The sequence below is a fragment of the Eumetopias jubatus genome, unplaced genomic scaffold, assembly GCF_037043125.1.
Source record: "Eumetopias jubatus isolate StellerSeaLion01/CBP00866 unplaced genomic scaffold, mEumJub1_p1.0 scaffold_11, whole genome shotgun sequence".
NCBI classification, from domain to species: Eukaryota; Metazoa; Chordata; class Mammalia; order Carnivora; family Otariidae; genus Eumetopias; species Eumetopias jubatus.
The window spans coordinates 109621770-110198485 of record NW_028274817.1 but is presented as its reverse complement, the minus strand read 5'-3'; the positions used below and the strand labels follow the sequence as shown (position 1 = coordinate 110198485).

The 576716-nt window shown below is 37.0% G+C and overlaps 2 protein-coding genes and 1 non-coding gene across 6 annotated transcripts; 1 reads left to right on the top strand and 2 right to left on the bottom strand.

Annotated features, from left to right (window-relative positions):
* Positions 1 to 139597: 139597 nt before the first annotated feature.
* LOC114223644 (U6 spliceosomal RNA) lies at positions 139598 to 139701 on the bottom strand. Its single transcript, XR_003612207.1, has one exon. It is a non-coding gene; the product is annotated as a U6 spliceosomal RNA (small nuclear RNA).
* A 136629-nt stretch (positions 139702 to 276330) lies between these two features.
* CNKSR2 (connector enhancer of kinase suppressor of Ras 2) lies at positions 276331 to 552286 on the top strand. 4 transcript variants are annotated; one of them, XM_028122616.1, is made up of 22 exons: positions 276331 to 276394; positions 334304 to 334467; positions 355095 to 355297; positions 370664 to 370751; positions 396919 to 396960; positions 412148 to 412267; positions 418679 to 418738; positions 421687 to 421755; positions 437564 to 437710; positions 447594 to 447727; positions 452633 to 452844; positions 470226 to 470315; positions 471841 to 472055; positions 492508 to 492556; positions 492996 to 493168; positions 496767 to 496840; positions 497149 to 497220; positions 503086 to 503153; positions 509088 to 509188; positions 511557 to 512103; positions 549222 to 549418; positions 552071 to 552286. In XM_028122616.1, the coding sequence occupies exons 1-22, from the start codon at positions 276331 to 276333 to the stop codon at positions 552284 to 552286; spliced, it is 3105 nt and encodes a 1034-aa protein (XP_027978417.1). The 4 variants fall into 4 exon arrangements, with proteins under 4 accessions (XP_027978417.1, XP_027978419.1, XP_027978418.1 ...); XM_028122618.1 differs by lacking the exon at positions 437564 to 437710; XM_028122617.1 differs by lacking the exon at positions 470226 to 470315.
* A 3385-nt stretch (positions 552287 to 555671) lies between these two features.
* Positions 555672 to 557621, bottom strand: KLHL34 (kelch like family member 34). The gene has a single exon (XM_028122554.2). It carries the CDS (start codon positions 557619 to 557621, stop codon positions 555672 to 555674), a length of 1950 nt encoding a protein of 649 aa, XP_027978355.2.
* Between the last annotated feature and the right edge of the window lie 19095 nt (positions 557622 to 576716).

Below are 576716 nucleotides of genomic sequence, written 5' to 3'. Positions count from 1 at the left end.
ACCAGCTATTTTTGTTATGCCAACCAATCAGGTCTGCCAAAGACTGATTATTTTAGACATGCACATGTGTTGAACATTGACACACATCTGGCTTTAGCCATTTGAATGTAAATGGCTTAAGGAAAATTGCTTCTACATTCTTATGACAGTGTATGTTGGAGTTAATTTTCTTGGAGATATAATAAACTATGTAAACTGTGCTAATCTTAAGTATGCAGCAGGCAATTTTTACTGTATAAGTACACATTCCCCCAACCTTCCTTCTCCTCTTCCTATAACTATCACCCAGATCAAGATATAGAATATTTCCAGTACCCTCCGAAGTTCCCTTTTTCTAGTCTACATTCCCATACACAGCCCCCCACAGGTAACCAGTATTTTGTCTCCTATCTTCCTCAAATAGTTTGTTTTTTCTTGAATTTAATATAAATAAAATCATACATACATACTCTTTTGTGTCTGGCTTCTTTCACTCAACATAATATATGTGGGGTTCATCCATGTTGTTATGTGTACTAGTAGTGTGTTCTTTTTATTGCTGTGTAGTTTTCCACTGTATAAACATACTGCCATTTATCCATTCTCCTACTGATGAGCATTTGGCTTGTTTCTAGCTTTGGCTATTATGAATAAAGCTCTTATGAATATTGTTATATATGTCTTTTCATGGACATATGCACTCATTTTTCTTGGGTATGCTGAAAAGTGGAATTGCTGGGTCATAGGGTAGATGTATGTTTAGCTTTAGTAGAGTTTTCCAAACTGGCTATGTGGAGTTACATGTTGAAATACCTAAGCAAGATCCATAACATTGCTTAATGGTAGTGTTCTGTTTAATGGTTCAGTTGTAAATAAAGTTTTTACATTACACATACATACACAGTCATATTAAAATGTAATCTTGTGATGCAATAAAATTTTGAGTTTCAGTTTGATTACTAAGTTTGGCAAGTATGTTTGGATATTCCATTTAACATCCTTTCATCCTCTAATTATGTGCCTTATTTGAAATGAACCTCTTAAAAAGTGTGTTTATTTATTGATTCTGGCTATAATCGCATAATAATCACTTTTCTGAGCCCAAGGGCTAAATTCTACTAGAACTTTTCTATGTGATCTATCAGTCAGATATGGCACATTTCTGTGCTCTACAGCCACTATGGAAATGTAAGAGGAGAAACACCAGGAATTTCTAGGAAGAGGGTGTTTCATTTAGCTGGAAAGGAAAACTCCCTACTCTTGCTGCATTAGACCTGGACATCCCAAACTGAGAAAGATTGTGAAATTCTTTTATCTCCCCCTATTGTTCTTTAGAAAAGGCTATTTCAATTATGGCATGCTAGATTAGGAGAAGCAAGAAGTGGGCAAAAGTCAGGACCTGGAAGGAAATTTATGCTAGAGAGGAAGTGAAGGCTGTAGGTAGCAGAGCAACCAGGAGGATGTGACATGATATAAAAGTTGTGCTAAACACAGTGGTAATGACTACTATCTAAAAATTTAGATTGTTAGTCCCTACTGGAGACCATCTTTACACGTAAGTAATTTGGTTTAGCTTTGGTCCTACTCTTCTTATAAACTTTCTGTGACTGAAGTCCCAGCTTGTTTTACAGTTAAGCCCATGTAGGTCACTGTGAGCCACACATGAGTTTGTCCTGAGAGAATCATATTCTAATATGTGCTCATTTGAAGACCAGGATCCTTGGGAAACAATGTGGAAGACTAGTTCTATTTTCTCTTTCAGGTTTGGCTTATTAGATAGCTTTAATCCAAGCTCTGTCACTGCTATGAATCCCTCCCCTTCTCCACTTTATGATATGATTGACATAACTTGTATAACTAGAATGGTGCTCAAAAATCACTGGATGGGGTGATTATGATGTTGAGAGGCATCAGTTAATTCACTCTGAGAAGTCTGGGAAGGATGAAGATGAAGAACAGAACAGAGGATAACACTTAGGTTTATAGACCAAAGGGATACATCCATGGAGTTTCAACTAGGAAAATACACAGATCAGGTCAGGACACATTTCAGGAAAGTAGCTAACAGGGAAAGACACCTTAGCTCAGGCCAGGCTTAAACTCAGTAAAGGAGTGGTCTCATTCAATTAAATTAGTAATAGTGAGAAAGAGCCTGGGAATTTTCACATACAATAAGGCCCCCAAATTATATAATGGCAAAGGTACTAAAATGTCAATGCCAAAAGAAAGCAATGCACTGCAGAAGTATCAATGAAGATGAAGTAAATGTCAAAGCCAAAGATGATAAATATTCATAGCAGGGGGAAAAAATGACCAGTCTCTCTTCAATGTGCTTGTCTATACTTCTTCACTAATTACCTAAAAGCAAATGAAGAAACCAAGCTCCCTAGTGAGAAGTAAAGACTAGTGCAAGAGAATAATACTTCCTAAATACAAACAAGTTTTTACCCAAGGAGAAATGTTCCTTAAAATAGGTAAATAATTAACTCTAGGAAAGAATATAAAAGTATACAGAGTTTATGTATTTGCTAATTGTTCTTTTCTTTAATTCAAAGGTGAGAACTCTTTATCTGTGGTATCTATGTATCCTATATCAGTGATCCTAGATCTCAACCCTGGCCTCATATTAGAATTTTAGGTGAGTGGGTGGGAGGGGTGGGCTTTTATTTTTTTTAAATGATGCCTAGGCCCCACAGCAGACCAAGTAAATCAAACTGGGGTTGAAGCCTCAACAGAATCCAATCCAAGTATTTGTTTATATATGGTCTGCTTTGTTCCTTAAAGAGTTTGAAGTGCTTCACAATCCTTAGGATGGAATTTAGCCTAACACGAATTTACCTTACTTGGCTTAGTTACGACCACAATTTAGACTTTATATGGCAGGCATTAAAGTTGAGGCTTCAAAGCATTGACTGAACACAATAAGGAATACACAAATGATTTAGATATTCTTGCTCTCATGAACCTCACAATCCAGTAGAAAGAGAAGAAAAGTGATTAATAATCACAATGTAATAGTGACTACAACATGTAGCCATGGAAGAGGTACTCATGGAGGCAATTCAAAAGATAAAAATATCACATACACTTTCAGGGATCAGAGAAAGCTCCATGAAACAGGTGACTGTTTTTTTTTTTTCCCTAATCAGCGAAAATTTATTGAGTTTTTAACAAAAGCCAGACACTCTTATGCTAACACCAGCTAACAAAGACAACTAAACCAGTCAATATTTATACGATGGTTAAAGGTATCAAACCATAAAAAACAGGGCTAATTTAGCTATTAAGAGAAGCTGCGACCAATATATTTGACATCTGTACTTATAGTTTGCTGCCCACACCAGGGTTCTCTGATATGTGATAAAATTCCCACCTAATTAAAAATATTTTTCAATAGTGTCCTAGATGGCCTAAAATGTCCACCTTTATACTCATTCTTTGTTTTAAAGGCGAGATTTTTAAAGTAATTGTCTATGAGAAACTATGTCCCACAAAACACAGAGAATCCATCCCTAGATCTGCTCCACAAGAAATATTAAAGGTAAAAAAAAAAAAAAAAACAAGCCCAAGAAACAAACAAAACAGGTGACCTATAATATAAATCTAAAAGGGTAGCTAGTTCTTGACAGGCAGAAAGAGAGGGTAGGATATTCTAGAATGCAGGAAGAGCATAATCAAAAAACAAAGACAATAAAATGTGGGGTGTTTTCTAGAAACAGCAGGTAGTACATTTTAGCCAAGTAGAAAGGAGCAAAGAATACACACATGATAGTAATAGAAGAAACAGTTAGAAATATATGATCAGATTATGCAGTATTTCTAATACTAAGATTAAGAATCTGAACTTCATTCTGTAATAGGGAGGGAGATATTCTTTTAACAAGGGAAGCCAAGATTAAAGGAGTCCTTTGGGAAATTAATGTGGACATTGGTCTATAGAATTGTTTGGAAGATAAGGAATTTGGAGGTGGGATGAAAAGAAAGGAAGAGACTATTCAAAAACTTGGGTGACTAATAACGCCAAAAACTAGCTTAATGTCAGTACTCATGAAGGAGGAACAGTAGATTTGAGAGTAACTATGAAGGTAGATTCTATGAAGCAAGGAAATTACTTACATATGTTTAGGATAAGGCTGAGGGAGAGGTCAAAACATGAGTTTGTGGTTTTAAACCAAATGGATGATACCATTTGTAGGGAGTCAGAATAATAGTAACACTAGCCAGCATTTATTGAGCACCTATTGAATATCAGTCTAAGTGTTTTACTTAGTCTATCTTATTTCATCACCTAACAGCCTTTTGAGGATTAAACAAACAAACAACAAAGAGAAATAGACTCATAAATATAGATAATGAACCACTGGTTGCTGGGGTGGGAGGGAATAAGCAGAATAGGTAAAGGGGATTAAGAGGTACAGATATCCAGTTATAAAATAAATAAAATCAGAGAGATGAAAGGTATAGCATATGGAATATGTGGTGACAGATGGTAACTTAATTATTGTCGTGAGCATACTGTAATTTATGTAATTGTTGAATCACTATGTTGTATATCTGAAACTAATATAATAATATGTGTCAACTATACTTCAATTAAAAATGCAAGTAAGTAAATAAATAAATACATACATACATAAATAAAGCAGATAACCTGAAGTGTAAAGAGGTTAAAAATTTGCCCAAGATCACCTAGCTAGCAAGTGGTGAGAGAGAATGATATAGGAGATGTATGTAACTAATGTATTCAACAGTCTGAACTCTAGAGTACAAATAAAAAAATGACTTTATTTTTCCTGTCCACTGACTTAAAGCATTTGGCCAAGATCTCATTTTCTACCCCTTTCTGACATGTGAGGCCAAATATAAGTTTTCCACTCCCTTTCAATTTTAAGAACAATTCCAGTAACTGTAGATTGCTTTAGAATCTTAAAAGGTATAAATCAAACCTAAGCTAGTATAAATCAGAACTGTAATATCATGTCTAAATCAAACCTCCTCTCTTCCTCCATTTCAGGCCTGACCCATGGTCCTATAACAAGGATGGTGAGTACTTGATACATTCCATTTTTCTCTGTTAGCTTTCTTCTTTTCTCCCAGACATCATAGATTACTCTAGCCAGTGTCTTGCTTTTGGAAGTCACCAAGAAACAAATTACAATCTTTTTGGTAATATATGCCCTAAAATCCTATGGGACCAACGTCAAACTCTCCTAAGAAATACTCACAGAAATATTCTGTTTTATTACAGGCCTATGAGCTTTGCAGCTCTGTAAATATCCAATTGGGAGTGAGTTGCCAACCTCTGTTTTTTTCCCTAATAGCTCCAATGTTTTAAGTAGAGTTCTCTCAAAGAAAATCCTGAGATAAGGATTCAAGTGCAAGTAGTATATTTGGAAGGGGATCCCAGGAAACACTAGCAGGTAAGAAGGGAAGTGAGACCAAGAAAGAAAGGAACCCAACAGGGATGCCTGGGTGGCTCAGTCAGTTAAGTGTCTGCCTCTGGCGCAGGTCATGATTCCAGGGTCCTGGGACTGAGTCCTGCAACGGGCTGCTTGCTCAGCGGGAAGCCTGCTTCTCTCTCTGCCTGCCACTACCCCTGCATGTGTGCTCGCTCTCTCTCTCTCTCTGACAAATAAATAAATAAAATATTTTTTAAAAAATATAGGAACCCACTATATGATATGTAATTAAGAAAGCTACATCAGTGGGCAACGGGGGCGGGGAAACTCAGGAGCTGATATAAAATATCAGCCTCAAAGTTCTACATGAGATGCAAAGGAGTTAAGGTATTAATACACAGGTGCCAGAGTGTCATTGGTTGAGAGCAGTTTTCCCAATATCTTCAGTTGCCCTGTGCTGAGGCAGAGAAGCTATCTGCAGCTTCATAAAAAAAACACACAGGTTAAGAGTACCAGATATGTAGTTAAAAACAAGCCAGAGCATGAGAGAAAATTCCTGAATACACCTCACTAGTTTAACAATTCACTAAAATCTTATAAATTACCTCCTTTATGGAATATCTTTCTTCAGTGAGCTCTCTGCAAATCATTTAGCTTTCTTTATGGGTTGGTTGGGGTCATGGGGATGAGGGTCTACCTCTTGTTAAACCCTGAGAGAATGTCTGGCAGTATCTTGGCCCTGATGTTAGAATGGGGGATATTTAATAACTGCTGTCCTCAATTTGGGGACTTTAATGGAAATTTAGACAACAGAAATATCTTTTAGCCTCTTATTACAGAGGTTTTACCATATAGAAGTAGTAGGAGGACAAACTGAACAGTGGTCCAAAAGAAGAGAGAACCAAAATATATGTACAATGAGGTAGAACTGTTTATAATTGTAAAAAATAAAAAATAAAAACCTAAATGTCCACCAATAAGAAAAAGGTTAAATAATTATTATGCTTCTACATACGGTAATACATCAAATATGTAATACTTTCAGAAAATGAGTTTGATTATCTATACTAACTTGAAAAGGCTGCTAAGCAAAACATCAAACATCACATTACAGAATATAGAATAATCTTAATTATTATATATATGTGTGTATATATATATACACACACTTATACACACACATACATGTATACTTTGATACATATATACATAGGTATATATACATACACATATACAAAAATGTAAATATATAATCCATCCCTGACCCTCTCCCACAATCCTTTCCCCCTTTTAAGGAGGATTTTTATTTGTGTCTCTCAGATCCTGAGTCTTTGTAGAGCTGTCCAGAGATAATGGGAGAAAATACTAATTTAGACTAGCTTAGAAACTCTCATTTGATTCACATTAGGCAGAGTGTGACACTACCCGAAGAAGAAAGAAATAGGTAGGCTATATTTTGTAAGAGAGAGAAATGTAAAGGTGGCTTTGAGGGAGAGAATTGTTTAAAGTAGAATTTTTGGAAGTTTTGCTGTTTGTGTATGTGTTGACTGGGGTGTTATTCCCTACTCCCCATTCTCTATTCAAGAGGTTTTAGTAAAAGCACACATTAGAATTCAGTGTTTTAGGAAGTTAAATTTGGATTCTTTTAAATATGACATTTCAGTGAGATCAGTTTATGGTAGTAGCAGAAAGGCTTGGTCTTATTTGGAGGGTATATATTATATACATTTTATATAATATATATTTCATATTTATATGAAATATATATTATATATGAAATGCATGTTGGATTCTGTATTGCATATTATATTATGTATTATATAGGGTTAGGGTTATTATAGTACTTTTTATTTATCACATGTATTTTATATGCATAGAAAAATCATCCAACAAACTGTTGATAGCCAGAAATGGTTATTTCTGAATAATTAGGTTGGGTGGGGATGTTGGAGAAGAACCAAAATTTATACTCTCAAATTATAGTTTCTTCTGTACAATGTGATTTTTTCACAAGGCTATATTCCTTTTACAATTAAACAAAAACAGCAACAAGGAAAACAGAAAAAGCATGACCTATTCTGGAATCAACTGGTAAAGCAGTTATGTGGCTGGATGCTAAGTTCTTGAAATGGGAGGAATGTTTTGAGAGGAGACTAAAATGGTAAAGTGAAAAGAGGTTGTATACCTTCATCTGCTTCATGAAGGGCTGTGACCTTAACCTTGTTGGCAATAGAGGGCCTTTAGAGGATATTTTACCTTGACATGATTTGATCAGAGCTGTGATTTAGATAGAGGGCAAAATTTCCCTTCACAATGATTTTCTAACATCCTTTTACTATCTTTTCCAACTCTTCTTTACTTTCTTCAGTTTTCGCTTATTCTAGGTTTTCTAAGTAACTATCTCATGAACACACTAACTTGGGGGGCCCTTGAATAAATTATGTGTAGTAAATCCTATAAAAAACAAATACATGTTAATTATTATTATTATTTTATTATTATATCATCCAGCCTTAATTCATGTCTTATGTATTTGAATCACTGTTTTCTGATTTATTTCCAGGTTGCCAATTATACATTATTTTTTCAGTATCTCTCAGGTCAGTCTTTCATTCCAATAAAAGTTGACAGGAAGTGTGGGGATGGGTGAAATAGGAGAAGAGAATTAAGAAGTCCAAATTTCCAACTGTAAAATAAATAAGTCACAGAATGTAAAGTACAGCTTAGGGAATATAGTAAATAATGTTGAAATAAAGTTGTATGGTGGCAAGGTAACCATATGTGGTCATGATTTCATAATGTATATAAATGCTAAGCCACCATGAAACTAACATAATATTGTATCTCAACTATACTTTAATAAAAATGTTTTTTCAGTTGTCTGGAGTTTTAAATAACATATCCACCACCATCTGCTTATTCTTTCAAAGTCTATACATGCCCACCCTTTCTGCTTTGTGTACTACTATTTGCAACACCTATTGTTTCTTGCTATAATTGTCTTTTATCAAACAAATGCTCATTTTTTCAGAGGGAGAGGGGATGCACAAATACCAGAAAGTGCCCTCTGATATGTGCTATCAGAGGCTTGTGCCAGGAGAAAGAGGGGATTCAGAGCAAGAGCAGATTTGGGACTAGAAGTGAAGTAACTGAAAGGCCTATGTAATATCAATATGTATTTTCCAATCAGGCAAATCTTAGCAAGTCTTCCAGGACCTTCCAAAACTCAGAGAAAAGAGAATATTTAGCATTAATAAATCAAATTTCTAGCAGATAGCAAAAAGTAGCTATGTACCTCAGGCAAAAGGAGGAAAGCAAAAGGAGAGGTAGTCCAATCTGTTTTGTTTTGAAACATGGATAAACTTTTTTTTCTTACAAGAAGGGGAGACCATTTTAATAAAAACATTAATCAAACTCCCGCTCTTTTAAAAGAAAGATCTACAGAAGCAAAGACTTGAGCTACTTAAGAAGCTGTTTTCTCCCCTCTTGAAGGGCTTAATCGGAATTCATTTCACCTTCAATTAAATCCAATCTCAGTGCTTATTGCAGGCCAGAGGCTTATCCTAGATAATAATTCAGGGAAGCAAACAAATTTGGATTCTCCTGTTAAGAAATTTTATTCCACATTAGTCTCTTGGAGAAATCATAGGTACAGTACTTCTGGAGAGATATATACAAAGGCACTTTGGTCCTCATTTACCTTCCTGGATATGGTGAAGCCAGAGATTCCTTGATGCTTTATTCTAAAATAGAAAGGTTATCATCACTGCTGTGCTCAAATAAAAGTAGAGAATTAAGGGAGCTCTCCCCAAAAAGAGTTAAACCAAAACTGGGGATGAAGAGATGGACAAGTAGGAAGGGTAGTGCCAAAATGGCTTTCAACCAAACCTTGGGTTTTTGCCAAACCTTGCAAATTTTGAGCTTCTTCCTTTCACAACTGCACAAGGTGTGGAAGACAGAATCAGTGTCATTCTAAGTGGAGTTTGCAGTAAGCCATCCCCCATATATAAATGGGGCCCCAAAGGACCACATCCATCACAAACATGGAAGAAGGGTGAATGGAAAGTCAAACCCCACCACAGGAGATAGAAAACTTGCTTCTCTTGACCCTGTTACTAGATGACAGTAACATGAAGTATTGTCTGAGAATTCACAATCATAAGAAAGTTCTCTCTAGAGTTTACAGTTTAAATTCATACTACTTATATGGTCCAAAAACCTCAAGTAGAAAATTAAATTTAACATGGTCCATGTTTGGTACCATTCCCAGAAGATTGCAGAAGCAAATAGAAATTCATTCTGGAAGACCTTGATTTCAAACCAGACTTTGAAGAACTAACAAAAATAAAGTTCTAAGGAAAATGAATATTTCAGAGTTAAAAATTACAAAATCTATCAGAAATAAAGTACCATGAGTAAGAACCAGAAAAACTAACAGGCAATAGAAACAGACACATAAAACTTGAGATATTAGAATTATCAGGTACAGAATAGAGAGTACTTATATTTATAAAAATAAAAGAACAGGGTGAAAGAGATACGAAAATAGTCAACTAGAACTTCTAGAAAGGAAAAATACAAAACGTATTTCTTGTAACTTTTCATTTTAAATAATTATATATTCACAGGACATTGCAAAGGCAGTACAGAGGTCCCACATACCCTTCACCCAATTTCACCCAATGGTACATCTTACATAACTATAGCACAATGTCAAAATCAGGAAATTGATCTTGGAATAATTGTGCATATTGTTCTATGTCATTTTACCAAACTGATAGATTCTGTAACCACCATGGAACTATTCCATTACTACAAATATCTCCTTTTATAGTCATATCCATTCCTTGAACTTCCACCATCCCTAACCCATGGAAACGACTTAATCTGTTTTCCTTCTCTATAATATTGTCATTTTGAGAATGTCATAAAAATGGAATCATACAGTATATTACCTTTTGAATTTGTTTTTTTCCAGTCAGCATAATGTCCTTGAGATCCATCCAAGTTGTTGTGTACACCAATAGTTTGTTCCTTTTTATTACTGAGTAGCAATCAGTGGTATGGATGTACAACATTTGGTTACCCCTTCAACAACTATAGGACAATTCAGTAGTTTCCTCTTTTTGACTATTGCAAATAAGCTACCAGGAACAATCATATACACATTTGTGTGTGTGTGTGCATGCGTGTGGAGATACAGGTTTTCATTCTTCTAGTGTAAATGCACAGGAATGTGATTGCTGGGTCATATGAAAGAAGTTTGTTTAGTTTTTTTAAAGAAAACTGTTTTCCAGAATGGCTATACCATTTTACATACCCATATATTCCTACATCCTCACCAATATTTTGTCATGAAAATGAAAAATAAGTATTTATTTTAGGTTTACTTGCAAACAAATATTATCTTCAATGTCTGTCCAAGTGTGATCAATACCCATGGGAAACAGCACAGCAGCAAGATGAAATGGGAAGTTCACAGATTCTAGAGTTAGAAAACCCCAGTTCAAATCCCAACTCTGCCAATTAGCAGTAAACTTAACCTCATTATTCCACATCTGTTTCTCATCCATAAAATACAATAAGTTTTCTCTCTGCTCAGCACAGGGAGATTTGAATACTTTATGCGACATTTTACAACATCATTATAAGGCAAAAATTATAGTTTCCATTTTATTTTATTTTTTTAAAAAGATTTTATTTATTTACTTGAGAGAGAGCAAGAGAGAGAAAGTGAGAGTGAGAGAGAAAGTGCAGAGGGAGAGGGAGAAGCAGACTCCATGCTTAATAGGTGGTTCAATCCCAGGATCACTAGATCATGACCTGAGCCAAAGGCAGCCACTTAATCGACTAAGCCACTCAGGCACTCCTATAGTTTCCATTTTACAGGAAGATCTCTGACTTCTTTATTTAAACAATAACCTCCCTTACACTCCACACTTCCTTTTCCCCATTATCCTTCTTTACTGTTCTCCACAGCAAAACTCACCATCTGATATACTATTTAACAACTTACATTTTTAAATTGGAAATATAATTGAGATACATATTAGTTTCATGTATACAACATAATGGTTTGACATTTCTATACATTGCAAAATTATCACCACATTAAGTCTATTTACCATCTGTCAGCATACAAATTTACATTTTTTCCTCCTATTGAGAACTTCTGAAATTCACTTTATTTTGGACAGTGCTGCTATAAACATTGGGGTGCATGCACCCCCTTCAGGTCCCTATATTTGTATCTTTGGGGTAAATACCCAGTAGTGCAATTGCTGGGTCGTAGGGTAGCTCTATTTTCAACTTTTTGAGGAACATCCATACTGTTTTCCAGAGTGGCTGCACCATCGACAGATGAATGGATAAAGAAGATGTGGTAAATATATCCAATGGAATATTACGAAGCCATCAAAAGGAATGAAATCTTGCCATTTGCAATGACGTGGATGGAACTAGAGGGTATTATGCTAAGCGAAATAAGTCAATCAGAGAAAGACATGTATCATATGATCTCACTGATATGAGGAATTCTTTTTTTTTAAAGATTTTATTTACTTATTTGACAGAGAGAGACACAGCGAGAGAGGGAACACAAGCAGGGGGAGTGGGAGAGGGAGAAGCAGGCTTCCCGCTGAGCAGGGAGCCTGACATGGGGCTTGATCCCAGGATCCTGGGATCATGACCTGAGCCGAGGGCAGATGCTTAACCGATTGAGCCACCCAGGCGCCCCTGATACGAGGAATTCTTAATCTTAGGAAACAAACTGAGGGTTGCTGGAGTGGAGGGGGGTGGGAGGGATGGGGTGGCTGGGTGATAGACATTGGGGAGGGTATGTACTATGGTGAGCACTGTGAATTGTGTAAGACTGTTGAATCACAGACCTGTACCTCTGAAACAAATAATACATTATATGTTAAAAAAAAGAAGAAGATAGCAAGAAGGGAAAAATGAAGGGGGGGAATCGGAGGGGGAGACAAACCATGAGAGACTATGGACTCTGAGAAACAAACTGAAGGTTCTAGAGGGGAGGGGGGTGGGGGAATGGGTTAGCCTGGTGATGGGTATTAAAGAGGGCACATACTAAACAAAACCTAGGTGCGCCATGAAAAAAAAAAAAAAGAGGGCACGTACTGAATGGAGCACTGGGTGTTATACGCAAACAATGAATCATGGAACACTACATCAAAAACTAATGATGTAATGTATGGTGATTAACATAATTAAAAAAAAGAATTCCCTTTTCCTCGGGGACATCAGTCTTTTTCTCTGAAGGCTATACTATACTATACTATACAGTGTCATACCCATAGTATGGTGATTAACATAACATAATAATAAAAAAAATTCACTGTTAGCAACTTTCAAGTTTGCAATACAGAATTGTTGACTATAGTCCCCATGCTGTACATTACATCCTCATGACTTACTTATTTTATAAATGGAAGTTTGTACCTCTCAATCCCCTTCACCTATTTCACCCAATCCTGAACCTTCCTCCCCTCTGGTAACTATTCATTTGTTCTTTGTATGTGTAAGTTTTGTTCTATTTTTTGTTCATACATTTTGTTTTCAAAGATTTTATTTATTTAGTTGAGAGAGAGAGAGAGTAAGCACAAGCAGGGGGAGTGGCAGAGGGAGAGGGAGAAGCAAGCTCCCTGCTGAGCAGGGATCCTGATGCAGGGCCCTATTCCAGGACCCCAGGATCATGACCCGAGGCGAGGGCAGATGCTTATCCGACTGAGCCACCCAGGTGTCCCTGTTTTGTTTTTTAGATTCCAGATATGAGCAAAATCATACAGTATTTTTCTTCCTCTGATTTATCTCATTTAGCAAAATGCCCTTGAGGTCTATTCATGCTATTGCAAATGGCAAGATTTCATTCTTTTTTTATAGCTTAGTAGTATTCCATTGTGTGTGTGTATCTTCTTTATTCATTCATCCATTAAAAGACATTTAGGTTGTTTCCATATCTTGGCTATTGTAAATACTGTTGCAATGCACATGTGGGTGCATCTTTTCAAATTCATGTCCTCCTTTTCTTCAGATAAATACCCAGAAGCAGAATTTCTGGATCATATGGTAGTTTTATTTTTAATTTTTGAGGAATAGTCATACTGTTTTCCACAGTGGCACACCAGTTTACATTCCCACCAACAGTGCACAAGGGTTCCCTTTTCTTCACATCCTCACCAACATTTGCTATCTCTTGTCTTTTTGATAATAGCCATTCTAACAGCTATGAGGTGCTATCTCGTTGTGGTTTTGATTTGTACTTCCCTGATGATGAGTGATGTTGAGCTTACCTATTCATCTGTATGTCTTCTTTAGCTATTCAGATCCTCTGTCCATTTATTAATCAGATTGATTTGTTGTTGCTGTTGTTATTGAGCTGTATGAGTTCTTTATATATTTTAGATATTAACATTTTATTGGATATGATTTGCCAATATTTTCATCCATTCAGTAGGTTGCCTTTTATTTATTTATTTTTTTTTAAGAAAGAAGCACCAATGTTTCAAAAGAATGGGAGGGCACAAAGACTGGGCTGCAGAGGTGAGGCTTTAGATTTAGGGGCATGTACTAAGTCTAGTGATGTGCAGAAGCAGGAAAAACTCAGCACCTAAATAGCCACTGCTCTCCTGTGGCCTGGGTGCTCCTCTTTCAGGGCCGTGGAATCCTGCAGCAGCCCACCTGCGGCCCACCATGGCCTGGCGTCCAGATCACAGAGTGCAGGAGGTGCCATGTTCACCCAGGGCCATGCCTCAAGTAGGTTGTCTTTTAATTTTGTTGATGGTTTCCTTCACTATGCAGAAGATTTTCAGTTTGATGTAGTCCCATTTGTTCATTTTTGCTTTTGTTGCCATTACGTCTGGAGTCAGATACAAAAAGATATCACCAACACTAACATTGAGGAGCTTACCATCTATGTTTACTTCTAAGAGTTTTATGGTTTTTAGCCTTACATTAAGTCTTTAAGCCATTTTCAGTCAATTTTTGTGTATGGTGTAAGATAGTGGTCCAGTTTCATTCTTTTGTATCTGGAGTCAGATCCAAAAAGATATCACCAACACTAACATTGAGGAGCTTACCACCTATGCTTACTTCTAAGAGTTTTATGGTTTCTGGCCTTACATTAAGTCTTTAAGCCACTTTGAGTCAATTTTTGTGTATGGTGTAAGACAGTGGTCCAGGTTCATTCTTTTGCATGTAGCTGTCCAGTTTTTCCAACACCATTTATTAAAGAGACTGTCTTTTTCCCACTGTATATTCTTGCCTCCATGGTCACAAATTAATTGACTATATATGCATGCATTTATTTATGGGCTTTCTATTCTGTTCCATTGACTATATGTCTGTATTTATGCCAATACCATACTGTTTTAATTACTATAGCTATGTAATATCATTTGAAATCAGGGAATATGATGTCTCCAGCTCAGTGTCTAATAGTTTTTAGTGTATAGGTCTTTCACCTCCTTGGTTACATTTATTGGGGGGTATTTTATTCTTTTTGATGCGGTTGTAAAGGGGATTGTTTCTTAATTTCTCTTTTTGATAGTTCATTGTAAGTGTATAAAAATGCAATAGGTTTTGTATATTGATTTTGTATCCTGTAATTTTCTGAATTCATTTTTTAGTTCTAACAGTTTTTTAGTCAAGTCTTTAAGGTTTTCTATATGTAGTATCCTGTCATCTGCAAATGGTGATAGTTTTATTTCTTCATTTTCAATGTGGATGCCTTTTATTTCTTTTTCTAGCTCTGGCTAGGACTTCCAATACTATATTAAATAAAAGTGGCAAGAGTGGCCATACTTGTCTTGTTCCTGATCTTAAGGAAAAAGTTTTTAGCTTTTTACCATTAATCAAGATGTTAGCTATGTGCTTGTCATATATGGTCTTTATTATGTGAAGGTACATTCCCTCTATACCCACTTAGTGGAGAGTTTTTATCACAAATGGAAGTTGCATTTTGTCAAATGCTTTTTCTGCATCTCTTTCTTGAGATGATCATAGGATTTCTATCTTTCATTTTGTTAATGTGGTGTATCATGTTCATTGATTTTGGGATGTTGAACCATTCTTGCATCACTGGACTAAATCCAATTTGATCATGATATATGATACTTTTAAGGTTTTGTTGAATTCAGTTTGCTAATACTCTGTGGATGATTTTTGCATCCATGTTCATCAGGGATACTGACCTGTAATTTTCTTTTCTTGTGGTGCCTTTGTCTGGTTTTGGTATAAGGGCAGTGCTGACCTTGTAAAATGAGCTCAGAAGCATTCCATCCTCTTCAATTTGTACATGTCTAATAAATAACCCTAAAAATATAGTAGTGGACCACCTATAAATCATGATAACAGTTTAAATAATCCTAAACTTAAAGTGTCATATTCCCTTCAGGATTTCTGAGTCTCCCTTTGACTACCATATCAGCCTATAGTCTGGGATGAATTAGGATCTAAATGCAGAGCCAGATGATTACAACCACAGAAACCTGAACTTACTCTTTTGTAGAAAACTCTTTTAGAGATAAGAAATCTGTATTAGGAGTATGCTCTGAAGGAGAGGAAGATAGAGGGAGAGAGAAATTTGCTTAATGAAGCCAAGAACAGGGTTAACAGGCATCAATAATTAAACACACTTCAGTTTTGTGAATGGTACTGTGATTGATGAAGTAATAAATAATATCTAGTCCTGATCTTCAAAAATTGTACAATCTAATTTGGAAAATAAGAACTAATAAATATTTTGGGGTGAATTAAATACTTCACTATTATATATATAAAACTATAAATCAAAAATAGAAGAAAATTCCTAATATAGTATATGATTATTAACCAGCTGAAAATGATTCAATAATTCCAGAGGAATTCCAAAGATGGAGCAATTCTATTTTTTTTTGAAGTATAACTGACATGTTATATTAGTTTCAGGTGTGCAACAGAGATTCAACAATTCTATACATTACTCAATGCTTATCACAATAAATGTAGTCACCATACAACATTATTACACTATATTTCCTCCGCTGTACTTTTCATAAAAAATGGAATGATTCTTGTGAAGTACTGCAAAAGGTTTTAGATTGGGGGACTTTGTGGACTCCTTCAGGCACACAAAAATTATCCAAAGGGGATTCAGGCATAGATAGTTTTAAAGAAATCAATTTCTAGACCTTCAACTCTCCTGTGTATTCCTTCCTAAAATTGGTCTGACAGAGAATGTGCTTGCCATCATTCTGCTTTTCCTTTCCCACTTCTGCTGTTAGACTCATACTTCTCCCCTCTACAAAAAGAAGCCTATTTCTCAACCACCCTGAACCTTACTACTGAGTGCCCTGGGTGGGGAAACTTCCTTGGTGCCAAATAAGGGGGCAATTCGAAATATTGATTTCATTGATGTAAAGTGCATGGTTCTAATGAGAGGATCTAACAAATCCTTTGCCAAGTGGCTATTTCTAATTCTCTGCTTTCAGCAAAATTGAAAAAATTACTTAAGTTGTTGGTTGATAGATCATGAAAAGTAGTTTTTGATGATAAAACACATGTAATTTTTGGCAAAGAACTCAGAAGACATTCAAAGAATTAAGTGGCATTGCCATAACTAAATTCCTTCCTTTCTCATCTACTTCTGCATGGGCACAAGCTTGCTCAATGCTTACATACATAACATGTAAAACTGGAAGATAAATTATGCTGACCCTTGTCTCATTCTAGCAATAAGTTGCTGGGCACAAGTCAGAGACATTCAGGGGCTATCATAATAGGCAATGAAACATAAGTAAGAGGAGAATCATTCCTTCAAAACAGGGCAGACCTCAAATTCTGTGGGGGACAAGATGGGGTCTAAATAAATAAATATGTTGCTATTATAAGGCAAAATATGCTGACTGTCTTAAGAAAAGTTCAGACAAGTTTCCATAAGGATTTATTTTTATTTGGTGAAGTCAAAAAAGGGTTCCTCTAAGATGTGACCTTGAGGTAGGTAGAATGGTAAGGCCTTGACATTTCTCTTTTTTTTAAAAAGATTTTATTTATTTGACAGAGAGAGAGAGAGAGACAGCGAGAGAGGGACCACAAGCAGGGGAAGTGAGAGAGGGAGAAGCAGGCTTCTCACAGAGTAGGGAGCCCGCTGTGGGGCTCGATCCCAGAACCCTGGGATCATGACCTGAGCCAAAGGCAGATGCTTAACAACTGAGCCACCCAGGCACCCCCTGACATTTCTCTTTTTAAGAAAAGTTCTGCAATACATTCCTTTCATGCCCATAATCCTTTACCACTAATACTGTACTTAGAAGCCTGGTAGGAGGTCATGGTTTGAGAAGAAATGCTCAGAGAAAAATTCTTTATGACAAAGATGGTGGAAGCACATTAAGACCTGGAATTTCCATTAGTCCAATGTTTGGGCAGGCTGTATAATAATGTAACCATCCTCCAGTCTCCCTAAGCCTTAAGCTAAAGAGTGATATAAGCAAAGACCTTCATTCATAGTTGTTTTGGGTTATCAGAAAAAGTGTCAGTAGTCCATTTTAGGGTTAGCAAAGAAGGAAGAGACCTCTCACTGGAAATGAGACATAAGAATATAGAGTTGTGCTGTATAATACATTAATTACTAGCCACATGGAGATATTGTACACTGGAATCATAGCTGGTGACACATGTTGAAATAACATTTGGACATACTGGATTTTAAAAGATATATTAAAATTAATTTCATTTGTTTCATTTTGCTTTTCTTAACGTGCTATAAGAAAATTAAAAATTATATATGTGGTTTTCATTATATTTTTAATGGACAGTATTGAATACAGAATGCAGAGAAATGTAGGTATTGGAGCAAGAGATGACTAGGACAAATGTATGCTTACCTAAGAATTCTTAAAGATACTGGGAAATGCTAAGTTTCCCACAATATGGGATGTGAACTCAAGTCATTTTAAGTATTAAATTGAAACTACCTTGCCCAAATTGAGGAATATGGGACTACAGAGTTTAGGGATTATATAAATAAAAATTTTTAATTCAATTATTTATTCATATTTTAATAAATGATACCATTTAAAATTTACTAATGAAAGTTGGAAATAATTTCATTATTTAAAAAATACCTACATATTCTCATAAAGCAAAATAATATCATGCTGGTCACAAGAAACTGCACTGTGTTCTAAGTGTAAAGATGTTCCCAGTTCTCTCTTTATAAACATTGAAATTATCCCCTCACAGTTATTCACAACATAACATCTCTGGTAGGAGAGAAATGACAAGAGGCAGTCAATAAAACAGCTTGATAAGTAGAATTGTTCCTGCCCTTTCCCCTCCCTGAATGAAGCAGGAAGTACTAGAAGAAACAGCATGGTAGAGTTAGCCCTTAGTTCTATAGAAACTAATAAATACTATGCTGCTTATGGTCCTTCTTCCTCTTACCTTGATATAGTGGTGAGTAGTGTCTGTTAAAACAATGCCACTCTATCTGTGAAAACTGAGAAAGAGGTTGTGCAATGATGTTCCCGTATATCCTCCCCCCAAAATAGCACTGGTTTTTGTATGTAGAGATGAGGAAAAGGGATATGGACAACATTGGAAATCATTTATAATGTAAATCCCCTCAGAAAAGTTAAAGGCAATGAGTGTGGAATAGTGGGATTTTAAGTATGGTGCAAAAGGCAACTCCTACTTGCAATTAATCTATGTGAAAACCTATGTCTGGATAATACCTTCAGATTCAGTTGGCCCACCTTCAATACTTCAGATAGAAACCCTCTTAGGCTGGACAACAAGTTGATGCTTAGAGAAATATCCAATGTACATTCTAAGATAACCAATTTGTACTGCTTGGAAATTCTTTCTTATATCTAACCTTACAGGAAGGTAGAAGAAATGATGTATTTCATTTTCTTTGAGCCGTTAGAATGAAAAATATGCCTTTCCCATAAAAAGAATACAGAATACTGGAAAGTGTACTCAATACTATAATTAGAGTTCAGAATGCATAGCCCTTGTTCTATTATGGGATTATGACAAAGGTCCTACTAACATCATGCATCTCTCTATCCCTCTTTGTTCCATTTTCTCTGATAATCTTTTATTTCTTCATCAATTTCTCTCTCCTACTCCTCCCAGGACCAAATACTCTCTCAAGATCCCCAATCATCCTGGAATATTTTCCTCTTATTTGGCAATGACTAACCATGACACCTAATAACTATCTCTTTTAAAAGATTTTATTTACTTATTTGAGCAAGAGCAGGGGTGAGCAAGCAGGGGAAAGAGCAGGGGGAGAGGGACAAGCAGACTCTGTGCTGAGCTCAGAGCCCAACACAAAGCTCGATCTCAGGACACTGAGATCATGACCTGAGCCAAAATCAAGAGATGGACACTCAACCGACTGTGGTACCCAGCTGCCCCAACACCCATTAACTATCTTAAATGGCAATGATGTGCGTGAACTATTTAAACATCACTGTTTAATATTTTTCCAAGAAAGTGACTGTAGCATCCAGTTTGGGTTGCCTCCCTGGGAGATTTGCCCCTTTCTTCCTTTCAAATAGTACAGGAGTACATGGTTCCTCCATGTAGTGCTTCAGTACTTCAGGGAAGGCTGGCTCCATCCCTAGCCTTAGTGGGTGACTCCTGAGTTGATCAAGCCAATTACAGTAATTCTACCACCAACTCATCCTGATCAGTGACTAGACAGTGAAATATGAAAGGAAATCTTGTCTTCTGGTCAGTTGTAGGGGGATACATCTAGGAAATATTTCTTAACAAGAAATAAGAAATATATAAGCACTTTTTTTCCTTCCTCTGAACTTAGGTATACAAAAAGTTGATGATAAAACTACTGCAGCCATTTTACAATCATGAGGGGAGCTACCATACAGAAAATAAAGAACCAGAACTCATGATAAAATAAACCATTGAACAATTGAAATAATAAACTGTGGTGCATCCTACCTCTGGACATTTTGTTATGTGAAATAATAAACACCCTATGGCTTAAACAATTTTGAGTTGGGTTTTCCATCACTTGCAGCCAAAATCATTCTAATGGATGTGACAGCATAGCATATAACTTTGAAAACTGATGCTGTTTAAGTCATTTTATCTGCGCGTATATGCCATAATAGTATTAATAGTTTTCACTTTCTTCCAGTTTACAAATGGCCTTAGGAAAATGAGTTTGGGTTTAAAATGGATAATCCAATAAATAAATCAAAATTTAGAGACTTGCAAAGTAGAGAGAACAAATTGTTTTCCTTCTCTCTCTCATCAGAAGTTTTATCATTCATTTTCTCTGCCCAAACTTCTTTTCCATTTTCTCCACACTATAGGATTGTAGGTCCGTTCTCCTGACTGCTTCATCAATCAGAACTCTTTCTTCAATCAGAGACCTATTTGCCTGGACCCCTGCTAGCTGCACCAAATATAGGCTGACAACATGAGTAGTTTTAGTAGCAGGAGCAGCTGCTGCAGATACTTTCCAGGAAATCCAACAAAGAATCAGAGTTGACTATTGGGAAAATTGAAGGGATAGTAAGTAAAGCATGACTCAGGCAAGGTTATATGTAACATCTGAGTTGTATCTATGAGGATGTTGTTTATGTTAATAAAGTGTGCAATTCAGAGGCTAAAGTTCATTTAAAAATTATCAAGTGCAAACATAACCCAAAGGAGACTATTTGAGACATCTTAATTCTTCAAAACTTGTACTCAAGAGAAACAAGTCACTTGGACAAGAAAGATTTATAGTTGAGTAATCCTTTAACCTAAACAGATTTATTTCAATTGAACAAATCTTAATTGCAAGCCTAGTTTGGGCTCAGCCCTGTTGTAGGCAGTTGCCATGAGCATAGAAGATAAGAAAGAATTCTTCTCGGGGCACCTGGGTGACTCAGTCAGTTAAGCATCTGATCTTGATTTCCGCTCAGGGCATGATCTCAGGGTCATGGGATTGAGCCCTGCATCAGGCTCCCCAGTGGGCATGGAGCCTGCTTAAGATTCTCTCCTTGTCTCTACCCCCCCACCTAACTCCCCCACAAACAAAAAAACAAACAAACAAAAAAAAGAATTATTGTCTGCTCTCAAGAAGCTTCAACTTGGTCTCAAATCTAATTAAAAAGTGTTAAATTGAGGTGTAAATAGGGTTGTTTGTGAGCAAAAAATGAGGTTATCAGTGCTGACTGGGAGACCAGAGAGTATATCATAAAGGAGGTGGCACTGGAACTATATCATAAAGGATGAGTAAGATCAACAGGGAAGAATGGAATCCAGGTAGGTGGATTTGAATGATGCAAAAAGACACTCCTGGAATGACAACAGAGCTACAAGTAGGTTGTATGTTTTTTATGACTTCATCTTTAGAAGTGAGATAAACAATGAGACTCTTTTTCATCTTCCTTCCCCTGACTTGCCAGCTGTTAGGATTTCTCCATCTTTGGCTATTGTTCAGCTCCTCAGTTTGAGAGCTGCAATTTCAGTCTTAATGTCTGTTCTTTATGTGACAGTTCTTGCATAAAATGCATTCTCAGTCCCTTCCATGGTACTTATTCTTGATATAGGGAACAGATGTCAGAAACCAAAGTTATTTCTCTTTATGGACCATTCAAGATGTGAGGGATTATAGATGTTGTGACATATGACTGTTACAGACCTTTTACACAGTTTTTACTTCAGTCATTTGATGGTTTTAAAGAAGTAATATCTATTTTTCCTTATTTATATTTGAACAAAAAAGCATAAATAACCATGTCTTCTCAGTCTTTTCTTTATCAGCTTTTCTAGATTTCAGGTATGATGGTATGATCTAACCTATGGATTTAAAGTCTTCATTATATTGTTCTTTAGCATTTGCTCAGTCTCACCCCAGAGATCTTGGTCTCTTCAGTATATAATATACATATGTTAGGTACTACTGATTGGCCTAGGAAATACAAAAATGACTGCAGGGAGAGATAAGACATTAAACATACACCTAAGCAATATCATGATCATTAGCACTGGTCTAGATAAGACATAAATTTGGGTTCAAATTTGAGATCCAATACTTGATAGCAGTGTGATCTTTTTTTAAAAATTTGTTGTTATGTTAATCACCATACATTACATCATTAGTTTTTGATGCAGTGTTCCATGATTCATTGTTTGCTTATAACACCCAGTGCTCCATGCAGTACGTGCCCTCTTTAATACCCATCCCCAGGCTAACCCATCCCCCCACACCCCTCCCCTCTAGAACCCTCAGTTTGTTTTTCAGAGTCCATCGTCTCTTGTGGTTCGTCTCCCCCTCCGATTCCCCCCCTTCATTCTTCCCTTCCTGCTATCTTTTTTTTTTTTAACATATATTGTATTATTTGTTTCAGAGGTACAGATCTGTGATTCAACAGTCTTGCACAATTCACAGTGCTCACCATAGCACATACCCTCCCCAGTGTCTATCAGTGTGATCTTGGATAAGTCATTGCAACCCTCTATACCCTAATATTCTGATGCTTAAAACAGGGGTATCAATATTTAGTCCCTAAAATTACTATACAAATTGCTTAAGATAATTTATGTACAGGGCCTAACACAATGTCAGGCACAGAATAAATGGTTACTATGCTTATATACAGGGTGCTGTGCTCATAATGTGGCCTGGGAAAGTCAAGAAAAGCCTCATAGAGGAGATATTATTTACACTAACACTAGAAGAATAAATAGGGCTGCCTAGAGAACAGGAACATAAAGGGTTTTCTGAGCAAAAGGAGCAGCATGTGAAAAGGCATGGGAAAAAAGTGGCTTCAGGTCATTTGAGGAACTGAAAGTATTTTGGTATGACTAAAACCCAGGTGAATGTAAAAGAATAGGAGTTAGGAGAGGGAAGTAGATAGATGAGGCCAAAGAAGTAGGTGAAGGCCAAAACACAAAAGCTTTTGTATACCATTCTAAAGATATTTATACTTTAACACATGACTGATCAAGAATAACAGAAGAGTTTGGGGTGCCTGGGTGGCTCAGTCAGTTAAGCACCCAACTCTTGATTTCAGCTTAGGTCATGATCTCAGGGTTCTGAGACTGAGTCCATTGTCTGGCTCTATGCTCAGCAGGGTGTCTGCTGGGGATCTCTCTCTCCCTCTCCCTCTGCCCCTCCCCACTAAAATAAATAAATAAATATTTTAAAGAAAGAATAAGAGAAGAGTTTTAAATGGCGTGACATAGTCATATTTTCATTTGGGGTCAAGGTGGTAAATGTTGAGGGAAGTGTAATTATCAGGGAGGATGATACTAGTAGAGGTGCCATTAGAATCTAGCTATTGCAATAATCTAGTAAAGAAACTACAAGGGATTGAACTGAGATAGTTAATGGGGATCTACAAGAGGAGGAGGGTATGGATCAGCAAGGTCATCAAAGGTATAATCAATAGGACCTTATGATTAAAAGAAAGGAGCAGGGGATTGGTGAGAAGAGAGAAACATCTAGGATATTTCTCATCTTTCTAATCTGGAAAACTAGGTGGATTGAGAGGTCATTAACTTACATTATAATAAGAATTCAGTTTTGAACATGTTGAGCTTGAGGGCTCTGTCATACATCCAAGTAGATCAATCTGGCAATTCTATAATTTAGAAGAGACAATTAGACTGAAGTTGTGAATTTGTAGTGGTCAAATCTAAATGCACTATGACTTAATTATGATGATGATCTGTATAAAGAATCTAAGTCCATTTCTCATGTTTGACCGCTGACAGCTTTCAAGCCCTGCCACACTCTCTTCCCCTACACTTGAATAAGTTGATAAGAAGGCCTTGATGCTCCCTACTTTGGTGTCAGGGGGTAACTCAAACTATGCAAGCCCCAGCCCGTGCAAGGAAACCCTTCACCCCTGCAAGACCCACTACCTTACTACAATAAATCCAAAGCCAGCCACCCTCCTGCTCTCTCAAACCATTTTTGGACCTGCTTGGAAATCTACCTTTCTTTCCACAGAAAGTCTAATTATGTGAATAATAAATCTCTTTCATACCCTCTTGGTGTATATGTGGTATGATGAGTCTTAATATCCAAACCAATTTTAGGTGAGGGGAGTTCCATTCCATCTCTCTTGTATGGTAACAATTGGGCCAAACTGTGTCCATTATGTAAAGGTCCAAAGTTATTTTGTCTTTCTCATAATATGTAGCTTTGGGGTACCTAAGTGATTAAGATCATGGCAAAAGAACCACCTAGATATGGTATGTATAATGTATAATATGTATATATAAAGGCAAAAGAGAAGTGGTCAGGGCATAGAGAACCCTGGAAGAAAATCAGCAATTAAATATCAAACAGAAGAAAAGAAGCTGGTGAAGGAGTCTGAAAAAGACTTGGCTGAAAACTAAGAGAAGGAATTCAAGCAAGGAAAGCATTTTCAGAAGGAAAAAGAATTCATCAGGATTACATGTTCAACAGGATTCAAATCAGTTTTGAAAAATGTTATTGGTTTAATGATATATCAGGAAATGACTGATAAAAAGAAAGTATTGGTTGATTTATAGAACATCTCCATATGGGAAGGAACAACCTGTCCCTCAAAGTTTGGCCATTATTAACCTTGGTCCACTTTCCTTTTAGAGAATTAGATAACTTTCACCAATATAACCATGTAAGCTGCTCTCAGTTTAACACCCCAGATAAATATGGATATCTGGCTCTCTTCCTAAAAAAAAAAATGATAAAATAATTCAACAAGTTCTTTAAACCATATTTCACTTAAAGATCAAGGATAACAAAGGACAAATAAACAGAAAAAATTACAAAACCAGAATATCAGGTTCAAAAGGTATGGCCTATTGTCCAGAAATCATAGTTTTTTTCCTGTCTTAAATTCTAGTCTTATTCCCAGTATTCAATACCAGCTTAGGACCCACCCACACATCTTCACTTCTAAAATTCTAGAACCAATAGAACCAGCACAAACTTGCACCATATTAAGAATTAAGAGATATGACTTTGATTTTTCCACAGTCAGTAGAGATTGGTTCTGTCATCTGCTGAATGACTGTGACCATATCTTGCAGTACATGTTGGCTCAAAGTTCTACCTTTACACCTAAGAAGCTAATCTGTTCTCCCTCCAGTTTCACAGTTACAGGATCTGTTCATCTTAGTTTCATCCCAAAGCTAGTATGTAGTTTGTGGTTTTTACACAAAGTTCTGTTTTATACATTCTTGAGCTATCTAAGAAATAGGCAAAATTAGAAAGCACTCCCCAAAATTGTGATGTGGGTCAAAGCGCAAGTTCACAATTGTTTGTGTTTCTTGTTACAATATACAGAAATTGTTTAGTTTTGCAGGTTATGATCATTGTTTATGGAATCAAGTAGACTTCTGTTCAAATCCAAGACTGACCACACACAAGCCATGTGACCCTGAGTGACATATTTAATCTATCTGAGACAGTCTCTACTATAAAATGGGAATTAAAAATATCCATCTGAGAGTTTTAAGCGTATCTGCATGTGTGTGTGCGTGTGCACTTATGTTTAGTGCAGCACATGACACAGAGAAACATTTTACAAATGACAAATGTTATAACATAAAAAACTTAGGTGATAATAGCTAAAATTTATTAGACTCATTTTATACATCAGGAAGCTAAGATTTGGAGAAGATGAGTAAACTTCCTAAGGCTGTGCAGCTAGGAATGAGTGGAGCTGAGATGCCCAACTAGATCATTTGATTCCAGGATATTTCTGTGTGCTGCTGGCTCACTGCAATTCATTGTTACCTTCACTGCCTTCACAGATCTAAACTGAGTTAAAGGAGTTACAGAAATCATACATTTACTTCTTGCAGATATAACTGATCTGTATGAGTGGGATGTCCTGGTTTATTTACCAGATTCACTCATTCTCTCATCAATCCTCAAGTACTATTTTTTAAAAAAAGTCAAACTCCTTCCTTTAATCATCAGATTTTTTAAAAAGGCTTTTGTAGACTTAGGTCTGGAATTTTATTTTAGTTGCTTCAAAATACATTTTGGAAAATTATTGGATTGTTGAATTTTTCTGATATTTATAGTTTGAAATCCATCTTCTTAAGATGGTTGTCTATTGCCTCTCCTGGAAAGGGCAACATTAACATTTCTTTATTTTTAGGTACAGCAACCAGTTTCTCAAATAAACATCCACTGAGAGTTAATTCTTAAATAATGGGACCAACCAAAACAAATTTAAAACCACTAGTCTGTACAATATTTTCAGAAATGTAGTATTTATCAAATAAATATTCATTTCTTTAAAAACACTGTGACTCCAATGGTTATCACATATCCATATTTCATGTATATCAAATATTACCCTTGTGTAAAGTTAAATAAAATAACCTAAGCACCAGAAAATTTTAATAAAGACTAAAACTTTCAGAGGAGTTCCAAATTGTTTTACAAATTATTTCTCTCAATGTAATCATTACATTCTAAAAGTCTCATACTGGGGATTTCCTGGCTACTTTTTTTTTTTAAGTGATTCCTTGTGAGGTTCCACATTCTCATTTTTCATTTTTATTCCATAGCACATAAATGTAATTATTCTTTTTCATTTATGAAAACATTTATATCATAAAATTACATAAATTATGCATACTCCAGACACAGAATTATCTTGAGGACTGGTGATGACCTTGGGTCATCTTTTAATTACTTGCAAATAAATTAGTAGATGGATTGTTAAGAGTCTTGCCAGTGGAATAATTTAAAATTCTGGATCATCAAACAAACTTTTCCAAAAGTTTCCTCTTATTCTTGATTTATCACTAAATAAATCTCCAAACATGTGGGCCCCTGTCAAATCATGGATGAGTCTTCAACTGAGGAGCTGCTTGAGTGTTACTCAAAACTGTGTAAACCAGGGCAATTTTGGTTGCAAATAATAGAACATCCCAAACAAATTAGTTTAAGCAAAAAAAGGAATTAAAGAAATTAACTGATTTACATAACAAATCCAGAGGCAGCCTAATCCAGAGGCAGGGTTGGCTACATGCACAGCTGGAGTCAATGCTCAAAAGGCGTCATTAAGATTAGATTTCTAGGGGTGCCTGGGTGGCTCAGTCATTTAAAAGTCTGACTTTGGTTCAGGTCATGATCTCAGGGTCCTGGGGGATTGAGACCCCTGTCGGGCCCCACACTCAGTGGGGAGTCTGCTTCTCCCTCTCCCCTTTCCTCTTTCTTTCCCTTTCCTTTTCTCTCTCCCCCTCCCTATGTGCCTCCTCCCACCCCTCCCCTGATTGTGCCCTCTCTCTCATATAAATAAATAAAATCTTAAAAAAAAGAGAGATTTGATTTCTCTCCATCTCACTACCTCTGGCCTCCTACTTATTTTCCTCAGGCTTGGGCACCTTGTTGTACCAGTATAAGGGAAGTAATATAGCCTCTACAGACCCTTTTGTTCAAGTAAAGCAGTAAAGAATGAATGTCTTCTCCCTAGAAGCCCCTGGAAAGCCTCAGTGTGTTCACAGACTTACAGAATCATGGGACCATCACTGAACCAATCACTGTGTCCTAGGGAAATGCAATATGCTGACTGGCATTGTCTTAGTCCATTTGGCCTGCTAAAACAAAATCCCACAGACTGGGTAATTCATAAACAACAGAAATTTATTTCTTGTGGTTCTCGAAGATGGGAAGTCCAAGATCAAGGGGCAGCATGGCTGTGTTCTGGTAGGGGCCATCTTCCTGGTTCATAGCTGGTGCCTTCTCAGTGTCCTCACAGTGTGGAAGTGACAAGGAGTCTCTGTGGGATCTCTTTTTAAAAACACTAACCCCGGGGGCGGAGCAAGATGGCGGAGGAGTAGGAGACCTGGATTTCGTCTGGTCTCAGGAATTCAGCTGGATAGGGACCAAACCATTCTGAACACCTACGAACTCAACAGGAGTTCGAAGATAAGAATAGTAACAACACTCTGAACAGAAAAGCGACCACTTTCTGGAAGGTAGGACGTGCAGAGAAGTGAATCCGAGGCGATATTCAGGAGGATAGACGCGGGGGAGGGGGCCTCCGTCGGCCGCTTCTGGCGAGTGATAGAGCCGCGGAGCACAAAATCGGACCTTTTAGAAGCCAGCTCCGCTGAGGGACGTCGCTCCAGTGGCTAAGCGGGGGTGGAACCCTCGCGGGACAGTGTGGTCTCAGGACCCTCGGGGTCACAGAAAGACTGGGGGTGCCTGAGTGCAGCAGAGCTCCCAGGTATCGGAGCGGGGAAGCCGGCTGCAGAGATGGAGCCAAGGCGTGGGCTCTCAGCTCGGGGTTGCCATAAACTGTGATCAGCGGCCCAGTCGGGCCACCGCTCCTCCAGCAGGGACCCAACAAGCGGCAGAGCCGGGGAGACTCCCCTTCCTCCCCTGGGAGGAGTGGCGCAGAAGCGCACCGCAGGGATCTGCTGGGTTTGGAGACTCCACACGGGGTCGGGTGCCAGACATAGAAATGCTCGGTCACAGGCTGGGTGAGCACGGAGTGCGGCTGGAGACCGGGGAGATGGGAGTGACTGCTTTTCTCTGGGGGCGCACTGAGGAGCGAGACCCCAAGTTCTCAGCTCCTCCAGGCGGAGATTGGGAGGCCACCATTTTCACCCTGGTCCTCCAAAGCTGTACCGAGAGCTTGCAGGGAACAAATGCTCCTGAGAACAAACCCGAGCAGCTTGCTTAGCCCGGACTCACAAGGGCACTGCAATTCTGCCTCTGGCAAAGACATTTGGGAACCACAGCAACAGGCCCCTCCCCCAGAAGATCAGCACGAACAGCCAGCAAGCCAAGACCAAGTTTACCGATCAAGGAGAACGGGAGAACTCCAGCGCTAAGGGAATACTGCACATAGAATTCATGGCTTTTTTACCATAATTCATTAGTTTTTGAAAGTTAATTTTTTTAACTTTTTTTTTGAATTTTTCTTTTTCCCTTTTTCAAACATCTTATCAATCCCTTTTTTAAAAAAAACTTTTTATTTTTCATTTTTAGAGTCATATTTTTATCACTTCATAGTAGTTACCCTTATTTTTGGCATATATATATGTTGTTCTTTCTTTAAAATTTTGAGATACAATTTCTTCTAACAGATCAAAATATACCCTAAATCACTAGTGTATGGCTTTGTTCTATTCTCCTGCCTGATCACATTCTCTCCCTTTTTTTTTCTTTTTTCCTTTTCTTTTTAAATCTTCTTTCTTTTTAAAAAACAACTTCTTATCAATTGCTTTTATAAAATCTTTTATAATTTTTATCTTTACAGTCATCTTCCATCCCTTCATTGTATCAACCCTTGTTTTGTACATATATAAGTCTTTCTTCCTTTAAAATTTTAGCAGGCACTTTCTTCTAACAGACCAAAATATGCCCAAAAGCTAGTGTGTGGCACTGATCTATGCACTAGCCTGATCATATTTGATCATATTCTGTTTTTTTTTGTTTTGTTCTGTTTTTGTTTGTTTTTATCTTTTTCTTTTCCCTTTTTTTCTTCTTTCTTTCCCTTTCTTGTCCCCTGGTTTCAGGTCTTTTCTGATTTGTATAGAGTATATTTGCTGGAGACATTGTTAACCTGTTAGCATTCTGTTGTCTCATTCATCTATTCTCTGGACACAATGACAAGACGAAAAAAATCACCTCAGCAAAAAGAACAAGAGGTAGTACCGTCTGCCAGGGACCTCCTCAATACGGACATTAGTACGATGTCGGACCTAGAGTTCAGAATCATGACTTTAAAGATACTAGCTGGGCTTGAAAAAAGCGTGGAAGTTCTTAGAGAAACCCTTTCTGGAGAAATAAAAGAACTAAAATCTAACCAAGTTGAAATCAAAAAGGCTATTAATGAGGTGCAATCAAAAATGGGGGCACTAACTGCTAGGATAAATGAGGCAGAAGAGAGAATCAGCGATATAGAAGACCAAATGATGGAAAATAAAGAGGCTGAGAAAAAGAGAAACAACTACAGGATCACGAGGGCAGAATTCGAGAGATAAGCGATACGATAAGACGAAACAACATTAGAATAATTGGGATCCCAGAAGAAGAAAGAGAGAGAGGGGCAGAAGGTATATTGGAGCAAATAATAGCAGAGAACGTCCCTAATGTGGGAAGGAAACAGGCATCAAAATCCAGGAGGCACAGAGAACCCCTCTCAAAATCAATAAAAATAGGTCAACACCCCGACATCTAATACTAAAACTTCCAAGTCTCAGAGACAAAGAGAAAATCCTAAAAGCAGCTCGGGAGAAGAGATATGTAAACTACAATGGTAGAAACATTAGATTGGCAACAGACCTATCCACAGACACCTGGCAGGGCAGAAAGGACTGGCATGCTATCTTCAGAGGACTAAATGAGAAAAATATGCAGCCAAGAATACTATATCCAGCTAGGCTGTCATTGAAAATAGAAGGAGAGATAAAAAGCTTCCAGGACAAACAAAAACTAAAGGAATTTGCAAACACAAAACCAGCCCTCCAAGAAATATTGAAAAGGGTCCTCTAAGCAAAGAGAGAGCCTAAAAGCAGCATAGATCAGAAAGGAACACAGACAATATACAGTAACAGTCACCTTACAGGCAATACAATAGCACTAAATTCATACCTTTCAGTAGTTACCTGAATGTAAATGGGCTAAATGCCCCAATCAAAAGACACAGGCTATCAGATTGGATTAAAAAACAAGACCATCCATATGCTATCTGCAAGAGACTCATTTTAGACCCAAAGACACCCCCAGATTGAAAGTGAGGGGGTGGAAAACCATTTACCATGCAAATGGACACCAAAAGAAAGCTGGGGTGGGAATCCTTATATCAGACAAATTAGATTTTAAAACAAAGACTGTAATAAGAGATGAAGAAGGACACTATATGCTACTTAAAGGGTCTATCCAACAAGAAGATCTAACCATTGTAAATATCTGGAAGAAATGGGTGCATTCCTAGAGATGTATCAACTACCAAAATTGAACCAGGAAGAAATAGAAAACCTGAACAGACCTATAACCACTAAGGAAATGGAAGCAGTCATCAAAAATCTCGCAAAAAACAAAAGCCCTGGGCCAGATGGCTTCCCAGGCTTTCCCAGGCTTTCCTTTAAATCAGACATTTAAAGAAGAATTAATACCTATTCTCCTGAAACTGTTCCAAAAAATAGAAATGGAAGGAAAACTTCCAAACTCATTTTATGAGGCCACCATTACCTTGATCCCAAAACCAGACAAAGACCCCATCAAAAAGGAGAATTATAGACCAATATCCTTGATGAACATGGATGCAAAAATTCACACCAAAATACTAGCCAATAGGATCCAACAGTCCATTAAAAGGATTATTCACCATGACCAAGTGGGATTTATCCCTGGGATGCAAGGCTGGTTCAACATCCGCAAATCAATCAACGTGATACAATACATTAACAAAAGAAAGAACAAGAATCATATGATCCTCTCAATAGATGCAGAAAAAGCATTTGACAAAGTACAGCATCCTTTCTTGATCAAAACTCTTCAGAATATAGGGATAGAGGGTACATACCTCAATATTATAAAAGCCATCTAGGAAAAACCTACAGCGAATATCATTCTCAATGGGGAAAAGCTGAGAGCTTTTCCCCTAAGGTCAGGAATGCGGCAGGGATGTCCACTCTCACCACTGCTATTCATCATAGTATTAGAAGTCCTAGCCACAGGAATCAGACAACAAAAAGAAATCAAAGGCATCCAAATCGGCAAAGAGGAAGTCAAACTCTCACTCTTTGCAGATGATATGATACTGTATGTGGAAAACCCAAAAGACTCCACCCCAAAATTGCTAGAACTCATACAGGAATTCAGCAAAGTAGCAGGATATAAAATCAATGCACCAAAATCAGTGGCATTCCTATACACCAACAACAAGACAGAAGAGAGACAAATCAAGGAGTCGATCCCATTTACAATTGCACCCAAAACCATAAGATACCTAGGAATAAATTTCACCAAAGAGGCAAAGGATCTGTACTCAGAAAACTATAAAATACTCAGGAAAGAAATTGAAGAAGCACAAAGAAATGGAAAAACGTTCCATGCTCATGGATTGGAAGAACAAACATTGTGAAGATGTCGATGCTCCCTAGAGCAATCTACACATTCAATGCAATCCCCATCAAAATACCATCCACCTTTTTCAAAGAAATGGAACAAATAATCCTAAAATTCGTATGGAACCAGAAGAGACCCCGAATAGCCAGAGGAATGTTGAAAAAGAAAAGCAAAGCTGGCGGCATCAGAATTCCGGACTTCCAGCTCTATTACAAAGCTGTCATCATGAAGACAGTATGGTACTGGCACAAAAACAGACACATCGATCAATGGAACAGAATAGAGAGCCCAGAAATGGACCCTCAACTCTATGGTCAACTCATCTTTGACAATGCAGGAAAGAATGTCCAATGGAAAAAAGACAGTCTCTTCAACAAATGGTGTTGGGAAAATTGGACAGCCACATGCAGAAGAATGAAACTGGACCATTTCCTTACACCACACACAAAAATAGACTCCAAATAGTTGAAAGACCTCAATGTGAGACAGGAGTCCATCAAAATCCTAAAGGAGTACACAGGCAGCAACCTCTTCCACCTCAGCCACAGCAACTTCTTCCTAGAAACATCGCCAAAGGCAAGGGAAGCCAGGGCAAAAATGAACTATTGGGATTTCATCAAGATAAACAGCTTTTGCACAGCAAAAGAAACAGTCCACAAAACGAAAAGACAACCGACAGAGTGGGAGAAAATATTTGCAAATGACATATGAGATAAAGGGCTAGTATCCAAAATCTATAAAGAACTTATCAAACTCAACACCCAAAGAACAAAGAATCCAATCAAGAAATGGGCAGAAGACATGAACAGACATTTTTCCAAAGAAGACATCGAACTGGCCAACAGACACATGAAAAAGTGCTCAACATTGCTTGGCATCAGGGAAATGCAAATCAAAACCTCAATGAGATACCACCTCACACCAGTCAGAATGGCTAAAATGAACAAGTCAGGAAACGACAGATGTTGGCAGGGATGCGGAGAAAGGGGAACCCTCCTACACTGTCGGTGGGAATGCAAGCTGGTGCAACCCCTCTGTAAAACAGTATGGATGTTCCTCAAACAGTTGAAAATAGAGCTACCATACGATCCAGCAATTGCACTACTGGGTATTTACCCCAAAGATACAAATGTAGGGATCCGAAGGGGTACGTGCACCCCAATGTTCATAGCAGCAATGTCCACAATAGCCAAACTGTGGAAAGAGCCAAGATGTCCATCGACAGATGAATGGATAAAGAAGAAGTGGTATATATACACAATGGAATATTATGCAGCCATCAAAAGGAATGAGAGCTTGCCATTTGCAACCACGTGGATGGAACTGGAGGGTGTTATGCTGAGTGAAATAAGTGAATCAGAGAAAGACATGTATCATATGACCTCAGTGATATGAGGAATTCTTAATCTCAAGAAACAAACTGAGGGTTGCTGGAGTGGTGGGGGTGTGGGAGGGATTGGGTGGCTGGGTGACAGACATTGGGGAGGGCATGTGCTATGGTGAGCACTGTGAATTGTACAAGACTGATGAATCATGGATCTGTACTTCTGAAACAAATAATGCAATATATTTTAAGAAAAAAAAAAGAAGAAGATAGTAGGAGGGGAAGAATGAATTGGAGTAAGTCGGAGGGGGAGACGAACCATGAGAGATAATGGACTCTGAAAAACAAACTGAGGGTTCTAGAGGGTAGGAGCGTGGGGGGATGGGTTAGCCTGGTGATGGGTATTAAAGAGGGCACATTCTGCGTGGAGCACTGGGTGTTATGCACAAACAATGAATCATGGAACACATCTAAAACTAATGATGTAATGTATGGTGATTAACATAACAAGAAAAAATTATTAAAAAAAAAAGAACACTAACCCTATTCATGAGGGCTCAACCCTCATGACCTAAGCACCTCTCAAAAGCCTCACCTAACACCATCGCATTGGGCATTAGAGCATTTCAACATGTGAATTTTGAGGGGACAAAATATCCAGACTATAATAGGTTTAATCTTGGCCATATTCTCTATCCTGGTGTTCCATTCAGATTCATGGGCTATAAATAGGAGACAGGTGAATCCCCAAATACCTGTACAAATAGGATAAATAGATGCCCAGCCACCAAAAAGTAGCATCTATACCCTCATTTCTTTATGCTTTCCTGTATCTTTAATGCACCTTTCCTCCTATAGGGAGCTCATGAGGTAAAGAATATTATTTCTAAATTCAATTTCTGCTAACAGGTACTCTTTAAGGGAAAAAATGCTCAAGTAGCAGCTCCTAGAATACATATTGTAGGAGTTGGCTAATAAGACTCTTCTGTATTCTTCTGCCACCTGTCATCTTGGGATCTCTCACCATTCATTATCTGGTAGCAGGCCTGCAGTGTACAGATGGAAAAGTCACCCCAGAGGGAAGAGAGCTGTTATACTCTACCCCCCTTCTGGTTCCACTTCTGTGCAATGCTAATTTAATCGGGCACATGATTCACTCACTCACCTTAAACTTAAGCCAGACCTCATTCTATTTTTAATGTTTTAATTTTATTATTCACCCACAAATGTATCTATCTCAGCTTAGGTATATTTTTAAACAGTCAGAAATATAAGCTAAAGGATAAGGGTTTCTCTTGTCATTCCTATTCTGTCCTTCCCAGATCATTCCAAATACTTTGCCCTAAGCCATGTATAAGAGAAACACTTTGAAAGCATTAGAAGTTACCTTGAAGCCATTATTGGAGTGAGTGAATAGCATACTGATTGGAAATCCAAGTGAACATCCAAAATGGCCCTTTATAGCAATACCACTGGAAACAAGGGCTGAGACAGTGGGGAAATGAGCAGATTCAGATTGGGCCAGGTTGGCATGTTTGGGCTACCATTCAGAAACTGAAAGCCGTTGGTTTCATTATCAGATTTGTTATGATCTCAGAGTTTACAAAGGATAATGCAGGTAGAGATGTGGGAACAAGAGAAAGGAAGGTGGTCAAAGCCCGAAGAAGTTGTAATCACTACCTTTGTCTAATAGAAATTCCAAAGCAAGAACCTAGGAGGAGAGCTTTGAAAAATAAGAGAGCTGGCTTGCAGGTGTATTTGACTGAGGTCTCACACAGCTAATTAAAATTCCTTTAGCCACAATACTGACTGTGTGTGGGTGAGGGGTTATAATATACTGCTGCTAATTAACCATTAAAACTTGGTCAATAGCTTATGAGTCACCCCATTTCATTTTATAATACCAAATTATATTTGATTCAGTTATAAAGAAATGCTTAGCTGCACCTGTGAAATCCACACTATTTTCAACTTGAAGATAGAGATACGGAAAAATATGATAATATTATTTGCTGTCACATATTTGCATGGTAAACTGTGTTCTGGTTATCTTTAACAATATTCTGATTTATGGAAGGAAGAGAAGAAGGGAGGTTGTGAAATATGCAAGATAATAGTCATGTCTAGCAGCAAAATTTACATGAGACACCGCCATGTAAACAACATTCTGAAAACATCACTCTTCAAAGATAGTCTCCTGCATGATAAATAGTTCTATGCAGAATCAATAATCACTTGAAGCACTAAAAATTATTTTATACATATTCTAAAATTCCATTAAAGCCTGTGAAATATCCAATAATGAAAGTTGTATTTTAATGTGTTTTAGTCTGTGCATTATAAATTAGCTAATTGAGAAAGTTATTTTGGGAAGAAAAATAGAATACTGTGTGGATTTTTAAGTAACTAATAATTTTTAAACTTCTCATTGTAAATGTTCACATCTGATAACAGCAGTTTTTCAGCCTTGCTATCTATTCAAAAATGAAGATACCAAATTTTTCTTTCTGTGAAGTTTTTAATAGTCATGGAAATATGATTGAAAAGTTTTAACATTTAAGGCGGCTCTCCATATATCTTTGATCTAATGAGAAACATTATTGTAGAATATTTTTTCCCATTCAATTAAATCAACAGTTATTGAATGCCTTATATTTGGAAAGCAAATTACTAGGGGCTGTGGGAGATACAAGAGCACTTTGGATGCTTAGAAATTAGTATGAGAAAATAGACAAATGCATAAATAACACTTAAAACAAGGCAATGTTATAATAGAAATACCATTATTTTAAACTTAAAGCAGAGAAAATAATATTCTTGTATTTAAGTTAAAATAATTTAAATGTTTATTTTTCTAGTTGGTCATCAGTACTGTCAAGACATCCCTCTAGATGATGGACACTATTAATGGCCAATTAGAAAAATACTCTGGAAGCCCTTAAATGAAAGGTAATATAATATGATGCAATGGTTCTCAAATGTGAGTAAATCAAAGAGGACTTACTAAAACACAAATTGCTGGGCCTCACCCCATGATTTCTGATCCAGTAGGTCTGAGGTGGGATCCAAAAATGTACATTTCTAACAAATTTGCAGGTGATGCTCATACTGCTGGTCTGGGAGGCCACACGTAAGAACCACAGGATATAGTGTCAGATCACCCAAGTCTGAATCCTGGCTGACTATTTACACCTGCATGATCTTTGGAGTATGCCCCCATCACCTCATCCAAAAAATCTTCATAATGAAAGCACTGTAGCAGAAACTGCTAGCCAATGACCAAACCTTTGTTCTCTTCTTCTTTCTGGGCCTAAAGCTAGACAACTGTCCCCAAGCTCCCTTGATGTAAATTAGGTGTGGACCTGTGATTGAGATATAGCCAAGGAATATGAGCAGAAATGATGGGCATCACTCCCAGGCCTGACTCCTAACCACTCTCACACACGTCCTTCATGCCCTTTCCATCACTTGCAGTTTGCCCCAAATGAGCATAGAAAACTTGAGAGCTGCAAGTTGAACACAGGGGAGCCACGAAATGGAAGGAGACTAGATCTATGAACCATCACCTGAAAGAGAACTGCCCACCAATCAGCAACACCCATTTGGGCTTTACACAAGGGAGAACTTGACCTATTCTTCCTGGTATTCCTGACAGCTAGCATGCCATCATGAGACACAGTTGCTCAATAAATAATTGCTGAACTGATAAAGAAAGATATAAGGAATGGATCAGTCTAACAGCAGACATGATGGAAGGTAATAAGCTCTACAACAATGGAGATATTTAAATAAAACTAGATGGCTGCCATGAAGAGTTCTATAGAATGTATTCCTCAATAATAGAAGGTTAGGTAGGATCACCTCCAAGGATCCTTGCAAATATATATTCTATGTTATTCTGCCCTAAATTTAAATAACCAGGATGCACTACATCAGAAACTAATGATGTAATGTATGGTGATTAACATAATAAATAAATAAATAAATAAATAAATAAATAAATAAATAAATAACTAGGATGCAACTTTTGAGAGCTATACCTTTCTTCCCAGATCCATTATGTTCCAGTCCTTTTGTTTCTCTCTCTCTTTTTTTTTAAAGATTTTATTTATTTATTTGAGAGAGAGGGAACACATGAGAGGGGATAAGGTCAGAAAGCTAAGCAGACTCTCTGCCGAGCAGGAAGCCCTATGCGGGACTCGATCCAGGGACTCCAGGATCATGACCTGGGCCTTCGCTTAGCCAACTGAGTTCGCTTAACCAACTGAGCTGCCCAGGCACCCTGTTTTCCTCTTTTCTAAATGTTTCACCTTTCCTTGTTAATTAATCAGCATTCACTGAGCATGTAAAATATGCCCAGGCCAGTCCACAAGGTATTTGGCATCTAGTTGAGGAGAGTGCTTGTGAAACAACAACACATTTGAAACAAAAACAATATCAAAGAGATTAAATGCTACAATAAAAAGTTGTTAAAGGAGTTGCTTCAAGTGTGTTACTATGCATGTTAAAAGCAACCACCAGACAGACAATTAAAAAGCTCAAATTCAACTTTCTTTTCTGTAGATAAGAAGTGCAAATGTGGGCAAATTGTTTAACCTCATTTCTCCCTTCTATAAAAGTTACAATTCTGTCCAATTTACCAAGGAGCAGGATGGAAAAAAAAACTGATTCATGAATTAGAAAGCATGATCCTTTGGAAAGGAGTGCTCTATTTTGGAACCTCATGTTTCAGTTCAGCTTTATTTGCATTCTTTGTTCTCTTTCCACATGTAATCAGGATTTTTGTTATTAGTGATGGTTCATCTAAGAGTCCTTCATTTCACCTGCCTGCGGTACCCAGAAAATTCTGTTTTTGATCATGTTGGAAAAGCACAATAGGCCTCTGGTCCTCCACAGCAAGGAATGTGATTGGAGTTCTTCACTTTGGACTTATGCCCCCTTCAGTAGCCAGTTGTTGCCACTGCTGTTGACCGGCCTGCCCCTGCTTGAGTTCAGGGTGGAGAAAAGAAATTCAAATGTTTCAGCAGGACTTGTTAGGCCAGCTGCTGATGAGCAAAGTGGAGATTACATTTCATGAGCATTATTTTATCTTCTGGTAGATACACTAAATATCCTTTCATATCTAAAGAGATGGTAAAAAAAAAGTTACAAAAAGGAACATTTAATGTTTTTCTAAATTAACATAATGTAATAATAATTGAAGTAAAATTAGACAAGTTTGCCCTGACTAGTTAAACTTCTTTCTGCCAGCTGTAAATGCTGCCTCCAGCTGCATTCTTTTCATGGGAAAACAGTTCAGTGTTGTACATTTTATCAGACTCATTTTAAAACCATTTCCAAAATGTTTTCCTCTAGTCCTGTTTTGAAGATTTCTGCATCTGTAATATATTTCTTAGATATTTTTCTCCAATTAAACCCTTTGAAAAATAAATGAATGAAAAGCTCTATTTCAGCTTTTCCAATGTTTGATTCCAGTTCAGATGGCCCCTTTAACCTTTGTGAGCTGTATTTATGAGAGGTCTTTTGTATGACAATTGTCTTTTGTATCCTAAACTGGTTACAATGTTATTAGCCCAAGAAGAGAGACTAAGGGAAGAAAATTAAGTATCTTGCTATTCTGTGTTTTTAATTTAGCTACAGGAGAAAGAGTTTTCGACAAATGCTGTAAATCAGTGCCTCCTAGATCCTACTCTGAATTTGATTCACTTTAGGATTTTGTTAAAATACAGATTATGACTTAGGAGTTCTAGGGTAGGGACTGAGATTCTGCATTTCTAACAAGTTCCCAGATGAGCTGATGTTGCTGGTGCAAGGCTCTAAATTTTTAGTCAGCTTTCATCTTCTTATTGCCCAGCCACCATAGATTCTACCTGTGTCTCAACAGATCTTGAGAAGAGAACCAGTTTAACTAATTTTTCACAACTCCTTGTAAAAGTAAGGAGATATACTTTAAAAATAACTTTTAAAATTCAATAAAAATAAGTGGGGTAAACAACAAGTAGAAAGATGTCCTGGTAAGAATGGGTCAAAGGTACATGAGATTCAATTAAGGAAAAAAAAAAAACCTATTCTGTATGGCATTCAGAAGTACAGTAAATAAAATATTATTAGAGGTTGTTTTGTAAAGATCTATTCTATTTGGGTTGGTACAACCTCTGGGTGAAATCTTCTCCCCAGGATACCAAGAAATATCCTCCACTTAAGTCTTGCTTCCTATTGAATTGAATTAGTTGCTTGCTCAAGAGTATAAACATAAACACAATGGTGCCCTTAATCTGTTTAATCCAAGAAGCTGTCTGGCCTCTGTCTCCCAATTTAGGAGTCTCTTTCAGCAAATCTACAGATTGCTAAGAATGAAAGTACTTAGTGTTTCCAAATTGTTACATACACACTGAAAGAAGAGATGTACTTTTCTCCAACTTCTACCACTGGTGTCATTAGATGCCCATTTTCACAGATACTATCCAGTATTTTAACTGCCATTAGTCATTTCATAAGCAGATTTAAGTTTATTCATTATGGAAGTCCATTCCACAAACAATGGAAGAACCTACCTAGTAAAGTCTATTAACCCCAGAGGGAAAGATGGCTACCTAAGAAAAGTAACCACAATGATAAAAGGGATATAATAAAGAGTTGACAGAAAATGAAGTTGATGGCTGTTTTTTCTTATTTACACTTATTTGCTGAGAATGTTCATACCCATCTCTTTTTTACCAAATGGCAGATAGGAAAGGAAAATTGGAAGAAGAAAATACATCTTCCTACCTGTGTTTTCTAATTATTTCTATTTGTCCTGCTACTCTTTTATTCTTTCAGTTTGTTTTACCACAATTATGCAATCAGGTTCTATGTTATTACTAATTTTATAGACCTAATGGCTAGAGCAGTGCTATGACATATAATGGATGCTCAATAAATATTTGCTAAATGAATGAATGAGTATATTACACAAATGGTAATTCATTATTTAAACCTTTTTACACCTTTTTCTGACTCACTAAGAGAAAGAAAAAATACACATTGACATTTAAACACATACGTACACTGTAAAATTGGAATGAGTAATCTATTTGGTTTTTATTCAAAGGGATAAAAAATGAATTTATTTTTATTAATTTTCTGAACACCAAGACCAGTGAAATGACTTCTTCTACTTAGCAGAATCTCCTAGCAATTTGCCCCAGGAAGTGGTTTATAAATCAGAAAGAGGTTTTCTTAATTTAGAAATAAAAAATCAAATCTCACTTATCTGACTTTGGAGCTCTTGGTACTTTGAAACCATTACTATTTGTGGGAGACACTGTGGTGTGCCACCATGATTACCCCTGAGAGAAGGGCTTGTTGTCTCAGCTGCTGGCAGTGCTGTTGGCAGGCAACCATCAGCTGTCAGCTCCTTTGTGGTTGCCTCAGCTGCGAAGAGCCATCTGGCCCAATATCAATCCCCTTACCCGATGACCCACATCCAATGACCAATCAGTGCAAAGGTAAAAAGACCTAGCCATCTTGCACAACTTGGAACAACTCAAAGGCCTTTCTGGTTTCAGAGCTCTGTGTGGGGTCAGTCGTGGCTGTTGTTGGATCGAAGTCATACCTCAACTTCTCCCTCTTCCCAAACCCTGCTCCCTTCCCCTATTGTCCCAAGGGCACTCCCTAATAAATATTTTGCATGTTAAACTTCATCTAAAAGTTGGCTTCCTAGGGAGCTCAACCTATGATATTATTATTTCCATTCTATTTTTATACAAAATACAGAAAATGCTTGTAAGTTTCCACTGAGAACAAATTGCTGCATTTTGTGGAGTTTACTTTTTGAGAAAACTTATTCTAGGTCAGAACTATTTGACAAAAATCCACACTGTCAAGGTTACTGTTCCTACTACTTTTCTTATGTCATTATTGTGTTGATGATACAAGGGAGTAGACCAGGAGTTACACTGCCATGGTAATTCCCCTGCAGTGAAAAGAGCCTTATTTGAGGTTCTTACCTTGTACCACAGGGGTAGAGTTGGTGCAAAGGTTTCTAAATTGAGTCTCCTACAACTAAGCCATACTGACATGAAGGAAGCATCCAGAAACACGTGACTTTTGAAGACCAAACTCAGAAATTCTCTCTGGATTGTTAAGTCACCCCATGACCAATCATTCTGGAGCTCTAGCCTGCTTGCTTTGTAGTAGTCCCTCCCAAATTTATTCCTGTATCTGTTTATATGATATACTGATAATTTGAGACAGAGATGGGTAAGGAGAGGTCTCCATGGTAAGAGTTCTTTCAGTTGTCTCCATGGTGATCCCTGCATAGCTAATAAATATGCAACTTAAATTTTATTGCTTATCTTGAAATTACCAATGGCTTCAGTTTTGGAATACATATGGGAGAAGCCACCAGGACTCATACCACAATTTGTAAAGCAGGTAGTGCCAAGCTTTACTGGAGACTCAGTCTCTCTTTTCCATTTCTTTTTTACCTTCTTTAGGAACTCAAGGTCCTAATATGTTTTATAGTTTGTTTCCTCCCCATTCCTACATTATAAAACAGAGACTAAAGTATAAATAAATGATAAAGCAGCATATTACCTTCCTCTAAGAGATTGCTTTTTAAATGTAAAGAAGGTAATGAATCTCTAATTAGGGAATTTTAGAAATTGAGAAAGTTTGTGAATGGGGGAAGAATAGGAAGAGGTTGAGGAACAAAGCCTATGCATTGATTACTCTGTGCCCCATTTTCCCCATATATAAAAGGGAAGAGTAATATTATCTACTTCTGAGGGTCATTGCATAGATTAAATAAGATATAACATGTAAAGGGCGTAGAACAGTGTTTGACTTGTTCAACTACTGCTATTTTTTTATTTAAAGATTTTTATTTATTTATTTGAGAGAGAGTGCACATGAGAGGGGGAAGGATCAGAGGGAGAAGCAGACTCCCTGCCGAGCAGGGAGCCCAGTGCGGGACTCCATCCAGGGACTCCAGGATCATGACCTGAGCCGAAGGCAGTTGTTTAACCAACTGAGCCACCCAGGTGCCCCAACTACTGCTATTTTTATAATATTGTTTTTTACTCTGAGGTATACAATTACCAAAGTTCTGGTCTTTCTCTTTATGGGGAAGCTGTAAAACCTTGCTATTCAAATAGTGGTCCAAGGACCAGAAGTATCAGCTACATCAGGGAGCCTGTTAGAAGTCCAGAATTTCAAGCCTTACTCCAGACCTACTAAAGTATACATTTTAACAAGATTCCCAGGTGATTCCTACACACATTAAAATTTGGGGCCTTGAATTAGATATAGTGATCTCAAATAGGGGTTTTGAAATCAAAGAGACTCAAGCTCCAATTTGCTAGCTGTGGGACTGTGGGCAAGTTACTTACTCTGAGTCTGAGGTCCCTCATGTGTAAAATGTACAATAATCACATCTATTTAGTAGGGTTGTTGTGAGGATTTACATGTGAAAATATGCAAAGCATTTACTGATACGCATGCTGGGCAACTACCAAGTATCTTATGAATTGTGGCTATAACTACTCTCAAAACAATCTCTAGTTTTTGAAACATGTAGTTTTAAGCTCCCAAGGACAAAGAACTTGAGTTCATTCAGGGCAGGATTGTTCATACATGTATATAATTCTTAAAATACACAAGGAATGTTAGGGATCATCTTAGATAAATTAAAAGAAAAAAATGGTTAGGTCTATTTTGTATTGAAGGCTTGGCTGGTGAAGAAACGATTTTCCTTTGTGTCTCTCTGAATCTTCCATTGCCTTGCTGGGTAAGATACCTTTAGGTTAGACACAAAGGTGATCAGTTGGCCATGACAGGTAGAGGAATACCAGCAGGTCTAGTCAAGCATTTGAGTCTTTTAGACATGATTCTCCCTGCCAGTGAAGGTGACCAGATTGTTCAGGTATCTGATCCTAAAATATAGTACTCCCAAAAACTCTCTGAAGATTGGAACCTGAAGTTGTTGAATTTGTATTGGCAACCACAAGGTTCTAAATTCTTTTTTTAAGATTTTATTTATTTATCTGAGAGAGAAAGAAAGAGAGAGGGAGAGAGAGAGAGAGAGAGAAGCAGACTCCCCTCTGAGCAGAGAGCCCAACGTGGGGCTCAATCCCAGGACCCTGAGATCATGACCCAAGCTGAAGGCAGACGTTTAAGTGACTGAGCCACCCAGGCGCCCCCAGGTTCTACATTCTTAAATTCATTTCACATTCATCTCAATGTTAAGAGCAGAGGCTCAAGAACCAAAACACTGGGGTTCAAATTTGATCATTTGTAAAACAGAGATCATTATAGTTCCTCCTTCTAAGGATGTTTAGGAGAATTGAATGAAGTAATCTATGTATAGATGTTAACACAGTACCTGGTTTACAGTGAGCACTCAATAACTGTAAGTTATTGTTGAAATTACCATACTTGCTGCAGCTGCTTTCTCTAGAATTCTGTATTTGATATGTCTGACTCCAGCCTATTTTATTGACCTCAACACTGATTTGGGGACTATACCCAGCCTCTAACTAATCTATCATAATAGTTTGGTTGGAAGATTTAGAGTTAATATCATGACATTCCAATGGAAATGTGAGATTAGTTAGTAGAATATTTCCACACAAGGGCATTTCCTAGATGACTGAGCATTGGGAGAACTAATTTCAGTGTTGTTGAAATGTTAGTGTAGCTAGGCTCTAAGAGACTGTCAGCCATTTTCAGGCTTTTAATGAGTTCCCCAAGGAGAAGCAAAAGCTACCACCCCAGCAAGCCTTTCACTATGCCTGAATTCTTTGTCATTCAGTTGCTGGTGCTCTGGAGACTAACATATTGGTATCCTTTGCTGCAGAAGGCTGAAACAATAAAATCTGACAAATTCTTGATCAACCAGTGCTGGAAATGCAGACCCATTTGGAAATGGAATGGAGTAGATAATGTGAAAACCTGGACTATATATCCATGGGACTTCCTGAAAATACAATTCAGTAAGGATTTGAGAGACTTCAGTCACCTGAACAAATCAATTTAAACTGGGGCACATGACAAGGTTTTGAACGGGCTTCTACAGCCTGACTGAAATATTACTTTGAGTGTAATTAGTACTAGACATCAAAGGAACCTCATCAAAGGATCTTCTATGTTTTGGAAAGAAAGCTTCCCCATTTTCCACATTGCAATTCATCAACATGCCACCCTCTCTCCACAAAATAGTCCATGTAGTCTACCCAACAAGAGAACCAACCTGATCTTTGGGGTAGGGTTGAATCACAAAGATAAGAAAAAAAAGGAGGGAAATGCAAAACATGGACCAGAATTCTGCCAAAGTTGTTCAGTTTGGCAGAATTAGCTTTAATAAAGTTTATAAGTTTTTAAAAGTATTTATAAGTTTAATTTAAATAACTTTTTATTCAGAGAGAGAGAGAGAGATGGAAGGGGGAGAGGGAGAAAGAGAACCTTAAGCAGGCTTCACGCCCACTGCAGAGCCCAACGCGGGGCTCAATCTCATGAGCCTGAGCCTCAATCAAGAGTCAGACCCTTAACCGAATGAGCCACCCACGCACCCCAGTTTAAGTAACATTTTTTTATTTTTTATTGTTATGTTAATCATCATATATTACATCATTAGTTTTTGATGTAGTGTTCCATGATTCATTGTTTGTGCATAACACCCAGTGCTCCATGCAGAATGTGCCCTCTTTAATACCCATCACCAGGCTAACCCATCCCCCTACCCTCCTCCCCTCTAGAACCCTCAGTTTGTTTTTCAGGGTCCATCGTCTCTCATGGTTCATCTCCTACTCTGACTTACTCCCCTTAATTCTTCCCCTCCTGCTATCTTCTTCTTTTTCTTTTTTCTTAACATATGTTGCATTATTTGTTTCAGAAGTACAGATCTGTGATTCAACAGTCTTGCACAATTCACAGCGCTCACCATAGCACATACCCTACCCAATGTCTATCACCCAGCCACCCCATCCCTCCCACCCATCACCACTCCAGCCAACACTCAGTTTGTTTCCTGAGATTAAGAATTCCTCATATCAGTGAGGTCAAATGATACATGTCTTTCTCTGATTGACTTATTTCACTCAGCATAACACCCTCCAGTTCCATCCACATCGTTGCAAATGGCAAGATCTCATTCCTTTTGATGGCTGCATAATATTCTATTGTGTATATATACTACTTCTTCTTTATCCATTCATCTGTCGATGGACATCTTGGCTCTTTCCACAGTTTGGCTATTATGGACACTGCTACTATAAACATTGGGGTGCACATACTCCTTCAGATCCCTACATTTGTATCTTTGGGGTAAATACCCAGTAGTGCAGTTGCTGGGTCGTATGGTAGCTCTATTTTCAACTGTTTGAGGAACCTCCATACTGTTTTACAGAGGGGTTGCACCAGCTTGCATTCCCACCGACAGTGTAGGAGGGTTCCCAATTCTCCACATCCCCGCCAAGATCTGTTGTTTCCTGACTTGTTAATTTTAGCCATTCTGACTGGTGTGAGGTGGTATCTCATCGAGGTTTTGATTTGGATTTCCCTGATGCCGAGTGATGTTGAACACTTTTTCATGTGTCTGTTGGCCATTTGGATGTCTTCTTTGGAAAAATGTCTGTTCATGTCTTCTGCCCATTTCTTGATTGGATTCTTTGTTCTTTGGGTGTTGAGTTGGATAACTTCTTTATAAATTTTGGATACTAGCCTTTTATCTGATATGTCATTTGCAAATATTTTCTCCCATTCTGTCGGTTGTCTTTTGGTTTTGTGGACTGTTTCTTTTGCTGTGCAAAAGCTGTTTATCTTGATGAAATCCCAATAGTTCATTTTTGCCCTGGCTTCCCTTGCCTTTGGCGATGTTTCTAGGAAGAAGTTGCTGTGGCTGAAGTCGAAGAGGTTGCGGCCTGTGTTCTCCTCTAGGATTCTGATGGACTCCTGTCTCACGTTGAGGTCTTTCAACTATTTGGAGTCTATTTTTGTGTGTGGTGTAAGGAAATGGTCCAGTTTCATTCTTCTGCATGTGGCTGTCCAATTTTCCCAACACCATTTGTTGAAGAGACTGTCTTTTTTCCATTGGACATTCTTTCCTGCATTGTCAAAGATTAGTTGACCATAGAGTTGAGGGTCCATTTCTGGGCTCTCTATTCTGTTCCATTGATCTATGTGTCTGTTTTTGTGCCAGTACCATACTGTCTTCATGATGACAGCTTTGTAATAGAGCTGGAAGTCCGGAATTGTGATGCCGCGAGTTTTGCTTTTTTTTTTTTTTCAACATTCCTCTGGCTATTCGGGGTCTCTTCTGGTTCCATACAAATTTTAGGATTATTTGTTCCATTTCTTTGAAAAAAGTGGTGTGGTATTTTGATGGGGATTACATTGAATGTGTAGATTGCTCTAGGGAGCATTGACATCTTCACAATCTTTGTTCTTCCAATCCATGAGCATGGAACATTTTTCCATTCCTTTGTGTCTTCTTCAATTTCTTTCCTGAGTATTTTATACTTTTCTGAGTACAGATCCTTTGCCTCTTTGGTGAAATTTATTCCTAGGTATCTTATGGTTTTGGGTGCAATTGTAAATGGGATCGACTCCTTGATTTGTCTCTCTTCTGTCTTGTTGTTGGTGTATAGGAATGCCACTGACTTCTGTGCATTGATTATATATCCTGCTACTTTACTGAATTCCTGTATGAGTTCTAGCAGTTTTGGGATGGAGTCTTTTGGTTTTCCACATACAGTATCATATCATCTGCAAAGAGTGAGAGTTTGACTTCCTCTTTGCCGATTTGGATGCTTTTGATTTCTTTTTGTTGTCTGATTGCTGTGGCTAAGACTTCTAATACTATGTTGAATAGCAGTGGTGAGAGTGGATATCCCTGCCGCGTTCCTGACCTTAGGGGAAAAGCTCTCAGCTTTTCCCCATTGAGAATGATATTCATTGTAGGTTTTTCCTAGATGGCTTTTATGATATTGAGGTATGTACCCTCTATCCCTATACTCTGAAGAGTTTTGATCAAGAAAGGATGCTGTACTTTGTCAAATGCTTTTTCTGCATCTATTGAGAGGATCATATGATTCTTGTTCTTTCTTTTGTTAATGTATTGTATCACGTTGATTGATTTGCGGATGTTGCGGATGTTGAACCAGCCTTGCAGCCCAGGGATAAATCCCACTTGGTCATGGTGAATAATCCTTTTAATGGACTGTTGGATCCTATTGGCTAGTATTTTGGTGAGAATTTTTGCATCCATGTTTATCAAGGATATTGGTCTGTAATTCTCCTTTTTGATGGGGTCTTTGTCTGGTTTTGGGATCAAGGTAATGGTGGCCTCATAAAATGAGTTTGGAAGTTTTCCTTCCATTTCTATTTTTTGGAACAGTTTCAGGAGAATAGGTATTACTTCTTCTTTAAACGTCTGATAGAATTCCCCTCGGAAGCCATCTGGCCCTGGGCTTTTGTTTGTTGGGAGATTTTTGATGACTGCTTCCATTTCCTTAGTGGCTATAGGTCTGTTCACGTTTTCTATTTCTTCCTGGTTCAATTTTGGCAGTTGCTGGCATAGAGTTGCTCATAATATGTTCTTATAATTGTTTGTATTTCTTTGGTGTTGGTTGTGATCTCTCCTCTTTCATTCATGATTTTGTTGATTTGGGTCATTTCTCTTTTCTTTTGGATAAGTCTGGCCAGGGGTTTATCAATCCTGTTAATTCTTTCAAAGAACCAGCTCCTAGTTTCGTTGATCTGTTCTACTGTTCTTTTGGTTTCTAGTTCATTGATTTCTACTCTGATCTTGATTATTTCTCTTCTCCTGCTGGGTTTAGGCTTTATTTGCTCTTCTTTCTCCAGCTCCTTTAGGTGTAGGGTTAGGTTGTGTATTTGAGACCTTTCTTGTTTCTTGAGAAAGGCTTGTATTGTTATATACTTTCCTCTCAGGACTGCCTTTGCTGTATCCCAAAGATTTTGAACAGTTGTGTTTTCATTTTCATTGGTTTCCATGAATTCTTTTAATTCTTCTTTAATTTCCTGGTTGACCCATTCATTCTTTAGTAGGATGCTCTTTAGTCTCCATGTATTTGAGCGCTTTCCGACTTTTCTCTTGTGATTGAGTTCTAGTTTCAAAGCATTGTGGTCTGAAAATATGCAGGGAATAATCCCAATCTTTTGGTACCAGTTGAGACCTGATTTGTGACCTAGGATGTGATCAATTCTGGAGAATGTTCCATGGGCACTAGAGAAGAATGTGTATTCTGTTGCTTTGGGATGGAATGTTCTGAATATGTCTGTGAAGTGCATTTGGTCCAGTGTTTCATTTAAAGTCTTTATTTCCTTGTTGATCTTTTGCTTAGATGATCTGTCCATTTCAGTGAGGGGGGTGTTAAAGTCGCCCACTATTATTGTATTGCTGTCAATGTGTTTCTTCGCTTTTGTTATTAATTGCCTTATATAGTTGGCTGCTCCCACGTTAGGGGCATAGATATTTACAATGGTTAGATCTTCTTGTTGGATAGACCCTTTAAGTAGGATATAGTGTCCTTCTTCATCTCTTATTACAGTCTTTGTTTTAAAATCTAATTTGTCTGATATAAGGATTGCCACCCCAGCTTTCTTTTGGTGTCCATTAGCATGGTAAATGGTTTTCCACCCCCTCACTTTCAATGTGGGAGTGTCTTTGGGTCTAAAATGAATCTCCTGCAGACAGCATATGGATGGGTCTTGTTTTTTAATCCAATCTGATAGCCTGTGTCTTTTGATTGGGGCATTTAGCCCATTTACATTCAGGGTAACTATTGAAAGGTATGAATTTAGTGCCATTGTATTGCCTGTAAGGTGACTGTTACTGTATATTGTCTCTGTTCCTTTCTGATCTACGCTGCTTTTAGGCTCTCTCTTTGCTTAGAGGACCCCTTTCAATATTTCTTAGAGGGCTGGTTTCGTGTTTGCAAATTCCTTTAGTTTTTGTTTGTCCTGGAAGCTTTTTATCTCTCCTTCTATTTTCAATGACAGCCTAGCTGGATATAGTATTCTTGGCTGCATATTTTTCCTGTTTATTGCTCTGAAGATATCTTGCCAGTCCTTTCTGGCCTGCCATGTCTCTGTGGATAGGTCTGTTGCCAATCTAATATTTCTAGCATTGTAGGTTACATATCTCTTCTCCCGAGCTGCTTTCAGGATTTTCCCTTTGTCTCTGAGACTTGTAAGTTTTACTATTAGATGTCGGGGTGTTGACCTATTTTTATTGATTTTGAGAGGGGTTCTCTGTGCCTCCTGGATTTTGATGCCTGTTTCCTTCCTCACATTAGGGAATTTCTCTGCTATTATTTGCTCCAATATACCTTCTGCCCCTCTCTCTCTTTCTTCTTCTTCTGGGTTCCCAAGTATTCTAATGTTGTTTCGTCTTATCGTATCACTTAAACCTCGAATTCTGCCCTCGTGATCCTGTAGTTGTTTATCTCTCTTTTTCTCAGCCTCTTTATTTTCCATCATTTGGTCTTCTATATCACTGATTCTCTCTTCTGCCTCATTGATCCTAGCAGTTAGCGCCCCCATTTTTGATTGCACCTCATCAACAGCCTTTTTGATATCGACTTGGTTAGATTATAGTTCTCTTATTTCTCTAGAAAGGGTTTCTCTAATAATTTCCATACTTTTCTCAAGCCCAGCTAGTATCTTTAAAGTCATGATTCTGAACTCTAGGTCTGACATCGTACTAATGTCCATATTGAGTAGGTCCCTGGCTGACGGTAGTACCTCTTGTTCTTTTTGCTGAGGTGATTTTTTTCGTCTTGTCATTTTGTCCAGAGGAGAACAGATGAATGAGAGAACAGAATGCTAACAGGTTCACAATGTCTCCAGCAAATATACTGTATACAAATCAGAAAAGACCTGAAACCAGGGGAAAAGAAAGGGAAGGAAAGAAAAAAGGAAGAGAAAAAAAAAGATAAAAACAAAAACAGAACAACACAAAAAAAGCAGAATATGATCAAATATGATCAGGCTAGTGCATAGATCAGTGCCACACACTAGATTTTGGGCATATTTTGGTCTGTTAGAAAAAAGTGCCTCCTAAAATTTTAAAGGAAGAAAGACATATATGTACAAAATAAGGGCTGATACAATGAAGGGATGGAAGATGACTGTAAAGATGAAAATTATAAAAGATTTTATAAAAGGAATTGATAAGATAAGTTGTTTGGAAAAAGAAAGAAGAAGATTTAAAAAAAAAAAGAAAAAAGTGAGAGAATGTGATCAGGCAGGAGACTAGAACAAGGCCATACACTAGTGATTTAGGGTATATTTTGATCTGTTAGAAGAAACTGTATCTCAAAATTTTAAAGAGAGAGCAACTTATATATATATGCCAAAAATAAGGGTAACTACTATGAAGGGATAAAATATGACTCTAAAAATGAAAAATAAAAAAAGTTTTTTTTTAAAAAAGGGATTGATAAGATGTTGGTTGAAAAGGGGAAAAAGAAAAATTAAAAAAATAAACAGTTAAAAAAATTAACTTTGATGAACTAATGAATCACAGTAAAAAAAAGCCATGAAATCTATGTGCAGTATTCCCCTAGCGCTCGAGTTCTCCCGTTCTCCTTGATCGGTAAACTTGGTCTTGGCTTGCAGGCTGTTCGTGCTGATCTTCTGGGGGAGGGGCCTGTTGCTGTGGTTCCCAAATGTCTTTGCCGGAGGCTGAATTGCCCCGCCCTTGTCCGTCCGGGCAAGGAAGGTGCTTGGGTTTGCTCTCAGGAGCTTTTGTTCCCTGCAAGCTCTTGGTACAGCTTTGGAGGATCAGGGCGAAAATGGTGGCCTCCCAATCTCCACCCAGAGGAGCTGAGAACTTGGGGCCCCACTCCTCAGTGCGCCCCCCAGAGAAAAGCAGTCACTCCCGTCTCCCTGGTCTCCGGCCGCACTCCGTGCTCACCCAGGCTGTGACCGAGCATTTCTGTCTCTGGCACCTGACCCCATGTGGAGTCTCCAAAGCCAGCAGATCCCTGCGGTGCGCTCCCGCGCTGCTCCTCCCAGGGGAGGAAGGGGAATCTCCCCGGCTCTGCCGCTTGTTGGGTCCCTGCTGGAGGAGCAGTGGCCTGACTGGGCCGCGGATCACAGTTTATGGCAACTCTGAGCTGAGAGCCCCCACCTCGGCTCAGTCTCTGCAGCCGGCTTCCCCGCTCCGATACCTGGGAGCTCTGCTGCACTCAGGCACCCCCGGTCTTTCTGTGACCCCGAGGGTCCTGAGACCACAGTGTCCTGGGAGGATTCCACCCCCCGCTTAGCCACTGCAGCGACGTCCCTCAACGGAGCTGACTTCTAAAAGGTCCGATTTTGTGCTCCCCGGCTCTATCACTTGCCAGAAGCGGCTGACGGAGGCCCCCTCCCCCACGTCCTACCTTCCAGTAAGTGGTCGCTTCTCTGTTTAGAGAGTTGTTGCTACTCTCCTCTTTGATCTCCTGTTGAGTTCGTAGGTGTTCAGAATGGTTTGATCCCTATTCAGCTGAATTCCTGAGACCAGATGAAATCTAGGTCTCCTACTCCTCCGCCATCTTGCTCCACCCCCCTTAAGTAACATTTTTTCAAGACAAAAATAATATATGCTCCTTGCTGAAAATAGAAAAGTATTAGGAAAAAAGTTTAACTACTCATAAACAAATCACCTGAAGTTAACATTTCGATATATTTAATTCTGGACAATTTTCTCTGAATGTTGATATTAGTTCTAATTAATATAACTGGGATTATTTGGAAACATGATTATTAATGGCTATGTAATAGTATATTATGTGTTGCAATTTCAACATCCTTGGGCATTTATTTATAACCCCAATTTTTGCTATTATAAATAATTCTATGACAAATATCTTTTGTAAAATTTTGTCTTCATATACAAATGTTTCCTTAGAATAGGTTCTTAGAAATTAAATGTTTCAATTAAAGGGTAGGAACATATTTAAGTTTCTCAGTACATTTGCCAAATTGCTTTTCAAAAGGATCATCCCAATGTATTCTCCTATGGCCGTGTGCACCAGTGACTACTTGGAGCATTACCTTGGCTCATTTTTCTCTAATTTCATGGTCAAAAATGCTATCTCTGGACACCTAGGTGGTGCAGTCAGTTAAGCCTCAGACTCTTTATTTTGGCTCAGGTCATGATCTCAAGGTTGTCAGACCAAGCCCTATGTCAGGCTCCATGCTCAGCGTGGAGTCTGCTTGGGATTCTCTCTCCCTCTCCGTCTGCCCTCCTGCTTGTGCTCTCTCTCTCTCTCTCAAATAAATAATCTTTTAAAAATGCTATCTCATTACCTCACTATTATTTTTTAAATGTAATTTATCATTTCACACATAAATATATTGGCCATTTTTCTTTTGTTATTTGTTCATGACCATAGTCCATATCTTCCAATGGGCAATCAGGTTTTTTTCTCTTAGTTTTCTTAGAATCTTTATATATTAAAACATATTAGTTCTCTATTATATTTTTTGCACTTATATTTTAACATTAATTTTAATTTGTGGTAAATTCTCATTGTTATCATTATACAGAAATTTGGAATTTTAATGCAGTCAAATCTATATACCTTTTCCTTTATGATTTTTTTTTACATTGCTTTTATTCTTGTAAAACCTTCCCCCATTTGGAGAACAAGTGAATATTAACCCATATGGTCTCTTAACCAACAAAACAGTTTTATTAAGTGTAAAATGCTTATCTGAAGGCAGAATGGGGTCAGAATGATTTTATTCACCATAGCTAAACAATTTATAAAGCACATGAAATTGGAAGTACTCATAAAGTGAATATAGATATCATCTCAGGACTTAAATGAAATTATCTTTAAGATGATTATATAGAGTACTTGAGGGAAAAAATAGTTAAAACGATGTCAAAGAAGAAACTGTTATAAAAGTGAAGGTGAAACTAGACCTTTTAAAGAAGTTCCACACTTCTGATTCATTGAAGGGAAAAATTTTATATTATCCTTGTTTTCATTCAGTTAGCTTCATTTGCAACAAGTGTTTAACAAGTACTCAGAACCATTTTATTATATTAGCAACATTGTCTAATACTGATTGACTTTGCAAAGACCTTGCTTGCAATACAGGAAACATACTTCAAAATAATTGAAAAAAATTGTAAAAACTACGACTCTAAATTTGTTAACAAATTTTATCCTAATAATCCTTGTTTCCATAATGAATACACAAACAAAAGAACATCTAAACTCTTTATAAAATAGACACATAAGAGGAAGAGAGGGATGGAGGGAGGAGGGATGGTAAGAAGACAGTTGATAAGGGTCTAAAAATATTTCCACCCAAATTTATTGTTTGAAAAATTGAAAGTGATGTGTAAGTCTGTGTCCACATAAAGAGGCCTCACCACAAAAAACAGATCTACACTGGAAAGGAGAGAAAAGCATAGGCTCTCAGGAATTTGCCAGTCTCCAACAACACCATCAGCAACAGTTGGTTTGCAAAAGGATACCTTCAAGTAACTATTACCCAGAGAATGATGGGGACAACAAAAGGCAATGCTTTGCAACTATTTAGCATATTATTAGCCATATATTCTTGTGGTACATATATTACATACATGAACAGTGTGCTGGACCACACACATGTTCTCAATAAATATATAATAGACTGTGGTAGACTGAGTGTATTAATAGCCCCAATTTTTCATGTATCCTTGTATCCATGCTCTATGACAGTGCCCTCTCACACTGACTTTGGGCCTGGCCATGTGACTTGCTTTGGACAAAGGGACAGTAACAAATTTGATAGAAGGAGAGGCTTGAAAAAGCACTTGTGTGGTTCTGATTTCTTTCATAGACTCTGTGACTATCAGGAAAACAGGTCCTAGCTAGTCTGCTAAAAAATGAGATAACATGAAGCAGAATCAAGGTGTCCTAGACAAAGTCATCCTAGACCAGTAGCCCTAGCCAACCTATCTGCTGACTATAGGCGCGTGGGCAAGCTCATCTTATTAGATCAGATGAGTTTGGCCCAGCTCATGAAAACCTCTCAGCTCACCCTAGACTCATGAGAAATAATAAATGGTATTTTAAGAGACAAAGTTTTGGTTAACTTGTTTCACATTTATAGCTAACTGATATAATAATTAATAAGAGGGTAGGAGCCTAGGATATTAAAGGGCAAAACTGTGGTGATAAAGGCGCTTCCAGAGAGAAGCACAGAAGCATGGTGGGGTTAAGGTAAGAAGCCACCATGAGTACCTATGTAACCTCCCCCTGCCAATTGAAAATTTCAGTACAGTGGGGAGGGCTTCAGAATCTTCTGTCCTCTTTAGGACAGAAGCACAATCAACATGCGTTCAATCAAAAGCTGATTTTCAGAAGCAAATTTCTTGGCCATGGGAAGCTTGAAGAAGAAACCAATAATTGCTTCAACCTGCAATGGGATGATAACTTTGACCTCTCTCTCCAAGGATTTTACAGAAACTTCAGCTGGCAACAAATGTAGTGACACAAGGATCTAGCATGTTCCCACAAACACGTTTGTTTTGCTTCTGTTTTCAATGCAAGTTACTGAACTTAGTTATTAAGAACTCTCTGTGATTTGAATTAGGAATGTATTAGAGGTTTTCCATTTTGTTTTGTATCAGTCTGTAAAGGGAGATGAGATTTCTCAAGCATCTTTCCTAATGACCTTTACTATAAAGTGGCATGAAATCATTTAGAGCAATGGTTTTGAACCAGAAGTATGTATCAAAATTACATGACCATTAAAATCACCCATGCTCCTAGGCCTTATCCTTGGTGTGGTAGATACACTGCCCAGATTCCACTTCAAGGAATGGCTTGCTGCCTAGCTATTGGAAGTGCAGTTGACAACCTCCAGCAGTCAGTTCCTTCAGGGTCTGTCTCAACTGCAGAGAGACCTTTGACTCCTGGTTACACTCTTTCCAGGACAGCCTGTATCCAGTGACTGAGAAAAGCAGAAGTATACTAGCCATTTCAGCTCAATGTGGAGCACTGAATGGCAATGCTTATTCCAGAGCTCCCTGCTGTATTGGCTATGGTTTGTCTGACCTAAGTTGCAGCTGTACTTCTCCTTCTGCCTAATCCCATTTCCTACCCTTTCCCTTCACAGATATCAACCTCCAATAAAAATCTTGCACTCAAAACTCCATTTTAGCACCTCTGTCTGGAAAACCCAACCTAACACATATGGAGAATTTCATTCAGTAGATCTAGTATAAGCAGGGCCCAACTACACGCAGTTTGAAAAAACACCCTAGGTGATTGAGATATGCACTTTTCTTTTAAGATGTCTGACTTAGAATGTTTCAGAAGCCCTGAAGACTGAAGATGGTATCTTAGGATTGCTATATAGTCCTAACACATAACTACCTGAGAGAACTTTTCATAGACATAAATTTTTAGATTCTGAAACCACTGAAAACACTTGATGTTATCCAACCTGTAGCACTGAGAAATAATACAAATTGTTTAACCATGTAATTTTAGAGCTAAAGATGTACCTAGAAACCCAACCCACTTATTTTTCAAAAGAGAAAACTAAGTCTCCCTTAAGAAATGATGGTAGTACCAGGCCAAATCCCAGGCCTCTTGGCTTTTGTTCCATCAGAGAAAGTCTAAACCTTCACTTTCAAATGTTAGTTTTAATGTCCTCTATTACTAATTCTCCCATCAACATTAACTTCACTAAAATCAATTAATTTGAGATTTATATCCTTTCATTTTTCTCTTTTCACTCAGAAGAAGAGGTGCTTATAACTGTAAAATGGTAAAGATGAGCTTCTTCTAGTGACAAGAAGGAGGGCAACAACAGAACTTAGCATTTATATGCAGCCATAAGCTACACAAAGATCTGGGAGAAAAGGGTTCTAGACAGAGGAAACAGCATGTCCAAAGACCGTGAGGCAGAACAAAGTTTGGTATGTTTAAGGAAAAATAAGAAGTTCATGTGACTTGAGTGAGATAAAAGAGGCAGAAAATTAAAGGACATGATAAGAGAAAGATTACCAGGCCCTGTACTATAGTTATTTGGATTCACCTCTCTCTCCCACAAGCAATTACTTTTAAGGTCTTTGATAACCACATAGTTTTCTGGAAAGAGAGTCCCAATTTCCAGTAATGGGAGACTTGGTTATTCTCACCAACTTGCCAGAGGAAAACAATGAAAAATATTGAGTGAAGGTTTTTTAAAAAATCTCTTAAAAAGCAAAAAGAGGGGCTCCTGGGTGGCTCAGCCCATTAAGCGGCTGCCTTTGGCTCAGGTCATAATCCCAGGGTCCTGGGATCGAGCCCCACATTGGGCTTCTTGCTCAGCAGGGAGCCTGCTTCTCCCCTGCCTGCCACTCCCCCTACTTGTGCTTGATCTCTCCCTCTCTCTCTGTGTCAAATAAATAAATAAAACTTAAAAAAAAAAGAAAAGCAAAAAGAGCTGACAACAAAAAGAAAATCAGGAATTCAGACAGTTAAGTGAACAAGGAAGCCAATTTTACCCTTGGGGCACTGAATATTTCCTTAAAATATACATGTTTATTCTGATGGTCTCACAAGACTAGGGGCACAGAGATCAAAGCCCAAGGCCCACAGAAGATGGGAAGTGTATTATGAGACTCTACTCACAAAAAGCTATGATCTCAAAGAGCTGCACCTTCAAGGAAGGGGTAAATGGTCTTTCAGCCTAAAATCATGTCACTTTTGTGGTCCAGGAAACTTAAAAACTGAACTTGGATTAAGGTGAACCTAGAGTGTTAGTAATGCCAGGCACCTGGTAAAAACAAATGCAAATTCTTTCCAAAGGAAGGTACTTTCATCCTATGATTTAAGTTATTCTTACAGATAATTTTCAGGTACAAAGAGCAGCAAATACTCAAGGGTAAGCAGGCATACAAGGAAAAAGTACACATGAGCAAAACCCAGGAGAATTAATAAACAATAGAAATAGATACATAACGACTTTATAAATTGGAGTTATCAAATACAGACTATAAATAAACCATGTTTACTATAAAAAATTAACATAGATTTGAGAAAGAAACAACTATGTTTCCATCATTATAGTCCCCACAACAATTACTACAGTATTTTGTACATAAGAGGTATTAAATGAATGCCTGTGGATTTCAATCAATAATCATCCAGCCCTTTCCATGATATCACCTACTACACATGTTCATTCACTCTTATCCAAAAAACTTCATTGCCTATTCATGGTGGTCCATGCACTGTTTTCAGTATGAAAGATACAATAGTAAACAATATGCACACAGGGTGTTTACTCTAAAAAATTCTCACATCTAGTGGGGTAGACACCTACATAAGACAGCCAAATATAATCTGGCTCCCTCAAGGACTACAACAGGACTAGATAATTAAATGTACTCATAAGACTCCCAAGAGTCTTCCAAGTGCAGCTCCCCAAGGTCATTCTTACTCATTCAAAGACACAAAAAATTTGTGTAATAAATATTTGTTTAGAGAGAGCTCCCTAAAAGTTTCTAGCAAATTCTTCTATGACCCTCTAGTCACATAACCAAGCCAGACTCTCTAACTGGTTACACCAGGTGTAGGGCATGAAAAAACAGGGCTAGATCAGGAACTAGACAAGGATGCTCATTCTCACCACTCACATTTATAGTACATGTGAGTATGAGAAGTCCTGGCCAGAGCAACGAGGCAAGGAAAAGAGACAAAAGGGATCAGAATCAGAAAGGAAGAAGTAAAACTATCTCCATTTGCAGATGATATGATTTGTAATACAGAAAACCCTAAAGCTCCCAAAAACTGTTAAGATTTGATCAACAAATTCAGTAAAGTTGCAACACACGAAATCATCATAAAAAAGTCAGTAGCATTTCTATACACTAGCAGTGAATTATCAGAAAAAGAAATAAAGAAAACAATGCCATTTAAAATAGCATCAAAAACAATAAAATAGTGACTTCCAGGGAAGATTGTAGTCTAGAAGGACCCTAAGCTCACCTCATCCCATGTATACAACTAGATAATCCCACATCAGTGTAAATAACCCAGAAAATGACCAGAAGACTGACAGAACAAACTCTCCACAGCTAAATGTAGAGAAGAGGCCACATCAAGAGGGCAAAGATGTGGTCAGGAACTAAATCCACCCAGGGGACTCTCCACAGGAGCGAGGGATAGGGTGGGCACAGAGAGGGAAGAGAAACAGATTTTCACACAGGGTGCCCACATGGGGAAGACAAATCCCCATAACATTTGGATTTGAAAATCAGTGGGGCTTAATTTCATAAGTCATAAAACCTGGAACTTTAAAAATCAATAAGCTCTTGGGAGAGCCAGGAGGCTGAGAGGAAACTGAGTCTCTACCCTTAAAGAGACAGCACAACAAAGAGACCTGCAGAGATATAGCATAGAAGCAGCAGTTTGAAAACCTCCTGAGGTACATCACAGAGAGTATGCTGGAGGGGCAAGGATCCTTGGGAAACTTCTCCAGAACAAAGGAGCTAGTGGGAGCATTTCTCTCCCCTGTCCCCCAGCCTAGATACACTTGCAAGAACCAATACTCTGCCAACACTCACTACCTAACTTGTTAACAGTGCACTGCACCCCCCCCATTTTCCTGCCACCATGCCCCCTCCAGCCAGACCTCAGCTCCAGGTCTCCTCCCATAGCAAACCTAAGCAAACCTTGCTACCACATGGCATTCCATCCCTATGCACTTCTGTTGATCAGCCCCCCTCCAACCCAGCCTGCCTTGGGCACTGGCACTACAGGTCCCCTCCCACCAGCAAAGACCATGCTGGCACCATGTGTCCCACTCCTAGAGTTTGGTGCTACTGCATCTCTGGAAAACACCTGGTGTGACTCAGCTTAAGCCCAAGGCAGCCCCAGAATGAACCACTAACAACATAGGGACCAAACCCTGCCCACAACAGGCAAAGAGACCCATTGCAGATGACTAGGTTGAAGGAAAAAGTGGCTCAGCCACAATAGTAGGGTGCATGCAACACACATAGGAGACACTCCTGAAATGCCAGGTTCTGGTGAACAGGGAATACTGCATTGCAGGGCACTACAGCAACTCTTCTTCATAAGGCTACTACTTTCAAGAGCAGGGGATGTAACTGACTTTCCTAAAACACAGAAACAGACACAGAGAGTTAGAAAAAAATGAGGAGGCAGAAGAATATTTCCCAAATGAAAGAGCTAAACAAAATGGACAGAAGTAATATGCCTTATAGAGTATTTAAAGTAATGGTCATAAAGATACTCCCTGGGCTTGAGAAAAGAGTGGAGAACCTCATTGAGACCCACACAATGAGATAGAAAAGATGAAAAAGAACCAATGAAATGAAGAACTCAATACTGAACTTAAAAATATACTAGATGAAACAAACAGTAGACTAGAAGAAGCAGAAGAATGGATCAGCAAACTGGAGGCCAGAGTAACGGAAAATAATCAAGCTGAACAGGAGAGAGAAAAAATAAAAAATGTAGAGACTCAGGTAACTCAGTGACACCATCAAGAGTAATATTTGCATTATAGGGATTGTAGAAGGAGAAGAGAGAGAAAAGGAGGCAGAGAATTTATTTGAAGAAATAATAACTGTAAACGTCCTGAATCTGTGGAAGGAAACAGAAATCCAGATCCAGGAGGCAGAGAGAGCTCTCAAAATCAAACCAAGGAGGTCCACACCAAGGCACATAGCAATTAAAATGGCAAAAAGTAGTGATAAAGGCAGAATTTTAAAAGTAGCAAGAGAAAAGAAAACAGTTACATACAAGGGAAACCCCAGAAGCCATCAGCTGATCTTCAGTAGAAACACTGCAGGCCAGAAGAAAGTAACATGATATAATCAAGGTGCAGAAAGGAAAAAATCTGCAGCCAAGAATACTCTATCCAGCAAAGCTATCATTCAGAATACAAGGAGAGATAAAGCATTTCTCTGACAGAAGTTAAAGGGTTCATCACCACTAAGTCAGACCTACAAGAAATGATAAAAGTAGACTCTGAGTGGAAAGGAAAGACCATAATAGGAATAAGAAAAGTAGGAAGCACAAAAACAGTAGAAATAAATATATATAAAATCAGTCAAGAAACTCCTAATATAAAAGGATGTAAAGTATGACACCATATACCTAAAATGTGGGGTGGAAGAGAAGTAAAGAATGGGTTCAAACATAAGTGACCATCAACTTAATATAGACAACTATATAGAGATGATGTTATATACAAATCAAACAGTAACCACAAATCAAAAATCAGTAATAGATATGCAAACAATAAAGAGAAATCAAAGGGTATCACAAAAAAGCCAACAAACCATGAGAGAAGAAAACAAGGGAAGAAAAGAAGAACTACAAAAACAACCAGAAAACAAGTAACAAAATGGCAATAAGTACATACCTATCAAGAATTAGTTTGGGTGTAAATGGATGAAATGGTCCAATCAAAAGACATCAGGTGATGGAATGAATAAATAAGCAAGACTCATCTATATGCTGCTTACAAGAGACTCATTTCAGACCTAAAGACACATGCAGATTGAAAGTAAAGGGATGGAGAAGCATTTATCCTGCAAATGGAAGTGAAAAGAAAGCATGGGTAGCAATACTTATAGCCAACAAAATAGATTTTATTTATTTTATATTTTTAAAAGATTTATTGATTGATTGATTGATTGATGTGAGAGAGAGAGAAATAGAGAGTGGGTGTGAGGTGGGGAGGGGAAGAGGGAGAGAATCTTCAAGCAGACTCCCTGCTGAGCACGGAGCCCAATGCAGGGCTCAATCCCAAGACCCATGAGATAATGACCTGAGCCGAAACCAACAGTCAGACACTTAACTGACTGAGCCACCCAGGTGCCCCCAACAAAATAGATTTTAAAGACTGTAACAAGAGACAAAGAAGGACACTAAATAATCATAAAGGCAACAATCCAGGGACGCCTGGGTGGCTCAGTCAGTTAAGCGCCTGCCTTCAGCTCAGGACATGATCCCAGGGTCCTGGGATCAAGTCCCGCATCAGGCTCCCTGCTCAGCGGGGAGCCTGCTTCTCCCTCTGCCTCTCTCTCTGTCTGTCTCTCATGAATAAATAAATAAAATCTTTAAAAAAAAAGGCAACAATCCAACAAGGAGACGGATAAGTATTAAGGAAGGTACGTGTGATGAACACTGGGTTTTATATGCAACTAATGAATTGTTGAACACTACATCAAAAACTAATGATGTACCATATGTTGGCTAACTGAACATAATAAAAAACAAATAAATAAGTAAAATAAAATATCAAGCTTGTCATGTGTGCAATACTGAAAAAAACCATAAAGGGGGCACCTGGGTAGCTTAGTCAGTTAAGCATCCAACTCTTTATTTTGATTCAGGTCATGATCTCATAAATCCCCACATCAGGCTCCTTACTTAGTGGGGAGTCTGCTGGAGATTCTCCCTCTCTCTCTCTCCACCCTTACCCTGCCCCTGTTTGCATGCGCGCTCTCTCTCTCTCTCTTTCTCTCAAATAGATAAATAAATCTTTAAGACAAAACGTAAAGGAAGCAATTGATAGTGATACAATAGCAGGTGACTTTAAGACTCCACTTAAATCAGTGGATAGGTCATCCAAATACAAAATCAACAAGGAAAGAGTGGCTTTGAATGACACATTGGACCAGATGGCACTAACAGATATATTCAGAACATTCCATCCTAAAACAGCAGAATACACATTCTTTTCAAGTGCACATGGAACATTCTCCAGAATAGCTCACATGTTAGGCCACAAAATAAGTGTCAACAGATTCAAAAAGACTGAAGTCATACCATGCACCTTTTTATCTTTTTTTTTTTAAGATTTTATTTATTTATTTGAGAGAGAGAGAATGAGAGATAGAGAGCACGAGAGGGAAGAGGGTCAGAGGGAGAAGCAGACTCCCTGCTGAGCAGGGAGCCTGATGTGGGACTCGATCCCAGGACTCCAGGATCATGACCCGAGCTGAAGGCAGTCGCTTAACCAACTGAGCCACCCAGGCACCCAGTGTTTTTTTTTTTTTTAAGATTTATTTATTTGTTTGAGAGAGAGAGAATGAGAGATAGAGAGCACGAGAGGGAAGAGGGTCAGAGGGAGAAGCAGACTCCCTGCTCATGCACCTTTTTAAATCACAATGCTATGAAACTAGAAATCAACCACAAGAAAAAATCTGGAAAGAACACAAATACATGGAGGTTAACTAACATGCTAGTAAACAATGACAGGGTCAACCAAGAAATCAAAGGGGAAGTCAACAAAATACATTGAGACAAATGAAAATGAAAACACAATGGCCCAAAATCTTCAGGATGCAGCAAAAGCTGTTTTAAGAGGCAAGTTTATAGCGATACAGGACTACATAAAGGAGCAAGAAAAATCTCAAAGAAACAACCTAACCTTACACCTAAAGGAGCTAGAAAAAGAAGAACAACCAAAACCCCAAACCAGTAGGAAGAAGGAAATGATAAAGATTACAGCAGCAAAAAAAAGGAATAGAAACTAAAAAAACAATAGAACAGATCAGTGAAACTAGGAAATGGTTCACTGAAAAGATAAACAAAATTGATTAAACTTTAGCCAGACTCAGACTCGTCTGAAAAAAAAAAAGAGAGGACTCAAATAAATAAAATCAGAAATGAAAGAGGAGAAATCACAACTGATACCACAGAAATACAAAGGATAGTAAGAGATTATGAAAAATTATATGCCAAAAATTGGACAACCTATAAGAAATGGATAAATTCCTAGAAACATATAATCTCTCAAAAATCAGAAAGACAGAAAATTTGAATATAATGATTACCAGTAATGAAATTGAATCAGTAATCAAAACACTCCCAACAAACAGAAGTCCAGGACCACAAGACTTCACAGGTAAATTCTACCAAACACTTAAAGAAGATTTAATATCAATTCTTCTCAAACTATTTCAAAAAATAGAAGAAGGAAAACTTCCAAATTCATTCTATGAGGCTGGCATTACCCTGATACCAAAAGCAGATAAAGACATACCAAAAAAGAGAACCATAAGCCATTATCTCTGATGAACACATGCAAAAATCCTCAGCAATAATTAGCAAATGGAATCCAACAATACATTCACCATGATCAAGTGGGATTTATTCCTGGGATGCAAGGGTGGTTCAATATTCACAAATCAATCAATGTGATACATCACATCAACAAGAGAAAGCACAAAAACCATAGGATTATTTCAATAGATGCAGAAAAAGCATTTGACAAAGGACAACATCCATTCATGATAAAAACCCTCAACAAAGTAGGTTTAGAGGGAATATATCTCAACATAATAAAGGCCATATATGAAAAACTCACAGCTAACATCATCCTTAATGGGGAAAAACTAAGAGCTTTTCGCCTAAGGTCAGGAACAAGATAAGGATGTTCACTCTCACCACTTTTATTCAGCATAGCACTGGAAGTCTTAGCCATAACAATCAGACAACAAAAAGTAATAAAAAGCATTTAATTAGTAAGGAAAAAGTACAACCTTGACTCTGCAGATGACATGGTATTATATGTAAAAAACCCCTAAAGACTACACGAAAAAAACTACTCAAACTGATAAATGAATTCAGAAAGATTGCAGGATACAAAATCAATATACGGAAATCCATTGCATTTCTACACACTAATAATGAAGCAGCAGAAATAGAAATTAAGAAACAATTCCATTTACAGTTGTACCAAAGATAATAAAATACCTATGAGTAAACTTAACCAAGGAGGTGAAAGAACCATACTCTGAAAGTATTAAAACACGGATAAAAAAAACTACATGACAAGACTACATAAACAAATGGAAAGATATTCCATGCTCATGGATTATAAGAACAAATGTTGTTAAAAATGTCCATACTACCCAAAGCAATCTAGAGATTTAATGCAATCCCTATCAAAATAGCAACAGAATTTTTCACAGAACTAGAACAAATCATACTAAAATTGATATTGAACCACGTAAGACCCCGAATAGCCAAAGCAATCTTGAAAAAGGAAAACAAACCTGGAGGTATCACAATCCCACATTTTAAGTTATACTACAAAGCTGTAGTAATCAAAACAGTATGTTACTGGCACAAAAGCAGACACATAGATCAATGGAACAGAATAGCCCAAAAACAAACCCACAATTAACCTTCAACAAAGCAGGAAAGAATATGCAATGGGAAAAAGACAGTCTCTTCAACAAATGCTGTTTGGAAAACTGGACAGCTACATGCAAAAGAATGAAACTGGACTTTCTTACACCATACAGAAAAATAAACTCAAAATGGATTAAGGACCTAAATGTGAGACCTGAAACCATATAAATCCTCGAAAAGAGCACAGGCAATAATATTTCATACATCAGTTACAGCAACATTTTTCTAGATATGTCTCCTGAGGCAAGGGAAACAAAAGCAAAAATAAACTATTGAGACTACATCAAGATAAGAAGCTTCTGCACAGCAAAGGAAACTACCAACAAAACTGAAAGACAACCTACTGAATGGGAGAAGATATTTGCAAATGACAATCTGATAAAGGGTTAGTATCCAAAATATATAAAGAACTTATACAACTTAACATTAAAAAATCAAATAATCCAATTATAAAATGGGCAGAAGACATAAACAGATATTTCTCAAAGGTGATATAAAGATGGCCAACAGAGAAATGAAACAATGCTCGACATTACTAATCATCAGGGAAATCTGAATCAAAACCACAATAAGATATCACTGCACACCTGTCAGAAAGGCTAAAATAGGGGTGCCTGGGTGGCTCAGTCTCTGAAGCATCTGCCTTCAGCTCAGGTTATGATCTCAGGGTCCTGAGATTGAGTCCTGCATCGGGCTCCCTGCTCAGTGGGGGTCTGCTTCTATATCTGCTTTATCCGTTCATCCATTGATAGGTACTTAAATTGTTTTCATGTTTTGACTTTTGTAAGTAATGCTGCAGTGAACATGGGGACTGCAGATATCTTTTTGAGATAGTGATTTTGTTTCCTTCGGATATATACCCAGAAGTGGAATTGTTGGATTATATGATGTCCCATTTTAAATATTTTGAGAAGCCTCCATACTGTTTTCCATGGTGGATATGCCAATTTACATTCCCACCAACAGTGTATAAGAGGTTCCTTTTCTCTACACCTCAACATTTGTTATCTCTTCTTGATTTTAGGCATTCTAACAGGGTGAGATGATAGCTCATTGTGCTTTTGATTTGCATTTTCCTGATGATTAGTGATGTTGAGCACCTTTTCATGTATCTACTGGCCATCTGTGTATCTTCTTTGGAGAAATGTATACTCAGGTCTTTGGCTCATTTTTTTTTTTTTTTTGAAGACTTAAATTGCTTTGCTTGCATTTTCAAAAGTGGAATACATCACTGTGGCTGCGAAGAAGCAAACAGGGTTTTGATTAAATAGTTTCCTGGATTTTTTAACTCAGTGAAAACACTCTCTAAATAATTTTGTTACTTTTGGTCCATTTTTTTTATTTTTATTTTTAAAAAATAACGGTATAATTAACATACAGTATTATATTAGTTTCAGGTGTTCAATGCAGTGATTCAACAGTTCTATACATTATGCAGTGCTTATCAAGATAAGTATACTCTTAACCCCCTTCTCTTGTTTCACCCACTCTCTCACTGACCTCCTTTCTGGCAACCACAACTTTGTTCTCTTTATTTTAGAATATGGTTTTTCATTGGTCTCTTTTTCTTTGTTCATTGGTTTTGTTTCTTACATTCCACATATGAGTGAAATCATATGGTATTTGTCTTTCTCTGACTGACTTATTTTGCTTAGCATAGTACTCTCCAGCTCCATCTATGCCATTGCAAATGGCAAGATTTCATTCTTTTTGATGGCTGAGTAATATTACATTATATATATACCACATCTTCTTTATCCATTCATTGGTTGATTGACATTTGGGCTGTTCCCATAATTTAGCTATTGTAGGTGCATGTATCCCTTTGAATCAGTATTTTTGTAATCTTTGGGTAAATACCTAGTGCTGCAATTCCTGGGTGGTAGGGTAGCAGATATAGTATAATACATACACTGGAACATTATTCAGCCATAAATAAGAAAGAAATCCTATCATTTGTGATAACATGGATGAACCTTGAGGGCATTATGCTAAGTGAGAGAAGTCAGGAGGAGAAAGACAAATACTGTATGATGTCACTAATATGTAGAATCTAATAAAACCGAAGTCATAGAAACAGAGAAGAGATTGGTGGTTACCAGAGGTGGTGGGGGTGGGAGGTTAATGGGTGAAGATGGTCAAAAGATACAAACTTCTAGTTATGAGATAAGTCAGTTCTGGGGATGTAATGTACAACATGGTGACTATAGTTAACAATGCTGTATTGCATATTTAAAAGCTGCTAAGAGTGTAGATGTTAAAATTTCTTATGAGAAAAAAATTTTGTAACTATGTCAGGTGATTGATGTTAACTAAACTTACTGTGAAAATCATTCACAATATATACACATATCAAATCATTATGTTATCCACCTTAAACTTATACAATGTCATAGGTCGATTATATCTCAATAAAACTGGAAGAAAATGAAGGGGGGGAATCAGAGAGGGAGACGAACCATGAGAGACTATGGACCCTGAGAAACAAACTGAGGGTTCTAGAGGGGAGGGGGGTAGGGGGATGGGTTAGCCTGATGATGGGTATTAAAGAGGGCACATACTGAACGGAGCACTGGGTGTTATACGCAAACAATGAATCATGGAACACTACATCAAAAACTAATGATGTAATGTATGGTGATTAACATAACATAATAAAAAAAACTAAATAAACTGGCTCTATGTGCTGCCAGAGAGTTTCAAACTTTAAACAGCATGTTGCAAATCATTAGTTAGCCACTGCCCATATCTTACCCAAGAGTCAGTGCCAGACATCTAGGCAATCCTGGACATAAGCATAGAACTGTCCTAGTCTAGCTGCACAATAATTCTATCATTCTCAACTACAAAGGTGGTGACCTAGGAAAATGCTGCTTAAGCCAAGTCTTGAATATATAGGCATATTCATTGTGAATTGTGCCAGACATTTACTTGATAGTTAATAAATATTAAATACTTGTTAGTTCCTACATGTAGAAAGAAAAATAATTTCTGACTAAATTTTATGGTAGTTTTAATTTTTCCTTAGCATTTGTATTACCTGTAAAGTCTCTTGCCTGCATTCATGATTTTAATATCTTACTATTTTTGGATTGGGCTCATTTTATTTTTTTAAGATTTTGTTTATTTATTTATTTTAGCTGAATCAAACTTATTTTTTTTAATTTTTATTTTTTATTATGTTATGTTAATCACCATACATTACATCACTAGTTTTTGATGTATTAAGTAATCTCTACACCTAATGTGGGACTTGAACTTACAACCCCAAGATCAAGAGTGACACTCTCTATCAACTAAGCCAGCCAGGCAGCCCAAGATTGGGCTCATTTTGGATCTGAGAAGCAAGATTTATTCTTATAATAACAAAAGCTACCTTTTTATTTATTTATTCTTATTTTTAAAGATTTATTTATTTATTTTAGAGGAAGAGGGAGAGAGAATCTTAAGCAGACTCCCTGTTGAGCACGGAGCCTAATACAGGGCTGGATCCCATGACCCTGAGATCATGACCTGAGCTGAACCCATGAGTCCAATGCTTAATTGACTGAGCCACCCAGGCATCCCACAAAAGCTACCTTTTTAACTTCCTTCTATGTGTTGGGTGTTTTAAGTGTGTTACTTAATTCTGACAATCACCCTGTGAGGTACCTATATTATCTATGACTTGCAGACCCAGAGAGGCTACGTAAGTTGTCTAATTAGAAGTAAGCACTAAATCCAGATCAACCTAACTCCACTGCCACTGCTTTATGACTATAGCAGATATTGTCAAGCCCAAGTCATATCCCTTCAACACTTGTCAGCTATTCCATGCACATCAGTAACATTCCAATGCAAGGACCCATGATTCTCCATCTGCACAGGGCAGACCAGGAGTACTGGGGATTTAATGTCCCAGAGAATAGTCCCCAGTCAGGAGAGATGAGAATGAAAGATAGATACCCTTGCTTCCTTACCCTTTGGCCAGGACAATTCTGAAGTGTGTTCCAGAGGTTCCTAGTAAGACTCATATCACCCCCTTCCTACTGATACTTCCTGGGATCACTTTCCCAATAAACCACTTGCATTTAAATTCTTGCCAGTGAGTCTACTTCTGGTGCAACCCAGCCTAAGACCCTTGCCTTCCCTTCCAGCCTTAATTCAGAAGTAATCTGAAAAGTTACCTTGAATTCAGCCTCCCACTCACTGCAGTTTTCTGCAATATCATTGACAACCAACAGACTGTTTATAAAATTTTAGGAAAATTGTGCTGAATATCAGCATGACAATCTATTTTAACTAGAGGATAGCACTAGTTGTGAGCTAGTTATTACTTTTATTGAGTAGACCTACTCTTTCATGTAACTTAAAACTTCTCATTGCAGTTCAGTCCTCTAGAGCTAGGGCAAGGCTATTTCCTCTACCACTTGCCAACATTTTGCATATTTGAAGAGAGGCATCCAGTCGTTCCAAAGTCTTCCTTATTCTATTTTTTCAATGTTTAATTGTGTAAATTACCTGATTGAGAACCAAAATTCTGAAAAAACTTTTAAGGGGTATCTGACATAGTCCCCCTTCTTAAAGCATGGCTAAATCTAAATCATCAAAGACAGATGGTAAAACTATGCAAATCTGTGCTCAGTATAATTTTTTACATTTTTTTTCCTGGCCACTGTCCAGAATTATGTCCCCCTTCCCCCCGCCCGCAGCTCTTTTTCCTAAATATAGAGAAAGAAGGCTAATTGGAATTCATCTATGGCATAGCAATTTGCAGTAAAATATTAAAATTCATTTTTATGGGATTTTCAATTTTAGGGTTTGGCAATGATGAAAACCACCCAGATCCTAGGAAAGAAAGAATGTGATTGCTATCTAATTCTATGATCTTTCTAAGAGTAGAAAATGTATTTTTTTCCTTTGAAAAAAACTGTCCAAATTTGAAGAACTCAAAATTAACATGAAACTACTTCTTTCATAAGTGTTAGTATTATCAGCTTTCAAAAAATAAACTACTCTCCATCATTATGTACAAATTTACATCATTATGTAAATACCATCTATCTATCTCCTAAGCCTTTTACAACACGTTCATCTTTTATTCATCCCACGATTGTGTACTGGGCAGTGTGTGCCATGTCCAAGATAGTTATTTCGGAGAGGGACATCTTAAGAATTTTGCTTTCTTGGCTTTCTATTAAGGTCTTGTAAAATTGTTGGACTTATCTCATGTAACTGCAAAGTGTCCTTTTCATTAATTTTCTAAGTATGTGTCTCTTAAGCTTATTCTAGCATCCCTCTTCTATTTAAAACTAGATAAACTGTTAGTTTTTGATTAAGCTCAAACCTTACTGGGATTATGAAGAATATACCAAAATGTGCCCATTCCCTCTGGGAGATGATGCCCCCTTGCCCCATCATGTACATCAGGTACCTTTTTACCCTCCCCCTCCTCACCTGTTCTTACTAAGTTATCTTGTATGAACCACTTACATCTTAAATATAATAAAAGGAAAAAAAAGAACCTTTTTATTAGATGTAATTTGAAAGGTCTTGTCCACTGCCAAATATATTTTAAAAATCAACCCAAAGATAGGGGAGATATTTGGAGGCACTCAAAATCACCTATGATTAGTCAGACACATACGCAGAAAGTAGGTCTTGTTTTGTAACCTCTGTGAACACTGGAAACCTCTAAGGATGTTCACAAGACCAGTGCTGGCCTGACCACATTAGGATTATGGGAATGTTTACAAAAGCCAAATCTCTGGGATACACAAGTGGAGATTCTGATTCTGTAGGTCTGGGTAAAGAATCAAAGGATGGAGAAAGGGAAGAAGAAAGTGAACACATAATCGTGATAAACTCCAGGTCCAATTTTTAGTGATGATACATGGGTCAAGCTTATGAAATTTCCTCCTTCAAAGCCTACTCTGCAAGTTTGTCTGCTTCCATAAAAGGCTGTGCAGAATGTCAGAAGTCTCCTTACTATAAGGAGCATGGCTATTTGAGGGTGGAGGGTAGTAAGGATGAAAGAAGAGTGTGATAATCATCCTGCATCACAGAAAGCCAAGGACAGTGTTTCTGCCAGTCAGCTATCATTACAAGTCCAGTGGTTTCATATGTAAACCTAGAATTCATAAAATTAACATAACATTTAATTAAGACCCTGAGGATAGTTTTTAATCTTCATTCTCTCCCAAATAGACATTTGTTGAGGTTTCTCTGGAGCCTATCAGATGGACCAGTTATAGTGTTTTTGTTATACTATTTCCCAGATACTCTTGGAAAATGGAGCAATAATTAGAGGATTGTAAAAAGCTTTTCAACAGGGATCAAGGAAACTTTACCATAAGAGAGCTGAAGCTTCAGGCCTAGTCGTCTTTATAGTCCCTTTCTGCTCTTGAGCTCATTCCAGCCCTGCCTCACAGTCCCAACCAGATGTATACAAAGACATCCAACTAGAACCTTATAATTAGAGACATGGCGTGATCTGAGGCCCATTTGTGTGTGTGAAGCACATTCTATCTTGCCTCTGACCCCACAGAGAATGTTCCCCAATACTGATGATTTAAATCCCTTCATACTCACAAATGTACTCTGTGGGTAAGCTTCCTCCTCCTCTTGGCCCGCCTCTTCCCTTAGTGTTTTCCATTAGGCGTTTCTCTTTTTCTCTTCGCCCACTTGTGACTCTGTGTCTTATTTTTTTGTGACATTCTTGCAGTCTAATGCTGTCTCCTTTCTCTTCATAGACCTCTCATCTCCCACCCCCACAAACGTATCTCACATCTTCATATAACTCATTTTTTTCCCTCTGCCTTCCAGAGTTTCCAAAAGAATTCACTCTCACAGCGGGGTGTCTGGCTGTTCTCTAATCTCCAGTTTTCCCTGTGAACATCTAATACGGGAGCCTGTTGTAACAATTTTGTTCTGTGTAATTTAGTGATAGTATATTTTCTTAGGAAAAAAAGGCTCAAAACTCCATTATTCTACTTGTTTCCTTTCTTTTTCTCCACTTCTTTCATTAAATCAAAATACATTTTAAAGCTTCTTTTCATTTTCTAATATTACAAACAAAGGCAAAAAAAAAATGCAGTTTCCTTCCCCCAAAAAGAATACAGAGCTGATAGCATGAGAGATTCGGTCCAATTTAAGTTCTACTGAAAATACAGTGTAGGCTTGTGGTGTTCTATAAATAATAGCCACATTTCCCAAAGCTGTCCGTGGTTTATACAGAGGACCCCAATTAAACTCAAAATAGCTGAAAAAATAAACCTGTCAAAGAAAATGCATTTATAGTGTACCAGGCAGGTTAGACTATGGAAGAAGTCAAATTCTAATTTCCTTAAAGTCACTGAGCTTCCATGTTTTGGTGAGATCAAGTCCTAAATAATAAATCCATTTTATTTTACACACTCTTATAAACAAACTTTTTTACTTTACAGGTGCTTGGTAGTAATTTTTTAATGAGATCACACAATTAGAACAATAAATTTGAATAAAATCTCATTTCCCAAACCCTGAAAGTACAAATCCACCCTTTCTATCAGTTCTTATTTGATAATTAATACATCAGCCTCCATGCCCTATGTAAACCTTTGTCTCTAGGTTTCAAAATATTATATTAGGACCCAGGTCAAAAACAGTGTGCTAAATTTCCAACCCCCAATTCCCTGGTATGTCTAGGTTAGAGTGTGAAGAAGAGTGTGGGAGAGGACAGTGATGAACACACAATGACTTTTGACTTTCATGAGCAGGTTTATATTCTGATTTGCCAGGAGTAGGTGGGCACAAATAATGGAGAGGAAATGGGGTAGCAGTGACTGGCTGAACCTCTCAATGAAATCCAGCTAAGGTCAGCATTAGCCTTAGTAGGCTGGGGTGTTCCTATTTAAGGAAATGTCCTGATTTGACATATTGATTCCCAAATGAGTAACCAGTCTTTTTATAAAACTACCCTTTTCTCTAGTTCTGACATAAGGAGTTAAATTCCTTTGCCTCTCAGGAAAAACGGAATAAGAAACTTCTGTCTTTCAATTAACAGGACAAGTTCTCTTAATGATGTTCTATACAACAGAGTACTTGAATCATTCTTACATTTCTGAGTCCTAGCAAATATTAGGCATTCACACAAGAACTTTCCCTTTCCTTTCCAACACAATCACCTCCTCCTCCATTTGCTTCCCTGGGTTTAACACCCAAGAATATTAGCAATAAAGAGCTGGAAGTACTAAAATTGAATAGTGTTGTTCCCTAGCATCACGCCATCCAAGCTACACCCTGTTTGCATGCTATCTTTTAAACCGAAACTATTCTTTCAGGAAAGGACACTGGACAACATTTGAAATCTGATCTTGCATTTGTTTTAAGAGCAGATTTTCCAAAATGACCTCAGAGATGGGGTGGGTTGCCAATCCTTCCTACCCATTAGTATTTGTGTTCAGTGTCCTGAAAAAAAATTACCCATTTGGCCAATTAGTTCACACTCATTTAGACACATATCAGACAGGGAGAAAGATGTCTTCTAATCCACTAGAGTTGAAGAACCAAAATGCAGTAAAATGCAATAAATGCAATAAAATTCAAGTTGTGAATATTTTGGAACTTGCTGTGCAAATTATTTCTTAGTATTCATCACAGCAGCTTTCCCCAACATATTTAGTTGATGAATAACAGTCTGTGACACCTGGCCCTCTATGTTTATTTACATTATTTCATTAATTTGTTTCATCTAACTGTGCTTATCCCTTTCATTTTGGTTCTCTTTAGACTACTGAGCTTTTTTTTTCTGCATTTTATCTAGCTTCCAGACAATCAGCATTAATTTTTCATCCAATCACCTTATTAGGTACTGAGATGATATCTCTGCCTTCAACTTCCTTTTGAAACACTTACTACTTTTCTCCTTGTTTAAAACTGTGAAAGATTCCTGATATGCACATTTAGCCTGAGGTAGATGAATGCAGTTGTGTAAAATAAAACAACAGGGTGTGACAGTTCTTAAAAAAAAAGTCCTTTGAAATTAGCTCTCCTAGGAATCTATTAAACCCTCATTCATATCTTTGGAATATTTTATATAAAATATAGTACACTGCTGATATAATCCCTGGAATGTTTTATTTTCTAATGAACAAAAACTAAAACTAAAGGAGAGATTATCCTACAGAGGTGACATTTGAGAACATAAATAACATTTTAATTTCTGAGCATGACAAGTTGCCTGTATATGGGGTAAGTAGTTTTTAATTCATTCATTTATTCATAATGTTATTAAGCCCCAATCTGAGCCAGGTACTGTGCTAGGCACTGAGGTACACAGTTATTAAAGATAGCCCTTCACTCAAGCAGCAGCTATAGCTAATACACAGAGAGACAAGAAAACAATTATAATACCTCCTGTTGTTGCAAGTTAAGAACAAGCTAAGGACCAGGTGCCAGTTTAGGGGTTGAGGAAAGGCCTCCTCAGGACTGAAGAAGAAGGAGTAAGGCAGGTAGGAAAGGAAGAATGATATTCTAGGCAATGGGAACAGTATTTGCAAAGGCATAGATGGTAAGGCATAAACTGTATGTATGGGAGTAGTTAAATTTTAGGAAGCCCTCCATCTTCCAGGATGCTTGAAATTGTAATTGGTGTGCTTCCCTCAGATTTCCCAAATAATTTACTTATAATATGGACCAGTGTTAGAATTATGTATAACAAAATAGTGTACCAAACAGGCTTTCTACTGTCTGCATATAAGGATCACTTTAAACTTTATACACCTGACTACTCTCAAGTGGTACTTGTTTGTAGATAAATTTGATGGGAATAGACAAGATGGTTATTTACCTGATAAACCAGGTTCTAATTATCATTACACAGGAGAAAAGATATTCTTTAGGAAAATTATTCAGATAAGACCATTGTCTTAGACCAGTGTTTCTCAAACTTGAATGTATAACAGAATTCCCTGGAGGCCTTGTTAAAATACAGATTGACCGGCCCCAACCCCAGAGTTTTGATTCATCAGGTCTGGGTAGGGACTGAAAATTTGCATTTCTAACAAGTTCCCAGGTGATGTTGATGCTGCTGGCCCAAGACTACACTTGGAGAAAGACGGGTTTACAGACTTCTTTGAAGACACTGCAGTCATAGGACTGAAAATATCAAATCACATGAACTATGGGTTAACCATAAATCAGAGTTAAAAGCTCCCAAAATAACGGATTGCACCCAAGATGTTTTCCAGCTGAAGTCTAGAGACTTTAAATCTCATTCACTCCCCAGGCCCCCACCTCCTTAGCTTTGTCCTCTGGGCTTCAGAAAGCAATGTGATTTAAATAATTTATTCCCATACTAAAAGCCTTGTTTCTGACAAGCGCACTCTGTCCTGCACTCTGGTGCTTTCTGAAATATTGTTATGTAAGGAACAAATTACTCCCAAATTTAAGCAGATGTCAACAGCTATTACCCTTGTGAAAGTTGCTTGTGAAAGTGTGGAGAGAGATCTTTAATGTTTTCTCTTTCTGGTGAAGGAGAAATCAAGCAAAATAAATGTCAGTCTGAGGGTCCAGATACTTGCAGTTGAATTTAAATAATGAAATAAAATGTCAATATTTTCAGAGAACATCTGTGTTAAAAAAAAAAAAAAGCTTTCTTTGCTTCCCAAGATATATATGGCATTTTGGTTAAATGAGCTTTTGTTAATATATCCACTGAGTACATTCACAGAAACCTTCAAGCAAACCAAGGTTCAGAGTAGCCCTGGGTTTTTTTTAAATGACAAAATGGCTGGGGTTAAACAAAACATAGGCAGTGAAGCTTCATTTTCACCTAGAAGAGCCTGTTCCCCACTTGCCTTGTTATGAAATCTTGTTATGCTCCCCAGCTGAGGGAGCCTCTGGTACAATGACTCCACAGTTATTTTAAGTAGCCTTGTGGGAAGAATGGGGGATGGGATGGACACAAGGTTGATAAATTCACTTACCTACCTCTGGAGGAGAGGAACTCTGGGCAGGGCCCTGCCTTATTTACCAGGCAAAAGGTGTAATCAATTAGATTTGGCCTAGGGAAAGGAGGGAGGGGGGAGAAAAAGGAAAAAGTGAACACTAAATTGAAAGCATTTCCATTTGTCCATAATTTTTGAAGCAAAACCAAAGAATAAGCAATAGAATATTTTTAAAAACCATTTTTAATGAACATATCACCACTCATTCATCTCCTGTTTCAATGCTCTAGTGAAACTGAGCTGAAATATCTGTGTAGTTCTTATTATCTGTGTGCAGTTGGGGCTGTCAGAGGCATGATCAAGAGCACCCTGAGCCAAGCCAAGTTAAAAACAACAGATTTCACATTGGGCAACATTTTCTTTTTACCTAGAAAACACATACATACACTATCTGTGGATCTCTTGGTGAGGTGATTTCTCCCAGGAAACTTGCCCATGCCAGAACTTCCCTGTGTCTAGCCACTTGCAGAGGATTCCCCTCTTCCCTGCTGCTGCCCCCATACCAGGTCATGAGCCTTGAGCTTCTCTCTAAGCCCCTCCCACAACATCGGATTAGAGAGGGAAGAAACAAGTGAAATAGCCACTTTCTCAAATGTCAGGACCCTGACACAGGAATCATGTAATTTAAAAGTAGCCTCATAAATTTTAGACCCAAGCCATAATGCCTAAAGAATACTATGATAATGTAAATGTCATAATACTTAAAATGTCTCGGATAACAGAGAAGACATTTGTCAAATTTATAACATCAAAAATAAATGAAGCATATATGGATTAGTGTGAGTATCCATGCTACAGGGTTTGAGAGAATCTAACCCCAAATAATTATTTGTTTTTAATATACTGCAAATTATCCATAACTAATGGCTTTGTAGAATAAATTCTATGGCTATTATAACCACAATGATAAATATTGTATTTCATAAATTCTAAGGTGCAATATTTTACACATCTTTATATCTAACAAATCAGGATGCATCTTACAGTGAACACTGTATCATGGTTTTATTGGCATTTTAAAAATTTAGTAGCACATAAAACAACAATGCAGCTTATATTCAATGGTGTCTTTGATTTGGTGATATGTGTAATTATCTATGATAGGGAAAAACTTTAGCATGAAGCATTTCAACTAACAAATCATATTCTGAGTGACTTACTATGTACAAGGCACTGGGTTTAGGTAATGAACAAGGCACTGGGTTTAGGTAATGAGAAGGCAAAATTACATAGAATGCACCCCTGATTTCAGATTTAACAATATAGTAAGGGAGGGTCATAAATAAACAACTAAATAAGTGCAAAATTTAGTGCTATGGGAACACAGAGCAAGGGAAAAGGCATCCTAATTAAGGGATCAGAGAAGGCCCATGGAGGAGGTAATTTTTTTTTAAAGATTTTATTTATTCATTTGACAGAGAGAGAAACACAGCGAGAGAGGGAACCCAAGCAGGGGGAGTGGGAGAGGGAGAAGCGCGCCTCCCGCGGAGCAGGGAGCCCGATGCGGGGCTCGATCCCAGGACCCTGGGATTGTGACCTGAGCCGAAGGCAGATGCTTAATGACTGAGCCACCCAGGTGCCCCGAGGAGGTGATTTTTGACATGAGTCTTGAAGGATGAGAAGGCTTCCATCATGTGCATTTGATGCAGGTGGATATAGATGTAGAAGATTGAAGAAGTAGGATCTAGCCTGGAGAAAAGGAGAAGCAAATCTGGACAGTATGGAAATTGCTCAAGAAATATCAGAGAATTGTGATATCAGCTGAATAAGGAAACCAACTGGCAAGCCCAGTTTGGGCAGGGGTGGCGGTGAGGGTGGGGTAAAAGTCAGATTGTTTGAGGCATAGTAAGGTTGAGGTATTTATAGGACATTATAGTGGGCATTTGCCTTTTTTGAATGTCCATCCCACATTGAGGAAGTTCCCTGCTGTGTAAGTCTTTTTAGAAAGAAGAGCCCACTTCCCAATACAGAAGCAAAAAAAGCTAAATATTTGCTTTCTGACTCTCCTGCTGCTAGGGTACAATTGTGAGACCAGGGTTGGCCAAAAAAACATGACTGTCCTGGGGTTTGAATCTGAAGTCAGTGATTCAAAAATGCAAGGCCAGGGGAGAATTCTTTTGGAGGTGATGGTAGTGGCAGGATCCAGTATCCATTAGAAATTACAGTATTCAATATTCAGCATTCAGTAGTACTGTTGTCACCACACTGGTTCTGCTAAATGATTTCAGCCAGAGTTCCAGCTATGAAACCTCCCTACAATCTTGCCAGTTTTCCAACCTGGTTTTCCAGCTTTCCCAGGAATGTTGAGAGACAGAAAATATATTTTTAATTGGTTGCTTTTCTACTTAAATCCATAAAACTTACTTTCTGTGGTTTGCAAAGCAAGAACCCTAGGCTACATACATCAGGAGATGTCTGACAAAGACTTGGAAAAGGAGCACAGAGCACAGGAGGGAAGCTGGCCTAGGGAACTAAAGAGAGGAATCATTTGACTAGGACTAAAATTTAAAGGTAAGGGAGAAAATACAGATAGAGACAGAGAAAAGAGGGAGGAAGGGAATGGTATGGTTTTGGGAGGAAGATGGAGCAAGAACACTTTGCATATGTGAGAGAATAGTCAGAGAGCCATAGAAAGCACCTGTCCTGAGGGCCTACTATGTACTAAATATATTTAATATTTACAAATTTTGAGTTAGGTATTGGTATCCTAACTTTGCAGATAAGGAAAATGGGATGCATGGGCATTAAATAACTTTCAGAAAGTCCCATAAATAATATGTGGTATAATCAGCATTCAAACTCAGATTTGTCAGATTCCAACATCACACTGCCTCCATGCCAGAACATTTAGGAAAGCACTTTGGTATGGAAACCAAAGATAAGGTGTTAGCGCAAGAGTTCTCAACTATGGTCGCACACTGGAGAGATAAGGAAACTGCTAATGCCTGGGTCCCATCCCTAGAATTTTCCATGTAATTGGACTGAGGTGTGGCCTGGGGATCAGAAATTTTAAAAAGCTTCCCAAGTGATTCCAAAATGCAGCCAAAGTTGAGAACCACTGTCGTAGGTGCTATTTCATCAGAGAAGTGAAATTGCTTGAAGAGTGAGTGGGAAATTTGGCTACAGAAGTAGCAAGCAATGATGGTGATATATTGCTAGAGAACAGTGCAGTGATCATGGGAGAAAAGTTTTGAAGGACATGAGTTTCAAGTGGATTGAAAAGTAAATTGCAAGTGCACACAGAGAAAGTGAGTGTAGATTATTCTTAAGTTATAACTATGGAGGTGAAGGAAGGCTGATAGATATGTGTAGCCCTTAGGAGACTTATAGGGGAATATGCTTTGGGAAGATAAAGAGCAATCAGAACATCCATAGGCTGAGAAAAAGAGACCCTTGGGAAGTGTGAGAATTGCAGATAAAAGGGAGAGGGTTGAACTCCTGGACAAAATGGAGTCTGGTATTCAAGAAGAGAGAAAGGTTAAATTTTAGAAAGGAAAAGAACACTTTTTTCCTTTAATAAAGAAGGAAAAAATATTTTTGTGTCAGAGTGACTGAGATAGGCAGTGGGAAAGTAATAAGGGGAGCTTGAGGGAAGTTAAAGGGCAAGACTGGAAAATGAGTGTAAGGAATGGAATAAAGGAGTCAAAACAAAGGAAATGAAGTGTTCACCTAGAATGAGATAAAAGGAATTTGAAAAGTAATTAATCATTAGGATTCCATGACTTTTGCAAACATACTTGAGAGTTTTGAAAAGTTAAGAGAATGGATAAGAGAGTTTCCCCAGAGTTGGAGATTGCCCAGGCTGATTGGATGGTCAAGAGAAAAAAGGACTTTGGGGTGCTGAGATCACATACAGATGTACATTTGAAATCTAAACAAGACTTTTTACTTTGACATAAAATTTAGTATATTACAATTTACATGAGCCTTCATTCCTTAATTGGCACATAAAATATGTGAAATCCATACTATCATGTTGATATCCAAAAGTATTCGATGACAGATAATGATGATTCAGAGGAAGAACAGTGGTTTCAAATCAAGAAATGATTAGAAGTGATTAGACTAGTGGCCAGAGGCCTAAATAATTAATTTGGTAATTCATCTTTCCTGTTTTCAGACAGGCCACATATCAGGCACTGGACAAAACATACAAATTTAGATATAGATAAAAATCAGCCCAATAAATACAGAATGCTAATTCTATCAATTATGCTTTTTCTAATTCAACAGGGAAAGGAAGGTTCTTCAGTGGGGCAGGGCCTCCTCTCTGCCCGCCTTGACCTTGAGGTCCCTGGGTCCTGATTCAGTACTTTGGATACATCAGCTAAGCTTTGTTCCTGAGGAGGCCAATGACCCAAGATTTTTCTGAAGAAAATTATTGAATCTGTTGCTCGAGAAAGGGATATTACTGAGTGTCATGTTTGTTTGGGCCCCTTATATTTGGCATTACAAGTTTCACAGCCCACAATCTAGTAATATTTTGCCCTCTCCACCCCAACCTTGACATTTCTAACACTTTCTCCTACCCCAGAACCTCTGGAAGCTGTATTTATGTTCTTAGTATCTGTGGAGAAGGGGTGAACCCAGGTTTTGTGTAGCCCTGAAGCTTATATATTTAGGGGCCCTCTTTAAGAAAAAAGCTACAAAACTACAAATACAGAATTAGGCACATGACCTAAGAAAGAACCTATGCAACTGAGGGGCCCTGAACCTTAAGCTCTTTCAGTGTATCTGCCTTTGCAATAAGGACTATGGTACAACAGAAAAAATGTAACAGAAAGAAAGAGTATTATATTTGGAGTTAGATTTCAAGCCCCTGATCTATTACTTGCCGGCCTAGAACACCTCCATGGTCAGAGAAGCTAGGGGAAATGGAAGACCTGAGAAACCTAGGAGCATAGGGACTCGGGTATCTCCACAAGAACACCATCTGTAGGTTTGTTTGAGAATCTACTATGATAATTGATGTAAAGGGACTTAATAAACTGAAGAGTGCTAATAAAATATGAATTGTGATTTTATCACACTCTAAGAAGTCTGCTTCCAGAGAAGTCTCTCCTTATAGCTCCCTGGCCACTAGACAAGACCTCAGAGAAGATGATTGTGGAAGTCGTGGGCATTGTCCTATCCCCATGGGTGGGCCATGATGAGAGTCAAAGTCACCATTCCTACTCTTTTTTTTCTTGATTTGCATACAGAATGATCTCTATACTAACCAAATTTTTATTAAAAGGAAGTGGAATAGTAAGATATAATTTTTCACCTATAAAATTAGCATATAGGTGGGAGTATTACAGCTTTCTTGGAAAGCAATTTGAGAAACTGTTAAGAACTTAAAAGATGAACATGGATACCTATTTTAAGGAAATAATTAGGCCAATGAATATTTTGACAGGGTTATTTATCATTATTGAATAATTGGAAACCTAACTGTACAATGTCCAATATTGGGTGAATGAATTGATAATAGTATACTAAATTAATTACAGTGTATTCAGATAATGGGCTAAGGTGCATTCATTAAAATAATGCTTCAAAATATTCCTTTAAATGAATATGTTTATAATATAATGTTATAAAAATTGTGCACAGAGTAAAATCTCAAGGTTGAAAGAAAATATGGTAAAAGGTTAACACTGGTTATCTGTAGGTATTGGTTTTTAAGTGTTTGTTACTTCCTTCCTTATTCTCTTATGTATTTTTCCAAACTTTCCACAATATATAGATATCACGATTATAGTCAGGAAAAAATTAATTTAAAACATGAAAAACTTGATCTGAAAATGGAGATACCTATTGCTCATAAGAAACTTGGTTTCAGATGGACTTCATTACCTCTATCAGTTAACAAGACCAAGACTTTGCTGGCAAGTGCCTGGGATCAGGTTTACTAGAATTTTAAAAAGGCCTCTGTCTGAGGGCAGTAGACAGGAACAGCTTAGTTCCCTAATATGGTAAAAGAACGGGCAAATGGAACCTGATTCTACCAGCCTGTCTGCCTTTGAAATTGTATGCTATTTGTGTAACTGCTCATGCTTGGTTGACAGATCAAGGGGCACCCTGCAGGTCCTCACATGGCAAGAATTTAGATGGTAATTTCAGGCCACAACAGATGGGAACTGGAAGCACAGAAGGTCACTCAAAATATTAGTTGTTTTCTCTCTGTAGAGCTATGAAGAGAGGGAAGAAGTTACAGACCTGTCATAAGATAGTGCATTTGATTCACTCCAGAATGCTCCTATCAATAGGCTCAAAGGGCATAACACCTACAAGGGCAGACTTTCAATTAAGGCACTCGCAAAAGACCATTGGGACCAAGGACAGAGAATGATAGCCTGGCTAAAAGTTAAATAAAAAACATTGAGTCGGGGTTTTCTATATAGATATATCATCAGAAGGCCCTACGAACACAAAATGTATATTGAAAAAGCATGCTATACTGTTGTTCAACTTAGCAATTCAGGGCCTTAAATGATTCAGGATGAAATTTAAGTGAAAGCCATTTAAAATATCGGGAGCATAATACTCAAAGTGCTTAAATTTGACACTGGAAATTTCTTTAGGTATGAATTTTTGAGGACTAAGATTGTGCCAGATTTTATAGGCAATAAGAAAGAGTATTTCAGTAGTGGAGTTAAAGTATGAAAAATGTTTTCCAGATCTTAATAAGATTATGGAGTCTATGAATAGGATACTTTTAAATGAGTAAAAAGGATGAAGCCATGAGATGTGAATTAAATTTAGAATACATGAAACCAATTGGGCTTTGAGGATCATGGCTCATATTTTTTCCCCCTGCCTTTGGCTGAATTTGATGAAGACCTTTGAAATTTTCATACCTCTATCATTCAAAAGGCCTCTCAAAACATGCTTCATTATAGAAGAGTGATACCATAATAGTCATATAATAAGATACAGGAGAATAACAACTGACAAATAGAACTGAGAGAAAATAGAAGTCAAAATAAATCACTTAAGAGTTTGTAGATACTTCTTTTTAATTTAGGATAAATTTGAAAAAGTTATTAAAGAGAGATAGGCAAGGCGTTTATAAATAAGAATGTTTACTCCTTCTATTTTTTAAACTTAATGTCTGATGTCTTCACATCTGCTATTTGATCTTCTAAATGGATGTTTCTTTTCTTTTTTTAACATTTTTAAAGATTTTATTTATTTATCACATAGAGAGAGAGCACAAGTAGGGAAAGTGGCAGGTAGAGGAAGAAGCAGGCAGAGGAGAAGCAGGCTCCCACTGAACAGGGAGCTCAATGCAGGATCCTGAGATCATGACCTGAGCCGAAGGCAGACACTTAACCAACTGAGTCACCTAGGCTCCCCTAGATGAAGGTCTCTTTTTTTTTTCTTGTTATGTTAATCACCATACATCATTAGTTTTTGATGTAGGGTTCCATGATTCATTGTTTGTGCATAATACCCAGTGCTCCACGCAGAATGTGCCCTCTTTAATACCCATCATCAGGCTACCGCATCCCCCCACACTCCTACCCTCTAGAACCCTCAGTTTGTTTTCAGAGTCCATCGTCTCTCATGGTTCGTCTCCCCCTCCGACTTACTCCCCTTCATTCTTCCCCTCCTGCTATCTTTTCTTTTTTCTTAACATATGTTGCATTATTTGTTTCAGAAGTACAGATCTGTGATTCAACAGTCTTGCACAATTCACAGCGCTCACCATAGCACATACCCTACCCAATGTCTATCACCCAACCACCCCATCCCTCCCACCCCCAACCACTCCAGCAACACTGTTTTCTGAGATTAAGAATTCCTCATATCAGTGAGGTCATATGATACATGTCTTTCTCTGATTGACTTATTTCACTCAGCATAACACCCTCCAGTTCCATCCACGTCGTCGCAAATGGCAAGATCTCATTCCCTTTCATGGTTGCATAATATACACTTCTTCTTTATCCATTCATCTGTCGATGGACATCTTCGCTTTTTCCACAGTTTGGCTATTGTGGACATTGCTACTATAAACATTGGGGTGCACGTACCCCTTTGGATCGCTACATTTGTATCTTTGGGGTAAATACCCAGTAGTGCAATTGCTGGATCGTATGGTAGCTCTATTTTCAACTGTTTGCGGAACCTCCATACTGTTTTCCTGACTGGTTGCACCAGCTTGCATTCCCACCAACACTGTAGGAGGGTTCCCCTTTCTCCGCATTCCCACCAACATCTGTCATTTCCTGACTTGATAATTTTAGCCATTCTGACGGGTGTGAGGTGGTATCTCATGGAGGTTTTGATTTGGATTTCCCTGATGCCGAGCGATGTTGAGCACTTTTTCATGTGTCTGTTGGCCGTTTGGATGTCTTCTTTGGAAAAATGTCTGTTCATGTATTCTGCCCATTTCTTGATTGGATTATTTGTTCTTTGGGTGTTGAGTTGGATAACTTCTTTATAAATTTTGGATACTAGCCTTTTATCTGATATGTCATTTGCAAATATTTTCTCCCATTCTGTCGGTTGTCTTTTGGTTTTGTGGACTATTTCTTTTGCTGTGCAAAAGCTGTTTATCTTGATAAAATCCCAATACTTCATTTTTGCCCTGGCTTCCCTTGCCTTTGGCGATGTTTCTAGGAAGAAGTTGCTGCGGTTGAGGTCGAAGAGGTTGCGGCCTGTGTTCTCCTCTAGGATTCTGATGGACTCCTGTCTCACGTTTAGGTCTTTCAACCATTTGGAGTCTATTTTTGTGTGTGGTGTAAGGAAATGGTCCAGTTTCATTCTTCTGCATGTGGCTGTCCAATTTTCCCAACACCATTTGTTGAAGAGACTGTCTTTTTGCCATTGGACATTCTTTCCTGCTTTGTCAAAGATGAGTTGACCATAGAGTTGAGGGTCCATTTCTGGGCTCTCTATTCTGTTCCATTGATCTATGTGTCTGTTTTTGTGCCAGTACCATATTGTCTTCATGATGACAGCTTTGTAATAGAGCTGGAAGTCCGGAATTGTGATGCCGCCAGCTTTGCTTTTCTTTTTCAACATTCCTCCGGCTATTCGGGGTCGCTTCTGGTTCCATACGAATTTTAGGATTATTTGTTCCATTTCTTTGAAAAAAGTGGATGGTATTTTGATGGGGATTGCATTGAATGTGTAGATTGCTCTAGGGAGCATTGACATCTTCACAATGTTTGTCCTTCCAGTCCATGAGCATGGAACGTTTTTCCATTTCTTTGTGTCTTCCTCAATTTCTTTCATGAGTACTTTATAGTTTTCTGAGTACAGATCCTTTGCCTCTTTGGTGAAATTTATTCCTAGGTATCTTATGGTTTTGGGTGCAATTGTAAATGGGATCGACTCCTTGATTTGTCTCTCTTCTGTCTTGTTGTTGGTGTATAGGAATGCCACTGATTTCGGTGCATTGATTTATACCCTGCCACTTTACTGAATTCCTGTATGAGTTCTAGCAGTTTTGGGGTGGAGTCTTTTGGGTTTTCCACATACAGTATCATATCATCTGCAAAGAGTGAGAGTTTGACTTCCTCTTTGCCGATTTGGATGCCTTTGATTTCTTTTTGTTGTCTGATTGCTGGGGCTAGGACTTCTAACACTATGTTGAATAACACTGGTGATAGTGGACATCCCTGCCGTGTTCCTGACCTTAGGGGAAAAGCTCTCAGCTTTTCCCCATTGGGAATGATGTTCGCTGTAGATTTTTCATAGATGGCTTTTATGATATTGAGGTATGTACCCTCTATCTCTATACTCTGCAGAGTTTTGATCAAGAAAGGATGCTGTACTTTGCCAAAAGCTTTTTGGTTCCAACTATTGAGAGGATCATATGATTCTTGTTCTTTCTTTTGTTAATATATTGTATCTCGTTGATTGATTTGCAGATGTTGAACCAACCTTGCAGCCCAGGGAAAAATCCCACTTGGTCATGGTGAATAATTCTTTTAATGTACTGTTGAATCCTATTGGCTAGTATTTTGGTGAGAATTTTTGCATCCATGTTCATCAAGGATATTGGTCTATACATCTTCTTTTTGATGGGGTCTTTGTCTGGTTTTGGGATCAAGGTAATGGTGGCCTCATAAAATGAGTTTGGAAGTTTTCCTTCCATTTCTATTTTTTGGAACAGTTTCAGGAGAATAGGTATAAATTCTTCTTTAAATGTCTGAGAGAATTCCCCTCGGAAGCCATCTGGCCCTGGGCTTTTGTTTGTTGGGAGATTTTTGATGACTGCTTCCATTTCCTTAGTGGCTATAGGTCTGTTCACGTTTTCTATTTCTTCCTGGTTCAATTTTGGTAGTTGATACAACTCTAGGAATGCATCCATTTCTTCCAGGTTATCTAATTTGCTGGCATAGAGTTGCTCATAATATGTTCTTATAATTGTTTGTATTTCTTTGGTGTTGGTTGTGATCTCTCCTCTTTCATTCATGATTTTGTTGATTTGGGTCATTTCTCTTTTCTTTTGGATAAGTCTGGCCAGGGGTTTATTAATCCTGTTAATTCTTTCAAAGAACCAGCTCCTAGTTTCGTTGATCTGTTCTACTGTTCTTTTGGTTTCTAGTTCATTGATTTCTACTCTGATCTTGATTATTTCTCTTCTCCTGCTGGGTTTAGGCTTTATTTGCTCTTCTTTCTCCAGCTCCTTTAGGTGTAGGGTTAGGTTGTGTATTTGAGACCTTTCTTGTTTCTTGAGAAAGGCTTGTATTGTTATATACTTTCCTCTCAGGACTGCCTTTGCTGTATCCCAAAGATTTTGAACAGTTGTGTTTTCATTTTCATTGGTTTCCATGAATTCTTTTAATTCTTCTTTAATTTCCTGGTTGACCCATTCATTCTTTAGTAGGATGCTCTTTAGTCTCCATGTATTTGAGCGCTTTCCGACTTTTCTCTTGTGATTGAGTTCTAGTTTCAAAGCATTGTGGTCTGAAAATATGCAGGGAATAATCCCAATCTTTTGGTACCAGTTGAGACCTGATTTGTGACCTAGGATGTGATCAATTCTGGAGAATGTTCCATGGGCACTAGAGAAGAATGTGTATTCTGTTGCTTTGGGATGGAATGTTCTGAATATGTCTGTGAAGTGCATTTGGTCCAGTGTTTCATTTAAAGTCTTTATTTCCTTGTTGATCTTTTGCTTAGATGATCTGTCCATTTCAGTGAGGGGGGTGTTAAAGTCGCCCACTATTATTGTATTGCTGTCAATGTGTTTCTTCGCTTTTGTTATTAATTGCCTTATATAGTTGGCTGCTCCCACGTTAGGGGCATAGATATTTACAATGGTTAGATCTTCTTGTTGGATAGACCCTTTAAGTAGGATATAGTGTCCTTCTTCATCTCTTATTACAGTCTTTGTTTTAAAATCTAATTTGTCTGATATAAGGATTGCCACCCCAGCTTTCTTTTGGTGTCCATTAGCATGGTAAATGGTTTTCCACCCCCTCACTTTCAATGTGGGAGTGTCTTTGGGTCTAAAATGAATCTCCTGCAGACAGCATATGGATGGGTCTTGTTTTTTAATCCAATCTGATAGCCTGTGTCTTTTGATTGGGGCATTTAGCCCATTTACATTCAGGGTAACTATTGAAAGGTATGAATTTAGTGCTATTGTATTGCCTGTAAGGTGACTGTTAATGTATATTGTCTGTGTTCCTTTCTGATCTATGCTGCTTTTAGGCTCTCTCTTTGCCTAGAGGACCCTTTTCAATATTTTTTGGAGGGCTGGTTTTGTGTTTGCAAAGTCCTTTAGTTTTTGTTTGTCCTGGAAGCTTTCTATCTCTCCTTCTATTTTCAATGACAGCCTAGCTGGATATAGTATTCTTGGCTGCATATTTTTCTCGTTTAGTGCTCTGAAGATATCATGCCAGTCCTTTCTGCCCTGCCAGGTCTCTGTGGATAGGTCTGTTGCCAATCTAATGTTTCTACCATTGTAGGTTACATATCTCTTCTCCCGACCTGCTTTCAAGATTTTCTCTTTGTCTCTGTGACTCGGAAGTTTTACTATTAGATGTCGGGGTGTTGACCTATTTTTATTGATTTTGAGAGGGGTTCTCTGTGCCTCCTGGATTTTGATGCCTGTTTCCTTCCTCACATTAGGGACGTTCTCTGCTATAATTTGCTCCAATATACCTTCTGCCCCTCTCTCTCTGTCTTCTTCTTCTGGGATCCCAATTATTCTAATGTTGTTTCGTCTTATCATATCGCTTATCTCTCGAATTCTGTCCTCGTGATCCTGTAGTTGTTTATCTCTCTTTTTCTCAGCCTCTTTATTTTCCATCATTTGGTCTTCTATATCGCTGATTCTCTCTTCTGCCTCATTTATCCTAGCAGTTAGTGCCCCCATTTTTGGTTGCACCTCATTAATAGCCTTTTTGATTTCGGCTTGGTTAGATTTTAGTTCTTTTATTTCTCCAGAAAGGGTTTCTCTAAGAACTTCCACGCTTTTTTCAAGCCCAGCTAGTATCTTTAAAGTCATGATTCTGAACTCTAGGTCCGACATCGTACTAATGTCCGTATTGAGTAGGTCCCTGGCTGACGGTACTACCTCTTGTTCTTTTTGCTGAGGTGATTTTTTTCATCTTGTCATTGTGTCCAAAGGAGAATAAATGAATGAGAGAACAAAATGCTAACAGGTTAACACGTCCCCAGCAAATATACTCTATACAAATCAGAAAAAAACCTGAAACCAGGGAAAAGAAAGGGAAAGAAAGAAAAAAGAGAGAAAAACAAAAAGAAAAAGATAAAAACAAAAACAGAACAATACAAAAAAAGCAGAATATGATCAAATATGATTAAGGTAGTGCATAGATCAATGCCACACACTAGATTTTGGGCATATTTTGTTCTTTTAGAAAAAAGTGCCTCCTAAAATTTAAAGGAAGAAAGACTTATATATGTACAAAATAAGTGTCGATACAATGAAGGGATGGAAGATGACTGTAAAGATGAAAATTATAAAAGATTTTATAAAAGGAATTGATAAGAGAAGAAGTTTTTGAAAAAAGAAAGAAGATTTAAAAAAAAAAAAGGAAGAGAATGTGATCAGGCAGGAGAATAGAACAAAGCCATACACTAATGATTTAGGGTACATTTTGATCTGTTAGAAGAATCTGTATCTCACAATGGAATATTATGCAGCCATCAAAAGGAATGAGATCTTGCCATTTGCAACGACATGGATGGAACTGGAGGGTGTTATGCTGAGTGAAATAAGTCAATCAGAGAAAGACATGTATCATATGACCTCACTGATATGAGGAATTGTTAATCTCAGGAAACAAACTGAGGGTTGCTGGAGTGGTGGGGGGTGGGAGGGATGGGGTGGCTGGGTGATAGACATTGGGGAGGGTATGTGCTATGGTGAGCGCTGTGAATTGTGCAAGACTGTTGAATCACAGATCTGTACTTCTGAAACAAATAATGCAACATATGTTAAGAAAAAAGAAAAAGAAGAAGATAGCAGGAAGGGAAGAATGAAGGGGAGTAAGTGAGAGGGGGAGATGAACCATGAGAGACGATGGACTCTGAAAACAAACTGAGGGTTCTAGAGGGGAGGAGGGTGGGAGGATGGGTTAGCCTGGTGATGGGTATTAAAGAGGGCACATTCTACGTGGAGCACTGGGTGTTATGCACAAACAATGAATCATGGAATACTACATCAAAAACTAATGATGTAATATATGGTGATTAACATAATAAAAAATTTAAAAAAATCGAAGAAACTGTATCTCAAAATTTTAAAAAGAGAACAACTTATATATATATATGCCAAAAATAAGGGTAACTACTATGAAGGGATAAAATATGACTCCAAAAATGAAAAATAAAAAATGTTTTTTAAAAAAGGGATTGATAAGATGTTGGTTGAAAAAGGGAAAAAGAGAAATTAAAAAAAAAACAGTTAAAAAAATTAACTTTGAAAAACTAATGACTCATGGTAAAAAAAGCCACGAATTCTATGTGCAGTATTCCCCTAGCGCTGGAGTTCTCCCGTTCTCCTTGATCGGTAAACTTGGTCTTGGCTTGCTGGCTGTTCGTGCTGATCTTCTGGGGGAGGGGCCTGTTGCCGTGGTTCCCAAATGTCTTTGCTGGAGGCGGAATTGCCCCGCCCTTGTCCGTCCGGGCTAAGCAAGCTGCTCGGGTTTGTTCTCAGGAGCTTTTGTTCCCTGCAAGCTCTTAGTATAGCTTTGGAGGACCAGGGTGAAAATGGTGGCCTCCCAATCTCCACCTGGAGGAGCTGAGAACTCGTGGCCCCACTCCTCAGTGCACCCCCAGAGAAAAGCAGTCACTCCCGTCTCTCTGGTCTCCGGCTGCACTCCGTGCTCACCCGGCCTGTGACCAAGCGTTTCTATCTCTGGCACCTGACCCCTTGTGGAGTCTCCAAACCCAGGAAGTCCCTGCGGTGCGCTCCCGTGCTGCTCCTCCGGAGGCAGGAAGGGGAGTCTTCCCGGCTCTGCTGCTTGTTGGGTCCCTGCCAGAGGAGCAGTGGCCCGACTGGGCCGTGGATCACAGTTTATGGCAACCCCGAGCTGAAAGTCTGCGCCTTGGCTCTGGCTCTGCAGCTGGCTTCCCCGCTCCAATACCTGGGAGTTCTGCTGCACTCAGGCACCCCCGGTCTTTCTGTGACCCCGAGGGTCCTGAGACCACACTGTCCCGCAAGGGTTCCACCCCCCGCTTAGCCACTGGAGCGACGTCCCTCAGTGGAGCTGACTTCTAAAAGGTCCGATTTTGTGCTCCGCGGCTCTATCACTTGCCAGAAGCGGCCGATGGAGGCCCCCTCCCCCGCTGTCTATCCTCCCGAATATCGCCTTGGATTCACTTCTCCGCACGTCCTGCCTTCCAGAAAGTGGTCGCATTTCTGTTCAGAGAGTTGTTGCTATTCTTCTCTTCGATCTCCTGTTGAGTTCGTAGGTGTTCAGAATGGTTTGATCCCTATTCAGCTGAATTCCTGAGACCAGACGAAATCCAGGTCTCCTACTCCTCCGCCATCTTGCTCCGCCCCCTAAATGAATGTCTCTTATGCCTTAGTGTGACTCCTATAGAAAATCTTGACTGTGGATATCCTTTTAGGACTATACTCCACAAATTTGAAAGTTGGAACTTACAAACTATATAGATCGCTCCCTTGAAGAAAGTAATTTTAAAACATTTTTAGACTTGGCCTGGTCTTTTTTGATCACTCAAGCAGTTTAAGTGACATTTGTTTTCAGTTTGACACCAATACAGAGGCTGGACTGTATATCTATGCTATGAAGTTGAGTAGGGAGATGAAGAATTTCTAAATATATTCCTTCTTTTTAAGTATCTGCTTAATGTAATAAACATTTGTTTGGGTGTTTACTATGTACAAAACACTGGAAGACTATGATGAATAAGACAGTCTACCCAAGTTGTTCATAGGTCATGTTGGCCTGCCTCACCCCCAACCCAGATATATAAGCAAAATGATAGTCTCCTTTGGTAATCATTGCCTTACTTCTTAATCCTCAACTTAACATGCCTCATGACTCAAACCCACGGCCACAGATGATTAGGCCACAGATGGACACATGGTCCAGGCTGAGCCAACCAGTCAAATTCTATTCTGAGCATGGGAATTAAGACTCTGAGTACTGAATTGAATTAGGAATGGGGAGCACTTGAACAGAAAGGACATGTAAAATTAGAACTAGAGTCAGCATCTTGATAATTAAGCCTCTAGAATCAAGCCCAAAATTAATGACCTGACATTATTTCCCACCAAGACATCTTGACTTCTCTAATCATGCTACTCCCACAAATGGCTATGTCCATTTATATCTATGCATCTTTTTTAAAGATTTTATTTATTTATTTGACAGCGAGCGAGAGAGAGAGCACACAAGGAAGGGGAGTGGCAGGCAAAGGGAGAGGGAGAAGCAGGTTCCCCACGGAGCAGGGAGCCTGACTTGGGGCTCCTGAGCTGATGGCAGCTGCTTAACTGACTGAGCCACCCAGGCACCCCTATATCTATGCATTTTTACTCATTTTTTCTCCCATCACCTTTTCCTTTCTAAGTAAATCAAAAATTTTCCATCTTTCAAGAACCACCTCAAGCCCTACTTCTTGACCATTCTGGACAACTTATTTCTCAGAAACTCCAGTAGTAGTGGTAATGATAATTATAATAACAATGGCAATAATAGCCAGCCTTTATTGAGCATATACTATATTGAGGCACTGTTTTAAACTCTATACATATATTACTTAATTTATAATAACCTTGTGTAGCTAGTACATTATCACCATTTTATAGATGAGGAAACTGAGTCAAATAAAGTAAAATAATTTGCTCACTAATAGATGATGTAGTACCTAAAGACCACACATGTTAGATTTCATATACTGTCTCATCTTTACATATGCTATCTCTTTAATCCTTACAGCAACCCTAGTTAAATAGGTTTTATTATCCCAATGTTGAAGATGAGAAAACTGAAGCTCAGAGAAGTAAAGAACATTATTCAAGGTTACACAGAGAGTATGTAGCACTTCAAAAGTAAAACCTAGATTGTATATCTACACTCCCTTGATTCATAAGCACTAGATTACTTGTAAGATTCTGAGGATCAGGGCTACATGTTATCCTTTTGGACACAGTGCCCACAAAATAATTCAATAAACAAAAACTAAGATGCTCTAAAAACATTTGTTCTAATAAGGGACCTAAAAAGAAATCCTGAAATAAGTTAGCCAAAACAGTAACTGATTTTTTTGCCTATGATAATGAAAATTATACCTTCCTCTGAAACCATAAAGCTCCTAAAAGTTAATTAGCTTTGTGTTAATATTTTGATGCATCTCTGCACTTCTTAATCTAACTGCAAATTATTATTATATCAGCCATTCTGTCTGTGGCAAAATGAGGAAGGATAGCACAGCCCCCAAGGTGGCTTATCCTTGAAAGATTTTCAGCTTGATATGTTGCTTCTTGTTTTTTGGCTTATTTCAGCCAGGATATAAAGAGAGGAATGATTATTGTGTGGGTGTTCTTGCCTCATTTCCTTGCAGTAGAACCATATTTCATCTATCTATCAAGGGTTGAGAAACCTCAGCTTAGAAAAGGTGGTAAACAAAACCCATTTTCAATAGAAAGGAAACAGATCAAGTTATACCTGACATTCAAAGAGCCCAAGGGAGTCTACTCTCCACCAATTAGAACAAAATTGAGTCTAGTTCTTTCTGCAGCTATTCTAAAGAAAGGTTTTGGGTGAGGTTTTCTGAACCTTCTGTTGTGTTGATGAATGATGGGAGGCCATTGTTGATATCAAGGGATTAGTGGAAATGGAAATGAAGTACTGACTCTCAAGTTTGAGTAGAACTTGGCAGTCATTTAGGTTTAAATATCTTCCACAACTGGTCATTGCCTATACTTAAAATCATTCCAGAGAATGCTTAGATTCCAGAGTTGGTTCATTCCATCTTTGGGTGGCTCTTGGCTTATTGGAATGAAATATTTCTTCCTCTCTAGTCTCTCCATAGTAATAAATTATTACTCTAAGTTTGCCATACCTACATCTATCATTATATTTGTTTTATACTTACATAAAACAGTATCATAGTTGTATCTACTAGGAAGATATTTGACAATTATTTCCCACACATATAAAATTATGATAATATGTACTGTTTATGGAACCATGATGATAAGAGTTCATAAACATTATTTATCATTATTGAGCACTTAGGGGATTTTTGAGGCATAATACTAAGCACATTACAGATACTCATGAAATCCTCACAATCATATTATGAGGTAAATGTCATACTCTCTGTAATGCAACTGAGACTCAGAGAAATTCAGTCTTTCTCAGTCATACAGTTAAATGGTAGAGCCACATTTCTTTAGGTCCTAAGTTGGTGCTAAAAAAAAAAAAAAACTAGTCTGTACCACCTCCCAAATCAAGATACTAGCTCTATACAAACTCTACATAAACTCTCCTGTTTACTGGAGTTATGTCTACTCATAAGGCTTTACATAGTATTGTGTGTGTATTAAATGTTTGTGAATGTAAGTCTAATAGTAGCCAAGTACTTAGAAAAAATAAAAACCTCACATCACAAAAGTAGGTATTTTGCCAGTGCTGCTAGAAATCACTAGGGAGGTGTTCTTAGTTCACGCCATATTGGTAGACAAGAAAATGTCTATACTGTATGTCAACTACACTTCAATTTAAAAAAAAAGAAAAAAGAAAGAAAATGTCACAACTGTTATGGCTGTAGTGACTATCCTTGTTTCAGTTCAAGTACACCCCAAATCACTCTTTTCCACTTTCTCTGTGCCAAGGGGCAGAGAAACAATGATTTGACATGAAGTCAGCCCAATATATCCACCCAGAGTGGCATGTACCCTCAGCGTTACAAAGAATAATATCTGAATGTAAAAGAAAATAAGAAAAAACTCATATTCCATCTGATAGCACACAAACATATTTTATTTTTTTGCTAGATTTTTGAAACCCTATTAAATAAGTAATGGTTCATTTTGATGTTGCTTCAGGTATTCTTCCAGCCACTATTAGCACAATCTTGTCTCTACAGGAATCATATGTTTTAGTTTCCAATTCGACAAACCTGTAACCAGTGTCTTAAGTCAATTTTTTAAAATGTGACTACTTATTGTGTTACTGTTTGGACCTCATTTGTAAAAGCTTGTTTAATTGTCTGCTGTGATGTTTCCTTGTAAATACATACAGCCTACTGAAAACCTTGCAAATTAAGGCAACTTCTTGGCAACAAAATTACTCTCCAAGGATCTTGAAGATGCAGAAAGTTTGTCTTTTTTTGTCTAGAGATTATAGGAAAATTCCACCAACAGTCTCTTCAGAGCTAAGGATTGAGCACAGTATCCAAAAGTATGTTCCATCACCTTGTCTAGTGTCTAGGTTGCATCTCACATTCATGAGAATTCCTGAAATAGAAAGTTGCTTCTGAACCACTTCACATCCATGATGATGGCTATAATAAAAACAATAGAAAATAACAAGTATGGGAGAGGATGTGGAGAAATTGGAACCCTTGTATATTTCTGGTGGAAATATAAAATGGTGCAGATACTATGAAAAACTGTTGGGTAGGTCTTCAAAAAGCTAAACATAGAATTACCATATGACCCAGCAATTCCACTCCTGTGTATAAACCCAAAGGATTTAAAAGCAGGGACTAAAAAAGATACTTATACACTAATATTCACTGCAACATTATCAACAATAGAAACAACCAAATGTTCACCAACAGATGAATAGCTAAACAAAATGTAGTATATCCATACAATGGAATATTATTCAGCCTTGGAAAGGAATGAAGTACTAATACAAGTTACAACATAGATAAACCTCAAAAACATTATGTTAAGTGAAACAAGCTGAAACAAAAGGAGAAATACTGCATGAGTCCACTATATGAGGTATCTAGACTAGGCAAATTCATAGAGGCAGAAATTAGATTAAGGTTAACAGGAGATGGAAGAAAATAGGGAGTTATTGCTTAATAATTTCAGAGTTTCTCTTTGGAGTGATAAAAAACCCTTGGAAATAGATCATGGTAAAGGTTGCACAACTGTAAATATAATTTATACAACTCAATTGTACATGTAAAAATGGTTAAAATTTCAATTTTTATATTATACATAAATTTTTACCACAGTTTAAAAGTATTAATAATGTAATATATGAAAAACCATTGAATGGGTAAATTCTATGGTGTGTGAATTATATCTCAATAAAACTGTTAAAAAGAAAAAAATGCTACTTAGGGCACCTGGGTGGCTCAGTTGGTTAAGTGACTGCCTTCGGCTCAGGTCATGATTCCGGAGTCCTCGGATCGAGTCCCGCATCGGGCTCCCTGCTCTGCAGGGAGCCTGCTTCTCCCTCTGACCCTCTCCCCTCTCATGTACTCTCTCTCATTCTCACTCTCTCAAATAAATAAATCTTAAAAAAAATGCTACTTAATTAACAATGGTAATTGTGATGATGATGACAAAGATGATAATTCTAATAAAAGCAACAACTACCATTTAGCAAGCACCATCCAAGAGCTTTACCGGACTTTACCTTGCAAGAGTTCCTTATGTTAAACATAACAGTATGGTCTCTCTTTTCACATGAGATGCAGGGAGTTTAGGTAGCTCATACTACTTGCTGGGGGTCAAGAGCTAATAGTGGTGAAGCTGGGATTTAAATTTAAGACTGTCTGAATCCAAAATTCCTTCTCAAACTACCTCACCAGACCCACATCCCTTGAAATTTGCAGTATTTGCTACAATATGTTTCTATAACTCCTCATTTTGGGGAGGGAAAAAAGGACTCCCACTCTTTCACTCTAATAAAGGGATGCCTTCATGCAGGCATTTCAAGCTCCAGAATGATGCTGGTCTTGAGACACATACATCTCTGTAATATAAAATCTTGAATGGGGATGACTACGGGCATGGCTGCCTAATAGGGACTAATTAGGGAGGAAAATGTTGTTGAAGTTAAGAACTTGGGTTCTACTGACAGACTTGGATTTCAATCATTTAGTTCAGGTCGCTAAACCTCTCTGATACTCAGTTACCTCATCTATAAGATGAAACTGACACCTCTACTTCTTAAGTCTGATGTGAGGATTAAGGACAATAATGCCTATAAAGCTTTGGAACATCGTCTGGCAGAGAATCCACACTCAACACATGGAACCTCTTACTGTTACAATAGATGATGGGATGGGAACTTTAGTAAACTGAAGTAAGGAAGCAGAAACCATATTAGTGAGGTAAGACATAGAAATTGGAAGATGAGATAAAGTCAATATTAAAAGAAAAAAAAAACCAGGTGTTTTTCTTGTGTTTTGCTCTAAAGAACAGAAAGAAATTAAAGTCCTTCTCCAGAGATACACAGGACTGGAAAAATCTGAAGTTACTTGTGAGGACTGAAATAAATATTCGGTGGGAGGGCAGGCAGGTAGAGAAATTGAGGGGACTTGGGGCAGGAGAAAAGGGGCAGAGGAGACAGATATAAGGGTAACTTTGTGTGGACTCTTAGGACTTTATGGTAACAGTACAAAATTGTTTTATTCCAGCCTCTACACTCATTGTATATGAAAGATAATTTTGTAACTTTCTCTCTCCCTGCCCCAATTTTTAATTTTTAACAGTGAACTGTATGTGCATGCCATCCCAGACATTATAGACATAACTAAGAGATATCTAAGGGGTTACAAATATTATCATTAATAGTAGGGAGCACCCAGACTCCGAAGATAACTTAGTCAGAAGTGAAGAACATATACTGGGCCTCCTAAAGTCCTCCTCATTGTCTCCTAGTAATCTAGGGATGAACTGAAGGGGTTTAGTAAGGACAGTGGCAAACTCCATCCTGCCTTACTTTTTAAAATTACAAATATAATATTTACATATGGGAATACAAATTCAAACCATAGAGAGGGAAATAAAAGGAAATCTTCATCATGTTTCTTCTTCCCACCTTTGTGCCACTACCAATCATAATCTCCAACTGTAATGGGCAGTTTTTATATTAATCTGTTTGTTACTTCCCTTACTATAAATCAGTGGTTCTCAAATTGCTGTGTACACAAAAACTACCTGAAAAGCTTACTGCTTGCTTAAAAAAAAAATTACTGGGACTCACACTAAAAAGTTCTGGGATATAGCCAAGGAATCTGAATTTATCAAAACTACTGACAGTGGGTTTGATTCAGGTAGTTTATGGGGTAAACTTTGAAAGAAAGCAAAAATATAAGAAAAAGAAAAAGAAAAAGATTGAGAAGATTGAACCACGCTAAATTCCTGGAAATAAGGAAGGTATGAGGGGAAAAAAATTACAGAAAAAAACATAAGATTTCCAAGAACTTTGTGCTTCTCTTTTATGTTACAGAAGATTTATTATTTTATTCCAGTCTTTTTATTCATTTTATAGTTTTGGCAATAATATTTTTAACCTCTATGTCTCTCTTATTCGTACACTGATTACTCTTTTCTCTTAGCAGGTGAATTTTATTTTGTATATACAACCTCTTCTCAAATGTCTCTGAAGATAACTCATTAGAATTTTTTTAAAATTTCTCTTCTCTGAATTACTTTGATTCTACTACAGACTTATTTGCTCTCTTCATTCACTTTTGTGCTGTTGGCTTCTCAAAAGTAGTATGATCTTTGGTGTCCTTCCATTGTCCTCCAAACCACTACTTTGAATAAGAGAGCTAACAACCTTCAGTTGTGATTAGGACACCATAAATGGCAGCCCTCACTTCAGGGTACAGAAGCAAGATAGCAGACAAGTGGCTTGGATGCCAACACCCTTTCCCTTACCAAACCTCCATATACATTATACATCACCAAAGTGCGTATACCTAAATCTATGTTTCAAATAGTCCATCACATAAATTTAGGGGTTGACTTTCAGGCAAAACTGATTAGATTGTCATCACATTTAATTCTTAAGAATTAATTTTATTTTTGTTCATTTGTGCTTAAATTCTTGTTGTTACTCTTCACAGAAATCTTTTAAGCTATTTGTCGATTTTGTGAGGGTCACCTTGATTATGATTCGTTAATGCAATAGAAATTAGAGCACATTTAAAGTACAAGTTATCACAATATGCTGAAAATGAACAGATGAGTGAAGGCCTGTCTTAGTTTGGACTCTCTCAGAAGCAGAGCCCAAGTAAAGAATCTGAATGCAAGTAGTTTATTTGAGAAGTGATTCTAGAATGCTCAGTAAGAGAGAGGGGAGATAGGAAAAGGAATAAAAAAAACCACTAAAGGGTACATTATTGAGCAAGTTACTACTGTGGGTGGCTGGGACATAATCCTGCTGAAAAATTTGGGGGGATCATGTAGGTTATCCTTTAGGGTTATATACTATACACTTTAGAGGGCCCACTCACTGATACTCTGGTTTTCCATTTCCCCTTCATTTTTGAGGCCCAAGGGTTTCCTTTACTTACCTGCAATCTCAGCTATGACTCTAAGGATGTTTGTTAATAGTTTATCCAGATTTTCCAACTGTTATGTTGTGGGAGAGTTTTCAGTTTATTTAATTTATCTTATGGTCTAGTTCCCCCCAAAGAGAAATGTTAGGAAAGGCAAAAAATCAACAAATACATATTAAAAGATATAAATGACTTAGAAGAATGCCTACCATATTGTAAGAGCTCATTAAATATTAGCAATTGCTAATACTGGAGATAGTAGTAATACAAGCCATAGAAGTAGTGGAAGAAAAAGAGAGAGAGAGAGAGAAATTGATGGGGCTACTTTTGATGCTCCTGAGAGGAAGAACAATAAGAAGGTTTGTCCCAACAGTGTTCTATTTCATATTATTCCCACTAAAGTCCCATTCTCTGCACATGTCTCAGTTTGTGTCACTGAACTTGAACAACATATATAAAATTATGTGAGAAAACATTTTATCTCATTAGCAGGTGCTATGAGAACATCTTTGTAGGAAAAGAACAGTTTTATTAAAAGGGGCTTTGCTAAGCTCACTGTGAGGTAGAAGTCATTCTCAGATTGCTCAAGTTTCATCAGAAATGAGAAAGGGTCACTGCATATTAAGTAAGAATAACTTTGGGGATTGCCTGAGAGAAAGATCAAGGAGATAAGGCCTCTGACTGTTGAAATGACTGAAGAAAGATTTTTGAAAGAATCAAAGCATTGAATGGAGACTTACTTAAATATCCTCAGTGTGTTGTAAACTAAAAACCCTCTCTTAACACTCCCCTTTGAAGTCCTTAATACAACTTTCATTACTCACTAAGCATTTTATGTGAATGGAGTTTCAGTTTGAAGGAGCTCAAAAAGAACTACTAAGGGATATTTATATACCTGAATGATGGTAACAATTCCCTTCTTCCTTGGGAGTGGAAGCCGTGAGGTATTCTATGAGCTGCCCCTCCTAACTAAAATATCAAGCAGAGGGAAAGGGGGCATTCTGGGGAGAAAGGGCAGCATGAACATCTTCCTGGAACTGAAAGCAGATCAGTGAAGGCAGATCCCAGGCTACAGGGTGGTGGTTAGGCAAGAGGTATGACCAGAAGAAATGTCAAGGAACAGACTACAAAGAGTCTTCAGTGCTGTGCCAAGAGTACAGAATTTTTAATATAGATGATGAGGATTAACGAATAGTTTTCAAGCCCAAAATCTATTCCCATTTAATATTGTGGAAAGACAATTATTGACATAGTTTGGGATAATGCTTTGGAGGGAAATAAGACCAAATGCAGGCTAAGAAGCTAATTTGGGACCATTGCAGAGCCTTTGCCTAAGGAGAATGAGAACCTGGATAAAAGAAAGGGTAGCTGAGCTGAAGGTGATGGGAAGAATTTGAGATCTCTCTACAAGACAGCAATGACTAACTTTGGAAGAGTAATGCATTCATTAGGTAGGCTAAGCTGTAGTAAATAATGGACCTGAATATATATAATGGTTCAAACAACATAAAAGTTCATTTCTTGCTCACATTACTGTCCAAGGAAGATGTTCCTTGACAGCTAGAGACTCTCCTTTGTTTGGTGATTCAGGAATCTGGGCTCCTTCTATTTTTTGGTTCCACTATCCAGTAGAACTTCATGATAGCACAAAGGAAAACAGAGTGTGAAGGGGGGACACAACACATTCATTTTAATAACTTTGTTCAGGAAATGGCTCATAACACTTCTACACACATTCTATTCACTAATACATCATACCATGGCCACATCTTACTGTAGTGGAGGCTGGGAAATGTAGTATAGCTCCATACCCAGGAAGAAAAAGAAATGGATTTTGGAAAACATCTAGAAGTCTCAGCACAATCAGTAAGGGAAAGAAAGGATCTTGAAATAATTCTCAATATTCATATTAGCTAACTAGATAAATGGTGGTAACATTAAAGATTATAGGTTTGCTTGGAGAAAGGTGCGGTAATGAGCTCAGTTTGGAACATGTTGAGTCAGAGATGCCTGTGAAATATCTGTGTGGAGATATACATTATATCTGTCTATGCATATCCATCCTTAAGGATTAGAAATGTACAACATTGGCAATTACACTAATTTACTAAGTTTTATATAAGCTTTAAATGTGCCCCCAACATATATAAGATCTATTTGAATAAAATCTCTGAAAGCTCTTCCACTGAATCCTTTGTTGGTCTATACTCATAGGCACAGATAGGGAAAACACAACTTAATATTATTCCAAAGCAGGAAGCAAACTGATTTCCAATGAAAGCTAAACTATATGTTCTATTCAGAACTGAATTACTACATACTGCACAGCCATCCACAATAAAAAGAGATTGGGAGCACTGTCCTGGTGTAGCTGTGCTTGGTTTCAAATAAGGGAGGACAGGCAGAGTTGGGATTCTTTGCTTGTTAATTTTTCATGAACTCCTTTTTAAAATATGCCCCATGTATCTGAGAGAGGTGAAGAGGAGCTATTAAAGTATCTGATGCTTGAGAACAGGCTCACCTCACTTCAGTTCTGATTCCTTCAAAGTAAATTGCCTCAACATCGGGGTGTGTGGGCAGCTCAGTTGGTTAAGTGTCTGCCTTCAGCTCAGGTTATGATCCCAGGGTCTTGGGATTGAGTCCCGTGTTGGGCTCCCTGCTCAGTGGGGAGTCTGCTTCTCCCTCTCCCTCTGGTCCTCCCTGCCCTACTTGTGTTCACTTTCTCTCTCAAATAAATAAATAAAATCTTTTAAAAAAAAAGTAAATTGCCTTAACGTGAAATCAAGTCTCAGATTCTCCAGTAACCATATTCTCCCTGTCTGTAAAGCCAACCATTACGACAAATCTGAGTGTTCTTAGGACAACTTGGTAAATCACTGATATTTCAGGGTCCTTTTGATTATCTTGTGGTCTGAAAGTGCTTTGTCACCTCCAAGACAGAGGTTTTTCACTTGAATGATCCACGTGACTGAATGAATTAAAATATTTCCATCTTTCTTTTTTCTTAACTTTTAAGAAAATAATAAAGTATATATATTATTAATAAACCTGGATAATAATACTTAAATTAAGATTTTCTGTACCTTTGATGTGTCAAACTTTGTTTCATTATTGTGTAATAACAGCACAGGATGAAGGTGAGGTTGAAGCATTAAATGCCTTACTGGAATCATCACAAAACAGGCAGTTAAGTGATTCTACGTGTTTCAACATATTCAGCCAGGGTCAGCTGGGGTATATAATGTATTAATAAATAGCTATAAGACATGCTTAAGAATTGTCCAAGATATTAACATGTGAAATATAGAATAAGACAAAAAATCAACTATAAAATAAGAACCCTATGGAAACATATATATTACAAAATATACCCAAGCAGTTGAGAGTAGGGGGAGGTGACAGGGAGAGGGAAAGAGTGTGTATATAATGCTTTCTGCCCTTGGGAGAAAAAACTCTGGCAGTATCATAGTTTGAGTGTTAGAAAAGACCTCAGCACAAACTGTCAAAATGATATAAATGAAAATGCCTCTCTTGCTTTTCTTCACAGAATAAATATTTTTCTACTTGTACCAATGAAAACCCCAGACACTACACAGCCAGCCAATCTGTGTTTACTTCTCCCTGTTATATAACCTGTCTTTCCCCTAACTCTCATACTCCACAGGGGAGTCAGAGTTCTACAAACAGCCTAAGATGAAATCATCATTATTATGGTTTTTGCATGCCAAGCTGTGGCTCGGTCCCGTAATTCCAAGGACTAAACCCATAGAGACAAAAAAGATTAGCAAAGGCTCTTCGCCACTCTAGCTGCAGGAGTCCACTTGGAGGGCTTCTCCACTGAATAACCCCCATGGAAACCCAGTGCCAGATTCTGTAACACTACAAAACACAAGGTTGCATTACATACTTCTTTATGCGGCTGCCAGATGGAGCTGCCAGTAGGGGAAAACGACCAGATCTTGAATCTATATTTCTTCTAGGGTTCGAGGGAAAAAGGAAAACCCATCACATGTCAATTAATAACATGCCCTCAGTCCTGTCCTTCTCCCTCATTGGGAGTTCACTGCTCCAATTAATTTCTACCTCAATTAATATTCATCAAGTGTCCACAGGGAGCAAGGCCCAGCTGGGGGTGGGGGACCAAATAAGGACAATCACTCCCTCTGTCCATATCTCTAGTATGGAATGTATTCATCAATATGGAAATTTCCAGCACCCCTACTGACCTTGAATAGCTGGTCTTCATAATCTCTTCAGAAGTAATTATTAAGCCATCTGCCTTATGTAAACATATATGACCCTAGAGGAATTCCAGTGCAAGTAAGAGGTACATCTGTCTGATACATCTGTCTTTGTGCCAAGAACCTTTTTACAGAGGTTTCTGTAATAAGATGTTTAGAGGATGTCAACAAAGTACACTCCTAACTACAGACAAAAATGTATATTTAATTTTCCTTTGCAAAAAAGAAGAGTAATAATGCTGACATTTAGAATATATTCAGCCAATAGTTTCAGATGAACCAGATTACAAAAAAGGGGGGACATAAAGAGATAACCTAGTGTTCCCAGTTCCCTATGAAACAAACCTGAGTTAAAGGATTTCTAAATGTGAAGTGATGACAATTTTCTAAGTTTCCTTTGCTCTGATATTTATTGCTTAATATTTCTCAGCGGCAGGCACAGTCAGTGGTAGTCTCACATATACTTTTCCAAGATAACACAGCAAGCCTAAATTAGCAATAGTCTGTTAGCTTTAGAGCTATCTGTGTATGCAAATAAGCTTTTACCTGAATTTTCTATATTTGAAAATTTACCCACTGACAGGTAGATATGAAGATTGCTATATAAGTCCTCAACAAGTCTGAGGCATTTTTAAGGATATTCTGAACGAGTCTAAATTATTAATTCTGGCTTAAAATAAGTAATAAAAATGATACAGTCTCCACAGGAAATTAATTTTGTTACCTTTCTTAGTAATAAAAGCAAAGGTCTCTGGGATCTAGTGTTTTGCTAGTACCTTCCAAAATATCCATTGTTTATTCTGATTATCTCAAATTGAAGGTAAAAAGTTTGCATTACCAACAGCCCTTCTTCACAGTTAATGGGCATCTCAATTTATCTTGAATAGCATACAATAGTATCCCAAGCTGGAGCTTTGCATAAGCTGGGGAGAGTATCTCTATGGGTTCAGCTATGGCCTTCAGTTAAAGAGAAGCAGTAAACTCCTGGTGGCCAGAAAGAGAGGAAGCCAGGTGATAAACACCCCCTCCTATTCTTCCCACCTTCTTATTTCATGCAGGTGCCTCTCACTGGCCAAATGGGAAGCCAAAGGACAAGGGAGCCTACTGAGATAGTCTGCAGAGGTCAGTAGCAGGCAGAGTGATACAAGGATATGGGATAAAAAGTGGAAGGGGGAGACGAACCATGAGAGATGATGGACTCTGAAAAACAAACTGAGGGTTCTAGAGGGGAGGGGGGTAGGGGGATGGGTTAGCCTGGTGATGGGTATTGAGGAGGGCACGTTCTGCATAGAGCACTGGGTGTTATGAACAAACAATGAATCATGGAACACTGCACCAAAAACTAATGATGTAATATATGGTGATTAACATAACAATAAAAAGATTTAAAAAAATTAAAAAAATAAAAAGCCAGATGTTAGACTTACTAAATAAAACTTTTAGTTTTTTTAAAAAAAAAAAAAAAAGTGGAACATATTAAGACATTCAGTCTAGAAGCCCTGCTGCATTGTTGGATGTTTTTGGAGTCTGCTCTAATGATAATGCCAAGATCTCTTTACGTCACAGTGTGAAAGGCAAGATTAATACAGCATGTACTGTACTATGAATACAATAATTTAAGTAAACTATGTAATAAATAGTATATTGTAAATGCAATAGTTTACAGTTATGATGCACTAATAAATTGTTTTCTGAGAATTCAGCATACCAGAGTTATACTTGTTCAATAGGTCAAAGATATTTACCAATAACATATGGGAGATGCATGAAGGGAAATAAATCTGTTGTAGGAGATTAATGTGAAGTTCTGAGTCTATACTAACATATTTTGAGAAACTTAAATATATTTGTAACTTAATCTTTAATTTCTTTTTATTTTTCCCAAAGTTTCCCTGTATTATGAAGTAATTATAACTTGAATTTAATGCATTGTTCATATCAACACAACTGGTTTAGTCCTGAATACAAAAAGTCCTAATATGACAGAAATGTTCACTTAACTCTAGATCATATAGTTACCTGAATAATCAAATAAATACTCCTTTGGAATTTTTTCCTTTCCCCCTTTTTTTTCTATAGAAATGATTCCAAACACCATCTATATGCATTATTTCTGCTGCATTAATGACTTTTCGACTTAACATATTCAACTAAATCATGATGTATGGGCTAATTTACTTATGTTTTCATCTCTCTTCCATTTCTTGAGGCATCTCTGGGTACATAACATTTTGAATAACTCATTCACCAGTTGGCTCTTCTACTACTATAAGACCTCCATTAGTATCTGTTGATTCCCATTTCCTCTTGTAGAAGTGAATGAGGGGTCTCCATCTATAAATGCCCAGCTATCCCTTGAAATCCTGTTCATTATAGTAAATACTTCAGTCTTCTCTGAAGAGTGCTAACTCTTCAAGTACTCCTTAAACAGAGCATTTGGCTGCTAATGTGATCCTACCTAGGGAGTCTTTAATGGCTGGCCAGGGAGCCAGCTCTCCTGACTGATTCACTCTGCCAATTCACCACTGAAACTCCTCACAGCAATCTGTTTGTGCATGGAGGCAAAGCATAGATGCTAGGTGGCCAGGACTTTGTAGTCCTTAAAAGAGTATTTCTCAGCCTTTTTTTGATTACCATTCCTCACCTATACAGACTTTTTAGACATATTTTTCCGAATAACCTCCCCACACCATGAAATTTGAATACCACAGAGATTCACTGTATATCTGTTTATGTACTGTGTGACCCTTTGGAGGGTCACAAATCATTATAATATCTAAGATTTTTTTACCCCACCAAGAACCAGTATTTACCTCCTTGGAAGTGATAATCACCTCCATTGAGAAGGCATGCTTTACTTGGAGGACTTGAAGGCCTCCAAATTATAAGATATAGGTTTACTGATTTCTACTTTATCTGGAAGTGAAGGAAGAGTGAAGGATAATGGTGGAAAAGAGATGAAAATAAAAGACTACCATGACTTTGACCTAAGGTCCTAATCAATCAATCAATCAATGAGAGATTTACTGAGTTCTGACTGTGCTCTATATATATGCAGATATAAAAGAAACAGGATAGGGGTGCCTAGGTGGCTCAGTTGGTTAAGTGACTGACTTGATTTTAGCTCAGGTCTTGATCTTAGGGTCATAAGTTTAAGCCCCAAATTAGGCTCCACATCTGGCATGGAGTCCAGTTAAAAAAAATAGGGGGCACCTGGGTGGCACAGCCCATTCAGCATTTCACTCTTGATTTCGGCTCAGGTCATGATCTAATGGTCATGAGATCTGGCCCCATGTTGGGCTCTGGGCTCAGCGGGGAGTCTGCCTGAGATTCTCTCTCCCTTTCCCTCTGCCCCTCCCCCTTGCCCCACCTCTAAAATAAATAAATAAATCTTTAAAATAAATAAATAAAAATTTAAAAATGAATAAAAGATAGAGGGTACCGTGTTTTTTTTTTAAAAAGTTTCCATTCTTCAAACATCTATTCCATATACACAGGCCATCTTCTGATGTGCCCCACATATTTGCCAAGAATTTCAAAGTAATTATATTAAGACTTCATTCTCTGGAGGGCACTTCTGAAAAATACTTCTCTATGTACAGTTATGCTTACAAAGATGTGAAAAATCACAAAAATACAATGAAACTCAGCCTTAGTCATTCTCCTAGAGTCAGGGGAAGGAATGCATGATCGGCTTTCTAAACAGGAGCTTCTAGGTTTGGTGCCAACCCAGGAAAAAGTAAATTGCTACACCAGTAATACAATTCCCTTCATTTCCAATTTAGTAATATAAATATTCCTATTAATGCTTGCTCTGTTACCATAGTAACAGTGAAGTGTTCCTGGACCTGAATTTAAAATGAGTAACTAACAACACTTGGGCAAGGAGAGATGTCCTGGAAAAGTGATACCCAGACACAGGTCAGTTGACCTCCCACATTTGAATTACCTGCAGAGCCTGTCAAAACTACAGACCCAAAGGTTATAGCCAGAGTTGGTGGAAAAGAATTTCCAGAAGTGAGGCCCAAGGATCAGCAATGTATTTTTCAAAAGCTTTTCAGTTGATTCTAATTCACAGCCAGATTTGGAAGGCACTGCAGGATAGTGGAAGGCATTCATTTGTTACAGAAACAAAGAAAAAAGCTAAATAGTGCTCTAATTCAGATTTTCCTAGTCACCAAATTTGTGATCTTGGGCCAAGCATTTAGAATTCCATTGACTTTACCCTCTTCTCTGTATGTTTTCCAGCTCCTTATTCTTAGCTTCCTCTCATCCATAAGTCCCTGATATTGAAGTTGCCTCAGGGCCTCTCTTATGCAACTTCTCTTTGTATATCTTTCAGCTTCTGCTGTCACTAACAATTTCCTTGCTCTTTCCTTTTGTTTCCTACTCCAAGTACCTGAAGGAAATTAAATTGATTCAATCCACCACTATCATCCCTGATGGACAATGTTCTCATAGGCCATTAGGACCACTAGGACCTCTAGGCCACTGGACCACCAGACAGCCTGTAGTTTGGCTGCTTTAGAGTTGGATGCTCTCCTCAGTCCAGACAGCTGAGGCCTGAGTTATTGGGATCACTGGTACAGAACAAGGTCATCTCAGTATCTGGAACCACTTAGGGCAATTTTCTTTAATAAAACTTTATGTTTATGGTCATAGTTGCCAATCTAAGGCATTGCTTAAACTGGTCCCTTCCTTTTTTAAAATTCTATAATTTTATTAACAAATAATACCCCACCAAGCACCTAGATGATGACAAGTGTATACATCTTGATTCAGTGTTATAATTCTAAATAAGTCATCTACTTCTCAAATATCTTTAAGGAACCATAAGGCACCCATATTGGTTTTTTATTAAAGCCTGTCCTTGCTGTGTGGCAATCTTTCTTACTTATTCCTTAATAAATAAAAGGTTATTGTGGTATCATTCATGAATATTTAAAACAATGACATTTACCTCTTTATTTTTGTCTCTGAAGAGGGGGATTCCATCACTGACCAAACCTAACTCCTACACATGTGCCATGGATTTCACTTCCTCCTATCAGTTTCAGGAACTGAACTCACCAATTTTCCTTAACTGTCTTTATCTTTAATTTTTCTTTTTCCCTACCTCCTTCCTCTCAGTCTATACCCATGAACACTTCATTCCTATTTTCAAAAGAAAACTTTCTTTAGAACAAAATCTCAATATGGGTGATGAACCCATATTTCCTTCCTCTCCGGATTCTGAAAGTAAGTGGTTTGCTTTCATGATACTCCTTCCCAATTTTACACTCACTCTTTAACCCATTTCTACCCCAACCATCCATCTGAAATGATTTTATCCAAAGTGACCACTGCCTGTCTACTTCCTGAGCTGATTATATATTTTGTCCTTTTCTTACTTGAAATTTGACATTGCTGATCACTCTTCTTAAAACCATCTCTTACCATTGGATATTTTTTCCTGATGTGTCAAAGATTGGTTGACCATAGAGTTGAGGGTCTATTTCTGGAGTCTCTATTCTGTTCCATTGGTCTATGTGTCTGTTTTTGTGCCAATACCATGCTGTCTTGGTGATCACAGCTTTGTAATATAGTCTGAAGTCAGACAAGTGATGCCTCCAGCTTTGTTTTTCTTTTTCAACATTCCCTTGGCGATTCAGGGTCTTTTCTTGTTCCATACAAATTTTAGGATTGCTTGTTCCAGCTCCTTGAAAAATGTCAATGGTATTTTAATAGGGATGGCACTGAAAGTGTAGATTGCTCTGGGCAGGACAGACATTTTAACAATGTTTATTCTTCCAATCCATGAGCATGGAATGTTTTTCCATCTTTTTGTGTCTTCCTCAGTTTCTTTCATAAGTGTTCTGTAGATCCTTTATCTCTTTGGTTAGGTTTTTGGTGCTATTGTAAATGGAATCGACTCCTCACTAGCCATCCGGGAAATACAAATCAAAACCACAATGAGATACCACCTTACAGCAGTTAGAATGGCCAAAATTAACAAAACAGGAAACAACAAATGTTGGCGAGGATGTGGAGAAAGGGAACTCTCTTACACTGTTGATGGGAATGCAAGCTGGTACAACCACTCTGGAAAACAGTATGGAGGTTCCTCAAGACATTAAAAATAGAGCTACCCTATGACCCAGCAATTGCACTACTAGGTATTTACCCCAAATATACAGATGTAGTGAAAAGAAGGGGCACATACACACCAATGTTCATAGCAGCAATGTCCACAATAGCCAAACTGTGGAAGGAGCTGAGATGACCTTCGACAGATGAATGGGTAAAGAAGATGTGGTACATATATACAATGGAATATTACTCAGCCATCAGAAAGGATGAATACCCACCATTTGCATCGACATGGATGGAACTGGAGGGGATTATGCTAAGTGAAATAAGTCAAGCAGAGAAAGACAAATGTGGGTGTGGGGATGGGGTAAGCAGGTGATGGGTATTGAGGAGGGGACATGTTGTAATGAGCACTGGGTGTCATATGCAACTAATGAATCATTGAACACTACATCAAAAACTAATGATATAATATGAAGTGGCTAACTGAACATAATTAAACAATGCTTAAAAAACACTCTCTCTTACCTTGACTTCTATGACATCATTCTTTCATGGCTCCCCTCTTCCCTCTCCATTTCTAATGGATCACCTTTTTAGACCATTCATATACAAGTCACTACCCTTTGACTACTATCTCTACTCATCTCACAGTCTGAACATTGGTATTTCAATCAGATATTTCAAACTGTTTCATCTAATTTTTTTTCAACTTATATCTATGTCTTGACAAGAATTTAAAGATTCCACTTTGGGAGAATGTAATTAGGAGCAGCAATTGCTTTTCTTGTTTCCCCTTTCCTCCCAAGCACTTAGTCTTAAGTCAAATGCATCAACCAGATCTAGCACAAACTTGAAGACAGTTCCTTGGATCCATTCTGAGTATAGTAGATTGTGTGTTGTTCCATCTAGATCCCTCTTGACAACTAAAGGTCCCATTACCTCAGCTTCTGGTTATGCAGCCAAGAGACAGTCCTCAACTATCAGCCCTCTCCAGAAATTGCCCTCAGTTGAAAAGAGCTTCTTCACATAAGGTCATGGGCATTTTCCAGGGGTAACCTGCCTCCAATGAGCATAATGTGGAAATATAGAGATATAGCCCCTTTGTTGCAGTAGTCCCTGTGGGGTTGGTTAAACCCTCTTTGTGGGCTGTATTAACACCCAACTTCTCCCTCTGCCTGGTATTGATCTGTAAAGCACCCTTCCCCAGTAAACCTCCTGCAAGTCTCTCTCAGGGTCTGCCTCACAGGGAAGCCAACCTACAACTCTGAGTCACCTAGGTAGTCAACTTGATTGTTCACTATGTCCAGCTGATTAGCACTACATCAATGCATATACTTTGTATTTCAACATCACCTATGTTGCCAGGCCTCATAGAAGCCCACCTACCACTTGGTTCCCCATAATTAAAAAGGCGGGTAATAAAATTCAGTGTAGGGAGGTAATGCATGCAGAACACTTTGAAAAGTCATAGAAGAAACTTGAAAATGTTCCAAGTGAATCAGGAAAGAAAACATATCAAAGAAAAGGGAAGTGGCATAAAGCTCTGAATTAAGTCACGTTTTAGAAAGCAATAGCCCTCTACAACGTCCTGTAGGTAGAATAAGCACATAGTGAATTGTCAAAGACAGTTCCCCATATTGACAAAGCATGAGATGGAAGGGTGTGGACTGAAGAATCAACCTGATTCCTCATTCTACCTCAAAGAGACTTTTAAGTGTATGAAATCTACCATTAGATAAATTCAAAAAAGGCCTAGCCTGGCTCTGATAGTCAGGGGACCTGAGACTTGCCCTTTAAGAATTAATCCCTAGCTTTACAAAAGATTCAGTGCCAAATTTAAGGATGAAGAGATAGACAAATGTTCAAGCAGCTTCCAAATTGCCCTTGTTTGTTTTCTCTCCGCACAGTTTGTGACCCAACCCCACTCACTCTCCAGATACATCTATTTCCCAACTCTCAGTTGTTGCCCTTGATTTCTCAGACACTGAGGATCCTCCTTATAGCCTAATGTCACTGAAGATTGGTATTCCTGTAACAGAACATTTTTTACCCAGTTCCCAGAATCTCCCTCAAGAACAGTTGTGACTCGTTTTAGGCTGTGCTGTTTGTTTAATCAGTTAAAAAGAAAAAAAGTGTGGATAAGGTTATACAGAGCACCACACTACTAATGAAATATGCATGATGAATGTTAACATTCAAAGTATTATTTCAAGCAGTGATATCTATCTCCTCATGCTCATTTGCTTGAGTGTTGAAAAAAATGACCATCATAAGGCCAAAATCCAAATGCTAAAATGGCTCTTTGACTTGCAGCTGTGACCACTGTTTGCAGAATCACTTGGTTCTCCACCCTGCTGCTCAGAGACAGTGTTGTCCTCAAGCTATTGTTCAAACTGGGTTTTCCTGCACCCTTAAGATTTTTGCCAGCCCTGTCCAACAGCTGCTAATGTTTTCCAGGCATGCCCAATAACGTGGTCCTCTCTAGCAGCTGTGATTCAGAGTGTTTTTAAAAAGCTCCCTTTGTCTTCTCAGTTTGTGGTCACTTCAGTTCTTCATTCAGTAGGGGTTTGAGTGTCCATTTCCTACCACTGTATAGTAGGACTGAGTTAACACAAACATTTCATTAATGCACAAAGATTGACTATGTTTTATGGCCCTCTTTTTAATTTATTTGTTTATGAAAGCTCTGGTTATCTATTAGTGCATTACTTAATGGTATAAACCAGCAACTATAATTTATTATTACTATTATTATCTCTCATATTTCTGGGGTTGACTGGGCTCAGCTAAGTACTTCTTGCTCAGAGTTTCTCATTCGACTACATGCTAGTTGTTGGTCTCATCTCAAAGTCTTCCTCACTCACATGTCTGGTAGTTCATGGTGGCAGTTGACTGGGACCTCAACTGGAATTGTTAGACAGAACATGAACATATGTCCCCTCTATACAGCAGTTAGGTTCCAAGAGCAAGCATCCCAGAGAGGGAGAGCCAGATGAAAGCTCTATCACCCTTTATAGCCTTGCCTTGGAAGTAACATGGCATCACTTCTGCTATATTATTTTGGTCCTTACAGTCATAAAGGCCCACCCAGCTTCAGGAGGAGGACACATAGACTCCACCTCTCTATGAGGGAGGGGTGAAATACATCATATGAGGAGAATGCAGAATGGGAGATATTGTTATGGCCACCATTAAAAATACAGTCTCTGACAATATATAACTTTTAAAAATTACACAAATGATATTCATTGTAGAATATTTTAAAATACATATAAGTAATAATTACTGTTTAACATTAAACAGGACTTATAACCTAAGGAAGATAGAAGCACTGTCAACTTTGAGCTGTTTCAAACCTATATGAAAATTCTGTTTTCTACTCCCAGTGTTATGATTCATTGGTGTTTCTGCTGCTTCCAGATACAAAAAGCAGTCTGAGAGTTAGTTTGGTTAAATATTGAGAATTTTGACATTGTGATGGTTAATCGAGGTTCAACAAGACAAAATATATAAAGCCAGAATAGTCTCAGAAAACTCACTGTGTGCTTACCCCACTTACAGAATGTTGAAGAGGACTATTCCTTTCTAAAACTTCACTTAATACAGAGTTTTATTCCACTTTGCCTTTCATACTTTTGATATGTTTACTTTCCTGAAACACTTATAAGAACATTTTCAGAGTTGTTTTTATGCCTTTTCGAAGTGTTCTACATGTATCACCTCCATTTGATCCTCTGCAGTGTTGTCAGTCATTTGTAATGCCAAATAGAACAATTAAGTTACAACTTTGTATTGTCATTGAAAATAATCATTTGCACAGCAGCACCTGAGAAATGAAAGATGGTATATCAGTATCACGGCAAATCACGAGGCCATTAAAATGGCATCTAAGAATATGTATTATAAGGAAAAATGTGCATATTAAAAATATGATACAAAACTATGTATATACCATGTGATAACTTTTGTTTCAATTACATACATAAATAGCAAAAAATTACAAGAGGATAGTGAGATTATAGTGATTTTATTTGCTTCTTTATACTATTCTGTATTTTCCATGTTTTTTTTTAAGATTTTATTTATTTATTTGACAGAGAGAGACACAGCGAGAGAGGAAACACAAGCAGGGAGAGTGGGAGAGGGAGAAGCAGACTTCCCGCGGAGCAGCGACCCCGATGCGGGGCTTGATCTCAGGACCCTGGGATCATGACCTGAGCCAAAGGCAGATGCTTAATGACTGAGTGCCCCTGTATTTTCCAAGTTTTCTGTAGTGCACATATGTTCTAGTTTTAACTCAAAAATAAAAGTATACATTTTAAGGCAAAGGCCATAAAAAAGAACAGTAAAGAAGAAACCCTCAATTGTGTACACTATTCATGATGAGGCTTGAACTCATCCTTAATTTATCTGATTATCATTAAACTTGTGGCACATACAACCATTTAACCAATCCTGAAGAATACGTTTTTAGAGGTACGTTTCAATGGACACAGTTATACCACTTGGATAGCTCTCACTGAAATACAAGAGAAAATACAAAACAAAGTGATACAAATATTCTACTTGTAAAATTATCATGGTGGAAATGTACTACCAGTCCATATCACTAAGACTTGTGAATCTACACTTCATTCTGAACTTGTTATATTTGTTGTAAATATGAGAAAGGGCATATTATATGGTTCTTTTTGAAATGGCTTAACCAGTTAAATTCACATCTCCATTTCAAATGACTTATTTGGTGAGAGCAACAATGTCACATGCCAATGGAAATAGAAAACAGGGAGTATATATAAAAATGGAGGAAAAGGAAGCATTTTATAATTTATCAATATATGAAGGCTTAATATTAGTTTTTATTTAAACACAAGTACTGAAAAGATAAGTGAATTCTGTGAATATGTGGTTGATTGGGGCAACAAAGAGTGAGATGGGCACATGGAGTATAATAATGAATCAACCATTTCAGCTGTGAGTCAAAGTGTCACACATTTACCATCATGTGTGAGAAGAAAAACCACTGTTGTGTTTCACTCTTGTCTTGCATTGGACTAATTTTATATGTCCACCAAGTATTACAAAAGCAAATTTATGTATTTTCAACCAAATAAATGCTAATAATTATAAATTCCAAAGGATATTTTCCAAGGACCTGTGGGGGATATTTATTCAGTCAACAGCTATATGCATTTGATATAACTCACAGAGAAAGCACCTCTTGGTAATCCTTCTATTTAGTTGGCAAGTCTTCAAACTCCTTTACAAATATATTCCTTGTCTTCCCTCTCCTTTAAATTTTGCTGTTCCCATGAATCTACACTTTATCCTCTTTTCCTTTCAGTATGGATAATCTTTTTGGGAGGTCCCGCCTTCAGTCATGGCCACCAATACCAATGACTAATAATTAAGTCTCTGTCACAGCTCAAATCTCTCTCCTGTGTTTCAAACCCACAAGTCCAACAGCCTCTAGACATCTCACCTGAATGTACCAGAAGAAACTCAAACTCAGAGAGTCTAAAACTGATCTCATCATTTTCACAATCAAACATGCTGTAACTTCAGCTTCAGGCCTTAATTGTTTCCTGCCCTGATTATAGAAAAAAATACCCTAACTACTCTCTCCACTTTGACTTTTGCCAGCTTTCAAGTATTCAATTCAACATTTAGGAAATGGGATGGAAGTAGTTCTTTGTTTAAAATTCTTCATTGTCTCTGTCATGTTCAAGACAGTTACTCTAATTCTGTCTAGGTCTCCAGTCTTACCTCTTTTTTCTTCAGTTTCTTAATACCACTTGCAATTCTTTGGACACAGGTTTGTTAAACTCTTTAGATTACAGGAAACATACTTAATTTAGCCATCTAGGGTACTCAGAATTTATTGTAAAATTTTATAAGTTATTTTAGGAGAATATAATCTCACACAAAACCAGGAATTGCTGCCATTTAGGACCCTAAAGCATCAAGCCATTTGGCCAACATTTAAGTAAGTTTTCCATAGAGCTTAGCATGAAAATATTCTCCCATATCTTCTTCCAGAAACTGTTTTACCTTTCAGATTCAGACCTACAATGAACCTAGAATTGATTTTTAGTTTTGGCCTGAAGTAGGGGCAAAATTTCATCTTGGATGTATGGCTATTTGGATATATGGATATCTAATTGATTCAGCATCATTTACTGAAAAGATGGTCCTTTTGCCAGTGTTCTGACTGGCCATCTATGTTTTATATCAAGTGTTCACATTCATGAATCAGTCCTAGGTTCTCTATTCTGTTCAAATAGCCTATATTCTGGCACTAATACCAAACTTAATTAAGGTAGCTTTAAAATAATGTTTGATATTTTATAAAGCAAGTCCTCTAAATTAATTATTCTTCAAGAATGACTTGGCTATTACTGGCTTTTGAACTTTCAGGTAATGTGTCAATTTTCAACATAAAAATATTCCAAGATATTTACTGGAAATGAATCAAATTTTATGTCAATTTGTCAATTTTGAGGTTATGAGCATCTTTGTGTTATTTTCTTCCAAACTATGAATGGTGTTATATCTTCAAATTATTTATTTGTTACTTTATTGATAGAAGTTTTCAGTAATATTTCATTTTAAGATTTTATTTATTTTTTTAACAGAGAGATAGAGAGCTCAAGTAGGCAGAGCAGCAGGCAGAGGGAGAGGGAGAAGCAGGCTCCCCGCTGAGCAGGGCACCTGATGCGGGGCTCCATCCCAGGACCCTGGGATCATGACCTGAAGACAGATGCTTAACCAACTGAGCCATCCAGGCACCCCATTCGGTAATATTTTAAAGTTTTCTATGAACTGGTCTTGAACTTCATTAGACTTATTCCTAGGTATTTATCTGATATGAGTGTAAATTATATTATTTCCATTTTCATTTTAATTATTTATCACATATCAAAATACAGTTCATTTTTATATGAGGACTTATATTCAGAATCTGCTAAATTTATCAATTCTAATAATGTGTTCACTTTAGTTTTAAAATTTATTAATATAAAATTTATTAATATAAACGCACTTGTAACATTTATAGGGTTTTTGTTGATAACCTCTTTTTCATCCCTACTTATTGGGAATTTTTTTTTTTGCATTCTCTCTTTTTTTTTTACAGACTCCTGCAAGAGAGAGAATCTGTTTTATCAGTCTTTTCAAAGAAATAACTTTGGTCTTGTTAACTATTTCTACTACATGTATTAATTATTTTCTTCTGTTTTCTTTGTGTTTACTGTTATTTTTCCAAATGCTTGAAAAGGATGTTAGGTCACTGAATATCAGACTTTTTACTTTTAAATATATGCCATTAAGGTTATAAATTGTATTTTAAGCCTGGCTTTAGCTAGATTCCACAAATACTGATATCCAACATTTTTATTATCAAAGTATTTACGAATTTCCATTTTGAGTTCTTTATAAATTATTTAGAAGTATATTGATAAATATCTGAACATATCAGTATTGTCCAATAATGTTCTTCATCACTAACTTTTTCTTAATTTTACAACAGTAAGACAATATACTCTATGATTTGAGTCCTTTAAAATTTACTGAAAATAGCTTTATTAACTAGTATTGGCCAACACTGGCAAATATTCCATGAAACTGTACCAGAAAATTTTTATTTACGCCATAGTTTGGGGGTACACTGCTCAATATACAAAAATTAGGTCCAGTATATTAAGAATGTTGTTTAAATCTTCTACGTCACCACTGTTTTTTTTAACAGCTTTACTGAGTTCTAAATGACATGCAATAAATTAGATGGATGTAAAATGTACAAATTGATAATTTTTTATATATGCACATATGAGAAACCATTACCACAACCATAATAATAAATACATCCATCTGTATTAGTTATGAGGCTGCCATAATAAATTACCATAAACCCAGTTGTTTAAAACAACATAAATTTATTCACTTATAGATCTGAAAGCCTTAAATTCAAAATCAAGACATCAGGAGGGCCACACTCCTTCCAAAGGCTCTAGGAAAGAAGCCTTCTTTGCCTCTTGGCGCTTGTGGTATCTCCTGATGTTCCTAGTCTTGTGGAAGAATAGCTCCAATATATGCCTCCATCTTCACATGGACTTCTGCCCTATATGTATCCAATCACCCTCTCCTTGCACTTTTTTAAAGATTTTATTTATTTATTTGAGAGAGAGAATGAGAGAGCATGAGCTAGGGGAGAGGCAGATGGAGAGGGAGAGGCAGACTTCCTGCTGAGCAGGGAACCCGACGTGGGGCCTGATCCGTCCCTCCTGACGCAGGGAGCCTATGACCTGAGCCAAAGGCAGACACTTAGCTGACTGAGCCACCCAGGCGCCCCTCTCCTGGTACTTTTAAGGACACCAGTAATTGAATTTAGGGCCCACTTTAAATCTAGGATGACCTCATCTCAGATTCTTAATTGCATCTGTAAAGAGACTATTTTCAAATAAGGTCACATACATGGGTACCAAGGGTTAGGACTTCTATATACTTTTTGGAGGGACACAATTCAAGCAACTACACCATCACACCCAAAAGTTTCCCTATAACTCTTTGAAATCCCTCCTTGTTACCCCTCTTCTTACCCGCTCCCTGTCCTATACCCAGCAATCAGTGATGTTTTTTCTGTCACTACATACTATACTAAATTTCCTAGGATTTTACATAAATGGAATCATACAGTATACACTCCCCTTTGTCCGGCTTCTTTAGCTCAGCATAATTATTAGTTTTTCAGCATAATTATTTTGATATTCATTCACAGTGTAAGATATATCAATAATTGATTCCTTTTCATTGCTAAATAATATTTGGGTATACCACAAAACTGTGGTATGGACTTTTGGTTTTTTTCTAGTTTGGGGAATTGCAAACAAAACTGCTATAAACATTCATGCAAATGTCTCTAGATGGACACATACTTTTACTTTTCTTGAGTAAATACTGAGGAGTGGAATGACTGGATCATACAGTAAGTACATGTTTAATTCTTTTTAAAACTGCCTATTTTCCAAATTGAGTATACCATTTTTCAATCCTCCTAGAAATGTATTACAGTTCCAGTTTAATTCCATCCTAGTCAATACTTGGGATGGTCAATCTTTTTATTTATTTATTTATTTGAGAGGGAGATAGCACTTGCATGAGAGTGTGGGGAGGACATCAGGAGAGAATCTTCAAGCAGACTCCCTGCTGAGTGTGGAAACACACATAGGGCTCAATCTCATGACCCATGAGATCATGACCTGAACTGAAACCAAGAGCTGGATGCTTAACAGACTGAGCCATCCAGGCACCCCTGGTCAGCCTTATTTTTTTTAAGATTTATTTATTTGAGAAAGAGAGAGGGAGCAAGTAGGGGAGGGGCAGAGGGAGAAGGAGAGGGAGAATCCTCAATCAGACTCCCCACTCAGTATGGAGCCCAAAAGACGTGAGGCTCAATTCCAGGACCCTGAGATCATGACCTGAGCTGAAATCAAGAGTCAGCCACTTAACTGACTAAGCCATCCAGGTGCCCCATGGTCAGTCTTTTTAATCTTAGTCATGAGACTAGATATACAGTGGCATCTCACTATAGTTTAAATTAGCATTTTACCCAATGAATTATGATGTTAAGCATCTTCTCATGCACTGATTTGTCATTGGTATACTTTCTTTGAAGTGTCTATTCAAATATACTCATTTTCTAATTGGGTTGCTTGTTTTTTTATTTTAAGAGTTCTTTATATATTTTACATATAAGTCCTTTCTCAGATATATGCTTTGTTAACATTTTGTGAATATTTTATCCCAGTCTATGGCTTATCTTTTCATTTCCTTTACAGTATCTTTCAAAAAGCAAATGCTTTTAATTTTTATGAAGCCCATTTTATCAATTTGTTGTTTTATCAGTCATGCATTTGTGGTTATATATAAGAAACCTTTGTCTAACCAAAATCACAACATTTTTCCTCTATGTGTGTTCCTTTTTTAAAAAAAATAAGACTATTTTTAGAGCAGTTTTATGTTCACAACAAAATTGAGAAGTAAATATAGAGATTACTCATTCAGAAATTTCCCCCTTATCTGTACTTTTACTTTCTGATGTTTCAATTACTCATGGTCAACCACAATCCAGAAGCAGGTAATCCTCCTTCTGATGTATCATCAGAAGATCAATAGTAGCCTAACACTGTCACAATGCCTAAGTCATTCACCTTGCCTCATCTCATTATGTAGGCATCTTACCATCTCACATCATCACAAGAAGAAGAGTGAGCACAGTAAAATAAGATATTTTGAGAGGGGAAGGGAGGGGGGAGAGGGGGAAGGAGAGGGAGAGAGAGAGAGAGAAAGAGAGAGAGAGAGAGCACACTCATATAACTTATATTAAAATACAGGCATACCTTGGAGATATTGTGGGTTCAGTTCCAGATCATCACAATAAAGCAAGTATCATAATAAAGTCAGTCAAATCAATTTTTTATTTCCCAGTGCATATAAAAGTTATGTTTACACTGTACAGTAATCTAAGTGTACAATAGCATTATGTCTAAAAAAACAATGCACATACCTTAACTAAAAAATAGTTCATTGCTAAAAAGTGCTAACCATCATCTGAGATTTCAATGAGACATAATCATTTGCTGATGGAGGGTCTTGCCTAGATGTTGACGGCTGCTGACTGATCAGAGTGCTAAAGGATAGTGTGCCTTTGGCTATTTCTTAAAATAAGGCAACAATGAAGTTTTCCACATCAAATGACACTTCCTTTCACATACTATTTCTCTGTAGCATGCAATGCTGTTTGATGGTCTTTTACCCACAGTACAACTTCTTTCAAAATTAGAGTCAGTCCTCTCAAACCCTGCCGCTGCTTTATCAATTAAATTTATGTAATCTAATTCTTGGTTGTCATTTCAATAGTCTTCATAATGTCTTTGCCAGGAGTAGATTCCATCCCAAGAAACCATTTTCTCTGCTCATCCATAAGAAGCAATTCATCATCCATTAAAGTTTTATCATGAGATTGCAGCAATTCAATCACATCTTTAGGCTCCACTACTAATTCTAGTTGTCTTGCTATTTCTACCACATCTGTAGTCACTCCTCCACTGAAGTCTTGAACCAATGAGGCTTGGAATCAACTTCTTTCAAACTCCTGTTCATGTTGATATTTTGACCTCTTCTCATGAATCATGAATGTTCTTAATGACATCTAGAATGGGGAGTCCTTCCCAGAAGGTTTTTAATTAACTTTGCCCAGATCCATTAGAGGAATCACTACCTATGGCATCTATAGCCTTATGAAACATATTTCTTAAATAATAAGACTTGAAAGTCAAAACAACTCCTTGATTCAGGAGCTTCAGGATGAAAGTTGTGCTAGCAGGCATGAGAACAATGTTAATCTCATTGTTCATCTCCACCAGAGCTCTTGTGTGACCAGGTGCATTGTCAATAAACAATATTTTGAAAGAATTTTTTTTTCTGAACAGGTCTCAACAACAGGCTTAAAATATTCAGTAAACTATGTTGTAAACTGATGGGTTGTCAACCAGGCTTTGTTGTTCCATTTATAGACCACAGTCAGAGTAGATTTACCATAATTCATAAGGGCCTGAGGATTTTCAAAATGGTAAATGAGCATTGGCTTCAACTTAAACTCACCAGCTGTATTGTCCCCTAATAAGAGAGTCAGCCTGTCCTTTGAAACTTTGAAGCCAGTCACTGACTTCTCCTAAGAAAGTCCTAGATGATATCCTCTTCTAATAGAAGGCTATTTGATTTACACTGAAAAACTGTTGTTTAGTGTATCCACCTTCATTAGTTACCCTAACTAGATTTTCTGGATCACTTGCTGCAGCTTTTAGATCAGCACTTGCTATTTCATCTTACACTTTAATATTATAGAGATGGCTTCTTTCCCTAAACCTCATGAATCAACCTTCACTTGCTTCCAACTCTTCTTCTGCAGCTTCCTCACCTCTCTCAGCCTTCACAGAATTGGCTTTTGACATGCCTTCCTCACTAAGCTTAATCATTTCTAGCTTTTGATTTAAGTGAAAGATGTGCAACTCCTCCTTTCACTTGAACACTTACAGGCCATTGTAGGCCATTAATTAGCCTGATTTCTTTTGTGTGTGTGTGTATGTTAGTCACCATACAGTACATCATTAGTTTTCAATGTACTGTTCCATGAATTGGCCTGATTTCAATATTGGTGTTTCAGGGAATAGGGAAGCCCAAGAAGAGAGACAGGGAATGGCTGATCAGGGGAGCAGTCAGAACACACAAAACATTTATCAATTAAGTCCACTGTCTTATACATGAGCACAGTTTGAGGTGCCCCAAAACAATTATAATAGTAACATCAAAGATTACTGATCACTGATCACCATAACAAATGTAGTAATAATGAAAAAGTATGAAATATTACAAGAGTTACCAAAACGTTACATAAAGACATGAAATAAGCAAATGCTGTTTAAAAAATGGCACCAATAGAGTTCCTTGACACAGGGTTGCCACAAATCCTCAATGTGTAAAAAAACTGCAGTATCTGTGAAGCACAATAAAACAAGGTATGCCTGTTTAAGATAATACTATTGTATCAAAGATAAAGGTCCCCAGTTGAATAATTATATTGTTGCTATGTAAAAAAATGTCTTATTCCAGGGAGACACATGCTGAAGTACTTAGGGGGTGAAGAGATAGCATGTCTATAATTTCCTTGCAAATCATTCAGCAAATATAACAATTAAAATACAGATTAATTTATTCTTGCAATCTTTCTATAGGTTTGAAATTTTTCAACATAAAAAATTAAAAATTATAAAGTAAATGAAGGGACTAATCTAGAGAAACTATTGCACATGAGCATCAGGGGATATGTACAAGTTTAGAGCAGCAAGTGTGCTCTTATATCACCAAAAAGTTAAACAACCCAAATGTTCTTCAATTGCAAAGTGAATAAACAAAATATAGTGCATGAATAAAATGGAATACTACAGAGCCGTAAGAATGAATCAGCTACAGTTACACAACACAAGATAGATGAATCTCCAAAACATAATAACCAGAGAGTGAAGAAAGTAGCAAAAGATATCATACAATATGATTCTAGTTATTAAAAGTTCAAAAACAGGCAAAACCAAACATAACTATCAGGTAAAACTATAAGAAAAGCAAGGGCAAAAAGGTCATTAGTGTAATATAATAATCTATCATCTGAAAAAATTCAGTAGCTTTATTTGAACTGAATATCTTGCTGCCCTTTACCAGTTGTGTTCTTCCTATTAACTCATTATAGAACTGTGCTCAGGAAACTTTAGAAATTGTGGTCTGATCATTGCCTGTTTTAGCTCAGTTGTATTTTTTTCATTTGTTTCATATTTACAGTCATTTTAATGGATGTTATAATTCATGAAGTCAGATGACAGACAGAAAAACCATAAACTATCCTATTGACATCCCTGCCTTCTATTCTGGATATATGTATATTCAATCTCAGCACTGGAAATAGGATACACAAGGTCATAATAGCAATTTGTCCCTAGGTTCCTTAATTCTTTTTGCGTTTACCTTCTCCATTCAGTGTCACTGCCTCTTCTTCTAGCATTATATAAATTATAATGTGAAACATTACCATTCACTGTCGAAACAGTACTCCCCCCAGTAAAACACAGAAATAGCATCACACTCACAGCCACAGTAACAAAGCCAGGAGACACACTTTGAGGTTGGGGATAGAGACAAACAGACTGGAGGTCAAGATATCCAAAAACATACCACATAAGAAACATTTTAAAGAACTGGCTACTAAGCTCTAGAGAAGGATGTCGGGACAAGACGCATTTGATAACTAAATTCAAGTATCTAAAGAGGTATCACATGAAAGCTGGATTTGACTTGTTCTTTATTACCCCAAGGGTCAGAATGTGCGCCAGTGAGTGAAAGCTTAAAGAAAACAGATCTGAATCAATGTAAGAGAGAGCCACAGAGATATATAATAGCCTCTCAGGGAAGTGAATGAAATACTTCAAGAAGCATTCTAAAAGAGGTTAGTCAAGCAATGGGATGGGATTGTAGGGTAAAATGATTGGGTTCTGAGTGTCTGGCTTCTAAGGCAATTCTAGGTACAGGGGAGGATGTTGAGCTATTAGTCTGAGCCTGAGTCACTGCCCTTGCTTGCCCACTAACTAGCTGTATAACCACTATTTGGGGATGTAATTTTTCCTCTTCTAATGAGGCAAGAGTATGAGGAGAAGTTGATAACAAAGTCACTGTCTTGATAGAGACAACAACCCCATTAGCAGGTTAGTTTAACACTGATGTCAACCTTAGAAAGCAAGTCTATTTCATTGAGGCCAACCTAATTTACTAACACTGGGACTCACACATAGATCAACAAATTTCAAAGGATTTCTTCTCTGGGGAAACAAGAGTGAAAGAATACTGTACATATCACCACCATGGAATTAAAAAAAGGAAAAATGAAGGGTGGGAAATCAGAGGGGGAGACGAACTATGAGAGATTATCTCTGAGAAACAAACTGAGGGTTCTAGAGGGAAGGGGGTGGGGGGATGAGTTAGCCTGGTGATGGGTATTAAAGAGGGGACATTCTGCATGGAGCACTGGGTGTTATACACAAACAATGAATCATGGAACACTACATCAAAAACTAATGAGGGCGCCTGGGTGGCTCAGTTGGTTAAGCAACTGCCTTCGGCTCAGGTCATGATCCTGGAGTCCCTGGATTGAGTCCCGCATCAGGCTCCCTGCTCGGCAGGGAGTCTGCTTCTCCCTCTGACCCTCCCCCCTCTCATGTGCTCTCTCTCTCTTATTCTCTCTGTCTCAAATAAATAAATAAAATATTTTAAAAAAACTAATGATGTAATGTATGGTGATTAACATAATAAAATAAAATTTTAAAAACAGATTTAATCAAAGTGAAAGATTACACGGGAGCTATGCTTGATGCTCAAGGAAAAACAATTTGCCTTTGAGAGGAATTACTCTCCAAGAGTAGCTTCATTTTTTATTTCTATGAAATACCAGTATCTTACCTGGAACTAAGTACTACAAACATTCTCTTTTTTATTCATTTATTGTGTTACTAAAGCATACGTAATAAGCAAAGTTAATTGGTCACACATTGCTCACATTCTGAATCTTTGTAAGAGTACAGAGGAATAGGGCGCCTGGGTGGCTCAGTGAGTTAAGCATCTGCCTTCGGCTCAGGTCATGATTTCAGGGTCTTGGGATCGAGGACTTCATCGGGCTCCCCGCTCAGCAAGGAATCTGCTTCACCCTCTCCCTCTACCCCTCCCCTTGTGCGTGCTCTCTATCTCTCAAATAAATAAAAACAGTACAGAGAAATAGCTTATGACATCCTTGATATCCCAGGAACCAGAGAAGTCAGCTGTGTTTGTTTTACTATTATAAATATTACAGAGGAAGGAAAATTCATTTTCTTGGTACTAAGATCCAGGACTATGGACAGGAAAAAAGGCTCATTTCCTGTCATACTGTTTCCATCATGATATTAGGAATATAGTCACTCATATCTACTTTTCAGCTGCTTGGTAGTTTTTAGCAATTTTAATGAAGAAGTGTATCAGTTCAGGTTCTCACAGGAAATAGAATTCTACTCAGATGATTCAATGAGGAGATTTTAATAAAGGACTACTCATAGATGTACGAGTAAAGGGAAACAACAAGAAAGGTTGAGACACCCAAAGATGAGTCATAGCTGGAAGCCAATACCAACTCTGGGACTGAAAGGGAAAGGGAAGTACATAGTGTCACACAAACCAGTAAGAGCTGCAACTATGAAGGAGAAGACACCCAATGGAAGCTGTAGTCATGGAGAGACCCAACCACAGCCAGAACCAAGGCATGAAGCAGGGTAGAACAGGGAAGAGCTATCCCAACCTCTCTCTTCATGTCCTATAATCTCATGCTGGTGCCTCCCTTCAGCTGAGCCAATGAAGCAAACTCAGAAACTCAATACATGTTCAAAATTGTTTGTTGAATGACTATCTCTTAACTCCTATTTCAAGTTTCTTCCCATAGTAGCATACTCTTGTGGGGAATGTGGTCTAGAAATGTTTGGTGATGGCCACCTAATCTGTAAGTAATTCAGTCCATATGCCATTTGGAGAGAAAAATGATGCATGGCATCACATTTATTAAAATGTCATCTTCATTCAAAAGTTAATTCAGCTTCTACTACATGATGCTGGAGACCGAAATGGTCTCAGACCTCATGGGTCTGGTCTTCTACGAATATTAAAATGTCCAGAGACATGCTCAGCAAAAATAAGAGAGAATATAGACACTACATGCAGATATAAGTTTGACTATACAGACATGTGTATCTGAGGTATGTGTATATGGATGTATGTGTGTGTGCCTTCAGTGAGTATGCATATATATGTTTATATGTTCAGGATCACCTCGATTTCCCTTCCCCAGTTGCTTCCCACAATTCACTCTCCACTATTCTCCACATGCTTTATATCCTGGGAGACTGACCTATATAAATTACATCAATGGGTTTCCTCACCCTCTGGCCTCCTGTTAGGTTCAGACAATGGGAAGAGCACCAGCAGAAGATCAGAAGGCAGTAAAATAGAAAGGCCTGGATATTTATTTCTTTGACTCCTTGTGAGGTCACTATGGGTGGCCATGTCCTCAACTAAAAATCACAATTTCTATCAATTCATCTTTCTCTCCAGGTTCCAGTTACCGTTTTTTTTTTTTTTTTCCCAGTTACTGTTCTTTTCCCTTATCCCTTCAGTGGTGATAGCACCTTGTTGTGATCATCTCCTGAGGAATTCCACTCACCTTGTGGTTTCCCTGTACTCTGCCCACAACTTGTAAATAGTACCTTTATTAAACTCTTTTCAGATTACCCAATCTGAATGTTATCTGTTTCTAGGAGAGACCCTGGCTAATACAATATAGCCTGACAACTCACAAGGATTAATAGTGTTCTTGCAGTCTATTACAACATTCTGGACTTTAAAAAATCATATTTGTTTGGTAATAATCTATGTCTCTTAGACTGTAAGATCTTCAAGAGCAGGGATCATAGCATACACATGGTTGTAATATTTGTAGGCCTAAATAGCTCCTGCCCCATAGTTGGCACCCAACAATTATTCTGAGGAATTGAATTGAATTAAAATACAACATAGCTATTCCTAGGTTATGATCTTGAATGAACAAGATAAACATCTTAATCATGACATAAAAATCACATGATCCTAAAGAATGGAGGAATGTTAACTTGCTGAACATAATACCCATTTTAATGTCTTCTTCATGCAGAAATAAATGGTGTTTAAGGGTATAATACAGCTTGCTGTGTAATTACATTAATCAGAGAGTGCCTCTTCTGTTGGCTCCTTTGCTGTTGCCATGGTAGCAACCAGACTTGCAAGTAGAGAGCATACATAGAACCCATTCTTAATTACACGTGTAGCACTACATTTCAGAAAACACAATAAATATGGAGGTCATGGAACACGTGGAAAAGAGATTTGATGAAAAAATATTTGCTCTCTAGTTTTTCTATCTCTTGATTATTCCTTAATCCTTTATTAGTATTACTCTCTATTACACTTTCTCTTTCACTGCAGTAAAAAGGCCTTTGCGGCCACCCACCAAATTATAATCCTCTACTCCTAAAATGATCCAGAACTATCTCTGATAAAAATGTCAGGAGGAAATTAAGTCCTGTCATAACAAAAATAGAGTGGAGTGAGTGTCCACTGACAATTTTCTAAGAAAAGTGACACCATCTTCCATCTTTTTTCATATCATAGCAAAGCATCAAAAACCCTCCTTTCTAAATAATCTTTGTATTACTAAGAATTCTTATTTGTGCTTAAATACCTTGCTTGGCTGTGCAGTTTGGGTAATAATGTTTGCCATTTACAAGGATATTACCAAGAGTAATTATTGCACATTTTAAAAATAAACAAACCAAAAAGCAAAATATTGAGTTTAAAAAGAATTTTTCAATCAAAAGTTTTTCATTAAATCAAGGCTAAATGATACCTTTTCTTTTTCTTCTTCCACTTCCCAGGTATTTAAGGAAGATAACACATTCTTTGGAGGAACAAGAGGTGGTCTTTCCTTAATTCTAATTAAGTCTTTCCAAAGAAGAACCATATACTAATTCAATCTAGTTGAAAAACTTTTATTTTAAAGATTTTATTTATTTATTTGAGATAGGGAGAGCAAAAGCAGGGGGAGAGGCAGAGGAAGAGGGAGAAGCAGGTTCCCCACTGAGCAGGTAGCCCCACGCTGGGCTTGGTCCCAGGACCCCGAGATCACGATCTGAGCTGAAGGCAGACACTTAACTGACTGAGCCACCCAAGCACTCCAACTTTCATTTATTTTAAATAGTCCTGCAGTTTAATCATATATTTTAGTATTACTTTTTGCCAATAAAAATTAGTCTTATATGGGCAATAAATTGTCATTGTGCAACAACGGATTTGTTTTTGCCTCCTTTTGGTCTTCATCTCATCACTGCTGATCATTTGTTTATTTATCCTTTTTATTAGCATTTTGCTAAATACTCATCATGAACTTAACACTTTCCCAGACTCAAAGGACACTGAAATGAACAGTCCCAACTCTCCAAAAGCTCCTGTCTAAAGAATGAGATAGACATAAAGTCAACTTGCAGGCCAGCTGTTTATGGCCTATGAAAGTCTTAGTGGGAACCACTTAGCTCTGCTCCCTGTATTCAGTCATCTCCTAGCCGCCTAGCCTAAGATAGTTCTCATGGAAAGGGTAGAGAAGAAAAGAACAGGAAGTAGATAAGGGCTCCTGAGGCCAAAGCTTTAAACTAGCCCACTGTATCTTGTCAGCCAAGGCAAGTCACAAGGCCAGCTCAGATTTAAGGGATAATTATAATGGGCTCCACCTCTTGATTGAAAGGAGAAGCAAAGTAACACTGCAAAAGATGTGGATGCAGGGAGGAGTAGACAAATGGGGCCATTTTTGCAATAGTACCAAATGTATAGTAAGACAACAAATCCAACCCAGCAGGAATTGTAAAAGGCTAAATATAGTCTTAAAAGTGGAGTAGGATTTGCCATAATACTATGCATTAAAAGACAAATCAATACTTAGATAGTATAAAACAAGGAGTCCAAAACATACAACTGAAGAATATCTTGAGTCAAGTGTTTCCTTGTAATACTTCTCCCTTAACTAACACCTCTAAAAAGTAAAGTAAGACCTTTTTTCCCTGAGTTTTAGTTAAATTAAATTCTGATTAAAGTCAATTCAAGTCTTATATTCTCACAACCACTTCAATACATAAAAATTATCTGTCAACAACTGGAGAACTACAAATATTCCAGAGACAAGCTTATAGTGAATGCCTCATAAGTATTTCTTTGCTGAACAAATTAATTAATGAAAGGATGAATGAAATAAGTTTCAAAGGCTTTAAAATTTATTAAGCCAGCCAGGCAATACCAACAGAGATTATGCCACAAAAAGCAGCCCAACCTGGGAAGCCTCTTTATCCCCACAAGCTTGAGACTGATTTTCTTCTCCCGTCAAGAGAAACTGAACAGGCCAACCTTAGGAAATTCCATCTTCTCAGGCAGCAGCAAAGACCAATGGGAGTCTCAGTGGTACTAGACAAACTGAGCAGATCAAATAACTGTAAAAGCTCTGAAAATTAAACTGCCATTGGAACTGCAGACCACAAAAGCAGACCAAGACCTGTGTGCCAAACCTAAAGAGGATGAGTGCCTACTAACATAAAAGATTTAAATAAGATTCTGAGTTTCTGAACATAATAACAAAATGTGCAGAATAGTATAAAAAAACCACCCATAATTCCAAGAATAAATCACAACTTAAATGAGAAAAGACAGTCAACTAATACCAACACCAGGATGAGTCAGATGTTGGAATTATCAGAGAAAGATGTTAAAGCAGCCATCAAAAAAGCTTCAACAATCAATTGTAATTTCTCTTTTAAAAAATGAAAAAAAAATGGAAAATCTCAGCCAAGAACCAAAAGTTATAAATAACCAAATACACATAAAGAACTAATAAATGCAACAAAATTTTTTTTACAAACCTTTTTGGGTGGGCTTAATAATAAAGTTTGAATGACATAGAATAAAATCAGTGAACATGAGGTCAGATCAATAGAATTTACTGAATCTGAAAACAGAAAAATGAACAGAACATCAGAGACCTGTGAGACAATGACAAAAGATTCAAGATTGTTATCAGAGTGACAGAAAAGGAAAAGAAAAAGAATGGGGCTGAAAGATTGTAAGAAAAAATAATGGCTGAAGATTTTCCCATTATGGTAAAAGACACAAAGCTATAGACTTAAGAAATTCAGTAATACCCAAGTAGGATGAATCCAAAAATATCTACACAAAGATACATCATGTTTAAACTTCTAGAAACTAGAGACAAAGAAAAAGTCTCTTGAAAACACACACAAAAAACACAACAAATTACCTATATAGGACCACCAATTAAAATCAATTAAAATTCAAATCTGAAACCATAAAAGCCAAAAGGAAGTGGCAGACATTTTCCACAGATAATAGAAAAGAACTGTCAACTTCAAATTCTATATTGTGTAAGTAGCCTTCAGGAATAAAGGGGAAATACAAATATTCTCAGATGAAGGAAAACTAAAAGGATTTCTCATTAGTAAATCTATCCTTAAAGAATGGCTAAAGAAATTGTTTCAAACAAAAAGGAAATTATAAAAGAAGGAATATTAGAGCATCAGGAAGAAAGAAAAATGGAAAAAGCAAAAATATGGTTATATAAAATAGATTATGCTTTGCATGCATTTTATAAATCATATATGATAATAAAAACAAAAATTATAATACTATCTGATACTCAAGACAATAGTATTTAAAAGTGGAGAGAATAAATGGAATGGTAAATGAAACAATAAATGGAAGTATGGTTTCATAGTTCACTAGAAGTGATAAAATATTAATACCAGTAGATATACATATATATATACTATAATACCCATATAAATTGCTATAAAAATTAAAATATATACATTGAAAAATGCTATAAATAAATCAAGATGAAATTCTAAGAAATATTCAAGTAACCCACAGGAAGGTAGAAAAGAGAAACAAAGCAAAAACTAGTAAAAACAAAGAGAAAAAATAATAAAATAATACTTAAGCTCTAAAATATCAATAATTACCTTAAATGTACATGGTCTAAATAAATTGACCAAAAGACAGATTGACATGACCCAACTATATGCTATTTATAAGAAACTGACTCCAAATTCAACCACACAGGTGGTTTGAAAGTAAAAAGATGGAAAAAGATATACCATGCAAACATCAAAAACAAGCAGAAATGGAGATAAGCATATCAGATAAAGTAGACTTCAAAGCAAATAAAACTACAAAAGAGAAAGAGGAATACTACATAATGACAAAATGATTAATATACCAGCAAGATAAAATGATACTAAATGTGTACATACCTAAAAAAAAAAAAAAAGCCTCATAATATATAAAGCAAAACTAATAGACCTGAAAAGAAAAACAGACAAATCCAAAATTATAGTTGGGTACATCAAAACCACCCTTTCAACAACAGATAGAACTAGTATAGAAAATAATCAAGTATGTAGAAAATCTGTACGACATATTCAATCAACAGGATCTAATTGACATATATAGAATATTCCATCCAACAACAGCAGAATACTCAATTTTTTCAAGCACCCATGTAACATTCAGCAGATACAGTATATCCTGGGCGAAAAAACAACCCTCAACAAATTTCAAAGAAGTGAAATCATACAGACTGTTCTCCCACCATATCAGAATCAAACTAGATAACAGAAAGACAAGAGGAAAATATCTAAATATATAGAAATTAAACAACACACTTTGAAATAATCCATGGGTCTAAGAGGAATTCCAAAATTATTTAAAAATAGATAAAACTTAATTAAAATGAAAACACAACATATCAAAATATGTGGGATGCAGCTAAAGTAGTGCTGGGAGGGGGTTGCCTGGGTGGCTCAGTCATTAAGCATCTGCCTTCAGCTCAGGTAATGATCCCGGGGTCCTGGGATCGAGCCACGCATCAGGCTCCCTGTTCCATGAGAAGCCTGCTTCTCCCTCTCCCACTCCCCCTGCTTGTGTTCCCTCCCTCACTGTGTCTCTCTCTGTCAAATGAATAAATAAAATCTTTAAAAATTTTTAAAAAATAAAGTAGTGCTGGGAGGGAAAGTTATAGTATGAAATACTTACGATAGAAATGAGGAAAAGTGGCAAATCAATTAATCTAAATTCCCACTGCAAGAAACTAAAAAAGTAAGAGCAATCTAAACCCAATGTAATCCAAACTGGTGCAGCTACTCGGGAAAACAGTATGGAGGTTCCTCACAATGTTAAAAATAGAACTACCCTACAACCCAGCAATTGCACAACTAGGTATTTACCCAGAGGATACAAAAATACAGATTTGAAGGGGCACATGCACCCTGATGTTTATAGCAGCATTATCAACAATAGCCAAATTATGCAAAGAGCCCAAATGTCCACTGACTGATGAATGGGTAAAGAAGATGTGGTATATATATACAATGGAATATCACTCAGCCATCAAAAAGAATGAAATCTTTACAACAACGTGGATGGAGCTAGAGTGTTATGCTAAGCAAAGTAAGTCAGTCAGAGAAAGAGAAATACCATATGATTTCACTCATATGTGGAATTTAAGAAGCAAAACAATGAACAGAGGAAGGGGGAAAAAAAGAGAGGGAGGCAAACCATAAGAAACTCTTAATTATAAAGAACAAAAACTGAGGGTTGATGGAGGAGAGATGGGTAGGGGGGTGGACTAAATGGGTGATGGGTGTTAAGGAGGGCACTTGTTGTGTTGAGCACTGGGAGAATCTGAGAATCTGAGAATCACAAAAATCTACTTCTGAAACCAATACTACACTATATGTTAACTAACTAGAATTTAAATAAAAATTTGAAGAAAAAAATCAAGTGTTAACAATAAAAAAGTTATTCTATTATTAGAAAAAATAAACCCAATGCAATCCAAAGGAACAAATAATAACAAGAGAAAATAATGAAGTTAAAAATAGGAAACAAAAGAGAAAACTAATGAAACAAAGAGCTGATTCTTTGAAAAAATAAAAACTGATAAACCTCTAGGAAGACTGACAAGAAAGACTGACAATCATCAATATCAGGAATAAAAGAGAGGCTACCAGCAGAGATCATGAATAAATTAGAATAATAAGTGCATAATACTATTATGAGTTACATTGTGCACCCCCAAAGAAGATATGTTGAAGTCCTAACCCTAGTGTCTGAGAATGAGACTTTTGGAAATAGGATCTTTACAGCGGTAATCAACTAAGATGGGTTCATTGTGATGGGCTCTAATCCAATATGAATGGTGTCCTTATAAAAAGGACAAATTTGGACATAGAGAAAGATACACAAAGACAGAGGACAATGTGAAGAGGCACAGGGAAAATGCCATGTGAAGATGAAATCAGAGTCTGGAATTATGCTGCCACAAGCCAAGGAACAAGTGGGGCTACTAGAAGCAGGAAGAATCAAGGAAGGATCTCTCTCCTACAGGTCTCAGAGGGAGCAAGGCCCTGCCCACACCTTGATTTTAGACTTACAGCATCAAGTAAAACACAATAAATTTCTGTTTCTCTAAGTCACCCAGTTTGTAATACTTTATTATGGCAACCATAGGAAATTCATAGAAATATGGACAACTTCATGCTCATAAATGTGACAACTTAGAAGAAAGGAATCAATTCCTACCAAAACTCAATTAAGATGAAATAGATAATCTGAATTGTCCTAGTCAGGAAACTGAATCTATAATTTAGAAGATCCTGAAAAAGAAATCTATGGACCCAGATAGTTGCACAAGAGAATTGTGAGAAATACTAAAGAGATTTAACATCAATTTTACACAAATTCTTCCAGATAACAAAAGAGGGGACATTTGCCAATTCATTCTGTGATACCACTACACTCTTATACCAAAACAAATATAAGACATACAAAAAAAAGTTACAGAAGAACATCTTTTACGAACTTACATATAAAATTTTCAACAATACTATTAGCAAATCAAATCCAAAAATGTATACAAAGATTGATATACCATGACCAAGTAGAATTTGTTCCAGTTATGGAAGGGTGGCTTAACATTGGAAAATCAACATAATCCACTGTATAAACAGACTAAAGAAAAAAATAATATGATCATATCAATTGTTACAGGGAAAAAAGCATTTGACAACATCCAATACTCATTCATAATAAAAACTCTCGGCAATTTAGCAGGAAAATTACCTCAACTTGTAAAAGAGCATCTACACAATAACTACAGCTGACATCACACTTCATGGAGAAAGGCTGGATGCTTTCTCTCTGAGACTGGTAATAAGGGAATAATGTCTGTTCTCACCACTCTTATTCAAAATATTTGAAGTTAGAGCCACTGCATTAAGACCAAAATAAATAATAATAATAATAAAAAGCATACAGTTTAGAAAGGAGAAAATAAAAATGTCCCTATTTGTGGATAACATGATTACCTATGTAGGAAAACCCAAGAAATCATCAAAAAGCTCCTAGAATTAATAAGTGAGTTTGGAAAAGGTCACAAAATACAAAAATGATCTAAATAAATTGAAAGACATATCCTGTTCGTATGTTAGAGGAGTCAACATAGCAAACATGTCAATTTTCCCCAAATTAATTTTTAGGTTTAATATGTAATTCCTATCAAAATTTGATATAAATTAAAACACAAGTGGCAACATGAGTGGTTTTTAAAGTCCTAAGGATATATACCAATAAAAATACCGATCTCTGTTTAAGGGAGGATAAAGAAGGCCTAGATTGCTTCCTACTTGCTCTCAGTGAGTTCTGTATAGCCTCTTTTTAATGAAAAAATTTTTGAGGTAATTGTATATCATATGCAGTTGTAAGAATAGCACAGAGCAATCCAGTGTACTCTTTACCCAAGTTCCCCAAATGGTAACATCTATAAAATTGATATAAAAATGCAGGCTGTAGAATACTTAACCTTGAAAAAGAAGAATAAAGTGGGAAGAATCACTCTAATATTAAGTTTACTATATAGATACATAATCAAAAAATTTGATATGAGCATTAGGATAGACACACAGATCAATGTAACAGAATAGAGAAACGAGAACAAAAAGTCCCAAATCAGTATGTTTAATTATTTTTTTACAAAGGTACATAAGCAAAGCAATTCAAAAGAGGAAAGATAGCTTTTTCAATAAATGATACTGGAGCAACTGGACACAAATGAGGGAAAGAAACCCTTGATTTAACCAGTCCTCAGTATAAAAACATAACTCAAAATTGATAATGTACTTAAATGTAAAATGTAGGCGCTTGGGTGGCTCAGTCATTAAGCATCTGCCTTTGGCTCAGCTCATGATCCCAGGGTCCTGGGATCGAGCCCCGCATCGGGCTCCCTGCTCTGCGGGAAGTCTGCTTCTCCCTCTCCCACTCCCCCTGCTGCTTGTGTTCCTGCTTTCACTATCTCTCTTAAAAAAAAAAAGTAAAATGTAGGGGCGCCTGGGTGGCTCAGTCAGTTAAGCATCTGCCTTTAGCTCAGGTCATGATCCCGAGGTCCTGGGATCCAGCCCAGTGATGGGCTCCCCGCTCAGTAGAGAGCCTGCTTCTCCCTCTCCCTCTGCTGCTTCCCCTGCTTGTGCTCGCTCTCTCTCTCTCTCTCTCTGTCAAATAAATATATATTTTTTTAAAAAATGTAAAATGTAAAACTATAAAACTTTCAGGGAAACACAAAGAAAAATTTCAGGGTATCGGGCTAGGCAAAGAGTTCTCATATTTGACACCAAAAACACAATCCATAAAAGCAGAAACTTAATAAATTTATCCAAAAACGCACATCACATCATGAAAAAATGTTCAACATCAATGATAAACAGGGAAATGCTCATTAAAACCATAATGAAGTATTACCATATACCCATTAGAATGACTAAAAAACAGTGACAACACCAAATGCTGTGAGGATGTGGAGAAAATAGATTACTCACTCACACATTTCTGGTATAAATGTAAAATGATAAAACCACTCTAGAAAATAGTTTGGCAATTTCTTTAAAAACTAAACATGCGATTACCATACAAGCCAGCAATTGCACTCTTGGGTGTTTACCTCAGAAAAATAAAAACTTTTGTTCACACAAAAAGCTATACCCAAATGTTCATAGCAGCTTTATTCATAATAACCAACTAGAAACAATGAAGATATCTTTCAACAGGTTATGTGATTAAACAAACTATTGTATATCCATGTGACAGAATACTAATCTTCAGTAAGAAGGAATGAACTACTGGTACACAAAACAACTTGGATGAATTTCTAGGGAATTATGCTGAATAAAAAAAGAAGCCAATCCTAAAATGTTACATGCTACATAATTCAATTAATAACATTTTGAAATGGCAAAATTATAGAAATAGAGAACAGATTAGGTATTAGGATGGAGACTGGGTGGGATCCTTGTAGTGACCAAACTTTTTTTTTCTTGACTTAAGTAGTGGTATATGAGTACGTGTGATAAAATTATATTGAACTAAATGCACACACACACACACACACACACACAAGAATGCTCATAAAACTGGGGAAATCTGAATTAGATTGGTGGATTATATCAATCTCAATAACTTCTGTGATATTGTACTATAGCTTTTCAAGATGTTACCATTTGGGGAACTTGGGTAAAGAGTACACTGGATTGCTCTGTGCTATTCTTACAACTGCATGTGATATACAATTACCTCAAAACATTTTTCATTAAAAAGAGGCTACACAGAACTCACTGAGAGCCAGTAGGAAGCAATCTAGGCCTTCTTTATCCTCCCTTAAACAGAGATTGGTATTTTTATTGGTATATATCCTTAGGACTTTAAAAACCACTCATGTTGCCACTTGTGTTTTGCCAACATCTCCTCTATGAAGTAAAATGTACATAAGGCTTTGAAGTACTATGATTTTCAAGAAGTAGTAGCAGAAAGAAAAATATCTTTAAACACCATGTCGGAGTAGAAAGAAGCTAAGGGTCTGAATTAATTGCCCATGGTTTCTCAGCAAAATATCAAGGTTTTGAGGAAAAGATTAGGAAGCAGTTTTAAGAGAAATTTTTTCTTTTTCTTTTTCTTTTCTTTTCCAGGATAATTTGATTCAGTGATTAGAATTTAGAATAAAAAAGACAAAGAACAAAAGATGAAAAGAGGCAGTAGACTCAGGATCCTGGACTCAAGTGTCAAATCTGCTACTATCCGTGTGAGTGTGGGCAGTCCAACTCAATCTGTTTGCGTCTCCATTTCCTCGTAAAAATTAAAGCATTAGACCAAATCCCAAGATCCCTTCCAACTTGAAAATATTCTATGATACTACAAAATTTGAAACGTTGATGAAAGTAAAGCTGATGATGTTTCATCCCATTCCTTCATTAGACTTAATTTAATAAGGTTCTCCATGGTAACTTCAATTGGCAATCCAAGCATTCCCTTCAGCTGTGTAAATGATGCCCCTAATTCCAATATAACTATTCAGGTTTCCTTACCAAGTCTCTAAGTGCTAATTAACTTTGAAGCAGCTCTCCAAAACAGTCTCCATTAGAATTTAGACCAAACTGCCTTTCTTTTTAAAGATTTTATTTATTATTTTTCAGAGAGAGAGAGAGAGCACGCACATGCACAAGCAGACGCTTAACTGACTGAGCCACCCAGATGTCCCTATCCGTTGCCTTGAGTTCTTTTTCATTCATTCCACTGAGTGAAAGAATTTTAAAGTGTAAAGAGACTGGAGAGAGTTTCAACCATACAGCAGCTTCAAGTTTTAGGGGCTAATGCTTTTGAGGATCTTGCATAATAGTCTTCTGGGGCTTAGATCTCATCATTCTCAAGATAAAAGTTACCCTTGATACAGTGCAAAATGTTTTTGTTATACAACTCTTGCTTTCTTTAATAGACCACCCAGTTCCTTGAGAAAATTTAGATTAGGCAAACTCAGTGGTACTCGTCTCTTCCTACCACCTGATACCTACCCCCTGCCAAAAACCTTAAGTACCTTACTGAATCTCCAAGTCAGAGCCTATTTTTCAAGGAGCAAATCTGGCTGTTGACCACAACTCAATGTATGGTGTCTATTCATGATGTTGTGAGGTGCCTATTATGAAACTAGTCTGCTGTATTAGTCAGGTTTTCTACATTAATACTGTTTAACAAAGACTTCTCCCTATCCCTGCTCCCCTCCAATTCTCAGTAGCTTACAACCACATAAATACAAATATTTCTTTCTTTCTTACAGGTCTACAGGTCAGCTGTTGGTGAAATGGACTTGACTGCCTTGGTTCCTAGCTATGAGTGATTGCATGTCTATTTTGCACATTTCTTTATTCTGGAACCAGCATCTGTTAAACATTTAATTTTTTTTCATGACAGAGGGCAGGTTTACATGAGGCCTGGCAATAACTTATCATGTTTCTTTAAAGCTTATAGCTGAAAACTGTCATACTTTCAATTCTGCCCACATTTTATCGACTAAAGCAAATCCTATGATGAAGCTGAACATTAGCGCATGCAGGAAGTATATTCTATACATGAAGAATCCATGACAAGGACAGGGAGGGAAAGAAGAATTGTAAGCAAATAATACCATATATCACTTTTGCTTACCACTATAAAGAGAAAAAAGTAAATTCAACTACTACCACTCCAATATGTTACAGGCAAAATGCCTGTAACAGGTTTTTCACCTTCCTGTTAGAGAGTGAGAATCTGGGTTTTAGAAACATACTCTTAGTTCCAATGATCTTGTCATTCTTTCTCCCTGCCTAGACTCAGAGCGCCTAGTCCAACAGCCTAGGCTGACATCCTAGTGCTCCAACGGTGTAAGGTGAGAAAGAGCCTCTGACTTGGAGATCCAGTGAAGAAACTTAGGGTTTGGGGCACGGATGGGTATCAGGTAGTGTGAGGAGATGAGTACCACTGAGAGTTTTCCTAGCCTTGATTTTCTTAAAGAACTAGGTGGCCTAATCAAGAGCCACAGAAGAAGAAGAAAATTTTGTACTGTATCAGGATAACTCTAATCTTGAGAATAGTGAGATGTGAGCCCCAGAAGAATATTGAGCAAGATCCCTCAAAAGCACTAGCAGGTAAAAAGCCTTGAAGCTGCTGTACGATTGATAAACTCTCCAGTAAGAGTGTCTACACCTTAAAATGAAAAATAGCTTTTCTGCACTCCTAGTTCCATTCCCTCCCATTCTCTCAACTGAGATTCAAAAAGATGTAACTGTTTTCAGAGAACATTAGGTCAGAGTTTACACAAATCTTTTACGTGGTTAACTACCAACACTTACCAGGCTCAGAACTGCCACTAAGGAGTATTTTGGAAACTTGGGGGTGATTTTTAATTTTCACAGTGAATTGAAGATAACACAAACATTTGGTAAGCCAAGGATGACAGATTTCTTACAAGGAGCAGTACACTGACATACAACTATTCTATAGTCCACATAAGTTTCTAATGTCTTACCAGTCTTATAGAAGAAAATCCCATTTGTATGTATTTATACCTAGAACCTAACTCCATGGCACACAAAGTGTTTTTTGCAAGGTGTTAATTTGCACTAAATTTTCTAGAAATGCAACCACTGTATAAATTATGTATTTTTTTCCTGAGCTTTGTCTGAAACTTTACCAAGAGTTGTTTACATTTCAGGAAACCAATATCCCTGAGGCAATGCTGCATATGTATTTGAGTCATCAATACAACACACTTGTATCACTCTGCAGCTGTAGCTGCTCTATTCACATTGATTATAATAATTGATCCAAGCAATGGACATCATGTTTTAAAGTGCAGTCATGCTTAAATGCATATTGAAACATATTATAAATTACATATTTCTATATAATGTATTATATTTAATAAAACATTGAAACTATTTTCCTTTTATTGCTCCTTTATATTACAGTTTGGATATTTTATATTTTTAAAACTTATCAATGTAAGCAGATTACATTATATATGAATTGCATTTCAGGGTAATAAAGAGGGCCTACAAAATTGTTATAAAAAGGGAACAGGTTTTGATAGGTTTGAGAACCCCCCCATGCCATCCTGCTATTTGTTTTCCCCCATCTTGTCTCTAAAAATACTGCATAATCAGTGTCATTTTTTTTGCATTTGAATTATTATATTAAATATTATTCTCATGTGATTCACTCACTGTTTTGAATATTAATAGTTTTTGTGGGGGTTGTTATTTTATTTTTTTATTTTTATTTTTTTATTATGTTCATTTAGCCAACATATAGTACATCATTAGTTTTTGATGTAGTTTTTTTTTAAATATGGAATGCTTCATGAATTTGCCTGTAATCCTTGCACAGGGACCATGCTAATCTCTGTATCATTCCAATCTTAGTATATGTGCTGCCCAAGTGAGCACTTTGCAATTTTTAATATTCTCATTCCTGTATGATATTCCATTGTAAAAATAAACTATAATTCACTTATCTATACTACTCTTATCCCCCCAGTTTCAGTAAGAAATAATTAGCATATATCACTGTATAAGTTTAAGCAAACAGCATGATGGTTTTCAGTGTCAGTTCTTGATTAACAACTTTGAATTGTAAATTAATGAAATCAAATTTAATGAAGCAATCCTGATAAATGTTTACTTTATCCTCAGGTCCAAAAATTCAAGTGTCAAGAATTTTTTCTCTTAAATATGCTTTTTACAAAATGCTTTTGACCCATTCCTTTTCTCCAGGTTTTCCCTTCTCTAAGCCATTATTATCTTACTTATGTCTTAGCCCTAATCATTATGTGTTAAAATATCTTTCAGGAGGCACCTGGGTGGCTCAGTTGCTTAAGCATCTGACTTTTGATTTCGGCTCATGTCATGATCTCAAGGCTGTAAGATTGAGCCCCGCGTCATCTCTGCACTGGGCATGGAGCCTGCTTAAGAGTCTCTCTCTCCTTCTGCCCCTCCCCCACTTATCTCCCCCCCCTTTAAAAAAAAAAAGATTTTTCAGAAAAACCCACAAGCTAATCTGTATTTTGTCCAATAGAAAACTCATTCTATAATAATCTGAGTGCTTAACACAAACTTTCTGATTTCTTATTTCATTACTTCTGTTCTTCTGCTATTAAATGTTATATCTGACTTATCTTGCCTATCACTTAAAAGGTCCTATTCCTTTCTTACTGAATGTTTAATTTTCATGATCATCTGGATTAATATCATTGCTTTGAAAGAAAGCCATCTTTATTCTATCTGAATCATCCTATATGAGTTTCATCCCAAATTATCTTCCACTACACCAGCCAAATATGCTAGGTCAAATGTTAAATACCGGGTAGGAGGGAGGTGAAAAATTAATAATCTTTTCTTCTGTTTTCAAGGGGCTTATCCTCATGGTTACACCAATCTGTATCCCCATTTCTTAATGAGAAATAGAGAAGACAACAGTATTTGTACACATAGCAGTATCATTAAAAGCCCACACACCAGCACATTAGTTTCTCACACATTTTTTTAGTTCTTAGCATCATGGTTTGACATTTTCAGAAACTCAGTAGAACCTGAAAAAAATAAGACTGAAGAGTGTAAGTGTCCAAATCCAACACTATAAAAAATGGAAATACATGCCATGAATATATTGTTGAATAAAATGAGTTGAACTGAGTGCAGTTCAACTTGCACATTTCGTTTAAATTGTCATTGCTTTCCTTCTCTGCTTACTTGCTGTTCACTGATTATATATGAATCCCAGGCCAAAGATGTAAGGTTCAAATAATAATTATTGCCTAGGGATGAGGGGGTTGTCTCAGTTTTGCAATAAAATAAATAATGGGTTTATAAAGATTACCCATATATTTGTATGTCTTTGTCTGGAACTTATGCATTAGTCCAATTTATAAGCAAAAATTATGCCATCTTAACAGATGGCCCTACATGTAAATAAATAAAAGAACAGAAAGAATTGGTAGAGATTTACTAGGGTTCCTATATAATGGCACACTCGGAAAGAAAGAATAGGGAGAAACTATATAAACTCAGAGATTAAGAAAAGCATCGCTATGCTAAGTATTAGAATTACCTGCAGAGATTAAAAACCTATACCAATGATTCTAATTTAGCTAACCTGGGGCGTGGCTTGGGTACTGGGATTTTTTTAAAAGGTCCCCAGTGATTCCAAGATACAGCCAATTTGAGATCTACCGCACTAAACAAAACCTAAAACACAGCTCTGTTACCAATCATACTTAACTGGATATTTAAGGTAAATTATTTGAAAGATAATTTTCTCAAAGCAAAAAGCAATTCTGTCAGCATAATATTCTTCACAGCTGTAGCTAATAATACACAGTTTATTCCTGACTATGATAATAACTCATTTTATCAAGATAATTTTGGTCAAAAAACTATGATGTATAATGTATTTCTTTCTATCCTCATTTTTAAAAAATCTGACATGGACTAATTAAATGCAATAAAAACAGGTACTTCAAATTGTCAGTGAGTTGCTAAAGTTCTATTAGTATGCTATAACTCTATGCATATTTCTAACTGCTAAAACTTCTATGGACATATTTTATGCTGAGAGCTTAGGCAGGGTTAGATAGGACAGCAAATAGTATCATGGTTTTCCTCAAACTATTTCGATTATTGACATAATAATAAAAGCATTTTTTTGCTTTTGTCTCATTACCCAAATCTGTATCAGTTTAAAGATTAGTCATATTATTAGCTAAGTAAAATCTTCTTTATCCAGGATGTCTAAAACAAAGGTCATTCTAAGTGAGGAAGTGTAATAGTTGTGATGTATGCAATTCTACTTCAGTTGACCCCGTATTAAAACACTGAAAGCTAACTCCCTATAAATCTATGCTACTCATAATTTGGTTTGAAACAAGCAGCACAGGCATCACTAGAAAGTTTGTTAGAAATGCAGAGTGTCAGAACCCTCCCAGACCTACAGACTCATAATTTGCTTTAACAAGATCCCCAAATGATGTACACTAAGGTTCACGTGACCACTTTGGATGATTTTTATTCACATGAAAGTCTGCATGACCACCTTGCCAAATTCTCTAAATTTATCAAGTTACCAAAATCATGCTTTAAGGAATAGTGTTGAATTTATCTAATTAATATATTCAATACCTATATTCTTCTTAGCAGCATTTTTGTACAGTTGGTCAAAAGCTAAGGGTCACTGAATAGCATACTCTATTAATCTATTTTTATCAACATATTTAAGAGGAAGATAATTATTAATAAAATGAAATGATTTAAATATATTCTCAAATGTAAATATATTAATAAAGGATATATTTATAAGTGTATTCATTTAATGTATATTCTTAGTCTTTGAAAACAAATAATATTTTTGGTAAATTGCTAAATTTGGTAAATTTGGAAAACGGGCCATTTGGTGAAATGGTCACTTGACAAATTAAGCTTTAGAGCAAATGGTATTTGGTACATTGATTTTCAGTGATCAGCCTCTTCCAGTGGATAATACCTAGCATGGCAAATCTATCAGTATTTGAACTATACTTCTCTTTTTTCACTGTGGTTTTAAAACCACATAAGCTGATTAATATTTAGGGAATATTAAGTAGGATTAAGAGCAGACCTGGGTTTGAGTACTCAATCCACTCCCTGTATGATCTTGATTAAATTATTTAACTAAGACTATGTTTCCCTAGTCCACAGGACTCTTATGTAATTAATAAAAATACAGAAGTCCCTGGTGTGTATTATTCTCCAGTTTTTATTTAAATTCCAGTTAGAAGGACATTAGGAGAAGGAAGGGGGGGAATCAGAGGGGGAGACAAACCATGAGAGACTATGGACTCCGAGAAACAAAGTGAGGGTTTTAGAGGGGAGGGGGGTGGGAGAATGGGTTAGCCCAGTGATGGGTATTAAGGAGGGCACGGTACTGCGTGGAGCACTGGGTGTTATACAAAAACAATGAATCGTGGATCACTACATCAAAAAACTAATGATGTATGGTAACTAATATAACATAATAAAATTAAATTAAAAAATAAATTCCAGTTAACATACAATGTAATATTAGTTTCAGTAGTGGAATTTAGTGACTCATCACTTCCATACAACACCCAGTGCTCATCACAAGTGCCCTCCTTAATCCCCATCACCTATTTTACCCATCCCCCTGCCAACCTCCCCTCCAGCAACCCTCAGTTTGTTCTCTACAGTTAAGAGTTTGTTTCCTGGTTTACCTCTCTTGTATTTTTTCCCCCATGTTCATCTGTTTTGCTGCTTAGATTTCACATATAAGTGAAATCATATGGTACTTGTCTTTCTCTGACTGATTTATATCACTTAGCATATTACTCCCTAGCTCTACCCATGTCATTTCAAATGGCAAGATTTCAAACTTTTTGATGGCTGAGTGATATTTCATTTTATATATATACCACATCTTCATCCATTCATCAGTCAATGGATATTTGGGCTTTTTGCATAATTTGGCTATTATTGATAATGCTGCTATAAACATCAGGGTGCATGTGCCCCTTCAAATCACTATTTTTGTATCCTTTGGATAAATACTAGTAGTGCAATTGCTGGGTCATAGGGTAGTTCTATTTTTAACATTGTGAGGAACCTCCATGCTGTTTTTCAGAGTGGCTGCACCAGTTTGCACTCCCACAGTGTAAGAGAGTTCCCCTTTCTCTGCAACCTTGCCAACACCTATTGTTTCCTGTGTTGTTAATTTTAGCCATTCTGACTGGTATGAGGTGCTATCTCGTTGTAGTTTTAATTTGTATTTCTCTGATGATGAGTGATGTTGAGCATCTTTTCATGTGTCTGTTAGCTATATGTATGTCTTCTTTGGAAAAATGTCTATAAATATTTTCTGCCCATTTTTTAACTGGATTGTTTTTTGGGTATTTAGCTTTATAAGTTCTTTATGTATTTTGGATACTAACCCTTTACCAGATATGTCATTTGCAGATATCTTCTCCCATTCTGTAGGTTGCCTTTTAGCGCTGTTGATTGTTTCTCCCTGTGAAGAAGCTTTTTATTTTGATGAGGTCCCAATAGTTTATTTTTGCTTTTGTTACCCTTGCCTCAGAAGACATATCCAGTAAGAAGGTGCTAAGGCCAATGTCAAAGAGGTTACTGCCTGTGTTATCCTCTACAATTTTTATGGTTTCAGGTCTCACATTTAGGTGTTTCATCCATTTTGAATTTATTTTTGTGTATGGTGTAAGAAAGTAGTCCAGTTTCATTCTTTGGCATGTTTCTGTCCAGTTTTCCCAACACCATTTGTTGAAGAGACTGTCTTTTTTTCTATCGGATATTCTTTCCTGCTTTAAGATTAACTGGCCATACAGTTGTGGGTTTACATCTGGGTTTTCTATTCTGTTCCATTGATCTGTCTGTTTTTGTGCCATACCATACTGTCTTGATCACTACAGCTTTGTAATATAATTTGAAGTCCAGAATTCTGATGCCTTCAGATTTGCTTTTCTTTTTCAAGGTTACTTTGGTCATTCAGGGTCTTTTGTGGTTCCATATAAATTTTAGGATTGTTTGTTCTAGCTCTGTGAAAAATGCTGGTGGTATTTTGATAGGGATTGCATTAAATGTGTAGATTGTTTTGGGTAGTATAGACATGTTAACAATATTTGTTCAAGTCTATGAATATGAAATGTTTTTCCATTTCTTTGTCATCTTCAATTATTTTCATCAGTGTTGTTTCCAGAGTACAAATCTTTTACCTCTTTGTTTAGGTTTATTCCTAGGTATCTTAAGGTTTTTGGTATAATTGCAAGTCAGATTGATTCCTTGATTTCTCTTTCTGCTGCTTCATTATTGATGTATAGAAATGAAAGAGATTTCTGTACACTGATTTTTGTATCTTGGGACTTTACTGAATTCGTGTATCAGTTCTAGTAGGTTTTTGGTGGAGTCTTTCGAGTTTTCTTTATAGAGTATCATGTCATCTGCAAATAGTGACAGTTTGACTTCTTCCTTGCCAATATGGATGCCTTTTATTTCTTTTTGTTGTGTGATTGCTGAGGCTAGAACTTCCATTACTACATTAAATAACAGTAGTGAGAGTGGACATCTCTGTCTTGTTCCTGACCATAGAGGAAACGCTCTCAATTTCTCCCCATTGAGGATGGTATTAGCTGTGGGTTTTTCATAGATGGCCTTTACTATGTTGAAGTATGTTCCCTCTAAACCTACTTTGTTGAGGGTTTTTTTAATCATGAATGGATGTTGTACTTTGTCAAATGCTTCTTCTGCATCTATTGAAAGGATCATGTGGTTCTTATCTTTTTTTTTATTAATGTGGTATATCACATTGATTGATTTGTGAATACTAAACCACCCTTGTAACCCAGGAATAAATCCCACTTTATCATGGTGAATAATCCTTTTAATTTACTGTTGGATTCAATTTGCTACTATTTTGTTGAGAATTTTTGCTTCCGTATTCATCATGGATATTGGCCTGCAGTTGTCTTTTCTAGTGGAGTCTTTGTTTCGGAATCAAGGTAATCCTGGTCTTGTAGAATGAGCTTGGAAGTTTTCCTTCCATTTTTGTTTTTTGGAATAGTTGGAGAAGAATAGATATTAACTCTTTAAATGTTTGGTAGAATTCCCCTGTGAAGCCATCTGGTCCTGGGCTTTTGTTTGTTGGGAGATTTTTTTTTTTTAAGATTTATTTTAGAGAGAGAGAGAGCATGAGTAGGAGGGGCAGAGGGAGAGGGAGAGAATCTCAAGCACAATCCATGCTGAGCACAGAGCCTGATGTGGGGCTTGATCTCACCACCCTGAGATAGGACCTGAGCAGAAACCAAGAGTCGGATGCTAAACCAACTGCTCCACCCAGGAATCTGTGTTGGGAGATTTTTGATTACTGATTCAATTTCTTTGCTGGTTACTGGTCTGTTCAAGTTTCCTATTTCTTCCTGTTTCAGTTTTACTTGTAGTTTACTTGTTTCTAAGAATTTATCCATTTCTTCCAGGATGTCCAATTTGTTGGCATATAATTGTTCATAATATTCTCTTATAACTGTTTGTAGTTCTGTGGTGTTGTTATTTCTCCTCTCTCATTTGTGATTTTATTTATTTGGGTACTTTTTTCTTTTCATAAGTCTGGCTAGGGGATTGTCAATTTTATTAATCTTTTCAAAGAACCAGCTCCTGGTTTCATTGATCTTTATTGATCTTTTCTTTTTTTTTTTTTTAGTTTCTATGTCATTTATTTCTGCTCTAATGATTACTTCCCTTCTTTTGCTGACTTTAGGCTTTAGTTGTTCTTTTTCTAGCTCCTTTAGGTGTAAGGCTAGGTTGTTTATTTGAGACTCTTCTGGCTTCTTCAGGTAGGCCTGTATTGCTATATACTTCCCTCTTAGGACTGCTTTTGCTGCATCCCAAAGGTTTTGGACCATCGTGTTTCCATTTTCATTTGCTTCCATGTATTTTTTTATTTCATATCTGATTTCCTGGCTGACTCATTCATTCTTTAGTAGCATGTTTAACCTCCATATATATACTACCCTGATACCAAAGCTAAACAATACAAGAACAAAAAAGTATAACTTCTCTGATATAAGTATTACTATTCCAACTTTCTTTTGATATCCATTTGTGTGATAAATGTTTCTCTACCCTGTCACTTTCAATCTGCATGTGTCTTTAGGTCTAAAGTGAGTCTCTTAGAGGAAGCATATAGATGGGTCTTGTTTTTTTTATCCATTCTGACACCCTATGTCTTTTGATTGGAGCGTTTAGTCCATTACATTAAAAGTAATTACTGATAGATATGTATTTGTTGCCATTTCATAACTTGTTATATCATTGTTTCTGGAGATTTTCTCTGACACTTCCTTGTCTTTGTCACTTTTGGTCTCCTTTTTCACTCAAAGAGTCCCCTTTAATATTTCTTGCAGGGTAGTTTTAGTGGTCACAAACTCCTTTAGTTTTTGTTTGTCTGGGAAACTCTTCCTGGCTGCAGATTTTTTTTCAGCATTTTGAATATATCATGCCACTTTCTTCTGGCCTGCAAAGTTTTTGTAGAGAGATCTGCAGCTAGCCTTATGGGTCTTCCCTTATAAGTTAGGGACTTACGTCTTGATACTTTTAGGATTTTTTCTTTATCACTCTATTTCCCAAATATAACTACAATATAATCCCAAATATAACTTGGTGTTGGCCTGCTTTTGTTGATTTTGATGGGAGTTTCTGTGCTTTCTGGATGAGGATGTTTGTTTCCTTCTCCAGGTTAGGGAAGTTTTGTGTTATTATTTCCTCAAATAAACCTTCTGTCCCCTTTTCTCTCTCTTCTTTTTCTGACACTCCTATGATACACATGTTATTATGTTTGATGTAGTCACTGAGTTCCCTAAGTCTGTTCTCATGATCATAGTTTGTCTTTCTTTTTCTCAGCTTCATTATTTTCCATTATTCTTTATCACTTATTCGTTCCTTCCTCTGCTTCTTCCATCCTTGTGGTCATTACATCCAGATGGTTTTGAATCTCAGTTGTTGCATTTTTCATTTCTAAACTGATTGTTTTTCAACTCTTTTATCTTTGCAGTTAGGGTTTCCCTGATGTTTTCCATGCTTTTCTCAAGCCCAGAGAGTATCCTTATGATTGTTGCTTTAAATTCTCCATAAGGCATATTACTTACATCTGTTTCGATTAGATCTCTGGCCATGACCTCTTCTTGTTTTTTCTTTTGGGATGAATTCCTCCATCTTGGCATTTTGTCGAGGTCTCTGTCTTCTTTGTGTTTAGAAAATCTGTTATGTTTCCTGCCTCTGAGAGTAATGGCTTTTTGAGGAAGATGTCATACGGTGTCCAGGGCCAGGCACTTCAGGGAGTGTCTCCGGTATGTGCTGCTTGCACTCTGCTGCTGTGTTTTGGCTGCTTTATCCCTCAGGTCAGTCCTCTGCAGAGTCTCTCCTTGCCTGCAGTGGGCAGTGTTTGAATCTTAGCCCGAGTGTGGCAAGTTTTAACCAGGCATGCTCTGGTCTGCTTATTAAATGAAACCTGATGCTATTTCCACTAGAACTGAAGACTTGCAGAACTCTATGGTCAATAGATGTGGTGCACGTGGGGGTTTCTACTGGCCTTCTAGGGACAGGGCCCACTGTGCTGGTCCTTAAGCACACTTGCCTGAGAAAAGCAGTACCAACAGCATACAGGAAGGTAGGATTTGTAAGCAGGTTATGCAGCCAGTGTGCTATTTATTGAAGTTGGTTTATGCTAAGGGACAGGGAAGGCAAATCTGCCAGCCAGCTCCTTTGTCCCCAGAGAGGGGATTCCATGTTTGCTGCTCTCATGGAAGCACTCCCAGAAGAGCGAATAATTTCCCCTCATTTATCTCAGGTGTTTTTAAGATCGCTGTTTTCATGCTCTCTGAAGCTGGGTTGCTTACCTGCCTGGACCAGCACAGTGAACTTCGGGCTCTATCCCAGCCAAGTCTGCTGATGTTTAAAAACTCCAAACTTTAGGGACCTGGTGTGGTAGGGACCTGCAGTGGTCTTCTGGGGAAGGGTCTCACCATGCTGGAACTGATGCAGGTTTGACCAAGAAGGGCAGTCACACCAGAGTACAGGGGCATGGGATTTGAAGCAAAGCAGGCTAAACAGCCAGAGTCTGGTTTAGCCACCCTCAGAAGGTATCTCTGCACCTATGCTGAGGGACAGGGGAGAGAAACGGTGCCCACCAGCTGCTTTGTCCCTGGAGAGGTGTCTCTGAGAATGCTATCTCTCACAGATGCAAGAAGAATGAACAATCTGTGTATGCCTTACACAATCCTCAGATTGTACCATCTGCTCCAGGGTTGCTTGCCTGCCTTCTCTCCAGGAGTAGGGCAGTGCCTCTGGGCTCTATCCCAGCCAAGCCCACAGACCTCTAAATCTCCAGTCTTTGAGCCTTGCTGGCTGCAAAAACTCACAAAAATCAGGCCCTCTCGTTATCTCAGCCAATGACTTTGGGGAAGTATTTTCTTTGTGTATACCCTGTGTGCTCTACTCTCTCTAACCTTTCTCTGCAAACAAGGCTCCCTCCCCTCTGCAGCGCCCACAATCCGTTTCTCCAACAAACACATCTCCACACTTCCTACCTTCCTCAATGTGGCCTCTTCTCTCTAATTGTGCAGTTTGTTCTGTCAGTTCTCAGGCCAATTTCTTGGATATTCATAATGATATCTAGCTATGTTTGAGAGACGAGGCAAGCCTAGGGTCTTCCTACTGTGCCACCATCTTAGCTCTCTTTGTATATATTATTAATAATAATACACAAGTCACATATTAATCACTCACTAATTCTTGTTTTAATCATTCTGTCATCAAGATATTTATTTGTTTTCAAATGAAGAAAATAAAATGAGCAAAAGTCACACTGATATTCTTCATTTTATTTCCTAACATGGAGAAATGCTTGAATATCCACTTTCCCAGAAAAAATACTGGCAAATATGATTGATGACCTGGGTCTTTTATCTTGTTTTTAATTTCCTTGGCTTGTATCTATGATCCCTGCTCCAGATGCAACATCTCTTTTCTAAGAGACTGTCTGTCAGTCATTCTAGGATGCAGAAGACAGTGCTATTTGCTTTTAGCACCCTCATTACCCAATGACAGAATCTCCTAAAGAATCTTAGCAAACAGAAGAATGGGGCCAAAAGAGATAAACGGTTTGAGGCTAATGGTGTGACTAAGGTACGAATGGAATACAAAAAAATTCTCAGAAAACTGCCATGTCTAACTCAAATGAGAGATAATTTTACCAGCTCTCATGTACTTTTAATAAAAAATAATTCAAGCAGATAAGACAATTCAAGTTATCCATAATAATACATATTACAACCAATTCATTACCTGTGTTTTCTTAGATGGGAAAAAAGTAAAATGAGATTTCCTATCATGGGGAAATAAAATTCTTACCTACCTTTAGATAGCAAAAGATATGTTAAGATCAGCTCTTGTATTAGTTTTGAATTAAAAGTAACTTATGTAGGCTCAGTGAACTGACTGATACCCTGTGTTAACATAATGCTTTTACAATGTGCTACACCGAAGGCAGAGAAGGGAATTACCAAGTCATGTTTACTTTTTGCTGAGTACTTTACACAGTTATATCATTTACCATAACCCCATGAGGTAGATGTTCTATCACCAGTAAGAAATTAAGATTGAGGTTAAATGACTTGCCCAAGAACTCACAGCTGGAAAATGCAAAACTAAGCTCAAATGCCAGGTCTCTCTGCCTCTCAAGTTCATGCTCTTTGTAATGATCTATGTAGCACTCAGCACCTAAAGTATATTGGAGAAAGCCCATGTGATTTGTCATAGAAAGAGGCACAATCATTATGAGTTTTGGGCCATCAACAACTGACATTATGATCAAGCAAATTATTTTACCTCTATTTCCTTATCTATAATATTAGGAGTTAGATTAGAAGATCGTTAAGGCCTTCTGCCACTTCCAAAAGAATGTTATGTTACCTGGTACACAGAACACAGTTCTAGGGGCACCTGGGTGGCTCAGTCGTTAAGCGTCTGTCTTCGGCTCAGGTCATGATCCCAGGGTCCTGGGATCGAGCCCCGCTTTGGGCTCCCTGCTCATCAGGAAGCCTGCTTCTCCCTCTCCCACTCCCCCTGCTTGTGTCCCCTCTCTTGCTCTCTCTCTCTAATAAATAAATAAAATATTTAAAAAAAGAACACAGTTCTATATATATGCCTTGCTGATTTATTTAATAATTCATTCATTTATTTAAAAATTCAATTTATTTAAATATGTATTTAACAACTATATTTTTTAAATATTCACATTGTTTTCCTACATTGTTTCCATACCAATACTGTTTGTGCCCAAAGGATATTTTTTAAATGTTTTTAAATCAAAATGCCAATAGAGATGGAATCTGCCCCTGACTTAGTCTCTAGCTACCAAATATACAAATAGCTATTTATGGAAAGTTGAGTTGCTTATTAATCCCAGGACTAAGGAAGTATTAATCCTGGTACTAATGAAGCTGAAATTTCTTCTCAGAATAATAATAGTAATAATAATAATTACCATTTATTCAAGGTCTCTTTGGGGGAAGATGTTTTGTGTTTATCATGTCATTTACATGCCTTATACATCAAATTCTTTTTTTTAAATGTTTTATTTATTTATTCATGAGAGTCAGAGAGAGAGAGAGAGAGAGAGGCAGAGGCAGAGGCAGAGGGAGAAGCAGGCTCCCCGCCTAGCAGGGAGCCCGATGCGGAACTTGATCCCAGGACCCCGGGATCATGACCTGAGCCGAAGGCAGACGCTTAACCATCTGAGCCACCCAGGTGCCCCTCAAATTCTTTTTTTAATATTTTATAAATATTGATTCAGCACAGGAACTTCATAAAGGTAATAAGATACAGAAGGTAGGAAGTTTTACAGTCTCAAAATGTGCAGCAGATTCTTTCTTTTTCAGTGCCAGGTCAAGGCAGAAGTATTAGCTGTATTATGATGACAAATGATATGTCTATTTGTCAATGTTTTATGTCCAATGACAATTCTCTACTGATTCAACTATAAAATTCTATGCATTTAATAGATGCATTTTGCCAGGGATATATAAAAACCATTAATAATTTACTTAATCCCTACTCAGCTGAACCCCCAAAACCATAGCCCTGAGTAAATTCATTTCTAAGGAACAGACAGCCTTAGAATCAAGTAAAGAGAGTCACTATTGTATTATGTCAAAATATTTTAAGCTTGAAGCTGCCACCACATTCCCTTGATAAAATAGCAATCAGCCAGTTCCTGCCAAAAAGAAATAGTTGCATGCAGCAACCGACATAGCATTAAACACCACACATGGTAGAACTGATAGATTTGCTACTCATTGAGTCAGCAAGATGAGCTACATACCTGGGTTAACAAATTTCAGGTTTTCAAAGTAATGATTAGAGTTGATTGAGTGTAACAAAAATGGATACTCTGGTTATGAAGCTGAAGGCAGCTAAAAGAGATTTTTCTTTTATTCCCTTTGGAAAAAAGTCGTGAAAAGGAGGACATAATGTAGAAAAGTTTAACAAAAATATTTCTTTCTTTTTAATGGAAAATGTGCTATACTGTGCCCTTATAGAATTTGAACATATTTCTCTTGTGTTTACCAAAATAATGGCCATTTGTACAGGGCCAGTTTAATATCTAAACAAAGCAGGCAAGAGCTTGTCCTGCCTCTCCAAACCATTGCTCCCACCAACCTAATGAAGGTCTTGAAATTGCACTAATTCTCCCTTTGAGTTAAAAAATGTTATCTTCCATGGAATGCCTATTAACATAAATTTAAAAGGTTAAAATATTAAATCATCAATAGTCTTTAGTTCATAAACTCAAATAAATTAATGTGTTAAATTGTTACGGTTAGGCATAGGGCATAGAACAACTAATTCTGACAAGAGAAGGGCAAACAACATGTGAGGCCAAGTCCAAGGGCTGCAAGCCGGAACAGTATATTTAATGGAGAGACTCTGGCAGACAAGGGAAAGCATGAGGACCTAGAATCCCACTGGTAAAAGAGAGGAATAAAAAGGGAGAAAGAAGGTAGATGTGAACTGTGCCTATATTTCAATTTTGCCTTAGGGAAGCACTGGTAATTTTGTTTGGATGTATCCATATCACTATATTTTGCTTTGCATATTTTTTAAAATTTAAACTTTCTCATTTGAAAATAATGGCCTTTCTAATTTTTTAGGATCAGATGCAGAATGAATAACCCATCCTTTTTTTACAATATGGTTATGTAGGTACCTGGGGAGTTGCTGGTCCAGAAGAGATGGCAAGTAAAATGGTATAGCTGCTGTTTAGGAAGAAGAGATCAAGATAGGCATTGGCAGTAGAAGTCTTATTTTCTCCTGTCATTCAAGAGCACAAATGCAAATGCCTTTAGCTCTTGAGCAAGCCTTTGGGGCTCTCTATGAGCACTTTTTGGTGTTGCACCATTGGGAACTGTGAAAGACACATCAGATTCAGTCCTTGCTCTTAAAAAGTTTTTCCCACAGAGGACTTTGATATGGCACTACAGATACAGAGCATTTGTCGGTTGATTACAGCTGTTTTAAACTCACCTAAAGGGTCTTGTTTGAGTCTTACAGAAAGGTTTATTTGGTGTGCTTGGTTTTGAGTAGTTTTCTACTACAGGTGAAACATAAATTGACCTGTTTTAGCAAACATGGTTGCTTTTACCAGGGCACTCTGTCAAAACACAAGAAATTATTCTGGGAAAAATCATGTATGGTGGGAAAAAGTATGAAAGGTGGCAAGCAAGGGACAGTCAGAAATGTACCAAGATTAAGAGTAACTATCTTTTCTCAAAAAAACAAAAAATCCACAGATTATGAAAATATGTTTTACAGAGTATCTCCTGTATTCTGACTCAGGTCAACAACTGTTATATCACTAATTTAAAGGGCACCTACTTAAAGTGAGTGAGAACCCAGGATCTCAACAGTCCATGGTGAAGAGCCTATGGCCTCCAGAGCAAAAGGTCCTCCACAGTGATGACCTACCCTTTGTTTTTCTTTACAAAACTGTGGGTTTTTTCTGATGTGCATGAAGTAAGGGCAGAGAATTTGTGAGATATGTGGAATTGATAGCTCTATAATTTTTTCTGCTAATTGTTTTTCAATCTTCTTGAACTAAGAATGTCAGTAAGGAGGTTTGGCCATTTCTTTGTCTCGTGTAGAATGAAAATTCAGTATTTGCCGGTATGGGGGTTATTGGTAGAAAATGCCCTTTGTGAGAAGAGCATTTCGGGTACACTTGTTATCATATGCCATTTTTATCCATTATGCATATCTCTTTTTATAAACCCTGTGTCGAGGGCTGACTTTCAATAGATCGTAGGGAGGGAGCTGCTCTACTACATACAAAACCTAACCCAGAAGCAAGTCATTTGTGAATGGTTTAGCACCAGGTTCCCCATGATCATGCTTTTGTGTGACTGGTGAGGGGGTGGCCCCCTTTCGGGCTAAGCCCGTTTTGGAAGGAGGGGGTCTCCACACTGGATCTGGCCAAATGGCAGGCAGGGATGGTGGGGGACAGCTATGAGGCCAACCAAGGCCGCAAGGTACTGTCCTATCGTTCTGCCTGGTGGGATTCTGACTTAGAGGTGTTCAGTCATGATCCTAAAGATGGTTTTATCCGTGTTTTAATTTAGATACATTAAATTTTTCTGGAAGAAGTCAGAGAAGGAAAAGAAGGAAAGAATAAAAAGAGAAAATGAAGAGAGGAAAGGAGTTTGGTTTACAGGAAGGCAGGAAGGCTATGGTATTAACAGCTTAACCATTTTACCTATTTTTCAATACTATAATTTTAGCTGGGAGGAAGAAGTTAAACACGAGAGAATATTTCCAATGAAAAATAGTGTCCTAAACAAAAAAGGAAAGTGGGTTCTTACTCTCTAAAGTTAAAAAGAACTGCCCAGTCTCCCATTTCATTTGCAGTTGACCCATGTCTTAGATTAGGTTCCTAGAAGCAGACCCTGAGATAGAAACTCTTGTGTAAGTGATTTATTGAGGAACTGCTCTCAGAAGGATCCTGTAAAAGGATAAAGGCATAAAGATAGAGGAGAGGAAAAGCAAAGGGGAAGATGCAGTGTCAGCTGGAGACTAACTTCAGCTTGATCTCCTGGTGAGTTCCAAACCTTGAGTTTTACATCAAGACATGATGGCCAGGCTTGGTACCTCAGTTTCAGTCAGTCATTGCCTGCAAACTGTCCTATGCCCCACAGGAAGGGATACTGCTCTCCCAGGCAAAGCAGTTCCCCTCTCTCAAGGTCAGTTGTTTCCAGAGAAGGGTGTACCTGTGAGCCTTTAGCAGCTGACATTCACAGCAGCTAGCAAATGGATGGATCTGTTCACTAAGGATCTGAGTGAGGCAGCATCTACTACCATCCCTTTAACTCTAGAACCAGAAAGTTAGATGGTGTTAAGGGTTTAGAGCAGTAAAAACAGCCTTATCATAGAAATCCTTTTGGACAAGTGCTGTTACCTAATTTCCAGGGATCTTATTTGAGTCCTCATATGGAAATATTTCTGAGCAAATTATAAGAGCTATAATATAATATGGCATTTTCCTATTAGCAGTACCTCTGCAGTTCCTGCTTTAGAAGAGATTCCTAATTACAATCCCACAGGTATAATCTTAAAACTTACGATATAGTTTTGAGCTACTCTCCAAAAGCCCTAACAGAGGAAAACTCAATAAGGATATGAAATACTTTGAGATCCCTTTTATACCAAGCTGTAAGAGCAAAAGATTTTGTTTTGTTTTGTTGTCTTTCTAACAAGATTTTATTCTTGAAATAAGGGCTATGTATTTACTATCCCTGGTTTGTATCATTTCTAGAAAATCTTTTAACAAGATGTTAAAACTAAGATTGTGATTTCTCTCTCTCAGTCCCTTTACTGCCAATTCTGGGTCTTCAATGAGACATCTATTTCCCCCTATTCATTCTTCCCAATGGGTAGCTGTCACTAATTTCATACCTTTTCTACCTTTGCTTTCCTTTATTTGCCATATAAAAATGTAAAAAAGGAAATGTCACATGACGATGAGGAAGGCATGAGTAACACTACCTTAATTGAGTTGATCCCCCTTCTCAATTCCTAATAATCTCAGATACTTGTCATGTTTTACTTAATCTTTAATATATTTTAATTTAAAAAAACACTGATAGCACATTTTGGTCTGATGTGATCCCTCTCCTGAAATGCCAGATGCTAACTGTAATTCTGTCTTTAAAACAAAAACCCTGAATGTTTAATAAAAACGAGAACTAGTTGGCATTCTACTCTAAAACCAGCTAGCCTAGGAAAAGAGGCCTTTCCATAAAAGTAGTGTGGTAGGCAAACTTCTAAGATGATCCCAAATTATCCCTGCCTCCTCCACACTCTTGTGTAATCCTTTCCCCCTTGAGAGTGGGTTGGACCTAGTGACTCACTTCTAATGAACAGAATATAACAAAAGCAACAGTATGTCACTTCTTAGATCAGGTTTCATAAAGATTCTGTCTTCCATCTAGCTTTCCCTTTCTCATTCTCTTGCTTGTTTTCAGAGAAGACTGCTGCCATGTTGTGAATACTCTATTGAGAAGCTTATATGACAAGGAACCAAGGGAGGCCCCTGACCAACTGCTAGGGAAGAACTAAGTCTTCAGTCCAATGGCAAGAAACTAAATACAAGATTGCTGGGAAGAGAGCAGAATAGGAGGACCCTAAGCTCACTTCATCCCAAGGATACAGCTAGATAACACATCAGTGTAAATAACCCAGAAAATGACCCAAATCTTGGCAGAACAAACTTTCCAACTAAATGTAGAAAAGAAGATGCATTTAAGTGGGTAGGAAGGATGGAGACGCACTCAGGAGCCAAGCAGACTGTGGGACTATCTGCAGGAGGGAGGAACACACTGACACAGAGAGGGGAGAGAAACAGACTGTTACACTGGGGAGCCTGCATGGAGAAGATGAATCCCCGTAACACTTGGCTTTGAAAACCAGGAAGCCAAATTTCATGAGTTCTTACAACCAATGAAACTTAAAACTTGGAATTTTAAAAATTCGTGGGGGAATGCCTGGGTGGCTCAGTTGGTTAAGCCTCGATTTCTTTATTTCAGCTAAAGTCATGATCTTGGGGTTGTGAGCTCAAGCCCGGTGTCAGCCTCCACACTCAGCAGGGAGTCTGCTTGAGATTCTCTCCCTCTCCTTGTGTGCTCTCTGTCTCTGTCTCCCTCTCTCTAGCTCTCAAAAATAAATAAATCTTTAAAAAAAATTAGTGGGCTTTGCTCCGGGAGAGCTCAGAGGGTGAGAGGAAACTGAGTCCCCACCCTTACACAGACAGCAAAACAAACAGTCCACGGAGAAATAACACTAAAGCAGCAGTTTGAAAAACACCTGGGGCATATGGGAGTGAGAGTTAACTCATCTCAGAACATGTTCTGGAGGAACAGATATCATTGTGGGACTGCTCCAGGAACAAAGGAGCTGGCAGGCACCGTTTCCCTCCCCTGCTCCCCAGCATAAACATGCAGCCACCTGCGAGAAACACTGCAGCAACTACTCTCCCCACCTAACTTCCTAACGCTGCCCCGTGAGTGCTTTAGTGAATCTGTCCCCTTCAGCCAGGCCTGCCTCAGGCCTGGCTATGAAGGTCCACTCCCCCAGAGGACACACACACAAACACTGCAAACACTGTGTGTCCCATCCCCATACACCTTTCAAATCCTCCTCCTCCCAATACACTCTTGACTAAGGACCATGCAAAGGGTTACCACACTGGCAGTGTACAATCAGCCCCAAGAGTTGCCAGAACCACTCCAAAGAGACTTCTGCCCTTGGGAGAGGGAAAGACAACTACACACACCAGTCAGACTGCAGCCCCAGCAATGGGCTGGGAGCAGACAACTGGTGTGACTGTAGGCCCTGCCCACCAATGAAAGCTTCTCAGAGAACAACACAAGGAAAGTGCTGTACAGTTTCGTGCTACTGCATCTTGCACATGCCTGATTTGACTCAACTCTAGCCCAAGTCAGCCCCAGACTGATGCCCTACCAACACAAGGACCAAACACTGCACACAACAGGCAAAGAGAGGCATTTCAGATGACTGAACAGAAGGAAAAAGTGGCTCAGCCACAACAGCAAGGCATACACAACACACACAGGAAACACCTCTGAAGTGCCAAGTTCCAGTGAAGAGGGGCCATTGAACTGCAGGGCACTACAGGATCTCTTCTTCATGAGGCCACTACTTTCAGGAGCTGGAGATGTAGCTGACTCTCCTAACATGCAGAAAAAGATACAGAGAATTAGACAAAATGAGGAGACAGTAGAATATGTCCAAAATGAAAGAGGGAAAAAAAACACAGTAAGATACCTAAGCAAAATGGAGATAAGTAATATGCCTGATAGAGAATGTAAAGTAATGATCTTAAAGGTACTCACTGAAAAAAGTGGAGGACCTCAGTGAGACCCTTAATGAAGAGAAAAAAAGAACCAACGAGAGATGAAGAACACATTAAATGAAATTAATAATACACTAGATGGAGGGGCGCCTGTGTGGTTCAGTCAATTAAACAGCTGGCTCTTGATTTCAGCTTAGGTCATGATCTCAGGGTCCTGGGAGATCAAGTCCCATATTGGGCTCCATGCTCGGTGGGAAGTCTGCTTTAGGAATCTCTACCCCTCTCTCTCTTTCTGCCCCTCCCCCCTTAAATAAATAAAACTTTAAAAAATGCACTAGTTGGAATAGTAGACTAGAGGAAGCAGAAGAATGGATCAGAAAACTGGAGGACAGAGTAATGGAAAGTAATCAAGCTGATGAGGTGAGAGAAAAAAATTATGCAAAACGAGAATAGACTCAGGAAACTCAATGACACTGTCAAGTGAAATAACATTCACATTATAGGGACCCAAGAAGAAGAGAAAGAAAAGGGGGCAGAAAAATTATTTGAAGAAATAATAGCTAAAAACTCCCCTAACCTAACCTAGGGAAGGAATCAGAAATCTAGATACAGGAGGCATAGAGAATCCACAATAAAATCAATCCAAGGAAGTCCACACCATGACACATGGTAATTAAAATGACAAATAAAAAAAAAAGTAATAAAAGAGAGATTTTTAAAAGAAGCAAGAGAAAAGAGAACAGTTACATACATGGGAAACCCCATAAGGCTATCAACTTATTTTTCAGCAGAAACTTTGCAGGCTGAAAGAGAGAGGCATGATATATTCAAAGTGCTGAAAAAATAAATCTGCAGCCAAGAATACTCCGTCCAGCAAGGCTGTCATTCAGAATAGAAGGATAGTTTCCCAGATAAACAAAAGTTAAAGGAATTCATCACCACCAAACCAGCCCTACAAGAAATGTTAAAGGGGAATCTTTGAATGAAAGGAAAGACCAAAAGTAAGAGTAAGGAAAGTAAGAAGCACAAAATAAGTGTATCTGTAAAAATCAGTCAAGGAAGTCACAGAATAAAAGGATGTAAAGGCCTTCCCAAAGTAAGTTTATGCAGTTATGGGGTAAGCAGAGAGCTTTCCTGTATCTGCTGGGTTTTTATTGCTTTTAACTCGAAATAATCTTTATGCCACACGTTTTGGGGTGTCTCATCCTGCACCCCTTCACTTACATACATGCTCAGTTGCTTTCCTCCCTACTTCTTTACACTCCTTGTATGCCTAAATCTCTATAGCAAAACCAAAAGTTTTTGAGCCCCTTTGTTGCAGCTCCAGAAGTACCATTTCCAACTCAGTTCCCCTGGCTCTCTGCCTCCACTGTCCTCCTCATCCTGGCCCTGTCTAGGCAGGGAACCTGGGGTATGGGCAAGACCAGAAGGAGTCCAAAGGCAAGTGATAAACTAGAACCTTCAAAGAGCTTGTTTGTTTTGCATTAACATTTCTTGGTGCAGTCAGCAGCAGGATATCACAGCAACTCTCCTGAGATCACATGGAGATCCTCTGGAACTCAATGCTCACTCAGTATCAGCATGGGCCCCTTGTGACTTCTCACACCTCAGAGGTGTATCTGCTACGACAGCACCTACACTTACTCTCATGGATAATGTTTACTTCATGAGGAAGAAAATATTCCACATTGCTGAACCCTGGTTTTTCATACTGCAGATGAGATGACCCTCTCTGAACAGACCCAGGAACTCCCTTATTCCAAGCTAAGGACACAGTATCTTGTCGTTTTGTTGTTTTAAGTTGTAGTTAAAAAGAGACATCACCTACAATTTAAGAAATAATAATAATAAATGGATGCAAAGTATAATGCCATATACCCAAAACATGGGAGAAGGGAAGAGTAATAATGGCTTCAAACTTCAAACTTAAGCAACCATCAACATCATATACGCTGCTACATGCAGATGTTATATACAAACCAAACAGACACCACAAATCAAAAACCAGTAATAGATATGCAAAAACTAAAGAGAAAGGAATCTAAGTATATCACTAAAGAAAGCCAACTAATCATGAGAGAAGACAGCAAGGGAAGAAAGGAAGAGAGAATATTACAAAAACGACCATTAAAAATGGCAATAAATACATACATATCAATAATTATTTTGAATGTAAATGGACTAAATGCTCTAATCAAAAGACATCAGGTGAAGGAATGTATAAAACTGCAAGACCCGACTATGTGCTGCCTACAAGAGACTCATTTCAGACATAAAGACACAGCAGATTGAAAGTGAAGGAATGGAGAAGAATTTATCACGAAAATGGAAGTGAAAATAAAGCCGGAGAGCAATACTTACATCCAACAAAATAGACTTAACCAAAGACTATAAGAAGAGACAAAGAAGGCACTACATAATCATAGAGGAAACAATCCAGCAAGAAGATATAACAACTTATTTATGCACCAAACATGGGAGCATCCAAATACATAAAGCAGCTATTAACAAACATAAAGGAAGTAATCGATAGTGATACAATAGTAGTAGGTGATTTTAGCATCCCACTTAAATCAATGGATAGATCATCCAAACAGAAAATGAAAAAGGCATCAGTGGCTTTCAATGACACATTGGACCAGATGGCACTAACATATATTCAGAACATTTCATCCTAAAACAGAAGAATACACATTCTTTTCAAGAATACACATTAATTTTATAGCAATAGAGGCCTACTTCAAAAGCAGGAAAAACCTCAAATAAACAACCTAACCTTAAACATGGAACATTCTCCAGAAGAGATCACTTGTTAGGCTACAATCTCAAAAGATTAAAGAAGTTGGAAGTCATACATCTTTTCTGACCACAATGCTGTGAAACTAGAAATCAACCATGAGAAAAACCCTGGAAAGAAACCAAATATGTGGAGGTTAAATAACATGCTCCTAAACAATGAGTCACCCAAGAAATCAAAGGGGCAATAAAAAAACACATGAAAACAAATGAAAATGAAAACACAATGGTCCGAAATCTTTGGGATACAGCAAAAGCTGTCTTACAGGGTATGTTTATAGCAATACAGGCCTACTTCAAAAGCAAGAAAAGTCTCAAATAAACAACCTAACCTTACATCTAAATGAGCTAGAAAAAGAAGGACAAACAAAATCCCAAACCAGTAGAAGGAAGGACATAATAAAGATTAGAGTAGAAATAAACAAAATAGAAACTTAAAAAAAAAAAAGAACAAATCAATGAAGCCAAGACCTGCTTCACTGAAAAGATCAACAAAATTGATAAACCTTTAGCCAGACTATCAAAAAAAAAAAAAAAAAGGAAAAGACTCAAACAAACAAAATCACAAAGAGGAGAAATAACGACTGACACCACAGAAATACAAAGGATTGTAAGAGAATATTATGAAAAGTCATATGCCAAAAAATTGGCCAACCTAGAAGAAATGGATAAATTACCAGAAACATATAAACTCCCAAAACTGAATCAGAAAGACAGAAAATTTGAACAGACCAATTACCAGCAGTGAAATTGAATCAGGTATCAAAAAGCTCCTAACAAACACAAGGCCAGGCTTCACAGGTGAATTCTACCAAACATTTAAAGCAGAATTAATACCTATTCTTCTCAAATTATTCCAAAAAAATAAAAAAGAAAGGAAAACTTCCAAATTCATTCTACGAGACCAGCATTAAGCTGATACCAACACTAGATAAAGACACGACAAAAAATGAAAACTACAGGCCAGTATCTCTGATAAACATAGACACAAAAATCCTCAACAAAATATTAGGAAACAGAATTCAACAATAAATTAAAAAAATCATTCACTAATACCAAGTAGGATTTATTCCTAGGATGCAAGGGTGGTTCAATATTTGTAAATCAATCAATGTAATACATCACATCAACAAGAGAAAGGACATAAACCACAGGATCATTTCAATAGATGAAGAAAATACATTTGACAAAATACAACATCAATCCATGATATAACCCAGAACAAACTAGATTTAGAGGGAAAATACCTCAATGTAATAAAGGCCATATATGAAAAACCACAGCTAACATGACACTCAGTGAGGAAAAACTGAGAGCTTTTTCCCTAAGGTCAGGAACAAAATAAGGATGTCCACTCTCACCACTTCTATTCAACATAGTACTGGAAGTTCTAGCCACAGCAATCAGGCAACAAAAAGAAATAAAAGGCATCCAAATTGGTAAGGAAGAAGTAAAACTAGAACTGTTTGTGGATGAGATAATACTATATATAAAAAACCCAAAAGACTCCACCAACAAAACTACTCAAACTGATAAATGAATTCAGAAAGGTCACAGGATACAAAGTCAATGTACAGAAATCTGTTGAATTTCTATACAGTTTTAATGAAGCAGCAAAAAGAGAAATTAAGAAAACACTCTCATTTACAATTGCACCAAAGATAATAAAATACCTAGGAAAAAACTTAACCATGGAAATAAAAGACCTATACTCTGAAAACTATAAAACATTGATGGAAGAAACTGAAAATGACACAAATGAGAACACGTTTCATAATCAAGGATTGGAAGAACAAATATTGTTAAAATGTCCACACTACCCAAAGCAATGTACAGACTTAATGCAATCCTTATCAAAATACCAGGAGCATTTTTCACAGAACTAGAATAAATCATCCTAAAATTTGTGTGGAACCGCAAAAGACCTCAAATAGACAAAGCTATCTTGAAAAAGGAAGACAAAGCTGGAAGTATCATAATTCCAGATTTCAAGTTATACTACAAAGCTATAATAATCAAAACAGTATGGTACTGGCACAAAAATAGATACATAGATCAATAGAACAGAATAGAAAGCCCAAAAATAAACCCACCATTATAAGGTCAATTAATCTTAGGCAAAGCAATAAAGAATATGCAATGTGATAAACATAATTTCTTCAACAAATGGTGGTGTGAAAACTGGACAGCTACATGAAAAAGAATTAAACTGAACCACTTTCTCACATCATACACAAAAATAAACACAAAATGGATTAAACACCTAAATGTGAGACCTAAAACCATAAAAATCCTAGAAGAGAGAACAGGCAGTAATTTCCTTGACATTGGCCATAACATTTTTCTAGATATCCATCCTAAGGTAAGGAAAACAAAAGCAAAAATTAAAAAATACTATTGGGACTACATCAAAATAAAAAGCTTCTGCACAACAAAGAAAATAGTCAACAAAATGAAACGACAACCTACTAAATAGGAAAAGATATATGCAAATGACATATCCAATAATGGGTTAGTATCCAAAATATATAAACAACTTATACAACTCAATACCCAAAAAACAAATAATCCAATTAAAGTCAGAAGACATGAACAGACATTTCTCCAAAGTATATACACAGATGGCCAACAGATACATGAAAAGATGCTCATCATCACTAATCATCAGGGAAATGCAAATCAAAAACACTGAGCTATCACCTCACACCTGTCAGAATGGCTGAAATAAAAAACACAAGAATCAACAAGGGTTGGCGAGGATGCAGAGAAAAAGAAACCCTCTTACACTGCTGGTGGGAATGCAAATTATTGTTCCTCAAAAAATTAAAAACATAATTACAATAGGATCCAGGATTCCACTAGTAGGTATTTACCCAAAGAATATGAAAACACAAATTCAAAAAGATATATGCACTATGTTTATTACAGCATTATTTACAATAGTCAATTATGGAAGAAGCTCAAGTGTCCATGCATAGATGAATGTATAAAGAAGAAGTGGTATATATGATGGAATACTACAAAGCCACAAAAAGAAATGAAATCTGGCCATTTGCAACATCATGAATGGACCTGGAGAATATAATGCTAAATTAAATAAATCAGAATGACAAATACCATATGATTTCACTCATATGTGGAAATAAGCAAACAAAGGAACAAACAAAAGAAACAAACAGGAAAATAGAGACAAACCAAAAAAGACTCAACTATAGAGAACAAATATATGGTTACCAGAGGAGAGTAGGTGAGGGGATGGGTGAAATAGATGAAGGGGATTAAGAATACAATTCCTTGATGAGCACTAAGTAATATATACAATTGTTGAATCACTATATTGTACATACACCTGAAACTAATTTAAGAATATATGTTAACTATACTGGAATTAAAATAAAGTTTAAAATTTAAAATTAAAATTAAAAAAAAAGTACAAGAAAAAAAGAACTGAATCCTATCAACAGCTACTTGGGTAAGCTTGAAAACATGTACCCATCTCCAGTTGAGCCTTAAGACAAATACAGCCCCTACAAACACCCTGATTGCAGCCTTTTGAGAGTCCCTGAGACAGAAAACCCAGCTATTTCCAGATTCTTGACCCACAGAAACTATGAGATAATAGATGATGTTGTCTTAAGGCATTAATTTTTGGAGTAATATTTTATAGAGCAATAGATAATTAATACACAAGGATTCAATAATTTTTTCTGTTGTAAATCTATCCCAAATTCTTCCTTCTATCCTTAAAATGAAGCAAATAGGTGCCACACAAGTATTTTTGGCAGGTGGTGATATGTTGACAGTGATTGACTACTTGGATTTAAATTACCATCACTATTTTCATAGGGAGTACAGGAGCTTTATGTAAATGTATGAAGAAAAAGCCTAAATTTGATATAGAACATTCCCAAAATGTGAATTGAGAGCTCTTTTGCCTAAAATACAGATAAAAGCAGTGTTCTTTTATGCTATCTCAAATTTTAGTGACTTTTGTTTGAATTTTTACAAACTTTTGAGCATCAGTGATGATATCTTCGTTTTTTTCTCAAAGACATACTGATGAAGCACTAAGGATTTTTACAATGGCAAAAAAAATCAAATATTGCTGAAAAAGAAAATAAAAAGGAATCTAAGAGGCTAAAAGGCAAAGTAGTAAGAATATCTGCAAGTCTTACATACCAACTATCTTTGTTGTCTATCACCATGTGGCAAATAATATATGAGTCCTTATGTATTTTAAAAATTCTTTTTGAGGGACTTTTAAAGGCATGATTCATGAAAGTTAGATTCATCCTTAACAATAATGAGAACAGTATTTTTTAAAATTACTTTGGAATTTCTCTAATCCTGATTTTAGCCATTCAAGAGTCAGATGTGGATATAGTCAACAATATCCTCTAGCTACTCAGACCTAGCTTATGGATTATTATTCCCCTTCCTACATAGTCATTCCAAAATTAAACAAAAGAAAATGCCTAATGTTTAAGAAAAGGATTCCAGAACTGAAAGTATTCTTTTACATAGGCTATCTCATCCTGGTCCTTTAGGCATTATCTTCACTGGTTTTAAAAGGCATGTATCTGGAGCACCTGGGTGGCTCAGTCATTAAGCGTCTGCCTTCAGCTCATGATCTGAGGGTCCTGGGATGGAGCCCCACATCAGGCTCCCTGCTCAGCGGGGAGCCTGCTTCTCCCTCTCCCACTCCCTCTGCTTGATTTCCTTCTCGCTGTCTCTCTCTGTCAAATAAATAAATAAAATCTTTTTTAAAAGGCATGTATCTTTTATTGTGGCTTTCAAATGGCAAGAAATAGGTTTTATTTGTTAATGTTATGATTAGTTATTTGAGACAAAATGTCCTACCATAAAATGAAATAACTAAATAGGCAGGCATTCAAGTACCATGTTGGAAATTTTGTACAAATAGAGTGGGTAAATTCTGTTGGACACTATTATTTCTAGGCACTGAAATTACAAAGATGAATCAGATATTTGAATAGATAGCTACAATTTTAGGCATGTACAGGTATGCACAAATACTTATAGAACACATAAGAGGAAGTCTTATTAAATGAGAAATAATTATCCAAGTAAACATGCATGTGTTGCTGTGGGGAGAGGCATGCTGAGAGAATTCCAGAAAGAGGTGACAGAATGAGCTAAGGTTTAAAAGCAAGAAACTGTATGCTATGTTTCAGAAATCTACACCAGACCAGAAAACACAAAATTCCCTAGCAACCCTGGCAAATAATTTTCACTCATTACCAAAGAGAAACTAAAATATTGTACCAAAACCTCTCCCTTCTAGCTTCATACATCTGTTATACTTGATTGTTTATGTTGAAATTTATTACATAAAGAAATATATGTAAACCTCATATAATTCAAAAGGTTTAATAATTTTCAACAATCTTTTTGCTCTATCTATCCAGTCTTGAAATACAAAACACCTTCACAATTATAAATTAGTATCTAGACTGGGCCAACCCTATCTGAATCTTCTAATTGTGAATAAGGAGCCTTTAGAGGGCCAAACCAGGTAAACATCAGTCACTAAAGAATACTTCTTCAGAAAAGGTTGGTTGTTGCTTTTTTTTTTTTTTTTTTTTAATTTCTGGGTGTGCTATAAGTTATCCCGGATTTTTGAAAGCATTTTCCTTATTCTACCCCAAATACAGCCACTCTACTCCTACTACCCTTTTCTAAGGCAAAGACTGCCAATTATACCCAAAAGATATTTCCTTAGCGGCCTGATTATTTCACTGGCACCATTTATTATTTATATCACAGCCTTTCAACTTTTAGGTCATACTTAGCAATGTTGTCATGAGGAAAGACTCTCCTTGGCCCTGTATTTGGCCCAGACAATAATTTCATGCCAAGAAATGTAAGACAGCAGTGAAGGATATAATGAAATATAATTAAAATCCCCCACATTGAGTGTTTGTTTATAGTAATCTCCTTGACTGTTTATCTGTTTATTTTTGTCACTGCCCAAAAACATTATTTCTAGCCAATTTAGTGAAAGAATGGTTGAGCATTTTTTAAAAATTTTTCATGAACTTTCTAGCAACTCATTTTTCAGCTGTGGAAATATTTCATCATTCCATTGGTTAATTTTTTGAAAGAGAGAGAGAGAGAGATGGGGGAAGGCAGAGTGTGAAGGAGAGAGAGAATTTTAAGCAGGCTCCATGCCCATCACGGAGCTAGATCTCACAATTCTGAGATCATGACCTAAGCTGAAATCAAGAGTCAGAGGCTTAACCAACTTAGCCACCCAGGAACTCCTAAAGGTAATGTATTTTAAATGGGATATTTTTTCTTGCCTGGGATGTAATACTAAAACTACCAATGAAATGCTGCAACAAATTATATTTAATCAAGTACTACTCTCAGATTTAATTTTTCATTATAAGCTCATTACTATAGGTACAGGAGAATCATTTAGATAAAAATTATAATTTCATTCCTTTTTCCATTTGAGTGTTTATAAAACAGGACTTAAGAATTTACTAGAATTCAAGGCAAAAATGTTAACAAAATAAGAATGTTTTCTACTATATTTAATTACAAATTACATGATTATATATATGACAGATTATAGAGACCAAATACATCTTGGAAATAATTATGTCCTGAACAAATTTAAAACATGGATCTGAAATCTGTCCCTTGATATCAGTTTTATAAGGGATTTCTACAGTATTTGATGGGAACTTTACACAAAAAGGAAATTATAGTTCATCCTTAAGAAAAGTAGCATTGATCTCATAAGTCTCAGGTGAAAGTTTTAACTTATACGATTCATTTGCATGACTAAAACTTCCAAAGCAAGCAGAAATGGCCATATATTCCTTGGAAAGTCAAATGTACTACTGAATAATTGGGGACTGTACCACATGAGTGCATATTTGCATAATTCCTTTCTCAAAAATCCATAGAATAAAATAAACTAAAAATAAGAAGAAATTCCATCCAAAATAAGGCAATGAATGCTCCCCCCCCAACACACATACACATTTCCCTTAAAACTGATTTCGGAGAAGCATCTGTCATATACAATAAAATATGAATCAAATTAAAGGAGATTTCTAAGACTAATGAACAGTGAAGGGTGAAGTTACCAGGTAAGAAATAAAAGACTGGTGAAGAGTCCTACCAAAAACACTGAAACAAGAAATGAGGTCTGAGGAATGTTGGCAGGCCACAGTGGAAGCATTCCACTAGGAGCCAGTTTACACATGGCAGTATTACAAGGGAGAGAGAGGTAAAGGAAAGTCTACCGTGTGGTTAAATGACTTTTGTTTTTCCATATTCTGCCTTTGAGCCGATCAGAATAGGAGGGAGATGAGGTGGGACACAAAAAAGCTAGGAAATACCATGAGCTAACCAGGTGAAATACAGTTAAGGCAAAAGGAGACAACAGTAACTTTGTAGTCAAAATACACAGCTGTTTTAACAGAATTCACTGAGGTAAGTAACAACAAATAACAACAAAAGAAAGTACGTGAGCATAAAGTTCTTACACAAGAATAAAAAGAAACAAAATTCTCTTTTTCATGCCTCACCCCCCACCAAACACTGAATAATAATCTGGAACAGAAGAGTAAAAGACTCCAAAAATTTGGTGGGGAACCATTTAAATTACAGCAGCCAACTGTCTGTTGCCTCAGCTCACCAGCACAGCTTTTCAAACAACTGAATGACAATACTGAAAAATACATGTCTCCCACCTCAAGTTTTAACAGAGCGATTGAAGCATTGCCCCAAAAAAGATGGTAGGATTCAGCAGAATAAAAATCTATATATTTTTCAGTGAATAAAATGTTTGGATAATATTGCATGATTATTAAAAAAAATAATAAGCTGGAAAAAGCTATAAAAGCTTTACAGGGGCACCTGGGTGGCTCAGTAGGTTAAGCATCTGCCTTTGGCTCAGGTCATGATCCCAGGGTCCTGAGATATAGCCCCACATCACGCTCTCTACTCAGCGGGGAGCCTGCTTCTCCTGCTCCCTCTGCTGTTTCCCCTGCTTCTGCTCTCTGGCTCTCTCTCTCGCTCTCTGCCAAATAAATAAATAAAATTGAAAAAAAAAAAGCTGGAGAGAAAAAAAGATGGCAGAGGAGTAGGGGACGCTATTCCAACCAGTCTCCTGAATTCAGCTGAATATCTACCAGACCACTCTGAACACCCACAAAATCAGCCTGAGATGTAAGAAGATATATCTGGATCTCTACAAACAAAATATCGCAGGCGGCTGGTTTCAAGGTATGAAGCAGGGAGCCATAATTCCGTGGGCAGATATCGGAATATAAATGAAAGGGGGAGGGAGACTTCAGGATCCTGCAAGGCCGGTGAGGGAAAGCCTCCTGCGCTGGGGACAGGGCACAGACTCACAGACCAGTAGTGATGGGAAAAGGACTTTAGGGCTGTCCCCCGGACTGAAACACACAGCAGCAGGGCCACGGTGCGAACTGGGGGCGGCTGGCGGTTTTAGAAGCAAAAAGGGCAGAGATGAGCCCCAACCTGGAAGCCAGGACTGAGAGCACTGCTGAGGGGCACACAACCCAGGACGCTGGAGTTTATAGCAGCACAGACAGAAACGGAGATAGTGTGGCCTGGAGAGCTCACTGAAGAACAGACTGCGATCTCTCTGTTCAGAGGCAGAGGAAAGAGTTTCTTCTGCTCTGACTCTCGGAAGAGATGTGGAAAGCCACCAGGGAAAGCCGCCAGAGAACAAAAGCCCCAAAAAACCGGTTTTCAATGAGCTCATCACTCCCCCAGAGGGGACAGGGCAACTCTGCCCAAACAGGTTTTCCAGAGTAACAGCATGGCAGGCCCCTCCCCCAGAAGAAAGGCTGGGAAAACAAGAGGGCAGCAATCCTAAGGTCCGAATAAAACAGGTGCATCTTGCGTGGGTTGTGTCAATAATTTGGACTCTATACATTCCCTCAACCACCCCCCCAACAGAATGACTAAGAGGAGGAACCCCCAAAATAGTAAAGACTCAGAGACTGTGACTTCTGCCACAGATTTACAAATGGATACAGATATAACCAAGATGTTGGAAATGGACTTCAGGGTAACAGTTATGAAGACGACAGCTAGAATGGAGAAATCAGTTAATGGCAACATAGAGTCTCGAAGGGCAGAAATGAAAGCTGAAGTGGCAGAACTTAAAAATGTTATCAATGAGATCCAATCCAATGTAGATACTCTAACAGCTAGGGTAAACTAGGCAGAAGAATGAATTAGTGATATAGAAGACCAATTGATAGAAAAAGAAAAAGAGGAGGCCTGGGAGAAACAGCTCAAAATCCAGGGGAAAAAAATTAGAAAATTAAGTGATGCCATGAAACATTACAATGTCAGAATTATTGGGATCCCTGAGGGGGTGGAGAGAGAGAGAGGACTAGAAGATAAATTTGAGCAAATCGTAGCTGAGAACTTCCCTAATCTGGGGAATGAAACAAGCATTCGTGTCCTAGAGGCAGAGAGGACCTCTCCCAAGATCAAGGAGAACAGACCAACGCCCCAGCATGTAATAGTAAAACTCGCAAATCTAAGAACCAAAGAAACAATCTTAAGGACAGTTAGGGGGAAGAGATTCCTTACGTAGAGAGGGAGGAACATCAGAATAACATCAGACCTATCCACAGAGACCTGGCAAGCCAGAAAGGCCTGGCAAGACATATTCAGGGTACTAAACGAGAAGAACATGCAGCCAAGAATACTTTACCTGGTAAGGCTGTCATTGAGAATGGATGGAGAGATAAAGAGCTTCCAAGACCAGCAGAAACTGAAAGAATATGTGACCACTAAGCCGGCCCTGCAAAAAAAATATTAAGGGGCATTCTATAAAAGGAAAAAGACCGCAAGAGTGATATACAACAGAAATTTACAGGGACAATCTATAAAAACAACATCTTCACAGACAACATGATGACAATTAATTCATATCTTTCAATAATCACTCTCAATGGGAACAACATAAATACTCCCATGAAATGGCACAGGGTTGCAGACTGGATAAAAAGACAGGACCCAACCATTTGCTGTCAAGAAGTGACTCATTTGAACCAAGAAGAGAATCATTTTGAAAGATACATCCAGACTGAAAGTGAAGAGATGGAGAGCCATCTTCCATACCAACAAACCTCAAAAGAAAGCTGGGGTAGCAATTCTTATATCAGACAAATTAGATTTTAAACTAAAGACTGCAGTTAGAGACCCAGAAGGACACTATATCATTCTTAAATGGTCTATGCAACAAGACCTAACAATTATAAATATCTACGCCAACATGGGAGCAGCCAACTACATAAGCAAACTGTTAACCAAAATAAAGAGTCATATTGATAGTAATACATTAATTGTAGGAGACCTCAATACTCCCACTTTCAACAATAGACAGATTATCTAAGCAGAAAATCAACAAAGAAACAAGAGCTTTGAATGACACACTGGACCAGATGGACTTCATAGATATATACAGAACATTCCACCCTAAAACAACAGAATACTCATTCTTCTCGAGCACACATGGAACTTTCTCCAAAATAGACCACATACTGGGTCACAAGTCAGGTTTCAATTGATACCAAAAGATTGAAATTATTCCCTGGATATTCTCAGACCATAATGCTTTAAAACTGGAACTTAATCACAAGAAACATTTGGAAGAAATTCAAACACTTGGAAGCTAAAGACCACTCTGCTCAAGAATGTTTGGGTGAACCAGGAAATCAAAGAAGAACATAAACGATTCATGGAAACCAATGAGAACAAAAACACATCAGTCCAAAACCTATGAGGTATTTACTCCGAAGACACAGATGTAGTGAAAAGAAGGGCCATATGCACCCCAATGTTCATAGCAGCAATGTCCTCAATAGCCAAACTGTGGAAAGAGCCGAGATGACCTTCGACAGATGAATGGGTAAAGAAGATGTGGTCAACAAAAACAATGGAATATTATTCAGCCATCAGAAAGGATGAATACCCAACTTTTACATCAACATGGATGGGACTGGAGGAGATTATGCTAAGTGAAATAAGTCAAACAGAGAAAGTCAATTATCATATGGTTTCACTTATTTGTGGAACATAAGGAATAGCATGGAGGACATTAGGAGAAGGAAGGGAAAAATGAAGCGGGGGAATCAGAGGGGGAGACGAACCATGAGAGACTATGGACTCTGGTAATAAAACTGAGGGTTTTAAAGGGGAGGGGTGTGGGGAGATAGGTTAGCCTGGTGATGGGTATTAAGGGGGGCACATATTGCATGGAGCACTGGGTATTATACAGAAACAATGAATCATGGAACACTACATTAAAAACTAATGGTGACTAACATAATAAAATAAAATAAAATTTAAAAAAAAAAAGCTTTACAAAGGTACTACAGAATACAAATTATACACCAATTAGAGGAAGAATTATTCAAGGTTAGTGAAAAAAATCCCAAAGCTGTTTTTCACTATTACAGATAGAAAAATTCTTTGAAATAAGATATTTAAAAATGTACTAATTAAGATATTAACACAACAAAACTAGATTTTTGAAAAGAAGCTAATAAACATAAAACAAAAGAAGAGAAAAAATATAAAGTTGAAAATATTACAAATAAATAATGTACAAAAACAATAATAAATCACAGACAAGTAAATTTATCCCAGGAATGAAAGATTGGCTTAACATTAGAAAACTGACTAGAAGACTAAAAGGGATTTAACTATACATTTTCATTTCAACTGATAGAGAAAGCACACATGTTAAAATTCAATATCCATTCGGAATAAAATCTCTAAGCCAAAAGTTAAAAATTCTAAATACAGAAGAGAACTTAATGTACTTAAAAAAACTATAGTAAATATCATACTAAATGGTAAAAGAGTAAATCATTTCACGTATAAGTGAAAGGATGATATAAAATAATATCAAAGTAAATTGAGACCAACAATATTCATGATCAGATGACTCAAAATTTAAAATGTTAATTCTCTTTACATTGATGATCCATAAGCTCAATAAAAGTTGAATCAAAATTAAAATTAGGGTTTCTTTGCAGAACATGAGAAGTTTATTCTAAAATGGTATGGAATAAAAAAGGGCTAAGAACATTCCAAAAAAACAAAGAAAAACTCTTGAAAAAGAAAAAAACCACATTGGAGAATTTGCTCTACCAAATACCCATAATTCTTTAAAAGCTATGCTAGGGGCACCTGGGTGGCTCAGTCAGTTAAGCATCTACCTTTGGCTCAGGTCATGATCCCTCAGGTTAGGGTCCTGCTCAACGGGGACCCTGGTTGTCCCTCTCCCTCTGCTGCTCCCCCTGATGTGCTCTCTTGCTCTCTCTCCTCTATCTCTCTCAAATATATAACTAAAATCTTTAAAAAATAAAAATTAAAAAATAAAAAACTATGCTAATTTAAGAATTGTAGCAGTGGTTCAGAGACAGATACATAGAACCATATAAAAGAACAGATCCTCACATACATATTTGATAAAATGTCATCATAGATAGCGGGATAAAGAAGAAGTTTCCAATAAATGATGGGATAGCTATTCATATAGGAAAAATGAATTTAGATCTGACACAAATATTACACATAAAAATCATTTCCAGGCAGAGTAAATATTTAAGTAAGAAAAAATTTAACTTTTAGAAAAAATATGGGGATATATCATAACCTTGGGTAGAGAAGAATTTCTTAAACAACTAAAGAAAAGTAACAAACTATAAAGGAAAAATTAATAAATTTTATATCAAAGTGAAATATTTTTTGCAAATCAAAACTACAATGAGATATCACGTCACACCTCTAAGGATGGCTAGTATCAAAAAGACAATAAATAATACATCTTGGTATGGATGTAGAGAAAAGGCGACGAAACCTGGTACACTGTTAGTGGGAATGTAATTTGGTACACCCATTATGGAAAATACTATGAAGTTTCCTCAAAAAATTAAAAATAGAACCACCATATGTTCTGGCAATTCCAGTTCGAGGTAGGGAATTAAAATCAGGATTTCAAAGAGACAAATGTACTCCCATGTTCATTGCAGCATTATTTACAAGAGCCAAAATGTGAAAACAATCTAAACGTCCATCAACAGAAAATTGGATAAGTAAAATGTGGTATGTATATACACTGGAATAGTATTCAGCCTTTAAACAGGAAAAATTCCTGCCATTTGCAACAGTAAGGATGAACCTGAAGGACGTTATGCAGACACAGAAGGATAAATACTATACAATTACACGGGGAATCCAAAATATTTAAACTTGTGGAAACAGAGAGTAGAATGGTGGGTTGCCAGGGGCTGGGGTACAGGTAAATGGGGAGGTGATCCTCAAAGGGGAACAAAGTTTCAGTTATACAAGAAAAATAAATTCTGGAGATTTACTATAATGCATAGTGCTTATATCTAACAATATTGTAGTGAATGCTAAAAATTTGATCTTAAAAAGTAGATCTTTTGTTAAATGTTAACACACACACAAATATAAAAATAATAAAAATAATAAAAATAATAAATGGGTGGGAGGAAACTTTGGGAGAAGACAGATGTATTTAAGGCCTTGATGGTGGTAATGGTCTCACAGGTTTACATTTATCTACAATCTCATGAGTTGCATATATTAAATATGTAGAGCTCCTTATATGTCAATCATATCTCCATAAATTAGTTAACAAATACAATAAACTATAACATATATATAAAGAACCCTTACAAATCAACAACCAGGGGCACCTCGTGGCTCAGTCAGTTAAGTGTCTGCCTTCAGCTCAAGTCATGATCTCGGGGTCCTGCTCAGCGGGGAATCTGCTCCTCCCTCTCTCTCTCTCCCTGGCTCATGCTCGTTCACTCTAACAAATTAATAAATAATCTTAAAAAAATCAATAACCAAATAGAAAATTGGCGAACATTGTTAGGAGACATTTAACCAGAAGAATGTACATGAAAAACAGGTCCTCCTTAATTAAATACAGATATAAAACAGAATGACAAACTATTTCAGATCCAACACTCGTAAAAATTAATGTGTGACACACCAGGGTTTACAAGAGAAATGAAGAAAAGACAGTTTTTATACTCTCCCAGTTGAAATGGAAATTGAAGTGACCGCTCTGAAAAAAAACTTGACTTTATCTGGTAAACTAGAAGGTATACATACCCTATAATCCAACAATTCTACTTGTACATATATGCCACAAAGAAACTCTTATAATTTTGTATGAAGAAATATATACAAAGTTTTTAACAATATTACAATAGATAATTCAAATGTTTTACAGTAAAATGAACAAACATACTTGGGTATACTTATACAATGGAATGAACCACTACCAAGTATATGAACTTGGGTGAATGTAAAAGAAAAATGCAATTGAACGAAGGAAAGCAAGATGCAAAAGGATACACAGTAAATTATTTATTCAAAGTTCCAAAACCAGTAAAAGTACACATATTTTTCAAGACTTCATATATGTATGGTAAAACTATAATGAAAAGTATAGTAAGAAACTCACAATTGCTGGTCATGGTTATTTCTGGCTGGGGTGCTGGGTGAATAGGGGTTGTATTCAGAAATGGCACAAATAGGGCTCCAAAGTACTGGTAATGATGTTTCATAAGTTGAGAAGTCAGTATGCTGATAATTCATTTTACTATAATTCTTTAGGATTTATATATACTTTGTGTATATTCTTTTATTATGTCATGATAAAAATAAATTTTTTTTGTTTACCCCACATAGCATTTATTTATTTATATGTATTTATTTTTTAAATTAACATATAATGTATTATTGGTTTCAGAGGTACAGGTCTGTGATTCACCAACCTCATATAATACCCAGGACTCATTACATCATATGTCCTCCTTAATGTCCATCACCCAGTTACCCCATCCCTCCACCCTCCTCCCCTCCAGCAATCATCAGTTTGTTTCCTATAATTAAGAGTCTCTTATGCTTTGTCTCCCTCTCTGGTTTCATCTTGTTTTTTTTTTCCTCTCTTCCCCATGATTCTCTGATTTGTTTCTTAACTTCCCCATATCTGTGAGATCGTATGATAATTGTCTTTCTTTGACTGACTTATTTTGCTTAGCATACCTTTTAGTTCCATCCACGTCATTACAAATGGCAAGATTACATTTTTTGATGGATGTGTAATATTCCATTTTGTGTGTGTGTGTGTGTGTGTGTGTGTGTGTGTGTATGTATATATATATACACTATATCTTATCTATCCATTCATCTGTCGATGGACATCTGGGCTCTTTCCACAGTTTGGTTATTGTGCACTTTGCTGCTATACACATTGGGGTGCAAGAGCCCCTTTGGATCACTAAATTTTTATCTTTGGATAAATACCCAGTAGTTCAATTGCTGGGTTGTAGGGCTCTATTTTCAACTTTTTGAGGAACCTCCATACTGCTTTCCAGAGTGGCTGCACCAGCTTACATTCCCACCAACAGTGTAAGAGAGTTCCCCTTTCTCTGCATACTGACCAACATCTGTCATTACCTGACTTGTTAATTTTAGCCATTCTGACTGGTGTGAGATGGTATCTCATTGTGGTTTTGATTTGTATTTCCCTGATGCTGACTCAGGTTGCGTGTTTTTTCATGTGTCTGTTGGCCATTTGAATTTCTTCTTTGGAGAAATGTCTATTCATGTCTTCTGCCCAATTCTTGATTGGATTATTTGCTTTTGGGTGTTGAATTTGATAAGGTCTTTATAGATCTTGGATACTAGTCCTTTATGTGTAGTGTCATTTATAAATATCTTCTCCCATTCTGTCCGTTGTCTTTTGGTTTTGGCAACTGTTTCCTTTGCTGTGCAAAAGTTTTTTATATTAATGAAATCCCAATAGTTCATTTTTGTCTTTGTTGGTGCCTTTGGAGATGTCTAGCAAGAAGTTGCTGTGGCAGAGGTCAGAGAGGTTGCTCCCTCTGTTCTCCTCTAGGATTTTGATGGATTCCTGTCTCATATATAGGTCTTTCATCCATTTTGAGTCTATTTTCATGTATGGTGTAAGAAAATGACCTAGTTTTATTCTTCTACATGTGGCTGTCCAGTTTTCCCAACACAATTTGTTGAAGAGACTGTCCTTTTCCATTGGCTATTCTTTCCTGCTTTGTCGAAGATTATTTGACCATAGAATTGAGGGTCCAGTTCTGGGCTCTCTATTCTGTTCCACTGATCTATGTGTCTGTTTTTGTGCCAGGACCATATTGTGTTGATGATTAAAGCTTTGTAATAGAGCTTGAAGTCTGGCATTGTGATATCCCCAGCTTTGCTTTTCTTTTTCAACATTCCTCAGGCTATTCGGGACTTTTCTGGTTCAATACAAACTTTGGGATTATTTGTTCCAACTCTGTGAAAAACATTGATGGTATTTTGATAGGGATTGCATTGAATGTGTGGACTCTGCTAGGTAACAAAGATTTTAACAATATTTATTCTTCCAATCCATGAACATGGAATGTTTTTCCATTTCTTCATGTCTGCCTCAATTTCTTTCATAAGTGTTCTGTAGTTTGTAGAGTATAGATCCTTTACCACTTTGGTTAGGTTTATTCCTAGGTATCATGGTTTTTGGAGCTATTGTACATGGAATTGATTCCTTAATCTCTCTTTCTTCCGTCTCATTGTTAGTGTATAGAAATGCAATGTATTTCTGTGCAATGATTTTATATCCTGCCACGTTGCTGAATTGCTGTATGAGTTCTAATAACTTGGGGGTGGAGTCTTTTGGGTTTTCCACATAAAGTATGATGTCATCTGAGAAGAGAGAGAGTTTGAATTCTTCTTTGCCAATTTGAATGCCTTTTATTATTTTCTTTTTGTTGTCTGATTGCTGAGGCTAAGACTTCTAGTACTATGTTGACCAATAATGATGAGAGTGGACATCCTTGTCATGTTCCTGACCTTAAGGGAAAAGCTCTCAGTTTTTCCCCATTGAGAATGGTATTTGCTGTTGGCTTTTCATAGATGGCTTTTAGATATTGAGGTATGTTCCCTTTATCCCTGTACTTTGAAGAGTTTTAATCAGGAAAGGATGCTGTATTTTGTCAAATGCTTTTTCTGCATCAAGAGGTTCATATGGTTCTTGTCTTTTATTAATGTGCTCTATGATGTTTATTGATTTGCGAATGTTGACCTGCCCTTGCAGCCCAGGAATAAATACCACTTGGTCATGATGAATCATTCTTTTAATGTACTGTTGGACCCTACTGGCTAGTATTTTGGTGAGAATTTTGGCATCCATGTTCATCAGGGATATTGGTAATTCTCTATTGTGGTGGGGTCTTTGTCTGGTTTTGGGATCAAGGTAATGCTGGCCTCATAGAAGAAGTTTGGAAGTTGCCCTTCCATTTCTATTTTTTGAAACAGCTTCAGAAGAATAAGTATTAGTTCTTCTTTAAATGTTTGGTAGAATTCCTCTGGGAAGACATTTAGCCCTGGGCTCTTGTTTGTTGGGAGGTTTTTGATTAGTACTTCAATTTCCTTGCTGGTTATGGGTTTGTTCAGGTTTTCTATATCTTCCTATTTCAGTTTTGGTAGTTTATACATCTCTAGGAATGCATCCATTTCTTCCAGATTATCTAATTTGTTGGTGTATAATTGTTCATAATATGTTCTTATATTTGTATTTCTTCGGTGTTGGTTGTGATCACTCCTCTTTCAGTCATGATTTTATTAATTTGGGTCCTTTCTCTTTTCTTTTTGATAAGTCTGGCTAGGGGTTTCTCGATCTTATCAATTCTTTCAAAGAACCAGCTTCTAGTTTTGTTGATCTATTCCACTGATCTTTTGGTTTCTACTTCATTGATTTCTGCTCTAATCTTTATTATTTTTCTTCTCCTGCTGGGCTTAGGCTTTATTTGCTCTTCTTTCTCCATCTCCTTTAGGTGTAAGGTTGGTTTGTGTATTTGAGACTTTTCTTGCTTCTTGAGAAAGGAATGTACTGCTATATACTTCCCTCTTAGGACTGCCTTTGCAGCATCCCAAAGATTTTGAACAGTTGTGTTTTCATTTTCATTTGTTTCCATGAATTTTTTTACTACTTCTTTAATTTCCTGGTTGACCCATTATTCTTTAGCCTCCATGTATTCGAGTTCCTTCCAAATTTCCTCTCGTGATTGAGTTCCAGTTTCAAAGCATTGTGCTCTGAAAATATTCAGGGAATGATCTCAATCTTTTGGTACCAGTTCAGGCTTGATTTATGACCCAGTATGTGATCTATTCTAGAGAATGTTCCATCTGCACTTGAGAAGAACATGTATTCTGTTGCCTTAGGATGCAATGTTCTGAATGTATCTGTGAAGTCCATCTGGTCCAGTGTGTCATTCAAAGCCCTTATTTTCTTATTGATCTTCTGCTTAGATCATCTGTCTATTGCAGTGAGGGGGTGCTAAAATCCCCTACCATTACTGTATTATTAGCAATGTGTTTCTTTAATTTTGTTATTAATTGGCTTATATAATTGGCTACTCCCATGTTAGCAACATAAACATTTAAAAATGTTAGATGTTCTTGTTGGATAGACCCTTTAAGCAAGATATAGTGTCCTTCTTTATCTCTTACTACAGTCTTTGGTTTAATATCTAATTTGTGTGATATAAGGATTGCCACCCCAGCTTTCTTTTGATGTCCATTAGCATGATAAATTCTTTTCCATTCCATCACTTTCAATCTGGGGGTGTCTTTGGGTCTAAAATGAGTCTCTTGCAAACAGCATATTGATGGTTCTTGCTTTTTTATCCAATCTGGTACCCTGTGTCTTTTGATTGGGGCATTTAACCAATTTATATTCAGTGTAACTATTGAAAAATATGAATTTAGTGTCATTGTATTACCTGTAAAGGGACTGTTACTGTATATTTTCTCTGTTCCTTTCTGGTCTATGTTACTTTGGTACTCTCTTTTTGCTTAGAGGATCCCTTTTAATATTTCTTGTATGGCTTGTTTGGTGATCACAAATTCTTTTAGTTTCTGTTTGTCCTGGAAGCTTTTTATCACTCCTATTTTGAATGACATTCTACCTGGATAAAGTATACTTGGCTGCATATTTTTCTCATTTAGCTCCCTGAATATATCCTGCCTGTCCTTTCTGGCCTGCCAGGTCTCTGTGGTTATGTCTGCTGCCAATCTAATGTTTCTACCCTTGTAGGTTATGGACATCTTGTTCCGAGCTGCTTTCAGGATTTTCTCTTTGTCTCTGAGATTTGCAAGTTTCACTATTATATGTTGGGGTGTTAACTTATTTTTATTGATTTTGAGGGGGGTTCTCTGTGCCCCCTGCATTTTGATGCCTGTTTCCTTCCCCAAATTAGCAAAGTTCTCTGCTATAATTTACTCCAATATACCTTCCTGTCCCTCTCTCTTTTTCCTCTTCTTTCTGGGATCCGAATTATTCTAATACTGGTTTGTCTATGGTATCACTTATCTCTCGAATTCTGCCCTCGTGATCCAGTAGTTGTTTATCTCTCTTTTTCTCAGCTTCTTTATTCTCCATTTGATCTTGTGTATCACTAATTCTCTCTTAGCAGTTAGAGCCTCCACTTTTGCTTGCCTCTCATTAATTGCCTTTTTGATTTCGACTTGGTTAGATTTTAGTTCTTTATTTCTCCAGAAAGGGATTCTCTAGTGTCTTCTACACTTTTTTCAAGCCCAGCTAATATCTTTATAATCGTTATTCTGAACTCTAGTTCTGACATCTTACTTATGTCCATACTGAATTGGTGCCTGGCAGTCAGTACTGCCTCTTGTTCTCTTTTTTGAGGTGAGTTTTTTCATCTTGTCATTCTGTCCAGAGAAGAATAGATGAGCAAGATAACAAAATACTAAAATGGCAACAATGACCCCAGAGAAATATACACTAAACAAATCAGAAGAGACTTGAAACCAGGAAAAAAGAGAGAGAGAATATAATCAGACAGTCAAGCAGAATAGGGAAATACACTGGATTCTATATTTTGGTCTGTTTTTTAGAAAACTAGATCCCAAAATTGTAAAGAAAGAAAAACTTAGATATACAAAAATAAAATTAAATACATTGAAAGGATAGAATGTAACTGTTAAGGTGAAAATTAAAGACTTTAACAAAACAAAATTTTTAAAAAAAGGAAGAAGAAAAAAGAGAACAAAAAAGAGATTTGTACCAGACAGATAAATAGAACAGAGCATACACTAGATTTTAGGTGTATTTTGGTCTGTTAGAAGAAACTACATCCCAAAACTGTAAAGAAAGAAAAACATATATATATATACAAAAATAAGATTAAATACAATGAAGGGATAGGATGTAACTGTAAAAATGAAAATTAAAAAAGAGTTGGTAAAATAAGAAATTGGTTGAAAAAGAAAAGAAAAAAATTGTTTTAATTAAAGTTGAAAGACTAAAGAGTCATGGGGAAAAAAAAAAAACATGGACTCTATGTGTTGTGTTCCCCTAGCACAGGAGTTTTGCAGTTCTCATTGGTCAGTAAACTTGGTCTTGGCTGGATGTTCTTGCTGATCTTCTGGGCGAAGGGCCTGTTTCTTTGATTCTCAAGTGTCTTTGCCCCAGGCAAAACTGTACCGTCCTTGCCAGGGAGCCAGGCTAAGTAATCTGCTCTGGTTTGCTCTATGAGGCTTTTGTTCCCTGAGGGCTTTCCACACAGCTTTAGAGGATGAGAATGAAAATGGTAGCCTCCCAATCTCTGGTCCTGGAGTTGAAAGCTAGGGGCCCCACACCTCAGTGCACCCTCAGAGAAAAACAGTCAATGACTCTTGTCTCCCCAGTGTCCGGGCGCACTCCATGCTCACCCAGCCTGTGACCCAGAGTTTCTATCTTAGGCACACAACCCTGTTTAGAGTCTCCAAACCCTGTAGACTCCTTTGGCACACTCCTGTGCTGCTCCTCCCCAGGAGGAAGGGAGGTCTCACCAGTTCTGCCACTGGTTGGGCCCCTGCTTGTAGAGTAGTCGCCTTACTGTGCCACAGTCCATGGTTTATGGCAACCCCAAGCTGAGAGACCACTCCTGGACTCCCTCTTCGCAGCTGGATTCCCTGCTCCACTGCCTGGGAACTCTGCCTCACTCAAGCACTCCTGGTCTTCCTGTGACCCAGAGTATCCAGAGACCACATTGTCCCAGCTAGGTTCCAGCCCAACTTAGCCACCTGAGGGATGTCCCTTACCGGAGCAGACTTCTAAAATTCCGATTTTGTGCTCCATTGCTATATCACTTGCCAGTAGCCAACTTACAAAGGTTCCCTCCCTTCATGGTTTATCTTCCCATATATTGCCTTGGATTCACTTCTCCACACCTCCTACCTTGCAGAAAGTTGTTGCTTTTCTATTTGTAGAGTTGCAGCTATTCTTTTCTTAGATCTCTGGTTGAGTTTGTACGTGTTCAGAATTATTTGATAGCTATCTAGCTGAATACCTGGGGCCAGACGAAATTAAGGTCTCCTACTCCACCATCTTGGACTCCCTTCCCAAAGTAAATTTTAAAAAATTTATGGAGTTATATAGAAATAAATTTAATAAGGACCATGCAGGATCTACATAGCAAAACTATAAAACTACAGAGGGATATGAGAAGGACTCAAGAAATGGAGAGTCATGTTTTGCCTAGGTAGAAATGTTCAATAATGAAAAGATGTTAATTCTGACCTTAAAAATCTAAGCGTTTTATAAAACCTAAGCCCAAACTCTAAACAATTACAAAGTATATCTAAAAAAAGAAACTTGTGAAAAGAACCAGGAATTTTCTAATTTTAAGAATAATTATAAAATATATAAGGATGTACTTATCCTGTCAAAATGTAAAATTTAATATATACTTTGGTAATTAAAATAGCATGTTACTGATTAGGAATAGACCAAGATGTAAAATGAATAAATTGGTCAGGTCTAATATCTGTAAGAATTCAGTACATAAAAATGGTGGAATTTCAAGCCTGTTGGGAAAACATCAATTGTCAAAAAATGGGAGTTGGAACTGGTTTGCCAAGAAGAAAAGAAAAATACATGTTTAAAGCAGTCCTTACGTGGAAATAAACTTAAGATGAATAAAATATTTTAATGTAAGGTATAAAACATAAAAATATCAGAATTATAAAAGAATATTCTAATCTTGAGGTGATACTAATATGACACAGAAGCCAGAAATAATTTTTAAAAACACTGCTTTTGGGAACACAAGTTTAAAAGATAAACAAGAAACAAAGTAAAATATTTGTAACATGTATTTTTTTAAAAAGTACTCTGGCAAAAAATAAGAAAATAAGAATGACAGCCAATAGTGTAAAAGACATGAACAGGTAATTCATTAGAGAAGTGGATAATAAAACCACATCAGTAATCAACGAACTAAATTAAGAGTTTTCTTTCATTTACCAGATTAACCAAAATTAAAATGTATAATAATACCCAGTGATGACAAGGGTATGGAGAATGAGGCACTCTCAGACACTATTGTTAAGAGTGTAAATCAGTACATATGTTTGGGCAGTAATTCAGAATTTTCTATTATACTGTGAAATATGTATTGCTCATAACACAGTAATTCCAATTTTACAAATTTATTCTATAAAACTCTTGTGCAATTGCACAAAAAATATGTACAATACATATTGCAGCATTGTTGTGATCATGATAAGATATAATGAACCTACATGTCCATTAATGGAAAGGGGTAAATAAGTTACAAAATATCCATATAATGGGATATTGAACCACCTTAAAAAGAAATTAGGTGGGAGGAAGGCAAGATGGTGGAGGAGTAGGGTCCCCATTTCAACTGGTCCCCTGACCTGAATTTAGCTGGATATCTATCAAACCATTTTAAACACCCACAAAATCAGCCTGAAATGTAAGAATATATATCTGGATCTCTAAAAGCAGAAAAGTGACTGCTTTTGGCAAGGTAGGACGTGCAGAGTTGTGCATCTGCGGGGAGATATCGGAAGATAAACAGAAGGGGGAGGGAGCCACCATTAGCTGTGATCTGGAGAGTGATATAACACCAGAGCACAAAATCGGTATCCTGAGAAATCTGCTCTAGTAAGAGACATCCCTCTCTGAAGGGGGCTCTGGAAATGAAAAGGCAGAATTCTGGGTAGAGCACTGTGGTCTCAGGGTATGAGGGATCACAGAGCAAGAGAAGATTCCTGAAACAGTAGAGGGACTGAACATTGGAGCCAGGAAGCAGGTTATGGTCAGCAAGCCCAGGAAAGGACTCTTAGGTCGGATCACCAGAAACCTCGAACTGGGCCTGTCCATATCCACTCTTTCCTTGAATAGCCCGAAAAAATCTGAAACCTGCACCCATGATAAGGCAAAAACTCTCAGAGCACTAGTCACCAGGAAAGGGCTTTAGGGGGGAAACAGACCTGATGCCAGAGCTTTGGGTGCTTGGACGAGCCCATACCACTCAATGTTTTAGAAGCACAAAGGGCAGAGATACTCCCAGGCTCTTGAAAACACTTCTGAGAGAGTAGTTGTGGGTGCACACCACGGGAGGCTGCAGTTTTCAGAGAGGCGCAAGCAGAAGTGGAGACTGTTTGTCCTGCAGACTTTATTAAAGAGGTCAGGCTGTGAATTTTCTGCTCTGAGCCAGAGGTTTCGCTGTGACCATTTTTCCTCTGATCCCCTGAAGAAGCTCGGAAAGGTCCCAGGGAACAAAAGAGCACAAAAGACCAGTTTCCATTGAGCCCATCCTACTGACAGGGGGTGGGGCAACTCCACAAAGGCAAGGTTACCTGAGAAACAGTACAGCAGGCCCCTCCCCCAGAAGACAGGCTGGAAGAACAGGTGGATGACAATCCTTTGGATCGTATAAGAATCTAAAATCCCAACACCAAGGGAAAATTGCATATTGAGCTCCAAGTGTGGCCTTACAAACTGTTTATTTTTCAAGTTTTTAATTTTATTCTTGGGTTTCATTTTGGCTTTGTGTTTTCGGTGGTGGTGTCTGACCACTCCAGATTTTGCTAAGGTGAATCTAGCTTGGGTCGTGGTTGATATTTTGGACTCTGTCCATTCCCTCAACCATCCCTCAACAGGTTGACTACAAGGAGGAACTCCCATCAAAGAAAAGAACCTGAGACAATGTCCTCTGCCACAAAACTAATGATATGGATATAAGCAAGATGTCAGGGACAGACTTCAGGATAGCAATTATGAAGTCAAGAGCTAGGCTTGAAAAAAGCATTAGTGAGAATATAGAATCTCTAAGGGCAGAAATGGGATCTAATCAGGCCAAATATAAAAATTCTGTGAGTGAGATGCAGTCTAAACTGGATACTCTAACAGCCAGGGTAAATGAGGCAGAAGAATGAATTAGTGATCTAGAAGATAAGTTGATAGGATGGAAGCTAAGGGAGAAAGGGATAGGCAGCTAACAGCCCATGAAAATAGACTCAGTGAGATCAATGTAGCCATGAAACGTGCCAATGTCAGAATTATTGGGATCCCCAAGGGGGTGGAGAGAAAGAGAGGACTAGAAGGTATATTTGAGCAAATCATAGCTGAGAACTTCCCTAATCTGGGGAAGGAAACAAGCATTCATGTCCAAGAGGCAGAGGACCCCTCTGAAAATCAATGAAAATAGATCAACACCCCGAAATGTAATAGTGAAGCTTGCAAATCTTAGTGCCAAGGAAACTATCCTGAGAGGAGCTAGGGGGAAGAGATTTCTTATGTACAGAGGGAGGAACATCAGAATAACATCAGACATGTCCACAGAGACCTGGCAAGCCAGAAAAGGACACATTCAGGGTACTAAATGAGAAGAACATGCAGCCCAGAATACTTTACCCAGCAAGACTGTCATTCAGAACGGATGGAGAGATAAAGAGCCTTCAGGACAGAAAGAAACTGAAAGAATATGTGACCACCAAGCTAACCCTGAAAGAAATATTAAGGGGGATTCTGTAAGCAAAGAGAAAACCCGAGTCACATAGACCAAAAAGAAACAGAAAACCTACAGAAATAGGGATATTACAGGCAATACAATGACACTAAATTAATTATCTTTCAATAGATATTCTCAGCGTGAATGGGCTGAATATGCCCATCAAGAGACACCGGATTTTAGATTGGATAAAAAAGCAGGGCCCATCCATATGCTGTCTACAAGAGACGCATTTTGAACCTAAAGACACATCCAGATTGAAAGTAAGGGGATGGAGAACCATTTACCATGCCAGCATACTTCAAAAGAAAGCTGGGGTAGCAATTTTCAAATCAGACAAATTAGATTTTAAATCAAAGACCGCAGTAAGAGATGTAGAGGGACACTATATCACACTTAAAGGGTCTATCCAACAAGAAGATCTAACAATTGTAAATACCCATGCCCCCAACATGGGAGCAACCAATTATATAAATGAATTAAAAACCAAAATAAACATATGGATAATATATTAATAGTAGGAGACCTTAACACTCCACTCACAGCAATGGACAGATCATCTAAGCAGAAGATCAACAAAGAAACAAGAGCTTTGAATGACACATTGGACCAGAATGACTTTGTAGATATATATGGAACATTCCACCCTAAAACAACAGAATACTCATTCTTCTCAAATGCACATGGAACTTTCTCCAGAATAGAGCACATACTGGGTCACAAAACAGGTCTCAACTGATACCTAAATATTGAGATTATCCCCTGCATATTTTCAGACCACAGTGCTGTGAAACTGGAACACAACAACAAGATGAAATTTGGAAGGAACTCAAACACTTGGAAGTTAAAGACCATCCTGCTAAAGAATGATTGGGTCAATGAGGAAATTAAAGAACTTAAACAGTTCATCAAAACTAATGCGAAGGAAAACACACCGGTCCAAAACCTATGGGAAACTGCAAAGGCGGTCCTAAGAGGGAAATACACAGCCATCCAAACCCTTCTCAAAAAAAATTAGAAAAATCCCAAATGCATAAACTACCATTCCACCTAAAGGACCTGGAGAAAGAACAGCAAATAAGGCATAAGCCAAGCAGGAGAAGAGAAATAATAAAGATTAGAGCAGAAATCAATGAAATAGAAACCAGAAAAACAGATAAACGAAACTAGAAGCTGGTTATCTGAAAGATTTAAAAAGATCAAGAAACGACTGGCCAGACTTATCCAAAAGAAAAGGGAAAGGACCCAAATTAATAAAATCATGAACGAAAGGGAAGAGATCATGACTAACACCAAGGAAATAGAAACAATTATCAGAAATTATTACCATCAACTATATACCAACAAAATAAGCAATCTAGAAGAAATAGACACAGTCCTAGAAACTTATAAACTACTAAAATTGAAACAGGAATAGACAATCTGAACAGACCAATACCAGCAAGGAAATTGAAGCAGTAATCAAAAATCTCCCAAAAAACAAGAGTCCAGGGCCAGATGGATTCCCAGGGGAATTCAACCAAACTTAAAGAAGAAATTATACCTATTCTACTGAAGCTGGGGTTCCAAAAAAGAGAGATAGAAGGAAAATTTCCAATCTCATTTTATGAGGCCAGCATTACCTTTATCCCAAAACCAGAAAAAGACTCCACCAAAAAGGACAATAACAGACCAAAATCACTGGTGAACATGGATGCCAAAATACTCAACAAGATTCTAGGCAATAGGATGCAACAGTACATTAAAAGGATTATTCACTACGACCAGGTGGAGTTTATTCCTGGGATGCAAGGGTGGGTCAACATTCACATATCAATCAACATGATACAGCACATTTATAAAGGAAAAGACAAGAACCATATGGTCTTCTCAATTGATGCAGAAAAAGCATTTGACAAAATACAGCATTCTTTCCTGATTAAAACTCTTCAAAGTATAGGGATAGAGGGAACATACCTCAATATCATAAATGCCACCTATGGAAAGCACACAGTGAATATTTTTCCCAATGGGGTAAAACTGAGAGCTTTTCCCCTAAGGTTAGGAACAGGACAGGGATGCCCACTCTCACCAGTGATGTTCAACATAGTACTAGAAGTCTTAGTCTCAGCAATCAGATAACAAAAAGAAAAGAATAAAGGTCATTCAAATTGGCAAAGAAGAAGTCAAACTCTCTCTTTGCAGATGACATGATACTTTATGTGGAAAACCCAGAAGATGCCACCCCTAAGTTATTAGAACTCATACAGCAATTCAGCAATGTGGCAGGACATAAAGTCAATGCACAGAAATACAATGCATTTCTATACACTAACAATGAGACAGAAGAAAGAGAAATTAAGGAGTTGATCCCATTTACAATAGCTCCAAAAACTGTAAGATACCTAGAAATAAACCTAACCAAAGAGATAAAAAATCTATACTCTAGAAACTACAGAACACTTATGAAAGAAATTGAAGAAGACACAAAAAGATGGAAAAATATTCCATGCTCATGGATTGGAAGAATAAACATTGTTAAAATGTCTGTGCTTCCCAGAGCAATCTACCCAGAGCAATGCAATACCTCTCAAAATACCACTGATATTTTTCACAGAGCTGGAACAATCCTAAAATTTGTATGGAATCCGAAAAGACCCTGAATTGCCAAGGGAATATTGATAAAGAAAAGCAAAGCTGGGGGCTTCACATTGTCTGACTTCAGGCTATATTACAAAGCTGTGATCACCAAGACAGCATGGTACTGGCACAAAAACAGACACATAGGTCAATGGAACAGAATAAAGACTCCAGAAATGGACCCTCAACTCTATGGTCAACTAATCTTCAACAAAGCAGGAAAGAACATCCAATGGTAAAAAGACAGTCTCTTCAATAAACTGGACAGCTGTATAAAACTGGACAGCTTTATACAGAAGAATGAAACTCGACCATTCTCTTCCACCATACACAAAGATAAACTCAAAATGTATGAAAGACCTCAATGTGAGACAGGAATCAATCAAAATCCTAGAGGAGAAAATAGGCAGCAACCTCTTTGACATTGGCCACAGCAACTACTTTCAAAATACGTTCCCAAAGGCAAGGGAAACAAAAGTAAAAATGAACTTTGGGACTTGATCAAGATAAAAAGCTTTTGCACAGCAAAGGAAACAGTCAACAAAACTAAGAGGCAATCCATGGAATGGGAGAAGATATTTGCAAATGACACTACAGACAAAGGGCTGATATCCAAGATCTATAAAGAACTCAAACTCAACACCCTACAAACAAATAATCAAGTCAAAAAATGGGCAGAAGACATGAACAGACACTTCTTCGAAGAAGACATACAAATGGATAACAGACACATGAAAAAATGTTCAACATCTAGTCATCAGGGAAATACAAATCAAAACCACATTGGGATACCACATTACGTCAGTTAGAATGGCAACAATTAACAAGACAAGAAACAAGAAGTGTTGGCAAGGATGTGGAGAATGAGGAACCCTCTTATACTGTTGGTGGGAATGCAAGCTGGTGCAGCCACTCTGGAAAACAATGTGGCAGTTCCTCAAAAAATTAAAAATAGAGCTACCCTATAATCCAACAATTGCCCTACTAGGTATTTATCCCAAAGATACAGATGTAGTGAAAACAAGGGGCACATGGACCCCAATGTTCATAGCAGCAATGTCCACAATAGCCAACCTGTGGAAAGAGCTGAGATGCCCTTCAACAGATGAATGGATAAAGAAGATGGGGTCCATATATACAATGGAATATTACTCAGCCATCAGAAAGGATGAATACCCACCATTTGCATCGACATGGATGGAACTGGAGGGGATTATGCTAAGTGAAGTAAGTCAAGCAGAGAAAGACAATTATCATATGGTTTCACTCATATGTGGAACATAAGGAATAGCACAGAGGGCCACAGGGGAAGGGAGGGAAAACTGAAGGGGGAGAAACCAGAGAGGGAGATGAACCATGAGCGACTCTGGACTCCAGGAAACAAACTGAGGCTTTCAGCGGGGAGGGGGTGGGGGGATGGGGTAGCTGGGTGATGGGTATTAAGGAGGGCATGTGTTATGTGAGCACTGGGTGTTATATGCAACTAATGAATCATTGAACACTACATCAAAAACTGATGATGTACTATATATGCTGGCTAACTGAATATAAAAAAAAAGAATTAGGTATAGCTACCTGTACTGATATGGAAAGGGGTCCATGATATATTATAAATTGCACATATATATGTACTATACACACCTGGAAATGCTATATGGTATATACATGCACACATATATGAAGTCACATTGTTTACAATTGCCACAGCTACCTTGCCTCCACTGAGGGAAAACAGAATCTCATGCAAACCATGTCAGAAGCAAAAAAAAAAAAAATCACAGAGACACTGAAATTTGGAAAAATCTCAACTCCAGACTTCTGATTATATGAGATAATAAACATCCTAATTAAGTCAATTTTAGTCAGGTCTTCTGCTACTTAACCAGAAAATTCATAACCATCACAGTTGCCTTATCAATACAACTGTAAATCAGTAACATGATAATTTAAAAATAACTGATGGGATTTTTTGGTATTACATACACATGGCCTTTCCAAAGAAAGGAAGTCCAAGGGACAGAATGGAGAATGAATTCTACCTGCATGTTTCATTGTTTGTTTTCATGGGAATAAGATTAAATTAAGACAAATCTCCCAGATTCAGACATCAGGTAACATCATAGATGTTACATACCATAAATATAAATGTTAAAACATGAAGAGTTATTCTACAATACAAGTAAAATTACTTGTATAATTTGTTGAAAGGGATGAGAACTTTAGGAGGTATTTTTCCTCTCAAATTCATTTTGCTTAATACCACACATCACACTTTGTTTATATTAGTGACACTTGTAAATCTGTATGTCTTAGCTTGAATTCCCCCCAAAAGCAATCTGACAAGGGCTTGCATGCAGGTGATTTATGTTGAGCAAATGGAAAGGTTGAAATAGTGAAGGAAAGAAAGTCAAAGAGTGCTTTATTGAGCTACCTAGTGCTCAATATTGGTAACTTGGGGCTCAAATCCACTGGAAACCCTGCCAGCAAACATGTAGAATGCACTGCAGATTTGCATCCCCAAGGCCTTTCTGAGGCTTCACTTCCTTCAACTACAAAATGAGAATTTTTTCTTTCCATGAATCCCAAAATCACATACTGCTCTAAAATTTGTATTTATGTATTTATGCATAAACACAAATGCTGCTTTTAATTGACCAAAAACACAAATGCTGCTTTTGATTAACGAAAAACAATACAACAAAATTCATTCAGTAAGCATGAATAATTTTATTCATGTATTTTGAAATATATACCAAACTCCTAGAATACTGTTGCATATAATAATGCACAATGGGAAATGCAGTCAAAAACAAAACAAAACCTTTAACTTATCAGGTTTGGGTTTTTTTTTTTTCTATTATAAAGTTATCTACTATGCCTGACAGTGCTAAAGTAAGCAATGATTAAAGTAAAAACTAAGAATAGTTGATTCTTCAGTTTAAGATGTTTGGAGTATTTTCACTCTGCCAATAAATATTTCATTATATTTTAAATATAAATTGATCCAATCATAGTAACCATGTGGAATCAAAAGAAAAGAAGGGAAATAGAAACTGCTATATCTAAAAATAAGAGTTTGTTACAGTGATTACAATTTGAAAGAAGCTTTATCAAACTAACATTAAAGTATGTGGAAGTGTTTATTACAGGTGATTACAACTGCTTTCTTTTTATGTGTATAAATTACATCATTATCTAATTATTTCAATCCACTGTCACATATTCATCTTAACTTACTTTATTACTTACCACTCTACATGGATATTTATTATAATTTTATAGCTTAGAGTAACAGTATAATGTCTTCTAATTTATTAATTCAATTCTATATCATAGAATTAATTAATAAAAATCACTAGTTAATATTAATAAAATAATTAATTAATAAAATTATAGCTTTTTATTAATACACTTATGAAAACACCCTTTTCTTCAGAAACAAAATAGTTGATATATTTTCCCTAAATTTTTGGCAATTACCTTTATATTCATAATTAACAATGACTTCAGGGAACATTAAGAAAATTTAATTTTATTTTTATATTTGAAAAATGGAAGAAATTTCAGAATGCATATCATTTTTATGTTAGTCACCATACAGAACCTCATTAGTTTTTGATGTAGTGTTCCATGATTCATTGTTTACGTATAACACCCAGTGCTCCATGCAATACATGCAGTCTTTAATACCCATCACCAGGCTAACCCATCCCCCCAACAGCCTCCCCTCTAATACCCCCAGTTTGATTCCCAGAGTCCATAGTCTCTCATGGTTCGTCTCCCACTCTGACTCCCCTCCTTCATTTTTCCCTTCTTTCTCCTAATGTCCTCCATGCTATTCCTTATGTTCCACAAATAAATGAAACCATATGATAATTGACTTTCTCTGTTTGACTTTTTTGACTTAGCATAATTCCCCTTCAGTTCCATACATGTTGATGCAAATGTTGGGTATTCATCCTTTCTGATGGTTGAGTGATATTCCATTGTATATATGGACCCCATCTTCTTTATTCATTCATCTGTTGAAGAGCATCTCAGCTCCTTCCACATTTTGACTATTGTGGGCATTTCTGCTATGAACATTGGGGTGCATGTGGCCCTTGTTTTCACTACATCTGTATCTTTGGGGTAAATACCTAGTAGTACAATTGCTGGGTCATAGGGTAGCTCTATTTTTAACTTTCTGTGGAACCTCCACACTGTCTTCCAAAGTGGAAACCTCCACCTTGCATTCCCACCAACTCCCCTTTCTCCAGAACCTCTCCAAAACTTGTTTCTTGCCTTGTCAATTTTTGCCATTCTAACTGGTGTAAGGTAGTGTCTCAATGTGGTTTGATTTGAATTTCCCTGTTGGCTAGTGATGTTGAACATTTTTTTCATGTGTCTGTAATCCATTTGTATGTCTTCTTTGGAGAAGTGTCTGTTCATGTCTTCTGCCCATTTTTTGACTTGATTATTTGTTTGTAGGGTGTTGAGTTTGAGAAGTTCTTTATAGATCTTGGATATGTCCTTTGTCTGTAGTATCATTTGCAAATATCTTCTCCATTCAGTGGGTTGTCTCTTTGTTTTGTTGACTGTTTCCTTTGCTGTGCAAAAGCTTTTTATCTTCATGAAGTCCCCAAAGTTCATTTTTACTTTTGTTTCCCTCGCCTTTGGAGACTTGTTTAGAAAGAGGTTGTTGTGGCCGGTGTCAAAGAGGTTACTGCCTATGTTCTCCTCTAGGATTTTGATTGATTCCTGTCTCACGTTGAGGTCTTTCATCCATTTTGAGTTTATCTTTGTGTATGGTGGAAGAGAATGGTCGAGTTTCATTCTTCTGTATAAAGCTGTCCAGTTTTCTCAGTACCATTTATTGAAGAGACTGTCTTTTTACCATTGGATGTTCTTTCCTGCTTTGTTGAAGATTAGTTGACCATAGAGTTGAGGGTCCATATCTGGGCTCTCTATTCTGTTCCATTAATCTACGTGTCTGTTTTTGCGCCAGTACCATGCTGTCTTGGTGATCACAGCTTTGCAATAGAGCTTGAAGTCCGGCATCGTAATGCCCCAGCTTTCCTTTTCTTTTTCAACATTTCCTTGGAGATTCAGGGTCTTTTCTGGTTCCATACAAATTTTAGGATTTTTTGTTCCAGCACTTTGAAAATGCTATTGGTATTTTGATCAGGATGGCATTGAAAGTATAGATTCCTCTGGGCAGCATAGACAATTTAAAAATGTTTATTCTTCCAATCCATGAGCATGCAATATTTTTCCATCCTTTTGTGTCTTCTTCAACTTCTTTCATAAGTGTTCTGTAGTTTCTAGAGTATAGATCCTTTACCTCTTTGATTAGGTTTATTCCTAGGTATCTTAAGGCTTTTGGTGTTATTGTAAATGTAATTGATTCCCTAATTTCTCTTTCTACAGTTACATTGTTAGTGTACAGGAAAGCAACTGATTTCTGTGCATTGATTTTATATCCTGCCACATTACTGAATTGCTGTATGAGTTCTAGTAATTTGGGGATGGAGTCTTTTGGGTTTTCCACATAAAGTATCATGTCATCTGCAAAGAGAGAGAGTTTGACTTCTTTGCCAATTTGAATGCCTTTTATTTCTTTTTGTCATCTAATTGCTGTTGCTAGGATATCATTTCTTTGGTCAGAATTTACCATATTATCTGATGGCTCTGAAGTGGTGTTTATATGTCTGTTAAGATTAAAAAACCATGTTTTATCTTTCTGAGATTTTAATTTTCTCTAATGATGTTAAGTGCTCCTCTATATTTTTAAGATTTTATTTATTTATTTTGAGAGAGAGAGAGCCCGAGAATGTACAGGGGCAGAGGCAGAGGGAGACAGAATCTCGAGCAGACTGCATGCCGAGCACAGAGAGCCCAACTCAGGGCTCAATCCCACAACCCCAAGATCATGACCTGAGCCAAAATCAAGAGTTGTAAACTCAACCAACCAAACCACCCAGGTGCCCCAACTGCTCCTATATTTTAATTATTAAAGGAAAATCTATGAAATAATCTCCACAAAACTACCCAAGCAGATTTGATGTACTCTCTATATACTTACACTATAACTATTCTACTTATCACTGATCATAATCGATTATTTCCCAAATCACCTTGGAATTTAGTGGAAATGGAACAAATGATCCTAAAATTTGTATGGAACCAGAAAAGACCAGAATAGCGAGAGGAATGTTGAAAAAGTAAAGCAAAGCTAGTGGCATCACAATTCCAGACTTCAAGCTCTATTACAAAGCTGTCATCATCAAGACAGTATGGTACTGGCACAAAAACAGACACATACATCAATGGAACAGAATCGAGAGCCCTGAAATGGACCCTCAACTCTATGGTCAACTAATCTTCGACAAAGCAGGAAAGAATGTCCAATGGAAAAAAGACAGTCTCTTCTACAAATGGTGTTGGGAAAATTGGACAGCCACATACAGAAGAAAGAAACTGGACCATTTCCTCACACCACACACAAAAATAGACTCAAAATAGTTGAAAGACCTAAATGTGAGACAGGAGTCCACCAAAATCCTAAAGAAGAATACAGGCAGCAACCTCTTGGACCTCAGCTGCAGCAACTTCTTCCTAGACAAATCAGCAAAGGCAAGGGAAGCAAGGGCAAAAATGAACTCTTGGTACTTCATCAAGATAAAAAGCTTTTGCACAGCAAAAGAAAGTCAACAAAACCAAAAGACACCTGACAAAATGGGAGAAGATATTTGCAAATGAGATACCAGATAAGCGCTAGTATCCAAAACCTATAAAGAACTTATCAAACTCAACACCCAAAGAACAAATAATCCAATCAAGAAATGGGCAGAAGACATGAACAGCCATTTTTCCAAAGAAGACATCCAAATGGCCAACAGACACATGAAAAAGTGCTCATCATCACTCGGCATCAGGGAAGTGCAAATCAAAACCTCAATGCCATACCACCTCACACCAGTCAGAATGGCTAAAATGAACAAGTCAGGAAACGACAGATGTTGGCGGGGATGCGGAGAAAGGGGAACCCTCCTACACTGTTGGTGGGAATGCAAGCTGGAGCAACCACTCTGGAAAACAGTATGGAGGTTCCTCAAACAGTTGAAAATAGAGCTACCATTCAATCCAGCAATTGCACTACTGGGTATTTACCCCAAAGATACAAATGTAAGGATCCGAAGGGGCACGTGCACCCCAATGTTTATAGCAGCAATGTCCACAATAGCCAAACCATGGAAAGAGCCAAGATGTCCATCGACAGATGAATGGATAAAGAAGATGTGGTATATATACACAATGGAATATGATGCAGCCATCAAAAGGAATGAGATCTTGCCATTTGCAATGACATGGATGGAACTGGGGGGTATTATGCTGAGCAAAATAATCAGTGAAAGACATGTATCATATGATCTCACTGATATGAGGAATTCTTAATCTCAGGAAACAAATTGAGGGTTGCTGGAGTGGTGGGGGTTGGGAGGGATCGGGTGGCTGGGTGATAGACATTGGGGAGGGTATGTGCTATGGTGAGCATTGTGAATTGTGTAAGACTGTTGACTCACAGACCTTTACCTCTGAAACAAATAATACATTATATACTAAAAATAAAAAAAGAAAAGAAAGAAAGAGATAGCAGGAAGGGAAGAATGAAGGGGGTGGAATCGGAGGGGGAGACGAACCATGAGAGACTATGGACTCTGAGAAACAAACTGAGGGTTCTAGACAGGAGGGGGATGGGGGGATGGGTTAGCCTGGTGATGGGTATTAAAGAGGGCACACACTGCATGGAGCACTGGGTGTTATACGCAAACAATGAATCATGGAACACTACATCAAAAACTAATGATGTAACGTATGGTCATTACCATAACATAATAAAAAATGAATGTATACTAGTATGTACACACTTTTGAAGGTGGGTATAAATCTTCACTTAAGCAATGAAATGAACAAAAAATTTATGTGTTCACTGTGATGTTTAGCACAACATTTTGCCCCTATTAAAGTCCTTTCCCGGTGCTAATCCTTTCCTGATCCTCAAGGTAACACAACGTAGTCTGTGTTTTTCTGTGCTGTTGATAGGGCCTCACAACAAAACTCAACTGTGACGCAATTATTTTCATTTTTTTGTACATCTGTGTTTGGGAGAAGTGTCACCTAGGGAATTTTAAAAAACAGCACAAGCGTGAAACAGGAGTTTGCATCTCATTAAGAATTTGGGATTTTATATAAATTGTTTCTGACAAATATTTGGCAGATGGACATTTATATGTGACGGTTAGGAGGAGTCATGAAAGAAACCTCTTAATCTCTAAACCACTAGAAAAACATAAAAGCGTTTAGATTTTTAGCAACTCACTTTAAAGTTTTATACAGATCAATACATATACAGTCTAGGGTCTGAAAAAAATGGAGACCTTCACAGAAGTTTCTCTTATATCATGTTTTTCAACTAAATCTATTTATGCAGTACTCTAATTTTCTTTTTAACTCTCCTCCCTAGTTCAACCAATCCTGAATTATCCAATAAACAAATTGAGTATATGCTAAGACACCAATACAAAAGCAGCATCCAAAAACCCTTTACAAAAAAATGTGACAGTTGATATCTAGACTCCCTCCCCCTGCATTAAAGTGGAATTGGCAAAGTCATAACTTAGATGGAATTCCTTTCTTTAGTATTAACACCATTTCTTTTTACTTATTTATCAGGGTGGGATACCATACTCTTCTTTGTTTAGAACCTCTAATTGCTATCCTCATTTTTAAAATTTTATTAATGAACCTACATATACCTATCACCCAGCTTCAATAATCTATAACTCTTGATAATTATTTCATCTATACTTCCATCTAACCTTATTCTGCATCATATCTCACACATTATATCATATTTGTAAGTATTTAACTGTGCATCTCTAAAATGCTTTTTTGAAAAATTCAAATCTTCAGAAAAATTATAAAAATAACACAATGGATAATGGTATTTCATTACCAAGATTACAAACTATTAATATTTTCCCAGATTTACTTTATCTTTTTCTATATAGTATATAAATATGTGTGTAAACATATTCCAGTTATTTCTGCTGAGTCATAAAAGAGTAAATTCAAATTGCAATTATCATGACCCTTTACCCTGAAAGAGTTCTGCATGTGTCTCTTAATAAGAATCTTCGCTTATATAACCATATTACAATGATAAAATTCAGAATACATAACATTGATATAAAACTATTGTTTAATGCATAGTTCACCTTCAGATTTCTCCAATTTTCCCAATAATGCCCTTTATAGTAAATATTTTCCATCCTTGATTTAATCCAGAATCGCTTTTAGTTATCATATTGCTTTAACCTCCTTTAATATGAAATAATTCTTTTGTCTTTTTTATTTTTCATGACATTGACATTTTTTAAAAGATCATTTGGTCTGGGAATGTTTCTGAATTGTCTTACTATAGCCCTGACATCAACCATCTCCACCCCTGTTCTCTGTGCCTTTGACTTCTTTTGGGTTTGTGGATGCCATATAGAGAAATGAAAGTGTCTTCACGTAGAATGTAGAGAAATGAAATGTGTTTGGATTTGTAGAGAAGCAAAAAGGCAATTTGAAGAAGGAAATAGGAGTGGACAGTGCTAAGAATAAGCTCAAAGTCATTCAGATTCAAACACAATGTTTTCATTATAAGCTTTTTCAACTTCTTCTTTCTGTTACTATTTTTAGAACTTCACTTGACAAGTGCTCCAAAAAGAACATTTTAATAAGCAAGTGTGTGTATCTGATGAGATTTGGTGAACAGCTGAGAACACTGCTTGTAATACAATAGTTTGCTTTCTACTTGCCCTAGGCTGTCTTGACATCTTAAATCCATCCTTCCACTGCAATCAGAGGAACCTGTTTAAAAACACAACCATGACTATGCTGCTCGCCTGCTGAAACACCACGAGAGAGATAAAGTTGAAGCTCCATGGCACAGCACAGAAAGTCTTTCATGATCTAATATACTGTATCTACCATTCCAGTCTCTCAAATTTCCTTCTGAGCTTCCCAAAGAGTAATACCTATATGCCAAGAGGTATGAGACACTATGCCGGAGAGAACAGTATTAGTGCAGTTTTCTAGAATTTCTTTTTTTTATTGTTATGTTAATCACCATACATTACATCACTAGTTTTTGATGTAGTGTTCCATGATTCGTTTATGCACAACACCCAATGCTCCACGCAGAACGTTCCCATTCTAATACCCATTACCAGGCTAACCCATCCCCCCATCCTCCTCCCCTCTAGAACACTCAGTTTGTTTTTCAGAGTCCATTGTCTTTCATGGTTCGTCTTCACCTCCGACTTACACCCCTTCATTCTTCCCCTCGTGCTATCTTCTTTTTCTTTTTTCTTAACATATATTGCATTATTTGTTTCAGAAGTACAGATCTGTGATTCAACATTCTTGCACAATTTATAGCGCTCACCATAGCACATACCCTACCCAATGTCTATCACCAAGCCATCCCATTCCTCCCACCCACCACTCCAGCAACACTCAGTTTCTTTCCTGAGATTAAGAATTCCTCATATTAGTGAGGTCATATGCTACATGTCTTTCTCTGATTGACTTATTTCACTCAGCATAACACCCTCCAGTTCCATCCACGTCGTTGCAAATGGCAAGATCTCATTCCTTTTGATGGCTGCATAATATTCCATTGTGTATATATATACCACTTCATTTTATCCATTCATCTCTCGATGGACATCTTCGCTGTTTCCACAGTTTGGCTATTGTGGACACTGCTGCTTTAAACACTGGGGTGCACGTACTCCTTCGGATCCCTACATTTGTATCTTTCTGGTAAATACCCAGTAGTGCAATTCCTGGATTGAATGGTAGCTCTATTTTCAACTGTTTGAGGAACCTCCATACTGTTTTCCAGAGTGGTTGCTCCAGCTTGCATTCCCACCAACAGTGTAGGAGGGTTCCCCTTTTTCCGCATCCCCGCCAACATCTGTCATTTCCTGACATGTTAATTTTAGCCATTCTGACTGGTATGAGGTGGTATGTCATTGAGGTTTTGATTTGGATTTCCCTGATGCCGAGCGATGATGAGCACTTTTTCATGTGTCTGTTGGCCACTTGGATGTCTTCTTTGGAAAAATGTCTGTTCATGTCTTCTGCCCATTTCTTGATTGGATTATTTGTTCTTTGGGTGTTGAGTTTGATAAGTTCTTTATACATTTTGGATATTAGCCCTTTATCTGATAGGTCATTTGCAAATATTTTCTCCCATTCTGTCGGTTGTCTTTTGGTTTTCTGGACTGTTTCTTTTGCTGTGCAAAAGCTTTTTATCTTGATGAAATCCCATTAGTTCATTTTTGCTCTTGCTTCCTTGCCTTTGGGAGGGTTCTAGGAAGAAGTTGCTGCGGCTAAGGCTGAAGAGGTGGCTACCTGTGTTCTCCTTTAGGATTTTGATGGACCCCTGTCTCACGTTTAGGTCTTTCAACCATTTGGAGTCTATTTTTGTGTGTGGTGTAAGGAAATGGTCCAGTTTCATTCTTCTGCAAGTGGCTGTCCAATTCTCCCAACACCATTTGTTGAAGAGACTGTCTTTTTTCCACTGGACATTCTCTCCTGCTTTGTCAAAGATGAGTTGACCATAGAGTTGAGGGTCCATTTCTGGGCTCTCTATTCTGTTCCACTGATCTATGTGTCTGTTTTTGTGCCAGTACCATACTGTCTTGATGATGAGAGCTTTGTAATAGAGCTGGAAGTCTGGAATTGTGATGCCGCCAGCTTTGCTTTTCTTTTTCAATATTCCTCTGGCTATTCGGGGTCTCTTCTGGTTCCATACAAATTTTAGGATTCTTTGTTCCATTTCTTTGAAAAAAGTGGATGGTATTTTGATGGGGATTGCATTGAATGTGTAGATTGCTCTAGGTAGCATTGACATCTTCACAATGTTTGTTCTTCCAATCCATGAGCATGGAACCTTTTTCTTTGTGTCTTCTTCAATTTTATTCATGAGTATTTTATAGTTTTCTGAGTACAGATCCTTTGCCTCTTTGGTGAAATTTATTCCTAGGTATCTTACGGTTTTGGGTGCAATTGTAAATGGGATCGACTCCTTGAATTCTCTCTCTTCTGTCTTGTTGTTGGTGTATAGGAATGCCACTGATTTCGGTGCACTGATTTTATATCCTGCTACTTTAGTGAATTCCTGTATGAGTTCTAGCAGTTTTGGGGGGGGGAGTCTTTTGGGTTTTCCATATACAGTATCATATCATCTGCAAAGAGTGAGAGTTTGACTTCCTCTTTGCCGATTTGGATGCCTTTGATTGCTTTTTGTTGTCTGATTGCTGTGGCTAGGACTTCTAATTCTATGTTGAATAGCAGTGGTGATAGTGGACATCCCTGCCGAGTTCCTGACCTTAGGGGAAAAGCTCTCAGCTTTTCCCCTTTGAGAATGATATTCGCTGTAGGTTTTTCATAGATGGCTTTGATGATATTGAGGTATGTACCCTCTATCCCTATACTCTGCAGAGTTTTTATCAAGAAAGGATGCTGTATTTTGTCAAATGCTTTTTCTGCATCTATTGAGAGGATCATATGATTCTTGTTCTTTCTTTCGTTAATGTATTGTATCACATTGATTGATTTGCGGATGTTGAACCAAACTTGGAGCCCAGGGATAAATCCAACTTGGTCATGGTGAATAATCCCTTTTATGGACTGTTGGATCCTATTGGCTAGTATTTTGGTGAGAATTTTGGCATCCATGTTCATCAAGGATATTGGTCTGTCATTCTCCTTTTTGATGGGGTCTTTGTCTGGCTTTGGGATCAAGGTAATGGTGGCCTCATAAAATGAGTTTGGAAGTTTTCCTTCCATTTCTATTTTTTGGAACAGTTTCAGGAGAATAGGTATTAATTCTGTTTTAAATGTTTGGTAGAATTCCCCTGGGAAGCCATCTGGCCCTGGGGTTTTCTTTGTTGGGAGATTTTTGATGACTGCTTCCATTTCCTTAGGGGTTATAGGTTTGTTCAGGTTTTCTATTTTTTCCTGGTTCAATTTTGGTAGTTGATACATCTCTAGGAATGCACCCATTTCTTCCAGGTTATCTAATTTGCTAGCATAGAGTTGCTCATAATATGTTCTTAAAATTGTTTGTATTTCTTTGGTGTGTGTTCTGATCTCTCCTCTTTCATTCATGATTTTGTTGATTTGGGTCATTTCTCTTTTTTGATAAGTCTGGCCACGGTTTATCAATCTTGTTAATTCTTTCAAAGAACCAGCTCCTAGTTTCATTGATCTGTTCTACTGTTCTTTTGGTTTCTATTTCATTGATATCCGCTCTGATCTTTATTATTTCTCTTCTCCTGCTGGGTTTAGGCTTTATTTGCTGTTCTTTCTCCAGCTCCTTTAGGTGTAGGGTTAGGTTGTGTATTTGAGACCTTTCTTGTTCCTTTAGAAAGGGTTGTATTGCTATATACATTCCTCTCAGGACTGCCTTTGCTCTATCCCAAAGATTTTGAACAGTTGTGTTTTCATTTTCATTAGTTTCCATGAACTTTTTAATTCTTCTTTAATTCCGTGGTTGACCCATTCATTCTTTAGTAGGATGCTCTTTAGCCTCCATGTATTTGAGTTCTTTCTGACTTTCCTCTTGTGATTGAGTTCTAGTTTCAAAGCATTCTGGTCTGAAAATATGCAGGGAATAATCCCAAACTTTTGGTACCGGTTGAGACCTGATTTGTGACCTAGGATGTGATCAATTCTGGAGAATGTTCCATGGGCACTAAAGAAGAATGTGTATTCTGTTGCTTTGGGATGGAATGTTCTGAATATGTCTGGGAAGTCCATTTTGTCCAGTGTGTCATATAAAGTCTTTATTTCCTTGTTGATCTTTTGCTTAGATGATCTGTCCATTCAGTCTGGGGGGTGTTAAAGTCCCCCACTATTATTGTATTGTTGTCAATGTGTTTCTTTCCTTTTGTTATTAATTGCCTTATATAATTGGCTGCTCCCATGTTAGGGGCATAGATATTTACAATGGTTAGATCTTCTTGTTGGATAGACACTTTAAGTAGGATATAGTGTCCTTCTTCATCTCTTATTACAGTCTTTGTTTTAAAATCTAATTTGTCTGATATAAGGATTGCCACCCCAGCTTTCTTTTGGTGTCCATTAGCATGGTAAATGGTTTTCCACCCCCTCACTTTCAATCTGGGGGTGTCTTTGGGTCTAAAATGAGTCTCTTGCAGACAGCATATCGATGGGTCTTGTTTTTTAATCCAATCTGATAGCCTGTGTCTTTTGATTGGGGCATTTAGCCCATTTACATTCAGGGTAACTATTGAAAGAGATGAATTTAGTGCCATTGTATTGTCTGTAAGGTGACTGTTACTGTATATTGTCTGTGCTCCTTTCTGATCTATGCTGCTCTTAGGCTCTCTCTTTGCTTAGAGGACCCCTTTCAATATTTCTTCTAGGGCTGGTTTTATGTTTGCAAATTCCTTTAGTTTTTGTTTGTCCTGGAAGCTTTTGATCTCTCCTTCAATTTTCAATGACAGACTAGCTGGATATAGTATTCTTGGCTGCATATTTTTCTCATTTAGTGTTCTGAAGATATCATGCCAGTCCTTTCTGGTCTGCCTGGTCTCTGTGGATAGGTCTGTTGCCAATCTAATATTTCTACCATTGTAGGTTACATATCTCTTCTCCCGAGCTGCTTTCAGGATTTTCTCTTTGTCTCTGAGACTCTTAAGTTTTACTATTAGATGTCAGGGTGTTGACCTATTTTTATTGATTTTGAGAGGGTTTCTCTGTGCCTCCTGGATTTTGATGCCTGTTTTCTTCCCCCAATTAGGGACGTTCTCTGCTATTATTTGCTCCAATATACCTTCTGCCCCTCTCTCTCTTCCTCTTCTTCTGGGATCCCAATTATTCTAATGTTGTTTCATCTTATTGTATCGCTTATCTCTCGAATTCTGCCCTCATGATCCCGTAGTTGTTTCTCTCTCTTTTTCTCAGCTTCTTTATTTTCCATCATTTGGTCTTCTATATCGCTGATTCTCTCTTCTGCCTCATTTATCCTAGCAGTTAGTGCCCCCATTTTTGGTTGCACCTCATTAATAGCCTTTTTGATTTCAACTTGGTTAGATTTTAGTTCTTTTATTTCTCCAGAAAGGGTTTCTCTAATAACTTCCACGCTTTTTTCAAGCCCAGCTAGTATCTCTAAAGTCATGATTCTGAACTCTAGGTCTGATATCGTACTAATGTCCGTATTGAGTACGTCCCTGGCTGACAGTAGTACCTCTTGTTCTTTTTGCTGAGGTGATTTTTTTCGTCTTGTCATTTTGTCCAGAGGAGAATAGATGAATGAGAGAACAAAATGCTAACAGGTTAACAAGTCCCCAGCAGATATAGTCTATACAAATCAGAAAAGACCTGAAACCAGGGCAAAAGAAAGGGAAAGAAAAAAAGAAAGAGAAAAGAAAGAAAGAAAGAAGAAGAAAAAAAAAAACAAAAACAGAACAATACAAAAAAAAACAGAATATGATCAAATATGATCAGGCTAGTGCATAGATCAGTGCCACACACTAGATTTTGGGCGTATTTTGGTCTGTTAGAAAAAAGTGCCTCCTAAAATTTTAAAGGAAGAAAGACTTATATATGTACAAAATAAGGGTTGATACAATGAAGGGATGGAAGATGAGTGTAAAGATGATAATTATAAAAGATTTTATAAAAGAAATTGATACGATAAGAAGTTGTTTGAAAAAAGAAAGAAGAAGATTTAAAAAAAAGGGGAGAGAATGTGATCAGGCAGGAGACTAGAACAAAGCCATACACTAGTGATTTAGGGTATATTTTGATCTGTTAGAAGAAACTGTATCTCAAAATTCTAAAGAGAGAACAACTTATATATATATGCCAAAAATAAGGGTAACTACTTACCATGAAGGGATAAAATAGGACTCAAAAATGGAAAATAAAAAATGTTTTTCTAAAAAAGGGATTGATAAGATGTTGGTTGAAAAAGGGAAAAAGAAAAACTAAAAAACAAACAGTTGAAAAAAATTAACTTTGAAAAACTAATGAATCATGGTAAAAAAAAAAAGCCATGAATTCTATGTGCAGTATTCCCCTAGCGCTGGAGTTCTCCCGTTCTCCTTGATCAGTAAACTTGGTCTTGGCTCGCTGGCTGTTCGTGCTGACCTTCTGGGGGAGGGGCCTGTTGCCCTGGTTCCCAAATGTCTTTACCAGAGGCGGAATTGCCCCGCCCTTGTTGGTTCGGGCTAAGCAAGCTGCTCGGGTTTGCTCTCAGGAGCTTTTGTTCCCCACAAGCTCTGGTACAGCTTTGGAGGACCAGGGTGAAAATCGTGGCCTCCCAATCTCCACTCGGAGGAGCTGAGAACTCGGGGCCCCGCTCTTCAGTGTGCCCCCAGAGAAAGGCAGTCACTCCCGTCTCCCTGGTCTCCGGCCGCACTCCGTGCTCACCCGGCCTGTGACCGAGCATTTCTATCTCTGGCCCCAACCCTGTGTGGAGTCTCCAAACCTAGCAGATCCCTGTGGTGCGCTCCCGCGCCACTCCTCCGGGGGGACGAAGGGGAGTCTCCCTGGATCTGCCGCTTGTTGGGTCCCTGCTGGAGGAGCAGTGGCCCGACTGTGCCACGGATCATGGTTTATGGTTACCCTGAGCTGAGAGCCCGTGCCTCAGCTCCGTCTCCCAGCCGGCTTCCCTGCTCCAATACCTGGGAGCTCTGCTGCACTCAGGCACCCCCGGTTTTTCTGTGACCCTGAGGGTCCTGAGACCACACTGTCCCACGAGGGTTCCACCCCCCGCTTAGCCACTGGAGCGACGTCCCTCAGCGGAGCCGACTTCTAAAAGGTCCGATTTTGTGCTCCGCGGCTCTATCACTTGCCAGAAGTGGCGGACGGAGGCCCCCTCCCCTGCCGTCTATCCTCCCGAATATCGCCTCGGATTCACTTCTCCGCACATTCTACCCTCCAGTAAGTGGTCCCTTCTCTTTTCAGAGAGTTGTTGCTACTCTCTTCTTCGATCTTCTGTTGAGTTCGTAGGTGTTCAGAATGGTTTGATCCCTATTCAGCTGAGTTCCTGAGACCAGATGAAATGCAGGTCTCCTACTCCTCCACCATCTTGCTCTGCCCCCAGTTTTCTAGAATTTCAACTTTACACAGTGGTAGGGAATTGTGGCATACTGTATTTTCCAAAGATGGATGCCAAAGTATCTTAAATGTAAAAGTTGACAATCCTCCAAGAGATAGCTCTATGTTACTTTCTCATGAAAGAAATGAGAGAGAGAGAGAGAGAGAGAGAGAGAGAGAGAGAAAGTGTGTGGGTGGGTGGCAGGGGGTAATATCTGCATTAATTCCAACCATAGCATAAAAATAATTTCATCTTCAATGTTTATAGCAGCCATGTCCACAACAGCCGAACTATGGAAAGAGCCCAGATGTCCATCGACAGATAAATGGATAAAGAACATGTGGTATAAATATACAATGGAATATTATGCCGCCATCAAAAAAATGAAATCTTACCATTTACAATGACATGGATAGAACTAGATGGTTATGCTAAATAAGTCAATCAGAGAAAGACAATTATTACAGTGATATATGGAATTTAAGAAACAAAACAGAGGACCATAGGGGAAGAGGGGAAAAAGTAAAACAAGATGAAACCAGAAAGGGAGACAAACCATAAGAGACTCTTAATCATAGAAAACAAACTGAGGGTTGCTGGAGGAGAGGGGGTGGAGGGATGGGGTAACTGGATGATGGACATTAACGCAGGCATGTGATGTCATGAGCACTGGGTATTATATATGAATGATGAATCAGAGACCTATACCTCTGAAACCAATAATACATTATATGTTAGTTAATTAAAATAAAAAAAATTTTAAATAACTTCATCTTTCAGAACTGTCATACCTCTAAACTTAGTAAATCGAATCATGATTTTAGACCACTAATTTTCAGTGTGGGAGGCACATACCCCAGGAAATTTGCAAGGCTATCCACTAAGATATAGGGAAAAATATTAGAATGTGGAACTTCCTTTTATATATTTTTTATTGTCATACATCTTTAATTTATATTTTATTTTTTTAAATTTTTTAAATTTTTTTTTTTATTTTTTATGTAGACTCCCTGGCTGGGCATGGAGCCCAATGCAGGGCTTCAGCTCATGATTCTGAGATCAAGACCTGTGCCGAGATCAAGAGTCAGGAGCTTAACTGACTGAGCCACCCATGTGCTCCTTTATTTTATATTTAAAAAATATAAAACTACAGTATTAGATACTGCAGCTATTAGTCACACATAGTTATCGAACACCTGAAATGTGGCTCGTCTGAACTAAGATGCTGAAAGTTTAAATATACAGCAGATTTCAAAGACTTATTATTTAAAACTGAATACCTCATTATAATTTTATATTGATGTCATGTTGAAATGATATCTTTGATATATTGGCTTAATTAAAATCTTAAAATTAATTCTATTTTTTTTTTATTTTTTTAATTTGGCTGCTAGAAAATTTAAAATTACATAGGTAGCTCTCATTTGTGGCTCACCATATATTTCTATTTGACAGTGCTGACATACAGTTTTATAGTATAGGGGCCCAGGGAAGGCCACCCCATAATATGTCACTTTGGTATATTGAGTATTTTGAATTAAAGTTACTTAAGAAACAGCCAAATGTAGGAAGAACACTTTGACCCTCCTTTGTCTCCAGAAAGCAGGAAATAAATCTCCCAGGTGAAAGGTACTCTCCTATAACAGGAGGTAAAGAGACATTCTTATCACCAGGGATAGGGAATTCAAAGCTGAGAAGGCTGTATAAACAAACCTCATTATTTTTACTAATTTACTACCCCAGGCCACATACTGTTTAGAATTCCTTACTATCTGAAGTTCCTAAAGCTAAATTTTCTTTGTCCTGTCAATTCCTCACAGATTTGTCTAAAATGTATAAAAACTTCATGCCTTGATCATTTCTTTGGGTCTCAATTTCATAATTGGGCCTCCATGTGCACATAATAAAACTTTAGGTTTTTTCCCCCGTTAATCTGTCTCATGTTAATTTAATTCTTAGACCAGCTAGAAGAATCTTGAAGGAAAGAAAAACATTTCCCTCTCCATCATTAGTAATGATATATATTTTTAAACTAATAAATCTGTATTGGGGAGATATATGTTTACACATTTTTTATGATAGGACTGGGCAATTAGAGATGTTTGGAAAATGCTGATCTAGAAAGCCAATTGGGAAATTCCTTTTTTGGGTGGTGGGGGGGAATATCCCCTTTAAATAATGTAGGACGCAAAGTACCAAAAGAAAAACATCCATCTCCATCCTTTTGCCCTTCCTCCTACCAATCCTCCAAAAATATTCTTTATTCTACAAATCAATACTCCCCTCCTATGAGGGCTCAGTTTGCACTACTTTCAACTCTGCAGTTTGCTTCATGTATTCCACTGGCAAAACTGCTAGTGTAGGTCTTTCTCACCAACCAGCTGTCTCATACAAAAGTTGCTCTCTTAGGTGACCTCAGATCAGGAACTAGCTACCTACTTGCGTGGCCTAAAGCAAAACGAATGTGGGGCACTTTGTTCAAAACTTATTAAACATTTCAAGAAAGCAAAAACAGAGAATTAAACTAAGTGCAAGGCCCTTCTGAGCCCTTGGCCCTGTGCAACTACACAGGTCACATACCCATGAATCTGATTCTGCCTCAAGTCATGTACATTCTCAGGGCTTCCAGGTGTTCTCAGTTCTTTCATACCCCCTAGATAATTACTGTGAGGTGCTGAGAATTCCCCATCCTATTTCAGCAGGATGATTATAGGTCTTTATAATTATAGTTCCTGAAGTAAAGGCTCAGCTCTTTCATTACCCTGCTAAAACCATATATTTTCTTAAGTCTTCTAGAGTCTCTTGGACTGTCTCTGGAAGGATCATTCCTGGCCAGAGCAAAGAGGAAGTTTTTACTGTCTTCACAAGAAAAACACCTCATTCCTTTAGCATTCTTGGCAGTTGTTTGATTAAATTTGAAGTAGAATGTTTTAAGAGACAATGTTTTAATGATAATTATTTCTTCACACAATATAAGGCCCAAGTGACGTAAGGAATGTTAAAGAAATGTGGACGGCTGTCATTCTATTTCATTAAAATATAAGAAATACCAACAAATTTAAATGTCTTATTATTGTATGAAATTTTCATCACAATTTAAAATATCATTATGCATAGAGTTGCTTAAGAATGATAAAGGGAAGGTACTAATGTTTCTGTTGAATTTAAAAAGGTGAATTTTTATTAACAGAATACAAAAACTGGTTCTAATTAACTTTGTGCAAATAAATCAGAGTAATGATTACACAATAACATATGTTGATAATTTTTGTTCATAAACTGACCTGCAATTAAGTATGCCTTCTGAAAGTAGAGGAAGTTGAAAACTATGCTTCTCATTGTGGAACAGAATAGCAGCTAGTACATGGGAACAGGCATGGGTAATGGAGGTGTGGACACAGAAAAATTCAGTGATTCAAAGATACAATAAGAGGGCACCATCTCATTAAACTGACGCTGTCATAAACCCCATGACCAAATTTCACTCCAATAACAGACAGTTTACTTTTAAATAACTTATGCCTCATACCATGCTTGCTTTCATTTTAAACTTAATTGGGTATGAAATGAACAGAAAATAAAATGTAAACTTTTAAGTCAAGGTAAGTAGGTGTTAAATCAATACATAAAAAACAATAAAATATAGTATTAGGCAAATTTCATGAAGCTATCTTGTATTTCTGTAATAAAGCATTTGTATAGCCAACAAAATTTCTACTATTATATGTAGTCAACAAACAGAATTTACTTTTATACTGACATATCACCTGGCAATACACTCAGTGTCAAAATTTATTTGCTTTTGGTCAGCATCCTTCTCCCCAGACATACAGAAAATAAATAGAGATCTTTTAAATTATATTGTATTGTAAACATATAGTAAATGCCCAAGTGAAGTGTGCTGTTATTTTTAGTAACAACTGACTCAATGTCTATTAAGAGAAAGATGGTGGAGGCGCAAGATGGCGGAGGAGTAGGGGACCTAAATTTCATCTGGTCCCAGGAATTCAGCTAGATAGGGATCAAACGATTCTGAACACCTACGAACTCAACAGGAGAACAAAGAAGAGAATAGCAACAACTCTCTGAACAAAAAAGCGACCACTTTCTGGAAGGTAGGACGTTTGGAGAAGTGAATACGAGGCGATATTTGGGAAGATAGACGGCGGGGGAAGGGGCCTCCGTCAGCCGGCTACTGGCAAGCAATAGAGCAACGGAGCACAAAATCGGAACTTTTCGTAGTCCGCTCCGCTGAGGGACGTCGCTCCAGTGGCTAAGCGGGGGGTGGAACCCTCGCTGGGACAGTGTGGTCTCAGGACCCTCGGGGTCACAGAAAGACCGGGGGTGCCTGAGTGCGGCAGAGCTCCCAGGTACTGGAGCGGGGAAGCCGGCTGCAAAGACAGATCAGAGGAGTGGGTTCTCAGCTCAGGGTTGCCATAAACTACGATCCGCAGCAGAGTTGGGGCGCTGCTCCTCCCAGCAGGGACCCAACAAGTGGCAAATCTGGGGAGACTTCCCTTCCTCTCCCAGGAGGAGTGGCACGGGAGCCCGCAGCAGGAATCTGCTTGGTTTGGAGACTCCAAACAGGGTCGTGTGCCAGAAAGAGAGATGCTCAATCACAGGCCGGGTGAGCACGGAGTGCAGCCGGAGACTGGGGAGATGGGAGTGATTGACTGCTTTTCTCTGGGGGCTCACTGAGGAGTGGAGCCACAAGTTCTCGGTTCCTCCGCAAAGAAGATTGGGAGGTGCCATCTTCACTCTCATCCTCCAAAGCTATAGGGAAAGCATGCAGGGAACAAAAGCTACAGTGAGCAAACCCTATCAGATTACTTAGACCAACTCCCGCAAGGGAGGTGCAATTCCGCTTCCGGCAAAGACATTTGAGAACCACGGCAACAGGCCCCACCCCCAGAAAAATCAGCAAGAACAGCCAGTCAAGACCAAGTTTACCCATCAAGGAGAACGGCAGAAATCCAGTGCTAGGGGAATACTGCACATAGAATTCATGGCTTTTTTACTATGGTTCTTTAGTCCTTCAAAGTTAATTTTTTTCTTTTTTTGAATTTTTCTTTTTCCCTTTTTCAACCAACATCTTATCAATCCCTTTTTTAAAAAATCTTTTTTATTTTTCATTTTTAGACTCATATTCTATCCCTTCATAGTAGTTAACCTTATTTTTGGTATATATATATATATATATATATATATATATATATATATATATATATATATAAGTTGTTCTCTCTTTAAAAGATTGGGATAAAGTTTCTTCTAACAGACCAAAATACACCCTAAATCTCGAGTGTATGCCTTTGTTCTAGTCTCCTGCCTGATCACATTCTCTCCCCATTTTTTTTTAAAACCTCTTCTTCGTTTTTTCAACCAACTTATCAATTCCTTTCATAAAATCTTTTATAAGTTTCATCTTTACAGTCATATTCCATCCTCTCATCGTATTTACCCTTATTTTTGTACATATACAAGTTTTACTTTCTTTAAAATTTTGGGAGGCACTTTCTTCTAACAGACCAAAATACACTCAAAATCTAGTGTGTGGCACTGATCTATCCACCAGCCTGATCATATTCCATTATTTTTGTTTTTTATCTTTTTCTTTTTCCTTTCTTTCCCTTTCTTTTCCCCCAGTTTCAGGTCTCTTCTAATTTGTTTAGTGTATATTTTTCTGGGGTCGTTGTTACCCTGTTAGCATTTTGTACTCTCATTCATCTATTCTCCTCTGGACAATATGATAAGACAGAAAAAATCACCTCAAAAAAAAAAAAAAGAACAAGAGGCAGTACTGACTGCCAGGGACCTAATCAACACGGACATTAATAAGATGTCGGAACTAGAGTTCACAATGACAATTTTAAAGATACTACCTGGGCTTGAAAAAACCATGGAAGATATTAGAGAAACCCTTTCTGCAGAAATAAAAGAAGTAAAATCAAACAAAGTCAAAATCAAAAAGGCTATGAATGAGGTGCAATCAAATATGGAGGCTCTAACTGCTAGGATAAATGAGGCAGAAGAGAGAATTTGTGATATAGAAGACCAAATGATGGAAAATAAAGAAGCTGAGAAAAAGAGAGATAAACAACTCCTGAATCACGAGGGCAGAATTTGAGAGATAAGTGATACCATAAGATGAAATAAATTAGAATAATTGGGATCCCAGAAGAAGAAGAAAGAGAGAGACGGGCAGAAGGTATATTCAAGCAAATTATAGCAGAGAACTTCCCTAATTGGGGGAAGGAAACAGACATCAAAATCCAGGAGGCACAGAGAACCCCCCCAAATCAATAAAAATAGGTCAACATTCCGACATCTAATAGTAAAACTTAAGAGTCTCAGAGACAAAGAGAAAATCCTGAAAGCAGCTCTGGGTAAGAGATCTGTAAACTACAATGGTAGAAACATTAGATTGGCAACAGACCTATCCACAGAGACCTGGCAGGCCAGAAAGGACTGGCATGATATCTTCAGAGCACTAAATGAGAAAAATATACAGCCAAGGATACTATATCCAGCTAGCCTGTCATTGAAAAATAGGAGAGAGAAAAAGTTTCCAGGACACACAAAAACTAAAGGAATTTCCAAACACAAAACCAGCCCTAGAAGAAATATTGAAAGGGGTCCTCTAAGCAAAGAGAGAGCCTAAAAGCAACATAGACCAGAAAGGAACACAGGCAATATACAGTTACAGTCACCTGACAGGCAATACAATGGCACTAAATTCATACCTTTCAATAGTTACCCTGAATGTAAATGGGCTAAATGCCCCAAACAAAAGACACAGGCTATCAGATTGGATAAAAAGACAAGACCCATCGATATGCTGTCTGCAAGAGACTCATTTTAGACCCAAAGACACCTCCAGATTTAAAGTGAGGAGGTGGAAAAAAATTTACCATGCTAATGGACACCAAAAGAAAGCTGGGGTGGCAATTCTTATATCACACAAATTAGATTTTAAACCAAAGGTTATAGTAAGAGATGAGGAAGGACACTATATCCTACTTAAAGGGTCTATCCAACAAGAAGATCTAACAATTATAAATATCTATGCCCCTAACATGGGAGCAGCCAATTATATAAGGCAATTGATAACAAAAGCAAAGAAACACATCGACAACAATACAATAATAGTGGGGGACTTTAACACCCCCCTCACTGAAATGGACAGATCATCTAAGCAAAAGATCAACAAGGAAATAAAGACTTTAAATGACACACTGGACCAAATGGACTTCACAGATATATTCAGAACATTCCATCCCAAAGCAACAGAATACATACTCTTCTCTAGAGTCCATGGAACATTCTCCAGAATAGATCACATCCTAGGTCACAAATCAGGTCTCAACCGGTACCAGAAGATTAGGATCATTCCCTGCATATTTTCAGACCACAATGCTTTGAAACTAGAACTCAATCACAAGAGGAAAGTCGGAAAGAACTCAAATACATGGAGGCTAAAGAGCATCCTGCTAAAGAATGAATGGGTCAACCAGGAAATTAAAGAAGAATGTTAACAATTCATGGAAACAAATGAAAATGAAAACACAACTGTTCAAAATCTTTGGACTACAGCGAAGGCAGTCCTAAGAGGGAAGTATACAGCAGCACATTCCTTTCTCAAGAAACAAGAAAGGTCTCAAATACACAACCTAACCCTACACCTAAAGGAGCTGGAGTAAGAACAGCAAATAAAGCCTAAACCAAGCAGGAGAAGAGAAATAATAACGATCAGAGCAGAAATCAATGAAATAGAAACCAAAAGAACAGAACAGATCAATGAAACTAGGAGCTGGTTCTTTGAAAAAATTAAGAAGATTGATAAACCTCTGGCCAGACTTATCAAAAAGAAAAGAGAAATGACCCAAATAAATAAAATCATAAATGAAAGAGGAGCGATCACAACCAACACCAAAGAAATACAAACAATTATAAGAACATATTATGAGCAACTATATGTCAGCAAAATAGATAATCTGGAAGAAATGGATGCATTCCTAGAGATGTATAAACTAACAAAACAGAACCAGGAAGAAATAGAAAACCTGAACAAACCTATTACCACTAAGGAAATTGAAGCAGTCATCAAAAATCTCCCAACAAACAAGAGCCCAGGGCCAGATGGCTTCCCAGGGGAATTCTATCAGACATTTAAAGAAGAATTAATACCTATTCTTCTGAAGCTGTTCCAAAAAATAAGAAATGGAAGGAAAAATTCCAAACTCGTTTTGGAGCCACCATTACCTTGATCCCAAAACCAGAGAAAGACCCCATCAAAAAGGAGAATTATAGACCAATATCCTTGATGAACATGGATGCAAGAATTCTCACCAAAATACTAGCCAATAGGATCCAACAGTCCATTAAAAGGATTATTCACCATGACCAAGTTGGATTTATCCCTGGGCTGCAAAGTTGGTTCAACATCCACAAATCAATCAATATGATACAATACATTAATAAAAGAAAGAACAAGAACCATATGATCCTCTCAAAAGATGCAGAAAAAGCATTTGAGAAAGTACAGCATCCTTTCTTGATCAAAACTCTTCAGAGTATAGGGATAGAGGGTACATACCTTGATATCATAAAAGCCATCTATGAAAAACCCACTGCGAATATCATTCTCACTGGGGAAAATCTGAGAGCTTCCCCCTAAGGTCAGGAACATGGCCGGGATATCCACTATCACCACTGCTATTCAACATAATATTAGAAGTCCTAGTCACAGCAATCAGACAACAAAAAGAAATCAAAGGCATCCAAATTGGCAAAGAAGTCAAACTCTCTTTGCAGATGATATGATACTTTATGTAGAAAACCCAAAAGACTCCACCCCAAAACTGCTATAACTCATACAGGAATTCAGTAAAGTGGCAGGATATAAAATCAATGCACAGAAATCAGTGGCATTCCTATACACCAACAACAAGACAGAAGAAAGAGAAATTAAGGAGTTGATCCCATTTACAACTGCACCGAAAACCATAAGATCCCTAGGAATAAATCTAACCAAAGAGGCAAAGAATCTGTACTCAGAAAACTATAAAATACTTATGAAAGAAATTGAGGAATACATAAGAAATGGAAAAACATTCCATGCTCATGGATTGGAAGAAAAAATATTGTGAAGATCTCAATGCTACCTAGAGCAATCTACACATTTAATGCAATCCTTATCAAAATACCATCCACTTTTTTCAAAAAAATGGAACAAATAATCCTAAAATTTATATGGAACCAGAAAAGACCCTGAATAGCCAGAGGAATGTTGAAAAAGAAAAGCAAAGCTGGTGGCATCACAATTCTGGACTTCAAGGTCTATTACAAAGCTTTCATCATCAAGTCAGTATGGTACTGTCTTACAGTACCATAAATCAATGCAATAGAATAGAGAGCTCAGAAACGGACCCTCAACTCTATAGTCAACTTATCTTCGACAAAGCAGGAAAGAATGTCCAATGGAAAAAAGACGGTCTCTTCTCCAAATGGTGTTGGGAAAATTGGACAGCCACATGCAGAAGAATGAAACTCGACCATTTCCTTACACCACACACAAAAATAGACCCAAAATGGTTGAAAGACCTAAATGTGAGACAGGAGTCCATCAAAATCCTAAAGGAGAACACAGGCAGCAACCTCTTGCACTTCAGCCACAGCAACTTCTTCCTAGACACATCACCAAAGGCAAGGGAAGCAAGGGCAAAAATGAACTATTGGGACTTCATCAGGATAAAAAGCTTTTGCACAGCAAAAGAAACAGTCAACAAAATCAAAGACAACCGACAGAATGGGAGAAAATATTTGCAAATGAAATACCAGATAAAGGGCTAGTATCCAAAATCTATAAAGAACTTATCAAACTCAACACCCAAAGAACAAATGGGCAGAAGACATGAACAGACATTTTTCCAAAGAAGACATCCAAATGGCCAACAGACACATGAAAAAGTGCTCAACATCGCTCAGCATCAGGGAAATATAAATCAAAACCTCAATGACATACCACCTCACACCAGTCAGAATGGCTAAAATTAAGAAGTCAGGAAACGACAGATGTTGGCGGGGATGAGGAGAAAGGGGAACCCTCCTACACTGTTGGTGGGAATGCAAGCTGGTGCAGCCACTCTGGAAAACAGTATGGAGGTTCCTCAAACAGTTGAAAATAGAGCTACCGTATGATCCAGCAATTGCACTACTTACCCCAAAGATACAAATGTAGGGATCCAAAGGGGTACGTGCACCCCGATGTTTATAGCAGCAATGTCCACAATAGCCAAACTGTGGAAAGAGCCAAGATGTCCATCGACAGATGAATGGATAAAGAAGATGTGGTATATATATAAAATGGAATATGATGTAGCCATCAAAAGGAGTGAAATATTGCCATTTACAACAACGTGGATGGAACTGGAGGGTGTTATGCTGAGCGAAATAAGTCAATCAGATAAAGACATGTATCATATGATCTCACTGATATGAGGAATTCTTAATCTCAGGAAACAACTGAGGGTTGCTGGAGTGGTGGGGGGTGGGAGGGACGGGGTGGCTGGGTTTTAGAAATTGAGGAGGGTATGTGCTATGGTGAGCACTATGAATTGTGTGAGACTGAAGAATCACAGACCTGTACCTCTGAAACAAATAATACATTATATGTTTAAAAAAAAAAAGTAGATAGCAGGAAGGGAAAAATGAAGGGGGGGAAATTGGAGGGGGAGACGAACCATGAGAGACTATGGACTCTGAGAAACAAACTGAGGGTTCTAGAGGGGAGGGGGTGGGGGGATGGGTTAGCCTGGTGATGGGTTTTAAAGAGGGCATGTACTGAATGGAGCACTGGGTGTTATACGCAAACAATGAATCATGGAACACTACATCAAAAACTAATGATGTAATGTATGGTGATTAACATAACATAATAATAAAAAAAGAGCAATACGCTTGTTTATCTCTAAATATAATCATAATCCTTGCTCTGCATTATTGCTCACCAACTAAGGACATTCAAATGAGGCAACAAATATAAAAAAACTTTAAAATCTACAAATCACTGTGTAACTATATCATATTTGTGCATCTTAAATCCTTAGGATTGTTTTAATTCTAGGGCTCATCTGGGGTCTCCTTTCAGGGAATTGCTTCCTCCTTGTAGTTTAGATTATTTTTAAACTATGCTGTAACTGTCTTCCAAATGCTACCATAGCATGTTTCCTCACATTGTGGATAAGCACATGGTGAAGATGATGTCCATCTCAGACATAACACAAAGCAATTAAAATTGTGTGGTGTATCATGATTAGCATGACTGTTACTTACACAAAGCATTATAAATAAATAAGATTCATCTGCATATGTTGCCTAAGTAAACAATCTGACTTAATCACTACAATTGAACTTCCAAGCTAATGTGAATTAAGTAAAAGAAGAATGGGTCTTACAGGCTGTATTTTCTTTAGATAGATTTCTCATTTTTCACGTGGTGATTGATTATTCTGTGACACATGGAAGACAGCAGGTGAATGTGAATCAGAAAGGTCACTTTGTTCAAAGCAGGAAAAATAGCTGTGATGTGACTTTCATAACAATCATATTTATGTATACAAATGTGGAAAGTGACAAAGCCAATTCTAAAATGAAACATTTCCCATGTATATCTAGGGGAAAAGGAAAAAAACCTTCTTCCTGAAGATCAATCCAGCATCTCCAGTGGCCATTTAGTTCTCATTCCAATAAATGGATCACAATCATCTTATTTTAGTTATGTATTATAAATGTGCTGAACATGATTTGGGGGGAAATCTATTATCCAAAGGCATTCTATCACAATAAGTTGGATATGATGAAGTAAGACATAACATGGGTCTGATTCAATTATAGCACCAAAACAATTGGTGTCTACTACTTGTTAAGCATTACAAAAAATATGTATACAATATGGTCTCTAATTTTATTCTAAACACTCAGCTCCATTCTGAGTTCTGACATTACAATTTCTCACTCCAAAATCCAATTTCAAGGGACAAGTTTTAAAAGGTAAAGATCATGGTCCACATATTAGTACTTGGTTCATATCATAACATCACAAAATACTAAACTGGAAGAGACCACAACGATTTTATTTATTTCATGACATATATAAGGACACTAAGGCCTAAAGAGTTAAAATGACTACTAGAGTATGTCAACTGCAGAGAAGAGTCTAAACTTGGGTCTCTGAGATCCTAATATACATGTTTTTTTATATGAATTAAGTTGCTTTTGTTACTTTTGAAAAAAGGTTACAATACTTCTTCCTTGTAGGATTTTGGTCAAATCAGGTAGACACCTGATTAAATCCTAAATTCTGGTTTCTCTCCACCTTACACACTAGCACTAAAAACGACAACAAAAAGCTAAATAATAAAATATTTTATATCATCCAAGTATCACCCTTTTTCTTCCTTGGAATTGCACTATGATCCATTTCAATTTAGATTTTTCTAATATTATTATCTCTGGAGCCTCATCAGAGAAGAGGTAAAAGAAGAAAGGCCTGGTTAGAGAACAACAAAGACCTACAAGTCCATAAAGTCACTCTCAGTCCTCTCAACAGACTATCTTCCTGAGAAAAAGCCAAAAAAATGTTGCAATTTGTCCTATGGTTTATACCAAAGCTACCAAGGACATCTATTTAGATTGACTGTTTGGCTGTGTGGTTGTTGTAAGTAGACTACAGGGTTTCACCAACAACTGTAAACACAATATACCATAGGGCCTCTTTTGGCTGCCACTTCTTGGCTCATGTATCATTTCTACCCCATTAGTCTCTTTCCAGCAATTAACATTGAGCAAGTATTTTTTAACATCTTTTGTATGTCAGGAATTGTGCTGGCATTGAAGATATATGGATAAATATGTTAAAGTTACCATCTCCATGAAGCTAAAATCCTAATCTGGCATGACAAGAAACAAAGTTAACAACGTGCTAAAAAGAATTTGAGGAAATTTAAAAAGTAATATGAGGGGCGCCTGGGTGGCTCAGTCTCTAAGCATCTGCCTTCAGTTCAAGTCATGATCCCAGGGTCCTCGGATCGAGCCTGGCATTGGGCTCCCTGCTCAGCAGGAAGCCTGCTTCTCCCTCTCCCACTCCCCCTGCTTGTGTTTCCTCTCTCGCTGTCTCTCTCTGTCAAATAAATAAAATCTTAAAAAAAAAAAAAGGAATATGATAGTGCCTGAGTAACTTCCAAAGGTGGCTTAATTTAAGTAAAGGGATCAAGGAAAATCTTTCTGAGAAGATAATATTTGAGCTAATCCCTAAAAGGTTAGGAAGTTGATGTGGCTGGTTTGTAGAAAGTACAGTATTGTGACATGAAATGGAAGTAGGAGATAGAGGCAGGGCCGATCATGTAAAGCTTTAAAGGCTGTTGAAGGTGGTTTCGATTTTGTTCATGCAATAGAAAGCCAATGAAAGTGTTATGGAAGGATTGACCTTTTTATAATCTCAAAACACAAAACTGGATGAGACCACAGTGATTATTTTGTTTAAATATTTTATTATAGAGAAAAGGACAGTAAACCCTACAGAGATAAAGTGACTAAGAGAGTAAGTCAATAGCAAAGCAGAGCCTGAATTTGGGTCTCTGAGCTCTAGAGAAAGGCAAAAAAAAGTAAATATCAGGAAAAAGTAAAGAGGAGATATTTTTAGATCATTATGTAAGAGTAACAAGTAACCATGGGATAAATAAGATTTAGGTAATATCTTCTAAATGAAGAAAATGTTCAGGCAAAGCAATAGCCAAAAAGATCAATTCCAAGGTCTGAAAAACTGTAACACCTTTTCTTTGACAAAGGCATCATGGACATTTGTGTATTTTTAGGTCATCATGCTCCAAAAAAAATCCTAGTTTCCCCTAGTAATCCTACTATGATCGTAATTGATAAACTTCGTGCTATCTACATACATTTTCAGCCATTACCACCCTTTATGATTCTGCTTCCAATGTTTGCTACCTACTATATATAGCTCAAGAGTGACATTAAATAAAATTCTGAAAGTTTTAATTTCTTAAACTTAATTATTCTCAAACATGTTTCCAAATGCCAGAATAAATTTATAACAATAACCATTAGTGGTTAATATTTGTTGGCAGCTATTACTAATTGCTGAAGAAAATATATTTTAAGTAATTATTTCACATATTCTAAAGAGAACAAAGTTTAATTTAGCAGAAATGCATTTATTTATAAATTTATTTTCCTAAAGCCCTTTTATGCTTTCAGCATCTTGTGCAATCACGTTCATTAGTTATTTCTCAAATAATACTTATAAGTACTTTAGCACCCCATACATATATTTTTGATGTGAACTTTTTTAAAAATTCAAGTATAATTAACATACAGTGTTCTATTAGTTTCAGGTGTACAATATAGTGATTCAACACTTCCGTACATCACCCGGTGCTCATCACAAGTGTACTCTTTAATCCCCATCACTTATTTCTCCCATCCCCCCACCCACCTCCTCTCTGGTAACCATCAGCTTGTTCTCTATAGTTAAGGGTCTATTTCTTGGTTTGTCCCTCTCTTGTCTTTTTTCCCCTTTGTTCATTTGTTTTGTTTCTTAAATTCCACATATGAGTGAAATCATATGGCATTTGTCTTTCTCTGACTGCCTTATTCTGCTTATTTTGCATAATACTCTCTAGCCTCATCCATGCCATTACAAATGGCAAGATCTCACTCTATTTTATGGCTGAGTAATATTCCATTTTGTGTGTGTATATACACATATATATTTTTAACTTTATATACACGTATGATTGTATCTGTGGGATAATTTCCTAGAATTGCCATTATCGGGGTCATTGAATAAAGTATTTGTTTTTAAGTTTACAGCATATATTTCATAATGATTTAATAGTCACTTTGCTCCTTTAATCGGTTATTTAAGGTGTCACAAGAATTGCTTTGTCTTCCATAATCAATATTGTACTTACTTCTGGTTTCTTACTAAACAACAAGCAGTCTCAATAATTACTATCTTAATTGGTTATGAATTGATTGCACAGCCTGCAGAATGTGTATAAATAAAGGTAAAGACAGACCATACGAGCCATGGCATGACTGGCTCATTATCCTATTGGCATAAACTTTATTATCACATGTATGAAGTGTACATACACCATTTAGATGTTCCATCAGCCTAGAAATAAAACACAATGACTTGTCTAGAAAATTGGAGTAAGAATTGCCTATTTCCAAAGAAAGGATGTGTGAGAAGTTGTGGATCATTTCTGTGCAGAAGTGTAGGAAGCTTGCTTTTTCTAGGATGTTATGGCAGCATTTATGGACCAAAAGTTGTTATTATCTGTCTGTCTCGGTTGATGTGTCATATTTCACAGCTCTGATGCATTAGCATTTTAATCTGTGGCTAAAGAGTTTGCTATTCTACTCATTCAAAAATATGTGATAGAATAAACCTTTTTACTATAACTGACTTTGGGTGGATTTACGGTACACTGAAAAATATGCCAATTTTGTGATGGGCAGTATGCAGTCTGATTTATGACAAACCATAAACCAAAAGAGTTTAAATAATCAATAATTAATACAAACAAATATTGATAGTACTGAACATCTCTTCTGGCTCAGAAAATATTCATTGAATCCAATATCTTAAATCAGTTATGAAAACCAGACAAATGACTTGAGAATAAAGGCTTGAGCTATCTTTATTCTGAAAACTAAAAAAAAAAAAAAAAAAAAATTGAGATTTCCTGTCTCAAGATTTTCCATTTCCCTCAATGACTTTGATATCCAAGGTAGAACTTAGGAAGATAAGAATAATGCTAAGGTAGTTTCCAAAATCAAAGAAATATATGAACAGTTATTTCTCAGAACAGTTAAACATCATTGCTATCATTCTGACAGATACTTTATTTTCATCCTAAAGCTACCATCCTAAATGAATGAATGAATGAATGGCATTTCTAGGGTAGTCAGATGGAAGACTAGTTACCCCAATCAACCTCTTAACTAAAAAAGAACATCTTTGGGGAGCCTGGGTGGCTCAGTTGGTTAAGCGTCCAACTGGTGATTTAGGCTGAGGTGATGATCTCAGGGTCATGAGATCAAGCCCTGTGTCAAGCTCTGAGCTCAGCAGTGAGTCTGCTTGAGGTTCTTGCCCTCTCCCCCTCCCCCTACTCACACTCTTTCACTCTCAAATAAATAAATATTTTAAAAAATAAATAAAAAAGAACATCTTTTTAAGTGCATTGGTGAACTGATACAAAATAAAGAATTCTGTAGAAGTAAAACAGTGAAACCTGGGATTTAAGTTAATGTCAATGTTAACCTCATCCTGAGAGTTTCTACTGGATCCTAGACACCATAAGCTTTTGCCTTGTTAGCTGTATTAACATGGAAGGAGGGGGACGCCTGGGTGGCTCAGTTGGTTAAGCGTCTGCCTTCAGCTCAAGTCATGATCCCAGGGTCCTGGGATCGAGTCCCACATTGGACTCCTTGCTCAGCAAGGAGCCTGCTTCTCCCTCTGCCTGCCTCTGTCTCTCTCTCTCTCTGATAAATAAATGAAATCTTAAAAAAAAAAAAACATAGAAGGAGGACAGGAGATAAAGCCAAGATGCCAAAGGTGTGAAATATGACAAGAAACCCCTCATAAAGATGGGCCCAAAGGTGTATAAGTAAATGGGTAAGAAAATCAAATCAAAACTAAACTAAAAAACTACATTTAGAAAGGACAGAAAAAAACAAAACAAAACAAAACAAAACAAAAAAAAAACACTTGCTAATCTTGACCCTGATACTGGATGAAATGGAAAAGAAAAATCTCCCCTGAAAACTCATGCATAACCATAAACTAGTTAATTCAAGAATTTGTAGTCTAAATTCATATTACCTGCAAGGCCAAAAATACGTTGAGCAAAGAATGTAATTTAAGGTGACTCAGAAATCTTCAATAAAGATGGCAGAGTACAAAGATCCTGAGGCCACCTTATCCCACAGATACACTAAGGCTACAACTATTTATAGAGCAACTCTAAGAATGACTTGAAGACTAGCAAAATAGCTCTTACACACCCCAGGACATAAAGAAAAAACACAACAAGAAGGGTAAGAGCCAAAGAAAAGTAGTTTGACCGAGACCCATTCCCAAGTACAGTGACCCACACATGGGAGAAATATCACAGTGGGGGAGGTCCTCCCTGAGGAACAAGGGGTTCAAACTCAACATCAGGGGGTGCCTGGGTGGCTCAGTCTTTAAGCGTCTGCCTTCGGCTCAGGTCATGATTCCAGGGTCCTGGGATCGAGCCCCACATCGGGCTCCCTGCTCAGCGGGAAGCCTGCTTCTCCCTCTCCCACTCCCCCTGCTTGTTCCCTCTCTCACTGTGTCTCTCTCTGTCAAAAAAAAAAAAAAAAAACTAAAAAAACCTCAACATCAGGCAGCCCCTGCTTGAGGACCTGTACTGGGAAGATGAGCTCCCATAATGTCTGGTTTTGAAAATCAGTGGGGCATAACTTTAGGAGAGCCAAAGGACTACAGGAAACCAAGACTCAGCTCTTAACAGACCCACACACACTCCAAGACCAGCACACAGGCAGCAGTTTGAAAAGCATCTAGGCCAAACCTAAAGGAGATTTATTGACTAATTTTGTGGCAAATGCTGAAGGGGCAGGAATCAGTAGGAACTTTCTTTGGGAACAGAAGCACTGGCCATTTTTCTTGTCCCCTTCTGCCTAACTGGATTGACTCTGACAGGCATCAGATCTGACATTCTCCATCTATCCTGCTAGTACCCAACTGTCCCATCAAGGCATTCCCCTACTTACCACCCCAACCTATACACCTTCCCTGGCAGGCATCCCTCCAAATCAGCTCCCACCTCATACATGGTGGGCAGATTTGGCTGGGCCTACCACCCCCCAAAGTTGCTGCTATATCACCACACTGTACAGGTAGCCTCGGCTATAAACAGTACCTCTCCAAAGAGGTTCCTGGGGAAGTAGGGGAGAGGGAGAGCCCACCCACTAGGGTATCTGCAACAGTGGCAACCAGGCCTTGCAGCCAGCCATACCGGAGGCTAGACCCACCCACAAGAGAGCCTGCAGCCACCACAAATAGCCCTCTCAGCCAGCTGCCTTAGAGGGTCAGACCCACTGAGCAGAACACCTACACCACCTGCATCCCACCACAACAGGAAGGCACACACAGACCACACAGGGGACACCCTTGGAGGGCGTGGTTCTAGTGACAAGGGGGATGGTGCTTCTGAACATAAAGGACACATTCTAAATAAGACCACTATTTCAAGACTAGGAGATGAAGCTAATCAACCTAATACATAGAAACAAACAAAGAGAGTTGGGCTAAATGAGGAGACAGAGGAATATCTCTAAACGAAAGATCAAGACAAAACCTCAGAAAAAAAAACTAAACTAAATGAAGATAAGCAATCTACTTAATAAAGAATTCAAAGTAGTGGTCATAAAGATGCTCACCAAATTCAGAAGAATGAATGAACAGAGAACTTCAACAAAGAGATAGAATATATAAAAAAGCAGCAAAATAGAAGAATACAATAACTGAAATGAAAAATACATGAGATGGAATCAACAGCAGATTAGAGGACACAAAAGAATGGATCAGTGATCTAAAATACAGGGTAGGAGAAGGAAGGGAAAAATGAAGTGGGGGTAATCGGAGGGGGAGACGAACCACGAGAGACTATGGACTCCAAGAAACAAACTGAGGATTTTAGAGGGGAGAGGGGTGGGGGTATGTGTTAGCCCAGTGATGGGTATTAAGGAGGGCACGTACTGCATGGGGCACTGGGTGTTATACGAAAACAATGAATCATGGAACACTACATCAAAAACTAATGATGTATGGTGACTAAATAACATTATAAAATTAAATTAAGTTAAAAAAATAAAAGACAGGGTAGTGGAAATCATCCAAGCTGAATAGCAAAAAGAAAAACAATTTTAAAAATGAGAATAGTGGAAGGGACCTCTAGGACAAAATCAAGTGTACTAACATTTATATTACAGGCATCCCATGAGAAAAGAGAGAAAAAGGAGTAGAAAACTTATTTGAAGAAATAATAGCTAAAAAATTCCCTAACCTGGGGAAGGAAACAGACATCCAGGTCCAGGAAGCACAAAGAGCCCCACACAAGGTGAACCCAAAAAGGTAAACACCAAGACATTTAATAATTAAGATGTCAAAAATTAAAGATAAAGAATCTTAAAAGTAGCAAGAGAAAATGACTACCTATGTACAAGGGAACACATATAATATTATAAGCTAATTTTTCAAGAGAAACTCTACAAGCCAGAAGAGAAAGGCATGAAATATTCAAAGTACTGAATAAAAAAGAAAAACTACAACCATGAATACTCTACCAAGAAAAATGACCATTCAGAATTGAAGGAGAGATAAGGAGTTTCTCAGACAAAACAAAATTTAAAGGAGTTTATCACCACCAAACTGACGTTAGAAGAAATGTTAAAGGGACATCTTTAAGCAGAAAAAAAAGAGGCCATAAAGAGAAGATTATGATGAAAGGAGAAAATCTCACTGCTAAAAGTAAACACATAGTAAAGGTAGTAGATCAACCGCTTACAAAGCAAGTATAAAGATTAAAAGAAAAAAGTAGTAAAATAAACTACATGTACAATAATTAGTTAAGGGATACAAAGAATAAAAAGATGCAAAATATGAAATTAAATACATAAAGCGTGGGAGGGGCAAAAACAATGTAGTGCTTGTAGTATTTGAATGTAAGTGACCCTCAGTTTAATATAGACTGCTATACAACCTTGAAAAAGAAAAAAATCCTGGAGGTATCATGGTCCCAGATTTCAAGATGTACTACAAAGCTGTAGTAATCAAAATAGTAAGGTACTGGCACAAAAAGAGACACACAGATCAACAGAACAGAGAGCCCAAAAATAAACCCACAATTGTATGGTCAGTTAATCTTTGATAAAGGAGGAGAAGAATATCCAATGGGGAAAAAAGACAGTCTCTTCAACAAATGGTGTTGAGAAAACTGGTCAGCTACATGCAAAAGAATGAAGCTGGGCTACTTTCTCACACCATACACAGAAGTAAATTAAAAATGGATTAAAGACCTAAATGTGAGACCTAAAATCATAAAAATCCTAGAAGAGAGCATAGGCATTAATTTCTCTGACATGAGCCACAGCAACAATTTTCTACATATGTTTCCTGAGGCAAGGGACGTAAAAGCAAAAATAAACTATTGGGACAATACCAAAATTAAAAGCTTCAAATAAATAAGTAAATAAATAGCTTCTGCACAGCAAAGTAAATAATCATCAAACTATATGTTGTCCACAAAACACTCATTTCAGACCTAAAGACACAAAGAAACTGAAAGTGGAGGGACAAAAATAGATATTCCATAGAAATGTAAATGAAAAGAAAGCTAAAGGTAGTAATACACTCCATCAGACAAAGCAGCCTTTAAAACAAAGACCGTAACAAGAGACAAAGGCATTACATAATAATAATGGGATTAACCCAATAAGAGGATATAACAATTGTAAATATCTATGCACACAACATAAGAGTACCTAAATATATAAAGGAAGTATTAGCAGACATAAAGGAAGAGATTGAAAGTAATACAATAATAGTACGGGACTTCAATACCCAACTTACATCAATGGATACATCATATAGGAAAAAAAAAAAAACAATAAGGAAACAGTAGCCTTAAATGAAACATTAGACCAGATGGACTTAACAGATATATACATAACATTCCACCCAAAACCAGCAGAATACACATTCTTTTCAAGTGAATATGTAACATTTTCCAGGACAGATCACATGTTAGGCCATAAAACAAGTCTCAATAAATTTAAGAAAACTGAAATCATATCAAACATCTTTTACCAGCCACAATGGTTGGTATGAAATTAGAAATCACTTAGAAGAAGAAAGCTGGAACAATATAAACACATGGAGGCTAAACAGCACACTACTAAAAACCCATAGGTTATTAAAGAAGTCAAAGATGAAATAAAAACCCTGAGACAAATGAAAACAGAAACAAAACATTCCAACATATATGGGATACAGCAAAAGCAGTTCTAAGAGAGAAGTTTGTAACAACACAGGCCCATCTCAAAAAAACGAAACAAAATAAAAACTCAAAGCGTACCTGGGTGGCTCAGTCGGTTGGGCATCTGCCTTCGGCTTGGGTCGTGATCCTGGGGTCCTGGGATCGAGTCCTGCATCGGGTTCCCTGCCCAGCAGGGAGTCTACTTGTCCCTCTCCCTCTGCCCTGCTCCTGCGCTCTCTCTCTCTCTCTCTCTCTCTCTCTCAGTCTCTCTCTCTAATAAAAATAAATAAATATCTAAAATAATAAAATAATAAAATAACAAAATAAAAACTCAAATAATCTAATCTTATACCTAAAGGGATGATAAAAAGAAAAACAAAGTCCAGTGAGTAAAAGGAAGGAAATAATAATTATTAGAGCAGAAATAAATGAGAGACTAAAAAACAACAGAAAATATCAATGAAACTAAGAGCTTATTCTTTGAAAAGATAAACAAAATTGATAAACTTTTAGCTAGATTCAGCAAGAAAATAAGAGAGAGGACTCAAATAAATGAAATTTAAAATGAAAGAACATATTTACAATTGACACAACTGAAATACAAAGTATTATAGTGACTACGATGGACAATTATATGCTAACAGATTGGACAACTTAGAAGAAAAGGATAAATACCTACACAAACATACAATCTTCCAAGATTGCATCAGGAAGAAATACAAAATCTGAACAGACCTATTACTAGTAATGAAGATGAATAAGAGATCAAAAACCTCCCAATATACAAAAGTAAAGGACCAGACAGCTTCATTGGTGAATTCTATCAAACGTTCAAAGAAAATTTAATAGCTATCCTTCTCAAACTCTTCTAAAACACTGAAGAGGAGAAAATGATTCAAAGCTCATTTTACAAGGCCAGCATTACCCTGATACCAAAACCAGACAAGGACATAAAAAAAAAATTACAGGCCCAAATCCCTGATGAACATGGATGTAAATCTCATCAACAAAATATTAGTAAACATAATTCAACAATACATTAAAAGGATCACAGGCCATAATCAAGTGGGATTTATTCCAGGGGTGAAAAAATGATTCAACATCCACAAATTAATCAACATGATATACCACTTTAACTAAATAAAGGATAAAAATCTTACGAAGATTTCAAGAGATGCAAAAAAAAGCATTTGACAAAAATTCAACATCCATTTATGATAAAAAGTCTCCAGAAAGTGGGTATACAGATAATATACTTCAAATTAATAAAGGTCATATATGACAAACCCACAGCTAACACCATAGTCAAGCTAAAAAGCTTTCCAAAAGTTTTTCTCTAAGATCAGGAGCAAGACAAGAATGTCAACTCTTGCCAACTTTATTCAACATAGTACTGGAAGTCCTAGCTACAGCAGTCAAACAAGAAAAAGAAAAGGCATCCAAATTGGTAGGAAAGAAGAAAAACTGTCAGTATTTCCAGATGATATGATACTAAACATAGAAAATGCTAGGGGTGCCTCATTGGCTCAGGTCATGCATGATCTCAGGATCCTGGGATCAAGCCCCACTTGGGCTCCCTGCCCCCCTCCCTCTACCCCTCTTCCCCGCTCGTGTGTGTTCTCTCTCTGTCAAATAAATAAAATCTCAAAAAAAAAACCTAAAGCCTCTACCAAAAAACTATTAGAATAAATTAATTCCATAAAGTTCCAAAACACTCAATTCATATACAGAAATCTGTTGCATTTATATGTACTAATAATGAACTGTCAGAAAGAGAAATTAATAAAACAATCCCATTTACAATTGCATTGAAAAGAATAAAATACTCAGGAATAAATTTATCCAAAGAGTTGAGAAACCTATAGTCTAAAAACTGTAAGATAATGATGAAAGAAATTGAAGATGACACAAATAAATGGAAAGATATACCATGCTCACACATTGGAAGAATTAATATTGTGAAAATGTCGATACTACTGAAAGTAATCTACATATTCAATGCATCCCTATCACAACTGCAATGTAATTTTTCACAGAACTGTAACAAATAATACTAAAATTTGTATGGAACCCAAAAAATACCCTGAATACCCAAATCTTGAGGAAGAACAACAAAACTAGACATGTCACACTACCAGATTTCAAACTACACTACAAAGCAACAGTAAACAAAACAGTACGGTACTGTCCCAAAAAGAGACACATAGATCAATGAAACAAGATAAAGCCCAGAAATAAATGCATTTATATGTTCAGTTAATCTACAGCAAAGGACACAAGAATATAAAATGGGGAATGGACGGTCTCTTCAATAAATGGTGCTGAAAAAACTGGATAGCTACAGGCAAAACACTGAAACTCGACCACTTTCTTACATCATATATAAAAATTAACTCAAAATAAATTAAAGACCTTTAACAGACCTTGTTGCAGAATGCAGGGGCACAAATGAGCAGTGGTTCAGAGTTTATGGTAAATCGCAACACTCAGCACTCCAATCAAGGGAACCACTTCACCCTGTTTATGACCCTAGGGATCCTCAGGCTGTCTGCTCCTGGGGCTCAACTATGCTCCCCAACTGGGCCACTGCTCAGTTCCCCAGGGCCTGAACCTGGCTATGTAGTAAACTTCCAATACCTCAGAATCTGCGCTCTGCTGTCTACAGAAGACTGGTGGTGATGAAACACTCTCTTGTCTCCCCACCCCAATCAATGTTTTTTTTATTTAAATATTTTATTTATTTATTTGACAGAGAGAGCACAAGCAGGGGAGCAGCAGAGGGAGAGGGAGAAGCAGGCTCTCTGCTGGGCAGGGAGCCCAATGCAGGACTCAATCCCAGGACCCTGGGATCATGACCTGAACCGAAGGCCAACGCTTAACTGACTGAGCCACCCAGGTACCCTGACCCCGTCAACTGTTTTGAGCAATAGTTTTCTTGTGCAGTTCCCTGTGCGTGTTTTTACTTTTTTTCCCACAATTTTTCTCTCCTCCCCCTCTCTCGCTACTCCCTCTTTGGTCAGGGCTCCCTCCCCTGGGGAGCACCCACCACTCTTTGTTCCCATGGATCAACTCTTCACAGTTCCTACCTTCTGCAGGTCATTTTTCCAGTTTTTAGATTCACAGCTTCCTTCTCCAAGACTTCGGATTGATTTCATGGGTGTTAAGAATGATTTGATATTTATCTCACTATGTTCAGGTGAGGAGGCAGGCTTAGGGTCACCCTACTCCTCCATCATCTTACCTCTCCCAGATCAAGAACCTCATGTTTAAGTTGGTACCTACATAAAAGTGAACTCAAAATGTGTGATGGTTCGAAACACAAAAAGTAAAACCATAAATCTTTTTAGGAAAAAAAACTTCAGAGAAAACCTTTGAGATTTAGGGTAAAGTACAAAATTCTTAGACTTGATACTACGAGCATAATATATAATAGGATAATTAATTGAACCTCACGAATATTAAAAACTTTGGGACTGTGAAAGACAACATGAAGAGAATGAAAAGACAAATGTACAGACTCTGAGAATGTCCATGCAAAACATATAGCCAACAAAGGACTAATATCTAGAATGTATAAAGAACTCTCAAAAAAAAAAACCTTTCTTAAAAGTCAAAGGTATGAAAACAAACAATACAACTGGGATATGAGCAAACAGATAAATAAGTGAGAGTAAATCTTAAGTATTCTTACCACTACCACCACAAAAACAAAATGGTAATTATGTAAGGTGATGGGTGTATTAACTAACCTTATTGTGGTAATTATTTTTCAGTACATACATTTTTCAAATCATCATGTTGTAAACCTTAAACCTACACAATGTTAGATGTTAACTTATCTCAACAAAACTGGGAAAAAAATCAATATAATTGACTGTATTGACAAACTAAAGAAGAAAAGTAACATATCATCTCAGTAGATGCAAAAAAAGTATTTGACAAAATTTAATATCTATTAATAATAAAAAATATCTCAGTACTTGGGGAATAAAAGTCAACTTTGTTTATTTAAGGGAGTTACTTGCAACTAACATGCTCAATGATGAAAGACTCATGTTTCTCCATAAGATGAAGAACAAGTCAAAGGCACTTATTCTCCTTACTCTTATTCAACAGCATCCTAGAAATCCTATCCAACACAGTAGGTGAAGAAAAAGAATAAGACCTCCAGACTGGAGAGGAACAAAGCTAACACTATGGTGAAATAATAGGGTGTCTATATGGAAAGCCTTAAGAACTTTATAAAGAAGCTCCCAGACCTAATAAGTGACTTTAACAAGGTTGCAGGATACAAGGTCAATATAAAAAATCACTTATAGGTGAGGAGGGAAGATGGCGGAAGAGTAGGGGACCCTCGTTTCATCTGGTACCTTGAATTCAGCTAGATATCTATCTAATCATTTTGAACACCTGTGAATTCAACCTAAGATCTAAGAAAAGAATTGTTGCAATTCTACAAATAAAAAATTGACCACTTTTTGCAAGGTAGGAGGTGCAGAGGAGTGCATCTGAGGGGATATATCAGAAGATAAACCACGGGGGGAAGGAGCCTCTGGAAGCCAGCTACCAGAAAGTGGTATGGCAATGTAGTGTAAAATCGAACTTTTAGAAGTCTTCTCCTCTGAGGGACCTCCCTGACTGAAAGGTGCTCAGGTGGAAAAGTGGGGCAGAATCCTAGGTGGGAGAGTGTCTCAGGATCCCCTAAGTCACAGAAAAAACAGGGGTGCTTGAGTGTGGGAGAGTTCCCAAGCATTGGAGTGGGGAAGCCAGCTACAACTGGCAAGTCCAGGAGTGGCCTCTCAGCTCAGATAAGCCGCAAACCGTGGTATGATCAGGCAACCACTCTTCAAGCAGGGGACCAGGAAGCAGCAAGGCTGTGGTGAGATCCCACCGCCCCCCGGGAAGATTGGTGTGGGTGTGCACCACAGAAGTCTGGAGAATTTGGCATACACAAAAGTGACTGACTGCTTTTCCATGATGGTACACTGAAGAGTAGGGACAGTGATAGTTTAGCTCCAGGGCTGGAGATCTGGGCACCACCATTTTTATTTTTTTCATCCTCTAAAGCAGTGCAAAAAGCCCTCAGGGAACAAAAGCCAGATCAAGCAATCCAAAGCAGCTTACACTGAACACAGCTGGTGGCAAGAGTGGTGCAACTCCACCCAGGCAAAGACACCTGAGAATCAGCGCAACAGGCTCCTCCCCCAGGAGACCAGCAGGAACATCAGGCTAATACCAAGTTTATGGATCACACAGAAATGAAAAACTCCTGCACCAGGGGAAAATAGTATATAGAATTCCAGTTTTTTTTCTCATGATTCTTTAGCCTGTCAGTTAAATTTTTTTTCAATTTTTTTCTTTTTTCCCTTCTCAACTAGCTTATCAACTCTTTTTATAAGTCTTTTTTAATTTCCTTTTTACATTTACATTTTATAGATACATTCTTCATTTTTGGTTTCCTTTCAATGTATTCAATTTTATTTCATATATATATATGAAGTTCTTCTTTCTTACAATTTTGTGATCAAGTGTCTTCTAATAAACAGACCAAAAGCCACCCAAGACCAAGTGTATCACCCTGTTCTGTCTACCCGTTTGATTGTATTCTCTCCACCCCCCTTTTTTTTCTTTTTTGGTTTCTGAGCTCTTCTGATTTGCCTAGTGTATATTGTACTGGGGTTGTGTTTGATATTTTTTTTATTTTTTATTTCTTGTTTGTTCTCTCATTCATCTATTCATCTCTGGACAAAATGACCAGAAGGAAAAATTCCCAGAAAAAAGAACAGGAGGTAGTACTCACTGCCAGAGACTTAATAAATATGGATATCGGTAAAATGTCAGAGCTAGATTTCAGAACGATTATAGAGATACTAGCTGTGTTTGAAAAAATCATAGAAGACACTAGACAATCCCAGTGTGGAGAAATAAAAGAACTACGATCTAATCAGGTTGAAATAAAAAAGGGCATTGCTGAGATGCAATCAACAATGGAGGCTCTTACTGCTAGGATAAATGAGGCAGAAGAGAGACTAACTGATATGAAAAATAAATTATGGAGAATAAAGAAACTCAGTAAAAGACAAACAATTATTGGACCATGAGAAGAGGAATACCATAAAGCAAAACAATATTAGAATTATTGGGGTCCCAGAGGGAGAGGAGAGAGGAGGGCAGAAGGTATATTTGAGCAAATTATAGCTGAAAACTTTCCTAATCTGGGGAAGGAAATAGGCATTCAAGTCCAGGAGGCACAGAGAATCCTCCTCCAAATCAATAAAAATAGATCAACACCCTGACATATAATAGTGAAACTTGTAAATCTCAGAGATAAAGAGAAAATCCTAAAAGAAGCTCAAGACAAAAGGTCCTTCACCTACAGGGTAGGAACATTAGACTGGCAGCATACCTATCCACAGAGACCTGGAAGGCCAGAAAGGGCTGGAATGATATATTCAGGGTGCTAAAAGAGAAAAACCTGCAGCCAAGAATACTTTATACAGCAAGGATGTCAGTAAGAATGGAAAGAGAGGTAAAGAGCTTCCAGGACAAACAGAAACTAAAAGAATTTGTGATCACTAAACCAGCCCTGCAAGAAAGATTAAAGGGGATCATGTAAGCGAAGAGAGTCCAAAAGTAACACAGACCAGAAAAGAACAGAGAAAATACAAAAAAACAGTGATTTTACACGTAATACAATGGCACTGAAGTCATATCTTTCAATAGTTACTCTGAATATAAATGGGCTAAATGCTCTAATCAGATTGGATAAAAAGGCAAGAACCATCAATATGCTCTCTACAAGAGACTCATTTTAACCCAAAGATACCACCAGACTGAAAGTGAGGGGTTGGAGAGTCATTTATCATGCTACTGGACATCAAAAGAAAGCTGGGGTAGCAATCCGTATATCAGACAAATTAGATTTTCAACCAAAGACTGTAGTAAGGGATGAAGAGGGACACTATATCATACTTAAAGGGTCTATCCAACAAGAAGATCTAACAATTATAAATATTTAAGCTCCTAACTTAAGAGCAGCCAATTATATACACCAATTAATAATCAAATTAAAGACACACATTAATAATAATAATACAATAATAGCAGGGGACTTTAACAACCCACTCACAGCAATAGACATATCATCTAAGCAGAAGATCAACAAGGAAATAAGGACTTCGAATGACACACTTGACCTGAGGGACTTCACAGATATATTCAGAACATTCCATCTTAAAGTGAGAGAATACACATTCTTCTCGAGGGTACATGGAATATTCCCCAGAATACATCACATACTGGATCACAAATCAGGTGTTGATTGGTACCAAAATATTGAGATCATTCCTGCGTATTTTCAGACCACAATGCTTTGAAACTGGAACTTAATCAAAAGAGGAAATTTGGAAGGAACTCAAATACTTGGAGGTTAAAAAGAATCCTACTAAAGAATGAATGGGTCAACAAGGAAATTAAAGAGGAATTTAAAAATTCATAGAAACAAATGAAAATGAAAACACAACTGTTCAAAACCTTTGGGATGCAGCAAAGGCAGTCCTAAGAGGGAAGTACATAACACTACAAGCCCTTCTCAAGAAACTAGAAAAGTCTCAAATTCACAAGGTAACCCTACACCTAAAGGAGATGGAGAAAGAACAACAAATAGAGCCTAAACCAAGCAGGAAATGAGAAATAATAAAGATTAGAGCAGAAATCAATGAAATAGAAACCAAAGGAAAAGTAGAATAGATCAACAAAACTAGAAGCTGGTTCTTTGAAAGAATTAATAAGATCGAGAAACCCCTGCCAGACTTATCAAAAAGAAAAGAGAAAGGACCAAAATTAATAAAATCATGACTGAAAGAGGAGTGATCACGACCAACACCAAAGAAATACAAACAATTATAACAACATATTATGAGCAACTATACGCCAACAAATTAGGCAATCTGGAAGAAATGGATGAATTCCTAGAGATGTATAAACTACCAAAACTGAAACAAGAAGAAACAGAAAACCTGAACAGACCCATAACCAGCAAGTAAATTGAAGTACTAATCAAAAACCTCCCACTAAACAAGAGCTGAGGGCCAGATGGCTTCCCAGGGGAATTCTACCAAACATTTAAAGAAGAACTAATACCTATTCTTCTGAAGCTGTTTCAAAAAAAATAGAAATGGAAGAGAAATTTCCAAACTCATTCTATGAGGCCAGCATTACCTTGATCCAAAAACCAAAGACCCCACCAAAAAGGAGAATTATAGACCAAAATCACTGGTGAACATGGATGCCAAAATTCTCACCAAGATACTAGCCAATAGGATCCAACAGTGCATTAAAAGGATGATCTACCATGACCAAATGGGATTTATTCCTGGGCTGCAAGGGTGATTCAACATTTGCAAATCAATCAATGTGATACATCACATTGATAAAAGAAAGGATAAGAACCATACGATTCTCTCAATTGATGCAGAAAAAGCATTTGACAAAATACAGCATCCTTTCTTGATTAAAACTCTTCGCAGTGTAGGGATAGAGGGAACGTGCCTCAGTATCATAAAAGCCATATATGAAAAGCCCACAGTGAGTATCATTCTCAATGGGGAAACACTGAGAGCTTTTCCCCTAAGGTCAAGAACATGACAGGGATGCCCACACTCACCAATGTTGTTCAACACAGTACTAGAAGTCCTAGCCTCAGGAATCAGAAAACAAAAAGAAATAAAAGGCATCTGAATCAGCAAAGAAGAAGTCAAACTCTCACTCTTTGCGGATGACATGATACTTTATGTGGAAAACCCAAAAGACTCCACCTGAAAATTGCTAGAACTCATACAGGAATTCAGGAACATGGCAGAATATAAAATCAAAGCCAGAAATCAGTTGCATTTCTATACACTAACAATGAGACAGAAAAAAGAGAAATTAAGGAGTTGATCCCATTTACAATTGCACCCAAAATCATAAGATACCTAGGAATAATAATCTAAAAAGTACAGAACACTTATGAAAGAAACTGAGGAAGACACAAAGAAATGGAAAAACATTTTATGCTCATGGATTGGAAGAATAAATATTGTTAAAATGTCTATGCTACACAGAAAAATCTACACATTCAATGCAATCCCTATCAAAATACCATTAACTTTTTTTCCACAGAGTTGGAACAAATAGTCCCAAAATTTGTATGAAACCAGAAAAGACCCCAGATAGCCTGAAGAATGTTGAAAAAGAAAACCAAAGCTGGGGGCATCACAAATTTGCCATGTATATTTACATTCTTATCCTTTTCCCAAACCTTCTTTTTTTCATTCTGTAACTCCTTTGCAAGCAGTACAATCACTTATTTGCCCCAGTTAGAAACCTGTGAGACTTTCCCCCACAGCTCACATTCCACCAATTATCAAACCCTGCTAAATATTTCTGGAACTCATCCCCTTTCCAAATTCGAGCCCTCACCATCTTTCACCTACAGTATTGCAATACTGCTTTCCTATCTTCAATATTATACTCCTCAAATTCATCCTCATCCCAATTCAAATGATCAAACCCAAACCTGTCATTGCATTGCATAAAACTCTCTGAGGGCTTCCTTTACTTCCAAACTCCATACTAAGGAAAATTCAGTCTTCTGCCATCTAGCTACTGATGTGAAATGTTGGGGTCTGGGAGCGAATCGTCAAGAAAGAATTCTTGAAATGTCTTTGGTGCAAAAAAACATAGTTTTATTAAAGCACAGGACAGGACCCGTGGGCAGAAAGAACTGCACTGGGGTTATGAGGAGTGACTGGTTATATACTTTTAACTTGGGAAGGGGTTAGGGATAGCATAAGTCTCTAAGAAATTTGGAAGCAAGGTTTTCAGGACCTTGAGGGTCTGTTAAGATAAGGTCATTTATCACTGTCTAGTAAAACCTTAGTCATAAGACCCTGCAGACGTATATCAGTGGGCCATATGTTTGGAAGATGATTGCTAACACATATCTTGGGGGGATTAAGATAAAGTAAATTTCCAAAGGGATTTTTATATGTTAAAGAAGACTTACAGGATCCTGGAGGTTGGGCTAATGTCAAGCTAAGGTTGCCTTTCACCTCTAGCAGTATTAACATTGAGGCATTGAGTTCCTAGAGGAAGTCACACTGTCTACTTATCAATGGGCTGTAAGTTGTAGGAAAATTTAATTTTTTTCTACACTTCTTTAGCCTTTCTTCTCTATTTCAGCTACTGCTTGCCTTTTCTGCCATGTTCTGTCACTCCTTTCTTCACTAAGCCTCTGTGACACATAAATGTTTACATTTCCTCCTACACACCATGTACTTCCCGTTTTTTAAGTTTTTGTTTCAACCATCCTTTCTGCCTACTTCCTACTCATTCTTTTAGACTCAGATAAGGAAAGCTTCCCTGAGCCCACTGGGCTGGAATAAGTGCCTGCCCTCTGCTGTCCCATAATACCCTGTCATATAACTCTTTTACTGTAGGAATCTCTTTGATCAACTGGACTGTGTGGTATTTTAAAATTTGCGTTTATTTCTCATTCATCTTTGTATCTACAACATTTAGCACACAACCTGCTATTCAATAAATGTTTATCAAACAAACTGAATGAGTGGTTGCTGGGTTTACTTATGTGAAGCTGAATTCATCCACATAATTGACCCCTTAACAACTTTAATTATTCTATGATAGGTCATATTTCTTGTACATTAAGAAGTATAAAGTATGATCTACTAGTTGTGAAACTAAGCTTGTGAAAACCACCATTCCAAATAACAACAAGGGTAAGAACTCAGTTAAGAAAGTACTTGCACCTTCTGTATTTTTCCAAGAACTTGGTTTAGCAGCCTGGTCAAATAACTGATATTGCTTTATTGGTAATAGCACTGTTCTTAAGCTTAGATATTCCACTATACAAAGCAACATTTACAAAGTACATAATCTAGGAACTGAGAATACAGAGATAAAAAAAGATTAATTCTCAAAGGAGCTTACAACTTTCCTGAGTACTACAGAGAAATGATTCTTCTTGAGCACACATGGAACTTTTTCCAGAATAGACCACATACTGGGTCACAAATCAGGTCTCAACCGATACCAAAAGACTGAGATTATTCCCTGCATATTCTCAGACCATAATGCTTTAAAACTGGAACTCAATCACAAGAAAAAATTTGGCAGAAATTCAAACACTTGGAAGCTAAAGACCACTCTGCTCAAGAATGTCTGGGTCAACCAGGAAATCAAAGAACAACTTAAACAATTCATGGAAACCAATGAGAATGAAAACACATCTGTCCAAAACCTATGAGATACTGCAAAGGCGGTCCTAAGGGGGAAATACATAACCATCCAAGACTCAAAAAAATAGAAAAAAACTGAATTCACCAACTAACTTTACACCTTAAAGAACTGGAGAAAAAGCAACAAATGATGCCTAAGCTACACATTAGAAGAGAAATAATTAAGATTAGAGCAGAGATCAATGAATTAGAAGCCAGAAATACAGTAGAACAGATCAACGAAATTAGAAGCTGGTTCTCTGAAAGAATTGATAAGATCGATAAACCACTGGCCAGACTTATCCAAAAGAAAAGAGAAAGGACCCTAAAATAAAATTATGAATGAAAGGGGAGAGATCATGACTAACACCAAGGAATAGAAACAATTATTAGAAATTATTATCATCAACTATATGCCAACAAATTAAGCAACCTGGAAGAAATGGGTGCCTTCCTGGAAACCTATAAACTCCCAAGACTGAAACAGGAAGAAATTGACAACCTGAATAAGCCAATAACCAGTAACGAGACTGAAGCAGTGATCAAAAACCTCCCAAAAAACAAGAGTCCAGGGCCTCATGGATTCCCTGAGGAATTCTACCAAAATTCAAAGAAGAAATAATACCTATTCTCCTGAAGCTGTTTCAAAAAATAGAAACAGAAGGAAAGCTTCCAGACTCATTCTATGAAGCCAGCATTACCTTGATCCCCAAACCAGGCAAAGATCCCATCAAAAAGAAGAATTTCAGGGGCACCTGGGTGGCTCAGTCATTAAGCGTCTGCCTTCAGGTCAGGTCATGATCCCAGTGTCTTGGGTTCGAGCCCCACATTGGGCTCCCTGCTCCTCGGGAAGCCTGCTTCTCCCTCACCCACTCCCCCTGTTTGTGTTCCCTGTCTCGCTGTGCCTCTCTCTGTTAAATAAATAAATAAAACCTTAAAAAAAAAAGAAGAATTTCAGACGGATATCCCTGATGAATATGGACACCAAAATTCTCAACAAAATCCTAGGTAATAGGATCCAACAGTACATTAAAAGGATCATCCACCATGACCAAGTGGGATTTACCCCTGGGATGCAAAGGTAGTTCAACATTCACAAATCAATCCATGTGATAGAACAGATTAATAAGAGGAGAGAGAAGAACTATATGGTCCTCTCAATTATGCAAAAAAAGCATTTGACACAATACAGCATGCTTTCCTGATTCAGAGTATAGGGATAGAGGAAACATTCCTCAATTTCATAAAATCCATCTATGAAAAACCCACAGTGAATATCATTCTTAATGGGGAAAGCTGAGAGCCTTTCCCTTAAGATCAGAAACACAACAAGGATGCCCAGTCTTGCCACTATTGTGCAACATAGTACTGGAAGTCCTAGCAACAGCAATCAGACAACAAAAAGAAATAAAAAGTATTCAAATTGGCAAAGAAGAAGTCAAACTCTCTCTCTTCACAGATGACATGATACTTTATGTGGAAAACCCAAAAGACTCCACCCCCAAATTACTAGAACTCATACAGCAATTCAGTAATGTGGCAGGATACAAAATCAATGCACAGAAATCAGTTGCTTTCTTATACAACAACAATGTAACTATAGAAAGAGAAATTAGAAAATCGATTCCATTTACATTAGCACCAAAAACTATAAGATACCTTGGAGGTATCTCCAAGGTAACATTGGAAAACATTCCATGCTCATGGATCGGAAGAATAAACATTGTTTAAACATTGTTAAACATTGTTAAAATGTTTATACTGCCCAGAGCAATCTATATCTTCAACACCATCCCAATCAAAATTCCAATGGCGTTTTTCAAAGTGCTGGAACAAAAAATCCTAAAATTTGTATGGAATCAGAAAAGACCCCGAATCGCCAAGGAAATGTTGAAAAGGAAAAACAAATCTGGGGGCATCACGTTGCCTGATTTCAAGCTCTATTACAAAGCTGTGATCACCAAGACAGCATGGTACTGACACAAAAACAGACACATAGATCAATGGAACAGAATAGAGAGCCCAGATATGGACCCTCAACTCTATGGTCAACTAATCTTCGACAAAGCAGGAAAAATATGCAATGGGAAAAAGACAGTCTCTTCAACAAATGGTGCTATGAAAATTGGACAGCTATATATGGAAGAATGACACTCGACCATTCTCTTACAGCATACACAATGATAAAACCAAATGGATGGAAGACCTCAATGTGAGACAAGAATCCATCAAAATCCTAGAGGAGAACATAGGCAGTAACCTCTTCGTTACTGGCCACAGCAACTTCTTTCAAGACACATCCCAAAGGCAAGGGAAACAAAAGCAAAAATGAACTTTTGGGACTTCATCAAGATAAAAAGCTTCTGCACAGCAAAGGAAACAGTCAACAAAACAAAGAAGCAACCCACGGAATGGGAGAAGATTTTTGCAAATGACACTACAGACAAAGGGCTGATATCCACGATCTATAAAGAAGTTCTTAAACTCAACAACCCAAAAAACAATCAAGTCAAAAAATGCGCAGAAGACATAAACAGACACTTCTCCAAAGAAGACATACAATGTCTAACAGACACATGAAAAAATGTTCATCATCATTAGCCATCAGGGAAATTCAAATCAAAACCACATTGAGATACCACCTTATCCCAGTTAGAATGGCAGAAATCGACAAGGCAGGAAACAAAAAAGTTGGAGATGTTGTGGAGAAAGGGGCACCCTCTCACACTCTTGATGGGAATGCAAGTTGGTACAGCCACTTTGGAAACCAGTGTGGAGGTTCCTCAAAAAATTAAAAATAGAGCTACCCTATGACCCAGCATTTGCACTCCTGGGTATTTATCCCAAAGATACAGATGTAGTGAAAAGAAAGGCCATATGCACCCCAATGTTCATAGCAGCAATGTCCACAATAGCCAAACTATGGAAAGAGCCGAGATGCCCTTCAACAGACGAATGGATAAAGAAGATGTGGTCCATATATACAATGGAATATTGCTCGGCCATCAGAAATGATGAATACCCAACTTTCACATCAATATGGATGGGACTGGAGGAGATTATGCTAAGTGAAATAAATCAAGCAGAGAAAGCCAATTATCAAATGGTTTCACTTATTTGTGGAACATAAGGAATAGCAAGGAGGACATTAGGAGAAGGAAGGGAAAAATGAAGGGGGGGATAATCGGAGGGGGAGATGAACCATGAGAGACTATGGACCCTGAGAAAGAAACTGAGGGTTTTAGAGGGGAGGGGTGTGGGGGAATGGGTTAGCCTGGTGATGGATATTAATGAGGGCACTTATGGCAGGGAGCACTGGGTGTTATAAGCAAACAATGAATCATGGAACACTACATCAAAAACTAATGATGTACTGTATGGTGACTAACATAACAAAATAAAATAAAATTTAAAAAAGATAAATGAGCAAATAATTGGGAAGAGTTTCTTATTTTGGCTATAAGGTAAGGAGGTAGAGTTGATGGATTTTTTTTTTTTTTTGTATGCCTGTTTAGCATCAATTTGTTTCTGGCCTACAGAGTCATCATAATAAATCAATTCAATGGTCAGGAGGAAAACAGGGATTATGCATAGATAAGAATAACTTTTAAACATTTACTAGGAAAACAAAAACAAACAAATAAAAAAAACTTCAAAGCACAAGCCAAAAATGAAAACAAATAACGAAAAACCAAAACTGATCTCAGAGTGCATGTCTTATAGAGAGTGAGGCAGTAATATCACCTTTCTAGATGAAGGACAGTTCCAGATTCATCAGTGATTGTGATGGTAAAGAAGTGCTTGTTTTACTAACAAAGGCTCTGAGTTAAACTGCTAATATTAGAGTCTCTGCTTTGGACTTTCATGGAGTATGAATTACTTCCCAGGGTTGAAACAGTCATCATAAATTCTATGTGGAAGAAATACATAAGATGGATAATTATTCCACTTTCTTCTTCTAAAAGATAATTATTCAGCTCTGTCATCAGGCATCACATTTCTCTTTCAATTAGGTCAGGTTGTCTCTGCAGAACAACCAAAACACACGTTCATTCATTTTGCCAATGAACTTTCAGAATGATTACATAATCTTTTTATTTTCTATTCCTCAGTTTTAATTTGAAGAAAACAAAATTATTATATATCAATTTTCTATTAAAAGGTATTTCTTTAAACAATATCATTTATGCAAAGTCAAGCAATCTGTCTTCATCAAACAAGCAACTTAATTTGCTATGTGATTTTTTATTACAATGGCAACCAACTTGGACTTTTTAAAAAAAAAACTAATCTCAAATAAAACTACCTGGATTTTACTCTCGCCGCTTTTATTTAACATAGTACTAGATGTCCTGGCCACAGCAATCAGACAACAAAAAGAAATAAAAGACATCCAAATTGGTAAGGAAGAAGTAAAATTTTCACTATTTGCAGATGACATGATACTATATATACAAAACCCAAAGGACTCCAGCCAAAAACTACTGGAACTGATAAATGAATTCAGTAAATTAGTAGGATACAAAATGAATGTGCAGGAATCTGTTGCATTTCTATACACTAGTACTGAAGCAGAAGAAAGAGAAATTAAGAAAACAATCTCATTTAAAATTGCACCAAAAATAAGACACCTAGGAATAAACTTAACCAAAGAGGTAAAAGACCTCTGCTCTGAAAACTATAAAACAACGACGAAAGAAATTAAAGACATCACAAATGGAAAGACATTCCATGCTCATGGACTGGAAGAACAAATATTATTAAAATGTCTATACTGCCCAAAGCAATCTACACATTTAATGCAATCCCCTTCAAAACACCAACAGCATTTCTCACAGAACTAGAACAATCCTAAAATTTATATGGAACCACAAAAGACCCCAAAGAGTCAAAGCAATTTTGAAAAAAAAAAAAAGTAAAGCTGGAGATATCACAATTCCAGACTTCAAGTTACATCACAAAGCTGTAGTAATCAAGACAGTATACTCCTGGCACATAAATAGACACACAGATCAATAGAAAAGAAAACCCATATGGTCAATTAATCTTTGACAAAGCAGGAAAGAATATCCAGTGGGAAAAAGAAGTCTCTTCAACAAGTGGCGCTGGGAAAACTGGACAGCTACATGCAAAAGAATGAAACTGGACCACTTTCTCACACCATACAAAAAAGAAAAAGAAACTCAAAATGAATCTAAATGTGAGACCTGAAACCATTAAAAACCTAGAAGAAAGCACAGGCAGTAATGTCTGACATCAGCCATAGCAACATTTTTCTATATATGTGTCCTGAGGCAAAGGAAACAAAAGAAAAAATAAACTATTGGCACTATATCATAATAAGAAGCTTCTGCACAGTGAAGGAAATGACCAACAAAACTAAAAGACAATCCACTGAAGGGAGAAGATATTTGCAAATGACCTATCTGATAAAGGGTTAGTACCCAAAATGTGTAAAGAACTTAATACAAGTTAACACCCCCAAAATCAAATAATCCAATTAAAAATAGGTAGAAGACATGAACATTTTTCCAACTATATTGGAATTAAAATTTAAGAAAACTACCACGATTTTAAAATAACCTACCTCTCTTCTACATAAGCTGTACATAAGATTTTTAAGAAATCTCTTTTTAAAGGGGCATTTTTAGGAAATGGAACAAAGTTTAGTTCTGGTAACCACCAGCTCCCCTACCTCCTATGTGAAAAAATCAACATTTAAATCCCTGATTGATACCCACATCCAAATACCTACGCTAATATATCAGAGTGTGACATATTTCTCTCTCACCCACCCTCCAAATCAACTGTCTCCTCACCACTTGTCTTAATAACTACTTCTCATCTATACAATGTGTTACTTTTTTCCAAGTGTTCATAATTTCCTACAAGAAAGAATTTGGAAAATCATACACTAAAAAAATAGTTTAGGGGCTCAGTACAACACGTGACTCATGACCTCAGGGTTGTGAGTTCCAGCCCCTTGTTGGAGTGTAGAGATTATTTAAAAATAAAATCTTTAAAAAAATTTAAAAATAGATAATATATTCAAATGGTACAAAATACAAAGAGTACTAAAAATATATGTTGAAAAGCAAATCTCTCTCCAACCCTTCACCAGCCATCTAGTTTCCTTCCTCAGGGATAATCCCCATTACTTGTTATCTGTTTCCTGCCATAGACATGCATGTATGAGTATACAAGTGTAAAAATACATCATGGAATTTTAAAGCTAAGCCTCAGAAAGAGTAAATACTTTGTTACAGCATCTTTTCCCATCTCTTTTTTATTACACAACTGCATATAGAGCATTCCTTCTATTAGATTACCACCTTCTCAGAGTCAAATAGAGTAGCCTTATTCATCTGTTTAATGTTAGTGAATATATATTTTTGCCATTATAGGAAAGATTTATTCAGTTAACATTGGGAGAATTTAGATAAAACCACTTAATGTCCAGCAGTGTTTGAGGAGGTCAAATAATTTAAGATAGTTATTTCCCCACTCCATGACAGATGTAATGATGACACAAGACTGCATATATAATGTAATATAATCTTTCCTTGTTTCTATTCCCGCTGCTGTTATCCTATTTCAGGTCATTATTACCCCTCATTTTAGGTAAGGTATCCTAACAGCCCAATCTTTCTCTTTCTTCCATAAATTCCCTATACACTACAGCTTCAATAAATTGCCTATACACTACAGCTAGGTTATCCTTATAAATCCACAGTTTAATCATCTTACTTTATGAACCTACTCCTAAATTCCAATGGTTTCCACTTTCTACCAATGTAGTTTAAATTCTTTTGTACAGCAAGCCTCTTCCAATTTGACTTCCAATTACCTTTCTAGTGTTATCTTCAAACTCATGTGCCTACTTCCATCAAATCAAACAACTCACATTTCTATCAAACAAAAGTTGGTAAGGTCCAGCATTATATGAGAGTATAATGATTTTTTAGAATATTAATGTCTCTCATCAACAAAGTATATTTCCTCATAATTTATAGTTTAATTTTTTTGTACTCAACCATATAGGTAACAGAAAGAAAAGATAAACACTTAGATGTACAAAAATTACACAGACATTCATGTTCTATACTTGTATGACTTAAGGTACTCATAACAAGTCAATTTTACTTTTTAAAGATAGTATGTAAAGACAGTATGGATTCCTCTGGCCTTAGCATGTTTTTATAAATAAAAAGAACAATATTCTTGAATAAGTGAAACTTTTTTTTCCTATGGAGATGCACTAAGTTTTCTGTTGACTTTTACTTCTTTAGAGTTACCATCTTTCTTGTGGATTCTTCTCCAGATTTGAGCATTTTCTCATAAAGATCTAAGAAGTTGGTCTAGAATTTACTTCTGAAACTTAATAAACATTAAATTTGGAAAGCCATTTGTCAATCCAATAATGAAAGAATGGCACTCTTGGGGTTTTACAGATTTTCTTTCACCTTACCTTAAATTTCTTTTAATTTAATCACTAGTGAGCTGAATCACTCTTTAAAAAATGAACCAAAAGTATACTCTAATTTAGGTGGCTTCTAGAAGAGCTCAAAAGTTTGTTTCTTCAGGGGTGCCTGGGTGGCTCAGTTGTTGAGTGTCTGCCTTCGGCTCAGGTCATGATCCCAGGGTCCTGGGATCGAGCCCCCATTGGGCTCCCTGCTCCACAGGAAGCCTGCTTCTCCCTCCCCCACTCCCCCTGCTTGTGTTCCCTCTCTCACTGTCTCTCTCTCTGTCAAATAAATAAAATCTTTTAAAAAAGGTTGTTTCTTCTATTTTCTGTTTATAGTAGTTATTTAAAGCATCTCTGTTTGTCAAATTATTTCAGTGGTGTAAAGATTCAAAAGGACAGGAAGATATATTTTCATATGCCTTTGCCCCCTTAAGTATGAATAGGTTATTTTTCTCCAAATGTCCATCAACAGTAGACAGGATAGATAGATAAATTTTAATAAGTATGCAACTGATATACTATACAGCAATGAGAATGAATCAGTTATTGTTACACCCAACAGGGGTTTATCTCACAAAGTACAGTCGTTCTTTGACTTAGGATGGAGTTAAAGTCCTGATAAACCCATCATAAGTTGAAGATACTTTAAGTTGAAAATGCACTTACTACACATAACCTACTGAACATAATAGCTTACCCTCAGGGTACTTGGGTGGCTCAGTGGGTTAAGCGTCTGCCTTTGGATCAGGTCATGATCCCAGGGTGCTGGGATCAAGCCCCGCATCAGGCTCCCTGCATAGCAGGGAGTCTGTTCTCCCTATGCTTCTGTCCCTCCGCTTGCTTGTGCTCTTTTGCCCTCTTTCTCAAATAAAATAATTTTTTAATAAAAAAAAAAAGCTTAGCCTATCCTACCTTAAACATGCTCAGAACACTTATATTAGCTTACATTTGGGCAGAATCATCTAACATAAGCCTATTTTATAATAAATTGTTGAATATCTCCTGTAATTTATGGAATGCTGTGCTGGAAGTGAAAAATGGAATGGTTGTATGGGTACAGAGTGGCTGAATATGTATTGATAGTTTATCCTTGTGATTGTGTGGCTAACTGGGAGCTGTGGCTCATGGTCAGTGTCCAGCATCACAAGATAAGATAGTACCACATATCAGTAACCCAGAAAAAGATCAAAATTTAAAACTCAAAGTACATTTTCCTTTTCTTTTTTTAGATTTTATTTATTTGTCAGAGAGAGAGAGAGGGCACAAGCAGGGGGAGTGGCAGGCAGAGGGAGAGAGAGAAGCAGGCTCCAAAGGACTGAGCCACCCCAGGCATCCCCGAAGTACATTTTCTACTGAATGAGTAACACTTTGACACCATTGTAAAGTAAAAAGTTATAAGTTGAACCACTATAAATCAGGCATCATCTGTACCCAGCAAGTATTATAACATTACTGGTACCTTAGAGGCCCAGTAATTCATGAAGAACTATTCTTGATTCTCACTTTCTGAATGTTGAGAAGCATTCTTACTCTAAACGTTTCCTCCACACAACCATTTGGCTTGGAGGAGTTAGAAGAGTGCCTCATTTTTGTTTCCAGGACTTTCTCCAAGTCTGACTCTCTTTCTATAAAATTTGATGGTGGCCCTTGTAGTGTTTATGCATGAATAGGCATTCATAGCTACATCCCACAGCTGCCTGGTTGACAGCAATTGTACAATGCCTTGATTATGAGATTCACTCCAATAACAGATATATAAAGTGTAAAAATTTGTGCTTTGGAATTGATGAGATCAACAATGGAATTTATCCTTGAATCTTTATCTGTTAGAAATCCTTGAGCCTTGGGGCGCTCAGTCAGTAGAGCATGCAACACTTGATCTAGAGGTCATGACTTCAAGCCCTACATTAGGTTAAAAATAAAATCTTAAAAAAAAAAAAGAAGTCATCAAGCTTAGGTTGGTGTTGCCTTCCCATACTGAAGATTTACCACTTGCCTATGGGCCATTCCAACCTCGAACTACTTTGGGGTTTTTTGGGAGGGGAGGGGAGTTTATTGACATACAGTTTACATGTAATATTAATTTCAGCTATACAACATGGTGATTTGATATTTAGACACATAGTGAAATGATCACACACTAAGGCCAGTTGCCATCTTTAACCATATAGTTAATATAGTATTGATTGTATTCCCATGCTGTATATTACATCTGCATGCCTTATTTCTTGTATAACTGGAAGTTTGTACTTCACCAATTTCATTCCCCATAAGCCCCGCCCCCTCCCCAGGAAACCACCAATCTGTTCTCTGTATCTATGCATCTAGTTTTGTTTTTTAAATTCCACATATAAGTGAAATCATGTGGTTTTGTCTTTCTCTGATTTATTTCACTTAACATAATACCCTCCAGGTCCATCCATGTTGTCACAAATGGCAAGATTTGATTCTTTTGAAATACTACTATGGCTGAGTAGTATTCCATTGTATACATATACCACATCTTCTTCAACAATACATCCAATGATAGAGACTTTGGTTGTTTCCATATCTTGTTTATTGTGAATAATGCTACAATGAGCATAGGAGTGCATATACCTTTTTGAATTAGTGTTTTCATTTTCATCAAATAGATACCCAGTAGTGGAACTGCAGGATAGTATGGTAGTTCTATTTTTAATTTTTTAAGAAAGCTCCATACTGTTTTCCATAGGGGCTGTACCGATTTACATTCCCACCAACAGTGCACGAGGATTTCCCTTTCTCCAGACACTCGCCAACACTTGCTATTTTTCTTGCCTTTTTTGATAATAGTGATTTTTACAGGTGTGAGGTGGTATCTCACTGTGGTTTTGATTTGCATTTCCCTGATGATTAGTGATGTTGAGCATCTTTTGATGTGTCTGTTGGCCATCTGTATGTCTTCTTTGAAAAAATGTCTATTCAGATCCTCTGCCCATATTTTAATCAGATTGGTTTTTGTGGTGTTTCATTTTTTGAGTTCTTTATACATTTATTTTGGATATTCATACCTTACTGAATACATGATTTGCAAATATCTTTTCCCATTCAGTAGGCTGCCTTTTTGTTTTTGTTGATGGTTTCCTTCACTGTGCAAATTTTTAGTTTGATGTAGTTGCACTTTTTAAAGTTTTTGCTTTTGTTTTTCTTTTCTGAGGAGACAGGTTTTTTAAAAATGTTGATAAGACCATGTCCAAGAGTTCAGTACCAACATTTTCTTTTAGTAGTAGGTTTATGGCTTCAGGTCTTAATTTAGGCCTTTAATTCATTTTGAGTTAATTTTTATATGTGGTGTAAGACAGTGGTCCAATTTCATTTTGCATGTAGCTGTCCAATTTTCTCAGCATCATTTATTGAAGAAACTGTCCCTTCCCTGTTGCATATTCTTGCCTCCTTTGTTGAATATAACATATATATACATCTATATATATTATACATTATATATATAAATCTATATAGATTTATTTCTATGTACATTATATATATACATATAAATCTATATACATAGATTTATTTCTGGGCTCTGTGTTTTGTTCTATTGATCTGTTTTTGTGCCACTACCATACTGTTTTGATTCTTATAGTTTTGTAGTATAGTATGAAAGTAGGGAGCATGATACCTCTGACTTTGTTCTTCTTTCTCAAGATTGTATTGCCTATTCTGGATCTTTTGTGGTTCCATATAAATTTTAGAATTATGTATTCTAGTGCTGGGAAAAATGATATTGGAAGTGATAAGGATTGCATAAAAAGTGTAGATTGTTTTGAATATGGATATCTTAATATTAATTCTCCCAATCCATGAGCATAAAATATCATTATATTTATTTGTGCTTTCTTCAATTTCTTTCATCTATGCCTTATAGTTTTCAGTGTACAGGCCTTGTACCTCCTTGGTTAAATTTATTCCTAGGTATTTTGTTTCTGATGTGACTGTAAACAGGATTATTTTCTTGATTTTTTTTGGTAGTTTATTAGTGTATAGAAATGCAACAGATTTCTGTATATTAATTTTATATCCTGCAACTTTACTTAACTCATTCATTAGTTTTAACAGTTTTTTGGTGGTCTTTAATATTTTGTATATATAGTATCATGTCATCTATAAATAGTGACAGTTTTACTTCTTCCCAATTTCATTGTCTTTCATTTATTTTTCTTACCTAAGTGCTGTGGCTAGGACTTCCAATACTAAGTTGAATAAAAGTAGAGAGAGTGGACATCCTTGTCTTATTCCTGATCTTAGACAAAAAGCTTTCAGTTTTTCACCATCAAGTATGATATTAGCTTTGAGTTTGTCACATATGGCCTTTATTATGTTGACATGCATTTGCTCTATATCTATTTTGTTAAGAGTTTTTATCATAAACGGACGTTGAATTTTGTCATTTTGGCTTTTTATGTTTCTATTGAGATGGTCATATGACATTTATCTTTCACTTTATTGTGGTATATCACGATGATTAACTTACAGATGTTGAGCCATCCCTGAATCCCTGAAATAAATCCCACTTACCATGGTGTATGATACTTTTAATGTATAGTTGAATTTGGTTTGCTAATATTTTGTTGAGGATTTTTGTATCTATGTTCATCAGAAACATTAGCCTATAATTTCCTCCCACTCCCTTCCTCCCTTTTCTTTCTTTTTCTTCTTTCCTTCCTTCCCTCCTTTCCTTCCTTCCTCCCTCCCTCCCTCCCTTTCCTTCTTCCCTTCCTTCTTTTTTCTTTCTTCTTTCTTTCTTTTTCTTTCTTTCCCTCCCTCCCTCTCTCTCTCTCTTTCTTTCTTTGGTGGTGTCCTTGTCTGGTTTTGTTATCTGGGTAAAGCTGGCCCCATAAAATAAGCTGACGTCTTTATATTTAAAGGTAGATTTTTTTGTAGACAGCATACTTTGGTGTTGTTTTTTGATCCACTCTGACAATATGTCTTTCAATTGGTACAATCAGACCACTGATGTTAAAGTTATTGATATAGTTGGAGTAATATGTAGCATATTCATTATTGTTTTCTTTGTATTGCCCTTATTCTCTGTTTCTATTTTTGTCTTCCACTCTTTTCTGTCTTTTTGTGGTATAGTTGAGTCTTACTATTTTATTTTTTTATTTTTTTAAAGATTTTATTTATTGAGAGAGCGAGAATGAGAGAGAGAGAGAGAGTACATGAGGGGGGGGAGGGTTAGAGGGAGAAGCAGGCTCCTCGCTGAGCAGGGAGCCCGATGCGGGACTCGATCCAGGGACTCCAGGATCATGACCTGAGCCGAAGGCAGTTGCTTAACCAACTGAGCCACCCAGGCGCCCCGAGTCTTACTATTTTAACCACTTTGACAGTCTCAGCCTTTAGGTTTTAGTGGTTGAAATATACATTTACAATTAATCCCAGTACAAATTCAAATAATACTATACATATTTCAGGTAGTGTGGGTGCCTTATATTACCAATTCCTCCCTCTTACATTCTTTATAATATTGCTGTCATTTATTTCACTTATACATAAGCTATAATCACCCCATATATTCAATTTGAGAAGTTTCTCCTGATATATGTTCAAGCTCACTAACCCCTTGGCTATGGCCAGTCTACTAATGAATCTACCAAAGTCATTCTTCATTCTTGTTTATATTTCTAGAATTTCCTTTTGATTCTTAGTTTCCATCCATCTACTTCCATTACTTATTTGTTCTTGCACATACCCACTTTTCTATTATATCCCTTAGGATATTAACACTTGTTATTTTAAATTCTCACTGTGATAATTCCAAAATCTCTGCCATATCTGGGTCTGGTTCTGATGCTTGACTCTTCAAAATGATTTTTTGGTTTGTTTTTTTGTTTTCTTTAATTTTATTATGTTAATCACCATACATTACATCATTAGTTTTTTGGGTATTTTTATCATGTTATGTTAATCACCATACATTACATCATTAGTTTTTGATACAGTGTTTTTATTTTTGTTTCATTTTGCCTTTTTGTAAGCCTTGGTTTTTGTTTGTTTTTTGATGAAAGCCAAACACGATGTGTCAGGAAAGGAACTTAGGTGAACATGCCTTAAGTGTGAGGTTTTACATTTATCTGGCAAGGAATTAGGCTGAGTTTATTGTGTGCAATAACTGTAGGTATGGGAGACTAAGATTTCCTGTAAGCTCCCTTGTCTTTATTTTCTCTGTTGTCTTTGGGTTTCCCCAGAATTGCCTCTTAAATATAGCCTGAGCCTTGTAGTTCCTTTAAGCTGTAATCCCCTATTATTATAGAAGAGCCATGTTGATATTGCAGAAAGATGTGGGGGAAGGAGAAGCATTATATATCCCTACAAATAGATCTTCATCTTTTACTTGGCCTGTGCCTCTGGGCTATAACCTTCATGAGAGCTTCCCAGCTTTTTTCCCTTAAGTGAAACAGGAAGGCTAGAGGGGGCTGGAGATAGGTATTTCCCTTCTTCCACACCGGTTAGGCTCTGGTAAAATCCATGTGGGTTAGGATCTGGTAAAATAGTTTCTCTAAAGGCAAGGTCTTTATTGATGAGAACATAATGCTCTGGGCATATTTCAGAATAATAACTTTTTCTCTCCTTTTTACAAAAGCAAGAGGGGATTCTTCTCCAATCTTTACCCTGAGAATCTGGTGGGGCTCCTGGAAATACAACGCACAGGAGTATGGGTGCCCTGCTAAGGCTGAATCCCTAGGCATTTTTATCACTTAAGGTAGTCCATTCTCAGTCTCCAGCAATTTGTCAGTGATCCTTTATGTGTTCCTACCAGACTCCAGCTGCACCTTCTGATTCTGGTAAGCTTGGATTCTCTGTGTTCCTCTGTCTCTCCAGTTTGAGGATCTATGATTTGCCCTGTGACTACAATTCTCTGATCTAAGATGCACTGTTGATTTCCAGTTTCTTCAGGTTTTTTCTTTTAAGGATAGAAATGACAACTTCTAAGCTCTTTACATATTGGACTTGAAACTGGAAGTGGATTGTGGGGATTTTCTTAGCTATTCTGCCAATCTCTTTTAATTGGCGTATATAAACAATTTACACTTAAGTTATTTATTGATATGTAATGGCTTAAGTTGTCCATTTTATTATTTGTTTTCTGTTTCATTCCTCCTCTTCTCTTTTCTTACTTCCTAGTGGGGTAAACATTTTTAAGGGTTCTTTCCTGATAAATTTATGGTGTTTCTGAATACATTTCTTTGTCTAGTTTTCTTAGCAGTTGCTCTAGGTATTATAATATACATATGTAACATCACAATGTGCTTTTTTCAACATTTTACCACTTTGAGTTAAGTATAGAAACATGACTTCCATTTAGGTCCCTTTATTCTCACCACTTTAAAAATATATTTGTTTAAAGCATGTCCTATACATATGTTAAGCACCACAGCAGCTGGTGTTATAATTTTTGCTTCAACCTTCAAATATGATTTAAGAAATTCATGAGAAGTAGGATAATCTGTTATATTTGCCCCTATTTTTACAAATGCAATCTCTTTCTTTTCTGAAGTTCCAAGCCTTCTTCTGTTATCATTGTCCTTCTGATCAGAGAAGTTACTTTAGCCATTCCTTAATGGGAGGTTTGCTAGCAAATATTTATCTTAGTTTTCCATTGTCCCAGAATGTCTTTTTGCCCCTTCATTCCTGAAGGATATTTTTGTCAGATATAAAGCTTACTGTTGACAACTCTTTAATTCAGTGCTTGGAAAATGTGCCACTTACTCCTGATCTCCATAATTTCATATTTGAAATCTGCCGAAATACCAATCACTGTTCCCCTCTAATGAAACATTTCTCTCTGGCTGTTTTCAAGATTTTTTTCTTTGTCTTTGGTATTCAGAAGATTAATTATGATGTGTCATGACATGAACTTCTTTGGGTTTATTTTATTTGGGACTTGCTCGCCTTCTTGAATCTGTAGGTTTATTTCTTTTGCCAAAGTTGGATCATTTTCAGCCATTATTCCTTAGAATAATATTTCAGTCCAACTGTCTCTCTCCTCTCTTTTTGGAAGTCTGATGATACAAATGCTGCCTTTCACTATTGTCCCACAGGTCCCTGAGACTGTTTGATTTTTTTTTCAGTCTATTTTCTCTCTGATGTTCAGATTGGGTAAATTCTACTTTCCCGTAGTCCACTTATTCTATCAGTTTTCCCTACTATGACCCATTGAGTTTTTCATTTTATTATATTTTTAGTTCTATCATTTCTATTTTTTTTGCTACAGCTTCTTTTTCTTTGGTGAGATTTTCAATTTTTAAAGAGAATTCATAATTGCTTGTTAACACATTTTTGCAATGCCTGCTTTTAAAATTTTGTCAGATAATTTCACCATCTGATTCCTTTTGATATGACTGATATACCTCCATTTATTGTTTTTCACATTAATATTTGATTTTCCTGGTTCTTGCTGTACTGATTTTTTTTTATTATATCCTCAACTTGTTGGAAATTGCATTATGAGATGATGGATTCTATTTAATCTTCTTTATCAGGTAGTCCACCTGTTGAGGTATAACTCCCACACCTGGTGGAGTGTATGTTATGCTTTTCACTGCGTCCTGCCAACTCCACCCTGGCAAAAGTGGGGCACTGACTCACAATGCTTCATTGCAGATAAGTGGGGTGGAAGGTCAGCTCCTCCTTCAGTCTTGCTGACACCTTTTTAGTGAAAGTAGGATACTGGCAGGTGGGTGTAGAGGCTCAGCTTCCTACTAGGCCCCTTTGACACTATTAGTGAGGGAAGAGAAGTGCTGTCTAGCCTTGCTTAGCACTACATCATTCAGTATCAGTGCTACTGGATGAGTTTGAAAGTTCAGCTCTGCACTTGCTTTACTGACACCAGGAATAGGTGGAAAATGGAGTACTCACTAGCCCTGACTTGAATCACCTTATTCAGTCTCATTGATCCCAGATGGGGTAGAGGCTCAGCTTTCCACTGAGCCCTGTGACATGGAGGAGGGTGTAAAGCCTAGTAGTGAAAAGCCCCATCCCTCCTATCTTATTAAGCCTCAGTGCTGCTAAATATGACTAGAGGTTCAGCTCACATCTAAACCACACTGAAACTACCCTATTGGGAGAATCCGAGCACTGCCTGCTCTCCTGGGTGGTAGATGGAAAATCCTCTCCCTACTCAGCCACACCAAGAGAACCCTGGTAGGGGAATTAGAGTAGCCCCTGCTTCCACAAGCAGGGGATGGAAAATCAACTGCCCAGGTGGGCCAATCATTACTGCCTCTACAAGAAAATCAGATAAAAGCTGCCTGTTTCAGATCCCCACTCAGCTTGCTAACACCACCTAGTGGAGAAATCAGAGTGCCACTTGCACCAAGTGGAATACCACTGAAACCATGGGGGACGAGGCATACTTTTTCCCTTGCTGTTTGTCTGGTATAGAGTGCGTGTTGCCAAAAAGGTTTTCTGCTCTTAGGCCACCCTTTTCTGGGTTCTTTGGCTAGAGAATAAGAAATAGTTTTTCTTAAAACTCTTTTTGTCTTTGCCTGTTGGCAGTTCTGGACTGAAGGCTTCTGCCAGGTCCTGACCAAGAATTTTGGGAGGCAACAAGGAAACCCAGGGAACACACTACTGTGTCTTTCCTCAAGTTACTACCTAGGCTGTCACCCTTCTTCTTTCTACTCTTCAGAGTTTCTCTCTATGACTGTGCTATGTCCAGGTTTTTTTAGTTGTAAGAGGGAAGACCTGGAAAGAATGAGGCTACTTCATCTTGCTAGAAAAAAAGTCTCCCAAAAAGTTATTTTAAGAAGACAATGTTTTCTGTTTATACCATACTAGAATTTTTTAAAATAGGGATTCAATATTTAATTTTACCAAATTCTTTTCTTCTATGTATTTGGAGGTTAATATGTGTTTTGACCTTTGATTTGCTGATTAGGGTTAGGATGGACATTTAGAAAAACTGCACATGATGGCATGAACTTTTCTATGAAGGAGGCAAGATGGTGTACTGACCACCAATTTTTTAAATCTAAAAATGGATTTTAAAAATCATCAATATTGTGGAGAACCTGAAATAAGTACTAAAGGCTTTAATATTTGATGTTTTTAAGATATACAATTGATGTCTAGAAGGTACTAAAGAATCTAGTGAAGCTAGAGTTCACCAGTGAAGCTGGAGGCCTCCCAAACGGAAATAGGTACAACTTTACCAGGAATCATTTCAATGCTAATATGTGTGATATATTAGTATCGCAGCTGCTCAGTCAAGTGTCTCCCAATATTTTGTTTCACCTGACATCAACATGCTGTTCCTCCATATCTCATCTGACAACTGCCTAAAGCCTTCCTAATTTCTCAATGTTTCAGAAATATATAAAAATCATGATGGAGGCAACATTCAACCTTTAATTGGTTCCTATCAATAGTCCATCCTTATTTCCTATATGTGCAAAATTACAAGATAGAATTTCATTATTGGATATAAGTTACATACCACAAACAGACCAATATTGATCAGCTAGATACATAGACTAAAATTAAAACACAAATACACGCCTCTAAAATGATGCGTTAAGTAACTAAAATTAAACACAATGTATAAAAACTTGATTCTCCTCTCAGGGATATTTCAGAATCAAAAAAGAAAGAATGGACTATACATCCACACCCCAATATGGATAAACCTCAAAAATATACTGAATATAAGGCAAGACACAAAAAATGCATACTGTATAATTTTGTTTATATGAAATTCTAGAATGGACAAAACTAACCTATGATGATAGAAACCAGACCATGTTTATTGTGAGGGACATTCACTGAGATGGGGCACAAGGCAACTTTCTATGATGATAAGAATATTCTGGGTCTTAATAACGGTACAGGTTATATAAGTTAATGCGTTTGTCAAAACTGAAGAGTACACATATAGTATTTAGCTAGCCTACTTCAGTAAAGAGAAGTCAAGATCCATATATAAAACTAAAAGACTTAGACAGTATACTGGCTTGCTAAGTTTTTTCCTCCATCAAATTAAATAAAAGCCCTGGAGCTGTAGGGCAAAGCAGGGAAGAAAATTTGAAGAGCAAAAACAAGAAGCCAGGTGTAGTGGCTTAAGTGTATTTGAGAGAGTATAAAGAATCCTGGGTAGGGGCACCTGGATGTCTCAGTCAGTTGGGCGTCCGACTCTTGACTTTGGCTCAGGCCATGGTCTCAGGGTCATGAGATCGAGCCCCACATTGGGCTCTGTGCTGGGTTGGAGCCTGCTTAAGATTCTCTCCCTCTCCTTCTGTTCTTCCACCGCCTGCTCACACAAGTCCTCTCTTTCCCTCCCACTTAAAAAAAAAAAAAAAAAAAAAGAATCCTACATAAAGACCAAGGAGATGGCAAACCTTTAAGAAAAGTCCTCCAGACCATTAAGCTATTGTTTGCCCATAATACCATATTAGAGAGGGCCAGAGAAAACCTCTGAATTTCCAGTGGGACAGCATCTGAAAATTCCTGAAGAGTTAAATAGCTAAGAAGAGAAATAGTTAATGAACCTGCAAGAGATCTACAGGTGATACTAATGACCACCACACTAGAGGAATGTATAGCCAGGGATCCAGTAAGGTATATAGTTTGATTTTAGAAGATGTCAGCATGAAGGGGATAGGCCCAGGGATTAGACAGAAGGAGTTACATTACAGAGGATGTCAGTTTAGGACATAACCAAATCAAGCATAACAGGTAGATGTGCCCACGTTATGGAAAGTTTCATATATTTGTTTAAGCTTCCTTCCAGCTTTACATCTACCTTGGAGGGCAGAAGGCCGAACTTGTGAATTTTCTTAAGAAAAATAACAAAGGTGACCAACTTAACCTGCTTGTGACCAAATAAAACTTTCTCAGACATAATTTTTCTTATCACTAGGTAAAATTTTCTGGGCACTTGATTTAGAGATTACATTTAGTTATATAAAAAGTAAAGCTTCTCTTTCTGTGTGTTAACTTACAGAAAAGTGGCAGTAATAGTACCGAGAACTCCCTCATATCCCTTATCCATCAACCTGCTTCCCCCAGCATTAACGTTTTATATAACCATAGTTTGATTATCACAAACAGAAAATTAACATTGGTACAATATTTTTAACTACAGACTTTATGCAAATTTTTCCACCATTGTCTTTTTTTCTGTTCCAGGATCCTATCCAGGATCCCACATTGCTATCAAAACTGAGTTTGCAGCCTGAGAAATATATACTCATGAGATAACTAGAGACATTCTTCATTTCTCCAACATCTTTAAGCTGAATTGAAAATTTTGGTCAACTCTCATGAACATTTTCACTAATGATTATATATGTACAAATACTTCCCCAAAAGTCTTTATATGATAAATACCTGGGAAGGAAAAGATTGCATGATGATGTCTTCTGTTTCAATGAGCCCCTGCATTTGGTTTTATTGTGACAAAGAACTTTCTAGGAGGCTTGCCTTCCACTTCAATGACTCATTTTCTCTGGAAAAATCTTTTATGTAGCTCTATAGGTAGTTACAAATTTTTCTTGAGTGATGATGCTATGACAACAAGTTTTTCTTCTGAAATAATCAAACCTTTTGCTCATGATGGTGTGTCAGTACATTAACTCTCAGTTATCTTGAACAGCAAAATGTCTTGGTCACATTTGTTGCCTGGATTTGAGGCATGCGAATTTACTGCATTTAATCACAGATCTATGCGACCAAAAGTGTCTCTACCCGATAAAACAGCCCATCCCAATTCAAATTACCACTGATGATATTGGTCCTCTTCCCAAACTACTTGATGGTAGAGCTTAGCGGCTATGTTTGAGGAAGTCATTAGGTATTGATGAATTTGAAAACACAGGTTTTGATTACTCATTTGGGAAAAGAAAAATCATTAAAGCAGAAAATCAAAGTCAAATTGTCACAGATTTCCTGGCTTGAGAATATTTTTCTAATCAGTTTATGGGAAAAGTGTGACACAAGTTCCATTTACCTTAAGCTTTTGATTTTCTCTTCCAATCTAGATAGATTTCTTCCAAGGCCATACTGGATAATATGTAAGGTGATGAAGGGTAGCAAAATATGTCACCCTAAAATATGCTGCTTGGTATTGATTATTTTGACCTGAAGATGCTCAAAAAGAGCCAATGCAGGGAGAGGTTTTCTCTGAACTCCCCTTATCTGCTGTAAAGATAAATCCTCCAAAAGGAACTCAATTGTCAAATCCCCTCCCCAGAAATTTCATCAAGCAGAGAGGACTGACTCTTATCACAGGAGAAAAAGCTAGAAGTCCATACCACACCCAGATAAACTGTCACAAATGATCATACCTCCCAACTATTCTCTTATGGGCCTACCTTTCCTAAAAATCATTTAGTCTCCCCAAAGAAGCCTACAACCTGCCTCCTCTTTTCCTATTCACAGAGCATTTAGTCATGAATTCTAAAGCCACCTCTCTTATTAATATGTCTTTGGCTACAGGGGTCTCAGCTAAGAATTTAGAAGGTTAGAAAAAAATGTTTTTCCTCCCCTACATTGAAAATGGCAGCTATATTAAATGTGTAGAAACCAACTTCTAAGAAGCACAACTAAAGTGTTAGCAAATGATTCAATTCTTTAATTCAAAGCAAATGTAAAACACAACTGTATAAATGGCAGGTATCAGTTGGAGTCATCTTTGTCAAATGGATACAAGAAATCTTGGTATGAATGTTTGCTTTAGTTTGCAAGAAATCTTTGTATGAATCTTTGCTTTAGTTTGCTTATTCTGTGATTTACACAAACATAAATTAGTGTTAAAAGACTTTCCATTTTTATATGGCAATTGAACCAAAATTTGGTAAGATTCCATTAGAACCGAAGTATATTTTTAATACTAAAAATCAGGTATATTACATGTTAACAGATTACTTCTGATTATACTAAATAGTTTCTGAAAGAGACTTAATGCCTTGCTGTTTTCATCATATGTGCTGCTGAAGTGAGCAATACCTTGCTATTTTCACATATTTATACCAAGAAAAATTGGGTAATCAATACAATATTAAAAAGCCATGATAAAAGAGAAACACACTGCATTTCAGAAAACAATTAATATCCCTTCCACAAAAGTAAGATCACAGTTGGTACCTCATGTAATTTCTGAATAGTATTTTTTTAGGTAGGCTCCACACCCACCATAGAGCCCAACACGGCTTCAACTCACAACCTTGAGATCAAGACCTGAGATCAAGAATTGGATGCTTAACTGACAGAGTCAGTCAGGGACCCCAGTTTCTGAATAGTATTTTTTAAATAAATATTGGAATTAGTCAATTCCATCATCTTTCTAATCTATCTTTCCCTATTAACTACAACTTCATCTTCCTGTTCAGGAATATATTTTGTATGTCAAGACTTTCTTTTTCCATGAGATTTTCCATACCAGAAATTGTGCCATTAAGAAAATGAAGTTCTACATTTTCTAACGATGGCCCAATATTTTTCTGAGGAAAATACATACAGTAATTCTATGACTTCTGTCTTCCCCTGCCATGTGAGAATTCTGACAATACTGTATAGGAACTACAGGAACCTAGGTTGGCATGGGGAAATGTGAAACAGTTTACTTTCATCCAGCCTGCAGAAAGCGTATTTCCATATATGGAGAACAAAGGCAAGGTTTAACCTTTTAAGATAATTTTGTTTTATGTAGTTACTCATTTGAATATGTTGATAGTGGGGTGCCTGCTTGGCTCAGTCCCAAGAGCCTGTGACTCCTAATCTCAGGGTCATGAGTTCAAGCCCCATGTTGGGTGTAGAGTTCACTTAAATTAATAAAACTTAAAAAAAAGTTGAATGTATTAATAGTGAAGTGCTACTTAGTAATTCAAATATTTTCCTTTCCATTCCCTCCCTTCCTCTTCCAATCTTTGCTCATAATCCTGACAAAAGAAATAGTTTACAGGAGCTCTTCTTTTATTTACCTTTTTATACCCATACAGGAAAAAAATACATAATAACCAAATAATTTATGTCTCATTTTACAAACATAAATTTACTTGATTATTTTGTGCTCTACCTTAAACTTTCATAGAGTAATATCTTAAACCAAATATGTAGATTTAAGATAAAATAACATAGGAGCTTATATGGAAACATTAGTAAAATGCAGATAAACATATTCTTTTAAGAATCTTAGCCAAATAAATATAATAATTAGTGTTAAGCCTTCAAAATAGTTATCTTTGGGATGCTGATGTAATTAAAAACATTTTGGGAGCTTTTAATACATTGCCTTCAGTAATTTTATGTGGCATGCTTTTTAAAATGTCCATTTTATAGCTATTCTTTATTTTTTTTCCTTAACCAAAAAAAGTATTAGCTAATTGGAGCATCAACTTTACTGGGCAGACATGGCTTCAAATGAATTTTGACTATCAAAATTAACCTTAATGAAAAAAAGCGTTGCCAATTTTGAAGATATTTAGAAGACTGTGCTATGAATTCTATGCAACCTAAAAAATATTATCTTACATGTATATAGTTTAGAGTGATTATGAATACATTTTCTCATTTAAGCCTTATGACAATTATGAGAGATGGGAATCCAATTTTGCAGATTAAAATACTGAGGGTAAGTGGAGTTATATGATTTGCCCAATATTACAGAGCATTGAACCTCAAGTTTAAACAGAAGGCCCAACTCTTCTCACTCCTAATTTAGCTCTCTAAGTACATGATATTGCTTTGCAATTCTACATATCCTGGAAAGCTTATAGATTTTTCTTATAACTTTATATGAAATTTATTTTAATATAAGTTGTAATAACATAATTATGCAGCTGCTCTATGAGGTAATTTTGATGAGAACATATACTTCAATGAAAATTAACATTTGCTACTGAAAACATCCTTAACTTTGCCTTTGAATTCACACATTCAGATTAATACCTAAGCAGATGTAAAGCCTCAAATCGTTATTTCCAAATTTCCAGACATCTGGTACTTTAAGAGTCACTGTATTAGAACAACCAATCCTTGATACCAGTATAAAATCTGGACACATTCAAAGGAAAATTAATAATTCACACTTTCCCTTAATGGCCATAATCTGCCATGAAATAAACCAAAAAATAAGGATTGCTTTTGTAGAATATAAAAGCCACACACCAATGGAAAAAGACTTGGTAATTATGCCTTCATACAGGACTTTTGCTAAAAGCTATTTGCTTGGGAAATGAGAAAATGTTGTCAGAATCTCATTATCAATTGATTCCAGTTTCTTCTATCACATTCCAAATCCCACAAAAATTGGGTTAACTTATAATTGTTTGACATGGGAAAAAGTTTACCTCCTGTAACTAAAAAGATGTGCTGCTTCAGTCAAGCTTAGAAATAATATATTGTTCTAAAAATAAGGTTTCTGACTTAGAAGACATATGGTGAATCTTCATGAAATCAGGGAGAGAGGAGGTGTTGTCATGAAATGTGCTCCATTAGAATTGCCAGGGGGACAGACTGTACTTTCCTACTAACAAATGTCCCTTTTTTAATGTGGTTGTCCCTATATTTTCTTATTACATGAACAAGTCCTTTACTTTCCCCCTGTAAACATGTGAAATGCTTTTTAGTTCAAATTCCTAGAATTTGTGTTTCTATTTACTTACTAAAACTCAAAAGATATATTGTATACCCATTGCATAAAAAATGGAATTTAAAAAAACATGCTAGAAAGGAGATAACAATTCCATCCTTCAGGGTAGAGAGAGGGGTTGATTTGGAAAAAGCTCCAATATTAAATGTGTAGAAACCAACTTCTAAGAAGCACAACTAAAGTGTTAGCAAATGATTTAATTCTTTAATTCAAAGCAAATGTAAAACACAATTGTATAAATGGCAGGTATCAGTTGGAGTCATCTTTGTCAAATGGATACAAGAAATCTTGGTATGAATGTTTGCTTTAGTTTGCAAGAAATCTTTGTATGAATCTTTGCTTTAGTTTGCTTATTCTGTGATTTACCCAAACATAAATTAGTGTTAAAAGACTTTCCATTTTTATATGGCAATTGAACCAAAATTTGGTAAGATTCCATTAGAGCCGAATTATATTTTTAATACTAAAAATCAGGTATATTACATGTTAACAGATTACTTCTGATTATACTAAATAGTTTCTGAAAGAGACTTAACACATTTCAATAAGGTCTTGGTGGATAAGAAGGGTACTAGACAAGAGATAAGAGAAGCAAGACTTTGTTTTTTGATGCAGCTAAAACAAAGTGTTTTAGGAAATGTCCAGAAATAGAGAGGTAAAACTAGATTGGGGTCAGGCTGTAAATTATTTCAAACACCGTGCAAGGAATTTCAGTCTTTATGCTCTAGTCAGTCACAGCAGAGACTTCTGGTTTTATTTAAAATATTTTTTAAATGTTTGTTAAAGTAATACATGCACAAGATTTAATAATCAAGTAGTACAGAAGGATTTAAATAAGAAAACCATAGTCTTTTGCTCTTCTCTTATGTACTCCCATTTTAAGTCATTTAAGCTGATTGTCACTATTAATAAATTTGCTAATTTAGGACATTATCCATGGACTTTCTGACACAAGAGAACAGGATTTAACTAATTTATAGCATACTTCGACTGTTCATTCATTCCCCCCAATATGATTATTTTCAGCTCCTGTATAGCTTACCATTGTAACTTTAAGGAAGATATTTAGATGTTTATTTTCTTTTCCATCAACTCAAGTATCCCATGACTCTTTCCCATGTAAGATGAATATACCAGCACTTCCACTTTTCTCCTTTAGTTTTCTTCCCTCCTTGAAATCTACTTGATCCAAGATTAATAACAGCCACTTCTGCGGGTTTTTTAATTAATATTTGCTGAATATATCTTTTTCCATGCTTTTACTTTTCAACCTGCCTGTATCGCTATATTTGGAGTTTCTGGTAGACAGCATATAGTTGGGTTATGTTTTTTAATTCACTCTGCAAATCTTTTCATTGGTGTGCTCAGACCATTTATATTTAAGGTAATTATGATGTTGGAGCTTAAGTCTGCCATTTTAGTTTTGTTTTCTGTTTGTTCTGTTTTCATGTTTTCTTTTTCCTGTTTTCCTGTGGGTTATATTTTAGAAACTCATATTATCAATAGTGTTTTTGAGTGTATATCTTGTATAACTTTTTAGTACTTGCTCTAGGTACTATATTATATATACATAACTTATTACAGACTACTGGTTTCATCATTTTACCATTTAAACTGAAGTTTTGAAACCTTACTTCTCTTTGTATGACTTTACTCTCCTCCATTTATACTATAATAATCTTATATATATCCTCTACCTACATTGTGAATTGTATCAGACACTGTTATAATTTTTGCTTCAAACATCAGCCATAATTTAGAAAACTCAAAAGGAGAAGGCAAGTTTATATTGTATTTACCCATATTTTTGCTTACCATGTTCTTTCTTCCTTCTCGATGTTCTTTCTTTTATTTCCTTTCTGTTTAGAGAACTTCCTTTAGCCATTCTTTTAGGGTAGATCTGCTGGCAAAAGTTCTTAGTTTTCTTTCATCTGAAGATAAATTCATTTATCCTTCAGTCTTCAAGGATATTTATATATCCAATACAGAATTCTGAATTCTGGGTTGACAGCCCTTTTAGCATTTGAAAAATGTTGTAACACTTCTTTCTGGACTCTACATTTCCTCCATTTTTGTGCCTTTTATAAATATTTTTTATTGTGATAAAATAGACATAACAAAACTTAACCACTTTAACCATTTTAAGTGTTAAATTCAGTGGCAGGGGCATTAAGTACATTCACAATGTTGTACAACTATCACCACTAACCATTTCTCAAACTTATCCATTAGAAAATCAACCCCCATACTTCCTTCCCCCAGCACCTAGTAAACACTATTCTGCTTTCTGTCTCTATGAATTTGCCTCTTCTAGGTACCTCATATAGGTGGCATCATAATAGCAGTCCTTTTGTATCTGGCTTATTTCACTTAGCACAGTGTTTTCAAGGTTCACCCATGTTGTAGCATGTATCAGAACTCCAAATTTTTTAAGGATGAATAACATTCCATTGTATATATATGCCATATTTTGTTTATATATCCATCTGTTGATGAACATTTGGGTTGTTTCTACCTTTTGACTATTGTGAATAACTTTGCTGTGAACACTGGTATAGAAGTATCTGACTGAGTCTCTGCTTTCAATTTTTTTGGGTATATACTAGAACTGCCAAATCATATGATAATTCTATTTTTAATATTTTGAGGAACTACCAGACCATTTTCCACAATGGCTGTACCATTTCATATTCCCATCAGCAATGCACAAGAATTTTAATTTTTCCACATCCTCATCAATTCTTTTTATTCATAGCTGCCTACCTACTGAGTGTGAAGTGGTATCCCATCGCGGTTTTCATGTGCACTCCCTTAATGATTAGTGATGGTGAGCACTTTTTCATTTGCTTTTTGGCCATTTGTTTATCTTCTTGGGAGAAATGTCTATTCAAGTCCTTTGCCCATTTATTTAGATGGACTTATTTTTTTTTTTATTTTTAACTTGTAGGGGTTCTTTTTTATATTCTGTATATTCCTTTTTTTTAAGATTTTATTTTTAAGTAATCTCCACACCCAACATGGGGCTCGAACTCACAACCCTAAGATCAAGAGCCACATGCTCTACCAGCTGAGCCAGCCAGACGCCCCTGGATATTAATTCCTGATCAGATCTATGATTTGTAAACATTTTCTCCCATTCTGTAGGTTCTCTTCTTACTTTTTTTACAATGTTCTTTAACGCATAAAAGTTTTTATCTATTTTTTTTCTTTCATTGCCTGTGCTTTTGTTGTCATACATAAGAAATCATTCCCAAATTCAATGTCATGGAGAATGTCTCCAGTGTTTTCTTCTAAGAGTTTTACAGTTTTAGCTCTTACATCTATGTCTTTGATCCATTTTGTGTTAGTTTTTATATATAGTATAAGGTAAGATCCATATTCATTTTCTTGCATGTGACTTTCTGGGGTTTTTGTTGTTGTTGCTGCTATTGTTTATTAATGTTTCTGTGGGGGAACAAGAACTTGGAGTTTCCAGGTAGCCATTTTGCGGACATCCTTCTGGACTCTGGTTTCTGATAAGAAATCAGCTATCAAATTATTTTTCCCCTGTGGGTAAGGTGTTGCTTCTGTCTGGCTGATTTTTTTTTCCTTTGCCTTTAGTTTTCAAGAATTTGACCATAGCATGTCTTAGTGTGGATTTGTTTTGTTATCCTGTTTGGAATTCATTCAGCCTCTTGAATTTAAAGGTTTATGTTTTTTGCTATATTTGGAAAGTTTTTAGCCATTATTTCTTTGAGTCCTTTTTCAACCCTGCCCTCTTTCCCTCTCTCCTACAGGACTCCAATGACATGAATGTGGGATCTATTATTTTTGTACCACAGGTCCCTGAGGCTCTGTTTTTTTTAATCTAGTTTCTCTTTGTTGTTCAAATTAAGTAATTTCTATTATTCTGTCTTCCAGTTCCCTGATTCTTTCCTCAGTCCCCTCCATTCTGCTACTTCATTTCTACATTTTTTATTGTATTTTTAAGTTTTTAAAATTTCATTTGTTTCTTTATGTCTTCTATTTCTTTGCTGACATTTTCTCATATTTTTTCATATGTTTCAAGTATGTTTTAATTATTCATTGAAGCATTTTTAGGATAGCTGCTTTAAAATCTTTGTCAGATAATTCTAACATTTTTATCATCTTGTTGTTGGCTTCTACTGTCTTTTTTCATTCAGTTTGTTATCTTCCTGGTTCTCAGTATGACAAATGAATTTCATTTGAAATCTGAACATTTTGTGTATTATGTTTTGAGTCTCTGGATCTTATATAAACCTTCTCTTTTAGTTGTGACACTGCTCCCTCAGAGGAAGCTGGGGTGCTGGCTTCTTTTTGTCCAGGTTCCCCACTCAGTCTTGATTGACACCTTAGAGTGGAGCTTCTCATTACTGCTGGGCCATGGTTGGAATTCTAACTTTCCTGCAGGCTTCTACTAATACCTACGAGGCTGGGAAGGCTAGGAATTATTTCATTACTTAAGCACATTATTTGGACTCTGCTGACATAATGAAGTAGGAGGTATTCTCATTATCGGATAGTGATCAAACTCTTTTGACTCTCCACAAGGACTTCTCTGACACCACTCCAGCAGGAAGGGGGACACTCTGTTACTGCTGGGTGTGGGCAGCAATCCAGGCTCCACTGACAATGGAAAAAGGGGGGTGTTCATTACTGCCTGGCAAGGATGAGTGCCTCAGTTCCCACCTGGCCTTCTCTGACACCACCACTGGAGGGATATTAGAATGCCCTGCTACAGCCTAGCAAAGTAGAAGTCTTAGCTCCCTACTTTGCCTTTGCTAGCATAGGTGGGGGTGGGGTCACAGTTTTTTCTGCAGTATTTGGCTAGAGCAGAGTGGTTATTATCTCAATGTTTTCTACCTTGCTAGCCTGTCCCTTTCCTGATCACTTAGGGAGCAGGCTCTTCTTGGGACCTTTTTGTTTGTTCCTTTCATGTTTCCAAGGTGCTGGCTTCTTCAGCTCTGTGATACATGAACAAAAAATTAAAAACCCAGAGAACTCACCAGCATGTCATTCCTTGGGTCTGAGTTCTCATGCTGGTTTGCTTTCTTCTTTTTCTTTCAAAGTCTTCTTATGTTGGTTTTATATATAATGTCCAGGGTTTTTAGTTTTAATTAGTGGGAGGAATAAGGAAAGGTACCACTATTTGATCTTTCTGGAAAAAGAAGTCCCCCTCCTTAATTTATAAATATATATCAGATCATGTTTCTGGCCTCCTTACAAGTCTTAATGGCTTTTCACTACACTCCAAGCTAGTTACCCCATAGACTTATAAGATCCTGTGTTCTCCAACTCCATCCTATTTCTCTAGTGTCTTTTATGCCTTTGCCCATTCACTACATTTCAGCCATACTGATTTCCTTTCTGTTTCTCAATCACTTCAAATTCTTTACTGCCACAGGGACTTCACACATGATTTTACTTCTCCTTTGAATGAGCTATTTCTGATCTTTGCCTGCTTGTATTCTTTTTTTTCCAAAAGAAAGATTTTATTTATTTATTTGAGAGAGGGCAAGAGCTCCAGTAGGCGGAGTGAGAAGGAGAGAACCTCCAGCAGACTCTGTGCTCAGTGCAGAGCCCCATGCGGGGCTCGATCTCATGACCCTGAGATATTGACCTGAGCTGAAATCAAGAGTCAGATGCTTAACCTACTGAGACACTCAGGCGCCCCAGCTTGTATTCTTCTATCTCAAGATTGTGTCTAAAAGTCACCTAGTCAGAGAAGTCTTCTCTGATTACCTTAAGGAATTTCCTCTCTCCCTCACCCCAACAATTCTGTATCAATACACCTTGTACATTTCATATCAGTACTTTTGATTATTTGCATTTATACATTTATATATATTTATATATTTTGTTTGTTTACTAGTATAGTGTACATTTCCCACTATGTTGTAACTCTATAGGGTCAGGAGCCATATCCATTATATTCACTAGTTTATCCATGGGGCTTAGCCCATTATACAATATACAATAGTATATTACATTGCCATCTTATAACCTAGAAAGATGCTTCTTTATTTATTCATTTGGTATGCATTCATATTTCCATATTGTGGAATATACCCAAAATACTTTTGTATGTCTCTGTCATTTACCTAGCTACATTATATAAAGAAAAATCTATTGGTATGCTTTGGTTTATAGGATTTGAAGACAGCAACCATGTTTTACTCATTTTTGTAATACTGCTTAGCACAGGGTACATATAAGTAGTAGATACTCTTTTTGAAAAATCAATAAATGATAGCTTGCATTGTGCTACAAAGTATTTGAAACAGTGAAGAAAAACTAAAGAAACCAAAATATTTTCATTCCTTAGATCACCTAGATCACCAAAATCACCAAATTTCCTTTCAAAATGAAGAAAATCTCAAAAATAGTGACAAACTTACATGCCTTTCTCTCTTTCTGGATACAGTTCCTGGTCAGTGAAAATAAGTGATTTGTTCCACTTGGTATGAGCATCCTTAACATGCCAATTTTCCTAGAAGTAAACAAAACCCATTTCAGAAAAAAGACAAAATCTATGGAGAAAGAAAGCAATCTTCCTTTCCTACTCCCCATCTTTAATTGTCTGTAGTCTGTCAATTATTAAGCAAGGATTAAACAATTTGTCTTCTACCTTAAACACTTTTTACATTTAAAAAATATGATCTATAGGGATGTACCAGTTAACCTACAAAGAGGACTTCTGAACTTATCCAGCACCAACTTTGCCAGTTCATATTTGCCACTAGCAAGTAAGACTGCCAAATGTTCAGAGAAAAATGAACCTAACATATGAAGGAATTCCCTAAAATCTAGGTGTTTTGTAAAAAAAAAAAATAATGTCAAAGCTCAGAAGAAAGGATTTATAGATCAGGGTTTTGTTTTTATCCTGCAACATTAATACAGAGTTTTATTAATTATGGGGTTAACTTAGGGAGCCCAAATAATTAGGGAAATGCAATCTCTTCCAATTTGAAATTGGGGTGTTGCTGCTGCTTTACTAGGCCAGGGCTGAACTGGCCTAGTTTATCTAGGCAGACGTTCAGCAGAGCGAGTATTTATGGACTTCCTAGATCAGATCTGTGCCAAGTGGTCAAGTAGTACCTAAGCAGCAGCATGGTGGCAGCTGCTAGGATGGCTTATCACACTTCTATAGATGCAGTTGAAAACAACCCCAAATGGATTTAGATAATTTATTATTTACACAGACAGGAATGCAAGATCAGCATGGTCTCAACTCCACATGCTGCTAGTCCCAGGATGATACCAAACCGGATGGGCCAAATGATAGATGATACAAGTGGTGGGTTGCTCTGTCATCAAGGAGCAAACTCTAAACTACAGCTGAACAATTCTTTAGTCTGAAGCTGTACCTGAAACTGAGGCCTCACTGGAACTAGGGTGGCAAAGGAGAAATGGACTTGGGATAGCTCCTCACAAGACTGTGTTGCCATGTTCCAGGGAAGATCACAGGGCATTCTGCCAAGACATCTGTTATATTGAGGTTGAGTCTTGTCTACATGGCCTATGTAGAGATATGCAAAATCACCAGAATGCCATGGCAAAACTGTTCTACAATCTCATGAGAGAAGGATTTCAAAGCTAGCCTAGTTTAAAAGGTGTTGTCATTCTGTAAGTGGCAAAAATATAATCACATAAGAGTAGGGATCATCATTAGTGTCCAGGATTTCATCAGAAAAAGAGTAATGCAAGTGATGGTGGTAAATTGGAGAATCATTACATTCACTGTAGAGCCATCTGAATAAGATATACACATAGGTGGGCTATGAGGAAAGATAGAAGAAAAATTGACTCATGAAAAAGTAAATGCCCTATATATCAAGCCCCACCATTCTGACATCCAGTTCTTTCACAGATCTTAATAAGGCCATTAAGGATATCCAAACTCACAAAACCAGCAGATTCTTCTCAGTTCTTACTGGGACAACATCATTTTTGTGCCTCCCACAGTTTTCCATGCCTTTCTACTTGAAATTCTTTTCTCACTGGCCTACCATATCACTGTATTCTCTTGGTTCTTCTCATAATTCACTGATTTTCTCTTTTTCTTCTGTGGGCCTCCTTCATGGGCATCTCATATTCTCCCTATCTCATTTATGTTCTTGTTTTAGTAGTGACTCTCAAATCTTTCTCTTCATTTCAAACTGAATTTCACATTCGTATATGTGAATGCAGAAACTGTCTACTGGAAATCCCTTCTTGGCTGTCCACAGGCCTCTCATGTTTAGAATGTCCAATAAAGAACTAATATTTCAGATTACTTCTGCCTCCCAAGTCTGCTGCTGCTATTTTATTTTAGGTGGAGAAGAAATAATTTATTCAGTCACCCAAGCTAGAATCTTGGGAGTCATTTTTGATATTGCTCTTTTCCTAACCTCTTCTTTCTAATCAGTCACCAAGCTCTGAATATTTATTAAATCCAGCCCCTTCTCTCCATCCCCACCTCTACTATTCTATTTCTGTCCCAAGACATCTATTCACTAGTCTATTGCCACATCCTCCAAATTGAACCCCCCATATTGTTCCTCTCAAATCTATGCTCTCTGTGGCTTCCAGTCAATATAAAACATAAATATATAAATATGAGCAGTTCATTCCTGAAAATTCTTAGATGGTTCTATCTTTTTAAGTTATATTTTAGTTTGAGTTTTTCCCCCTGATCTGGTTATTGTCTACCCCTCCCACTCTATCTACTGTCACTTCTTGCTTTGCTTTTCAAATTTAGACTTCCGGGTACCTCTACAGAGTGCACTGTAACTTTGCGCACACTGTCCTGCCTATGAGGTCTTTCCTGCATTTGTTTGGCTGCCATACTTTAAGACCTACAATAGTCATTACCTCTTCCAAATAGTCTTCCCCTCAGTAATTAGGTACTCCTCTGCACAGAGTACTGGGCACATCTATCATTGCCCTTATCACATTATCCTATTAAATTAACAGTGAATGTTTCTGCTCCCCCTACCAGCCTATGAGCATCTTGGGTTATCTCTGCATCCACAAAATCAAACTAATTTTTCTGATCAAAGGATACAACTTAGGCCAACATATTGATAGTGTTCAAAAACTTTTTGTTGAATACTTTTATATGCTCTTAATTAATGGCTCCAAAGTGCACCAGAAACTTCCCTGATGGGCTAGGGCTTAATGTGTTTAAAAAAAAAAAAAAAAAAAACCCTAGGTTTCCTAATCTAGGTGGGATCTGGGATTTTTATTAGACTATGATTAGTACAGCAGGGAAAAACCTGGAAAGAGTCCTTAAAAAACCCTATTGGGATAACCTCAACTCAAGCCATTTTCTCTTTACCCAGAGATGATTGCTATGAATCTTGGTCTGCAAAGGACATGGCTTGATTTAATACAGTTTACCCTAGAGGCAGAACAGCAAAGAAAGAATTCTACTAATTTTATTATAGTCTCTGGGTGCTTCTCCCTGATAATCTAAAGGGAGGTTTGGCCCAGAGCAGCATGCTTATGGCCCCATTTACATTTAAAGGTCTCTTCCTACTTGATTCTCTGACTATTGGAGGCATGGATAGATTTGTTATCTGGTGGCTAGTTATATCAGAGGCTTTGGTTCTTTACTCATAGCTGTTAGTTGAATTGCACTGCAAAAAAAAAAAAAAAAAAATGAAAACATTGTTCCAGAAATTTTGTGGAGCCTTCTTTGGAGCAAGTTTCATACACTGTTCTTGAGAATAACTTGTATTTTGTTTTATCACTACCAGTCTTATCAGAATTGCCTAGCTAATTTTTCTGATCAAGGTATACAACTTGTGCCAGCACAGGACACCTGCTTTTGAAATTACAGTTAAAGGTCTGGGCAAAACTAAGTGAAAAAAAAGAGGGCCCCTATCCTTTCCTGTAGTTTAGAACATGGACTACCCTCATACCTGTTCTCTCCGTGGTGTCACTTCTCACTCATTATTCAAAAGTGAAAGATAAGAGAAAAAAGTAATTTATGATAAAATATTACTCATTAAAAAAGAAATATAAAAATTAAACAGACAGCTATAGCAAAAATACAATCTAAGCAAACTGGGAAAATCACCAGAAAGGGCTCTCCAAGACATTTTGTCTAAATGTTAAATAACTAAAAACATTAAAATATGTGTGGCATGGCAGTCTGAGGTCTGACTCAGAGCTAGCTTCTTAGTAAAAGAAATGGGAAGTGACGATTAAGGCCCCTATAAAATAACCCAGGTTGGAAAATGTGGAGGTTAGAGATACTCAGCTTATAGCTCCACAAGAAACATTCACATTATTTACTCCTGTCTATGGCCCTAAGAGACAAAGACTTGAAGATCTTTCCAGAGGAAGTCTTCCTCCCTATCTGGCTCAAACCCTAAGAGTCAGAACCATTAATCACATAGATTCCAGTCAGAGGACCTTTGTAAATTCCACATCTCAAGTACTTAGACTCATTACATATACTATAAAATCTTAACTGAAAATATTTTCGTTAAGAGATTTTAATTTTTTATTGAAATCTAGAGGGAGAAGAATAAAAAGGCAAAACTATAACAATTGGATTAAAAGATCATTTAAAATGATCTGTTTGGATATGGTTGCAAACAACTCACAAGTTTTAGGTCTCCAATTAGCTTAATTAACTTAGTATTTACCCTCTGCCTACTTCCAAAAAGAATCCAAGTTTGTTTCCAAAGAATCAGTTTGGCTTTTATATCTAGGCTGTTGAAGTATGTATGATTTATCATTTAGTACATTATGTTTTGATGTATATTTTATGACAACATACCTTTTCCCCTAATCTTTGGGATTGTGTTGTGCATTAAGAGAAGGCAAAGTTAGGCTGCCACAGTTTGTATGTAATCACGTTATATTATACTTACAAACATGAGGCAAGACATTAACATTTTGAACAATAGGCAGAAGAATATAAAAGCTAGTTTATTTGGAAAGAAAAGTGCAGGAAAGATTTAGCTGAGTCATTTGGAGTTAAGAATAAAAGGGAGAAGGCAATGATGATTTAATCCTTTTTCTTCTCCCTCTATTAAGGATATTTGAGTGAACAGCCAGTTATGCTCTGAACTAATTAAATGAAATAATTAAGTCTATTACATTGTCAAAATCAAAGGCAAATTTTTTATTTTTTGTATGTTTTGTAGGGGAAACCTCAAAGAGGAGAACTTAAGTCAAATACTTAAGGCCTTGGTGAACTCTGTAAGATAGTATAAGTCCACACCAACATTTTGGCTCAGTCATTCTTAGTTCTTAGAATTGTTTTAGTTATCTCAGGTGATTAGACTAAATAAATTCCTTACTGTAACATAAATAGGGGAATATGTACAATTTAGTTCTGATGTAGGGTCTTCCTTAAAATCCTCTCTCCTTGGGATCTTTTTCCTTCATCATTTTTGGAACCAACCTTTTCATGAAATGTGTATGTTTTTAATTTTACTGTAGCCTGATCTTTGGCATTTATTTGGATTGATATTTTATTCATTATGCAAACAATATCTCACTCTAAACTTGCTTGCAATATATAGTCTGGTTGCCTGTCATGCAAGCCCAGTCAGACTATGCAGTTTGGTGTTTCAGCCAAATTTGGTCACTTCCTACATTCTCACAGTTGCTGGTCAAACACTTATGGTAACTGTCAGACTCCTCTGTAGTTAACTTTCTGATGAGACATATTGAGTTAAGCTTCAACGGACCTTCCCCTTCCAAAGTAGTTAATTTTACGATACAGATATAAATCTTATTACTATTCTTCAAAGCTCATACTCTGAAATCACCTTAACTTGGTATTACAATCATGCATCATGACCTCAAATTACTTACCCTCTTTAAGCCTTATTTGTTAGTTTTTTCAACATTTATTGAACAATGTGTAATAGGCTCTGGGAATAGGAAGTGAATGTGATAGCCAAGGTTTTCTCATCTGTAAAATGTGGCTAATGACAGAGCTGTTTTGAGGATAAAATGTATGTAACATACTTAGCACATTGCTCAATAAATGTTCATTGTTATTAGCAGTATTATTTTGATAAAGTTACTTTTAACATCTCCCTGAGTGTAACCTCTAATGATTCACAATGGATTTGCATTCACTCCATTTCTGAACATAAAGCTACTCTATAAATTACTGATGCTAAAAATTTTCTAGAAAAAAAACTGATGCAATGTTCTGAAACTCCATTGTAATGTAAGCACTCCAAAATGCCTTTCACACCTGATTATCTAAAAAAAAAAAACTGTAAATAACAACCATGATCTGGATTGTGAATGAAAGGTGCTATACCGGTACCCTCTGAACCTAGACTTGTCTAAATAATCTAAATTTCTTCCCGTGTACTTTTAAGTTTGGATTAGAAAAATAAACAAGCGTATGCATGGGCCATCTTAAGTTTTACTTGGTTTGTATCACTAGCCTGAAAACATCAAAATATTTTAACTACTGTGGTTTTAGTTCTTTTTAGGTGTGGTGGGGGATGGATGTCAACTTAAGTCAGTTGAGAAAAGTGGCAGTTCTGCAGCTCATGCAATAGAACTAGAGAAAATGGGTCACTGCAGGAACGGGCAAAACCAATTGACATTATTGAAATGGTTACAGAAATAAAAAGTTTCTCTTTTACTCAACGCGGCTATTTAAGAATGACAAAGAGAAAACATCTTTAATGGTGGTAGAGAGTTTGCATCTATACTTTCTAGGATTATTTGTCATTTAAAGTCAAGCCTCATTAGGCAAACTGTCTTTTACTAAGGGTTGCATAGTAGCCTTTGTAAGATTTCTGAAGAACCTGAGTTTTGAAGGATCATGTTTACAATTTATCACTTATTTTAAATCCCAGTGTTACCCCTTAGTTCTTATGTAAGATTATCTGAAAACAAAAGGACATCCCCTAAAATAGGTACTGGACACTCTCGACTTCGAAGGACACTCTCGGCTTCTTTGGCCATTGTTGGCCAAAAACCCGACAATGAGCCCTTCAAAAGGCACGTGGGGCTGAACCTGTCTCAGTATCACCACGACCAGCCCTTACAGGTTCCAGGCTCCACGCCTGACTTCCCAGGCCCGGGGCACCACCAGGGGCGGTCCGACAGCGCGGGCCCTCCTGCCTCGTCATCGCTGCGTTTCTGGCTGGCGGAGCCGGTTCCCGTCCGCGGCATTCCACGCCCCCGTCTCCGCAGGCGTGCACGGGGCTCGGGAATCACCTCGGAAGCCCACTCAGCCGCAGGGAGGGCGTGAGCGAGGAAAGCCCGGGCTCTCGCTGTAACCCCCGCGCTCGGCGGTGTCCCCCTCCCCTTGACGGCGGGGCCATAGGTACCTCCTCAGCCGCCTGAGCATTCAGCGTTCAACTGGTGGGCGGCCCGTCCCGCAGCCGCCACGTCCGCTCAGAGGCCCCTCCGAGCCGCCGGCAACCGACTGACCCCGGGGCAGGGACTCGCGCCGACACCGCTGCGCACGCGCTCCTAGCGTGCCTCTATCCCGGGGCGGCTCGCCGGGCGGGAACGCAATCTGTGAGCCACTCGCACCTGCCTGACTGACAGGCAGACCCCGGGCTCGGGCCTCGTGCCGGAGCGCGCACGCGCCTCGCGCGCCTGCCGTCGGCCCCGGGGGCGGGACCGCGCGGCGGCGAGCGGGCGGGGGGCTTGTGGCGCGCGCGCCCCGCACCCGAGGGCTGCGGAGAGATATTTTGGGTGGCAGGAGGCCCCTCGTCATTTCCGCCGGGCAGCTTGTGGTGCCCCGAGCTTCACTCCCGCGCGCGAGGCGAGCGGGCAAGTTGGTTGCGGGCTTGCGGCGGCGGCTTCTTTTCTCAGCCCCTCGACCCTCGGCAGTGCAAGCCGTGAACTGAAGCCCTGGAGGGACGGAGACCGGAACGGAGCGGCGGAGCAACAGCAGCAGCCTCTGCGGGGAGCGACCAGAGAGTCCGCACAGAGCCGCGACCCCAGAGCGTTTCTCTCCCCGTTGCCGCTCCCGCCGCTGCTGTTCGCCGTTTGCTAAGAGACATTGCAGCCGCGAGACCCGACACACAAAAGCCGTCTTCTCGCCACCCGCCCAGCGAGGCAGCGGCCAGCAAGGGACCCCACCTGAGGGCGGCTCGGGCTACCGAGTTCGTTTTGTTTCTGATCTCCGGGCCCCGCGCGGTAGCGACCCCGTGTCCATGGCTCTGATCATGGAACCCGTGAGCAAATGGTCTCCGAGTCAAGTAGTGGACTGGATGAAAGGTAATGCCCGCTGTGCGGAGGGCGAGGCGGTCCTGGGGCGCCGGGGTACTGGCGCGCGAGAGGGAAGGGGCGCCTACTGCGGCCGAGCCCGCCATCGGGGCTTCCACCGGCTGATCGTGGTGTGCTGGGGGGAGGCGGAGGTCCTCCGGGGCAGGCTGGGGCTCGGGATCCCGATCCCCTATTGTCTTCAGTGGTGGCTGCCCAGTTAGAGAGGGTCGCGGAGAGCGCGGGGGTTGCCGGCGCTACCGGATAGGGTTAGAAGGCGGGCCGCGGAATCCCAGTATCTCTCGCCTCCTCCCCGCTCCTCACGGCGCCCCTAGGCCGGGAAGATGTGGCGACCCTCGTCTCTCCCCTCAGGGAGGAGCCCCCAGGGACCTGCTCCTTTTCTCGTTCCTTCCCGGGCCCCTTTGTTCCTGGGAAACCTAATGCCCCCTCGGTGGCCGCCCCTGCCAGGTGCCTTTTCCAGCGCCAACTCTCCCTACAACTTTTAAGCCCATATAATGGGGTCAGGACGCGGCTGCCCGGGTTTGAATTGGGCGAACTCCCCCAGTTTGGGCTGAGGATGCTCGGGGGATGCGCAACTTTGGGGGAGAGGAAAACATGCTTCCCCTGGGACAGCATCCGCGCTGGTATCTGCGGGCTCCCTCCTGCGCAAACCCCTGTCCCTCCCCCGCCCCCCACGTCCTTTGCCTCTTCCTCTTCTCGCTGGTCGAGGCTTTGGATCTCATGGCTTTTTATTGGGGGCTTGACGCCAGGTGTAAGGTGATGCGCATTCGGGTGCCCCCTCATTTCTTCCATCTTGAAGGCTCGCCCCTTTTTCCCCCTGGCAATTTCTAATAACCACAGTTGTAGACACTCGCCCTCCTAGTCTCAAACGTGGGCTTTTTCTTTAGTCCCTGGGCTTTCCTGCCTCACTATCTCCCTCTGTTGTCTGAGTTAAGGGGCTTGTAGAGGATTCCCCCCACCCCATGACCACTGCCTCCCCCATCACCAAGATTCCTAAGATTTGGGGAACGCCAACAGGGATGGATGGGATGAAATAAAGGATTCCTGGCCACACTTGGGAGATGTCAGGGCTTTGCTTTTGGTTATTCCTAGGCACAAACTCTAGGTAGATTAGTCAGGAGCCAAAGGCTTATCATTGTGAAAATGCGTGTTGCGGAGATGAGGGAGCCCCTTTTGGGGGCTTGCTTAGCAGGCAGACTTTCTAAGCTCCAGGTACTTTAGAACGAAAGGTGGGGTGATTGGAAGTGGTTAAGAGCGACATAGAGAAACTCAATTTTGTTTCCTCCTTTTCCGAACCTTTTCGGCCTCTTGCTTATTCTTACGGATTTTTCTTTATACATTTGCTTTCCTTTTATTCCCTTACTGGCCCCTTTATTTCTCACTTAATTAGTTTTTTTTCTTTTCTAATATGTGAAAAGTGCTTCGTAACTGCAAATCACAGGACACATGAGAGTGTACTGAATTAAGTAGAATTAATTATCAACTGCTCCCCTGTGTGTAGTGCGTTGTGCTAAGGTGCCATGGGTGCCATGACTAAGACAAAGTCCTGCAGTGGCTCATCTTTTCTGTTTCTTCTCTTCATATTGGCTATTGAAATTATGCTTTCCTAGATTCCCACTAACCCCCACCCCCCTTTGGATTGTCAGAAACAAACATCTGTCTTCTCTGTTTCTCAGTCATGGAAGAAAGAGCCAGGCGGTGCGCAAGAAGCAAGAATGCTTAATTAAAAAACCCTTTCTTTGAATTTGCGTAAAAGGTTACTTTGGTTTGAGTCCGTTACTGAAATACTCAACAGAAAGCTTTCTTGGCTCCATGGGAGTCTGATTACCTTCACAAATTCCCATGATGCTTGTAGTGAGTGATGCATACTCCATCTTCTTCACCTCCACCCTCCCAGTATAATCTTGCAGTTTCTTCTTTCTCTATAGTTTAGGTCTACCGAAGCAAGTAGAACATAGGACACATATTCTGACACACATTATTAGATTTCCAGTACAGTAGTGCTTTAAAAATCTTTCCAGTCCTTTAAAAATCTCTCCAGCCTAAAATGCAGCATCTTTGAAGTTGAGCTAACATTGTTAGCTGTGATTTTAAATGATTGTTACGTATAAGTTGAATAACTTATTTTCATACCTGTTGGTGATTAATTTTAGAGCTATTTGAAAAGATCAAGCAAGTAGCCAAGATAGAATTTGTATATTTTTATACACATTAGACTAGAAGAGAAAAACTGATGTCATTATCTGAATATTTCAAATCCCAAACTGCTTACTGCTGAAATTTCTATAATCTTCATATAAATTTAATTTAAGATAGTAACAGAAAACAAGATTTTAAAGAACATTTGGATGAAATGAACATTTCCTCAACTTGTAATTATACTGGTACCTTAATTAATTTTTCCTCCCTATTCCTTTCCCCAAGTAAACTTTACAAGTAAACACATTAAAAAAAAAAAACTTCTCACCCTGTCCTCAGATGCAGTAATGTTTAAAAGTCAACTAATTGAGGCTGTAGCTTTGGAATGGCCAAACTTCCTTTGGTGTTGTATAATGTATAGTGTTATAAAAGCAGTAACAAAGAATGAACAAGACTTTTGAACAACTGCAACATTGTGGGAGTTCTTCAAAGCGTGCTCCTAATGTGACAGTTTCATCATCCTTAACATTTAAAGTATATAGCATATGCTTTCAGCTAGTCACAATCATAAATAGTTATAACTCTGTTTAGTAAGGTACATGCCTTATGCTCTTTCTAGGGTGTTTTTCTCTTCACTAAACAGAAAAGGAGACATTAAGCATATAAAAATAGCATGGCCATATATTTGTGCTTCCAGACAATTTATATAAGTGGTATAGAAATTCAGCAGAGAAGGAGATGAAGGGAAAAAAAAGGGCTGATGAGATTATTAAGCTTTAACATATATTCAAAATTGTTTATGAAGGACCATTTATACATTGCAATTCATTTTGATCTTTTTTACTAAAATGTATTTGAGGGAGGCAAATTTAAATTTATATATTAATTATTAGTAAAGATATAAGGAAACACTTGCATTTTTTTCTCACCACCAACACCACTATTTGAAAAATCCAATACTCAATGAATTTTCTTCTAACAATAAAAAATTGATGTGACACAGTGTCAATGTTAGTTCCAGTAAATATATGGACTCCTCATGAGTCAGTAAAATAAGCAGTTACATTCCAGATATCTTGATAGTACTTCAGGCTATTTGGAAATAATAGAACTTCAAAATTAATTTTATAAAAATATTTTTTGAGAAAATCAAATACACATCATTTAGCATTAAGAAACAGCCTTTTTTTCAGTAGGAAATTGCATTCAATCCTCTGGTAGTTTTGACAAAATTATAAAATGTAAACCTTTTTAGAGTAAAAGCAAAGCCTTTATTAGAGAAAGCTGTAGGTAGAAAAGTAGGCCAATAACAGTTTCTGATTTTTGCTCAGGGTATTACTCTAAAATACATCATATCTCAGCTCTTACCTATTCACTTGCAGGTCCTATAGAAATACTCCATAATCTACAGTTGTTTGAGTTTACTTTTTTGCCCACTGAAATACAGCAAAAATGTCTGAACACTTCAGGCCCCTATTATTAATTTCGGTATTGATTTTCCTTGTCCATGTCACACCCAGTAATTCCAGTTTTCTTTTCACAGTTTTTCCAACTTTGAAACTCCTCCAAAATATCCATATGACTAAAATAAAGTTATTTTCTGTGGCTAACTCCGTTCATGACATTTTTTCTAGTGATCTTTAATCCCTTCCCTGATCAAATAAAATGAATTATTGTTTTCAGAGTCACCAACAGGCCCTGCTTTGCTCGTCTTCTCTTATGGTCTCTGTGACTTAGCTCTTTCTACTCTTATAGTATGAGTCCTAAAATCTAAATTTTTAAGATGGTCTTTTCTCACACCATCCCACAATTAACTGCTCTGCTCTTTTCTGTTTACTATAAACCATTTTCTTTGAAAACCATTCACTGATTTCTACTTTCTGTCCTGATGACTCAGCCATCTTGAGGATAGAAAATGAAATACATTATTTTAGGTACAAAAAACAAAGACAGAGCCATCACTTTGCATACAACCCTACAAAAGAGGAAAATGCAGTGATGAAATAAGGTCTATTTATTATAAGAGTTAAATGCTACAGAGGAGAATGTATCTGATAAGATACAGAAATTTTGACAGGCACAGTGCTCTCTAATAGTTTTACCCCCTTCATAGGACCTAGAGCTGAGGTTGAAATTTATTTTATTAAGATGAAGGAAAATGTCAAATTTTTGAGTTAAACTGTCTTAGGAAAAATTTTCTGGCAGAAACTTGAGAAGTATGCATTGTAAAAAATATGTTAAATTTATATGATCAAACTAGTCCTATCATTTTTGAAAAATTATTTGCTTTCCTCAGTTGCAGTATGACTAGATAGTCACCAACAATCACCTACTCTCGATATGACTTTTTTTGAAACTCAATACTTGTCATTTCACACAAAGAAGAAATTTACTGTTTATGTAGAGTTTACAGGAAAATATCTTTTTATTTATACTGTCATTAACATTTACTCCTTAAGGTAACACTCATGATTTAGTACAGATTAGGAAAAAAGAGTCTATTTATGTAGATACATTCTGGTGCTTAGAGATTGTTTACTCCATACCTCTACATGGAAGGGGCTTTAATGGATTGTTTTAAATAAATTATTCTCTGCTTTGGGGAAATTAGTCTCTGTAAGGGATAGCAGTGACGTTGAGAAACCTAAGCCAAAACAGAGACAGGTGCCAACTAGAACATTTGCTAAATTTAAAAAATGTTTGCATTATGTGTGCAAGCACCAGTGGAAAGACGAGATGATGCTTTTAATCAGTCAGGAAGGAATCCATGGAGAAGGTGGGGTTTTAGCAACTTGTTATACAATTTATTTAACTAAGGCATATTCTAAGATGGATGTAGTCTAAATGTAAAGGCACAGCAAGAGACTTCGGAGTTGAGATGGGGTGATTAACCAGAACGGTTGTGTCTAGGTTTGTCTGGTTGAAGGAGAGAGGTGGGCAGTAGAGGGAAAATGAAGGAGGAGCCATGAGTAGGTGGTACAAAAGTACAAGAACAAATCTGCATTTCACAAAGACAATAAAACTCTCATCATGTCCTGAGTTTAAATAAATACCACATTATAAAACTTTGGCTGCCAAAAATAAGCCCACAAAGAATGTGTATTGAATTAGTACAGCTGTTTCAAATCTGTTTCTCAGGAATAATTTGGAAATAATGTTAAAGTGAGTTATTTTGAAGATTAATTACATCATGAACATTATGTTTTTGGATATTTAGAATTTTACTCATCCAAATTCTTACATGAAGAATGAAGATAGGCTTTTAAATACTGCTCTTGTTCTTAAAACAATGATGAATTATCATTTTTCATGTAGAGCAGAGTGGGACTTAAATTTGTTCTTAATGACTTTTAGCTCTCTATGTGACTTCCCTACAGCACCTCAACGCATAAGGTTTATTGTGAAAGATGAAGGATTAGTTTCTATAAAGAGTACTAGAAGGATGGATCATCTGTATGTTAAGAGAGGGAAGGGAGAGTAAGTAATTTGGAAAAAAAAATGTAGCCTAAGCTTTTTATTTTTTAAATTTTTGTCATTGTTTAGTGTCTGGCTAAATAAAAGCAAATGTAATCTTCACTACAGGATCATTGTGTTGAATAACATTCAGTGAGTGAATTCACAGATTTCATGCATAGCATGGGCTTGTGTTCCCCAAAATGGAACATTTCTGTGGTTGTGAGAGCTAAATGATCAAAAGAAGACAAAGGGTCGATTTTTGCTAAGTATTGTAAAACATTGTTTTTGTATTAAAACAAACCTGGATATTAAATTCATGGTGTAGAAAGCAAAATTGGCATGATTTTAAAGATGAGACCAGAAGCTTAACAGGAATTTTAGGCTTGCAGCAAGCTGTTTCAAGCTGTGTTTCCCAGACCTTCCAGGGTTATGAGTAAACTTCGTTCAGCAATTATGGATACATCAGTGGAATAATTTGAGAAGTGCTGGTTTGGGCTTAGAAAATGTAAAATTAATGTACTTTACTTCCTCTTTTTCTTCTATTGCAAAGGACAAAATATTATCTTTTCAGTCAAAGTCATGATAATTATAGCGTCTTACTTTTTATTTTTTGGGTGGTTTTTTTTGGATCCATAAACCTATAATCAGGATAAATTTCTTAGGAATGTTTCTCATCTGATCCTATCCTCTCACTTCTCACCCCCATCAGCTTAAAAAATTTAGTGGCTTCTCATTGTTTTTAGGATAAAGATAAAAGTTCTTAGTATGGCTTTTAAGACCATTGAAGGTTTGGCTATTGCCTTTGAAATAACCCTTATTCCTAGCACTAGTTACACTGGCCTTTCAATCTTGTTTGCATACCACAGGGCCTCTGCACTTAATACAGTTTCTCTTGCCTTTTTTCTTCACCCAGTTAAGTCCTACTCATCCATCATATCTCAAGCCTCCCCTTCTATGCCTCAGAAAAGCCTTCTCCATTCCCCAGGTCACATCAAATCCTCAGTTGTGTGCTCTCCAGGTACCATTTGTATCTTCGTTCTATATGCCAGTTTTATTTTTACATTAGTTTCTATGGTTATTTGTTGAGGTCAGGGACCTCATCTTATTTGCATAACAAAGCATAAGAAAGTATCTGGTGAAAAGCACTTAGGAAATACTTGTTGAAGGAAGGAATACATAAATATCACAAATTACTGGTCTGTCAGCAAATCTGCTTTCCTAAATGAAAATGCATGTAAAGTCCCTTATAATGCTGTAATGGATACTTCAGTGCCAAGTTGTATATTGTGTGCCAGAATACAGTAGAAGTGGGGTTGCTTTAATTCATAGTTGTATCGCTCTAGTCAATTCAATGACCTAAATCATGGTTTAGATTCATTTCATTAAGAAATGTGAATAATTTCAATGTATCTACAACACTTCTGTGTTTAAGCTATAAATATTTGCTGATATCACATTATTAATAGGCAAACATTACTTAAAAATTAAAACATACCTCTTAAGAATTTATTTTTTTTCGGGCGCCTGGGTGGCTCAGTTGGTTGGGCGACTGCCTTCAGCTCAGGTCATGATCCTGGAGTCCCGGGATCGAGTCCCACATCGGGCTCCCTGCTCGGCAGGGAGTGTGCTTCTCCCTCTGACCCTCTTCCCTCTCGTGCTCTCTCTCTCTCATTCTCTCTCTCTCAAATAATAAATAAAAATCTTTAAAAAAAATTTATTTTTTTTCATACAAATTTTCTAATTGTTTCTTCATTTCAGTGTTTTTAAAAGAGCTGTGTATTTTGGAATGCATGGTAGAGTGAAATTAATAAAATGTCTTAAGTTTCTCCTCTTATAGGGACACCTGGGTGGCTCAGTTGGTTAAGCATTTGTCTTTGGCTCAGGTCATGATCCCAAGGTCCTGGGATGTAGTCCCTCATTGGGCTTCTTGCTCAGTGGGGAGCCTGCTTCTCCCTCTGCCTGCTCTGCCTGCTGGTCTCCCTGCTTGTGCTCCCTCTCTCTCTTTCTCTGACAAATAAATGTAAAAAAAAATTTTAAAGTCTCTCCTCTGGGGCGCCTGAGTGGCTCAGTCGTTGAGTACCTGCCTTTGGCTTAGGTCATGATCCCAGGGTCCTGGGATCGAGCCCCGCATCGGGCTCCCTGCTCCACGGAAGGCCTGCTTCTCCCTCTCCCCACTTCTTGTGTTCCCTCTCTCACTGTCTCTCTGTCAAATAAATAAATAAAATCCTAAAAAAAATAAAAATTAAAATTAAAATTAAAAAATAAAAATAAAATGTTTCTCTTATAAAAGAAAAAAAAATGTAAGAAATTAAAATGCATTTTTCTGTTGTGAAAAGAAAATATCCTTTGTTAACTTGGGTGATAAAATGGAAAAATAGCTTTTTTAATTTAATAATAACCATTATCTTTATTATACTTAATGTTGAATTTATATTTTATTAATAGGAATAAAACTAATGCTTAAAAATGCATCTTAAATCAGCATTTCTTATGTAATTTTCCATCCTTCCTGATATTGAAAAATGAATTTTAATTTTTTAAAGTGAATATAAATTTGGGCTAATTTTTGAAGGGCACTTGTTAAGAACCTATGTAGAAAGTTATTGTGAAGTATAACTTTTTAAATACATGTGCCTTATATGGGTTTTTTTGTTAATTACATGTTACTGGATAACCAAGTAGCAAGTAATAGATTTTTCTAATAAGTCAAGTCCCTCCCCACAAATTTACAATGGTTACAGTATAAATCAGAATAAGCGAAATTTTTAAGACTTTAACTTAGCTTTTTGCAGATCTGTTAACTTTTAATGAAACACCTTCAGACTTAATCTTTCTAGCTAGTACTATAAAACAGTGTGTTGCAATTGTGCCCTGATTTAAACTACAAATAACTATTCAATATGATAGAATTTTTTAGACTTTAAAGATGTATTTAATTTGTTTGATTTCAATTTAAATTACAATTGTTAATTCTAATAAAAGTTTTCATTAACTTGCTCTTGCAATTTCAGGGAAGAAAGGGTTATGGGTATTTACATAAATTTATTGAATCTTAAATTTTACTAAGTACAGTACCTGCTATTTTAGTTTTCTGTGCTCATCTGTTGAATATCACAACATAAAATTGGTTTTAAAACCAAGATTTAAAAAAAATAAAAACCAACATTTATTAAATAAAACAAAATTCACAATGGCATTAATGTATTATAGTTTGCCAAGATAAAAACATTGTTATATCCACTACTGAGTGTTTATCCAAAGAAAACAAAAATACTTATTTGGAAAGATATATATGGGGGCGCCTGGGTGGCTCAGTTGGTTAAGCGACTGCCTTTGGCTCAGGTCATGATCCTGGAGTCCCAGGATCAAGTCCTGCATCAGGCTCCCTGCTCGGCGGGGAGTCTGCTTCTCCCTCTGACCCTCCTCCCTCTCGTGCTCTCTGTCTCTCATTCTCTCTCTTGCAAACAAATAAAATCTTAAAAAAAAAAAAGAAGATATATATGCCCCGATGTTTATTGCAGCATTATTTACAGTAGCCAAGATATGGATGCAATCTAAGTGTCCATCAATAGATGAATGTATAAAGAAGTGATAACACACAGACACACACAGGAATATTACTCAGCTATAAAAACACAAATGAGATCTTGCCATTTATGATAACATGGATAGACCTAGAGAATATTGTGTTAGGTGAAATAAGTCATACAGAGAAAGACAAATATCATATGATTTCACTTACATGTGGAATCTAGAAAACAAAAGAGCAAACGAAAACACACAGACTCACAAATACAGAGAACAAACTGGTGATTGTTGGAGGGGAGGGATGGGGGATGAGCAAAATAGATTAAGAGGTACAAACTTCCAGTTATAAAATAAGTCATGGAGATGAAAAGTACAGCATAAGGAATGAAGTCAATAATACTGTAATAACATTTTATGGAGATAGTGACTACAATTATGGTGAGCATTGCATAATGTATAGAATTGTTGAATTATGTTGCACACCTGAAACTAATATAGCATGTCATATATACTTCAATAATAAAAATGTTTTTTAAAAACATTACATAATATCAAGTATTACACACTTATCTCTCTCCTTTTTTTTAGAGAGGGGGAGAGAAAGAGAGAGGAGGGGCAGAGGGAGAGGGAAAGAGAATCTCAAACAGGCTCCACACTGAGTGTGGAGCCCTACTCAGGGCTCATCTCACGACCCTGAGATCATGACCTGAGTCAAAATCGGGAGTCGGGCACCCCAACACACTTCATCTCTTTTATATTTACTTGACATTAATGTTCTTGGAAATTAATCTGATTAGGTAGGTTGGAAAGTCTTCTAATAAGGTAATAGATAAAAAGAGAAACCACACTGTTAGTTGCTTTTAAAGTGTTGCCCAGGGGCGCCTGGGTGGCTTAGTGGTTAAGCATCTGCCTTCCGCTCAGGTCATGATCCCAGGGTCCTGGGATCGAGCCCCGCATCATGCTCCCTGCTCCGCGGGAAGCCTGCTTCTCACTCTCCCACTACCCCTGCTTGTGTTCCCTCTCTTGCTGTGGCTCTCTGTCGGATAAATAAAATCTTTAAAAAAATAAATAAAGTGTTGCCCAATATCCTTTTTTTGTTTGTTTGTTTGGATTTTTTATTTTGTTTCAGCTACATCTGCTATTTTTAAAATGGGCTTGCAACATGTTTTCTCAAATAATATCTACAACAAATCAATGGAAGTCTGGCTTCAATCCTGGATTTTACTTTTTTCAACTTGTTTACCAAAGATTATGAAAGAATCTATTTTCTAGCAAGTTGTTAGACTTACAATGTGACTTATTAATAAAAACCTTTAAAGTAGTGGCCTTAAGTAATTATGCTGAATGATTAATTTCAACATTAGCTGAATTCTTATTATAATTTTGGTGTGTTTCATATATACATGGGAGTTTATTTCATATACTTTTATTTTTCAACCATCCACATTATTTTCAAAATGTTTGATAGTCCTGGGGAGTTGTGATTTTTTTTCCTGGCTAAGCATAAAATTCATATTTTAATTTCATATAATTCATTTATAAGCTTTCAAAACAAACCATTGAGCTGTTAAAAACATATAAAAGAGAAAATGTTGCAGAGTTTTTGTTAATGGAGCTCAAAACAGACATGTAGTCCAGTTGATGGTTTTCCTTCCCACTTGCCAGAACTTAGGTGGATTCTGAGTCCAGTGTGGTAAAGAACCAGCATGCATGGCAGCGCTTAGCTACTCCTTCCTGATTTCCCTCCATAGTAGTGGCATGGTGAGTCTTGTGGCAGTTTCTGTTGACATCACTGTTGCATTAAATCAGTGGCAGAGATTTTCTTATCTAGGAGACTGTTCCTTTGCCTTCTAGCTATCAGATCTGAGGCTTTCAGTTTGATGTTGAATTGTCACACACAGAGAGAAGCTTTCTCTATGAAATACTGAGGAATAGATAATTTTTCTTTCTAGTCTGTCTCTAGATATAATGCTTTAAGTATATTTATGGTAAAAGCATGTTAATTCAGATCTTGTTTATTTGAGATTTGTGATAATTACAGCAGGTTCTTATTGAAGTTTACTCTTTTTTTTTAAGATTTTATTTATTTATTTGACAGAGAGAGACTTAGAGAGGGAACGGAAGCAGGGGGAGTGGGAGAGGGAGAAGCAGGCTTCCCGCGGAGCAGGGAACCTGATGTGGGGCTCGATCCCAGGACCCCGGGACCATGACCTGAGCCAAAGGCAGATGCTTAACGACTGAGCCACCCAGGTGCCCCTGAAGTTTACTCTTAATATGTGAAGGAAGGGTTTGCTGATTGAGCTTATAATGCAAACAAGGTTGGAAAGAAATTGTTTGACCCAGGAGGAGATGGTGTTTTCAAGTACTATACTCTGCCAGGAGCCATTTCCATACTGAAAATAAACTAGCTAGAAGTGAGTTGTATTTTTAGTTAGAATTTCTGCATACTTCGAATCATGGTTTTTTATTTTTTTTGGAATATTTTTGTAAACATTCTATGATACAGCTTGGTTCTTCCCTTCATTCGCCAAAGTTAGGAAGGTCTCATGCACTTCACGTCTATTATTAGTAGTAATCCTTAAAATAAGATAAGGAACTGTTATTGACACCCTTTTACAGGTAAGGTGCAGAGAAGTTAAGCAGCTCAGCAAGGATTGTACAGCTATTCAGTGATGGAATTAGGTCGGACCTCAACTCTTTTTTTCTCTGTTGAATTGGATTTACACTTTAGTGGGTGAAGAACATAATTCAGGTTTGTACATAATTATCTTCAGACTTGACTTTTATTTTTTTTAAGGTTTTATTTTAATTCCAGTTAGTTAACATACAGTGTAATATTAGTTTCAGGTGTACAATATTCAGCACTTCCATACCAGACTTGACTTCTAAAACATTTCCTAAATTTTCTACCCTGTAAAAATTGGCACCATGTAGGATATAGTAAAGAGCACTTTGGAATCAGATGCCTGGGTTAGTTATATCCAGACTCTATTACTTCCTAGCTGTGTGATTTTTGAGGGAGAATTTAAGTAACTTGCCAGGTTTTTTCATTTTTGTAAAATAGGGGTGATAGTATTACCTGCCTCATAGGGTTATGGTATACTTAAAACAATGCCTGGTACATAGTAAGTGCATGGTAAATGCCAGCTTTTTTTTTTAATTAAGGAATTGATTGCATTCTGTTGGCAATCTTCAAAGGCACAACTACTAATAGATAATATTTATTGAGTATTTACTACATACCATGTACTGTGCTGGGTGCTTTCTCTGCATTATCTTATTCCTATCCTAGCCCTGAAAGATTGGAATTATCACTGCTTTACACACGAAGACACTTTTGCTTAGAAATATTGAATGACTTATTCTATATACCCAAAAATTTATTTAGCAGGTATTCAATAAATATTTTGAAAAATTAATAAACAGTGGAAGAAGCAGAATTTGAATAGATTTATAACTGGTTACAAAACATAATATTTCCACCTTGCCATTCTACCAGAGGTACATATGAAATGAGAAGAATCCTGGGAATACTTTCAAAAACATGGATGTCCACTCCACCAGACCTACCTTCTGTAGTGCGTGGTAAGGTGGGCTATGGTTCTTGGGTCCTTTTGGCCTCTAGAGGGGTGTGTGGGTGGGTGGGGTGTGTGGGTTTGTGTGTGTTGAGGTGTTTCCATCAGAATAGTACTTAAGCCAATGACAAAGATGCCACATATAATTATAGTCTTGGTGACATTTTCCTATTTTGATGTGAACCTCAGGAGTTTGATTCTCACCTCTGCTGAGTCTAGACCTAAACAAAAGATCTACTTGAGACCACTGCTACTACCAACCCAGTGCTGGAATGTTTTGTTCTAAAAGGATTGTTAATAAAAATACATGGTGTCTGATAATAGATGTTCATAAATGGCTTTACATTATACTACAAATAATGGCTTCTGTTATATTCTTTTGTTTAGCTTTACTTAGCAGTGGTTAGCATTGCTATCTGCATTTCATTGGTGTTTCTTTGAACAGCAGACTTTATTCAGTGCATGCCTATAGCTTTGAAATCCTTACCTACCTACTAGATGGTAATTATTGCCCCCAAATTGTTTTGTTTTGTTTGGAAACTCCTTTATCTTAGACCAGATTGTAATATGATATGGTAGTATAGTGAATCACAAAAGGAACTTAAGTGTTAAAGAATACTTAATCATAATCAGTCAAAAACTATTGTGAAGTCAGTGCAAAATATGAAGTTGAGCTAGAGATGTTTGGTCAGTTGAGTATAAAGTAGTAATGAAAGGTAAAATTCCATCTACGTTATATTTTAAAATAATACACGTGGTTTTGCATATATATAAAATATATATTCTAGCATGTATTTAGGAACTTAAAAGTTAGATTTGTTCAGAGTAAAAACACAAAAATGATATTTCTTATTTCTCTTTGTTCTTCTTTAATGCAATTGAGGTGAGTTCGCTTTAGACTGGAAGTTTTAAAATAAGGGAAAACAACTTACATTGTTCTTTGCTTGTGTAGAGAATGATTTGAAGCCTCTCATTATTTATGAAAGCTATCACAATACCCAGGATAATAGGCAAAAGAAAAAAAAACAACTGTGGTAATTACCAGCTATTTTGAAGTTTCCTTAGGATTATTGTCCACTTGATTACGTAAAGTACTTTCCCAAAGTGCTCATTATCTTTTAAAATCCATATGAATTAAAATTAATTTTGTTTGGAGATGTTTTTGAGAACTTTATCACTTTCCTTGAAATAATTATTGACATCTTGTGTTAATAAGCGGTCTGATAGAAATAGACTTTTAATAAGCAGTCTGGTAGAGATAGACTTTTAAATATGGTAACACCATGAATCTCCATCTGCATTAATTTTAAGATGTGTCTAATTCAATGTTTAAAGTAAATGGTTTCTCATTGTGGGGTTTCTTTTTACATGAGGCTGCCTTGCCACTTTATTCTTATATTTGTGACCAGTACACACAGAAAGTAAATATAGCAGAGTAATACCTACGGATCTAATAACATTTTTCTCCTTAGTGATGCACCAGTAACAAGATCACCAAAAATTAAGGCTGGTATGTATGTCTGAAAAGTAAGGACTTAAAAATACACACATCGTATACATTCAAACGAATAACATGATAATCACACCAAAATTTATTTCTTTATATCAGTAAATATCTAGTGGTTCAAATTTCTGGTTTTGTAAATGTCAAACATTTTTATAGTTTTTTCCTTAAATCAGGATCCAAATAAAGTCCACATATTGTAGTCTACCTTATTCTTTTTTCCCTACATCATTTCTTTAGGACTCAGTACCCTCTGTTTGTACCTTATATAATGTCTTCTGAAATAAAACTCATAGATAATATAGCCTACCTACTAATATAATTTTTAAAAATCCACTGTAATGACCATATTGTAATGTAATGACCATATTGTAATAAAAAGGAAAAATAATTTGTAAAAATAAAATAGGTTTTTATATGTAGGTCCTCAATATGACTATACTAGGAGAAACTAATTGATATTTTTTCCTGCTTATAATGAGCATATCTGGATTTAAGAGAAGCAGTAAGTTTAGAAGTCATTCCATAGAAGTACAAGAAGATGGAAGAACAGATGAAATGATAGACACTGGAATAAAAATGAATATTAGGGGAAGTAGTACAAGCTAGACTCATTTGGTATGTCATCCTAATAATTCCTATTGATTATTTAAAAGTCATGTGGGAAGGAACCACAGCTTTTCAGAGAAATGGGAGACTTCTAGGGATAGGGACAGAATATTTAAGATGAGCCTGGAGTATCTTGTAGTGCCAGAAAGTAAGGAAGTGCTCAAAAAACACAATGATGAGAGCATGTCAAAAACTTAGGAGTCATTCTGAAACAGCTCTCAATGGCTAAAACTGCAACAGTTTGAGGAACAAAAGTAGTATTGGATTATAGCTCAATACCTAAATATCCATGAATCCATACTGATGTAAATAAATATCTGAATAAATAAAGAAATGAGGGGCAAAAGAAAAATCTCCCAAATAGAGAACTCCAAACAATTTATATAGATAATCCCCTCTCAAGAAGATGGCACTTAATTCCCCACCCCTTGATTGTGGGCTGCACTTAGTGACTTGTTTCCAAAGAGTAGAGTGTGGGAAGGGGAAACATAACTTTACAGTGGAGAAGCCTAGTAAACACTGTATTGGCCAGATGATCAGAGTTTGCATCATCAGTGATGAGTCATGCTGATGATAGCATGTACCCTTAATATGATATGTTTAGAATGTCACTTTACCCATGTGGTCTTCCTCTCCCAAACCCATAAGCCCAGTCTAACTATGAGATAAACATTAGACCCAGATTGAGGACATTTTACAAAATACCTGACCAGTACTCCTCAAAACTGTTAAGGTCATCAAAAAATAAGGAAAATGTGAGAAACAGACGAGAGGAGGCTAAGGAGACATGATGATTGTTTGTACTATGGTGTCCTGGATAAGATCCTGGAACAGAAAAAGCACATTAGGAAAGAACTAGTGAAATCTAAACGTAGTGTGGAATTTAGTTAATAGCAATATACCAGTGTTGGTCCACTAGTTGTGACAAATGTATCATAGTAATATGAGCTGTTAATAATAGAATACAGATAAGAGGTATATAGAGACTATATATTTATATATTTATAAAATAAGATATACATATTATAGTAACTTTTCTGTAGATCTAAAACTATTCTGCAATAAAAAGTTTAAATAAAAAAGTTTATTTTCAAATTTGGTAATATCAAAATATAAGCTATATGTCATATGTAAAGTAGCTTTGGTTTGCCTCTGTAAGTGTTAATAAAGTCTTTCAAATGCAAACAAACAAAAAGTCATGGGATACAGGCAGTTTTTTAGTATGTAACTGTTGCATCCTTCTAGCAGTCATTCAGTAACTGGATCATTGTGATAACCCCAAGCTCCTCAAAATTCTCAAAAGGCTCCCAACAGGGTACATTGGCCCTGTCTTGACATCAAGAATCTCTCTGCCTTACCTCTTCTCTCCTGTGTAAACCTCATGTTTTTCCACACGTGAAAAAAATTTCTTGGATTATTGGTGTACCTGGTTTACTTTCTACTGAAATTAATATTTTACTTGATTAGCTATTTTTTAACCTTTTGCTAATCAGGAAGTGTTTAAGAAAAGGAAACTGGGGTGCCTGGGTGGCTCAGTTGGTTGGGCATCTGCCTTTGGCTCAGGTCATGATCTCAGGGGCCTGAGATCAAGCCTCTCATCAGGCTCCCCTGCTCAGTGGGGAGCCTACTTCTCCCTCTCCCTCTGCCTGCCCCTACCCCTGCTTGTGCTCTCTGGCTCTCTCTCTCTGTCAAATAAATAAATAAATCTTTAAAAAAAGAAGGGAAACTGAATGTGCATGGGTTAGAATGGAGACCACCAATAGTTAGCCTCATGTTCTTATTTTACCTCACAAACAGGTTTGTAGTTAAACTCTTGGACAGAAGAGTGTGCTATTCTAAACCTTGTTAACAAAGCCTGGTTTCCAGTACTCCTGCTATAATTGTAGTTTCCTGCAGACACTGTCTAGGAATGTTAAACAAGGTATGAAAATTTTTGAGCAATGTTGTGGTTTATAATAATTGATTTTAAGCTAAATATATAAATGTGTGTGTAAATATGTGCACGTATTTACTTAGGGCACATATCTGCCTTGGGCAGATATACTGAAATTGCATATAGCTAAATGACATTTTCTCATTGCTTTTCTGCAAAAAAATCAACATTTTTCTTTTTGTCATTAAATGTAACACCTTATTTTCATTGTATTATGGGGTCATGTAGTATGTTAGTACCTGGGTTTGGATATGAGGATGGTTGTAACTTAAGGCCTCCTTTGGTCACATCTCTAAGAAATTATATTTCAAAATAGAACTGTTGTCATACTTGCACTTTATTCCTGTATCTTTTTGGTTAAGATCTTCCATATTTTCTAGTTTACGAGTGTGCACATGCTAAAGGGATCAAGCTCTTGTAATAAGTGGATAAAACTGTGACCAGGAATTTAATGAATTAACCTGATAACTCTTCTTTTCTTGCCACAATAAATTGAAATGTTATAATTATCACAGTGTCAACTTACTTGATTCTTTGTTATTACTCCATGTCTGTAAAAGTGTGAAGTTCTGTTGATGTTGATGTGAATGCCTTAGAATTGTCTTCCTGGCTTTTTACTAAATGTTTTCTTCTTTTTCTGACCTTATGTATACTCTGAGAGTACCAGCCAAGATATGCATTATGTTCTCTGTGAAATGCTTCTGCTTTTTGTACAAAGTGGTATTTCTTAAGCTACCCTCACAGGAATGAAGGAGAGTTTGGTTTGTCTGCTTTGTTTTGTCTTAGTAAGGTAAGAATGCTTTGCCTGCAAAAAAAAACTTCAAAAAAACAGCCGGTTTAGATTACACATTAAATATCAAGGGTTTGGAGCTATCATTGAATATGTGACTGGCAAGGATGGTTTAACTTTCCAAGATTCTCCAATATCTATCCCAAGTTAAAATCTGTCTCGGGATAGGTGAACAGCATTTAGATTGAAGTTATTTTCACAACTTTTCAATGATACTTTTCATAACAAAATTGTACAGATTTAGGATGACTACCTATTTCGATAATACTCTTATAATAATTAAAAATGGAATGTTAGAGGAAATTGTGTCATTTGCCCGACTTTCAAAATACAGATGGCTTTAGAAGTAAACTTGGAAGCTTTTTTCAGAGTGCAGATGGACACAAGTTCTTCAGTGAAGTTAATTAAGAATAATCATTTTATAGCAACCACTGTCTTCTAGGCTGCCATGTAGAAGTAGTAGTCTGCTTTCCCAAATAAAAATGCCAAATCATGCTTTTCAGGGCTGCTGAAAAGATTTTATCACCTGTACCCATGTCAAAAGACTCATTCCCCTACCTACTACCCAAAAAAATATTAAAATATTTAAAATATTAGAGGGTAAAAAAATATTAAAGGGACAAGCATCTAGGAGGAAGCACTGTATGTGGAAGACAATACAAATTATCTATAGTCCTGAGATGGAACTGGAAGTCTCCAGTTGTAGTCCAACCTCAGTTCTGTCTTGTATTTGCCATATGTGTTTAACTCATCTCTTCTCAAGCCCTCAGTTTCCTTATTTAAAAATGGGGATAAGGAAAATGCACTTCATAGGGAATTCTGAAGAATAGTCAGTCAAAATGCAGTCCACGTAGAAATGGAGTTAACGTTTTGACACTGGCAAATTACAGTTTATTAATTACTGAACATGATTTTAGAATTATCTTTATGGAAAGGTTACTTTAAGAATTATATTTCAATTTACAAATGAATTACTGGATATATCTCATATATGTTTGTCTTAAGACATGGCATACAAAGAAGATTATACTGATTTAAAAATGTATCTGGGGTATGGATTTCAGGTAGCTAATTCTTTCTCTGACAGCTTTATTGGAGCATTTCTAACCAGACCAGTTTTTTCTTGAGTCAAATGATCACTTAGGTAATTCAGCCTAATTATTAGAATGCTATATTTCACTCTTCCTGCCAGGGAAGGCAATACAAAGGTCCTACGGTACTGCTGTTGATGACTGTCAAACCTGCCGAAGTCTGAACCAGTGTAAGCCTCATCTCAGGAGTAGACTCTGCATATCATGGTTCCTCATACTTCTCAGCATTATTTAATCAGAAGGTTCATGATAATTGAAATTTCATTTCTCAGGCTTTGTCAGAAGCTTGGAGTATAAGAGTTTTGTCATCACAGGCATATACGTGGTATTCATTATTATTAAACACTGAATCTCTGCAATGAAAATGATGGGCACTTATGAGCACTAGAACTCCATGTAAGTGATAAGAATGCATTGACTTTTCATAGGAGAAACAGTCAATTGTAAGATACAAATGAACCAATGCATTTGAGCTTGGATCACTGAAAACTAGGGAGAATCACTGGCAAAACAATGCCTTTTCTCATTCATGTGTCACAAGTGGTATTTGGATTGAGGACAATTGAAAAGCATTAAGACAACAAATTAGTTCCCATGCTGTATAGAACGGTTGTTGGAAAATGTACTTTCCCAAAGCTAGTATGCTGACTTTTTTATTACTATTATTACCAGTAGGTTTTTTCTCCTTAGAGTTCACATTTTGGCCTGCATTTGTGTTTTTCTTGGAAAAATTCTTTGTATATCCAACATTGGTGCACTTTGTGTAAAGGATGTCAACTCACATATAAAATTTGGTTTAGATGAATTTCTAAAATATAGAAATTAAGAGTCTCCTTTTAATCAGAGTAACAGTGTAACAATGTTTGACTTTAAAGCTTTTGAGAAACTCTTTCACTGTGATTTTGTTGTTATTGCTACTTCTTCCATCTTTTTGATATTGATATGTTTCTAAATGACGGGGGACAACAATATGCCAGATCTTATTCTTTCATTCAAACTTTGAAGATCATTTGGATTTTTTTTGTTTGGCCCTGAGCCATCTATAACTCATTTCTAAAAACCATGTAAAATTTAAACTAAATGAACACCTTAAAAAAATGATATCATGAGACAGCTCTGATTCTATCAGAGTTACCTAGGGAAAATCGTTTGAATTTCGGGTTTTCTTTACTATAAAAGAAAGTTGGGTGATATGTTCTTTGTTAAAACTTGAGTTTCTAGGGGCGCCTGGGTGGCTCAGCCATTAAGTGTCTGCCTTCGGCTCAGGTCATGATCCCAGGGTCCTGGAATCGAGCCCCACATGAGGCTCGGCAGGAGGCCTGCTTCTCCCTCTCCCCCTCCCCCCGCTTGTGTTCCTGCTTTTTGCTATCTCTCTCTGTCAAATAAATAAAATCTTTTAAAAAAACCTTAAGTTTCTGTGATTCTAAATTTTTCTTAAAGATTTATCTATTTTAGAGAGAGTGTGCGTGAGTGGGGGAAGGGGCAGAGGGAGAGAGAGACTCTCAAGCAGACTCCCTACTGAGTGCAGAGCCCAATGTGGGGCTCCATCCCAGAACCCATAAGATCCTGACCCAAGCCGAAACCAAGGGTCAGTTGCCCAACCAATTAAGCCACCCAGGCGCCCCTGTGATTCTAAATTTTTAATTCATTCTCATATTTGTTTTAGAAGCAACGAATGGTGAGCATTCCTTTAATTTTTTATATCTACTTTAATGACCCCTAGAGATACTTGGGGCTTCTGAATTTTTAGAAGGTATAATTTTATTTTATCCTGTAAATTTAGTACCAGGCACAGAACTCTATATGTTTTACATGAAGACTTGCTGTGCAACAAAAGCAAAAGGTGTATTTTTGATGGTTTTTGTGGATCTGGATTCCCCAAGTGTAGGCCATCAGTGTCAGATTACCTTTACAAATTTTGGACTGGCAAATTCCTAGGGTGTTAAGTTACAAATATCTTTCCTTTTTCCTTTTTTCTTTTTCCATTTTCTATAATCTTTCACTACCAAAACTATAACCGTTACAAATTAGCAAGCAGGCTATTCAGCGAATACCTTCTAACCCCTTAGATAAGTCTTTCTCTGCCTGCCCCCTTGGTAATGTTTAAAAAAATTTTTTTTCAGGTGGTTCTAAAGTCCTACTATATAAAAATAAGACTTATTTACAAATGAACTCACAAGACCAAAGAAAATATAAATTAGAGTGGTAAGTATAAGTTGTAGAGTATCTGACAAAAACCAGTACTTTTTGTTCTTGATGTTCGTTTTTAAATCATGCTTGTAAAATCATGGCTTGTGTAACACAATAGTTCTCTCAGTCAGTTTAAATATGCGCAGATGCATCAAACAGATTTGTATTATGGATGTACTTTCCTTAAATTCTTAGCAAAAATTTATAGCTGTTTTATAGACCTTTAACATTTATGGTTTTAATTATAATTGATAAGCAAATTTGAAACAAATACAGTTCTTGTGTGCGTCATTGAAACACATCACTAGTTAAAACAGTTTATAACATTTTTTATAAAGGAACATGCTTAGTTTCTCTACACACTGACACTCTTGTTCTGTGTGAAATGAACTGATAGTTAAAACCAGAAAGAACTTTTAGAAATCTCTTGGTCTTACGCCATCATCGTATTACATGCAAGCAACTAAGCTCAGAGACATTAAAGGACTTGTCTAAATTCACATATCTTTCTAGTAGCAAAATTAGTATGACAAAGAACTCAATGTATGAAAGCTCAGGAATAGTATGTTGCATAGATCTTTTCATTGTTTTTGAGGACATCTCAACAAAAGAGAATGAGTTCTTTTGATAACTGGTGTCAAAGCTAGAGAATGTCTTGATTAACACATACAACAAGTCTACTTCGCAGAATAATACTCTCATTAACAATGTTTGGTTTAGATTTCATTTTATTATAATCAAATATAAGATTTTGAGAATGCCAAACCCCAATTACAGGGAGTTAAAATGCTATGAACTCCTGAAAAAACTTCTGATAGTCTCCTAAATCTCATTTTCTGAGGCTTTGTGGATTGGTAGTGTAGCCCAGTGCAACAGGATTAAACCCAGATCCAAACACAGAGTAGATTTTATTGTCTGTTTAGAGCTGAACAAGTGGTTTGCTATGTTGAATTGTCTATTACAATTCACTTATTTTAATAATTTGCTGTTTTAAGTATGAACAGTATACATGCACCTAAAACTCTAAATGTGGAATAATTTTTGACCCTGTATTCTTTAACTGTCTATATTACTTAATGTAACCTCATTTACACTACTGGGATTACTAGAATAAATTGTTTCCTACCACATACAAATATCTGTCCTTGATATGTCAAAAAAATATGTGTTTGAAAAGATCAAGGTCACCGAATTATTTTAAAATTTGTTCATAGAGTTTACTTACTGTGAGATCCTCCTTTGCACCTATTTTAAATATTGCTTTCTTCCTCTATGTAGTAGGTATTATATAATTTATACTGTTCTTGTCTCTTTCCAACATTCCTATGTTTCAATATTAAAGTCTTAACAGTTGGAACCTCTGATTTCAAAGAATATTTATTTAAAATCTAGAGTACAGCAGTGTGACATGCATTCCTCAGTAACTTGGTATGGTTTGTAAATTACATGACCATAGTGAGAGTTCTGGTAATTATTTTTTAAAATATGTGGATGCCAAATAGGGAGAAGTGACTAAATAAAAGTAGTTAACAAAATGGAAACAAACGTATTAGTGGAATTTTTCAAGTTTAATATGTGTGTAGTTCTCTTATGTGTGCTGTCAGGTATACAATAACTAGATGAAAATGGAAAGTAGTTTTTCTTTCACTATTGAATTATCATTGTGTGTTTCCTATTGTAAATTTATTTCTAATGGCATTTACTGTCCTTTAGGAATTACTCTCTTTTACATGTTAATTTTTTAGGTATTTTTCAAGATTTGTCATCCTTTAAGAAAGGCAAAATTATGTAACTTAATCACTTGAGAATGAACTGTGGCATTATGCACATTTTCTGATAGCTGCTGTCAAAGATGGAGTAATAACACTTTTCCTGCCACCATAAGAAGTGTGGTCACCTCAGGACAAGCACTGAGTCATACTTCTGGGACCAGTAGGAAAAGTTTGCTTCATTGACAGCCACCTGGGCTCTTCATGTTCCATGACAAATGGCAAACTGGCACATGGTGTAACTGAAAAATTTCTCAAATGTCTAAGTCTCAGAAAAAAATTAATGTTAAGGTGTGTAAAAACTCAAGTCTGTAACTTATTTTGAACCAGTAGATTTGAATTCTTAATTTAGGTATGTTTGTTGTAAAAATTTGTAATTGTGTTTTAACTTAGCTAAATTTATTTGATAGCTTAATATGGTAAAACTAAAGTACCTTGTAAAGAGCTAAAGAATTGAGTCTTGTTTTTATATTTTTTTAATGTGCTAACCAGTCTTAATAACCTAGATAACACTGGACTATGACCCTTAATATTTGTTTCCTCTCTGTAGATATACAGCTGTTAATTTAGCCTCGGTAATTGCTGGACTTCTAATTTAAATGTATATCTAAAGTATTTATACAATTATGAAGAACAGTAATACAGTATTAGAAAACTTGATCGATTGTCCTGGTAAATATGAATAAAATTTTGAACCACAGAAACTGCACCCCCTCCACTTACTCAAACAACCTTAAAGCATAAAATCTGTTTTAGAGTATTTTACTAATATGATTGTCAATATCCATATGATTAAAATAAGCACCTTATTAAGAAAAACCTTTAATTGAATGTTTTTTGAATGTACATCCTCAATTTATACCTTATATATTTATGAAAATTTATTATATATCCTTCAAATGAAAGGAAATTTGTCTTAGAGACATTTTCCCTCTCTATCTTTATAGTCATACTTCGAAACATGTATTTTGCTAATTATAACAGAGCTATTTCTGTATGTTTAGATAATACTTATATTTACATGTGGGTTGTTTAGTTATAGTAAAATATAATGTGTTGCTACATAATTAGGTATTTTTAAAAGTTGCCCTACACATTGGAGCCTACCATAAAAACCTTTTAGGGTAGTACAGTTGGGGCACCTGGCTGGCTCAGTTGCTAGAGCATGTGACTCTTGATGTCAGGTTTGTGAGTTTGAGCCCCACTTTGGGCATAGAGTTTACTTTAGAAAACAAAAAAGGATACTGCAGTTGTTCTTTTCTTTAGGTAATCAGAATGTGTCTATTCTAATTCTGAATTTGGTCAGAATTTTTTATATTGTTTAATCACATTAATTTGAACTCCTGTCAGGCCTGAACACCATGACTGTTGTATAACTAACCACCTCTAGTAATCGACTTGAGTGGTAATTCTATTACACAAACCACTCCAGTAGTCACTACATTACAGTGGGGAAGATGTGGGCTTTGAAGCCAAATACACTTAGATGTCAAGCCAGCTATAACACTTTAAATTCCAGCTTTGCTACTTACTGGTTGTATGGGTTTGGGCATATAATAACCTCTTGACTTTCAGTTTTCTCCCTTTTTAAAATGCGCAAATAACAACTACCTCTCAAAGAGCATTGAGGTTTAAATAAACTGATCTGTGTAAAAGCCAAACCTCAGTAATTGGTACTTAGTAAGTTCTAAATAAACACTGGCCACAACCAATGGCACCTGTAAAAGCGGGTTGTAGTCGGGTTGATAATGTATGCCAAGATCATAGGTGGAACTGGAAAAGTATTGGTTATTATTGTTACCACCAGGTGTCATGCCAGTGGCCTACAATTACTATAATTGATGATGAATGTAAATAGACTTTTTTTTTGAGCCACTCCAATTTAACTTCTTTGAAATTACATAATGAAACTGGAGAAAAATAAAAGATTACTGAGAGAAGATGACTATAGACATAAAGATTACATAAGCACTTGATTTATATTAAAGTCAGAAACAAAACTCTGCAAAGAATGGACCACCAACTCAGCATGGCCTACTCATACAAAAATTTCTGGTTATGTGGCTCACGACTTGATATACTTGGATAACCCTGTTCTAACCATTTAAAAAGCCATACTTCTGAAATGGAGAATTCCACATATTTCCATTTGGCTATATAAACTATTTTATTCAGACTAACCAACATCTGAGTTTTAGAAGACTTTAAGAATAACATCTGGCATATTTGTACAATAAATACTTGTCAAATGAACAAAAGAATGAATGAAATCAACCCAGCTATTATAACCCAATCTAAGATAAGGACTACTGTTAAACTTCTGTTTCATATGTAAATTTAGGGACATGGCCAGGAATATTTTTCTTCTCTTCCTCCCTTTTAAGACCTAAGAAAGATACATTTTTTTTTAAATTTCAAAAGCAGAGATTTCCCCTTTATATGTTTGTATAAATTAAACATTTTATTGAAAGCATTTCTTTTATGAACTAAAAGTTCAAAGGCTGTTGCCTGAGTGAAAAACCAGAGCAAAAGATAGGAAAACAACACTATTTTTTCAAAAGATTTTATTTATTTATTTTAGAGAGCATGAGAGAGTGCAGGGGGAGGAGCAGAGGGAGAGGAACAGGCAGACTCTGCATGGAGCCTGAGCCCTGAACCAGAGCCTGAGCCATACACAGGTCTTGATCCCACAACTTGGAGATCACAACCCGAGCCAAAATCCAGAGTTGGCCGCTTAATCAACTTACCCACCCAGGCGCCCCAGAAAACATCGATTTTAAATGAATACATTTTCTTAGTTATTTTGGGGCAAATGCCTTAATTTGGAAAATTCATTATGAATGAGAAGAGATGAAAGAAACATTTTAAAACTAATATATGTTTTATCACTCCTTCCTTAGTTCTTTACAAGTGTTTTGTTGGTACAAGTATGCAAATAAGTTTTAAAATCTTTTCTGCTTTTTTAAAATTTTATTTATCTATTTGAGAGAAAGAGATAGAGCATGAGAGAGGGAGAGGGAAAAAGGATCCCTGATCAGCTGGGAGCCCAATGTGGGGTTTGACCCTAGGATCTTGAACTGACCCCAAGGCAGACGTTTAACCAACTGAGCCATCCAGGTACCTCTTAGTTCTGCTTTTTAAGAACACCTTGGAATTGAAACATACAGCTATACCTGTTCAAGCTTATTCCTTTTGGCCAAGATGTATCTTTTCTGAGCAATAATTTTATTAAGTTAGGAATTCCATTACAAGCTTGGATGTTAGCAGTACTAATAGTATTAGAACGAATGAGTTTAGAAAACTGGGTTAAATGATCGGGAAAGGGATACCTTGCTAGCTCAGTCTGAAGAGCATGTGACTTTTGATCTTGGGGTTGTGAGTTTGAGCCCCACATTGGGTGTGTAGATTACTTAAATAAACTTTAAAAAAAGAAATCAGGAAAAAGTAAAAAGGCTGGACGGTCCACTAAAAGAATAGTTTTGGAATAGCTGAAATTTGTAAAAGACCATAACCTTTTGAGTTTTTATGTTCTGTGTTCAGAGATAGAGGGTTTTAAAATTGGAAATAATATGTTCCTATTTATTGATATTTAAGTGCAAACATTAACCAAAGTGGAGATGGAATGAGCTACTAAGATCTGGCTCAGAGATAATTCATTTTGGCCTTTTTCAAAGCCAGACAAATCACTTGTGGGTTCAGGAAGTGTATTACACAGTAAGAAGTGTGTATTTGGTTTTCCTTCCTTTTTTGACCCAGAGCTTCTAAAACCTTGTAATTTCCTAAGTAATGAGAATGATAAAGGTGTCTTATAATATTAATAAGCTGATTTGGACCACACCTACAGTTGGTGGTGGGTTGCCAATGGAGCTAACCATGTGATTAGAGGGTTGGAACTTTCAGTCCATCTCCCAACTTCTGGGGAGGGGAAAGTGAGATCGACTTCAATCAGCAATGGCCAGTGATTTAATCAATCCTCCCTATGTAATGGAGCATCCATAAAAATCTGAAAGGACAGGGTTTAGAGAACTTTCAGGTTTTGAATGCGTGGAGATTTGGGGAGAGTGGCCAGCTCCAAGAGAACAAGGGAGCTATATGCCCTTTGCGCCATACTCTTTCCCGTGCATCTCTTCCATGTGGCTGTTCCTGAGTTGTAATAAAGCAGTAATATAGTAAGTAAAATGTTTCCAGAGTTCTGTGAACTGCTCTAGCAAATTAAACCCAGGGGCGATAGGAGTCATGGGAACGTCCAGTTTATATACAATTGATCAGAAGTAGAGGTAACAACCTGGACTTGGGATTGGCATCCTGATTTGGAGGGGGTCGTAACTGCTCAGCCAGAAACACAGGTAACAAGCTGGGTTTGCAGTTAGCTTCTGAAGTAGAGGGTGGTCTTGTGAGACTAAGCCCTTTACATGTGGAATCTGATGCTCTCTGACATACCCTGCATAGTGTCAGAATTGAGTTGAATTCTCTGACACCCTGCAGCATCTGAAGAAGTCTTTTTACTCTGATAACAGAAAAGGGCAAAAACATGGCTGCTGCATTTTGTGTAGCTTTCTACTATGCTGTATATGGTTGTGCAGGTTTTGCACTGCACAACTCGAGTGTCCTTGGCTAAGTAAAGGAAACTTCATAAAATTACTGGTTTTACTTATCCAGTAAAATTGAGAAAATTAGAATAAATCATTTATATTTTAGAATGATTTTGTTTATGTTCATATTTAGATTAGGTAACAAATGCTTAGGCCAAAAGCTATATTTTAATTTATGATGATATTTAACAGGTTTAATATTTTTAATTTTTTATTGTTATGTTAATCACCATACATTATATCATTAGTTTTTGATGTAGTGTTCCATGATTCATTGTTTGTGCATAACACCCAGTGCTCCATGCAGAATATGCCCTCTTTAATACCCATCACCAGGCTAACCCATCCCCCCACCCTCCTTCCCTCTAGAACCCTCAGTTTGTTTTACAAAGTCCATCCTCTCTCATGGTTCGTCTCCCTGTCCGACTTACTCCCCTTCATTCTTCCCCTTCTGCTATCTTCTTTTTCTTTTTTCTTAACATATGTCGCATTATTTGTTTCGGTAGTACAGATCTGTGATTCAACAGGCTTGCCCAATTCACAGCGCTCACCATAGCACATACCCTACCCAATGTCTATCACCCAGCCACCCCAACCTTCCCACCCCCCACCACTCCAGCAACCCTCAGTTTGTTTCCTGAGATTAAGAATTCCTCATATCAGTGAGGTCATATGATACATGTCTTTCTCTGATTGACTTATCTCACTCAGCATAACACCCTCGAGTTCTATCCACGTCGTTGCAAATGGCAAGATCTCATTCCTTTTGATGGCTGCATAATATTCCATTGTGTATATATACCACTTCTTTATCCATTTATCTGTCGATGGACATCTTGGCTCTTTCCACAGTTTGGCTATTGTGGACATTGCTGCTATAAACATTAGGGTGCACGTACCCCTTCGGATCCCTACATTTGTATCTTTGGGGTAAATACCCAGTAGTGCAATTGCTGGATCATATGGTAGCTCTATTTTCAACTGTTTGAGGAACCTCCATACTGTTTTCCAGAGTGGTTGCAACAGCTTGCATTCCCACCAACAGTGTAGGAGGGTTCCCCTTTCTCCGCATCCCCGCCAACATCTGTCGTTTCCTGACTTGTTAATTTTAGCCATTCTGACGGGTGTGAGGTGGTATCTCATTGAGGTTTTGATTTGGATTTCCCAGATGCCGAGTGATGTTGAGCACTTTTTCATGTGTCTGTTGGCCATTTGGATGTCTTCTTTGGAAAAATGTCTGTTCATGTCTTCTGCCCATTTCTTGATTGGATTATTTGTTCTTTGGGTGTTGAGTTTGATAAGTTCTTTATAGATTTTGGATACTAGCCCTTTATCTGATATGTCATTTGGAAATATTTTCTCCCATTCTGTAGGTTGTCTTTTGATTTTGTGGACTGTTTCTTTTGCTGTGCAAAAGCTTTTTATCTTAATGAAATCCCAATAGTTCATTTTTGCCCTTGCTTCCCTTGCCTTTGGCGATGTTTCTAGGAGGAAGTTGCTGCGGCTGAGGTCGAAGAGGTTGCTGCCTGTGTTCTCCTTTAGGATTTTGATAGACTCCTGTCTCACGTTTAGGTCTTTCAACCATTTGGAGTCTATTTTTGTGCGTGGTGTAAGGAAATGGTCCAGTTTCATTCTTCTGCATATGGCTGTCCAATATTCCCAACACCATTTGTTGAAGAGACTATCTTTTTTTCCATTGGACATTCTTTCCTGCTTTGCCAAGATTAGTTGGCCATAGAGTTGAGGGTCCATTTCTGGGCTCTCTATTCTGTTCCATTGATCTATGTGTCTGTTTTTGTGCCAGTACCATACTGTCTTGATGATGACAGCTTTGTAATAGAGCTGGAAGTCCGGTATTGTGATGCCACCAGCTTTGCTTTTCATTCTCAATATTCCTCTGGCTATTTGGGGTCTCTTCTGGTTCCATACAAATTTTAGGATTATTTGTTCCATTTCTTTGAAAAAAGTGGATGGTATTTTGATGGGGATTGCATTGAATGTGTAGATTGCTCTAGGTAGCATTGACATCTTCACAATGTTTGTCCTTCCAGTCCATGAGCATGGAACGTTTTTCCATTTCTTTGTGTCTTCTTCAATTTCTTTCATGAGTATTTTATAGTTTTCTGAGTACAGATCCTTTGCCTCTTTGGTTAAATTTATTCCTAGGTATCTTATGGTTTTGCGTGCAATTGTAAATGGGATCGACTCCTTGATTTGTCTCTCTTCTGTCTTGTTGGTGTATAGGAATGCCACTGATTTCTGTGCATTGATTTTATATCCTGCTACTTTACTGAATACCTGTATGAGTTCTAGCAGTTTTGGGGTGGAGTCTTTTGGGTTTTCCGCATACAGTATCATATCATCTGCAAAGAGTGAGAGTTTGACTTCCTCTTTGCCGATCTGGATGCCTTTGATTTCTTTTTGTTGTCTGATTGCTGTGCCTAGGACTTCTAATACTATGTTGAATAGCAGTGGTGATAGTGGACATCCTGCCGCGTTCCTGACTTAGGGGAAAAGCTCTCAGCTTTTCCCCAGAGCTTTTCCCCTTTGAGAATGATATTCACTGTAGGTTTTTCATAGATGGCTTTGATGATATTGAGGTATGTACCCTCTAGCCCTATACTCTGCAGAGTTTTGATCAAGAAAGGATGCTGTACTTTGTCAAATGCTTTTTCTGCATCTATTGAGAGGATCATATGATTCTTGTTCTTTCTTTTGTTAATATATTGTATCACGTTGATTGATTGGCGGATGTTGAACCAGCCTTGCAGCCCAGGGATAAATCCCACTTGGTCATGGTGAATAATCCTTTTAGTGGACTTTTGGATCCTATTGGCTAGTATTTTGGTGAGAATTTTTGCATCTATGTTCATCAAAGATATTGGTCTGTCATTCTCCTTTTTGATGGGGTCTTTGTCTGGTTTTGGGATCAAGGTAATGGTGGCCTCATAAAATGAGTTTGGAAGTTTTCCTTCCATTTCTATTTTTTGGAACAGTTTCAGGAGAATAGGTATTAATTCTTTAAATGTCTGATAGAATTCCCCTGGGAAGCCATCTGGCCCTGGGCTTTTGTTTATTGGGAGATTTTTGATGACTGCTTCCATTTCCTTAGTGGTTATAGGTCTGTTTAGGTTTTCTATTTCTTCCTGGTTCAATTTTGGTAGTTGATACATCTCTAGGAATGCACCCATTTCTTCCAGGTTATCTAATTTGTTGGCATACAGTTCCTCATAATATGTTCTTATAATTGTTTGTATTTCTTTGGTGTTGGTTGTGATCTCTCTTCTTTCATTCATGATTTTGTTGATTTGGGTCATTTCTCTTTTCTTTTGGATAAGTCTGGCCAGGGGTTTATCAATCCTGTTAATTCTTTCAAAGAACCAGCTCCTAGTTTCATTGATCTGTTCTGCTGTTCTTTTGGTCTCTATTTCATTGATTTCCGCTCTGATCTTGATTATTTCTCTTCTCCTGCTGGGTTTAGGCTTTATTTGCTGTTCTTTCTCCAGCTCCTTTAGGTGTAGGGTTAGGTTGTGTATTTGAGACCTTTCTTGTTTCTTGAGAAAGGCTTGTATTGCTATATACTTTCCTCTCAGGACTGCCTTTACTGCATCCCAAAGATTTTGAACAGTTGTGTTTTCATTTTCATTGGTTTCCATGAATTCTTTTAGTTCTTCTTTAATTTCGTGGTTGACCCATTCATTCTTTAGTAGGATGCTCTTTAGCCTCCATGTATTTGAGTTCTTTCCGACTTTCCTCTTGTGATTGAGTTCTAGTTTCAAAGCATTGTGGTCTGAAAATATGCAGGGAATGATCCCAAACTTTTGGTACCAGTTGAGACCTGATTTGTGACCTAGGATGTGATCAATTCTGGAGAATGTTCCATGGGCACTAGAGAAGAATGTGTATTCCGTTGCTTTGGGATGGAATGTTCTGAATATGTCTGTGAAGTCCATTTGGTCCAGTGCATCATTTAAAGTCTTTATTTCCTTGTTGATCTTTTGCTTAGATGATCTGTCCATTTCAGTGAGGGGGGTGTTAAAGTCCCCCACTATTACTGTATTGTTGTCAATGTGTTTCCTCGCTTTTGTTATTAATTGCCTTATAAAAGTGGCTGCTCCCATGTTAAGGGCATATATATTTACAGTTGTTAGATCTTCTTGTTGGATAGACCCTTTAAGTAGGATATAGTGTCCTTCTTCATCTCTTATTACAGTCTTTGTTTTAAAATCTAATTTGTCTGATATAAGGATTGCCACCCCAGCGCTTTTTTGGTGTCCATTAGCATGGTAAATGGTTTTCCACCCCCTCACTTTCAATGTGAGGGTGTCTTTGGTTCTAAAATGAGTTTCTTGCAGACAGCATATGGATGGGTCTTGTTTTTTAATCCATTCTGATAGCCTGTGCCTTTTGATTGGGGCATTTAGCCCATTTACATTCAGGGTAACTATTCAAAGATATGAATTTAGTGCCATTGTATTGCCTGTAAGGTGACTTTTACTGTATATTGTCTGTGTTCCATTCTGATCTATGCTGCTTTTAGGCTCTCTCTTTGCTTAGAAGACCCCTTTCAATATTTCTTGGAGGGCTGGTTTCGTGTTTGCAGATTCCTTTAGTTTTTGTTTGTCCTGGAAGATTTTTATCTCTCCTTCTATTTTCAATGACAGGCTAGCTGGATATAGTATTCTTGGCGGCATACTTTTCTCGTTTAGTGCTCTGAAGATATCATGCCAGTCCTTTCTGGCCTGCCAGGTCTCTGTGGATAGGTCTGTTGCCATTCTAATATTTCTAACATTGTAGGTTACATATCCTTTCTCCCGAGCTGCTTTCAGGATTTTCTGTTTGTCTCTGAGACTCGTAAGTTTTAGTATTAAATGTCAGGGAGTTGACCTATTTTTATTGATTTTGAGAGGGGTTCTCTGTGCCTCCTGGATTTTGATGCCTGTTTCCGTCCTCACATTAGGGAAGTTCTCTGCTATTATTTGCTCCAATATACCTGCTGCCCTTCTCTCTCTTTCTTCTTCCTCTGGGATCCCAGTTATTCTAATGTTGTTTCATCTTATTGTATCGCTTATCTCTCGAATTCTGCCCTGGTGATCCTGTAGTTGTTTCTCTCTCTTTTTCTCAGCCTCTTTATTTTCCATCATTTGGTCTTCTATATCGCTGATTATCTCTTCTGCCTCATTTATCCTAGCAGTTAGTGCCCTCATTTTTTATTGCAGCTCATTAATAGCCTTTTTGACTTCAACTTGGTTAGATTTTAGTTCTTTTATTTCTCCAGAAAGGGTTTCTCTAATAACTTCCACGCTTTTTTCAAGCCCAGCTAGTATCTTTAAAGTCATGATTCTGAACTCTAGGTGTGACATCGTACTAATGTCCGTATTGAGGAGGTCCCTGGCAGACGGTACTACCTCTTGTTCTTTTTGCTGAGGTGATTTTTTTCGTCTTGTCATTTTGTCCAGAGGAGAATAGATGAATGAGAGAACAAAATGCTAACAGGTTAACAATGTCCCCAGCAAATATACTCTATACAAATCAGAAAAGACCTGAAACCAGGGGAAAAGAAAGGGAAAGAAAGAAAAAAGAAAGAGGAAAAAAAAACAAAAAGAAAAAGATAAAAACAAAAACAGAACAATACAGAAAAACAGAATAAGATCAAATATGATCAGGCTAGTGCATAGATCAGTGCCACACACTAGATTTTGGGTGTATTTTAGTCTGTTAGAAAAAAGTGCCTCCTAAAATTTTAAAGGAAGAAAGACATATATGTACAAAATAAGGGTTGATACAATGAAGGGATGGAAGATGACTGTAAAGATGAAAATTATAAAAGATTTTATAAAAGGAATTGATACGATAAGAAGTTGTTTGAAAAAAGAAAGAAGATTTAAAAAAGAAAAGGAGAGAATGTGATTAGGCAGGAGACTAGAACAAAGCCATACACTAGTGATTTAGGGTATATTTTGATGTGTTAGAAGAAACTGTATCTCAAAATTTTAAAGAGAGAACAACTCATATATATATATGCCAAAAATAAGGGTAACTACTATGAAGGGATAAAATATGACTCTCAAAATGAAAAATAAAAAATGTTTTTTTAAAAAAGGGATTGATAAGATGGTTGAAAAAGGGAAAAAGAAAAATTTTAAAAAACAGTTAAAAAAATTAACTTTGAAAAACTAATGAATCATGGTAAAAAAAGCCATGAATTCTATGTGCAGTAGTCCCCTAGCGCTGGAGTTCTCCCGTTCTCCTTGATCGGTAAACTTGGTCTTGGTTTGCTGGCTGTTCCTGCTGATCTTCTGGGGGAGGGAGGGGTCTGTTGCCGTGGTTCCCAAATGTCTTTGCCGGAGGCAGAATTGCCCCGCCCTTGTCGGTCCGGGCTTGCTCTCAGGAGCTTTTGTTCCCTGCAAGCTCTCGGTACAGCTTTGGAGGACCAGGGTGAAAATGGTGGCCTCCCAATCTCCACCCAGAGGAGCTGAGAACTCGGGGCCCCGCTCCTCAGTGCGCCCCCCAGAGAAAAGCAGTCACTCCCATCTCCCCCGTCTCTGGCCGCACTCCGTGCTCTCCCGGCCTGTGACCGAGCATTTCTATCTCTGGCACCCGACCCCGTGTGGAGTCTCCAAACCGAGCAGATCCCTGCGTTGCACTCCCGCGCCGCTTCTCCCGGGGGAGGGAGGGGAGTCTCCCCGGATCTGCCGCTTGTTGGGTCCCTGCTGGAGGAGCAGTGGCCCGACTGGGCCGCGGATCACAGTTTACGGCCACCCCGAGCTGAGAGCCCGCGCCTCGGCTCCGTCTCTGCAGCCGGCTTCCCCGCTCCGATACCTGGGAGCTCTGCCGCACTCAGGCACCCCCGGTCTTTCTGTGACCCCAGGGGTCCTGAGACCACACTGTCCCGCGAGGGTTCCACCCCCCACTTAGCCACTGGAGCGAAGTCCCTCAGCGGTGCCAACTTCTAAAAGGTCCGATTTTGTGCTCCGCGGCTCTATCACTTGCCAGAAGCGGCCGACGGAGGCCCCCTCCCCCGCCGTCTATCCTCCCGAATATTGCCTCGGATTCACTTCTCCTCACGTCCTACCTTCCAGTAAGTGGTCGCTTCTCTGTTCAGAGAGTTGTTGCTACCCTCTTCTTTGATCTGTTGAGTTCGTAGGTGTTCAGAATGGTTTGGTCCCTATCCAGCTGAATTCCTGAGACCAGACGAAATCCAGGTCTCCTACTCCTCCGCCATCGTCCTCCGCTCCGCTCCATGAGGTTTAATATTTTTAAAGAATACAGTGTTGATATAATTTTTCTATTTTTAATCTAGCAACTAATCTGGAATTTTAATGGCAAATGAGCATATAGATTATAGTATAACATTTTACAAATAAAAATATATTTTTTGGTATCCCAGAACATGAAAATGGTTGACATTTAGTTAGCTCTTAAATATTTATGCTAAAACAGAAGATCATACTAAAATAGTAGACAGTGAAATTTTCATATTTACTTGACTATTTAATTTATTGTGCTTGGTTTACCATTCTATTTATGTTTAGGACATAATTCCTAAATTAATCTTTGAATCCTTAAGCTAGTGATTGAGTATATCAATCATCAAGCCTATAAACCTATGGAAAAAAATGAAGAGCCAGGAAAACACTGAAAAAGAAAAACTGTTAGGGGATTAGCTCTACCGGACATTAAAACATTATAAAGCTCCTATAGTAAAAACAGCATGGTGCTGCCCCATGAATAAACAAATATACCAGTGGAATAGAATAGAAAACCTAAACTAGGCCCCAGCATATGCAGAAATTTATATGATAAAGGTAAAATTAGATTCATATGTCATACCATATACAAGAATAACCTCCAAATGAATTATGAATCTAAATGTAAAAAACGAAACCGCACAAGTAGAGCGAAACCAGGATTTTAGCCTCGGTGTACATTTTTAAAGAAAATTTCCATATAATAGGGAAATTTTCCTTTTAAAATGGCACATTTCCCCCCACATTTTGCAGATGTCATAATTGGCAGGTAACAGGCATAGTGGAAATCTTTTCTCCTTCAGTATTGTCAATCTTCTAACCCAGTACATGTATTTTCTTTTTTAAAACATCACTACCAAAACTATGAATTCATACTGATACTACTTACTTATAATAGACTCATTCCCAATGACCAGTATAGATTTATATACATCAGCAACTCTACCCTCAATTTTTTTTTTACATGAACTTTTGTATCAGCTTATCTAACAACATGAAATATCAAATGCAACTCATGGTGAGACAGGAAATGTATTTTAAATTCTGCTGTGACTATGGCTAATGAGGGTAGAGTTGAATTACAGAGAAAAGGGAGTTAACTGGTGATTTGTTTTAGAAGGAGAAACTCCATAAAATTTAAAGAAATCTCCCAAATTTAACTTGTAATCTGTTGAATTTTGAAATAAAGCAAAAGAGATGTTCATTATGCAGACATGTAATTGAGTACCTTCTGTGAGCTAAGTCCTGCTCTGGAAATACAAAAATGGTGTATGTAGTCCTATAGCTAGTCTTACTAAGTATCTGAAATTAAATGTAGAGTCATATCCTAGGGGTCATTATATTGACTCCAGTATATGACTTTACATTCATTATACAGCTGCTGCATTTTACTTAAACCACATGCTGCTTGCCATAACAAGGGTTAAATACAATGGAATATCACTCAGCCCATCAAAAAGAATGAAATTTTGCCATTTGCAGAGACCTGGATAGAGCTAGAGAGTATTATGCTAAGCAAAATAAGTCAGACAGAAAGACGAATACCATATGATTTCACTCATATGTGGAATTTAGGAAACAAAACAGATGAACGTGTGGGAAGGGAAGAAAAAGAGAAGGGAAGAGAGGGAGGCAAACCATAAGAGACTCTTAAGGACAGAACAAACAGGGTTGCTGGATGGGAGGTGGGTGGGGGATGGAATAGATGGGCGATGGGCATTAAGGAGAACACTTGTGTTGAGCACTGGGTGTTATATATACGTGATGAATCACTGACTTCTACTCCAGAAAGCAGTATTACACTATATGTTAACTAACTAGAATGTAAATAAAAATTTGGAAGAAAAAAACTATAAAAATAAAAAATAAACTGTGATACATTTTAACTGCTTCCAGAAAATAGCATTATGTAACATACTATTCCACATAGGGTCTTTCTTGGCAACTTCTATATTCATAAATAGGAACATGCGGCAACATATACTAAAGTCAACTAGATTGCAAGATTAGCTTAATTGGTTAAAGAATCAGTGCACTTAATCACTACCTTTCACAGAATTTGCTTTGAAAGAAAAGACTGATTTCTGGGATCCACATGCAAGATGCAACACACTTCTGAAAAACCAGTGGCTCACTAGAGCTTAGCTTCTTAAAGGAGTAAAGGGAGGAAGAGGAAAGATGAGATTTTTATCAGAAGCTAGGGCTCATGTGTGTACTTTGAAAAAGTCCTCTAAGTCTCTTTTATCAGAAAAATACTAAATTTTAACATAGCTGTATTTGTCATTTTTCCCCCTTCTATGGCTAGTTGGTGTTGTATCTTGCTTTGGAAGACCTTTTCTATCCCACTATTTTTAAATCTTTTCCTATATTTTGTTCCACTATATCCATTTTTTTGAACCTGAATTTAGCTTTTCAATATGAAAAAAAAAATTTTTAAGTACAATACATGAAGTAGGGGGTGTGACTTTATATTTTTACCAAATGGATAGCCAGTTGTTCTAACGCAACTTATTAGATAGGATGGTCTCTCTTTTCCTCTCATTTAATTTAATTGCCAACTTTATAAAAAATTAAAATGATAACCTCAATCATGTAAACTAAAATTCATATGGATAGGTCTGTTTATGGATTTTCCTTTTGTATTTTATTTATCTAGTTTCTTTCAGTGCGATTAATGTTGCTTTCTAGAACATTTGTTGTCTGAATGGCAACCCCCCCACCATATTATAGGTTAATTTGGGGGAAAAATTCATATCCCATTCAAAATTGGTTCTTCATATCCAGGAATGTATATGTCCTCTATTTACCTTGATCTCTTTTTATAGCCTTCAGTGAAATTTGATAGCTTTTTAATAAATAAATACACTTCTTTTTAGGTTTATTCCTAGGTAGCTTGTTATTTTTATTCCTATTGTCAATGGAATTTTTTTCATTGCATTTTCTATTTGGTTTTGCTGTGAGTAGGGAAGTTATATACTGGTCTGGTATTTGGCCACTTTAATAAACTTGCTTATTAGTCTAATAATTTTTCAGTTCATTTTCTTGAATTTTCTAAGTAGACAAACCTATATATGTTGAAAGTTTTTTCACTTACTATCTCTAACCCTTCTTTTTCTTTCATTTTCATGTTGGCTAGGGCCACTGCTCAATGTTGAATATTCTTGACCTTAGTGAGAATGCTTCTTGAGTTTCATTTTTATATTGATCGTATTATTATGAATTGTTCTAAATGTGTCTCTGCATTTAATAAGGTCTGGTTAATTGATATATTAAGTTTAAATTTATAATAAATTTTCTAATTAAAAGATTATCCCATTATAAATCCTAACAATTGGTTTAGAAAAGTTAGTTTAAGGAAATGATCATTAATGGTCTCTGAGGCTTAAGGATTTTGCTTCCCATCTTCTAGGAAGCAAATTTATGTTGAAGATGATTTATACATATTTTCACTTAGTTTATCAAGTAAGTGGCTTTCAGATTTTAGGTGTAAAACATTGAATTCTATTTTGAGTTGATTTCAGTTTATATGTATTGATGATATACCATTAACATTTAAGTTATTGAACCATTAGGGCCCCTAACCATGTGCCCCCACTATTATGTAGAAAGTTTCTGAAAACTGTTTTTTGTATTCCTCTGGAAGTTTATAAAGTAAACCCCTGAGAGTTAAGTGCAGAGTTGAGACCATTGGACTACTCTCTCCCTCCATTCTTTTGTGTCAAGGCTAGAAGAAAGAAGCAATGGGAGTAGGAGAGTTAGTGTCATGTTTTTCTTCAGTTTATGGAAATAATGATTTGAAGTACAAGCTTGCAATCTTCTTGAGATCTTCTAAGTATGTGAGGAATATTAATCTTATTACCATGTAAGGCCTGCTTTTAAAAAAGAAAAGAGAACTGTTGTCTGTGTTATCCTCCATTTTTTTTCTTAATAATCAAAGTGTGTAAGAACCATAGTTGAAAAATGTCATTGTTTCTGCTTCTCATTGGAACCCTTTATGATTTTGATTTTTGTGGCTTTACTAGGTCATAGTCATAGACTAACTCTACTCTTTTCCCATCTCATGGACTCTGCCAAGGCTTCTATCTGTGGAATGTGGATTAGAAATTTATTATTTTCTAAAATGAATCTAAGAGCTATAAGGTATTTTGAAACAAATGTAAAACTGTAGTTAACGTTATACTCTTAAAAATTATTAGAAGGTTGAAATGTACGATAAATAAATAAATCTAATTTCAGAAAAATGACCCTAATTTAGGTGTTATTATCTGCCTAAGTTTGAACTGGTTAACCTTAAGGCTGGACTACATTGTACGTGTTGGAGAAAAGATGTCATAGTAAAGCACTGGGGTAGTTATCATAGACTCACATGGGCCATATTTTGTTTCAGAGAGGACCACTTTCTCCAGGTTAGTTCTATTCTGCTTCCTATGGTAGGCTTTTATCATTTTCAGTTTCTTTTTCTTTTTTTCCCCTGTTGCTGTGTTCTTATAAGATATCACCAACTACATGCCTCTCCTATTCAAGCAAAAATAATTTTGGTTGTTTTTTTCTTCCCTTTTGACAAAGGTCGAGATTACCATGAAACTAATGAAGTCAACTCTTTTTATATATAATGCTTTCTTGGGATGACATGACTCAGTTTTTAATAGAAATGCAAGGTTCCATTTTGAATTCTTTACCTTTTTTTAGCTTATAGCTTTGGGAGGTCAGGATCAAGAATGCTTTGTTCATAACTAGTGGTGTCCAAAACTTTCACGGGAATTTAAAGTTGCCTTTATCATTATTGAATGAATCACACTCTTCCAAAATGACTTTTAATCTGTGATGCTGTAACTAAAGAGAACGTGTTTTGTAGGAGGCTGCTGACAATAAAAAGTAATTGTAGGTTTTCTTGCATTGTTATATATTTTAGTATATTTCATATTTTCTTCATTCAAATGTGAAATTCTTATTTGCGCTAGGTTCCTTCAAAAAAAATTCCATTTCTGGAATTAAGTAGCCTGCTGTTTAAAGTTATGAATAACAATCTATTGCCTTTGGGAAAGGAGCCGTTTTGAGTCAACTGTAAAATTAAAAGAGACAATGTTAATCTTATACACTTGGAAATATCTACCAATATTTTTATATCTTTCACCAGCATTATTTGTAATGCTTATTACAATTAATTTTACTTTTTATAACATTTGCAGAACAGTGCGGGAAATAGTTCTTAGTTTGTGGCTACTCAAGATGACTCTTGGTCCTTAGTTCCTTTCACAAGTTGATTTACAGCTGTCTGGATTATAGGTCTGTGTTGCAGTCAATGGTGGTATATTTGTATATATGCAAATCTTGAATCCCTTGGGGTCTTTCCATTGAAATTCACCAATGGAGAGACTTGAAATTGGATTGAAATAAAAGCTTGATAAAAGATTGTTTGCACAGCTGCTTTCAGGCAGAGGCCTGAGTCTCATAGAAGGGTGAGAGAATACGCTCTTGTTGTCTTAGCTCAGAAGTTTTGGGGTAACACTTGGCATAATATAAAGTCATATGTGTTGGGTTTTTGCCCTTTCTCTAACCTCCCCAACCCCCACGTTCTTTTTTTTCTTTCTCAGTCTCCTCTCCCTAGAAGAGCTAATCATTTATTCTTTGTGTCTTGTAGAGGTAATTTTTTTAAAAAACTGTCTTCTCATATCTAGGGATCTTAAATTACATTTCATGTTAGACAGTTTTTCAATTCTAAGAACTGAGTGAAGATGATGTCCATGTGTTTTTTCTTCTTATAAACTGCTGTCTATGAAACTAGGCTTTTGAGCAGTAATTTAATCAGGAGAATCACGATGACATTAACCTCCATTAACTGTTGGATTGCCAACAATATGAATCTAGGATTAAATTATGACTTGGAACTTTGTAAATGTCATCTAAAAGTTAATTCTTAAATTCCTGGCAAGCACTTACAGTCTGCTAAGAAACAGATGTTATGGAGGTTAATTTGCGACTAGAGAAGCAATGTTGTCTCTGCAGTAGGAGTGAATGCAAGAGTTTTTTTAAAAGTAGGCCTGTCAAACTGTTAGACACAATACTAGCAAGGCCCTGAAGTCCTCCTACTTTCTTTCTGTCTCGTATGTATGTATGTAGGACTTTTTTTCTCCTTTCTAATTTTCCAGTATTTCTGATTCTGACCCACATGAAGGAATTTGTGGAGTCTGAAGGGAATACAGGGAAAGTAGTGCTTACTGATACCCTTGTCCAGTTTGGCAAAAGGAGAAACTCCACTTCCTAACAGACTGTGATTGCAGTAGAATGCTATCATAATGAAGGAGAATTTTACTGAGCAGAGAGAAATTATGAGCAATATTGGAAGAGTCTCATATTTTAGGAGCTCTTTGAGAAATGCTTAATAATAACAACATGAGTTTGTATTATTTGTGGTCTCTTTTCCTTTATTTTTGAAGAACTTCCACTGCACTCTTTTGTATTTGATAATAGTTGTTATGGATGAGACTAATTGTGCTCTCTTAGCCTGATTAATTTCTCCGTGGACTTTACATTTTGGAAAATTAGGAAGTTTTCTAAATACGCATCCTTAAAACATGCAATTAGGGATTTATTTAAATAAGTACAATTACAATTAGTTTGGAATAGCCTTTTTTCTTTTCACTTAGTTAAAATAGTATGTCTAGCTTATAGCGTGAGAAATTTCTTTCTTTGTGGTTTGTAAATTTATGATGAATATTAGTTGATCCTTGGGTATCATTATAAATGTGTTTCCATATTGGAACTGGTAAGCCCATAAAGAACATGACTAGAGGGGCCCATGGGTGGCTCAGGTGGTTGAGTGTCTGCCTTTGGTTCAGGTCATGATCCCAGGGTTCTGGATTGGGTCCCGCGTCGGGCTCCCTGCTCTGCGGGGAGCCTGCTTCTCCCTCTCCCTCTGCCACTCCCCCTGCTTGTGATCTCTCTTTCTCTCTCTGTGTCAATTAAATAAATAAAATATTAACAAAAAAAGAACATGACTAGATATTTTGCAGCATAAACCTACTTGTATCTATGTGTATTATCAGTCATCATGATTGTCCTGTTTGATAATGACCTCATCACTTGTTGAAAAAAATCAAGTCTCTTTTTGCCTCTGTCTGACAAACATTGCTCTGGTAATGGCCATTGTTACTTGGGAGATTGTTAGAAATACAAAATCTCAGGCCCCATGCCAGACCAACTGAATCAGAATCTACATTTTTTAAAAGATTCTTATTTCTTTATTTGAGAGAGAGAAAGAGAGCACGAGCAAGCAAGCAATCACACATGCCTGAGCACAAGTGGGGGCAGAGGGGGAGGGAGAGAGACAAGCCAACTCTGAGCTGAGCTGAGCAGGGAGCCCAAGTCTGGCTCCATCTCTAGGACCCTCAACTGACTGAGCCACCCAGGCACTCCCAGAATCTACATTTTAATCAGATTCTCAGATGTTTTGTGTGCACATGAAATTTGAGAAGCAGTGGAAAACTGGCATTGTTTTGAATTATAATAGAATTATTTTGAAGAGGTGTCAGGAATTTTAGGGGGAAAAGTCTGCCCCTCCAAGTAACCTATTTCCCTAGGTCAAGTAAAATTTACATCATAGACTAATAAAAATTATTTGGCTTTAATATAACTATATATGCTATTACATACTGATTTCATGAAGGAAAATTAATACAAAATTCAATATCACTATATATTTCCATTAGACAACCTAGAAATGGCTGTCAAATAAATGTAGGATTCTTTTTTTTCTTGAAAATAAATCCTTATGAATACATTTTTCTTAGAGTTATTTATTTTAGAAAGAAAGGGAGAGAGTGTGTGTACATGCAAGTGCACACAGGGAGGAGGGGCAGAAGGAGAGGGAGAGAGAAAATCTCAAGCAGACTCCCTGCTGAGCATGGAGCCTGCCCAGGGGCTTGATCTCACAGTGCTGAGATCATGACCTGAGCCAAAATCAAGAGTTGGACAGTCAACCCACCCAGGCACCCCAAATCCTTATGAATACATTTTTACTTTGTGTTAAAAGGCCAAAATTCATACCTTTATTTTAATTTTAATTTTAAGTAAGACTAAGTGATATAAAAACATTAGATGGAAAATACATGTTCACTGAAAATTAAATTGGGCTTAATATTTTAGAACCTGTTTTAGGAGACATAAAGATTTTAAAACACCTAAGGTTTCTTTTTTGCTTGACCCTGTGATATTATTGAATAGTTAATAATGCTGACATTGATTTATAGTGAGAAAGTGTGTATGTATGTGCATGTGTGTGTGCGTGTGTGTGTGTGTGTGTTTGTGTGCAACAGTAAAGGAAGCTCCAAACAGTGGATATGAAATGCTGAAAAAGATTTGTTTTGTATTAAGGGACAATTGTAGGAGATGTGTTGAGATTAGGTTTAATAGTGGTTGGCACCCTTTGTTACTTCAGTTACTTTTATGCTAGAGTTTTCTTTTGTGGAAGTTACTTCAGTCAGAATTCATGAGTTGCATATGTCTGAATTAAAATGATCAGGTGTAACTTCTAAAAGCAGTTTTTATCTATTACCATACTGTTTTCTAAAATCACCATTTTAAAAGATGTTTCTACCTTATCACATTTTCCTATTGATTTTTTTAAGGATTTTTTTAATTAACATATAATGTATTATTTGTTTCAGGGGTACAGGTCTGTGGTTCATCAGTCTTACTGATTTTTATTTGTTATTCAGGAGACCATGGATTTAGTTTTAAACAACATAGGTTCTACTTGTAAGTCTTTTCCTTACCTTCTTTTACCAGGAGAGTAAGAGTGGTATAGATGAGCACAGAGGAATAACATGGTCAAAGAAAGGTCATGTTTGGGAAAGCTGCATGCTTCAGCTCACATAGCTGAAATGGCAGACAAAGTGAAGGTGCTGACCAGGAAAATGAGTTCTTGCCAAGAATGATCCTTTCTTTGGCAAAAAACAAAGTGGCTTCAAGTCACTGTTCTACACATTGAAGCCAGAGAGCTTTTTAGAACACAAGTCTGAACACAACCTTCAGTCATGGTGGCTTTCTTTCAATGCCCCACACTCCATCCTGTCTCCTACCCCTGTGTCTTTGCTGTTTTCAGAGTCTAATGCTCTTCCCTCACTCTTTGCCTTATAACTCCCACCTCTCCATATCTCAATTCTTGCCACACTTCTCCCAGAAAACTTGCTCTTGATCTGTCCCATTTGATCAAATCCTCCAATTATAGGCTTTTGGAGCACTTTCTGTCCCTTCAATTTACTTGCTGTGGTTACTTGTGTGAATCTTTACTCGTACTTTTTTCCCAGTCAGCAAGTAGCTCAGTGAAGGAAGAGACCATGTCTGTTTCTGCTCACTGTTTTATTCATACTCCCTGAATTAATGCTTACTTCATAACTAGGCATTTGATAAATATTTGTTGAATAAATGGAAGCTGATATCAGGAATTGGAAAAGCACTGGGGTAGAGATCCTGATATAGGGGACAGGAAAAGGGGAGGGATTCCATAGCTCAGTAAGCTAGCTGGTAAGATTTGAAAGTCATGTAGAGGTCTGTGCTGTGGTGGAAGTATAAGGAATGGACAGTTTACTGATTTAGGAAGCTGATTTAAATCTGAAGAAATCATGAGTACTAAGGAAAGACAGGGGCTGAAATAAACCAAGATTGGATGTGTCTCCAGAAGAAAAGTTGGAAGTTTTCCCCTTTACAATGGCACAACTCCAGGGTTGTCTCCACCACCAACTCTACCTCCTACCACCCCCTACGAGAGACAGCCCCCTTCTTCCCATGGGCATATCCTCCCTGCAGGAAGGGACTCTGTCCCAGCATTCAGACAAAGATGACTGATTAATTCTTTGTGCTACTATTCCTTCAGAATTTATCTGGATGGCATTTGGATACAAAATTCTTTTTTTCCCCTCTTGGTGTGTCTAATATATGATTTTTTATAAAATTTAAAATTCACACATTGCTGAAAAAATTTTTGGCATGCCTTAACATTCAGCAATGTTGTTTAGATATTAAATGAAAACAGCAAAAAAGATGGCAGCTGTATTAATAAGTCCCATTGTGATTAGGCAAATTATAATTTTTTTAAATAGTCTCTATGGCCAATGTGGGGCTTGAACTCCACCCCAAGATCAAGAGTTGCATGCTCTACAAACTGAGCCAGCCAGGCATCCTTAGGCAAATTATTTTCCATGATGAATTTGCTTGGGTGAGATATCATGTTGATGAGTTCCATGTAAGATTTACTGAATTTAGTGAATCGTCGGCTTTGATGGTTTCTTCATCGTCTATAAAAAAGGGAAATTGTGTTTCTGTTAAAGAAATTTGATTATAGGGCGCCTGGGTGGCTCAGTTGGTTAAGCGACTGCCTTCAGCTCAGGCCATGATCCTGGAGTCCCTGGATCGAGTCCCGCATCGGACTCCCTGCTGAGCAGGGAGTCTGCTTCTCCCTCTGACCCTCCCCCCTCTCTTGTGGCCTCTCTCTCTCTCTCATTCTCTCTCTTTCAAATGAATGAATAAATAAATCTTTTAAAAAAAAAGAAATTTGATTATACCTGGGCATAGCATGTATAATCATATATAAAATAGTAATTTACACCTATGGTGTTCATATACCCATAATACCTCCCCAAATGCCTAAATCTAAGTAAAATTTGAAAGTAGCAAATTTAGGCTATTTAAGATTAATCTGTTAACTCGTATTTTTCTCATTGTGGTAAAATAAACATTGAAATTTTAACTGTAAAGTACACATAACATTGAATTTATTATAAGTAATTTTTAAGTGTATAGTTCAATGATGTTTAAATGCATTCACATTGTTGTGCTACTGTCCCCACCATCTATCCACAGAACTCTCTTCATTTTGCAAAGCTGAAACTCTGTACCCATTAAACACTAACTCCCCATTCCCCCTGGCAACCACCATTCTACTTTATGTCTTTATGAATTCCAGGTACCTCATGTAATTGGAATTGTACAGTATTTGCCTTTTTGTGACTTGTTTATTTCACTTAGCATAATGACTTCATGGTTCATCTGTGTTACAGCATGTGTCAGAATTTTCTAGCTTTTTAAGACTGAAAAATAATTCCATTATATCTATATACACGCACATACACCCTATGTGTTGTTTGTCCATTCGTCTGTTTGTACTTCCTTTCGGCTGTTGTGAATAATGCTGCTGTGAACATGGGTGTACAGATATCTTTTCAAGACCTTGCTTTCAATTCTTTTGGATGTATATCCAGAAGGGGAATTTCTGGATCATATAGTAGTTCTGTTTTTAAATTTTTGCTTTGAGTAACTATATGATATTGTTTTTCATAGCAGCTGCACCATTTTACATTCCCACTAATACTGTACAGGAGTTCCAGTCTATTCACATCCTTGCCAATGCTTGTTATTTTCTGAGCTTTTTTTTGGGGGGGGGTGTTTGTTGTTGTTTGGATAGTAGCCATCCTAATGGGTGTGAGGTGGTATCTCATTGTGATTTTGACTTGCATTTCCTTAATGATTAGTGATGTTGAGCATCTTTTCATGGGCTTATTAGTCATTTGTATATCTTCTTTGGAGAAATATCTATGTAAGATTTTTTGTCATTTTTAGTTGAGTTGTTTGTTTTCATTGCTGTTGAAATGAAATTACAGGAATTCTTAATATATTCTCAATATTAGTCCCCTGTCAGATTTACGATTTGCAAATATTTTCTCCCATTCGGTGGGTTGCCTTTTTTCTGTGTTTGTTTGTTTGTTAAAGATTTTATTTATTTATTTGACAGAGAGAGAGAGAGGACAAGCAGGGGTAGCGGTAGAAGTAGAGGGAGAAGCAGACTCCCCGCTGAGCAAGGAGCCTGATGCGGGGCTCCACCTGAGCCAAAGGCAGACTTACATGGAACTTAACCAGCTGAGCCACCCAGGCTCCCCTTTTCTCTGTTTATAGTGTCCTTTACTGAACAAAAGTTATTAACTTTAATAAAGTTCATTTTGTCTATTTTTTTTCTTTTGTTTCCTGTGACATACTTTTTAAAATCAAAATCTGGGGGCACCTGGGTGGCTCAGTCATTAAGTGTCTGCCTTCAGCTCAGGTCATGGTCCCAGGGTCCTGGGATCGAGCCCCACATCAGGCTGCCTGCTCCGCCAGGAAGCCTGCTTCTCCCTCTCCCACTCCCCCTGCTTGTGTTCCCTCTCTCGCTGTGTCTCTCTGTCAAATAAATAAATAAAATCTTTTTAAAAAATAAAATAAAAATCTGTAAACATGCTTTTCAAGATATGAAGTATGGCAATATGTGGCTTTTCTTTTTTAATAAGTAGGCTCCTTGCCCAACATGGGGCTTGAAGTCATGACCCTGAGATCAAGAGTCACATGCTCCACCAAACGAGCCAGCCAGGTACCCTAGGACTCTTTCATTTTAAATTGTCATTATATTGAATAAATACATAGTATGCATCTCCAAAACATTTTAGGCACCTTTTGACAAACTATCAATTTTCTAAAGACGATTCAAACACAACTCACCTATTTATTTCTTACCATTACAAAAGAGAAACACTGTTAGCTATTTTCTCCATAGAATTATAACCTCTGTTGATAAATTGTAACCTCTTTAAAACCAGTAAATACAAATATTTTTTATGATAACAAGTTGTTATTTGGTGTACAATATAATATAATTTTTGGAAAAAATATAATTCAGAAGTGCTGTAAAAAGCACTCCAGTGGGAATTTGTGGTTGTATTTACTCAAACTGTTTATTGAAGGCAGTGTTCTTTATATCACACAAGGATTTCTTCCCTTAAGAAATCTTTTTTTCTGGTTTTAGTATCAGGAATGGATGAGTTTCTCTGAAAAACTGGCTTGCTTTTATCTAATGAGTGTTTTTAACTATGTACCTAATACTGTTTTCCTCTTTATCAGGTAGATAGTTTGCAGCCAGTGTTCTAGCTCTTCCCACACTTTAGCAAGTGCCATGTTCTTCATTGGTATGAATTTCTTACATTACCATTATTTCTGGCTCCCATTTTATGACTAATGGTATTTTCCTTTAACTATTTTACTCATCTACTTTTAATTTGTGTTACCTTTCTGAATTGTGCATGGGTGGGTATGTAAACAACATATTTAAATCCATTTTGATACAAAGTGTAATTTAGATACATGTTCTTTAAAACAATGTATTTATAGTTTTAAATAGAAAATGAAAAATATTTTTGGCGTAACATCTTTTGGTATGGTACAGATGATCAGTTTGGGAACAGTCCTTTTGAGGACTGGAAACAACCCTTTCCACCCTTCACCACCTTCCTCTAATTTAGCTTAGGCTTTAAGGGCAGGGATTTGGAGTCAGACAGACCTGGGTTTAGACCTTGCCTTTCTATTTATTAAGCTGTGGGATCCTGGGTTTGGCCTCTAAATCTCAATTTTTTATCTGTAAAATCAAGATAACAATATGTAATTCTTTTTTTTAAGGTTATGGATATTTTTTTGCCACTTATTTATATTTATTTATTTATTTATTTATTTTTAGTTTTTGATGTAGTGTTCTATGATTCATTGTTTGCGTATAACACCCAGTGTTCCATTCAGTACGTGCCCTCTTTAATACCCATCACCAGGCTAACCCATCCCCCTACCCAACAATATGTAATTCTTAAGGTTGTTCTAAGGATTAAATGAGAACATATTTGTGAAGTACTTGAAACAGTGCTTGGCACACAGCACAAAAAATGAGTGAAAGGTATTACTGTTGATCAGCATCAATTCTTCCATTTGGAAATAATGGAAGATTATTGCCAGCTTAGCATTTTCTAAAAGAAATTAGGACAGAGTAAATGAGAAAAGGCCCAGAAGAAGGCCCAAAAGAAAAGAATTATCCTTCTTTTCTCTATTTTATTTGGTTTGATTAGGAATCCTCATGAAAAGAAATCATATACTATTTGTTATAGAGCAACTGTTTGCTTGTAGGAGGAGGGTGGCTGAAGGATGGCATTGAGGAACATAGGAAGAGTTCTCAAGTGAGCAGGTAGTGCATCGATATCAGTGACATTGCTCCTTTCATTCATTTTAATGCAACCTCAGATCAGATGTCAACCAGGTGCCATACATTGTGTTCAATTCATCAGGGTATATTAGCGTGGAATTTGGTCCTTGGTAGGTTTTTTTTTAGAGTGGGGGAGGGAGAGGGACACAGAGAATCTCAAGCAAGTGCCACACCCAGCATGAGCCTGACGCGGGGCTCTATCTCACAACCCTGAGATCATGACCTGAGCCAAAATCAAGAGTTGGACACTTAACTGACTGAGCCACCCAGCCCCCCCCCCCCCCCGCCCAGTTCTTGGTAGTTTCAAATAATTTCTTTCATGTAGGTCTGGAAGAGTATGATTTTATTAGCCACTGTGCTATGTTATCCCTTCTTCATTTTAATAACTATATGTTTCAGTCAAGCTCCATTTACTTTTTTGTAAGCATATAAATACATTTTATTGTTCAGATATATTTTTTCAGTCTTGAAATAGTCTGATGTAGTCAAAATAGATTGAACTTCAGAATCCTCTGGGACTAAGTTTTAATCCTTGCTCTGCCAGTCACTTACTGCCGGTCAATCTACTTACTGTGTAGATTTAGGAAGCTACTTAATTTCACAAAGATTTTATTCCTTCATCTCTAAAATTGGTATAACAGTAGTCCCTTTGACCTGTCATGACACCTCCCTATCCACTCTCCAGTCCTTACCAATACCACATAATCTCCCCAAAATGTATTCCACATGCAAACCCTCTACTTTCTCACCTGTCAACTCTATGTCCTGTATGACTTCTGTTTCTATCATTATAATACTCTCTGGTTAAAGTCACTGATAATCTCCTAATTATCAAATTCATAGTGGGCTTTAAACTCTAGTAATCTTTTTTTTGTTGTTTTTTGTTTCTGTTTTGGTTTGGTTTGGTTTTGGGTTTTTTTTTACCACAGTCCTTTACTGCCAGTCTTGAAACATTTTCTTCCATTGGCTTCCATGACACCACCCTTCATTTTTTTTTCATTCCTCTCTGGCTGTACTTCCTTAGTTTTCTTTGTAGGTTTGCCTGTAACAAGCCTTTCCATTTTGGGGTTTCTTAAAGTTCAGTTCTAAATCCTCTTTTTGCTCTACTCATTTTCCCTATTTAGTCTCAGTAACACTCATGGCTTCAGTTGTCTACCTAGATGCCAGTGACTTTCAAATATATTTCTCCAGAGCAGACCTTTATTTTTGACTGACTACTCAACATTTCTACCTGCCTGTCTCAAAGTAACTGTAACCTCAGTATGTCCAGAAGAGAGCCAGCTACCCTAAACTACTTCTGCGGTGTTTCCATCATCTCTGAATAATGCCACCATTAATCCATTTCTGTAATCCAGAAATATAGGCATCATCTCCCTTCCCCTGGCCACCCCTCCATCACCTCTAATCCAGCATCAACTCCTGCATGTTTTGTCTTCTTTCTAGCCTTCTCTTCCTTTCCTGCTATTGTCCTTGGACAAACTAACATTTGATAATTACATTATTTCAAATGTCACCCAACCTGCATGTCTTGGCAGCCTCCAATTCATTTACTATACCACAGCTGGAGTAATGTTCACAAAACACAGAACACTTTTAATGCTGCCTGTTTCAAATCTTTTGATACCTTCTCATTGCTCTTGGGTCACACTGCATCATCTTGCCCCAGGCCCATCACTCTAACCCTATCCTGTTCCATTCTTTTCTCTGTATTTTGGTCACACAAAGTTCTTTCAGTTTTTCCAATGTGCAGTGTTCCTTTTTGTAGCACAGTCTTTGCATATGTTGTTTCTTTTGCCTGCAGTGTCCGCTCCTCCCCTTTGCCTAGTTAACAATTTTTAAGCTTACGAATCATAATGTAGTCATCGATTCCTCAAGTAAGTCTTCCATTCCTGACTTGTCACCTCAGCATAGGGTTAAGTCTCCTTTTTTGTTTCTCACAGCACAGCGTATTTTTTTTCTTCATAACAGTTATCATGGCCTGTATTTATACATCTGTTTTTATCAATTAAATGATTAATGATTGATGGTCATCTTCAGTATTATATAAACGCCATAAAGTCAATGGCCATGTCAGTCTTTGCTCAGCATTTGATTCCCAGTGCTTAGCACATAGCAGTCACCTTTGTAAATATTGATTAAATGAAAGACTGACTGATTATGTATCAGATGCTCTCTGTGCTCAGTGCTGTATGAAGGAGTCAGTGATGCTGCCCTTCAGGGTTCTCTAATCTGTTGGGGGAATAAGACACTAATACAAAGATTATAACAAAACAGCATGAGTAATAAGTGCCATAAGTATAAAATCCATAGATATACAGAGAAGAGAGATCCATCAGATTTAATGATCAAGACCTAACAGGATTTCAACAACTAAATATGTAGAATATGTAAGTATTCTGGGTAATATGAACAATCACATTAAGGAAATAGTTGAGTTGTTCAATTTGGCTGCAGCGTAGGATATATGAATGTGTAAGAGAGAATGTCAGAAAAATAGTTTGGGGCCTGAACTTGGAGGTTCTTGAATGTTGGAATGAAAGATGTAAGGCTTAAATGGACTTAAGCTTCCTTAAACATAACAAAAAATAAAAAATGATGGTCTATTAAGTTGTAAAATGAAAGATATCTCTAATCTGTAGGTTTGCAACTAATTCCTTATGCTTGGTCTACCTATGATTCTTATTAAAGTCATTTTTCTGTTAATACAATATTCTTAGCAAAGACTGTGAAGACTTGCAAAGAAATAGTTTCAGTGTTACTTAAAAGTATGTGAAATGGACTGTTAATTTGAGGGAGAAAATGTTATCTTTGAAAAATGTTGTATGTGAATTCTTAAGTATGTAATAGCTTTAGGCTTCATGATAAAAACCAGTCAGTCTTTGTTTACTGAACATGTCATTAAAATCATTTTAGACTTTGTTTTTAAAAAATTAAAAGATGAAAGTGTAGAATAATTGCATAATATTTAGAATTTATTTCATGTTTACTTAAAGAACATTTAAATGCTTGTAAGCGGGCCACCTGGGTGGCTCAGTCGGTTAAGCGTCTGCTTTTGTTTGGCTCAGGTCTTGATCTCAGAGTCCTGGGATGAGCCCACGTCAGGCTCCACGCTCAGCAGGGAGTCTGCTTCTCCCTCGGCCTCTCCCTCACCTCCCCTTGTGCGCTGTCTCTCTTTCTGTCTCTCTCTCTCTCAAATAAATCTAAAACAAACAAACAAAAAAACCAGAGCTTCTAAGCTGTACTAAAAATCACTTTGAGAAGAACTGATTGTCCAGCCGCTTTACCACATTCTGGATACAAAACCTTAAAAATTAAAAATTATAAAACCATTCAAACATTGTTTTGTGTGATGTGCATTTTAAGGTTGCCGTCTCAGATTACCAGATACCACTATTTTAAAACTGAGCAGTTTTAAGCAACTTGATAGTATATCCGTGGGTTACTTTGTCCTCTTCAGTTGGCCTTGATGTAGTGTTATCACTGGATATGTTTTAAGGACTTTCTTGTGAATATTCTGATTTGATATGTCATAACAAAAACTTAATTTTTATGTAGTCAAATAATTGTCTTTACTGTTTCTGGCTCTGGTTTGATACAGAACCTAGATTTCTTCTAATACCTTTTTATTTTTTTAACATTAAATCGTGACTATATTAGGTGGTTGGCACTGTCTCCTGGTTTCAGTGCTGATTAAGTTTTCTTCTTTACTTTTGTTTTCTTTTGGTCATTTTGTAGGGAGGGGAGTTTTAAACCAGATATTTTTTAGAAATTCATTTTGAAGTTGCCTGGCATTTAAAATCTACTCTGGTTTAAAATGAAGAACCAGGAACAGATTGTAAGGAAGCTGAATTATTTTGCAAAATGGAACAATTGCATATTGTTACCCAGTCAGGATTTTTTTTAGTCTCTTAAAGACAACATTAAATTGTTAGAGAAACAAAGTAGGTCTGAGAAGAGTAGAAATGATGATGATCAGCGTAGTGAGGTTTGGGCTTCTCAGAAGTCTTCCAGAGACTACAGGCAGTGATTGGTTTTCTAATGCATCAGTCTACACACCCCATATCCTATACAGCTTCGTAGGGAGAATTCTGTTTATAGCCTTTCAGCTCTGCCAATCAGCAGAGCAAAGGAGTCTTTTCAAAGGTAGTTAAATGCATTGGTATATACACTGCCCCAAACTTAGTAGGTGCTTAATAAATAGATGCTGAATGGAATGTTGGAAACATTGTTCCCTGGTCTGGGTCTTTTATATCGAACACCATGAGAAAATGTCAGAAGGAAAATTTTTCAATGAAATTTTGAGTTTAATAGTATATTCCAAATGTTTGTTGCCTGGAATTCATTTGTAACTGAGAAAAAAATTTTTAATTAACAGAATAAAATTGAGTTTTTTGGTGTTAGAGTTGTAAACATTTTAACACATGTGTAGAATTATGTCACCAGCACACCACAGTCATGATAAAAAACAGTTTTATCACCCCCAAAAAACTCCCTCCTGCTGCTTAGCCTCTTCACATTCCCAATCCCTGGCAACTAATAATCCGTTTTTTGTTGCTTTAGTTTTGCCTTTTTCAGTATGTAGTATAAATGGAATCATTCAATAACTTCTTTCAGAGTTGCCATTTTCACTCAGCATAATACCTTTGAGATCCATCCACGTGTGTATATCAGTAGTTCCCTTTTTATTGCTGAGTAGTATTTCGTGGTAGGGATGCCCCACAGTTGGTTATTCTTGTTATGTTGTTTCTCAGTTGTTAAAACAGATACTGCCTTTTTTTTATTGTTGGAATTTAGAATTGTCTAGTGGCATAGGTGTTTTTGAAGAAAACTTTTCCTTATTTTTTTTTTGGCTGAACAAAATATAAACTGGAATATAATTAAAAGCACAGCAAAGAGTAAATACATTTTTACTTACCAAGTAAGAGTGATGTGCAGCTCATCTCTGAATTAAAGCAAGAATTTATAAGGCTATATCATCCGAGAACTATATGGAAATTGTTAAATTTTTAACTACATGGGTTCTAGAGCAAAAATCTCATTTTTCTAGAATAGTTCAGGAATTTGTTTTATTAAATATTCTGGGAATCTGTAAAGTAGCTTGTATATTTATATAGGTTAGCCAGTTTTCCAATAATTAGAATACAGTAAAGTCATTTAGTGCCAAAATGCTATTGAATATAATTTCATACTTTTCAGATGGTTTAGGAAGTATCACAAGATCTTAAATAGGAATTGTCTTTTGCTAGATCATTTATCATTATATATCATCCTGTGCATAGAAGAAAAGCATGGTTATATGAGCTTTCTGGCTGTTTGTAATGTAGAAAATGCTTTTATTGTCTGTAGTAGTTGTTGCAATTAATACACAAATGCTAACTGATAATAACATCCAAGACCCCTTCCCCCCAAAAAATGTCTTAAAAATAAGAAAAAAGATTTTTGAATTTTAACCTTTTGTCAGGAAGATTCCTTCACATTTTTGAATTGGGAAATGGCTTAATCAAAGAGTGTTTTTAGAGATCTGACTGTGATAGACTGGACAGACTGATGCCAGGGGGAGCAGATGGGCATCAGGGCAGGCTGTACAGCATGAGTAAGTTGGTGACAATGAGATCAGAAATGAAAGGACAGAGCAAGAGCTATTTTGAATGAAGAAATTATGTTCCTCACTAACTGACAAGATAAGAGATTAAATTGGGGGATCATCTAAGATGGTTTTGAGACTAGAAAAATGGTGGTAGAAATAGAGAAATAACTTGCTTAGGGAGAATGAGATTGTAAATGAGGCAATTGAGTCTGGTGTGATTTTGGTCATTGATGATCTTGGAAAAAAGCAGTGTCAGTGAAATAAGGGGACTGAAAACTACATTAAAATTAAGACCTTCTGCCTCGAGTTATCATTCACGTATTTGAGTCCAGCAAAAGGATATCGGATTAATATGTGTTCATCTTAATTTCCTGACCTTATTTTGCAGAAGTGACAAAAGTCCTCATAAATCTTCATTTGTTGATCTTTGTAATTCACAGTAAATAGTGGCAACAGAACTCTAACAAGAATTTACATTTTTATTTTTTGCTTTAAATATCAGTGTTCTGTTTATAGATAAGAGTACATGTAGTATGTATAAAATGGTGTATAAAGTAAAATTTCCTGGAGTAGGGATAGAGTCATCTTCTTAATACCATTTTAAGTGGGTTTTTAAGATTTTGAACATTAGGATGCCTGGGTGGCTCAGTTGGTTAAGTGTCCAACTCTTGGTTTCGGCTCAGGTCATGTTCTCCCAGTCCTGGGATCCAGCCCTGAACTTGGGCTCTGCACTCAGTGCAGAGTCTGCTTCAGATTCTTTCTCCCTCCCCCTCTGCTCCTCCCCGCTCACGCATGCTCTCTCAATCTCTCTCTCTCTCAAATAAATAAATAAAATCTTTTTTAAAAAGATTTTGAACATTAAATATAGTAATTTGCACCTTTCATATCTACTTCCACATATAGTGGATTAATTTATTTTACTCCTTTTGTAATATTGTTGATTTACTGGAAATTTGTGCATCCTTAGGACATCTCTCAAATGTCATCATTTTGTAAATGTTTCATTATTTTTGGAACATCTTTCTAGATCCATGATTATGTTCATTCCTCTTCCCTGCAGATGGTGGAAAGCAGTATAATTCACTGAAAGAGTCAGAGGCACATGTCATAGTAATGATTTCAAGCCTTCATTTTAATTGTTTTAAGGCATGGTTTTAGACAAAAAAAATGTATATAGTTTAATGTTTCATTTGACAAAAGTGCACAATTTTCTTCATGGTACACTTGTGTGGTTTTTAGAGTATGGATCAAAATTTATTTTCTGTATGTTTTCTTAAGAATAATAGCAATTTATAAGTGGAGGTTATAAAATTTACTTATAATTATTTAGAACATAGGTCAACTTAGGGTAAAATTTGGTGGAAAGTAAAGAAATAATTTATGCCACATGAAAGCTTTAAAAAAGAGGTAGATAATAACACTTTTAAAATCTGGTATATATTTGTTCCCATTTTATCTATTGAATAAATGTTACCTTGTTGAAGACTAGTCATAATCACCAAAGAATTTCTCATTCTTGAAAATGGGACAGCTCTACTTTAAATAAAATAGTGTATTAGTGAGTGAGAAGGTTTTTTTTTTTTAAAGATTTTATTTATTTATTTGAGAGAGAGAATGAGAGATAGAGAGCACGAGAGGGAAGAGGGTCAGAGGGAGAAGCAGACTCCCCGCTGAGCAGGGAGCCCGATGTGGGACTCGATCCCGGGACTCCAGGATCATGACCTGAGCCGAAGGCAGTCGCTTAACCAACTGAGCCACCCAGGTGCCCGAGTGAAAAGGTTTTAATTGTTACATGTATGCTGTGTAGTTCCTAGAATCATGAAGTTCAGGCCTTTAGCCCAATAATATAATGTATTCATTTTTGTGATTTTTGTAGATGGCTTTTTGGACCATATTTTTTCCATATACAGATTTGAGATATTGATTTTGACCTTTCAGTCAAAACGACAACTCTAAAATATTATAAGGTCATTTATTATTTATAATTCAGGTAAGAAAAAATGTATATAAAAGTACCTTATAGTTCATAAATATGTATATTGATACAAAGTGACATTATTATAATTTTATAATATCCTAGCTGTATATTTGCCATATATTTTACATTTTAAATATAGGAGCCAAGATATTGCCTATATTATGGGGTAATACACCTTGATAGTTAAATTAGGCACCAATTAATGAAATCTTTCCCTTATTTCTGCCACAGATTACGTGACTTGGTCTATAACACTAATGATGCTGGTGGAATTGGTGCTGTAAGAGATCCTTTATCATTCCTTTACATAGAAGAATCATAAGAAAAATCAACTCAAAATAATAGCATTCTGTCTCCTATTATTCTGCAATGTATTAAGACATGAGTGCCTCAAAATGCCATGTACCAAATGTTTTTTCCCTCCACTCTTATTTTTAGATTTAGCTCTTATTTAAAATGTTCCTGATTTTCTCTGACCAGGTGATATAGCATAAAAAAACATGTCTGATTTGTTCATTTTACCCTTATTGAGTCCTATTCTGTGTTAGTCACTGTGCTAAGCCCTGGGTTTTCATTAAGAAGACACAGTCCTCAACTTCAAGGAATTTCTAAGCTATTTGTTGGGCATACAGAGATGGGAACAAAATATAATACAATGTGGGCATTGTTGTAATGGAGGTCTGTAGTGTAGAGTGGGAGATTGGGAAGCGTGGAGTGTGTCTGGAATAAGTTTTTATAGGAAGGCAGGGTCCAGATCAGGAAGGACCTTGAACACTGTATAAAGTAGTTCAGATTTTATTCTATCATAAATATGAAGAAACTGAGAAGTTTTGAGGTAAAGAATGACATCAGAATTTTTACGTTGGGAGAGATGAATTGGAGGGGATAGTGACTCGCAGCAGGAAACCCATAATACTGCTTTAGTCTAAACTAGAGATATTTATGGCCTGATTTAAGATTAAGACCTTTTAGTTTTTGCTAATTGCCTCATTTTCTTGGTGCTCCTCACTTAAAAATCTGGAGCGAACTAATCTTGTTAGTCCAGTTCACCATTGGTTCATCATTTTTATCAGGTTATTTCATAGGCAGTTGAAGCTGACCCAAACTATAGCCTGCTATTCACTTATGGAAGTGCCCTGAGTAATCTTGAAAAATGTATCCACTCTGGATTCCACTTTTGAATTTGGGTGAAATCTAAATGTTAGTGGATTAGGGAGTACATTACAGGTGGGGTAAAAAGGTAAGGAGCTTGGCTCTGAAGGGAATAACAAACTAGTGGGGGAATACAGGATCAAAGAAATCAAGGAAAGGTTTTTGTTTTGTTTATTAAACTGGCAGATGTTCGAATACTGGAGTCAGTGGCTAGGAAATGGTTGAAATAAAGAGAGTGTTTAATTTTTTTAATTGCTGAAGTAGTGTTAAGGTGGCAGAAGATGGGATTCCAGAGCACAGGAAGATTGATTAGTCTTGTACAGGAAGGAAGGATAACTCTCCCTCTGCAGTGGGGTTAAAGAAGAAAGGAGGAGTGAAGTGTAGGTAAGTTTAGAAGTGGGGAGAACCTCTTGTTAACACACTTTATGAAATAAGCAGCAAAGAGAACTGCTTGAGAAGTGAGGTAAAGATTTCCAACAATTGCTGAGGAAAATTCAGATAGGAACCTAACAACTAAGGAAATAATGAAGTGTCTTTTTTTCCTCCTGCAGTCCATATATTGGTTGGAAAAAAAGTGGATGATTGAACTAGTCCAGAGTTGAAACAGACTTAACCTGTGACTTGGAAGGAGTTAATGCTTATTTTATTTTATTTTTCCGTTTGTTTCGTTCAACTCTTTTTTCATTCTGGTCTTCCATATTTTTCTTCTGCAGGTCTGGATGACTGTTTGCAGCAGTATATTAAGAATTTTGAAAGGGAGAAGATCAGTGGAGACCAGCTGCTGCGCATTACGCATCAGGAGCTAGAAGATCTGGGGGTCAGCCGCATTGGCCATCAGGAATTGATCTTGGAAGCAGTTGACCTTCTGTGTGCACTGGTAAGGACATTAACTTGGTAGGAAGGGAAACTTGTATTACTTCCGTTTAAATTTTTTTCCTTTCTTAGTTTCTTTCCTTCTTTTTCTTCTCTTTTTAAAAATAATAAATTGTGTAAGTAGGAAAAACTCCCCTAATTCTCAACTAACTGGAAGTGGTATTTTCCTCCTTTATTAAATTTGGTATGTTATATAGTGCCAAATTAAAAATTAAAGACGCTTATAACTCAGCTGGTGACATTACATTTAGTTACTTCAGAAACTTGTCTTAGAGTGTTCACAGCATCATTTGGAATATACAGTTGTATACAATCAGTTAAAAAGTCCATTCCCTTCTAAAAGTTTTGATTTACTAACATAAATATTAAGAAATCCTATTTTAGAAAAATCATCCTTAAAATAATCAAATTATTTGAATATTCTAAATGTATACATCCAATAAAAATTGAATATTGTACATTATATGGTTACTTTTGTCAACATACAAGAGAAGTAAGTGTCAAAATAATCCTGGAAGATTCTGATAATACATTAAATATTCTGAAAGGAACAGAGTTTTTTTTTTTCCATGTTAGGTAAGATGACACCTGATTGGTTTTAACTTCTTACAGATATTTGTAAGGGGGCTAGAGCTACACTGAGATAAAAACATCAGTCATGTAATATAATAATCTGTGATTTAATTTTGGCTCAGTCAGTTACTGACACTTTTGGGCAATTAATTTCATCATAACCTTGGTTTATTTAGTTATTTTTATTATTTTTATTTTTTTAAGATTTATTTATTCGAGAGAGAGAGGAGGGGGGCAGAAGGAGAGGGAGAGAAGTAAAGTCCCCACTGAGCATGAGCCTGATGCAGGGCTCAGTCTCACAACCCTGAGATCATGATCTGAGCTGAAATCAAGAGTCGGACACTTAACTGACTGAGCCACCCAGTAGCCCCACCTTGATTTTTTAATATAAAATGGAGATAATAACAATTGCCTCTTGGAGGTGTTGTGAAAAGCAAATGAGATGGTATTTGTGTGGTGCCTGATTCAGTGCCTGGCACATAGTAGGTATTCAATAAGTAGTTAACTATTAAGATGATGATAATTAACAAGAAATGAGTAGATAATTATATATAATTCAAGAATCAATTAATACACTCAGAACTTGTGTGTCAGATGTAAGATGTAGTTCCTGCCCTCTTGGAAAGCCTAAGGAAGAGGGAGTGACACAGAAATAATCACAATACTGTAGTATAAATACAAAAATAAAAGTATGAACTAAGTATCATGGGGACACAGAAGGGAAAATAACTAGCTTTGACTATGATAGTTGGGTTCATATAGCAAAAGAGGTGATATTTAGGGAGCCTAGAGGAGGATGAGCATGTGTTAGGAAGAACAAGAGGGAAGGTAGATAAAACAACCCATACACAGGCACACAAAATAAAGAGCATGCCTGGTGGGTTTGAACAATGGTTAGCTATTTTACATGACAAAAATACATGGAAAACAGTGGCAGAAAATTAGGCTTTAATTTTTAATATGTAATGTTAGTCACCATATAGTACATCATTAGTTTTTGATGTAGTGTTCCATGATTCATTGTTTGCATATAAATATTTGGCTTTAAAAGAGAATAGGCCAACACTATATAAAGTACCTAAATATCATGATAAGAGATTTGTACTTTCAAGTGTGGGTATTGGAGAACCATGCAGGAATGATCAAATACTTGTTTTATATTTTTTATTTTTTATTGTTATGTTAATCACCATACATTACATCATTAGTTTTTGATGTAGTGTTCCATGATTCATTGTTTGTGCATAACACCCACTGATCCACGCAGAACGTGCCCTCTTTCATACCCATCACCAGACTAACCCATCCCCCCACCCCCCTCCCCTCTAGAACCCTCACTTTGTTTTTCAGAGTCCATCGTCTCTCATGGTTCGTCTCCCCCTCCGATTTACCCCCCTTCATTCTTCCCCTCCTGCTATCTTCTTCTTTTTTTTTCTTAACATATATTGCATTATTTGTTTCAGAGGTACAGATCTGTGATTCAACAGTCTTGCACAATTCACAGTGCTCACCATAGCACATACCCTCCCCAATGTCTATCACCCAGCCACCCAATCCCTCCCAACCCACCCCCACTCCAGCAACCCTCAGTTTGTTTCCTGAGATTAAAAATTCCTCATATCAGTGAGGTCATATGATACATGTCTTTCTGTGATTTATTTCACTCAGCATAACACCCTTGAGTTCCATCCACGTCGTTGCAAATGGCAAGATCTCATTCCTTTTGATGGCTGCATGATATTCCATTGTGTATATATACCACCTCTTCTTTATCCATTCATCTATCGATGGACATCTTGGCTCTTTCCACAGTTTGGCTATTGTGGACATTGCTGCTATAAACATTAGGGTGCACGTACCCCTTCGGGTCTCTACATTTGTATCTTTGGGGTAAATACCCAGTAGTGCAATTGCTGGATCGTACGGTAGCTCTATTTTCAACTGTTTGAGGAACCTCCATACTGTTTTCAAGAGGGGTTGCACCAGCTTCCATTCCCACCAACAGTGTAGGAGGGTTCCCCTTTCTCCGCATCCCCGCCAACATCTGTCATTTCCTGACTTGATAATTTTAGCCATTCTGACTGGTGTGAGGTGGTATCTCATTGAGGTTTTGATTTGGATTTCCCTGATGCCGAGCGATATTGAGCACTTTTTCATGTGTCTGTTGGCCATTTGGATGTCTTCTTTGGAAAAATGTCTGTTCATGTCTTCTGCCCATTTCTTGATTGGATCATTTGCTCTTTGGGTGTTGAATTTGATAAGTTCTTTATAGATTTTGGATACTAGCCCTTTATCTGATATGTCATTTGCAAATATTTTCTCCCATTCTGTAGGTTGTCTTTTGGTTTTGTGGAATGTTTCTTTTGCTGTGCAAAAGCTTTTTATCTTGATGAAGTACCAAGAGTTCATTTTTGCCCTTCCTTCCCTTGCCTTTGGCGATGTTTCTAGGAAGAAGTTGCTGCGGCTGAGGTCGAAGAAGTTGTTGCCTGTGTTCTTCTTTAGGAATTTGATAGACTCCTGTCTCACACTTAGGTCTTTCAACCATTTGGACTCTATTTTTGTGTGTGGTGTAAGGAAATGGTCCAGTTTCATTCTTCTGCATGTGGCTGTCCAATTTTCCCAACACCATTTGTTGAAGAGACTGTCTTTTTTCCATTGGACATTCTTTCCTGCTTTGTCAAAGATGAGTTGACCATAGAGTTGAGGGTCCATTTCTGGGCTCTCTATTCTACTCCATTGATTTATGTGTCTGTTTTTGTGCCAGTACCATACTGTCTTGATGATGACAGTTTTGTAATACAGTTGGAAGTCCGGAATTGTGATGCCGCCAGCTTGCTTTTCTTTTTCAACATTCCTCTGGCTATTCGGGGTCTCTTCTGGTTCCATACAAATTTTAGGATTATTTGTTCCATTTCTTTGAAAAAAGTGGATGGTATTTTGATGGGGATTGCATTAAATGTGTAGATTGCTCTAGGTAGCATTGACATCTTCACAATGTTTATTCTTCCAATCCATGAGCATGGAATGTTTTTCCATTTCTTTGTGTCTTCCTCAATTTCTTTCATGAGTATTTTATAGTTTTCTGAGTACATATCCTTTGCCTCTTTGGTTAGATTTATTCCTAGGTATCTTATGGTTTTGGGTGCTATTGTAAATGGGATCAACTCCTTGATTTGTCTCTCTTCTGTCTTGTTGTTGGTGTATAGGAATGCCACTGATTTCTGTGCATTGATTTTATATCCTGCCACTTTACTGAATTCCTGGATGAGTTCTCGCTGTTTTGGGGGGGAGTCTTTTGGGTTTTCCACATACAGTATCATATCATCTGCAAAGAGTGAGAGTTTGACTTCCTCTTTGCCGATCTGGATGCCTTTGATTTCTTTTTGTTGTCTGATTGCTGTGCCTAGGACTTCTAATGCTATGTTGAATAGCAGTGGTGATAGTGGACATCCCTGCCGCGTTCCTGACCTTAGGGGAAAAGCTCTCAGTTTTTCCCCTTTGAGAATGATATTCGCTGTAGGTTTTTCATAGATGGCTTTGATGATATTGAGGTATGTACCCTCTGTCCCTATACTCTGAAGAGTTTTGATCAAGAAAGGATGCTGTACTTTGTCAAATGCTTTTTCTGCATCTATTGAGAGGATCATATGATTCTTTCTTGTTCTTTCTTTTGTTAATGTATTGTATCACGTTGATTGATTGGTGGATGTTGAACCAACCTTGCAGCCCAGGGATAAATTCAACTTGGTCATGGTGAATAATCCTTTTAATGGACTGTTGGATCCTATTGGCTAGTATTTTGGTGAGAATTTTGGCATCCATGTTCATCAAGGATATTGGTCTGTCATTCTACTTTTTGATGGGGTCTTTGTCTGGCTTTGGGATCAAGGTAATGGTGGCCTCATAAAATGAGTTTGGAGGTTTTCCTTCCATTTCTGTTTTTTGGAACAGTTTCAGGAGAATAGGTATTAATTCTTCTTTAAATGTTTGGTAGAATTCCCCTGGGAAGCCATCTGGCCCAGGGCTTTTGTTTGTTGGGAGATTTTTGATGACTGCTTCCATTTCCTTAGTGGTTATAGGTCTGTTCAGGTTTTCTATTTCTTCCTGGTTCAGTTTTGGTAGTTGATACATCTCTAGGAATGCACCCATTTCTTCCAGGTTATCTATTTGCTGGCATACAGTTGCTCATAATATGTTCTTAGAATTGTTTGTATTTCTTTGGTGTTGGTTGTGATCTCTCCTCTTTCATTCATGATTTTGTTGATTTGGGTCATTTCTCTTTTCTTTTGGATAAGTCTGGCCAGGGGTTTATCAATCTTGTTAATTCTTTCAAAGAACCAGCTCCTAGTTTCGTTGATCTGTTCTACTGTTCTTTTGGTTTCTATTTCATTGATTTCTGCTCTGATCTTGATTATTTCTCTTCTCCTGCTGGGTTTAGGCTTTATTTGCTGTTTTGTCTCTAGCTCCTTTAGGTGTAGGGTTAGGTTGTGTATTTGAGACCTTTCTTGTTTCTTGAGAAAGGCTTGTATTGCTATACACTTTCCTCTTAGAACTGCCTTTGCTGTATCCCAAAGATTTTGGACAGTTGTGTTTTCATTTTCATTGGTTTCCATGAATTCTTTTAATTCTCCTTAATATCCTGGTTGACCCATTCATTCTTTAGTAGGATGCTCTTTAGCCTCCATGTATTTGAGTTCTTTCCGACTTTCCTCTTGTGATTGAGTTCTAGTTTCAAAGCACTGTGGTCTGAAAATAGGCAGGGAATAATCCCAATCTTTTGGTACCGATTGAGACCTGATTTGTGACCTAGGATGTGATCTATTCTGGAGAATGTCCATGGGCACTAAAGAAGAATGTGTATTCCGTTGCTTTGGGATGGAATGTTCTGAATATGTCTGTGAAGTCCATTTGGTCCAGTGCGTCATTTAAAGTCTTTATTTCCTTGTTGATCTTTTGCTTAGATGATCTGTCCATTTCAGTGAGGGGGTGTTAAAGTCGCCCACTATTATTGTATTGTTGTCAATGTATTTCCTCGCTTTTGTTATTAATTGCCTTATATAATTGGCTGCTCTCGTTAGGGGCATAAATATTTACAATTGTTAGATCTTCTTGTTGGATAGACCCTTTAAGTAGGATATAGTGTCCTTCTTCATCTCTTATTACAGTCTTTGTTTTAAAATCTAATTTGTCTGATATAAGGATTGCCACCCCAGCTTTCTTTTGGTGTCCATTAGCATGGTAACTGGTTTTCCACCCCCTCACTTTCAATCTGGGGGTGTCTTTGGGTCTAAAATGAGTCTCTTGCAGACAGCATATGGATGGGTCTTGTTTTTTAATCCATTCTGATAGCCTGTGTCTTTTGATTCGGGCATTTAGCCCATTTACATTCAGATGTAACTATTGAAAGATATGGATTTAGTGCCATTGTATTGCCTGTAAGGTGACTGTTACTGTATATTGTCTGTGTTCCTTTCTGATCTATGCTGCTTTTAGGTTCTCTCTTTGTTTAGAGAACCCCTTTCAGTATTTCTTGGAGGGCTGGTTTCGTGTTTGCAAATTCCTTTAGTTTTTGTTTGTCCTGGAAGCTTTTTATCTCTCCTTCTATTTTCAACGACAGCCTAGCTGGATATAGTATTCTCAGGACCCCCTAGGGTCCTGAGACCACACTGCCCCTCAAGGGTTCCACCCCCCGCTTAGCCACTGAAGTGACGTCCCTCCGTGGAGCCGACTTCTAAAAGTTCCGATTTTGTGCTCCGCGGCTCTATCACTTGCCAGAAGCGGCCGACAGAGGCCCCCTGCCCCGCCGTCTATCCTCCCGAATATCACCTTGGATTCACTTCTCCACACGTCCTACCTTCCAGAAAGTGGTCGCTTTTCTGTTCAGAGAGTTGTTGCTATTCTTTTCTTCGATCTCCTGTTGGATTCATAGGTGTTCAGCATGGTTTGATCCCTATCCAGCTGAATTCCTGAGACCAGATGAAATCCAGGTCTCCTACTCCCAAATACTTGTTTTAAAATGGTAACTACTGGTAGTAAAAAGGAGGGAATGGAGTGAGTACAATCTGAAGACCAGACGAACAATTCAGAAATGTTTTTTTTTTTTTAAGATTTTATCTTTATTTGAGAGAGAGTGTGTGTGTAGGGAGAGAGAGAGAGAGCACTAGAGGGGGGAGGGTCAGAGGGAGAAGCTAACTCCCTGCTGAGTGGGGAGCCTGATGCAGGGCTCACTCGTGGGACTCCAGGATCATAACCTAAGCCAAAGGCAGACACTTAACTGCCTGAGCCTCCCAGGCGCCCCAGAAATGTTTTAAATGATCTACTTAGGCTATGAGTAGGGTTGAACTAAGGTTAAACAGGAATAGAGAAGATCTGATGAATATGAGGGGTGAGATAAAGGGAGGAGTTGAAAAAGATTCCATGTTTTCTAGCTGCCAAGATAGAGTAGATAATTTTGCAATAATGAAGATGGGCAGTAGTAGCAAGAATAGATTTAAGTGGGAATATAAATTGAGTTTTAGATTCATTGAATTTGAGCCATCTCTGAGTTATCCAGAAGGAGATACTCATCAAAGAGTTGAACATATGAATTTGGAGCTTGAGAAGTAGCTGAGGATAGAGATTTGGGAGTCTCCAGGATATAAGGATCAAATCCATAGAGAGAGAGATCACCCACAGAGGGACTCCCCTCCACACTGGGGCTGGGAAGGAAGAAGAGACTACAGAAGAGGCTTATGGCGTAGTCAGAAAAATGTGAAGACAGCTTCAAAAGAATTGTCACAAAAGCAATGGGGAGTGTTATTTTCATTAAGGAACATCAGTAATATCATCAAATTTTGCTAAAAGCCAATGGGTTAGGCAAGGAAAAACAACCTGACTGAGGGGCACCTGGCCAGATCACTTGGTAGAGGATGCAACTCTTGATGCTCAGGGTCATGAGTTCAAGCCCTCTGTTGGGTGTGGAGCCTACTTAAAAAATAATAGAGGGGCACCTGGGTGGCTTAGATGATTAAGCATCTGCCTTCTGCTCAGGTCATGATCTCCAAGTCCTGGGATCAAGCCCCACATCTGGCTCCCTGCTCAGTGGGGAGCCTGCTTCTCCTTCTGCCTCTTCCCCTGCTTGTACTCTCTCTCACTCTCTCAAATGAATAAATAAAATCCTGGAAAAATAAAATAAAAAAATAAACTTGACTGAAAGCACTTTCTAAAGAAGAGTACAATCTGAAACCAGATTGATTGAATATTACCTCCCATTTACACGTCTCAGTCTTAACCTTGTCATTTCCTCCAAAAGACATTCTCTGATTATTCCCTCACCATTGGTGGAGGTTAGCCCCTTACTGTTATTCTTTTAACCCTCATCCCATTTTGTCATGACATATTTATAGGTGTATTTATCAGTTTAATGTCTGTTTCTTCTGCTAGACTGTAAGCTATGTGGGAAAAGTAACTGCTTATTAAATACCTAGTGTGTATCACAGATGCCTGACAATAATGGATGCTGAATAAATATTTTCTGAAAGTGGTATTGTAAGAGTCTTGACATGTTTTTCACATGATAGTTTGGGGATCTTCTTATTTCCCTATTCTGAGATCAGAGAAATCAGCTTAGATTAGAACATGCACTTGCACTCTATCCCTTATCATAATTAAATCACAGAAATCATGCCTGATATAAGAGATAATACTCAAGGTAAGGTAGGCGTCCTCAGTGTTTTTGCATACTGGTCTCCAAATCTGAGTCAGTGTGGCCATGAAGGTGCAACAGAAGTGGCTTGGAGATGGGGGCATGATCTAGCAGTCCTCTATTTGCCACATTTTTTTTAAGAGAGGAGAGAGTAGGGAGGGGCAGAGGGAGAGAGAGAATCGTAAGCAGACTCCAAGCCCAGCACGGATCCTGATGCGGGGCTCTATCTCACAGCCCTGAGATCATGACCTGAGCTGAAATCAAGAATTGAATGCTTAACCCACTGAGCCACCCAGGTGCCCCTATTTGCCACATGTTTTATAACAGTAAATAGTTGGGTGTGTCAGAGTTTGAAGTTCAGGATGTTATGTCTCATAAGCAGGACTCTTCAGAGATAAACCACTTAAGTGCTGGACTTCGAGCTGTCAGTTTGAAGAGGGAAATAAGATTAATGATTACAGTGCTCCCTACAAATATTCTGAACCTCCAGGCTTTGGAGCTTGGCACATGAACAATCTCTGCTGACCTTAACTTAGAAAGATGGCATGCGAGATAGATGTCTAGACCATTTCAGTGTTCTCACATAGAGCTGTGTAAGTCTCTTCATATGCTGAGTTTTAATTCCTCTACAGTTCTTGGTTTAAGCACCATAGTGTTGCATCGTTTTCTTTGGAAAAATACACATCAAATTCATTCTTTCTGTGTTTATTCAGCAATAAATTGGTCACATTCCCCAAAGAGGCCAAATATTAAATTTCCCTTCTACCACTTCCTAGTGACTATACATCAGCAAGTTAGAAGTGCAGATACCTTCCATTTTATGCAATGCATATTTTCCAGTGAATATCAAGTGAATTTCTGAGCAATGAATTCTGATTTACTTCTACATACCATTATAAAATTAGGAGGTGAGATCCTTCATCAGCAAGCTGAGTTGACTAGACCAGGAGGTGTGCTGTTGGGAATGGGGGATTGTGTATTATCTCTTTGAAACTTTAATATCTATAGTGGCTTTCTACTTTTTTTCCCCTACATCTACTGTTTTTATTTCTTCTTTTAACAATTATATATTCATGCTCAAACAGTGATACAACAGGAATTACAAAGATTAAAAAGGCATAGTCTGTGCTCTTAAGATGTATACAGTCCAGTAAAGAAGACAATAGTCATTAAAAGATTATACAGATTTAAAGCAAATCTCAGGGGAGTGCAGAAGGAAATGATGAACACTACTGCGGGGATCCGGGAAGTGTAGGCGGGATTTGCATTGGGACTTGCAGGGTGAGTAGATGTTTGCCAGACAAAAAGTTGGGGAAAAGTTATCTAGGCAGAAGAAATATCATGTGTAAAGAGAGAATTGTGAAAGAATAGGAAGTGTTCAGAGAAAAATGATAATTTTGATTTGGCCGGTGCTCAGTGGGAAGTGATAAGAAAAAAGGCAACTTACGTTTTATATCACATTATAATTTTTTGCTTAGATTTTTTTTATGCTCTCTGCCCAGTGCTTAGCACATAAAGGATATTAAATTAATGTTATCTTGCTGAATGAAGTTCTCTGCTTTTTCCCAGAGAACTGTAATTTTTTCCTCTTCCTCCGACTCTGAATTTTCTGTTCCTAGTATAAGGAAGAAGAAGAAAAACTATCAAATTCCTCTGTTTCTTTCAAGCTATGGAATATTTTCATCTGCCTTATTTTAAAGTTAGTCCTCATGGGGAATAAATGTTATGGCAGTTGATGAAAATCAAAGGTTTATTTAGTAACTTGTTCATTCATATGACATATATTTATTTAAGAACCTACTATATTGTTTGTACCATGTTATTCTAGAAAGAAGTAAGCTGTTCGTGATTTGGAGGTATGTTAACTCTTTCCTGCTGTTACTCTATCATTTAGTATGCTTCAATAGAGAGTACAGTATATTAACTGAAATAGTAAAGCATAAATAAAATATCAATGTATAGCCCATAATTTATGCTCCGACAATACAACTTGTTATTGGGAAGTATAAGTGAATCATTTATGACAGGATAAGAACAGTTTTCATTTCATTCTTCATGTACTTTTCATATAATAGGTATTTTGCATGAAAATTTAGATGTCTGCAATTGCTAGGATTTGTTTCTTTGCAACATAATTGCTTGGTTCATTCATCTCAAAATAATTCATTTCTAAAAAATATTCATTAAAGCAGTCCTTTTACGACTCATATTTATAAAGCAAAGTATTATAAAACCTAAACACCTGCTACATGATGCAATCAAATTAAGAGCTCTGAATAAAATAGCATTGATATTGTAAAATATGTGGTGCCAATATGAATATTTTGTTAAGTGTTTAGAGAATTCACCACTAGTGAGGAAACCGCCAACTTGATCTTCTAAAATGTTAAGTGTAGCCTTCATTTCTTTCTTGTGCTTTTGCATGCATATAATTAAAACAGAAGAACAGTAAGAACATAGCACCAATTATTTAAGAATAGACTGGCTATGTTGAATCAGTGTAGCCACAGCTGGTTCCTGGCAGACATATATGTAAACAAATATGTAACATATAGGACAAAGAAAATAGCTAACTACATTTCATGTCTAAGCTTTTGTTTTCTTGATGCAGTTCTTTCCAAATCAGTAGTAATGCATATTTGTCCCATGCATATCCAGTACAAAGCAAGTCTGTAATGAATAAATCTGCACTTTTTAAAAGCTGAGGGAATAGGTAGGAGAGGAAGATGGTGGAGAGTAGGAGGACCCTAGACTCATCCCACAAACACAACTAGATAACTACTCAATCATCCTAAATACCCCCTAGAAATCGACCAAAACGGGTACAGAACAAGCTCCATAACTAAAGGGAGAAAAGAGCCCACATCAAAGAATGTAAGAAGTATGAAGACATGGTTTAGGGGAGAAGCAGATCAGGGTGCTGCAGAGGGGAGGGAGCCACAGTCCTGGAGAAGGGCTACAGAGAGAGGAGCACACAAGGGAACACACAAGGAAAACATTTTCCCAAAGCCATTGGCTTGGAAAACGAGACGGGCTGAATTTTGTGAGGTCTTGCAACCAGCAGGGCCTAGAGTTTTAAAGATCAGCTGGCTTGGCTGGAATGGAGCCCTGAGGACACTGCACTACTCCTGAGGGGAAGGCAGGCAAACAACCTGGGGGAAGACAGCCTGGAATTAGCAATTTGAAGAATGCCTAGGACTGACAGGGAAGAAATTATTCATTCAGAGTACATCTCTAAGAGGTACCTTTCACAGAGACATCTCTCTCCCTAGGAGCAAAGGAGCTGGCTAGTGCCATTTCCCTCCCCCACCTCTCAGCAGGGACAACTGGCTGCCTAAGTTGCTTACACCAAGCCCCACCCACCACACTCTGGCAGGACTGCCCTTCTCAGTCAAGTTTGCCTCAGTCCCAGAGCAGTGGGACCATCCCACAGAAGACCAGCACAAAGCCCTACCCACACCACATCTCCAGACCAGAGAGTCCTGTGGGGCCTCAGTTCTGGTGGAGCTGGTGTCAGGTCTCATTTGACAAGCAGACCAGGGCACACCTAGTTAAAACTCTCCATATTCAGGCCAGGGACTAAACACTGCCCATAGCAGGCAAGGAGAGCCCCTGCAGATGACTGGCCTGAAGGATGGAACAGCCAGAACACAACAGCAGAGCACATGAAGCACACACCAGAGACACTCCCTGAAGCACCAGGCCCTGGGCATTACATGACCTCTTCTTCTCAAGGCCATTACTTTCAGGGGCAGGAGATATAACTGGCTTTTCTAACACAGAGAAGGCAGAGACTTAGACAGAATGCTAAGATGGAGGGATTTATCCCAAATGAAAGAAGAAGATAAGGCCATGGCCAGAGATCTAAGCAAAACTGATAAAAGTAACATACCTGATGGAGAATTTAAAGCAACAATCCTAAGGATACTCACTGGGCTTGAGAAAAGGATAGGAAATGTCAGTGAGACCTTTACCACAGAGATAAAAGAGTTAAAAAAGAATCAGAGATGAAGAATGCTATAAACAAGATCGGAAACAGGCTTGATGCAATAAACAGGCTGGAAAAGCAGAGGAATGAGTTAGTGATTTAGAAGACAAAATAATAGGAAGTAATGAAGCTGAACAAAAAAGAGAAGGATCATGCAACACAAGAATAGACTTAGGGAATCAGTGATTCCATCAAACATAATATCATTTGTATTATGATATGAGAGTCCCAGAAGATGAAGAGAGAAAAAGGGGCAGAAAACTTTTTTGAAGAAATAATAACTGAAATTTTCAGCTGGGTAAGGAAAATGGACATCCATATCCAGGAGTCACAAAAAACTCTCATCAGAATCAACAAAAACAGGCCAACACCAAGACATATTGTAATTAAATTTGCAAAATATACTGATAAAGAAAAAGTCTTAAAAGCAGCAAGATAAAAGAAGTCCCTAACTTACAAAGGAAGGACTCATATGGGTAGGTGGAGATTTCTCAACAGAAACATGGGATGCCAGAAGACAATGGCAGGATATATTCAAAGTGCTGAATGGGAAAAATCTGCAGCCAAGAATACTCTATCAGCAAGGCTATCACTCAGAGAAGAAGGAGAGATTGAGTTTCCCAGACAAACAAAAACTGAAGGAGTTCATGACCACTAAACCAGCTCTGCAAGAAATATTAGGGGGGACTCTTTGAGTGGAAAAGAGAGACTAAAAATGACAAAGACAAGAAAGGATCAGAAGAAATCTCCAGACACAACAACAAAACAAGTAATAATATGGCACTAAATAGATATATATCAGTAATTGCTTTGAATGTAAATGAACTAAATGCTCCAATCAAAATACATAGGGTGTCAGAATGGATAAAAAATCAAGACCTATCTATATGCTGCCTCTAAGAGACTCATTTTAGACCTAAAGACATCTGCAGATTGAAAGTGAGGAGATGCAGAAATAATTATCATGCAAATGGATATCAAAAGAATGCCAGAGTAGCAATACTTATATCAAACAAACTAGACTTTAAAACAAAGACTGTAAAAAGAGACATTGAAGAACACTATATAATCATAAAGGGAACAATCCAACAAAAAGATATAAAAACTTTAATTATTTATGCTCCTGAATGGGAGCACCCACATATATAAGACAATAACAAATATAAAGGAACTAGTTGATATAACACAATAATAGTAGTGGACATTAGCATCCCACTTATATCAATGGACAAATCATCTAAACAGAAAATAAGCAAGGAAACTTAACAGATATATTTAGAACATTCCATCCTAAAACAGCAGAATACACATTCTTTTCAAGTGTACATGGAATATTCTCCAGGATAGATCACACATTAGACCACAAAACAAGCCTCAGCAAGTTCAAAGAGACTGAAATCATACCATGCACCTTTTCTGACCACAACACTGTGAAGCTAGAAGTCAACCACAAGAAAAAAATTTAGAAATACAAATACATGGAGGTTAAACAATGTGCTGCTAAACAATGAATGAGTCAGCCAGGAAATCAAAGAAGAAATTTAAAAATACATGGAAAGAAATGAAAATGAAAACACAATGGTCCAAAACCTTTGAGATGCAGCAAACTGGTCCTAATAGGGAAGTATATAGCAATACAGGCCTACCTCAAAGCACGAAAAATCACAAACAACCTAACCTTACACATAAGTAGCTAGAAAAAGAACAACAAATGAAGGCTAAAGCCAGCAGAAGAAAGGAAATAATAAAATTTAGAGGAGAAATAAATGATATAGAAACTAAGAAAATGGTAGAACAGATCATTGAACCTGGAGCTGGTTCATTGAAAGAATTATTAAGTTGATAAACCTCTAGCCAGACTTACCAAGAAGAAAAGAGAAAGCACCCAAATAAATAAAATCACAAATGAGAGGGGCGAAATAACAATAGCCGCCACAGAAATACAATTATTAAGAGAATATTATGAAAAATTATATGCCAATACATTGGACAACCTGGTAGAAATGGATAAATTCTTAGAAACATATAAAGTACCAATATTGAAATAGGAAGAAATAGAAAACTTGAAGAGGCCGATAACCAGAAAGGGATTGAATCGCTACTCAGAAATCTCCCAACAAAAAAAGTCCAGGGCCAGATGGCTTCACAGGGGAATTCTACCACTTAAAGAAAAGTTAATACCTATTCTTCTGAAACTATTCCAAAAAATAGAAAAGAAAAACTTCCAGATTCATTCTGTGAGGACAGCCTTACCTAATACCAAAACCAGATAAGGATTCCACTAAAAAAGAGAATTACCTCTGACGAACATAGATGCAAAAGTCCTCAACAAAATACTAGAAACCTGAATAAAACAATACATTAAAAAAATCATTCACCATGATCAAATGGGGGTTATTCCTAGGTTTCCAGGGTGGTTAAATATTCACAAATCAATCAATGTGATACATCACATTAATAGAAGAAAGGATAAGAACCAAATGATCATTTCAATAGATGCAGAAAAAGAATTTGACAAAGTACGATATCCATTCATGATAAAAATTCTCAACAAAGTAGGTTTAGAGGGAACATACCTCAACATAATAAAGGCCATCTGTGAAAAATCCATAGGTAACATCATCCTCAATAGGGAAAAACTGAGAGCTTTTCCTATTCAGTCAGAAACAAGACAGGGATGCCCAGTCTCATCACTGTAATTTAACATAGTACTGGAAGTCCTAGCCACAGCAGTCAGGCAACATTAAGAAATAAAAGGCATCCAAATTGGCAAGGAATAAGTCAAATTTTCACTTTTTGCCAATGACATGATACTCTCTGTGGAAAACCCGAGAGACCCCCCCAAAATGCTAGAACTGATAGAGGAATTCAGTAAAGTCACAGCATACAAAATCAATGTATAGAAATCTGTTGCATTTATATACACCAATAATGAAGCAACAGAGAGAGAAATTAAGGAGTCTATCTCATTTACAATTGCACCAAAAACAATAAGATACTAGGAATAAAACTATCCAAAGAGGTAAAAGATCTGTACTCTGAAAATTGTAAAACACTCATGAAAGAAATTGAAGGTGACACAAATAGAAAGATATTCCATGCTCATGGATCAGAAGAACAAATATTGTTAAAATGTCTATACTACTCAAAGCAATCTACACATTTAATGCAATTCCTGTCAAAATACCACCAGCATTTTTCACAGAACTGGAACAAACAATCCTAAAATATGTATGGAACCAGAAAAGACCCTGAATAACCAGAGCTATCTTGAAAAAGAAAAGCAACGCTGGAGGCATCACAATTCCAGACTTTAAGTTATATTACAAAGCTGTAGTCATCAAGATTAGTACTGGCACAAAAACGGACATATAGATCAATGGAACAGAATAAAAAACCCAAAAGTAAACCCACAACTGTATGGTCTGTCAGTCTTTGATAAAGCAGGAAAAGAATATCCAATGGGAAAAAAGTCTCTTCAACAAATAGTTTTGGGAAAACTGAACAGCAACATGCAAAAGAACGAAACTGGACCACTCTCTTAGACCCTACACACAAATAAAATCAAAATGGATTAAACACCCAAATATGAGACCTGAAACCATAAAAAACCTAGAGGACAACATAGGTAGTAACCTCTTTGACATCAGCCATAGCAACTTCTTTAGAGGTATGTCTCCTGAGGTAAGGGAAAGAAAAGGAAAAATAAACTATTGAGATTTCAGGAAGATAAAAAGCTTCTGCACAGTAAAGGATACAATCAACAAAACTAAAAGAGGAATGAGGAATATAATTGCAATAATTGCAAATGACATATCTGACAAAGGGTTAGTATCCAAAATACATAAAGAACTTACAAAACTCAACACTCAAAAAACAAATAATCCAATTAAAAAATGGGCAGAAGACATGAAAAGACATTTTTCCGAAGAAGACATCCAGATGGCCAACAGACACATGAAAAAATGCTCAACATCACTGATCATCAGGGAAATGCAAATCAAAACTACAATGAGATACCACCTCACACCTGTCAGAATGGCAAAAATTGACAACACGGGAAACAAGAGGTGTTGGCAAGGATGTGGAGAAAAGGGAAACCTGCACTGTTGGTGGGAATGCAAACTGGGCAGCCACTCTGGAAAACAGTGTAAAGGTTCCTCAATAAGTTAAAAATAGAACTACTCTATGATCCAGCAATCGCATTACTAGGTATTTACCCAAAGAATACAAAAATACTAATTCAAAGGGATTCGTGCACCCTGATGTTTAGATCAGCATTATCTAAATAGCCAAATGATGGAAAGAGCCCAGTTGTCCATCGACTGGTGAATGGATATAGAAGTGCTGTGTATATACAATGAAATATTAACTCAGCCATCAAGAAGAATGGAATCAAGAGACTCTTAACTAGAGGAAACAAACTGAGGGTTGCTGGAGGGGAGGTGGGGGAGGTTGGGGAAATTGGGTGATGGGCATTAAGGAGGGCATGATGATGTGGTAAGCACTGGGTGTTATATGCAACTGATGAATTATTACATTCTACATCTGAAACTATGTGTGTACTATATGTTGTCTAATTGAATTTAAATAAAAATAAAAATAAGGAAAAGAATGAAATCTTGCCATTCCCAACTATGTGGATGAACTAGAGTGTATTATGCTAAGTGGAATGAATCAGAGAAAGAAAAATACCATATGATTTCACTCATATGTGGAATTTAAGAAGCAAAACAATCAAAGGGATAAAAATTAGAGAGAGGGGAGACAAACCAAAAAAGACTCTTAACTGTAGAGAACAAACTGATGGTTACCAGAGGGGAGGTGGGTGGGAGGATGGGTGAAAATAGGTGGTGGGGATTAAGGAGTGCACTTGTGATGAGCACAGAGTGATGTATGGAAGTGTTGAATCACTGTACTATATGCCTGAAACTAATATAACACTGTATGTTAACTAACTGGAATTTAAATAAGAACTTTTAAAAAATAAAATTTGAGTCAGTACTTATTGTCTGCATACTTCTGGACCAAAGCAAAGGAGTGCATCATTCACTTGTCACTTCTTGATGTAGTAGGCACAGGAGCATGATTTACTGGTGACTTTAGTGAGACACAGCACACCATCTGCTTTCATGAAGGAAATAAGAAGATCTATGTGTTGTCAGTAACTGATTTTGAGCTACTTAGAATTGAGAACTTTGATGATAAAAATTAACTTGAGATCAACTAATCTATCCCTTGTGTTAAAATAGTACTACACAGACACTTGTATACAGACGAGCTTCTAACCTATTTTTATAATCTTACAGAATTTTTTTTCTTTTTATTAAGTTAAGCCCCAGCTTGGGGCTTGAACTCAAAACCCTGAGATCAAGACCTGACCTGAGATCGAGAGTTGGACACTTAACTGACTGAGCCACCCAGGCGCCCCATGGTCTTAGAAAATTTTCTTAAAAATGCTTTTGAGTTATTGGTTTAACTAGTTTTATTTTATTTATTTTTATTGGTTTAACTAGAATTAGTTTTAAGAATTTCCCTCTCCATCCTCTACTACATATCTTTTGTCTCTTCTTGCCCACTGCATTCCACTGTCCTCATTTTTCATCTCTGGTCCATGTAGGATATTTCTTTAGTAGGTTTCCAAGTTAGGAGAAGTTCTCTCAGGGTATCCTTCCAAAGGTTTTTTCCACAATATTTTTTTTATTCCCTAATTCTTGAGTTGTATTTTAAAAAATAATTTTAGTATTATCTTAAATTTTGAAGGCTTCAAAGTATTTTTACTTTGCCTTCATATTTTTATTTATAAGATCTGTATTATTCTTTTTAAATTATTCTGACCTTTTCTAAGAAAATATTGAGATGCTAGTGTTATATATAAAGAGAAATTAGTGTTATATGGCAACTAATGGCTATAGAGTGAAAGTTATATTACAGGTTGATTGATTAGCTTCCTCTCTAATGAACTATTATCATTTGAGCTTCTCTAAGAAATTATTATGTTTATAAACAAGTGTTTCCTCATGAAAATCATTAATACACAAAAATTAAAAATGAGAATACTTTTAAGATTTTGGATTTCTGATCTCCAAAGTATGAGAAAAAATTTCTGTTGTTTCAAGCCAAATTAAAAAATAAGTTGATATGATTATAAATTGTTCTTATCTAGTCATTAGAGAATATCTTTAATAAACTTATAAAAAGATTTCCTTCTTTTTTTTAAGATTTTATTTATTTATTTGACAGAGAGAGAGAGGCACAGCAAGAGAGGGAACACAAGCAAGGGAAGTGGGAGAGGGAGAAGCAGGCTTTCCACGGAGCAGGGAGCCCGATGCGGGGCTCGATCCCAGGACCCTGGGAACATGACCTGAGCTGAAGGCAGAGGCAGATACTTAACGACTGAGCCACCCAGGCACCTCAAAAGGATTTCCTTCTTAATATACTGACAAGCTGGATAAAATTTCCCAAATGTTTCACAGATAATCCATGCTCAGATGCAAGAGAATCTGAATAGAATGTTGTTTTATTTGTGCAAACAAAACGTTTTGACTTAAGAGAATATTGCCATTCAAATTTAGTAGTGAATATTTAATAACTATGTTTTTTTAAAAAAAGAGATCCATGGCTCCAAAAGGAATGTTCTTTAATAAAAAATATAAATTTTTAGCAAAGAACATTCAGACTTTTATCACTAAAAGACCTTCAATGGTAACATACATAACTTTGGTATTTATTTATATATACTTGGTTTTCAATGTTTATGTGTCCAAATCCTCCTCTAGTCCTTTTTTTTTTCTCCTCCAAGTTTCTTTTCTTAAATTACCATAGAAGAAATAAACTTAAATTTCATATAGTTACCCAGTGGTTGTTGACTTAATACAGCTAAATATATTGTGCCATTTGCTTCCCTTTTTCATACCCCTAGTATTTTATCTACCATTTTGCTTAAATATCCCCTCACATATGGCCTTGTGACTTGTAGTCCCATTCTGAACTCTGTCTACTCTAAGCTCTGTAAGCACAGAGAAAATCTCCCTGTGCTTCATTGTCCTCAACTGTAAAAGGAAGATAAATCAATCTTAGAATTCATTTGGGCTTCAGAAACTATCTAAAATTCTTTGGGTTTTATGATTTTTCTATAAGGTAATAATACTTTTAATTTTACACATGACGATAACATACATGCTGCTAAGTAGTTTGATGAAAGTCATCTTTTGAGCAGGTTAACCAGCCTTTCTTGGAGGTGTTTTACAACTCACAATTAGCTCTTTTAAAATTTAATTGTAACTTATGAAATCTGTCCCTAAAGTTTATTTGTGGAGATCTTAGAGTGTTTTGTATTGAATGTGTTTTTTTTTAAAGCTATTTATATTGATTCATATAACTTCTTTCTACATTAATTTATAGACACAATATTTAAGGTTAAACAGTAAATATTACTGCAAATTCAAAAATGAGACCAAGGAAATATAAGAAAACAAACTTAGCAAAAAGTCAGTATGATTGTTTTCCATGTGCTTCATAATTGGCTGTGAGCTAGTGCAGCCATGACAAAAAATAAAAATAAGTTCAGTTTCATAATTTGTATTATGAAAAGGAAAAAGTGTATTGGTACCACTGAGAAATTAGAGTTTTTTTCTGGTACCATATAGAAGTTCTTATGTGAGTCATTATGGAGAGGACACAGAATAAAGCTATATTGCATATGATTTGTTTCTTTTTCATTTTATCATTAGCTTGTGCTTTCTTTGCTCACTTTGGGAAAGCAGAATTTTTCATAGCATCTACATTCATGACTATGCATATGCTAATAGAATAGATACTAAAAAATAATTACTGGGGTTCCTGGGTAGCTCAGTCGGTTAACTGTGTGCCTTCAGCTGGGGTCATGATCCCAATTGGAGTCCTGGGATTGAGCCTCCATGTCAGGCTCCCTGGAGCCTGCTTCTCCCTCTCCCTCTGCCCCACCCCTAGCTCACGTTTGCGTGCACCCTCTCTCTCTCAAATAAATAAAATCTTTTAATAAAAAAATAATTACTGATAAAAATGATTTTCACAAGTAAATGAACTTAAGTTTGGGTTTAAAAAAACACTTATGAGTCCTAATAATCTTTCTTTCTTGCATGGCATATTTCCAAGATATAATGCCCTCATCTTTTCATGTTCATATTAGCATTTAACACATTTTATTGTAATTTGTTTATCTTACATTTGCCCAGATCCTCACTTGACTGTGGGTTCTGCTAGGCCAGGAATCCTATCTTAGTCATTTGTAACTCTTAATACTAATTCTGTTGCCTGTACATAGTAACATACTTAGTAAATATTTTAGTTAATGAATATAATATTGACTTCAAGTATATTTGTTTTCTCTCTTTTTATAATTCAGAATTATGGCTTGGAAACAGAAAATCTAAAAACCCTTTCTCACAAGCTGAATGCATCTGCCAAAAATCTACAGAATTTTATAACAGGGAGGAGAAGGAGTGGCCATTATGATGGGAGAACCAGCCGAAAATTGCCAAATGACTTTCTCACTTCGGTTGTGGATCTGATAGGAGCAGCCAAGAGTCTGCTTGCCTGGTTGGACAGGTAAAATCTTCCACATGTTTCATAAGTAATCCTCCTCGACACTATCTTGAATATAACAGTATTTCATGTGTTCTTGTGAAAGAATTGGACAGGTAGAGGAATATCAAGTTACAAATGTCTAATTATGATTCATCACAATATAGGGGTATCATCAAATAGACATGAATCATTTGTAAATTTTTATATCTAAGTAGCCAATTAATAATTAGTCCCTGACAATTTCAGAATACCTTAACTGCTTTACAAGCAAAGTCATTTTTGGCTGTCATAACAAGATTGATAGTACTGTTTTATCTCCTAATTTTCTTTATTCATTGTATTAATTGGTCATATTTAAGGGTGTGAGCATTAGGATTCTATTTAGTTTTAAAAGGGTAATTAGACACTGACACTTTAATAGTATGCAGTGCATGTCTCCTTACCTTGCTAAATTCATTCTTTATTATTACTCACATTGCACAATCTTGAATATCATACACATATTTTTAGATTTTTTCTAGTTAATTTTTATTTGTCTAGGAACACATAAGATAACAAAAGTTTTTATGATATAAAATGAAAAGAATATTAAAATATGTGATTAAACATTGTAATGGTAAAACAAATTACAATTGTTTTTAAAAATTAAGCTCTTTACTTTCATTTTTAGAATATTTTTGTAAGGGATATGTACTATGTTATGGTGGTTAAATAACCATATTTTAGAATACATTTTATTCTCATAAGAAACTCTGGTAATATACAATTTTACCAGAATTCTTTCTTGAGTAAATGTCAGTGGGATATACATTATATATAATATTTTGGCTTTTTAAAAATCTGAGGCCTTAAATAAAAATAAAATATTTGTATTTTTAAGGTAAAAGTTAAGATATTTAACTTTATATTATCTAAATTTATATATATTAATAATAACATAATATGATGATACTAAATCCAAATCTTAATACTAAGCCCTGGGTTATTAGCTTTTTGATAATTAATTGGTGGACAGCATATTTCTTTTGCATTATGACATTTTTAAAATTTAATTCTAATTGTCTAAACTATTTTTATCAATTGTTTAAAGAAGTTGCACTTTAAATATATAAATTCTGCAAGTTTCATAATGGTCAATAAGTAAAATATATTTAAAATATGGCTTAGTCCTTAAGTAATGTAATATATTTGTTTCAGAAGGCTTCTCAGTAATTATAAAGCTTAAAGAACACATACTCCATTTTAGTTTATCTTCTTACACTATGACCTGCTCTATAATTGTGAATTTGCTCGACCTCAATAATTGTATTTAGTAAATTTCATTTTATGTTCTTTTTACACTAGTACTTGTCAAATAAATGAATAATAGAATGTTTTTACTTTTTAGTGGCAGATACGGCTTTTTACAAAATCATATAAATAGCTTCTAGAACACTATGATAGTTTCTGACATTTTATTGTATTACATAATTTTTTATGGTGACTTTTTTTATCATCTAAGAAGATGCTTTTAGTTAAGTGTCAGTTCACCTACAAACACATATGAGTGTACACACACATACAAAAACATATACAAATACCCGCATAACAATCCATGAAGTCAATCAATGGTGTTTTGTGTTTGTTTCATAGGAAGAGAAAATGTGATAAAAAGCCTGAAGGAAATAATTTAAATCATCTGTTTGGCTTCCATTGCTGCACAGGTTTTCACAATGCTTATTTTGTATTCCATCATACCATGGTGATTGATTAAATCAAAGGCCATTTAATATTTTGACCATAAAAATGAAATATGTACTTAGAAGGAAACAAAAAGACAACTTTGTGATAACTTTAAAATCATCTGCTGAAACTGTAAATTGAAAAAAGAAACTGAAGTTTATATTTTGAAGATCTTTCACAGAAAAGTTCACCTCCAGGCTGGCTTGCCTATAATGATGATACTTTAGCAAGCTTAAGTTTTAAAAAAAGGAAAGAAGGAGAAAAGAATTTTCTTACATGCAAAGCATTTGGACTTATGCCAAAGGCCTTCGGAACCTGTTTAGTATGGTCATTGTGTTTAGGCCTGTGGATCTTGATGATTACTAGGGCTGCAGTGTTGGGAAAAATTAAAGAAGGGTAAGGATGGAAGAAGGAAAACTAACTTAAGAGGCTATTTTAGGAATTAATCATGCTGCTGGTACTGTTGATGATTTTGATGCTAATACCTCCAGCCATACTCATTTAATCAAAGCAAACCTAGGAGTGTTGTCTTCATTTTGCAGATAGGAAAACTAGCACTTACAGAGGTTAAATTCAAAACCAAATGGTAAGTAAACGGTGGAACTATGATTCAGCCCAGGCATCAGACAACAGAGTTGATCCTGCTATTTACTGAGGTTTTTAATTAGAGGAGTGGAAGTGAGAATAGAAGAATGTTAGAGATATTTATGCAGATAAATAAGATTCTGGGACAGGTAAGATCTATAGACTACAGGAAGCATCTAGGTATTTGACTTGGCTGGCTCAGTGGATGGTTATTGCCATTATCAAAACAGGAACAAGTTACGGTGGAAGATGAATGTTGAGTTGAGTGTGAGGCATGATAAATTGTGAAAAGGTCTTTAGAGTATTGCTGCTCAGAAAAAATATGTGATCAAATAGAGATTTGGGAATAGTTAAAATATAGGTGATAAAGTCATGGATGTATTAATATGGTGGTCTAAGGAGAGTTTTAGAATGGATTCCTTTTATTCTGCTGTTTGTCTTCTGTACCACTTATAGCTTTCTAACACTATATCATTTACTTATGTATTATTTTTTTGTCTGATTATATGATGTATGCTTCAAGAGAGCAGGGATATTCATCTGATTTGTTCACTGCTGTCACAATTATCGAGAAGAGTTCCTGGCCTATAGTGGGTGCCCAATAAGTATTTTTGAGTAAATGAAGAGAACTGAGATAAGGAGTGAGCTCTGTGAACCACCAACAACTGAAGGATGAGTAGGAGTGCCGCTCGTGGAAAAACAATGAGAAGGCATGACCAAAGAGGTAGGAGAGAATTAGATGAGAGTGGTGTCATGGAAGCAAAGGTAGTAAAGAGGTTTTTGTTTGTTTGTTTGTGGGTTGTTGGTTTTTTGTGGGTTTTTTTGAGATTTCAGTATTGTTTTATTTTTTCCAACTTTATTGAGCTGTAATTGACAAGTAACTATGTAAGTTTAAGGTGTACAGCATGATGATTTGATACACGTATATATTGTGAAATGATTACCACAGTAAGGTTAGCTAATACATCCATCACCTCATATAATTACCGTTTTTTCTGAGTGGCGAGAACATTTAAGACGGGAGTAAAGAGTTGTAGGGGGAAAAGGAAGTAGTGAGTAGGATCAAATGCTGCTGAGTGATTAGGTAGGTTGAGGACTGAAAGTGTGTAGTGAATGAGGGAATCAGGATATATGTGACCGTACTAGCAACAGTTTAGTGCTTTTATTTAGAAGTCATGAAAACTGGAATGCATGAGTTGGTTATGAATTAAAGGTTAAGTGAGAATTCTTCTTTGAAGAAATTTTCCTCTGAAATTGTTTGTAGTTCAGAATAGTTTGTGTAATGTTAACTTCCCTTTTTCATAGATTCTTAATCTTTTAGTGGTGATAGGAAAGAAGAGAGGTTAATGATGAATACTACTTCTATATTTGGGAGTTTAACTTTGCTTCCTCCTCTGCCATGGATTATATGAATATCTTAACTGTTCCTTGGCTAATATAAATTTCAGAAGGTCCTGAAATCAATTTAATAGGACTTTTTCTGTAACTATGCAAGGTAAAATGTTTAGGCTGTTTGTTTTCCTGACAGTAACCCAGACTTTTATCAGAGCTTATTAGTGGGTGTGTATTTAAGTTATATTTTTATTCTTCTCAAAGGAAAAAAAAAGTGTTTTCTAGGTAGCGGCAAGAACACAAGATAACACTTCATATGTTCTCTTGTTTCATTGTGTCCTACAAGCTACACAGAAAACAAAACACATGAATCATTGTTAGAATAGCCAAAAGAGCAGTGTTCCCCATGGCCATTATTGTGAATCCTGGCCAAAATGCATCATGAAATACTGCAAAGGAGCAGAAGGCTGAGAAAGAGTTGAATTTCAGCTCTGCCTGTTAGTCCTGTGTAATCTTGAACCTTAACTTTTGTTTTTATTTTCTTTTTAGAATAGGATGTAGGGCGCCTGGGTGGCTCAGTCGTTAAGCGTCTGCCTTCGGCTCGGGTCATGATCCCAGGGTCCTGGGATCGAGTCCCACATCGGGCTCCCTGCTCCGCAGGAAACCTGCTTCTCCCTCTCCCACTCCCCCTGCTTGTGTTCCTGCTCTCACTGTCTCTCTCTGTCAAATAAATAAATAAAATCTTTAAAAAAAAAAAAGAATAGGATGTAAAACCTGCAGAATTTGAAGTTCTCTTCTAAGCACTAATACTCTATAATTAATTGACCTTGTTCACCAAAGCCATATGAGGAATATATCCAACTTATTTCCTTCTAAATAATATCAAAGGATGAACTAACAAATGTTATTAGTTACTTGTAGAATCATTATTTAACTCTCTACCTCTTCTCTAAATAAGTTTAGTTTTTTTAAGTTCTAGAACAAAACTAATCTCTTAATTTTTTAAATTTTATTATGTTATGTTAGTCACCATACAATACATCATTAGTTTTTGATGTGGTGATGCACGATCCATTGTTTGCATATAACACCCAGTGCTCCATGCAGAACGTGCCCTCCTTAATACCCGTCACCGGGCTAACCCATCCCCCCTCCCCCCTCCCCTCCAGAACCCTCAGTTGGTTTCTCAGAGTCCATCGTCTCTCATGGTTCATCTCCCCCTCCGACTTCCCCGCCTTCATTTTTCCCTTCCTTCTCCTAATGTCCTCCATGCTATTCCTTATGTTCCACAACTAAGTGAAACCATATGATAACTGACTTTCTCTGCTTGACTTATTTCACTTAGCATAATCTCCTCCAGTCCCATCCATGTTGATGTAAAAGTTGGGTATTCATCCTTTCTGATGGCTGAGTAATATTCCATTGTATATATGGACCACATCTTCTTTATCCATTCGTCTGTTGAAGGGCATCTTGGCTCTTTCCACAGTTTGCCTATTGCGGACATTGCTGCTATGAACATTGGGGTGCATATGGCCCTTTTCACTACTTCTGTGTCTTTGGGGTAAATACCCAGGAGTGCAATGGCTGGGTCATACGGTAGCTCTATTTTTAATTTTTTGAGGCACCTCCACACTGTTTTCCAAAGTGGCTGTACCAACTTGCATTCCTACCAACAGTGTAAGAGGAAAACTAATCTCTTTATGCTTTCATTATAAAAGGTAAGAATGTGTCCTGTCTTGTTTATTTTTGTTTGTTTTAAAGAACTTAGAACTTAGGTACTTAATTATAAAAGTTCCATAGAAATGACATTGACCAAAAATTCTTAATATTTTGATCTGTTGGTGTAGATTTATTTTAATTTAAAGAAACAGTGATAAATATTTTGGCATTAAATTTTCTATTGCATTTTGGGGAGAACTTGCATGTATAGCAATATGATATGTGTTTATTGCAATTTTTATTTTATGCCACTTGAAAGAGAAGAAAGGAAAAGAAAGAATAGGTGAAAACCTTTAATTTAGTTGTAGATACTGAACTAGATGCTTCATATATATCAACTCACTAAATTCTCATAAAGCAGGTATCATCCCCATTTTACATAAAACAGTAAGTAACTTGCCTAAAGTCATTTGTCTAGCATGCTACATCTCCTTTCAAATGTTGACTAATTCTTAAATATTTTGAGGAACTTATTCTTAGGAATGCAGCATATATAAACATTTATTTTTATTTTGGTATTTCTCTTCAAGTGCTAAACAAGAGTGTCACTTTTCTGGTTTTGGCCTGGATACTTAAAAATCACAATATAGAATTTTTATTTATAGAAAATTTAGTTAGCATTCTACTTTGAAGGCATCAATGGGATATCTTTTAATACCACTGAAAACCTTTTGGGGCTCCTGGGTGGCTCAGTCGGTTAAGCATCTGACTCTTGATTTCGGCTCTGGTGATTACCTCAGGGTTGTGAGATTGAGCCCCGCATGGGACTCTGCTCTGGTCATGAGGCCTAATTAAGATTCCCTCTCTTTCCCTCTGTCCCTCTGCCCCCACCCCTGCTCACACGCACGTGCTCTCTCTCTCTCTCTCTCTCAAAAAAAATAAATAAATAAAGTAAAAACCTTTTGAATGTTTGAGACTTAAAAGTTAGGGGGAAAATATTTACAGTTCACAAAACCTTCAATTTCAGTGGAGCTTTCATTCAAATAAAATTCATTTTCAAAAACCAGTCATCTGTTGAGGGGCATCTGACACTCATATGTGGAACATAAGGAATAACACAGAGGATCATAGGGGAAGGGAGGGAAAACTGAAGGGGAAGAAATCAGAGAGGGAGACCAACCATGAGAGACTCTGGACTCCAGGAAACAAACTGAGAGTTTCAGAAGGGAGGGGGTGGGGGGATGGGGCAGCCAGGTGATGGGTATTAAGGAGGGCACGTACTGCATGGAGCACTGGGTGTTATACGGAAGACAATGAAGCGTGGATCACTACATCAAAAACTAATGATGTACTATATGTTGGCTAACTGAACATAAAAAAAAAAACAGCTCTTTACATTTCTTAAGTCATATAAACTCTAAGGGTAACAAAATTGCCTTTTTGTTCTCCCATTTTAAATATTTACTTGAATGAAGTAGCAGACTTTCCCAGAGGAAAAGCTTCAGAGATGAATCACATTTGGTAGCTTTACTGTTTATTTTCAATGCATGGTTTACTTGTCTATTTTTAACCTACATCCTGCTGTTTTTCACACCTCATCTTTCCTGCAGTTTTATATGGCTTTGCCAAGTCGATCTATACTTGGAGGTTTACAGATCACTGTATGTATCATGTTGTACAGTAACATCATTAACAATGTTCATAAGTGTTATTTATAGAAAAAGTTAATTTTGTTACTTATAGTGAACGTTTATTATTTCCTCTCATTTTTTAGCATTAACACCTAATTCTAATTATTTCTAAAATACCTTTCAAGGCGATTCTATTTTGAACAGATCAAGGAGATATCTTTTTATGTCATTGAAAACCTTTTAAATGTTTAAGGCACAAGAGTGACAAGGCAAAAATATTTTCTTTGAAATCTTTTGCCTTATCCAAAAAAAATGGTTGAACTGATTTCTTCTTCCATGGTGGTAAACTATAGGACAAAAACTAACTGTATACCAGGAAAAAAATTACAAAAACCAATCTACCTCAGACACTACCAGATACTGTGGTCCATTGTTGCTTGGTCTTCTTTCCTCTCACATGCTCACTGCTCTCACTTGGCACCTCTTGTTGCAGAGATAAGCACTAATGTTAGAACTGCCACTGTGCATGGACTGTGCTCAGGCTCAGCAGTGCCAACCTGAGAAATAGTAAGGCATTCCAGATATCCTTATTAACTTCTTAGCTTTTCAGCTTTCCTTATTGGCTTCTAATTTGTTTAGCATTTCTGAACCATTAATAACTTTTCCATAAATGTAATACTTTTGTTTGAAAAGAACATACAAAAGAATACTTTCTTATAGGGTCATAAACCTTTGCACTCGAAAGAGTTATAAGCACTGTATTATCCATATGGTGATTTAAGAGGAACAGTTGCTTAACGTTTAAGATCTAAATAGGATAGTTCCTGTAATGGCTATTTATTGATGAGCGAAGGATTTTTTTTTTAAACTTTCTGGCATCAGAAAGTTTTCCTGCCATGAATTTAATTTCCTTTACTTGGAGTCACTGTGTTCTTTTTTGTAAGTAGCCTGAGCTCTAGCTTGGGGTTTTTTTGGCTTTTTTTTTGTTTTATTTTTCCAGACTGAAGAATAAATTTCTCTTTTTTTTTTTTTGTTTTGTTTATGAACTGGTTGTGCTCATGCACTCTACGGAGATCTATTTCTTTATCTAGATCATTAAGTCATGATTGAGTAATCATCTTTGGTAACTCACAAAGATTGGAACCCTGTCAGTCTTCATTTATTTACATATGTGTATAGCCAAAATAATCATACCAAACATTAATATCTTCAGGATAAGTGTTCTTTAGTATGGTTATACATGATCTGCCTTTAAAATAAAAACTTGAGGGGAATTCACTACAAGAGAAAAATCAGTGTTTTCTTTGGTGTATGTTTAGAGTTTTCCCCCCAGTTTTCTTGACATTTAATCTTGAGCTAGAAACTTGTCTTACTTGAAATATGAGTGGTCAGGAAAGTGGAAAACATGCCTTAGAATTCGGTTTGCTATAGGCATTCAGTCATCAAATAGATTTTTCTGTTTATATATTTTGAAGATCAAATTTATGGGAAAAATAATGCTATATTTCATCTTATTACTTTTGAATGAAGTTTTTAGATTTTATTAACAGACTTTGACCTTTTCAAACCTAGGAACTTAAACTCTTTCTACTCTTGCCAGAAGCATGTTGAATTCTTAATTAAAATGCCAATTTTTATGCTTCAGTGCAGCAAAAATGGCCTTTAGTTACTTTTTAAAAACGATTTGTCTTAGAAGTGTTTATATTTTACATCTTTTTTAAAAATAGTTTTATTGAGGCCTAATTTACATTCTATGAAATTCAACCATTTTAGATGTAGAGTTTAATGAGTTTTAGTAAATTTAGATACACCTATGCAACATCTCTACAATCCAGTTTTAGAAAACTTCCATAAGAATAGATTTTTTTAAAGCTGGTTCCTCACAAAGAGGTTAATTTTTTTAAAAATGAGAACGTAGATTAATTACATAGTTTTTCCAATTAACTTTATTTGAATTCTTAATGTCTGTTTTAGTAAATTATGGTGATAAATACACTGAGTTTTGGAATGTAGATTAGTGGAAGACAGCCTATAATAGGCCATGGCATATAGAATTATTTAGAAAACAATATGTTAAAACCACTGGAGAAAGAGTCATTTAATAAATAGTATCGGGACACCTGGTAAAACCTTTAGAAAATAATGATAGAACACTACCTGTTGTTTACTAAAAAATTTTAAGTATATCCTTTATTTAAGTGGAAAATAAACCCATGAGAAAATACAGACAAAAAATGATTGCTAGTTGTAGGAAGACTTAAGTATTAAAAATATGGAATAAAATACAAATGAATACCCCAATTGACTTTCACTACATAAAACTGAAAAATGTGATAAAGTATAAGACAGATGACAAACGTGGAAAAATAAATACTTGCAACAAACGTGGAAAAATAAATACTTGCAACAAACATATGAGAAGCAGAGTGTTAATCTGTACTATGTGAATATTACCTTCATATTTTAAAAATACCAAAATATAATGGATGAGCACATAGACATTTCAAAAGGACACAGAAATTGCTCATAAGATGTATGTCCCAAACGTCAGAGCTCTGAAGTAAAAACTGATGGAAGAAGAAGAAAAAAACAGATCCACAGTTAAATTGGATACTTCATATCCACTCTCTTGATATTGATAAAACTACCAGACATAAAGTCAGCAAGGATTAGAAGAACTGAATACCACCACTAAACAACATTATATAATTGACATTTTTAGAGTACTTCATCCAACAACAGCAGAATGCAAATTCTTTTCAAGTGCCCACTGAAACATTCACTAAGATAGACCACATCTACATCATAAAGCATACTTTGACACATTTGAAAGAATTAAAATCCAGTTAGAGTGTATTTTTAACCATAATGGAATCAAACTAGAAATCAAACAACACATTTCCATGTAATCCATGTTTAAAAGAGGAAGACGCAAGAGAAGTAAAAAATATATTAAACAGAATGAGAAGAAAACAAATCATAATTTTTGTGGCACACAGTGATAAAAGGAAAATTTATAGCACTGAATGCTTGTATCATAAAAAAAGATCTCATCAATCAACTAAGCTTCCATCTTAAGAAAATAGGAAAATAATAGCTAATCAATGTGTATAAATTTTCAGTTAAGCAAGATGAAAATTTCTAGAGGTCTGCTATAAAATATTGTACCTGTAGTTAAGCTGTAGTTAATACTGTACCTGTAATTAACAATACCATCTTGTACACTTAAGGTTTTGTAAAGAGGGTAAATCTTGTGGTAAGTATTCTAAAAATAAAAGAAAATAGAAAAAATAAGAACGAAATAAACCTAAAGCAAGCGGAACGTGGTAATAATGACAAAGGATTAAAAAAATCAATGAAACTGAAAGCAGAAACACAGTGGAGAAGTTGATCAGAATAAAAGGATCATGAAGGAATACTACAAATACTTCTTCATAAATTTGACAGCTTAGATGAAATTGACCAATTCCAATTCCTTGAAAAACACAAACCAAAATTTACCTAAGATAAAATAGATATTCTGAATAATCCTCTGAGTATTAAAGAATTTGAATTGTACTTAGAAACCTTTTGTGGTGGGGTATAAAAGGTCCAGGCCCAGGTGATTTCCTTGGTGAATTCTACTATATGTTTAAAGAGGAAATAACACCAATTCACACAATGTTCCAGAAGGTAGATGAGTAGGTAACTCTTCCCATCTCATTTTATGAGATGATTATGATCCTAATCCCAATACTCAATGAAAACAGTACAAAAAAAGAAAACTGTCAACCAGTATCTTAGGAACTTACATGTTAACTTTTTAACTTACATGTTAAAATCCTTCACAAAATATTGGTAGACCAAATCCAACCATATATAAATAAAATTATATACCATGACTAAGTAGGATTTATTCCAGGTGTGCAATGCTGCCTTAAATAAATCAGTGTAGGGGTGCCTGGGTGGCTCAGTCATTAAGTGTCTACCTTCGGCTGGGGTCATGATCTCAGGGTCCTGGGATAGAGCCCCGCATCGGGCTCCCTGCTCCTCGGGGAGCCTGCTTCTCCCTCTCCCACTCTCCCTGCTTGTGTTCCCTCTCTCGCTGTGTCTCTCTGTGTCAAATAAATTTTAAAAATCTTTTTAAAAAATCAGTGTAATCCACCACATCAATGGGTTAAAGAATGAAAATCATATGATCATAACAGTTAATGTATAAAGAGCATTTGGTAGAATCCTATACACATTCATTGGAAAAATTCTCAGCAAGGTAGGAACAGACTGGTAATACCTTAACCTGATATAAAGCATATATAAAATGCAACAGCTAAACTTACACTTCCATTATGAAATACTGAAAGCTTTCCTCCTGAGACTGGGAATAGGGTAATACTATCTGCTCTCACCCCTCCTATTTAATAATCTATCGGGGGTCACATCTAGTACATTAGGCAAGAAAAGGAAAGAAAAGACCTAGAGATTAGAATGAAAAAATAAAACTTCCCCTATTTGCAGATTTTATATATATATATATATATCTCCTTGGATAGAAAATTCCAAGCTATCTACAAAACATCTGTTAGAACTAATAAGTAAATAGGAAGGTTGTAGGATACAAAGTCCACACACAAAAATTAATTATATTCCTAAACAATAACTAGAAACCAAAATTAAAAACATAGTACAATTTACAGTTGCTTCAAAAGTAGTGAGTTGCCGGGTGCCTGGGTGGTTCAGGTGGTTAAGCGACTGCCTTTGGCTCAGGTCATGATCCTGGAGTCCCGGGATCGAGTCCCACGTCAGGCTCCCTGCTCAGCAGGGAGTCTGCTTCTCCCTCTGACCCTCTTCCCTCTCGTGCTCTCTCTCATTCTCTCTCTCTCAAATGAATAAGTAAAATCTTTTTCTTAAAAAAGTAGTGAGTTGCCTACACATAAATTTAGCAAAATATCTACAGGATCAGTACGTGAAAACTATAAAACACTGATATAGGATATCAAACAAGATATAAAGAAATGGAGATACATACTATATACTGTGTTCATGGATTGGAAGCCTCAGTAAAAATGTCACTTCTCAAGTCTCCCTACAGGTATCATGAAATTCATTTAAAAATTCCAGCAGGATTTTTTTTTTTATAGCCACAGACTGTACGATTCTAAGTTTATATTAAAAAGCAAAAAAAAAAAAAAAAAAAAAAAAGCTGTGCCTGGGTGGCTCAGTCCTTAAACGTCTGCCTTCAGCTCAGGTCATGATCCCAGGGTCTTGGGATCGAGCCCTGCATCAGGCTCCTTTCTCCAAGGGAAGCCTGCTTCTCCTCCCACTCCCCCTGCTTGTGTTCCTGCTCTCAGTATTTCTCTCTCTGTCAAATAAATAAAATCTTTAAAAAAATTTTTTAAAGCAAAAAAAAAAAAAAAGCCTAGAATCGTTCATCACTTTTGAAAAAGAAATTACTCAGTTTTGAGTGTTATATAACTATAGTAATCAAAACTGGTATTGGTGACTGGATAAACACCAAGAGAGTCCAGACTGTTCCTTTATAGGTCTGGTTAGCTGATTTTTGACAGTGGAGAGTGGATAGCCTTTCAACAAATGGTTTTGGAGAACTTGGATAGGCATAGGGGAGAAAGCGAAACTCGACCCAGACCTCACACCTTATATAAAAACTGACTCAAAGATGGACCACAGATCTAAAGGTAAAACATAAAACTATAAAACTTTCATAAGAAAATATGACTTACCATCAGGTGAAGATTTTCTGAGATATAGGACTAAAGGTATAATCCAGAAAAAAATTATCAAGTTTGACCTCATAAAAATTTAAAACCTGGTATGCTAAAGATCCTGTTAAGAGGATGGAAAGACAAGTCATAGACTGAGAAGAAATATTACAGTTCACTTGTTCAACAAAGAACTTGCATAAAAAATGTGTTAGGAATCCTCTAAACTCAATAGTAGGAATACCAAAAATCCAAACAGCAAATGGGCAAAGGGTGTGAGGAGACATTCCAGTGAAGAGTATGTATATGGATAGGAAATATGCAGATGAAGATGTTCATCATTACCAATTAGAAACCCATTCAAGAAATACAGATTATTAGATATGGGTAATATATAGCATAAATATAAATAAAACACCTTGGAGGGATTAAAGACCTAAATGTGAGATCTGAAACCATAAAAATCCGAGAAAAGAGCATAGGCAGTAATTTCTCTGACATTGACCATAGCAACTTCTTTCTAAATATGTCGCCTGAGGCAAGGGAAACCAAAGCAAAAATATACTATTGGGACTACATCAAAATAAAAAGCTTCCGCACAGTAAAGGAAACAACAAAACTAAAAGGCAACTTACAGAATGGGAGAAGGTATTTGCAAATGACATATCTGATAAAGGGTTAGTATCCAAAATATATAAAGAACTTATAAAACTCAACACTCAGAAAACAAATAATCCAATTAAAATATGGGCATAAGACATGAAGAGACATTTTTCCGAAGAAGACATCCAGATGGCCAACAGACACATGAAAAGATGCTCATCATCACTGATCATCAAAGAAATGCAGATCAAAACTATAATGAGATATCACATCATACCTGTTAGAATGGCTAAGATCAACAACACACAACACAAGAAACAATAGGTGTTTGTGAGGATGTGGAGAAAAAGGAACACTCAGGCACTGTTGGTGGGAACGCAAACTGTGTGGGACACAGTATGGAGATTCCTCAAAAAATTAAAAATACAATTACTGTACGATCCAGTAGTTCCACTACTGGTTATTTACCCAAAAATATGAAAACACTAATTCAAAAGGATAGAGGCACCCCTATGTTTATTGCAGCACTTACAATAACTAAAATACGGAAGCAACTGAAGTGTCCATGGATAGATGAACGGATAAAGGAGAAGTATTTATATACAATTGATTATTATTCCACCATAATAAGCATGAAATTTTGCCATTTTCAACAACACGTATGGACCTAGAGGATCTAATGCTAAGTGAAAGAAGTCAGAGAAAAACTAATCCCATATGATTTCACTCATGTGTGGAATTTAAGAAACAAAACAAATGGGCAAAGGGGGGAAAAAGTGACAAAGCAAGGAACAGACTCTTTAACTATAGAGAACAAACTGAAGGTTACCAGAGGAGAGGTGGGTGGGGGGGATGGGTGAAATAGGTGATGGGGATTAAGGAGTACACGTGTCATGATGAGCAACAGGTGATTAAAACATTAACAAAATATTTTGGGGAAATTCAAATTACATAGCTAACAGAATGGCCAACATCAAAAATACATAAGTGAAAAATAGGTTTAAAAAATGTAACCAATAAAGGATATCTCTTATATGGACCCATGTGAGAGTGGGAGGTGCTTGAGTTGTAGAGTTTCCTAGAAGAAACAAATTATTTATAACCAGGAAGTAGTTCCATATAAGCATTCTTAGTAAATTGCCTGAAGAGATATCAAATAGGAGGTTCTAAAGCACTAAGGATTCAATAATTTCACTAAATTTTGACCTCCATGCCTTCTTTTATATTAATGATTTTCTTTTCATTAAACTGGGCCTCCCAAATCCTATAAGCTTTGACCTTACAAAACCTGATGGGCATTCACAGGTGAGAGTGGATAAAAATTAACGGAAAGTCACTGTGAATTCATTTGGTGGCAAAACGCTTGGTAATAAAAAAGATTGCTATTTGTCTCTGACAACCTTGTAAATATGAACCTTAAGCCAGAATATGTTTATTATTTATGTACCACCTTATTTGAAAAAGGATGTGAAGTGACATAAATAATTGGTTTAGTACAAGATAAAACCTGGTAAGTAAGTTCATAGAGGCAGTATATCAGTGTTTAAATCTATGGCATATGGGCTCAGACTTCCTTGGTTTGAATACCAGCTCTTCCCACTTACTAGTTGTTACTTAACCTTTTTGTATCTCGGCATTCTCATCTGTAAAATGGGAATAATAATAGCACCTACTACATAAGAGTTTTTGTGAAAATAATTTATTACATGTAAAGCATTTAGAACAGTACCTGGCACATAGTCTAAGTCCTCAGTAAGTGTTAGCTATCATTACTAGCTCTGAATTGTGAATATTTGAAGAAGATACTGTATTCAGAATCTTCATTTGAAAGTAAACTAAAATATTGTCTTTGCCTAAAGTACTCCTTTGTTTTATTTTAGATGTAGTGAAGAGACCTTATAAGTACCAAAGAACCAATAAATATTAAGAACTAAAAAAAGAAATTTGATGAAAAGCAAACATTATGTTTCTTGAATTTAATTCTCTTCTGTTTCCTGATTTTTTTTTCTAAAATATGTCCTGAATATTTTTTATCGCTGTGTAAACTTCAGAACAACTCATTTCCTATTATTCAAGATCTTAACTTAAGGCTATTGCGTTTGGGGACTTTTCAAAATCTCTTCCTATTAATCATAATTTTCCTTTTCCCTTTATAGGTCACCATTTGCTGCTGTCACAGACTATTCAGTTACAAGGAATAATGTCATACAGCTCTGCTTGGAATTGACAACAATTGTGCAACAGGTATTAGCTGACAACCTTTACTTCTGTTAATTTATTATCTATTTCATATTCTAACAATGCCAAGTATTCTTTTTTACCAATAGTTTATAAGATACTGGTTTGGGAGTTTGTCACTCTAATGGTTCTAAATAAACCAGATATATCATTTGGGAAACTATTCATGTAACCCTATAAACAAGCATTTTATTTACCAGAAGATGTAAAAGTAAACTGAACCTCTAGAGAAATCATTATAAGATGGTAGGTCTGGTAGTCTCACATTTTATTGGGGGGTGGTTGTACTGCCTTTCACAAAATGAAATTGCCCCATTTAGATAACAATCTAAGACTTTTGCTCTAAGACACTGTTCTTTATTAGTACAACTCTTAGTTTCACTTATCTGTTGCACACATGACAAAATATAATAGCTTTCAACAGTGATCTATTTACATGTCCTGGTTTTTTACTTTGAATATTATCCAACCCAGGGATCCCCAAGTCAAATGCCTTCAGGAGTGCTGTGGCTAATGTAAATGTTTGAATCAAGTCTAGGATAAGATATGGAGAAACGTTATAGTGGTGAATTGACTAGTACATATTTTACAATATTTAATTAAATGTAATAACAAAACACATTTGAGAAGTCTGAAGCCCACAGTCACCATGCTGCGTAAGCCCCCGTGGCAGCTGTTGCTGCTGCGTTCTCGGGGGCCAGCATTTGTTAACCTATCCATTGATGCAGAAAGAAAGCAGATGAGAAAAAGGAGATTATTGGGGAAGTTGATGATTTAATCTATTCTTCTACTCCCTGTCCTTTATTACCAGGGATAATTATAGGAAGGAGAGTAACTTTGTGACTTTTAATTGTGGAATACTTCAGACGTTCATCAGGATTCTCTCATGGCAGTGAGAAGGCAGCTCGTGGTTACTCAGAGACATGCGTGGAGATTGTGAACATTTTTATGAGCTTTGAGATACCCTAATGGTCTCACTGCATGTCTTTGTATTTGATAGCCATAAACTCAAGTTCCGAATTTCAAAAATCTCAACTGGATAATGGGGAGAAGAGTGGCATTTTAGGACAAGGGTCAACAAACTTTTCTTTTTTTTAATTTTATTATGTTATGTTAAGCACCATACATTACATCATTAGTTTTTGATGTAGTGTACCACCATGATTCACTGTTTGCGTAAACTTTTTGTAAAAGAATCAGATACTAAGTATATAAGGTTTTGTAAGCTACGTAGTGCAGGCTATCAGGGTCTGTTGCAACTACTCAACTCTGCTGTTGTAGAGCAAACGCAGCCATAGACAATGTGTAAATGGATGGGAGTGGCTATGTGCCTGTAAGACTTTTTTGCAAAAAAAGGCTACAGGTTGATTTTGGCCCATGGGCCATCTTTAGCTGACCTGTGTTCTAGGGCAGTGCTAGACCAGCGCAGTCTCTGCATGAGCAGAATTATCATCACATGAAAACCTCTTAAAAATTCAGATACTTGGGATACACCCCGAATGTACTGTGGGGAGGGCCCAGGAATCTGCATGTTTGCTAGTTTTTCAGGTGATTCTGGTTCTCCTACATTGTTGCAGAGCCCTGGGGTAAAAGCAATAATATAATCTATGGGTTATTTTTCTTGTAGCTCTTTGTTATCAATGACATTTCTTAAAAATGTATTTTCTAAAACCCTATTTCTTTTAAAGGCATTAAACTTAACCAAAGATTTGAGGTGTGGATAACAGATTATTAGTTTCTTCCCTTTTACTATGAGAGAGAAATTCTCTTGATTTAGGGATATGTATTATATAGTATTTGTATGATAATCTTGCATAGCCTTTTAATATAGATATGTGCTCAGTAGTAATCTGTATTAAACAATCCTAATAAACCAAGAATTATTAAGTGCTACATGTCCAGATCTGTGATAACTGTATTATATTTGTTATGTAAGCTTTTTATTTACACATGAGAACCAAAACAATTGACATATGGTACAATTAAATGTGAGGATTATTGTCAGTTCTATGAGAATGCAATCCATCTGATATCAACTTGCAAGAGAACTTCATTTCCAAGCGTAATTATGACAGAAAGTGGGTGTTTTTCAGTTCTTGCGTCTCCTCCAAACATCTGGACCTGGATAGCCTATTTAAAGTTTGCTTTTGAGTAATTGGACAACTCTGTTGCTTTATAAACCAAGACTGCAAATCTAAATGGCAGTCATGATGTTTTCTTGACAATCTTAAGAAAGAGTACTCAGGTGTATTCATTTTCTCTTAATTAATATAGAACCTTTTCCCATATCCAAAGGGGATCAACAAAGAGACCTTGAAAAAAAGTTAGCTTTACTTAAGTACAGAGTGAGGTCATAAATGGAGAGTTTTCTCTGTTTAGAACTCACAGGTTCCAGAGCATACTTTTGTCATTCCAACCTTCAAATGTTACGTTGAGAAGAATGGCTGAAATGATTTTCAGTGAATTAAGATCTCCTGTAGAGAGATTGTCCAGTGGTGAAAGTGTGGTTTATGTCATATATGACTAACTCCCACCCATTCTGCTATTTTAAGAACCTACCATCCAGGTAACAAGTGGTTCAGCTTTTGTTTCCAGAATGTATGAATACCTACTATTGACAACTACATCACAATAAACGTATGCCATTCTGATATTGCCCTCAGAGGCTTGTTTATGCTCTCAGAACCTTTAACGGCTGCACTGTGTGGCCTGACATTCTCCTTAGGAATTTGTTTTAAGGCATTAATGGGTTTAAGTGTTTCTGTTTACAGGTCAGGAAACATTAGGTAGAGTAGAGAGAGATGCTTTCAGAAGTTGAACTGTATGTACATTCTGACTTGACCACATACAGAATTATTGAAAACCCTCCAAATAATTGAAATACTCCAAATATACTCAGATGTAGAAGAAGCTTCTGTACTCTCCACCCACTGTACACTCTGTTTTAAAGAGGATGCCTTGCCCTTCATAGGACATGTTGCTCTCACATTACCTGTTTCTATTTTTTAAAGTTCAGCGGCTTGTAACATTTGTCACAGTTCTTCTATCTCACTCTCATTTTCCCATCACATGTCCTGTTTCATGTGTCACTTTTAAGATGCTTCTGAACAAAAACTTCTGTACCCAGCTGGTTTTGGTTCTTGCCTTGCCCACCCCATCCCAACCTGTTCCTGACCGGATATACTTTAACTAGGTCTTTTCTGTTGTATCTTTTTTTAAAGATTTTATTTATTTATTTGAGTGAGAGAGAGAGAGCACAGGTGCAGACTCCCTGCAGAGCAGGGAGCCCAATGTGGGACTTGATTCCAAGACCCTGGGACCATGACCTGAGCCGAAGGCAGACGCTTAACCTACTGAGCCACTCAGGCACCCCTTTTCTGTTATGCCTTAAAGGAAATGTTAAGATACCAATTTCTCTTAACAAAATACATCTTCATGATTTAATTTACTTATGAGTATAGAATCTATCATTGTCATACTGATCATCCCAAAGCCCAGCTTTGATTTTCTTACTTTTAGCAATTTTCTTCTGATTTTCAAATTGATTACAAACTCCTTTCTTTGGAATTCAAGGGGGTTCCAAGTAGGGTCCTACCATAATTTCAGTTTTATCTTCCAGTACTCCCATATATTTTAATTGTAGCCTAGTGTGTGTGGATGAATTATTGTTGGTAAAATAGATTTTGTAGTCTCATCTTTTTATGGTGTGGGTGTCCTCAGAATATGCTGCATATATCTTCTTATCTCAGCCTGGTAAAATTATGTTCTGTTCTTTAAGGCCTCTAGGAAGTGCCTTAACTCTTTTCCACAACTCTCTGTACCTTCTTTCTACTTAGACCATTTATATTTAATGTAACTATTTATATGGTTGGGATCAAATATACCACCTTGCTGTTTGTCTTCTATGTTTCCCATTTATTCTTTGTTTTCTTTTTTCTGTGTATGTTTTTATTAATTACTTTTTATTATTCCATTTTATTATTCCATTTCCATTGTTGACTTATTAGCTATAATTCTTTGTTGTGTGGGCAGATGTAGAAATCCCTTGAACTTACTTTACATAGCATTTCACATCTCACCTATGGCAGTTTTATTCTGCTATGAATAATAATTATCTGACTTCCATTAGATTATGAACTCCTTGAAGACAAGAATGGTGTCTTGCTCATTTTCATATATAGTAGATATCCATTACATACCTGTTAAAATAAATTGACCTAAGACCCAATTATCCCCTGTGGCTAGCACATGCTCATTTGTACTCTTCCAAGAAAAAGTTGGAATTAAATGCTTGAATTGTTACTCATTTTATTTCATCTCCTGTAGTTCTGTTTCTGCTAGCTATGTAAAGAACCCCAGAGATAGCCATCACTTTACATCTTAGTTTATTCATGAGTTAAAATAAGAAGATGGATCCTTATAAGCACTTTCCAATGCTAGAATGAAAGTGAACAAAACTTCTGAAACACTATGCAAATATAGAATACTAACAAAACATGTCTTTTAGAGGAAACTTAATTATAAGCATGATATATTACAGTGTTTGTAAATCATCTCTTAAATAATCTATTATTTTTCTACTGTGACATGATGTCATTATCTTTGGTACCGGGTTTTTCTGGGCTCTGGTCTGTTACTGCCTATCGTAACAATAGGAATGAGGTTGATGCATAAAATAATGAAATAACATAGGTGTTTGTCAGGGCCCCTGGGTGGCTCAGTTGGGCAAATATCTGCCTCCTGCGCAGGTCATGATCCCAGGGTCCTGGGATCAAGCCCGCATCTGGTTCCCTACTCAGTGGGGAGCCTGCTTCTCCCTCTCCTCCCCACTGGTACTCTCTGTTGTTATCTCTGTCTCTGTCTCTCTCTCTCAAATAAATAAATAAAATCTTTTTAAAAATAGGTGTTTGTTTCTTGATAATGAGACTATGAGGGATTTTATTTCATTTAGACTCTACTTTTCTTTTTATTCCACATTTTCTAAAATGCATTTGAGTTGTCAGAAAAAAAATGAATGCTATATAATTAAAGTAATACTACTTTGATAAAAGAACACAGCATAGACAAATACTATATTTTAAAATAAATGATGTAGTTGACAGTCAGTGTCCATCTAATGGTCTCGTTCAGCCATTGTATACACACTAATCACTGTATTCACTTGGAATTGTACGCAGTATCTGAAGACAGGAATTAAACTTAAGCTACCAGTAAAAGAGGCCAATTTGAATAAGCAAAGTGTAGATTTAAAAAAAAATATCTAGGGCATGCATTTATTACCAGCCTTTCAAGAAATCTCATCTGAACAGTTATGATGATAGTTATGCTTTGAAATATGCTGTACTTCAAATTATTTTTCACTCAACTTTAATTATTTTTATTCCCTTTGCAGCAAGAGGAGATGATCAATATCTAAAAATAAACTGTCACAAATAGCTTTTTTCCCTTCTTAACACAAAGGGGTGGTACTATGAAGTAAGTGGAAAGTGCTTCTTGATATTGGCCACCTATATTTAAAGTGGTGCTAACATTAGAGGAGAAAGAGAATATAAATTTATTTTAACAAGCTCTGTTTGGAGGAATTTACTTAATCTGCTATATCTGTTTTATTTATTTACAGTTGTGATGGGTTTAGATACTTATATTTAAAGTCTTTTAAAGAGATCCCTCCCTCAAAACTTTCCTTCCCACATAAGATTGGTTGTGATAACACATTTTTTTTATTTTAAAAATTTTATTTATTTATTTATTTGTCAGAGAAAGAGAGAGGGCACAAGCAGGGGGAGCAGCAGGCAGAGGCAGAGGGAGAAGCAGGCTCCCCGCTGAACAAGGAGCCCGATGTGGGACTCGATCCCAGGACTCTGGGATCATGACCTGAGCAGAAGGCAGACGCTTTAACGACTGAGGCACCCAGGCACCCCTGTAAAAACACATTTGAGCAAAAGGGGAAACTAGTTTTTAAAAAAATCGTAAATGGAAAGTATTCTCAGAGAACTGAAGCTTCATTTAGAGCGCTGTCAGGAACTGAATCAGAAAAATGAGACAGGTACCCAAGCACTTACTTACTTACTTGCTTACTTATTTATTTATTATTTATTTGTTTGTTTGTTTGAGAGAGAGAGAGAGAAAGAGTCGGTGAGAGAAAGAGAGAGACAGAGCATAAGTCACAAGCTGGGGTGGGGGGGTGCGGAGGGAGGCAGAGGGAAAGAGAGAAGCAGAACCCACTGAGCCGGGATCCCAACACACAGAACTCAGTTCCAGGACTCCAGGATTATGACCTGATCCGAAGGCAGATGCTTAACTGACTGAGCACCCAGATGCCCCAGTACCCATGCACTTCTTATCAGTATTGACATAATTTCTATGATGCCTGCCCTAACGAGTAGCAGCTTGATCTAAAGTTATTCTACTGTGCCATTTTTATATTTTCCACTTCAAACACAAAAATGACTAGATTGTCACTAGTTAAGAAATGGACAGAAAAGTATCAATTTTTAAGGTGAAGCTTCAGTGGAATTCACAATACTTGGGGCAAGGGACCGAGGGTAGGGATCATGAGTACTGGGAGACTTGAGGCTTAGCCCAGTTGCCTCATGACGAACCATGTGCTTTTGCTTGTGGCATCTATAAACAGAAGTAATTCTGTTGTGAGAATCAAATTAGATGCATGAAAAATGGTTCACAAATGTGAAGTGAAAAACAAAAGGAAAGTAATATCTATAAAATGGGTGAGAAATAGAGACTTGATAAAAAGAATTAGAATAACAACTTTGTTTTAAATAATGAATATACACAGTTTTTTTCTCCATTTAGTGTTAGTTTTCTTTAGCTGCATCTATAGTGAAATCTGAATTACATGCTGAGAGAAAAATTTCAACAGGTTGTGAAACATTTTAGATCAGATTTTGAAATGTTGTATACCAGAGTGAAAAACGTCCTTTTAAAATTCAGGTTCTGGTAATTTACTTTTACCTGAAATGTCTCCTCTAAATTGTATATATTAAAATGTCTTCCTATTTTCTTATGGGCTTGCTCATTTTTCAACCTTTTTAGATCCATTTTCCTTGTCCTTGGATATCACTGGCTTTTTGAATAGTGTTTGAAACATTAGCTTACCATTCCCAGCCAAAAGTTGGATAAAAAAAGAGGAGATATCAATAGTCTTTCACATGAGATTGTTTAAATTAACATTTGTACAGAAATGCAAAGAAAAAGGAAGTTCTAGAAACCTTCCTTAAAACATCCTATTTTAAGTACGTAATTATTACCTGCTGCTCAGTCAACACTTTCCTTCTCCATCCTTTAAAATTTGAAGAAATAGCATGTACTGTTCAAAAAATCTTAACTGAGAGAATCATCACCAAGAACTAGAAGTTCATTTAGATGTTGAATTCTTATGATCTTTGCTTGCATTCATTCCATTGATGTTGTATGCCATCAGTATAAAGCTTTATATATAGTACATCCTATAGTATAATTTTTTCTACATCTTTAAAATTACAAAAGTAATATCTGCTTTATAGAAAAATTTGAAGTTATGAAAAGAAAAAAACATTGCTTGTAATCCTTCCACTCAAAGAAAATCCCTGTCATCATTTTGCCTATTTTATTTCATATTTAGTTTTATGCCATAATTTTTTTATTTTACTGCATCATTCATATTAGGACTTTTTAAAAATTCCAGTGTAATTAACATACAGTGTTATATTATTTTCAGTTGTAAAATATAATCCAACAATTCCATATGTTACTCAGTGTTCATCGTGCTAAATGTACTCTTACTCCCCATCACCTATTTTACGCATCCCCCCCATCCATCTTCCCTCTGGTAACCACCAGTTTGTTCTCTGTTTAAGAGTCCATTTGTTTCCCTTTTTTTGTGTTCATTTTGTTTTCTCAAATTCCATGTATGAGTGAAATGATACGGTATTTGTCTTTCTCTGACTGACTTATTTCACTTAGCATTATACACTGTAGATTTATCCATGTTGTTGCAAATGGCAAGATTTCATTCTTTTTTATGACTGAGCAATATTGCATTAAACATATATATATATGTATACATATATATATATATACACCACTTCTTTATCCATCCATCTATCGATGGATCTTTGGGCTGCTTCTATATCTTGGCTATTGTAAATAATGCTGAAATAAACATAGGGGCACATATATCTTTTTGAATTCATGTTTTTGTATTCTTTAGGACTTTTTTTTAAAAGTTTATGAAATGATAATATTAATTTTTTAAAATACAGAAAACTACAAAGAATATTTCACAGACATTCCAATCTAAGCACCGGGAACAACTGTGCTATTGCTTTGAGCTTTCCTACAATAAATATCTGTATTTAAATTGTGAGTCTCACTTTTTTACAATTCATTTGTTCCATTTTGCTCTACATTTACCCATCAGATGTATTCTATTTCTTTTATTTTTTATATTTATTATTTTTAAAATTGAAGTATAATTGACATAAATTATCCTATTAGTTTCAAGTATACAACATAGTGATTTGATATTTCTATACATGATGAAATGAGCCTCACAGTAAATCTAGTTATCATCTGCCACCATGCAAAATTATTACAGTATTATTGACTATATTTCCTATGCTGTACATTATATCCCCATGACTTATTTTATAACTGGAAGTTTGTACCTCTTAATCCCCTTTACTTATTTTGCTTGTCTACCTGACTTCTTCCCCGTCTGGTAACCAACAGTTTGTTTCCTGTATCTATAAGTCTGTTTCTATTTTGTTTGTTTGTTTGCTTGCTTGCTTTTTTTAGATTCCACATATAAGAGAAATCATACAGGATTCATCTTTCTCTTCCTGACTTATTTCACTTAGCATAATGCCCTCTAGGTCTATCCATCTTGTTGCACATGGCAAGATTTCATTCTTTTTTATGGCTGAGTAATACTCCATTGTGTGTGTGTGTGTGTGTGTGTGTATACATATGTGTGTGTGTGTATGTATGTATTGTGTGTGTGTATGTGTGTGTGTGTGTATATATATATATATATATATATACACACAATATCTTTATCTACTCATCTATGGATAGACAACTTAGTTTGCTTCCTTATCTTAGCTACTGTAAATAATGCTACAATGAACATGTATCTTTTTGAATTGGTGTTACCATTTTCTTTGGATAAATTCCCAGAAGTGGAATTGCTAGATCATATGTTAATTCTATTTTTAATTTTTTGAGGAACCTCCATAGTGTTTTCCATAGTGGTGACACCAATTTATGTTACCACCAAAAGTGTATGAGTGTTCCCTTTTCTTCATATCCACACCAACACTTGTTACTTTTTGTCTTCTTGATTATAGCCAATCTGACCAGTGTTATTTTATTTTTCAGTCTTTATTCAAGAAAAATGGAAAAAATATTCTTCAAAAATCAATATTGAAAGTGTTTATTTCTGATGGACAACTCAGTCTAAATTATGTATGTGTGTTTTCTAATCACTTTTCTTACCTTTACACTTATTTTAAATACAAATCAGTAAAAATAAATTATTTATGAAGTACTTTCTAAATTTTTAAATGAAAATATAAATGAGCATATTGAGTGTATTGCCCTTTTAAATGTATTCCTGCTTGAATCTAATCTATCCTGTTTTAAGCAGGTTGTTATTTACTCAAGGTATAAATACTTAAGAGAAAAGAAGAGCTTTTTTAAGACTCATGAGTCTTGAACTCACAACACTGAGATCAAGACCCAAGCTGAGATCAAGAGTTGGATGCTTAACCAACTGAGCCACCCAGGCACCCCTTGGTTGACATTTTATATCATTTAGTCTTCTCTCTTATGGCAAAATAGTGTAGTGGGCTTTGATATAAAGTATATTTGAGTTCATCATCCTGGCTCTGCTTTTTGATACCCTGTATGAACTTTAACAAATTGTTTGACGTCTCTGATCAAACACTTTGTTTTATCTGTAAAAGTGGATCACACCTTGTTGTTGGATTATTGTAGGGTTGTTGTGAATAATGGAAACTGATCTAGCCCGTAATCTGGCATTCAGTAGGAGCTTAATAAATGGCCATTTTAGTTACCTTATATAGCAAAAGAGCCCTTGGAAACTCTAAACTCCGGTAGTTTTTGCTCTACAAAAATTTGAAGGAGTGATGCTCTGCTTACTTTTGGTATTGTGTAGCAGTGAAGAAAGACCTATTTCTAGAATGAGTGCTTTTTTAAAAAAGGACTTTGGTTTAATTTAGGATGTTCTTTAGATTTTAATGCAAACTGATTACTGTGCTTCATATTCTGGAAGATATTTTGATGTAATACAGGAGCGATTTTTGATCAGCTGTGAACTTGCCATTCCTATCCACATATTCACATTACTTAGAGTTGAAAATGGAGAACTCAAAACGTATAAAGGTACAATGCCCATGTATAATAATCAGTCCTACAGAATTTGCGTTGTAAAAGGGATATTAAGATTCAAGTAGTAAATCTATGTAAAGTTTTAAAGTGGGGATATAAATTATACTGGGGTAGCACAGTATCTATTCCATGGTTCATGTAGTCAGTATTAAAACCTATAAAAGCCCATCCAGGATAGCCTCTCATTCATCTCACACACAACTTTAAATACTATTTTTGCTATATTAGGGTTAGTGTTTAAACCTCCCTGCATCAGACATTCTAGGTGACCTGAAAAGTAGACTGGGGCTCCTGAGATTGAAACTGGGGCATTTCAGACAGAAAACCAGGACAGGTTTTATCTGTAAATTTTAAACAATATGGATTACATTAGTTAGCGTACTTGTTGATGAAAATATTAAAGGTGATTCTAGTTTCTTTACTTTGTATTTAAACAAACAGTATACTTAGTTCAGTGTAATTATACTTAATCCTTTGTTTTCTTCAGCTGTTTTAGTTGATCATGAAGCAGCAAAAACAGTATCTTTTAAAACTACTCTATATAATCCTTATATAGTGAATCAGAAGTTAGATCTAGAACTATTAGGCATAGTACCCAGATAACTTGAGGACTTTTATTCTAAAGACAAATGTAAAACTAAAAATATATAGAATTTGCAAAGCTGAGATTATATTATATATGTATGCATGTATCTCTTAAAAGGACTAGAATATAGTCTTGTAACCAAAATAAATATAAATACACACACAGAGAAATCTTCATTCTTGGTGTAAAAATATAAAATGTTTACTGGTAGCTGTAAATTTTTTGAAGGCTCAGAATGAAAAGGTAAAAAAGAGTGATGAGATTACTGCATGCTAAGACTTTAGGAAAGCACTATTTAGAACACTGGGACATAATCACTGATTATCCCTCCAGCTTTCTGATACTGGCCTGACTTATGAACAAAAACTTAAAAATTTACATATATTATATGAAAATGAATGCTGAAATAGACTGTTTTCATAGCTTTATTTTCTTGAAAACCTGGACTATATTATATGAGCATCCTGCCAAACACTTTTAAAGATGTAGACAGTATCACCATCAGCAATAACAGAAGAACTGGAGGTCTGGTGTACTATACTTATCCAATTCTTTTACATGGCAAATGGCAGGATACTATTTCTCAGACATCTGTTTTCTGTGTATTGTATTTTAAAATTTATGTAATACTTTATATATATATACCAAAGAATGCATGTCATATATATGTTATGAGGCATAATAATAAATCAAATACTCATGAATGTGTCACCTAATAAGTAGAAATTACCAGTATTGTTTTAGTTACATTTGTGCTCCTCCCCAGTCTCATCACCCCACCTCTTTTCAGGTTGTTTATTGTTTTTTTTTTTTCCCTTAAAATAGTTTTTTTAAGATTTTATTTATTTATTTAGACAGAGAGAGTGTGCGAGCGGGGGGAGGAGCTGAGGGAGAGGGACAAGCTGACTCCGCATTGAGCGCGGAACCCGACAGGGCTCAATCTCACAACCCTGAGATCATGACCTGAGCTAAAATCAAGAGTCAGACGCTTAACCAACTGAGCCACGAGGCACCCCTCCTTAAAATAGTTCTTTTTACTTTTCTAAACATCCCATTTAATTATGCTTGTCTTTGAGCTTTGTAAAAACGGTATCACTGTGCATATTACTTGTTTCACTTGATTTGTGTTCCTGAATTCATTCACGTTTCATCCATTTACTGTAGTTCATTCACTTTATATAATACTTAATTGTGTAAATACTTCAATATATTTATTCATTTTCCTGACCATGGACATTTGGATATATACCTACTTTTAAATATATTACATGGGAGGGTAATTGCTGTGTTACAGAGTATGCACATGCTCATCTTTATAATTGTATTACATTCCTGTTCTGAAAGTTTTATCACTTATTTATGTAATGTACTTTCATTGTCTTTCTACTCTCTGAATTATGATATGTTTGCCATGCTGTCTTATGATGCATTTCACCTTTCAAGAGGCTATTAAAATTTTCTCACAAAGACCCTAAAAAGATAGAACTTTTACCATGCTATGTTGCTATGTTATGTATGTGGAAGCAGATATAGAAAGATGGGTTCCATGATTCTTATCCCTACAGGTGATAAAATAAACTTCAGAAGAGAGTCCCTGATATGTTACCATTTGTCTTGTACCATGATGATTCTTTTTAAAGAATAATATCGAAACTAATACCAATCCATTTAAGAAAAGATTTGCTGTGTGAGACTTGGTGAAAGCATGTATCTGCCTCATGCATTTCTGTGTCTCCAGTGCCTGGCAAACAAATGTTTGTTCGAAGAATGTAAGGACTCATTTTCCCCTTAAAATTCCACCCAAAAAGGGCTGCAGATTATAGATTTAGCTGCTGTAACTCACTGTGATACTGATGAAGACCTAAAGAGAACTAAACACACACACACAAAATTCTTTCAAAGTTGATGAAGTCCAGGTCTATTGTCATTATTACAAATACACAATTAGTCCTTTAAATTTGAAGGCTGCTTCTTCCTATTCCTTATCCTATTACTCCTTGCAACTTCAGGAAGATGAGTGGGGGAGGCAGGAAACAGTGGTGATAGTACCAGTCTCCTCCATGAAACCAGTAATGGGCTAGTGAATGGGGGAGGGAAGGGGAGAGGAGAAGGGAGGGGAAGGAAGGGGAGGGGAGGGGAGGTTCCTATGGAGAGGACCAGAGTCTAGGAGGAGAGGGCTGGTTTTGGAGCTAGAAAATGTTACCATTACTGTCCAGTCTGCTCAGCCTCCCCAAATAAATCCATGTGTACATTTCTGAGTATCATTTGGAAGGCTTTTGTAGCTTAAAAATTCCCATTTTGATTTGATACCAAATTTGGAAAGCTGAGCCATAAAGGAATATAGAATATAATGCTATGAGACTGTGTAATGCCAGAGTGGGAGTTATAAAAGCACCTAAGCAGGAAAAAATCAAAAGGTTCGATTAGATACTTTTATTCATCCTGGTTCCTGTAACTATTTTATGTATCTTGCTACAGTTTAAGTGCCATCCCAAAGGCATTTAAAAATGCCTTTTAAAATGTCTACAGTTGCGCTATTCAGCAGTTACTAATAATATAACTGTTAATTTCCATTTTAATGTCTCACTGTTTTCCACAGCCCTCCTCACCCTACCAAATATCTCACTAGGCTTTCTGTTTCTTCACATTTAAACTGTCTACAGAAATATTTTCCTGCTCTCTCTCCCAACTGAACTGCCTTTTAGAATCAAAATGTATACTGCCCTGGGCTCTTCTCTTCACTATTTACCCCTCCCTCAAACCCTATCTAGATAAACCCTATGCCTTATGACATTTAAAAATTATTAGGAAGAACAAAAGGTCTATATGAAGTTTAATGGTCAGGAAATAATACCATTGCTTTTGAGTTTGACCAAATGCTTTTATAACATGTTATCAGAATCAGATTTTTTCCTCATGATAATCCGGTGAAGTAGGTAGACCAGATGTCACTATCTCAATTTTGTAAACGAGTAAATGGAATTTCAGAGAGGAAAAGTGACGTAATAAGTGACATGGTCAGGACTTAGATCCATGATTTGACATTGTGTGTAATAGTTTCTGCTCATTGCTCCTCAAGTTTGGCTTAACCTTAGAATGAAGTGAGAAGCTTTTTAAAAGCACTGATATCTGTGTCCCATAAGACATTAAATTAGACTCTTTATGGTCAGGCTTGGCATCAGTAGTTTTTAAATGATGCCTTCATTGATTCTAACTTAGAGCCAAAGTTGATAACCACTGTGCTCATAGTTAACTGGTTTAGAATGAGATGAGTAATGAGGTGAGAAGAAAATGTATGTGTTCAAGAATGGTGTTTTATCAAAGGCTGGTCCATGGACTATGATTCACCTGGGGAAGCTTGTTAAGATGCAGATTCCCCAGACTCTGCCATAGGTTGAAAGACTGAGAACTGTGGATCAGTAGGTTCAACTATTTATAGGTGATATCAGCCCAGAGGCCACACATTTATAAAGGAGGCTAGTTAAAGTTTTGAATTTACAACTCTCATTATCAATTGTTCATAGTCAGTTGGTGCCATAAATGCAGTCCAAAAGGATTAAACATGTTCTTTAAGACATCAAACAAGATATTAATGAAAATGGTCATTGTGCATTTATAATAAGGGGAAAATCAGTGTTAGAAATTAATGTGCTAGGAACTAGGCTTAATAAAATAAGAAGAAATAATAATATTTTTAGCATGTTATGAATCCTTATGCCTTACATAGATTATCATCAGATCATTACAAACAGATTTTCATACTTATAAAAGATTAAAGCATACCAAAAAAATATATAGAGCTACTCATTATAGGCACCAATTTTCTAAGGCATTTGTCTCTGCTGACAAAGTAGTTTTTAATAACCCAGTTCCCTTGGGTTGGGTCAGAATGACAACCAACATCAGACAGATAATTCAGATGAAATTAGGCCTCAACACAAGTGAAATAGTAGACTGAAATTATAATTGATAGTGGCAGGTTGAAGAACTGGTAAGAATTAAGTAATTAGGACAAGGGAGCATGAGTAAGACGAATAAAATGAGGCAAAAATTATATACAAACACAAGATGGTGAAAGACTAGATTTGCATAAAGGTAAGAATGTAATCTGAGGCTGACTGCAAATTGCAGTGTGTAAGGAAAGACATAGCATCTCTGAAAAGTAGCACATTTCCTGAAATGAAGTACAGCATGTAAAATTCATGGAATGGGGGCACCTGGCTGCCTCAGTCAGTAGAGCATGTGACTCTTGATCTCAAGGTTGTGATTTCAAGCCCCACATTGAGTGTAGAGCTTACATTTAAAAAAAAATTAATGGAATAGTTATTGCATTAGACTCTGCATTGTTTAGGTCTTCATTTTCATATGTGCTCAGTTTTACCCCTTGTATCTGGTAGAAGATTGTATCAGTCAAGTTAAGCTAGATTATGCTGCAATAATAAACAACCCAGAAATATTTGTGCTTTTAATATCACTCATGTCCAGTGCTCATGCTTCATATCCAGCATGGACTGCTATAGCTCTACTCTACATCCTCCTCCTTCAAAGCCCAGAGTAGCCTCTTGTTGAACACTGCTGGTCATCACAGCAGAGAGGAAGGAGAGGATGGTGTAACTATGAACTAGTTCTTGATGTTTCTGTATGCAAATGGGACAAGCACATCTCACATTTCATTGGACAAAGTAAGTCATATAGCCATGGCTGACTTCAGTGGCTACAGGAAGTTTACTTTTTTCTTTAAAAAAAGGAATGTATATTTAGAAATCATAATATAAGTCTGGCACAGTAATGAATCTATAAAGAATTCCAGTATAGCGTTATACTAGAATTTTAAGGACAATACTCTTGTTTATTTGAACATGAGGAAAGCACCATAAAATTAAATTATGTGGAAAAATTTTTAAATATCCACAAATACGTTAGTAAAGGTTGAGTTTGAAGAATTTCTTCTCTCTTTTCAATGGTGTGTTCTTATGCATTGGTGTGTCTCTTAGTATTTTAAGTATAATCTACTGCAATATTGGTGATAGATTTGGTGGGAGGGGGAAGAACTTTTGACATTTTTCAAAGTATAAAATTCTCTCTTAGAATCATTCAGTGTTACTACTAGGAAACCCTAAGTGGATACTGATTATTTATGATAATGATTTTTGAGGGTGTACAAAACTAAGCCTAGATGTAGGCTGGTACTATTACTTGGACAATTTAGTATTTTTTAGGATTTAAATATGTTATTATCATCAATGATCTAAAGATATTTATTGAGTGCCTGGGTATCAATGTTACCTTTTCAGATGTTGCACATAGTGAAAAGAAATGCTTCCATTTTGTCCAAGAAAATGCAATCTAAATAGATAAAAGGACAAATACATATGGACTAAGAAATTTTTAAAACTAATACTTAGATTTTGTTTCAAATATACCAAAATTTCTATTTATTTTTCTGGAAGCCAAGCAGATGATCTTGAACTGATGAAGTAATGTTTAATTTATATTTTCATTTATGATAGGTCATGGTATTTATCTTTGCTTGAACTCCTTAGTTGAATTTGTCACAAGGGAAAAACTGTCTCTCATCATTTAGACCCTATAGATTTTCTTTCCCTTATGATACATTAGATGGTCATTACAGTAAGTAACTTGAACATCTGGAAGCTAGAGGCTTTTTATTATAAAGAAATGTTAGCTTTATTGTATGAATATAAAATTCTTGATATCTTTTACATAATATGAATCTTCATGCATGCAGAGAAAACCCAATTATTTTTGTTGAAAATATCTGCTGAGATCATGCAGATTAAAGTTTAAAACAAACTCATATTTAAAATTATTTTAAAACTGAAACTCAGTCTATTTTGGTACAAAACTGAATGTACTGTGCTAGTTTGGCAATTAGAAATTTTGTTTTTAAAAAACGACTTGAAAATTTCATTTGTGTGTACCTAATCTCTAAAACCAATGTGAAGGGATGCCTGGGTGGCTCGGTTGTTAAGCGTCTGCCTTCAGCTCAGGTCATGATCCCAGGGTCCTGGGATGGAGCCCCGCGTCGGGCTCCCTGCTCCATGGGAAGCCTGCTTCTCCCTCTCCCACTCCCCCTGCTTGTGTTCCCTCTCTTGCTGTGTCTCTCTCTCTTGTCAAATAAATAAATAAAATCTTTAAAAATAAATAAATAAAACCAATGTGAAGTGTTTATTATGGAATGTGAAAATAGAGAATCAATGGAATAAAATATTCATAACTGATAAATTAAGACTATATTTGTAGTGTACAGAGCACCTTTAAGAAATTAAAAGAGACAGTTCAGTTCCTTCTTTGAAAATACTGATTGTCTAATGGGAGAGAGTAAGACTAACAGATAACTGATGGAAACATAAAATATGTGCAGTTAGTACGTAGCACATAGGCCTTTCAAAAATATTTAGGTCTTGACTCAAGACATGCAGAATAAACAAACTTAGCTCATGATGGGGATTAGCTCACTGCTTCTTCAGGTTGTCAAAATAAAGCTATTAAAGTTACAGGGATCACAGTCTCACCCTAATGAGTTTTCTGTTCATTAACACCTTAACTTGACATTTTTACTTTTTATCCCTTTTGACACTTCGATCTTGATTAGCCTCAGTAGTTTTTAGATTTGTTACAGAGCCATTAGGATGCTGAAAAAACAATCAGCCTTGCTTCTGCCTGCATCCCCAAGTCCTATATGCTAAAAGATTGGTTTCCACACCCATTCACCTATTGAGACAGTAGTCTGTCATTGTGAAGTGAAGACTAGAGTGATTAAAGCCAGATTGGGGCACCTGGGTGACTGGGTCGGTTAGGCATCCGACTTTTGATTTCAGCTCAGGTCGTGATCTCAGAGTCTTGAGATCAAGGCCCATGTTGGGCTCTGGGCTCAGCGAGGAGTCTGCTTCTCTCTCTCCTTCTCCCTCTCCCTCTGCCCCTAACCCCGCTTGCGGTCTCTCTCTCTCAAATAAATGAATAAATCTTTAAAAAATAATAAAGCCACGTGAGAGACTATGGACTCTGAGAAACAAACAGAGTTCTAGAGGGGAGGGGGTGGGGGGATGGGTTAGCCTGGTGATGGGTATTAAAGAGGGCACGTTCTGCATGGAGCACTGGGTGTTATACACCAACAGTGAATCATGGATCACTACATCAAAAACTAGTGATGTAATGTAGGTGATTAACATAACATAATAAAATTTTAAAAAATAATAATAAAGCCAGATGAGGCTTCATTTTAGATGGCCTCCGTGGGGGGGCGGAGAACTAGACAATTTTGAAAAGCAATATGATGCAAAGTGCGGAAGAATATGACTATGTTCACTGATAGAAAGACTATAGATGACCACTAAGGTCATGCCCACTCACATTCTCCTCCCATCCCTTGTTTATTGCTCTTTGTATGTTGCAAGTCAATACCTTATTTAACCCAATGAAAAATCTCAGCCAATTCTTTTCAAAATGGGTCATTTTAAAATTTCAAGAGGGGTACCTGGGTGGCTAAGTCATTTAAGCATCTGACTCTTAGTTTCAGCTCAGGTCATGATCTCAAAGTCGTGAGATCAAGCCCCACTTCAGGCAGTCTCTGCCCTCAGCACAGAGTCTGCTTCAGATTCTCTCTCCCTCTTCTTCCCCCCCCCCCCACTGCTCACACTCTTTTTCTAAAATGGATAAATAAGTAATATCTTAAAATTTGAAGAGATACCATCCTTTATGAACTCTCCTCTTCTCATTCCCAAAACAATAGCAAGAAGACTGCTCCAACAAGTTTTTGGTCTTTAAGCCAGTCAAAAGGTGAAAGGGTTGCCAAGGAGGTACTTGTGGGGTGGTTGGTTATACCTCTGCCTGCCTTGTTTGCTAAGGACATTTATATATTTGCAGTTTAACAGTGGCATTTTGATAACACATTCAGGAAGACCAATGACTGTCTATTCACTATGGACATACTTTTCACTCAGGACACTCAGTCAGGTTTTGCTCTTTGATGAATCCAAATTTAGTTTGGACTTTTATCTTCCATCCATTGTAAATCTTTTACCCCTGGCACTGCTTTCTCTGTGCCCACAAAGCTAGGTGATGACTACTTTGGATTCCTTTTAATAGCTCTTTTCTGTATATCATCCTACAGAGAGAATTGCTTTCATTGTACTATGCTGCTACTGTAGATGTTACAATAGACTGGAATCTGCTCTTGTGGAAGGAAAAAAAAAGCGAAGCATCTGGTCAATAACTGGAAACTAAACTCCTCCATATCTTTCTTTTCAGATGTTGCTTTATTGTTATTTGTTTGGAAATCTTGTTAAATGGCTTCCCATTTCATAACTGTTGGAAGGACCATAGTATATTTCTCTAGACCTGACCTTCTGGCTAGCATGGTGACCACTAGCTGCATGTGGCAACTAAAATACAAATTTAAATTAATTAAAACTAAGTAAAATTACAAATCCAGTTCCTCCTTTGCACATTTTAATTGCTCAGGAGGCACATATATCTAAAAACTACTGAATTTCAAGCAGCACAGACATAGAACTTATGATAATTCTCTTATCGCTCTAAGTTTTAATAAATATGTCTCTGTAATACCACTTTCTCCCTTTATTCCTGGCCACGCAACTAATCCTTTCTTCCTGCTCCTAAATATAAACATTGTCTGAGCTTCTGTCTTCCGCTATCTTCTCACTATACATATTCTTTTTTACTGAATTTGTTGTTGTTTTCTTGTGCCTTTAACTATCACCTCAGTGTAAATACTCCCAGATCTGGCTTTATTTTAGATCCAATTCAGTTTATTAAGTTGCTTGCTGGACAGCTTTGTATAAAATGTCCTGTCTTTTAGCCACTTCTAATTTCACATACCCAAAATATAATTATTTTATTCTCTCCAAAGTCTCTCCTAACATCTCTACTCAGCCATTCATCCATTTGCTCAGGTTTGAACCCCTAGAGTAATGTTTAACTTTCTTCTCCCCATTATTCTCTGTGTCTGATGAATCAGTCACCTAATTCTCATTCCTGGCTACATGTATGTCAGCCACCTCTCCTCAACTTGCTTTCCAGCATCATAACCTCAGTTCAAGCTTTGATTACATTTTACATTTTCTATTGAAAGGGCACTCCAACTGATCTTCCTGCCTCCAGTTTTTTTTCATTCCAAATCCACAACTTCTTCCCCATTGTTTGCATTAAACATATATTTGATCACATACTTCCCATGCTCAGACATCTCTGAGCATTTCCTTGAATCAGAGTAAAGTACACACTCCTCCATCCTCCCTACAGATGAAATGTCTACTTGGTATATCTAGGAAGATACACAGCTTTACAGAGATTCATTATCTAAAACATGACCTGAAAGTTACTCTTGTAACTAAGGGAAAGGAAAAAGAACCATGAGAAAAGGAACAAGAACAGATGGCTATTAGAGTTGTTAGCTGGACCAGAGAGTTTGGACTCCGCTCCTCCTCCCCTTGCCAGCAACACACATGCTCACCATTTTAATGTTGCTGTTTAACACCAGCCATGGCACTATATAATCTACCCTGACTTTAACCCCTCCCAAAATAAAGTCACAAGAAATTATCAGTTGACCAAGTTAAGTGCTATCCCGGTTGAATGGGGCTTCAGAATAGATCATTACAGAAAAATAAAAATGTTATTCCCTTCAAAACAAAATTTCTCCTGGCTAGCATTGGTAGCTCTCCACAATATGACCTCATGTTATTTTCTAGACTTTCTTTCCTATTGCATTCATTCCACATATCTTATGCTCTAGTCTGGTGTGCTTACTTCTCATCATGCCTTTGTTCATTGTGTTTGCACAAACTGAAGTGTTCTTTCCCCGTGAACCCCAATTTCCAGATTCAAAAGCTATTTAAGGTCAGTAAAATACCTCCTCCAGAAGGTCATTCCAGAGTTAACAAGTTAGGATTTATCTCCTTTTATGGGATCTTCTGTTAGCATTTGTCATGTACCTTATATTATTATTTGATTGTTTGCTCCACTAAATAATGAAATAATGATGGCCAAGGGCCAAGTTTATTTTATCTTTGATTACCTGGTAGTGCCTGACATTGAGTTGCCCTTACAAGATGCCCCCAAAACCTTTTTTGGTGAATGGAATTGTGACTCGAGTAAATGAATGAGTGAATGAATAAAACTAACACCAGCTCATATGAATTAATCACTTCAGCACTGAAAACATTTTGATACCTTGACAATAGAATATGTGAAGTATTTGGTACAAAGGTGCCGTTATTAAAGGTTTGCATAAATGGATGATTTAAATATTACATATAAAAAAAACAATATTTTTAGGGACGCCTGGGTGGCTCAGTTGGTTAAGCATCCAACTCTTGATTTTGGCTCAGGTCATGATCTCAGGCTCATGAGATAGAGCCCCGCCTCAGGCTCTGAGCTGGGCGTGGAGCCTGCTTGAGATTCTCTCTCCCTCTTCCTCTGCCCTTCCCCTGTGCATGCATGTATGCTATCTCTCTCAAAAAAAAAAAAAAAGAGGCATTCATAGTTACAAATTTCCATGAAATACAATTTTATACAGCATTAGAAACATACACTATTTTTCTTCACTCTCTTGCTTTACGTATTCAATATTAATAACCTGTGAGCTGTTCCTATGACTATAATCCACAGTTGATGAGAAATAATTACTTTTACTGAACATCGTGACCCCAGGATGCTTAAAATGTGTTGACAAAGTATGGAGCATCAGTGGTAACAGAAGTGTTTCTATGTGTTCTGCTCAGTACGGCAGTTGCATCACTGTTTCACAAAAACAATAACTGATTATGATCCTGTGTGGGCACATAGCTCTTCCGTGGGAGACGGTTTCTGTGCATACTTAGGCTTTTCAAAAGGAAAAAATGATCAAAACTGAAAAAACACTCATTATCCTTATGAATATTGTCTTGTTAGGAATTTGATGCATTTAAATGTGGTTTTTAAATCACATGGTTTGTAGAAGCATTATATGGAAAATGATAAAGAAGAAATTGCAAGTGTCATTTTGCATACACAGTAAAAGAGCATGAGCTACTGAAGAGAATTCCTAGGAGTATATAGTGGCATAGCTCTAAATCCAATCTTTTTTAAAAATCTATATTTAATCCTAACCTAAAAATAAGTAGAACGTCAGAGGTGTACCTTTTCTTAGCATGAATAGGTCCTTAAAAATGTGGATTTCTCCATATTCAGTGCTATTTTCTTTTTAAAACTTGGGGTATGATCTTTTGGGAAAATATTTTGCCCTAAGTGTTAATAAAACCCACACTTGAGAAGCCAATATTTTAAATTCATGTCTTGATGGAAATAAAATAACTTATTAAAAATGAATCCCCTAAGGTACCTATGGCTATTTAAATATTTAGCATGATAAAATGAACTCCTTAACATGATAGCTTAAGTAAAAAGAACATAGTCATTTAGTTTCTGTTCTTCTCCCTAATATAAAGTAGGTTAATATATACCTTTTTGTATTGTTTTGTTCTGTTTGGTTTTTATTATGCTCTGTCCCACACTCTGTGAAAGCCTTTGGCTTTCATAATGAACAGGCCGATCTGGCTGAAAGAAGGTATAGATATAAACAAGTAGAAGCAGTTATTCAAAGTAGTGAGCAGTTGAAGAAAGAAAGAAGTTTACTAGGAGGACAAAAAGAAAAGCCAATCAATAAATGGGGGGAATGTGTAACAAAAGCAGGTAGTTCCGAAGAGTTGAGAACTATTTCGAGTGACCCAGCAGATACTATTTACAAATCAGTTTATTGTCTTACAGGTTCTATATATTTGGTCATTTTTGGTTTGATTTGCTTTGGCGTTCTTCTATCACATCTTATCCTATAAAATAGATTGTTTTTCAAAATACCATCTTTATCAGAATCATGCTGGGGCCCCCACTCCAGGTCTACCCGATCTGTGTATCTGGGGCTGAACCTGGGAATCTGCGTTTTAACCCACTTTCCAAGTGATTCTTACATATATACAGAGCTGAAATCTGAAAATTATGACAGTAGCTCAACAGTGTTGGAGTGTAGTTTTATTGCTTTTGCAGTAATGCCGCCTTTATTTTCTTTACCTAAAAACCTACTTTTTCCAAGACCCAATTAAAAGCCACCATTCCCGATTTTTTTAAGGCAGAGTTAGCTGTTTCCTCCTCTGCTCCCCCAGCCCTATGACCCTGCCTTTATTATAGTAATTGTGAGTGTCCCAAATGTGTTAGTGCAGATTTAAGCTTTAATAAGTTCACATATGGGAATATGCTACAAACATAATGCAAGCCTCCTTTGAAAATTTAATTATTCCAATTTCTTTTGTAGTCATTTGGTTTTGTTTATTTCAAACAGTAAGTTTTTAATTTTAATATTTGTGACAGATTTTTAGACTGGTGGAAAACCTTGTCCACCTCAGTCACCTGATGTATCTCTTTTAGACTTTGTCTTGTTGGTCATGTTAGAATTGTCAAGTATGCATCAGTACTTCATTCTTTGAATAATCTTAAAGCTCAGATTATGGATATAATCCTTTTAGTCACTGAGAAGCAGGAGCTGATGAATGTGTTTACAAAGTTTGAAATTTGACTTGAGCAATGTATATAGCACAGCACAATCGTCACTTTACATTTTAATGAGAAATATATCAGTATTTTAAAATTTTAAATAATTGGCTTTTCACATGTTGATTTCTATATTTTTGTGGCATTCATACTTGTAAAGTTATTGAAACTTAAACTTTGTGAAGACTTGGGGAATCTGCATATTTTAACTTACTTGTGTGAATGCCTGTCTCCTTAAACTGTGCTTTTCTAAGTCAGGGGCCATGTTTAATATATTCAGTATTACACAACTGTTACTGAATATATTTGGATGTATTTGGTACATATAAAATTTAACATCAACTATATTAATACATGTAATAATTAATATGTACTTTACTGTTTCCATTCATTGCAACTATTATTTTTTTAGATTCCCAATTGCTCCATCTTTGGCCAGTAAGAATCACCTCATGTTGACTTCTGAATCCTGCTGGCACAACCCTTGTAGAGTTCAATAGCTTCTTTCTATCTGTGTCACAGTACAGTCCAAGCTCATCTTGTACATTTCCTACCCCAGATTTGGAATCCACCATTTTCCTAGAAGGCCTGGGAAATGGTATTTGAAAATCACTAACTGTGAGGAATTTATTCATTACTCAGTTGATTGTGTCTTTTCACTGGTTGGAACTAAGAAATACATACATATGTGTACCACGTAATACATCAAGAGACTCTAGGTTCTACTTACCTTGTATATGTATCTACTTTGTCTCATGCTAAAATTACTTAGGACACCAAAACTGATAGAATGATAGTATCACATAACTGTTCGACTGCTTCACCCTATGAAAGAAACACAGTAGTTTCAGCAAAACAGTAACAGACTAACAACACTACTACCAACAAACAATATGATTACTGACAATAGTATAAGATTTTGTTTAATAGTTCTTTTTGTTGTGTCACACTAGGGATGTGCAAGTAAAGTATTATATTTTGAAGAACTTGAAATAGTTTTTCTCTGTATGATTATTGTATCACTAGCAGGATATCCATTTAGATCATATTTGCTTTTTTCCTTGAGGAGAATCCCTTTGAAGTTTGAACATTTAATCATATTCTCTGATTCTGGGAAGGTAGGTAAATAATCAAACTTGCATCCATTATAGCTGCAGCAGGTTGTACAGGCAGCTTGGGGAAACTGGGCAACTTTCCAGCTTTTCCCAAATCATCTCTTACCGATATAATTGTGTTTGAAATTAATGTAAAATTGGACTCTTCCAAATTCAGATGTAAGTACAATGTACTTTCCCAGTATAAATGCTTTATCTATACTTTGTCTCCCCTGCACACGTAATTCATACTTAATTTATAGAGACATAGATATGTCTAAATTTGTAACAAACTTCTTTGGCACAGAAGCCCTTCAGTATAGCAAGGCCCAATCCTTAAGTATTTCTATTAGTTTGTAAAATAAATCACACAAATTTAACTTTAAAACTTTTGCCCCAATAAGAATATGTAATACTTCCGACAAGGTATTGTGGTGAAATGGCATTATCAAAAACTATGTTCAACAAGATTCCTTTTCTTAAAATTAAATTCAGGGGAGAAAATGAAATGGGCTATCATTCCTTAAAATATGCAGTACTGTGAAACATGGTTGTTCTTTCAAAATTAGATGGTCAAATAGCAATTAGTTAATGTTATATTTTGAAGTAAAGGTAATTAGATTAAATTTTTAAAATAAAGACATAGAACAACAATAACTCATGGTTAAAATGTATTTATCACTTACTGTATGCCAGATACTGTGCTAAGCCATTTATCCATTTTCTCATTTATTCCTCACAATACCGTTATTGGGTTACTACTAATGTCATGCCCATTTTATCAATTTCTTAAGAAAAATGAGCTATAGAAACAAAGTTTCTAAGCAAAGATCACTTTGCTATATTTTTATTCGTTGTAAATCTAGCAACTACAGGTAAAAAGACAATGGTGATTTTTAGAAACAATTTTTTATAATTTCAAGGATTCAAATTTAGGTAAGAACTATGAACTTGATATTTGTTAGTAGTGTGTATCAATTTTAAATGCATAATATAAAGGATATTTGATAGCCCACAACAGTTGAAAATATAAAAGCATTTTTGAAACTAAGACTGTTGAAATAAATATTAGTGTTTTTCCTTATGTTCCAATCTGTAATAAATTAGTATTTGAAATGCTAGAAATACTTCAACAAAAAAGTACTTATCACACATAAAAATTTAGGTAGAAAATGGTTACAATAATTTTTTCTAATATTTGATTTTGTATGTTTATTTTTTAATATGTGTATAAAATTGGAAAATATAGTTAAGCAAAAATAAGAATATCTCTGTAACTGACTATCATAGTTAAATACAATGAATATTTTGGTATATGGCATTCCAGATTTTTTTTCCCATTCTTATTGCTGTTTTTGTTGGAATTGTCAAGACTTTTTCAAATTGTACATTTCCTAAGAAAGTATTTTATTTTTTTTTAATTTAAAGATCACATTGTCTTTATTCACTAAGAAAGTATTTTAAAAGGCATGTTTGACTTTTTTAAAACTGATGTATATGTTTCTTTTTTTTAAAGGATTGTACTGTGTATGAAACAGAGAATAAAATTCTTCATGTGGTAAGTATGCTTGAATTTATTTTCATCTTCATTAGAAAATATTTCTTTAACTAGTAATTAAATAAAAAGGTATAGCCTATAAAAATGAGCTCTGCTTATCTCATAGGAAAAGTACAAAAGGATATAAAAAGTATAAAAGAACAAGTTAAATTAGTTACAACCATTCTTTTGTATCCTAATAGGAAACTACGATGCAATGTGATACAAATTTTTAAGATAGTAATATGTAGTAAGGTTGGAATATAATGCAAAACCTAGAAAAAAGAGAATTTGAAATCAGAATTTTTTTGTGACAAAAAGAAAAGTATTTGGTTGTATAATGGGGTAAATAACTTATTGTCATTTGGATGAAATACTTAATTAAATAGTCAATCTGCCTTTGATCAGATTCTATACTTATCAAAGAACCTTCCAAATTTTAATTTGGTAATAGTTGTTTAATCAATTAATGACTTTGCAAATATTTTATTTTATTACTAGAAATGGAATGTGAGTACATTATACTTTATAGAAAGTATCCTTTATAGAAAGTATCCTTTCTTATTAATGAACAGTTTGCTGCTTTTCTTTGTAAATCTGTAACTTGGTTGATGCTCATTGGTCCTGATAATTTCTTCACCTCTGTTAGAAATGAATGACAACATAAGTAACACTGAAGAAGTTGAGAAGTGAATGCAATATATTACTTTGGCAATTTCACATTCCAGCTAGTTAGAATTTAAGATCCTGTCTGATGATGATTGAGATTGTGGATGGCATTAATCAATCAGTTCAACTCAGAAAGCATTTGTATTTTCTTCTCTTTTTTTTTGGAGTTCTCCTGTTCTTTTATTTTTTTATTAACATTTTTGAAATTTTTATTTAAATTCCAGTTAGTTACCATACAGTGTGATATTAGTTTCAGGTGTACAATATAATGATTCGACACTTCCATACATCACTCAGTGCTCATCACAAGTGCCCTCCTTAATCCCCATCACCTGTTTCCCCCATCCCCCCACCCACCTCCCCTCTGGTAACCTTCAGCGTATTCTCTACAATTATGAGTTTAGTTCTTGGTTTGCCTCTCTCTCTGTTTTTCCCCCTTTGCTTGTTTGTTCAGTTTCTTAAATTTCACATATGGTGAAATTATGTGGTATTTGTCTATTTCCACTCCTCCCTTCCTGGCCTTTTAATGTGCTAGCTTTCAATAGAAGGTTATATACTTGTGTGTTACTTTTCTCACAATAAGACTCTTTTTGAAAATAATAAAATAGTATTGAGTTTTACCAACCACTTGGTATATGATGCTGGAATACCTTCTTTAAAACAAAATATTCAAAAAAGTCTCTTTCTAGATTTCCTGTAGTGTAAAGGAAATCACATTAAGTCTAAAGAACTATCTGAACCCTAATTCTAACACTTTGTATCTCCATGACCTTAGTCAAGTGCTTTAACTATCTTTGAGATTTTTTAAGGTAAATTTTAACAATTAAAAAAAATTATTGCTGTAATTGACACAAAACATTATATTAGTTTTAGGTATATGACAGAATGATTTGATATTTGTAGAAGACTTTGTTCTTAATATGTAAAATGAGAATACTAATATCTGCTAAGTTCAATCGTTTGTAATCTCATGACCTTCTTTCCAGTATTTGTTTCTATTTTCCCTTTTTCCTTTTTATGTGCGCCAGAAAATAAAAACCTGAGTTTTGATATAACTTGTTTAGAATCAAATTGTGACTGAATTTGAATGTTCTCTTTGTTACTATGATAGTTGAGTCAGAGTACTCATACTGCAGTAGCTTGAGATACGCACTAGAACATCATCTGTCTCAGCCCAGACCCGATCCCTATAGACAGTAGGGGAGGCAGTTGTGAAGAGGAAGGAGAACCTACCACTTATGAAAACCTGCCATATCCTAGGAGTTCCATAGGCAGTATAAGCACCAGAGTACTCTTCAACAGCTAAACAAACTGAGATAGCTCAGAAAAGTTGTGAGGTGTGTCTTTTCTTGAAATAGATCTTTATTTAAGGATGAGTAAAGAAAAAGAATGGGAAAGAGAAGAAGTATCCTCTCATATATCAGAAGAAAATCCTTCCCCATGCAGTAGGTTTATTAAGAACATCTATTTAATGATCTCAAGAATGATCAAAAGAATATTGTTTGCATTAAAATAGAATACCATATTATAAAGAAGGCAAAACCACTATAAACTGGACACAAAATGAACTAAGAAAAGCAGCCTTTAAAACTAAGAACTTGGAAATAGAAAACCATGCTAATAGCAGTAAAACCATACTGGTTATTCCAGAAAATTGAAACAATGAGACACAAAATAAATTTTATTGACACTCAGATTTTTAGTAAATTAATAAAAAGACAAAACATGAGAGAAGATAATGTCTATAGAGGATAGGTTATGGTTAATATACCTTCAACTAATTATTAGTTTCTAAAGAAGGAAACAATAGAAAACAAGTATATAATAGAAAAATTTAGGAATAGAAATCAGGAAAACTGAATTTCTCAACAAAGAAAGTGAATTGGAAAGATAATAGCTTCACAATATTTTCTGGTAACATTTTACAGTTTTATGGCAAGAAGCAACTACATTCATTTAACCAGTGTGAAGAGACACATGAGAGGTTTTGACTTCAAAGAAATGGAAATTATATTGTATTCGGATGTGTACTGTGAAACCATGACTGGAAGAAGACGATGAAACAAAATCCATAAATCTTTTAAGAAAAGTAATGTCCCAAAATGTTTATATCTAAATTATCATTCATGTATGAAAGCAACAAAAAGATATTTTTAGATCAGCAAGATCACTAACATACCTTTTTGAAAAAATATATTTGAGTAAGTTTACCAGGTAAAGGAAGCAAAAGTTTCTAATTCCAGAATAGGAGACTTGTGGTAACAAAAGACTGGAGTGAACAACAAAATCAGATGCCATTCACGCTGCTATAACAAAAATATCCTAGCCTGGGGGGCTTAACCAACAAACATTTCTTATACTTCTGGAGGCTGGGCAGTCCAACATAAGGGTGCCTGCAGATTCGGTGTCTAGTGAAGGCCTGTACCCTGGTTCACAGAGAGTCTTCACATAGTGGAAGGGGTGAGGGAGCCCTCTAGGGTCTCTTATAAGGACACTAATCCAATCCAGTTTACGAGGGCTCAGCCCTTATGACCTAGTCACCTCTCAAGGACTCCACTCCCAAAAACCATCACATTTTGCATTAGGTTTAAACATAAGAGTTAAGGGAGAGGCATAAGCATTGAGTCTATAACACATAATGAGGAATAAAAAAATATATGAGTGCTATTTTTTAAATGAAAGTTATTAAATAAATCAGATAAGTATCATTAGCTAAATCAGAAAGATAATGCAAATCAATGGATTTATTTATTTCTTAAGAGACAAGCCCTGCATACCTAAATTAAATCACAAAGATGGCCATTACTTTCCAGCCGCGGATTTCCTCAGAAAACAAGGAATCCCTGTAACACAGTAATGAAATACAATTTTTCACGTATCAGTTCATAAACACAAATACATACACACACAAAAACACACACTAAAAATATTCAAATGCCGGTGAGAATCTAATGAAATTAAAATGGACATACCTTACCACTAGGCATGTACATTCCTTAAACCTTTTTAAGTTTTAGGCAATTTTAAGGCTCAGAAACTTTAATACTGATATTTATATAGTAATGACAGTATGTCTCAGACACTATTTCAAGTGCTGTATATAAACTAATCATTTGGTCCTCGTAACAATCATATGAGATAGGTTTTATTACTACCCTCTCCTTGTTACAGATGAGGAAACATATGAAGCACAGGAAGGTTAGTTGACTTTCCTGAAGTGACGCAGTTGGAAAGGATTTAAGACAGGATTTAACTCGGGCAGTCTCGCTCCAGAGTCTGTATTCCTAACCTATCTTGGGAATCTGGTCTAAAAACAAATTATAAAACACAATAAGATTTTTTATAACAAGAATTTAGAAGAGCATTATGTATAATAGTGAAAAATAGGAAATAATAGGGTAATGCGTCAGTAAATTATGGTGAAATTACAAGATGAAATATTTACTATTCATAGTTACTATTTGAAATTATATCTGAATATATAATTTATGAATAAATTACATTTTTGAATATACCTAAAATATTTATGTTCCAATGTCCAAGGAAAGATTCTAAATAATAATGTTAAGTAAAAAACAGATTATAAGCATTATAAACACAAGTCATCACTGTTGAAAATTTTAAAAGAAAATATTCAATGTTAATATTTATTGTGTTTGCTTAGTAAGATAATAGCTGATTTTTTAAATTTTTAAATATTTCCCAATTTTCTTCAGTTAGTTTGCATTGCTTTTATTTTTTTATTTAAAAAAATTTTTTAAGATTTTTATTTATTTGAGAGAGAGAGAAAGCACAAGCAGGGAGAGAGGCAGAGGGACAAGCAGACTCCCCACTGAGCAGGGAGCACAATGGGGGGCTCCATCCCAGGACCCTGGGATCATGACCTGAGCCGAAGGCAGATGTTTAACTGACTGAGCCACCCAGGCGCCCCGCCCCAGTTTGCATTGCTTTTATAATGAAAAATTATACAAGTATGTATTCTATTAGATTCATAATCCTGATGGCTTTCAAAGGATAATTTTATGGTACACATGCTAGATTTCCTGATGCTCGCTGTTCTTGTCTTTAAAACAGTTTTTTATGCTTAAGACTCTAAAGTAGTAAACTCTGAAGACCAAAAAGTTGGGTGGAAAAGAGGGTTGGTTGTTTGGGTTGCAGTGGTAGACAAAGATGTCTGTTAATATGAAACATGAGAATGAATAAAAGGAAACTGGACAACTTGGGTTTCCTTGGAATTTGTCAGTAAGTATAATGGAACTGACCACACAGCTCAGCCATAAAGGACAAAAAGGAAATGCAGATGATCAGTGCACTATATGTCTGAGTGATTGTTGGCTAATGATAAGCAGTAAAGCATTTCCCCTCTATTGACCTGGTATTTCCCTTTCCGTTAGGCTTTGGCCCTGATTATACCTTCCCTGACAGGTTGGAGTGCATCTGTTTTTGCTCTGCACCGATGCTGGTGTTATACATAGTAAATCAGTTACAGGGAATCTGGAGTTTTCTTGCGTTTCGTACCCTACTTTCTCCTCACTCCCACCTTTCACTGAGTCTTTGAATCTGGAGAGAGAAGCACTCCTGACAAGCCATTTGAGACCTTGTGCTTCAGCGGACTTCAACTGTGCTTATCACAGCCCTGCCGCTCTCATTGGTGAGCCTGGAACACTTACCAGCTTTGATAAACTGAAAATCTCAGGCCAGGCGTGATCATGAAAGTCACATTGTTTAAATCAGATTGTGCTGAGCTCAAATACTCCTTTGACATTGACCAACAGTGTGTTCTTCTATTTGGCGCTTGCTTTGTACTGGCATTTTATCCCCATTGCTTTCATAAAAATAACGGGAGGAATAAAGACAACGAATGCCTATTTTATTATGTTAGTGTTAAGATTATCTTTTTGTTAAGTAGTACTTTAGTTTGAAGGAAGGACATTCTCATAAATGCTCTCTCATCTTTTCTCTTCTCCCTCCAAGTTATTCTCTTTTTTTTTCACTAATTTAGGTTTTATCATTAATTAGGCTTATGTTGGCATGTTGACTATTTGTTTTATTTCATAAACATTCGTGTAATTTTTTTCCTGTCTTTAAATGTATGAGTCTTTACTCCTAAACTCCATCTGGGCTGAGAGTATTGTGCCTTCTCTGCTATCCAGACCAGAAATGGCTAAAACTACACAGAACCAACAGGCCTAACAGAAGAGCCCAGAGGAGAAAATAAAGAGCTCATTTGAGACTTTGCCCCACCATCTATGTTGTATCATTTAAGTAAACATAGCTTTCTTCTGATTACCCCAAACCTTGAAAATAAGTACTGGGACAGCAGCATGTTCCATAATAAAATAAAAATGATCATATTGATATTTTATCTTTAGAGATTTCTTGAAAATAGTGGCACTCTAATGACATCATCAAAATAATTTTACATTGGTCTTCCAAAGGTCCCTAATGCTTTGAAAAGGCAGCTTTGGCAATTATAGCTAGACTCTTCTCTTAACACTGTGGTTTGGAGCCATTGCAAGTGGAGATATTTTTTTGTATGGTTCACATTTTGGCTGTAACTGTAGTATTTGGACATGCAAATTATGGGCCACCTCATTAAAATGAATTCTAATACTGAGTTTTATAGATGAAAAGCATCAAGAGACTTCTTTGTTTTCACAGTTGATGTGACTCTTCTATCTTGGCCCCCCTTCACTATCTTTGTGCTCAACCTGAAGAAGCATGCTAACACTATTACTGAACTAGGCATTGATTTCTTGAGTGTTGTATTAGACTATCTTCAGGTTTTGACATTTTGTTGGTTAATTGCCTTATAAATTATTTTAACTGTAACTTCTCTGCAGTCAATGTCTTATAGAGGAAAGAAAAATCAGATAGAATATGATGGAGGTAAAAAATGTTTGTCTTTTCTAGGACAAAAGGAAAACATATGTATATACTAAAGGGAATATGGCCATACATGATGAATTAAGATAATCTCTTTTTAATGTGTCTTATTATGATTTGGATAGACATTATATGGATGTTCTTGCTAACATTACATTTGCTGATCACATTATGCATTATAAAATGCTTACACAGACTGACTCTGAGTGTGCAATCCTTGTTCTCAAAGAATACTTGTTTTTGTTGGGGAGTCAAATGAGGCAGAGTAATGTAGTAGAAAGAGTACCAATTTGAAAGTTAAAGAGATTTGGTGTCTTGACCTCATTCTGGCACTTACTAGCTGTGAACAAACTAAATTAGCCTTTCTGATTAAGTTGGAGTTTGGAGTATCTGTGTTTTGTAAGGTCTAAATGCCATAAGTCTTTGGTGATAACTCACAAAATCAGTAAAAAACAGTATGGTCTCATGAAGTGTTAAATTGAAGAGCCGTCTTCATCTGAGACAATTCCCCATAGTCTGATCAAAGACACTATGGATTTTTTTTTTTGACACTGTAAATTTTTTTAAACTACAGTTGCAGTCACTGTAAAAGATTTCTTCATCAAGGTAATAGAATCAGTCTGGAGACAGGAATCAAACTGTAACTTAAACAAGTTTGATCTAAATAGTTATTAAACAGGGGCACCTGGGTGGCTCAGTTGGTTAAGCATCCGACTGTTGATTTTGGCTCGGGTCATGACCTCAGGGTCGTGGGTTCAAGCTCCCTGTCGGGCTCCCCACTTACCATGGAGTCTGCTTGTCCCTCTCCCTCTGCTCTCTCTCAAATAAATAAAGTCTTTTTAGATAGATAGATATATAAATATTAAACTACAATAGAAGATTACCTATACAGATATAAAGAGAATGTAAAGCATTCCCTAGGATGGGGTGGGGGGATATATACAAGGAAGGACAACTTACAGGCAGACATTCTCCCACCAGCCAAGAATTGTAGGTTGAGAGTCAGAACTCATTGGAGCCATAGGGTTGCACGGGGTTGCCTAAGCCAGAGCTGGTCCACTGTTACCAGGCAAATTGGAAACAGCCTTCCAAGATATAAGCAAGTGATGCTGGTGGGAGGGCTCACCAAGAGAGTAGGGTGCTGCTGTGGGTATGAGGCTGGGAGGGCCCCAGGATGATGGCCACTGAGCCCAGGCCGAGGCTGAGAGGTCACTGAACGACTGCATGGTCTGGGCACCACAGGATGTTCTCACACACATCCATCACTGATGGACCATGCAGCAGGAACAAGACAAAGCAAAATGCAACACTAGGGAACCTGAAAGAGAAGCCTCCTTCCCCTTGTGATGTTTCTTTAGCGCCCTCTACTGATAAGATCCTAACAGTGTCCTTTCTGTAAAGCAGAAATGCTTGAAGCCTCCTGGCCATATATATCACAGAGCAAGCACTGAAGGGTGAATTTGGAGCTGAGAACCAATAAATTCATAATTGGCACAGTGCAATTAGCTCTGTCCTCCCAAAAAAACACATACGGCAATTTTGAATTTCTCAACTCTAAGTGAAGACATTGCTCCCTGGTCTCAGCTATTTGTTCTTACTTGCCGTTAACTATGTATAGATAGTGCCTGGATTTTCCTGAAGTTCATCTAATTATAATGAACTGCTTCAGTCTTGCTATTTGAGTCTAAAGTAAAATGGCATCCTCTTTCTGATAACCTACATCTTAGCTGAGCTATCCTACGGCCAGACCCTTGTTTATTTTGAGCCTGGAAAGTAGCACGCCCCCTAATGAGTGCTCTCTCAACTACGTGGGGACCCACTGCAAGCCTGCCTACCTCTATTTCTTGCCCCTGAGAGAGCAGGCAAATAGAATGGAGATTTTCCCAGATTAACTTCTGGTTTCCAGCTGACTGTTTCCCTATCAGAAACTAGAGGAGAGTGGAGCCTCTTCTGTCAACTTTAATTCAGACCAGCATGTCTCGGGGATGCCACTGGAAGTAAGTTAGAAGTGTCTTGGGTCCACTTCTTGCTCATTAGAGCAGGTTCACATTTGGGATTTATATTCTCTCACTGTTTGGTACTGACCTCATCATTCGCAGATGATGGTTATTTTAAAGTGTTACTGCCTCTTTTCCATTATCAGGAACACAAGGGCAGCATGCTTAATGTCAGTGATATTAAGCACAAAGCCAAACTGATCACCTGAAACACTTTCCCAGGTTGCAAAATCCTTGAACATAATAGTTGACATTTGAATCAGTAACAGATACTCACCCTCAGTGATTATTGAGGGAATACACAGCTTTATGGAATGGTGGTGGTGGTTTCTTCTCATTTAGTAGTTGTTTTGTTGTGTTTTTTTCCCCACCATCAGAATTTGAAACCTGAAGGAATTGCAGAGTTTTCTAGGCCTTGTTGGAAGGCAGCTATGCTCACCACTATACCACCAACGCTCTAGGCCTTGTTGGAACAAAGTTCATATAACCTTCATATATTTGCTCCTACAGTTGCATTCTAAAGCTATTTGAAACTCTTAATCTTCACTGTATACAGATATAATTTTTACATTAGGTTTAAATTGAAATTCTATTCTATTAGTTTTTAAGTTTAAAAAATTGTCTCTCCTTCAGTTGTCTTCATTCATATGAGCAAGAATTCTTCCTGTGTTGGGGAATATTTATGTAAAATAATAGTTTTAAATACCAATTTAAATTCTTTTTGTGTATTTTACTCTTTCAAAGTTACCTGTGATTGTTTACTCCTTGCATCTTGTTAGGGAACCATCATAATTAGAAGTACAAAATTGTTAGCTCAACAGAGATCTGGCAAGTATTAAAATACTAAGAATACTATATTTCTGAATGAGGCTTATATCATTTAGAGTTCTCACTAATATTAGAATAAATGTGTGCTGTTTTATAAAAACAAAACCTCTCTTGTTCACAAAATACAATGCAAATGTCATCCTAAGTTGGCATAGAATCACATGATTTATAATACTGAATTACACTAATATACAAACCAAACAAAAAAATGAAAACATACCCCTGAAACAAATAATACATTATGTGTTAATTAAAAAAAATTTAAAAAATTTGAAACATGCTCTGTCTTCTAGACTATTTTAATTGAAATATTTATATTAATAACTTTTAATATGTATACACTATAAAAACTTCTGTTACTATTTTCCATTTTATTGATAATAAAACCTGAATCATTTAAGCTGTTCTTAAATTGTAGCTTTCACATCATTGTTGCCTTCTTAAAATGTATATGCATCTGTTTGTTGTTTCCCCCATTTTGTCTTGGTTTTATATTCTTCTCCCTTGTATATATGTATATGCCTTAAAAAGTAGAAATGTCCTTTTGTAGTCTTTTTTTAATAAAATCTTTTGTAAAGATTATGAGCCTGAAGTTCTTTCTTATGTCAAATGAATTTCTAATTTTTTAATCTAAAGATAGTTCCATTCATTTCCTCCAGTACACTCAGAATAACTGACCCAGAACTTCACTTGTTTAGAAAAATGTAAATAAAAATACTTTGAGTAGCTCAATCATGCCTTAGTATGCTCCAGTGCTAACCAACATAGGAAAGACTTCTTTCCTATCCCTTAGCTTTTCAATATTGTTTGTACTTAGAGTACTTACTGTGTTTCCCTTTTGAAATACAATAGCTGAAACTTCACATATTAATAAGTACTTGATAAAGCTGGTGATAATGAAATAATGCTGTTATTAATATATAATGTACTATATATTAATATAATTAATATAAGGTTGCTGTTTTTTGAATCTCCACAGAGACTAAAATGTTGCTTTTTTAAAAGATTTTATTTATTTATTTGAGAGAGAGAGAGCTCACATGAGCAGGAGGAGAGGGAGAGGGAGAAGCAGACTCCCCACTGAGCAGGGAGCCAGATGCGGGGCTCTATCCCAGACCCTGTGACCACGACCCAAGCCTAATGCAGACCCTTAACCGACTGAGCCACCCAGGCACCCCCTAAAATGTTGCTTTTACAACTGTTTTAAAACCATTTGTCTTATACTAAACGTGCTTGGATCTTTTTTCCCTTTAGAACTTTTAGTGTTAGGTGAACTAGCCATACACATATATGCAAATATATATAAAACATATTATGTATATAGAACAGAATATGAAAACTTTCTATTTCATTCCGAGAATATGTTCTATTATATTAAGTCATAACTGAAATTAATATGAACTACTGAGGGAAAAAAAAAGTCACAGTACCACTGATTCTAGCCATGACCCTCTTTTGTTTTAAAAGGTTCTTGAGTCATAGCTAGCCTTGTTTGTCACCTGCTATTTAGTCACTAATTTTTTGTCACCATCTTGGGTAGCTTATAACAGAATCCACAGGGTCAGTTATAATACTCATTGCCATCTTATGTTCCCTTTAGCTTTATTAAAGGCATGTTATTTACTAGGCTTTAATTTTAGGTTCAATTTTTTCTTTCTGTTTTTAGAATTAAAGATAAATAGAATTTAAAATTCTTTGGTATGAATATTGCAAAAAATAGCAGAAGAATACCCTTAATATAAGTGATTACCAAGTCATCTTCTAGCTAGAATAGAGTTGTTCTTTTGCTGCTAAAATGACTAAATTTTCCCAGAGAGCTGTGCCTTTCACAGTCTCAAATCTACTACTCCTTATCTAAACGGCATTCTAAATTGCAAGAAGGCTTGCAAGAGTGGCTTATATTTCATTATACTATGTAGTTTAAATGTGCTTTATAACATCCATTTAATACAGACCTAGGTTTTAAGCAATACAAAATGAAATTGATCAAAAACAAGTTGAAACTTAAGGATTGAAATAAGAGATGGTAAGCATAATGATTAAGAATTCAAGTCCTTCTTCTGCCAAGGCAATGACCTTGATCTGTTTATTTTGCCTTGCTTTCTCCTCCGCTATGCTGGCTAAGATAATATCTACTTCAGGAACTTGTTATAAGGATAAATGATATAATGAATATGGAGCATGATTGACCCTTGAACAGTGCGCTGAACCACTACGCAGCTGAAAACCCGCATATAACTTTTGACTCCACAAAGCCTTTAACTATTAAATAGCCTACTTTTGACCAGAAGCCTTACCTATGAGATAGCTGATTAACACATATTTTGTATGTTATATGTATTTATAGTGTGTTCTTACAATAAAGTAAGCTAGAGAAAAGAAAATGTTATTAAGGAAATCCTAAGGAAGAGAAAATACATTCACAGGACTGTACTCTAAAAATTCTGCATATAAGTGGACCCACTCAGTTGAAACCCATGCTGTTCAAAGGTCAACTATTTAGCATTATGCCAGACATGTGGTAGGTGCTCTGTAATATTGATGTACACTTATAATAATAAAGGATGTATTTTTCTTACCATCTGATAATTTTTTCTAGAATATGCTATTAAGTAGCAGTAGATAATACTGTGCTTTATAATGTTAACAACATAATATCACACGATTTTACTGAATGAGCAAATTTACTTTTTACAAGAATGTGTTAAATAACTTCCCTGGAACTTTGCCTAGTATTCTTAATGTGGTTTCCTGCAGTGGCTTGATGTATGATGCAGTAATGAGTACAGAATTAGCATATAAAGCCAGGCCATTTTATACCCCTTCTAATTGGCTTACTTAGTCAAGTGCCAAATACTACAATATAAAGGTTCTAGTACATTATCTCTAAAACAGGCAGCAAGGTTCTAGTGGAGTTTCTTTTCTAAGTCTTTCTATTATTTTTTTCAAGATCTTTAATCTGTTAAATCCTGATGACTTTTCTGGTAAAGTCAATGTTTTACTCATCTTTTGTATTCCAGCAGACCTTGCACATAGCAAGTATTTGGCAAACAAAATTACTCAAGAAGAAGAATCAGAGAAAATGATTTGCAACTTAATACGGTGGATTTAATTGGTATTTTCTTTTTTGTAAACACATCTCCAGTCTAGTATTTCTGCCTTTCCTCCTTCTACCCCACTTCTAAGTGCTTCCAGTGCCTGAATACAAGAGCTACTCTTGCTCATTACCAGTGTGTTCTATGAGGCCCTGAATATTGTAATGTACACATATTGAGCCATTTATATACGCCCATTATTTTCCTATTTACTTATGCTTTGGACTCTTGAAATATTTCAATTTGTAGAAACTATGAAGGTTTCTTTTTAATGTACTGATTTAGATTAATATATACATATATAAACATATATTTATATATATAAACATATATATCCTTTAGATTATTAGATTTCTTTTGGCATACTGATTTAGATTAATATATCCTTTAGATTATCATACAATCCAAGTATCCTATTGAAAAATTCTTTAAGAATTAACGGTATTATCTCCCCCTTTGAGATACAGAGAAAATAAGAATGAAAATGTACCCACACATGAGAGGAAAGGAATAGCTAAAAGATTTAAATCTGCCCCAGAGTGTTCTCTTCCCTTTCAAACATCAGCCAGTTATTGTATGTTAAGTGCTGCCATTCTGTCCTTTTCCCCATGGCTGCTGATGAATATTTTCAAGAGGATTTAAAGCATACACACACACACACACACACACACACACACACACACACACAATTGGGGTCCCAGGATGTGCTACATAATATGTGAGACCTAGTACAAAATAAAAACGTCAAGTCCCTCCCTTGTTCAAGAACAGTGGAAAATAAGAGCAGAGCATAATACTAAATGCAGGCCCCTGTGCAACTGCACAGGGCACGTGCCCACATCTGGCCCTGTAGGATTCCCAAGTTCTGGGAGGTGGTCTTCCTCTTGGCACTATGCTTAGCAGCTCTTCAGGGTAAATACTTTCATGATATCTGAGCACTAAGATTTGAACATCAGAGAGAGTAAAGAAATGTGAACTCTCCCATCATGACCATGCAGTATGGTTACTGGTCATTGTAACATGGTCAACAAAGCCATGTAATGAAGAGTAATGAGATAATTCATCCCATGAGTAAGGATTAAGTCCTTTGAAGGTAGAGAAAGCAACCAGGGAAAAATAAGCTTTTATTTAGTATGTTCTTTGGATAGGAGCCATATTAGGCTCTTTTTTTTTTATACATTAACCTGATTTGTCATATAAACCATATAAAGCAATTTTTATTACCCCATTTTCTACAAGAGGAAATTGAGCCTCAAGTGTATAAAATAACTTGCTGACAGTTACACAGCAAGTAACTAGCAGTGTGGTGATTGCCCACATCTGTCTTCATATCAAGCCCGCATTCTTTCCATGGGTATTGGTATCTTGCTGGCTGATGTCTGGCTCTGGAGGCTGATGGCTGCAATAAAAGTGCAGCCTTAAGAAGCAGATGCAAAAAAGAGTGCAATTACGAGGGAAATTTAGTTTCGCAGTTTGTTTGGTGTGAGGAAGCTGAACCCAGCACAGACTGAGAGGCCATGGGCCATGTACAGAATGCAGCAAATAAAAAGAGAGTCCTTATTATCTTGACCAGGCAGAGAGAACTGTCTCCCTTAACAATAGAGCAATGCAGTGGTCACAGAACAAGTGTGACATCTTGGAAATGGATAGAAGAACACACCTTGATTGCTGCAAAATAATGGCTCTTCCCACAATAAAGGTAAAATAATAATAATAATAATAATAAACCAAATGATGGACACCAGGTTTCAGTAAGTACAGCGAGAGTCTGAAGCATCTAAGGGCCAACATATGTGAGGGGAGTATACGCCAAGCTTCATTCACTTCTGTTCCACATTCTTCATGATTTTACCATGTCTAACTCTTAACCATATCATTATGGATGTAACATTTTAAATCTGTTCTGTAAGCAGCATGAATGGATTTATCCTAACCTAAAGTACTGGCTTTCTGTCCTCAATCCAGGCGCTCTAATAAGTGTTAAAGCTCATTTGCTCTTCAGTTTATTCGGCTCGTATTTATTGAGTACCTTATATGTTGTAGGATCTCTCTACCTGCTGTGGGTGGTTGGTAGGGGGAGGGGAGGAAGAGAAGTCAGAGATGAGTAGGACGTGGTTCCTGCCTCCGGAGGGCTTCAGAATGAAATTAGACAATTGCAGACTTCACAGAATGCTGAGAAACCAGTATTGAGAAAGTGGCGAACTTTGCCTGGAGGAGGTAGGAAACTTTATACTAAGGTAACCTTGAGCAGTAAAGTCTAGACAAATAAGTAGGAGGAGTTCACTGAGCAGATTTGGAAGATTCATCTTCCTGGTCATTGACTGGATTTTTTTTAAACTTTTCTGATCATGATCATCGGTGTTTTGGAAATTATTGAGTTCAGTTCAATCCAATGGTTATTATCAAGAACTTTTCAGATTATTAAGCTTGTTTAGAAACAATCTTTGATTTTACGTCTGACAAATCAAATAATAAAATAATAGAAACAAACCCATAACTTTCTTGAATACTTCGATGTTTAGCTCCTATATCCATAATTTAGAATATAGGTGTGTTGTGTGTGTGTGTGTGTATTTTTTCACCTGAATATCTTTCTTATGCAGATTTTATAGACTAAAATGTTAACTACTTCTACTATTTCTTTTATTTTTCCTTGTAAGAAAGTTAAAACAAAACAAAAAGTGATTCATATGTTACAAACAACATGTGTTTACCATAATTTTTTTCTTTCAGTGTAAAACTCTTTCTGGAGTCTGTGACCACATCATATCCCTGTCATCGGATCCTCTGGTTTCACAGTCTGCACACCTAGAAGTGATTCAGCTGGCAAACATCAAACCAAGTGAAGGGCTGGTAAGAGCTACCATGTTTGTCAAAGCCACCATCCATCAGTGGACAGCTAATGATGTAGGCAAAGCGGCGTCCAAATATGGGAATCCATAAATTCTAACGAACTTTGAATATTTTGGTATTTTTTTTTCTAGGGATAAATTAAAGTAGTGGGAGTTTGTCACTATAAGAAGTTTTATGAAGATAAATGAAAATGAAAGAGAATTTAAAATGAGATTTCTAAATTATCTTGTTTACTTTGGTATTAAATTAGCTTTTATTACGTTCTTTCACCCCCTACCAAAGTTCCTTAGGTTTAAAGGAAGTTTAAGAGTTTTATACTAAGAACCAGTGTTACCTGCCCTTGCAAGTAGGTGTTTTGTTTGTTTTGCTTTGGTTTGTTGTGGTTTTAATAGGACTCTTTTCCCTTAGGTTGTGTAAGCTAGACAAACCCGATATTGTTTATAACTCACATCCGTTCTTTCTTACAAGGGTGAGTAAGCAGGTGGGTTTTGCCAAAACCAGGCTGACATCTAGGAGATGTATTTTTTATTATGTAATAATAAAGATAATCATCTTCTATATTTTGTTCACTTGATTAAAAATTGTATTGATTCTAAATTTAACCCAAAGGAGAGTTTTTTCTTTAGTAGGCCTCTAGGAAGAAAGCACATAAAATTAATATTAATGAGAGAGAGGGACAGAAAACAAGAAACTGGCTGGAGAACATCTTACCCACTACACAACCATGGCTTGTTAGTTTGGTGCTACAGTGTTTCTACTTTCTCCCTGTGGATGAATTTTCCTAGGATATAATTATTGATATTTTAGAAAATAGAAATCTTGGAAATAATATAGTTCAGCTAATATTCTTAAAGACCTCTAAACAAGTTTAATATTTATGTGGCTTTTCTTCAATTCCTAACAGTGAATTTTCAGAGTGAGGCCATCTATTCAATAGAGTGACTTTTCTGCTGATACTTGGCAAATTACTTTTTGGTAACTATAGTTTTTCATGCTTTTGTGGCTTTTATCAGTGTTTTCCTAGGAAGATGGAAATCATTATGTCAGCAAGTATGTCATCATCATAGCTTATAAGTGTAATATATAATTTTAATTTTAAGAGCTTATTTTTAGCATTTATAAACTTATTTGAAGTAGTATTTATAATCTTAAATTCTTACTATTCCTTTTGGTTATCTTTACACAGTCCAGTTTCATTTAAAGCGTCTTTCAACCTATAATATTGAAGAGTTTCCTTTCTATATTTCCTTTTTCAGTAGTTATAAAGGAAAGGAAGCTGTCTCAGCATGATTTGTAGAGTGGGAAATTAAGAATTAATATATATTATATTAGACTAGGAGTCAGGACACCTGGATACAAATCACTTACATTAAATATAGCTGTGAGTGTGATCTTGAGGAGGTGGAGGAGTAAATTTAACCTCCTTGGCCTTGCTACTTTCATGTGTAGAATGTTGGGGTCGGGAAGGGAGGGTGGACTAGATCAACCTTAAGGCTTCCTCTAGCTCTGTGAGTCTGTGGTGCTAAGGACAGAATTTGGAGAAAAGAGCCTGATTTTTTCCCCCACTAATTTCCACTGAAATCATGGGAAATAGTAACCATATGAAGTGAGTCAGTACAGTGCTAATTGACGTTATGAAATCTTGACTTGTTTTCAATGAAAGAGGTATAGCCTTGGACATGTCTTTTATTTTTTGAATTTGGAAGGGGTAGATCTGGGTCCAGCCTTTGAAACAGTCGTGATCTTAAAATGCTAATAACCAGATTCAGTTAGTCTGAGAAAGAGCTGGAAAAGAAAATACCTGAGTGCTTACCATTTGTCAAGTATTTTCTCACAACTCTTTAGAGTAGATACTTTCTTATTTTGCAAATGAAAAAATGGATTCACAGATCTTCACCAATTTGCCCTGTGTCACATAGGTAATATACAATAGAGGCAGGGTTAAGTCCAGGTATACCTCCATAAAGTACATCTTAACAAAGCTTGTTCCATTATCCCACATTTAAAGTTGGAATTGCCAAAGGGAAGTGTGAGAGATTTAAGAGGGTAACTTTAAAACTGGAACCACCTAGAGAAATCATTTTTAAAGGACAATTGGCAGCACTTCACTGGGAAAATATTTCCAAGGGAGGAAAAGAAAAACATTTCAACCAAAATGTTGAAAATAAATAAAAAGTGAAATAAAGGGCTCCTGTGTGGCTCAGTTGGTTAAACATCTGCCTTCGGCTCAGGTCATGATCCCAGGGTCCTGGGATCAAGCCCCACATCGGGCTCCCTGCTCGGCGGGAAGCCTGCTTCTCCCTCTCCCACTCCCCCTGCTCGTGTTCCCTCTCTCGCTGTGTCTCTCTCTGTCAAATAAATAAATAAAATCTTTAAAAAAGTGAAATAAAAACTATTTCTTGTGATTCATGTTAAAGAGATGCCTAAATAGAAATTTTTATGATTTATTCAAGGAATCATTTTAAAAATCAGATACCATTAAGCAAGTTTACTCAGTCATATTTGAAATAAATAGATCTGAGGATTTTGGTAATATTTAGCATGTGCTTAGCCATAGGAAATGTCTAAATGGTAAATGAAGGAAAGAAAGGTGGGAGAATACCAAGCTTTAAGGAAGTTTAATTAGCTGCAGAAGGTTTCTGCGAGTTTCAAAACAACATCTTTCATAGGCAAAAGGTAATTGCTTGGTTCTTCCACTGATAAACTGGATAGATTGTTCATCAGCTTTCTACCTAATTAGTAAAATCCCCTAGGATTTCTTAGTTTTGAGAGTTCTAAGCATTATAACGAATGATGGGAAATGTACTTGTTATGATTAAATATGCAACTAGCTTCTAAAATGCTTTTAAACAACGATGATTAGCAGAAAATTAAAGGAGGGAGAATGAGAGCTATTGGAACATATCAAAACTAGATCAGAACCAAGAGATGAGTTGAACAGAGAGGAAGGGGCTTGGGGGGACATCCTTGGGGAAGCCTCTTGGCCTCAGAGAGCTCTTTTGCTATTAGACACTTAGATTATCCTCAAATATGCCTTATTCTATTGACTTGACTGTAAGGTTGCTTTGGCTCCATTGGTTAACTGACATTTGGAGACCAAGTGAAGCAAATGTCATTTTGGCAAGCTAAGCAGGAAAGAGGGAGCTGTTCAAGTCAGCTCCAGAATTAATTAATTGTTTAAAGAAAAAAGAAGAAAGAAGGAAGAATAAAGGTTTTGATGAAATGGAAGACCAGATTTGTCTCAGTTCCAGAAAAAGAACCATTTGAATTACATGTCCTGCTGTTTGACCCTTTCTCAGAGATGAACAAGTGATCAGCTGTAGTTCTGCGGACTCTTCATTATTTGGAAGATGGTTAATTTGAAACCTCATCCAAGCAACTTGCTTCTTTTACTTTCTTTGGGTACCTGACTTTTTTGGCCATTTTTCTCATTAATACTACCAGAGGGAAATAAAAAGAATGAAGTCAGTTTTGATTATTAAAAGCATTTACAAGTGGCTTATTAAGGTTAAAAATGAAAATATTGAATAAAACAATATCTTCGTTCTTTGGCAGTTTTAAAATTGCTTCTGTGAGGTTACTAGAATTGAATTCTGTATACATAGTTAGATCCTCCTTTATTTAAGCATTTTAAAAATATTTTTATCCATCTGAAAAAATTACCTTTAATGTCATATAGCATTTAATTATATGTAAATAATGATGAGATTTTCTTCCTTTAAATAACAGATACCTGCTTTAGCTTACAGTTGCCACTTTTGAGGTTCCTGGTGTGTGTAATAATTGCACACAAATTTTATTTCCAGAGGCACAACTAGATTATGTCCATGAGTTTTTATTATCTCCATGACTATATTGCCTTTTCTAAACATTTATCTTAGGATATTAGACTTTCTCTATGACCTAATCATTAATGAGACTATTTAGAGCTCTTGTCAAATATCTGAATTCATAATCAGTAATACGCAGTGTTGAAAGAAATGTAGAGAGAAACATAATCAACTTCTGCCTACCACTTTCAGAGGAGATGGGGCAATAAAATAAATTTGTAAAATAGGAGACCCAGTTACTCTTTATAACCACATTGCACATAGTACATGTGTGCTAAACAGGTCTCAGTCTTTTAGCATAGATGTTAAACAGCGAATAGTTGACTTTAATACCTACAGTTGCCAAATATTATGTTATAATAAGAAAAGTGAAGGTGCACAACTGTCCTATTAATAAATCGATAAATCAGGAGCCTAGTGGTTAAAAGTGTAGTCTGGAGTCAGACTGCTTAGGCTTGAAACCTGGCCTCACCACCTTGGGCAGACTCCCCAGCTTCTCTGTGCCTCAGTTTCTTTATCTCTAAAACGGAAGTAATGAGGGGCCTCTGGGTGGCTCAGTTGGTTAAGCGTCTGCCTTCGGCTCAGGTCATGATCCCAGAGTCTCAGGATCCAGCCCTGCATCAGGCTCCCCGCTCAGCAGGGAGTCTGCTTCTCCCTCTGACCCTCCCCCCTCTCGTGCTCTTGCTCTCTCAAATAAATAAATAAAATATTTAAAAAAAATAAAACAGGAGTAATGATAGTTTATACCACATTGGCTATTGTGAAGTAAAACAGTCCCTGGTACATTGTAACCAGTAGCTTTCCGTGATGATGGTGATAGAGAATGATAAGTGATGGCTGTTTTGTATGTCCAAGTAATATATACTGTTTCTTTCCCTGTCTTTTCCCACTTTATTCTCTCACAGTCCTTCACAGTCCTGAGACAAAATTTAGTGTTTAGCTCTAACAAATATATTTTGAGAGTCTTTATTAATCTATTGTAATTTTGTTAATTCCTGGAGGAAGATGATGACAAGGATCTTGTCCTCCTCTAAGTTCTATAATGGCATCATTATATTTACCCTCCCATAAATAATGGGATAAGTATGAACTTAAAAAGTAAGTATGCTGTACACTTGTCACCAGTGTAGGGTTGAATATTACCACATGGTCATAGGCAACAACAGCTGCCAATTTCTTAATTTCTATATGTACTTCCGTTGAGGTTATTTATTTTATATGAAATAATGAAGTTGCATTTAAAATACTAGAGTTCACAGGTAAATGAACACCTTTTAAATCACATTCATTTTCTTTCATGTTAGTGATCCAGGCTTATCCATTTTTGGAACAGGTACCAACATTTTAGACATAAGACATTACTGAAATGACTGCAGAATTCACACCTACCCAGTTTTTTAATAGTACCACCCCATGAACTTTACTGCTTCTTGTTTTTATTTCTTACTTATTTCCAATGAAATACATGTACATTCAGTTATCTAAATATGTAATTAACCTAAAGGTATGGGAAATTAACATTGTAGTAATTGTCTATATAAGTGCTAAAATTAATGCTTTTCTGAAATAATATTGTTGGTTATTGTTAAGTCCATTATATTTTAGACTTTGAGTTCATTAAAATTCATATTTTTTATTTTTTAATCAATATTTTGAAATGCAAGGCAGTTGTGTAAGTAAAACTTGGGTAATTTTTTCCCAGAGAAAAGTAACAATCTTCCTTAGAGAGGAAGAAAAATCTTTTTTTCCCCATCCTTTTTTTTTACTTAAATGAAAATATTTTAACATTTACAATGTGAATATATTCTTGTGATTTTTTCCCTTTCAAGTTCTCCCACTGTCCATAATTTAAAGTTTTTGTTTGCTCATAAAGCTGACATAATTTCAGGATTTCTAGATAATCTTTAAAATGTAATAAAGCATTTTCTAAAATGGCTTTATTTAAACGGGAAATGGAATCTTACCCTTTTTGTTAGCAGGAGGGCTTGCCACACATTACCTCTTAATTATTGATATAGAAGTGTTGGATATAATTATTAAAACTTCATCAATGAAAATAAAGGCAGGAAAGACAGGATTTCACAAAAGAGATGGAGAAAAAGTTTACATTAACAATATTTTATCACTGTCTCTAGTTAGTTGTAGTTGAAGTGGCTCTATAGAAAACTACTCTTTGTTGTGTAATATGTATCAACTATAATACGCTAATAACCAATATTTGAATTTCCCATTATTACTTTTATTTTGCCACAGAACAAATAGTAAGGACTGTTGGGGGAGTGAGGTGCATTCTTTCTTCAAGAATATTGAATTACCATGCTACATTTTATAAGTTTCACAGGCAATTTACTTATCAAGTAGTTATTTGATTAAGTTGGGGACAGGCTTCTTCGGGCAAACTCTAGAAACCAGAACATTCAGATAGGAATTTTTTACTAGTTTAAAGTTGGCATTATTGAATATGGAATCATGGAGTATGTGGCAATTTGATAGGATAATTTTTTGTAAATGATTGTGTAATATACTTGAAAACATTCCAGTCGCTTCACTTTTTTTTTTTTTTGATGCTGTCTTTTTCTAGGGTATGTATATTAAATCAACATATGATGGCCTCCATGTAATTACTGGAACTACAGAAAATGTAAGTATTATAACATTTCGGATTATAGGGTGTTTTTCTTTTTATTGTTAAACAACATATATCTCACGTAATTGAGGTTGACTTCTGAGGACATGAACAGATTAAGAGGAAAAAACTAAAAGGACACATTGGGTTAGTAAGTGTTGGTTTGGGAAGAATTTCAATCATTTTATTTAGTTTAGAGTAACTATTTACTCAGAGTAAATCAGATGTTTTCTGTTCACAGCCAGAGATTTGTCTTTGTTAAGTATTTTCTGGTTTATGACAAGTTACTGTGACATCTAAAAGAATCCACTTCCATCTGTCAAATAGTTTAGTTATGTTAAGAAACTTATATAAGAAAGAAACATCAGATAATTCAGGCTTTCTGAATATGCATTATAATTCAGCTTAATTCAGTGAGGAGACAGCATGGTATAGCTCACTGGTTTTCACAGTGAGGTCCCTCCCTGGATCAGCAGCACCAGCTTCCCTTGGCAACTTGTTAGAGATACATATTCTTGCCCCCCCCACCAGCACTACTGAATCAGAAATTCTGGAGACCAGCCTGTTTCTTAATAAGAGATTTTGTTTTTTATTTTTGGGTTTTTTTTAAAGATTTTATTTATTTATTTGAGAGAGAAAGCATATACACAAGAGAGAGCACAAGCAGGGGGAGCAGCAGAGGGAGAGAGAGAAGCAGGCTCCCCACTGAGCAGGGAGCCTGATGTGGGGCTCAAACCCAGGATGCTGGGACCATGACCCAAGCCAAAGGCAGATGCCCAACCAACTGAGCCACCCAGGTGCCCCAAGAGATTTTGTTTTAACAGGTAATTCTAAGACATGCTGAAGTTTGAGAACCACTGCAAGCAGTGGGTCAGAGTCCCTAGGCCTAGGACCTACAATTAGTTCTGCATCTTAATGGCAGTGTAATTTTTGGCAAGTCACTCACCCTGCCATTGCTTTAGTTTCCTCAACTATAAACTGGAAATATTACATGCACTACATACCTCACTAGGTTGATGTGAAAATAAGTAATAAATGTGAAAGGCTCTGCAATAAAGAGCTACAGAAATGTAAAGTGATTGTGTTGAGCCTGAACATGATCACTAAAATAGATTTGAATCGTATAATAAATCATTATTCCTCCATTTGGTTGACCCAGACTTCCATCTCACTCTTAAGCAGGTGCTGAGCTTTGAATTTTTTTTTTCTTTTCGAAATTCTGACCAATTACATGTTTATGCTGTGTTCCTTCAAAGAAGACTGGGGTGGAGTTAGTTGATTTCAAGTTGTCATAGATCTCAATATTTTACCGGCATTTTCTTTTAAAAAAAATCAACATTCTTTTCATCTAATTCACTTAGTACTTTAATCATTTATTGCTTTTTTCCCACTAACTTCTCTTGGTTTCTTGAGAATAGTGAAATACGTAATATACATTGCAGTTGGATTGCTATACTGGCTTCACATTTGGTATTAAATATGGGGTTAGAAATATCAGTAATATGCATATTGTCAACCAATTAAAATTTTTAAAGCAGTGAAATACTGTAAATGATACTCCTATCACTGATTCATCATTCTCATTTGTTTGTACATTCCCCCAATCATTCATTTATTCATTTGTTCTTGTAACAAACTTTTGTTTCATGTCTGCTATGTTCCAGGCATGGGGCTAGGTATTGAAGGAATTTTTAAACTAAACTAGTTTGCTGTTCCTAAGGAATGCAACTAGGGGTTTATGTGTGTAAACAGGCACTGAAATTTGTGTAGACAAAGGAAAGAACCATAAATGCTGCCAATGAAACTAGAGAAATAATCACAAATGATTTTGAGCTATATCTTGAAGAATTTATAGAAATGCATCTCTGTATTGTCTGGGGTCTATAAAAAAGTGGAGTACTATGTACTGTTCATATTAATTACTCAGTAATATTTGATAAATGGGTGAGTGATCAAAGAAAGATTGATTCTATGAATAGTTTAGATATGAACCATATATTAATGGCTTATCATTTAATTCTTTATTCTTGAAAATGTTTTACTATTTTTGGTATCCTCAGTCATTTATCATTAGTAGATCTCTGTTGAGTCTTAGTAAATCTGCTCACTAAAGTGGTTAAGTTATTTTGCTTTGCTCTGCCCTAGTTTCTTAGTTTTCTTTTAGGTAAAATGAGAAGTTCAGACAAAATGATCTCTAGGGTCCCATTTAACACTGAAAGTCTATAATTTATATGACTTATTCCCTTTTTTACTTATCTGGGAAAGAAGTTGTCTCAGTTTCTTTCAATTTTATATACCAACTATCATTTTCTTTTACACCATGATTAGAACCATTGGCTTGATATTTTTCTTCTATACTCTCCTTTAAAAAGATCAATTGTAAGCCAGACAGCACAGGGACAGCCCTATTATAGTAATGATTTACACACTTTTCAGAATTGTTGCATGGTACTTATCTGCTTTGATAATATACCTACCTCCTAAAGGTGCTGTGAATAAAAATACATTGTTTTCTTGTTATGATACCATTCTGAGGGTTGAGTTCATATCTTAGATGAACTACCCTCTTAAGAGTATACTTGTGTTATTATTTGAGTAACTGGAATTCTCTGGAATATTATCTTACCTTGAATTCTGACCTATGATAGATCATTCTTTTGTGAATTTCAAAATTTGTTGGATAGAGGTTAATATTGTTTCAAGACTTGTTTTGAAATAATTGGAAATTGGAAATGAATGAAAAATAAACTGGAAATCATTTTTTAAAGTAAATCCTACTGTCTATTATTAGTTATCTGTAGAGTGCAAACAATATATTAAACACTAGTAGTCATTTTTGTTTAATTTTTTCAAGATTAAATAATTTCTTGATCTAAAGAGGTGAACTTATTGTAGTATTTCCAGGGAAAAGAAATGAGTGATAAAATTTATGTTCTTTATCATTTCCATTATGTTAAATTTAGTCACCTGCAGATCGGTGCAAGAAAATCCATGCTGGCGATGAAGTGATTCAAGTTAATCATCAGACTGTGGTATGTATAATTACCTTATGAGTCAGTGGGAGGAAATAATATAAAGATTTGCTAAAGCTTTAAAAGGATATCAATGAAATAAAAACTCCTGTTTGTGTACAAAATGATTGAATAGCCTTTTTTCAGATAGCTGAATCAGTATTCTTAATTATTTGACAGAAGATAAGGCATAGTTTTTAAAAAACCATAGTTTTAATACCAGACTTGGAAATACTCGTGTTGGCTAAGGTTAGATATGCATTTCTATATAGACAGGTGCAGGTTAATGCCATATACCCCATGACCTGAGATAATAATTTTGGGCTAAAAATTAAAGTGATGATGCACACAAATTCAACCTTTTCCGGATAAAACTTTTAAGTTTTACTTCACAAACTATGAAATTTCCTAGTAGGTATGTTTTGTAAGGGCATACGTTCATTCATCTGCTTTAACATTGATTTGTTCACTGAAGTTTCTAGTAGATTGGTTTATTTTAAATGTTGATTTTTTAAACAAATTTAAAAATTAATAGCCAAATTGGCTCTTCATTTCCCAAAAGAAGACTACAGTTTTTGTTTTAAAACTGTTGCACGTAACTAAATAAGTTCATAAAATTTTCTTGCTCTGTGAACCTCATGAATCCCTTTCTAGGCTAAGATCTTGACAGTGGCATTTTTGTGTCTAGGGTAGACTTCCAAGGGCTGTTTTCTTTAATGTTAGTTTTAGAAAATGAACATCATATAATTTTCACTCTGGGCTGTTTTCTGTCTCAGCTGATTTACTTTCTTCTTCTATATCTGCCAAAATAAAGTATATTCTCTAAAACAAATGAAGTGAAAATCTGATTATTAATATAATAAACTTCATTTGCAAAAAATGTGGAGGTTTTTTCTGATAAATATTCTACTTATAGCTCACTAATCCTTCAGAGTGAATAATTATTACCTATTGTACCTTTTAACTAAATTTGTTTTTGCCTGTTCTAGTCATAGAAGAAACTATTAAAAGGAAAGTCTGTATTTTGGGGATAAGAAGACTGGTGTGAAAAACTCCAGTCTTTCTCACTGATTCTGGTATGAAGGCAGAAGATATTTCATCTTTGGCTTTGAGTAAACTGAGAACTTTATGATATTGTGGAGAGGCTCCTGAACACTGATAATTAAAATTACACTGTTTCTTCAATGAGTTCATTAACTAAGTGAATAAAAATTAATGAAAGTTTAAAAAAATTAAACGTATAGGTGTTAGGTTAATAATAATTAATGCAGAATTCTGGTCATCAGCAAAGCCTTTCCACACTATGACAGTTTTGATAATGAGAAAGTTGTCATTACTAGAAACTATACAAAGTGTTTGTCCTAACTTAAGTTTCTTGTCCCCTAGGAAGAGGATTTGGGCAGTGGGATAAAGCAGCTGCTTCAGTAGACAGGCAGCTTCTCCCTCTTGTAATGTTCATGCTGCCTCCATTTTTGCATGTGATCTGAACAAATATGACATCTGTTCAATAGTTGGACCAATTTCCAGTTGGTCAATTCTAAGTGGGTGGAATTAGTCTCTAATGAAAAATAAAATTGTTTAAAGGATACTCTTTGTGGGGCAAAGATTTTGATGTTGACCAAATGAATACGAAAGTCTTTAAGGGACTACAAGTGAACTGATAAAATCTATATAGATTGATGATACTTAAATACTGTGAGAATGTATAAATACATCTTTGCATCACAGGAATATTCTAAAATATTGAAAGTGACCCAGAATGATGGTTGGGGGAACTTGCTTCCAGTTTTTGCTCTGAAATTGGCTTTTGACTTTAAGGGAATCATAGTAACTAAGCATCAGTTTACCTTTTTATAATAATAACCATAGCCAACGTTTACTGAGTTCTTACAGTGTGCTAAGCATCATGTTAAGTACTTTACATATTTTATGTCATTTACTACTTAAAATAATTATACAAAAAAGGTATATGTGGAAATTGAGACTCAGAATGATTAACTCGCCTGCAACTCAAAGCTCTCTGACTCCAAGGCCTTCAGTTTTATACTACCTCCCCAAACTCAAATTATAAAATTATCAAGCAAAAGGAGAAGAATTCTAATGATCATGTAAGTAAAACTCACGATTCAGTGAGAGATTAAGGGGGAGGGGGGCCAAGGGTAAGAGAAGAGGAAAGGAAGTGAGAATTTACATAACCAAAGCAGTGAATCAGCTGGAGTGAAATTAGAAATGGGTTAGAAATTTAACTTTATTGCTACTTCCTCACTCCTTTCCTTCAGATATATATGTAAAACACCTATCACAATGCCAGGCACACATTAAGAGCTCAATAAAAATTAACTTTCCAACCTACCTTCCTCCCTTTTACCTGCAACAACTCTTGGGCCAGTTGGAGTCTGGTGTCTCGGCAGAATGCTACTAGAACCTACAAATTGATTTTGGATGATAACAGAGACATTCTCTGACAGGAGAATATGTTGAATTCCCTAAAAGTAGCCTTCCTTAATAATGTGATCAATTACCAGATTGTCTTCTTTGTGTTCAAATGAGAGGCCTATTTGTGTAAGAATGGCTCATTTTATTAAATGCAGCCTAGTCTGCTCTTTCTTGCTGTTGCCTCCTTTTTGGTCTGTACAGTGCTTTTAACTTCTTACTAGACAATATACAGAGGTGATGAAATGGAAATTATCTGGGTTTTGTTACTATAAAAGGTTTGGTAGGTAGATAAATGAGTTGAAACAAGTATAAATTATTTGTAGTCTACAATTGCTCCTTCTGTCCCTCCATTAATTACCAGAGACATTAGGGGTTGGTTATGATATAATAATTACATTAAGGAGTGGCCTAATACATTTGAAATACTTAATATTATTTTTTAATCCAGTAATTAATTGACCAGAATAGCAAGATAATTGCCAATACTGTTCTATACCAATTTAGATTCAATAATGAAGAGTAATGTTCAGTCTTATGTTTTGATTGTTATTAGCCCAGTTAGTATTTTTCTGTAATTCTAAAATTTCCTACTGCTAAAGGTAGTAATATACAATATAAAATCTGACAAACTTTTCTTATTTTAAAATACATAGAAAAGCATCTTGAAATTTTTCCCTAGGGGTCTGAGAAAGTTGAATGATTCACAGATGAATTCAAATACTATTTTTTTGAAATTGCTAGTATGGTATATCTTCAAGATGTCCAATTAGATGTATGTATTTTCTAGTTTGCTCTCTTTTTAAAAAGTATATTTTCTTATTTGAAATGAAACTGGAAATTTTATGTCCTTTTTCATATTGCTATATTCTTTATTATAAATGGCTTTTAAGCTTTTCAAATCAACATACTTCTGTGGCTGAGAAACTGTGGCTGCCAGGTAGGAAGAAGAAAAAATCATGAACATCCAAGCAAAGCAGACTGAGTCCTATTGCATGTCTTCCCTGCCAGTGAAGATCCAACTCCTCAAAGCTGCTGGAATCTCCCAAGATTTTTTCCACTTCATCTGCCACTACATCCCTCTCTCTGGGAGATACCTCGGCATAGTTTGAACCAGCAACTCTGCCCTCATGATGCACTTTTAACACGTTTTTTTTAGCTGATGAGACTACTTATAGTTATTAAATCTATTGAGGCATATTCCTAATGAATCTGTTAAATTTTGTTAATACTGTTTTTGGTGTGTAAGTGTTTTAAAGATTCTATCCATACTAAAAACAGATATTTTCTTAGGAATATCAGTTAAAAGGAGTGGGGTATGTGGTGGTTGAATGCAGCATTTGGAAAATTTCCTTTCATTTTGTGTAAATATTAAAACATATTCACTATTATTTTGAAAGGTCTTCTGGAACCTGGTGACTACATTCTTGCATGAAATGGTTTAATATATGTTGCTATAAAGGCTACTGGAGTGGAAAATAGCTAGGTTGGGAGAGTCAAAAAGATAGATTACAGCAAATAGTTAGGATGTAGGACATTGATTAGTGAGAAATGGAAGATGAGTACTATAAGCTAGTGTTTTTTATTACCCACCAAATGGTAAACATTGCTCAACAAGACTTACAGGTGGTGGCAGTGGGGGCTGGGGAAAGGGAACATATTAAAGGACTACTGAGTCATCTGAAAAAGTCATTCTAACTTCATTTATATAATTCTCAAAGGTGTCTTCCTTATTCTCTCTTATTCTCACCTCTAGTCTCTCCGTTTTGATTTTGTCCTCACCGTCTTGTTCCTTTAACCCCAGAACAGGAGAGTGCTGTTTACAAGGGAAACCAGCATCATCAGAATGGATACAGAATGTGGTGACCCATTAAAGCCCAGCTCTCCCCTCTCCTCCCCTCCCTCTCACCCTACGGCCCAGTCCCTGAACTTCAGCAGGAAGGAGTGGCTTATTGAATGGAATCAATACCATGATATTGACTAACACCAGATGTTCCCTTTCTTTCTCTCTCTGTCTTTTTAAATTTACTAAATTGTTGTCTTTATTTTTAAGGTTTTTTTTCTCCTTTCCTTTACCATTCTCATCACTTCTCACTTGACTGTTTCTCCTCCATTCTTCATCTTGTTCACTTTTTTATTCTTGCCTATTTTCTTTTGTTCTTTCTTCTCAAATGAGAAAGTATTTATCTTATAATTCCTTATGCCCAAAATATTGAAAACTGAGACCTCAAAAGGCAGTTTTTCTGGTATACCTCACATCTTATTCCTGTAAACCCAAGATGTTGCTGGAGTACAGAGGTTGAATATATTAGCATGGCATTTAACATATTGCTTAATGAATGACTATGAAAATACCATAAAATAACCCTATTAGGGTTCTAAGTAATTGGTATTCTAAAACAGGAAGGGAATTGTTCTCTTTTGGAAGGAAAAAAAATCATGAAGAGTTATTTATCAAAAATTAAAGGAAACAATGCATCATAGATATCAACCATTCATAGTAATACTTTATTTCAGGTTCTGCCTTATATAGTAGGTAGTTTATGAAATTAATATAGGTTTTTTTCTTCTATTTTGCATTAAACATTGTAGATTTGATGAGAATGTGTGGAAACTGGTTTCGAAGTGCTACATATTGATATAAATTATAAAATTTATTTTGCCTAGAGAAATCAATTCATTACTTTATTATCCAATATAATATTTTGTGAGTTTTCTATTACCAACTGAAATTTGTTACATTAAGTCTTTATATAAAGGAGATAAGTTGTATGATGCCTTAATAATGGTAAATTGCTATTAACCAATTTATTTTTTCGGCAGATTTCTACATCCTGACTTATTTCTTTCTTAATTCTATACTTCTTACTAGCTTCACCAGGAAAACGTAATTGCCTTTGAAAATGGTTACTCCCAATATATTTTTATTAGTAGTATATATATATCTTTTGGTATCAATAGACAGTTAATATGATCTAGTTATTTTACATGGAATTTTATAAGTTTTTTTTATAAGTGATTATTTTGTATATTTCAAATGTATCTATTGGCTGATGTTCTTACCTGCTTTGGCTTATTAAGTGTGCAACTCACTTGCAAATCAGTATCAATAGCTGCAGCCCTTTTCCTACCTGTATGGAAAAGGCAAAAAGTCAGCCAGTCACAATTACCTAACATACTTTCTGTCTGTGGGGTGGGCAATTAGTAGATAATAGTTAACTGTCTGAAAAAGATAAAAATTATTGCATGAAAGGGAAACATGTTAGAGCACCATAACACAGGAAATTCAAGAGATAATGATAACAATCTCAAATTCTTTTTAGGTTATTTAGCCCTAGGATTCAAATATAGGCCTCATCCTCTAAATTAATATTCTGATCAGCCTGGTGGCTGAAACTTTAGGTAATGTAACCAATTACTTTTACATTTCTCTCATCTTATTACCCTAATACTGGACAATAAAGAATTTTTTTAAATTGAAACAAATGGCTGAGAGAGTTCAGTATGGCCCCATTTGGAGCTGACACTGAGTTACCTTTTTTGTCTGAGTTGTTGGATTTCTGGTAAAATGATTTCTAAAGATAACTGCTACAGTGAAAGTATTTTTAGCCATTATGGAAGTTCTTAATTTTTTATTAATAAAGACTTAGAATGCTGTTTATTTAGCTATATATATACATATATACACATGCTTTGGTTTTGTTTTGATACATATAGACATCTATTGCAGTATTTGCTTATATTTTCAAGTAAACATGTCTGTTAAATGCCTGACAGTAAATGATATTCATAGCAAAAGTACATTTTTAAGCATGTCACCTTTTGAATAGCAAGGTTTGGGTTACTTTTAATTATTTTTTCCATTTGGAGTCCCAAATTAAATTTAAGCATGGTTTTTCATAAGTACAGATGTTTTCTTTATTCTTCCTCAGAATTCTTTTAAGTAGGAGCTATAGATTTTTTAGATAACAGTGCTTTGTTTCATCCTTTAGTTTTGTTGACTAAGACTCTTTTTTATTTTAAGATGTGTATTTCCAGTATCTTTGCAAGAACAGAAATGAAGTATAGGAAGGAATGGCTGAAATATAATAATTTCCTAATCTGTAAACACAAAATTGTTTTAAAATTTAACCCATGTGAATATCTTTGAAACTTTTAGTTAAAAACCTGTATTATTATGGTTCTTTTCAAATATGTCCTTAATTTTGGGGGGGATGAGGTTCTGTTGTATGACCAAAGATTCTCCCCAAAAGCCTGTAATGTGATTGTCTTCTTCCTCCATCTTTCACTAGCAGAGGCTTTCAAATTCGCTCAATTTTATGTTTTGGGATGAAATAAAAATAACATTGGCTTTGATTCAGTTTTCTATAGCATATACAAATGTAAACCATTAAGCTTCCAAAATAAACCTCTGGCCTTCAGAGACCACAACATTACCAAATACCACATGGAAATGGAAGAAGGGAAAGAGAGCTGTATGCTCACAATGCCTAACTACCCACAGTTTTTTAATCAGCGGGTCACAGAAGCAGAGACACCAGTGATAGAAAGGCTGCAGTTAGGATATGTGATAGATAACAGGAGATGATGCAAGTAACAGGATATGCAAATGTGTCACTTTGGGTGAAAACTCTGTGGGTGAGTCGTAAAACATAAAGGAAAAAAATGATGACTGTTTTCTTCCTCCCATGAGCTTCCCCATGAGCCAATCAAGAAATTCTGATGTAGCTCTACAGAACTTGTTGGTTATGGAGGAAAAGACTCTAGGGAGGGGGTGTGCAATAGGTAAAAGTTACTAGTTTACTGTATTCCTCAAGTTGGCTTTCTGTCTTGGACTACTTGTTCGTTCTATAGCAGTGAGAGAAGTGCTTTCTCTTTATAGTACACACGTTGTATATATGACTCTCTGAAATTCACATGAAAATACTAAGTACAAAAACATACATGTAAATCAAATTATGAACAACTCAGCATGGTCCAAGCTTTAGAGTAAAATTAAGCCACATAAAAAACAAATGCCTTAAAAAACAAATGCCTTGGCATCCTCTACCTTCACTGGATAAGTGCCTTTTAAAGTTAAGGAGGATGTGAGATGAAGAGTCGTTCAGTGAGTAAAGATGTAAAATTATGCGGGTTTTCCCCTAATGAAAATAAAACTTTTCATTTCCATATTCCTTCTTTTCAAATGCTTGTTCCTTTTCTCTTCCCCAAGATTACCTTTTCTAAACTAATGTTTGTAAAAATATCAATACTAAGGTTTTATATAAAATAGTTACACCTTAGGGCATTTCTGAATACTGTGAATTACCTATTTAAATTACTTCATGCTAGAATTTAATATCATTTTTTTGTGTGTGTAGTTACTTAACCAAATGTATGCCTTTCAGCTTATATTCGCTTATATTTGAACCATGGGCAAATCTCTGTTTCTACTCAGTAAGTAAATGGAAGAGCAGAATTAGGATATCTCCAAATATATTATAATTTAATATTGTAAGACCTTCTCATTAATATTTTGTGAAAAAAATAAATAGGTGAAGGCGAAGTTTCTATATTGGTACTCAGCGTTTATAGTTCTCGGATCTTTGAAAGATACTGTATATCAAAATTCATTACTTCTGAAATGTTTATAAATATGACATTTCCTCCACATAGCTTGTTTTGCTAAAGAAAGAGGCAGTCACAGATATAAAATGTTGGATTTATTAGGTATATCAGTATCTTTTTAGTAATGCGAAGGAACAGAACACTATAATAAATCTCTCAGCAACAAAAGATTTGTAAAGACAGAATGTCATTAGTCACAGCATGGTGGGTTGTGTATTAAATTAAGTCTCTAAAGTACTTTTAAAAAGAGTAGAAGGACATTTGGGTATAGCATGGCTCATGTCATCAGACATTCATATAGGCACACCTCAAGTCTCTTTGAAATTTCCTTTGTGAAGAGGTGTAATTTATACATTACAGCCTGTGGGTAAGAGTGTGTGTATACACAGGAGCATGTATAAATGTTAATGAATCTGTTGCTTTGTCTTGTGAAGGTTAATAACTTTAAAAATAGTTTAAGAAATGTCCTATCTTCCTGTCTAGGTATAGAGATATTTTCTTGTAACTCCAAATACAACTGTGACAAAGGTAAAGAAGTTCTGGGTTGATAGGCTTAAATTCTTACCTTTATACTTACTTTAACTTTGGCTTCTTGGGACCATAGGGTAGAGTTTCTTTTTATATGGTGGTCAAATAATTCACCAAGTGTTCAGGAATCAGATAGGCTAGGGATGTCCTAAAGGGATCAGAGACTATTTCCTCCCACTGTGTACCAAGAGGAAAGGAAGCCACTCATCTCTTCAGCACCAACCCCAAAGCCTCTTGTGCACCTAATCTGGGCAACTCATTGTCCAGGGACCTGCCACTTATGTTGCCCTTCACCCAAGGAATTACAAGCCCCATCTACAAGAAAGCAGAACCTCTGGCTTTTAACATTTGGGATACCTTAAAGATTTTCTTGGGAAATTTAATCTGGTTTGTGTTGTATGTAAAATACATTTCAGTGTGCAGGTTGGCAATTACATCTAAACTAGTAATATGACTTGCCATTGCTTAGAGACGCTGGCTTGTGCTGCTTTGGACAGGAAGATAATATTAGCAGTTCAGCATATGTGAAAATACATATTATCTATAACTAATAACACAGAATTTGTATAAGGTGCATATGGTGATTTTTAAAAGATTCATTCACCTGTAAACTTAATATGAATGAAATATTCTAATAAACGTTGAGAAGGAGAAACTTGGACTACTTACAACCACTTTAAAAGTTTTCTGGTAAAAAAAAAACCTTCTTAAAACTGTTTATATAATGTGTATGATAAAGCAAAATCTTTCTATGACAAACAAGAACTTTATCCACTGTTATATTCCTTTTCATAATCACATCACTATGACTTTAGGTCTGGAGTATGCAAGATGCAAATACTACTTTTTTCATATGTTCATTTATAAGAAAGTTTATTTGGTAAATTTAGGGTAAAGAATATCTGTTAGAGCTTTAGTATCATCAATTATATGCATTTAGAGAAAAATTTAATACATCTTGGTTTTACAGACTAAACTAAACTCCTCTTGGAGTTTCCTGTCTCTGAAATGCTTTAATTCTCATGTCACCGTATGATGTTACTAGTAGTCAAGTTTTTAAAGGTAATTAAGTGTCTACCATTTGTAAAGCACCTTATTGATTGCAAGTATATCCAGACAAATAAGACTCTTTTTCTTCTCAAAACAAACAAACAAACAAAAAAACCTCAAAATCCTGTTTTGTGAGGTAGCTGGAGAGGAGGCGGGGTGAGGAAAAATATATAACTTTAATTAGAGGCAGTATGTGAAAAAATGTCACTAGAGAGAGACAGTGTGCTATGAGATTCACATGAAGAAAACAGGGTTCTAGATGTTGAGAGGCTTTATGATGTCAGCCATTCGTATGATGGATATTGCACTTACAGTGAACCTTTATGGATAGGTAAGATTTTGTAGGTGGGAGAAAAGTTACAAGCAGAAGGAAGAGTGCTTTTGCAGAGACATGGCCGAGGAAAAAAATAGTGTTGAGGAGAGTGTATACTTAAGTTGTTTTTTGTTTTTTTTTTTACTTGACAGAGAGAGCACAAGCAGAGGGAGAGAGAGGGAGAAGCAGGTTCCCTGCTGAGCAAGGAGCCCGATGTGGGACTCAATCCCAGGACCCTGGGATTATGGGCTGGGCTGAAGGCAGCCACTTAACCGACTGAGCCACTCAGGCATCCCGGAGAGTGTATACTTAAATCCACCACCTCTTCGAACCATATAGAACTGAAAGTTCTCAAAACAGTGATACTTTTTCTCACGCCTTTCTCCACTCCCTCAAACTCCACATCCTCTTAAACTGTTGACCTCCTAAGAAACTCAGCTTATGCCAATAGGAAGCCTTTCCTCAACCTGCAAAGATGGGGTAGATGCCCATTTCAGGGACTCCCATTGAATCCTCTATTGACCCTATATTGAGGTTCTTCTCTTGATTGTAAATGTTTCCCACTGCTCATTATGCTCTTTAACAAGGCTCAGGCTGATGTATGCACCATTACATGCATACTACATGGAAGGTACATGATAGATAAACTGACTGTAAAGTTATTATAGTCTTAAAAACATTAAGCACCTAAAATATTCTGGACACAGGTGAGTCACTGCCTTCAAGAGGCTCATCGTGTGTGTAGTACAGCAGTTCTCAAAATGTGGTTCCCAGACCGGTAGCCTCAGCACCACTTGGGAACTTGTTTTAAAAATGCAAATTCCACCTCAGACCTACTGGATCAAAAACTGAGGGTTAAAACACAGCAATCTGTTTTAACAAGCTTTACAGGTGATTCTAACGCATGCTAAAGTTTGAGAAGCACATTAAAGTGAAATAAAGTCTAGACAGCTGTGGCCATATTGACGCAGGAGCTATTTGAGGAAGTGATTCTTTAGTTGGGCCTTCAGAGAGCTTTTCAAAGGTTTATAAGGGAAAAACACTTTCTCACTGTAGCAATATTTCGGAGTTACAAAAGACTAGAGGCAAAAAAACAGTTTGGACTCTAAGTCTAGCAATCAGGTAAAGCAAGCCAGAACTAAGGCAGTAAGAAGAGATATTAGTTGCTAGGATCTATTCTTTAGGACAAGTGGATTAAAAAGAGGGGAAGTGGTCGTAGGTGACCCCATGCTCCAAATTTGAGATGATGATGGGGAACTTTTTTTTACTGATGTTGAATGAGAGCAGGGAGATAATGAGTTTTATTTTCAAAATGTTACATTCATTAGAATTACCAATAGGATATCTAGAGGGTGGGGCATGCTTGCTCTCGTAATGCTTTGTGCTTTAGAATCGAACAGACTTGAATATGAATTCTGGCTTCGCCACTTAACTAAATTTGTAATGTTGGCTGAGAAAACTTAGAATCTCCTTTTGCTTCAGTTTCTTCACATGTGAAACGGGTTTAATAGTTTCCCTCATACAGATGTTAAGAATGAAAATACAAAGCAACCTAATATAGTTATGAAGGATATAGCATAGTGAATTATTGTTGCTAGATTATTCAATAGCTATTAGTATGGATGAATTGAACTGTTGGAAGTATGCCACTAGAGTTCTTCTAGGAAGCAGGGATGATGAGTTTTGAGAGGCATATACACAAAGTTGGTAGTGGAAGCTTTGGGAAGAGAAGAGGCCATTGTAAGAAGACAGCATGCAATTTTAGAAAGGAGTCTAACAGCCTAGGGTAAACACCTGCATTTATCGGTTGTGAGGAGGAAGAAAAGATGGAGAACACAGCAATCCGAGATGTACCAGGACCTAATCTGCTGTTGTATGATCTATTGGCATTTTCCTACCCATTCTGCGTATTACAGTTGGAATGTATCCTGACTTTGGAAATCTGTTGTAATCATTTAGCCTCTGCAAGAATATTGAAACATCTCTTTTGGTATTGAGCTCACTATTTCACAAGTCGGCTGATTCCTTTTTGGATGTCTTTGATTATTAGACTATTTTTCTTCACATGTATCCTTAACCTATTATCTCTTGAAATTTTGTACCTTATTTAATTCCTTTCTGTATTAGTGGATTAGCCTCTTATGTTAGCCACCACTAGGATCCCTTCTTCCTTCCTTCAAATCTCCCTCTACTACTACAGAAAAGATTTTATTGCAGCCAATGTAAAGAATACTTGAGAATTATTTTTTAAAGTTACTTTTATATCCTTACATGGTTTCTAATTTGCGTCTCTCACACGGTATTTTAAAAATATAGCCAGCAACAAAAGGAAAAATGGAAAGCTGATCTTGGAAAATGATTATTTTACTTATTTTCACATGACGTCCTAACTCACATACTTGCCTCTTTTTATCACACCAACTGCCCATATCCCCCTATAATCTGTCAACCATAAGTATCTCAATAACAGTTAAAGAGAAAAGTTAATTTCAAGAATTCACTACACTTTATTATATGGCTGAAGATATGTTAGGATATCACAAAACCAAAGCTGGGAATCATTTTTCCTGGAGCTTTAGTACCATGTCACATTTGCCCTCGAATAGAACATGGTACAACCCAATAAATGGATACATTTGTTAAGAATTATATATAGTAGACAAGGTAGAAACTAATGAAGAAATGAACCAAATTAGAGAGTTTGAGATGAGTCTAAGGAAAAGGACAATTTAAATGAGAGACATGAGGTTTGGTTGCTGTTTAGGAGTGTACAAGCCCTGGATTGGACTGATACAGCTAAAACCTACCTCTGTTACTGAGAAAAATGTCACACACAGGCTGTGAATTGCTCAGCCAGCTTCATTCTCATTCAGTAATTAATATGTGGACCTGATTTAACACTTAAATTATCTACTGAAATCATTCACTGAACCAAAATCAACAGAATATAGTTCTTATTAAGCACAGCTGAGTAATAAATTTTTTTGCTAATCATCTGAAAGTATAATTAACAGAGAAGATGTAATTCCCCCATCACCACCTTTTACTGTTTTAAATAGTGTTGTCTTTCTAGTTCTATACTTTTTGTGGAAATTGTCCCTGCATAACAAACAGTCCTCATTAAGTAATTCATAAAATTAATGATTTTCTAACGAATATCACTATTCATGGACTAAGTCCATTTATTTTCTTGATTTTGTTGTTTATAAGAATAACATGTTTATCACTTAAAGTTCAGGAAATAGAAGTATAAAGAAGAAAATATATACTGTAGTCCTTACTCATCCCTTTAATGTAACCACTGTTCATGATGTTGTATATCTCTATCATTTCTATATTTATATAAAATTTTTTACAAAGGTAGAGTTGAGTTACATTTGCTATTTTGGGACTTCCCTTTTTTCCACACAACAATTTTTATATCCCTTACTAATGGACATTTACATAATGTACAGTTTTTGGTTGGTTTAAACAGTACTGTGACACACATGTTGCACATTTATTTCTGCTTTTATCCAAATCATTTCCTTATGATAGTGGAAGTAGAATTGGGGAATCAAAGGTACATAACTTTATATGGGTCTTCATGGATATTTGCTTACTTTTGTTTAGAATATTGCTAATGCTGTCAGTGAGAGCGGGAAGGCTGATTGATAAATAGTAAAACTTGTGTTGCATGTGAGTGTTGGATCACTAAATTCTACACCTGAAACTAATATTACACGGTATGGTAACTAACTGGAATTTGAATAAAAACTTGAAAAAAAGAAAACTGAAAAAAATAGTAAAATTATATACTTTTCTGCCATTAAGTAACATTCAGCTATAAAATTAAAATCTAACCAAATTACTATTTTCTCATCAAAAAACAATTTTACTTTCTCATGAAAAACAATTCTGTTTTTGGGATTGCATATTCAGATAGGGCATAAAGTGTGAAAGAACAGGATAAATCAAATTGCATTGAACACGATAGAGGAAAACACCATCTAGCCTTTGAAATTCTCAACTAGTCACAATGATCGTATCAGAAAAAAATGGAAAGAAATTGGTAGATAGAAATGTGTAATTGTTGAGAATACATAGGCTAAAAGAAAAGGACTGTTTTAGTATAGTTAGTAATTATTTGAATAAATAAAATAAATGATAAAATGTGGTTATCATTAATAAGTTGTTCATAAACTCTTTGTATAAACAGCATGTTTTTTCCTCTAAACCTTGAACTCAAAAATCTGCTCGCATATTTTTTTGGCAAGCAAAATGAACACTTGAATTTGAATTCACTTTGCTTTGACTCTTGGCTCATTGAAGTGGCTGCAGAGACACTACTTAGCTATCAGAGGAATCAGACTCAATGTTCTACACCTTTGGGCACATAATAATCCTCCTCACTGATATGTAATGGGAGACATTTGACCAGTTTCATTACTTTAGTTATCTGCTTTAATGTGATTTTTTTTTAACTGACAGCCTCTTATTTGTGTTAGGCAAGTATCATAATGATCATTTTGATTCATATCAGGGCCCCCTGAGTTTTTAAGCATTGTAGAATCTCACTTCTTTTTTGTCCTGACTTTTTCTCTTCACCATCACTCCTTTCAGCTGCAGTAGAGGTTATGATTTAAATGAATGCCCATGCATCTTATAAACCACCGTCTCCCATTATCCCACAGTGGCTGCAGTCCAGAGTACCTCTTCATCATAGTCTCAGGATCTGTGATTCTTTCCGTGGAAGTACTTATTCTTTTCAGCTTGATCATTATCTTCCAGGCAAAAACATGATGTATAACAGACAAGGGCACCCATTCCCTTGCACTTGGGTGCCTAGGAAGAAACTAGATTACTGTTCAGACTATTTGTTAAATCCTGTTTATAATCCAGGATAAATTTTGATCCAATGTATTTATATAACATCCTGGAAAATTCTAATCCATTAGAGTTGGGATAAAATGTTCTTCTCTCTTTTAAGTGTGAAATGTGTTTATAGCTATTTTTAATGTGCTTCTTTAAAGCATAGTGAGAGGATTTTAGTTACCTGATAGCTGCATAACTAGTCCATCTTCAAGCAAACTAACAAATTATTCTATGTTTAAAAGCTTAAAAGGATGATGAGTGAAGTAATTTAACACGGAAAAGAGTTGAGCCAGGTTTCAGGACATTTATTAAGTACTTGGGTTTAATTATACAATATGTTTTGAGGTGATTCTCAAATAGAATGGCTTCATTAAAGTCAGCACATTATATTTTAGGTTTATAGGGTCATTTGGAACACATTTCCAATAGCTGCTGCATGGGAGTAGTGTGACGTTGTCATTTTTTCTTCTATCCATGTAACGTGGTAAAAGGTTAATTTTATTGATGCTGTCTTCCATGCATCAGAGTGTTGCCTTGCTTTGTCAGCAGCAGCTATCAGTAGTATAAATTCAGTCTAATTGAGAGAGACTTGTACCACAAATTTCTAAAAGATGGTGATGAGAAAGCATGTGGTATAGCTTGCAAGCTCAGGACATTGCCAAATCCTTGTTTTCAAGCATGTGGATTTTTGAATTGTACTTGTGAACAGAGCTTGGATCTAGGCCTTGCACAGCATTAATGATGACATAATCTCTTTAAACTCTAAATTACTCCATTGGTAGGATACCGTTTTAGTTTCTGCTTTGAACTGGTAAATGTCCATTATGTTATCTCATAATAATATGGACTCTAATGCAATAACATGGTAAATCAATTCAGAGATAAAATTTCTTTTTTGAGTATATATCTCCTGAAAATTGATAGGATGGTACACCAATTATGTGATTTTCTTTTTTTTTTTTACTAATCTTATTAAAGGGGGAGAACATTAAATCTTTGAATACTGTACCTCAATTTTATTGTAATGATTTTGCTGGTTACCAGGTGGGGTGGCAGTTGAAAAATTTGGTGAATGCACTACGAGAGGACCCGAGTGGTGTTATCTTAACTTTGAAAAAGCGACCTCAGAGCATGCTTACCTCAGCACCAGCTTTACTGAAAAATATGAGATGGAAGCCCCTTGCTCTGCAGGTAATGAAGCTTAATCATAAGTCATACACCATCATTTTAGCCATAGATTATCTCAGTAATGCTTCTTTATTGTGCCTCATCTCAGCAGCATATAGATTAATCTTGTATGCTTTTGAAAATTGGTTTGTGAAATTATCTCCTCACAGCTTATCCTAATAGGCTTAATTGTGATGAAATCTGTAAGTTACTATAACTAAAACCCAAATGATAAAGAACTCTGCCTTAATTTGTAAACATTTAAAGCATAATTACAAAAAAAAACACAAGTTATTTCAAGCCAAAATATGGATAGAGAGGAAAATGAGAGGTTTCATTTTGAGATGTAATCTTCTATTTAAAAGTTACACTATCATATTTCTTGGAGAAACTGTATGATAGTTTATAGAATTCTTTTAAATCAGGTCATAAGATAGTAAGAGTTATTTATAAACAGTAGGTAAAGGAAGTTTTATATAGTAAATAAAATGTACCTACTACATTCCCTTTGATCGTTTTTTCTTTTTCACTCTGTCAGGTGGCAGGATAGGGAAATTATTGCATTAGAATTTCTGCATTTTTCTTCAGCATGAAACCACTCTAAAATATTACTCTATGGATGTTGATAAATTATATTCATTAAGAAGCATAGTTATCTAGGAAGTTATAAGAATATGATTCTGATTAATGAAAGACAAGGAAGTAATACATTTCTTTCCATTTCAGTCAATATAATCTTTAAACACATCATAAAAGAAATATTTGTCTTTCAGAAAACCTGCATTTTTAAAATAGGAGACTATTACCTTTCTTAGAAGTCTAATTTTTTAAAATTGTAATTGCCCGCTGAACTAGAACATTGCCCATTGTTCAGATTAAAAAGAAAAGCAATATATGTAAATGTCATTGTTATCACTGTTATATAAATTGTTCCTAACTTGTATATTATTAGTACCATTCTTAGATGTTTTTTCCCCTAAAATCCTAAATTCTCTGTTACACATGAATGGCCTTATGGAGTATAATGATTTCTTATCGTTTAAAACTTTACTACTTATTTGCCTCAAAGTTGCATTATATTTAAATAACATAAAAACATATAAAATGTTCTAACATTAAGGTCTTTAAATTTTTAATGTTAATCTTTCATTTTTCAAATGAATATATGTAAACTGTATTAATATGTCCAAATACATTTGATTTGCAGTATATGTCTATTATCAAACATTTTTAATGTCATTAAAGTTCAGAGTTCAATGTTTTTTGACTCATTAAATCATAAATTAGCAGATCAGACTTTCCCATCACATCATTTTATTTTCTCACTGTATTATAAGTTGCTTTGTTGTTCCACTCTGTAGTTTTCCTATTGACATGTCTTCCTCAAAGATCCTGAGAGGTGGGAACACTGAAGAAGAGTCCCACAATTTCAGCCATTAGGTTTTCTTCTCTATATATGTGTAGTTAAACTTAACAACTTCTCTCTAATCCCTTCTATTTCACCTTGAACACCAAAAAGACACTATTTTCTTATTGATCCATGAACTCGGTTTGAGGGAATATCTCTAGGAAATAAATTGATAATTTGGTCCCTTTTTAGATTCTTTTCCACAAGCACAAACTGGAGAATTAAGGTAATGACACTATCCAGTTCATCACTTTTATATAAAATGCTGAAATAATTGAAAAACCAACATTTCTTTTTTGCCACACATTTGGTGTGTATATTCAAAGCTGGAGAACAAAGACTTTAATTTTTTTTAATTATTTCATATCATGGTTTAGTTATAATTATGTTATTAGGATACTGTTTCTAGGTCCATTGCTAACTGCCAAGAAATATGCCTCACAGATCACTAATTATATTTATTCCTCATTGCCTGTTCAGTTACTCTGAATATATTTATAAATTTACTTTTTCAGATTGCTGAAATCAGAAAAAAGAAAATCAGCATTTCCATAAGTGCTTATATGTATCCACATTTTTGTAAATTTGTTATTTCAACTGAATTTAGTTCCACTGAAATGTATTGTCCAAGCTCAATTCCTTATAGATAAACAATACTGTTGGGAAGGTGGGGAATTTGCTTTCAACTTCTTTAAAAAATTGCTTCAGTTGTTGACTTTTTCCAGAGCAGAAGGAAGAGTATTAGTTTTAATTAAATACTTCCTAATGGTGGTAAAGCAAGGTCTTGGTGGTAAGAGCAATGGATAAATCCTCTAACCTACTATACCACCATCACCAAATATCCCTGAAATTTTGAAGACCTGAAATTGTGCCATTACAGAGTTGTTTCTTGACCTTACAGTTTTGGCCTACTCTAAAATACAGAGATACCAAAAACGTAATGGTAACTCTGTGGTCAGAATTTTTATACAGTGTAAATTAACCAAAGATGAACAAAACCTAAAGGTACCAGAATCTGTAGATTAAAGGTAGACTGCCTCCAGAGGGGGAAAAGTCAAAGAAATAAGATAAGAAGGTCTTGCAGGCAGTTTTGGATTCCTTTGTGACTTTGCCTGAGGCCACATATTTTTCCTAGTGTCTAAGAAAGGACCTCAGATGTCAAATATAATGCTTAATGCAGGAATAAACCTCTGTGCAGACCCAAGTACCAGTCTTACTGTATTCTTGCTTCTGGTATGTGTACATATACGTTGGAGCTAAAATGTCTGTTAACTCAGTTAAATATAAATCTTCAGTGTTCTCACCTGGAGAATTAGACCTTAGGTTATTTTTTTTCCATACAAACATTCTACTAAGAATGATTTAAATAGAGATTACAAAAAGAAATAATTTGTGGCATTTATTTAACTCAGTATGTCTATTTCAACTTTCTCTTCTCTACCAGGCTTAATTTACCTACTAGCATTTTCAAATAAAATATGGCCAAGTTTGTGTGGTGTGGAGGCAGACACTAATACACGCATCTTAAAAAAGAAAAACTTTATTCTAACATAAGGAATAATTATTTTTTAAACTAACAAGGAAATAATTTGTACCTACACAAATAAAATTTAACCTTGTCTACCCTAAGGTAGAAGATTGTTAAAGAATTCCACATTTTCATGAAAGAAGTTTTATTTCTAAAAATATTTTGAAAGGATAGTAACTTCTATTGTTAATCAACTGCAATAATGAATTTGGATTTGGATTTTCTTGTGAAAATCATTCATGAAATTATAGCCAAATAAACAAAAGCATACAATTCAACTTCATGCTCACAGAGCAATTTCATTAGTACATTTCATAAAATTTGGCAGTTCTTTTTTTAAATTTCTGATTTCTCAAACATTTTGCAATAGAACTGAAAGACTTAAAGATACCTTAGTCAAATATTACAAGCAGATTTAATCTGGAGTTGAATTCTGTTGTCATCTGTACCCACTTATAAATAGTAGAGATGTTTTACCTGAGATAGAATCTTTTATTCTGTGAGAGCAAACCAGGGATTTCCTGCTTTCCAAGAACTGTTTTTAAAAACATGTTCTTAGTAGCACTTCTACTAATATCCTGGATTTTGGTGACCTTGGTGATTGCTTATGGTCAAATTCTTCCAATTTAATGAAAAAATCTCAAGGAATTCTGAATAAGCTTCAAGGTATATTTTTGGTGTTTGTGGTTTTAAGTAAGTGTGCGTAGGTCACAAGCATGCGTGGGTGGTGTCATTTTCTTCTTACAAGAGATGCATGAGAGAATTAGCTGGACACTAGCAAGAATGTTGGTTGAAATCACATCACTGGGAATCAGCAATTAAATATTAAAGAACCCAGCTTTTTTGGTGAGAATGCATCTCAAATGATCACTATAATCAATGTTGGAATTCAACATACTGATATAGGTTTCATTAAATACATTTTTATGTGAAATAACAAGCTGTATCGTTAGGATTATGTTCCTAAGCTGCATCCTAATCCATAAATCTCTTATATCTGTGTGAGAGTTTCTTGTGTAGTTTTGTGCTTTTCATTTAAAATTTTATTGCTTAGCATTACCATTTTCACAGGATATTTAACTTTGAGCAGAAAAAGAAATGGAAAGCAAATAGTTATAACAGTTTTGTCTATCGACTGGTATAACAACAAAAGAACACTAATTGATTACATTACATTTCATATACATACAGAGATGAATGGTTATTCTGTGAAAACCAGAACATAAGAAATAAGAAAATTTGTTTGAATATCACAGTTATGGGTCAGGGAGACCAAAAAAACCATTACTAACAAAAGTTACATTTCTGAGAGTTTTGTTTTAAAAGCATGTTTTGAAGAGGAAGATAACCAATATTAGGTATGACACTAGAGAAGAAAAGAAATCTTAACTAAAAACATAATTGTGCTGACTGAGAGGCAGAAACAATTATATGTTTTACATGCTCAAATTAGTAAATAGCTGCAAGCAATTGTCACATCAAATTTTTGTTCAGCAGTGTTTAAGCAAATTAATTAAAGTATCTAAATCACATTTGTGTTTTTCAGCCAAATGCTTTCAAATGTTACGCTGACTACAGATAATCACCTAAAATGCAAAAATTATTTTTCAGTTTATTCTTTAGTTTCTTATTCTTTAATTAATATCCTAAAAATGATGTTTACTGTAACTTGAAAAAATGGAAGTCCAGTTTTAATGTTGCAGTATTAACTATGCCAGTAAGACTGGACAACACAAGAATAAAGACCCTCGTATTAGTCTTAGTACAATGTGCAAAATTTGATGACTCAGTGGATAAAACCATTTCATAGTGTGACTCTGGTCTATATTTCTTGTATATCATGTAACTACATATTTTTTATGCACATATATCTGTATTTTTAAACCTATACAGATATGGTTTCCTGATCAAATTAATGGTTGGGAAAAAAATGTTTTTTTCTTGGTGGTCTGACAGGAAAGATTACATGCTTATAAAAGAAGACTCAAATATTTTGTATGTATGAATTTAGATTCTAGAAAAAGCTGTGAAAAAACTGAAAGTGGGAGAATTTTGAATACATGCATTTCCTTTGCTTAGGTTCTTTTCAAATAATTTAATACTCAAGAAAAGCTTTCCCAGGGAAAATTATGCCCAATAATTTTCCAGATTAGATCTAACATTCTTGATATGGTCAAGAAACTTACAAATTGTATACAATGTCTTGCCTCCCCAAATCCAGCATACATTTTCTCTGGAGCATTTGTTTAGATGATTAAGAACAGAGTTGCTAACATAGAACAATATTCTGGTACTTGTGTTGGGAATTATAATAAAAATGTGTTTGAACTCAGTAAGGACTTTGTGTGAATATTCTATGCTAGAATAATGGGGTATTGTGATCCATCTGAGTCTGTGCTTATTCCCAAGAGGGACTAAAATAAATGGCCAGGTTTTATACTTGATGTAATCATTCGTATTTCAGTGGGTGTTTTCCGCCTGTAAGGCAAAGCAAGCTCTTTCTGATCTTTGCATTCGTGAATTTTAGAGAGAACTCCGTAATGTGTAACACGTTGTTTTAATTTTTAATGTTGGGGCTGTCTTTATGTCACTGGTGTCATTCAAGACTTTCTATAGCTCTATGAAAGCCAGGTCACTTACCAGACAGAGGGACCACTAAATTAAGCTTGCCAAGAGTTGTTAAAATGTAAAATGTTTCAAATAAAACCTCAATGTCAGATGTAGTTTCTTAAGTATGGAAGCTCTTTTCTCATAATCTTTAAGACCATAGGGGTTTAGAGGTATACCTTCCAGATGTGTTCAGTTACCTTAAAAACGTTAGAAGGAAAAGACCTGAGCCATCAGAGAATTTAAAGTGAGATTTCAGCGATTCCTTACAAAGGCTGAAAATTTTATTTTATAATAATCACAATCTTCCAATGCTGTTTAAACTGGATGAGTAGGATATTATTACTAAAGTAATCACAGATGACTCAGAGGAAGATTTGTGTAGTACCATATTGTAGGATACAATTTGAAAGTATTTATGTAGCTCAAACTGACAATATGAAAAAAAATGTGTATGTTTTACCTAGTAGATTTCTAGTTAGTAGTCCTGTTGACTGTAGTAAGTTATCATTAACTGACTTAAGGTTATCAATGTATATTTGAAGAGATGCATATGATCATTTTATTTAGAATCTGGATATTTTCAGAGATGCATGCCAGTGCCCAAGAAGTCTATCAGAGTCATTTTAGCAGGGTAATGACATATATGCAAATGCCTCTTCCCTTTTGGAGTCTCACTGAATCAGTGGAAGGAGAGCTTTATGTCATTAGGACCATTTACATATGAAAACCAAATGTTATGACAAGGTCCTTCCAGGAAATAAGCCTGTTTGCCTAGAATCCAAAATGGATCCTTATCATTCTTGATTGCATACTGTAGCAGATCAAGTTATAGAGAAGCTTCATGCTTATTTGAGTAACAAGATGCAGTATTAAAATAACCTTGCATTTAAATGATGATAATTTTTAATTCTCTTTCCATATTTTGCCAATATAAGAGAAAGTGTCAAAGTGGCAAAAAGGTAAAATTAAAAAGTATTACCCTTATTTCTACATTTTTCCTTAAATTAGAAATTCTTCATAGTACAGTAGTAACTACTTTCTATGTTATGAACAAATGATGGAAAGTAAATGTTGCCAAGATAGGAGGAGCTACCTTTCTGCATTATTATGCTAACATATTTGGATATTTTTTCTGAAACTAAGAAATATGCCTATTAAAATGTGAATTGGATGCTGAGAGAACTTTTTGATTTGAGGGAAGTTGTATTGGTCATTTTTTGTGTATTTTCACACATTTAAATGGTTATTAGTGGTGGTTGTAATTTTAATGCCACTTGTTACAACTAGGAATTTCTTGCTGCTGATTTCAGCTAATAATATCATTTATTCTGTGCTTGATTTAGTCAAATTTTGCCTATCTTTCTAATGTTCCTTAACACCTTTTTCATTCTTTTTAATTTTGTATTCATTCAGTTCTTGTTCAAAGGTAGAAACTTTTTTAAAAGATTATAATTTTAAATTATCACAAAGACTTCCATTGGGGTAAGGCAGCTATTTCCATTTTCCCATGAAGCTTCTATTTTACCATATTTTATTTTTTCATTGCTTAATGTATAATTTTTTTAAATAAGATTCTCAAGAAGAATGTTTACTTTTTAGTGTGGATTAGCTTGACAAAAGTAATACAATTAGTAGACAAAAATATACTGAATATATTTAATATTTACTGTGTGTTTTATTTGGTACAAAGCATACTGATTAGCCAGATGATATCTGCATAAACCAGTTGAAATGTTTTCTGTGATTTATCAGTTAATACAATAACTAGCCAGTTGTGTTAAACAATAGGGTTGACTAATTTCTGTTTTTCTCTGAAAGAATAATTGTTTTTTTCCATCACTTTAATTCATTGAACCAGCTGGCACAAGCAAGCCTGTTATCTGTTTAAACATATTTAAGAGTCTTTTTCTTCTACGTATTTACTAATTTAGCTCATCATGCTAAGTGATGATATTAATAGCAACTCCTTCCTGAAAATAGAAACCCAGAGAAAATAGCAATTTGAAGAAAGCCGACATGGCTAATATTTAAGTTTACTGGGAGGGGAAAGACACACATACCCTAAGGAATCCTAGTAATAATCCATGTAGAATGCTAGTAATAGTCCAGGCAGAATAAAATATTCTGTTGGCCCTTACATCACACTTCATGGCTATTTAAAATATACTTGTAAGCAGTGACTAATATTTCTCTTTTTTCCTTCCATCCTTCCTTTCTTCCTCTTGGTTTGGGGAAGGCAGAGATGGGCACTAAACCAAGAAAGATTCTCTTTAGTTCTATAGATGGTAAAATAAAAGGAGAGAAGTCTTCAGAATAGAAATAGTGACCCTAAAACAAAAGAAAGAATAAAAATTTGTTAGGTTATTTTTAATTGCTTATGTTTTTAGAACTTGTTCTTAAGTTCACTTGTAATATTAGAATATTTTAAAATAAGAGATACTAAAACATTTAAAAAGCATAGTGAATATAAGTTTTTCTCTCACAGTATATTTGTTACAAAGTTTTGGAAAGTAATGTACTACATAATGGATTTTTTTATATTTCTATAGTGATGAACTTACTTATTTTTTATGTCATCTGTATTTAATACCAAGATGTCCTGACAAAGAGGAAAGCAATTATAAGTAGAGTCCCATCACAGTGACTATATATAGTGTGTCTAAAGACTTGATCTAAAGAACCTATCATTCAGAGATGTGTTGTAGAGGCATGTAATACATCACTAGAAACAATACACTTCTTCATTTCCTCAGACTTCATGGTATTCATCCATACAGATGACTCTTGATTACCTACATAATCTCACGATTTCCCATTGCCAAGATTTTTGTTACTAAAAGACACATAATTTAACTGGAGCTCTTTCAAAATCAGCATAGTTAAGCATAAGTCTACTGCATACTCTCATTATATTTCAAAATTCCTTAACATGTAAAGTTTCTGACTTCTTTTACATCATATGAGATAGAATATTGTAGAGTCCCAAAATAAATTATCAGTTCTTTTTCCCTTCTCTCTTTTTCTTTAATTTCTATTTCACATAGATTAAAACTTAACCGTCATTTTGGCAGGATGTGTGATTTCAACCTATTAAGGTGAGCTGTGTAATAAGGAAGGTCAAAAACCATGAACTGAGTCATAAACTATGTAGCCTACCCCAGTGGCCTACATTGTACATTGTATTTGTGCTTGGTTTTTTGAACATTTTGTTTATCTGTACAAAAGCATTGTCACAATATAAAATAGCTGTAATATGCCATTTTTTGTCCAGCAATACATGTTAAAGTAATAGAACTGCGGGTCTATATAGATTTGCTAAAAGTGTTTTCATATTGGCTAAAATAGCAACATCTTATCATGTGAAGATACAGTTCATTTTGTGATCATTACTTTTGTGTTTGCGATTGCACTAAAATTCTTATTTTTAATATGTTATTGTATTCATAGCTAATCAGTAAGATCTGTAAGATAAACATGAACATTTGTGAATTTTAGTCTCACTTTAGGATAATTTTTCAAACCAAAAGATCATTTCCAAATGCTTTGTAGCTTAGAATTGGCAGTGCTCTTAAGTTAATGCATCCTGGTGTATCACTTTATTCAGTATATATGCTATCTTAATTTTTAAAAAAGTAGTTCATACTTAAACAGGCATGAAAATGCAATCTATAGATATGTATCTAAACATTATTTTAAACAATGATAAATGTGTGTGCCTATGAAAGGTGAAATGATTGTGTTACATTAATCCCTATGCTTTTGAAGATGTACCATAAAATGACCTTGAGAAGACAGTTAGTTGTGTTTATATTTATGAAAAAAGAAAGTATTCTCTCATATCGGCCTTTCATCCTCAACTTTTGTAACCTCTTCTGAGAATCTGTGACATTCTGCTAACTTAAGAGTATGGTATATCTTTTTTGGGGAAAAGATAGGAAATATCTTTCTTGGGTATGAGTCAGGATGTGAGTGAGCTAATTCTTTTGAAAGTTACTCTTTATTATCTCCCCTTCAAAGGTGGGATTCCAACAAAGCAAATTTAATTTGAATAAGTTTCTGACTGTGAAATAAATCTTACCATTATGAAACACTGCATGGTGCTTTTACCTTGTAAATAGCTTTTACGTGGTTATGCCATAGAATAAGGTGAGTTGAGAACTAAGTGGGAACCTCTAAAGTAATAAATTGTTTTTGGAGATTCAAAAGAATATCTGTGTGCTAAATAACATGCTTCTTGATTTCAGCCAAGTTCAAAAACTTCACAGAAATAGATAATTTTAAAATGATAACTATGTGTCGTTGTTGTTGTTGTTCTGTGTGTTGTTTGTGTGCGTATGTATTTTCTTTTTCATTTTAACCAGCCTCTTATACCTAGAAGTCCCACAAGCAGCGTTGCCACGCCTTCCAGCACCATCAGTACACCAACCAAAAGAGACAGTTCTGCTCTCCAGGATCTCTACATCCCCCCTCCTCCTGCAGAACCATATATTCCCAGGTATAAAACCAACCATCCTGTTGTTCTGGGCACCTTCTATCCAAAGACTAGCCTAAATGTACGTAAACTGTGAAGTAAATTCTCAAGGAGCACCTTGAATATTTTCTTAGATAGGAATTCTGAACACATTCTGGAAAACTATTGCATTGTAGAAAATGCGCTTTGGTTAATAATAGTAATAACAATAACTAATTTGTATTAAACACTATGCGTTAAATATCTTGTAAACATTATCTCACATAATAGGAAAGAGCAGGAAAGTAAAAATAAATAAAAATTAGGATTCTTTTAATAAGTAAGGAATAAGTGAGGATTTTTGGCTCTGAAGCCCCAGAAAATCGCAAGTTACTTTGAAGCATTCCATACTTTTTTCTAAAAGAGGACGGTAAAGATAACTTTTATGCCTTCTTATATGTGTGCAATGAGGGAGCTTTTTGGGGAGGGGGTAGATGATGAGAAGGGAGAGTATTTTCCCCCCTAATACTTCTGTATCTACAATTTCTCCTTGATTAGTTCATTAATGTTTCTGTCAGAAAGCAGAAAGAATTTGCAAGAGAATGGGTTGCCTTTAGAATCTATTTTCTAGATTTCTTGAGGCTGTATTTCCATTTCATTTCCAGATTTCTATTTGAAATTCCTGGCAGGTGTGGAAGATTACAACTTTGTGCCATAAGGCATTCTGTCCAAAAGCATTCTGACACCCAGTCTTGTGGAATATAAAAATTATGGAAAGGGGCCAGCACTAAATGGGGATAATTAATACCAATCACAAAGAATTTGGTTCCATTTTTAAATTAGTTGTGCAGTCATTCAAAAAACAGTAATTTAAGGTCTCTTATTTTCAAGCCACGCTTCATATTAAATTTCTTCAGTATATAAAAGAACTGAAATTCCTTGTTTTAATTAATTTTCATTATTCTTTAGTGCACCTAATGTTTCATTCTCTCAGATATGATGGTACTGACATTTTACAATCTAAAGGCCATATGACAGCATGATGTGTCCGCAAATACCCTATTGTTGTCTAGTAATAAAACTGTAGTCCATTTTATAAACATTTTAGTTCTAAATTTTGAGAATTGAATGTAGCTGTGGGACCATGGTTTATGAGAAGACACAATTTACTAACCTGGCATTTCACAAATCTTTCTAGTATATAATTTATAGTCTTACATTAAATTTACAATCAGATGTACAGATCCATCTGATATCCTAGCCAAATGCAAGTTACTTTTAATTCTATTAAGATGGTGTCAGACTTTCTGAATACTCTTGCATGAGGAGCAATAAAAACATGTGTGTTTCGAATAGTGACTCTTTTGGTTTGTTTTAATTTTAATTGGAAAGATTTTTATTTCAATGCAAATGATTATTTAAGAGACCTTATTCCAAGGGCTCTATGTACAGGTAAACATCAGATTATTTTTATCAATTCTCTGCAGTTTTTTATCTTTCCTTTTCTCTTGTGTAGGTAGGAACTTATTATAAAGAAAGTATTTCCTAAACAGAAAGTGTTTAAAATACACTCCAGAAGGGCGCCTGGGTGGCTCTGTCATTAAGCGTCTGCCTTTGGCTCAGGTCATGATCCCAGGGTCCTGGGATCGAGCCCCGCATCGGGCTCCCTGCTCTGCGGGAAGCCTGCTTCTCCCTCTCCCTCTCCCTCTCCCCCTGCTTGTGTTCCTGCTCTCGCTGTCTCTCTCTCTGTCAAATAAATAAATAAAATCTTAAAAAATAAATAAATAAAATAAAATATACTTCAGAAGACAAAAGAATAAAATGATTGAGTTCTGTCCTCTGAGTGTGGTGGAGATAGGATTATGGAAATGTATTGAAGCCAATAAAAAGCTTGAACATGCTATTTAAAAATACTAAAGATATTTGAAGTATCAACATGGTGGTACTTGTTTTGTTAGTATTGCTTGAAAGCTTCATACTTTTCAGTAAACTTCATAATCACTTTAATTATTCTAGATAGTTTTGATTTAGTTAATTTAATATTTCAGAATATTAAAATATTCTAGATATATTTTGAGTCAAATTATTGTTTATCCAAGTCACACAATCGTTTGATATAGCACAGTCAGAACAATCCATGAATCAGAGTTCCTTTTTACTGCAGCCTTGTTTATATAAATTATCTGCATTTTCTGGTTTGACTTGATGTTATGGCATAGATACAGCCTCGGCACTTTTTTCCCATTTTGTCATTTTGATGTTAAATGGGGTTCACCCGATTTAACTCATCTGAACATTTCTTTTTTCCTATATTAAAAATTTTTGTTTATGTAAGAGAGCCATGTTAGTGTTCATTTGAATTGTAAATAACAAAAGCTTTCTCACCTTAAATCCAAAAAGAACCCTTAAAAATAGTAGGGTCAGTTGTCAGGTGGAAATTTTTTCATGGGCTTACAATTCTTTGAACACATTTATTCCAGATTCTCTAAAAGAGAAGACACTCATGTACGTGGAGTGAGTAAAATTTGGTCAGTTTTTTGTTACATGTTTTATGACTGTATGTAGCTTCTTTATCATAGTATATAGAGCATTTACATACTTAACCAAATTTCTTTTTCCATGACAAAAATCAGGAATTTGTAGGTCTTCGCACAACTCTGAAGTTCAAGCACTAATTTCTCTCATTAATTTTACTCTGAACCATTAAATATAAAGAAAATCCACTAAAGCAGTGTTTTAACTTTTCATCTGTTTCCTTAAATCCTTTTCAGAGTAAAAGTGTAGATTTATTACATACATAACAGTAAGAAAAGTTTTTTTTAAATCTGTACAGCAGGACAAATTAATATGTTGAGTTATTCAGGGACTCATGATGTGAGTACATACAGAGATGCACACACAACTGTGCACACACTTCTACACACAACACATGTATCAGTTCATTCTACTGCAAAGATTGTTTTTTGTTTGTACATTTCTTAATTCTACTTTGTGTGCATTTCATATAGACATGTTTAATAAGTCTTCCTTGTTGGTATGAGGTGAGGCCTCCTTTCATATCATTACAGAGTAAGTAATACCAGCCCTTGCAATTTTCTGCCACGGGGATGTCCATATAAATAGAGCATGCTGAATTAACTAGGGCTGAATCACTCTCTGATCTCAGCTGCATTAACATTCATGTCACAGGCCTGATAGAAATATCTGCCCATTTATAGACAGGCAAAACCTTACCCCAGTGCCACGAGTTCGTTAGGGCTGGTTTCAAGCTAATTGCATTGTCAATTTCTTTTTGATAGAGGACTAACAGTAACAAAAAGCACCAGGCAATTTGTTCAGGAAAAGTTTTTAGCTTGCTGAAAATGAAATTCTGCCTGGATTTTATATTTGTTTTCTTCATGTTGCCTAAGAAATAACTATCCAGTTGCAATTTAGCAATAAGCAATACTTTAATTTTAATAAAAAATAAAAGAGTGAATAGCAATGTGAATGGCATTGTCAACTTGTGATGTGTTAAATACATGAGACAGCTTGCTGATTCAATCAGTCTTAAAGAATATTATTTACTGCTTTCAGTATATTTCACATACTAGGAATATAGCTCTCTTCATTTGGACAGACCTAATCTAGACATTTGCTTACACCTACAAAAGTGTAGTATACCCTAGTATGGAAGTATAGAAGTATAATATTTCTTGCTGAGCTGTAACTCATATTTTGGAATTGACATTAGATTTATAAGCTCATCACCATTTTATAAGACATAATGTCAATTAAAATTGTGTTCTTTTTATCTGTCTTGTTATAATTTAGTTAATTCTGTTGATTTACGATTTCAGTCTTAGCACTTAAAATAAAATTAAATTTTTATCTGGTTTGATAGCATTCACGGCACTGTTGAGGGTAGAACTGGAAGCAATTAAGAACTAGTAGGAAATAAAATTAATGATCTGCAAGGGAGCAAACATTGCATTTACATTCACAGTCGTGTTCTAGAAGACAGGCTTTTCTAACAAAGACTTCATAGCTAGTCATAGTGAAACATATCATAAAATAAGCAAGGTTCAATTTAACCCATCCTAAATGGAGTATTTCTACCAAAGTACCACTCATTAGGGGCCCAATTGCCTGGGCTATGTATATTAATACTATATGTGAGTAACAGTGTTAGGGATCCCATAAATGATTAGATTTTTCCTTTTTAGAATCCTATAGAAAATCAGTTTGCCATCATCTTAAATTCCATATTTTGTCAGGTTTCTCTGCCCTCTCTCCACAAGAAATGTTGCTGATGTGCAATGAAACTTTGATCTATCCATTAGAATTAGTTCTATGAATGTACATTTTTAATATTAAATGAGATACATAGATTTTAAATACTGAAAGTAATTCTATTCAATAAGGTTTATTTTAAATTAATAACAAGCTGTTTAAAATTCTAATACCAATTTATAGAATGCTAATTTGGTTCTTAAGGCTGCAGATATCCTTACAAAAGTGGTAGTTCTTAAACACATCTTTGTTTTTAAGCAGTGCAAATACTACTGTGCATCAATTAGTTAAACTGGCACAAGAAAGCTATATTGTTAGCATTGTTAAACTTATACCTACTGTCTTGAGCACTGAAAGTAATTTTTGTGCTGACATGAACATAACACAGTGAAAATGGACTAGAGCAGGAGTTAGAAGATCCAGGGTCCATGTCCAGCGATGTCATTTATTAGCTGTATGACCTTTAGGTGAGTCATTTAACCTCTCTGATCCTCAGCATTTATTTTCCTGCAATATAGGAATAGTTAAAAATTGCCTTTTAAACGTCAAAGAAAGTTTGAAAAGATCAGAAGATATATTGTATGAGAAGGATATTATGAATGGTTTTAGGCCCTCTCTGCCATTTTACCACCCTAACACTTTCCTACATCCTTCTCCTTTACCTTTCCTTTTCTTTAGGGATGAAAAAGGAAACCTTCCTTGTGAAGACCTCAGAGGACATATGGTTGGCAAGCCAGTGCATAAGGGATCTGAATCACCAAATTCGTTTCTGGATCAGGAATATAGAAAGAGGTTTAATATTGTTGAGGAAGATACTGTCTTGTATTGCTATGAATATGAAAAAGGAAGATCAAGTAGTCAAGGAAGACGAGAAAGCACCCCGACTTATGGTAAGAATTCTTTTCTTACACTGACAGGAGAACATATGTCTCAGACGAGAACCTATATTTCTTTTCATAGGTTTTTGGGTTATGAAAATTATTTGATATACTTGATAGCTTTTGAGTCTTTATAATTGATCTGTGTCTGTCATGTGCTTCTAAGTGGAATCTCAATATGAAGCATGACATTAAAAATTATTCTAAATTTTCCAAAATAGGTAAGAACAGTAGGTAGCATTTTAGCTCATTAATGACTTAAGGAAACCTTCTTGAATCACATGTAATTTTTGTAATGTCAGATATTGCTAAATTGGAATAATTCAATTTTCCTTTTTTAAAAAAGATGAATGCTTCCTATTAACTTGACTTATATAAAATTAACTTCTTATTCCTCAGGGATTAAAAAATCTTTACACAAACTTTCTGGGAAAAATCTCTCCTCAATTTTTGTGTTTTTTAAGAAGTTGGAAAATTTGAGCAGAAGTGGATTCTGAATAGGAAACACACAACACACTCTATTTAAATCAGACATGGCCTTAGAGTTACCACGTCCCTAGGATTTTTCGTCTTTGTCTTCTGTTTTTCTGTGCATGACCAAGAGAGTAACCCAGTCACGTATACTTTAAATTGATACATTGTATGTGAAAGATTTGCAGATAAAGTTGCCTAAAGTAGTAAAGCTATGATCCCATTGCAAGAATGAATGGATTTAATTGAAAGTCTATGCTCCTCCTTTTCCAGTTTTCAAACTAATCATTTTTAGTGAGGAGCGTAGAGAAGAGGAAAGACAGGATCCTTGCCGATTAGTACAGATGATCCGCAGGAGCTGAGCAGAAGGACATTTGTTTTCAGGGTTTTTTTTCCACTTGCCCTCCTTACTTGTCCACCATGGCCATATGTCTTCCTCCTGTGATCCCAAATGATTGGTCATCATGTACCTTACTACATGTGCCTGATTTCCTTACAGCTCTTTGGTAATAATTATGTATGAGAAGTTTTGCCCAAAATGGTCCTAAAGAATAGGAACCTTACTTACCTTGTGTTATTCTCTGTACGTGTGCTTTTTTTTTATCATAATAAGTAATGAATTTTTTAGCATAGCTCCTCAATTATACTGTTCTGTGGACACTTTTTTTAAACTCATAATTTGAAGGTATTTGCACCTTTGCTTTTCTTCCCTATTATATTGTAAACCTCTGCAGTACAGAGCGGTGCAGAGACCTGCCATCTTTGTTATGCCTACCCCTGTTTTATCACATAAGATCTTTATTTTTATTCATTCATTCCACAAATACTTATTGACTACCTGTTACTGGATAGGCAGTAATGTATATCACATCTTTTTTTTAATCTCTTAGAATTTTGGGGCTGTTTTCTACTTATTTTGAAGTAGATAAGAATGTTTAAGGGGAAATTATAGTCATCAGATGAAGTTGATTACTGATAGCTTTATAAAAAATGGTTACTTGGTTCTACTTGAAAAGCTGAATTGTTAGTCTCTTCAGACTACAGTTTTAAACCACCTAGTGTCATCATGTTCCACAAATCCTATCTCTCCCAAGAAAATAGAATACTGTTTTAAATTTTAGAAAATTAAGATATCCTATAGATATATATTTTTTAGAGATTTATTTATATGAGAGAGAGAGAAAGAAAGAGCATGGAGGGGAGGGGCAGAGGGAGAGGGAGAAAGAGTCTCAAGCAGACTCTGCACTAAGCAGGGAGCCTGACACAGGGCAGGGCTCAGTCATATGACCCTGAGATCACGACTTGAGCTGAAACCAAGAGTTGGTCACTTAATCGACTGCACCATCCAGGCACCCGATATGATAGATTTTTATAAATAACTTAGGAGAAAAGAAATATATATATATATATATATATATATATATATGCTTAAAAGGAGCATAGGAAGTTTTTTAAAAAGGTTATTTTACTTTTGATCCTGGAAGGGTTTTTTTTTAACTTTTGAACATGAAATGTAATCTGAACCTTCAGTGGAAATACTTACAGATGCTTCAGTGAAGATTTTCTAATACAACCTGTAGGTTGTGCCAGGTAACTAGCAGTTTAATGTATTAAAACTTTTTCAAAATCAGATCATAAGTAATAAATTCTGCCTGTCACACACATGAATTTGTGTCCTTAATTTTCCCAAAGATTAATTCATTTCTTAATTCATTCAGCACATATTTGTTGTGTACATAAAGTCATCCAGTCACTGGGGATTCGAAGGTGAATAAAACATAAATTTTCCCTGGAAGGCAGTCATCACCTAGAGGGAAGAAACAAATAAGGAGATGCATTGTAATAACTTTAGGTAAGTAGGAATATGTGAACAAAGTAGTACGGTAGCCTAGGAGCTGAAGCCCCAGAATCTTCCTGGGAAGTCACATAACTAAAAGTGACTTTTGTGCTGAGTTTTAAATGATGAGTAGTCATCCTCTAGGATTTCTAAATGTTAGTTTTCCCCACCAAATACATGATACCTTCTCAAACATAGGTGTGAGGTCTGAGGATTTGTGTAAATCTTTCAGCCCAGAAACTAAAGGTCCCAATACAAATTATTCCAAAACTTGATAAGCAATTATCAATGACTTCTTTTTTGTTTGTTTGTTTTGTTTTATTGTGTTTTTTTTATTATGTTATGTTAATCACCATACATTACATCATTAGTTTTTGATGTAGAGTTCCATGATTCATTGCTTGCGTGTAACACCCAGTGCTCCACGCACAATGTGCCCTCTTTAATACCCATCACCAGGCTAACCCATCCCTCCTCCCCTCTAGAACCCTCAGTTTGTTTTTCAGAGTCCAGACTCCCAAGTGTGACAGTATTTCCTTAGATTTAAAAAATAATGATAATAGGGGTGCCTGGGTGCCTCAGTCATTTAAGCATATGACTCTTGGTTTCAGCTCAGGTCATGATCTCAGGGTCCTTGGATCGAGCCCTGCTTCAGGCTCCACGTTCAGCCGGGAGTCTGCTTCTCCCTTTCCCTCTTCCCCTCCCCCTACTCTCGCTTGCTCACTCTATCTCTCTCAAATAAATAAATCTCTAAATAAATAATGACCAAAGATACATGATTCTTTTGAAGTATATTACAAAAAAGCCCTAAAGTACAAAAATGTTCATGTTTCATGCTTTCTAGAAATGACAGTAATTAACATGTTAGCACTTATGTGATGCCTTAAAATGTAATGAGTAAGTCCTTTAGGCTTACAGTGCTCAACTTACTTCTTAGTCACAAATACCCTTATCTTGTATATGAGCTTAGCCACCATTCTCTCCTATTAACTCCCCAGATTACCTGTTTATTCCAAGAAGTTTAGAGTTAAGATTGTAAGAGTATAGCTAGGATTTTGAGAAACATGATTCAGTTCTTATTATGTGCTTTTGGTTAAATATGTATATACTTGTCCTATTGTCTTAGTACATTCATATTTTAAAGTTTGATATATAAAACAAAAATATTTAGGGAAGCTCTGCTATTGAACACAGTGACAAAGAAACACACATGTAAAGAAAAATACCTGAAAATATCCCAACTGTGGACATTAAAATACACTTTTTTAGCCAAGGTTCTCATTTTATATCATAGACCCACTAGTTGTTGCTAAGAGTAAGTTAAAAGAAGAACAATTATTTACCCTAAACTATCAGACCAGTATAATATGGATAGACAACAGATGGCCTTCTAGAAATTAGTCAGTAATACCTGTGAGCTTTTATACATGCCAGGCATTGTGCTAAGCCTTTCAAAGGCATTGACCCATTTAATCCTCACAACAACCCGTGAAATCAGTCCTAATAGAATCCTTATTTTACTGATGGATTAAATAACCTACCCAACTAGTAAGTAGTAGAGCTGAGATATTTGTGGGACTCTACCAGTGGTACTAGCTAGCTAAATGTGATGAAAGTAATTTGCTAAATTGTAGAGAAATAATTTCCAGAAATTGTATTACTCCTTCCAAATTTAAGCATTTGATTTCAAGCAAGCAGAAGTAGGTCTGATTTTGTATGTTCTTGTGTATGTTGTTCTGTATTTATTGGCATTAGAGTAAGTATGTTTTTACGTGGACATGGCCCTTACAGACCTTAGGAAAAGGTAGCTAAATTGAGGGGTAAAATTAGCAACAATGTGTTACGTCCTTTTTAAATCTGAGAACATAAAATAGGTTTTACTTTCCTAAAAAGATAGATGAGACTAACTTCTGGAAACACAGAGCGGGGGAAACAGCCTAGGTCAGTGTTTACTAGCACTGGCTGTTAGTAGCACCAAGCCCTACTTGGTAACCCTGTCTTTTATCTAATTACTCTAGTGTGAGCTTGGGGATGTTGGCGTCAATTTTCTCCTTTGTTAAATGAAGATGATAATACCTGTCTCATAGACTTTTTGTGAGAATTTCATGACAGCGCATTGTAAATCGCCTGGAAAGTGCCCAGTATGTGCTATAGGTATTGATTTTCATCATTGTCGCTGTTGCACAGAAACTTCAGTGTTGCTAAGAGAATACATATGAAGTATTCTCACCTCACAGAAAAAAGGTAACTCTGTGAGGTGATGGATGGTTAAAATAGCTTGATTGTGGTCATTTCATAATTCTCTATATATCAAATCATCACGTTGTACACCTTAAATAGATACAATTTTTATTTATACCTCAATACAGCTGGGGGAAAAACCAAAAGAACTTGAAGATCTCAGTGCATAAATAATAATAATATCAGCCATTTTAAATTCTTTGAAGAATTAGACAAGGTGAATAAACAGTTTTTAAAAAAGTAACTTTAATGTGAAAACGAGAAGAGGGGTAAAGAGGACGGCATTAAATCACTTTAACTAGTTGGTCTCATCTGCTCATGCTTCAGAGGTAAAGGGTCGAATTTGATGAGATCAGTTGCTTGGCAACTTTTCCCCATTAGCTTTCCCTTTTGCGGTTCACAGACTGTTTGCCCTTGCTATTCCATCATACCACATTTCTATGCCTAGAAACCTGGTAAAAGTAGACACAGTTGGCTGAGTCACTTTGTGGCTGTTGAGTCGTCATATTTTATAAGAATAGGAGGAACACATATTTTTTTACAGTAATATCACATAATAGTATTGGTTTGAAGGAATCCAGACTTGTCTGATTTATTGAGATTCTAGGACCTCACAAAAAACACATGAATGAGTGCAGAGTTGTTATTTTAAAAATGTTCCTCCTCAATGTTATTTGTACATATCTTGCACTGAGGAAGATTAATTTCTATAACATTGTACCTGAACATTTTCCACTCGAGTACTTGGGACAAGAGAAAACTACCATGTCCCATATCCACATGAATAGCAAATGGCTTGAAATGACTTAAACCAGCATGGTGAAGAACTTATGGGCAGTGACACTTTGAACTGTTCTATTGGTGTGAGGAGAGGAAATTATCCATAGGTTCCAGGGTCATCTTTGTCTTACAATATCATTCTACCTTTTTGCCAGTTAAATTATAATTAATAGCACTGTTTAAAACATTTCTTAAAGGATCACGTATACACAATACATTCATACTTCTTTATTTCTGAATATAAGCCTTCTCTCTTTCCTGTGATTTTTAAATGTAAATTGTCTTCCTAATCAGGTAAAAATTCAGCTGTCATTCATCAGCTATGCTACAAAGAAAAGAAATCGGGATTCTAACCACAGGAAATGTCTTTGTTCAAGGAAAATGTACCACTTCCAAAGTAGAACTAACCATAGAAATAGAAATTAGTGAATCAAAAATGTAGAAATATGAGATGTATACTGTACCCATAGGAATTCTTTTTCCTTTGGACTTACTTAATACAGTTCATAAAGACTGCATGTTGATTGGCTTCACAAAATAATTTTGAACATCAAGCTGATAGTGATAAGGGACCATGTAATGGATTGAAAAGTAGTTCAGCAATATTTTGAGAGAAATAGAAACTTGTCTGTTCCTAATGTAAATACCAGAGTAATCAGCAAGAGGAGGCACTCTTCCCTAATTTGTGCAATTTTACTGATAGAAATAGCAGAGCATGAGTTTTGAGCTCAGATCTGAATTTGGTGTCACAGGTTGGCCTTTAATTTAATAACTGATTGACCTTGAAATTGAGCCTTTGTATGTTTTTGTTTCCTTACCTGTAAAATGGGATGGCAGGATTACTCATGGTGTTTTTATGAGGGTTAAATGAGATAATGTATGTCTAGTACTTAGTACTATTTTTGCCGCATGGAAAGTGCTCAGGAAATAGTGCCTAAATGGCGTAGGGAATTACTCCTGCTCATAAATGAAAATGTTCCAAAGATTGTCAAGTGCCTAGAGATCAAATTAACACTTCATCCTCTCCCTGTGGAGGGATTTAATAAAGGACAAAAGGGCTGGAAATATTCCCTTGCTTTGATCCCTTTACCTACCCACTAACCAGCCATTTAAATCATAACAATTAAAAGAAATATGAATAGTGTTGGTCTGTTTCTGTTGGTTTGGTTTTGAAAAGTAGAAGGAAGAGCATTCAAATAGGTAATAACACTAAAAACTACCCTGATCCAAATCTTCTTTTTAAGTTCCATTATGGAAACCACTAGGTCATACTCTGGACAGAAGGGTCTAAGTAAAACCTCACAGCATCAGAATTCTGAAAACAGTTCAGACCCCACACCTTTTTTAAGTTTAATTGCTAGGGGTGGGGGAAGGAGAGCAAAAATAATATGTAGAATAAATAAAATAGTTGGAGACTCTCAAAAAATGAAACCAGGAAAGAAAACAATCAGCTTGAACAAATTAAAGGGCTAGGTAATGGATAAAATAATAAGATTAAGAAAAAGGAACTCTTAACCAAGTTCCAGAGTATCAATATGTGGGTAGTATGGAAAGATTAGCAAACCAAGTCAACAAAACTGATGCAACTGTCAGGAAAAAAGTAACTCTTCAAATGAATTCATCAACACAAAGATATGAACTAGGTGAAATAGTCCTTCCCTTAAAGACAATATGGGAAGCCAAGAATAGAAACAGTCTAACTCAGTGATTCTCAACTGGGGTCAGTATTGCCCTCCAGGGCACATTTGCAATTTGGGGGGACATTTGTAGTTGTCATAACGAGTACAATGTCATTACAGGTGGAAATGCTACTGGCATGTAGTGGATAGAGGCCCGGGATGCTAGTACACATCCTACAAAGACCAGGACAGCTCCCAGCAATAAAAAATGATCAAGTCCACAATGTCAAGAGTGCTGCTATAGAGAAACCCTTAGCTAACGTAAGAAGAATCAAATGCAGACAGATTTAATACAGAAGCAGATATTTATGACTAGAAAATCAAGGAGCCCTTGTATGACACAGGGCCAGTTGCCTTTTTTTTTTTTTTTTTTAGTTCAAAGAATCTGTGAAATTATTGCCCTGGAAAGAGACTTACATTTACTCACAATTAACATAGTCTCTGGACAGAAGTAATATAATGTTGTGAGTGTCTGGAATGACCTACCCTGCTCTACAATAGAAAACCCAATCGTGACATTCCCTGGAGCAGGAGGGGACCCATTGTCCCTAGTTGAAATCAAAATGCATTTTCCCCTATGGGAAAAAAATGTAATCAATGGCAGCTAGGTAAAATTTAAAAGAGTGGTTACTGTTAGCTTTCACATCACAACGTGGATTAAGGATCCATCATTTTCCCAAATATGTTCTTCAGGTCTCTAGTTCTAAAAGAGAATGTTTGTAAAACAAAGAGGCTATCTGGTTAAATATGATTCGGAAGCTCTGAATATTTTATCCCCTTCTTGGCGATTAATAAGTGCATGTTCGCAGACTAAAGGCTTTGAAGGTCTTCTTGAATTTGGGTTAGCTTATTGTTTCCCATATTTGTACATTGAGGCTTTTTTGGTTTTGGTCACAAAATACTTATTAAGCTCCCAATGGAAGGTTTGACAGAATATATTTTGGAAAATGCTAAAATAGACTTTTGTAGCTCCTCTTAAAGACCAATATACCAATGATAAAAATTTCTTTGTGTTTTAAGTTCCAAACATCTGACTTAATAGATCTGGAAAGGCCTCTATTCTTTTTGAGGGGGTCGGAGGGGCAGGGAGAGAGAGAATCTGAAGCCGGCTCCACGCCCAGCACAGAGACTGACATGGAGGCTCAATCTCACAACCCTGAGATCATGACCTGAGCTGAAATCAAGAGCCGGGTGTTTAACTGATTGAGTTACCCAGGTGCCCCTGGAAAAGCCTCTATTCTTAAGTCAAAGCCTATCCCAGCAGACAGTGTGTTGATTGTCATCTTCAGTTTTATCTTGCAGAAAAGCCATTTTCTAGAGTAAATCTTATTTGTGATAAAAGTCCAAACTCAAGTAATAAATACTAACTGGAGAGATCAGTGCATGGCATTTTATCTTCCAGGCTCCTTGTAGAATTACTGGTTTCACTGCGAAACAGTTTGCCGGACATCATGGAAGAAATAGATCCCTGGCGCGGGAGAGAGGGAAGGGGGTAGAAAATGTCAAGTGTTATATTGAAACTTGTTAAAGAAGAGATAACCAAAAATTGTACACTGATTACCTTAAAGACTGGAGACATTAGAGCAAATAATTAAGGCAATATACAAGCATTTAAAAGTTTACATATGATAACCTAGCATTGTTTTATAAGTCTCTAACCTTACAAGTTGAGACATCATGTCAAAGCAATGTATTTTCCATCTTTGTTAAGGTGATGGACAGCAAATACAAAGCAAATCCACAATTTATGTTCTAATCCTCCATTAGTTCTTCACATAGTTTTTAAGAAAGAGTTGCATATTGGCGGGAAGGATACTTAAACCAAAGCAGTAATCATACATGTCATTGAATTATTTTTGAAGATAAAAGAATTGGATTTCTGTGTAATGTGGTGTTCTTGAGTTCATCACCAAGGCAATGTGATATAGCACAGAGAGCACTGGGATAGGGGTTGACAGTATATTCGTGGGCTGACTCCAACACTGACTACTGGTGAAATCCTGAGGAATTAACTTTGGTGTGTCTAAGTTTTCATTTCTCCCTTCCTTGCCAGCTTTACTGACTAATGTAATCCCGAACAGAAAATTATGTGAAAGGAATTATAAAGTTATTACAAGATGTCAGTCTGTTTATTTCAGTCTTAATCATTGTCTTTTTCACTCTTCATGAGAAAAGGGGACTCTCTTCCATATGTTGATAAGATTTTCAAGACACTGCTTTACTAAGATTTTTGTAAAATAGAGTGACTGATGTTATACTGTATGTTAACTAACTGGAATTTAAACAAAAACTTGAAACTACAAAAAAAATAAAATAAAAACACAGGGCTTTAATTTGTGGTTGTTTAACTTGAAAATTGGATGTTTTTAACCAAGTAACATTTATATACTCATGTCATCTTTCTTGTCCACGACTGTATTAATGCTGAGCACAGCATGGGGCAATGGTATTTTAGCATAGCTCATTTTTTTTTACCCACCAGAGCCTTCAGAGGAGGACCCAGAAGTCTTTTGCCACTTAAACAGTATTCAAACTGTCTGAATCTTTCCTAGTCCTCACACCCCTCTAATGCAGAAGTGACTCTATGCACAGTGGCAAACATTTCAACTTAGAAAAACCTGTCTTTCAAAACTCCAGTGTGTACTGCATAGTTGTTCTCTTGGTAGAATGTTTACAAAAGGTAATCTGGTTCAAAATATAATTAGCCTTGAAATCAAGTGTTAAAAGTCCCGTATAATTTTTGATACAGTTCAAAATTTTCTCCTTCAGTAACTTTTATGTTACTTCCGTTTAAAGTCTAGATCACTTTTAGAAAACAATAGGAAAATTTAAAAACAAGATGTAGCTTATTCTTTGAGGTTTTAATTGTTTTTGTTCTCCATTAATGAAACTGAAAAGATTTCAAGTTAATAATAATTGGGTTTGTATTTGATTTAGATTATTATAAGGCTTTAAAGCCAATACTTAAATAATCATCACATTGCAATGTTTACAATCCAACTTTTTCCCACGCTCTTTTATCCAAAAATGAAATTCAAAAAATATGGCCCTAAAGATCAAAGTGCCTGTTTTTACTTATTTTATTAGATCCAGATATGTTGCCTTTATTCTTAAAAAATTACTGGCTTTCCATTCATTTCCATTTTATTCCTCTTTAAATGTGTTATTGTCTACCTTAAATTACCTCGGGATGTTTTCCTAGATATGCAGTCAACCATCTGAAAGTAATTTTTCTGTCTGGTATGTGGGGAGTTTGATGGGTATATGTGGCATGCTTGTAGCTTAACATTCCTTACTACACTCATTTTCATCAAAATATTGGCTAAAATATTCAGAACAGATGTGTATATGTGTGTGTATATGTATATATTTTTTTCTCCTTAGACTCTAGAGAAAGCTTTTTCTGTGAGCGTTAAAGGGTACGTCAGATTTCTCTGCAGTCTTTTTTTCAACTCTTTGGCAACTGTAAGAGAGAAGATCGCTTCTCAGGTTCTGCTTATCACCCTGAAATTTAATGATTTTAGCATGTCTGAGGAGAGTTAAAAAGGGGGGATAAATACAATTGAAAAAGGCAGCAATTCAACGGTATTTCAACAGACATCATGGGTAGCCTAATATAGGAATGTTTCTACATATCAGAAGGCATATCCTAGTTCTTTTATTTTATTTTATTTATTTATTTGAGAGAGCATGTGCATGGGGGGGAGGGGGAGTGGGAGAAGGAGGAGCAGACTCCCCGCGGAGCAGGGAGCCCGAGGCGGGGCTCGATCCCAGGACCCCGAGATCACAACCTGAGCCGAAGGCAGATGCTCAACCGACTGAGCCACCCAGGCGCCCCTGGACTCCTAGTTCTGACGTATTACAAAACTGCTCTCTAAGGCTTGATTTGTTAGAAATGAAGGAGGTTGGTCAGGTTGACAACCTACATTAGAAGGAAGGGAGGGAGGGAGGGGAAGGGAAGGAAAAAGGAGGGGGAGGGGAATGGAAAGTTGACAGGAAGGAAGGAGAAGGAAACTATGAAAATAAAAATTAATGGTATAGCTTGGACACTTCTCAGTCCAGTGTGTGAGGAAGGTCCCCTGTTTACTTTCTTAACAAGTAATTAGTCGCTAAGTATTGAACAGTTACTGTGTTTAAGGCGCTGTGCTATGTGCTGGAGATACCACAGTAAACTACAGAGAAATTTCCCCTGTGAAATTTACATTCTAGAAGAGGGGCAGAATTCAAGCAACTAATTTAATAAATACTTGTTTGACTATAAATGGCATGCTATGAAGAAAAACTACAACAGAAAATGATAACAAATACAGAGAAACCCAACCTAGAATAAGAGGTCAAGGAGAGCGTCCCTGAAGAAATGACATTTTCACTTAGCTCTCAAGGGTGTGTGTGAATTTAGCAAGAGAAGAGGAGAGGAAAATCAGAGGACAGAGTCCTGGGTACCAGATGAAGAAAATGTTTCAAAGAAGGGAGCAATCCTCTGCATCAAATGCTACAGATAGGTCAGAAAAGTCAAAGGTTCTAAGAATTGTCTATTGGATTTAGTAACATGAAGGTGCTAGTGAACTTGACAATAGCAGTTTTGGTATAGTTTTGGGGGCAAGAGCTTAATCAGAGAAGGTTCAAGAAAGAGCGAGGAGGAGATGCCACATAAAAGTGGGATCCTACACTATTTGTCTTTCTGTGTCTGGCTTATTTCATTCAGCATAATGTCCTTCAGATTCATCCATGCTATCACAAATTTAGGATTTCCATCTTTTTATGGCTGAATAATACTCTGTTGTATACATATACCACATTTTCTTTATTCACTCATCCATTAATGGACGCTTAGATTGTTTCCATGTCTTAGCTATTATGAATAATGCTACAATGAATATGGGAGTGCATATATCTCTTTGAGATACTAATTTCATTTTCTTTGGATATATACCCAAAAGTAGGGTTGCTGGATCATATGGTAGCTCTGTGGTTTTGTTTTTGTTCTTGTTTTGAGGAACCTCAACACTGTTTTCTATTTTATACTTGAAATTTGAGTGTAGATCTCAAGTGTTTTCACCACACATATCCACACATACAGATGGTAATCATGTGAGGTGAAGGATGTGTTAATTGGATTGTGGTCATCACTTCACAATGTATATGTACATTAAATCATCACATTGCACACCTTAAAAAATCATGTTGTACAGCCTTAATATATAACATTTTTATTTGTCGATCATGCCTCAATAAATCTAGAAAAAAAGGAGAGGAATTAGAGAATGAGAACATAAACAAGTTTTATATTCTAGGAGTTTTTCTGTAAAGGGGAGCAGAGAAATGAGGTGGTAGTTGAGTGGTACTTTGTTGGTGAAGACAGGTGGTGGTTTTGTTTTTTAAAGATTGGAGAAATTGCGGCATGTTTATTTGCTAATTGGAATCATTGGGTAGAAAGGGAAAAATTGATGCTGCAGGAGAAAGAAGCAAGCATTGCACAAGAGATACTTTTGAGTAAGTAAGAGGGACTAGAATCCAGTGAAGGGCCTAGTAATTTGGAATATCCCTAATGTCTAGCATCCTTCCATTTCAAGCATTCAAAAAATTTTAATCAATACCTGCTCTGGGTCAGTATCTTTGCCAGGAGCACTCATAACAAAGATACCTAAGACCTAGTTTCTGCCAAAAAGTAGAAAAACCTTTAACAGAGAGATATAATACGGTATAATAATATATAAGAATACATATATACCAAAAGCACTATGAAAGAGCCCAGGAGAGTGAGCAGTTAGCTCTGCCAAAGGGCATTGTAGCATTTGCAAAAGCACCAAATATGCTTTATTATCTAAGGGAAATGTCAATTTATTTTCAAGTAAGTTTATATAGTAATATTTTATTTTATTTTATTATGTTAATCACCATACATTAGTTTTTGATGTAGTGTTCCATGATTCATTATTTGCATATAACACCCAGTGCTCCATTCAGTACGTGCCCTCTTTAATACCCATCACCAGGCTAACCCATCCCCCCACCCCCCTCCGCTCTAGAACCCTCAGTTTGTTTCCTGGAGTCCATAGTCTCTCATGGTTCGTCTCCCCCTCCGATTTCCCCTCCTTCATTTTTCCCTTCCTACTATCTTATTTTTTTTAAACATATAACGTATTATTTGTTTCAGAGGTACAGGTCTGTGATTCAACAGTCTTACACAATTCACAGCGCTCACCATAGCACATACCCTCCCCAATGTCTATCACCCAGCCACCCCCATCCCTCCCACCCCCACCCCTCCAGCAACCCTCAGTTTGTTTCCTGAGATTAAGAATTCCTCATATCAGTGAGATCATATGATATAGTAATATTAAAACATAGCAATTTCATTTTAAAACAAGTACTTTAGATCATTATAAAGTACTCCGTCATTGTCAGTATTCTTTTTTTAAAAGATTTTATTTATTTATTTTTATGTATTTGAGAGAGAGAGAGAGAGAGAGCACAAGTGGGGGAAGGAGTAGAGGGGGAAAGAATCTCAAGCAGACTCCACGCTGAGCATGGAGCCTGGTGCTGGGGCTCGATCTCATGACCCCAAGACCATGACCTGAGCTGAAACCAAGAGTTGGACACTTAACTGACTGAGCCACTCAGGCACCCCTCATTGTCAGTATTCTTAAAATTATATTTAGTGTTCTATTTGTGTTTAATTACAGCTAAATATAGTTCATAATTTAAAAAACTATTTGCCATCAACTTCAGAATAAAATTCAGACAAAATCCAAAAATAATTATCTTTCAACTCTACATTTATTAGAATACAGTAAGAAATACAGTGCACAATTCCTGCCTGTATGGAAATCCAAGTTAGAAAGCTCCAGATGGGGCGCCTGGGTGGCTCAGTTGGTTAGACGACTGCCTTCGGCTCAGGTCATGATCCTGGAGTCCGGGGATCGAGTCCCGCATCGGGGTCCCTGCTCAGCAGGGAGTCTGCTTCTCCCTCTGACCCTCCTCCTTCTTCCCTCTCATGCTTTCTATCTCTCATTCTCTCTCGCTCTCAAATAAATAAATAAAATCTTTAAAAAAAAAAAAGAAAGCTCCAGATGTACAAACAGATATGAACAGCCAAGTAACAAAATAGTTTAACTGTGAGACCCTAGCACAGAGATATCATAAGGTTTATGACAGGGTATCACATGTACTCTACAATTAATAAATGTTTTATGCTTGGAGGAATAAAAAAATTAAGAGGAAGTGGTCAGCAAAATTTTTAATAGGGCTCTTAACTTTATTTTTTACTGTATTCTTCACTGCTATTATTAATTTTCATCATGAATTAGTAAATACAAGTGTCACTACCTAAAGAGATGTCTTAAAATTTTTCAGATTATTTTTCAGAGATTTATTATTAGTACATGTACATTTCCATAAGGAGTGAGTCAAATGTGTTTAATAAGCCTTTAAAAGTCATTACAAACGTAAAAATACTTTGCATATATTAATAATAGCGTACATTTGACTTAAATCTAAAATAATGCTTATAGTACTCTTTTTTTTTTGACTAGTAGTACTGTAGCAACAAACCATAAATTTCTTTTTCCATTTGAACTTTGCTGTTTTGTGAAATTACAATACTGCTCTACCCGTGCAGTGGCAAACATTTCCATGCTGCAATCAAGGATCTCTGTATTTGGAATTAGAAATAATCTAAGCCATTCTCCGTTTTTTCAGTTTGCCAAGGACTGCTGTTTATATGAGCGTTTCTTGATTCTCTTTTATTAAATCTGTTTCAATATTTCAGCACAATAAAAACGTTTATAAAAGGAGTAATACTTACAAGCAACATTATTTCTTATAACTGAAAAATAATACTTTTAAAAATAGGTATTTTTACTTGCATTGCTAAATTCAGAGCTTTATAACTAGTAAAAAGCAAAAGCCTGATGTCCTCCAAAAGTAAATTTTAATTAAGATTTTTATCTCAGGTTTTTGTTTAATTCACTACCTTTTTCTCAATTGTATGTTAGCAATATACAGTATACTCTACTAAAAAATCACCAGTGTTTAATCTTCTGCAAATTTTTTCCTATAGTTAGTAATATAACCAGGCATATCAAAAGCTTACTTACATGCCTCAATGACTTAGCTCCTTGAGAATCTCAGAGAAGATGACCTGAAATACAACGAATACAGTTATTTATTTCATATTCTATGCATGAAGTATGTTTCTTCTTGGCTTTGTGCATATATATTTGACTCCAAACAACCAATCAATTCTTTAAAAAGTATCAAACTACTTTACATATACATATAATAACATATAGAGCAAGTAAAACAACTGCTTATTAATTGGATTGTTCACTTTCCAAAAGATTTTCTTGGTGACATGTAGAAACAGTGTTAGGGCTGTTACTTGCTTCAGTTTCAGTGCACACATGCTGAAAGGGACTTTACTTGAAAAACCAGATTCTAAAGAAATAAGTTGTAGGAGTTTTGAAAACAAAGAATTCAGAACATTGAAAATCTGGAGGATTGATTCTGCCAAGCAGTTGAATAGACATGACAAAACTAGACCTTTCCTAAAAGCTTTACCCAACCCTGGGAGGGCAGGGATATATTGACCTGCATCAGCTCTCCCAAAGCTCTCCCTTGTAAAAGTTCAGAGATCCACTCCATGAGAATTTTGGAATCTTAGGTGATTGTTTTTAAAGTTGTTTGCACACCTTGAAAGAAAGCCACTTTTAAATAAACACTGCAATTTTTTGGCTCATTAATAATTTTATCATATCCAGTTCATTCTCAGACTTTCAAAGAGCTTAGCAAAATATACCAGGTAAACGCTATCATTGTACATAATATAAATCCATAAGGTTACATTTTCCTTAGGAACAGAATTAGAAGTCTCCTAACAGAATCTTTTTTTAAATACATGGACCAATCATAGTAATTGATCATGAAATTTAGTTGGGCAAGGAAGGAAATGAAGAGGATATACAGTGACTGACCTAGAGGTGTTGGAAGGTGGGAAGATCAGTAGATTAAGGAGGAGGATATTTGGACGTGGAATGCTGTAGGGATGGCACTAGAAATACAGAAGATGGTAGTTGAAAAGTGGGATACTAGAAGGGATTACAGCCTTTGCAGTTGACAGGTTAAGCATATGACCACAGGAGTGGGTGGAGGAGAGAACCTCAAGAAACTGCGAGACCAGAATATTGGAGGGTGAATATTGAAGTCACCAAGAATTACGGCGTTTTTAAAGTGGTGTTTAAGTGCCTGGGTTTCAACCCTGGTACTACACATGTCCCAACTCTGTGTCCTTGGGCCAGTTACATAACCTGTCTCAGTTTCTTCATCTAGTAAAACAAGAGTAATGATAGTATATTTCTCATAACTATGAGGATTAAACAATTTAATACTTATAAAACCCTTAGACAGTTTTTGGCATATGGTAAATGATATGTAAGTGTTTAGTAGTATTATCACAGGCATCATAATCATCATTATTAGGATCCAGTCCCGTGTGAGTCTTGGCCTTTCATTCAATTAAAATTTATTAAGCAGTTATTGTATGCCAGGCATTGTGCTAGGTATCCTTTTTAAACCTTTGTATGATTTTCTATGGCTCTTTTGTGCTTCAAGAATTTCAAGTTGATTGAAAATAATGCACTGCCGCCTCACCAAAAAGTTATCCTTGAAGTCTATGCCATGAGTTCTGCTTGCTAAAGTAAAATGCTATTTAGTAAGAATACAAACAGAGGGAAACAGGACAGGCCAAAGCAGTGATTACTTGGATCTGGAAACTAGACTTGTTCACAATAGCAAAAAGGATGCTTGGGAGGGCAGACCCAGTTATAGGCCATAAACGGAAATCTAGCCATATTGCTGAAGCATGGTGGTATATTCAAAACGTATTGTGACATGAGTTAAGACACAGTGAAGATGGGAAGTTAGCATTGTAGCGTTCCAACATGCCACAGTGGGTTAATGTCCTTGCAGGCAGGTTAAACACAAGGGGCTACTATCTTGGAGACTGACTATCAAGATGGAGACACTTGGGCATTGGGGAATAAGGCAGAGATCCAGTGACTGAAGAGAAAGTGAAATCCCTAAAATAGTGATACTCTTTGTAAAGGACCATACCCTTAAAATCTGGGGCTCCTGAGAGAGCAAACCTAGGCTGTTCTTTATTATTTATAAAAGGATGCCTTAAGATTGCATTATCACCTGGCCAATTGCCACAGGCAGTTTCACCTTCTGGCTCAAAACACACATTTTTCATCTACACAAATGCCAACCATAATGTTGCATATGAGTGAGTGTGTTTTGCAGACTATAGCTAAAAATCAGTGTTAAGTATGAGCGGACATGGGGAAGAAAAACAATGTGATGTGAATTTTGTTCTCTGTGTTTAGGCAAGCTACGACCTATATCTATGCCAGTGGAATATAATTGGGTGGGGGACTATGAAGATCCAAATAAGATGAAGAGAGATAGTAGAAGAGGTAAGTGTTCTAGAATTTCAGTGTAGGCTGGGTTGTTGGAACAAAAAAGCAAATTTAAATGTTCTTTAAATAGGTTTTATGGCTTCAGTGGAAAACTTCATTCTCTTATTGATTTTATGATACACCCAAACCGACTCAGACCAACGTTTGACTATCTTGATATGTTATTAAATAGATATCTTCTCTGAATGTCTCCTAAGGGATTCAGGGTAGATAAGCACAGTATAAAAAAAATAAATCTCTGATTGTTATGTGAAGGTCACTATTTGGAAAACAACGTCAGAAGTGTGAAACTGCATAAAAGAATTAAGTTCAGTGAATAGGAAGAGTTTGTGATCAGTCCCCATTGGTCCGCAATGCAGCCTCACCACTTTTGTATATTAGTACAGTCTTAAAATGAGTATTGATGTACATGAATAAAGCTAATGGAAACTGGGCCAGTGACTCTAATGTGAAAACCATATAGAAATGGAAAAAAAAAAAAAACACTTTGCTTTTTTTTTCTTCTGTTTGCTGTTCAGGGTTATCTTCTTACTTGGGGGTGGGCTACACTTGAAGTATCTACCAAAAGTAAGTTTTTATGTTCACTTATCCTGCTATTGAGGTGAACAGTAAGGAGAGCCACTCAAAGTCTCACTACTAAATGGGATTCAACCAGCTGTGGATATGGTGGGCTACTTCCGCTTTCTGAAATATAGAGCTATAAAGTTGTAGATAAAAAATAAAACAAAGCAAAAACTATTCATAGGGCCTCAGTTCACTAAGCTTCCTTCATAATATATTTAACTCATTTGCCTGTTATTTCTAACCGATGTACAGAATTTACCACACAGGGATAAGCAAGCCTGAATATCTGCTTCATTAGTCTAGTTAACACTTATTTCATAGAGAGAACATTTCAGAAAATGTTGGTAAATACAGGAACATTGACAGATTCCCTTACATCTATGTATTCATTCCATTTTCCAAACTTTAGTTTCTAACTTCATTTGTGTTATAGAATTAATCAAGAAAAAAATAAAAAGAGAAACATATATGCTATTTCTGAGTTACTGTTTTGGGACTTCATATGATGATGATATCTTGGGGGGGGAATGCCTTATGAAGTTCTAAGTGTTGGCTATCAGTTTAAGCATAGATTCTATGAACTAAGTTTCCTGACTCTTGGTTCAAAATGTGGGCTTTAACTTCTCCAAGGATGCTAGTCTGTTATAGGTCAGTGTTTGTCATCGATTTTTAGCAGAATCCCCCTGGGGGAACTTGTTAAAAATTTTATGAGCCGCACACCCAGTGATTCTCATATAGTTGGTCCAGAGATAAAACTCAGAGAAATAATCTGTAGGCTATTTCTTATTGCCCTATGATCCCAAATGATTAAGATGCTCTATATTTTCACTACATAGGTATTTTATAAATTAAATCAAGTTACATTTCTGAAATGAAATCTAACAGCACAATCAGGAAAGAGTGGTAAATTTGGAATATTTGTGTATTTATATTAGTGTATTTATCTCTTTTTATATAGAAAACTCCCTACTCCGATATATGAGCAATGAAAAAATTGCTCAAGAAGAATACATGTTCCAGAGAAACAGCAAAAAAGACACAGGGAAGAAGTCTAAAAAGAAGAGTGATAAGAGTAATAGCCCGACTCACTATTCATTGCTACCTAGTTTGCAAATGGATGCACTGAGACAGGACATCATGGGCACGCCTGTGCCAGAGACCACACTATACCATGTGAGTAAAATTTCAAAGACTCTGTGCTATAGCTTCTATTGGGAGCCTGGCAGATGACTCTTTTAGGTAAAGGCCAGATTGCTTATCTTTATCCTATTGCCAGATTTTCACAAAAGATCGTAAGTTCAGAAATGTTTTTAAAAACCTTGATGGCTTATTGATTTGTTCTTCAGGTCATATATTCAACAAGTTCATATGTTGTAGCAGGTTCGATTTTTTTAATGAAATGATATGCTCAGAATTGATGGAGAATAATTAATTAGCTGATTGATAACCTATAATAATAAACAGTAAATAGATAGCTATAAAATTCAACATTAAAGATAGGATTTTTGGGGCGCCTGGGTGGCTCAGTCATTAAGCGTCTGTCTTCGGCTCAGGACATGATCCCAGGGTCCTGGGATCGAGCCCCGCATCGGGCTCCCTGCTCAGCCAGGAGCCTGCTTCTCCCTCTCCCACTCCCCCTGCTTGTGTTCCCTCTCTTGCTGTGTCTCTCTCTCTGCCAAATAAATAAATAAATAAAAAGATAGGATTTTTAATATGTTCATGAGCATTTCTTATGTGCTAGACTTGGAGCTTGGTGCTCAAGGTAAAAATGAGAACACATAGATAGCACATTATTATAGGGAAGGGGAAACTGGGCCAGTGACTCTAATGAAACAGGATCTTTTAATCTGTCAGTGCAGTAGAAGGTGTACCATCTAGGTATACAAGGTGTGAAAGATTTAATGGCTTCTACTTGAGTTACTTTTCTGAGCCTACTTTTAAATCATTTGCTTAGTTATTCCAAAGCTCTCTCATAAAACTAGAGTATAGAAAAATATTTTCATTTATTTGGGTAGAAGTAGGAGAGCAATAAGCACTTCTAGGTATTCATTCTCTATCCTCCCCAAGCCTCTTCCTCTCTAAGAGATAGTGCCCATGTCAAAACTTGCTCCCCTAAGTGACTGACAAATCAAATGATTTTATTTGCCACAGTTATTTGTAGTCAGTCTGAAATCAGTACTCTTAGCTGTATGAAGCGGGCCACTTTTGCTGTCGGTAGTCAGAAATTCTGTCTGAATACTGAGCTTCCTCTAGAATCTGGTGCTCCAGTCATAAGTAATGTTGTCCAAACAAAGACCTAAACATAAGAGACAGCTGGTCTGTTCGAGAGGGAGGTTGGTAGTGGGAAATGAGGCTGCAAAAGGAAGAAGAGGCCACTTCACCCAGAGCATGTAAACTATTAAAGAGTTTGGATTTATCCTAAGAGGAGAAGTAAGCCATTGAAGGCACATTTAAACGCTCAGCCTTTGCCATCCTGTCAAGCACATCTAGACAGCAGTAGACTGTATGAGGAAGGAAAATAGATGAATCTTGTGGATTTTGAGTTATTAATTTATGGAAGATAGTAAATGGTGAATCAAACTGGTAAGGAGGAATATCCTGAGGATTGAATATTACAGAGGAGTATAAATTGTTACCACTTTTCTGAAGGGCATGATTTAGTTTTATGTATCAAGAACCAAGTCTAGTAGCTTCACTTCTAGAAGATTATTCTAAGAAAGAAATCAGTCTACTTTTGCCTCCTACTTTTATTATGTGACCTGAGTCTGTAAGAAGGTATTTCCCAGATAGGTGATATTTATCCCAACTAACTTTTGACAGAGGAACAGCATACAGTAAGGAATATTGTTAGTTGTTGGGGCGGGGGAGAGTCCTCCCATGTAATACTGACCCACTAATCCCACAGTAGAAGGCTTGACACTTTCTAACTCTATTCTGTGACTTAAAAGGAGCTAAATAATTGTTAGCCCCCAAGTGCATGCCTAACCAATGTTCAAATGCCTATAGCCAATGCTCAAGAAGAGAAAACATTAGGGGGTTTTCACTAGGCTCTAAGTTCCCTTGAGGACCTTATAAACCTTGTGCTTATTTAGTACCTTCATGGTTATCAAGGGAGCTTGACCACATTTGTTGTCTTTCAAACATCACAACAACCACATTGGCAAATGACAAAACTCAAACTCAGAAAGGTTAAGTGATTTACCCAGAACTGTGTTGCAAAAAAGTGTGAGAGTAAGGACTAGAACCCAGATCACCCACTTTGAGTGGTCTTTGCACACTGTATGCATGGTAGGCATTCCTACCTATGCTTTAATGACTGCATGAATTTTGAAAAAGCTTGACTTTAAGAAACATGTGCCTTCATATGTTGATTTTAATAACATTTTCAGTATCTGGATTGACTTGTACCCAGATTTCTCTTTTGCTCTGTGTTACTATTTTTTATTAACTCCAGGAAAACATACAGATCTGCTGCTGTTATAAAGCACAAGTAGTTCTTTGGCATGATCTACTGCTGAGACTATGGAGTATTGTAGTTAAAATTGTCTGGACCTTGAAGACAAAACAACATATGCTTATATGATTGTTTCTTATACTTCGTAGGAATTCATGGTTTTTTAATCTGTTTATGCACACCTATTTAAAAATTAAAGGATTTTTCCTTACATTAAATTGTCCCGAAACACAAGATCAATATCAATATTTAATCACCTTCATGATGAACCACTAATCATTCTTACCAGTTATTCCTTTGGATAACACAGCCAATTTTAAGTGGAAGAAGACTCTGAAGATTGAGTCCTGAGTTTCATAGGCTGCTATTTCTCCTGTGATATACTAGCTCCCTATGGTCTGAGTTCACATTTAGACAAAATTTAGTTGAATTTAATAGCAGGATTATATTAACATTAAATACCCTTTAAACAATTTACAAAAAAAACTGTATTGCGTATGTGGCGGGGGAGGGGAAGGGAGGTTCCCCATAAACAGACCTAGATTATAATCCCCATTGGTCTATTTTGGAAAGCAGCCCAATAAAAATACACAAAGCAAAGCAAATACAGTTTGATTTCACTGTTTGACTCATTCCTCTTAGCAATTATAGCAGAAATGTATATATATTAATAAAGAAAATTGAGAAGTTTATGATATTATAAAATACAGTTTTTATTAATTCCATATATTTGTTATTCCAGTATGCATATTTTTCCTTAAATTGTTTAAAAGGAACTCACTCACTATGTTCTGACTACCCTGATCATCCACTGGTCTTTGCCATCTCTTTCCTTTGTTGACATGCTCTGCCTTGTCCTGAAACTGCTTTTACCCCTTCCCCCTTCACCCCCAGTGACTCCCGTCTAAACCTGAAATTACAGAAGGGCTTTGCCTAATCACTACCCTCTAAACTAAAAAAGCTTGTCCTATTAAAGTCTCTTAGCACCCTCTATATTTTCTTCAAAACCTTTTTTATGATTTGCAATTATATACTTATTTATGTGATTATCTGCTTAGCGTCTTTCTCCCTTGTACATAGTAGGGAGGGCATGTCCATGTTCATGACAAGAAAGGAAAGTTTTTCCATTTTGTTCACTATATTTCAACACCTAATATAAGCATAGTATCTTACAAATGCTCAGTAAACAGACAAATAAATGAGTGAGTGAGTGAATGTGACAGGAACTTCACTGTCCTTCTCAGGATCTCTCAGTTGATGTCCTCAGCATGCAAACAGCTACTTCAGGTCCTGCCCAGCACAAACAGGCCTTCAGTGGGAGTGTAACTGTGGTGGAAATTGCCAGGAACTTATTACCATAGTCTCAGTGTCCCATGTGCCTGGGGAAAGCCTTCGGACTCTAAATATCTTGTCGTGTTTACCTAGTCCATATTACTAAATTCTTCCTTGGTTTATCGATTAACATTCCATTTCACTCCAACAATTGGAACCCTGCCCTTACTGGCACCTCTGCCAGGGAGCATCTGTCTTGGTTTCTGCTACAGAAGACAGATCATGTGCAACCTCCCTCTGGCTACCCACCACATTTAAAAGAGTATTGGAAGCGCCTGGTAACTTACACTTACCATGTTGGGCTTCCAATCAAAGCAGGTCTAATCAGAGTCATTTACAGGACTTCTCTGCTTCACAGGTGCCACTAGGGGCAAGAGGATTAGTTTCCCCTCAGTCCCCACCCCACCTCCTCTACTCTGGCTCAGTTTCAGCTCCAGCTCGTACTTGCTTTCTCCGTATCACTGCCATCTCATTAGGGAGGTCACAATATACCTGTCAGCCAAGTATGTTAGGGTATTTTTCACAAAAGAGTATAACTTTATTTTACCTACTCACTGATTCTCTGTCTGAAAATGCAGGAGTTGTTAGCTGTCAAAGCCCTCATCTGACCTTGAGAGCACAGGCAGAAAAGGCAGGCAGCAGTTGTGAGAAAGAGAGAGGGTAGAGGGAGAGGGAGGGGAGACAGAAATTCGAATGTAGTGATAAAAGCTTTTAGATAAAGACTTTAGATAAAGAATGATTAGATCCGGGTCTTTTTTTTTTTTTTCCTTAATAAGCTCTACATATGACAACTTGGTCTCACATTAAAGCTGCTAAACTAAATCCATAAACAAAATAATAACTTATTTTAAATCCACAAGCTGAGATGCCAAAACAAGTAAAATTTGATTATGGATCCAGGCAACATGCAGGTATACTTTCCTAAACTGATTGTGATTTTAGATGGCTTATTTAAAACAGATTTAGAGTAGGTGTTCAAAAATCTGGATAATCTTTTCATAACATTCCAACACTTATGTGGTTTGTCTTAGTTATTTAGGATATAATGGCAAACATTCAGTTGTTGTTTTACTCCTGATAAATACTTTGAGCCATCCTCATCAACTTGTGAAGGTGTTTTTGGTGAAACTCCTGGAAGAAGGAGGTGGGGAGCCGTTAAAAGACATTTTTTTAACTTTACAAGTAGATGGACATTATGAAACAGACACTCTTTTAAGTAATTTACAAATCTTAACTCATTTCATCCTCATAACAGCCCTATGAAGAAGGTGCTTGTGTTATCCCCATTTTATAGATTAGGAAGCTGAGACACATGGATTAAATAAATAGTAAGTGGTAGAGCTGGGATTTGAACATTAGCAGTCTGCTTCTTAGCATATTATGTTGCCCCTCAAAAAAAAATAACATAATTTAACAGAAACTCTATAGCAGTTCTAGTAGTGTCAACCATCTGTAAAGCCAAATCTAAGTGCTGTGGAATATATATTAAGTAATAATAATATTGCAAGTGCTGCTACTAATAGTAGCTGACATTTATTGATTGCTTACTAAGTTCCTATGCTAAGAAGCTATATACAGTATCTCACTGAATCCTCAAATTGACCTTGTGAGGTTGCTACTGTTATTATATCTATTTTACAGAACTGAAACACAGAGTTTACCTTACTTGTGGTCACACAGCTAGAAAGTAGCAAACTTGAATTGTGAGTTCAAGCAGTCTGGCTCCAAATTTCACATTTGTAGATGAAAAAAGCCATTTCTACCCATAAGTATTTTACCATCTATTAGAGAAGACAGAGCTATTATTATCACAATGATGCAAAGTATGCTGTATTGTCAGGATATAGACATTTATAATTAAATTTATCTGTAGTCATAAACGTTGGTTTGTCTAATTGCTACTGGACTTGGCTGCATTGTTTCAGGATCAATGAAACTAAAATAAAACTAAATTTTAGTGGCTAAAAAGCCATCTCTGACCTAACAGTTGTTTATAACAACCACTTTTCTCTGCATTTGTGACCTGATGTTTCTCTTCACCAGGGTGCATGCAGACATGTTGGATATCCATTGTAAACATTATTGTATTCGTATTTGTATGTACTCTCTGATTCCTATGGATGACTTGATTATTTCTAGAGTGTTAATGTCAAATTCAGTAAAGCCCTGCATACCGTGAAAAGTATTTCCTATTGAGCCATTTTACTAGAGCAGTGATTCTCCACATATAGGCTGTCCTTGGCAAAGGGCTCCTAGTGGCTGAGACTTGATACAGAAATGGAGTTCCTTTCTTTGATTCTTATGGGCAAATAACACATAAGTACATAGACTTTCATTTTTACCTGTGACTAGATATTGCTTACTAATAATCTACTACTTGATTTTAAAAGGTTATAAATTGAATAATTATAAAATAGTTCATTAATAGAATTTACCGAATATTCTAGTTCACTGTTTCTCCAAAAAGTCTCATATCCATGCAACTGATGGCGCAGTCACGCTCTTACTGCACAAGCACAAGTGTAGATGGCTTGGGTTCCCACCATTTCCAGGAGGAATGCTATAATGATATGTCATTTGGATTTGTTTTGAGTTATCTGTAGTTTTCAGATGCTGTTTCTTTTTCATTATAAACTATCGTTAGACTTCATCACTTTTGGTTTTCATTTGTTTTAGTTTGCTTGCTTTTACTGTGTAGCATTTTGTGATTCATATTACTCACAGTTTTCTAAAAATGATACTATGAATCATCCATACCCAACAGCACTTACATAGTCATAAAATGGGGACCAATGGACCATGGGGTCTGTTAGTGTATCTTAGGGGACCACAATCAAAAACTGTTAAGAAGCCCTGCTTTAGACTGAAGCCAGTCTTTTCAGTTTCATGTGTAGACAAATGTGGGTTTCATTCTGCTAGTTCCTGGTTAGATAATGGCTGCCAGGAAGCAAAACACAAAATCTGGCTTCATTAGTAAGGCATCATGCAAAACAGGACTCAGAAGAATTGAATTAGGAATTTATTAAGTTGAAATTTATTAAGTTTAAATCTTATTACAAATTCCTTGTTGCCTTTGAAAAAATAAATTGAAACCTAAATTGTGATGAGAGGTCTTTGGCTTGGTTGTTAAGGTCAATATTTGGGGACGTACCTGCCTTGATCAGAGAAGTCAAAGAAGCCCCATTCTCTCATGTTGTAGACCTATGTCTTCCAGCTTTATTCAGAAAAATATCCTCAAATTTTGTTGGCAGTAGGCCTTTTTTTGCTCCCATAATCGTCTTTTAATCAATTTATTCATAATTCATTTAATCAAGCATCTCAAGTTTAATGAAACTCCAGTTAAAACTATTTTACCCCTAGAACTCTTTAAAGCCTCTTCTGACTGATTATAATCTATGTCACATTGTTTTCTTCACCCAACTCCTAAATATATCACCCCCTTGACAGTTTTAGCACCCCCTGATTCCACAATACAAGCCTAATGGTTTGCTGTATGCCCAAATGTCATACAAAGATTCCTCTTAACAAACTCCATGTCTGCGTCTCTTGGCCCATATCTTATATGAGAATGAAGTTTCGGGCACAGTTAATGACTACTGTTACATTCTAGTTTCTCGAAGAAAACTTTTCCAAGAACAGTGTTAAATTGTTTGCAGCCTCCATGGACCCTTCATTGGCTTTTGGCTCAGATAGCAACTGGAAGTGGGCCAATGTACACAAACTCAACCTAGAGTCTCAGTTCTAAATGATACTGCTAAATCTGTTTTTTAACATCTCTGCAAATATCAGGCTAGGCCAAGAACAAGATCCTAATAGACCTGAACCCAAAACCATCTGGAATGTTGAGAAATAGATCAGTGTTTCAGTTCCTTTTCTTAATGTGCAAATTATTTTAAATTAACTGGATGCAAACTTTCCTGCTATAAGAAATAGGAGATTAAGTTATCTTCTCCTACTTTATTTTATTGTCATACATTTGGAGCAGCCTTGAGATAGTCGTTCTTGTATCTAACCACCTCCGAGGAAGAGGGCTCAACATTAAAGAAGAGAAATGCCTTTTCTAAGATTCAGATGGCCAAGAATAATGCTGTACTTCTAGAACATGAGCTTGAAGTCAGCTGTGTAAAACCTAAACACATTTCTGAACCTGAGTTTCTCATCAGTAAAAAGAGGATAATACTTACCTAACCTGGCTGTTTCACAATTAAATCATACATTGTATGTGAAGTTTTTTTCCACTGTGCTGGGCACATAGTAACTATTCTTAATGCCATATGGAAAAGAAATTGATTCATCTACATGGAGGGGAATTTACTTCCTGATGAGCGAATCAGAAAGCTTTCTAGGACTAAAACATACGTCCTCTTTGGGCATTAATGAGTGTATCAGTTAGGGTTCAATCAGGGAAGAAGAAGCACTAAGTAACATGGAATAAAGGACTAGATCCTACTCAGCTAAGGAGCTGGTTAAGATGCCTCAGCAGAGTCAGTGGTCGTAAAGAAAATCTCGATGTGACGCCAGGGAGAGCAAGATAAACTAGAACCCATGAGCGCAAACTGGAACCCTGCCTCCAACGTCAGCAACAAAGCTGGTTGGTGCCTTCCACCGTGGAGATTCACAGGCTCCTGGTCCGGGACTTGGGAGAGCTGAGGTTGTGGGCCCAGCTTCAGAGCCATACCAATAAGCAGCAGAACAGTGACAATGTGTGTGAGTTGCAGCAGTGGGTGACATCCTGTGCCAGCCTTCAGGGCATCAGGCTGCCGCTTCCCTTGTGTTGTCCAAAATGCACGCAACTTGATTTGTGGCCAACCCTAGCTAGAACTATACAGAGAAGGGAATTCTGAGACACGTAGTTCCCGCTTTGCCAAATTGACACAGCAGGAAGCCACCATATTGAGGTGTCCTTTTCTGTGGCCACTGTAGGTGCCTACCATGTAAAATCTGCTTTGCAAATTCTCTAGTGACAGTCTGCACGAGAATCAGCGGTCAAGTGAAAAATTCTAAATTATCATAAATCTAGAGTGGACTCAAGGTACAGCCCAACTCTATGAAGGTATCATCCCTACAGCCCGCTGACTTAATTTTCCAAAGCATATATTGGAAAATATAACTTCAAGTTGTTATTTATCTATCTTCAATCAAGAGACTGACTAATAGAAGCAATAGTTAAGATAACACGTCTAATTTACCTAAAGAGATTTCTACTTACTACAATGTATTCCCCAATTCCTTAAAGAATTCCTTTGCGTACTCTGAGAAGGAGTACCACAAGGCCAGTACCTCGACCATGTTACCTGAGCCAGTTGCTGAACCTCCTTCACGTAGTTGCATTTTAGCGTCACGTCCTCATTTTTTATCAGATGACTGCCTTGAGAAACTGCCGTGTGAAATCCACTTCTTTGTTTGCCATAAAAATATTTTTAAGGCTACTGTGTTTTCTACTCCTTTGTGCCCCCCATACATGTTTTTATAAATGGGTAAGAGCTTTGACTCCCTGTGATAACAGTGTATGTGGAGTATCTGCTAGTGTCTGGCACTATGGTAGTGCACCACTATTCTTAGTATCTTTCCTCCAACCGTACTCCCAAAATGTCCACACCAGCAGGCTGAGAACAAGCCCGACCTCATCTAGGTGCATTTAAGGCAACCAGTACCGGGGAAGTGGCAGCACACATCAGGCCCTGTAGAAATCTAATTTTTCATATCTGAGCTTGCACAAATTGCTTTCTTTCTCTTACTCAGTTTTCTCATTTACAAGATGAGCATAGTACTGCAGAGAGGACTGTGGAAAATGCCATCTAAATTGATAGCATAATGATGATTTGATTCCTGCTGCAAACACAGAATTTAAAAAAAAAAAAAACCTTCCCATCAAGTCCTTTTTTCCCTTCTGTTAGATAAAAACAGTTTTGCTTTCTTAGTCTCAAAATCATGTCCCACTAGATGGTTCAGAATGGAAGAGAAGGAAGAGTATGATTTATCTTTCTCAATTATTTTATTATAAAGTGAATTGCATATAAAGTGACTTTTAAAACTTTCTAAATTTAATTTTTATTTTTATCCAGTATTCCCTTTGAAAGATTTTCTGATAAGAAAAAAAAAAATCTCCAGATCAAGAAAACTGCAGCAAAACTAGCAGACGTAGAAACATTTGAAGTGGTCATCTTGGAGAGTTTGCCTACTCTCTAAAAGCAAAAATCTCAGAATAAAAGCTTGATATAAATATACTCTTAGCCATAAAGGTATTTAGATAAAAGCTAGCATTCTTGGAATGAATTATACTGACATGGCAAGAATTTCATGATGAGAAAATCTGTACAATATATGAGAGCAACAAACCTAAATATAAAGGTATCCAGAAAAAGCTGTTAGTTTCATGTTCTTCTCAGTAAAGCCAGTTAAGTCAATAGCCAGGAAAATTTTTCAATAATTATGATTCAGTCATGTCATTGCTGACAGCATTATCATGCCATATTCAGTGGCCTCATTTGAGATTCTTAGGTTTTGTGCGTTCTTCATAGAGGTGATTATTTTTATTTTATTTATTTCTCTATCTTCTTTTACGTATAATTTATTCCCTTGTCACTGAGTAGTCTTCAGAAGGAAAATCTGGTTCCCTGTTTTTCCTCATTGTAAATGTTTCTCTGTCAGAAAAGATGGGCAAGACTACCCTGATTTCTCTGACACCCAGACGTCGACAGTTTGTCAAATAGAAGTGTCAGAAGCAGGGACTGCCCTAGTTCTGCTTTTCAGGTGTTTAGACTTTCTGTCTCGTGCAAAATCTATGTTAATTGTACACATTAGTCAAGCACCCAAAAATAGCTGTGTTTAATGTGGCTGGCGATAAGTTATTTCCATACCTGGTAGAGCTTGAGCGTAAACTTAAGTGCCTTTCAATGAATAATCTAGCATTAAGTGTTAAGACTGACACTGATTGTGGGTATATATAATTCTTAAAACGTCAATAATTGGATGTACATTGGTGACTAGCCATTTTTCCCTTATTTTTAAGTCAGAATCATGTACAATTAGTGATCTGTGAGATATTCTCAGAGCATTTGGTCCAAATCCCTGATGTTTGCAGATGAAGAAATAGAGGTCAAGAGTGGTTCAGTGACTTGACTGCAATCATAGAGCTGGAATATGGACTAGAATATGAAGAACTAGAAGTCAGGTCTCCTGATTCCCACCCGTGTTCCTACAGTGGTATCAAGCATTCCATTCTTGCTGAAGCGTAGGCATTCGAAGTGTGTCACTCTAGCCGGTGTGTTGAGAATAAACTGAAGGGGCTGAGGTAAGTGTGGAAGCAGAGAGACAAGATAGGATCTGGTCGATTCCAGTGAGAGATAATAGTGGCTTAGCCCTGGGCTCTAACGTGGAAGTGGTCAGGAGGGGTTGGACTCTGGATATGTTTTGCAGGGAGAGTGGACAGGATGCGCTCGCTGACAGATTGCATACAAGTTGCCGTAATGCATAGCCTCAGTGACCTGCACACATAGGTGGTCAGGAACTGTTTGATTCATGCTTTCAACAGATAATTATATGTCAGGTCCTGTGGTAGGACCTGAGCATAGCCTGGTGAGCTAAAGCAGATGGCTTCTGCCTTCACAGAAACTAATGCAGTAGTTGGAAACCACATCTTGAAAAAGTGAACCAAGTAATTTTAAGGCATTGCATAATAATCAGCAGTGTATCAGGTGAAAAATTGCATAACACAATGAATCAGCTCCAAGAGATTTCTCCTGTGTAAAGAATTAGTGGAGATGCAGCTTGCCTTATTTGGATCACTGATTCCTTCATCAGTATTGACATAGGGTTTTTTAATTGCACTGAGTTCAATTAACACTGTTAATAGGTTTGAATAAAATGTGATTGCAGTCTCATCCTTGTCTAACTTGGCTGAGTCTTATTACCTTTCTGTACCTTAGTTTCTATCTAATTTGCAAAATTAAAATGTTAACATAAGAGCTCCTCTCATGAAGATATTATGATTAATGATCACCCCCCCAAAAAGAAAAACCTTGCAAATCTTTATTTTTTTTAAAAAGATTTTATTTATTTGACACAGAGAGACACAGAGAGAGCAGGAACACAAGCAGGGGGAGTGGGGGAGGGAGAAGCAGGCTTCCCGTGGAGCAGGGAGCCCGATGCTGGGCTCGATCCCAGGACCCTGGGATCATGACCTGAACCGAAGGCAGATGCTTAATGACTGAGCCTCCCAGGCGCCCCGTAAATCTTTATTTTAATCCACAGAGCAATATAACTTGCTAATTAAAATAAATTGACAAAAGCATGAAAATTAAAAATTGATAAAATGTTTCCAGTTTGAATTATCTCCATTAATAATAAAGTGTTACCCTTAGTATCTTTCTGTTTTATAGAACCCTTTCTTTCCACATAGCAATGTACTTATATCACATGTCATGAGTGGTTTTCATAAGTGGAAGTCTTCGTGTCACAAGCAGTTTTTCTTTACTCTCACATTGTTACTATGACGACAGAATACTTATTTGGGAGGCAGTATTGCACAGAGTGATTAAGAGAACAGGTTTTGCGATTGACAGAGCTGGGATTGAATTTTAACTCTGCCAATATCTGTGTGGTCCTGAGCAAGCTGTTTATACATTCTGTGTCTCCATTTTCTCTTCTTTAAAATGGGGTTAATGATAACTACTTTAGAGGTTTATTGTAAGGATTAAGGTCAATAACTGACATAAATTCCCTAATACTAGGCCTGACACAGAAGCCCTCTGTAAATGATAATTATTATGACACAAGAATGACAGTTCCTATTTCACAAGAGTGGTGATTCTTTTTTTTTTTAAGATTTCATTGATTTATTTGAGAGAGAGAGAGAGGGAGGCAGAGCACCAGCAGGGCAGAGGGGACAAGCAGACTCCCTGCTGAGCAGCGTGCCTGATGTGGGGCCCCATCCCAGGACCCTAGGATCATGACCTGAGCTGAAGGCCGATGCTTCATGAGCCACCCACCCAGGCACCCCCCAAGGGTAGTAATTCTTGTTACCCTTCTCAACTACTCACCGCTAATCACTCTCCTTCCTACCTTACCACCCCATAGGAAAAGAGGAAGCACCTTATGGGATCCTGCATAAGATTCAATCACTTCCTTCCTTTAGAATCTGATACGTATGATATTCTTTTGATGAAACATTGATTCTGCCCAACCTAATGAGTTTGACCTCTAAATTCCACCCCCCAATCACTGCCTTTTTATTCTTTGATTGCTAATTTATTAGCATGCTTATTATTTTTAAAAGCACACTTATTTTTGAGTGCCTGCAGAAGCATTTTCAGTCAATATAAAGTTAGGTTAACCTTACTGACGGAATCCAGAGCAAACTCACCCCACTATACTCCGAGATCCCATGTTCATGCAGGGTCTCATTCCCATCCCACTCACTTCACAGTTGCTCTGTCATGCAGCAGAATGTGCGAGGCTACCACAAACAGCACACTTGTTCAATTCTTGTGCGCTTATCTCTTGTAAGTGGAAGAGTTCTTGATTTAATATTTAGTCCCATTAGCATCTTACCCCACTTCCTCATATTTAGACCTTTTTTTCTGCCAGCAGGCAATAATGAGAAAGTAAGGCAAAATCCTTTTCTTTGTGAAATATTTAAATCTCAAAGACATTTATTTATTTAAAAATTAAATATGTGAAAGTAGCTGTCATTTATCCCAAATATTTCTAATTGCTAAGCACCTTCTTTTCTTATGTATAAGAAAATAAGCTATTGGTTTGACTAGTCAGTGCAGAAATGTTGGGACTTTGCAGAAAATTACAGTAAGAGGAAGTTGCTATATTGCAACAAGAGAGTATTTTGATTGCAAATTTTTCCATAAGTGTGGCAATTTGCAACTTGAGAAGAATTTAATAGTAGCTGAGCTTTCAAAATGTAACACAGAAACTGTCATTTTCTTCCACAATTAAAATAAGTGCTTCTGAAAGTTTCAGGATAAGAATGACCCAAATTACCCTCCCCCACACTTCCTCATCCAAAAGTGGGGGGAATGGAGTTTGAACAGAACATCTGTGGACAAAATGAAAGATAAATGGTCTTTTCAGGCAAATGTCTGAAAAAGGGATCTTTTATAGCCAAACAGAATACTATTGCATGCATCGCCATGGTTAAGTAGAGGATCAACAATACTTTCATAATGGCCTTTTATTTTAGCACATTCTATTTTTATGGGTAGAATTATGATTTCAACACACCCATTCATAATTCATCATATAATTATTTGCATATATATCTTTTGACACAGATTTAATGTCCTTTTGCCAGCCACGTCTTGAATTCAAATTTAAACTATTAAGTGCACTAAGATTGTCTCGGTGCAAGTAATGCTAAAGGAGAGTGGATAAAAAGAAATATTTCTTATCTGCCAAAAGAAACGACCTACAAAAGAACAGACCTATGCCTGGCTTACTGGAGAAAAGATACCTGGCTTGTTTATTTCCCTGTTGAAAGACTTCTTCAGGTTAAAACAGTTATCTGATTAAGACTACATCCTATGCTCTTTGCTGATGGTTTGCTCAACTTCCATTCACTCAACCAGTATTTATTGAGCACTTCCTCTGTACTAGGCCTTGTTCTAGGCAGAAGATGAAACAGTGCATAAAATAGACAGAATTCCTCTTTCATGTCATTTATATTTGGAGGGAAAACTGGGTAATAAACAAGAAATATAAGTACTTTTAGTAATGCTGAGTGCTAAGGAGAGAAGTGAAGCAGGAAGGGAAACAGGAAGTAGTGAGGGCAATGAGAATAATAATTTTAGATAGGGAAGCCTGGGAAGAATTTACTAAAAAGGAAGCATTTGAGTTACAATCTGAAGAAGTTAAGGGAGTAACCCACAACAACATCTGAGCAAAGAACAACTCAGACAAAGGGAACAGCAAGAGTAAAGCCCTAAGATGGGCCTTTGCATGCTCTAGCTATGGCAAGTGTGGCTGGAACAAAGTTAGCGAGGGTAGGGGCAGGAGACAAAGGGGCCAGGCCATATAGGGCCTTCAAGGCCATTGCAAGGATTTCAGCATTCAAATTCAGAGTGGGATGAGAAGCCAGTTGAAAGTTTTGTGTAGAGGAATGACATGATTCAAATCATATTGTAACGAGATCACTCTGGCTCTTCTGTTAAAAATAAGGTAAGAACAGAGGCACAGAGGACAGTGAGGAAGGGTAATCCAGGTAAGGGATGGTGGTAGCTCAGACCAGGGTGCTACTAGTAGAGGTAGTAAGAAAAAGTCATATTGTAAACATATATTTAAGACAGAGCTGATATAACTTGCTGGTGGACTGGCTGTGGGATGTAAGAGAGGAGTTAAGGTTGACTTCAAGATTCTGGATGGGAACTCCTCTGGGGGTGGGGGGAAAGGAATTGCTATTTACTAAGGGATAGAAGACAGGAGAGGAGCAGATTGGTTAATGGGTGGTGGATATCATAAGCTCAGTTTTGTACACATAAAATCTATTGAGTTAGGAAAACTGCAGCTCAGTCAAGAAGTCCTAGCTAACGATATGAAGTCATACATTACCAAAGATCAGTGTTTGTAGATATTCTTAGGGAGAAAGTTCAAAGAACTTTTGCCCAGATGTTCACTACAATAAACAGAAAGTATTAGTGAGGGCATTAAAAAGATTTCATTGAGGGGCACCTGGGTGGCTCAGTCGGTTAAGCATCTTGGTTTCAGCTCAGGTCGTGATTGCAGGGTCCTGGGATCAAGCCCCACGTCATGCTCCTCACTCAGCAGGGAGTCTGCTTGAGGATTTCTCTCCCTCTCCCTCTCCCTCTGCCCTTCCCCCTGCTCGTGCTCACTCTCTCTCTCTGTGTATAATTAAATAAATCTTTTTAAAAAAGATTTTATTAAATGATAATTTAAGAAATAAGGTAAAAATACATTTTCAAGGCAGTTAATCTTCACAAATGCTTACAAAGGGAATCTATTTTTGGTGGTCAATAAGCATTATGAGCTTATGCTTTAAATACACATACACACTCACACACACATACACAGACACTCACACACTCACCCTACTCCAAACACATAAAAGGTAATGATCAGGGTCAAAAGCAAGAGCTAGTCTCCAAGTACCAGAAAAAAGAACAAAATTGTTCAGTGTTAAATGGGAACTAAAGCCACATAGCTGGTCGGCTCTGAGTCCAGAAAGAGATAAAGATGGCTGGGAGTCCGCTGTAATGGGTATCAGGGAACAAATGACCTGCAGCCATGTCAGGAAACTGAGGATTGACTTCACTGAGTGAAACCAAATGGGAGAGCAAGCAGAGCTTCCTTGCCCATGAGTAAGGAGGTTGAATAAAAAACAGCCACTGACCAGAGCTCTGACTTGTACTTGGGTGATTCTTTCCTTACTAAATACAAATTATGGAAAATCCACAAAAGCACTTAAAATGAATTTTGAAATAACAACAGGATGATTAAGAACAGTGGATAGTCAAAAGAGCCAATACCAACAAAACATCCTGGATATGTAAAATATAGTCAGTGAAATAAACACTCTACAAATAGGATAAACCTAAAACTGGATGCAATAAGAGAGAGAATTAGGAAATTAGAAGACATCAGAATGAATTTATCTAAAAAGCATTGCAGAAATATGAAAGTATAAAAAATATGAAAAATATATGGTTGATAAATTGAGAGGTGTCAACATATGTCTAGAAGGAAAAAAAAGAGACTGCTAAAGACCATTTGAAAACATAATGCCTGAGAATGTTCAGAATTAAAGCAATAATACCTTCAAGGACAACACAATGAATGTGAAATAGGATTATTTAAGAGAAATTATAACTTATACAATTGCAGAATATCAGGGATAAAGAGAAAAATATTTTAAAAGCTACTGAGAGACTAAAGACAACTTGTGACAAATGACAAAGTAGCCACAGATGTCTTCAGAGTAGCAATAAATGCCAAAAGAAAATAAAGTAATATATTCAAATTGCTGAGGGAAAATGATTTTCACCTCAATATTCTATGCCCAGCTAGGCTATTATTCAAGAGTGAAGGCTTTTAATATTTTCAAACATAAAAATCTAGAAGAGCTTGCTACTCACAGACTGTTATGAAAGAACTTCTAAAGGATATATACTTGAACATGAACCTGGAAGAAGGATGATCTAAAGCTAATAAGAAAAACACAAAAATAAAATATATTGTAAATTTCCACTGTCATGAGAAAAGTATTCATCATCATGAAAGCAAAGATTCCAGGCCTCTCTTTTTTTTTCAGTCATAGCACCTTATATGATCTGCTGTGTTAGCCATTATAGTCATGGGTCTGTTCTTAATGTCTTGCTTATGTGAAATTTTTCATGATATCATTAGAAACTGAAAAAAAAAGTGATACCGATTGTCATTCAGAATGAAGAATTCCATCAGTTCTACTAGAAAAGACTATACAGGATTATAAATTTGCACATCAGGAGTGCCTAATCGCTGATGACATGAGGAAACCTTCACTATCAGTAGCTTATTTATGCATATGAACAATTTTTAATATAAGTTTGTAAGGACTCTTTTGAATATGAGGCTTTTTCAGGGGTCCCCAAGATCACCCAAATGTTCTGTGATTCACTAGAAAGACTCACAAGACTCAGCATGTAGTTCTACCCACAGCTAAGATTTACTACAGTGACACAGCAAGGAGGTATAGTCAAAGCAGTAAGGAAAAAAGACACCTATGGGATCTGGAGAAATCTATGTGCAGGCTTCCTATGCTTTCTCCTTGTGACAGATCATGTGGAGTGCATTCTCACTCAAGCAGCAAAAATGCAGTCACGTGTATATTGTCTCTGCCCAGGAAAGCCCATTAAAGACTCAGCACTGAAGACTTTTATTGGATTGGTCATAGAGACATCCTCTGTCTAGCAACTACAAAAATTCTAGATTCCCCAAAGAAAAACAGGTGGTTAGTCCCTGGGTGGGCAAAACAGTCTTGTTGCTTAGTGAAGCTCATGTCAGTTATAGGGAACTGTTCACCAGCCAAGTTCCCAGATGATAGCTGAGGGCCAAACTTGCAAGCAGGCCCCTCTGAGATAGCAGCCTGAAGCCTGCTGTATTAATTCTCTTCTAGAGACCTATTTCCTTAACTGTAATTTTCATTGCTTTCCCTATTACTTTCAAAAGCATATACTATGGACTCTGAAAAACAAACTGAGGGTTCTAGAGGGGAGGGGGGGATGGGTTAGCCTGGTGAGGGGTATTAGAGGGCACGTTCTGCGTGGAGCACTGGGTGTTATATGCAAACAATGAATCATGGAACACTACATCAAAAACTAGTGATGTAATGTATGGTGATTAACATAACATAATAAAAAAAAGCATATACAGTTGACCCTTGAACAACACGGGTTATTCACTTATATGTGAACTGTATGGGTCCATTTATATGTGGGTTTTTTTCAATAAATATATTGGAAAAATTTTTAGAGATTTGTGACAATTTGAAAAAAAACTCACAGGCAAACCACATCACCTAGAAATACTGAAAAATAATAAGAAAAATTTAGGTATTGTTGTAAGTATACAGTACATAATACATATAACATATAAAATATAAAGTTAATCAACTGTTCACATTATCAGTAAGATTTCCAGTCAACAGGAGGTTAAGCTGTTTAACAGTAGGCTATTAATAGTTAAGTTTTGGGGGGAGTCAAAAGTTATATGGTTGGTGCCCCTAGCTTCCCACCTTGTTGAAGGCTCAACTGTAGTTCAATTCATTTTTTTATTTTAGAAAATGTCACACGGAAAAATAATAAAATCTCTTAAGATAATTTCATTGTAGTATTTGTAATATTTACAAAAGACATCTATGGCTTTGCTTCTTTGAATGTTGGATAAATCTATATTGCGTGCCTGGGAGTTCTTGAGTTTCAACAGTATGTACACTGATTATACTCTGCAATCACGCTCAGTATAAAAACATCTATGGGGAAAGAAAAGATAATCTTATTATAAAGAAAGCCTGGAGAGCATAAAATATATTTTTGTGTAGATTTTAAAGTAGACCTCCAGGATCTAAGAAATAGCATGCAAAAGGCATAGGAGGTACCTTATATAACTCAATTCTTTCAAGTTGTCTGTTATACATATAGCTCCCTAAAAATAAACCACCCCCACCTTTGTCATTTTTAAGAATAATGAACTGTAAGATTGTAATGAGTACTTGTGGAAACACGAAAGGAAAAAAAAACAATCAGTAATTTTATAGACAAACAATTTAGGGAAAATAAATCTATGTAAATTACCTATACTTGAGCACACTAGCCTGAGTTATTATTTGAGCTCTTATTTTGAAACAAAGTGCACTCAAGAGAATCAACACAGCATAACAGGTTTTATCTTTTGTTTCCTCTCCAAAATTGATTATGAATTTCTGTAGCCATGTGTCCAGCAAAGTTTTGTAAACACACACACACCACGTACAAACATGTTTCTATTGCTTTAAAGGTAATTATTTCTGGGTTACGCTGTACATCAGCAATTTATCTGTTCCTCATCTTTAGGACTGGTATCCATCTGTAATACCATATTCATGAGAATTAAGTAAACCATATACAAAACAAGAAAATTACTATAAGTAGAATGTTATTTTATGAACAAAGATACCAAATAAGAAAGTATGTCACAGAATACAAATGTATTGTATAAAACTAAGACCAGCGAGTTTTATGTAAGCAAAATCCAATTACCCCTTATAGGCATACCCTTCTAAAGAGAAAGAAGATTTTGTTACCTAAAATTCATTTTGAAGGAGTATCTGTGAATTGAAATTACACATGCTATCTCTGTACCCTGTTAGCTACCTAATCATGAGAACATAATTAACCTCATTATACCACTGAACAACAATGTAGCTTAGTAGACTGACTAGAACCAGTGATTTGTAGTCATTGAAAGCTAGACCAGTCAATACAGTTGTGGGTTTTTCTCTTAAAACATTAGGCTTTTCTGGTACTTAGCATAAGAGCAGACAGGCGGGTTTAGCTGAGATGGTTGTTTAGCTAGGCAAGTATGGTGGAGAGAGCATGGTTCAATATAATGATTATAATGATGTCTCATGAAAACTAAGTGAGGAAAAAAAAAGGCACAAAAGGGTGGTAAGGCCGACGAATTGGATTCCTCAATGAAGATTTTCTAAAAATGACTGGGTTGGAGCTATTGGACTACATAAAATGTCAATAATAGAGGCAGTGGTTGGGGCATGCTTAAGATAACAAACCTGGTCATGGGGATGGGTAGCTGAGGAGAGGAAAAGTAAAGATCATTGGAGATGAGGTACTAACATGACTTACACGAAGATTACTTCCCAGTCCTAGTAACAGAAGTAGGTATGACAAGAAAATATTCATTCAAGTGCTGGTGGCTTATGGAAAGGAATGAACTTCAAAGTAACAAGTGAGAGTCCTATTTGCCTGACTACTTCATAAGCCCTTGTGAGAATCAAATGAGATATTGCCTGGGAAAGCACAATAAACCTGTAAAAAAAAAGGGGGTAAAAAATAGTACGGTATATATGTAAGAGTCCTGAGTTTCACCAGTGCTTCCTGCTCTGCTTTCTCTGCCTACAAAAGAAAGACAACGATAATATCCTCTCCCGCTTCATGGTTGATTAGAAAGTTAAGTGACATGATCTATATGAATTTGTTTTGAGTCTTTGGAAAAAGAAAGTACTTTCTCTGACCTGGGTTCAGAGTCATTGTTCAGCTCTTGAGAGTTCTGTGCAGCATTCTGGCACTGCGGATGGCACCCCGAGTGTCAAATAACATTCTTCCTGTCCTTTGATTTCAGACATTTCAGCAGTCCTCACTGCAGCACAAATCAAAGAAGAAAAACAAAGGTAAGAAAAGGAAGTGAAATGAAATGAAATGAAATGAAATGAAATATATATAGCTGCTTAGTTTGCACTGTGATAATCAGCATACTTCACGCATCCTCTCTTGCCTGAGCCCATTGTGGTTCAGAAGATCACAAACCCCTAGCAAGAACTGCCAAGACCAGCTTCTCTTTCAGGTCAATTATGATGAAGGGGTACCTTTTACAATAAATGGTCTTGACTGTTTTTGAGACTGGGATTACATACTCCTGATTCCATTGCATGTCACTTAGGTGGGGGAAAAAGTATTAAAGATTTCCATAGTTTTCTATTCTGATACAGTGTAAAAATAAGAATTTTTAAGGTTAAGTACCTAGACCTATCTTTATGAGCTATAGAGTAATCTTCTACCTTCACACTTGTGTAAAATTTAAAGAGCATTTTTACCTACTATGATCTTTAGGTCCTATAGCTGGCAAGAGCAAAAGACGAATTTCTTGCAAAGATCTTGGCCGGGGTGACTGTGAAGGTTGGCTTTGGAAAAAGAAAGATGCAAAGAGTTATTTTTCACAGAAATGGAAGAAATATTGGTTTGTCCTAAAGGATGCATCCCTATATTGGTATATTAATGAGGAGGTAAGACAGAGGGTTTTGTTTTCTCATCCATTTTTCTGTCTTTAACCCAAAGAATCACCATTTGAGGACTTAAAATTTAAAATCATATAACCACCTTAATCCTTATTTGGGAGAGTTCTGCTAGTTATTTTTTAATCTGCCTTCTTAAAATGATTGCATTTTGGGGTTCTGGAAAGATAGTTGTCTCAATTATTCAAATGTGGCAACATATCTAAAACACAACACAGATAAAATTCTGTGTATCTAATTCAAAATTCCAAACTAATTCCAGCAATAGCTTAACTAGAAGGATTATACATGGAATTTGAAATAGATTTTTTTTAAATGTCTCACTTTTGCTCAAAGTTTTAAAATTTTTTCTGTTTTCTTGGGGGAAGGAAGTTATTTAATAATTTAAGTAAATTAAGAGCACATGAATTTGTTTTTCTTAAAGAATACATGAACTGGGAGACTAGTTTTGAAAATCTGCAAGTGTTCATTTCATTTGGCTCATTCGAGGGGTGGGGAAGGGCAGTGTATATAGTATATTTAAATTGTTCTTATGATTTCCTGTTTCATTTGCAGTAAACAGATCTTTATCCAGCGTAGTTATATCATAACCTACCACAAGAGTATACCTTATTCATTGATATTTCTTTGACTCTGCATTTATTTTCATTCTTTTGCCATACCCATCTATCAGTTGACCTTATTAAGATATTTTTTTACAATAATTCCTATTGTTAACTTGTTTTCTCAAAAAATGGACATGGTTTAATATAGTGTGCTGGCTAAATAGTCTTACAGGAATACTGTCATGTTAAGACATTCATCAATTTGCATTTGAAGATTAATTTTTGAAATATAATTTAACAACGTAATTATGCTTATTATTATAACATAAAATGTCTAGAGGAGTTATGTTTGTTATGGTTAAGAGAATAGACTTAACCCACGTGAGTTACTAAGCATCAGTTTCCTCATTTGCTAAAAGGGGGAGTAATAGTACCTAGCTCACTTGGCTATCGTATGGATGAAATGAATCAGTTCATGTAAAGCCCACTTAGAACAATGGCTGGCATACACTCAGTACTCAGTAGTATGCTGTTAGTAATATTTTTCAAATTGACCTCTTATTTCATTTGTAAAATCTTAAAGTAACATTTTGCTGTTTAATATAAATGCCTATATTATATAGAAGGATTTGGTTATTTTCTGCACTTTTGATATTATTTGTGCCAATCACACAATTACCTAAAAAGTCTTCTATTTCACTAAGTATATCTTATTTTAGATATAAAAAACAATTTTACCAATATTTTCACTTAACATATATCAAATACTTTTTATATGCCCACCAAAGAGTATCAAAATATAGTCTTCGTTTCTCTTTAAGTTCACTTGTAGATTTGTCTGCTGTATGCTATATTATATTCTATCTTTCAAAATTTAAGTGATAAAAAACTGAGACCCTTTTTTATTGAACAGTAGCTAAGTTTCAGAGTTGTGACTGTGTTAGCCTTGTGAGAAGTGAATGAATAATTCCATAGTATATATTATAAGAATAACTTAGTGTGATTTTTTAGGAGAAATGTAAAAATCCCTTATCACATCATTATAGGAAAATCATATCTACCCCAAAAATATTTTAAATTGTTCAAAATTTAGAATTTTTAAGTTAAAGACATCAAGGTTGGTATAGCAGATGTCAAAGTTGAAAAAGAGATTTGAAACTATTGTGTTTACCCCAAGGTTGGAAGAAAAAAATACTCACATATTGAAAAATATTGAAAAAGTTATAATACTCTCTTTTTTATAATATACATTTCAGTCACTATCAGTAATAATCAGATTTTTATTAAGTTTTACATTTATACATACATACTGAAAGAATTGAGAATCTGTATTTTTTTTCCTTGAGATAGCAGATGGGGGTGTAATCTCACTTGAACTTGATATGTAAGGAGCCATGGACTGATAACAGCACAGATCGAAGTTTGGGGGAGTAAAAGTCTGAGGAGCTTGGTCATGACCATGAAAGGGACAACAACAATGAAAGGATTTAGCCAAAGGTAGTCTTAGCCTAGTTGGAATGACTTGTATCAAACATAACATTTTGGGTAATTCTCCTATCTTGTTTTTCCTTGCCACATTAGAGCTCTAGAGGAGGATTTTATGGATTTCATTCAATTGTCCAAGTAGAAAATGACTTTTATATATATAGCATTCATAGCAAGGTAGATATTTGAAGATCAAATTAACTTATTTAATTTATAAAATCTTGAATACACAGCATATTTATTTTTTAATTTTATTTTATTATGTTATGTTAATCACCATACATTACATCATTTGTTTTTGATGTAGTGATCCACGATTCCTTGTTTTCATATAACACCCAGTGCTCCATGCAGTACGTGCCCTCCTTAATACCCATCACTGGGCTAACCCATCCCCCCACCCCCCTCCCCTCTAGAACCCTCAGTTTGTTTCTCAGAGTCCATAGTCTCTCATGGTTCATCTCTCCCTCCGATTCCCCCCCTTCATTTTTCCCTTCCTTCTCCTAATGCCCTCCATGCTATCTCCTATGTTACACAAATAAGTGAAACCATATGATAATTGACTTTCTCTGCTTGACTTATTTCACTTAGCATAATCTCCTCCAGTCCCATCCATGTTGATGTAAAAGTTGGGTATTCATCCTTTCTGATGGCCGAGTAATATTCCATTGTATATATGGACCACATCTTCTTTATCCATTCATCTGTTGAAGGGCATCTCGGCTCTTTCCATAGTTTGGCTGTTGTGGACATTGCAGCTACAAACATTGGGGTGCATATGGCCCTTCTTTTCACTACATCTGTGTCTTTGGGGTAAATACCCAGGAGTGCAATTGCTGGGTCATAGGGTACTCTATTTTTAATTTTTTGAAGCACCTCCACACTGTTTTCCAAAGTGGCTGTACCAACTTGCATTCCCACCAACGGTGTAAGAGGGTTCCCCTTTCTCCACAACCTCTCCAACATTTGTTGTTTCTTGCCTTGTCAATTTCTGCCATTCTAACTGGTGTAAGGTGGTATCTCAATGTGGTTTTGATTTGAATTTCCCTGATGGCTAATGATGATGAACATTTTTTCATTACACAGCATATTTAATTCAGGTTTGATAAAAGATTTTTTGGAGGCAGAAAAGGAATTGAATTAGTAAACTTCAATGTATTTTACATCTGAACATTAAAAATTATAGAAAATTATGAATGGTGAATGTGGACTGGAGCTATTTTATATGTTATGGAAGTATATATACATTCTGGTGAGAAAATTACTTATAAAGCATGTTTCACTTTGACAATTTAAAGAATTTTCTATCTTCATTCTAATATAAGGAGTTTTCAAAATTTCTGTGTATATCTTAATTTGTAGTATTCTAAATGTTCAAAGTATATCTTTAATTTAAAGGAATATAACAAATAAGAGTGGAATTCTAATCTCTAAAATGTCAAATTTAAGAAATTAAATGAACAGATTTATTAGTATAAATTTTTAAGGCATAGTTATATAGTATTATCAGCTTCAACACTTTGTGTATAATACCCTAAATAAGAGTGTTGCCTCTTCAGGATGAAAAAGCAGAAGGATTCATCAGTCTGCCTGAATTTAAAATCGATAGAGCCAGTGAATGCCGCAAGAAATAGTAAGTTGATTTTATCTGGGGAGAGGGAGAGAAAGGAAGGGGGGTTGTTTTGTTTAGTTTTGTTTTGTTTTTTAATTTGTAGCTTTTAAATTATAGGTTGCTTGTCTAATGCTTTCAAATTGAGATAATAAGAAAACAGTTTTGTGGGCAGAAAATTGAATTTTTTAGTGATTTCTGTCATCATGGCAGAAGCATTATATATGTGAACTCGGGTTAGATGTTGAGGTAATTTTACCCATAAAAATTATTTGGTTCTAACTTATTTCCCAATTTGAAATAAAATAAGTGTACTTTGTTTCCTTTTACAGTGCATTCAAAGCCTGTCATCCTAAAATCAAAAGCTTTTATTTTGCTGCTGAGCATCTTGATGATATGAACAGGTAAAATGTTACTTAAATTTCAAAGCACTTAGAAAGTCAGTTAGGCTTAGAATTCTAAGCTTTCCACATTAATATTAGAGAATAATGTCACTGTGATCGATCAGTTTAAAATAAAATGGACTCAGGCATAGCTGCATCTAGCCTTAGCTAATTTCAGAGAACAGCATTTTAAAGATCAAAATAAACTTGTTGACTGTTTATCAAGTTTACCAAAAATGGGCCTGAATCCATATATAGACAAAAAAAAAAAAATCCACTGTAAAAAAAAAATTTTTTTTAAGTCCATTTCAAGAATGTGTCTTCAAATTTATTTCCAGGTGGGGGGAAAAGATAATCACCCCCCAAAAAACTAACTTTTCCATGTGCTGAGTGTTTATGGCACAACATCCATCTCAATTATTCAGTCCTAAGCAAAGTTAGTGTTTCTTTTTGTCGTCTTTCTTCTATCAGTGGAAAAGATTATACTGCCAAGTGACTAGATGGCTACATGGTTATTTGGGGCTGCTGGGAGGGAGTGAGAAATATATTTTTTTTTACATATACATATTATATATATGTGTGTGTGTGTGTGTGTGTGTGTGTGTGTATGTATATATGTATGTATGTATATATTCCCATCATCTACAACATTCTGCTCCAGGTTTCCACTTTAGCTTTTATGAATTTGATGCTTTCTTCCTTTTCCTTCCTTTCCCCTCTCTCATTTCTAGAGTCAGAGAAACTAGATTTAAGATTCAGATTTTTCCTTTTCACAGGTCTTCCACAGGTCTTCCATATGACCTATATAACTTGCCAACAGTTAGGGAGAGGCAGCATAGCATAGTGATTAAGAGCATAGACTTTAGAACCAGACTGTCCAAATCCCAGCTGTCGTGCTTACTAGCTGTGTGACCTTGGCTATAGAACTGGACCAATTTATGCCAGGTATTGGCCCCTTGAAAAAGATGGACATAATAACCGTCTCCACCCAGGGGACTATTGTGAGGAGCAAATGAGCACACATAAAGGGCTTAGAATAGTCCCTGTTCAATTGTAAGTGTTATTTAAGTGTTTGCTGGCAATATATATTCCTTTTATATACTTTGGACTCTTAGCCCATTTACCTTTCTTTGTGTATCTCCTAAAAATTTAGTATCCAGATATTTTTTTTAAGATTTCTTTATTTATTTGAGAGACAGCAGGGTGGGCAGAGGGAGACGGAAAGTCTGAGGCCGACTCTGCACTGAGTGCGGAGCCCCATGCGGGGCTCAGTCTCACCACCCTGACATCATGACCTGAGCTAAAACCAACACTCGGACGTTTAACTGACTGAGCCACCCAGGCGCCCCAGTATCCAGATATTTTTAGGCACAAAATGGTGCAACTTTATAAATGCGCTTGAGCACACTAAATGAGCACTTGATATGCTTTTATAAATAATCGTTGTTTTTTGACACGTGGGAGTAAAGGCACGGTTTGTCCAAAGCAAGGAAATGAATACAAGGAAATGGCAAACAAGTGTTCAAAACACTTGATAAAATATGTTATTATTGGGACGCCTGGGTGGCTCAGTGGGCTAAGTGTCTGCCTTCGGCTCGGGTCATGGTGCCAGGGTCCTGGGATCGAGCCCCGCATCGGGCTCCCTGCTCAGCGGGGAGCCTGCTTCTCCCTCTCCCTCTCCCCAGCTTGTGTTCCCTCTCTCTGTCAAATAAATAAATAAAATCTTTTAAAAATATATGTTATTATTAATAAGGGAACTAAGTCTTTCTTGTACTTGCCATAATCTTCTTTTGATTTATGTTACCATTTTTGAAATTTCACACTAGGCAATTAGAACTTGGAGAGCCTTTTCTCCTTAATTTGTTCTCAAAATGAAAATGTTCATTCACATGCTCATGGGGTGAGGGGGCAGGTTGTAATGCTCTATTTTGTGTTTTAATAATTTTATAATTCTACTATTCTAGTTACTCACTATCTTTTTTATCGCATGTTGAGCTTAGTGCCCTTGGGATGAATATGAAATGTTTACATCATGACCAAACAGAATTAGTGGTAAAAATGAGCATTATCCCATCTTACAAGATGGATACACTAGAACACAATCACCTCTATCAAAGAATTAGCATAACTTAATTATTCACAAAACATGTTAATCAGGGTCTTTTTAGGCATAGAAAATGCCTTTTTATGAACTATAAAATTTACATATACCCATCTATACATACATATACATATATCCAAATGTATGTATTTATACATATATAAACATGTGGAATATTAAAATCTCACCTTCTATTTTCTGAGCAGCTGTAAGTTTGATTGTGAGGTAATTTGCAAAAACACTTTTTGAGGCCCCCATCCATCTGTTTCCTCCTCAGAAATGAGCACTGAAACATGAAAAAAAAATTGCCAGTCTTTGTGAAATCTGTGGGAAGAAAACAAAATATCGTGTTTCTCAAGTATTCTGAAACTTATTTACTGAATTCATTTGGCCTATATATTCCTTATCGTGTCAGCACATATGTCCTTACAATTGTGAGGATTCACCCATTTCTCTTTGGTAATTACTTTTTGTACATTTCTCCCATAGTTCTTACTCATTTTTTTCTTCTCAATATATTATTCTCTGTTAGTTATTGACAACTTCATGGGAATGTTTCCTTTAGGCTCAATATCCCCTTACCTATATTATCTTGTTTTAAAACATTAGTGTTGGGGCGCCTGGGTGGCTCAGTCGTTAAGCGTCTGCCTTTGGCTCGGGTCATGATCCCAGGGTCCTGAGATCGAGTCCTGCATCGGGCTCCCTGCTCAGCGGGAAGCCTGCTTCTCCCTCTCCCACTCCCCCTGTTTATGTTCCCTCTCTCGCTGTCTCTCTCTGTCAAATAAATAAAATCTTTAAAAAAAAAATTAGTGTTACAGTAAGGTGCTGAATGTAGACCTAATATTAAAGCACTTCCCCATCATTAAATTCAGTGCTTGTATCCCTAACAGGTTTTTCTTAAAATAGCCTCCCCCCATTCCTAGCACCTTTGACTTTCTAATTTTTCACCTAGCTATTTTTGTAAATGGCACTTGATACTAACATGACATATGTTTATTTGTATCCCTATTTATTGTCTGTTGCCTTCACTAAGATGTAGGCTCTGTGAAGGCAGACGTTTGGTTTTGTTTCTCTCTATGTCCTTGGTGCTTGGAACAGGACTTTGCGGACATAGGTTCTCATTAAATATTTCTTGACTCCGTTACTGCATATATATCTGCTGTTTATAATGGCCCATAAATACCAAATTATACTGCAACAAGTATATAGGTCAGCCTCTTCAAGCTGAGGCCTTAAGGACAGGTTTATCCAAGACAGCACCAACAGCAGTGTAGTGTTCAGCCTTTTGTGTGTGTACACACTGGCCTGAGTAAGCCACATGCTTTCTAAAGAGTTTTTATCATGAACAGAATTTTTCTTCCTAACAGTAGTCGAATTTTCGATTGTCTTGTGACATTTAGCAATTCTGGAACGCACTGAAGGCAGGAATTATGTCTTATTCATTTTTGTGCCCCCAAAACATAGCTCATTGTTCAGCATATAGCAGGCACTTAGTAAATTTGTTGAACTGAAAAATCAAGGAAGCCTCTTTTTAGTTTTCTGATTCATCTCATAAAGACCTCATTGTTCTTTAAACTCCTGACAAAATGCAATTTCAGTGATGTTTTTTAAAATGAGGTACTAGATTAAAATCTAATAATACATGTTCCTCTAGTGCTATTATCATCATTTTCACCCAAAAAGCACCAGATAAGTCTTTCTCAAGAGTGCTAAAAGTTGTAGTACAAATTCAACCCCTTTCTCACTACAAATGACCTATAGACTGAATTTCAATTTTGACTTTTTACTAGTGATTAGAGTCATTTTTAAGGGTTATCATGACGTTGACTTCTTATCATTTGTAATTTTCTGGAGTGTGTGAGTATACTCTATGCTACTGAATTTATTTGATCAATCTTTATTTTTTTTCCCCTTTCTGTTCCAGTCCCTTCTTCACTTCCCAAAAATACTTGAGGTGATAATTACATTGTATTATCAAAATAAAGTTGAGCCTTTAGGTGACTTATTCTTAAAATTAAAGCATAAATTTCCATGGATGTGATTTTGTCAGTGAGAGACAAAGATTTCCTCCCTTTTCAAGATATTCTAAGAATCTGCTGCACAGTGGATACCACTGGACATAAATGCTGAAATATATGACTCACTTCAAATCACATCATCTTCCATCTGACACAGGAGATAAATTCTTGGGAGAAAAATTTCTCAAACACAATTTTTTCTTAAAAATATATCTTGCTCAGATTATTCCACAGTTTAATGATGTTAACTATACTATCGTTTCCAAACTTATGGTAGTTTGGAAGGGGGGTTCTTCCTTAATTTCTGACTTGGGAAAGTATATGGATCATAGCTCAGAATGGACCAATGGGAAAGTGTCAGGTTAATTTAAAGATTTTATGATTTGATAATCTGATGCAGTGTAAACAGCTGAAATAATGTTCACAGGGAGAGACCTGGTGGGACAAAAGATGGAGATTGAAACAATGCAGGCCCCTCCACTGGCAATAGCAGCACTACTGAGAGAGGAAAGATTTATTTTTAGGTTACTATTGGTTGTGGAAATAAATTTTCAGGATCTGAACAGAGGTTAAAATTATGTTTGTTCATTTTGTCTTTAGGAAACCTAATACCCTTGTATTTAGAGACAAATTTCCAAAGTACTCCTGACATGTTTCCCCCGGATCACTAAACTTAAATGACCTTCATCAAAACTAATATTTCATACTAAAATTTATTTTGACAGGCAAGGTCCATAACTTTCTCCCTCATCAGTATGTATTGTATGATATTAAGTAACTGTAAAAGAGCATTTGCTCTGAAGACACAATCAGCAGCGATATTTGGAGTGCTTCTAAATTTGGAGCAACAGAATTGATAGGGCTCTGATCATCTTAAAACCCTCTGTATTACAGATATGAACAGGTTTGCCTAAGACTTTTCTATCAAAATAGCATCTTTAGTGTGGGAACAATTTGTACTACAGCAAATTATAGCTCATTGAAGACTCCATGTGTCGAGAGTAGCAAAGAACACATCTTTTATGTAGAATTATTTCTTATATTCTTAAATATCTTAAAATAAATACTTTTATTAAGTTTTGTAATTTTGGGGCTCCTGGATGGCTCAGTCAGTTAGTCATCCAACTCTTGGTTTCGGCTCAGGTCATGATCCTCAGGGTTGTGAGATCGAGCCCCGCATTGACTCCATGCTGGGCTTGAAGTCTGCTTAAGATTCTCTCTCTCCCTCTCCCTCTGCCCCTCCCCCTTCCCTCTCTAAAAATAATAATAATAATAATGTTTTTTATTTTAATTCCTGTATAGTTAATATACCGTCTTATTAGTTTCAGGTATACAATGTACTGATTCAGCAATTCTTTACATTTACTCGGTGGTCATCATGACAAATGCACTCCGAATCCCCTTCACCAGCCCCCCCACCACGTACCTCCACTCTGGTAACCATCAGATTGTTTTCTAGAGTTAGGAGTCTATTCCTTGGTTTGTCTCTCTCTTTTTCCCTTCATTCATTTTGTTTCTTAAATTCCACATAAGAGTGAAATCATATGATATTTGTCTTTATCTGACTGACTTATTTCACTTAGCATAATACTCTCTAGCTCCATCCATGTCGTTGCAAATGGCAAGATTTCATTCTTTTTTATGGCTGAATAATATTCCATTGTGTATATACCACATCGTCTTTATTCTTAAAATAAATATATTTAAGAAGTAAAATATAAAAAATTAAGTTGCAGTATTACTGATTTTAATATTTGTTTTTTTCAGGTGGCTTAACAGAATCAATATGCTAACTGCGGGATATGCAGAAAGAGAGAGGATTAAGCAAGAACAAGGTAAAGGAATATTTTTTTTTTTAGAGTCACGGGGTTTTGTTTTGTTTTGTTTCGTTGTTATCCTATACAGTGATTCACTACTATCATTTGAATGAACATGCAATCACCAGGCTGTGGTTATTTCTCTTCTGGGCACTTTGAATCCAAATCATAGCATCTTATAGGTAAGGTCTACTAAACTAAACAGATGGGGAATAAACTCTGAAATTTTTGGAGCACCTAGTGTGGAGTTCATTGCTGTCTCTCTCAGTCTTTTTTTCAAAGGAGGAAAAAAATCTTAAAAAGTCTGTAATTGATCCAAAATATTGGCCAAAGTTCAGGTCCTTGTTGGTGCATTATTTTTTCCTATTTATCAGTTTCATAGACATTTTAGTGGACTTTTATGCGAAGAGCTCAGATGGATGACCCTTCTTCCATAAATTATCTCAGTTGGTTATGTTCTTCAGTTCTGTTCATCTGTTACTCTGTAATCTTATGGAACTTGCCTCAGTATTGACCTCAGATTTACAAAAGACAGTGTCATGATGCAAAATTAAAATTTTACTGAAAGTTGCAGTCACCATTCCAAAGTTGCTTTACATTTCCAAAAAGTGTTTATTGTACATCCCTTGGAAGCATCAGCAGGTTTTGGAAGTCTCAAAAGAGACTCAAATCAGAGAAATTCTAAAAACCTTCTGTTTCCTCTCAGAGTAAAACCTCAGCCAAAACTGTCAGCAAATGTTTAGGGCAGGGGGTTGGCAAACTTCCTGTGAAGAGCCAAGTAGTTAATGTTTTAGGCTTTGCAAGCCCGTAAGATTTCTGTCTAAACTGGTCAAAGTCGGCCATTACAGTATGAAAGCAGCTGTACACACATGAGGGATGTGGCTGGGCTCTAATAAAGCTTTATTTATGGATACTGAGATTAAATTTCATATCATTTTTTACATTTCAAAAAATATTCTTCCTTTGATTTCTTAACCATTTAAAAATCTAAACACCATTCTTGATCCACAGGCCATGTAAAAACAGGCAGAGAGCCTCATTTGGCCTGCAGGCCTTAGTTTACCGACCCCTGGTTTAGAGCCATTGGGTGAGGGAATGAGAATGGGTAGAGCACTGAAGGGTTAGGAGTTAGGGCAGGAAGATTTCAAAGAAAAGGCAAAACATGGTTCCTGCCAATAGGAATATATCATCTTGTTGAGGATCTCAAAGATACACCCTTGAAATTGCTTGAGAAAAACAAAAACAAAAAAAGAAAAACGAACAAGCAACATAAAGTAAATGAGTCCTGATGATTGCACAATGTGCAACTGACAAAAAATTTGCTAAGTGGATGCAAAATTAAAAAAAAAAAAACCTGGGAAGGAGGCAGGATTAATGAGGAAATAACTTGCTAGAGGAAGTGATTATGAGCCTGATGCAAAGTCAGCAAAAGAGGGGAAGAGAAGATATTTTATTCAATATGAAACTTTTCTGTGTAATGCCTTCAACTAGCACTCTGATTAAATTAAGGTGAAATAGGCACCCATTCTGCCTGAAATTACACTGAATTCTAGTAGAAAGGGTACTCTTAATATAATACAGAAAATGAAATGTAAGAAAGTACAAATCAAGTTCTGTGGAAATTCGGCTGGAGAGATTGCTTCCAGGAGGGGAATGGGAAAAGGCTTTATGTCGACTCCATTATTTGAACTCGTTCTCACAGGATGAGAAGGAAGTAGAGTTAAAGAAGTAACGAAATAAAGCATTCCTGAGAGCGGAAGCAGCATGGATACTTCCACAAATAACGTGGAAGCAATCTCCATCAAATCAGTGTGCACAGGCAAATCCCAGCCAGGACTAGGAAATGTCAGGCCAGTTATCAAGCCACATTTTTTCATTGTTAAAAGTTTTTTTAAGGAATAAACCTTTCATACTTCAACTTAACTTAGAGGCCTAAAATTGTGTTCAGAGTACTAAAAAAAATACTAGTCTTCCTTTTCGCATTTTTTTAAAGTCATAAAAGAGTTCTTTATAGGTGCATACAGATTTGTTTCTGATTCTTTTAAGATGCAAGAATTAAAAGTGAGCAATGTACGGATAGAAAAAAAATGAATCTTTGAAAAAAAACGTAATTTACATAAATAAGGAATCTTGGATTTTCAGGCTCAACTCTTGTATTTTATCACTTTGAAGTTTAGCATGGTCTTGATTTTAGTGAATTTTCTTTGTACCTGGTGTTATATAGTCGAATTTCATTGTGGATTAAGGAACTGGTAAGTTATATTGCACATGCAGGTTCCAATAAGTATTCAGTCCATGGATTCATGCTGCCCTGGTCATGTGAGTATATATTTTAGTGCCTTCTGGAGTGGTAGGCATTCATTGGCAGAAGCTAATAGTTAATAATTCACCTCTCTCTTGCTAGCACATCGCAAGCAGAATCTCTGAAGTAATTTGGATTTCCACATAGAGTATATATTCCTCAGGCACTCTGACCTAGGTCAGAAGCATACGACACTTCCTACCTTCTGCACAATTAGGTCTTATGGTATATTCTGTAGAGAAAGCAACTGGATGCCTGTATCTACTCCACACTTCTCTACAGTTCTTTGACATCTCCCAAGAACCGTTCTCAGTACTGAAGTTAAACTTCATACAAAATATAGCTCTTTGAGGTTTGGGAAACATTCACAAACATGTAAAGGAGTAACAACTGCCAAGCACTTTTTATTTAAGTAGCCAGTGCAGCTTAGAAATGACTCTTATATTGATTTAAATAAAAGTTTAGTGAATTGCTGTCTGTAGCTATGGAAGTGTAAAGGATATGGGCTTCTCTTTCATTATTTATTGTTGTACTTAGAGAAAACAGGGTTACACTAAATTATGCCAACATCACAATTTGGCTAATTGTCTGCTAATCATTTTTCTATATTTTTCCACCTTCAAGTCAGACGTTCATGACACATTATTTTCTGTCATACATAAGGCCTTTCTAAAGCTTTAATCACATAAAAATGAACGAAATATATTATATTTTTGGTAGTTTTAGATGAAAGTCATTCTTTTTTTCAAATTTTCCTTTTATATCGACATGAGAAGTAAAGTGAAAATGTTCCTGTTCTATTGACAGCACTGTTTATTCATGATTAGTTACTTATAAAATTGAATACCACTACAAGAGACATTAAGAGTTCCCATTTATTTTGTGCTAAATAGAAAGCTAAAAAAAATAATTTGCTCTTAGAATGCAGATCAAACTGGTTTCAGCCTCTGAGCAAACGGTGTGCCTGTAATTTTCCACATAAACCCCAAATAAACCATAATTGAATTTTCTGTGTAGGTTCCTCTCTGGCATTGCTCTCTCAAAGACACACAACTTACTGTGAGAAATGAAGCTAATTTACAAGGTGGGATTTCAGTCTTTTCTTTAGCAACCCAAGAAAGCTATAGATTGATGGTACTTTTTAGTAAACCAAGAATTACATCAAATAGTGGACTAGAATTCTTCCTAATTCAGCTGAGGGGGAAAAGGAGAGAGAGAGAATCTCCCACATCTATCACTTGTAGTGATAGCTATAGAGAATTGTATAAAATGGCAGTCCTCTCCTTCTCAACATGCTAAGGACCACTGGAGGTACTAATTCTTTGAGACCCCCCAAGGTATCAGTGCAGAGGTCAAGGAGAAACTCAACACAGGTGCCACAGTTTCATGAAATAGTGGAAAGGGTAAAAACAAAGTGATCTTAGTAAACCACCGCTTAGGGATGGGATGGGGGTTGCTGATCCCTTCACCTCCAGCAGTGACTTTCCTGTAGTATTTCAAGCTCCCACAGAACTACCTAACCCAGATCCCAGAACTTCAGAATTCACTTTTCATTGCTGAAACTTGCTACAAGAAAAAAAAATGTCCAAGAAGATAAACACAAGGCATCTATCTCCTATGTGATCTGGGTCAGACTGTCCTAGCATGCTACCTACAAATCCACCCAAGAAGATCAGGGGTCCTAATATTTATTGAGTGCTGTCAAGGTGCGAAACACTTGACTATATATTACCTTATTTAGTACCCACACACACACATACACACATACACACAACTCTGAAAGGTGGTTATCATTAGCCCCCTTTTACAGATGTTGAAAGAGACTCAGGTTTAGTAACCATCACAAGAGCACAGAGATGGTAAATGGTACAGCCAAGAATTGAACCTACATCTGCCCAGCTATATAGTTCATGCTTTTCCCACCATTGTTTGTTGGGTACATCTCTGGGCAACTACATCAATTTATATTTGAGGGGAAACTTAGTATACTGGCTGTCACCAGCATGGTCCATTGTAAATACCCGACACAAATTTAGATTAACTAGTTTCTGCTTATCTTTTAGTCAAAGGGAGTAATTGAAGTAGGAATAGCATTTTCAAAGTTTTTGCATTTTGAGACCTGAATATAATAATCTCCATTGCTAAAGAATTGCTGTTCATGATAGCCCGAGTAATAGAGTAGTGGGAGGAGGGGGGCTTAAAGCGTCATGTATAAGGACGCCTGGGTGGCTCAATCAGTTAAGTGTTTGCCTTCAGCTCAGGTCATGATCCCAGTGTTCTGGGATTGAGCCTCAGCAGGGAGCCTGCTTCTCCCTCTCCCTCTGCCTGCCACTTCCCCTGCTTGTGCGCTCTCTCTCTCTCTCTCTGACAAATAGATAAAAATATTTAAAAAAATTTTTTAAGCATCGTGAATATATGTCAAATTAAATTCTCCCACTATGTCATACAAAAGAGTCCCTTCAAGGTTTAGGGTAAGGTGATTTCTTAGTTCAAATCCCAGCTCTACTACTTTCTATTCAGCATATATAGTAAGTACTTAATATTAGCTATATTTATTAATAAGTATCACAAGGAAAATTTATATAAATATTACAGTATAGGAATTCCTGGGTGGAGAGGGGTTCCTGTAAAAATATGTGCCATGATTTTTCAACTAAATCTCAATATCATTTAGGCCTTATGATGGTTCTTTTGTGATTTGGATTTTCATAAGAATAAGGAACATATGTCTCAATACTTCTTCTCTTCCTTTACCATCTGAGATTCATATGGGTAATACTTGTAGGTTTTTCTTTGTAAATCTTGTAAAGAATTAACCCAGAGTTAAGAGTGGTTAAGATATTAGTGGGACAGGTTCTGATTATTGGCCTTTGTGCTGTATTTCACTTAACTGATTTATCTCTCAGTTTTTTCCCTTCCCTCTTGCCTGAGGTCTGCCAAATCTAGCGGCTTACATTTTCTACCCTTTTAAGTAGTTCTGGAAGTTTGGAACTTGCGGCCCACATCAGCAAATTTGCCCTTTTGCATTTGGCAAGAATCAGGATTTGCCATGTGTTTCCAAGTAGAGGTGGGAGTATGGTGTTATAGAGATTCATGTCAGCATGACTCTGGAAACAGCGATTGTTAGATAACCAGTGAATTGAAGCCAGAAAAAAGAATTGAGAACGTTATTTTTAGAGCTGTTCATATCTGTAGAGATCTACAGCAGTGTTTGTGTGTGTGTATGTGTGTGTGTGTGTGTGTGTGTGTGTGTGTGTATAGTGTTTTTCTTTGAGTGTTCATCTTTAGAGTAAAATGATACACCTTTCAGAGGCATCATGTGATATCATTCATTAATTGAAGGTTCGGGATAATTTGGCCTGGAATCTAAAGCACCCTAAACCCGATTTGGCTTATGCAGTGTCTTTTTCTTAACTCCTTAAAATTGTAGCTATGTATAATCGCTTGCTTTAAAGGTTGGAATTAGGTGATTGTACTCTTTCTTCTTCCTCAAAACTCAGCCAAAAATAAGTAGGAGTAGGAGGTGCTGGGGAGCAGGGTGTAGGAGTGGAATTTAAATTTCCTTGTGTTAGCTGGTAGTGTATGTTCCTGAAAATATGGCTAGAAACATTTAATAGAATGTTATTGTATCGATGTGTGTGAATTTACAGATTACTGGAGTGAGAGTGACAAGGAAGAAGCAGATACTCCATCAACACCCAAACAGGACAGCCCTCCACCGCCCTACGATACATACCCACGGCCTCCCTCTGTAAGTTGCCAACAAGCATGTATGTAATTTGGCATCAGATTCTTCGATGATATCCCTTCGTTCATTAAAAACAACTATGTAGTGAATTGCATGTCAGACCTCAGGATTCCTAAGAGGAAGGAAAATAGGGAGTCTAAAAGCAATAAGGGGGGAAAAATTTTAAGTATGCAAAGACTGTTTAATCAAGAGAAACAGTCACCACAGATTCCAGGCGTAATAAATATCTGCCCAGGTTTATTTTTAAAAAATCCTGTTTGTGTCAGAGTAGACTTCATGGAAATATCAGCAAGAAAAACAAGTTTTCTTAGAAAAAGATATATAAATGGACCTTATGTATTTCTACACTAATGAAGTTCATTCCTGTGTCCTTCAGAAACAACTCATAAAAATTAATATTATATCTGTATTGAACACATGTTTTGACATACAGCTTTTTAGACAGTCATGGGGTCTGGTTTAATGTATGTGTTTATACGGTACTCCAGACTTCTTAAATGTATGTAAATTATTCTGTGTATACACTGTACTTTAATCTTTTAATGGGATAAAACAACTGTCCTGGTTTTCTTGGGACTATCCCAATTTATGCCCATTTCCCATCAGAATTATTAAGAGCATCTCAGTAGTGTCCCGGTTTCAACTACATACTACTGCTTACGGCATCTTAAGAGTCAATTCTGCCTGTCCTGGGACTGAGTCGTCCACATAGGAAATGGAAGCTGAATTTAGGTGACAAGAGCAGCCAACCTAATTGCACCTCCATATTACTCTATAAGATTTTAAATAAGAAAGGCACTACACAAGATGTTGATATAATTTGAGGACACTTCTCAACCTTGGTTGTGCATAAGAATCACCTCTGGAACATTTAAGAAATGCAGACGCAGACATTAAATCATCATATCTGGGACTACAAACAGCTCAGTGGACTAGACTATGGACCTTTTGCAAACAGGGGCCCTGTTGGATGGATCTACACATCCCCATGGCCTAGCACAGCACTGGCACTTATTTATTAAGTGCTTAATAAATATTTCTGAAATAAACACATGGGCACTTTTGGCCAATAACTAAAAGGGAAGCCACATTTTTAATAACCACGCTTGATGACAGTGTCTATTACCTAAGAATTGTTCCTCTATATATGCATACTTCTTTAATAAATGCTTCAGTTTACTGAGTGCAACAGAATGCAAGGATGAGCGATAGAAATGAAATCATGAAGTCAGTGACAAGATATAGTTTATATCATATTTTCCCTCTCCCTAAAACATCAGGGCCTGAATAATTCCTTTAAAATATTTCTAAAAGAGGAAAAAAGGGAAGCTGCAGCTTCAGGGGACAGCTCCTTAATCACAGCAGCGTGGGGATTTCAAGAGGGAAACTATTTATATGTTATTAACATGTGGGAAGATAAACTGCCCCCAGAAGATGCCACTTAACTTCTCCTCCTTTAGCCAGAAGGGCTGTATGTGCTTTCGCCTCAGCTGGGCTTGTCCTCACCACAGCTGCCGCCCCATTTGCCAGGATCACATTTGATAAATCTGGCTCCTCCTGCCAGAAAGGGGCCCGGGCTGATCTGTTAGCCCCCGGAGCTGGAGTAAGCCTTGTCCCCAGCGGGGGTGCCTGCAAGTCCTTTACAGCATTCACTTGATGCCAGGCCTTTTTCTTGGTTCTGCTTTGTACTATGCTATATATTCCCAAACTTGAAATTCCGGGAATAAAAGTATCCCATTTTTCTTTTGTGTTTATGTACCCTGGGGTGCCCATGCTCAAGGCAAATGCCAATCCCCATCAGGGTGTAATCTCATCCTGCCTATATTTTTAACTCTCTACAAAGTGCCACAAATTGACCAGATCCTAAGAAAGCTTTTCCTTGGGGCCCATAGGAGCAAACATTCAGCTGTGAGGAAGAGGAGGGGTTCTGTCTGATTATAGGCATCTTGTTTTCACATCCAGAAGCCTCTCTCCTTTCCCTCGTCCCCAAACGCCATAAAATCTGGAAATATGAATTTGGCAACAATTGTTCACGGTTTCAAATGCATAGGGATTTTTAAAACTCCAGATTTTTTTTGTAGTTGTTGCTGACTGTTTCTTACATAAGCACTCGGATTTTCTTATGCTTCATTGTAAAATTTTGCATGTTAATATGTCAGATTTTTCATGAGAGTCTGGTAGTGCTGCATTTAAACACTCCCCATCTCAGTCCCTTAAAAGATCAGCCGGGGCCTAACTTTGAGATGTCTGTAAACTTGACCAGTCATTAACTTGACTGGTAAATGTTAGCTGGTGGAAATCTAATGTGTGCCTTGCTGACAGAGGTGGTCCGTTATTTCTGTGGAGACTGATCAGAAGCTCCTTTCCACAGATGAGTTGTGCCAGTCCTTACGTGGAAGCAAAACACAGCCGGCTCTCGTCCACTGAGACCTCCCAGTCACAGTCCTCCCATGAGGAGTTTCGACAGGAAGTGACCGGGAGCAGTGCGGTGTCCCCCATTCGCAAGACAGCCAGTCAGCGCCGCTCCTGGCAGGATTTAATCGAGACGCCCCTGACAAGCTCAGGATTACACTATCTTCAGACTCTGCCCCTGGAGGATTCTGTCTTCTCTGACTCCGCGGCCATCTCCCCAGAGCACAGGCGACAGTCCACTCTTCCAACTCAGAAGTGCCACCTACAGGATCACTATGGGCCGTACCCCTTGGCCGAGAGCGAGAGGATGCAAGTGTTAAATGGAAATGGGGGCAAGCCTCGAAGTTTTACTCTGCCTCGAGATAGCGGGTTCAACCACTGCTGTCTGAACGCACCGGTTAGTGCCTGTGACCCGCAGGATGACGTGCAGCCCACAGAGGTGGAGGAAGAGGAGGAGGAGGAGGAGGAGGAAGGGGAGGCGGCAGGGGAAAACATAGGAGACAAAAGTAAGTATGCTGGAGATCTTAGCCTGTGTACGCAGAGTCCTAACCTTTCCAAACTTCTTATTTGAAGAAAATAGAATCTTGTTTCCCTTTTTTCTTAAAATAATGGTCTTGCTGCCCAGGAAGTTAGGTATCCCTTGGTGTTTTACTTTCAGAACTTGAGTGACGTAGGGGACAAGAGATGGATAACGAAGCCTATGTCCCAGGACACCCAAAGCTAGAGCAAATGGTTTTCCCCAGTTACTCATTTGCCTTTTAAGGTTAATGATAGTCATTTCTTTTCCTTCCTCCTGTTATCCACTTTCTTCTCCCTTGCATGCATCATCCCTTTGGTCCACAGTCATTGCCCCCTGAGTTTGGGCTAAGAAACTAAATGGTTGAAGCAGGGTGTTAGCAGAACCTTGGTTGAATATGTAAGTGAACACACACACACATATACAACTTCCCTTTCCACCATTAAAGGATTTAAAGGAAAAATTCAGAAGAGTTTTTCCAAGAAGAAATTCCAAATAGCACTCCTATCAACTCCAAATAGCTGAAATAACCAGTTTGCCAAAAGCATTTATTTACTTTCTTGGTTTGTATGCAGATTGCAAAACTCAATTTATGCGAATCAACTCTTAAGAGAGACAAAGTCAATTAAGTAATCCTCTGACTTGTTGGCATTAAGAATATGTTTACTAATTATCGAGTTCTTTATCCAACATGCCTTACCAAGCATCTGTTTATAATTAATGTGCTACACCAGTCCAGAAACCCAGCCTATTTTAAGGGAAAGGCTAGAACTCAGTTTTTTACTTAGAAAGAAAATCTAGGTTTGGCTGTAAGTCCTGAATGTAAAATTACCACCCAAAAAATAGTGTTAAAGTAGTAGTATAAAACTGTTTGCATGTTTTTATTCAAAACGAAGTATGGGCCAGTTAGTATAGATGTCCCAAGCCAATGTTGATGAAACCACAGTTGCTGGGTTGGTCCCACTAGAGCATTAGATTTCTCTTTTTAAAGGATACAAGCAGACTATATCCATCAGCCCATTTTGTGAGTATACAAAACTTTGACTGTGGGATATATTACTGTAAGTTCTTCATCACGACTGGAAAAACAACTCAAAGCTCACAGAGAACCAGCAGGTCAGGAGCCTCATCGCCATGTTAAGCTTGGCTTATTTAAAATGAGGGTCACTTTGGAGATGATTAATAAGAAAATACAGTAGACTTCCTTTTGTGGTATGGATCTTCATTGCATTATTTAATGGGAATTAAATTATATCTTCTACCATCAAAATATGAGTCGTTTGTAATAAAATTCATATGTTAAAGCAGTTTCCATGTGAAGTGTATTTTAGCCATAATCTCCATGAGGAGCATTACAAAAGGTATACTATCGGTACAGGAGAATGTAATTGCCATCTGTTACCTGCCAAGGCCTGCCAGCATTCACATTTATCAGAGATTATGGAGGAGTCTGGTGGAAGAAATATCTAGGAGCCATGTTAGGCCTCTGTAGGACTTCTGGCAAGCATGATAATACATTTTTACGGTTACGATGTTTACCAAAATTATTCCATTGCTTTCTAAAATTTAAAGCTGAGTTAGAAACTTCGATGGTCATCCAGGTGCTGCACAACTGCTGTAACTAACTGTATGAGGTTTGTTCAGTATTGTACCAACATAGCGGGGAAAGTACTTTATCTCTGCCATGCTAAAATAAATGGTGTTGACATCTGCACAGCCCTCTGGACTAGAGAATTCTGTTCAGAAAACATCTCCTCGTGGTCGCAGGTAGAAGTCATTGATGCTGTCTTTCTCGCCTAAGCCAGTTACTTCCCAGGTCCTCCTGGCCATGAGTGAGGGAGTACCGGAGAGGAGAAGGCACGTCCTCGGGCCTGAAAGGAAAACCCAGCCCACAGAGCATCTGTAGTTAGATGGCTTTCGAGTTTGTTCTTCTAGTGTCTCTTTTTTGCTGTTTTGTTGATTGGATATATTTTTACTATATAGATGCACTCCTAAGTTGGTGGGTTTTTCCTTCAGGTTCCCAAATGAGTCAAGTGGGCAGTTCTTCGGTATTGTCCATCTCTTGCGGGGGCTCTTTTTTTGTGTGGAACAATTGGAATAGGGCCGAACAACCCTAGGAAGTGTGTCTATAAATCTAGTGTTGCACATTTGGTCTTTATGATTCAATATCGTGGGGGCAGTTGATGCTATTTCAGTTGGATCTGCTTCACGAGAGGAGGCCATGCACTGTCTTTCAGGGCCCTGTTTCTTTCTGGGCATTTTCCCCCAAATCTTGCCACTTGATGTGTCAGTGTTCTTCAGACCATTCTCAGCAGAGCCGTGCATTTCATGGTTGCCAAGTAGAAGATGCTTTTTACTTAACGAAATGTATGTTTACTTTCCTAATGACGGACTTTCTTTCTGCATTACTGTTTTTAACACTTAGGAGTGTGTCATTTGATGAACACGTCATTTGAGAAAATCAGCTATAGAATCAGTGTTTTCAAAAGAATTCTTAAGGTCTAGTTAAAGGGTGTTGTATTCGTGACGGCCCCGGGCTGGCCGTTAGGAGCCCGTATTCCAGGCTTCTTACTCAAATTGAGCTGCTGGGTGTTATATCAACAGAGCCAAAATTAGAGGCACCAAAGAAACCGTGGCCACGCCATCAGTCCCAGGCTGGTGGCAGGCCCTCTGACACGGAGCACTCACCCTGCTGCCCACAGCTTGGCGGGCACCTGTGCTTGTTACAGACGAAGCCCAGCAGTGGTGTGTTACTAACTGTCCGGCTCAAGGCCAGCATTTGGTTTGACCTACTAAAGTGAATTTGCACTAATCCAGTACAGACCTGCAGGGGAAGTAAGTCTCGTGTCTTTAGCTCCAAATATTTTTTCATAGTTTACCAAGAAATGAAAAAGAGGAAGCATCAGGCAAGTGGGCAGGAGTAATGGAAGAAAATGTGAAAATATAGCCTACCTTCTGCTTTACGGATGAAGAATTATGTCATCAACCAAACTCCTCTCTTATCATTTATATTTACCTTAACTTTATATAATATATATATATTATATAGTGCTTACAAGTTTGCAAAGCAATATAAAAAGCAAGATGTACCTAAATCGGTGACTTAGATGTTGTTTTTTTTTTTTTTTTTTTAATTTCACTGCTTATGAGGTGTAAGTTTAGCCTCCTTTAGAACTGTCTTCAATCTGTGTTCTCATGGTTGGACTACGTTTTCTCTTATTTTGAAATTCAGTTATTTAACTGAATCATGCTATGATTTTTCACAGACTGAACTCATTTTGGTGTAAGATGGATGGTATTAAAAGTACACAGATGAGACCTATCTTGTTTTCCTTTGACTGAAAAGTCAGCTTGCATATTAATTATCCTGACCTACTTCACTGGCATTTGGGAGAAGACAAGTAATTTCCTATTATCCCAATTAGCAGTTTTGAAGCTTACTGAGATGTGGGCCTTATAATACCTCAGTTAAATTAAATTATAAATTATGTCAGCCTATGCAACTTCCAAGGAATATAAATCATAAAGGTGTGGACAAAATATAAAAATAAACTTCATTCGGAAATCATCTGCTGTAACATTAAAATACTGTTTTGGTTAATGCAGGTTGAAATCTACTTGGAATAGCTCTCTTTTCTTTGCCATACTAGACAGTTTAGATGAGGTTTTCAAAAGCTTTATCCTTTTAATTCTGCTGATTTCCCTCTTGGCAGTTATAAGAATACTCTTTACTAGCCATACATTCTTGGTGCCTCCATGTACTCAATGAAGTTATAATGTGCTCTTTTTCGGTGTCTTAGAGATGAACTACAAGTATTCTCACTTAATTTACATATTTATTAGCTTGGTCTTAGAAATCTAAAGCAAAACCCGGGGTGTTTTGTTTTTGTTTTTGTTTTTTTCCAGAGGAGGGAGGGTGGATAAAATCTGTCATCTTGTAGCTACAATGCCCATCAGCTTATCCGGCCAAGATATTTACTGATGCTTTCAACATGAGATTTTCTGAGAAATGTATTTTAAGGTAATTTTTTTTTAATCTGAACCTCCTTTGCACAACACTGGTAAGTTAAGAGCTGTGTAAAATATGCAGCTCAATGGCCTAATATCTTAAATTATCTAGGCAGAGAGGCTAGATAATGACTACCAATATAGTGCAGAAGAAGATAGATTAATCCTCTTCAATCATTTTAAGGGTCCTAAAGTAATATCCTGAAGAGTCTCTAAAAGCCATGAATTTTATTTTTAAGAACATCCAGGTACAAAGTATGTGGGCAAGGGAAAGATATTCCCCGAATATGAAATTGTATAAAAGGAAAAAAGGAGCAAGTTGAAAATAAGTGTTGCAGCATGTTTTACTGCTTTATTGATTGTTGAGATCAATTACGCACAAACACAAAAAATTTGGAAGGGCATAATCATCAATAATATCTTCAGTTATAGTTCAAGTCTAAAGGAAGCAGATGGAAAAGCTGTATGAGAAATGTGAATAAAAAGACGTGCCTTAAAGTCAGAGAAAAAATAGCAGAGAACCTTATATATGGCACTTTTGTGAAGTTTAAGGGCATCATTCTTGGCTGGTTATGTAACAAGTATATATAAAGAACACAGAAAAATCTAGAAAGTAGTAAACAATTGTTCTCTTAATACCATATTTTCTGATTTTGAAGATTAGATAAAAAATAGAGTCTAGCTAAAATGCTGATACTGGTTATAATTTGGATTTATATTATTGAGAAGTTCAGAAGTGGGTTGTTCTGGAGTGCATTTTGAGGCTCTGCAGCATCAGGCCTCTCAGTTAACTTTTCTGTAATGCCAACAGCTCTAAGCATCACTTCCTATAAGACAGCATCCTGAGAGCCAAAGACCAGCATCCAGGGCATCCTATCTTTAGTCCTGTTTGTAAGATCAAGGAAAACTTTTCCTAGATTCTTCCAGCAGACTTAGCTCCCCATTGCGTTGGCCAGGATTGCATCATATGCCCAAATAGCAAGGGAAATGGAATAACTATGAGTAGTTGAGACTAAATTGATTTGTTTTTAAGATCATAAAGAAAAAAATATACCAAACCGTTTGTCCTTACTATCCACACAAGTCTCTCCACTGTTATATATGCTATATCTGCAAATATATTTGTTCAAGTAGTGTGGCACTCTTTTAATGTATATATATATACATACATATATGTATATACAAACATATACCCCAGATCACATCACATCATTTAAGTCTTGACACTAACGAAATGTTCCATATCTAAAAGGGGATAAATATTATGTAAACCTGAAAATACAGCAAGTTAGGTATAATTATTGTTGACTTTTGAAATGAGTAAGTGTATTTTCCTATAAACACTAAGTGATTGGAACTTAGAATACAGTCTCTAAAGATATTTCTCAGTTTAAATCCTTGCTTTGTCACTCTACCACTTGCAAGTGGTATGATGGATCAAGTTATTTAACACCTCTGGACCTCAGTGTCTTCATTGTTACATCATGTGGTAGCTGTACCTGAGGTTATATAGGGATCAAATGAGGCAACACCAGAAACACTTAGTTTCCATATCTGACACACCGTAAGTCTCCCAATAATTTTTTTATAATTGTGTAATTTATGTAGATTTTATGCATATTTGGATTTGGGCAATGAGGGCAATTATAATACTTAAATAGTGAATTAATACTGGTAAACCTCAATAAATAACATTTACCTGACTACGTGCCCTAACTTCGTTCAGTTCCAGCTACTGAGTCGAACCATATGAATTGCTCTTTTTGTAGGTCAAATGATGAAATATCAGCAATTTTGTACATTTCAATATAATACATTAGCCATATCCTAGGAGCTAAAATAGAAATATCCCTCACTTTACATTCTTATCACTCACTATTCTTTTCCTTTTTGACTCTGGACATTTGGGAACTCAAAAGAAACCTTTTATTCCAAATAACAATAACGTTATATCTATTTACTGAAATATGTGTTTATAGATACCATGCGGGTCTCAGTTCACATATTTTCCCCTCAGAGAGTCCTACCCTGACAACCCAGTCTGACCCAGAGGACCCCTCACCACCATAACCACCACCATTCATTCTCTGATATATTACCCCCTGTTTTATAATGTTCACCGCTTTATCACTCTGAGTATAATATCAAATATGTTCACTGATTTATTTTCCATCTCCACCCACCAGAATATAAGTTTCTGAAGAGCAGGGATTTTATTCCTGTTTTGTACACCTGGTGCCTAAAATGATATATGGCCCAGGGTAGGGCAGACACCACTGGATGAATGAATGAATGAATGAATAATAGCTACCCCTTTTGTCACCAATTCTTTTCCATTTTATTATATAATAGTTAAAGCTGAAGTTAATGTTTTATCCATCGTGTGACATAAAACAGGAATAAAACCATCGCAGAATTCTTTATGTTGGGTATTTTGTAAAGAGAGGGACAGTACTGCATGTTCTGCGTACCCTCTTCATGCTGGACACCACTAAGCTGGGTTGCAAATAACTAGAATTACTGCTCCTTGTGTTATGGCTCACTTAACTCTTAGAGAAGAGTCATCTTCTCTACTATTGAAACCGTACTTTCCTGATTTAATCCCATTTCAAAGATGAAGGCCACAAGAATAGGACATGTGAAAGAACCAGTTCATGGTTGGAAACCAGATCTACCAGCACCCCTAGGCAGTTGTTTTCTTCCCAAAATCTGCTGTCTGCAGAAGGAAGGCTGGCCCCCTGGGTGGATGAAGCCACCTAGCTTCATCCTGTTTCCTTTGTAAAATGTGTTGATATTGCAACTTGTGCTTGAGTGAATAACCAATAGCCCTGCATCTGCCAGGAAAATAATCTCAGGAATGTTACTAAGCCAGGAAGCCAGATTTAAATGGCGAAAGAACGAATTCTCGATGCTACAGAGTCACACCAGCAGAAGATGTGGGCAGCTAAGAACTGAAGTTCACATAAGAGAATGACAACCCCTCACCAGTGTAGGTAAGACAAGTTAGGATTTCCAGTTTGTTTGACCAAGCAAGTTGATTAGGTTCAGCCACAGTTTCGCGTGCTATTATTTTCACACATCAGGAAAGCACACCACTTTTCTTCAGGTCAGTAATAGCATATTGTTCAGTTTCTCAAGTGGAGTAATTTCTAGCTTATTTTATGAGAACCTATCCTAAGTTCAGTCTCCATTTACCTTGGTCACCCTTGCCAGAGGAAGCTGAAGATCCCAAGTGCTTCCCTTTCTTCCCTCTGCATATGACATCTACCTCCTCTGGTTACCAACTACTGGAAGATGGTAGATTAAGACATAACAGGATTGCACCAAACAACATAGCTTGGAAGTGTCTCAATTTCCCCATGTTTTTCTTTTATTGTTTTAATTGAAAAGTAGTAACTTGTTTATTGCTAAGCAAATAAAACAATGATGAAAATAAAAAGCAACCCTCTCTCCTCCCTCTCCAGGGGTAACTTCTGTTCAAAGTTAAGGTTTTAAAAATTAATTCTTGTATGAATTTGTTTTCCTCATGTATCTGTTTCCTGTCACTCCACATGAGTAGGGAGGTGAGGTATAGTTTCGTTGGTTTTCAGGTAGTTTTTCCTCAGAAATTCTTTTGATAATGACCATAGTTTATAATAGAAGCAACAATCTTATGAGATAACTCCCATACTGCCTCAAAACCTGGCCCCATTCCCAGCATGTCACCCTAGAAAATGCAGCAGTTACCTATTGACCTTTTCAAAAACAATGGGAGGAGAAATGTGAGAAGAAAGAAATGACAATGGTTGTACGTGCACACTTAACACCCTCTGATACACACCCCCATCCTCATATATCAGAAGCTCGTTGCCTACCTGCCTAATGCCTTGGTGCCATAAGACTTTTGCCCAGCCTTCTTGATGAAGGTCTTCCAGTAATGTCATCTGATCCCAAAGCTCTGCACTGAAAACAGCTAAGCCAGAGACAGCTAGCTAGAAAGCACAGCAAGTCTAGCCTCCAAAAACTAGAATTTAGAACTCAGAGATGGGCTTCAGAACCACTGCGCCTGATGGTCAGAGTTTACCTAGAGCTTTTGGTTTTAAGTTATAAAACACTAACCCTTCTACTAAGCCATCTTCCTATTTTTTCCAGTGTTCTCACTAGCTCCGTTCTTCTGGCCTTTCTTATGCTAGGCCATAGGCCCATCTTAGTGCTAATAGTTGGTCTTTAATAGCTCCATCTATTATACTCTGAAACTTTTCCTTTAATGGAAAAGTACTCTTGTCATTCGATAAGGGGAAAAGGGCCTATTACTATATATTTTAAATGCAAAAGTGACAGTTGGTCATAAAAAAGTATTTTAATATTTAAATCTCATGCTTGATAACTTCTAGAAGGTTCTTAACTCAGGAATGTAATATGACAATTTCATATGCATGTGTTTCTATTACAAGCACAAAGTATGCCAATGAAATCAACTTTGAATTATTTCAAAAAAATTGTAGAATACTTGAAAATAAGAATGATAGTTATTAAACTCATGGATTCAGTACAGAGCTACAAATTCTTTAACTTTCTTAGTCATGGGTCCCCTACATTTCATTATCTAGATTTAGCTCACTAAAATGTAAACTAAGCCTCCATCTTGTTCTTTTGGTTTGCTGTATCAATATGCAGTCTAATTAGTTCTAAGCAAGTATTCATTTATTCATATTCATTTATTTGACATTTATTGTTTATTTACTACATACCAGATACTATCTTAAGAGTATATCTTCCATAGCTCTTCATAAGTCTACTTACAACAAAAATTTATGAATTATCTTCGAGAAATAAGAAAGGTCTTTCTGATAACATGAAACAGAACAAAGTATGCAGCGTCTTTATTATCTTGTGCCAGTCATTTTCCCAACTAACCAATTAATAATATTATAAAAATGATTCTTTAAGAGATGGCACATATTCTGTGTTCATTTTAAGGTACTTATAACTTATGCAAAGTTGATAAAACTGGTTAGAATCAGATGAGATCCCTTTTAGAGCTATTTCTGCTTTGACTCATTCCTTAAACATTATGGTTGGGGAAAATGCATTCTGGTTCCTCAGCTATACTGATGAACATAAATCAGATGTCTAACAATCTTCATTGATTTGTACTATACAACTAGGAAGCATCTTCTCAGTCATCAAAGGAATATTGATCTATGGTCAGTATAATATTAGAGTGGCCCTAATACTATACTGGCATAATAATATACTGATCACAGATTAGTGTTCCTTTCGTGATTGAGAAGATGCTTCCTAATTTTACAGTACAACTAACATGGAGTTTAATTATCAGAAAAACCTCCTAATGTTAGCTGAGATACAGAAAATTATACTGTATTTTGATTGTCTATTTTAGGGAAACTTGGACCTTAGCATTTTAAACAATTTTTCACTTTCTTCCACATTTATAATCCCTAATCTTCCACGATTTTGAATGTGATATTTTTATTGTGCTATTTCTTTTTTGGTAAATCATTCATAGAATATTTTGACTTCATGCCTAAGATCTATTCATTTAAGACCTCCATATTTTCTCATCCACGACTTTATTGGCTTCTTTAGCTATAATTTTTTCCTTAAATTATTGTTGTGGTTGTTTTTGGCCTGATTTAGAGTCTATTCTGTAAGTTAGAAAATGGAAATCTTAAAACAGTCATTTACTTTAGGGATTCTTGGTGAGGGAAAATAGCCCACAACTTGGTATCACTGAACTTAAACTTTATACCTTTTACCTTGAGCATCTCTGCTGTTTTCTCTTTGTTCTTTAACAATGCCAACACACAGGGGTTTTTTTCATGCCTTTTCTAAAAAGAACAGGGAGGAGGGCAGCCTGGAATCACTGTGGCTTTAATACAACCCTGCTGCCAACTCTGACAGTAAGCCCCACCCCTCACTTTGTATTCTATTGTCCATTTACACCGTGTGTACTTGCTGGGCAGCCATCTCTTGATTTAGCATCCTGGGTTCTAAGACTCTTTTATTAACCTAATTAGAAGGAGTTTTGCCCTGGCACTGGAGGTAGGAAAGATGTTTACCATTCCAAAAATAATTCTGTATAAATGCTGAACATCTTTGCTGAATAATGAAGTGAAAAGTTCAGCTTAACTTTGAATGCTTCTTTAAATGTCTAACACCTTTGTGGGCGTTTTTGTGTATGTGCTACAGCGAATAGTGTCTCTCCGGTTAATACTATAGAACCCATTTTAAATGCTTTATATTAAGGTAAAGAATTCATTTAATAGATAAATTGTTTTTTTTTTTACTGGAGAAGACGTATGATGTGTGCCATGCTGTATGTAAATATGCAGAATAATTAGCCATCTAGACATAAAACTTAGACTTTGAAATATTTGTTTTCCCACTTAATACAGAAATACTCTTTATACACTTGAAAAATTGTTATTGAGACTCTGCTTCAATATTTCAGGCACTCAGAGCTTACTGCCCCCAGGCAGAGCAACTCATGTTGGACAGCTCTAATTAAAAATTCTCCCTTGTATTGATACGCAAGCTGACTTTCTATAAATTTTCCACTCATGGATCTTGACATTGCAACTTAGAAAACCACAGAGCAAGTATGTAAATGGCTGACATGTGGAAGAGGGCTAAGGATAGTCTTTGATAGGTGGAAGGTATATAGGGGCTTTTTGATTGAAATGAGGGGGAAATGTTCCAGTGGTTGCACTTGCCCATGAATGGAATAACTGGTCTTGTCAGTTTAGTGGCCTCCCCAGTACTCAGTGTTTAAGAGTGAGCTGAGTAACCAGCTACCAGTCAGGGCTTCCCAAGCTAGTTGGGACACTTGAACCTGATGGCTTTTTCCATCGCTAAAGTTTCATAGATCTCTTCAGCAGAATGGCCTTGCTTTTGCTCTCACCACAGTGCCCTGTATATTGTACATGTCCAAAACTATACAGTGGAATTTTGTTATCCAACATATTTTGTGTTGTCTCATCTCTGAACTGAATATATATAACCACCTTAACGTTATGACATGAGTTCTAGATAACTCACTGTCCTGGTGACCTTCATCTGTATGCCCTATTTCTTTTTAGTATCCCCACACCAAGTGTATTAGAAATATTACAGTACTTTATTCATAAGGATATCATGCTAAATTTAATCAGATGAAGGACATGCTCACTGCCCTTGGCTTTCCTCTTGTCTCCCAAACTAGAGATACTGTCCAGAAAGGAAAAGCCAGTTTAAAATGCTTCATTTGTATTGAATCCATGTTGGTCCTTCAGCTGAAATTAAAAAATGAAACTCCTTCCAATCATACTCTATTCTAAAATGTTTCCATGTATCTATGTCAGATTTATCATTTCATTCTCTGTAGAACCCGTGCTGGGTTTGGTTTGTTTGGATAAGAGAACTCTCTTTAAGCAGTAAGTCTTGAGGGATTCTGAGAGTGGCCCTAAAATAATTTCCAAAAAGTTTGTTCAATTCCTAAAATTTTTCTGCTGGTCCAAAGAGACCACCAAGTGGGTCTTAGTAGTCCCTTACCTTGAGAAGCATTTGTTTTTAAATTTCCTAGTATGAGGACTTTTTTCCATGCAGGAAAAGCCTAAAATATTTTTGAAGCCATATGTTTCTACTTTCTTGTGTCATTTATTTTTTCTTAAATTTTTTTTAAAAACTCTGTCTCCTGTTTTTTCAGAAGACTCAGTGGAACATTTGCCTTCCTAACACTCTTCTTACAAGGAATCAGTATTATTTTCTGTTTGTTCGTTTCTAGTAGCCCCTTCTTCCATCTTTTATAGAAATCCTCCTTCACCTGAAGCTTATTCTAAGGAATCTCCTTGTAACTACCTTAACTTCAGCAGCATCTCCTTTCCCTCTCTTATTGGGACAGTTTACATTTATACTGCTGGAATTTAATTTTTTTAAACTACTGACTATTGAAGACTAGTATTTGTCTAAAGTTTTAAAATAATATTTATTATCATCTAGGGTCCATATTTGACTATGTGTTTTCTCTCCTCACCACTAGAAAAACAAAAATAAGTGGCGCCTGGGTGGCTCAGTCAGTTAAGCGTCTGTCTTCAGCTCAGGTCATGATCTCAGGGTCCTGGGATCGAGCCCTGCTTAGTGGGGAGTCTGCTTCTCCCTCTCCCTCTGCCCCTGCTCATTCTCTCACTCTCTCTCTCTCATAAATAAAATCTTTAAAAAAAAAAACAAACAAAGAGAAAGAAAAACAAAACCCAAAATTCTAGGGCTTCTTCTAGTCCCCTGCATGTCTGGAGTGCCACTTAGTTCTTCCCTGTGGCTCATTGTTATATCCCAAATACATTTTACTCATGTCTTTATATTTTTGATTCATGAAATTATCAGGGTTTTAATGCATGCAGCAATTACTTATGTGTATTAATCTCATTTTTAATGCATTCCTCTTATAGTTATTATATTGGTGACAAGCAAAAATACTAAAGCTTACATTATATCATTTTATGTTTTTTCCTCTTCAGAAAGTTTTATAGATACTGACTCACCAGGTTTTATTCTACAAATAAGGGGGAAAGTGGATATAAAAATCAGGTGACCTCATTATGACAGTTTGCAAGATTTTTAATCCTTTGTTCTTACATCCTTCAATCAATACCAGAATGTGTCAAGATAGAGTATTAGAACCAGACTTTGGCTGTCTACAAAAGTTAGTAAGAGTAAGGAAATAAGAATATCAGAGATTTCTGCTAACTTATTGTTTTAGACCAGAGTCCTATCCCTGATCAACCATATTTCTTGGTCAACTGCATTCAGTGTTTCCTAAGAATTAGCATTTCTATACTGTAACCAAACTCACATCCCCTATAGCTTCAAATTATGGAAGCAAGTTGCATTCATACCTCTTCATGTTAAAGCCTTTTTATAAAATAATAATGTCTTGGTACTAAAAATCTATACTATCAGTCTCTGCTCTAAGAAGGATTATGGGGTGACATTTGAATATTTCTGTTTATTAGATTACTTGCTATAATGGTCCAGTGCTAGATATGTGCTGTCTGTGTATAAAGAACAAGGCTATTTCTTGAAGGTGATTTCTTTGTTATGGTTTTTAGAGAATACATGGTAAGATTTTATAATGTGTGATTTAATGAAAAGTAATGTTGAGTTCCATTGTCCATGTTCCTTGAGATTTTCACACAAAGTGAGAGCTGTACATCTCCCTACTGAGTAATAACATAGATGATGGTAAAAACAAACAAACAAAATAGATTTAGCCCTTCAAAAATTACATGCTTATAGTTCATTGAACATGTGTGTATTAAACAAAATTTATAGCCTGTACTTCACTGTTATGGAACCAAGACTAAATAAATACTAAATACAACTATTTTAGGGATTTATAGCTTACAAAATATTGTATACACCACTGGAAGAAGAAAGACATAGGTGTCCAAGAATTCGTTTCTGATCAACTATAATATGATGAAAAAGAGATGGGTAATTCCAGCCAAAACTTAGCAATTCCATCTATTAATTTGAGCAGTGAGTTTATAAATAACTTTCAGGTTTTTCAAGTTTAATAAATACACCCCAAGAGTGAAAATGAGACAGCCAAATTACACGAGTGACCCGCTGTTTAAACATCACTAATATTTCCGCTGATAACATCAAATCACAGTCTTCAATTTATGAAATGTGTAAGGAATTTCTATGCATTACTGATATTCAGAAATATCTTTTTATTATATTGAGATGATTGACAACAAACCAGGAGCTTTAAGCCAGTTAAACTATTTTCACATAATGCAGAGCTATTCTATTTCACTGTGTGTCTTAAGTTTAAAAAAAGAAAGAAAGAAAGAAAAGGCAGAAAAAAAGACATACTGCAGTTTGTTTTATTTGACAGTTATCAAAAACCTTCTAAACAGGGTTTGGTTAACATCCCAAAGGTGAATCATAAAAGCAGTCATAAAACAGATATTTTTAACACAGCATATATCTGACCAATGATTAAAAACTCCAGAACACTTTATTATATTTGCAATTGAGTTTAGCAGAGCTAAAATGATGAGTATTGTGCCTATAAAGTTATAATTCTTATGGCTAAAGAATGGGAGCAATCTGGAATCCTTTTCTGATACAAAAAGGAATAGGTTGCCCTTGAGTTTCCAATCATGACTTGTTCCATTGGTTTCCAAGTTAAGTAGAATTATGATGTATTAATAATTTATTTACCTAACCAAACTTTTATTCTATCCATTGCTCAATTTCTAAAATCAGAGGTTGTCTGTATCTGACATGCTTGTATATTACCTCCAATAGTTCGTAATTCAGGTAGTCATTGCCCAATTAAATGAAAGCATGAGTGATATAAGCCATTAGGTTTGAGAAAAGTAGAATACTAATTCCTATGTTATAGTCGTCTCTAATGAGTGACTGAATCTTTAGAAAAACCACTTAATTGATCCAGTGATATAAGAAATCAGGTATTTTTAGGGATTCAAGAATGCTTATTTAGAATTAAGGTGATCTCAATCCAGCTTTCAAAGATTATTAAAATAAAATCATGTTATATTCTAAAAGTTAAAAAGGAATGAACACATGGGTAAATCACTCAAATCTTTGGGTCAATTTTGGCTACTCTTTTTCTGTTAAATTCTCAATTTTATGGAACTGCCAAGATGAATATATATGTAATGTGGCATTTTAAAATGGTGAAATAGTCACTAATGGTTATGTCATAATAGTATCTATTTTTTCTGATCCCTCTGGTACAGAAACCTAGCCATTCAAAATCTTCTTAAAGACTAAATTTTAGATGTATCAGTAAATCCATATCAAGCACTTTGGCTGCAACCCCTTCCAGTATCTCCTCAGTGTAGCAAGGTGATAAGATTTTTTTGCAGTAGTTCCTTCTAAGCAGCCTCTGTCAACAGAGGACCTTTAGAGACTATAGTTGTAGCTATATTTATAATTAAAAACTCACCCTCAGTCTTAGTAAGATTCTGACTCACTTCATCTACTCCTGATATGAATGACATGTGAATAACTTGACAATCTAGGTCATTCAAAGAAAATACCCTTTAGCAGTGGCTAGACTATCACTTCATATAAGGTCTAGATCATTCTTTCTTGACATAACAGTGCCATAAATAGCATTCTTTGACCTCAGGGACCTATCTTCCTAAGGTTCTCTCCTCTGCCACATAGTTCACCTCAAAGACTTGATGTAGATCTTCTTACTAAAATTGAAAACTAGTGAGGTAAAACACCTTGCCCAATTTTTCAGTAGAGCTCTTCTTTCAATGTTCAGCTTACATCTCATATTCCTAGACATTAAATTAAAATGCATTTTAGTGATTCAATTCAAGTAATATTTATGGACCAGCTGTAATGTTCTGAGTACCCACTCTGCTAAGTGCTGGAAAAACAAAGATATTTTTTAAAAATCACATAATCAATGTTTGTCATCTAATGGGAGAGAAAAACATCCAAATGTAACAGTATAACATGTTAAGTGTTTTATTTTTTTTAAAGATTTTATTTATTTATTTGAGAGAGAGAGAGAATGAGAGAGAGAGCACAAGAGGGGGGAGGGTCAGAGGGAGAAGCAGACTCCCTGCTGAGCAGGGAGCCCGATGTGGGACTCGATCCCAGGACTCCAGGATCATGACCTGCGCCAAAGGCAGTCACTTAACCAACTGAGCCACCCAGGCGCCCTTGTGTTAAGTGTTTTAAAAGGTAAACATGTTAAGTTTCACAAAAGCACTTAAGAAGTCTTGATTATTTCTACCCTGTGAAATAAGGCAAGGCTTCACAAAAGCTGTGACATTTGAGCTGGATAAGTAAAATTTCACCAAGAGGAAAAGAAAAGGGGAGGGAGGTGCATTCTATTGTGGTAAAGAAAGAAAAAAGTAGCATCAGCAAGGGCAGAAATGGGGAAAAAAAAGAATAATTTAGAGAAATATGGCATGTATATAGATGAGTAGAGATGAGACAAAAATTTATGCTAAAACTAGAATATAAAGGCCCTGGTATTCCATACTCAAAAGTTTGGATTGTATCAAAAAAAAACACATGATGGAGTGCCTATGGAGATCTCATTAGGAAGATGACATAATCAGATGTAAGTTTCAGCAGGGTCACTCTGATGGCAGTGTAGAAGTTGTATTGGTATGGGAGAATACAAGCGATAGGGTTAGAAAATTTATTTCAAGTTAGAAAATTATTTCGGCAGTTCAGATGAGAGAAGCAAATGTGGAGGCAAAAAGTTATCTGCTAATGGAAAATCAACAGGTAGAGAGTAAGGCTTGAAGACTCTAATGGAAGTTTAAAGCACCCCCCAATGGGGAAATGGAAATTGAGCTAACCAAGCACTAATAAGAGGTCCACCAAGTAGCCCTGAATGACCAAAAATCAGAAAACAAATTTAGAATGGTGTCAGTCAGCATGAATATACAATTTTCTCCAGAATTGCTTAGTGGTCAGGCAGGAGTAAGAAAGCAGATGGTTGATTACTGGAAAGTGTATGTGTAGTGCGTTTTCGAGAGGGTGAGGGAATTGAAGGGTCTTGTCAGAGTGGTCCAGATTGGATAAGGAAGTGAATTCAGGAGGGGGCTGTGTTCTTGAGATCAAAGATTAGACATAGTGGAAGAGACGGAAGGAGAGGAAACTGGAATAAGGGAAAGCTGTAATACTTCAGAGGTAACATGGTTCACCATGATGACAAGCTGAAATGTGTGATGTTTTTGGATTTGATAGCAAGAACCAACACAGGGGACACTTATTTCAAAACAGTCTTCAATATCTCACTTTTATGTTTGCATCTTGAAGAAAAAATACTTAGAATCCTTTGCCACATTAGTATTTAAAGTAAGCTATCTAATTGCAAGAGGGAAATACCCATTAATATGGGAAATAAATCCCATTTATATTAATATGATTTATTACATATTTCACTTGTTTAGTGAAATATATTTGATGAACATAACTTGAATTATAAAGAGGTGAAAATTGGAGAGGTTTTAACTTGCTCCCTCAACTCTAAAGTCAGTCTCAGTTAACCTGGGTCATTCAGGTTTGTAGCATCATTAACCGATCCATCTTTGAATAAAATAATTTTAAAGATGATATCAAGGACACTCTGGATGGAATGACTGAATACCATGTATTTGTCCTTTACTTTCACTAGTGTCTCAGGAAAACTCTTTTTTCCTTCCTGTGAACTATGCCTGTCTGTTGAATGAAAGACATTTTAGTGATTTATCCTTTCTACAAAGGTATGCTGCATAGTCTGGACCTGAAATACAATCTGCAAAGCCAGGCATGCCCATAAATCTGAATCTTTCATTCTTTTCCCATGAAGAGAGAGAAAATATTTTTCCACATGGAAAAAAACACTAAAATAGAATTGCCTTCCCTGAGGAAAAGCCAATACCTCGGTAGTATGGTGCATTTCGTTTAAATCCCGTGGGTTTTTTGAACAGCAATCTATCCAAATAATAGCTAACTTTTTCAATGAGTGCTAACTACTAGCTAATGTCCTTGCATAATGTAACTCATTTAATCCTTACAACAACCCTAAGAAGTAAATACTGTGATTGTCCTCATCTTCTAGATGAGGAAACAGTTTAAAGAACATGATCCAGGACTCTCAGCTAGTGAGCAGCAGAGCTGAGATTCAGGCTAAGACATCCTGACAGCAGAGTGAATGCTCTCAACTATTTATTGCCCCCTCAGATAGATCACTTTAACTCTGGTTAAAATTTAGCAAAATGTTTACTTTTTCAATATATGTATATATGTATACACACACACACACACACACACACACACACATTAGACCTATATAAAAGAAACTAAAATATTTAGATTTTATTACAGCAAGTGAAGTTCACCATTAATATGCTCCATCAAGTGTAGCAAAAACCCGCACACCACTTTACCTTCTATTACTAATGATTGTAATCTGTGTACTTCCAATTTTAACTTACCAGAATCCAAAAATCATGTACCTTGACATCTGTCAACAGTGAAACAGTTCTACCCCGTGAGTCAAAATTCTTTTTTTTTTTTTTTGTAGCTTGAAGTTTGACAGGATTCCTTTCACAGCTCATTTGTGCCAATATTGGGATATTAGAAAAAATATATATAGCTACTTGCAAACAATTAAGTCTTGAGACCAATTTGAAAAGTATCTCATGTGGCAGCCCAAGTTTATTGCAGTTTTTCCTTCCAAGTTCCCTTTTATCCATCTTCATCAAAACAATCTAAATATTTCTGCCTTTTTTTTTAATCAGCTAAAGGATCGTCTTATTTATTTATTTTTTAATCTTTCGGTGGAGGTAGGAAGTGGAAGGAAAGTCACAGATTTAGGAGTATAGTCGGGAGATCCTCTGATCGTCCCAGTTCCCCTTCACAGATGCCAAGTCTGAGGTGTTCTGGGTTACTTAGTTTTCTCTCATGATAAAACATTACTTCCTATCACCTCTTACAAATCCAAAAAGTCAATATTCACACGCCTTGCAAAGGAACTATTAACAAATGCAACATTCACACCTTCATCTGTTTCCAACTTCTAATTTCTCACTTGTACTATGCAGTAGATAGTATGAAATGAAAATTCATTACCAAAGTGAACTCTAGTAAAAATCTCACAGTTTCTGCATATTCTTTTTAAATATTGTATGTAGAAGCACTTTACAAAGTGGAAAGCAAAATAGAAATGTGTTGGTATCACACTCCTTGTTATTACCAAGCTAACAAGCTAAATTGATTGGCGTTCAGAATGTTTACAGAATGTTTAAATTGAAGAAGAATAAAAGTTATTCAGGGCTATTTCTTAGGATTTTTTTTAAAGATTTTATTTATTTATTCATGAGAGACAGAGAGAGAGAGAGAGAGAGGCAGAGGGAGAAGCAGGCTCCCAAGGAGCAGGGGGCCCGATGCGGGACTCGATCCCAGGACCCTGGGATCATGACCTGAGCCGAAGGCAGACGCTTAACCATCTGAGCCACCCAGGCGCCCTCTTAGGATTTTTTTAAGAAGGAATTCTAATGAGATTATATGAATTTTGTAAAAACAATAATGCCTCTATTAAACTCGTAGGTCCTATTTAAGAAAACCAAAATCAGAACTAGTGAATAAATTACTACTTTGAACCCAGAGCTGGCTTTTGATTTAACATTTTAGTAGTTAATTGGTGTGGGTATCTGTAACCCACCTTCCTTAGCAGATTGCCATGGCAACTCCTGAGGTATAGTACCAGAACACTGAAGCTTCAGGCTTTATCAACGCTAAATACAGAAGCTGCATTTGATTTCAGCTTGTCTGTTTCTACAGGGAGCAATGCACTACAGTTCTTTACACTTCCCAGGCTTACTTTTTCATTACCATGGAGACCTGATCTGCCCACACAACCAAGATCTGAAACCATTCCTAGTATGGCTAAAACTAAGGCCTTGGGAACCAAGGCCTTCTATAATTAAAGTGCATTGTTTTGTTACAGAAGAGTTCCTGCTTCTGCTTTTGAAGTATATTGATTTTCCACAAAGAGAAAACAGGCTTTCTAGTCCTGTGCTGAAGATTTACAATAAGGAGAAAGAAAATGTCATCATGACATTTTCCTTGGTCAGGTTCTGGTTTTGTGTATGTTTATGGTGTATACTCTGCATAGTCAATTACTACAGAGTATGTTTCATTTCAAATTATGTGACAGTGTTACCTAATGGTAAACACATTTAATGCACACTTTATGGTGGTCTTAAAATACTACTTTTAATTTTAGTGTGGGATTGTGTAAATTTGTTTCTAAATCAAGTGTTGGTGTCTTTTAAATTAGTTCTTCACTTCTTCACAATAAAATCTGTGTGAGAAAAGTTATTCTGGAAATTTGATCATAACTATACATGGATTTAACAAGAAAGGATTGGTGTAATTTATCACTATAAATCCAATATAGCATATCCAGATAGAGCTGATGAATTACCTATGGAAGATGATACACACCAGTACAACTATATTCTAATGTATTCTTGTTTTCAGTTTTTCAATTTTATCTTATTGTGGTAGTAACGTGGTCATATGGTCAATTTTCTCTTTGACCTTTCTTGGCACTTGTTTTGCTGGGAAAGGTATTTTTGGTTGTCCTTATTGCTACAAAATTTAGTTGGTGCAGAGTGTCACTAAAGCAGTTCCTCCTTGCCAGTGTTGTTAATGAGGAAATGATCCCAAACATCACACACACACACACACACACACACACACACACACACACACACACACACACACACACACCCCAGTGTAACAAAAAGGGCCATTGTTCTACAGTTTTTTGATGCTCATACTTGTTAAGGAGATAATTACACCTTAGCTGCTATTGTTGGAGTCTGCTCCATGCCCCCCACCCAGTGGCACCAGTCAAAAGAGATGGTAAGGGAGTCTTAAGTGGAACTTGAGAATCCCAAATTTACCCTTTGATTTGCATGTCCTTACAAATTCATATCTTTAATTTGATGGGGGTTTTTTTACCCCCAGAGAAGGTAGTATGTGTCCTTGTTTTAATGTAAATAAACTAAATAGGAATTCTTTTAAAGCCTGGCTTCAATGAAATATGGATTGTCTTTAAATTTTTCAGGATATTATGAATAAGCTAGCACCATGAAGTTGCTATGAATTAATTAATTTACAAGTGGAAAACAAATTTATTAATATAATTGGATTTTTTGTTTTGTTCACTAGCAGGAAGTTAGCAATTCATTGCTATATTTGAGTACAAATTAAGTTGTATGATACAGAGAACCTTCTGACATTTCAAACATTTGAATTTTGCAAAATGAGCTATCATCCTAATGAAGTCCCTGTATGATTCTAGTTTTCTGTAATTACACTGATGAGGGTGAAATTCAACATGAGATGCTAAATGTTAAACACAGATATAGCTGGAAACTTTTTGCAATAGCTATAAAGTCATTTGTATTTGTCCATAAGAACACTGAGAGTCAGCATATCTTTAACTCTTTAGTAACACTTATTTTCTTTAAAAGGGCAGTGCTATACAATTTTGTCAGGAAAGAAAAAAATGAAACTCCTGTATAATAGGGCATTTTAAAACAGTATTCTTCATATGTTCTTAGACTCTATAGTTTTCCATCCCAAATGCAAGATGAGTTTGCTGATTCAAAATATAATAAACAACAATTTCAAGACAATTAAGATTGAGTTTGAATACTTACTCTTCTAACTTCTGAGTTTTTTGCTAAGATGGATGATTGTGCTAATTTGTTTACATCCATGCTGTATTTCTAAGAAACATGATTTTATAGTGATTTTTACCAAAATAATCTTTCTTATCATGTACATAATATATTTTGAGTACCTAAAAATGTATTATTTTGAATATCATAATATTCAGAGGACTTTAACCATGGGAATTTATGAGAATATTTTATGGTGTAATTACTTTAGATTGAAAAATAAGAGAGAATATGAAAATATTATTGGTTAAGGTGGGAGATTAGATGCGTAACAGATTCGAGGTAAAGAAAAATAGGAATTCTGATAAGTAACATACAATTTTAGGTTCTTACAAACAAATGTCTGTTGAATTTTCTCTTTGACCTTTCTTGGCACTTGTTTTGCTGGGAAAGGTATTTTTGGTTGTCCTTATTGCTACAAAATTTAGTTGGCGCAGAGTACCACTAAAGCAGTTCCTCCTTGCCAGAGTTGTTAATGAGGAAATGATCCCAAATATCAGGCTGCTGTATCAAGGAGGTCAGTAACAGGGCATTAATATTTAGAAGTTATTGAAGAGGGAAAATAAATATTGCAACTGTTTGTAATATTTTAAGCTCATCCAGGAAAGGTAAGCAAAAGTCCATTTCAAGCTTCTACAGTCATAAACAATGTTACATCATGAAAGCAGATAATGTCTTTACATTTTTTTAACATAAGAATTACTTCTTTTCTTACTATACTCCCAAACCTCCCCACACACACCCCCACACACCTACACATGTTTTGATGTACTCTTGTTGAAAATAATATACTGTTTCACTCACTTTTGTAGATCAATACCTCTTTTTCCCCTCACTTAGTCTCAGGGGATATCATGATACTGGAGCTGATACTGAATGATATTTTTAAAAAAGTAATCCCACCACTAACAAGATGGCAGTACTTTGAGGCTAGTATATGAGTTTAGTAGGAGAATAAGAATAGGGTGGACTCTGGGGTGCCTGGGTGGCTCAGTCAGTTAAGTGTCTGCCTTGGGCTCAGGTCATGATCCCGGGGTCCTGGGATGGAGTTCTGCGTCAGGCTCTCTGCTCAGCGGGGAGTCAGCTTCTCCCTCTCCTTCTGCCCTTTGCCCCACTTGTGCTCTCCTGCTCTCTCTTGCTCTCTCTCTCTCTCTCTCAAATAGATAAAATCTTTAAAAAAAAGGGTAGGGTGGACTCTTGAAAGCAAAAGCTCACAAAGATCTTTGTTACTGCTAATTTGAAAAATATATATGTCTTCATTTATTCTGGATCAAATTTTCAAGAATTAAGTCGTGCCATTGATTGTCTAGTTACTAAAGAAATTTAGGCAATAGTACAATCTACATAGCATCAAAATTTATCGATTACAGGTCATGTCTGCTGATAAGCAACCTGGCAGACGACATAGAGCAAAGTTCTTTGTTTACTTTGAGTAGATTCTGATGGAGTGAACATAAAATTGTATCTTTACAACCCCCATTCCCCAGGTACAGATACCCTTACCTGTCATTCCACCAAAATGTCCAATTTGGAGCATTCAAGTCAAGTGTGGTAGGCAAATCAAACAGGTTGGGTCATGGAAGTATAATCAGTGTTCTGAAAACATTTTTACCACCTAGTCACAAGCGGTTCAGGTTTAGGTAAGACTGGAGCTGCTTTTTAGAGTGCTTATCAGGTAGCAAAGAGAATGTCATAAAAGGGTTAGGAAGTACCATAGAAGAACCCACTGAAAGAAATAGGCAAGAAACCAATTGAGATGTATTTGGTCCCAGTTTGCCTTTTTATTTTGGCAGACCAGATATAGTAACAGATGAAATGTTGTGTCAGTATCATATACCCGTTCACCGCATTGGCAGTTCTCATCAGTGAGTTATTTCACACCAATTATCATCCAGAGTGAATATGATCTATTTAATTATATCCTTTTACTATAACCTTATAAGGTTGTGGTAGGGGTTGAAAATTCTCATAAATTGGGGCACCTGTCTGGCTCAGTTGGAAGAGCATGCAACTCTTGATCTCCAGGTTGTGAGTTCAAGCCCCATGTTGGGTGTAGAGATTACTTAAATGAACTTTAAAAAATAAAGTATTCTTATAAATTAAAAATATGCAGAGGGACGCCTGGGTGGCACAGTTGGTTGAGCATCAGAGTCTTGGTTTCAGCTCCGGTCGTGATCTCAGGGTCGTGGGATTGAGCCCCGCGTGGAGCTCTGCTCTTATCATGGAGTCTGCTTTGAGATTCTCTCTCCCTCTCCCTCTGCCCCTCCCACTCGAGCTCTCTCTCTCTCTCTCTCTCTCTCTCTCAAATAAATAAATCTTTTAAAAATATATGCATTATTCATCTCTTCAGTACTTGGTATAAAAAAAAAGTCTATTTCCTATAGTGGGTTCATGTCTCAGACTTCAACTATGTTACCTCTGTAGCTGTTTCATCTGGAAATGAGAATTTTAGAGATTATCCTAAAATAAGTAATTATTAATCATAAAATAGGTTGCAACAGGGGCACCTGGGTGGCCCAGTTAGTTGGGCATCTGCCTTTGGCTCAGGTCATGATCCCAGAGTCTTGGGATCGAGCCCCAGGTTGGGCTCCCTGCTCAGCGGGGAGTCTGCTTCTCCCTCTCCCTCTGACTCTCCGCCCCCACCCCCGCTCATGCTCTCTTGCTCTCTCCCTCTGTCTCTCTCAAAATAAATAATAATAAATAAAATCTTTAAAAAAAAAAGAATAAGTTGCAACAGCAACCCATTCTGCCAGTAAGTTGCCATCCACCCACAATGCTGAAAGAAAAATTTGCCAGGAATGGTTGTCTTTTTATTAAGGTTGTCTCACTGGAGTTTAATATGATTTTTTAATAATCTCAAAATAATCTTATCTATGAAATATTTTAAAATGTGGATGAATTAGTATGGAATGACTTAAGAGTGATCTAAATGTTTTATAGGGTAGGAAAAAAACTTTTCCTCTACCCTCCTAGGTTTTTTGCTTGGGGCCTGCAAATTAAACTGACTAATGACAGATTAACAGAAGAAAAGGTATATAAATTTTGTCCCATGTCAGCATTTTAATTTTTATCTGCACAGAGCCCTTCACAGAAAAGAAGTGAAGACCCGAAGAAGTAGTTAGACCTGGAAGCTTATATACCATTTTAACAAAGGGCAATAAATTGTAGAGAAGTGACAAGATAAAGGAAAGGGTTTTGGGCTTCTAGGGCCATAAATTGTGGAAAAGTAAATATATGGGGGAAAGTAATGCAAGATAAGGGATATTTTCGTAAGGTTTGTTTGTGCAAACCCATCCTAATGTCAATTTTCTCTCTCCAATGATAAGGATGTTCTTCTCCTGGTATGGAAGAGGTGAGAAAGAACACCTTCATGAAGAGAAGTATTATGTCCTGCTTTTAGGCAAATCAGTAGACAGCCAGAGGTCTTTCTATGTTTGCTGATTCTTAATTACCTTCAGCTCAAAATAATCCTTTTGTCGAAGTGGCATATTTTGGGGTGGCATATTATGATCCCCTTCAGTTTTAAAGTCTACTGTAAGTGTCAAAACTTAGCACATACATATATACATTAATGTTTTAACTCTCTTCTTTAAATGTGACTTAAACTTCAAATACTTTTATTTTCTATTTATTCCAAAGGTATTTAATCAATTAAAATTAATATGTCCATACAATATGTTATTAATGTAATTATATATTATGATTACATATAATGTACATTAGGGTAATTGTATAATTAGTCATATAATTGAGTTTAAATTTGTATATGTGTATATATATATTTGTATTTAATAAAGTAGATCTTAATTTTATTGATAATCCTTAACTATAAAATTTTAAGACAGAAATGGAGAAAGGGTCAGGCAACTATGCCATGAACTCTTTGAAATCAAACTGTCATCTTTGTATATTTATCCCTAACATTTGATATAGTATACATACCCATAGGCACCCATTAAATCCTCACTGAATAATGCATGTCTATAAAAATGAACTCCTCCCATTTTCTTTTTTTTTTTAGGGTGGGGAGGGGCAGAGGAATGGGAGAGCATCTTAAGCAGACTCCACCCCCAGCACAGAGCCCAACACAGGGCTCGATCTCACAACCCTGAGATCATGACCTGAGCCAAAATCAAGAGTCCAACACTTAACTGACTGAGCCACTCTAGCATCACCCCCACTCCCATTTTCTCTTTTAAAGTCTGATTGGTAATATTTAGGATGACAATATAATGTGACCAAATTCCAGAGTGCATTTTTCTGAAATATCTATAGACACTTCATTGAAAATAAACTGGTGGTAAATTGAATTAACATATCAAGTACTTTTGTGACTATTAAATATAAAAGAGCTCTTCAACTATTGCTAATAGATGTTACATTTAGAGAGTACTTTGCATGTGCCTGTATCTCCGGTAGTGGTTTTTAATGCAGGTAGAAAAAACCAGAATGGGTGGTATACTCATAATAACTAATTAAGTCCTAAATATACTCTAATGTCATAGTATAGCAATAGGTACATTAAGATGAGATACTGTTTTCATAAGGAAATGCTCTATCTCCTGTGAATTATACACAGAAGATAGAACTGTGATTTGGCAATTTAGAGAACATTCTAATTATCTGGAAACAGTATTTCCTTATCTGTTTTGCCTGTGGCTAGGTTTATCAAATATTTTATTTTACCTGGAATTGCTAATTGAAGATCTATCTCCATAAGTGCTTTAAGAATAAGAACAGACTATATTACCGTTTACTATGTATCATTTTATTTAAAAAAGAATACTTTGTCATGAAAATTTTACTTCTCATTCATAAAATAAAAATACGTTCCAGTTACTTCCCCCTATGATATTAAATAAAAAATAAGCAAACAACTTTTTTTACATCTGATATCCTGTCTTTTTGAACTTAAACCTTTACAAGAAAATAGGCCCTCACAATTTGGACAGATACTACTCAAACCACAATTAACAAGTCTTTTCGGTCAGAACATTCTGAACCAAGGTATTATCAGCCTACTCTTTCAACACTGACACTGAGACAAGTATCACCAATTATCAATTCATGATGTTAGATCTTCCTGTTTTTCAAAAAGAAAAACCTAAATCTGAATACACATTTAAAAGGCGAGGCTCCACATAATAATGTTAAACAAGTTTGGTTTTTTGGGGTTTTTTGTTTTTTTAAGCACACAAAAACGGTTCTGCTTTCCCCAGAACTCCACTGTGTTGCTTGGATGTCTGCTCTTGGTGACCTCTGTTATCTGCAAGCAGCTTAAGAGCAGTAATCAGTGGCCTTGCCCGTAAATTTGCCCTGAATCTCACTGATAGTGGAGTACGCAGAACCAAATTTTCTCTCAGAACTCAGAAGTAGGAATTTTTGAAAGTGCTCTCCCAGCTTAAGCACTTATTTCCATTTTCACATGTTTTATTCTCTTTCATTCATTAAGAAAAAGATTTTTGTCACCGATTTTGAATTCAAACTTAATCATTCTCTTGCAAATGTTTGTGCCTATGTCCTTACCCTATAATCTAATTCTCAGGCATTTGATTGAAAGATCATCAGCTCTTCCTCGCAGGCACACTATTAGAAGGCTGATTACATTTCTAAAACTTATGTTTCTAGAATCTCTATTTCTGCTTATTATTTGAGTGATTCTTAGTGGGGAGATTTTTAAATTTATAAAACAAAAAGGGAAAAAAACATCCTCCTCAACAATTGCTACGTAGACACAGTCTGTGAAGAGCTTGTGTAGGAAGTGGATCCAGATTGGAATAAGTTTTCTTATACATGACTCAACGTGGTATTACCTCTGGGTTCACGTTTCAGATCTCAAGGGGTTTAGTAACAGGGAAACAGGATCTGTTTCTTTTTATCTAGCTGGGCTGGTGGCCTCACAACTGGAGGTTTCAGTGATGAGCTGAATCAATAAACATTTGTTAAGTAATGTGTCAAACAGAAACATTACTGATTTTCTTGAGGCAGCATAGTACCTTGCTGTTGTTTCAAAATGTAATTGGTTAAAAGCTTGCTAAATAGTGAAGTTTATTTTAATAGCAGGAAGTTGGGAATATTTTTATAGTTAGGATACTGGCCAAAAGAAAGCAAAACCATCAAGAGCCATATAATTTAAAGTTGTTTTTTTTTTCTTTCAAGGAACATGTGACTTCCACCTGTTCTTTCAAAAAAGGAATAAAATTAGTTTCATTATAATAAATTAATTTTAACTGGTTTGGGTATTGTGACTATTGGGGGATAAATGAAGTTGTCAGCTGCAAAGAAGAGTAGAAATAGGGAGCTAGGGAAAGCCTGACAAAAGTACGAAGGGAGAGAAGAGGAGAGGGTGTTGAGAACCGGAAAGGGACTTGAAAAAGTTAAAGACACATCTAAGTATGAGATTCCCAGACGTCGGAGGTAGGCTTACATGGAACAGTGTCATTTACGAGGGTTGGTTTGTGTTCTGGAGATTCCATGTCGATTAGCCACAAACTAGTCCAGCAGAGCCCGCCCCCCCCCGCCCCCCGCCCGCGGGGGCTGCTCATCCTGGAGATTCCGAATGCACCGGCATACAGTTCACTCAGGGGGCTTGAGCCTGGAAGTGTCTTTATAGTCAGTCCGTTTGCCTCAAAAATAAAGAACTATTTCACACTACCTAAAAATAAAGCTTCAAAGAATTTATTCAAGCAGTTTACCAAGGCCTCTTTTATCTTGCTGTTTTCTCTGTAGACCAAGATATTTGCATCCAGTTCCTCAGCAAAAACCTTGAAATTGTGTGAGACTACTTGTGTATGCAGTACAAAATTGTCGTCAGTGCAACCTGCCCTAGCCCCGGTGTAGCCCATCCCCATGTGCCTGGCCTAAAGCAGGGTCGCAAACTGCAGTGGGTACAAGAATCAGCAGCGTTGCTTGCTTTAAATGCAGATTCCTGAGTTCCATGCCCAGAAATTCTGATCCAGTAGGTCAGAGGTAGGGCCCCGGAATCTGTTTAGCAAGCAAACCTCTACCCCCGGAAATTTTGTAGCCAGCGTCGGGACCGCGGCTCGTTGAATCAACACCTTTCCTTAAGGAGTTCTCTTCTCTTGTGCTCATCTGTACAGACTGGGGGCTACTTGTAGCCATTGGAAGTAGCCATCCGCCCCCCACCATCCTGTACTCTGGCAGGGTGCTCCACTGAGAAGGGGTTTGCAGCCTCCTGGCATGGAATTCAGCAATCCTATAGAAACGAAATCACAAATGTAACTAAATGTGACTTAATTCTCAGGGCTCTTGTTCAGGTTCAGGATGGGTTAAGTGCACTAGGTATTAAGCCCCTCGTGTTACATTGTTTCTGAGGGGGAAAGAGGATGTGTTGAAAACAACTTACAAAATGTTTGAATTGCTTAGACAAATTAGGAACAGTTTAAATTTAGAAAGGACCTTGTGCCCCAGGTAGATTGCCTCTGATTTTGCTGTTTGAAACTCTATGAACTTCTGAAACAAAGTGGTAGGAGCCAGAACTAGCATTCCAGGACCATCATTTTCTAAAATGCCGTATTGTCTTTTCTTTCGTTCGACCTACCTATGATTACTCAATATTTAGCCCCTTTTCTGCAAAAGAAGGATCCGATATGATAAACAAAAATGAGTTCTGCTGATTTCTGAACTACGCTGCGTCCTGTTATCCAGATACTGTGCTCTGGGCAAAGTGCACCCTTCCATTTTCTAAGGCAGGTGGTAACGAACAAAATGCTTTCTCTGTTCCCTCTCCCACTTTGTTCCTTCTTGATACCACTCAAAAAAGGATGCCACAGGATGTTGGAGATAAAAATCTGCCTCAGGCTAGAAAGAAAAAATATGGCTGATTTGTGCCCAATGACAATATTTGGATTCCCCCAAACCCAAAATAAAATGAACTAAAAGAAGATTACAGTTTCTTTTATCCCGATTGTTCTTTGTTGCCCAGGTCATTCAGAAATTTTGATCTCTTGTTTCTTAATTCCTTGCCATATAGCTTACTCTCAGGTGTAAAGTCACCATTTCATCATGTTTACCCTGTGAGGGCTTTTCATTTCTCTCCACTTTGTATTGGTCAGCGTGCGGCCTCCTCATTGGAGCCAGACGAGCTGGGCTCTTCTGTCTCACTCATCAACACATGGTAGCATATGGATCAGGGCAGTTAGGTAGAAGGCAGACCAGGAAATTTTTCCTCATGCTTCTTGATTGGGTGAATTCGAGGAAAGATCTCCTATAGAAATACAGTTTCATTTTCTTGAAAGACTGGTCATTTTACATGTGTATGGAGAATACTTTTACCATAAACTTCTCTGATTAGAATTACAGACGTGCATATGCATGTAGAGAAGTGGGAAAAGATGTATCTGTGCTGTGTATTATTTTGTATACATAAGGTTGGCATTTCCAAATGATGAAGCATAAAACAAAAACTGTCCCGTTTATGGCCAAGTAGACTTGCATGCCAACAGAAAGACATGATGGTATTAAAACCATATGCAATTCTAGCCATTTTTTTTCTCTTTTCTCTTCATGGGTATTGCATGATGGTATTTCGAATACAAATACTAATGTGCTTTGGAAATAATGGCACTCGCAGGTCTTTCATTATATTGTATCACTGCTTTATCATATTAGGCTAATACACTGCGAGAGTTGGTAGAACCTCTCCATGCCAAATCGGATCCACTTCTGTTGGCACTCAACCCATTGGACTCACAGATTGATAAGCTAATGTTTAGAGAATTTAGATCGGAGAGAGTCGGCACGGCGCAGACTCAACATCAACCTCTTGCAAGCAACTAAAATGGCCTCGTCCTTGCTGTTTATAACAGAAAACTGACTTTTAAAAAGCTTAGATCATCAAGTGTTTTGGATTGGGGGCCTCCCTAAAGGGATATTAAGAGGGGCAGGCCACTCTTAAGAAGAATGCAAGCTTCCTACACTGGGACTAGCATAAGATCAAAGCCCATCAAGATGGAGCACAGTGACAGAAAACTGCCGTTTCTGTGGGAGAACGGAAGGGGAAGGGTACTGACTGGGGAAGGGCTGTGTGTGGTGACACCTCAGTTGTGTTCTCCTGACACCAGGAAAGGAGAGGGATCAGCTCCGATAACTAGAAAACCCTGGCTATTTAATGGACTCTTTGGTGGCCTCTTTAAGGCAAAGCAGAGGAAGCAAATTCTGTGTATTAAGTGTATTTTGCATTTTTCAAACTTGACGTGCTGTATTGTACTAAACTAAGTGTAATCTATTAAGGCAAGGTATACACACCCTGCTCTGAAATTTACTATGTTTATTCTATTATCAAGTGTATTCAGGTGCAACACAGAGACTGCTTTCGGTGGCAAATGAAGAAAATTCCTCATGCCAGGCTTTATTAGATTCCTCAGCTAAAATCCTAACTTTCTCCTTATTTCTTGGCACTTGTATACAAATGGTGTTGCCTCATAGGACAGGCATGAGCTATTCTTTTTCTGTAAAATTTTCCGAATCTATAGGCTGTGGTTCTCACTTTTGAAAAAGTATTTTGTCTGGATGTCTTTCAAACTAGCTTCAGATATTATTTAATACTATGTAACTGGGTCCCCTATGGCTCAATATTGCTTATTTTTCTTCTGTAGTGGATGTGAACTTTCCTTAATTTAGTTGGATTAAGACACTCTGTAATAATTTCAATGCTAATCAATGGATATTTCATACTGTGCAATGAACAGATAATTTAACATTGTATTTGGAAATGTTTTTTCTCCTTCCTGTCACTGCAGTGTGTGGTACTGCATAATGTGAATACCTGTAAAAATATAAATTACTTAAAAATAAAAATATGACCAGTTGGTATCAAATCTTTTTAGATAGCTAAATAATTTGCTAAGTATGCTTGATAGTAAATATCTTTCCAAAGAGAAGTAATCTCTGCTTCTTTCTCACAAATGGAATTTGTGTTGTGAATAAAAATCACATTGATCTGCCTTATAATTGCCTCTGTGCTCTAACCATTTTAGTGTGTTTTTTAAGTCTATATGAAAATGATGGTTGTGGTTTTTAGAAATCCATCGAAAAGCTTTTTTTGGCACTTAATATTAGTGGGATTATCTTGGGTCATTCTCTGTTTAAGTCATAGTAAAATGTTACAATAAGAGGAATTTTCATTTTTTCTCGTTAAGGCATATGTTGACTCCACATTAATTTTTGAATATAATCGTGTCTTCGCTTTGGTTTTAAACTGTCCTCTTTATGAATTCCTGCCTGAGAGCCAGGTACTTTGACCTCCATGTCTCTACTAGTTAAATTTTCGGAATTCTATGGGCAAATCTAGAATCTGTCATTTATGTCTGTGATTGTCCTTCAAAGAACCTTCCCTGTGGATCAATAAATCAATGCCAAGGACACCAAGACTTTGCCATCTGAACTACTCATCATCAAAACTGCTGTAGTGCCCTGAAAATTCAACCACTGTCTTATTTATGGCATTAAACCACACAATTGGGCAGAAATTACATGCTCAGAGAGTGAAGTGTAGAATAAACTTCAGTTCTGCCTCTTTTGTCACATCTTCTTGGACAGATGGTGTGCAGAAGGGATTGACTGACACTAATATGGGCTATACTTAATTTTGATGAAGCACAAGGTCATTCTTAACAGGGATGGGCTTCACATGTTGTTCTTTAAAAAGGATTCACTCCAGCTGTTCTTTTAAAAAAAGGTGTTTTCTCACTTGAAATAATTTTTTCATTTTTTGCCTCAAAGATGTAAATTACTTTTAATTATGAAAAAGGTGGTTGAGTACAGAGCAAGGAGTAAAAGCCAGCTCTTGAAATCTTCTGCTTCTTTTTTTCCTGCCATAACAAACTGCCCTCCCTCCAGTTCTACAATGCTAGGCATAGCTACTGGCTTATATAAAAGCATGAATTAAGAGATCTAATATTTAATTAGAAGACAATTCAAATTAGAGGGTAAACTCCTGAATACATAATCATCTTTAGCATAAAACCGAGAAACATTAAACCTGTCTACATTGAACCCATTAAAAGTTTAATTGGCACCTTACATATAAATAAGTTGTTTATTATGGCGTGCTAGCAAATTAGTATTCACGGAAACCAGTCCCGTGTCTCAATGCAAATGTTAATTGCCCTTCCTGACAAGAACAGCGCTCCACCAACCTGACGCCCTCAGCCTGGGAGCCTCCGGAGCACTCTGCGGCTGCGTGAGAACAGATGCCTCTCACATCTGACCGGTGACTAATGCTACTATGTCCAGCCTTCTCTCCCACTTGTGACTTAGCTTTTCCCAGCCTGCTGTGCTCGTGACCCAGCTGTGTTGTGGAAGGAACAACTGTTTCCACGAGGACATCATTGTCCAATTTTAAAAAGAGCACAGTTCCCTTCCAAAACATGTCCCAGAAACGGTTATCCGTTGTTGGCTTGCTTCTTCAAGAGTCCCCGTTGGTATATGCATCGCGTTCTGTTTGGTTTTCATGTGCTCCTCTCCTTCAACATTGTCATTGCAGAGGCAGGGAGACGGGGAGGGCACCAGAAGGAAATTTTAGGTCTCCAAATTCATATTCTGCTCTCCTTCATGTTCTCCAAAGAAACCTGAACGAAATCACACAATAAACTGTCATAACAATTACACAGTCACAGAATAGGGAGCCCTCTTTGGAGTACTTCATGTATAAAGTAGAGGAAACCATCACTCACTTGAAACGTTGGTGCCTGGGAGAAGAGTGGGAAATGCAAATGAGAGGGAGGCGTACTCTGCCCAGGGAGAGTCACAGTCACGGTCTCGGTACATATGGGGCCATTAGGTACAGGAGGAAAAAACATTGGAATTTCTCCTCAGGTTTTATAACTCGTCCTTTCGAATTTATTTTCTGTGTCTGTTTTATAACATGCATATCTATTAATATACAATAATGCATGTATGTAAGTTAACAACAATGGAAGTGTTTTAACTGGTAAAGAGGCACAATCAAAAAAGTTTGGAAACCACCGAGCATGAATGTAGGGGAATACGTCAACCAAAGACCTTTTAGTATCTGAGAGAGGCATTATCATCTGCTAATAAGCCATTTGCCAGAAAGTTTCAACAAACTACGTATTATTTTGCGGTAGCTAATGTTTTTCCTTGAGCTTTGTTTTTTATCACCACCCGGAAGTCATGGGCAACCTGAAACAACCGGACAGTAAATCGTTGTGATACCACATTCCTAGAGTCACCATATTCCATAGTGTAGAGTAGAAATGAGACAATAGAGGGTCTTCTTTCACCCCTGCCAAGTAGGACACAGCCAGAAATGACCCCCCCACGTCACAATGCAGAATACAAGTTGATCCATCAGTAACTTCACTGTGATCCTCAGATTATCAGCCAATGAAATTTTATATCGGAAAGACAACTTTGTATGTTCACTTTGCTTTAATAAAATTGGAAGAGTATGTCATCTGATACAGGACTAATTTACACATTGTAAACATAAATAAAATTTGGGAGGGAATTTCTTCCTCCACAGACCCAGAATTCCTGAATAAACTGGATACAAATTAAAATTTCATTGTAGCAGCGATACATCCTCATTAGGAATTGCAGAAGGTTCCTATATACGTCCTGTGGTTCGCATGTGGTCTTCTACACTTTGCCAACTTTCAGAAAACGTTCTTTCAAATTGCAAATTGCCAGTGCTCCAAATGGCTGAACTGGTATATTGAAGGAAAGTCAATTGGGAAGCCAAACTCAAAAACTGCTTGCCTCATCTTCCAAAGCAAGCCTCTTCTAGAGGAAGAAGAGCCGAAGTTTAAAAAAGAGAAACCAGAAGAGAAGTGAGGAGATGAAGAAGAAGAAGAAGAGGGCAAAAAGAGAAGAAAATAAAGGTGCTTTCATATTCTCAGTTGCAACAGTAGCCCCAGTTGACTTAATTGGTATTCTTAGAAAAAAAAATCAAGGAAACCAATTGAAAATTATAAAAGAAAATAAAGGCCTGTTTTTGTCTTGAATGTTGAGTTCTGTGTTGTTTTGACTGTTGAGCACAGTGAATCAGATTTATAATGTCACTTTGCTCCTCACCCCCGTCCTTTGGAAATAAAAGGACTCTTTGTCCAGTCTTAAAATGTTAAGTAATTGGTGGCATTTTGTGGTAGCCTGGCATCTCAATCCCTCATCCTTTCTCATCCCACTACTGTGTCCTGTGGTGTTGCATATGTGTATGATGTGTATGGACTGGGGGGAAGGGAGCCTTACTTATCTCTAGTAGGAGCCGCACTATTCCATTAATATGCTTGGAAATGTTTCTGTGTTCCGTCCCATTGTGATTCCTTGTTCAAATGTGCTGCCCAGAGATAAATCTATACTGAATTCTTCTTAACAGCTGTCAAACCAGAGTCTTCGCAGAATTATGTTGTCCTTTAACGGCAAGGAGGGGGAAAACAGTTTCCATTTGTATTTAGTTAATAGCTGTGTGTGTCACTTTTTAATATTAAGTCTTTATTTATCCTTCTTAAAATAGGACCACATTGAAATTTTACAAAAAAGACAGTCCCCCGGCCCAGGATTCCACAAACTTTAAGAACTGGGGAGAAAGAAAACTGCGCAAGAATGTTTTTAAACAAAATATATACTCCCTACAGTATTAGGTAGTTATCTTAAAATAAAAATTTACTATATAAAATATAAAAATATTTCTGCCTCCCTTAAATCCTAAAACTACATTCTGAATCCCTTTTATTTCTTCACATTCTTTCAAGAACTGAAAAGCTACTAATGCATTAGGCCACCTGATACATTAACCATGGTAATACTCATCAGTTAGGCCTCCCACCCACCCACTGCCGCCCTCCCCCCAGCTCTATGAAATTACATCTGGCTTTAGAGGCAGTCTTGCCCTGAGGCACAAAGAGTGATGACTACCAAATAATTCCTCGGGGTCTTTTCTTGGCCTATGATGTATGAAATGGAATTATGCTCTTCCTATGTATCCTTGTTTTAACAACTCCCATTTAGTTACTCTCAATGACCTTACGATTTTGTGCCTTCCTGGCTCCAAACCATCCTCAGTCAAAATTCCCCATCTTATTTCGATCTTGCTCTTAACCCCCAAAAGCAGTTCCTCCTTTTCACAGTCCTCCATTCACCGGTCCCTCAAAATCCTCTAGGTGTTGCCGACATCCAAGGACGAGCCAACAGAGAATTAAAAAGCTGTTGTTTAAAAGGGATTTTTGTATGTTTATAGTTCTAACTTAGGCATCTGATTAGGAAGTTAAAAATTCGTTAGAGAGGGATTAATGATAGCATGTGCTGATGATAACAAGGAACTTTCTAATGGAAGGACTCAATAACCCTACCGATCATTAGTTGCTAACCTCCGCAGCAGCGCCAAAAATTGAATATGAAACTGAAATGAAGCTACTTTTTACTGCTAAAGGTGATCCTTTCAAGTTAAGGTACTGTGTTTATGGGCTTTGGGGGCCGTTTTAGTTACACTCTCAAACAGTTTTTTAGAATGCTCCTCTTGAAGGAATTCTCACAAATTCATCCACGCCTACTGTTACATACACAGTCCAAATGACCACTGACAAAATTGGCAGTATGGAATTCTTGTTAAAATCGTGGATTCTGGAGCCAGACTGCCCAGCTGCAATTCTGGCTCCACCACTTACACTTACTAAGTATGTCCTTGAGCAAGGTTCTTCCCTGCTATAAAATGAAAATCAAATAGATCTCCTCTCAGTATTGTGAGAATTAAGAGAGACCATGAATGTTAATCATTTACCCTTCTGCCTGGCACATATAAATGTTAACTGCCGTTATTAGCAACTAGCAATTAGGGAGTCTTTTTTTTTTTTTTTTTTTTTTTTAGCTATGTCAGAAAGCCTGAAATATTCACATGGACCATGGTGGAATGAACAACATTCCATGTGTACTCCTTGAGCCAATATAATTAGTATTCCTCAAATAGTACTCTTTGGCTCTCTATTAAAGGAAACTTGAGATAGCCCTAATCCTATCTACCACTCAAAGCAAAATCCGAGTTTATCTTTGTTTATCATTATTGAGAAAGATATGACATCAGTAGTCAGACTATTAAAGAACAAGATGGGAGTTTGATTTATTCAAATAGATCTAAGATCCTTAACTGAACCAGTCTCTAATTTTTTTCTCAAAAACATTTAATTGGAGTATTTCCTTCCCAGATCTTACAAATGCTAAGTAGCTTCTGCTAGTATGTGCCAGATTTTTCCTTACATTTGCATATAAACATTCTCATATTTCATTTTAATTAAAGCATTATTATTAATGATAATTTATGATCATTTACTAGATTTACAATGTGGCAGGCATTACTATGGCAGTCACATGAAACCTAATAATCCTCTCTGGTACATTATTGGAAGATTTTTATAATCAGATATACTCCAGTGAATGCCATTCCATCTTATGCAGTCTGGAACAATGTAAAAATCAGTTCATTCAATATTGCTAAACCAAGAGAGCTCTGTTAATCAGCACTTCTCTGCTTCTCAGTATAATGATAAAGGGTATTCATTAATGTGTTAAAATATTATGTGCAGGATTGTTTCTGTGTTGTGTACCTTTTGTACTCTATCTTTGAATTTAATGGACTCAAGATATGTACGGCGATTTGCTATTAAGAGAATATTCTGTTAATCAAACATCTTATTATTTGACCATTCTAAGAAATCTTACCTAATATAACTAGCAGCTGTGGGGTTTTTTTTAATGTAATATAGTGTTTTCCCAATCATTCATTATCCTGTTTTTCAGATGGTTTGGATTTTTTTTTTTTAGTAGATTTTTGGAGTGTCCATGAACTGTCCATTACACTGGATTCATTTCTCTCTCTTTTTTTTGGACATTGCAGGTGAAAGTAGGGAAGAAAAGTTAGGAGATTCATTGCAAGATTTATACAGGGCATTGGAGCAAGCCAGTCTGTCACCGCTGGGAGAACACCGCATTTCAACCAAGATGGAATACAAGCTATCATTTATAAAGAGATGTAATGACCCTGTGATGAATGACAAACTACACAGGCTGAGAATTCTCAAAAGCACTTTAAAGGTAAGATATAAAATGGAAGGAGAAATTCCTTTCAAGAGATTCATTCTTGAGCTCAGTGGATTACCAGATACTCTAAATGAAGAAATACAAAATGGGGAGGTGGAGGAGAGGGCAGGTAAACAGGAAGAACCTGAAGCTGAGCTGTTCCTTTAGCATCTTATAAGTGCATTGGTAAAGAGGAAATAACCCTAACTTTTCATTACCATCTCAAAGCATTGGCTAAATGTTATATGACCTGGTTCTAGGTGAAAACAGGATGTAATTGAAATTATTTTCAAAAATGTGGGGCTGGTGTTATTCCTCCGTCTTTCATTTTCCTAAGATAAATATGCCATGTAGTTATTAATATAGTTATTAGAAGAACACAGCATGCATGCAGAACGCAGTAGTGGGCCCTAAAAGGCTTTGAGATATTTCATGAATATCTCCTGCAGCACATTTGGGGTGAAGCCACAGTGATTCATGTTCCGTGTACAAATTTTATAATTGTTCTGTTTACACTATCCGTTCCCAACTCACATGTTACTTTCTTATTCTACATTTCCATAAGTGCTTACATTACCTCCAGTCTCCTTATTATGCCACCCTTGGTTTGGGGAGGAGGTGGTGAAGAGAGGGGCGCAGAGAGGCAGAAAGTTGAAGAGGGAGGCAGACCACAGAACCCCCTCACTGTGTGTGTCGGAGGGGAGAGGGCCTGTTATACAAATTCTCCCTAAGCGGGCCTTCCACCCTTGAAAAATCAAAAACAGAAAAGACCTACCATACAGAGTATGTGGTTCAGTAATTTCAGGAACCAGAAGGTCAAAGGGCTCCTTTGGGAAATATTTCAGATCCATAGTGTGCTGCTGAGGTTTGGTGATTTTGAAGCATTGATGAGTACCAAAGAGATAAACAAAACAGAAAATGCGTGATTTAAAAGAGTTTCCAGTAGCAAGCAGCCAAGTTTTCAGAGTCCATTAGCTTTCAGTTGGCATTCATGCAAGCACTATTCCAAATCCATGGGACGACTTAATGGTCTTTTGGTAACTAAGGCCAGAATCTTAAAAAGACCTCTAAAATTCATAAGAATAATTCTGCTAGGGGCATCTGGGTGGCTCAGTCTGTTAAGCATCCGACTCTTGATTTTGGCTCAGGGTATGATCACAGGGTCCTGAAATTGAGCCCCGTGTCAGGCTCTGCACTCAGCCTGGAGTCTGCTTGTGCCTCTCCCTCTGCTCTCACCCTCGTTCTCTCTCTCTCTCATAAGTAAATAAAATCTTAAAAAAAAAAAAGAATGTTTCTGCTGACCAGCCCTACTCCAAAGATGACCTCACCTTCCCACCTTACAGAGCACCCCACCCCATTCAGATCCAAACTGTCCGGTTGTGAAAACAGACAGGCATTTTGAAGCTGGTCAGGCTCACATGTATTTAAAGACCTGCTTTTGTCTTGTTCTCTCAGCCCCTCACACCTGTCTTTTATGCTCTAGATTCCCAAAAGCATTTACTTCCAGTAGCAAAGAATTTGAGCTCCTGCCAGTGTTCAGTTCACTGAGTATTGTGAATCACCGGGGGTGTGAGGCTGCGCTCCACTCTCTGGGGCAAAGATGATGAAAAGTCACTGTAAAGAAATGCCCCTCGTTGATAAAACCGAACTACAGAGCCCTATACTTTTTAGTGTGAGAAATTGACAGAGGATAGGAATCTCGCATTAGGGAAGGATAACTGCCCAAGCAACCCTGGATGTGTGTAGTCCCTGGAATTGTAACAGGCTGCTCACCGAGCACAGGGCGACTCCCAACATCCTCGGCCCCAGCCCCGCTGTCCCCATCTGGCCCCAAGGACCAGAACAATTGCTTAGGCACCTTGCTGTCTTTCCCACCCAGCTCTCCCTTCCTACTTCCTGCAGAACATTCCCTAGACTTCCCTGCCCCTTCTTTGAGCCCATAAAAGACAGGCCTTAGCTTCTCAGACTGTCTTACCCCTCATCTTCCATCCCCCTCCTCCCACCTGGAAGACTCACGTCTCCCACAGGAGACAGCTGTGCTGTGTTGAGTTCTCCCATAATGAAGCTCATTCTTCAGCTGAGAGCCGGCCTCCAGCAGAGAAGGGAGAGCTCCTTTGCATTGCAGACCCCCAGTGCTGCAGGAAGGGAGCCGTGACATTCCTACAGCAAGAATTATATATTTGTGGTGACAGGAGGGCCATGCTCCCTCTTGTGCAAGTATGAGGAGCTAACCATCTAGCAGGAAAGATAGGACCGTGCAAAAGTAACTCAAGACAGAGTATGTAGTAAGTCCACTCAGTGGCAGGGATAAAGTGTTAGGATGACATAAATGAGGGAGAAAACATTTTTTTTTTTCCGATTGTTGACGGAGAGCTTTAAGAAATGGTAGGCATTTGAACTGGATCTTAAAGAATGAGGAACGTTTCCATAGACAGAGTTGGGAAACAAGACTGGCCCAGAGAAATGAAGCACACGGAGTGGAGAATACAGGCGTAACTTGGGTGTAGAAAAAAGTACACTAAGATTTGAATCTAAATAGCTGGGTTTGAGCATACCATACCGGAGCCGTTTGTTATGGGCTTCTTAAGATTTGCATGTTAACGTTTTATTTTAAACGTGAAAAAAGTCTATATCCAACTTAACTGTTGAATTCTTTTTGCTTTTCAGGCCAGAGAAGGGGAAGTAGCCATTATTGATAAAGTCCTAGACAATCCAGACTTGACATCTAAAGAATTCCAACAATGGAAGCAGATGTACCTGGATCTTTTCTTGGATATCTGTCAAAACACCACCTCAAATGACCCATTAAGTATTTCTTCTGAAGTAGATGCAATCACTTCCTCTCTCACACACACTCACTCATACATTGAAACACATGTGTAAGTGTATTCTGCCCTCTGGCCATCTGGTACCTTCTGGCACTTTGAACAAGTGTATGACGTAGTTTTATATCAGTGTGGGGCACTTGACAAGCTAAACTTTAATGTTACCAAACCATATGAAACAAACCATATATGGTCATGATACCACTGTCTTTAATGAGCATTTGTATATTTTATATGCAGTTAGTGCTCAGCTTATGTTTACCATGTGCAAAATCAACTGTCTTCAATGACTTAAAATTAACTTTTACAAACAACTCTGAAGACAGGTGGTCTTCAAGTAGTAAAACCACAAAAAGGCAGTTTTCTATCTAAGGTCATTTTTCTCCCTCTAAGTTAATTTTATATAAACAAGACTTCAAAAGTAAATCACATTTTTTCAGGTGCAGACATCCTTGTGGGTGGGAAAGAATTTAAACCTTTTTTATATTTATTAAAATGTTCTAAGAATTTTCTTAAACATTGCACAAAGTTTAATGCTGTAGTTTTATTTTTGTGAAATGTAGATGTGCATACAAGAGTCAAGCAAAATAGAGGAGCATCAACATAAGAAAAGTTCAGGTATCTAATATTCGTCTTAAAAGTCTGTTAACTTGTGAAAGCTGGTTAATGGAAATACTATTCCAAATCTATGGGGACACTTAATGGTGTATCAGGGCAAAGCTTTGTAAGATGTTTTTGTAACTAAGACCAAAATTGAAGATAGAGCTGCTTTATTTTCTTGGTTTAAATCTTCCTTTATTTTTGTAGTGATGAAATACTGATTGTGTACAGAGGAATTTGAGAGTGGATTTTGTAAAACACAGCTAATTCGCCCAGAAAGGCAGCTAACAGATTATATATATATATATATATATATATATATGTGTGTGTGTGTATGTATATATATATATATAATTTCAGCCCAAACTCATGTTTTTAAACTCCAGCTCCTAAAAAACAAGGGATAAACTGAAATGAATCACCTTTCCAGTTAGTTTCCAATTTTCTCCCTAGCCCATTAATTAAACTTACGTAATTATATTTCAGGCAGGGAAGTAAAATACGTTTAGTTACAGGACAATGTGTGTTCTAATGTAGACAACAATGTTGAAAAATAAAAAATGTGCCTCTCTCCCGAGAAGCAAGAGGATAATGGTCATTCAGAGATATATTACATTGAATTATATGAAAGAATTTATAGAGGTTTTTCCTAGCTTCATGAATTGTTTCTATAGAGTGGATGAAGTCTGTGAAAAAGTCCTCTTCATATGTTTTCCATTTATAAGTATCTCGTTTTTGAAAGTGACCACAGCATGATAATGACTGTGCTGCTTTTTAGTGTCGGGCTGCATAACGTACAAATCACAATTTGCTGTTTGTTTGGGGTTTTTTTAGGAGGAGGAAGGGACCCTCCTTTACTATTCTGTATCCTAAAATCTACTTCTAATCAGCTTTATACTGTTGCCTGTACAGCTCAGTGAATGTACTTTCATCTCTAAGAGTTCAGATATATGCCAGTGAATATTTTTGCTGTAGAGGAGAAAGTAAAAACTCCACAGCAGGGGTCTTTTTCGTTGCTTTTGAAACCAACATTGAATCACTATCGTTTTGCAGACTTTGCACACTGTACAGGAGAGTGGCCTTTCTACAGCACATTTTCAGTAATCCTATATTTAGTCAAACTGGATGAGAAATCATGTATTAATGTTTGTATGGAATTTTGGGTCTAGTGTAATATTTTTATCATTTAAAAAAACCTATTTGTAAAAACATTTATTTACTGCATGGATATTGACGTACATTAAATTGTGGAATTTTGTATATGTAAAAAAACAAAATGAAACAAACAAACAAAAAAAACCTCTTGTCCTAAAATGAAGTGTGCTTGTTACAGGTGTTTAGACTTGTTGATGTTTACTAGACCAAATGTGTACATTCACTTAAAAATATCTGTACCTGATGGATGTGTCATGAATACAGTGGCAAGGTTGTGCCCTGTATAGAATGAGCAGTTGACGGAAAGACTAGCTGTGTTGCTACTAAGCAGCTTTTACTTTTGTAAAGTCAGCTCTGTTGTTTTAAATGGTAAAAATTAAACTAATGAATTTTAAAAGACTCATGACTAGCTTAGCATGAAAGAGACCTTTTAACACTATATTTATCTGTACATTTTATTGCATTAGTTTCAAATCTAGGAGAGAGGCAGCACTGTAAACTGAAGTGAAATAAATTTAGCTCTTAATGAATCCTTATAAGGCACCTACTTTATTCATACAGAGTCCTCACCACATTTCTTTGAGACCCAATCATAGAGCCGCCCTCCCCTGACCCCCTTCCCTAGTCACAAGTTGTAACTTTGCCACTCCATCCGTGGTCCAAGCCAGAAGCAGCAGCTGTTCCATGTGTGTGTGCAAGGATCTTTTCTGAGACCCTGCAAAATCAAACTCCTTTCCCATTTAGCTGACACAAACTTGAGAATTTCACCTACTCTTCCCTTTCTGTTGATTCTTGGGAAGTTGGGGAGGAGGGACCACCAAAAATGTGTTGTGTGTGTGTGGTTTTTTTAACAAATATAACCGACAGCATGTCTGCAGAGTGAACTTTTAAAGAAAATGAAAGAAAGAAGTTGGGGTCTTGCTTAACCCGAAGTAACCAGAAGAACCTGATTATTATGGCTAAGGACTGCTGAAATAAAACTGAAAACCCAATGAACTGCCTAAAGCCAGGGCAAAAGCAGGCTAGGGGTAAGAATGAGGAACAGAAAAACTTAACCTAGGATATTTTCTCCAAAAAAAAAAAAGTGCTTTCTTAGAGATTTTTTCCCTCTCAGTTCTACATTCATATTAAACCATCAGAGCAGAACTATAAACATGGTTCTGAATCATAAAATCATAGTTCTCCTTACAATGACTTCATGCTATTTAATGAAGGCACTTTCCCTTCACTATTTATTCAGATAATGCCATCTTTTTCCGACTATTTATTACAGCCTGTATAGCTAACAATTTCCTGGGTTTTATATATAACTTCTTGTGGTACATTTTTGGCCTTGCTTGTTTGGCACAAAAGTAATCACTGTTTAGCACCTAGGGCAACACTTTAACTATAAGAGGGAAAACAGGGCCGTATTTTCTTTTCAAAAGTCCATCTCTAGACCAGCATGAATCTTCCTAGAAATCCCCAGCTCACGGAAGCCGATTCATATATCCTGTTTTGATCCCTCCTGTCTCCCATTCTCAGCTTAGGGGGCATTGTTCCTCTTCGACCAAGCCCTTGTTTGCATCCTTAAACTTCAGAAGCCGCTCCGCTCCCAGAGTCCCATTCTTAGGAAAAGCCCACCCACGCGTTACTCTGTAAGCCTGCTTAAGTGCGACTTTTTCTCCTCTGTCCGTCCGGAGACTGCACTAACCCATTAAGCCCCGCACTAAATCTGGCGCCTCGCCGAGCCCTCCCTCCCTCTCCTCATCCCCATCCTCAGCCAGCTGCAGCACTGCGCACTGGAGGCCATTCCAGGCCCAGGGTAGCACGCAGCCAATGTCCTCCCAGCGGTCCAGGTCGAGGTCATAGCCCACCACGTTGCGGGTAGGCACCTGCCGCGAGTCCCGCCACTTGAGGCCACCGAGCAGCAGCGCCGTCTCCTCCACCACGGCCAGCCCATAGCAGAAGCGATCATAGGGTAGCGGTCGCAGTCGAGTCCACTGGTCCGTGCCGGGATCATAGCGTTCGATCTCAGAGAAGGGCTCATAGCGCCCCAGAAAGGCGAACACCGCGCCGCGCAGTACAGCCATATGGTGCCCGAAGCGGGCCGTGCTCATGGGCGCCCTCTTTCTCCACGCTCGCTCCCCAGGGCCCAGGGCGTACACGTCCCGGAGGCTGCTCGCGCCGCCCTCGCCTCTTCCCGCCTTACCCCCAGAGATGTACACGACGCCACGGTCCCCGACGGCCCCCGCGTGGCCGTGCAGCGCCCGCGGCAGTGCCCCGGCCGCCGTCCAGCGGTCCCGGCGCAAGTCATACATCTCTACGGACGCCAGCGCCTGGCCGTCCGCGCCCACACCCCCGACAGCCAGGAGCCCCTCGCCCACGGCGCCGCACCAGAAATGGGCCCGCGCTTCCCGCATAGCGGGCACTGCCGTCCAAGCATGGAAGCGCGGGTCGTAACGGTGCACTTGGGCCGTGACCGCCCGCACGCCGTCTGCCAGGGGTGAGGAGGCGCCATCAGAGGGACTCTCCCCGCCCAGGACGAACAGGAAATTGCCTGCGGTGCACACGCTGTGCCCCAGTAGCGGTGCAGGCAACCGCGTGAGACTGCGCCAGCGGTGGTTGTACACGTCGAAGGCCACCACGTCCTGGGTGACCTCCCAATCCTCCTGCTCTTCCAACTGCTCATCTTCCTCGTCCTCCTCCTCCTCCTCTGGCTCCGCCGCGGGGCCCCTGCCCCTGGCTACCGCCCGGGGGACCACAACCTCCTCGGTCACCGCCTCCCGTGCCCTGCGCCCCCCTACCAACAAGATGCGGGTTTGGGGACTCCGGACGCTGGTCTGCTCGCCCTGCAAGAGCGGCTGGCGGGAGGGCGCCGTGTGGTAGTTGAGGGCCTGGATGATGAGGCCCTTGACCCGGGCGGGCAGGACAAGGCCAGAGCCCGAGTACACGCGCCGCAGCATGTCGGCGGGTACTAGGCCGAAACGAACGCGCTCGAGCAGCGAGGCGCAGTGGGCCAGGCGTTCGGCCTCGGGCTCTTGCCTCAGCCAGGCCAGTGCCAGACCCAGCAGCCAGGCCTCAGGCACCCGCGCCACGTCGGGGGCACCCAACACAGCCTTGAGCGACGTGGGGTTCAGCTCCAGCAGTCCCATGGGGCCCGCGCCGCGCAGCAGCAGCTCCCGCAGGTGGCGCACGATGCAGCTCTCCGCGGCGCCCAACGTGTGCGCCAGGCCGAAGCGCGCCGCCACGTTGGCGGCGAAGCAGCAGTTCTCCGGGGCCAGCTGGCGCTCCAGGTAGCGGCCGCACAGCCCCAGTGCCTCGGTCACCTGCAGGTAGCTGGCGGCCTCCAGCGTGTCTTCCACCGTGTCCATGGAGAGCGGCAGCCAGGCGGTGTAAATGAAGTCCAGCAAGCGCTGCAGGCCGGCAGCCGAGGGCACGTGCAAATGGATCACGCTGGCCCTGGATTCCCGGGTGTGGCTCTTGAACAGAGCCCTGAAGTAGTCGCTGGAACACGCGAGCAGCGACCTATGCGCCGGGAACTCGCTGCCCTCGGCCTCCAGCGTCACATCGCACAGGAAGCCCTCGGCGCGTAGGGCCTGATAGCCAGTGAGTAGGGCGCCGCCATGAGCTTTACAGTAAGATAGGAAGTAACTCATGATGTCCAGCGCGGGAAGCGGCCCGGCCGGGGCTGGAGCCCACCGGGCACGGCCAGAGGCATCTCGGGGCACAGCGCCCCAGGGCCCCCTACGCGAGCCCCAGAGCCCCTAGTAGGGGCGCATTTTTGCCTACTCAGCTTAAAGCCCAGGGCTCCTTCATCCAGGCCTGCAGATATCCCTGTACCCCTCTCAGAGCAAACCGGGTGGGGTTTCCAGACGCTCCCAGTAGCGGAGATCACGGAGTTCGGAGTCTTCCGGAGGGAGCCGGGTTTGCTTTTGGCTGCTGCCGAGGCTGCCAGCGCGTTGCCCAAAGCCCCCTCCCCGTCCCAGTTTGGGGAGCCCACACCTGCGCGCCTGGGGCCGCAGTGGCCACGCACCATCACCTGGAAGGGTCGAGCTGTGGGTGGACTGATTCTGAGGGGTGCTGGATCTCCGACGGCGCTGATGCGCGGATGTGGCCCGGCTCGGGGCGTCCGGGGAGTGCGGGCCGAGGGCTCTGGCCTCCCGGGGTGGACGAGGAGGACGGACAGTGCAGGCACCCGCGAGGGCCGGGGACAACTGGGTATGGGGCGGAGAGGGGGGTGAGCTTGTTCCGCGCGGAGGATCAAATCAAAGCCTGGGGGATTAAGGAGAGGGGGGGCGCAGGTCAGCGCGGCGAGTCGGAGGCATGATTGGGCGCCGTACATAACATGCCGGTAGCTCACAGCGACAGGAATAGCGCGCGGCCGCGGCCTCCCCGGCGCGCCCCGCCCCGCGCCCCGGCTGCTGGCCGCGAACCCAGGGCCGGGGCGCTGGAAGGAGCGGCCCAGGCCTGGGACCTGACTCCGGTGACCCGACGAGCCGCCGGTCACCGGGGCGGGGGGGTTTCGAGAACTCGGCTAGGGCTGCGGGTGGCGCTCACTGGAGGGGCACAAGTCGCCGGGGACCCTGTACCTGGTGGTGTCTGGGGAGAGGCGGCCGGCTGGGCCGGAGGAGTGTCGACTCCCTGGTGCACTTGCGCCTGGGAAAGAAGCCCCTGGCACAAAACTTTCTGCTTTGAGAAGGCCCTAATTAATCTGGCGGGGGCGAGGATTAAGCGGCGACTTTGCGCGCTGACACCCAGGAGGCCGCTGCGCGCCGGGGAGCTACCGGCGGGAACCACGCCCGGGGGAATCTGGGGCTCCCCGCCAGCGGGGCTCGGTAACATGCCCCTCACCCGGACTCGCCCTTTCGAGATGCTGGGCCTACTCTGCGCCCTTCCTGAGGCAGCCCGCGTCTCCTGGGCTGGCTGGTCTCACGTTCTGCGCTGGGGAATTTGCTCCCACCCCCGCTCCCTGACCCCAGCCGAGGTCTCCCTTCCTGTTCTTGGATCCTGCCCAACCCATCCCTTAGCAAAGTGGACAAGGAGATTGGGTTTTCTGCCTTTGAATGACCACTTCCCTTTAAGAAAATAATTCGTTCCAGTTTCTCTCCCTGACTTTCCAGACTGTGATCTAATTAATGCCTGCTACATCTTCAATGCTGGGACAGGATAATGGGCAGTAAGGTCGCAAAGCTCGGTAGAGGCTAGAGGTTCCTAAGGTCCCTTTTCATGAAGTTATTTATAAGGTGTACCCAGCACAGAAATGATGACTAAAACCACCCAATCTTGAGACATTAGGAAAGCATTTCTCCATCTCCTCCATCCTGCTCTTAAATAACTAAATGATTAATATAACTGTTCTTTCTTGCCAATTTGGAGCTTCTGTGTTTTGCTTTCATCTAGAATTGATTTTTCTATTTTCTAATGCAACTCCTCTGGCAATCTGTTTTAAGTGAACCTTTTGAGGGCATCTGAAATAACTTGCATTTCTGACAGTTGGGCTGTGTTTCATTTAAAAAAAAGAAGAAGTCGTCCAAGGAAGTATAAAAATGTATCGCTTTCTGCCTCATATGCCATCCATACTTACAAGGTCTCCAATTAGAATTCTTAAAGTGCATAAAAATATTAGTAAAATGATCCTGCTTTCTTGTCAAAGATGGAATTGCTTTATGACTTAAATTAGCCAAATTATAAAATGCAGGCAGAGGCTCAAGTTAAGGGCTTGCTTAAACTCCAGAGGCTAAAAATACTCCAATTTGAATTCCTAATGTTAAAACTACAGATGGATTCAGGCGGGGTGCTGGTTGGTTTTTCTTTTTTAAGTACTAAAATTCTTAGTTCAAAAATAAAATACCAGTTTGGTTCAGTGTGCACAGATCCGAATGGTGAAATTAAACGGCCTTTACTTGACCTACTAGAAATTTGCTAGAAGGGATGCTATAGATCATTTAGCTAAACTCTCTCCTTTTCCTCGGCAATTTCTTGTTTCTCTTTTCAAACAAATGTGGCAAATGAGCCCCAGAGAGAATACAATTTGTCTGGGTGACTTGGATATTGAGTTACAGAGTCTGGACAGGAATCCAGGGCTCTCTCCCCACTATATTATGTGACCTCCTGTATGATAAAAATAAAATAGTACAACACACCATTAGATTACTTTAACCAAATTTCAGAGTGATAAAGTATAAATACAGTTTTTTAAACACGTTTTCAACCCCAAAATCGATCCCATCTCGTCAGGTCTGTCCATCATCATGCATTCAGGTTGAATCCAAAATGTCACACTTACTTGAGAATGAAGATGCTGTGGAAGGGTTTACATCTTGACATCAAAAATCAATGTACACAACAAGCATGTGTTCGTTGCTGGCGCAACCTGCCACCTTTATGTATTTTGCTGTTGAGGATACAATGAACTGTGCTAACAGAAGAAATTTTCATATTGGATGTGTTTCCAAGGTTTTGTCTAGAAAATGTAATTATCAATCCGTCCAAGAATATTCTTGTCCTTTGAGTAACGTTTGTGGAAAGGATCAAGATTTTAATTTTTGTGCAATATTAAGTATGCTAAATAACATTTCAGTGTGTGCTTTTTTAGTTGTTGTGAGAGATGTGTGTCTTAAGTTGGATCCCCTAGAAGCAGTCTCTGCCACCCCACCTGAACATGTGGGGATGAGCTCATGTGGTGGGATATGATCGTCGTGTTGAAAATGATCTGCTCTGTGTGGCCTTCCCCCTCTAGACTGTAAGCTCCTCGACGGCAAGGACTGTTTCTTGATTCTTTAACCTCTAGCCCCTATCACAGTCTTTGGCATAAGTAATGTTGAGTTGAACAGATCTAGGGAATGGTACCCAGTGGTGCCATCAGTGGGAGGAGTAAAGGATTATTAAGAGGAACTCAACGGGGACAATTAGTTCTTGCTCTCTGGTTCTCTTTCTGCCCTTCACCCAGCTGGGGTTGAAAACACATCCTGGTCAGGCTGTGAGCTCACAACCCTAGGAATCAAATGGGTAACTGTGAGTGGCGGCCCCCCCATCCGACTCTTCTAAGCCCAGACCACCTGGGCCAGCCCCCACTGCAAGCCAGTGCCGCCCTGCAGCCCGAGTCCTTCCCCCAGATGGGCGCCGCTTGGCTCTCAGCAGCTAGTCAGACGAGCTGCTGCTGTTCCTGTCTGGACCAGGGGCCCCACGTGCCCCAGCAGCTGCTCCATGCCCCAGTTTATATGACCGGGCTTCCACCGAAGGCCCAGCTACACCGTCCAGCATGCCTGGTGGGACCCCGAAATTTGCCCCGAACCCCTCCCCCCTTGTCAGGACTGTGACCTGCTCTCAACATTCCCTTCCATACATCTGCACCTCCTGTGAGAGAACCCGGAGCCAAAGTCCTCCAAGCTCCTGCCTGACCTCAGGGTGGCACCGCTCGTCAGCCATGGCGCTCGCCTTTGCCTGAATCGGCCCTATCTAGCTCATCCTAAATTTCCTGGTTCTCCTGTCTAAAAGAATTGTACATGTTTAAAAAAATCAAAAACTGCAAATATCCATGTATAACAGACACAACATTTTTTTGCAGATGGAATGCGCTATCTTTGGTAGTGGCTTTATGGACATACGATGCACATACCATACAACTCACTAAGTTAAAGTGTACAGTTCAGTGGTTCTTAGCATATTTACAGTTATGCAGCCAACAGTGGAGTCTAATTTGGGGACATTTTCATCCCCCCATACAGAAACCCTGTGCCCTCTAACTCTGGCTTCTCTATACCACCAGGCCCCCAACCTTAGGCAAGCACTAATCTTTCTATCTCTGCAGTTTCTGGACATTTCATATAAACACACTCATACAATACCTGGTCTTTTGTGACTCATTTCTTTGACTTAGCATGTTTGCAAGCCTCATCCATTGGAATGCACTTTTGAGGAAGAAAACGGTTATGTATAGGAATAACACTGGGAACCTTATCTCAAAACTACAAAACCCTAAAATGTGCCTATTTGATATTTAAGATACAGTGTTTGGCAGGTTAACTCCTTATCATCTCTCATTACTGGCTCCTTTCAATCCCAGTATGCTTCCTTCCAATGCATGGCTTCTGGCAGCCTCCATAGAGAACCTGTAATTAGAAATGGACACATTTAAGTTAGCTAATTACGAAAACATGATTACAAACAATAACAGACACGCAGTAGAGAAAATCTTCTGTGTTATCTTCACCCTGTTCCAAGACCACTTTTTGTGTACATGAAAGGTATCTTATCTTTGTGATATGCAGTTCAAGCGAAAGAGTTTCAAGGGGCGGTGTGTGTGTGTGTGTGTGTGTGTGTGTGTGTGTGTGTGTGTGTGTTTTAATCACGTGTGATTTTGGTGTTCTGGCCCAGCTGACAGTTGAAGAAACAGCATGGCAGTGGGGAAGGACTCAACTTTGGGGTCAAACAGACCTGGGCTTCGTTTCCAGATCTGCCCCGTGTGACTTTAAGCAAGTGACTTGAATTCTATGAGTGTCGTTTTATTATTTTTAAAAGGAGGATAATGACTCTACACTCACAGCACTGTTCAAATTAGATTATATATATATATGACTACTCCTGGTATAAGTACGCACAACAGATATGAGTTTTTCCTTCTTTTCCCTCCCTTGACTAAAGCTTTCAGAAAACTCATAATACCAGAGTGTAAGTACACAGGAAATGTAATAGAGTAGTGGTTCTCAGTGGTCCTCCTGCAGTATCACCTAGGAACCTGTTAAGAAGTGTAAATTCTCGGCCCCACCTCCAACCTACTGCGTCAGAAGCTCCAAGAGTTGGGCCCAGTGATCTGCTTCTCTAAGCCCTTCCAGTGATATGAAGCACTCAAAGGCATGAGAACCACTGTTATAGAGCATTGTTAATTTCTGCTACACCCTGAAATCACCACTCTCAGTAACAACTTGTTCTGGGTGTGATGTCAACATCTTCCAAAGAAGTGGGGCAGCCCACTCGCTCCAAAAGGTCAGAGGTCAGAGACCCAGATGGGAAAACTTAGTGGCCTCCGCCTCATGTCATATGACTGGTCATATTAACAAAATTAGGTTGTGGACTTGTTTGCCCTTTCATACCCCACAAGATGATGGTATTAACAGCGGGTCACTGGAGCATGAGATGCAATGACTTGGTAAGCAATACAGTTTCTCAAACACTTGATTGAATAGTCAAATCAGAAGCCCTGATTTCCTATCTGGAGCCACATTTTAAGAGGTTCTCAGATGAATCAGGGAGTGTCCAAAGAGGCCAGCCAGAAGGAGGGGAGGGTCTGGAAACATTCTTTCTCTCACATAGGGAACAGGTGAAGGAGGAGAAGATTTTAGACTAAAACAAAAGAATCCTCTAGTGGTTAAATGATTGCTGTCCAAGCTATATACAGAAGAATGAAACTCAACCATTCCCTAACACCATACACAAAGATAAACTCAAAATGGATGGAAGACCTCAATGTGAGACAGGAATCCATCAAAATCCTAGAACATAAGCAGTAACCTCTTCGACGTCGGCCACAGCAAATTCTTTCAAGATACATCTCCAAAAGCTAGTGAAACAAAAGGGAAAATGAACTTTGGGGACTTCATCAAGATAAAAAGCTTCTGCACAGCAAAGGAAACAGTCAACAAAACTAAGAGGCAACCCACAGAATGGGAGAAGATATTTGCAAATGACACTACAGACAAAGGACTGATATCCAGGATCTATAACGAACTTCTCAAATTCAACACCCAAAAGACAAATAATCAAGTCAAAAATGGGCAGAAGACATGAACAGACACTTCTCTGAAGAAGACATACAAATGGCTAACAGACCCATGAAAAAATGTTCATCATCATTAGCCATCAGGGAAATTCAAATCAAAACCACATTGAGATACCACCTTACACCAATTAGAATGGCAAAAATTGACAGGGCAAGCAACAACAAATGTTAGAGAGGTTGTGGAGAAAGGGGAACTCTCTTACACTGTTGGTGGGAATGCAAGTTGGTACAGCCACTTTGATTCTTTGTTTTTATTATTGTTATGTTAATCACCATATATTACATCATTAGTTTTTGATGTAGTGTTCCATGATTCATTGTTTGTGCATAACACCCAGTGCTCCACGCAGAACGTGCCCTCCTTAATACCCATCAGCAGGCTAACCATCCCCCACCCTCCTACCCTCTAGAACCCTCAGTTTGTTTTTCAGAGTCCATCGTCTCTCATGGTTCGTCTCCCCCTCCAACTTACTCCCCTTCATTCTTCCCCTCCTGCTATCTTCTTCTTTTTCTTTTTTCTTAACATATCTTGCATTATTTGTTTCAGAAGTACAGATCTGTGATTCAACATTCTTGCACAATTCACAGCGCTCACCATAGCACATACCCTACCCAATGTCTATCACCCAGCCACCCCATCCCTCCCACCCCCCACCACTCAGCAACACTCAGTATTCCTCATATCAGTGAGGTCATATGATACATGTCTTTCTCTGATTCACTTATTTCACTCAGCATAACACCCTCCAGTTCCATCCACGTGGTTGCAAATGGCAAGCTCTCATTCCTTTTGATGGCTGCATAATATTCCATTGTGTATATATACCACTTCTTCTTTATCCATTCATCTGTCGATGGACATCTTGGCTCTTTCCACAGTTTGGCTATTGTGGACATTGCTGCTATAAACATCGGGGTGCACGTACCCCTTCGGATCCCTACATTTCTATCTTTGTGGTAAATACCCAGTAGTGCAATTGCTGGATCATATGGTAGCTCTATTTTCAACTGTTTGAGGAACCTCCATACTGTTTTCCAGAGGGGCTGCACCAGCTTGTATTCCCACCAACAGTGTAGGAGGGTTCCCCTTTCTCCACATCCCCACCAACATCTGTCGTTTCCTGACTTGTTAATTTTAGCCATTCTGACTGGTGTGAGGTGGTATCTCATTGAGGTTTTGATTTGGATTTCCCTGATGCCGAGCAATGTTGAGCACTTTTTCATGTGTCTGTTGGCCATTTGGATGTCCTCTTTGGAAAAATGTCTGTTCATGTCTTCTGCCCATTTCTTGATTGGATTATTTGTTCTTTGGGTGTTGAGTTTGATAAGTTCTTTATAGATTTTGGATACTAGCCCTTTATCTCATATGTCATTTGCAAATATTTTCTCCCATTCTGTCGCTTGTCTTTTGGTTTTGTGGACTGTTTCTTTGGCTGTGCAAAAGCTTTTTATCTTGATGAAATCCCAATAGTTCATTTTTGCCCTGGCTTCCCTTGCCTTTGGCAATGTTTCTAGGAAGAAGTTGCTGCGGCTGAGGTCGAAGAGGTTGCTGCCTATGTTCTCCTTTAGGATTTTGATGGACTCCTGTCTCACGTTTAGGTCTTTCAACCATTTGGAGTCTATTTTTGTGTGTGGTATAAGGAAATGGTCCAGTTTCATTCTTCTGCGTGTGGCTGTCCAATTTTCCCAACACCATTTGTTGAAGAGACTGTCTTTTTTCCATTGGACATTCTTTCCTGCTTTGTCAAAGATGAGTTGACCATAGAGTTGAGGGTCCATTTCTGGGCTCTCGATTCTGTTCCATTGATCTATGTGTCTGTTTTTGTGCCAGTACTATACTGTCTTGATAATGACAGCTTTGTAATAGAGCTGGAAGTCTGGAATTGTGATGCCGCCAGCTTTCCTTTTCTTTTTCAATATTCCTCTGGCTATTCGGGGTCTCTTCTGGTTCCATACAAATTTTAGGATTCTTTGTTCCATTTCTTTGAAAAAAGTGGATGGTATTTTGATGGAGATTGCATTGAATGTGTAGATTGCTCTAGGGAGCATTGACATCTTCACAATCTTTGTTCTTCCAATCCATGAGCATGGAAAGTTTTTCCATTTCTTTGTGTCTTCTTCAATTTCTTTCATGAGTATTTTATAGTTTTCTGAGTACAGATCCTTTGCCTCTTTGGTTAAATTTATTCCTAGGTATCTTATGGTTTTGGGTGCAATTGTAAATGGGATCAACTCCTTAATTTCTCTCTCTTCTGTCTTGTTGTTGGTGTATAGGAATGCCACTGATTTCTGTGCATTGATTTTACATCCTGCCACTTTACTGAATTCCTGTATGAGTTCTAGCAGTTTTGGAGTGGAGTCTTTTGGGTTTTCCACATACAGTATCATATCATCTGCAAAGAGTGAGAGTTTGACTTCCTCTTTGCTGATTTGGATGCCTTTGATTTCTTTTTGTTGTCTGATTGCTGTGGCTAGGACTTCTAATACTATGTTGAATAGCAGTGGTGATAGTGGACATCCCTGCCCTGTTCCTGACCTTAGGGGAAAAGCTCTCAGCTTTTCCCCATTGAGAATGATATTGGCTGTAGGTTTTTCATAGATGGCTTTTATAATATTGAGGTATGTACCCTCTATCCCTATACTCTGCAGAGTTTTGATCAAGAAAGGATGCTGTACTTTGTCAAATGCTTTTTCTGCATCTATTGAGAGGATCATATGATTCTTGTTCTTTCTTTTGTTAATGTATTGTATCACGTTGATTGATTTGCGGATGTTGAACCAGCCTTGCAGCCCAGGGATAAATCCCACTTGGTCATGGTGAATAATCCTTTTAATGGACTGTTGGACCCTATTGGCTAGTATTTTGGTGAGAATTTTTGCATCCATGTTCATCAAGGATATTGGTCTGTAGTTCTCCTTTTTGATGGGGTCTTTGTCTGGTTTTGGGATCAAGGTAATGGTGGCCTCATAAAATGAGTTTGGAAGTTTTCCTTCCATTTCTATTTTTTGGAACAGTTTCAGGAGAATAGGTATAATTCTTCTTTAAATGTCTGATAGAATTCCCCTGGGAAGCCATCTGGCCCTGGGCTTTTGTTTGTTGGGAGATTTTTGATGACTGCTTCAATTTCCTTAGTGGTTATAGGTCTGTTCAGGTTTTCTATTTCTTCCTGGTTCAGTTTTGGTAGTTGATACATCTCTAGGAATGCACCCATTTCTTCCAGGTTATCTAATTTGCTGGCATAGAGTTGCTCATAATATGTTCTTAAAATTGTTTGTATTTCTTTGGTGTTGGTTGTGATCTCTCCTCTTTCATTCATGATTTTGTTGATTTGGGTCATTTCTCTTTTCTTTTGGATAAGTCTGGCCAGGGGTTTATCAATCTTGTTAATTCTTTCAAAGAACCAGCTCCTAGTTTCCTTCATCTGTTCTACTATTCTTTTGGTTTCTATTTCATTGATTTCTGCTCTGATCTTGATTATTTCTCTTCTCCTGCTGGGTTTAGGCTTTATTTGCTGTTCTTTCTCCAGCTCCTTTAGGTGTAGGGTTAGGTTGTGTATTTGAGACCTTTCTTGTTTCTTGAGAAGGGCTTGTATTGCTATATACTTTCCTCTTAGGACTGTCTTTGCTGTATCCCAAAGATTTTGAACAGTTGTGTTTTCATTTTCATTGGTTTCCATGAATTCTTTTAATTCTTCTTTAATTTCCTGGTTGACCCATTCATTCTTTACTAGGATGCTCTTTAGCCCCCATGTATTTGAGTTCTTTCTGACTTTCCTCTTGTGATTGAGTTCTAGTTTCAAAGCATTATGGTCTGAAAATATGCAGGGAATAATCCCAATCTTTTGGTACCGGTTGAGACCTGATTTGTGACCTAGGATGTGATCAATTCTGGAGAATGTTCCATGGGCACTAGAGAAGAATGTGTATTCCGTTGCTTTGGGATGGAATGTTCTGAATATGTCTGTGAAGTCCATTTGGTCCAGTGTGTCATTTAAAGTCTTTATTTCCTTGTTGATCTTTTGCTTAGATGATCTGTCCATTTCAGTCAGGGGGGTGTTAAAGTCGCCCACTATTATTGTATTGTTGTCAATGTGTTTCTTCGCTTTTGTTATTAATTGTCTTATATAATTGGCTGCTCCCTGGTTCGGGACATAGATATTTTCAATTGTTAGATCTTCTTGTTGGATAGACCCTTTAAGTAGGATATAGTGTCCTTCCTCATCTCTTATTACAGTCTTTGTTTTAAAATCTAATTTGTCTGATATAAGGATTGCCACCCCAGCTTTCTTTTGGTGTCCATTAGCATGGTAACTGGTTTTCCACCCCCTCACTTTCAATCTGGGGGTGTCTTTGGGTCTAAAATGAGTCTCTTGCAGACAGCATATGGATGGGTCTTGTTTTTTAATCCAATCTGATAGCCTGTGTCTTTTGATTGGGGCATTTCGCCCATTTACATTCAGGGTAACTATTGAAAGGTATGAATTTAGTGCCATTGTATTGCCTGTAAGGTGACTGTTACTGTATATTGTCTCTGTTCCTTTCTGATCTGTGCTGCTTTTAGTCTCTCTCTTTGCTTAGAGGACCCCTTTCAATATTTCTTGGAGGGCTGGTTTCGTGTTTGCAAATTCCTTTAGTTTTTGTTTGTCCTGGAAGCTTTTTATCTCTCCTTCAATTTTCAATGAGAGCCTAGCTGGATACAGTATTCTTGGCTGCATATTTTTCTCGTTTAGTGCTCTGAAGATCTCATGCCAGTCCTTTCTGGCCTGCCAGGTCTCTGTGGATAGGTCTGTTGCCAATCTAATGTTTCTACCATTGTAGGTTACATAGCTCTTCTCCCGAGGTGCTTTCAGGATTTTCTCTTTGTCTCTGAGACTCGGAAGTTTTACTATTAGATGTCGGGGTGTTGACCTATTTTTATTGATTTTGAGAGGGGTTCTCTGTGCCTCCTGGATTTTGATGCCTGTTTCCTTCCTTACATTAGAGAAGTTCTCTACTATTATTTGCTCCAATATACCTTCTGCCCCTCTCTCTCTTTCGTCTTCTTCTGGGATCCCAATTATTCTAATGTTGTTTCATCTTATCGTATTGCTTATCTCTCGAATTCTGCCCTCGTGATCCTGTAGTTGTTTCTCTCTTTTTCTCAGCCTCTTTATTGTCCATCATTTGGTCTTCTATATCGCTGATTCTCTCTTCTGCCTCATTTATCCTAGCAGTTAGTGCCCCCATTTTTTATTGCACCTCATTAATAGCCTTTTTGATTTTGACTCGGTTAGATTTTAGTTCTTTTATTTCTCCAGAAAGAGTTTCTCTAATAACTTCCACGCTTTTTTCAAGCCCAGCTAGTGTCTTTAGAGTCATGATTCTGAACTCTAGGTCCTACATCGTACTAATGTCCGTATTGAGTAGATCCCTGGCTGACGGTACTATCTCTTGTTCTTTTTGCTGAGGTGATTTTTTTCGCCTTGACATTTTGTCCAGAGGAGAATAGATGAATGAGAGAACAAAATGCTAACAGGTTAACAACGTCCCCAGCAAATATACTGTATACAAATCAGAAAAGACCTGAAACTAGGGGAAAAGAAAGGGAAAGAAAGAAAAAAGGAAGAGAAAAGAAAGAAAGAAAAAAAAAACAAAAAGAAAAAGATTATAAACAAAAACAGAACAATACAAAAAAACCAAATATGATCAAATATGATCAGGCTAGTGCATAGATCAATGCCGCACACTAGATTTGGGGCGTATTTTGGTCTGTTAGAAAAAAGTGCCTCCTAAAATTTTAAAGGAAGAAAGACTTATATATGTACAAAATAAGGGTTGATACAATGAAGGGATGGAAGATGACTGTAAAGATGAAAATTATAAACGATTTTATAAAAGGAATTGATATGGTAAGAAGTTGTTTGAAAAAAGAAAGAAGAAGGTTTAAAAAAAAAAGGGAGAGAATGTGATCAGGCAGGAGACTAGAACAAAGCCATACACTAGTGATTTAGGGTATATTTTGATCTGTTAGAAGAAACTGTATCTCAAAATTTTAAAGAGAGAACAACTTATATACATATGCCAAAAATAAGGGTAACTATTATGAAGGGATAAAATATGACTCTAAAAATGAAAAATAAAAAATGTTTTTTTAAAAAAAGGGATTGATAAGATGTTGGTTGAAAAAGGGAAAAAGACAAATTAAAAAAACAGGTAAAAAATTAACTTTGAAAAACTAATGAATCATGGTAAAAAAAAGCCATGAATTCTATGTGCAGTATTCCTCTAGCACTGGAGTTCTGCTGTTCTGATTGATGGGTAAACTTGGTCTTGGCTGGCTGGCTGTTCGTGCTGATCTTCTGGGGGAGGGGCCTGTTGCCGTGGTTCCCAAATGTCTTTGCCGGAGGCGGAATTGCCCCACCCTTGTCGGTCTGGGCTAAGCAAGCTGCTCGGGTTTGCTCTGGGGAGCTTTTGTTCCCTGCAAGCTCTCGGTACAGCTTTGGAGGACGACAGTGAAAATGGTGGCCTCCCAATCTCTGCCCCAGAGGAGGCAAGAACTCGGGGCCCCGCTCCTCAGTGCGCCCCCAGAGAAAGGCAGCCAGTCACTCCCGTGTCCCCGGTCTCCGGCCGCACTCCATGCTCACCCGGCCTGTGCCCGAGCGTTTCTATGTCTGGCACCCGACCCCGTGTGGAGTCTCCAAACCCAGCAGATCCCTGCGGTGCGCTTCCGCACCGCTCCTCCCGGGGGAGGAAGGGGAGTCTCCCCGGATCTGCCGCTTGTTGGGTCCCTCCTGGAGGAGCAGTGGCCCGACTGGGCCGCGGATCACAGTTTATGGCCACCCCGAGCTGAGAGCCCGCGCCTCGGGTCCGTCTCTGCAGCCGGCTTCCCCGCTCCGATCCCTGGGAGCTCTGCCGCACTCAGTCACCCCCGGGCTTTCTGTGACCCCGAGGGTCCCTGAGACCACACTGTCCCGCGAGGGTTCCACCGCCCGCTTAGCCACTGGAGCGACGTCCCTCAGCAGAGCTGACTTCTGAAAGGTCCGATTTTGTGCCCCGCGGCTCTACCACTTGCCAGAAGCGGCCGACGGAGGCGCCCTCCCCCGCCGTCTCTCCTCCCGAATATCGCCTCGGATTCACTTCTCCGCACGTCCTGCCTTCCAGTAAGTGGTCGCTTTTCTGTTCAGAGAGTTGTTGCTACTCTCTTCGATCTCCTGTTGAGTTCGTAGGTGTTCAGAATGGTTTGATCCCTATTCAGCTGAATTCCTGAGACCAGACGAAATCCAGGTCTCCTACTCCTCCGCCATCTTGCTCCACCCCCCCCCTTTTTTTTTTAATTCTCTGGTACAGCCACTTTGGAAAACAGTGTGGAGGTTCCTCAAACAGTTAAAAATAGAGCTACCCTATGACCCAGCAATTGCACTCCTGGGTATTTACCCCAAAGACACAGATGTAGTGAAAAGAAGGGCCATATGCACCCCAATGTTCATAGCAGCAATGTCCGCAATGGCCAAACTGTGGAAAGAGCCGAGATGCCCTTCAACAGATGAATGGATAAAGAAGATGGGGTCCATATATACAATGGAATATTACTCAGCCATCAGAAAGGATGAATACCCAACTTTTACGTCAACATGGATGGGACTGGAGGAGATTATGCTAAGTGAAAAAAGTCAAGCAGAGAAAGTCAATTATCATATGGTTTCACTTATTTATGGAACATAAGGAACAGCATGGAGGACATTAGGGAAAGGAAGGGAAAAATGAAGGGGGGGAAATTGGAGGGAGAGACGAACCATGAGAGACTATGGACTCTGGGAATCAAACTGGGGGTATTAGAGGGGAGGTGGTTGGGGGGATGGGTTAGCCCGGTGATGGGTATTAAGGAGGGCACGTACTGCATGGAGCACTGGATGTTATATGAAAACAATGAATCATGGAACACTACATCAAAAACTAATGATGTATGGTGACTAACATAATAAAATTAAATTATAAAAAAATAAAAATTTAAAAATTTAAAAAAATAAAAAATACTTTACTTAGGGCACCTGGGTGGCTCAGTTGGTTAAGTGTCTGCCTTCGGCTCAGGTCATGATTCCAGGGTCCTGAAATGGAGCCCCGCATCGACAGGGAGCCTGCTTCTCCCCCTCCCACTCCCCCTGCTGTGTTCCCTCTCTCGCTGTCTCTCTCTGTCAAATAAATAAATAAAATCTCTTTTAAAAAATGAAAAAAAAAGATTGCTATTGGCAACTTTCTGAAAGGCAGGAGAGACAAAGGTGGTCTTGTGGCTACAGAGGGCAGACCAGTAAGCAGAAGTTACAAAGAGAAATTTGGCCACAGCATAAATGAGAACCTTCTAGCAGTATGGAACCTTGAAAGAAAGTGTACCAGTAGAAGTAGAACACACCAGGCCCTGAGAAGAGTTGCCTGAGCCTTGGAGAAGATAGGGAACTCGTCCAGGGTGACAGAGCAGACCTTGTCAGAGCCCCACCCACGCACAGCCCTCCCTGTCACTTTTACTCCCAGCAGCCAGCACCTGCGTCCCTTTGTGGGCAACCCCCCCTGGGACCCTGGAGCCCACCTTGCCAGTGCACCTGATCCAAAGCAAAAGTACCCGAAAATTTATATCTCCTGAGGGCCACCCTTCACAGCTCCCTTCCCAGTGTGACCCACACTGTTTCCAGAGATTGCCCTATGGGACTGAGCCAAAGCCACCTTCTGTGGGACCCTGCTTGCTGACTTCCTTCCCTTCCCAGTCTCACCTCCCCACCTATTTTTTTCTGGGAATACTTCCTAACAAATGACTTTCACAGGAGTCCTCATCTCAGAAGGAACCCCTGCCTCTGGGAAACCCAGCGCAAGCCATATAACTGGCAAATTTCTCAGAAGGGGGTGGCACATATGTCCACAAAGGGCCGTCCATCAGCCCCTTGCAGGCATGGACAAAGCACAGCAGATGTGCCGTGTGCATGGATGCGTGTGTCTGCTGGTACAGCAGGCCTGGGAGTCAGGACAGTCTGACACTGGGGATGGGCATCTTTGCTTCCGCCCGGGGGGGGTTTCAGGGCTCTTGTGGGGGACTCCGTGGACGCCAGGGTCCTTTCAAACCCAGCATGCCCCATTTTGGAGCCACGCGCCCCTTAAGTCTCATCTGCAGGTGCCGTCTAAATATGAGCTTTACCCGAAGTCTTTGTTCTGTAGGATTTGGTTCTTCAGTGTCATGCCCCCCACTTCAGGCTGGCTCCTGCCCACTGGCCTCACCACCACTTTCACTCGAGCTCGTGTGTGTGCCTTGCCAGGCTTGGCTGCCACTGAGCTTTGCAGCTGACTTGGTTTCCAAAGGGGCAGTTGATGACTCTGATAACTTTCTCAATGAGAACGATATGAACCATCCGTGGTTCTGACCAGGTGGCTGGAGACCACTGGAATCAGAATCTGCAGAGCTTGTTAAAATGCAGGCTTGTGGGGTACCTGGGTGGCTCAGTCGTTGAGTGTCTGCCTTCGGCTCAGGTCTTGATCCTATGGTCCTGGGATGGAGCCCTGCATTGGGTTCCCTTCTCGGCGGAAAGCCTGCTTCTCCCTCTCCCACTCCCCCTGTTTGTGTTCCCTCTCTCGCTGTCTCTCTCTCTCTGTCAAATAAATAAATAAAATCTTTAAAAAAAAAATGCAGGCTCGTGGACCACACCCCAGACCAACTGGATCAGAATCCCTAGGCACGGAGCAAGGGGGTCAACCCCTGTGATAAGCTTCCCTGGTGTTTCTCACTCACTTTCAGGCAGTGCTGCTCACAGTGTGGTCAGCTAACCCACAACACAGCCTCACCTGGGAACCTGTTAGAGACGCACATTGTCAGGACCCGTCCCAGACCTCCAGAATCAGAAACTCTGGGGACAGAGCCCAGCCATCTGTGTTTTATCGAGATCTCCAGGGGATTCCCATGCACACTAAGGTTTGAGAAACATTGCTCTCAAGTTCAGGAACCACTCATGTAGAATTTTCAATTCATTCATTCAAAAATACCCTGTTCCAAACGCGGTGGACACTGATGGCACAGTGATGAGAGAATGAGTCAGAGGTCCTGCCCTAGAAGAACTCAAGCCTTAATGGATTCCATGTCATATTGGTGCTTCCATGTGACTTGTAGATTCCCAAGAAAATTCAGTCTTCTTGGTCCCTTTCCCTAGGTTTTTGCCACTCCTACCTCATTTGGCAATAAGCCATCTAAATAGCAGAATCCAATGCCAGCTCTCAAATGACTGTTGCTGAGGTCCAGACTGGGGCTGGCTGAGGGCTTTCCCAGAAGAGGAAGGAACATTCTGTGTCAGCAGATCGCACCCTGCACCAAGTCCGCAATCAGCCCACAGTGCCGTGGGTTGGCCCTTAGCATCTGACCCCAAAGCACCAGCTGTCGACCACTTACCGACATGTACAGACAACAACACCTATGACTTTTGATGGTTGGACCTTCTTCAGAAAGATGAAACAACATTCTGACATCAACATCAGGGTCTCTTATGCATCTTTCAAAATGGCTGCATTGTACAAACCAAGTCAAACAATGGAAAGTGGTTCAGATATGTCATCTGAGCACAACCAGAAATAAAATCATGGAACACCTTTGGGGTGTTGGTAAATTTCTCCAATCACCCATGCCTGTTTAAGGAGCTGCAGACCTTGGGACCTCAGGTGCTTTTTTATTAACCAACACTCTTCCATGGAGATACTATACTCTTTCCTGAACTTTCCCTGTATCTGACACATGGCCAACATGTCAGCTGCGCCAATTACTTCTGCTATTTTCAGAACCTTTTTCTAATGATGCTGGTCAGTGACTAATACGGAAAAATTCTGCACAAGATCTTGCCAACAATGGGGAGCTTACAGGATAGTTTGCTCTCAACTGCTTATAATCTTAAAGGTATTCATAATCTTAACAGCCTCGAAATCTTGTGGCATTTGCCCATTTGTTAGGAAAAATCTTGCGGAAGTGTCTACTAAGAGTTACCCATACAATCATGGGCCAGAAATAGTAATTAAACATGTGATTGTTCTCTGAGCAGTGTTTAATGCCGTCACTCAGGAAGTTTCAGTTTGAATTCCAAGCAGGAGACGTTTCCCACTAGAGCAGTCATCTGATTGCTCTGATCCACCCCGCCCTCTCACCCAGCAAAGAGCACATTACCACCAGAATTATGAGGACACAGGGCCAAGAGCGGTGTTTCCAGAGCCTGCCCATTTTAGAAGGTCCACCGCACCACCATTCCAAGGGGCAACAAGCATAACCCTGGCCTCAGCTTCCTTTAATTGTTCAGTAAAAATGGCACCAGCTCTCTCCCTGGAGATGGTGGGGGAAACCCAGTATTGCCCCAGTATCTCCTAGTAACTCCTCGCTCCAATTCCTGCTTCTACTGTTGCCTCCATATCACTCGTGGTTTGCCTCTTGGGGTTGTTCCCTCTTCTCTACTCTGTACTCACCCACCCATGGAACACAGTCGCTAAGCCTTCATTCTCCCCCTTGATTTCTCATACAACCTATGGAGGACTAAAAAACTTTTACTGAAGACTTGGGTGGTACAGGCACAGAGAAACAGCAAAGCATAGGGGGGTAGCAGATAAAACCCATACCTATCCCAGTTTTTAAAAATTGCACACCTGGCAATTCATGCTTTTCAGGGACCATTGTGCCATGTAGGACACTGTCTCCTTCCCTTCTTCTGTTCTGCCCTGCCCCCACCACCCCCTATCTCCCAGACTGGTTTAGAAATCCAACATACATGTCATTTCATTGTTGAGACCACTTCAGCTGTCTCTTTTCTCTCGGCATGTTTGCCTGGCCAGACCTGACCCTGGTGTGTGCGTGCATGTGTGTGTGCGTGTGTGTGCACGTGCGTGTATGCACGTGTGTGTTAAAGTATACATAACATAAAATTTACCATTTTAACCACTTTTAAGTGGACAGTTTAGTGGCATTAAGTACAGTCACATTGTTGTGCATCCATCACCACCACCCACCTCCAGAACTTTGTCATCATGTCAAACAAATTCTGTATACATGAAACACTAACTCCCCAATTTCCCTCCCCCCGCCAGCCCCTTCCAACTACTATTCTACTTTCTGTCTCTACGAGTTTGACTATTCCAGATACTTCACATAAGCAGGGTCATAAAGTATTTGGACTTTTGTGTCTGGATTATTTTATTTAGCATGATGTCTTCAAGGTTCATCAGTCTTATAGCATATGTCAGAATTTCCTTCCTTTGTGTGGGGGAATAATTTTCTATTGTACATACAGACCACATTTTGTTTGTCCATTCATCTGTCGATGGATGTTTGAGTTGTTTCCACCTTTCGGCTATTGTGAATAATGCTGCTGTGAACCTGGGTGTACAAATATCTCTTACAGTCTCTGCTTTTAATTCTTTTGTGTATATACCCAGAAGAATTGATGGATCATATGGTAACTCTGTTTGATTATTGAGGAACTGCCATACTGTTTTGCACAGCGACTGCACCATTTCACATTCCCACCAGCAGTGCACAAGGGTTTCAGTTTCTTCACATCCTTGCCAACACTTGTTCTTTGTTTTTGCCTTTGATAATAGCCATCCTAATGGGTGTGAGGCGGCATCCCATTGTAGTTTTGATTAGCATTTTTCTAATGATTAGTGATGTTGAGCATCTTTTCATGGGCTTATTGAGCATCTGTATATTTTTTTAGAGAAATGTCTATTCAAGTCCTTTGCCCAGTTTTGAATTGGGTTGTTTGGGTTTTTGTTGTTAAGTTGTAGGAGCTATTTAATTTTCTAGATATTAATCCTTCATGAGATAAGTGATTAGCAAATATTCCCTTCAATTCTGTGGGTTGCTTTTTCACTCTGTTAACGGTGTCCTTTAATGCATAAAGGTTTTTAATTTTGATGAAGTCCAATTTATTTTTTCTTCTGTTGCTTGTTCTTTTGGTGTCATATCCAAGAAATCATTGCCAAATCTAAA

Coding starts and splice junctions, on each gene's coding strand:
- KLHL34 (XM_028122554.2), bottom strand. CDS start 557,621: ATGAGTTACTTCCTATCTTACTGTAAAGCTCATGGCGGCGCCCTACTC.
- CNKSR2 (XM_028122616.1), top strand. CDS start 276,331: ATGGCTCTGATCATGGAACCCGTGAGCAAATGGTCTCCGAGTCAAGTA. Junction 276,395..334,303: donor AGTAGTGGACTGGATGAAAG/GTAATGCCCGCT, acceptor TTTCTTCTGCAG/GTCTGGATGACTGTTTGCAG. Junction 396,961..412,147: donor AGAATAAAATTCTTCATGTG/GTAAGTATGCTT, acceptor TTTTTCTTTCAG/TGTAAAACTCTTTCTGGAGT.